The sequence below is a fragment of the Copidosoma floridanum genome, unplaced genomic scaffold (genome assembly GCF_036245765.1).
Source record: "Copidosoma floridanum isolate Cflo_tuat_1 unplaced genomic scaffold, Cflo_Japanese_pri ptg000030l, whole genome shotgun sequence".
Classification (NCBI taxonomy): domain Eukaryota; kingdom Metazoa; phylum Arthropoda; class Insecta; order Hymenoptera; family Encyrtidae; genus Copidosoma; species Copidosoma floridanum.
In genome coordinates, this window is record NW_028321907.1 from 35,456,709 (window position 1) to 35,949,241 (window position 492,533).

Below are 492,533 nucleotides of genomic sequence, written 5' to 3' on the forward strand. Positions count from 1 at the left end.
ACCTTATGAGCAAAAACGTTCGAAACAATCGCAACATTCTAAATTTTTATAAAATATTATTGAGATCATTTTTTTATATACTATTATTATATAGTAGTTAATTTTTGTGCATCTATAACTGTATTAACTGTATTTAATTTAGTTAAGTATACTATTTTGGAAATTAACAGTTTGTACGAAGCATTTTCTAGACTCAATATTTTAACTGAATCAAAATTAAAGTTGGATCTACTATCTTGCATGTAAACTGTCGATGTCTTCGTCTTTTTGTTTTAACAATCTCTTTCCAATTTTGTAGCTAGTGTTTAAACTTTGTAATAAGACTTACTAGTATTTCTTCTACTGCTAATAAACGTATAAACTGAACACTGTTTGTCTTGGTACTGATACTATCTTTACCAAACTATTTGAAAAATTTCATTAACTAACATATCTAAGAACATCATAGTTATATTTGTTAAAACACTTGTTGAAATGTTTTTCATAGCCCTTGACAAAGATAGAAAAATCTGTTTCGTTTCTAAATTTTTTTTTTGCTAACAATACTATTATCAGTTCGGTATTATATTTTTTATCCTTGTGCACTTCTATAGACATTTCATTTTTTTATCCATCCGCACTTGTATTGAATTATTGTAACTGATCCCTTGTTTTTAAATATTTCTATCATCCTCATGTTTTTCTTAGTGTCCTTGTGACTCCAAACCTATTTTTGTGCACTTGTGCACACTGCTTTATACTCTAACATATTACATATTTTCAAGGATACACATAAAGATTACTGACAAATTTAATGATAAGTATTAATTTGTTAAAACAGTTTTTAATCAATTTTGGAACTTAATTGCTGTTTGTGGTATTGATAATCACAGCTTGATTTCGTCAATTAATAAATGATAAGTTTAGAAGTACGAGGTTTGTTCGGAAAGAATTGGGTCTACCTCTAAAACTCCGCGCCGTAGTGTTCGAGCGACCTCTGTGGTGCATAAACGTAAACAGTAAAGCCTTACGAACTCAGCAGTTGCTCGTTGATACTTTTCGGACGCATAGTTCATGAGCAGTGCATCTTTGTTTACGAAGTTATTTTTGAGTTTGGCAGACTTCGTGATTGTTAAAAATGACTGAAAAGCAAGATTCACGAATTTACATTAAATTTTGCTTTCAGATCGGAAAAACGAGTTCTGAAACTATTGAAATGATGCAGAAGGCTTTTAGGAATGAGTGTATGAGCAAAACTTGAATAAAAGAGTGGTTGAATCGTTTCAAAGAAGGCCGTACTTCTATTGATAGTGATCCTCGTTCTAGCCAACCTTCGACGACAAAAACATTGGATAATATTGAGCGGGTGCGACTTTCGATCAAATAAGATTGTCGTATTACTGTGCGGGAACTAGAAAAAGACCTTGAATTACCAAAAATTATAATTTGGAAAATTTTAACCTCAAATTTACAAATGACACACGTATGAGCAAAGTTCATACCGAAATTGCTCAGCGCAGAGCAAAAATAGCACCGCTTAGAAATCGCATAGGACAACTTAGAAATGGTCAGATAAATGCACCAATAGGTCAGACAATCAATAAAGAATTTTATGTTAAAATTTAAAAACGTTTGCATGAAGCAGTGAGAAGAGAACGCCCGAACTTTTGGTCAAGTGGTACGTCATTACGATAATGTGCCAGCGTATTCATCGAATCTTGTGCAACAGTTTTTGACTAAATACAGGATCGCATTACTGCAGCAATCTCCGTACAATTCCAACACATCCCCCTGTGACTTTTGGCTGTTTCCAAAATTGAAAAAACCACTCAAAGGACAGCGATTTGATGACAAAATGAGGGTTGAGAATAATGCGACGAAAGAACTCAAATGTTGTTCAGTCAAATGGAAATTACTTTAAAGGATGTCATGCACTGGGTAGTGAAAAATAATGCCAGCGCGGAGTTGTGAGGTAGGCCCGATACTTTTCGGACAGACCTCGTACATTAAAAAAGTTTTTTGGGTTTGAAGTGGTGGACAAGATGACAAAGTGGGCACGGAATTATATTTGTGAGTCATTGTTTAAATGTCATACGGAAGATAAGTACAGTAACAAATTATTATTCTCTTTTCCAGCAAAACGGAGTGAGCCTACTTTGGTTAAACTAAAAGAGAAGGTTTTAATCAATTTACAGAATCAAAAATTGTATACTCGAACTTAAGAAGCACGATAAAACCACTTCACACTGGATTAGTGGATAATTCAGAGAACGCAGAAAAAAAATTATTGAAACATGCAAACAGTGTTACAAAAAAAGTCAAGAAAATGAGAACAGCAGTAAAGTAGAAAAAGAGGATAGTGATGATGACTACGTTAGTAGTTAGAGAGAAGATAATAAAACCCCACAAAAATATATGCAGGTCGAACTGAATGATCTTGTGAGAAACTTGGGTTTGTCGAAAGAAGGTGCTGAGTCTTTGGCTTCTGACTTTAGAAAGAAGAAAAAGTATATTCTGACTTTAAAAATTGAAAAAAAATTGGACTTTCTCCAAAGAAAAATTTCTTTAAAAAAAATTATGTGGATTTGTATTATCAGTATTTTCTATACCTTATATATTGAGAAAGAGCATGTATGGATGGTAATAGAGAGTGCTTGTATGAAAAGTGCCGCCATCTATACATATGCGCCTATAGATATAATGATTAAAAGTGTATCAACGTTCGCTTGTATACCTATTGGACGTATTTGAATTCAAATTTAAAAAGAAGAATTTGTTAATGAAAGAAACAAAAGTGACGGTATGTCGAGATAGAGAGGAATAATTTAAAAAACATTTCACAAAAGACACTGAGTTATCACTATCTTATTGTACAGATATTAACGGATAAATAAATGAAATCAAAAAAATGTTTACAAAGACCAGGACTGGAGACTATTTATTGACTCGTATAAACGGGGTTTCAAAGCTCTCTAATAACACTACAGTAATATATTCTCAATAGTTTCATTAGCACGCTGAAAAGTTATACAAGAGAGGTATATAAACTTTGAGATTCTTTTGAAATAATTAAATAACTCGATACACAAGTGGCATATATGTGATGATCTGAAGGTTTTTTCTATTATAATTAATCAATAAAGTGATTTTACCAAGATACCTTATTACTTATGTCCATGAGATAGTCGAGACCAAAGAAATCATTATTCAAAAAAATAATGGCCAGAAAGAAAATCATTCAATCCTGCAAAGCAATTTTCTTGATTATTAAAGCCTTAGCAAATTAGGTCTCATGAAACAATTTGCTAAGGCTTTAATAATCAAGAAAATTGCTTTGCACATCTAACGAAGAAGTTTTCTAATATGTCCGATGGATAGTTGAATGAGGAAATATTTGATGGACCGCAAATCCGTAAAATGTTTCGAGGTAGTGAGCTTGTCAAAAAATGAATAAAGCAGAAAAGGCTGCATGGATAAGTTTTCATAGCATAATGGAGTGTTTTTTGAGAAACTATGAGAGCGATGATTATGAGAAAACAGTATTCGAGTTGGTAAAAAGTTACAGAAGTTTGGATTGTAATATAAATCTGAAGTTGCATTTCCTTTATTCACACCTTGATACACCTTGATAAGTTTTCCGATAATTTACATGACTACAGTGAGCAGCAAGTAGAGCAGTTCCACTAAGATATGAAAGAGGTGGAGCGTCGTTGCCAAGGAAGATGCAATGAAAACATGTTGGCTGATTACTGCTGGAACTTGAAAAAATAAGTGACAATAACAGGTGAAAAATAAAAACGAAAACTATTACGACGAAGCTTTAAGGAGGCTCAACACACCATATATAGTCAACAACATATACAGGTATAATTTTGACCATAGCCATATATATTATTACTTCCACTCTAGAGCAGAGCAAATCAACAATAGCTTTGTCTGCTCCATGTGGTGGTTGATGTTTACGTAGATATAACCTTTTATTCTACATAATGATAGTTAATATCAATCGCTAAACAATGTCCACGAAATGTCTATCATAAGTTAGTAAATACTTTCAATAAAAGTTGACGCATTACGCATAACTATTTGTATTCTAAATTATATGGTTTTTTTATCAAACTGCACTACTTTGTTCCGAAGTAAAGAAATATATTTATTCAATTGATTCACAATAATTTTTTTAATATATTTCTGCTTGGCGCGTTTTTTGCTCACGACATTCTAACCAACATTTTTCTAATTGTGTCCATCAGTATACCTCAGAAGGAAATATCTCAATAAACTCCACGGCAGCCTATATATTTCTTATGTTTAACTGAAAGAGTGATAGTTAAACTATATGTCTCTAGTTTTTTGTTCATGTAGCCAGTAATTTGAGAGAGTAATGATGAGATTTCCGGTGAAAAAAGTGCCGCTTCCATAAGAGGCTATGCATAAGACGCTCACTTGTAACGCGTTTTACTAAAAATTTTTCCGAGCAGCCTATGCTGAAATTTCGCATAGAGGTGGAAAAGATACTAATTGACCATGGATTTCAATTCCATCTATTTCACAAGTACTTCGATAGGTGCGTTGAGCCTTCTTAAAGATAAACAACAATATAACGGTAAAATGAAAATTAAAAGTGGATATGACTAATGTTATATTAGAAAGGTTAGAGACAATGAGACTCGTGCAAATTAAGCACCCCTAACATGAGAGGCAAGGGGACTTACGTTAATTAAGCACCCCATTACGTGAGAGTCAGTTCGATTCACGCTAATTAAATACCCCAGAGAGATCATATCCCTGGTACGTCCACGTCGTTGATTCTGGGTGATGCCAAAAGCGGAAAAAAATGGAGAAGATATCCTTATGCCGTTTTCAGAGTTTATGGATAAACTACTTGGTGGGAACTCTAAATAAAGATCCTCCTTTTTTTCAGCAGTGTTTATATGCCTACAGATGAGTGACTGTGAAACTAGAAAAGCACTAATAAACTAGCAGGTATCCCTAATTTCTTATTTGCTCATACTAACAGTAAATATCGTGGTATTAATTTTTGAATGTACGTAAGAGTAATTGTACTTAAAATGGGATACTGACGGTCAGTCTATCAGAAGATATACATAGAATTCCGTCTGATGTAGTGCAGTAACTGCTTGTTAAGTTTGTCTTGTTTGCACAGTATTTTTTTAAATGGTTCTTTCTAAGTAGTTACTTTTTGAATGAACATTTTTAAAAAGCTACATCTACCCGAATTTACCTGAAAAACTTTTTTTGTCGTATGTGAGATTTTAAGGCTATGCTGCATCGATCGGAATCAATGATAATCCAATGGAGTAAAGACTTATAAGAATTTAAAAACAAGGACTGTCGGGTGTAATAACTAATTTCATTTAAGTAGTTTTATATTTATTTAACTGGTCTTCTGACATATTTAATGTATGTATTTAAATAAACATTTTTACTGATTTATATTTCATAAAAATTTATTAATTTTGAAAATTTTTTAATCTTTCAATAAGACCTCCGGCACATATTGTTTTGTAGGCATTAAATTTATCATTTTTATTGTATTCGAAAAACTTTTTAAAGATTTTAATGATACTGATATAAAATTAAGTTCATTTAAGTTTGTTGACAATTTGTCATCCACAGTAATTTCAAAAGAGTTGCACCTTGACAAGGTCTCCAACCTCGATCTCCTTTGTTGCCGGAAGAGTACGTTACCAAATTCGCTACCAAGGTCTCGGCCACTTTCTGAGTAAAAGGACTAATTATAACTCATTATAACTTACCTTTCATATTGCTGTCACTATCTTCAATATTTCGAAATAAACACAAACTTTAAGTTGTATGAGATTGAGAATCTATAGTAAAGTTTTTTTTCAAGGGACTTCCCTAAGTTTAACTCCACCCCCCCTCACTACCAATTGTAGCTATAGCTCAATTTCGGAACAATTTTCAACTGTTTTACTAATAAAATCTTTTAACATTGAGAAAGAATGAACTACATTAGACTATACAGTTAAAAGCTCTCATATTTTCATTAAAATTAAGTCTTTTTGGCCCACTGTATGGCAGGGAGAACTAATCTGTAAGAAAACGGCAGACATTGATTCAAAAAAAGCTTCTTATCATTTAGTTTCTGTCTTCCTATCCTTTTTGATGTGAAACACCTTATGGCAGGCAGTGAACAGCTGCTTGAGGGGAAATATGCAACAAAAAGTCTGGTTCGCTTCTCTATTGCTGTTCACCCCACCACTGGGACCTCGTTTTCTCTCTCTATACATATAAACACGCAGTGGAGTTTGTATATCTATATGTACGTATATACGGTACCTATAACTATGTTGTCGTGTATACGGTACCTATAACTATATTGTCGTGTATATATAGTTTTTTTGTAATGTACGTATATTATCCATATATATAGCTGAACTAACCCTGGTAGCAGAGTCTTTGCAATTCTAACGTACTTCTTGCACAAGATTTACATTGACAGCAAAATTGTGTAAGTCTGCATCTAGTCTGCTTCCAAGGTCTAACGTAATTCTGATGCACGACAGGTGAGCTAGTCTCTTGCGTAAGAAGTGCACAAATCTGACGATTAGTCGAGTGCGTTATTAATCTTGATTTGACGCACTTCTGATTGTGGCAGATTTGTGCAAGGTTTGGGTGCAGGCGAGTGCGCAAGACTCTTGCGTAAGAAGTGCGCAAATCTGATGGTCAGTCAAGTGCGTTATCATTCTGACTTAAGGCAGTTCCGCTTGCAGCAGATTTGTGCAAAATTAGCGTGCAGGCGAGTGCACAAAATCCTTGCGCAAGAAGTGCACAAATCTGACGATCAGTCGAGTGCGTTTTTTGTCTTGAATCTACGCACTCCTGATTGCGGCAGATTTGCGCAAAATTTTTGTGCAGGTGAGTACACAAGTAAGTAAGTAAGTAAGTAAGTAACGTTTATAAGACCATGGGGTATAACCATGTTCGGTCTCAAATTTTAATTTTACAGAGTATAACATAAAATGCGCAAAAGTTACAAATTAGTTGACAAAAATAGATTTACATTTGAAATTAAGAGAAAAATTCATTAATAAATGAAAATAATGTATGAAAAATAGAAGTTGAATTAAAAATAAAGGTACAGAATTAAATACAAGTTATATAAAAACAAAAAAAAACCAGAAAAACCAAAACAAAATTTAAGAAAATGATGGTCAAGTCGCATGTATTAGTTTAAATTTATATGAATAAGTTTAAATTTATATGAATTAGTTTAAATTTATGTGAATCCAGTGTAGAGTTTATAGATGTAATGTGTGATTAGTTAATCAAGAAGAATAAAGGGCGTAAAAACAGTTACAGCCTGGGGGATAACCTGCATTCAAAACTCCAGTCATTTTTATCAAGAATAAGGAGGATATTGAATAATGACTGCTTGAAACTATAACCCAAGGCTTTTTAACCCGAGATCCTTGCATAAGAAGTGCACAAATCATGGGTTTGTACTTGTTTCCTATAAAAAAATATATAACAGTATTTTTCGACTTCCTATTCTTTTTCTGTACTTTGTGGCTTAACACTTATTTGCAATGTCATTATAAAAAATAAAATCTACAGGTATAATTTTTATTGATAATAACTTTTCTTATACAAATCAGAAGAAATTGTTAGCGAAAAACATACTGTTAGTGTTTAGTTCAAAATGTACTGTTTGTATAGGTAAATTATTAAAAATCCTAAGCTCTAGTAACTGTCATTGTATACACGCATATCTGTTTCTCTATTTATTGATACAGTTTTCTTGGCTGGTTATTTCAACCCCCCTCTGTCACGATATCTTGATCTTTCCAACCACACTGCCAAGTAAGGAACAATTTGCTTGTTTTTTTCAATAAGTTAATAGGGTGTATTCGTTATGAGAAGCACTTATACCCCTACCCCAAATATTTATATTTGCACCTCACACTCCTGCCATGATACTCGCTAAATATTTTATTTTGCAATAAGTTTGAATCAATTTGTTAACTAGTGATTTCATTATAGTACATATTTTATTTATGTTTACAATCTAATATATTTATTTTTTCGTGCCACTTTATTATTTCAATCCTTTTGATCCAAATTTTATCAGAGAAAAGTGTAAACACGTTTGTTTTGTTATCTATAGTTGTTTTTCTGACACATCAACAAATCTTGAAATTTAAGTATTGTATACATTCAAAGTAAAAAAAAAAACCTTTTAAAAGGATTTAAAATATAAAATAGTGTTGATTCTATACGCAATAAATAAAAATAATTTGAAAAGCAAAAACAAATGATTTTAAAAACAGTGTCAATAATCGAAAATAATCAGCATCAACCTTGATACGGTGCGAAACTAAAATTTCTTTTTCGAGCCGGTAGAAGTATGCAAAAACAATAAGTTTGAACCTGAAATTATTAAAATTTGACCACAGAGCTCTGAGACACGACCGATCACATACAAATAGACATACATACATAAGCACACATGTACATACATTTTTGAATTATGAACTATTTTCATTCTTAACACTATAAAAAACATTGGGAACTAAATTCCAGAAAAATTTTTTTTTGCCAATACAATAAAATTTTCCTAATGAGTTAGCAAAACTAGTGTATTCATAGTATTTTCCTAATTTTTTCCCATAGAAAGGTAATTTGTGATCTTTTGGTGCCGATTGTACATAAAAAAATCTCAGTGCACAAAAATAAATATCTTCCATAACCCTGTTAGAAAATCTCAAGAAATTTCTGATGTTAAAATCTCACTTTAGAAATTTCTTCACAATTTCTACACCAGCAAAAACGTAAGAAATATGTTATTACAAGCAAAGTAAGTCAAAACCATAGTTAAAACAGCTTGTGTCAATTATTGTCCCCCAAGTATTCTGCGAAATTCTGCAACAAGGAGGAGTGAATCGAATGAAAACAATAACGCACTCGATTGACCGTCAGATTTGTGCACTTCTTACGCAAGAGTCTTGCGCACTTGCCTGCACGCAAATCTTGCGCAAATCTGCCGTAAGTGGAAGTGCATCAAGTCAGAATGATAACGCACTCGACTAATCGTCAGATTTGTGTACTTCTTACGCAAGAGTTTTGCGCACTCACGTGCACGTAAATCTTGCGCAAATCTGCCGTAATCAGGAGTGCGTCGAGTCAAGACGAATAACGCACTCGACTGATCGTCAGATTTGTGCACTTCTTACGCAAGAGTCTTGCGCACTTGCCTGCACGCAAATCTGCCGCAAAGCGTCTTATGCACTTGTCGTGCATCAGAATTACACAAGATTCCGGAAGTAGACCAGGTGCAGACTTACGCACTGATAGTGCATAAGTTTTTATACCTTGTAATTGTTTGATAAACAGAAAAAATAAAAAAACCAGCGTGTTGGGCGAAAAACTTTTTATTAATAAGCCCTTTTTAATTTTGTTTGAATAAGCGCAAAATGTTAAGAAAAATAACTTCACAAATTAAAAAGGTATTTCGGCAGTACCTGTAAGAGTAAGTGAGATAGAGGGAGCCATTGGTGGTCTGCTGTCGTGCTCGCTTTTTTTTTGTTGTTCTCATACAGGTAAGTTTTTTCATTGCTTTTCTTAATATTTCGTGCTTATAGAAAATGATGAATTAATATTAGAATCAGTATTATGATTTAGTCATGTTACACAAATTTCTTTTATGTGAACAGGATCATTTCAAAATATAAATATTTGACCATAATGCAAAGTTCTTCCAGAGTCTTTTAATTGTATTTATTCAAACTCCACCTTAACCCGTCTTTAATAAAGAGCCAACGAAATTCACACACGTCTGCAACTACGCACAGGTATCCGAAAAGAGACAGAGAGACACAGAAAGTAATACATACAACTGTATTGTTAAACGTGTGTGTACCTAAGTGTATGTAGGTAGGTAGTAAACGTACTCTTTGCCGTGTATTATTGTTCTTTCTTGTTCTCGTTGTTTATATGTTAATAAACAAAAAAAAAAGTAAACATAACTAAATATTCGCTTTTCCTAATCTATAATATTCACTGATAACAATACATATTCGTAAATTTTTAACATCTTTGCAGGTCCCTCAGACCGTAAAATAGCCCCAGAGACAATGGCACTTATCTGACGAAAGCAACTATTTTCATCATTGACAATCAAGTACTACTGAGTTCAATAACGTATTCTTTAATGTTTCACATCTGTCGGGGGTCCCAAGATCCACACCTGGTTTTTTATCCTACTCCACTTGACTGCTTTAGGTAGCACAGTACTAGTACTTTTGTAAGCAAGACAACTGCGTCAATTTACGGACGCCAGAAAGATATTGTGGCGTGATTAACTTTACGACAATAAGTCATAACTAAAAACATCATCGATAAGTGTACCAAATTTCAACAAAATCTATCTATAGTTTTCCAGAAAACGGTTAATAAAGATTCATTGTCTGTAAGATGGACTTTAATAGGAATTATAAAAAATTTTTTTTTCAGTAGTTAATTATTCACTGCCCTCTTTTATTAACTTTATTATTCAACTAGCCCTTACTTTTTTACTGCCATAAAACAATCCACGCACCAACGTCCAATGAAGTTGCACCTCATTATTGAGTCACATCAGCGCAGCTCACAAGTGTGCTAATGACTTAAGCCTGACAAGCATAACTCGAGCATGCTGAGCACAAACACACCTATACCGCTTGTATCATTTAGTATACATTTTTATTACCCTAAAATATATTTACTATAGTGTTCTGTACGTACTATACGTTCGTGTCTTGTTGTGTATTTATTAGAGTTATACGATTTTGGCATCTTTTCAAAGTCCTGACACTTCCATAACTTTAGTCTGTGGCATAACCTTATTGTTTTAATGATACATGTCATAATTCTATGTCTTAAGATCTGGATCGTCAGCAGCTAAAATTTAAAAGCTTTAAATTGCCTGACGCACCCATTATCCTTTGCACTGTTTTCACTCTCTACTATACCTATTCATCTGCATAAACAGCATCAAAAAAGGAATATATTTGACGCTTGTTTAGTACCTACGAACAGGAACTACTCAAAGTAGTTATATTGGCATGCAATACACTTAATATTTTTATTGCTCTTTCCATAAGAAAGCCTACGCTGCAAACACCCTAACTTAACAATGAATTCCATAAGTATTAACTGTGTTACAAATCTTCAAGCTGCTAGCTGACAAAATTATGATCGTTGTCAAAGCGTTTCTATTGATAATTTTTTGGTTGAAATACTTAAAAATTTCGATTTATCAAAGACTAAGTACACTGTTAGTACCCACCAATCCCAGGAAAGAAGATCTTAATTTATTTTTAGCAACCAAATACACAGACAACAAAAGTTTCAACTTAATAACTTGTAATAGGTTGCTATTTTATATTCCGTGGTCGAGTCCAATACACATTGTTAAGTATGTAAAAAATATTCTCGATTATTATCGATGTGACATCCCATGTCATATACTAATATTTATTACTTCGAAATACAAAGTTTGTAAATTAAAAAAAGCCAAAGCTTAGTGATCTCAAAACATCAAGTGGCAATCGCGTGACATATAACTTACTTCTTGCGAAACAAGCTACCGTCGCAAAACTCTAAGTACGCGTGTAACTTCCAACAATCTTATAAAGCGCTCATCTTACGACATCAATTCGCAGTGGTACACTCAAGAATTTGAATAATCAATAACTTTAATATTCATTACTGCGTATGATCACAAGAAATATTCATACACAATGTCAACAATAACTTGTGCCTTATATAAAATCTGAGAGATCAGCAGTTTTAACTATCAATAACTGCGTAATTATTACACCACGACTGTGCTCGCGTCAATCGAAAGTAATTAGGTTAAGCTCTGATTAGTTGTTCGGATCCCCAACTTGACACGTCCTCTTTAAACGCAAGAGTATAAAAACTCCTCGCACATAACAATGTTCGCCTTTTCTCTTTTATCAAGTGCTGAAAAGTAACTATAAAGGTTGGAGATTAAGTTCTGTTGCGTATTTTAAGTGTACGTAAGACTTAGTTCGGTGACTAAGCTGTGTAAGCTGACTAAGAACAGCTCGAGCAAACCAGACCACTGTAAACTCGCCTAAAAAGTGAATCAAGGAGGAACAAGAAAAAAAGACCGTCGACGTGGGTTCCGCCATTACAAGCAGAAGCTTAATTATTTTCATCGCTACGAGTGCTCTCATGTAGCATTAAGGACATCGTTGCGGTCAACCTTGTAAGATATTGCGACTGCGTGCGCGCAAGCAGCGGCTAACCAACGATCATAGAAGTAAGTTAAGTTAAGGAAACTATAAATTGTATAACATTCTAAATGCTAATTTGAAACTTTGTTTTTTATACCATTTGTAAAATTAACTATTTCTGGCTTTTCTAAATCATTAGATAAGACATAACTTAGTTGTTAATTAAATTAATTTTCTAAATTCAAAAATTCCAATTACTAAATTATATGAAACATTTCAAGATCCAATAATTCTAATTGATTGACACATAATTCTTGCCTTAATGAATAAATTGAATATTTAGGAGAAATAAAATAAAAACTGTGACGTGGTAGCTAAAGCTATCACGTCACTGTACACCTATATTTCGGGGCAAGTCATCGGCGGCTACCGAGTCCTAGAATAACATATATTTTCTATATGTAAATCTATAACACATTACTTAATGTGTGTTCTCGGTGCCACGGACTACGAGCCAGAGGAGAAAGAAGGACCGAAGACCATAAAAGGGATTGAAAGTGTGTGAGGTATGATTGGGAGAGCATGTGTGTAAGATAGAGAAGGAGAGGGCTCGTGACACGTCGGAGAAGTGTGAGCACCGAGCGGTCGCGTCAATTCCCTAGTTTTTGAAACCTCCAATAATTTACCGGTTTTTAGGCGTGTTGGAGATTTTTCGTATACACGGGAGGGGCGCGTGCATCTGTTGAAGTGCACTGCCATAACGCAGCAGTACCGCGAGAGCCATCAGAGAGAGAGCAGAGTCAAGAAGGATTGTCAGCCACGATAGAGAGAAAACGAGAATAGTGACGAGTATCCACGAGACAACAACGGGAGAATTTTCAGAGCAGAGTAGGTTAAATAAAAGTATTGGTGAGAGATAGGGAAGTGATAGGGCAGAGGAAGGGATTGAGGAGAGCGGAGTCAAGGTCGAGTGTAACGAGAGAGCAGCTGAGGCTAGGAAAAAGGGGAATTTGCGAGAGACCATCGGGCTAGAGCAACGGAGATCGCCGAGGCAGAGAGCACGGCCGAGCCATCACGACGAGTGAGACGAGTTCCAGGTAGTCGTACCCTGCAAGGATAACCAGGAGGTAAGTGTGCTGTAAATAGTGCACCAGGTGGTATACGGGATAGTGTTGGGACGATCCGAGCGGGCGCGGGTGAGTGTGTGTAGGCGTGAAAAGGGGGTGTAGTCGTGGGTAGTGGTGGTGTCAGGGTGTAGGGCACTAGAGAAAGGTCGAGAGACAAGAGGTGTGAGTGGGATTGTGTGCGAGCGTGTGCGTGTGAGTGAGAGATTTAGGTACGGGTGACGGGCAACCGAATAAAGGTTAGGGCCGGCAGAGGACGACCAGGAGTCGCTCAACCCAGGACATCTACCTCGAGGACATTGGAACCATGTATATATTTATACAGATATATACAAATACTTAGCTACACAGAGAGAGAGAGAGAGAGAGAGAGAGAGAGAGAGACAGTGAGAGGTGGGATTTGTAAAGAGTAGAGAATGGAGAATAAATAGCGCACGCGCTGTGAAAGTGATACCAGGGAGTTATTTTTTTGTAGTTGGTGCCCCGAAGTCCCCTTCTAGTTTTCTTTTCAGGAGTGTTCGGCGTTCTCGAGCCGAGCACCAGTGGCAGACCTCCCGGAGGAGAGGAATCCAGTGTAGAGGGACGAGGAAGAGTAAGTAAGCGAGTTTTTGTGAGGGAATTCGGGATGGCTGTTTTCCCGGCCGAAAAATTCTTGTCACAAAACTGTATGACAAGGATCTTTACAAGGACGCGAGATAAAAATACGAATAAGATACGCTACTACCGTATGACATAAGACATAAACTCTAACAGTAAGTCAACGCCAGCTCAGCGTACACCACTCCATACATATCGCTCGGTGAAACGATTTCAAAGAAAAGTATACTGTAAGTAAAAGCAAATAAGGCCTTTGGCCTGACGGCCGGTTCCTGACGATCGAAAATAAAATTTATTTGTTTGTAGAATGAATCTACGAGTTCCATCTTTCCTTCATAGAAGTTCGAACGTAACAAATTGGCATCCCATGTGGGAAACTAAGCCTTTTGTTTTACTTAGAGTATGCTTTAACCAAATCAAAGTTTTCATTTTCTTCTCTCTAAATTTCTTTATTGTCTTCCTTTATCTATTTTAAAAATTTTTTTTACAATGGATCAGACACTTGGGGATATAAGCAAGACAGCAGATGCAGCTATAAAGGTACAATTACTCGAACAATTCCATAGGGCAAGGGAAGCCGAAAAATCACTTGAATTCCTCGAATTATCACATAACGTAGCCCTAAAAAATTCAGTTCTACGTATAAGCCAAGCTGCCTTAGACATACCAATATATAGTGGTCAAAATACACCTCTTAGAGATTTGTTGCAAGATGTTGAAAATGGTAGGTCCCTTGTCTCAAATGCGGAAGAGCCTATGTTTTTAAGAACAGTCATTTCCAGGCCAAAGGATAAAGCAAAAAGTTGTCTAGACGGATTAACAATAAATACATACGATGACCTTATAAGCCATTTAAATGCATACTTTGCATCGTCTAAAACCTATGCTCAATACATTACCGACATTAATAATTCTTAAATGAAACAGAAAGAAACTGTTCGCGACTTTCACGAGAGAATCTCCCCACTCATTAATCAAGGCGCTAGAGCAGCCAAAACAGAGGTCGCTTCCAACAACATTCCTGAAAATCAATAGCCTGATTCCAAGTTATATCTAGAAATGGTTAGCCGTGAAGCATTCATGCGAGGCCTAACCCATGGATTCAAGGCCAACAAAATTTCAACCATACCCAAAAACGTTTGCCGGTGCTTTACAAGTAGCTTTAGAAGCAGAAGTTGGGAGAATATTATACCCAAATACTTACGCTACTATATACCATCAAAAATCACGTATGTACCTTGCTCAGCAGTTACACCCTACAGCATGATGAAATCTATCAGTACACCAACAAAACAGACAAGGAAATTTTTCATATTTTCAGCCCAATCGGAACAATATACAATAAGTTAACTATAACGCTCCCAAAATGTATAATCGCGATAATATATCTCATTGTTACAACCCTAATGACACAAAAATTTTCCCGACGACGTTTAATCCAGACGTAAGAATAGCATCACACCCAGTTCTTCAATATCGAAATAACGACTAAAATAATCAATCTGTGAAATTGTTGCAAAAATTATATGAAACGAAATCTTACCAGCCTTTGAACGACTCGTCGAAAAATAATCGAAATTTCGGCCCCACACAACCAACACAACACCAAAACCAATTATTAGACCATTTGGATTGCCTCTTTTACACAAGCTTATTGCAGTGTGTATTTGGTAACTCGTCTACTTCTCTAATGGGAAATTACCCCTGCACTTGCAAAAACGTTCATATACCATAAGAATCGTGAAACGACACTAGCTTTCGCTCAAGGTCGAACTCTTTCAATAATTAGCGAAATTTCAGATGCAATTCTCCTCAACCAGGCCATCCTTTAAACCAGAACGGTTCTCGTCGCCAGACGCAGCGGCGAGCAAAGACCTGAATCAGCATTTACTGACAAACTAGTTTGTGCAATCGTCTGAGAATCCTTCGCAAAAAACATTGGCAATGCACTGACAGTGAGACTTAAAATTTCACAAATAAATAAAAGTAAAGACACTTTTATCAAAGATACAGGAGCGGACGTCAATGCTATTAAAATATCTTCATTACTACCAAATGTTATTATAAATACTGATACAAAAATTGCTCTTATTGGATTAACTTCTCAAAACATAATAACATTTGGAACAGTAACGTTAAACATATTTGATAAAAATCACGTTTTGACATCTTAGCACAAGAAATACCTCTCAGTGAGACGGGAATATAAGGGAATTTATTTCTAGCTGAAGAACGAGCCAGGCTTTGTTATGACACAAGAGCCTTGACACTAAAAAGAAGACCTATGAGTCCATTCCATTTATAGGAAGAATTGTAACGATAAGCGACGAAGAACGTGGACTTAAATTGCTTGAGACAACGACAGAATACATGAGTAATTAAATAAATTCTCACGAAATCATAGATAATATTAGCATCAATAAAGAAAACTCGGAATCTCTGCCGACTTCTCAACATTTTAAACCTACAATAGTAACATTTCATTAAAATCGTGTATACAAAATACCAGCCAGAATGAGAGTTTCCATAGAGATTCCTATAACATAAACTAACAGCCACGGGCAAGCATACCTGCGCTTGATAAAAACTACTTCTGGTATATTCATATGTGAAGCAGCAGTAACATATGATAAAGGCCACTGCTTCACGATGGCTGTAAGCACTGGAAAAGAGCCAGTAGAAATTAAGACCCCTCAGGAAAATCTCGTACCTTTTGATCTAGATGATTCAAAGAATTTTCTTGACTCAGATTTTAGTGATGATGTTCCCAACATAACAACAGAGGAAAGAATTAAATATACTATGGAAAAACTTAGCCAGCATTATCATGATAAGAAAAGCTATAAACAACTTTGCCGAATAGTAAAAGAGTATTCACATATATTTTACATCATAGGTGATGCTGCTCTAAGTACGTTGTATGTACAACATAATATACCAACAACTGACGATAAACCTGTTTTCACTCAACAATGTAGATGTCCTCCTGCTCTACACAAGGAAGTTAGAGATCAGATCGATAAACTATTACAAGAAGGAACCATGAGCTACTCTTCCAGCTCATACAATAGTCCTCTGTGGACCCCAAAAAGCCAGGACCCAACGGAGAAAAGAGACATCGTCTCGTAATAGATTGCAGAAAATTAAACGCTAAAACCATGCCTGATGCTCACCCGTTGCCTAATATTACAAAGATATTAGAGCAAATTGGAGGGTCAAAATTTTTTTTAGTATTCGATCTAGCTAATGGATTTCATCAAATTAAAGTATCTCCAAAAGATCGCCATAAAGTAGCGTCCAGTACTGCCTACGGACATTACGAGAATACAGGTATGCCATTTAGTTTATGCAATGCACCAGCTACATTTTAAAAACTAATGGATTCCGTATTATTGGGATTACAAGGCACACAACTATTCATATTTTTAGATGATATTATGATGTATGCCAAAACTTTGAAAGAACACGAAATAAAAGTAAGAAAATTATTTAATAGACTATGAGATGCTGGTTTAAAATTACAGCCAGATATATGCGAATTTTTAACTTCTAAAGTAACATATTTAGGACATAAAATAGGTGGCTATGGAGTAAAACTCGATTTCAAGACATTTGAAGCAGCTAAAAATTTGACAGCACCAAAAACTTGTACAAAAATTCGAGAGTTATAAGGACTCACAGGATATTATAGACGATTTATTACGGATTATGCTGAAGTTGCACAGCCAATTTGCAATTTATTTGTTTGTAAAAGGAATCTACGAGTTTCACCCTTCACTTATAGAAGTTCGGATGTAACATCGAAACTAAATACTTTAAGTATTACATTTTTTGTTGTTAACTTTCTTTTTCTTTTTACATTTATTTTGTTAAATAAATTTAAAAAGTTCTTTTAACTGTATAAATAGTAGTTTTTGTATCATGGGAACAAAGTAAAAAAGTAAAAAAATCTTGCCTGAAGGGCATGGGTTTTGTATGTTGTGCCCAGTGTGCGAACGTTAGTTTGCTTACTTCTTTAGACATTTACTGCACCCTTAGTAACCAGGGAAAGCACAAGGAGTTTCTTGGGTCTGTTGCTTGTTCTGGTGACACGCACCACCAAGTACGAAAATTACTATTTCTGATGCAGAGTTATTATCTTAGAGCCTTTGTCATTGTGCAATTTTATGCCCATACAATACTTTTTGAGATTTTAAAGAAGATGGAAGTTTATTGTGTTGCTACATGTGTAAGAGAACATTGGAATGAAATAGAACTAATGTCAAGGGTGACATGTCCGTAGCGCAAGTAATTTTTACAGATAGTTGAAAATTTCTTGTTTAATAATCTATTTAGGTATATATGAGCACAGGATCTTAAGTACATAGACACAGTACATAAATACGTATTTTTACCGTCACAGTTATAGCAAACAGCACAGATTTATCAGTAAAATGAAAAAGAAAAGTGTCTTCAGTATACCGGCATAACGGAACGTTTAAAAAGAATTAGAAGTATAATAGTATAAAAAATAAATCTAATCAAGAAAAATTCTCACATTATTTAGGCCTTCTCTTGCAGAAGCGATTACTGACAACATGCTGCATTAAATACACTGAGTGAGTACCTCGGCTGACCCATGCTGGAATTCTAGTATTTTATGGCTTGTTTTTGTTGTAATTTATCCTGTATAATGGCATATAGCAATAAATACATTATTATATGCTGGCACCATTGAGCGCGTATGAGTGTATGTCTTGAGTATGTTGCTATCTGCTCGTCGGGTATGCGCGTCTCATGCTTGCCTCTTTAGCCTCAGTTAGTCCCAGCTCTACAAGCAATAAAGAGCCTACGCTGTTACACATACAAAGTTAGTGTGCCTCTTATTTCTCACCCACGTTCAAGTCCCACAATCCTAATAACATAAGGTTATGGGCCCAGGATAAGTGCAACGAGCGTGGTAAAAAATTCTCTCGTAAAAGTATACCTCGAGAGCAGTTAAAAAGTTTTAAAATGGTGGACAGAGGCATGTATCAGTCGATCGAGCGGCTGAGTGGTAGAGATAATTACCACACGTGGGTGATTGCCATGAAGGCATATCTTCGTCTCGACGATATTTGGGACACCGTCGAAGCTCCAACAGGTGAGAGTTTGAGTACCGACGCAAAGAAAATCGTCAAAGCACACTCAAGGTTAATTCTAGCCATCGAGCCACAGCTCTACACACACGTACAACAAGCTGACTCAGCCCAAGAAGTTTGGAAGAAACTCAAGGATGCGTTTGCTGATGACGGCGTAATGAGGCGCGTAAGTCTTTTCAAAGAATTTATTTCTACGACTTTGGAAAACTGTGCCTCTGTAGAAGAGTATGTACACAAAGTCATTACGTGTGCGCATAAACTCGAAAACGCGCAAATGACTTTTCTGGACGAGTGGCTGGCAATTATTCTCTTAGCTGGTTTACTAGAGGCATACAAGCCTATGGTGATGGCGCTTGAAAGCTGCGGTAAAAAATTAACCTCAGATCTCGTAAATACTTTAAGAAGTCAAGATAGACAGTGCATCAAGCCAAGGTGATTCACATGCATTTGCAAGTATGCATCAGAATCAAAGAAAACCTCCTTTTGACAAAAACAAAAATTCAAACCTTTTGCAAAAAAAAAGGCTCCAGTTAAATGTTATAACTGCAATAAGCTTGATCATCTTGCTAAGGATTGCAAGATGCCAAACAAGCGTGCAGGGCAAGTGTACAACGCACAAGAAGCATCGGATTCTGACACAGATGACGAGGCAACAAGCATGTGCGCTTATCAGATCAGTATGTCCAAGGAATTTAAAAATATCTGGCTCATCGACTCTGGAGCATCGAGGCACATGTGTAACGATAAATCAAAGTTTAAAGATTTCCAAGAAATCACCGAAAGAAGAATTGGTGTGGCAAACACAAGCAAAATGATTGCTGATGGTGTTGGTACTGTAGAGCTGACGTTGGATGCCAAAAGTAAACACAAAGTCATATATTTTAAGGACGTTTTGTTTGAACCCGAAGCTGCTTCCAATTTTATTTCCGTTGGGATTTTAACCAACAAAGGCTGTGATGTCAAATTTCTCAAAGACAAGTGTTGTGTTTATTCAAAGCAAGGTGATTTAATCATCACAGGTGTAAAGCTAGGAAACAATATATACACTTTGCAAGACACAAGTGATATTCAGTGTAATCAGACTTTTGACTCTATGTTGATGGCAAATTAAGTGTTAATTTGTGGCACTAAAGACTAGCCCATTTAAATTTAGATTATTTGAAGATTTTAAAAAATAAAGCGGCCACAGGAATAAGTTTTCAAAGTGAAAGTACACTAAAAGACTGTATAGGCTGTATCGAAGGAAAGTCAGTCCGAAGACCTTTTTCGCAAAATTCAAAAACAGCAAAACAAAAGCTTGAATTAGTGCACAGCGACGTGTGTCAAGTTCCACAAGCATCCATAGGTGGAAACAAATACTTTTTAACATTTTTAGACGATTACTTTCGTCATGTGTTTATCTATTTTTTAAAAAGCAAAGCTGATGTCCCAAAATGTGTTGTAAATTTTGTAAATTTTGTCCAAAATCAAACAGGTAACATGATCAAAGTTTTGAGGACTGACAATGGTACGGAGTACACCAACGAAAAGGTCACTTCCTTCCTGGCGTCAAAGGGTATTGTGCACCAAACAAGCATCCCATACAACCCACAACAAAATGGTCGCTCAGAGCGCATGAACAGAGTTCTACTCGAGAAAGCAAGGGCTATGCTTTCTCACTCAGGCTTGAGTGACGGTTTTTGGGCTGAAGCGGTTGCCACTGCAAGCTACATCCACAAAGTGGGTACATAGAGAAAAGGTTGCAGCTGCATCAAGAACTTCGGGTATATTAATTCATCATTTGGATATTAAAACTGCTTTCCTCCACGGAGAGTTAAACGAAGAACTCTACTTGAAACAGCCTCAAGGTTTCCAAGATCCGCAACATCCGAACAAGGTCTGTAAACTCCATAAAGCCTTGTACGGTTTGAAACAAGGGAGCAGAGTGTAGAATTCAAAATTACACAGTGTGTTTCAAAAGTTTGGATTGATTCAATTAAAAAACGATGCTTGTACATACTATTGTTATTCAGGGCATTGTTTCATTATAATTGCCATTTTTGTGGACGACGTGTTGATTTTTACAAACAATCAGGATTGCCTGTCCAGTTTCAAAATGTCCTTGAAATCATATTTTCCAGTAAAAGACTTGGGCCAAGCTAAAAAGTTTTTGGGCGTAAATGTCACGATTAATCCAGAAGGCAGTTCAATAAGTCTAGACCAATCAGATTATATATTCTCTATGCTAAAGAGGTTTAATATGGACCAAGCAAATCCATCACACACACCTCTACCAACTGGTTATGTTTTAAACAGGTCAACTGCACGTAATCCAGATATATCTCCACAGGAATTGCAAATTTTAGATCAGATTCCATATCAAAACGCAATAGGTTGTTTACTTTACATCAGTCAATGTACAAGACCTGACATTTTATACGCAGTTGGACTTTTAAGCAGATTTAATTCCTCTTATACCCAAGATCACTGGAATGCAACAAAACATCTCTTCAGATATTTAATTTATAGTTAGCTAATTAAGTTAACCTACAGAAATAAATCCAACAGAAATATTCAGGCTAACTGCGATGCAAGTTGGGCAAGTGATTCAAGTGATCCTCGCTCGACTACAGGCTACATATTTTTACAACAGGGAGCTGCCATAACATGGAACAGCAAGAAACAACCTACGATTGCCCTATCGAGCACAGAGGCAGAATACCTCTCCTTGTCGGCTGCAGCGCAGCAGGAATTATGGCTGTTGAAGTTAGTCTTGGAATCAAGAATTCAATCGAATACATCAATAGATATTTATTGCGACAATAAGGGAGCAATAAATCTTGTCAAAATGCAAACTTCAGTGCGAGGACCAAACATATATCCGTCAGGCATCACTTTCTCAAGGAGAAGATCAACAACACAGAAATCAATTTAATTTTCACTCCATAAAACCAGATGCTAGCTGATTCTTTAACGAAGATTGTAAATGGAAACTTAATCAAATTATTTTGTGATAATATAGGCTTAAGATGAAGTGCATATATTTAATATTTTCGAACATTTTTTATATCAATGCTATTTTTTTTGTCAAATTGTTATTTGTGTAAAGAAGCTCCAAATGTCTTTATTGAGGAAGCATGTTGTAATTTATCCTGTATAATGGCATGTAGCAATAAATACATTATTATATGCTGGCATCATTGAGCGCGTATGAGTGTATGTGTGTATGAGTGTCTGTATTGAGTATGTTGCTATCTGCTCGTCCGGTATGCGCGTCTCATGCTTACCTCTTTAGCCTCAGTTAGTCCCAGCTCTACAAGCAATAAAGAGCCTACGTTGTTACACATACAAAGTTAGTGTGCCTCTTATTTCTCACCCACGTTCAAGTCCCACAATCCTAATAACATAAGTTTTGAACGATAATAATGCATAGAAGTTTGAAAGTGCATATGATAAATGGAAATCGGACCAAAAAAGTCGCTCAGAATGCTGCAGGATTTTGTCTGTCTGAGGAAGCAGGTCGTAGAAATACTTTGACTCCTGCGATTTTAGCATTTTATTGGTCATTACAGCCAAAAACTACTTGCATTTGACACTAGATCACAGCTACCTAAGTTTCTCATAGTATTGTTTTTACGAGGTAGCACTCCTTATCTCAAAAATAAACCTTACAATAGTATTAAAAAGTCTTTGATAACTTAATGAAGAGGTACCCCGATGGCTGATGTCGAGTTGTGGCTCGAGTGAAAGTAAGCGTTTAATCAGTGTCGAGTTGCGGCTTAGCGATAAGTTTCGTTTTCTAATGTATGTCGAATTGCGGCTGGCCTTTTCTTTCTGTCGAATTGCGGTTACTGTTATTATTTACGTATTTATTTATATTATTTATTATATTACATCGACGTCAATTTTGAATAGTGATGCATGTACAAACTACCTTAAGAATAATATTGCCAGTCAGTTTTGCGTTTACTGAGCTAGCAAGAAGACGCAAATATTCACCAGTCATCTATTAATTCTTTCTTTTCATTTAACTATTGTTTTTTGAAAAATGGAGTTCCGTACAAGTGAGAAAGGACGAAATCTTGTGTATGTTAATGAATAAACTTATAGATTCAAAACAGTTTTGTGCAACGAAGTACAGCGTTGGGTTTGTACTCAAAAAAATTGCAAAAGTTTTTTAAAGCTTAACTCACAAAACGACCTCACCAAACACGAAGAAAAACATAATCCTGTCTAAGAGGCTACAGCAAATCGATGAAAAATCAACCATAGTGTGAAACGCAAAGCATTAAACGATATTTCGACTCGACCGTCTAATCAAGAGCTTCCTTCAGCATACCCGAACTTATAAACATTTGTATTGTTACTCCAGAATGTTCAATCAGAAGTGCATGTAAAAATGCGAAGTAGTAGGGTAAAATCAAAGACGACGCAAAAAAAAGAAAATTTCCTAAGACTTGAAATGTTACGATGTCGACAAAGAGTAAGTACTCGATTTAGTTTTATAAAAACTGTATCCAAAAAACTTTTACTTGTGTGATTGTATACATGCTAAAAAGACCGAGATGACCCTGACACACTTATTTGTTCATTGCACAAAAATTTTTTTTTTAAACATGCCAGTTTTAGAACTGCCAGTCCAAAGCCTAGGTAAAGTGTGACGGAAAAATGTCGTTATTTATCATTTAGTAATGGGAACGTTACTCAGCCGCAATTCGACAGTAGATAAGAAAAGACCCATCCGCAATTCGACATACATTAGAAAACGAAGCTTATCGTTCAGCCGCAACTCGACAACTTTTCTCTTTCCAGCCACAATTCGACATTTGCGACCCCGATAGACTTCCATAAACTAACCATACGTAGTTGAATTCCGGACGATAAGGCTGGATGCAAGCATTGGCTTCAAGGAGTTTGACAAAAGTCGACTTGATAACGCAGTTGATGGAGTACACTATGAATCCGAAGTAGATGGCTGCTACGTCTGCATTCTAGCCCAAGTCATGTGTAAGTATCACAACGAGGGTCTTAACCTTTTTAATAAGAAGTTTTGCACACTTACCGGCCACAAAGGGGAGGGAGAAGCACATCAGTGTCTGTCTGAGAAATGATTTTGACAGATAGGACCCCATGCAATTTTTTATAGTTACCTCAAGCCTGTGAGTCATAGCCCAGTCTTTAACCTGTCCCATCGTTGAATTGTTGTATGGAAGATACAAGTTCTAAAGGCTTATATAACAGGTATAATTGTAAATCATCCGCGGATAAGATTCAAGTTTTGTGATAAAGAATAGACAAAATTTTATTGGTACGAATAAAAAAAAAGCAAGTAGATGGCCCTTGCGGCACTCCCGATTTTACGGAAAAAAACACTGACTGCCCGTTGATTTACCTAATGCTAGCCTGAAAGCGATTTGGAAAATAACTAAAAAATCAACGCAAAGCATTCTCGACAAATTCCACCTAACTTAGAGAGAGAGAGAGAGAGAGAGAGAGAGAGAGAGAAAAAGAGAGGACGAGGAAAGAAAAAGTTTTTGTTCTAATAAAAACATACCTTGAACAACGCCAAGTGCTATGGGGCAAATTATACCCACAAATTTTTTTTTTTTCTAGTGTTTTCAACTCTTTTTTTATCCTATACATATCAATAAGCTGACAAATAAAAAATAGAAGGAAGAAAATAGTCCAATAACAAGTCAAAATAAAGAAAATTTTTCCCGAGTGGTATAAGATAGTAGTTCTGTCAATTAAGCTATCGGGGGGCTGCGTACTTCTACTCTAGGTTTTGATGACTTTTAATTTTATAAGTAAAGTCCTCTTTTACTTAATTTCGAAATAAATTGTATTAGTAAGGATTCTTATGCTTGAAAAACTTTACTATCATTAAACGATGGTTGAAAATTAGTATGCAAGAAAGTGATTCATATATATCAACTGGAAGTTATTGTGGATAAGATGTTTCTGGACAATGTATTTCACATGGGTTTAAGGTGGCTTGGGCGGTTGGCACTGTAGCTAGGTTAGGGTATCAAAGGGCTCCTAAAAAATCAACGCGTTTCGACGGTAAATTTTTCAATAAATATAGTTATTTCGATAAAACCAAAGTACAAGATCGAGAAATTGCCAGAAAAGTACCGTGAAAATATAATTGTGAAAATTTGGAGATGTTGCGAGGCAAGACAGATTCATATTTTATACGGTTCTTCTTATTTTCTCTTAATTTAAGTCGTTGACCCTATATTTTTAAGAATTTAACAGATTCTTTGTAAAAAAATACACAAAAATTATTTAAAATTTTTGAGGTTTATCAAAGATTTCTAAAGATACAGTCAATTTTGTTATCACTGTCCATAAGAGTAGGTGTTAAACTGGTGAATTTTCCGTAGCGATTTGCGAAAAAATTATGTCATTGACCCCAGTATTTTCTTATCGCAAATGAATTTGGCACACTTTATTTACATAATTCCAGAATTTCATAGGTTTTAATCTAGCAGATAAAAATCGCCCAAGCCACCTTAAATCGAAAAATTCAACGAACAAAAATTATTTGGACAAAGTATCATATGGTATTAAGTATGTTGAGTGAGAATCGTGATCAAGTAAAAACATAAACCTTTTATTCTGAACAAGTAATTTAATCGAAAAGATAATACGATATGAAGAACAGAACAAACTTATTATTTCAATTAAACTGTATTTTTAACAAAGCTATGTTTTAGATGCAGGACCGCAAATCCATCTGAAAGTTCGCATTAAAAAAAAGTAACAAAGGCTTTTTTTCTCTCTCGTCGTCATGAAAAAGACATCGAAAAAGTACCTATTACACGCTTGCCAGCTATTGTATTAAATAAAAAACAATTGGAATGTTTAAGAATAACTATTTTTTAATGTAATGGTCAACGATTTTCCGTTTCGAAAGCGTACACTTGACCAACCGTCTACGAGATAGACTCTTGCTCCGTGGTTTCCTTCTTTCGTCAAACTGTCTGACTGTTCAGTGAGGAAAAACAGGTACTTTTGATTGTCCCTTATTTGACCAGCCATGATATAGCCATGCATGATTAATTTCATCCATAGAAATATAAGCTTCTCTCGCTCTATTGGAAAAGAGAGAGATGGAGAGAACTATCGGACAGTTCCTAATGTCTCTCTGTTGCTGGATTCCGGGTTTTTTTTTCTTGCCCCACAGGTCTTCGGACCTAGGTGAATGCAAAACAGTGTTAGGGCAATAGGTACGGATTAGCGGACCCGATACCAGGTGTCAGGCAGGAAAAGCCAACCTTACCAGTGAGGAAAGCCCGGTCATAAGATGTGAAGTCTTCTTCGGGGAATGGTTACATAATAGTGAATGGTTTCGATGGACTATTGATGCAGAGAGTTCCAGCTTAAATGGCAAGGTGTTCTATTGAAAGAATACCTACTGCATCCATGGTGAAATAGGTATGATATCAGATAGGTGATAGGTCAATGGGTATGGTAATACACCCGCAAACATAGGTGGAAAACGGGTAGTAGGCTGTCACGATAACCAGCTGAAAAAAAAAAAAAATCGCTTATATAATTTGTAATAACACATAGAGATTTAATGTATTGAAAGAAAAACTGGATACAATTTGAAAAAATAAGTACTTAAATGTAAATTTTTTAAAGTATTTGAAGATTTGCTTAAAATTATAATTTTTGAAAGTAATATTAAAATAAAGTAGAATAAGTGGACACCGACTGTTGTAAAACTTTAATATATTTGTCTGTACAGGAAGACTTTTTTAAGTAGAAATTCTGATTTCAACAAAAATACATTAGCTTGATATTTTACACACCTACAATATAACGAGACATTTATTAATACGTAATACATAATGACTGCACAACCTTATTTTGTAGAATTTGTTTGACTGCACGTAATAATAATAGTAAGCAGTAAGTAACTGGTAATAAAAAATAATTAATTCAATGGATAGCAAAAAATAATTTCAAAAGTTATTATTACTTGGAAAAAATTCATGCGAGAGTAGAATGTAGTAAGATACACCACCATAAACATTTAGATTTATCTGTAAATACGTATAAAAATGAACACACACAAATGTGATGTGTATAGATATTTAACAGTACATTAAAATTTTATTACATATTATTAATTAAAATAATTAAATCAAAACATAATATGATCTTATTTATTTTAGACAGATCACATTAACGCAGTTTTTGTTTTTCGGTGTTAAATAAGACCATTATAATTCATGAGATTTCAGCAAGGTGTACAATAGTGAATAGAATTTAAGCATTCTTTATTACTTTTTGTGGTGTGGATACGATTTTACATCTTACTTGAACCAGGAGGAACACAGAGCTAATGTTTACAGCGTGTATTATGGATACATCAAGTTAGGATCAGTGTAAACTTGATTACTATTACAGTATCAATAAAGTGCTCTCTATACCTTAACTACAGTTTAAATATTAATAAAATACAAGTAGAGGAATTTTGTTTTAAAAAAGATCAGTTCAAGTTTTGTACAGTTGAAATATCAGGAAAAAGTTATGAACACTTTTATTTTCAGTAGCTAAATACATGCACTGATAAGAAATCACATATTATTTCCGATAAGGTACGAATTAAACTAAAATTGCCATTTTTATGTGACAGAAATTGACTGGGAAAAGAAGGTTGAAGTGTAAAGAATTGTCTTAGCACTTCTATGTTCTAATAAGACACATTTAATTGGTAAAAGTATTTTTACACTCTTTTAACTAAATGTTTAGACAAAACCTTACGTAACGTATTTTTAAGATACTAACATTATAATGTCAAAAAATATAATTAATAAACTAGGTCATATATATTATTTATTTACAATTTCCTTGCTATTTTAAAAATTTTTTCGAAGTACGAAAAACCAAACTTTACCCTTCTATAGAAAGTAAAGGTTACTAAATAGAATTATAATTATTTATAAACTTTTTCATAACTTTTTAATTATAACTATTGAAGTATTCATAGTTAAGGTATAACCTAACACTCACTTTTAAGCAAACTTGCATACTTGACGAGCATAGTACTTACCTTAATTAGTTTAAATTTTCAATCAATATCATACTTTTAAAATCAAACTGAAAGATTTGGAAAAAAGGTCAAATTCATGATAAATAATAAACCAAAAAAAGAAATATCCTTAAAACTAATATTAGAAACTTATTTTTTATTGATGTTTTTTTTTACTAAAAAATGAGAGATTTATTGATTATTAATACCATATAAAAAAATCTCCTATATATTATTAAATAAAGTAACTTTTTATTTGATTTTTTCTCTGAGTGTACACTAAGCTTTGTATCTTGCAAAAAGCATTTACTGTCCAAGTTGTGAAAGTACAAATATTTTTCAATTAGAATATGGTTTTCGATTACATAATTGGAAAAATTAGTGTAATGAGAAACAATGTACAGCGTTTAATAAATATTTATTTTTTTCCACTTCAACATGTACAAATAATTTTTTTAACATGGAATGTTTCATAATTATTTGTAGGTAACGCAATATGCTATTTACAAAAAGGTACAGAGTGCATCAAAGAAAATGAGTTTAGTACATTTAGATATCTAAATATGCAATCTTTTATAAGGTTATAATTTTTGATGTGCTTTGTATTTTACAAATAATCTTCTTCTTTCATCGAATAAGTATATAAGGAGAGCGGAGTTTATTGTATGCATGATTACTATTCATTTTTTGCAATTTTATTAAATGAATAGTAATTGAAGTTTTTATGATGTATTTGTGTGTAGTAGAAAAAATTGACAAATAAAGATGGTGTTCGTGAAAAAACAATGACACCGCTGGGGTTGTGATCAGTCACTGTGTAATGATAATCAATAGTTAAAATTTTTTAGTTTAAAGAAAAAATAACCTGTTACATTGTTATCATTACTATTATTATTATTATTATTATTATTATTATTATTATTATCTTCATTATTATTAGTATTACTATTATTATTATTATTAATTTTGTTTAACTTATAACTTTTATCATTATTAAAATGTATCCCTTTGGTTCCAAAAATAATGATTATTTGTTTTCTCTGGTTTTGTTAGCAAAAATTTTCTAATTGCTTGTGCGTGTTTTGAAAACCAAATTTTGGATCTTCTTCTATAGGTCTTATATCTGATATTTTCAGGAACTTAATTACTTTTTCTGTAGCAGCAATACCACAACTGCTAATTTCATTCTGTAAAAAAATTCGAAATCATAAAGTATATACGTCTGTGTGAGGTATTAACTTAATTTTTCATATAATGTGATACTTACTGATGCTGTAAGATTCATAAAATTGAAAAATTTTTGAAGAACTGCAATCATTGTTGCAAAAGAATTATTTGGTAATTTCTGTCTTACCATTTTTTCGTAATCCTGAAAAATACAAACGTAACTTATTATTACAACAAACAAAGTATTAAATTCAATATTCTGCTTCTACGACTTGTACATTATTATTTATATGCTTTCAATGTGGTATATCTTTATCAAATAATTGTACATCATAATAATGTATAACAATGGCCCATCTTATTTTTTAAGTTTTTTTTAAATATTTGTACGTAAAATATTTTTATGAAGTAAAAGAAAAATAAAACTATCAGTAAGGATGATACTTGTATTAAGAGTAAGTCTGCTTTAAAGTATTTAAGTAAACTTTTTTTAAGTTTATGATAGTTACGATGGTAGTCTATGTTTTGGGTGTGCATCATAAATTATCGATGGTAGCTAAATTTACTGCCTTAGTATATTTAATCTCTCTGAAAATCAGTAGTTGTAATAAAACTCATTTTCTTATGAGGACAACTAAATAGAATATAGATTTACAAATAACGGTTGTTTCATTTTCCGTTCTAGTTAAGAATAACTAGACATAGTGGTAGTCCAATATCAGCTAAACTACACTCAGCATATCTTTTTGTAGAAGTAACATGAAGCTAAGGATTTTTTTTCCGCCATTGCCATTGTCCACAAAATGTGATACGGCTGTCATGTTAGGGAAGTCATCGAAGCCAACGTCATATTTTTTTATAAATTTATATACGAAAACATGGACCTTACAGCATATTTTTGGCAAATTATTTGTAATGATTTTGTTAAACAATCATTTTTTTGCCTAGAAAAATTTTGTCTTGCCAACATAAGACTAAAGATAGCTTAGCCAACGTAATATCTCCAAATCTTTTACGCACATTGTCATAGGCTTTTTTAAAACTATTTGCTACTATCACGATAAAGAATTGATTTTATTGCCATAACTGTTGCCAGGAAACGTGATTTTGCTGACTGGAAACATCGGCTTAACCACCACTATGTCTTCATATCTATTAATAATAATGGTTGTACATGTCATTTGTTTCATTACTTTCTATACTCGAGATCATGTATTATTCTTAACGTACTGCACGGAAGAAAAAACTTTCTTCCTGCTTCGCAAAAATAAAATTGTATTTTCTGTACGGCGTAGCACTAGTGAAAATTCGTGAGCAACTAATGGAAGGAGCCAAAGAAAGTTTTATTGTCTAATGCGTATGTGATCAAAGTTTTTTTTTCTTTCTAGGAGAGTAATACACTATTTCTACAGCTTACATATAGGATCTACAATTTATGTACCGATGACTTAAGGAGGCTCATAACCATTTAAATATAAATATTACTGGTCCCAATGGTTTTTAGAAATATTTCACAAGTTACTTAATTTTCTATATAATATGGAAAACTTTTAGGGACCTGTCTTATTCAGAAAAAATTTATCCCCTTCATTTAAACCTCTATTTTTCAGTACCTACTGCAAATTTTTAATAAACCAATTAGTTGAGAGTTAAGATATTATCGATTCAATAATAATTAGAGGGAACGTTTTTCAACAAATCAAACAGATTTTATCAAAAATTGACTGACCCCTTTTTGATTTAGCAGAAAATGTTTTTATCAAATCCAAACTGAAAAAAAGAGACCCGTATTTTCTTGTCACAATTTTTTAGACTCAAGAAACGATTGAAATTTCACGTTTTCGTTGATTATAGGCTTGAGGAGGAATTCTCAAACGTTCATATCTTCGGTTTTATTTGAGCTATAGAGTTATTAACAATTTGAGATTGTTATTAATAATTTGAATGTTAAAGTCGATTATAAACAATCGCTCCACCTTGTAACGAGTTACAAGTATTACCATTGTATTTTATGTCAAATTTTCTTTGAATACTATTTTAAATTAAAGGATAAACTATTATTACCATCGGAAAAAAATTAACTAACTTTGGGCGCTTTATCCTCTGCGGGACCGTTTTTCCTTCTTATCATCAATTTTTTTTCGAATGTACGTAAATATTTTCGATAAACTTTATTGTTAAAATAAAAATGACTTCATTATTATTTCAGTAACATATTCTCAGTACTGTGTTTACAATTCTAATACCATACAAGAGTAAACAGTATGATACAGTTGTGAAATGTAAATATTAATTACTAAACGTTCTTGCTGCACCCTTTTTTTGGAATGACGAAAATTGTTTCGCTTCCATTTCTTGACGAGAGACGGGAATCATACTGTAAAATTGGGAAATTCCCTTTACGTCAATGCATTTTTGAAACGTTGCTTCAAAATTTTTTCTTTTTTTTCACAATATTGCACAATATGTCAAAAATCGAAGAAACTATAACTGCACAGAAACTTCCTTATCTGCTACAGCACGCAAAACTAAACTTATACACAGTCAATGATTGCTTCGTAAAAAGTTTGAAAAGCAGTGTGATGTCACTATATTTCTTTTAAAGTGTAAGTCCAGAGGTAATAAAAGTACGTGTTATCATAATTGTGTAGGCAAAACAGCAGTTCAATGATTATTACGAATGTAAATAAAGAGTTGACGCAAAATTTAAAACAAGATAATACAATCAGATTAAGCGGACACAGCAAGAAATGTACAGAAGAAGTAAATTACTAAGTATACTTGACAAATAAATAAGCTTTCTTAACAAACGAATTAGGATATCTTATCAAAACGTATCATATAAATACATATATTCTAAAAAACAGATGAGGGACAAAAAATAAGGTCGTAAGGAACCAAAGTACCGATGCGATGAACTGTGGGGCAACAGTGACTTATTATGTTTAAAAATCTTCTGACAACGTAAATCTTGATGGATTTTCGATTTTTTTTTTCAATTACTAAGCAAGCCTCAAGCTTTAGTATACTGCTGCAACTTTTATGACATTACGTAACCTAATCCAAAAAAAAAAAAGAAAAATAATGCGAATGTTTATAATGCTAAAAGCATTATTTTGCAAGTGACATGATCTACTTGGAATTTAAAAAAATAATGTTATAACCTAGAAAAATGTATGTGAAAAACGTTGTGATAAGTAATACAGAGAAGCAAAAAATGACTTATAAGATCTAAAAATAGATTATTTTAATCAAAACATAATACTAAATTTTTTAAAAAAAATAATGGGTTTGAATCCCGTCGAAAATTATCGAGATTTTTTTCTCGGTCTTTTTTAATGAGATAAATATCCAGGATGCCAAAACGCCATTTATGCAATTTTTAAAACAAATAGTCAATTTTTTTGGTGATGTCTGGACCTCGAGGGGCTTCATTTCTGAGGGAAAGCCAACGCCTGGCAAGCTCGTCGGGTAAAGTCAAAGTCTGTTAAAAAAAAAGGTCGGTACAGGGAGTTAAATGGTTGATTGGAAAAATATCTTTCCATTAAACTTAATAATAGCTGGGGTGTCCGTGAGACAATCACTGCGCCCTGTAAATAGTACCCAGTAGGATGGATGACCGAGTCATCTAAGGGAAACTTTGTAAGGGGCCCGCACAAAAGACTCGTATACTAGGGAAAATAGGATAGTAATTACGGAAAAAAGAATACGAAAAGGTAGAGATCAGGGACATAGGATACGTAAAAACGCTGCAATAGGTATGCGTTAAAATCTTAATACAATACAGTACTAAATTTTTTATTTTGAGGTTAGACACGAAATTTTATACTTGAGTGGCTTCAATTTTGTTGAAAAGTATGTATCACTAATCGTTTTTTCTTTCAGTAATGTTCTATTACCGATTCCGTCAATAAATCAGTTCTTCAAACGCAGGTTTTTCGGCTATGACATGAAAGTAATATAAGATTAGGTTACCTTGTGTCATAAAAATTGCAGTAGTACACTAAATTTAAGGCTTGCTTCGTAATTAAAAATAAAAAAAGAAAGAAATATATAGAAAAATAAAATTATGAAGATTCGCGCTATTGGCAGATTTTTGATCATAAACAGTAACTATCACCCCACTGAATGAAGTAAAGCGCGAAGTCAAATTTTTTTTTTTTTGATAGTAATAATAGATTTTTCTTCTAATTAAAAAATAAATATGAAAAAAAACTTGACGTAGAATACCATGGTAATACTTGGAACTTCCTAGAAGGTGGGGGTGAATGTTTAAAATTAGTTTGAAAATTTCAATATTTAACAACATTATTAAATTATAATAATCTTTTTTTCAAAGTATTTTTATATCAAAGCTTATTGTTTAACTTTTCAAATAAACAAATGCACTCTGTAGCTCATATAGAACCTTAGTTATGAAGTTTAGAAATTCCTTCTCAGATTTAAAATCACCAAAAATGCGGAACTTTATTTTTTTCTAGAGTTTAAAATGTTATAAAAAAAAAAAGTAGATGATTGTACCCTTAAGTGGAAAACATTTCTGAAACACTTTTTTCAAATTTTCTTGCTACTCCAATTGACAAGCTGGTGACAGATGACACTTCTCGTTTGTTTAATGTAGAGCAGCTAATTGTGTACTTACATGCATTTTTAATCTAAATTTGAAAAAAAATGTTTGTATATGTAGTGTTTCGACGACCTTGCTCATGATTTAGCATTAAAAGTTAATGACTTTTAGTGAACTATAAAATGTATATGATAGCATGGATCTAAAAATTATAATCATAAAATTACTCAAGTCCTATGTTAAAAGTGTATACTTATATACCCATTTTTCAAAGAGTAGCGCAGCGTTCCAAACTTTAAATTTTAATTAGTATTAGTTTATAATACGTTTAAACAAATCTAATGTTTCACGCTAACTAAATTTTATCCTAACATAATATTTTAATGAATTGTTATGTTAAGAGCTTCGATTGATAAGTGGTTACCGTGCTAGCCTCCTAGCCGGAAAAACTCGAGGGATCGTCGGAAAAACTATCATGAACGACCTCACGTCATCCTCCTACTATCCTCCGATCCCTCTTGTTACCAACAAGTTTATAATTTAGTCTGCTCAATATAGAGGGTCATTGAACAGGAGCGAGCCATGTCTCAGACATGGCTAGTACGTCGTTATCAAAGCGATAGAGAAGGTTTCTAATATCATGCAAAAGCTCTCGTTAAGAATTAACATCTGAGTGAACTACGTGAACAGATCGATACTCCCAAAAAATTGCGCAACCCGGAGCATGTAATATTTATACACATGGTCGTTGTTACGGTTTCAAGTCAGCCTCCATATACATTTTGTTGATTGTTGTTGAAAGATTGTTCATCTGGCTGCTTAGGCCTCGCAGCCCCGTACCCCACAAATTCACAGTTTCAGATTTTTGCCGTAGGCTTGGCCTTCATAAAGAGGGAGTGCGTGGTCCATGGAAGAAGCTTATGTAATTTAATAGTATTAGCACCAGTGTAATCATTGTATGATTGTGAAAAGCTTAATTGACCTAAATTTTTACGTGCCTTTCAAACATATTCACGGGAAGAACCCAATATCAGTGTAACCAGATATGAGCCTCCTGTACTAGTAGCATCACGCAACCCACCCCCACCCACTTTTCGTGGTGGCACTCTTTTTTTATTGGAAAACGGGTGCACATCCAATACGTCCCAAAGAAATAATGCGCCAGTATAATGCGCCAGCATCTCTGTAATCTTCAGCTGGCAAGAAGTTGCAGGATACGTCTGCACCTTAAACCACACGCTGAAGCTTGTCTTTAAGTTTCACATTTTCTTTAGGTAGCTAGCTTAATTCGTCTAAATTTCTGTTTACCTGGCTTTCGACGTAATGGAATCGCCCGTTGGTTTCAGTACTCAGTCTTGTAATGGCTTTGAAAAGAACTGACAAGTGTTCAGATGTCGAAAACGTATCCCAACGTATAGGCAACCCATCTACTCGAATATTAATGTCATTCGGTGGACCGGTATTAGGAGTAATGGAGCCAGTCGATTCACCATCAATCTGCCCAAAATTCGCATTAATAGAGTCCTTCAGCAACTCTGAATCCGCTACCCAAAGCATAACAAAAGCCACGTCAACTCTACGAGCACTATCGAGCTAACGCGCACGCAACCCTAGCTGACACTGTGATTAGCAGTATCACTGAAAAAGTGCGTATAGCAACTACTGCTTGGAATTGTAGACAAGCAGCCTAATACACACTAATTGTAAAATGATTTTTTACAGGTAGAAGAACAAGTCTTGCGTCTATGAACTATGGGCCTTAAACATTGGTGACAGGTAATTTGTGGTATGCTCATAAAGTTTAAAAAATCTAACATATACCATATTATGTATCAACAAGAATAAAAATAATGAGATAAATTTCTATAACAATCGCTAAAAGGAACTTCAACATACGGTAACAGTATAGACGCAGTTATTACTTAAATATGTGGAACACTGCTTTTTACAGGCAACAGCACCAAACCCAAATCCCCTGCAGCCCTCTCAGACCTCTATTTACCCTTTACCCCCCCCCCTGGAGAAAGGTAAAATTCCGTATTTTTGTTCCTTGTTTCGGCTTAGCTTACTTTCTGTCTAGACCCTCACAACCCCAAGGGGCCCGCCACATACACTTACACAATTTTTCTAGACCTCCTACGGCCGTTTTTGTAGAATTTCACGGACACATTACTATCCTTTACATACATTAACACTTATCCACACATGTACATGTACACCTTTACTTTTATTTTAAAATTGATTTTGTTATAACTACGATAAGATATACACTTCAAAAATAAGCTAATACATACATGTATACATCTTAGTAGACATTTTTTGCTGGTAAAACATATATTGATGACATCATAAATACAGGGGTATTCTAAAGTACTTGAGAAACGAGAACCGGCGTGTAGGGGAGCTTTTTTAGTGCCAAAATCCGTTTACAGAATAATTTTTTGACAATTATTCGTTAGGTAAATGGATTTACAAAAGTGCTCAATTTCAGCGTGTTTTAAACGAAAATTTCAATGGCGCGGGCTGCTATGAAGTGCGTTTTCATTAATCGCGGCAACATAGTAACGAACCGGTAGGTAGGTAAACAAAGTGTAAAGAGATAACCTAGCTGGCAAGAGATGGCGCTCAGATGTGATGAAATCAGTAGAAACGTGTAGCTATAAAGTTATTGGAAGTAGGTGAAGGGCTAAGTACCAGAAACGTAAAATAGATGAATAACTATACGAAAAGGTTATTTAGCTAAGCCAAGATACTTTTGTCAAATTATTATTATTATTATAAGCATCACATAAAATAAAATTAGTAGTAATGATGATGAAGAAGATAATAAACATGACGATAAATATAATCAGAAAAGTGAAAATACGATTATAAACAATAATAATAATAATAATAATAAAAATAATAAATACTTTTACTGAAAACAATTAATTGATACACTTGAGCGGCTATCAGGCTGTCTTTAAAACGCACTTGAGTAACAATTATGCAGCGGTACATCGGCCGCATTTGGGCGGCATGTAAACAGTTGTACCTGGAAGGCAGAACATTGACGGCACTCAAGTGGTTCTCAATTAGTACTTAAGTAGCGGAACTTCGGCGATATATGGGTGGCACTTACGCAGCAGCACTTGGGCGGTACTTGCGTAGCATTAAAACAGCGGTACTTGATTGGTTCTTTGGTGGTACAGTGGTGACACTTAGGTGGCATTCGAGCAGCAGTAGTTAGGCGATACTTGGGTGGAACTTAAACGGCGGCACTTCCGCAGCACTTTTGCAGCACTTAGGTGCCACTTAAGCAGCGGAACTTGGGCGGTACTTGAGCAGTACTTCGGCAGCACTTATGTGGTATTCAGCAGCATTCAAACAGCAACACTTGAGCGCTACTTAAGTGGTACTTCAACGGCACTTGGGCGGTACTTAAGCAGCATTTAAGCAGCGGTCTTTAAGCGTCATTTCAGCGGCACTTAGGCGGTCCTGTGGCGAAATTTAGGCAGCGGTACTTTATCAACACCTGAGCGGTACTTAAGTGGTACTTTAGCAGCACTTGGGCAGTATTTGGTGCTATTTAAACAGTCACACTTGGGCGGTACTTAAGCAGTACTTTAGTGGCACTTAGGTGTTACTTGGGCAGCATTTAAGCCGTGGCACCTGGTCGGTTCTTTAGTAATACTGTGTCGGCACTTAGGTGGCATTTGAACAATGGTACTTAGGCAGTACTTGGGCGGCATTTAAGTAGTGGCACTTGGGTGGCACTTTGGTACCACTTAGGTGCCACTTATGCAGCGGCACTTGGGCGGTACTTGAGTTGTACTTCGGCAGCACTTATGCACTATTTGACGGTATTTAAACAGCGGTAATTGGACGGTCCTTGAGCGGCACTTAGGCAGCATTTAATCAGTAGCACTTAAACAGTACTTAATCGGGACTTAAGCAGTACTTAGGCGGTACTTGGTCAACATGTAAGCAGCGGCACTTGGGCGATATTTAAGCAGTACTTCAGTGGCACTTGGATGGTACTATAGCAGAATTTAGCCAGCGGTACTTTAGCAGCATTTGGGCGGTACATAAACGGTACTTCGGTGGCACTCATGTTGTATTTGGCGGCATTTAAGCAGTGGCTCTTTGGAGGTACTTCAGCGGTACCAGGGCAGAACTTGGGCAGCATTTAATCAGTGGCACTTGGACAGTACTTGAGCGGTACTTCAACGTTACTTGGGCAGTATTTCAGCGGTACTTCGGTGGCAATGAGGCGGTACTTAAGAATCATTGAAGCAGCGGCAATGGGTGGCAATTTGGCAGTACTTGGCAGTATTTTAACAGCGGTACTTGGGCAACATTGTGGCGGCACTTCCGTGGTGCTTGGCGGCATTTAAACAGCGGCACGTGGGCTGTACTTAAGCGGTACCTTATCACCACTTGGGCAGTACTTGGAAAGCATCTAAGCAGTAGCTCTTGGGCGGCACTTTAGTGGTACTTTGGCAGCACTTAAGCGGAACTTTGGAGGTAATCGTGCAGTACTTGGGCAGCATGAAAGCAGCGACACTTGGGCCGCTTTTTGGCAGTACTTTGGCGGCACTTGAGCAGTACTTTAGCGGTACTTGAGCGGTACATTGGCGGAAGTTGGGCAGTTTTTGGGTGACATTTAAGCATTGACACTTGGGCGGCATTTAAGCAGCGGTATTTGGGCAGTACTTAAATGGTTTTTCAACGGTTCTTAGGTGATGCTTGGCGGCATTTATACAGTGGCACGTAGGCAGTACTTAAGCGGTGCTTTCTCGGCCCTTGAGCGGTACTTGGGAGGCATTTAAGCAGTGGAGCTAGCGCGGCTTTTTAGCAGCACTTCAGTGGTACTTAAGTGGTACATTGGTGGAAGTCGGGCAGTACTTGGGCAGCATTTAAGCAGCAACACTTGGGTTGCATTTTCGAGGTACTTCGGCGGCACTTGGAGAGCTTTTTGGTGGTACTTCGGTGGCAACTAGACAGTACTTGAACAGAAATGAATTAGTGGTACTTGAGCAGAATTGCAGCGATACTACGGCGGCAGCTAAGCGGTACTTAGGAGCCATTGAAGCAATGACAATGAACGGCAATTTGGCCGTACTTGACGGCATTCAAACAGCGGCACTTGGGCAGCATTTCAGTTGTACTCTGGCGGTACTTGGGTGGTTCTTGGCGGCATTTAAACAGCGGCACGGTCAATAAATACTTTATGAAAAAAAAAAAATAACAAGCATTAGAACAATAACTTATTCCGATTAAGAAAGGTAGCGAAAAACAATCATCGACCAACTACAGCCCGAGTAGCGCCCAAGTGCCGCCAAAGTACCGTTGCTTAGGTGCAACCCATGAACCGACCAAGTCCAACTAAAATACTGATCAAGTACCGCTGCTTAAGTACCACCCACGTACCACCTAAGTGCCACCGCTTAAATGCCACCAAATTGCCAATGCCGTTGTTGAAATGCCACGTAAGTACCACGCAAGCGCCGCCAAAATTCCAACAAAGTACCGTCCACGTGCCACTAAAGCACCGGATAACTTTTTATATAGTACCACTGCTTAAGTGCTGCCCAAGTACCACCCAAGTGCCGCCAAAGTACCACTGCTCAAGTACCGCGCAAGTTGTGTCTAAATACCGCTCAAGTCCCACGCAAGTGCTGCCCAAGTACTACCCAACTGCCACTAAAGTACCACTGCTCAAGTGCCACCCAAATTGTGTCTAAATACCACTCAAGTCCCACTCAAGTGCTGCCCACGTGCCGCCATAGTACAGCCAGAGTGCCGCCTAAGTGCAACTGCTTAACTGCTGCCCAAATTACACCTGAGTGCCACCAAAGTACCGCTCAAGTATTGCCCAAGTGCCACTGTTTAAATGTCGCCACTTAAATGCGGTCCAAGAACTGTCCAAGTGCCACCCAAATACCGCTTAAGTACCACCGAAGTACCACTCAAGTACCACCCAAGTGTACTGTTTAAATGGCACCAAAAAATGCCCAAGTACTGCCGATGTACCACTTAAGTACCGCTCAGGTGCTGATAAAGTACCGCTGCCTAAATTTCGCCAAAGTACCGCCAATGTATCGCCGAAATACTGCCCAGGGCCACTGCTTAAATGCTGCCTAAGTACCGCCCAAGTGCCTATTAAGTACCACTAAAGTACCGCCCTGGAGCTGCCAAAGTACCGCTCAAATACCGCCCAAGTGCCACTGTTTAAATCCTGCCAAATGCTGCATAAGTGCTGCCGAAGTACCATTGAAGTACCACCTAGGTGCTGCTAAAGTACCACTGCTTTAATTCCGCCAAAGTACCGCCCAAGTGCCGCTAAAGTTCTGCTCAAGTACCGCCAAAGTGCCGCTGCTTAAATATCACCTAAGTGCCGCCAAAGTGCCACCAAAGTGCGGCTCAAGTGCCTCTGATTGAATGCCACCCAAGTACCAACGAAGTACCACTTAAGTACTACCTAAATGCTGCTAAAGTACCGTGCCTTAATTCTACCTAAGAACCGCCCAAGTGCCGTTAAAGTACCGCTCAACTACCGCACAAGTGGCGCCCATGTATCGCCAAAGTACCGCTACTTAAATACTTCTTAAGAACCACCCAAGTGCCGTCAATGTTCCGCCATCCAAGTATAGCTGCTTACATGCCGCCCAAATGCTGCCGATGTACCACTGCACAATTGTCACTTAAGTGCGTCTTAAGTACAGATTGAGAACCGCTCAAGTTAATTAATTAATTATTTTTAATATAAGCATTTATTACTTTTATTATTATTATTTTTGTTTTTTAATTGTATTTTTACTACTCTGATAGTATTTATCATCATGTTTATTATCGTCATCATCATCATTATTATTAATTTTATTTTATGTGATGCTTATAATTATAACAATTTGACAAAAATATCTTGGCTCAACTAAATAACCTTTTCATACAGTTATTTATCTACTTTACGTTTCTGGTACTCAGCCATTAACCTCCTTCCAATAACTTTATAACTAATTTCATCACATCTGAGCGCCATCTCTTGCCCACTAGGTTATCTCTTCAGACTTTGTTTACCGACCTACAGGTTCGTTGCTATGTTGCCGCGATTAATGACAACGCACTTCATAGCAGCCGACGCCATTGAAATTTTAATTCGAAACACACTGAAATTGAGCACTTTTGTAAATCCATTTACCTAACGAATAATTGTCAAAAAATTATTCTGTAAACGGATTTTGACTCAGAAAAAGCTGCTCCACACGCCGGTTACCGCTCCTCAAGTTATTCTGATTCATATTATTTTTTATTCAGTGACCCCACTACCCTTCACCTCATTTATGCTTTAATATTAATTTTGAAACACTTCTTTTTATCTTGGACTTCATACATACGAATAAATAATTATTTATTTATTTATATAACTAAGAGTAAGATCATACATAAATTTATATAAATTCTATTTTAGTTTATGTTCAAGGATATAGTGTTTGGTGCGCTAAGTTTTTTTTTGGTAAATGTGGTGATCAACTGCGTGACAAGTTAAAATTTTTTTTTTGCCTTCGTATGACATGATAACAATACATTTATTAATTTAACCAACACTTAGTTGTACAAAAATATAAGCCATAGAAGTATTGCCGCATTAAGGAGCCTCATTGTTAAAAGTCAATTTACAGAACCAGTCAAGTAATTTAATTAATATTTTTTGTTCTGTTAGATGCAGACATGTTCATAAGAATAATTTGAAATTATTTGTATTTTAAATAAAGTATGATAAAATTAAAATACTCTCCTCTTTCGAAGATTAGCAAAATTAAAAACATATTTATAAAGCTTACAGCAGTAGTTTTATTTGGAAACTGTTTGCTAATCCTCATAGAAATTTCATTGAGGTGGAGAGAATTATTTATACGGAGTTTATTAATAAATGTAGGAGAAAAATGCACATATTCCGAGCAAGAACTGACCTATATTTTATACATACATTTATTATGTAAATATATGTGTTATTATCTAAAGAAGTATGAAATAATAAATAATTGTCGGGGTTGGTGCACAAAATACATTGGGGGCCGGAGCCTCACTACTATTTATACACATATTTTATTTGTTACAAACAACACGCTTAAACATGCACACTAATACTTATAGGTATCACACAATCGAACAGAAGTTTTGTACAAGATTAAAGACTAACATATCATGAGATAACTATCTCTCATCTGGGATTAAATTTTGCATACTAAAAGAGATATAAGATATAATAAGCTCGGGCGATAAAACCATTTTCTTGAATGAACAAGCGTACTTGTTAAATGTTTTGTACAAATCTGGTACAGTAAATGATAATATTTATAGTATAATATACTTTCACATTATTTACTGGGAGCAGTGATAAAACAAATTCATAATAACACTATCTTTGACTCTAAAAAATATTGAAAAAATATGAAACAATTTGTAAAAAAAAGTACATAGCCGGCAGCAACATTTTATATAGTTGACAGGATTCAACCATTTATTTTTGTAATAGAATTAAGTTGTAAGCAAACTACCAAATATATATAGCAAAATATCTGAGAAGCGCCGATCATATTAAAACTATGAACGAGTACATTTAGCCATGATTTTCAAGTTTTGCAGAGAAACATTGGGGAAATGCCTACCTATTTAGTTATAAAAGAAAAAGGAATCAGCAATAACATTGTTATGATAAAATTTTTCAGCAAACAATTTTATCGTTAGAACGTTGCTAAGGTATGAAAGAACATAACAATAAGATTAAAGCAACAAAAATATGTTTTAAAAAAAGAGCACTTTGTATTGATTACTTACTAGTAAAATAGGCCATACAAGTACTGATAAAAATAATATCAATAAGGAAGAAGTCAAATTTTTTTCTTTGAAAATAGAATACTTACCATTGCTACGCAAATTCAAAGACTCTAAACGAAGTTTGTTGTACTAGGTACCTACGGTTTATTTTTTAAATAGATATTCACGGTTCTACAAGTTTTTACTCATCACGACATTGCTTCTGTTTGACGAAAAGCACGATATTTACAAATATTAACATTTACACATTAAATGTCTTAAATAACGTGAATCACTAAGGTATTTGTTTCTCTAAAATTTGTAATTCAAGTATGTTTTTGGTAAAGAAGCGTTTTAGCCACTTTCCTCTCACTAGTACAGGAAAGTTCGAAAAAAAAGAGTAAATTGACACCTCTAATGAGTAGCCAAAATACCAACCCACGAGCTTCATGCAGAGGCAGCTCTATAATTCAAGCATTGCTTATTAATGCTCTCCCAAAAATTAGAGTCTTCATCTAGAGCCCAACCTGAAGACCACTCTTTTGACGAGATGTAAGTTTTGGGAGAATAACCCCAATACGATACCCATAGACACCGAGTACATTTAATTTACAAAATCTGGCCAGAAGTCCCAAAAATTTTCTCCACAAGGAACTTTAATGTAATAGGTTAGCTTTAGTACATTCTTAACTATTAAAAATCACTTATTCTTTCGTTAATTTTCTGTAAACTGCTTCAAAATTAGTCACAACAATGCCTTTGTTCTATTGCTGTCAATAACTGTATGGAGTTGGTCACACGTTTTTTAAAAGTGTTAGGAAATCAAAATCATAGTGAATGGGCATAAAAAAACAAAATCTACTCCTTGAGGTTAGTAAAATGTAAAAAAATTTAGTAGTAAAAAATTGTATTAAAACAAAATTCATTACCATTTTTTTTTCTAAAAATCATTAAATATTAGTGCATCGTAATGACAAAGTTGTACTGTTCCACGTTTTCCCGTCATTCAATTTCCAAGATATTATTTTTTGAGGCAAGTCTAAAATATTAAACGAAATTCAGCTACCCCAACTTGCCCTATTTTATTTTTTAATGTAAATATACATGTATTTCGATGTACAAATAAATAAAAAGTGAAAGTTTCAAGCCATTAACAAATTTTTTTTGTGAAAGCTATGATATAATTTTTATGTAGCAGAAATAGTTACGTAAAAAAAAATATTTATACATGTACAAGTTTAATTAATGAGGATAAAAAAAAGTACTTTATTATAAATATCTTACAAACTAATAAATGAATTTATATTTATTTGTTGATCCTTCAGTAAAAGAGACCCACTGAATTTTAATATGTCTGTAAAGGTGCATCTATGTTGGTCTCCTCTGCAATTATGATACCTATTTTTTCGATAAAAATTGATAGTAAGTATAAAATTATTTGACAAAATTTTTCTTTATCATTTAAATAATAATACCCCATTAAAACAATTTTTAAGTTGAGTTAAGTCTATTTTAAAATACTCATAGTATTTTCTGTCAGTTCTTGCAGGCCAATTAGAATCGCTTTTGAAAAATTAGCTTACAACATAATTCTTATTCTATTCGCACCTTATACAGAGAGAAATCACTAGATAAAGCAAATGATTGGTATTAATTAAGAGAGTAGCGTACACAATAGACTTTCAAAATTCTAATAACTATGTTAGGTGGAGAAAGCAACAACTTTATTTAAATTATCAAATCAACTCAAGAAAGAAAAAAAATAGAATAAAATAAAGTTTCAAAATTTTTGTAATAAGTGTAGTACTAAGAATGTTTTTATATTAGAACAAGAGAGTAAAATTATTTCTTTTCTAATATATTAAACGTATACTTTCTTTTCAATTGCATTATAACAATGACGATGAATAGTAACTGTGTATGACTTTTTTTTATGCGAAGCTTGAATTTACTTGAGAAGATTATAAAAGACTGACAGAAAAGAAATAAAAGGGTTAGTAAGCCTCGCATTATGCATTTATTTAACTGACATTTAAAAAAACAAATCTATATTTGACAATGTATTGAGCTATCGCATTTATTTTTTTTTAGTAGTAAGTATTTCAGAGTACACGGGATTTTGAAAACCCAACGTCAGCTGGGAATTATGACATTAATAACTCAGTGCAGGTCACAGACACCATGGTTATTTTGGTCAACTTCAACGTTAAAATGTCATTGCTCAATGCTTTCTTCGGAGCTAACGGTTCTTCTAAAACTGCTTACAGTAAATTTCTTGTTATTCTTGCGTTAATCAATCCTTACGCTAAGAAATATTTTATTTCACAGTGAACGATGTAAAGGATTTTTCTTAATGAACTTACGTGGTGTTTGTCGAATAAAAAGACCACACTTTGTCATTGGCCGTATGTTAAGGAGGTTGACTAGCTTACGCAACGTACAGTCAGTTTTTAGTACAATTAAAAGTCAGATTTGGTCAAAACTGTAGTCAACAGCAAAATTAGTACCTGCCTTACAATTATGTAGAATAATCACGTCAATTAGGTGCATGTAAAAAAAGTTTGGGAATTCAAAGTGATCAGTGATCCGTTAGGGGCGTAATGTGAGAAAATAAATAAATACAAGTAAAGTATATTTAAATTTTCTTGCGTTGATTTATTAATGCGCAACGTTTCACTGACAATATGCGTCAGCCTCATCAGGCTACAAAATTAAAATTTAAAACACACAATGAGTGATCTGGAAGGCTCAAACACAAAATACAATAAATTTTTATGTAAATTGTTTACCGCAGGTACGCGAGAATTCGTAAGTTTGGTTAACTTACTCGTCACCTGTCGTGCTATCGACTGACAATAAATTACAACAACAAGCCAGCGCTTATATAGGCGGAGCCGCAAAGGTAGACGGTAAAGGGCGATGAACTCGATCGGGACATTTAGACTTTCGTAGTAAAGGAAGGTATGCTCTATTAAAGGAAAGCACATCCTCCTTTCTATTGATGTTGTGTTTGTCGAGTTTTATAAAAAGCATTTCGGAAATAATTCTTCTTTTGTAATTGGATTCTTTGTCAAGGATTTTAAAGTTATCCCAATCGAATTCATGCTCAAAATTGATTTGGTGTGCACAAACAACGGAATCAGAGTTTTTACTTTTCATATGTTCACTAATGCGGACCTCCGCCGCTTGCTTTGTTTCACCCACATATGACGCAGGACAATTTTTACAATAAAGCTTATGTACTACATTTGTCTGTTTATGTTTATTCGTTGTATCTTTTCCTAAGCGGACGATATGCTGCAGTTTATTGTTAATAAGAGGGTAAGTGTGAATATTGTAGGGTTTTAACATGGTTGAAATTTTTTCAAAAAAAGAATTATTTCCGAAATGCTTCATAAAAAACTCGACGAACACAACATCAATAGAAAGAAGGATGTGCTTTCCTTTAATAGAGCATACCTTCCTTTACTACGAAAGTTTAAATGTCCCGATCGAGTTCATCGCCCTTTACCGTCTACCTTTGCGGCTCCGCCTATATAAGCGCTGGCTTGTTGTTGTAATTTATTGTCAGTCGATAGCACGACAGGTGACGAGTAAGTCAACCAAACTTACGAATTCTCGCGAACCTGCGGTAACAATTTACATCAAAATTTATTGTATTTTGTGTTTGAGCCTTCCAGATCACTCATTGTGTGTTTTAAATTTTAATTTTGTAGCCTGATGAGGCTGACGCATATTGTCAGCGAAACGTTGCGCATTAATAAATCAACGCAAGAAAATTTAAATACACTTTACTTGTATTTATTTATTTTCTCACATTTCGCCCCAAACGGATCACTGATCACTTTGAATTTCCAAATTCACCGGAGGGCACTGTAAAAAAAGTTATAAATGAATATTCTGAAATGTAAATATAACTCAATATTGAATTACGGGACATGCGCACACATTTCTAACCTAAAAAAGGCACAAAGCCGGACTTCTCTCTCACAGTCGCCTCCATAGGTGGTCAACCATCTTAATAGTTTGGATCTCGCAGATTAAAGTTTTACAAATCTCGTGAAAGTCAACTCTATTCTAGGAGTCAACTTACCCAACTTTGGTTTAAGAAGCATTGATCATAGATCTAATAACCTTTTTAAGGGGGCTCCTACGACTACTGCTGAGGTCAAAGACAAACAAAAAATAAAGTTTTGTTTTTCAATAAACAAATGTGTCTAAAAATCATTATGATATTTTTAATAACGTATGAAGTGGGAAAAATGATATTTATGTGTGTAGTTTAACTTTGTACGAAAAATTAATTATTGTTTTGACCAGTCTAGTGCATACGAGGGTACAGTGGTACACCACCTGTGTTGGTGTAGTATAGCGATGTAATATATAGGTATATGGTATATGTATGTCGTGAACAAGTACGTCTGCTACTGACCTCCCGGACACTATTTATTTATTTCCATCACAAATATCTCACTAAAATGGTCCTTTATCCACAATTTTTAATACAGCATATTACAGAGGAAGACTTCATCTACAAAACGTATATATTCAGTCTGCTGGGACTTTTAATTTAGGTTTATTATAAACGAAAACAAATTGTTTTTCACGCTGCCCCATAGGAACACGTGCTAATAGTTACAACTTTGAGCTCGGATTTCTCAAAATTTTGACCCATTCGAAATATAATTTAGACCACCATCAAATTCAGTAGACTTTTATTTACAAGAAATAATATATCTCTGTTTGGGGACTTTCGCGAAGGAGCCCCCTTAATAGCTCAGCATTCTGATGTTTGTTGAATACTAAGTGGAGATGTTTCTTCACTTGACTCTTAATACTCGTTAAGTACTATTCACACGTTTCTTATACATACAGAGCCTGTCAATTCACAACTTCTAGTAAGTTTCTGGGAGATCTTGGAGGTAACATGCAAGTCCTTGTTGATTCAGGATAAAAAAAAACATGAGAGACGTTCCTTACAAAGACTTGCCTTACAAAAAAATGAATGTTTCAATGGCTTTCACATAACAACTTAATCTCGTTGGATTACAAGACATTGCTATAAGTTGTCTAGTCAGCTTAAAGCAATGACCACCGTGCGATTCTTAGATTGTCGACCATTATCATTCAGTTATACGTGAGTACATTGATCTGCAACACATGGAACTTGTACCTACACAGCAAATAAGCAAGCATAGCTTATACTAGTCTCATAAAGCAGAAGTAAAACCTGACAATCCTGTGAAAATACACATTGCAAGAATCCCGTACAGGAATTTCTTTTGACAATATACTTTTTTCCGGTCCTAAATTATTGGCTAACATTGAAATGATTCTGATCCGTGGTGACTGTTTAGATATGCTTTCGTTACGGGCGTTATTAAGATGCTAAGAAAAATACAGGTGCATTAAGACAATTCTAACTAACAGAAAATTTTCCGGCAAGAAAACAGCAGTCAGCTACCCAAGGATGACTGGTATATCACAGTGACGTACGGTACTGCGTTGGCTCTAGTTTGTAGGCTTCTTGTAATGAAGCAGTTCTTCATTGACTAAGTCCTTAACTACCTTTACAAAACAGGCTAAATAAAGACTCTTTGTCGTCGAGAGCAGTTAATTGCACTGTTAGGTACGGCTGGTATGGCCCTTGACAAATGGGCAGCAAATTAACCAAAGCTATTAACAGGTTTGAATACTATACCCACAAATAAAGTTCATTAAAAGCAGATGAGGTAATATCTACATTTGGTCTTAAGTAGCATACCCAAAAGACGCCTTTACATTTTCAGTCATAGAGACGCAGCAACTGAACGAAGCGGCATCGCAAGTTTGTTTCTTTTTCTAAGTTCGATCATGCTAGTGATCGTTGTTGTCAAGGCCATTATGCAGAACTTGTGGATCAAAGAGATTGATTAAAGCGATACTCTATCGCACTCAGTCTTTGCCAGTTTTTAGTTAAAATTACAAGCCAGCAGAGTTTTTTATCGTCTCAATATTTTTAAAAAGAATGATTGGCAATTTCATAAATTTGCTGACGCATCAAAAAGGGCATGTACAGCTGCTATTTACTTCGTCATTTGTAGCCATACATTTATGTTGCTTCCCACAAAAATTAAGTTCGCTCCTAATGAAGTTCAGTTGCTGCCAAGGCTAGAGCTCTGCACTGCTACATTGTTAGTTTGATTAATAATGCATCTTCTTGACTCTTAATAAAAGGTGCTAATGGCACAATACATTTGAACATGACAAAATCCTTACGAAATAAAATATCTCCCAAACCCAAAGTCGTTTCGACATGCATTTTTTAAATTAAAGCTTATTTAAAGAGATTTGACGAAAACTATTGATGAATTTATAACTTCAAAAAAGTTAACTATAGAAGAATTTTTTGTTTTCTTGTTATTAGTAGTGAAATAAACATTCTTTTCATTGTTACGGTAACAAAAGTTCTAGGTAAATAGTTTTTAGAGTCACAGTGATAACTTGACACCTACTATTAATAATTCAAGATGGCAGCCAATGTTAGTACAAAACACAATAGTTTCTAAGCAAAATGTCTGATTAATATAAATTTAGTTTAAATTAAATAATACTTGATAAAGATTTAGGATAAATTGTGGCAAAGCCGATAAAATGGATTTGTAACCTTTGAAAAAATTAAAAAATGAACAATTTCTTAATTTTTATATCTATTTATTGTAAAATGAATATTTACTGCATTGTTATAATGTTATTATTATAAAGTAAATAGTTTTAACAGTCATAGTGGTTGCTGAGCATCTAGTAATAATGATTAAGAATTGCGATACTAAGATGGCGGCCATTATTATTACCCTATACAATATCTTTTAAATAGGAAGTTTGATCAACATGCATTTTTTTTATTTAAGCTTGTTTGATGCAAATCATAGCCATTTGACCTCCACCAATCTCAGAAAAATGAGAATTCCTAAGATTTTTCTGTTTTTCTTGTTATCAATGTTAAATAAACATTTTTGCATAGTTTTGGTAACAAAAGCTTAAGGTGAATAGTTTTGAAAGTCACCGTGATCGTTGATAGTTAATAAGAGGTAGTTCGAAATGGTGGATACAAGATGGCAGGCATCGATTCTTACGAAATATTGTATCTACGTAATAAGAAGCCAGATTAAAAAGAATTTTTCTTAATAAGTCATATTTACTGTAGATTATTATAACCAATTTTTAAAGATAACTTCTTTACCTCAATTTTAATAAAATTAATATAATTATTGACTATGTTTGGGTAGTAAAGAATTCGAGCAGTTGCAAGTAAGATATTGTTGTAACATTAGGTTTGGAACGTTTACTGTGAAACATAAATAACATAAGACAATTAAGATTCTAATACTGATTTTTGTTTTAATCTTGCATGTGTTGAAATCTAATAATTTTAAATTATTATTTCGTAAAGTATTCATTACGAAAGTTAAGAATTGTTGATGTTGAAGAATGAAAATTTTGTACTATTTTTATTAACAAAATTATTTATCTAATACTCTAGGTCTATTTTTGTACATTCTATAATGATGTTGTTCAATAGTTTGTAGAAATATTTCGATAACAATTAACATTTTGTTAAAGTAACAACTTTAAAAGCGTGTGATAAGGTGATTCGAGGTAAAAGACAAACGGATGAAACAAAAATAAGCAAAAAGTAGATTTTGCTGGACGAATGACCGCATACTAAAGATTTACAAAAATTTAGCGATGTCTATATTTTTACTCTTCTTAAAGTTTGTCTATGATCCTAGGCATTTTGCTAAAAAATTTACGAGGGATTTCAATGCTATAGAACATCGAATAATTCAGGAAAATTTCATTTCAAAATTGCCTAGGATTTAGGCAAAATTAAATCATTATTTATATTTACCTAGATTATTTGTAACAAATAAAGAAGCAAGAAATAGACTTTAGACACGTATTAAGCAACCAAGAATACGTACACAAAACGATATTTGGTAAAAAGTAAATTTTCTTAGACGAGCGGTTTTTAACAATATGGTGAGAATTTTCTGACTGTGGGATTTAGAAAAATCATAAATTTCTTGAACAAAATTTTACAGAGATTTCACAACAAATCTATTTTCGTAAAATAGATAATGTGATTGTCAAAAAATAGTCTAAGACCAAGTTATGAAATTTATATAATTGTAAAAGATTGCGTTGTTACCTAAATGTATAACTCTAATATTACCTTCAATAAACCTTGTTTACAATTTTTTAGTTTGAATATAATTTATTAAGAAAAGTGTTCAGAGATCAAGCTTCCTACGAAGATAAGTTAATACTTCGTAAAAATCAATGCCTACCATCTTTCACTCCCAATTTTCAATTAAAACTAATCAATCATCAACAATACTGTGGCTCTAAAAACTATTTACCTTGAACTTTTGTTACCATAACTATGCAAAAATAAAACTAAGAAATTTTAACGACACGGACACAGCTCATCCCAAATTCTTATTGAATATTATTTAATTAAAAAAAAAATGGTAATCAAACATTTCACTTAGGAAATTTTTTGTTTTGCATTTATGATGGCTACCATTTTAAATCCATCATTTTGAATTATGAATAAAATAGATACTAAGCGATCACTGTGACTTTAAAAATTATTAATTTTGAACTTTTGTTACAATAACTATGCAAAAATAATTCATTCCATCAATAATAACAAAAAAAATAAATTTTATAGCTATTTCATTTTTTTGAGGTAATAAATTTATATAAATAAAATAATATTTTCACGAATCAGCAATAGTTCTTCTCAAATTTACCTTAAATGAGCTATAATTTTTTTTTAACATCACGATGTGAAGCAGCTTCCCATTCAGAAGATATTTTAATATGTAAGTATTTTTTCATTTTCGAACATAATGCGGCAATTTACTGCTGGATAAAGTTATAAGTATTGTTGAAATGGCTCAATAGTCATTCGTCCAACTATAAAGTTTATATTACCATCCTAATTAGCTGTATAATCACTCGACTTCCATCTGTTACTTAAAAGCTAATAAGATAAACTACTAACGTTACAGGCGTACAAGAAGATGCTTACTCTCACCATATTATAAAAGTGAAGATCGAAGACATCGCACTAAAACCAAGCAGTGATTGCTTATCTATGTTACAAAGTTACTCATCCTCTAGAAAGATTATACGTATTTTAGACTACGGCAGTCGGTGGTGACTAAAATACTCGGCTAAGTCACAAAAAGGCAATAAAGCCACTTCGCAAAAGAAGTTAATTACTGCGCAACTACTTCATTTTAGAGTCATATCACTGCAGGATTATAAAGACGAGCAACAACAGCTGCTAACTGGCAATACTAACTCTCAGCACAGTCTATTAAATTATTTCAACCCATTTATTTGCAAGCAAGGCTTGACCTACGTATGAAGAAGACTCCACTATTCATCGTTACCTCACAATCAGAAGCATCTTATTGAGCTTTCTAGTCGATGCATCGATTAGCTATACCATTAGATAGTTTAAATATATTAAGATAATTTTTATATAAGATAGTTGCAAGCATTTCAGATCAAAATTGTAAGTCAAATTTTTAATTATGTAATTTATTTTCATCAACATTTTAGTTAATAATTGTTCTTATAATACAGATACATTGTTTGGTTTTGTATAAGATAACGGTAAGATCTTTAAAAAATCAATGAAAAAAATGGAAAAAAAACTTTTTAAGAAAAATACATTAAATATCAAATAAGAAAAAATTGTATTAAAAAACTTGATGCTAAAATTTACCTTCTCGTAAAGTTAGAGTTGTGGAGATTGAGGCACCCAGCGCTCAAGGGGCAGTGCTCCAGTAGTACACATATATGTGTGAGTTAATAAAGGTGACTTATGCTGACTGTAAGCACTTTTAAGATGTGTACTAATAACACAAGAAAAATATGCGGACTGTCTGCATAAGCATGATTTATATATATTAACCAACGGTTACTAATATGCACACACACACACACTCACACACACACATGCGCGTCCGCGTATACATGTATATATGTACAGGCCAGGGAGAGAGAAGAGAGAGGAAAAAGAGGAAAAAGGGCAGATTACCTTGGGCTTTTAAGCGCGCATGAAACGAGTTTTTGGTTTTTACGCGAGAAGCGTTTTTCTTTGTTTTGGTGTGGGTTGACGGTCCTCAGCGTGTTTTCTGGATGTGACGTCCTGGTGGAGTGTTGGTGTAGTGCTCCTGGTTTTCGTGGGACGACGCTGCACTACACCAAGAGAGCATCCCAGCAGCAGCGAAGTCATAACAGCGCCACCGTAAGTACCTGCCAGCAGGTAGTCTTCTATAAAAGAGGGTCCCTACGGGAGGAGCTGTAGCATGAGGCTTCTGGCTCACCTTTCTAGGGGGAGGTATAGCGTGAGAATTCTGGCTCACCGAGGGGAAAACTGTAGCGTGAAGGTATGGGGCTCCCCCCTCCGAGTGGTCGGCTGCGGCGATTGCTTAATTTTTGCACTTGTCTATTTCAATGGCATTAAATTCGTAGCGAATTTCTTCAAACAAATGACAAATAGCATTACTAACTAACTCAGTTCGCGTTACTGCAGTATTATTGTTTAATGTAATACGTCTGCAAATATGTACAGCGGTTTGTGAGGGTAAGAGATATAAATCTTGATGTTGAATTGAGATGCAAATCTCATCACTAATGTTGAATGCTGATGAAATGTAAGGCTGATGTATATGAATTTCATAGTGCGCAATTGATCCGTCAAATGTGACACCTGACTGAATGTTTAGAATTTCTTCCATCTTTAAAACAACAGGAAAATATGCAAATAAACTTTAGCCAATGATCACTTTTAAGCCTTGGCTTTTTAAAAATTTTACGTTTTGACGTTTTAAAGCTTTGGTTGCTCGTTGATAACTGATTTGTCTTTTTCATGTTGGTTTACTTACGTATCCGCTATTAAATTTTTTTTTTCTTTCCTTCACGACGTAGAAAATACCCATTCCTTTAATTTAATTGTTTCACATGTAGCCTTATTGTTGTAACTTCTCCTCAAAAATTTATTAATTTTTCTTCCTAATCAATGATCCAAACTTGAAGATTATCTATTATCTTGACTGCAACGGGTAGATAAATTAATTGTGTTGCAACTTCAATAATTTTATACTCAGGAGAAACTGCAGGAAAAAATTCATGAATCGTGTGAGCTATACGTTCATTTATATGTGCTCTAGTAGTAATGTTACACTCAACTCGAAGTGCATTTACCTTAAGAATCGATACAGGTTTATTTGACTCATGAGTTTTGTTTGGTGTGAGTATGCGTTTTGTAAAACCTAAAACTGATCCCAACAAGTCTTCTGGTTAAAAATCAATTGTGTGACTACACAGAATCATGCTACGAAGCGTATTATTGTTTGGCTTTACACTTATCGAAATATTTTCAGGTGTTAATAAGTCGATGAGAAAGTTTTCTATATCTTGAATTTTATAGCTGCCTGTTGGTAAAGTTACCACCTCTTCACCCACGTCAAATTTATTATGATTCTCGTCAATATTAGGTATGTAATTCAATGTGAGTAATTCCGCTAAACCAAGAACGTAATTTTTTTACGGTGAGAGTTTAATTGGAGGAAAATATGGTACGTCGAGAACGGATAATGTACTAGATAAACTTCAAGTGAATGCGTCTCCCATGACGGTTCATCCATAAGTGATAAATTTTTTTCTATTACTGGCTTATAAAGGCTTACGGTTAAAATTATTACTTAAAAATCTTAGAAAAAGATGACCACAGTTATAAGTATTAAGTTCTTGATATCTTTTGTAATTCTACTAAATAATAAGAACACTGAAGTATAACATTAAATCCAGCGGTGGTTGTAGATCGCCAAAACTTTCGAAATATTTAACGTCATCACCTTGTTTTTTGTATGCAACCCAATGACCAGGACCTTCTTTATTATCTAGATTAACAATAGCTAATTCATTTTGACGTGGACCACTAAATGGCGTATGATTTTTCATGAATACTTTTCAAAAATGTGGTATCTTTAACATTTTTGCATATTAATATCTTTATTTGTAAGAGCTCGATTAGGTAGTTTTACTTCGAACTTTTTTTTAATCCCCCTGGTTTTAAGTATAGACCTCAACCTTCTTTATGTGGTTTTAGGAAAAGGCCTTTACCAAGTAAAATAACTTCCATTTTTTTATTGTATCTCACACTCTCTTTAAGCAGTTTCTTAGCTTTGTTTGCTTGATTTATTGTTTTATATGTACCACTCGCATCATTAGCAATAGCCCCTATAGCGCTTCGACCTGCAAATGCGAGTATGATGTTAAAAACCTTCAATCTTTTGAGGTATGTGTAACATGCGTGATGTTTCATTATTTTTCTTACCACCTGCTTTCTTCATGGCTGCTCGAGCTCCTTTTAAAGCAAAACTTACAACTTTGCGAGCACATTTACATAACCATAGACTTCTTAGCACTTTAAATGAAGTTTTTCAACCTTACTATCTTTCCAACTTTCTTCTTTTTGACTTTTTTTATTTTCATATTCTTTGATAAACCCATTCCTAATTTTGATTCTACTTCCATTGCACTGCTCACAGAAAAAGCGGTAGAGTTTTCACCAATACTTGAATCTTTACCTTTAACGCATTGCTAAGCCGTTTCCGAAAGAATTTTATCTGCTATATTTCTACCCGTAATGTTGTTAGGGCTTTGAGAATAAGCTACATCGTGTTGCTTACAAGCTTCATCCAATACGTTGATATCCGGATTTCCACGGGTTAATCTTTTAGCTAGTTTAGTGCCTGGTCCGCAATACTGATATCCTGGTACGTGCAGTTCTTTCAGTCTCAGTTGAGTCTGCATACAGTTAACATGAGCTACGTGTAACAGAATATTAAACTTTCCATCGTGAATTTTAAAGATATTGTTCAACAAGATAAGAAAATAAAACGCTAGGGTGATTTGCTACCCAAAACTATAAGAGGTGTTTTTTGCTGTCCATCAAACTGTGGCAAAACGAATAGCTTACTATCTCTTATTACTCACACCAATGGATTGAGATTTGAAAATATTTGTTTGTACTCAAAATCTTTGAACCAACCAAAGTATAAGTTTCAGTTTGGATCAGCTAAATCTGAAGGTGCTAGACAAGGTCCTATTCGAATTGGATATTAGCTCACCTCAGATGGTCAATTTAACTTAGAAAATAAAAGACTGTGAAATGTTGCATCAGCTGTTTAATTTCATGATGCTGTAAATCTCACTACTCAACAGAAAGAAAAAAGTTTCATTTTAGATGAACAAGAAAAAATAAATCTACTAGTGAGCAATATGAGTGATGTATTCTCAGAAACAATACTAAATTTTCAGCGTGAAATAAATACAATTAAGGACATTTTGACCCAGATGTCTAATAAAAGTCCAGAAAACAGTTAGGAAAGATAGAAGCAGTAGTGAAAGAGCTTTATAAACCTGCAAGACGCAACTACCTCCGCATAAAATTTGATGTATGGGGCTTGAATAAAATATGGCAAGCGGATCTTGTGAAAATGATACCTTATGCTCGTGAAAATGAAGGTTACAGATATTTGCTCACAATCATAGATGTGGTTTCTAAGTATGCATGGGCCACGCCCGTAAAAAATAAAACTGGTACACATGTGACTGCAGCTATGAAAAATATATTAATGGAAGGAAGAGTTTCAATAAATTTGCAAACCGATCGTGGTAACGAGTTTTACAACGCAAATTTTCAAGGTCTCATAAATAGTTACAAAATTAACTTATACTCCACGTACAGTAATCTTAAGGCGTCTAGATGTGAACAGTTTAATCGTACGCTAATTTATGTTACGAGGAAAAAGTATAGTGTAAGATGAAATTACAAGAGGCTCACTGTTTTACAATAGCTGATAACTTCTTACAATAATGGAAAACACCGAACGATTGATGTGAAGCCAAAAGATGTTTTAGTAGATAATGAAAAAAATATATTACAAAAATTTGTGTATTAGAATGAAGGAACAAACTCCAAATTGAATGTTGGTGATAAAGTACGTGTGAGTAATACTAAACAAGTCTTTGAAAAAAGTTATACGCCTAACTGGTTGACAAAAATTTTTACTGTAACCCAAGTAGCACCAACAAAGCCATTCACTTACCATTTGGAGAATTATAAGCAGCAACCAATTTCTGGTGGCTTTTACGAGCAAGAACTGCAGAAAACCAAGTATCCTAATACTTATCTTGTAGAGAAAATTCTACGCCGACGAAAAAATCAAATTTTCGTTAAATGGTTGGGTTTTGACAATACCCACAATAGTTAGATTTCAAAAGATCAGTTGTAATTTAAAAAAAATGATGTATAGAAGTATAGAAGATATATGGCAAATGCATAGAAAAAAATTAAGTAAATAAAAGTATTAGAATTGTGAAGAAGTTGATTTATTAAAGAAATTTTTTTTATACGAAACAATACAATACATGCTCCTTTTTGTGTTATTTCCACAAAAAATATTTAACCTATGAACTTGAAAATTGAATATAACAACCATTATAAGTTACAAAGAGCTTAATTTTCTGTATGGAATCTAATAAATTATTATACAGCACTTTGTTATCAGCAATATTTTTTGACACTGCACTAGGTAAAAATATTTGAAACTCGTCATGAAGTTCCACAACTGCCTTCATTCTGTATTTAGTGTTAACTTTATTTAATTTAGTAACTATATAGCTGTGGTTTACCGTCATTGCAGTGATTTTCTTGCATGGAAAGAAGCCTCCAGAAGCGGCTTTATTTGAAGCTGCCAGATCGGACATCTGTAACGAAGAAGCACAAAATTTTTTACTAGTTCTAATATTCATGAAAAAAAGGAATAAATTGGTAAAAAATATAAGTATGAAGAAAACAAATTTATATTTATCTCAAAATTGTGTTTTGTTTTTTTTCTTAATCAGAGTTTGTCAAAATTGTCTGTCTCCACACTTGTTCTCTTGTGAGGACGTTGTTGGTTGATACCCCTTGCTTCAAATACTAAACGGTCGATGACGTAATGTCGCTGTCTAGCAACTCTGATCAAACTAGCCTGCAGTTATTGGTACGGTTTTTTATATGAGGTTTCTACTACCACATGAGGTAGCTCTACTTTAGTAATCTTCCTCCTACTTGTTTCATTTTGATAAGTTACTTCTTGTCCTTTGTCATCACCCTTTTTTCTTCTCTATTACGTTCTTTATTTATTTCATCATTTGCGCTTGGCGATAAGCCAGTCATGGAGGTAACATTACATTGCTCGCTATCATGAAAACAAAAATTCATCACATTTTGCTCATTGTTTTGCATGTGATTATATGTACGATTATTTTGAAGTTGCTCCGGGTGTAAAGGTTTCTCTATTTCTTTTCGCGATGTCACCACATTGATCCCTTTCCGAAACCTCTCTCTGTACAAGCTGTTTTCCGTCTGACCTCGTGATTATTTTTTCTCTTTTCTTCGTCTCCATGTGTGGTGAATCTCAATTCTTTATTTATTATTTTATGGTCCCTCGGTGATATATCAGCATAACTCTAATTTTTTGGACTTGTTACGTTTTCTCCATCCTTCTTAGCTTTTTTTCTTTTACTACTTTATCTCGCCGTTAATGATTTACTCTATAATGCCCCCAGGGTAATGTGTCAGTGATATTAGGAAAAATGCATCGCTTATCATCACTAGAGCTAAGAGCTACTATTTTTGTTTTTTCAGTATAAATTTTATGTAGACGAGATCTAATATTAATTTTCTCTCAATTTGTGTTTATGTTTTGATTGCTTAGGCAATCAATGTAAACATTAAAATCAATGGTGGCTTTAACAACATTGGTCTTAACACCCTTTGCTTTTTTTTTGTTTTCATTCTGAACGAGAATACTGTACATTTTACATCTAAAGCCAATGAATTTCGTAATAGTATTTGCCATTACACTCATTCTTCGTAAGTCCTACGATTCTTTATTTTAAGCGGCATTTTATACTTATTATCTTTGGGATAGTTAGATGTATTGAATTTCTGAATGTCAGTTTTTATAATTTAATAAATATCATGGTGTTTTTAATTTTATATATTGAACAGTCTGTATCAGTATACAGTAGGTTACAATCATTTTTTAATTTAGAAATTATACAATCATAATAAAAGCTGTATGCAAGCGTTCTAGACAAGTCCAATACACTAAGCCGAATATACATATATGCGATTTCTCATCATTATTTACAATGGTTGCAATTGAATTGCTACAAAATTTTCATCAAAAATATCACAGCTATGGAAGTTAGGCTTAGCAATATATGCGCCTGCACCGTTATGCCAACCCAGTGGCCTAAAAGCTTAACATTGATTCGCTTTTTTACATTCTTCATTGTCTTTCCAAAAATAGCATGATTAACAAGTTTGAACAGCATTTTTTAAAACTAATTTTTAGCTTTTTTCTTGTATCACTTTTTAGGTCTATATACTCCTTGAGCCATTTACTTTTCTCAAACTTTAAGGCCCAATGAATTCTTGTTACTCCTAATCCATGATTTTCATCTTGCTTGAGAGTTTCATCATGAAGTGCATAGTATTAGTATACAAGTTCTTATATAAATAAATGCGCATCATAGTTACTTAGGTTGTGGAAAACTATGGGTATTGTTCGCGAGTCTTGGTATTTGAAATCACATTTATTATGTGCAGGGCCTCGATATCTAAAATTAAAAACCAAATTGATAAACAAGTTTAAGGAGAAAATAATATTCAGTAAAGAAGTCTAATAAAAATTTTTACTCTTCAGTAAAATGGCAATGATCATGAATTTCATCATCATTTTTAATGTATACCTCACATATATGAAATTTGTCATCGTTGAAAAAATCAAAATTCTCTTCGTCAATTAATAATTTCATTGGTACTGGATTATTATACATACTTGGCAAATTTATGATGAGATCTTGCATTTCTTTAACAAATCACATCGCTGAATTTTTATAGCCATCAGTTTCTTTCCTATAAGAAACGTATCGTGATTTAATGTCGTTAAAACTGCACTTTATGTAGGATCCAACACTTAATGCTTCGTAGTGTTGTATTGCTCTCTCACTGTTATGTATAGGTTTTAATAAACACTCAAAGTCTGCATGTACTATAAATGGCACTTGATTCTTATTCTTATAATTTTCCAATTTCAAAATGTTATTACCTTATTTTGACAAGCTAACTTTATATTTATTGACTTTCACGCACTCTACTGTGTGTATAATAAGTTTTTTATTAGTTTTGAAGTAATGCAGGCAACGATCGCAAATGTGTATTTTACGTTTATATTAAGTAAGAGAGCTTCTTACTAGCCGAAATAAATCTTTAACCCACACATAATGGCAATGGTATCTGTACGACTAACCCTGTTCTCTAAGCTTTTCTCTGACTCAGCATCTTCTTCTTCGTATGCCTCTTCGCATACAAAACACTAGCACAATTAAGATCATAGTTCGTCTCTTCACTCTCTTCTATATCATTTTCTTCTGCATCATCTTCTTTTACCTTTCTCATCATTTCAGAATAATTGAGATTATCGTAATCTTGATTGTTAATTTTTTTATTTTTTTTTATTTGCTTTTTCCTTATGAGAAAGTCAGTGCTTTAACATATGTTTTAAGCTATTTGGTGACATAGATGAAAGCACTACCTCGTGGCAGTGCAAATAAAAAACTATAATACACAAATAGGGTATAAAAAAAAGTTATAAGTAAACATTAAAATTAGTTGGCTGTTAGTTGTACTAGTTTGAAGATGGCTAAATACGTGATTGATATTCAAGACTTTAAGACTAATTTAACGAATTCATTTTTAAAGAGGTAGCCATAATACCTTTAGAAGAAAAAGGTTCTAAACCAACAGTATTTTTTTTCAAGCCCCCCCCACTCTTGGCGTCAACTAAGGCCTGAAAATAAACGTGAAAATCGATGGGTAGAATGTAATTACCATGGTCCATTTTGGGACTCTGAAGAAGTGCCCTATGAAGATTTAATCGTCACTTTTGAATCTATAATTAAATAGGATGACGTAATTTGTGTTAAAAGACTTGAAAAAACGAAATGGCTTCGTTAAGTGTTCCTCAATAGGTAAAGGATTCATGAAATCTAATGTATAATAAATAAAAGCTAAAAAAAAAAAATTCAAGGACTATTTTCTACATCTTAGGTTCATTTAAAACTTTAAAGAGTTATTCTCACTTAAACAATTTAACATGATTCACGTGAAATCAATATTTTGTACTATCATATTTTTAAGTATTCCATCGATTATACGAGAAATTATGTTTTTAACATAAGAGTACTGCTGCAGTAACATTACTGTAAGCATAAAACAATAAAAGCGTCAGAAAAAGAGCACGTGTAAAGGAATTAAAGTGGTCTTGTTGAGATGTTAAGATCCTTTGGATCAGTATTTACCAATATTTGTAACCTTATGAAAACAATTTTGTTGTGGAAAAACAATCAAAATCTGCTTGTGAATGACCAATTCAACTTCCCAGCATAGCTCTGAGAACCGCAAAGAAAAATAATACATCATATACCGATCCATCTGAGGAAAAGCTAGTCTGACACAAGGGGAACTAACCAGCACTAGTAGAGAAATCGTTGACAAGCTCATGCAATAACGTGGCTGACCCAGCACATTATTAGCTCGAGGACTTATACATGGGCGTACGCATGTGTACATTTTCATGCATGTACATAAGTGGTCTCATCCCAAAGCTAGTCTGGAGAAAAAGCCGACACTAGAAGAGGGGGGAGCACCGATGAGTTCGTGCAATAGCATGGCTGATCCACGACCTCTTACACGCATGGGCGGCACTCCCCCTCCGCAGCAGCCACCCACTCGGAGGGGGGAGCCCCATACCTTCGCGCTACAGCTTTCCCCTCAGTGAGCCAGAACCCTCACGCTACACCTCTCCCCCAGGAGGAGGTGAGCCAGAAATCGCATGCTACAGCTCCCCAGGAGGGAGGTGAGCCAAACCCTCCCAGTATACTGACTACTATATTTTATTGTATTTTATAAAATATATTTTTTTCATTATAAAATAATACTCACGAGTGTTTATTTCATAGTGTGTCTGGTTTCCCGTGTACCGTGTTTACAATAGTTGCGAGAGGCGACGACAATCAAGGTCACCACGATATTTGGCCTCGGCGGAGTCTCGGAGAATAAGACCTGAGCAAACTATTTTCAATGAGTGTCGCCGAGGGTATCCGGGCGCCACAAGCTCGGTCGAGGTCGATTATTTCGCCTCGTATATCCGCATCGGTTACACCCCGTAACAATATGTATACATCGATCATTCTACGAAAAATGGTATATTTTATGTATATCCACAAAGAGGATAGTTTCAATTTAATTTTTACGTTTTAAAATGGTACCAAAAGTGAGTGTTCCAGTTGAAGGCACTGCTGTGTCAAATTGAGACATTCTTAATTTTTGCGTTTATCGACACACAAGGTGCAGATATCATGTATATGTATGCAGTACCTAAAATGCTGTTGCTGTACATATCTTGATAATAACGGTTAACGAGCAAGTTACTATTATAACTCTGCATAAACATGCGTATTGTGGAATAACTAAAGACATAGTTTAGCTCAAATTTATCCTGAACGTTACTACAGTATTCAAAAAAGCGACCAGAAGTGGATAGAGGCAGCAAAGAGCGGTCTAAGAATATAAATTTTATAAGATAAAATCAAGCTAAATCAGACAATTACGCCGGGGGCGCTAAATGGGTGGCAGTGGACGACCAGGGGCAGATAAGCAAAACGGGGGCTTAGCTACCATTGAAATCCTTACAACTGTATATTATAGGGAGATATATGTACATATATGAAAGCAAAGAAGCCAATTCTAACTAAGGAATTACTATCTCATAATTATTTCATGAACGATCTACTCAACGATTAAAACAAATCTAGTGATTCTGAAATAGAAATAAAGTTTAATTTAAAAATAACATTTAGTTTTATACTTTTAAAACCTTGAATAGATTCAACGATTATGAAACACTTAATGATTTAGAAGTTTATTATTATTTTTACAGCAAATTCAAATTTTCCAATGACAATTGTACATATAAAACGGTATTTATGATTAAAATCAGTTCGACATTAAAATTAATTTTTCTATGATAAAAATAGATTAAAAAATTTTCCAGTCGGTAAATGAGAAAGTAAAATACAATAAAAGGTCTGACAATAAATATAAATAAAAAACTTTAAAATAGCGTTAGATAGTTTCTTTAAAAATAATTTATATGCTTGTATAATTTATTAATCCATTATTTAGTTTGTATTTATTTATTGTTGCTCTTTGTAACTTAAAAATAAATACTATACGTATGATGTTAGTTATTAAGTTGTAAACGATAAAAATTTCATTTAAACTGCCCAAGAAATCCTGAAAATGATGTGTAATTTGATGATGTTACGATGGACGTGATATTTTGAGTTTTAGGGAGTCAGTAAAATTACTAAAGAAATAAGCATGTAGTTGTTTTTGTGATTATCATACTTTTATTTCCAGTATTCACAACAGGAAGAATTTAACGGAAGTTACTTCCTAAAATAATTAGTTTATCTTCAAAATAAATGTTTGAATTACAAAGATCCCTTGATATTGTATAAACTATTTCCAAGACGTTTGAAGGTATTATAAAAGCTTTATGCTCAACTTCTCTTACTTTTTTCTTATCAGATTCCAATTAGCAAAATGCACTTTTTACATTATTTTCATCCCATGGCAAGAGCAAAACTCCATGACTTGTTATTCCTTTCGGAATTAAATATTAATACAATTCCAGTCCAAGCCATTGACAAAACTTGTTTACTTTGAGAAATCAAAAAATAAGAAAGTGTTTTGTACCGCAAATTTTTTCCACAACCTCTAGGACCATCTATAAAAAAAAATTATGACTCTTCTGACGCACAACTTAACAATACATCTTTGATCATCATTTAAATGATCTTACAATGATTTGACCATTTTTTTTAGGTGCAGGTAAACTAAATAATTTGCAAGAATTGTACTGATTGTGTTAAAAGTTTTCGTGGAAGTGATGATTTGAAAGACATTACAAAAATGTATATAAAACAATGTGAAAAATAACATTTATTACTAAGAGTTATTAAATTTTTTACGAATTAATTGACTTGATGTAATTTTCAGATTATCGAAATAATTAATTTAATAAACAAACTTCTTTTTTAATCCAAGGAAATCAGTCACAAGGGGGTCGGTGCGCACAGTATGCAGGCAGGTAGATATATATAAAACAAAAGACTTATGCAGAAAAAAACTGCGGTTTGGTTTCGCTAATGTTAATACACTCTTAGATTTTATTAATAAGTATACTAATATTGCTGTTACTTTTGTCTGCTTCTTTATATCAGTAGAACCCATTTATAATTTTTGAGTGGCGTCACCAGAAGTCTGGACACAGAAATTTACTACTGAAACTATTTTAAAGTACCAAAATTGAGACTATGAGTAAGATTTGAAAAAAAGTTGAACAAAATGCGACTATAACTTTTATAAATAAATTTATATTCTAAAACATTTATGATGTTAAATGCGTATAATATGTTAAAATCAATTATAAAATACATAAATAGATACAATTTACTGAATTTCATTTTCATGTGCTACGTACGATAAGGCAGCATTAACACGAGTTAATATTAACATAATGTAACTTCCTTGCAGAACATCTTTTCCAAAGTAATTCTGAGTAATGTTGAAGTCTACCAAATATGGTTGGATCCACTTGAACATATTTTTTTGCCTACTTAACAATAAATTGTATCATTCTTAGGGCTTAATGAAGTATAAATACAAAACGTATTCAAAAAAGGTTATAGGATAATCTGTAAGAGGGAAACTGATACATAGAGCACTCAAGTGGGCCAAGCTCCGCTATTATCAGTATAAATAAATGTGAGTGGGGCTGTGCCCTCTTGCGCACACCATCTCCTTTTTTTACCTGGTAACAAAATGTAAATCGCTGTTTTTTAATTCAATTCTGATTGAAAACGCTAAAAATTTCAGTATGGGTACATTGGTTTCGTTAGTACAACCAAATAATATTTAACTACAAATGTGTAGTGCATTCATGAAACTTGTACACCTCATTCAAAAAATGTAATTGCAGAAGTTTTTTAAAAGTAATTGCTCACACTAATCTTCAACTTTCAACTTTCTTTATTTTTAATTTTTTTGCATACCTCGTTTAATGTAATAATTAGATTTTCTAAAATTAAAATAACTGTAATTTTGCTTTATGAGCTAAAATGATCAGTAATCAAATTTGTAACTTTGATTTTATATTCAGACTTACTTTAACCTCAGACTTATATTATCTTATCTCACCTCTTTATTGCACTGTGGCTCTTTGAGTTCCATCCAGTATGAACGTAAGCCAATATTGTATAAATAACTTTGATACCGATAAAGACTAGTTATCGTACTAGTCTTCTATAGTATTTAGTTAACTTCAGTGATTTTCTCCACTATAAATGTTAGTAAATCTGATGCATTTCAAGAGCTAACAACAATTTCGCTCTGAGTTCCACTAATCGCCCTTACATTACATTTACAACACATATATACGCTATGGCATGAACGCTACTCAGAACGCTAAAAACAATCACAAGTTTAATTGAATTTCGGTAATTTCTGAAAAATTAGATTAACAAATCCATACATATAGCAAGTGCTTTGGCTTGACCGTAACAGAAATAACCTTTTATTTAAGAAAAAAAAAAAAAAAAACCTTTTTCAAGTAACATCTTAAAAGCCGTACTCTGAGGAGTGAAAAAATAGGGTACTCCACCCCTTGTTATGTTACAGCACGCCGTACAAAAAATTTAAAGTTTAATATATTTTATAATTTTTACCGATATAAATGAGCCTCAAAGTGTCACATTAAACAATCATTTGTAAAATAATTTTGAACTAAATAAATTAAAAAATGAAAGTTTTTTCAATTTACTTATTGCAAGCATCCAGTGGGTAAATTAATGCATGAATTAATTACTCGGCTACAGCTCAAAAACGTTAGAGTGTAATCATCAATTGCTTATTAAATCATGCTTCCATGAAAATTCATGAAAGATTTTATGAGAAGCATAAACAGAGTATTTGTAAAAGAAAAAAACATTTATTGATTGGTAAAATTTAATAATCATTGAACAATCGTAAGAAAATACTTATTTGTTCATAGTATATGTGAGAAGCATCTTATGGAAATCAATTTTTCTTTAGATATGTAAGAACTATTACCTTTAAAAAAATTGTTTGCGTTTTTCTAAACAAAAAAAAAAATCTGTCAGTTTTAAAATTCCAGCCCCCCGAGTAACGCGACATAAAGAACTTCGTTCTAAAAACTGACAAAGTTCAAGTATTTATTAACTTAAAAAATTTAATTATAGTAAAAAAAAATGGTGTGGGCTAGTTAATTAATCATACCATTTGTACAGTTTTATTATACGTAGCCTGATACTGTTCTTAATAAAATTGGTATGGATGTAAAAAAAGGCTAGATAAATACATAGAAAATAAAAGTATTAATTAATTAGACAGTAACAAGATCCATTTGAACGAAATTTTTAATTCTAAAAATATGTCTTGTAAGAATTTCAGTTTACCAGAACCAACAGAAACGATAAAAAAAAATATTGATACTGACAATGATGAAAGAATATTTTGTAAACATAAATTCCATGAAATGTTTTCACAACTCAGTCATGATGAACGTAAAATTTTTCAAGAAATAATAAAATTTGAAAAAAAGAATTTTTTCATTGATGGTCCTGGTGGATCTGGAAAAACTTTTCTATACAAAACATTAATTTATTATTTCATATCAATTAAAAAAAAGTACTTACAATGGCTTGGACAGGTATTTCTTTTATTCTGCTCCCGAAGGGAATGACCACTCACAGAACTTTCAGACTTCCTTTAGACTTAAGCACTATAGAAAGTGCATTCTTTCAGCTTGAGCCAAATAAACAAAAATTACGAATTATAGAAGTAATTATTTGGGATGAAGCTTCTATGATACCGAAAAAAGCGTTAGAAATCGTTGATAGGACTTTAAAAGATTTATCTAGTAGTAATAAAACTTTTGGAAATGAAATAATAATTTTAGGTGAAGACTTTTGTCAAATTCTCCCAGTAGTAAAAAACGGAAGCAAAATTACTATTGTTCAAGAAACCACAAAAATTTTCAATTTTTGGCCTTTATTTAAAAAATATTATACGTTCGATTGATAAAAAATTCTCTTCATTGCTACTGGATATAGACGAAGGCAAAATTAAAACTTTTATAATTTCTCAGACATGGAAAACAAATGATGTATGTTCTAAAATTTTTAATAATGATGATGATTCTTTTATAAGTAAAGCTATATTAACATCTCACAATGAATACACTTATTTTTTAAACAAAAAAATTTTAAATAATATGGTAAGAATATTAGTAACGTACTGTAGTATTGATAAAGCAACTTACGAAGGAGTAGATAAATCAGACAATAATATTTATATTAGTTTTCCTACAGATTATTTAAATAGTATTGAAGAAATTCTTCCTCCACATAAATTAAATTTGAAAATTAACGCTATTGTTACGTTGATACGAAACTTAAACATATCTAAAGGACTTTGCAATGGTACAAGATTACGAATTACAAAATTATTTAAATACAACATCAAAGCTGAAATAATCACAGGTGAAAAAAAAGAAAATAAAGTCTTTATTTCAAGAATAACACTACAAACAAACAATTCTTCTTCGCTACCATTTATATTGTACAAAAAACAATTTCGATTTACCTTAGCTTTTTCTATGACTATCAATAAATCTCAAGGTCAAAGTTTTGATGCCTTAGGAGTGTACAATAGAAAACCATTATTTTCTCATGGGCAATTATATGTTGCATTGTCTAGATGTAGAAACCCAAAAAAAGTTTTTATCCAAATTGAATAAGAAAACAAATTTGAAATTAAAAATATTGTTTGGAATGAAATTTTAGAGTAACAAAAAAACTATTCTATAGTTCATTACTATTTTTATACTCTCTTGCAAATTTTGTCTTTTATCAAAAAAGCAAATTTCAGTACCGTCTAGTACCCAGATTTATGTAATCATAAACAATCCGTTTTTTGTTACATGTTTTCAGATACACCATCATGGATGCAAAATTTCATCAGTGTGACAAATGTAACTCAAAATTTTATAATCAAGAGTTTCTATCATCGCACGAAAAAATTCACAAAAAAAAATTTTTTGTATGTGATCTGTGTAGCATTATAATATTAGACAAGAAGAACTATTTGCGTCACAGAAAGGAATGCCAAAACAGTAAAAACAATTTTAAGTGTATTAAATGCGAAAAAAGTTTTAAAAGAAATTATTACTTACAGAGACATTTGAAAAGTCATGAAAAAAAAGTTTAAAAAAATATGTTATGGTCAAATAAAATTATGTGTGAAAACTAGACTATTTGTAACAGTTATTATGTAAGGCTTTACGAATATATTGACATTATCTATGGGGAAGCTGGGAGGAGCGGGAGGGGGGAGCCAGCAAAAAAGTAGGATTACTCGAAAATTGCAAGAAAATGAAAGAATAACTACCTCATTAGGGGGGAAGAGCGGGGGAAAGTGGGGGGGAGCAAAACCTTGCTCTAACTCTTACGATTATATAATATAGGATGATTTATATATATCTTCCGATATTACATAGTTATCTCAGTGGGGCATTCCACATAGCCCCCATTCACCCCCCACCACCCTCCACTGACCCCCCACAAAATAAGGTAAAAACCTGTCATTTTTCCCTTGTTTCGACCTATTGCAGTTTTTTTAAAGAACCCCCACTGCCCCTACAGAACCCCCGCAAATTTATTCATGACCTCTCACCACCCCCCACCACCCCCTACCGTCTTCCACACACCTTTCGAAGACCGTGGATCACACCGTATTTGTGGTATTTCTTGGACCTTGATGTGTATACAGACGTGTACGTGTCGTAAATGGATTGGTCTATTATTTTTAATTTGCTTCAATGTAAAATTACTTTAAGACCAAACTGTCTTATCACCACGATTTTTCTCATCGTCAAGATAAATTTAAAGTCATAATTCAGTTATAGGGGGTCATTGCGCAAAGCATCATTTTCATTATATATTGAATTATCAAGTTAACTGTTATATTATATAGTTAACTTTGTGAGGCATTCCAAGCAATGTTCCACCATATAAAACCATTTGTATAGGGAGTTTTAAGATTATTTAGTCATTCATGGTTTTTTCAGAGTCTTTTAGAAAAAAATACAATTAAATATATCATAAAAATAATATGTCATGTATATTTTTGTAACGTAAAAATGTCTATTTGTCAAAAATGTTAAATAATAATAACATGTTTTGTTTTTTTTCAATATATTTTGTTTTCATCTATTTTTTCACATCATCCAGGAGGTAAATAGATGAAATTTATACATTCAAATAATTTATAACCATTTTATTTATGAAACTTAATACGACCAAAAATTAATTCATATCAACTATAGTTCCATTTGTTTGTAAGTATAAAGTTCTTGGTGCGTTAAGCTTTTTTTTGTTAGCATTTATGTTAAACTGTGTGTAAAATTTCTATGTTTGTGTATTATATTATTTTCTATACGAATTAATAATACCAATATATACTAAAATTTAAATTATATTCAGTTTATCATTCATACAAACCGTAGAAGTTTCGCATTAAGATGACTTATTTTATGTGTCAACTTATAAAGCCCTATCAAACCACAAAGCCTAAGGTCTATTCCTATTCTGTTTTAAATAAATATTGAAATTGGTACAATTAGTATGATTGGTACAACATAATATAGATTTATGGGATGTATTATTAAGTAATAAATTTTGTCCATACATATAGGAATATCACAATCATGTTGTTATTATTAGATACATTATTACTTATAATCCAAAACTTCTTTTTAAACTATATTTTCAATATTTGAAATGTTTTCTCTATCGATTTAAACGAAAATTCCATTTTCATTTTTGCATCTCGATAAAGCCACGTATAATTGACCATGAGAAAATAGAGCTTTTTTCAAGTATTATCCTACCTTATCAAAACTTTGACCTTGAGACTTATTTATAGTCATAGCAAATGCTACAACTAATGGGAATTTTTTTCTTTATAAAATAAATAGAAATGATGAAGTATTTCCAGTACTTTATGTAATTTTAGGAATAAGAACTTTATTACCAATTTTTTCTTCCGTAACTATTTCGCCTTCTTTGTTATACTTCAACAATTTAGTAATTCGCAATCGTGTACCGTTACATAATCCGTCTGATATACTCCAATTTCGAGTTAACATTACCATTGTACCTATTTTTAATTTAAGTTTATGTGGTGGCAAGCCTTCACGAATATTGTTTAATATTTCGACGGGAAAATTTATATGAATATCATCTTCTGATTTATCAACACCTTTATAGGTTGCAGTATCGATGCTGTAATAAGTTTTTAATACCTTATTTAATTTACTCAAAATTTTATTGTTTAAAAAAAAGTATATTCATTATGTGAAGTTAGTATTACGTTATTACCAAAACAGTTGTTGTAATTATTGAATATTTTAGTACAGACATTATCTGTTATCTAGGATTTAGGAATGTTAAATATTTCTATGTCCCCTTCTCCAATTCTTAACAATAATTTCAAAAATTCTTTATCACTGGAACGAATATTATTTTGTAATTTAAAAATTTTGAAATACTTCCATAAAAATGATGATTTAATAGTTTCTTCTATTATCGCAGTTCGATTACCGTTTTTTGTAACTGGAAGGATTTGTCGAAAATCTCCTCCTAATACTTTTAATTTATTACCAAAGCAAAGTTTTGTATTACACAAGTCCCTCAACGTACTATCAACGATTCCTAGAGCTATTTTCGGAATCATAGGAACCTCGTCCGATATAATTAAATCAACTTCCCTTAATTTTTTTTTTTAGTTTCAAATTCTAAAAATACACTCTGAATATTATCTAAATCTAAAAGTAAACGGAAAGTTCTATGACTGGTCATACCTTTTGGTAGTAATACAGATGCAATTTCTGTCCAAGTCATTGACAAAACATTCTTACCTCTAGAAAGAAAATAATAAATGAGTGTCTTATATTAGTAGGTTTTTCTAGATCCTCCAGGACCATCAATAAAATTTACTCCTTCTTTTTGTTCACAAATAGTTTAAAAAATTCTTTTTTGATCTTGATTTGAATTTATGTACATTATATCAAACATTTTTTCTTGAAACAAAACGGAAAGTTCTAGAAAAAACTCTCCACGTACCACAATAGTACCTTCTGGATGGTAAAGAAATTCACTGATAAATATATAACTAATGCTTAACCAAGTAGATCAAAAACTCTTTTTTCTCACGAAATTCTGGGCACCAACTTCTCCCCACTATCAGATAAAATTTAAAGACTCTCCTTTTAAGTTAGAACAGTAGGGGGTTGGCGCGCAGAGCGCGCAGGGGGTATATAGTAGTAAGTAGGGCTTCACCTTCCTGCGCGCTTCGTCCGCCCACCTCCACTTTTTAAATATCAGTTAAATACTCCATTTTTTCACTTCGCCTTTGAAGTTAAAGAAATACAAAATGTTAAAATGGATATTTTTGTTTAAATTTACGAAGTTAATGCAAAAGTATTTTTCAACATTGCAAAAAATTTTAATACATTCGAAGATTTTAGAAATAGTATGGAATTGATTTTACAGTTCACAAGAGACGTTGATTCAGGTCATCATGACATATAGGAGTATCAAAATTTTAATACTTAATTGTTAATAACTTAAATAGAATAATAATTCATTCAAAAAATTAAAATTAAAAAAACAGACAGTCCAACTGTTTAATTATTTACTAGTTAAGAAAGATAAAAAAATTAAAGAGAGACAATGTTTGCACTTAGATATTAGAGAATGTTCAACTAATTTACCTTATTTTTCTTTCTGTGGAGATTTATAAATATCTTCTTGATTTCCTTTTACAATGTTGTTACTGCGTCTTGTTATTATTTTTGTTTTTTTCGTGTACTCTTATTCATTTACGAGTCTATCTAGGGTGAGCTTGTTACTCGTTATAGTATAACATCTAGAGTAACTTATATATATAACTCAACATAAAAGTGTAAACCAAACAGACTAGCAGACTTACGATACTGTCAGTATTGTCTCAAGTTTTAAAAAAAAGCCATACTGCGCAATGATAGTTTTTGTGAAGTTATAATAATACTTATTTGAGTTGATTCAAGGTTTTTAATAGGGCACATAAGTCTTATTTCAACACTATCCTAGAATTTTTACTTTTGCATGCATGCTACACCTTTGTTTATCATATACTTCATATTTAGGTTCAGTTTAAAAATTTTTTTTGTATTAATTATCTATGTGACAGAGGTCGAATACGTAGGAAAGTACGTGATAGGAAAGATAGTTTGTCAAGAAAAAAATCAGCTAATTTTATAAAGTCTACGAAGGTATGTAAGCATTTAATAAGCTGCTTACTGAAAATAAATAAAGAAAAAAAAAAAAATTATTATTTTTGCCAGAATATCTATCTACAACTTTGCAAACTGGTAAAAAAAAACACATATGTCAATTTAACTTTAATGAAGAGTAGTAGTTGGGTGTGAGTACTCTTATCAATAAAGCTGCTTTTTGGGAAAACAATGTTAACAGTAACAGCATCGCTAATGACAATAACACTGAAGAGTTAATAACCGAAAGCTAGACTTTCTATGTTACAGATGCACTTATTACTTTATAAGGAGTGAAATAATTTAAGTTACATTATTATTTTTTTAACGGTTTGACGCGACAACCTATTGGCCTAGTTGCCAGGGCCACCCATTCACCACTTATGTGTGGGGGTGTATTGCCGCACCCATTTACCATTCCCTCAATTGATATCGATTCTATGTTAGACCACGGGCACATAGGGAATTTCTCCGCTGAAACACCGTGCCAGTTAAGCTGATACTCTCTGCACCAACGGTGTATAAGCTCCATCCGTCACTGTGTAGTCTTTCTGCAGAAAGGACTCCATATTTCAGGACGTCCACTTCTCGCCAGTTAAGCCAGCGCTCTCTGCCAAAGCATCGGATCCGGGCTGATTAGCATCCCTGGAGAAGCCCATGTTCCAGGGACCACTCCTTGCCGGTAAAACTGGCAATCCCTGCGTAGCGCCTGGCATCGGATACGCCTTACCCATTTCCCTAACACAATTTCGCATTCACCCAAGTCCAAAGACCTGTGGGGCAAAGGAAGAACCCCGAAATTACTCTAACGGAAAATTCCACGAAAAAATCCGCCCACAAACAGCTGGGGTTGCATAGGAACTTTTTTCAGTGTTAACAGTTTTTGAAAAAATCTGCACTTACCGAGAATCGAACCTGTATTTCTGTAATATCGGTGTCAACACTTTTTTTTCTACAATAAATATATCTATAACCACTGAATAACTTCAAATGAAAACAGCATTTATATGCAGGCTGAATCCATCATTAACCCGAAATTGTAGACACAATTAATCGGGCCTTGATCTACTCCATGGATCCATGTTGGATACAAAGCTACAGTAGATAGATTCAGACTAGATCTAAACTGCAGGTTTATTTCTACACAGAAAATCAAATCAATTAACAAGTTATATTTTTACAAAATTGCACTGACAGCAAAAATAGTAGGTTAGAACGATGACGGTCTATGTTATGATTTTATTCATAAAAAAATAATAATAAAATAGAACCGATCACATTTCTCTGGCAAGTGCGATTGAAGTTTTTGAACAGTAACGATGAAAGTTCGCATCAGCAGTAAAAGAAACACCTATCGCAAGTTTGAGTGTGACTTATACGTTAAAATTCTTTGCAATTAATTTTTTGAGTGTCTTTACCGATTGATTTTCAGTATAATAAACAATATATAAGTAACAGTTTAAATAGTAGTATGAATTATTAGAAACTGACAATTAACGCACAAATAATTTTACTTACTCTCACACAAAATATAGTTTATAAATACATACAAACATAAAAGAAACATACAAGCGTTTTTACAACGAGGCCAGCCACTTTACATGTCAGTCATTTTATAACACAACGTTGTGCTTCCAGTAGAGACGTTGTTATACTTATGTTTCCGATAATGATTGGTACAAGTGACTGCTTGTAAGAGCGAATGTGCACGTGTAAATGAATTTCGAGAATAATACACACGCACGCACGCCTACACGCACACACACACACACACACATATATCATATTGCTTTACGTTCGGCTCTTATGAAGGACACTACTCAGAGAACTTAGCACTTGGGAGAAAGAAGAGAAGAGGAATGGAAGGCCTTCCGTTACTGGGTATATAGGTATCTCAGTGGGATATTCCACACCCCCCTCAAACCCCCATTCATTTCAACCACTCCCCTCCGCAAAATAAGGTAAAATCCTGTCATTTTCTCCCTTATTTTGACACATCACAGTTTTTTCCAAAACCTCCCACAGACCTCCCACAGACCTCTTACAGCCCCCCACGTAATTTCTTGTGATCCCAATCGCCCCCCCTCCCACACTGCTTTTGGGGAATCTGACAGGGATCATTCCGTCTTTCTCGGACTTTGATGTGTATACAGACGTGTTTATGTCGTATGAATATTAATATTTTATTTTCAATCTGCTTCATTACTAAATTACTTTAAGACAACATTTTTTTATCGCTATGATTTAGCTCATCGTCAAGAAATAATTTAAAATCATAATTTATTTAAAAAGAGTCGTTGCGCAAAGCGTAAATTACATTGAGTTTATCATTAATACTAACCATGGAATTTTCGCATTAAGATAACTCATTTTATGAGTCACCTTATAGAACCCTACTAAACCACAACTCCTATAGACAATAGGTCTACTCCTATTCTGTTTTAAATTAATTTTAAAATTGTTAGAATAGATCCATACATATTAAAATATTCCAATTGTGTTAATATTTTTAGATACATTATAACTTATAATCAAGAATTTTTTTTCAAACTATACTTTTAATATCTAAAATGTTTTCTCTATCAATATAAACAGAAATTCCATTTTTATTTTAGCATCTCGATAAAGCCACGTATAATTGACGATGAGAAAATAGAGGTTTTTACAAGAATAATCCCACATTACCAAAACTTTGACCTTAAGACTTGTTTTAAGTCATAGAAATGCTACAGCTAATGGGAATTGTTTTCTGTATAAAATAAAAGGTAATGATAAATTATTTTTGGTATTTATTGTAATTTTTGGAGTAAAAACTTTATTACCAATTTTTTCTCTCGTATCTGTTTCACCTTCTACGTTATACTTTACCAATTTAGTAATTTACAATCGTGTACCGCTACGTAAGTTGTCTGATATACGAAAATTTCAAATTAACGCTACTATTGTACCTATTTTTTGTTTAAGTTCATGAGGTGACAAGCCTTTACTAGTATTGTTAAACATTTCTACGGAAAAATTTACATGAATATATCATCTGATTTGTTAGCACCTTTATAGGTTGCATTATCAATGATGTATGCCGAATACAGTATGTCGATCCAATGGTATTTCCTTTATTATTTTCAGTAGGAGATGTACGATGAAGAACATACGACATTAAAAATTTTTAAGAAGAGAAGAAAATTTTAAGTTGCTTTAATATTACTTTATCAAACTTTTTGTTGATTAAATTGTAATATTTTTAGTCCTATACTCTATGCTGGAAGATGAACGCAACAATTTTTTTGCATGCTCATATTATGATAGAAAGCAATAGCATACATTTTTTTCGCAATAACCGAAAACCTCTAAGGATTAAATGTTATCAAGGATTATTAGATCATACGTTGATAGTACTAGGTATGTGCAGAAACACTATCAAGATGCAATGGCAATGGTGCGAAAGCTTAGACGACCTGATTTTTTTATCACCGTGACGTTTAACCCTAATTAAAAATAAATAAAGCTACAAATGCTACAACTAATGGGATTTGTTTTCTATATGAAATAAAAGATAATGATAAAGTATATCGGGTATTCAATGTGATTCTTGAAAAAAAGACTTTATTACCAATTTTTTCTTCCGTACCTATTTCGCCTTCTACGTTATACTTCAGCAATTTAGTAATTCACAATCATTTACCGTTATATAAGCAGTCTTATATACTTAAATTTCGAATTAACATTACGATTGTATCTACTTTTCATTTGAGTTTATGGGGTGGCAAGCCTTTACAAATATTGTTTAGCATTTTTACGGGAAAACCTATATAAATATTGTCATCTGACTCATCAACATTTTCATAGATTGCATTATCGATATGCTGTATGCTGAATACAGTATGTTAATTCTATGGTATTAACTTTACTATTTCCAGTAAGAGATGTAGGATGGAGTACATGTGATAGACAAAAATTTTTAACACAAGCAAAAAATCTTACATTGCTTAAATATTACTTATATCGAACGTAAAATTTTTAGCCCCATACTTTATGCCGAGAGATTAATGCAACAGTCTTTTTGGCATGCATATATTACGATAGGAAGCAACAGAATAACATTATCAAGATGCAATGGTAATAATGCAAAAGTGTGGACGACCTCATTTTTCTATTACCGTCACATGTAACCATAAATGGTTAGAAATAAAGCAAATTTAAAGAAACTTTTTTGAGATATCACTCCAAATGATATACCGAAAGTAACAGTTAGATTTCTTCATACAAAATTGAAATTAATTTTAGACGATGTAACTAAACACAATATTTTCGGAAAAGTTATTGCTTACGTTTATACCATTGAATTTCGAAAAAGAGAATTACCTTATTCTCGTATTATTGTAACGTTGCATATAAGCAATAAATTATGTACTACTTTAGACATAGATAAACATTTTTTAGTTTTTCAGCGGAAATTTCACTTAATTAACAAATACAAAAATTAATTATTAAACACATGCTTTATGGACCTCATAATAAAGATAGTCCATGTCATGCCAGTCATAAAAAAATTTGTACAAAAAAGTTTACTAATGATACTAATTTTACAATGGATTTTACAATGGATACCCAAATTAAAAAAAAAGTGACAATAGATGTGATAACCACACATGTAGAATCAAAAATAGAAATGAAAAAATTTTAGTTGATACTTTAATGGTAGTACCACACAATCCATTTTTTAAAACTAAATATAAAAGCCACATTAATGTTGAGTATTGTGCTTCTATTCTAAGTGTAAAGTACATTTTTTAATATATTTATAAGGGAAGAGATAGAGCATCACGTAAAATAACGAAAACAGATACGCGTGAAAAAAAAGACTATATAGAAATTTTTCATGTAAAATCAGATCATGTAGATGGCCGCTATTTAAGCCCTATGGAAGAAGCATGGCGATTGCAATAGTTCCCTCTGCGTAGACGTCATTCTGTATAAAATTTACCAGTAATATGGAAAGTAAGCAAAATTTAGTTTTTAAAAAAAATTATATATTTAGAGCTATTGAAAACTCTGGAACAACATTAACGGCTTGGTTTTAATTAAATAAAATAGATAGTTTCATAAAAAAATTACATACGTAGATACTCCAGAATATTACTGTTTTAATTCGACGGTAAAAACTTAGATTAGAAGAGAAAGAGTAAGACGTAATTTAAGAATAGAGCAACTTAAAATAGTGTCACCTCAGGAGTCTGAGTGTTTTTTTTTTTTTTTTTTTTTTTTAATTAATTTTAAATTGGGCAGGTGAAGCTAAACCTTCCAAAAGTTTGAAAACAGTTGATAACAGACATCACAGTACGTTTATAGATACTGCTATTACTTTAGGTTAAGTTGAACATGACTTTAAAATGTACAAAATATTTAAAGAAGCTTGTATTGTTATGCTGCCATATGTACTGAGAAAATTTTTCGCATGGTTTTTAATATCTATAAACGTATGCAGTAAGTCTATTTGGAAATCACCACAACAAATTTTTTATAGAAGATTTAAAAGACGATAAACAAAGCAATACTTTATTACATTTAAATGAAATCTTCCAATTTGAACCAAATTAAACAATAAAATCTGAAAATATTGAGGCCAATAAAACTATAACCGATTTAGAAAAAAAATTTCAAGGATCTATTTGTTAACCTAAATAGTAATAAAAAAAAACTTTTAATGAAATTATTAACAGTGATACAAAATTATACTTTATTAATGGTCAAGAAGGTTTTGTAAGAACATGTTAATACAAAACATTAATTTTTTATTTTTTATTTAACAAGAAAAAGGTTATATTTATGGCTTGGACAGAAATTGCTTTAATTTTATTACTTTAAGGAATGATAAGTCATAAACATTTTGATTATATTATTATTATATTTAAATAATAGTGGATAAAACTTTAAAAGATTAATGTGATGATGATATTATATTTGGTGTAGAATTATTTATTTTAAGAGGCGATTCAAGACAAATACTTGGGAACATGTAAAAAACAGATAATTACTTTTTTTCTGAATTTTTTAACTTTTAAAATATTACTACAAAATTTGCAAATTTATAAATTGCGGGTAACATTTTAAAACATAAAACATTCGTAGATGGATCAAAAATTCTTCACCCTAAAAATTTTCTAAAACATTTCTCAATGTAGATAATGTGGATGGATAAAGATCTAAATTTTTTTGAATTATTGACGAATTTCGGACCAGACAATATTTTGTACTTTAAATTTATTTTTAAAAACTGCACGTCCTTTTTCGTCACCTGTATTTATTTCTGCTTCTATGTTATATTTGAATAATTTTGTTATTTTTAACCTTGTACCATTATAAAGGACATCAGAAATACTTGAGTTTCTTATTAACATGACTCAAGCATTAATTTTTAAATTTAATCCGTGTGGTGGAAGTCCTTTTCGAATATCAGGATCGTTCAAAATTTTGCACCAATTGTAAAAATTCAGTAATACTTCGATCAAAATTTCTTATTTTATTTAATTATCATCAAAACGGAACATACGTAAGTATTTCTTCTTTTATTTGTTCTTTCAATACATATTCATATGTTTGTAACTTTGTTATAAATTATGGGTTTATTTTGCTGCGATCTTTATTTAAATTTACAAAGTTTATTGTGTTTTGATGATAAGAATTATATTTAAAACCAGTACGCTTTTAGAATACGATTCTGATTAAAATAACCCATTTATAGATGCATGATTATTAAATTTAAAATGTTTGCTGTTGAAAAGTTGAATTAAAAAGGTATATCTAAGGTGGCTTAGGGCGCCTCTAGTGGCAGAATAGCCCCCATTACCCCTGGATTATGTGTTTGTGCGACATCAGACTATCACACCTAAAAACATCGATTAGCAAGTTCGACGATTATACCTAAAGATATAAATACACTTTCTAAAGTATCGAGATTAAATTTTATTTTGGACTTATAACATGTTACATCTTTTTTTTTCACTACGCAATTTTGTACTTTCTCTATTTTATTAGAAAGACAATTTGAACTCTGGGTACTTCAAATTTTATTTTATCATAGATTTCAATATGAATTCAGTGGCTCAAAATCAAAAAAGTGATGAGCCACTTTGAACTATACATATCTAAAATTAAATCTATTTGAGAAAATATAAATTTTATCCCTCCATTTTTTTCCAAGTGTAAATACTGCTACTAATTTTTTTTCAAAACCGCACTAAAAATTCATTATAGAAAAAAAGACAATTAAAAATTCTCAAGTTACTTCATACCAATCTCTGTTCATGGTAAGAACGCGAATAAGGCGCAAATACTAGCTTATAATAAGTAATTAATTTGTCAAAAGTATTGCTAATTTTTTTGCGTTTTTTATTATCTGACCAACTTCCAGATTATAAAAATTATTATATTTTAATACTTTATCTTAAAATTTAATGTTTTAATATTGTTGATTATAGGTTACTTTTCAATAAAAGATCGTATTAAAAAAAAAAAAATTAGAACCTTTTTCATTTTACTAATTCATTTCAAACTGGAAACTAGGGGTTGGCATGCAGAGCATGCAGGGGGTGGAGCCTCACTAGTATATATATATATATATATATATATATATATATATACATGGGGCATTCCTTTTAATATTTAAATCTTTTTTTCGTATTCCATCTGTGATTTCTCTGGACAATAAAAAATACAAAAGTATCAGTGCAGAGGAACGAAATTAAATCATTTCTTTATCTATGAAAAGACAACAACATTTCTCAGATTTATCGTGACAACCACTTATACAACAAATTTTATTCATGTTTTTGCCACACACTGCTTTAATTTTGATAGCTCGTCAGAGGTTATGAGACTTTGTTATGATCGCGGAGGCGAGGAAGCTTGCAACCATATATATATGTATAGTAGACGGATACAATCCACCTGATTGCAGTACTTTTTTTTCTGTACTGATTTTCATTAAAACTACACTTTTGGCAAACAAACGAAAAATTTCCTCTAATGCATCGGGAATCGCTATTAACTATATTTCAAATTCGTTATAACTGGATCATCGTAAGCACAAAAAAATAAAATGTTTTTCTAATCAACTTTATGCCCGCGATAATTTCATTAATTTTTTTGCATTGCTTACCAAGTGAAGATGTAAAAAATTTAGTGTTCACTCGATAGCTTATTAAAACCTGAAGTTTTTAAACGTATTATCATTAGTTGGGATGTCCTCGTGAATTTCACAACTGGTTTTGCACATTTGGTGCAAATTTGAAAAAAAACCCCGTGATCGCGCCATCTTGGAATGACGTCACAAGTGAAAATACCATATACCCTGATAAACTTAATTTATCGTTCTAAGATAAGTGACACAATAAATTTTGTACGAGATGAACTGTAAAAATTTAGCCAGTGAGAATTTCAACCATACACATTATTATATAATACTTATAAAATAGTATACACCCTTCCTCTAGAGATCCTACAAGTTTTCCTGCAGAATCTTTTGGTATATATACTAGAGAAAAGTTCCCTTAACTGAAAAATTGTTGCATGGTTAATTTGAACTTGATATGAACAATACTTGATAAATATAGGAATTCCATTTTCAATAGTATTCTATTGCTATTAAAATCAAAGTACTATATTTAATTTAATTAAAGTACTCATTTGTGCTCATCAGATTCTAAAATATTAACTTAATACATAGCTTCTAAATATACATTACTTAATCATTCACTAAAAACAATAGGACTTAATTAACAATTTACTTATATTAAGTATTACTACTCTAGAGTATGTATTATTTTCTAAGTGAGAAAAATTATTTCGTATTTACTAACCACGTACCTAAACTGACACCACGCTATCTACAAACAAGCCAGCTAAATGAAAGAACACAGATAATCAAGAACTCACATGAGTTATATTTATTGTTCATGTTAAGAAACTTTTCTCAACCAGGATATATTCGCCAGAATTATATGTTTTTACAAGTGCTGTTTGTTGTAAGTATATTTTGATTGTACATGTAATTCTACAGGCCCGATTTGATAAAAATGCGGTAAATTAACCCATGATTATCGCTTAAGTATAGCCGTTTTATATACATACATTGATTTACTCTATACTTAAGTAGCAAGCACTGTGTAACTTGAAGAGACGCCCGAAGATAAGCTGTCAGCTATTACGCGAATAGTTATTTGGAGTAAAACATACAAGAAAAATATATGTTCTGCATTGGTTACCTTTTTTTTTGTACCCTAAAATTTTTATTTACTTAGTAGTTATCCTAATATTTACAATTAGAATTAGGTATTGCAATAATTAAATTTTGATGAAAACGTCCTCTAAATAGAATCATATACTTGTGTTTTTGATAAGTACAAATATTTTTTTAATTTTTAAATTTCTGATTTGACTTCGATGTGCATCTTATAGATTTGTCGACTGTTTCTAATATTTATTGATGCTAATAAATTTTCTTAAAACTAATTAAAACAATCCACTGGAGGAGAAAAGGGTGATACCTAAAAATTTTGTCCATAGCCGATATTACGATACAGTCTTTCATTTTCCATTAGACCTCCGACAGTTTTTGATACAAAGTAAAAATTCCAGATTTCGACAATGGCAGATAAGATTGATCGTGATCGATGCATAAATCCGTACGCAGATGAAGGAGTACAGCCACATAAGGGCTCAAACTTAAGGAAAATTTTATTAGATTTATTAAAAAAGAAGCCCAATCTGCTAAACGATAGTCATGTATGTAATAATTGTCGATTGGGGCGTTCATTAAAACGTGTAAGTGATAGATCAATTGATACTCTTCGTGCAAATGCAGACATAGACAGTGATGATACAACAGAAATCGATCTTAACGATTCTTACGACTGTTGTAAAAATGTAGATGATAGTTTAAAGCCTTTTCTTCAAGAAGTAGGAGAACTATTTCAAGAGCTAAAAAATAAATTTTCAGGATTAATAAGTACCGATCCATTGAAAGTTCGAATTCTCAATTTATGTCCAGAGTCCTGGAGTATCAACAAAATAGTGAAAGTTTTCGATACAACAAAATATTTAGCAAGAAAAGCTAAAGAACTTAGAAAAAGTGAAAGGATTTTTGGTGAAACAATCACATCAGTACGAAAACGTATATCAGATACTCACATGATGACTATAAATAATTTTTTTAATGAGGATTCCATTAGTCGAATTATGCCTGGAATGAAAGATGTTGTATCAGTTAAAATTGATGACAAACGTACTCATTTTCAGAAACGTTTTTTAATGTTTGGCCTAAAAGAACTATTTAATTTATTTCAAGAGACACATCCCGATGTTTCAATAAGTTTTAGTGCTTTTGCAAAACTGCGACCCAAACATTGCATTTTACCAGGAGCAAGTGGAACTCGTTCCGTTTGTGTTTGCACTATACATCAGAATGTAAAGCTTCAATTAGATGCAATAGATACAGTAAACGTGATGAAAAATTTTGAAAAACCGAATGAAAATTACAAGAATCTTTTAAGTTTGATTGTTTGCAAAAATCCAACAAACTCATGTTATTTAAATGATTGTCAATTTTGTCTGAATATTACACAGTTATCAGGTATGTTGACTGAGGCCTTCAGCAACTTTGGTCTGGAGCAAATACAATATAGTACATGGACAGCAACAGACTGAGCGACATTGCTGACTGTGACATCAGATGTTAGTGAATTTACCGACGATCTATGTTATAAATTACAAGTACTCAAGCCGCACTCATTTATTACTAAAATGCAGTAAGAATACATAAAATATTTCTAATTACGAAGTAATTATTATGTTTGATTTCTCAAAAAATTAGTCCTATATTATGCAAGATGCTTCGCAAACGTTTCACTTTAATAATGCACAGTGCACAATTTTTCCCATTACATATTATTTCAAAGAGAGTGACCAAATAAGACACAAAAGTTGAATTTTTTTATCAGATAGTACAAGACACGACACTGCTGCAGTATACACTGTACAAAAGCAACTAATTCCTGAAATTAAAAAACAAGTGAAAAATGTTAAGAAGATAATTTACAGTACAGATGGTGCGAAACAACACTTATTTTTTAAGAAAATAAAATTGAGAATACAATAAAAATGGGCAACCTCACTTACAGCATGGTTTGAATTAATCAAAATTGACAATTTTGTGAAATGAATAAAACATGATAATATTTCATAATATTATATTATGAATAACCAACTCAAAATTTGTCAAAAACGAAAAAGTACAAATTTTAATACACCAATAGAAAGATTCAACACAGTATCTTCTAAAGATCATAAAAGGTTTTTTTTAACTAATTTTGAATAAAGTAAACAGAGCAACATCATTTAAGAATAAAAAAACATTAATTTAGATAATATATCTGTATATTATAAAATAATATATGAGATAAAACTGAAAAAACATACAAAAATCATTTTGTGAAAGTTTTTATAGACAACAATTAAAATCGTGCACTTTTGCTTATAAATGAAATTTTACAGATAGAAGACAAATCATGTGAAAATTTTGATTTATGTACACCAACAAAAATTGATATAAAAGAAAACAGTCACATAAAATGAATTGTTTTTTGTACTCAAATGTTTAATTCAATGTATGATGAATTGAATGAAGATCAAATTGAGAGTTTTTAAATTATATGTAAACAAACAAATACAATTTTTTTTTATTTATGGCCAAGGAGGTTTGAGAACAACATTTCCGTATGAAACGTTATTCCATTATTTCATGTCTTGTGAAAAAAAATTATATCCATGGCATGGCCTGGTATAGCATTAATATTACTTTTAAAAGGTATGACTAGTCATAGAACATTTCGTTTATCACTAGACTTAAACAATGTAGATTTGGAATCTAAAAAAAATTGAAAGAAGTAGATTTAATTGTATAGGACGAAGCTTCAGTGATACCAAAAAAGCATTAGAAATAGTTGAAACAACATGACGTGTTTAATGTGATACAAATATCCATTTTAGTAGTAAATTAATTGTCTTAGGAGGTAATTTTAGACTGATTCTTCCAGTTTCCGAAAATAGTAATAGAAGCATGATTATACAAGAAAGTATAAAATCCTTATATCTTTGGTCGTTGTTTCGTATTCTACAACTTAATATCAATATTCATTTAATTAAAAAAAAGCATTTTCAACATTACTATTAGATATTGGAAAAGGAAAAATTGAATCATTTCAAGTACCCAATAAATGGAAAACAACTGATGTTTATTCCGATATTTTTGGTAAACATATTACCTTTTCAATAAATGACGTTATACTTACTTCTCATAACGAATATACTTTCTTTTTGAATAATTAAATTCTAAATTTTGTAAAAGGAGACATAAAAACATATAACAGCATAGATCATGCTACTTACAAGGGTATTAATAAATCTAATAATAATATCTACATAAATTTTTCAATCAAATTTCTAAGCAATAATCGTGAAGAATTACCACCGCATGTGCTAAATTAAAAAATTGTAAAAATCGTTACGTTGGAACAAAATTGAAGTATAGATAATGGCTTATGAAACGGTACAAAACAGTAATTTATACATAAATACAATATTGAAGCAAAAATTATAACTGGAGAAAAAATGGAAACAGAGTTTTCATACTAAAAATAACTTTTAATGCAGAAAATTTATTATCATTAACTTTTATTTTATACAGAAAATAATTTCCTTTAGTCGTAGCGTTTCCGGTGACTTTAACTAAATCTTAAGGTCAAAGTTTGTATAATATTAGATCATATTTGAAAAAACCACTGTTTTTGCATGGTCATGGTTATATGTCGCGTTATCAAGATGCAAAAATGAGAATGGAATTAATATTTAAATAGAACATGACAATAACTTCGAATTATGAAATATTGTGTGGAAAGAAATTTTAGACGTTAACTCATCTAAAGTAGATAAAAAAGTTTAATTTCTTGACATCAGCAAAAAGATTAAAACTGTACGTAATATTTTTGCACAGTTTATTTAAAGAATAAATACATGTTTTAAATCAATGAATTCATTATTAAAATATTGTTTTATGACAATGCACATTATTTCACATATATTAATAAATACGATTTCTATTTTTTCGTGGTAAATAGGGTTACGAGCAAGGTCCATGGTTTAAATATTTTATAAGATTATTCGTTGTTACTGATTAAGTAGAAAAATATAACGTCATGCTCTTATACCCATTTAATAATGCAATTAATAAGCTTTTAGAGAATAAAAAAAAAAAAAGAACCAGCGTGACATAGCACTTTCATAACGGTGGTATGGAAATGTGCTATTGTGCTAAAATTATTATGAAGAGAGTGGTGAAAAATGGCTAAAGGGGGCTAGAATAAATACTGGAGCGTTGCTAAGACAATGTGTTTAGAAATCAGGGGCTTTCTTGATCCAGTAAGGAGAGCTAGTGGTGCAAATAGTCATGCAACCAGAAATGACATAAAAACCGATATAATTTTACCATATAATTTTACCTCATTTAGAGATGCGGCTAAATGGTGACTGGAGGAAGTTCTTTAAAATTGTGTTGGATTATCCGGTTATCGAGATATAAAGTTATAAGAGAGGGCAAAAGGGGACTCAACAAAAATTTCACCCAATTAAAATAAGGTAAAAACTGACAGTATAGAAATAAGTTAACAAATTATACAGCTTAATTAATTATTACATTCTAATAAGAAACAATAACGTAGAGATAAGGACTAGGAAAAAGCGGCTGTTCAAAAATTGTGAGAGGGCTAAAAGGTTTTCTAAAAAAGTGTAAGGAGAGCTAGGAGTAGGAGTGCAGCAAGTCATTTAACTAAAAATAATGACATGATTACTGATATAATTTAACTCCATTCAGAGATGCTGATGATGAATCATAAGGTATGTTTTTTCTCTAATTTTTTTTTTTTTTATTGTGCTATTAGAATCTTTTTTTCAGTGACATGTGTTAACGAAATAATAGTAACTTCTACTATTGTGCACCACCAAAGAGAAAGTAAGGATATAGAAGAAGAATTTTTTTTGTAATTAAATTTTTATCAGTAAAAAAAGAAAGAAAAAAGAAGAGACGTGAAAAATTGCCGTCGATTTTCTTGTAGATCTTCATGGCTTGGGACTCAACATTTGAAGTAGTCCTAAAAATTAAATGTAGCTCCAATAATGTGCATAAATACTGACTATAAAAGAAGTTTTTTAATGACAATACAAATAAATTTTTTGTTACGCTATTTCTTTAACTTGAGTCAAGCGTAAAATAAGTTATGTTCCCATTTTCGTAAGCTTTTTTTATAGATAGTAGCGTTTAACTTTGTCGATATGTTTGTCAATTATTTTTTCATTTCCTAATTCTAATATGACATTATTGTTTTTGTGTACATCTTTCATTTGAAAAGTTCCATAATGAAATCTATTTCATAAATCTTTCCAGGGTTCTGTAAGTACATAAACTGTCTTACCAACTTCCAAGTTTTGTGGTTTTGATTTATTATCATAACATGCTTTTGTATTTTGTTTTGATAATATAAAATTTATCGCGAGCCATTTCTTGAATTATACGTAAACAGCGATCGAGGTCACTAGCATGTGAGCTGTACGATTCTAGTTGAAAGTCATCAGGAAGAAGATTAAGAAAATGTGCCTGTCTACCGAAGACGACTTTGGAAAGAGTAAAGCCGGTTGTAGAATGAGCTGAAATATTAGATATATTTGTTGTAATAAGAACCATTTCATCCAAATTATTTTTATTTTTAACATAAATAGTCTGGAAATTATTCAACATGACGTCACTTATTTTGAATGAAATATTTGACACACCAGTGAAAGCTAGCCAAAAACCAAAAATTTTTGATATGCATGTTACTGCTTATTTTATACAACTTTTGATCTCGGAACTAATTTTTAATCTTAGTAAATTTTATATTTTTGTACGTATTCATCAATGTCGCAGCACATCTCCTCCAAAATAATGTTTCTTTTATTAATCTACAAGTTTTTACTATCCCTCTATGACTTCTGAATCAGCTAGTATGGAATTCAATAATATTTCCTTTGTTATTTTTTAGGGCTGAATAAAAGCATACGCCAAAACAAATTCTTACTACAAGAGGAAGATGATGTAATTCTACGTATCCAATAGATTGCACTTCTTCTCGTAGAAGATCATCAGTGAGTTCATCTTTTCAAGAAATACGTAAAGTTTGGACTTCGTTTACTGAGCATAGCATCGGCAAGATTTTTGAAGCACATTCGTAAAATGATAGGTTTTATGTCATCATTAAAGTTTTTATTCACAATAAGTGAAAATATATACTATTAACATTTTTGCAGTAACAACATTTTCACATTTTGGTTACTTATCTTGTATTTTTTATTTTAAAACAAACTATATATTTGATAGTAATTAATTGTTCATTGATTTTATATCTACATTTTCTAAACTAAAATAAACATAATTATCTTTAATTAAGTTTTTACGGGTACTCAAAAATGTTAATTTAATTTGTTTCATAAATTACATTAGATGGATTTTGGAAAGAACATATATCCCTTGTTATCTCTTCACTACGACTTGAGTTTTAATTCTGCTCTATGGTTTCTAATGCGGCTGTGGCTGTACGGCTTGATTGCAGTAAAATATTTTGATTAGAAGTTTTTTCGGTTTCGTAATTAGTTTGATTTCCTAGGTTTTCTAAATCAGATGGGTTGTTGTCTGTGTATTCATTCTTGTTCTGCTTAGTAGGAGATAATGTTTTTCTGTACAGTTTATCGTTAGAGTATTGTAATTTATTTTTAGTAGGACAATTTCTGTGTGAATTGATAAAAGATTTTGCTCTTACGGAATTTTTGTTTGCACTAAAAAATTTTCATCAATTCATCAATCTATTCATTGACTACAGTAGAAGGTATTAAGTTCTTAGGAAATTATGGAAGTAAAGAACTGCCATCACGATGTTCGGTGGGCGAGGCAGGTAAATATTGTGTTTCTCCGTGAACGCTATACTTCAGTACCTTATTTTTCTTGCTACAACAATCCTTATATAATAAGTTTCGATCTTATTCATTTATTAATATTTCTTTATCATAATCAGAAATTAGTCGAGAAATTGCTGATTGCAGTGCTACGACGCGAGTTCACTTTTGGCCACTGTTTCAAGCGCCCCGTTGCGGCCAAGCGGTCGAACCAGGTGCACATATTTTTTTTTTATTTGAGAACCGTGGAGGGAATATACCGAGTGTGTGCCTACGGATTCGCGCGGAAATGGGCATGTAGGCACATACTTTGGAGACACGTGGAAGGGGTATACTGAATGTGTGCCTACGGAGAGAGGAGTGGTGCATGGAAATGCCGAACAGCTATATAACTATGTGACCACGTATATCATAGCGAAAGCAAGCGATGAGTCTTTCTCGCATTACTTACGCATTACTTATCTTAATCAACGTCTTAGAAATTAGGGGAAAATAGAGAAAAAAAGATTCACATCTAATATTTATAAAATAAAAAACCTATTCTTTTATTTTACAATTCTCTATAACATATGAAAGTTTAAGGAAGCAGTAAAATGTTTCTCGGTAACGATTTAAAGTAATAGATAATTATGTGAATTCTTTCAAAATTTTGCACTGTAAATTTATTTATTAACATTTTACCTCTTAATAGAAGAAATTATGTGAAAAAGTAAGCTTAGATTTTTTTTTTTTTTAATATAAAAATTTGTATAAAAAATTAAAAACTTCGATTAATAAGTCATTGAAAGTTTTTGAGAAATGAAAAGTTTTTAAAATAGCGTTATATTTTATTATTAAAAAAAATAACCTTATAACCTTTCAGGATGGTAATAATTAGAATATTTACATGTTTCAGATCGTAATGAAAGGTTAACCATTTACATCAAATGCCAGAAATGTAGTTGTACTTTTAAAAACGATTTTTTGGGTGAGTACAAGAAAAAGTCTCTTTTTAGAGTGAAAGGAAATAAAAAGCCTTTTCGGAATTTTGGAGAAAATAGAGTTTTTTTAACCTACGTGACAAGAAAGTGTATTTTTGAATTTTTTTTTTTCTCCGATGATTATGTGTCAGTCTATACGAGTTATAAATATAAAATACTGAATCATTAATTAATACTATAAACTATAATCACCAGGTAACACAAGGCACTTACTTCATTATTATTAAACTAATAAAGCAGTAATTGATAACACTAGCACTAATTAAGGTAACGCTGAGTGCTTTCTGGCACATAATGACATAAATAAAGTAATAACCTGTATTGATGAAGTAGATCGTAAATACTTCCTATCATTTGGTAACAAGCTTTTCTATAATTATTAAATGTTTTATTAATTATTTAACAACGTGGCCAGTAAGTGACCTATGTTACATACAGATTGACTGCAGGGTTATTAAGTAATGCTTAATTAATTTACACATATATACATACATACTTCTATTGCCAACTTGAAGTTAAAGGAAAAAACATTTACTCAAAGAAACCCTTTTTTCTCTTGATTTAAAAGAGCTCTTTCATGTCTTCTACTCTAAAAGAACTCTTTCTTCCGCTGACCCACCGATATTATTCAGCGATTCAAGAAACTGTCAGACTTAAAAAAAAATTAATCTACATCCTAAATTATTAATTAAAAGTGGGCTTTACTTTAAATGAACAAATTTGTAGTGCAAAATCTTCAAAAATCCACTGTTTTCTAACACTCGAAAAAGCTATCGTTAAATGTTTTAGTATTTTCTCTGCAGTAAGAAAATTGTTTAACAGTATTAAATTATGTTAAGTAGCAAACTAAAAATTTTGGTCAATTATTGCAATCTAACGTTATTTGTAATCAAACAATTGTATAAGATATTTAAGAACAAACCAAACTACATTTTTTTTTTTTTAGCTACAGTAAGTATTAAAATGTGCACATATAAATTACAACCTCAGATGTGTAAAACCTGTCAATAAAATCATAATATTTATCACATTAAAGTAAAATTATCCCATAAAAAACACTTATAGAATGTGCAAAAATAGAAGATGTGGTTTTTCGTACAGTATAAAATAAGATCTTGTTAAAAATTTAATTAAAATTACAAATTAGGGAATTGTTCTATCAGTCTTGTTAAAATACTAAACTTATATGCGCATAAATCGAAAGAAAAAAACTGTTTTATTGTTAAAAATAAAAATATATAACGTATGGAGAGATTTTAAAAAATGTAATTGTTTGAATTTTCCCTAAGTAAAATTAAATTATGTATGAGAATATTTTTTTCACCTGCATGATACAACAATCTGCTTAAAAAAATCGTGAAATCGTCAAGAGGTACGACAATCTTGAAAAGCTATGACGATTGTTTTTCCTAAGCCATCGTCAATGTCAATATCAATAAGCTGACAGCATGGAAATTTTAAGCACCCATTTTTTTAAATTAAAAAAAAGACTGTAGTAACAATTTACTGGTAATAATTGTTAATGATATTATTAAAACGAAAGTAAATTTTTTGGGTCTTTGGCTATTTTTTCTCGTAAACTGAATGTTTGTAATTTTTTGGAAGTTTGAAAAAGCACCTGGTTCGACCGCTTGGCCGCGACGGGCGCAGCAATCTCTTTACTAATCTCTGGTCATAATCTTCATGACTACAAAATTTGAGGAAGCGTTGTGTAGTAAAAAATCCGCTGCTAATAAATTAAGAAACAGCTTCCTCAAGCTTTATTATTCTGCTTCTAATTTTAAATAAATGTTTGAGTTGAAAATGTTTATTCTTTCATTTTCTTAACATGATGTTAATTCAAATCATATGTTTACCAATTCAGAACTAAAACTTATTTCTTATTATGTTGAAATTATTTAAAAAATTACATCCACTCTTGAAGGATCCATCGCACAACGCTTACTGTTTCATGCTATTTCTCAGGACACTTATTCCACAGTGCAGAAGTTAAATTAATGGGTTTTTAGAAATTTAACACAGAATCAATATTGTACGACTAAACTAAATTTCTGTAACGATTTATTTTGTTCTAGAGATAAACTTTTGCTTTTTTCCGGAAAATTTAAATTAATTCTTGAATAAGAACTGAAAAAATTACATTATCGAGACCCTAAAAATGTAAAATAGAGGTTTCATTATAATTCATCAAATGGTATTCTTGTTAATTCTGAACAATAGGTTTTTTATTCCTTCTCAAGGCTAAAAACCAGTTATTCACCATAAAAAATTGTTATCACTGCCTTAATAACGCACAAAGCTTAAATTTATTTTCCGAAATCTAAAAAGATGTAAGAATCACAATTTCTCACTCACAATTTCAAGAATACGTTTAAACGTTACAGAGACAATTTTTTTCTCTCAGAAATTGTGGTATATATCCAATAAAATCCAAACAAAATAACTAATCAAGATCGAAGAAACGAAAAATCAATGTTTTTTGTACCTTATAGAATAACATTATTGTTTACTTTGTTCAATAAATTTTTGACCCACATTAAGGTAAACAACCAGTTTTTGACCATCAAAAATCATTAAATATACCTTATTAAGGTATAAAACTTAAATTTTTTTTCCAAGCCGCTATAATGATGAGGAAACAAAAATTTTGAGCCCTAAAACGTTAAAATCGGTTGTAGGGTTCCTGAGATATGACTGATTACGCACATACATACACGCACATAGACTTTTTCAAAAAATTGCGTTGTTTTCACTTTAGACACTGTAGAAAATGTTTTTAAAATATTTTCACGAAAACTTAATGTTTTACCGACACTAAGCTTTCTCTATGAGAAAGCAAAAGTATGCTTTTTTAGTAGGTATTAAGAAAAGTTCTACGTCATCTGAAAGACAAAAATAGGATTAGAAACGTGAAGTTCAAGACAGCAAATAATGTCTCAACTCGTCACGACGTATTTTTTCAATTAATTTTTCTTTCAATTAAATAGAGGTGAAAATTGTTGCATATTATGGATGCAGTTAAAGGGACAAAGTTAGTTATTCATAATCATTACAAAAAAAGGCTTAACAAAATTCTTGTTGACACTGCCCGAAAATGCTTATTACTATTATAAAAAATTAAAATTACATGCAGCTGACATTGAATTGAATCTTCAGAAATATAAAAAATTAATCGTATCTTGTACAATCACTGGGTTTGAAGAGCTAGTATTTGTAATTCCCTTGCTTATCTGTTTCCCCGCTTCTTGTTATTATTATTATTTTTTTTTTTAAGAAGAAATAGTAGTGTTTGTCACAAAAGAGCAATCGCAGACAGGGCTATTTTGCAGAAGGTAGCCCTGGTTCCATCACACTTAAGTATGTGGCGAACACTTGTCTTCTTTCTGAGGGCATACTAGCTCCTCAAAAACGCCCGTGGTAAGAAAAATAAATCGCCGCAGCATTTTAGCTCCCTGAAAATAAAAGGCATCTTTTTCTACTTTGGGCGTTTTTGAGGGGCTGGTGTGCCCTTAGTAGAAAAATTGAATTCTCCACTAATGTTCATCCAACCAGGGCCGTCCCAACGGTCCCTCGGGCATTATTTCACAAGCACCCTCAGGCCCAAGAACCGCCCTGGGGAGGTGTACACCTTATGAAAGAAACTACTATTCTTGACGTGTATTCACAGAAAAGTAAAATTAATTAATACACAAAACGTATGAAGTAGACTTTGTTTTAAGTTACTATTTCAATATATTCATATTATTTATGCACATTTATTTGTAATGAATAGTTATAGGTACGATAATTTTGTTTTGTTTAATAGTTTCTTGGAAGTGGGTCATACCCAATCAGAAAGTGACTCAATGCACGCGAAAATCGAGAATCACACCAAGAATAGAGATACATACACCCAAAATGAATGGGCTGAAGAAATCCAAAAGAGTAAAGAGAACGAACCATACTATAGAGTGAAACAAATAAGTCAATGTGATATTTACAGTTTTGACGCCTTGGCCGATAACTTTTTCTGGAAATCGGCAAAAATTGGAAGCATTCGTGAGATACATATTACACCTGGGTGTATTGACATATTTGTCAAGTACAATTTCTTTGACACGCCTAAAACTATTAAAATCTTAAAGGAAAACACCACACTCCAGAATATTATTTTATATAAATTGCCACTAGCTTATATGCAACTGATGCCATTGAATGATAAGAAAAAAAAGGATTTAAACACAATGCTCGTGAAAAATCTTATCCCACGGAATTCGGTTTGTGATTTTAAAAAAGTTCTTAAAATATAATGATAAATATTTCGTTTATATTTTGTTTAAACGTATTGATTCTACTTTGTATATCCACTTAATCTTTTGCTTATAACTTTGTTTTTCAACGATAAATTTAATTATTCTAAAGAAAGCTTAGATTAATCATAATTTAATGTAAATTATTGAAATGAGAATATGTAATACTTAGCTGGATGTTGATTATTGAATGTTAATGCAGAATTTATAGTATAGTGCGATGTTAATATTTGTGAGTGGTGTATGTATTAGTTTTTATTGATGTGTTCAAAAGTGCGCTTTAATTACTGTTACACGCTTTTCCTCATCATATTAGAACTTAAAGTTTAAAAAACTTTTAGAGTAGACGATTTTATTCAAAATGCAATTGTATTAATGCTAACAAAAAATAGCAAATGTACTGATAACGATATTTTCCTTTATCATTTACCTTCACGAAAAAAAAAAGTTCATTAACACCCAAATTATGTTTAACTTCTGGACTAAAGAACATTAGCAATTAATATTTTAAGAGTTCTTCAGTGTAAATATCATAGTAACATATCTAGTGATTATTCTGTCATGAATCTTATGCAACAGTTCATTCTTTCTTAAAATAAACGTTTTTTTATCTTATATAGATTAAATAAGTAATAATTGCAAAAAATATTTCCTTATTTTATCCTCAGTGATGTAAAACTACTCGTACAAGCATATGCGACGATAACGGGAAGATCGTTTCATTGGATTGCTACGTTATTTAAAAGTTTATAGAGATTTAATTTCTTAAATTTCTTTATTCACTACCGAATTAGATTATTTATTTATTTATATGTCTATTTATCCTTAGATGATTAACACACGTCAACCCAGACAGATTCGTACTTTTGGGAAGCTTGGGGTTAGAAATGATTGAACTTACCTGCTAGCATATTTACTTGATTATTTTATGTTACTTTCTCAACAAAGTCTCAGCGTTTCCTTCGTCACAGCATGGCATGGTGGTACTTCGTCACATCAAAGGGCGCTGGGATTTTCTTTATCTCTGCATGGAGCAGAGAAATAATTATGTTTGCAAGTTAGCATGGAGGAATTATTTTCGTTGCAGTACAGAGCATGGGAATTCTCTTCGACGCAAGTGACGTGGAGGAATTGTCTTCGACGCAGCACAGCTCGCTGGAATTGTTTTCGTCTTATTACAGAGCTCAGAGATTTTCTTCGACGCAAGTGACGTGGAGGAATTGTCTTCGACGCAGCACATCTCGCTGGAATTGTTTTCGTCTTATTACAGAGCTCAGAGATTCTCTTCGACGCAAGTGACGTGGAGGAATTGTCTTCGACGCAGCACAGCTCGCTGGAATTGTTTTCGTCTCATTACAGGGCTCAGGGATTCTCTTCGACGCAATAAAACGTGGTGGATTTCTTTTCGTTACAGCACTGAGTTGGAATAGTCTTGCTCGCAGTACATAGCGCAGGCATTGTATTCGTGAAAGCCTCAGCCTGGAATAGTCTTCCTCTAAGCAGTCGATAATATTCGTACTTGTATCAGGTAACTGATCTTTATTTTCAGTTCTATTTACTTGATTTTATACAAAACGTTAAAAAGTAGATGGAAATTTTGGTTTTATTGTAGCTAAATTCAAAGTTTCTTTGTCACAAGAGGTAAAAGTATTGTCTATTAAAAACATTTTAGGTTTATGATTAACGTTATTGGCTCGAGACATCCTGAAATTCAGCGAAATGTTAGTTTGTATCGCTGAAACTCTTTAACTGATTTTTAATTATTCTCTTAATTTCGCTAATTTCCGAATTTTTGGTCCTTAAGTCTACTATTATATTTTGAGTTGCTTTTTCTACAGATAGATTCATTAAACTCGGCATAGATGATAATTTCGTTAATGGTATAAGAGCATCAGATTTCGGGTCTACAAGCTGAGAAGTAGACATGGTGCCGGGATCAAATGACTAGTTTTTTTTTTAAGCACTTAGTGTTTCTATTCTTCATCTTGCTTTTAATCTTTTAGTTACTATAGGTTTATTTAATTCACATTGTACATCTTCTGGTTCTTAAAGAACTTTTAACAGTGCATCTCAAAGTTTATTTTTTCTTACTTTAGGAACTGATAGTACATTTACTAATGCATCAGCGTGAGATAAATTATATTTTGACATGTTTTAGTGGGATTGTGAGGTTTTTATTTGTTTTGGTATTTTACGTACCAAACGAGCTTTGAATGATATTTTTTGTCTGGATGATTTATCTCTGTAACTTTCATCTTTATTTCATTTAATCGGATTACACGGGAAAGCGTCTGGGTAAGTATTTTATCTATCAGGTATGAGTTTATAAGTATAATTATAACTTTAAAGTCGTACGCTTTATTAATTTAAAGTACTCATAGGGTCTTTGATACATTCAATCCAAGTAAGTGGCTCGTGATTTTCATAAACCATAAATATCCTGCCACATAAGGTATGTTAAATACATGGAACAGCTATAACTACTGCTAAGAAATAGTACTTTCTTTTAGCTTTATTAAATGTATCTGACGCATACACAACCTTTCCCGGTTTCTAAAGATCTTTTTCCGATTTTTGCTGGCTAAACATAACTCATAGCTTTTCTTCTTAATATCTGTACGTTCGTTCTCTTTTCTTAACAATGATACTAAAGATTTTGGGATATCCGCAAAACTTTTAACGGATTGACGGTAATAATTTGTTAGTCCTAAAAGTTGTCCAGCAGTCGTTTAATTCTTTGGTTTAAAAATTTTTCAACAGCTTCCAATTTTTTAAGATCTGGCTCCGTAAGCTAAAAACTCTGTAGCTACTTATTTTAAGTTCTAAATAGGTTACGTCAGGTGTTAGCAAATCACATTTGTTAAGTTATAACTTACATTTGAATTTTAAAAGTTTTTAAAAATAAATTAGTGAATTTCCTCACGCAACAACTTAGTGTTTTTGATAACACAATTATGTCATCAAAAAATTTTTATTTCTTGACTTAATGCCTTGCAAACCTGATAAAATTAGGTCTATCATTTACTAAAATATTACCAGTGCATAGTCGAAATTGTTTTCCTACATATTCATAATAACCGTTAGGTGTGCTAAAAAAATTCTATATTTATCTGCAGGGTAAACTTCTATTTATAAAATCCACTGGCTAGATCAAAAATGGAGAAGTAGTTTGAGCCTCTGATTTGCTCTAAAATTCCTGTGATGTTTGGTAGTGGATAAGCTTCACAGTTTTTTCATTTGGTTTGCGGTAATCTATTATTAATCTATCCCTTTTCTCAGGTTCTTGTTTCTCAAGTACTATCTAGAGAGGAGTATTGTAGCAGCAGCTTGATTTTATAACTGTACCGTCAGCTGATACGTTTCTTATTTAGGTTTTTATTTCTGTATATAACAATAAAGGGTAACGATATTGCTTAAAAATGTAGGAGGATCGTCTGCCGTAAGTATTAATTGTGTCATAATAGAAGTACGAAAAGCTGGGTTATGTAGGACGTAAAAAAAGTAAATACAGCTTTCTACAATTTATTTTATTTACAATGGACAAGCTGTTGAGTATTGAAATCATGTAAGCGTATTAATTATAATGTGGTCTGTCATGCTATTTAAATTTTTTCTTCGGAAGCAGTGTCAAAAAAATCTTAAGATTCCATAACATCGAAAAGTTTAAGTTTTTGCAAAGGTACTTCTATTCATGTCCACTATTTTTTGTCTTTATAGATATTGTTTAATAGTGACCATCTTTAAATCTACTGCCACCCCGTCTATGTACATTCCAGGGTTGATAGAATTTCCGCGAAGATAAGTGTTGCTAGTGATCTTGTGTTTTGTTAGTAATTTAACAGGTACTCTTGTTCTAACGGGTAAATTGGAACTTATGTAATTATTCTTTTTAAATCCTTAAGAACGATAAGGAATAGTGTCACGTGGGAGGGTCGTATTTGATCTTTGTTGTGAAATAAAAAAATTAATTTTTTCAATGAAATCTCGCTCAATTTTCTGACTTAAAGATTTCTCACGGATCTTAATAAATTTTTTAGAGTTGATTTTATTTTTTCAGTATAAAAAAGGAATAGGTTTAATATGTCTGATTCCTACTGCTAATGCATTTAGGCTATAATCAATCCTAGTATTTTTCCACGTAAAAAGTGGATTTCCCAACAGACATAAATTAATTATTGTTTGGTGATAACGTGAAATTAAATAAAAGTATCAAAAATGTAGCCGTAGCGGTAGCTAAAGTGTAGATTTACTATAAAGATATTTCTTTTAATACTGTTATATTTAAAAAAAAAGTGGCACACACTTCCAAAGCGCATTTGCGAAGAAATAGAATTTTCTTATTTTGACCTTCACTATACACCTGATTCTAAAAAAAAAAAATTCTCCCGATAATCTAACCAGCAACGTTCTGAACACTAGCTAAGTATCTTATCCACTCTACTTTAAGCGACCCCTATTTTGGATTTATCTCTTTCTTCTTTTCCTAGTGTGATTCGTTACTTATTTCTAATTTGGATATTCATTTTCTGCTTCCTAATTAATTAGTCCATTATACATTATACGAATTAATAAATTATTTATTAAATTGAATATTTACTTAATATGATAAAATAGTTCTTTCCAAAACAGAAATAAATGTTTTTTATCTTACCTGATCCTTCAACGTGGAAAGTGTTATAAATCAATTATGTATAAACAATTGACGGTAACATCAAATTCAGTTACTTACTACATAAATTTTGATTGTGTAAGTCTTCAAACAATAAAAAACGATAATGAGATTGGATACTAAAATTTGTTGTTAAACATTTTTTTACAACATGTAGACTCTGTACAATTGAGCTCCATAAACATGGTCTACTTCTGCACACGTGTCAATAATTTTACGTCCTATTAAAAAAATACCGCCTAAACAAATTGATGAACTTGTTTCTGCTGAGATTTTTTCGGGTAATGTAAAACTTACAAAATTAGTCATTAAACACATGCTTCACGGTTCTCATACAGAACACAGTCACACATGTGCATCAATCAAAAGCATAAAACATATTTATGACAAGATTTATAGATGTAGTGACAGAGCACACATTAAAATATAATAATTAAAAGACCAAGATGTTGATGCTAGATGTGTAGGTCCGATAGAAGCAGTTTGGAGATTGTATGAATTTCCAATTTGTGATGGAAGTCACTCAGTTGTCAATTTAGCTGTTCACCTCAAAAACAAACAAAAAACTTGTCTTAAAAGGAAATAATACTTAAAGTGTTATAAAAAATCACGATACACGGTGAACAGGTTGGTTTAAACTAAATAAACATGACTGAAAAATCCATAAAGCATGTGAACATTCCAGAAAACTACATTTTTAATAATAAATCAAAGGTTTAGAAAAGAAGAAAAAATGTAATAAAAACTGCAATAGGTAGATTTAACATTGCATCTTCAGAAAATCATAAGAAACTTTCTTTAAGCTTGCATCAAATAAAGTAACTGGTTCGACATCATTCAAAGTTATTAGAACATATAAAGGAACGGCGCATGGAACGTTAAAAAATATTGCAATTCCAATCGGTTGAGTAGACTATGATAAAAAATATATGATATTTTCAAAGAAGCACTTGCTGTTGTATTTTCGTATCAATTAAGACAACTTTTTGCTTAATTTCTAATTTCAGAAAACGTTTTAGGTGATTAAATATGGAATAAATATAAAAAGTTTTTTTCGGAGAATTTTCCAGATGATAAATACAATTCAGCTCTTTTACATTTTAACCAAATTTGAGAATCAGAAAAAAAAATAATTTTAATGCTTTAATTTACCTATACCAAACAAAGTAGACAAGAAACTGATCTAGATGAAGAAATACGTTTCAGTAACGAAATATTGAACTCAATGTATACAAATTTTAATAATGATCAGAAAAAAATACTTAATATTATTTGAAAACGAAAAAAAATTTTTCTTATTGATAGTCTGGAAGGGTCTAAGAAAATTTATTTATACAAAAAGCTAATTTATTATTTTATTTAAGTTAAGTCAGTTCAGTCACTGGCATAGCATCAATTGTGCTTTTAAAAGAAATGCCAAGTCATAGAATTTTAAGACTTCTTTTAGATCTTAATAATATAGAAAGTGGCCCAGTAGAATTCGAATCAGATAAAAAAATTTAGAGAAGTTGATTTAAGTGCTTAAGACAAGGCTTTAACGATTCAAAAAAAAGTATTGGGAATAGAAGACAGAACATTAGGAGATTTATAAAATACTGAAAAATATTTCGAAAATAAATAAATTATTATGACAGGTGATTTTCACCGAATTCTCTCAGTGATAAAAAGCAGTAAAAAAAGAACTATAATTAAAAAAAAAAGTAAACCGTCCTTTTTCTGGAACTCATTTCAAATTTTTAAACTAGAAATCAGTATTCGTTTGACTGATAAGGGGTTTTCAAAATTAAGATAGAAAATCGGAAACGAGAAATTTTTTAGTATTCCTAAAAATTAAATATTCAATAATTCATGTTCTCAAATATTATCTAATATCTATAATTGTTCAATGGATAGTGTTATACTAACATCGTGTAAAGAGTACACTTAATATTTAAATGATAAAATTCTAAAAAAATCAACTGGAAAAACTAAAACTTTCTTAAGTGTAGATAACACAACTTATAAAGGAGTTGATAAATCGGACGATAATATTTATAAGAATTTTATAGTGGAAATGTTGAACAACATTCGGAAAGGATTACTACTTTATGAACTTAAGCTAAAAATTGATACAATAGGAATGTGACTTAAAAATTTAAGTAAATCCAATGGACTATGTAATGGAAGACGATTGAGCATCACGAAATTATTGAAGTATAATATAAAATGAGAAATAGTATTCGAAATAGAGTCCCCATTCCGAAAGTAACTTTGAACACAGAAAAAATCTTAAAAATTTTTACATACCTAAAAAACTTGTTAATTCTAAGAAATAAATAAACGAAATTTAAGGCAGTAAATTAAATTGCGTATTTATTAATATTCCATTATTTATCAATTATACGTATCATAATGATATTTTTTCATAGCTGATACTTCTTGGTTGAAAAAATTCTATCTCGAGTTGTTTAGAATACGATGATTATAATTTTTTTTTAATATATCTCTATGTGGTTATACTATAGCATGATTAAATAGGTTATTTTCTTAACTTTTTTAGATGAAACAATACACTACGGTTAATATTATTTAATAATTATGTAACGTTTTTATTTGTATATGTAATTGTACCATCTCATACAAGAACATGTAATTAAAGAACAAATTTTACATTGTTATTTCATCATAGCAACAACAATATAGTAACAAAATAGCTGTACTGTTCCAAAGTAGGAGTGGCCGTGTCAAAGAAAAAAGCATAGCCACTCTCGGGCAAAATTGGTTAGTGCTAGTGCTGTAGAGTCGCCAGTGTCGGTAATGCAACTGTATCTACGTTCTCTCATTGCACGTGTGTACGTACACACGGCAGTTGTAGCAACACCCGATTTTCTTCTCATCCCCAGTGTCTTTCGGGTCTTCAGGATATTTTTGCATATTTATGTAACAGCAGATGAAACGCGACCTTGACCGAACTGCGTTTACCACTTTTCTTTTCATTCGCTGCTAGCGTTTCTCTATATATTTTACATTAAAATCAAGAGGGTCTCGCCATGGTGCACTCTGTCGTAACCAGTGGTGGGTTTCCAACGGGACTCAGAGGTTAATGACACATACCTGTCAGAAACTGTCAGAAACGTCAGTAATTAATACGCACTCAAGTCTAAACTTAGTTATTTTGTTTAGATTTCTATTAAGGGTATAGTCTTTTTGTGCGAAAGGTTTATTTCGTTAAATCAAATATTTTTCCATTTTTACTGTTTTAACGACGTAAACTGCGAGTCAATTGTAAGATTGAGGAGCTACGATTTATTAGAATGGTTAGAATACACTGATATTTGCGCGAAAACTACTGTAATTAAAAAATTTAAAATGTCAGAAATAATGTCACAAACATCATGAGGTATCTTACCAGCTTCTAACCGTGTCAGAAATTAGGTAACTTACCTTGGGTGAGATACCTATCCACCATCCATGTTCGACTAACGGTATGCCCGCCCATTACAAAGAACTCACGTGCATACAGAGACTGTCTATGAAAAAATTTATATAAATTTTATCGTCTGATATATGAAGATCTTAATAAGTTGCAGTATCGATGCTGTAAAAATCCGTTGGTTGCTTAAGTGATTGATGTCACAATAAAATCTGACGAGGTTTTTACAATACCAATGACGATAGCATATACGTGCATAGTAACACAGCAATGCAGGGCCGTTATACGCACCGTTCGTCAGAATGGTTGTTAAATATAAAAAAATGTGTCTTACTTTTCATTTTATTCCTACCAAGTTAGTTAGTTTTAGCCTTCCTCAGCCACTGTCTGCTACTCCTAAGCTCCACGATATGATTTATTTAATAGTGAAGAATTCAACCTATTCAAAAGTTGGAGGGTTGGCGCGCGAAGCGAGATATTGTGTGTAGTCATAAATATATTTTATGCTTCGAATAGATGCACAGAATTGGATGTTGATATGACATTTATATTTCATCAACAAAAATTTATTGTACCGTTCAACCATTGCATTATCTACTAAAATTTCATCTCTTCTCTAAAATTCATTAACATGTTGTTTAGGAGTTTTTTTTTTATATTCAGAGTTACGATGGGTTTGAACTGAAGTTATGTTTGTAAAAAATTACGGAAAATTTTTTGTACATTTTTATCAATGATACAAGGACTTTCTTTGTATAAGGTCCATAAAGCATGTGTATAATCACTAAGTTTGTAAGTTTTGTATTACCAGAAGAAATTTTAGCTGAAATAATTGCATCAATTTCTTCAGGTGCAGTAATTTTTTTATCAGGATGAAAAATTTTTAAAATGTGTGCATGAGGTAGACCACATTTTCAGAATTCGATGGTATAAACGTATGCTAATACTTTGTTGAGTATATTGTTTTTAATGATTTCATCCAAAACTGACATTCATTTCAAGTGAAATGGTCTAACAGTTTTGTTTGAAACATCATTCGGTGTCGTATTTTTAGTACATTTAGATAAAATTAATTTCAATTCTTTTTATTCAGGATAACATGTTACTGTTCGAAATAAATCTGGTCTACCACATTTTTTCTGGTCTATCACATTGCTTTTTAGTAAATTTTCTGCATTTATATTAAACTTTCAATATGTAGAAAGAAGTAAAAAGAAATCACCAATTTTTTTCTTTCCCTCGAAATATTGAGAAATGTTGGATGCACTATGAACAATTGCATCTTATAAACCTTGATAACATTCAATTCTTAATTTTTTTTATTATATCTTAAATAATTAAAATACTTTTCTAAACAAACAAACCATTCAATCACGATGTACGAGTAAACAAAAAATTGTTGTCAGCTGTCCCCCATACAATAATGAATTAAATTGTAATTCGTTTAGTTGGTAAGACAGTCTGTAAGAATAATATAATAGTTTTTTACTCTTAATGAAGTAATTTTTAAAATAACCAAAACTCCATTCTAAATCTCCTGAAAAAAAATAATAGAAACACCACGGGATCGATAAAATGACATAGTTTATTTAAAAATATTTTTTTTGGATGATTGTCGGGTAACTCTTTTCAGGTTACCCAAGGATCGAAGTTTTCTGGAAGTCCAGATTTTGAAACGACTAGCTTCACATTCTGCGGTCAATAGTTTATTGTGCATATATTTTTGCTGGCCAGTTGTTGAAAAAAAATCATTATATAATTTCGTGGTTTTTTCACATTTCTGATTAAATGTTAATGTTTGTATTTTTTACTCTTGGGTTTTCCTTAATAATTTTTGTCGAAGATTCGATGTGTTTTTTAAGGATCTTACTATTTATCATAGATGTCAACCTTAGATCAATAGCGATTTCATTGTTACCACTATTTTTATAACACAATAACTTAAATATACCTGAAACCACAGTTCCTGAAAATTGAATATTCAATTTTAAATCATTTAAACAATTATTGAAATATAATACGTTAATAGGACACAGAACAAAAATTTTAATATATTATAATATAGCACTATTGAATATATTATAATTTATATCACTATTAATAGTTTATATCACTATTATCTAATAAGTTTTTGAATTGTTTAGGTTTAGTATGATTAACTATTGAGTTATCATAAGATTTTCTTTTTGCTTAAAATTTAACGTTCTACTTATCGGATTGTCAACTTTTGTTCAAATATTGCTTTAATTTTTCAAGGATTTATATTGTTTTATGTTTAGAAAATTTATTTATGAATAATAGTCATTTGTTATATTATATGATTTATCAAAAGATTTTCTTATCAAATTCGTGTCTTTAAGTTGTAGTATTGTTGAGCAATTGGTTTAAAATTCTTTTTTTATCAATACTTTCATTATTAGTACGACAGATTTTTTTTTTTCACTTCCGAATCATTTTCGTAAGATATCATCAGTTTAATTTTTTGTTAGATTTTCAAAACCTTATTTACCATACTGACTAGAATTAATAATTCCATAAACAAATTAATTTCGTTTAAAATTACTATTTGAATTTTCGATTGTATAAATATTGTTATTACAAAAATTAACTATAACGGGAAAATCAAATAAATCTGATAAGCTTTTGATTTTAATACTTATTCCATTTAACCTATTTTTTGACATTACGTTAATGTAATTCGTTTTATTAAATATGACAATGTAAATATAGTATGTACATAGAAAATTGTAAATTTTAATTTTTATACTTGGTCAAGAACACGAAAACAATCTAACTCTCGCATTTGTAGTTGCATAATAATTTGAAAAAATGCAATAAAAGTAATATAAATAATTTTTAAGTGAATTAAGATTAACGAACATTAACTTTTAACTTTTGACGCTGGGGGTTGGCGCACGAAACGCGCAGGGGCACGAAGCCCTATAAATATATATATATATATACACTAGTGGAGCTCCGCGCGCCAACCCCCCCTTTTATTGTGTTATAGATGAAATTTTTTCAAAATAAGGTTTGTGTTAATATTTTTTAAAGCCTTAAAAAATGATTAAATTGATCGTTAGTATGAAAATAATATGTTGAAGTATATTTTACAGAATTTGGAGGACTATGGAATTTTCCGAAAATACTCGGGAATAAATTTTCTACGCTGGACAATGATTACTGGTCTGCTTTTAAGGAAATATGAAGAACAAGCTGCCAATTTCAAATAAAAGTGGTAAAGTTTATATAGACAGAGAGATGTGCCCTTGACTTTTTGTTGGTTAGTTTTATTGTTTCTCCTAGTGGCTCCGTTTTTTAAATGAGCTGTCTATCCTGTATGTGTCAATAGATGTTTCTAAGCTCTTATAACTATATATGCCCCCTGCGCGCTCTGCGCACCAACCCCCGTAATTGCAAATTAGATTTACGAAGTATGGAAAAATACCCAAATTATATTAATTGTTACTTAAAATTTATATCTGTAATAAATGTATATTGATCATAATTAATTACATGAATTTTTAACCATCACTTTTTATTTCCTCTCACTAATAACAGCTATTACTATGGGATTAGTAGAACACGATTTTAAAAACGATATAATTTTTGAAGAAGCATGTAACGTTATACTGCCTTTTCAACTACGAAAATTTTTTGCATGGTTTATTATGTCTGAAAATTTTTTTAGTAGTATTATTTGGAACAAATATAAAAAATTTTTTTTGAAGATTGTGAAGATGATCAAAATAAAGCTCTGTAACATTTAAAAAAAATTGTTAATTCTGAAATAAATGTCTTGTAAAGATTTCAGTTTACCAGAACCAACAGAAACGATAAAAAAAAATATCGATACTGACAATGATGAAAGAATATTTTGTAAACATAAATTCCATGAAATGTTTTTACAACTCAATCATGATGAATGTCGAATTTTTTAAGAAATAATAAAATTAAAAAAAAAAATTTTTTTCATCGATGGTCCTGGTGGATCTGGAAAAACTTTTCTATACAAAACATTAATTTATTATTTCATATCAATTGAAAAAAAATTCTTGCAATGGCTTGGACAGGTATTGCTTCTATTCTGCTTCCAAAGGGAATGACCACTTACAGAACTTTCAGACTTCCTTTGGAATTAAGCACTATAGAAAGTGCATTCTTCCAGTTTGAGCCAGATAAACAAAAATTACGTAATGTAAAAGTAATTATTTTGGATAAAGCTTCTATGGTACCAAAAAAAGCGTTAGAAATTGCTGATAGGACTTAAAAAGATTTATCTAGTGGTAATAAACCTTTTAGAAATAAAATAATAATTTTAGGTGGAGACTTTCGTCAAATTCTCCCAGTAGTAAAAAACGGAAGCAAAATTACTATTGTTCAAGAAACCATAAAATTTTCGATTTTTGGCCTTTATTTAATATTTTCTATTTAAAAAATAACATACGCTCAATTGATAAAAAATTATCTTCATTGCTACTGGATATAGGAGAAGGCAAAATTAAAACTTTTATAATTCCTCAGACATTGAAAACAAATAATATGTGTTCTTAAATTTTTAATAATGATGATTCTGTTATGAGTTAAGCTATATTAATATCTCACAATAAATACACTCACTTTTTAAACAAAAAAATTTAAAATAATATGGTAGGAATATTAGTAACGTACTATAGTATTGATAAATTAAATCACAAAGGAGTAGATAAATTAGAGAATAATATCTATACTAATTTCTCTACAGAATATTTAAATAGTAGTAAAGAAAGTCTTTTTCACACGAATTAGATTTAAAAATCAACACTATTGTTATGTTAATACGAAACTTAAACATATCTGAAGGACTTTGCAATGGTACAAGATTATGAATTACAAAATTATTTACATACAACATCGAAGCTGGAATAATCTCAGGTAAAAAAAAAGGAAATAAAGTCTTTAGTCTAAGTATAACACTCAATACAAACAATTCTTCTTCACTACCATTTATATTGTACAGAAAACGATTTCCATTTATCTTAACTCTTCCTATGGCTATCAATAACTCTTAAGGTCAAAGTTTTGAGGCCTAAGGGTTGTACTTTAGAAAACCATTATTTTCTAATGGGCAATTATATGTTGCACTGTCTAGATGTTGAAACCATAAAAAGATTTTTATTCCAATTGAATCAGAAAACAAATTTGAAATTAAAAATATTGTTTGGAATGAAATTTTAGAGTAACAAAAAAACTATTCTATAGTTCATTACTATTTTTATACTCTCTTGCAAATTTTATCTTTCATCAAAAAAGCAAATTTCAGTACCGTCTAGTACCCAGATTTATGTAATCATAAACAATCTGTTTTTTGTTACGTGTTTTCAGATACACCATCATGGATGCAAAATTTTATCAGTGTGATAAATGTAACTCAAAATTTTCAAATCAAGAGTGTCTATCATCGCACGAAAAAATTCACAAAAAAAAATTTTTTGTATGTGATCTGTGTAGCATTATAATATTAAACAAGAAAAACTGTTTGCGTCACACAAAGGAATGCCAAAACATTGAAAAAAATTTTAAGAGTATTAAATGCGAAAAAAGTTTAAAAAGAAATTATCACTTCCAGAGACATTTGAAAAGTCATGAAAAAAACGTTCAAAAAAATATTTGTCAAAATTGTGGAAAGGGTTATGTAGCGTTAACTTAATTTTTTATTTTTATTATAAAATTATTTTAACAAGCTCTAACACCTCAAAATAATTTTGGTGCTCTCTTGAGATCCTAAACAACAATTTTAAATCTACTGAGTCAATATTTAGTATCAAACTGTCTTACAATCATGGTAACAAAATAAAGTGAATTTACGGGTGTACGGTAGATGGTGCGTTTACCTCTAAAAGCAGAGCACCTAAAAAGACATTTTAGAGTATGTAATCAAAATAAACATCGTAAGTAAGATAATTGTAACAAAATTTGTTGTTATGGTCAAATAAAATTATATGTGAAAATTAGACCATTTGTAACGGTTAATATACAAGGCTTTACTAATATATTTACATTGTATATGGGGAAAATGGGGGGAGCGGGGGGGAGCTATCAAAAAAGTAGGATTACTCGAAAAATGCAAGAAAATAAAAGAATAACTACCATATTTGGGGGGGAGCTGGGGGAGCAAAACCTCGCTCTAACTCTTACGACTATATAATATAGGAAGATATATAACATTAAATACTGGCCCCTCATAAGCATTATCTTTTGTCTTCTATAGAAAACAGTTTCTCTTTGTATTAGCATTTTCCATTTTTATCAACAAATTACAAGGACAGAGTTTTGATTCCTTAGGATTGTATATTGAAAAACTTTTATTCTCTCTCAGACACGTGTACGTTGCTTTATCAAGATGTAAGAATCCAAAAAGAATTTTTATTTAAATTGAATCCGAGAATAAATCAGAAATTGAAAATATTGTTTAGCAAAAAATTTTTCAGTAATTTAAAAATATGTAACTTAAAAGATCGTCACATTTAAACAGACATACATTCATTCATAAAAACCATGTAAAAAAAATATGTGAAAAATGTGGAAAGGGTTTTAAAAGAACAGATGGGATAAAACGACACATAAAATGTCTTGACATTATATATTAACAGAATGAATTATTGTTTTAAAAGCTTAATTGTGTTTGTATATTCAATTATACCTTCTCCTGAATTCTGTCTTTTTGTAAATAAAGTTCTTAGTCAATCAAGAATTTTATATTTGGGTAAAGTATGATCAGTGACTTGAAAAACCCTAAAAACGAGGCATGACTTGGGTACTGAATTACATATATTTTTTAAGACTTCAGATGGTAAAATATTCTATAAATGAGTATTTTTTGGGGGAAGGTTGAAGGGAGGTGAAGGGGGAGCGAGGAAGAGCTGAGGAGGAGCGTATGGCGCAGGGGAAAGTTACTAAAATATAATTTGATCAAAAATGACGTAAAAACAAGCAAATAACTACGTAAATCGAGGGGGAGCTGTGGAAGAGCTGAAGGGAAGCGGGTAGGAGCGGTGGGGGGGCTGAGACTCACTTTTATTAATACAACTATGTAATATAGGGAGATATATATATATTTTTATTTCAAACAAAATTTTTTGAATTAAAAACCACAAATTGTACAAGTGATTACAGTAACACAAAAAAATATATAATAAATACCTTTCAGATTAGTAACATATTGTCGTTATGAAAAAATCAGCTTTAGTTGGTTTTTGGGAAACTATAAGAAATGGTTTATAATAGAAGCAAATAAAATTTTAATTATTCATCTGAATAGAAAAAACTAGTCCAGCATAGTGCTTAAACTATTTTTACAATACACATTATATTATTAACCATCATACTAAAATTCTATAAGTAAAGGGCGGAACTCGAAGATTTGTTCTACAAACAAATAAATTTAATTTTCGTCTGTCAGGAACCAGCCATCAGCTCAAAGGCCTTATTTGCTTTTACTTACAGTATACTTTTCTTTGAAATCGTCAACTGGGGGTTGTGGTGTTAGGTTTTACCGAGCGATATGTATGCAGTGTACGCTGAGCTGGCGTTGACTTACTGTTAGAGTTTATGTCTTAAATTATACGGTAGTAGCGTATCTTATTCGTCTTTTTGTCTCGCATCCTTGTAAAGGTCTTTGTCATACAGTGTCTATTTTATTTTTTCTCGCTATTCAATTTATTCGTTAAGGTAAGAATTATGTGTTAATCAATTAGAATTATTGGATCTTGAAATCTTTCATATAATTTAGTAATTGAAATGTTTTTGAATTAAGAAGATTAATTTAATCAATAACCAAGTTATTTCTCATCTAATTATTTAATAAATTTAAAAAAGCCAGAAATAGTTTATTTTACAAATGGTATGAATAACAAAGTTTTGGATTCGCATTGACAATGTTTTACAATTTATAATTTCCTTAACTTAACTTACTGGTATGATCGTTGGTTAGCCACTGCTTGCGCGCACGCAGTCGCAAGATCTAACAAGGTTGACCGCAACGATGTTCCTAATCCTACACGAGAGCACTCGTGGCGATGACAATAATTAAGCTTCTGCTTGTAACGTCGGAACCCAAGTCGACGGTCCTTTTTTTTCTTGTTCCTTCTTGATTTACTTTTTAGGCAAGTTTACAGTGGCCTGGTTCATCGAACTTTTCTTACACAGCTTAGTCATTAAACTAAGTCTTATATTTGCTTGAAATACACGCTTTTAACACGTAGCTTAGTCACCTAACTAAGTCTTACATCCACTTAAAATACGCAACAGAACTCACTCTCCAACTTTTATAGTTACTTTGGAGCACTTAATAAAAGAGAAAAGGCGAATATTGTTATGAGCGAGAAGTTTTAAGACTCTTGCATTTAAGAAGGATGCGTCAAGTTGGAAATCCGAATGACCAATCGGAGCTTAACCTAATTACCTTCGACTGACACGAGCACAGTCGTGGTGCAATCATTTCACGGTAATTGATGGTTAAAACTGCTGATCTTTCAGATTTTACATTAAGTACAAGTTGCTGTCGAAATCGTGTATGATATTTTACCTCTAAATTAATACAATTTATAAGATGAAATATTTTTTTTTGAGATTCTTTGAGAAATCGTTGCAAGTCTTACGTGTTGAATTCATTGTAGGTGATGTTACAGTTATGATTATAGAATGAATTGTCATTTAGAAATGGCAGCTTGATGGTTACAATTTTGATTAGTTCGGTAGAAACGATGGTTGCACTTGATTAATGAATAAGGTGATTACAAGTTGTTGGTCAGTGTTTTTTTTCACTTTTCTCTTCTATTTCCTAAAGTCATTATATGGTAAGGGGTGCACTGTAACTGGAGCATAATATAAAGTTGGTATGTATCTTTTATCTGGAACGAGTTGTGATGAATTGTTTGCTGGGCGTATTGATAGAAGTCCTGAGAGAGTTGTCTTATACTTTACATCTTGATTGCAGCTTTAATCGGTAGTGTTATGCAGTAGGCTTGGATACAAAGTACCCTAATGGCGTTGATGTTTTACGCGACATTTCGGCGGGATCCGTAATGCTTTATTGACTTTGCTCCATTGCTCGATTGAAATCAAGTGAGAGGAGGTTCTGCAGTGTTGCTGTCAATTTTTATTTTATTGCTCATATCGATTCTTATTCTGTCTAAAATTGTATTATAACACTATGAGGTCTATTTTTATTGATGTTTTACATGTTTGAAAAGCTTTTTGCGAACTATAAGACATGAAATCTTATTCGGTGTTTAATTTTTAGGAATATTAAAATTTTTTATTTTCCTTTCCCGAATTTACAATAATAGTTTTGAAAATCCTTTATCGTCTAAGCAAATATAAATTTTTAACTTTTAAATTTGTCATGAGCTCCACGAAGAGGAAGATTTAATAGTTTGTTCAATTATTATACTTCTGTTGCTGTTTTTTATCACTAAAAAAAATTGACAATAGTCACTTTAAAAGTAACTAGTTTCTTTCCAAAATATTTTTCAGTATTACATAAGTCTCTTTACGCTTTGTCTTTTGTCTCTAATATTCTTACTATAATCATTAAGGCCCCATACCACATAATTGGGTCAACTTCTCCTAATTTTTTTTATCTGATTCGAATTTTAAAAAGGCACACTCTATACTGCTAAGATCTATAGGAAGTCTAAAAGTTCGATGACTTGTCATCCCTTTTGGATGCTTAACTGATGTTACGCTGATCGATGCCATTAACAAGATTTTCTTATTTTAAGAAATATCTAATAAATTAATGTTTTATATAAATAAGTTTTCTTTGACCCTTCCAGACCGTTGATAAAGAAAATATTTTTTCGTTCGCAAATAATATTAAACATTTTGTTCTGGTCATTATTCTAACTCACATAAATTGAGATGAACATTTCTTGACTGAAACGTATTTCTTGATCTGAATCAGTTTTTGTGTTCTCTATTTATTTTTGTGTAGATAATTAAAAGCATTCAAATGATTAACCTTCTGATTTCGAAATTTTGTTAATATGTAAAAGAGCTAAATCATCATTACGATCATAAAAATCCTGCGTAGAATATTTTTTACATTTATTTAATATTTTATAACATTGAATATTTTCTAAAGTTAAAAACCAAGCAAAATTTTTCTTCATTAATATGTAAACACAACAGAAATTGCTTCTTTTAAAAAATCATCTAATTTTGCATCGTTATCTATTATACCCATTGTAATTGGATTTTTTAATACATTTTCCTCCTTTTCCAAATTTATAATTTGATATTCAAAATGTATTATTCTAAAATGTTCACATACTTCACAGATTTTTCAAACTAATCATGTTTAATTAATTTAATACTTTACCAAAAATATCATTTTTTAATGTCATCGGAAACTGGCATTAATTTTAAATAAAATAGTATAACAGTTATATTTGAAATATCATTTGGTGTTGTATTTTTAGTAAGTTTTGATAAAACTTTGTTTCAATGAAAGTAAATTGTAGTTATTTAATAAAGCTTCTTAAATATAATTAAAATTTTCCAAAATTAGTTATAGGAGCAAGGCAAAAGTAAGGCCAATAATGGTCGTTAGAATTTATCGGAATAAAAAATAAATAGATAACAAGATCTTAATAATGAAATTGGCTTTAGAGGTCTTGGTAAAATTAACAGGTGGTATAAAAATAACTGAGTATATTTATAGATTTAATCACATTGGAATACAATAGACTTTATTTTAAAAACATTTTATTCAATGCCCTACTGCCTTCCCAGCGAGTATCTAATGGTCAAAGAAAGACGACGGTTATAGGTTGAAAAACAGATAAATAGTAAAAATATACAGTGTACAAAAAAGGAATGGTTAAAATAAAAAGGTATGGATTGATTTTAAACATATTGATGACAAAGAAATGGTATATAATAAGAAGTTAAAGTTAGCCAGTATAAGCTTGGAGAAAAAATTAGGCTACAATTCATAGAAGATAGAAAAGAAAAAATTGAAATTCATCATTTTATGTCAAAGAATACAGACACAAAAGGTGATTCAGTAATGTAATTAAAAAAAGTGAGCAACAGAGAATATTATTACAAAAGAGAAATTCACAGGAGATATGTTATCAGCATCGAGAAATTATAGCTAAAAAACATTATATACAATAGCGAAGCGTGAAAGTATTAAGGCAAAGGAAAAAAGAAGTGTATTGAAGAGTGCAATAAAGACAAATTTTTATAAGAGAAATACAAATTGATTTAAAAAAGATAGCTAGAGACAATTGGATTAATATTGCAAAACAAAGAGTCGTACAAAATGTTTACGAAAAAGGTACTGTTGCAGTTACAGCACTGAAAGAAATAAAGTGGTTGGCATGGATAAATCATGAAACAAAATTTTTGAAAACTAACGTCAGGAACTGTAAGATATTTTTATTTTTTTGATGCAAACATATTTATTTATTTGGAATAGTAAGAAAATTTTGAAGTATTTTTACAAAAAAAAAGATATTTATGTATTAACGAATGACAGGTGTATTTTTTCTGTCTTCAGTTCATAAAATTCATACAGATGAACGTAAGGAAGTTGTTTCTAAGCATTTAGACTGGAGTAGGACCAGAATGAAAAACGTTTACAGTTTTATGTTTATTCAAGGTAGCAATGGCAAAAATGGAAGGGTCTGTACATTGTTTGTGAACTTTAAGGCACTGTGTCATTATAAAGATACAAAATTTTTTAAAAAGCTGATGTATCAGCCAGTATTCAATAACATACAATAAAATAAATTGCCATAAAGACTATTAGTATGGTGAAACTTTAAATTGTAGTACAGGATGGATAATGAAAAAACCTTAGAGGTTTATAAAAAAACAAATTCAAGTACAAAAATACATTTAACTATAGCTACACTAAAAGAACATTCAAAGCAAAAAATATAAGAGGGATGCTAGAAAAACAAGAATTCACTGGCATGTTTAAAATATGTCGTATGATATAATTGCAGTAAAAAAACTTAAATCTTATAGAGTAAGTGGTAAATGTTTTTCGTTTATTTTCTTGGAGTAAGACTCTTAATATTTAATGTTTCTGAATTTTTTGTCGATTTTTGATAAACCCTCATTTAAGGATTGTTACGTGGTACGAAAGTATTTATGCAAGTATAAATAAATATTGTGTACATACGCGTTTTTATGTTTAGCTTTAAACTGATTAGCTGAGGATTCAGCAAGATGCAATGTTGCTTGAATTTTGTTTTTTTACAAAAGTAAAAAAAAAACATTATGAAAATTAATTTTACGAAATGCAGGAAAAAGAGGAGTTACAATTTTCTATTATACAGTCTTGCATTTTTTCATTGACATAACCATGAGAAGCATTTAAGGAGGTCAAGGGTGTTACATTCCGAGTTGATAGAGACGAATTATATTATAACTAAAAGATATCTGTCCGTCAAATTCAGATAAGACGTATTGTGAATATAAAGCAAGCTCATATAACAAGAGGAGCTTATATGTCACTTATATCTGTGTGTGTATAATAGCTTTAAGGTGAGTGTTTCATAATATGCTGACATATAGTACAGCCAGTCTCTTTGTAAGAATGCACGTATGTATTAAAATCGTACTATGTGTATGAATGAATAAATCATATTGTATGTATGAATAAATAATTAACTTGCACATTGATTATCCACTTCTAATAACACCGATTTTAAAATTTGTAATTAGCACACTATTTCATTACATTCAAAATTGATTGTAAAATCTCCAGAATGTCTAATTTCGAAGTTTGTAAGCTTACTGTCACACTTGAACTTGTATTTGGCGTTCTTTTATTGCTGATGCAAGCTTTCATTATCACTGACCCAAAAAACTCAATCGCACTTGTCAGAAAAATGCGATTGGTACTGTTATATTGTTATTTCTTAATATATAAAATCATAACATGTAACATCTTCATGCAAGCCTACTGCTTTGCTGTCAACGCAATCTGCAAGGACATCGCTCATTGGTTGACCTAATTCAACCAAAGCCTTCTTTTACTTTATCTGACGCTATAAAGCTCACCATCAAGGGGAAAAATCGCTTTTTTTACGTCTGTCACCGGTCCTGTAAGGTTTTTGTCTACTATTGACTCCCACGACTCGCAAATACTTTATACACGTAAGGCATAACGTGTTGGCTGAGGCAACTCGGGTGCAGTTCGAGAATATCAATCATATCAGACTACGATAAGGAGCGAGGTACAATGAAAGAGGTCCGCCGAAAGTTCCAGCGATAGCAGAGAAAGCAGAAACTGCAACCCCTTACAGACCACGAACTCATTCGGGTAATTCAAGTAATCACTGGGAATTACTGCACTAAGCATTAGGAAACTCCGAAGCAGCAGTAACAACAGTCAGTGTTAGATGTAAGTTTTTCATCAGTAATGTAATTAATATCAAAATCTGTTAAGTGATCTGAATGGACTGTATCTAAGAGAATACTTGTTTTGAATTGTTTTAATAAAAGAATTAAAAATTTAGCATTAATTAAAATCATCTATATTATTTAAACTATTATTTGTACTTGACTAAAAACAACAAATAAAGCTTACGAACTGAATCTTAAGAGACCCACGAATAACATTAAAATAAAACGGTTAAGACCATACTTTAAACGAGTCCAGTCATAACAAGGGCAAAAAATCTTAGATGCAAGAAGATTTTCATGGTGAGGAAAAAAAAAGTGTATGAATAAGTTGAAGAGAAGAAATATATCATCTACTGATTAGAAAAAAGAAGGGAACTTAAAAGGGTACAATTGCATTACTATAAGTAAGTTTTATATTTAGACTTTTGTACACAAACACATATTATACGTAAAGAAAAATACTCAGAAGTTTCGTAAAGCATGACATGTCAGTGCGTTAAGGTTTTAAGGAAAAAAACCATTGGTGCTGATGACAGATTGAATAAAATAGTTTGTACAGATACAAAAAGCTGAGAAAAATAGATCGTTGAAGTATAGAAAGAAAAAAAAAATCTATTAGGTATGAGTAGTTGAGTGTTGTATATAAATATACACTTTGGAAAAATGTGAGTGAATTAAAATAAAGGCTACAGATTATACAAAAGTAATGGCTGGATGCTTAAATAAAAATGAAAATGATGATGAATGTTATTAGAATGTTATCACTAGAAGCTAATTAAGTGTTGAGGCAGGTATAGACATAAAAGTGGTATGGGTCATTACATTTCTACGTATAAATATAGAAATGATCACTAAATACTGGCTTAGGACTGATAAAACATTACATATTTTGTGTAAAGAAACTAAAGAAAATTCAGAATTGATAATAAATACCTGTAAAGTAATAACGGCATAGTATTATTATAATGGACGATAGACTGAAAGAAATAAATGGAATAAGACCTCTTAAGGTGGCAAGCAAACTGGAAATACGTAAGATAGTATAGTGAAAATGTTTTATAGGTGTGAAAAAAAGGTCACTAAAATGTTATAATTAAAGTGATGTCCCCATTACATATAATATTGTAACTATAGTAGTGCGTTTGTAAAAAGATATGATGCTGTTAGACTTAGTTTAATTTCATTACCACATGAGAAATAAATGTAAGTGCAAACAGATAGAGAAAAAATTTTTATAAACCACATCTTTGATCTCGGCCCTTAAGTTGAAAATAAATATTATACATGCAGTAATGATAAACTTTAGAGAGTACCTTGTTTTTTCTTTGAAAAATTTTTCTTCTTATCTTTTTTCTGCATTACTGTAATAAACAGACAATTTCTTTCATAAACGGTCGCACTTTACCAAGTCTGTACCATAATAATGACCGCTTCTACATTATTACTAGTTGATTTACGATATACTTTCTCACCGGTATATATTTTCTGTGATAATCTCTTTTAAATATGAAAATTACTAAGGTAATTTTCTTTATTTAAAGGAAAATTTTATCAGCAATTTTATTACCTATTATACTATGGACCAGCATCTAATCAGTAAAGTCATGACTCACTGCCTCAACATTAGATTAGCTACCCCTATTCATTTACTATACTTACCTCAATTTTCATTTCTACCTCATTCTAGACTATCCTACAATCTAGTCAGGTCTACTCCTAAGAAGCAAGTAGAAACTTGGAGTAATCCTGAAGAAAAACTTCAGAGACCTTGAAACAGCTGGTATCTAGGGATTATTGGTGTCATACTTTTAGATAGTAGGATAGTATTAGTAATTTTATGAAAAGTTTCTTAAACCAGGCAGCTAACACCACTTCTTATTAACACTAAGTTTGAACTACACATATACATACAAAAAAAATTTTGATTTTCGTAATGGATTGTTAAATAAAAAAATTAAGATGCCTTACTTTACTATCCATAATTAGGTATCCAAGCAAAAGGACTACATAGGCTCCAATCAAAGTGTGTTCCATATGCCGTCCAGCTTTTTGTAATACTATAAATTTTAAAATAAGCTGTATTGCACTTATAAATAATATAACCAAATAATATTCAGAAATTTTTTAATTACTAACATTTAGCAACAGTTTCCTCAATAAATTCTTCTTGAGATTTTGATGTAGTTGAAATTGTTTCTGTTTGTTCAGAATCTTTTTTTCCATCTAAAATAGCATCCGTTTTTTGTTCTTCTAATCGAGCTAATTCTTCTTGTTGATAGAATAAATTTATTAATGCATTAATTCCATTCTCTGAATCTAGATAAAAAAGAAGTTCGATATTTGTTACTCATTCTTACTATGATTAAAATATTTAAAATGATATAATAAGGTTAATTGTTGTGTCTGATCATTTGATTAATAAATAATTGCTATTCATGCTTACACGATCAAAATAATTATATTTTTAACTATGTACAGTCTCCTTGAATTCAAAATTTTATCTGATTCATATTTTAATAATATTGAGTTCCACTTTTTAAACACTCAAAAATAATCTTCATTTCTGGGAGAACTGCAGAAGACATTCAAGTTAAAGAGTAAGGAAATCATTATTATTATCATTCAGGGTAGTACGCTTTATATACGGACTTATGAGATGTACGGCTCTTAAGTTTAAGTAAATATAAACAAAAAAAAGCGTTGAATTCTGATCGTAAAATTTATCACAGTAATTTCTATACAAACGACGAAATTTGGTAAAAAAATTAATTCAGCAAGTACCAAGAAAAAAAACTTAACGACAAAAATGACACAACTTTATAGCTCATTAATTCATATTTACACGCATGCACATTATATTGTTCTATTTGCATTATGTAGAAGAAAAATTTTTTTTTTTTTTTTTTTATAAAAATTTGTATGTAATACATGAATTAAATTTAACCTTTGCTAACTTAATACCACGTAGAGTAAGAATAAAAGAGCCTGTACAAATGAATGTATATATACCATTTATAGTTATAACTGAAACGATAAGGATGAAAAAATATACTAGCACACGCATTTTAGCGATGGTGGTACGGGGTTTTTTAGTACCACACTGAGCTCTGATAATTTGTGTACCACGCAGGTCTTCTTACTATGCGTGAAGAGAATCATACAAAGTACAACATTACTGTAAGTATCATTTATGCCTTTGTATGATGCAATGTTATATCATCTTTGAAGTCATAGGTACACTTTTTTAATAAATTACAAAATGTGCTTTTAACAATACATCAGCATTGACAATTAGTTTGGAACAAAATAAATTTTACCCCTACTAATACTAAAATCTACACCTCTTGCCTCTTGCACACGTACGTATATGTATAGCCATACGTGGTTATACCACAAGGTTTAAACAAAGTCTTAAATACATATACATATATACATACATACATATATATATATATATATATATATATATATATATGTACATATTACAGTAGTCATTTCTTAAGCTGCTACAGGAAAAACCCATACCACTCATCGGATTTTGTAGTACTGAGCATAAGACACAATTGAACTCAACCGAGTACATTAAATTGTACGACAAATATCGACTTCATCGGTACTAGTACTTGATTTTGTCATAATAGACTGAAAAAAGGTTTGTACTAACGTAAAGTACGTGTTTTTATGGTATTTACTTCCATGAGGTGAGCAAACAGTAAATAAAGAAAATACTAATACGAAAACGTTTTTTACCCTACTATTTTATTCATATTTCATAAGCCTTGCCTGGCAGTTTAAGATTTATAGAAAAGACTCTGCTTAGCTTACTCCTAGATACAGATTAGTATATTACGTACGAGTGTGTAAAGGCTTTAATTTACAAACCGAGAGGTTTACGGCAAGAGCCGAAGGCGAGGGTCGTAACGAGGTTCGTAAAGAAGCCTTTTCGAAAGAGTTTCGTATACTATTTTTCTACCTAAGAACCCAAAATCAAGCGGCGGAGGTGCTATTTTGAGGTTAGAAGGCAGAAAATTTATTTTTGGACAGAATATTTAGATGATTCAGAAAACAATACGAATTAATATATTCTAATATTCTATGGTTGCTTGTGTAAAGCATTTCTCACTGCCACCTTCCAAAAAATAAGGGAAAATTCCATTATTTTCTCTGTTATTTTGGCAACATATTTTTTATCCAGACCACCCAACAACCCCTCTCTACAGACCCCAAATCGTCCTCGCACTATTTTTCTTAATCTTGCATACTTTTTTTTGGGAACCTTACTTACACCCTACTAATTTTCACGGAACTTGACGAACATACTCATACATATGTATTTATTTGTAGAAAATTTATTTTTTTTGTATTTGAACAAGCACATTTTTTGTCAAAAATTCAAATTTTCGTTTATTTTTTAAAATTACAAGCGGTCGCGGCCCCTCTGTTTCGGTTTTATCTAAGATTCATTGAGTAAAGCATTGTAGTAAGTTGACACGTAATTGATTGAAAAAATTTTTGTTTATAATCCATGTAGTTTTAACCACGTTATAATAAATGTAAGGACCTATTTTTTTAAAACCTCAAAGTATTAAAAACTGCCAAAAAATGTAGAATCATTAAAATGTTTTTTTGAATCTTAAAACTTAATACCAGAGCATTAAGGTTCTGGAGCGTGATTTCTCTATTTCTTTATCACCACAATAAATACAAATACATAATATTCTACCAATTCAAAAGCTGAAAGATTTAAGTGATTACTGTTAGGGTTATAATGAGGAGCTGATCTCTCACTTAATGGATTCTTTATTCGTCAATATTTACACTACTGTTTTAATTGTAATAAATTTTCTGCGTCAATTTTTTGATACCTCAAATTGTATACAGTTTAAGCAGTCAAAGTTTTTTTTTTCAATTTTACTTCTTCCAACTATAAGCATTGTTGAAGCTTGCGTGAGTATTAAGGCCTGTTTTTCTTTGTCAACTTTGTTAAGTTGTAATATATTTGTTGGCAAGGGAGTTCAACGTTTAATAGCCATAAAGGACTGGCGAGCTAAACTCTTTCTTGACTAAAGTTTCTAGCAAGCCTGACTGTCTAGATACCTCAGAGTGGTCTTCTCTGGCCTGCTGTTATAGCATCAGACTGGTCGGAAGGAATATTACAACTCTCTTCAGTTTTATAGCTAGTTGTGGTGCTCCTTTCCAACATTTATCTATGTCCTCGTGTTATGCAGGATACGTTAGAGTCCAAAACACCCTCTTTTTTCGTAGAGCTTAGTTGTTTTGGTTATCCAAGGTGCGGAGATTGGTTTGTGACACTTGCCTGTTGAAGACTGTGACGTTAGCTCAAGTTTATTTCTCCCTAATATCTTTACTGTTAGGTTCACCCAGCACAGACCTTGGAGAGGACCGAAGATTCTTGGTCAAATGCTCAGAGTCAACAGGGTAATACAGGATCCTAAGTGACCGGGGTACTTAGCCTCGTGACGAACAACTTTGCTCGTGATGTCTGACAGTAAATGACTGGTTTGATTTAATAGTGTCCAACTTCATATTTTTTTTGGTGAACGAATCGTTGTCGTAAAAAGTTATAAAAATATATTTGTTGGCAAGGTAGTTTAACGTTAGATGGCCCTAAAAACAACCAATGAGATTAATAGTGATCAAATAAATGTGATTACAAATAAAAAGAGCCAGTTTTTATACTTCCAGTCATTTTTTGTTATTATTCTTAATAATGAAAAGCCAGCTGTGAGGAGCTTGATTCTTACCCTAAGTCTCAGAATCGGGAATGGTGCTGGAGGGAGGTACGTCGATGGCCAAAAAATATTTGGACTGAGGGTCGTTCCCCGGATAACCAACCACTCACCGTTTATTGGGGAAGTTGGCCTGGAGAATAACTCTTCCACGGGTATGCCGACAAGAACGAACCACTAAGCAGAAGGCTGATGAAATTTCCAGCTGATGTAGCTGTTCAAACTCCTCGGGTTTGTTTTCCCTGGTTTGCTGTTGTAGCAAAAGGTACTCTGGTAGTAACAAATTTGTTAGATGAACGGCCACGAGGTCTTGGAGTGTAGGAGCAAGTTGTGCTCAGGCCGAACATCTCCTGGTGTTACGCAGAAGGCGTTGTCATTCAGAATGCCTTTTTTTTAAAGCACTCTGTTTCCTTGGCGGGTTAAAGTGAAATTTGACGTAAGTCGCTTAGTCCATTAGACGAGAGTGTCATCAATAGCCGTGATACCCAGCTGCACGACTAATAACTTTGTTTTTGATGTACTCTCAGTGAACGACTATGGTAATCGATCATTTGCTCGGGGATATTATAACCAGACCCACTTACTTCGATTGCAAGTAACTTCGATTTTACTTCGACACCACCTAGCGAATTCTGCTGAACTGAAGTAAAAATCTGGAGTATTTGGGTAAAACTTTGAGCTTACTTATTTCAATTATTAATAATGTTTTCAACACAAAAAATTTGCGGTTAGCGATCACAACGGTTTTTCGGACTTAGCTTTCTATACTACTAAAATAAAAGGTTTGTAGGCTTCGGCATTAATTGATATATCTTTAATACATTTTCGTACCGTATATAGACTAGTGGGGCTCCGCCCCTTGCACGCTTCGCGTGCCCACCCCTCAAAATAATTTAATGACTTAAAAATTTAATAACAACATATGATTTAAATTTAATATCTTCAAAATAATGGAGTTGTTAGATGAATAACCGATTGTTACTAAGTTTGCTCACTTTTCATAATAATGTTTCTTACATACCAGTCTACTTAAAATATACATACAGCACATGGATTGGTATGACAATATATTATTATATGAGAAATACAACTTATATTTGGAGTTAAAGTATTCAGAGATCAAAATTTTATTAGAAAGACTTTTTTGTAAAAGAAAAATTTACATATCTGTATTATCGAATGAATTAAAATATTTATTAATTAATATTTTTATTATTATTAAAACATAGCAGCGAAATGGTATTTAGCACAGAAAATAAAAGTATTAAATTTTCAAAAGTATGAAATCGGCGATTGAAAACATACGACGATTTTTGTCATTATAAAATTTCTAGTACGAAATTAAAGGCTATCCTGTCCTTTAAAATGGTAGAATTAACTTTTTTACTAAAATTCAAAAATTTTCAAGACGAATGCCAAAGTTATAATGTAAATCAAAAACTTTGTAATGTGAGCATTTCAATTTTTTTTAATGTAAAAATTTAATAATACAGTATCTTAATACATCAGTTTTCTTTTATGCTTTTACTTCTTAAAATTCTCATTTTGAAGATGCATTCTATGTATTTAAAAAACTTAATTTCTTGGACGGAAATAAAAAATTATAAGGAATAAACCTTGACAAACAAATAATAAAATTGTTAATGATCAAAAATTTCTTGCTATACAATGGTTTCAATGTTTGCTTGGTTCTCCGTATCATTTTGTATACATACATTCTTAGAACTTTTACATCTGGATACCAATACGTATAGTAGACCACGAGAAAACAAAGAGCTTTTGTAGTAAAATCCTATTTTATCAAAACTTTGACCTTGCAATTTATTGATTGTCATGGAAAAAGCTGAAACTATTGAAAATTGTTTTTTGTATATAATGAACGGTAAAGATGTATGATACCGGTATTTACTGGAATTCTTGGAATGCAAACTTTATCACCGGAGTTTATATCAGTTATTGTAACTGCTTCTAAATTATATTTTAATAATTTTGTTATACGTTATCTAGTGCTATTGCACAATCTATCAAATATACTGGAGTTTTTTATCAACATAACAATATCATCTACTTTCAAATTTGAAACATGTGGTTGTAATCCTTCATGTATATTATTTACAGTTCTATAAAAAAATTTATTTTAATGTTTACATCAATGCGATCACTACATTAATATTTTTTATAATCTATGGTGTAATAATATGTTCTTCCTCTTTAATAAAACACAAAATTGTATTATTTGATATGTACTAAAGTTCGTTATGAGTTGTTAGAATTTTTTTGTATAGGCAGCTATTTATACCATCTCTGTAAATTTTTTTAGAAACATCACCAGTTTTCCATCCTTGTAAAATTTCGAAAGACTTTATTGTTTTATTTGCCATGTCCATTAACAATACTGAAAATTTTAAGTCTGTATACCGCACATTACTTATTAATTTCATAATTTTACAGTGTTTCCATAGAAATGAACACCTCAAAGTTTTACTAACTATAAAACTTTCACACTCATGCTTTATCACCGGAAGTATTTGTCCAAAATCTTCTCCTAAGATTAATAATTTTTCACCAAATGGAACATCATCACAACATAAATCTTTCAAAGTTTTATCTACAATTTCTAAAGCTTTTTAGAGATCATGAAGCTTCGTCCCAAATAATGACATTTACTTCTCGTAATTTTTTTTCAATCAGCTTTGTATTCTAAGAAAGAAGTTTTAATGTTATTGACATCTAATGGTAACCAAAATGTTCTATGACTTGTCATTTCTTTAGGTAATAAAATTAAAGCAATTTCTATCCAAGCCATAGATATTACCTTTTACTTTTTAAACAAATAAAAAAAGATTAATCTTTTGTATAAAAGAAACTTTTCAGACCTCCTTGACTATCAATAAAATACATAATTGTAACACTGTTAATATTTCTATTAAAAATTATTTTTCGATCACTATTTAGTTAGCAAATAAATCTTTAAAATTTGATTCTAAATCAAATACAGTTTTATTGTCCTCAATATTTCTAAATTTTACTGTTTTTAATTGGTTCTGGTAATCCATAATTTCATTCAAATTGGAAGATTACATTTAAATGTAACAAAGTATTGGCATTATTTTATTTATCGTCTTTTGAATCTTTAATAAAAATTTTTTGGAGTGATTTCCAAATAAACTTACCACAAACGTCTTTAGATGTTAAAAACCATGCAAAAAGTTTTCTCAGTTGATATGGCAGCATAACGTTACAAGCTTTGTTAAGTATGTTATGTATTCAAGAGTCGTGTTCAACGTAACCTAAGGTAATAGCAGTATCCCTAAACGTACTGTAATGTATTTTATTAACTGTTTTCGAAATTTCGAAGGATTCAGCTCCAGTCACCCAGTTTAAAATGAATTTTAAAGAAAGGCTAAAAGTCCTTATGTGACACCATTAGTTGCCCTATTGTTTAATTACCTCTAACCCTCTCATTTCTAACCCAAGGTTTTACTGACGAATTGAAACAGTAATATTGTGGAATATTCACGTATCAAATTTTTTTGCTTAACTATCTATTTTAATCAATTGAAACCAAACTGATAATACTGTTTCATAGTTTTTTATATCTTTAAACATATCATTTCTTCGGAAAACTATATTTGTTTATTTTAAATATGTACAAGTAAATTAAATACAGAATGACAACGTCCATACTAAGGGAACTCTTGCAATCACCATGCTGCTTCCATGGGGCTGAAATAGCGGCCATTTACATACTCTGATATTTTATCAAAAATTTCTATGTGGTCTGTTTTGTCCCTTGTATCTAATTCCGTTATTTTTTGTTAGGCTTAACTCAACCTTTATGAATATAATTAAAAATATACTTTTTACTTTAAATAGATGCACAATTCTCAACAATAATGTAGCAATTTTATTTGGTTAACAAAAATGGATTGTATGGTACTACTACTAAATTATCAAGTAAAGTTTTCTCATTACTATTTTTGATTCTATAAAAGTGATTATCTTATATAGGTGATATTCTATAAGTGATCAGTCTTCTCTGTGCAGGAGAGCTTAGGTGGTGTAACGTCCGACGTGGAATTGGAGCGTGGGCCTCGAAGAGGAGCATCGGCGTGATACGAAGTACTGATTCCAGTATGTCAAAGCGGCTGTTTGTATGGAATGGCGATCAGTCTCCTCTCTTCGGGTGTGCTTAAGGGTAATGCGTTTATCTGACGTGTAGTTGAAGCATGAGTCTCGAAGAGGAGCATCGGCATGGTGTGAATCCCTGATGCCGATGTGTTGAAACAGCCGTTTGAGCATGGACGGAAGTCAGTCTCGTCTGTGTTGGTGAGCTTGTAACGTCCAACGTGTAATTGGAGCGTGAGTTCCGAAGAGGAGCCTTGGCGTGATGCGAAGCACTGATGCTGGTCTGCCAAATCAGGTGTTTAAGCATGGATAGCGATCAGTTTTCCGACGTGAAGTTGGGGCGTAGATCCCGAAGAGAAGTATTGGTGTGATGTGATGTACTGATACCGTTGTGTCGAAGCGGGTTGGCAATCAATCTCCTCTAAGCGGGTGAGCTTGGGTAGTGGCAGTGTAGATTTTAAGGCAGTTCAGTCTGTGGATCGCAGTGCCTGACAAGTTAGTTGAACTGGGTGGATGGAGGCCTCCGCATGTTTCTCAAAGGATGACAATGCCATCTGCAGTGTCTCTGTTTCTTGAGTAAAAAAGTTGCATTCCAACAGTCACTGGGCCCAAGGGACTTCAGTGGCAATGTTACTGATGATTATTGCGAAAGCTGATATCCGCTCATATTTCCTAAAGAGGCTCGTTCACAGGTGCAAAAACGTGCAGTGTAACTAGTGTTCACGAATTTCGAAGATTGGTACTTCAAGTCCATACCTATCTCGTGCTTGTTGCTGAGTTTTTGTGGGTTAGGTTTGTCAAACACCACTAGGTGTTTCTCCCCGTCTAGAAAAAGTGTTGTAGGTCGCGAGTTAGGCGTACGTCAGTCAGTGGTGATGATTAACTCTGAGGCTCACGGATACCTTCCTAAAGCAGCAGAGAGTTCTTTAAAGATGGCCCCACGTCGAGCGCTAAATTTTTGTAAGCGGCCTATTGTGGTGGGCGGCTGTGAACAGCGAAAGGGAGTCGGATTGGGCGAGAATCCTCTCTGAAGGTATTGAATTGGCTGTAGAGATGAATCGACGGGGAGAACCCTGAATTGGAGACTCTAGGCGTGGTGAGGCAGTGCTTCTTCTGGATTCCAATGCCACCGATGGAGCTGGTGTCACTGATGACTAGTTTGGCAGTCAGGATTGAGCAGCAGTAAACACCATGTACTGGAAACTACAGGCGTCGAAAGGTAGAGCTTCTACTGGATTTCGATGCCGGTGCTGGAGCTAGTGTCGCTAGTGGATTGTTGAGCAGTGACTCACAGCGGTCGATACGAACCTGTAGCCAGTATATTATATGAAATGCGATTACTAGCGCAAAATAGCCTTGATCGTTTGTCCGATTCTTCCAGTACTTGAACAAAAGTATCTCGTAGTGTGGATAATGATGGCGAGAGTGGGTAGAGTAAGAGTCAATACATCGAGATTAACGTGGCATTAAATATAAGCATTTTATTCAAATTAATTGGTGCTCTACCCACTGCCATAGCGTAGGTCTCGTCGAGTAAGCGAGAACATAGCTTAGGCTTAGATCGTGTGATCCGTAAGGATGATTTCGAGAAGTCGCGCAGCCCTTATTATGTACTATCAGCAACTTTCTTACTTGCGATATTTGCCAGAAACTATTAGTTGCTACCAGGCGGTAGACGGTAGTATCAAGCGCAAAATTTTGAAATCAGAGCTGCACGCGACATTTAAAAATCAAATTTATGTAAAACAATGGAATTTAAAGAGTAATGATAATGATTTGAAGAGTAAGTGTCAATCCTACTCGTACGTTACCATAAAACAATATTCAATGTCATTATTCATGGTATATCTCTTCTAATTACTTTAACAAATGGTTTTTACTTCAATTCATTGTGCTCAGTATAGCTTTATCACTTATTCTGCTTGACACGTATGTGTCACATATGCTAGGTTTTAATTGTCCTAATGTTAATAGTTAACTGAGGAATCCAGCTTACCGATGTAATGACAGGCGTAGTTCAAACAAGCTTAGGATATTTTTTATACATCTCTCTCCCTTAAGTAAATTTTTGGTACAAAAATTTGGTGTGGCAGAAATATGCTACATTATGAATAAGTGACAGACTATAAGTAGTTACGTTGGAAATGGTGTAAGATTTGAGATGTGGAATAACGATGATTTCGGTTTTTTATAGCCTGTGCCAATCTTTTACAGTAAGTTTAATATCTTTTCTAATATTTTGTTTCAATTAGTCCTTATCAGGTCTAGTTTTTTTTTCTATTAAAACGATTGTCGTTTTCAACATAAATTAAGTCACCAACATTAGAGTTATATTCTTTCCTATTTTTGTCACACAATACCTGTATATAATTAGAGTTTTCCACTTTTATTTTAAAGCTATTTTTTCATCGTCCTTAATCAATAAATATTTCTGTTATTATTTGTTAATGCCTTGGGAGATATTGATGTATTTTTACCGATTACTAAATATTTTGGGCTAAATTTAATGACCGTGAGTTCCATTTAATTACATCTATCTACACACTTTTGTGCTATTGTTGTCCATGCATATTAATTTTTCTCTTCGTTTATTTCACTTCTTATTTCATTTATCAGAGTTTGACGTAGTATTTTATTGAAGCCATTTAAAAATGGTGTATAAATTCTTGTTAAGACCATTGTTACATCATTTTTTTTTTTTTAATTTTTGAATTCATTGGAGCTTATGCTTGGGTATTGATCTGTTTATAGTATTTTAGTCTTATGGTTTTTTAGTACATTATTTCTGAGTTTAATAAAGTCGTTTGCATTTTATGTGATTTATAAAGAGATTTTAATATTTTTTTGTAGATCGTGAATCGCTAAATCCATGTATTATGTCTATAAAGACTATTTCAAATGGTTTGCTTGCGCGGACCAAGACGTGATATTAGACTAATTTGATCTTATACTCTTGTTTTTTTTTTTTATACATATTTCACAGTTTCTGCAGATTTTTCAAAAATTTTCTGATATATTTATTGCTGTATAACAAGGTAATACTTTATTTTGCATTTGAATTATGCCAATATGATAAAATTTCTTGCATATCAGTCATTATTTTACAAACTAAACACCTTTCTTATCAACACCTCTTCGATTTAGCTGAAACTTTTTATACGGATTCTATATCGAAAAATAAAAGATGCGTGTCCAAGGATTTTTTTTCCCTCATTGTTTCGTTAATACGAGTGATCGAAAATTTGAAAATGGCTAATTTTTTGGCTTGGAAGCTTATTTTCAAAAACTTATAATCCCGAATCTGTAAGAGTTACGAAATTTTCACTAATCGCACTTTTGTAGCTAAAAAACTGGACTTCAAGAAAAAAAATTGTTTGATGGTAATTTTCAACAAATTCATATCATTATTAACAATTTAATTGTTTAAATTGTTTTTTAACAATGGCCCCCAAAGCAAATCAAGTTTTTGATATTTCCATCGAATTTCCCGTCAAATTTTACGTCGAAAACATGTTTTTAAAATATGGTACCTTTTCGATTATTATTGTTAAAATGATAAGTTATGTAGCACGTGACGGCCAAAAAAACGGTTTTTTGCCGATAAAACAAAATCTGTGACTCGTATTGAAAAAAGTTAAATGTAAAAGTTGTAGATAATTTAAATATCTACAACTTTTGGTCAAACTATTTTTTGACATAACCTCTACATTTTTATATAAAATGCAAAACACGTTAAAAATCATCTTTTTAACAATTTTTTTATTGCAAATGTGCATAAATAAGAAAAATATGGATAGTTTGTTCCCAAATCGAATTTTCTACGTGTTAGAAAATTAATCTTGATCGCCAACTTAGATAAATAATAACAACTGATGAAGCAATACATTAGTAAATAAAGAAAAATTAAACGCAATAAAAAATTAAGTAATACTTCTTATTTATCATATTACTTATTAAAATAACAACATTTGTATAATGGAATGAACACTCTCCTTGACAGTTTGGTTATATAATATATTTTAATTAAAAATTTTTACAACAGTTTTTTTTCATGCAGTGAAAATAATTTAGCTTCTAATTCTTGAAAAGATACTGGAATCATACAATGATATTTAAGGGTTCCTTTAATCGTTACAGCTTTTGTGAATCGTTCTGTCAATAATTTTTTTTCTTCTTCGTACTCATCATTTGTTGAATAGCGACAGGTGATATTCTATAATAATTCTTTTGCCCAATCGAATAGTTCTCGTGGTGTCTTGATGGGATCATGAACTCTTTGAAGACTCGCTCTGGAAGCTAGCCGTTTCAATGTCCCACCTATCCCATCACAGGGTCCTTTACCATGGGAGGTGGAAAAAAATGCCACTCTGCAGTCATTTCAAAGTTTTTCTTATGATGGGTGAGATTAATTTACTTCCCCGGGAAATTTGACGAATGCCAAAAATTGAAAAGTGCTGGATTCTAATTTTTTACGATCAAGATTAGTTTTCTAACACGTAGAAAATTCGGTTTGGGAACAAACTACCCATATTTTTTTTATTTATTTACATTTGCACTAAAAAAAATGTTAAAAAGATGATTTTTAACGTATTTTGCATTTTAATTAAAAATGTAGAGGTTATGACAAAAAATAGATTCAGCAAAAGTTGTATCAAAAGAAATATCAAAAACTTGATTTGCTTTAGGAGCCATTGTTAAAAAACGATTTAAACAATTAAATTGTTAATAATAATATGAATTTGTTGAAAATTACCATCAAACAATTTTTTTTCTTGAAGTCTAGTTTTTCAGCTACAAAAGTGCGATTAGTGAACATTTCGTAACTCTTACAGATTCGGAATTATAAATTTTTAAAAATAAGCTTCCAAGCCAAAAAATAAGCCATTTTCAAATTTTCGATCACTTGTATCAATGAAACAATGAGGTAAAAAAATCCTCGGACACGTATCTTTTATTTTTCGATATAGAATCCGTATAAAACGTTTTAGCTAAATCGAAGAGATGCTCATGATTTCTTATCAAAATCTGTTCGGTTTGCAAAAGAATGACCCATATTTCATTCAATTGATTTGAACGTAGTTCTTCCGATTACATGATTTTTTCCCTTTTTTTGGTTTCTTATAAAACAAGTTGTTTTTATTGTTTATGACCGTTATTTTTTGATCTTTTATTGTATCATTTAATTTTATTAAATTATTGGTCTTTAATTTATCCTTTTCGTCTTCCTGAGATTCTAATACAACAGTTCTACTTAGTCCATCTGCTTCGAGATTATTTTAAACGTGGTAGTATTTTAAATTAAAATAGAATTATGATAAGTTATAAGTGAGATGTCTGAGTTTTTTATCTGTTTTAGTTCTTATGTTTAATTTTTCTCATGATTTATGGTCTGCGTATACTGTAAAATGTCTGCATACAAGCCAATGTTGCTAGAATTTTATTGATTCTTTTATTGCTACACATTCTAAGTCAATTGTGGTTGTTCTAATACGGCACCTATGCCTTGCAGACTTAGGGCTGTATATATATATATATATATATATATATATATATGATAAGTCCAGGTCAAATATAGCTAAGACCGGCTATGTACAGAGAATATTTTTCATACATCTAAATGCTGTTTGAAAATCTTCAAACCAATTTAATTTTTAATTTTTCCTAAGTAAATTATGTAATGGTTCTAAGATAAGGGAAACTTTTGGTACGTATTCGTGGTAAAATTTAATTTTTACAAAAAATTGTCTAACATTTTTTCATTTATTTGGAACTGGAAATTTTTTTTTAGAAATTTAGTTATCTTTTATTGGAGCAATCGAACTGTATTTTATTATGTGTCCTTGGTATTGCACAGAGTCCAATGCAAAAGTACATATGAAAAGTTTTAATCGAAATCCTTTTACCATAATAGCTTCTAATAGTTTTGACGGATAATTAATGTGCTCGTTGGAAGATTTTAAAAATATTAATGTTATTTACATAATTTATTATGACTTCTGATAAGTTGTACTTCCTTATTATGCTACATAGGATTCTTTGAAAAACTGCTGGTGTCGTTTTTAATTTAAACGGTAAACAAGTTCATTGAAAATGATCTAACTATATTACAAAACCTGTTTTTGTTCTATCAGCTATTCGTAGGAGTATGGATCAAAAGGCAGAGTTTATATCTAATTTTAAAAAATATTTGCTATCTCTTGTTTTCAATACTAAGCCATTGATTAATGGGAACGGTTACGATTAGGGATTGTAAATTTATTTTAGTCTCTGGAAACTATGCATACTATTGATTTTTTATTTTTATCTTTTTCGTATGCTTATGTTACTAGGGCAGCCAAGGGCTATACGACTGTTCTATAAGATTTTTTTTCAGTAGTTCTGTAATTTGTATATGTCTTTCTTATCTTCGATTGTGCACCAGTAAGGTCGTTTGCTAATATATTTCTCTATTATAAGGACTATCCTGGCCTCATTATCCTCTACTGTGCCAACATCATTTTGATCTTTTGCAAATATATTTTTATATTTGTTCAATATATCCTGCATTATTGATTCTTCGTTAATATTTAGGTGATTTTGTTAGCACATTGAATGCGTCTGTCTCAATATGTTCATTACTGTTGACTTAATACATTATTTTATTAGATTCGCAATTTTCCTGTTATGTCTTATTTTGTATCGATTTGAATTTTCGTATGCAATGTTAAGTCATTTTTTAAGCATTATTATTAATTATGAAGACATTTATGTAATTTTTTACATTTGATATTTTTGCTTTTACTTTTATAAGTCCATCAATTGTAAACACACCACTAACTGTTCTTAAGTTAGTTTTTTTTTTTATTTAGTTTTTATTATATTTTAATTCTATTCATCAGAATTTACTAGAAATATATTTGATCCTCGATCATATTTCACATTTACTTCAGAAGTATCGTTTAGTTCAACTTTAAGTTTAATAATTGGTCGGACTATTGGTTCCTTGGATCGTTGTTGCGTGATACTACCTGTAATGCTAGATTATTTACTTGCTTAATATTATTACCTTTGGTGTCTTGGTCTTTAAACCAGCATTCAGATTCTGGGTGGTATCGTATTCCTTTCCCTACATCACTACATATCTTACAGAGTACATTCTCAACTTTTCCTTTGGTGTTTGGTTTAGTTTTATTTGTTTCAAAATTTTTCCTCATTGGATGTTCTAACTTTCCCACTTTGTTACGAAGGTTTTCTGTCTTTTTTAATTTTTCTTTATATATTCTGTCAGATACATCATTTGGTAGGCCTGTAGCTATAAAGTCTATGAGTGTTCTATTGTCAATGTTTTTATTTACTTGCCGTAAAAGTTTCTCTTTTTTATAAAGTATTTAAGTGATAAGCCTATTTGGTATTTAGACTGCATTAAGTATCTTATTGGGGTCAAGCCTTTACTAGAGAATCTGTTACAAAAAATTTCTTATCTCTTTCCAATTTTCCCATTCTGATTCAACTAAAAGCCTAAGCAATGTACAAGTGACCCAGTCCATGATACTCTTATCCATAAATCATCTTAAAATTAAAATTTCTTTCTGATTTGTATCAACTTCAAGTCGTTCATATTCTTTTTCAAAGGAAGTTTTCCATTTAACAGCATTTAAATTTTTCCCATCGAATGGTTCAATCGTAAATTCTACGGCTATCTCTCCCAGGTTTTTTCTTCGGGTTTCTCTTCTTTTTTTCTAATAGTTCCTTTAATTGTTGGTTTAATGATTTTTCTCAGTCAGCTGTAGTAGAGGTTGAGTTTGTATCAATTATTTCCTCTAAATATTCTTCAGCAAACTGTACATTATCATTTTCATCGAGATATACGCTTCTTAATTCTTATGTTACAGTAACTCAAACATTTGTTGCTTGTTTCTTTCTGTGCATGTTTTCTTTATTATAGCATATGCTGGAGTTTTCATAAGGGCCTAGTAGTTTTGTACGTTGAGGTAACCAAGTTGAATTTTATACATACGCCCATTCGGTCTAGTTATTCCGATTTCACACAAAATGTTCGATTCATCATCTGCAGCCGACAGCGCTTGGAGTTGAAATTGCAGATTTTCCATTGTGATTAACAAGAATTTTGTTTTATAATGTTGTTTCTTAGATATAAATGATACAAGAAGCGTTTTTCTGTGAATAACAAAAATCCTTATTATTTTATTTTACAAACGATAAACCACTTGATCTAGTTGTTGGTCTGGCGCAAACCGTGGTAGAGAGCACATCGTGGCTCACAGAGATAGGGCAGTACCAATTGAAAAGGCAAAAATAAAGTAAAAAAAAGGTAAAACAAGCCCGAAAAATAAAGAAGTACAAGAAAGAAAAGAAATCTGAAGTGAGGAGCAAAAGGAAAGAAAAAAAACGGAAGAGCAGGAGAAGAGCTAGTAACCATAACCTCAAACGGAAGGTTCGAGAAAAAAGAAAGATAGTTGGGGTATGCTAAAACAGCTAAGGAAGAAAGAAGAAAGCAGTAGAACAACAAGATTGAGTGAAAAATCCTGGAAAACCACAGAGCAGTTAAATCTATACGAATTAGACAGCTTCAAGTTCAAGGTGAGCAGTGCAAAAGAAGGCGAGGAAACAGACAAGACGATAAAAGACAAATTAACCAAAACCTTGACAGAAATAAAGGAGGAATTAGGGAATGTAAACAAGGTACTAAAAAGCGTGAAGGAGGGGACACAAAAATTGAAGGATGATATCAAGAAACTGAGAAACGAATTCAAGGAAAGAATTGAGAAAATAGAAAAGCAAAGAGAGGAGGACAGGGCGAAATGGCTAGTGGACAAGGAACATATTAATAAAAGACTTCAAAAACTGGAAGAAGAAAAGGAGAAGAAAGATAGAGAAGTCAGAAGTATAAATATAGTCATAAAAGGACTGAAAATTAGGGAAGGAGAGACGCTAAAGGAGATGGAAAAGCAGTTAAACTGCCATCTAGGAATGGAAATGCAGGACCTAAAGGCTACAATTATAAGAGACAGAAACATGGAAATAGGACAAGAAAATAATCATGGTGAAACTACCTGATTGGAAAATTAAAAGGCAAGTGATGAAAAAAAAAGAAAAATCTAGTAAGAGGGGTGTACATAGAAGATGACCTTACTAAAAAAGAATGGATCATCTAGATGAAAGCCAGACACTAGGCCAGAGAGTGGAGAGAGATGGGAAAGGTAACGAGAGTTGCATACCGAAAAGTGCTAGTAGACAACAGATGGCACCACTGGAATGAACGAAGAGGTGAGTTAAGTGAGGAGGGAACACAGAAGAAAACGGATTAGCTAGCTAGAAAAGACAAAGGGGAGGAGGAATGGGAAGATGGAGTGCATGGGTGTTTCTGGAACGTAGCTGATCTAATAAACAAGGACGTGGACGTTCGGAAATACATAAAGAACTTCAATTTTGTGGGTTCAACCTGAAGATCGAATAAGCTCTCGATAGTAGTACACACACACACACGCACACACACACACACACACACACACACACACACACACACACACATAACAGCGGTATGTAAAGGGAGAAGGAAAGTAGGGGGAGGTTAGAACAGCAGCGCGGGAGGCCAGTTGCGCAGAAAAGGGTAGCACATGCAGGTGTGAGACGCTAGAAGTCAGATAAACTTGAAGGAATGTAAACAAAGTGTAAACAAGAAAAAATGCAAGATAGTGAGAAATGGAGGGAAACGGTGGAGAAGATAAAGAACTGGTGTAGAAAAACGACAATGGAAAAGAAGAAAAATGAAGACGAGAAGACAGAGATGAAAAATTAAGTGGAAGAATTGGAGAAGGGAGTACAAGAACGGAAGATAGAGATTAAGGAGATGTACGAGGGAGCTCCTTTCAGTCTACAGTCACGAAGGAGTGGAAAAAAGGAAAAGGGAGGGGAGGTGACACTGTCATAAAGAAATAGAGAAGCTGTGGAGAAGAAGATTAAAGTGAAAGTTAAAAAGTTCAAGTGCCTTTAGGATAATAATAGACAGCCAAAAAGTAAAAGTCCGATAGATACAAGTGTGGAAAATCATAAAGAAAGGTGGTATAACTTTTCACACTCATCTAAATCCTTGAAAATACCAGCAGCTATAAAATACAACAATGATTCACCGTAATCCTATATTTTGCAAGTAAACTTCTTTACATACAGTACCTTAAAAATGTCAGTACCTACATAATTAAGTTTATTTTTTAGCAGTGTAAAGGTACAAAGGAACATCCATACAGTATGTATGTACGGATAGCCGTGCACTAAGCAGCCGATCCGTTACTGTGAGGATCTTTTATGCTTTTGTTAATATGAATCCCACGTACACTCATGGTAATAATTAGCAAATTCGCTATAACGTTAAAAATCTCTGTGCCTTGTTGAGTGTACCTGGACATTGGCTTCATTATACTATTTTACCAATAACCTTAAAAAATGTTGTTGTACATAAAATTTCAGAGATGATACACAGGCAAACACTCTCACTTTTGAATTTCCACCAAGTTCACCAAATTTTTCTTTTTTAAAAGTTCTTTCTAGTAAACTCTTATACTTAAAGGTTATCGTTATATACAACTATAGATTTGATTAGATAAGGCTTTTTGTACAAAATCTTAGTTTTTTTTTTTTTACATTATTATTGTTAAGTGCACATACAAAGCTATTACAAAAGCAAATTGACTTTGTAAAAAAAAGTTAATGAATGAATTAGTTTGATAATAACATTATTGTAAAGAGTAAGTAGACATACCCAGCTTTTCACATTCACGTATTGGGGAGGAGGGTTGATAGAGGCTTGGTATGCGATGCGCTTAAGGCGGCAAGACCTTACTAGTGAATGTATACAAGTATGGCTCCACCCCTACGCGCGTGATACGCAAGAACGACCCACACCACGCCAAAAGTACATGGATTGCGCAAGACTTCTTTAGTTCCTAATTATATGGAAATAATGAGTTTCTACTTATCTAATCAAATCTATAGTTGTATATAACGATAACCTTTAAGTATGAGAGTTTTTTCTTAGTACATATACATGAAAAGGTGTCAGTTCAAGACAGGTAGTTAGAAAAAACTAAATAGTACCCGCAATTATTTGAAACATAATGTTTAAAAAAAGAATATTCCCAAAAAAAAACTAACGCACCTCAGATTTGTGTACCATACATTTGTATTTAATCATATATCTTTTCATCAATTTCTTTTAATTGTTTGTTAAGGAACAACTATGCTAAATACGAATTTTTTTTTGATTCTGTTAATTGTTTATTCTCAAAATAGATGCTGGATGCTCAATTCATCAAGAACTTATAGATTCCACACATGGTGGTCTTCTAGCAAAGTATAGCTTCCAAAAAGATACTTACATTGACACATACATACTGAGTGATTTAGTCATTAAGTATGGGTTTGAGAGTATGAATTATTTTAGGTAACTAGAAAACTGGTAAACTTTGATCTGATTTGTCTTAAAATTTGGTTTTTGGGTTGACAAATATTAGTACTTTGAAAAAATATCAAAATTTCAAAATAAAAAAAAAACTTATTTTGATAAGAATCATAAACATACTAATAAGTAGACTTCTTATTAAATTGTTAAATTTTTCTAGAATCAAGTCATTATCTTATAAAACCTAAAATTACCTTAGTATAACAGCAAATAGATTTGAGCAACTTTCCAAAGAGCTTGCATTAATTTTTTCGAAGTCAGAAAAGCAATAGGACAAAGTTAAAGTGTTGTTCTATTATCTTTACCAAAAAGCTACAAAGTTCAAGCAAGTTATTAATTGTGAAGTGTATTATACAACAAGCATTTGAAGCTAAGACAAAAAAATTCTAGTATAAAGCACACATTTGGCAATGAATCTATTAAAGAAATTGTTACATTGCTATAAATACATTTATTTATCCATATATTTTAAGTAACTAATAAAAATGATTTTGATTTTATATTCTACTTAAGTTTTAGAAACAGATATTATAATTGAGTCTAAAGATGTATTTTATTTTAAAATTTAAAGAGTTTTTAAGGTGGCAAACCAGAAATTAAGAAAATTGCAAAAAGAGCGGACCTGAACAGTTAACCAGAGAGAGTGGTGTAAGAATTCAAATGTTTAAATCTGTTTATACAAATGTTTAGGCACAAGAATAGGTCAGATTATGGTATAATTCGTTTTTCTGTTAAATAGTCCGTGAGTTAGCTATTAGTAAACCAATTTTTTTTTTACTTTTTTAAAGCTAACATCTGATATTTATGTTCCTGAATCTGCGAAAAAATTTAGCCTGCAGTATCTTCTTGTATTCTGAAAAATTGCTGAGGAAAGAATAAAATCGGAACAAACAGACCTTACTGCTTGGATGTACGTATGATAAATAACTATCATAAATTGTGAAAAAGGAAAATTTTTTATTCGCATTCAATAGAACTATAATTAAATAAACTTATTGATTTTCAACATAAATATACTCTCAAAATTCAAAGCTAAAGTCGCTTTTTTACTCTTACACAACTACTAGATGTAATTGTAAAAAAGTTAAGGTTGGATGAAAATGCGTTTAGATTATCTCAAAAAGATAATATTCGTTTGAATTTGCATGCAAGGTATGGCAAAAAAATTTTCTACGGTGATTTTTTCAGATTTTGTCGAATAGCAGGTTTTCAAATCACATCTATCATACTCTTTTAATTTTTTATAGACTGAGGATGGTCTGAGTCAATTTATCAACGTAAGATATAGTGAAAAAGTTTCGTACATTTTTGATATCTTCATGAAGAGATGTGAGTAAAAGGGGTGCGCGAAAAAATAAAACGAGTATTTTCAAGTAAGACAAAGGTTTATTTAATGAGACTGCCGACCGACGTAAAACACAACTAATACAGTTTACAGACTTTACAGACTTACAACTGACCAAACGAACAAAGACAATAAAGCTAGAACCGACGAGAGGTGTAGAAGGCACGGTGGCTTACACTGTACTGACTATTGGGCCCGCAAGTATCACCTTGCCTGTGGCGCTGTCTTACACACTATATATACTGCCTATTGAAAAGTCGTACATGCCAACACTTCACAGGAGTGACAGGTGATTAAGAAAATCCAACAAGAGAAGTGTTTGCAGTTATGAATGAGACATTTCCCCATTGACTGGTAATAAAATTAGCGATTCTGTTAATACTTGCAACAAAATATATTTTGTACCAAAAACAAAGTTAATAACTGCTTGTAAGCATGTATAGCAACTTTTCTAAGTATAAATTTATATATATATGTTTGTATATGTATATATATATATATATATATATGTATATCTTACTAATATATAAAGCAGAAGCGCTAAAACCGTTGTAATCGCTAACCGCGAAAACTACTGAACCGATTTTGTTGAAATTTTGCACACTGATTCATGATACTTCCTAGATGGTTTTAGTATAGTTTTTATCTTAAAAAATTTAATAACAGTAGCAATAAATGAGCTCAAAGTTTTGCAAAAATATGCCAGCTTTTCACTTTAGTTCAGTAAAATCCGCTAGGTGGCGTCGACATAAAATCGAAGCTACCTGAAACATAATTGAATAAGTGTGGTTATAATAGGCTGGAGCGTCTCCATAGTGTTGTAGTCGAGATTAGGCAATTCAACGAGATCTATTGAGAATGCCCATAATAGTCTTGCAGCTGGGTATCCCGGTTACGGACAATACGGACGACACTCTTCTCTAAGGGGAAAGGGACCTAGGTGTCCATTTACCCTGAATCTCGACGAGTGCGATCAAAAAAAAAAAAATTATTTCCAACTGATGCCGTCTCTGCCACAATACCAGGAGACATATCTAGCCAGAGCACAATCTGCACCAACTCTTCATAGTTGTGTGGCAGTCCCACCATTCTACCGGGTGCAGTTAGAGAATTTGTGGCTACAAATGTAAGCAAGGGACAACAGCTCTGAGAGGCACGGGCAGCCACAACGGCTACCTTCTTGGTCGTCGCGTCCCCAATGCGCTTACCCACATGTTCCCGTCTAACGATGAGCGGTTGGTTATCTGGGGAACGACCCGAGACGAGATATTCTTTAGTCAGCAGCTCACCTCCTTCTATCACAGTCTCCGTATATCGAGACTCTCAGGGTAAGAATCAAGCAACCGTAGCCAGCTCTTCATCATCAGGAATAAGAATAGCCTGGAAGTTTTACCACTGGCGCTTTTTAGGGCCATTAGAGGTATTTACGTTCCCTACTTAACCATCAATTTCATCGGTTCTTTTTAGGGGCCACCTAAGTGTAAACTACCTTGCCAACAAATACATTTTTACTACTTTTTCCGGAAGCGATTCCTCGACTAAAAGACTATATTAACTAAAGACGGGCACTATTAAACCAAGTCAACCATTCACTAGCAGACGCACAACGTCACCTGCGGAGTTGTTCTTCGCGAGGCTGGAAAACCCGGGGACCGACGACCCTATACTACCCTCTCGACTCTAAGCATTCAACCAGGAATTACTGATCCTCTCTAGAGTCTGCGTTGGGCAAACCTATAACAGCTATTTAGGAAAAAAAACTTGAGCCAACGGGACAGCCTCCACTGGACAAGTATCACTAACCAATCTCCCCATCTAAGATCACCGAAACAACTGAATCTGCAACTAAAAAAGGTGCTTTAGACACCAACGTCTTTGACGTTATACCGGAAGACGTTGGGAAAGAGCACTACAACTAGCCCCAAAGCTTTGGACTTTTTAATTTTTCTCCCGATCAGTCTGGGTTTTCAACAGCAGGCCAGAGAAGATCTCCCTGAGGTATCCAGGCAGTCACAATTGCTGTTAACTGCAGTCAAGAAAGAGTTAACTTAAAAAGCTCACCGGTCTTTTTTAGGGCCATCGGACGTCGAACTACTTTGATAACAAATGTATTAGAACTTAACAAAGTTGACAGAAAACACACTTTAGGGGTCACACAAATTTTAAGCATGCCAAAAGTCGCAAGAGGGTGAATCGGAAGAAAAACTTCAAGTGTATCTAATAAATACAATTTTACTTAAGCGTCAAGAAACTGACGCAGAAAATTTATCGAGATTGAAACAGCAGCGTCAAAATTGACAACTAAAGAGTCCATTACGTGAAAGATTAGCTTTTCATTGTACCCTCACAGCAATCTCTTAAATCTTTAAAGATCCTACTTCAGATTTTTTAATGAGTAGAAAATGTATTTGTGTTTTTGTGGCAATAAAAATGTAGGTTTTAAGGTTCAGGACTTTGTTGCTCTGGTAATAAAGTTGTGAGATATGAGAAAAAAAATTTTTTTTTAATATAAATTTTTTGGGGGTTTAAAATCTTAACAGCTTTATAAAATAGCCGTTTTCTTGAATTACACGGGGGAAACTGTAAATCAACGGCTTTTTATGGCCACCGATTATTTTATGGTATAAAGAACGCACGGTACTTTTCAGCATAATAATTTTTTCGAATTTTTACACCTTATTATTTAACCTAATAAACTATAAGGATTTCGAAAAAATATGTTTTTAATAAGAAGATTTTTGTTCTTAGATGTATCAGGAATATGTGTAAAATTTATAACTGAAAATGTTTCACATTACATGTCAACACACTACGGTGTTTTATTTAGTAAGTCTCGGGCGAAGCCGAGACGGGGGGCTGCTAGTATATATATATATGGAGCATTCCACGTCAATGGAGACAATCATTTCTCGGTTTTCTTGACCATCATTCTTGCCATCAGTGACGGTCACGATTTTGTAACTTTTTTTACATGTAACTTGTTGATTTCGTAGACGAATCAATTTGTATGAAAAAAAAAAATTGAAAAATATTTTTTCTTAGCGTTTTCTCCGTAGAACACAAAGAAAGTACAAAAAAATGTTTGAGGCTAGTTTACCCCGTTATTTTTCGGTTTTAAAGTTCAAAATCGATTTTTTAACAAGTATGACGGTTTAATTTAAAATTTTTTCTTATTTTGTAGCCTAACATATGCCCTTTTAAATAATTTATGTCCCGTAATGGGTGGAGGGAAAGTGTAAGTGCTAGAGGGCGTTAAATGTTACAAAACACAGTTTTTACGTTACATCTTAATCCATATAAGGAAAAAAAAAATATTTAAACATAATTGGAAGCGCTGCATATGATTACAGTGTTAGATGTGTTGAATTTGTAATGTAGTATCCTAGATGGCGGTCAATATATTTAAAAAAAACTGTTTTTTGCACAGTAAAAAAACTAGTAGTCATTAAATTTTAAGTCTAAAATGACTTGCAAATTATTGTCAATTACGTCAGTTGTAATCACACACTATTAAATTTTGATAATATACTAGTTATTCGCTAAATTTTCGACTAATATCAACTGTTTGGATGTGTGATGCATGCAGAGATGGGTAAAGACACGGAATTTGTATTTTTACACGACACCTGTCATAAATGTCATAAGTGTCGTTTATGTTATGTTATTTTACTTTAATCGAAAAATTATCAATTTTTAAGTCAATTACTACAAAGAAATTTACTGACGTCTTATTTGTACTTAAAAGTTTCTGAATTATTGATTTTTTATTCAAAATGTTTGACATTAAAGTAGGTTTATTTTTAATATATTGTAGCAGCACAAACTATTTAAACGTTGTTACTTTGATTTAAAAACAAATGGAAGTAATTCACTGGAAAATTAATAGCTCTTGCTGTCAAATATTGTCAACACATATATATTTTTAAATTAATGCAAAAAGTAATTAGCATTTTACATTCCCGAAAGTTTTATACATGTATGGTGTAATCGAGTAGAATGCGAATTAGACCGTTTTTCATTAGAATAACTCATATGTATATAGATCGATATAGTAAAGAGAAATCGATCTGAAAAATTTACTTTTTCAAATAATCAAAGTAAACTTTTTGTTAAACGTACAACGGAATACAGATAAAAAAAGTATGAATCTAGTTTTGCATGCAAAAAAAGAATTAAATTAGGGTTGCGGGCTCATGTTTCACTCAAAAATTTGCAGTTTTGACGACGCCTAGAAGCAAAATACGGAGTTATATTTTTTCTCACAAGCAGAATCTCAAAGTTATTAAAGTGAACAACATAATTGTGTATTTAATAGACCTTAAAAACATTGGATCCAAGACTTGCATGCTGTTTGAGTTGCTGGTCCAAAATCTAAAAAATTTCATGTTTCCTCGAAAAATGTTCTGACAAATGCATGCAATTAAATTTAGGCGTTCTAGTTTAGACGTGTTATACGAAGATAAAGGAATTAATACATCAATTCTTTCTAACTTTTCTACTATTATAAGCCAGTGTTACAGGCTTGCAAAACTGACGTGATTAACGATAATTATTCGAAAATCATTGTAGACTTAAAATTCTATGCCAATGCAGACCACATTTTTTAACTTGCGGAATTTGTTTATTTTAATAATATTGGCCACCATCTTGGATCCGCCATTTTACGTTCAACACATGTGACACTATGCAGCGTCTCCAATTATGTTAAAATTGACTACTTTTTTTCTTCATGTGTGTTAAGATGTAACGTAAACACCGTGTTTTGCAACATTTAACGCCCACTAGCACCTATACTTTACCTCCACTCATTACAGGACATAAATTATTTGAAAGGGCGTATGTAAAGCTACAAAATAAAAAAAAATTAAAACTATGGCACGCTTTTTAAAAATTTATTTTGAACTTCAAAACGAACAAATAAAGGGTTAAATTAACCTTAAAAAGTTTTTAAATAATTTTTTCGTATTTTAAGAAAAAATTTCTAAGAAAGCTTATTTAAAAAATTTATCCACATTGATTCGTTTGTAAAATCAACAAGTTATGGGTTCAAAAAAAAAAAAAATTACAAAATTGTGCCCGTCGCTGACAGCAAGGGTGTTGGTAAAAAAATTTTAAAAAATTTTAATACTGTTTTTTAATAGAGTACTATTGATTTCTGACTTATAAAGAAAACAAATTTTTTTTCATTTCCATTGACGTTGAGTGCCCCATATATATATAAACTCTTTGAATGATATTGAAAATTGTAATTGTGTTATAAGATTTAGTCTTGAACTTGACGCTGCTGTCAGCGAAGGCTTTAATAATTGCAAAAAAAAATAGAAGCATTGAGTTAGAAAAGCTTCAACCTTTAATTTATAAAAATAAAAAATTACACACGCACACACATATACAACAAGAAAAATTGGAAGAAAAAACAACCTGGTGTCTCTAACACTAAACGTTGACAATAATCCAGTGATCCCACGTAATGGTTTTTAAACTTACGTGTAATATTTTATTCAGTTTAATACTGTAATTGATGCTCAACGTAAAAAAGATAATATTCAGAACATATTCCAAAATAATAAAAATATTTTTCGCAATAATAAAAAAGTTTCTAATCCTACTTTTTTTACTGTTTTGAACGTTTAAAACTATACATTTGAAATTTTCATAGTATAAAGATGAAAATTTAATGTTTTTTTCAATTGAATTAAAAAAAGGTGCTAGAGTTGATTGACTTACGATCGAGAACTTAGATGTTGTGCAATTAAAAGAAATATACATGTAACGTATTTCGCTTAAATGGTCTTCTGAAGATATACTTGGAAATATCCGGTGTGCAACAAGGTATACAAGATTACATGAACAATCTTTGATATAAAACAGACATAATTTTCAATATTATTCAGTGCCAAAATTTAATAGATCCTAAAAAAAATGGAAGAATAATAGTTTTACCACTCTTCATTTAGGAGGACGATTCTGAAACGAGCAATCTTTTTGGATCCTATTTAATAGTTAACAGATTGGGTAGTGTGTGTGCAAATATAGCATCATTGACTTCCAATATTTTTGTTTAGTCAAACGCGACTAAAATCGAGTACCACCACATGAGCGAAGGAGGATCGAAGCTCACAGCACGTTCATCCTTATCAACACATAAAACCGCGATTTAATTCATTTACTTCACACACACACGCGCGCGTTACGCGCGTTTTTTATTTTGCTCTACATTTTTGTTCTCTCTCCCACTTCAAAACCTACTTCTTAGCCTGTCTCGCTCATCTTCAGTATTGTTAGCGTCCCGACGCCCGATTGACACTCGAGATGAATAACACCTCCGCTAATTGGCGCGCATCCTTAGAAAGGGGGGGTTGAAAGAGAGAGAAAAGGTAGCGCCACTGGAAAAATTCGGTAGGCCTCGTACAGGCCAATACTTGCCTTTGTACAGAGCGGTCTCCAGTTGTTTTTCTGAGAAATCGTGTACGTAGCTTGTCTTGGGAAATTTTTGCTCGTTTTAGTTTTACAGAAGTTTTTCGTTGCACCGTGACGCATAACCGTGTTTTTTTGCATCAATTCGTCTTTGTTCGTATAAATCTAGAATACAGCCACGTGCCACATCAACATTCACCACGTGCTGTGAGCACCCACGGCGAAAATCCGCACTCGCGGAACCGTGGTACGAAGACGAGGAGAACAGTGCGGACGTGCACTTACACTCACACTCTTACACATTTACACCTCCACATCTGCACACCAATTCAAATCAGGTTGTTATTCTTTGTTCTATTCAATTTTATATCGGTCGTTTTTTCCTCTTAGTGGGTTTTCTCGCAAGAGTTGCCTTCTTTAAACCACAAATTATATCTTAATCAGTGGCTCATAAATAGTGTTTTTCATTTAGTTCAACCCAACCCATCCTATCCTTCATAAATTAACGTGGATGCTTTTGCAATTCATTTCTTTCATTTTTAGTAAAGTAGTTTCATATTTTGGCTGTTTAATTATTGCCCTTAAATTTAGAAGTTTATTTTGTACTTCCACTTCATTGTGTTACCTTTCTCGCGTTATATATTTTGTATTTCGTACTTGCTTCGCAGTTCCCCAATTTAATATCTTAGTAACAAATCAGATGACTTCGTCGCGTAGATGCAGTCATTCAGGTGGCATAAGACCCCTGTGCCACATTTCAATTTCTTCTCAGCTTGATAACGTTCTACTAGTATGCTTATATGATTCTCAAGATATGAAACCATTCAGTAACAAAATTTTCTTTTGCTGTCTGATAAATAAACTAAATGAATCAAACAGTGAAAGAATAATAGTACAAATTAATAATACTATTTTATGATAAATATACTTATTTCTTGAATCGTACAATTCTGAATGAAATAAAGAGACACACAAAAACGTATTTTAGCATGGATTAAATAATGTATTAAGCTAAAAATTTATCTAATAGTAACATTTATATTAACTTCACATCTATAGAAAAACGTATTCGTGATATGAATGTAATTTAAAACACGGAGTAACGATTTTTTATACAAAAAATAATATTCAATTCTGGATACGCATCTTCATTACTACTTATTTCATACAGAAAGCATTTTCTGTCAGTTATAGCATTTGCTATCCCAATTAATAAGTATTAGGGTCACAGTTTTAACTGCAAAGGATTATGCTTAAAAAAACCTTTATTTAGACATAAATAATTATATATTGCAATACAGATCAAGAAATAGAAATTAAATTTTTATACAAATTAGACGAAAAAACTAATAGAAGAAAAAATCTAGTTTAGAAAAAATATTTCATTACAAATACTTCACTAATAAATATGCATTTATATTTTATATTTTAGTTTTGCAAAGGAAAAAATTTTTTTGTAAACGTTACATTACTTATGAAACGCAACTACGTGGTATGATGTGTTTATATATTATAACCATTTAATTACGTCGTAAAAATATTTTCAAAGTTATATACATTTTATTAATCTTGTTTCATCAATATTTTATAAAAATTTTTTACATGTATTTTTTAAACTCATTTTTATTCATTCTTTTTTCATGTGCATTCTTTTCATCACAAATTAACGGCTGCTAACTGCATTGTTTGTATTAACCGAAAGGTAGTAACATCATTTTACTTTTGCAACAACGATCACTCTTAATTTATTTTTAACTCTAATAAACTGCTGACTAATAAGAACTTTTTTACATGGTACAGTAAAGAAAAAGTAACGTTCATGGTTTATATTACTGATATAATTAAATGCACATTGCAAGCACAAATTTTCGTTGTTTCAAATATTATATGATTATTGAATAGTAGTAAGAAAAGAATCTAGCCGTTTTGCCTGTGCTATTGATCTTCGAGGATCGATTAACTGTTTCTCTTACGCTCCGTCAACGACATCATAGGTGTGATAGAGTTGGTCTTGGTAAATACGTGTCTTTACGTATGAACATTTGGTCATAACTCAAGTTTGCACCGATGCCTATGAACATTATTCTTTGCGTAAAAGAATGCTATGTCTGAGCCTAAAAGCAACGATGAATAAAAAAATAAAAAAAACTGTAAACAAAAAATTAGAAAAAAATGCAAAATGTCAATAAACATCTCATAAATTATCTACAAAAGTTATTTTGCTTACATTTTCAAGACGTTGGATAACCTTCTATTTATTTCTAAAAAACTTCTACTATAATTAGATGATATTTCTGTAAGTCAATCTATGAGAAAAGCTTTAGGGCTATACAAGAATGATGATAATAATGTTGATCGTAATAACGAAAGAAATAGTAACGATAATCATCGTACTAGTATGTAGTGATAGAAGTAATAACAACAATAGTAACTATAAGAATTATTAAAAATAACAATAATAATAAAAATTTTAATAACAATAATAATAAAAATAAAACTATAACAAAGACAATAATAATGATGATAATAGTAACAATGATAAGAAAAATGAGAGAAATTAATATGATAATGATGATAACTATAATAATAATGACAATAATGATTTTGAAATTGTACTTCTTCCAATGAATTTTTAAATTTGCAGGCACAATAAATATTATCTTCAAGGCATACGAATATCTATTAAAATGTGTTTTGATTCTAAATGATATTGACAAATAATGCAACTTTGGAGATAGAATCGTAAATACGGATTTGTATTTTTATATGCATCGGATACATTGTATTTTTCTGTAAATTTTCAACAAACTTTTATCCACATAAATCATAAAACAATTTAACTTTACGAAGTTGATAAATCTAAGAATAAACTGTGTTAGATAATTGACGTTACTTTCTAATTAAGATTGTGCTAAAATAGATGAATCGTATTTAACTAATATTTTTTGAGTATCGTAGAAACACTTCTATGATTCAATAATAATAAGCTTCATTCCATGTTAAATATAAATAAATGTTTTTAGCTAATGTCAACTTGCATTAAGTTTGAAAAAAAAATTTTGTACTATTTCACACCAAAATAATTAAATAACAGATAGTTTTTCCCAATATTCAAACCAGCTACAATCTTAAAAATAAGGTAAAACTATAAGTTAGTTATTAAAGCACTTAAAATAATTTCCTATACCAAAAATACTAACAGTAAAAAAATCATGTTTGGAATGACCCCCTAACTCGTTATATAGTGTAGCTAGATGCCTACACATATATTTCTTGTTCTTAAAGCTTGATTGTTGTAGTCGATTAAAGAATATGATTTTCAAAAATCTGTTAAGTTCTTAATAAATGAAAAATTTTTTCTTCAGAGACAGTAAAAGCAGACTAGAAAAAAATTATTTTCATGGTGAGGAGATGGAGGCGAAAGAAGGGGGGCTGTGGGAAAGCTAATTGTAAGCAGGGAGGAGGTTGCTTAAATATTTAAGGATAAAAAATCAAGTGAAAACAAGTAAATAACTATGTGATTTAAGTAGAAGCTGAGGAAGAACGGGGAGAGTTGATTCTCACGTTTGTCTATGCAGGTATATGATTTGGAGTGATGAATATGTATTTTTCTATACTTAATCGCTATTTTTGGTTAATTTTTACTAGCTCCTTTACTATTTCATACCACCCAACCAGCTCATCAGACAAAATCACATATAATTCGGCTTTTTTTACGTGGTTTAAACAAAAATAAAAACAAAATAAAGGCGACCTTACCCACGCCGCACCACCTTTTACCACCCTATGCTGTCCCTCAGCCACTCCGCACCAACCCGCAGCCACGGCGCAGAGATACATGCCCCATAGTAGGCAGACATGTTACAAATACTTACACGGAAATATGTCTTCCTCTGAAAGCTTGGGTACGAGATGCGCTCACCCATATATGGTATGACGTACTCGGTTATTAGAAGGAGCAATAGACTGTCCCTTAGAATCTGAGGTACCGAACCTAAAAGAAATGTGATGTCTCCTAAAAGCTTGTGTACGATATGTGCTCACCCATAGATGGCATGAGGTTCTCGGTTATAAGAGGGAACGGTAGGTGGTTCCCTCGAATCTTAGGTACCGAACCTGGATTGCACGTGCATGTTACGCGAATAAATTAATGACTGAGTCTGACTATATGAGGTACAGAAACAAATATATACTTGAGGTACCGTTCCCACTATTATTCCAGTACGTCATGCCATATTTGAGTGAGCGTATCTCGTACGTCAGCTTTTAGAGGAAAACATATTTCCGTGTACGATACTTGATTCTAATGAGTCTTTTCATATAATTAAAAAGAGCGATCGTTTATATAATCTCTTTTTTGTATAAAAGTCTGAAAAGAAACATTATGTAGTACTAAGGTATATCAAGCTAGCTAGCCAAAACCTCATGCCACACTCGGCATGATGTCTACAATTTGTCTTTAATTTGCTGCTAATTTGTTACGTCAAAACCGATTTTGTAACTCATTTCCCTTTTTGAATGATGATGGGAACGTTTGCTTGAAATCAAGCTATCTGGCCACACCTTCGTATCTCTAACAGATAGCTCCACGGGATTTGTACGATAATTTGTCGCTGAAAGATGAGCCTATTGCTGATTTTGTTGCCGATCATGAAATGAGCAAAAACGCGATTTCTGCCGATCGGCATATAAAGCGAATTGGCCACACATGCGTATCTCCGACTAAAAGGCAGATAATGAGACGATAGCGATACTAGAATTTGTCGCTTTTTTGTCGCTCAAAAAACAGCCAAATATCGTATCTCTAGTAAGAATGCAGATATAGGTCCACGGGTTCTTCACTAATCACGACGAAGCGGTTTAAGTACGTTTCTACCTAATGCTGTGATATTGCTGTGATATTGAGCATATGGACGCCTTCTGCAAAAACTAAGACCATTCAGAATTTTCCATTTGAATTAACATAAGGAGAAAACAAAGGGTTCTACTCTTCGTTAGGTTGTTGATATAGCCCAAGAAAACACTAGATGGAAAGATCAACGTGGTCAGACATTTTTGTAGTTTTTATTGTTTTGATGTATGTCTGTGTTTGTAAGCGGGCGTGTAGCTTGTGTAATTACGGACATATATATATATATATATATATATATATATATATATATATATAAGTGTGTGTGTGTGTGTTTATGAAGAGGTGACTCATGCGGACAATCGCGTGATTGCAAGTGCAAGGGTAATTATGAAGACAAGAGTGAAATTATGCAGACGTCCGCATAATTCTACCATGTTATATATATATATATATATATCTATGTTAGAAGCACGTGAAGTCCGCATACGTCACTGTCTATAAACACACACACACACACATACACACTCATACATGTGATGTGTCAAAGTAAGGGAAAAAATAAAGGGTTTTTACCTTATTTTGTGAGGGGCAGTGGGGGTGGTGGGGGGTTAATGGGGATCTGTGGGGTCTGTATGGAATGCTCTACTGAGATTACTATGTTCTATAGGAAGATATACATGTGTGTGTGTGTGTGTGTGTGTGTGTGTTCATGAATGGTGAGTTGTGCTGATAATTAAGTATATAACCTAAAAGCACGTAATGTCCGCACTAGTTACTTTCACTAAACACACACACACACACACGCGCGCGCGCGCGCGCGTATGTATGTGTATATCCCATACTTTGACACATCACAGTTTTTGGCGACACCCATCACAGACCCCCCAAGTATTTTTCGTAACACCTGACCGTCCCCCACACTACTTTCATGGAACCTGACAGGGATCATACCGTCTTTTTTGGACCTTGATGTGTACACACACGTGCATGTGTCGTAGATGTAATAATTTATTATTTTTAACCTGCTTCATTATTGAATTACTTAAAAACAAAACTGTCGTATCGACGTGAATTATCTCATCGTCATAAAGAAATTTGAAGTTACGATTCATTCATAGTGGGTCGTTAGGCAAAGCGTTATTAAAATTATATAATTGATTATAAAGCTAAGTGATATATTACAAAATAAACTGTGTGAGGCACTTCAAGCAACGTTCCACCAGAAAAGACCGTTTATAATGAAAGTTGAGAGATTATTTATTTATTCATGTTCTACTTAAAGTCTTTTAATAAAAATATAATTCAATACATCATAAAAAAAATATATCATAAATTTTTCAACTGTAAAAATGTTGATTTTTTAAAAAACTAACAAGAACTTGTTTCTGTTGGTACAATAAACTTTTTTTCATTGATTTTTCTACACCACCCAGAAGGCAAATAAATAGACTTTATAAATACGAATGATTGATAACCATTCCATTTATACAACTAAGAGTACAATCAGGAATGAATTTATATTAATTGTATTTAAATCGATTTTCAAGTATAAATAGCATTTTTTTGTTAGCAAGTATAATAAACCATGTGCAAAATGTTAATTTTTGTGTGTATGTATTGTATTATATTGTATCAGTATTAATAATACCAATACATACATAAATTAAAATTGCATTTAGTTTATTTTTAATACAAACCGTTAAAGTTTCACATTAGGATGACTCATTTTATGAATAAACTTATAAAGCCCTATTAAACCACAAAGACTTAGGTCTATTTTTATTGTGTTTCACATTAATGTTGTTATCAGTACAACAGATTAACACAATATACATTAATAGGATGTATTATTAGGTCATAAATTTTGTCTATACATATAGGAATATTAAAATCATGTTGTTATTATTAGATACATTATTACCTATAATCCAAAATGTCTGATCAAACTACATTTATAACATCTAAAATATTTTTTCTATCGATTTTAACACAAATTCCATATTTATTTTTGAATCTCGAGGAAGCCACGTACGATAACCATGAGAACATAAGGGTTTTTTCAAGTATAAGGGCCCATTTATAGTGAGCGCAGCAGGCAGAGGCAGTCCACAGTAGAAGCAAGCAAACGGCGCCATCGAGTGGTAAACGAAAGCAATCGGCAGCTGGGCTGCTGGTTGCTGTCTGCTCTCGCATATTCCTGACAATAGGTTGGTATTGCCAACCAATCGCTCTTGTATTTGATGAATTGTCGCGCAACATTTAATATCGTTTTTTGCATACACCGCGCATTGTTGTTTCTTATTGCCATCAAGTCTGCTGAACACGTCTACGAATTTGAGTGTATGTTGCTGTTGTAACTATTGTTCACAAGTTTTCAAAATACTGGCGTTTTCTTTCATTTTTGTGTCAGCTTCAATTCTTTTTTCTGATACTACTAACGTTCACTTGTATTTAGAAAAATGAAAAAAATAAAAATGCGGAATAAGCCAATAGTTATGGGCAATGACGATGAGGAATTTTCGATTAGTACCATTATGAATAGGCCAGCTATTTGGAGGAAAAAGGATCCCAATCATAAAAACTCTCATTATTTGGGAAAAGCTTGGGATGGCATCGTTCCTGAACTTGGAAATAAATATCCGAGTAAGTAGTGTTTCTCGATAGTGCAGCAACCTTTTTACGCATTAAAATAGCTATGCTATGTGGTGTTTTTTATAAATATGAAATGTTTTACAATAAAATTTTTATAAGGTAAAGCCACTGTTACAATGAAAAAATACGTAACAAGTAAAAATTTGTGAGTAATTAGTATAACTTGTTGTGAATTAATTAAAGAAATCCATCCTGGAGATTCATATAAAATTAAACAAATAATAAAAAAAAATTAAACAATAATTCATATAGTATCTGTAATACCTTGAAAAATAAAAAACAATAAAAAAATACTTATAAAGCTTTGCAATAAATATAGCAAAATAGGAGTTGGAGAGAGCTTTGAGTAAGTAATCTAGTGTAAAGTAATATTTATTTTCATCTGCAAATGAGAGCATAAAAAGTCTGGTTAGTGAATAATTATAACTAAGTTGTTCAAAATTATTTTATTATTTTATAATTCCTTAAATGTTACTCATAATTTCTGTATAATAATGAAGCATAAATTAATTAAAAATATACAGATTGGTTCATATCTGGCATTTACAATTGCTTAGTAGGTTTTTTTTATTAAACGGGATCAGTTTAAAAAAATTTTTTCAGTTCATTTCTTACTTATTTTCTATAGTTACATGTCACACTAGTTACAGTCTCTGAAACATGGACACTGTCCAAAATACGTTGGCCTTCATTTAATACTTGAATTTGTTCTTCACTTCCTTCCAAGTCTATAACTATATTGTGGAGTAAACATACACACTTGATTATATCATCAACCATATCTGGTTTTTGATGTATTGTTGTTAGAAGAATTCTTCACTTTTGCGTTATAATTCCAAATGCACACTCAACCACTCGTCTTGCCCTTGATAATCTTATGTTAAAATATTCTTTATCATGATTTAATTTTTTATCTGGATAGAATTTCATAAGTATATCCATTAAGGGGTAAGCTGAGTTCCCAAAAAAGAAGTATGGGAGAAAAATTTCTGATCTAGGAAGTGTACCGTCTTCTGGCAGTTTTGTTTTCTTATTTTTTAGTATTTAAATAACTCAGATTTCGAGAATGTACCTCTATCACTTTGATGACCATAAGCACCTACTTTGATGAAAATAATTGTATAATTGGTATTTACTACGGCTTGGAGGACAATTGAAAAAAAGTTCTTATAATTATAGTGGATGGAACCAGCATTCTTAGAATTTTTTTTCCTGATGTGCTTTCCATCTATTGCACCTAGGCAATAAGGAAAGTTCTGTTTTAAATAGAAATCGTTGGCTATAGACTAAAACATTTGAATACTAGGAATGAGCATGTGAGTATTATACAGAGTGCTCCATATTACTTGGACAACTTCTCTAACGATGGTAACCACCGTACTAGTTCCCATTCTAAATGTAAGTCGTAATGACAAATAGTCACTTCCAGTGATCAAAAACCTATAAATTAGTACATTAAAATTAAAAGGAACGCATATTTAAAAAAAAACAAAATGATGCAAACAAAATTTTCCTCCAAAATTTATGATGTTAATGCAATAACTTCTCAAATAAGGAATTTCGTATTTTAAAAGAAGTAAATTGCTTTAACATTCTTTTTTTTTTCCTGAAAAAGCGTGATTTTTTTTTTTTTTTATTTCACACATGGTCAACGTAGCCTAAATGTAAAAAGCGTAAAAATAGTGGTTTATCGATTTTTTTTGCATGATGACGTGTAAATACAATTTTTTCCAAAAATTTATGTAAGTTTGCATTTTTTTTCTACTCTAAAAAATGAAATTAATTTTTTTGTACCACCTTTAAATGGTCTTATAAAACAGTTTAAACAAATTATTTTATTATGATGACTATTTATAGCCTTAAATAAATTGTAATTTTGCATTTTTTTTTTTTTTAAACAGACAAGTATTTCATCCCTTTTAAAGTAGTGTACTCTTCTATTTACAATTTTCATAAAGTTATAAAATCTCCAGTAATTTATGTTATTTATTCAATGCTTTGAATACTGAATTGAAACAAATTAGTGAATAAAAATTCTAAGTATTAAAAAATTATAAAATGAATTTTTTAATCCTACTGATAACAGTTTGAATAATGATTAAAAGTTAAGTAATCACTCTATTTCAATTAGAGAGAACAGTTTGAATAACAAATACTCCTCTTTAAAAACAAAATTCGGTATTGAGCTGAAAGCCATACCAAAACGACAATCTGGCGCTGAAGTGGTAGATCTTATCAAAAATTTTCCAGAAAATTTCGATCAAAATTAAGAATAAAACTCGCTTACAGGCTCTTAACAGTTTACTTTGCAAAAGTTGAAAAAAAAAAAAAAAAAATACCATGGACAGTAATAAGCAGTATGTGCAAAAAAACGATACTAAACGTTGAGCGAGAATTTATTAAATGCAAGAGCGATTGGTTGGCAATACCAACCTATAGTCAGGAACATGCGAGAGCAGACAGCAACCAGCAGCCCAGCTGACAATTGCTTTCGTTTACCACTCGATGGCGCTGTTTGCTTGCTTCTTCTGTCGACTTCCTCTGCCTGCTGCGCTCACTATGAATGGGCCCTAATCCTCCACTTCACAACTGTGACCTTGAGACTTGTTTAAAGTCATAGCAAATGCTACAACTAATGGAAAATATTTTCCAAATAAAATGAAAGGCAATGACAAAGTATTTCTGGTATGTAACGTAATAAAAACATTATTACCAATTTTTCCTTCCGTAACTATTTCGCCTTCTACGTAATACTTCAACAATTTAGTGATTCACCATTGTGAAACGTTATATAAGCCGTCTGTTATATGATAAATATTAAGATCTGATTTATCAACACCTTTGTAAGTTGCATTATCGACATTGTATGCTGAATACAGCATGTCGATCCAAGGGGATTTTCTTTATTATACGGGTATCAATGAGTAAAAATCTTATGAATTTTCGTGTCGAACATTTGGCGGAGGTGTAAGAAAAAAAATATATGTACCATAGCCAAAAAGTGGAGATACTATAAGGTATTTTCACTTGTGACGTCATTTCAAGATGGCGCGATCACTGGGTTTTTTTTTCAAATTTGCACCAAATGTGCAAAACCAGCTGTGAAATTCACGAGGACGTCCCAACTAATGATAATGCGTTTAAAAACTTCTGGTTTTAATAAGCTATCGAATGAGCACTAAATTTTTTACATCTTCACTTGGTAAGCAATGCAAAAAAAAGAATGAAATTATCGCGGGCATAAAGTTGATTAGAAAAACATTTTATTTTTTGTGCTTACCATGATCCAGTTATAACGAATTTGAAATATAGTCAATAGCGATTTCCGATGCATTAGAGGAAATTTTTCGTTTGTTTGCCAAAAGTGTAGTTTTAATGAAAATCAGTACAGAAAAAAAAGTACTGCAATCAGGCGGATTGTACCCGTCTACTATACATATATACATGGTTGCAAGCTTCCTCGCCTCCACGATCATAACAAAGTCCCATAACCTCTGACGAGCTGTTAAAATTGAAGCAGTGTGTGGCAAAAACATGAATAAAAGTTGTTGTATAAGTGGTTGTCACGATAAATCTGCGAAATCTTTTTTTCGTATTCCATCTGTGATTTCTCCGGACAATAAAAAATACATAAGTATCAGTGCAGAGGAACGAAATGAAATTATTTCTTTACCTATGAAAAGACAACATTATTTCGCAGATTTATCGTGACAACCACTTATACAACAACTTTTATTCATGTTTTTGCCACACACTGCTTCAATTTTAACAGCTCGTCAGAGGTTATGGGACTTTGTTACGATCGCGGAGGCGAGAAAGCTTGCAACCATATATATATGTATAGTAGACGGGTACAATCCGCCTGATTGCAGTACTTTTTTTTCTGTACTGATTTTCATTAAAACTACACTTTTGGCAAACAAACGAAAAATTTCCTCTAATGCATCGGAAATCGCTATTGACTATATTTCAAATTCGTTATAACTGGATCATGGTAAGCACAAAAAATAAAATGTTTTTCTAATCAACTTTATGCCCGCGATAATTTCATTCATTTTTTTGCATTGCTTACCAAGTGAAGATGTAAAAAATTTAGTGCTCATTCGATAGCTTATTAAAACCTGAAGTTTTTAAACGCATTATCATTAGTTGGGACGTCCTCGTGAATTTCACAGCTGGTTTTGCATATTTGGTGCAAATTTGAAAAAAAAACCCAGTGATCGCGCCATCTTGAAATGACGTCACAAGTGAAAATACCTTATTGGCCACACATTGACAATATAGCGCGGTCAGTGATAGCCCCACGTAATAAACTATTAAGAAAATTAATTGAAAATTTTTATTTTTGATTACAAAATTTTTTTCATATTCAATAGTTTATTTTCAATAGAAAATGTCTTAGGTTTTTTCTCCAATATTCATTGTTTGGTGAAAAATAAGAACTTGTAAAAACAATTTTCTGTATAGTGATGTACAATATGAATTTAATAATAATAAGTATTGAGTTATAATAAGATATAGAGTTAATAAATAAAAAGAATTAACACAGCATGTATGGTTTCAAAATAATTAATTGTTTAAGCAATTGTTTGAAAAAAACTATTGATAAAAAGTTTAAAAGTTAAAAATGATAATATTATATTTTAAAAAATCTGTCAGCTAAGAAAGAAAACGACCACTAAAAAAAATAATTAAAAATAACATTTTGATGTTATGTTTTGATCTTTATCATACATGGATACTTTTTAGTATTGCCCAAATGGTGGAGGGTAACTGTAATAATAATAACTGTTGGAGTTTTTAGTAGTATAATATAACCATGATTAGAAGTGTCATAGAATAAGAAATTTACCATCTAATGATTTTTATTATGTTGTAGCTGATCAACTGTTAGCATACAATATTTAAAAAAAAATAAGCTTGACAGATCTGATGAGAGTCAAAAAAACCTTTTTTAGTTAGCAACCCTACTATGCTTACAGTGGAAAAAATAAAAAGGAAGTCAGAGAGAACTTATACTGTTGTTTAGTAACCTGGTTAAGGTTAAATCCACCCCTTGATGTTTTTTTAATTATTTGCCATAGTTTCGCTACAAAGTTGATTTTTATTTGCCACAATCGTTTCCGAGAAATCGGATTTCACCTGACTTGATACTAAAGTTGGCTTAGTCATCGCCATATCTCGGAAACCCTATGCTTTATCAAGTCGAATTTCAACTTAAAGGAGACCAGGGTATTCAGGCCCTAACTTGACTTTTTTATTATTAAAAACTACTTGATTTAGAACTATTTTAAAAATGCAAATAAAAAGTTTCAAAATATACCAAAAAGCTAATACATCTTAACTTTACCCCGGGTCAAGGGTAAACGTGGCCACCCATACTTGGAAGGTTACTTTAAACGATATTCTTAAATCCATCTTCTGACAGTAAAATTACACATGTATACAATTAAAGAATCAATATAAATATTTTTTAAGGTATTTATCAATACAGACAAAATAAATAAAAAACCATTGGACAGTGGGTGCCTAGAGACCAAAGTAAAAAGTTATACTTCTATACAATTACATGGCAGATAATATAATTATAAATATAAATTTACCTTCTATGAAACCATATTGCGTACGGAAATGGTGCAATTATCGTTGGAAAGAGTGTACCTACGTTAGTTGGGTGTGGTATCAATAAATATTTCAATATTTAATGAGTTAACAATTATAAACAATATATTGCGGCACAATACAATAAAAATAATATATAGGCTGGCCAGTACAAGACTGTGCGCTTTCATCGAATCTTCCGGTTATTTCAAAACAACTTCCTACTGCCTACGCTGATTACATCTGTAACATCACGCTCACATCTATCGCATACGACCCAACTCTTATTTTTCGTCCATATTTAATACCCAAAATATAATTGTATACAGAAAATTAAGAAAAATCATCCTGTAGTATAGTTTTCTTAAATATGGTAGTATTACATGTCAGTGAATATCCCTTCAGGACGTTTATCACACATAGATTTTTTAACAGATATTATTAAAACGGTAAACGTATATTGAAATAGCATAAAAAATACTTACAAAAATTGCAGTTCATTTAACTATGCCATTATTTTATACATGTTACATTTAAAAAAATCGATGTCTAACATGTAACCTTATGAAAAAAAAACGTTGAATGGCATTTATATGATTTGTAGAAATCTCACAATTTTTTGGGTCCAAAAGATTACTTTTAGATAAACCTATCTAATTTTCAAATAGATCCACAAGTTGGTTTTCAAATAAATTTAGAAAGAGGGGATAAAATGTGCGTAAAAGCATGTATGTAAGTACATCCACATGAGAAAAACAATAGCAAGCTTTACTGCAGACATTAGCGTTCCTCTCACTCCTCTGAACTTTTCCCCCGGTAACTATGTGAAGAGCATCCTTAAATCAAAAAATTACTTCCATCACGAATGTAAAAATTGTAAAAGAATAAAACACAATCAATAATAAATTATTGTACTTGTGCAGCACAAAATTTTTTTTTTTAATTTTTGAAAATTTTTTAAAATATGAAAAATTGTGTAAACAATTTTTCATTTATTTTAAAAGTAAGAAATTAATGATAAGTAACTAAATGTTAATAATTACATAATATGAAAGCTGCTCTGCTAATATATACTAATATCAAAATTTTCGAAACGTACCTAAAAAATAAATTTCATTAAATAAATTATCTATTTATTTAATAGGTATAATGTTTAATCAAACCAAATAAATGAATACACAGTCAATAAGAATTTGCATAAAAAATAAGCAACGAACTGTACGATACAAAGAAGTAATCGAGTATCTTATGTTGGGCACGCTCATAGCAGAGTGGGTAAGGGCCTTGACCAACGTGCAGAAGGTCGGGGGTTCAAATTCCTTTGGAAATTTTTTTTTGTTTTTTTTCCACATTTGGCTGAAAGAAAAAGAAATAAAATTTAAAATGTGTGGTATGCTGATGTCATGTATTGTAGAGGAAACCGGAAGGAGGTTATGGGGGATGAGGCGAAGGAGGAAAATGAAGCAAAATCCACTTTCGTCACACTTTTTCTCAAGGTCAAAAAATTTGTATAATAAAGAATTCGTACTAAAAATATCAGAATTACAAAAACTGTTGTATACTTTTAAACGGCGACTTCATAATCATGAAAATTTGATACTTTTTTTTTAGTGACAAACACCATATCACTGCTATGTAACAATAATGTTAAGTATTAATAAATAGATATTTTTATTTATACAATTTTACAGATACGTATATCTTTCTTTCACAAGAAAGCCTTTATAGTGAAATTTCTATCTCAAAATACATTCATTCAAAATATTAGTTGTATTTATTATATAATAAAATATTGTGATACAAAAATAAAAAATGTGTGTATATTTCAAGTATATTGGAATATTAGAAACGTGATTAGGAAAAGTAAACAAACTTAATAAACAATTGATTATTCATCTAAGAAATCCATCATTTTGTAGATATTAAATTAAAATCATATGTAGCTATTAAATTTTTAAGTTTCAAACATTTTTTGGGGGGTTGGTGCACGAATTGCACAGGGGGGCGAATCCCACTAGCACACACGCACACACGCACGCACACGCACACACACACACACACGCACAGAAAGAGAAAAAGAGAGACAGAGAGAAGTTCTTAATACCCATCCATATATACTAGTAAACTAAGTTACGCTGCGTGTGCCAACCCCCGCTGAAATTCTTAAATCTCTTGCGGACCCGATTTAAAATTATATTTTTAAAGACTAACATGTAATTTAAAAATTATTTAAAGATACATTTAAAGATTTACATGCAATTGAAAAAGATTAAATACAAAGTTAAAAAGCAAAAATACAAGTATAAAGCAAAAATAACTTTCAATGTAGGTAACGCATCTTTATTGCCATTAAAGGACAGTTTGGAAAAAAAATTTTAAGTGTGACTAAATTATAAATGAAATAAATTAATTTTTATAAATAGAAATTTTTAAAATTATGCCACTTTATCACGTAGATAGCTGAAAATTATCGTATAAAAATCATAGATTTACTTATCTTAACTTTGGCTTACGTCGGTGTAACACAATTTTATAAATATTTTATTATCTATACAAACGATATTAGATTCTTTGAAAAAAAAATTATGCTCTGATGTATAACATCACAATTCTTCAACCTTTTTTTTTATTTTAAATTATTTGATGTTATTTGATATTTACTGTGTTATATATGTTATTAGTTATAATTTGATATTTCACTTCTTAAATTAATTTTCTTAAATTTTGTTTCAACAGCTTTATTGGTATTATTAGAAAAGTTTTAAGAATCATATTAAAAAGATAACTTCAAGTTGAGCTCTCTAGTTTTCGTATATATGTACATATTTTTATAATAAGAACCATTTGATATTGGATACTTGTCTCCAATATACTGCTTTTTTTGTTTCAGTACGATGTATCGTTATGTTATTCGTTTTTAACAATACAATTGACAAACGTATTGAAAATTTTTTAAAAATTAATCCAACCCGTTATAGCAAAACCTCAGGGTAAAGGAAAAATTTGCTAAAATTTTGTATTCACATAGATTTTTCAGGTTATAACCTAGAAAATTCAATACAGTAAAAATATTTTTAAGGGTAAATATGAATTAGGAGATATACACTTGCAAACATATTTTGACAGATACTTAAACAAAGATTGAACAGTGAATTTTCGGGTGTAATTTTATTTTCTGCGTTTATTTTTCCAGTTACCACCGAATTGCTATATTACTTACCATAAAATATGATCAAATTATCATGGTATTTTTTCTATAAAATGTAAGTTAATTTAGTTATGAAAAAATTGAAAAAAAGTGATAGGGTCAAGTGTTGCAAGACCTCAAAATCATTATAACAAGACAAACGAATTCAACTTATTAGTTGACACAATTATAATACAATCAGATATAGTAGCGAGAGGGTGCAAAAAATTGCAAGGGGGGTCCGAGGGGAAATTGTCTTTAACCACTCAAAATTTTTTTTTGTGAAAATAGTTGAACAGCAAAGTGAATAATTCCTTACTGGGGGATGGGGAGGGGGTGAGAAAAAAAAATTTGACTGGCGGTGTGGAGGGGGTTGCACGACCCTCTCAAACCACTATATCACATGGGAAGATCTATCTTCCCACATTATATAGTTTCATGGGAAAGTCGCAATTTTCCTTTTCCCACTGCCTCTTACTTCCACCACTCAACCTCGCGACCCGTTGGCTCTCTATCAAAAAAGGTAGCTATTTTGTAGTTTTTTCGTTAATTTTAACAAAATTACAATACACTATTTCAACCGTTGTCCTATCTTACTCCCTTATGCCACCTCTGGCTTCTCCTCAGCTTTGTTTTTACAACTTCGCAGCCATTGTACTAATTTTTATATACTTTATCGTTCAGAATCGGGGAACGTCTAAAAAGTATAATTCGGCCACAAATTGCTATATGCATAAAATAAAAGGCAGTGGCAATGTATTCCCGGTGTTGAGAGATATATATTTCCCTGACATATCCTTATAATAAAGAAGTATAATCAAATTCGTTCTTAAGCTAAACGAATATTTGAAGTTAATCCTAAAATATGGGATTGATTCCGTAGAAACTAACAGTTAATAGTAAGAAAAGCCTTGATCCTGCGAGGCTAAATAGTAGTACCTGTCAGTGCTCAAATCACATTAAAATTTTTAATTTGTGTATATATGAGGCATTTCACGTCAACTGTCTTAGCGCGATCCACGAGCATCAAAACATGTACTTTTCAACTCGTGATTGCGGTATTATAAGTAACTGAGAAAAAATAATGAAAACATAGGATCGACGTGTTTTTTTCTCAGCTTTTCGGTGATGCAATCGGTTTTTAAAAAAAATTACGATTTAACCTGGAAAAAACACAAACTGTGTTATATCTCAAAAACGGCATTTTTAATATTTTTTTAACCATCGCCAATCGAAAGATCAGGATTTTTTAGGTCAGTATGGCGATTTCCAGAGAGTACTTTTTTCATTTTTGCGAGATATTAAATGACAAAGTTGGGCGCAACGATACAGCGGCAGCGGCTGCTCGACTCGCGCGATGGTATGCTATATATATATATATATTGCCAAGCGAACATGGTTAGGTTGCGCTGTTTTGATTCGACGTTTCGATGGACGGTTGGATGGCATACTTTTCTTGTTAAGTGTATTTGTAAATAAAGTTGTTTTTATTGACACATAAGTTACGAGGAATCGACAGATTGATAGTTTATCTTGAATGGAGCAGTATTTGAGCTGTGTATTATATTTATTGCTTGTTTTCGACGTTCTATCAACTGGTAACTAATTACGTTATTATGCACGCAGAAGATGAAATGTGAGCTAATGATTTTACTTGCCGAGCGTTACTTCGCTGCAACGCTTATGAAGGATATTTTTTTGATAGTTTACCATATTTTAATTCGATTCTCTTTACGTAGGTGAGGCCTAACTTAGGGTGAAATTAAAGTGCGTCGTCTTGTCTACTGAATTGAAAAATCGTATGCTTCTTGCTTGCTTCAACAATGGCTTTGTTGTTTCAGTGCTGTAATCCCTTGGGGTTGCCAATCACAGCAGTATATTCCAGAATTTGTTAAACTTTCCAACTGATTTTCGAGAGACATACCCTGCTGTTTGTGATGGATCAAAGATTTGTACAAAGTGCGGATTTGAAATTTACAAATTGAAATCTCGAAATTCTGATTCCCGTCTTAAGAACAAAAAAGCAAAAATTGAAGCAAGTTGCGATGAAAGCTATCATAAAGCTGGTGTCGCCGTCCTTGATCAAATCAAAGAAAAGTTTGCTCTTTCAAGTAGTAGAGATGAAAGAATTTTGTTACTTACTCTGTCTCCGAAATTCTGGAGCCGTAATGACATGATAAAAGAATTTAACTGTACAGAACGAGAAGCAAGGCAAGCTACAACTTTATTATCTGAAAATGGCATATTAACAGCTCCCAAAAAAAACGAGGCAAAGTACTTCCTCTCGAAACAGAAAATTTCGTTAATAATTTTTATGTAAGAGATGATGTAAGTCAACTTATGCCTGGCTTCAAGGATTTTATTTCGGTGAAACAAGAAGACGGTAAAAGGATTCACGTACAAAAAAGATTGTTACTTGGCGATTTATTTTAACAGTTTAAAAAAGAACACGAAAATATTGAGATCGGTTTTACTAAATTTACTTTGCTTCGACACGTCCACTGCATTCTAGCTAAAAGCAATGGAACGCATACGGTTTGTGTTTGCGTACACCATGAAAATGTTAAATTGATGTTGGAAGGGGCTGACGTATCTGAATTAACAAAACTTAGCAAATTAAAGTTAAACAACTACCATGATTGCATTGCAGCCCTAGTATGCGATAATCCGTCAAATGAATGCTACACGGGAGACTGTCTTGATTGCCCGAATATAGCTCAATTAAAAAATCATTTAATTCAAGTATTTAATGACAACGATATTTGTGGAGTAAAATTCCAGAACTGATTTCAAACTGATCGGTGTAATATAGCATCACAAACACTAAATGCTCACAAATTCACTGCTTTCCTCTATAAAAAGGTTATGAAGTTAAAAACCCATTATCATTTCTTGAAAAAACAATCACAGTATTTTCAAAACCTCAATAGTAACTTGGAAGATGGCCAATTTATTGTGTGTTGTGATTTCGCAGAGAACTACGTGTTCGTTGTGCAAAACTCGACCAAATCGTTTCATTGGAACAACAATCAGGCAACTGTATTTACGATAATTATTTATCATAAAAAAGGAGATGAAGGAAAACATAAAAGTATTGCCATTATTTCACCATACCGTCGTAAAAATACCTGCTCTTTCGATTAGCGATGGTTAAAAAAATATTAAAAATGCCGTTTTTAAGATATAACACAGTTTGAGTTTTTTCTCGGTTAAGTCGTCATTTTTTTAAAAAACCGATTGCATCACCGAAAAGTTAAGGAGAAAACACGTCGATCCTATGTTTTCATTATTTTTCCTCTGTTATTTATAATACCGCAATCGCGAGTTGAAAAGTACACGTTTTGGTGCTCGTGGATCGCGCTAAGACAGTTGACGTGAAATGCTTCATATAATCAAGCTCGACTCATACATTGTGTTAATAAGGTTTAAATAAGCTCTGAACTTAGAAGACACCATGATAACAGACACAGACGCTTTATTTCACTTTTTACGTAAAGATTATCTATATTATAACTATTGTTAAGTTTGCGATAAGTGGTCTCTCTTATCAATCAAGTGCCTATCTCACTTTTAGATTGAGCCAAATATAAAACATTTATACAAAAAAAAGGTTAATTTAAGATGAAGTTAAAATTACTCGGAGATACGCACGTGTGGCCACCAAGCTTGATATGCCGATCAGCAGAAATCGCGTTTTTGCTCGTTTTTGGATTAGTAACAAAATCGGCAATAGGCTGATCTTTCAGCAACAAATTAGCGAGAATTTATTGCGCAGATCCCAAAATGCAAGAATAAAAATAGAAATTTTGTTAAAATCGATAGAGTAAAATTTTTAAATATTACAAATATAGTTTGGGAAAACATTTTTGATAATAAATAAAAAATGTATCTAACAATAACAACATGATTTTAATATTTTTATATGTATAAACAAAATTTATTACCCAACAATACATCTCATGAATGTATATTGTATTTATGTACCGATTACAACATTCTTGTGAAACACAATAAAAATAGACCTAAGTCTTCGTGGTTTAATAGGGCTTTATGATACTCACAAAATGAGTCATCTTAATGCGAAACTTTCACGGTTTGTAATAATAATCAACTAAATACAATTTCAATTTATGTATGTTCTGGAATTGTTATCACTGATACAAAATAATATAATACATACTTATAAAAACCAACATTTTGCACATAGTTTATCATACATGCTTACAAAAAATGCTTAGCGCACCAAGAACCTAATACTTAAAAATCGATTGAAATACAATCAATATAAAATAATTTCTGATCGTACTCTTAGTTATACAAATGGAATGGCTATCAATTATTCGTATGTATGAAGTCCATTAATTTGTCTTCTGGGCGGTGTGAAAAATAGATTAAAAAAAAGTTTATTGTAAGAAAAGAAACATGTTCATATTAGTTAACATTCTTCACAAATAAACATTTCTACAGTACAAAAATATGTATGACATACAATCTTTATGATGAATTAAATGATGTTTTTTTTATAAGACTTTGAGTAAAACGTGAATAAATAAATAATCTTTTAAATACCAAGATAAATGGTTCTATATAGTAAGACGCTGCTTGAAATGCCCCACTAAGTTAACTATATAATGTAACAGTTAGCTATTTAATTCAATTAACAATCATAATAACGCTTTGCGCAACGACTCTCTATAAATTAATTATTACTTTAAATTTCTTCTTGGCGAAGAGATAAATCAGAGCGATAAAAGAGGTTTTGTCTTAAAGTAATTTAGTAACGGAACAGATTAAAAATAATAAATCAATACATATACGATACATACACGTCTATATACACATCAAGGTCCAAGAAAGATGGTATGATCCCTGTCAGCTACCATAAAAATAGTGTGGGGGTCAAAAAAGTACCTGGGGGTCTGTAGAGAGTGTCGGGAAAAACTAAAATATATCAAAGTAAGAGAGAGAATAAAGGGGTTCAACCTTACTCTGTGAGGGGCACTGGGGGCAGCCAAGGTTAATGGGGGTCTGTGAGGGCGGCTGAACGGTGTGGTGTTGAATGCCCCACTGAGATAACTATATAATATAAATAGCATCCTATATTATATAGTTAACTAAGTGCGGCATTCCACACAAACCCCCCACCGCCCGCCATTTGCCCCCCATCACCTCCCCCCCACCAACTCCCCACAAAAGAAAGTAAAAATCCGTTATTTTCTTGCTTACTTTAACATATCGTGGTTTTTCTCAAAACCCCCACAGACCCCCACCGACCCCCTACAGCCCCCCACTAACCCCACACGCATTTTTCATGGCCTCCCACCGCCCCTCCGCCGACCCCCCACAAAATATTATATGTATAGTATAAAAGTATAGTATTAGTCTTTATTCAAGCCAGGGGGTACAACCAGGTATGGCTTCATGGGATGATAACAATGAATGTTTTAATATTTAATCAAATAGTTACAGATTACTGCACAATACTATAATCAGCTAAACTCGAATACAATCAATTGTATTTCAATTTATTGGATTCCTTGGTTTTTTTGTAAGCATAAAGTTTTTGGTGGGCTGACTTTTTTTGTTAGCATTTTGTAACGTTGCATTTTGCCAGCCCTGTCCATGTGTTAAAGTCTATAACCACATTTCTACCAAATCACATGAGAATATTGTATAGTATTTTTTCTCAAAACATCCCACATCCCCCGCCTACCCCTCACGGCCCTCTCACCGACCCCTACAAATTTTTTCATGGCCCCCACCGCCTCCCCACACTACTTTTGGGGAACCTGACCGTGATCATACCGTCTTTACCTATCTTGAGACAAGACTGCCTAATCGCCATGATTTATTTTATCGTCAAGAATAAATTTAAAGTTATTTATTTTATTCATGGGGGTTTTACTAAGTACGTTTAAAAACCAATTTATATAGAGTTAACAATATTTTAAAACCAAATAATATATACACATATATTGGTGCGCATAATTATTATATCATCATCACTTATATAGTCCTTTAATACACAATTCTTCTTTTTACGTATATAAACTTAAGTTACATTTAGAGTATCATTAATATTAACAATGAAAGTTTCACATCACTTTATGAGTTATCTTATAAAGCCTAATTAAATTACGGAGACTTACGTCCATTTCTATTCTGTTTTAAATTAATGCTAAAATCGGTACGATAGATAAATACGATACACATTCATGATGTGTATTATTATATAATAAATTGTACCTATACATAAAAAAATTAAAGTTAAATCATGTTATTAATATTAGATACATATTATATTCAAAAATTTCTTTCCAAACTATATTTTTAATCTCTAAACTGTTTTCTCTATCGACTTGAACAAAAATTTTATTTTTATTTTTGCATCTTGATAAAGCCACGTATAATTGACCATGAGAATATAAAGGATTTTTTAAGTATAATACCACATTATCAAAACTTTGACCTTGAGACTTATTTATAGTCATAGCAAATGCTACAACTAATGGGAATTGTTTTCTGTATAAAATAGAAGGTAATGCTGAAGTATTTTTAGTATTTTATGTAATTATTGGAATAAAAATTTTATAACCAATTTTTTCTCCCGTTACTATTTCGCTTTCTACGTTATACTTCAGTAATTAAGTAATTCGCAATCGTGTACCGTTACATAATCCGTCTGATATACCCAAATTTCGAATTAACATTACTATTGTACCTATTTTTAATTTAAGTTCATGAGGTGGCAAGCCTTCACGAATGTTGTTTAACATTTCTCCGGGAAAATTTATATAAATATTATTATCTGATTTATCAACACCTTTATATGTTGCAGTATTGATGCTGTAATAAGTTTTAGTTTGCCCATGTTATTTACTTAAAATCTTATTGTTTAAAAAAAAAGTATATTTATTATGTGAAGTTAGTATCACGATATTGTCAAAACAGTTGCTGTAATTACCAAAAATTTTGGTATAGACATCATCTGTTATCTAGAATTTAGGACTGTTAAATGTTTCTATGTCCCCTTCTCTAATTGTTAACAATAATTTTAAAAATTCGTTATTACTGGAACGGATATTTTGTAATTTTAAAATTTTAAAGAAGTTCCATAAAAATAATGATTTAATAGATTCTTCTATTATTATAGTTCTATTACCGTTTTTTATAACTGGAAGGATTTGTCGAAAATCTCCTCCTAATACTATTAATTTATCACCAAAGCAAAGTTTTGTATTACACAAGTCTCTCAACGTTCTATCAACGATTTCCAGAGCTTTTTTCGAAATCATGAAAGCCTCGTCCCATATTATTAAATCAACTTCCCTTAATTTTTATTTTCAGTTTCAAATTCTAAAAATACTCTTTTAATATTATCTAAGTCTAGAGGTAAACGAAAAGTTTTATGACTGGTCATACCTTTTGGTAGTTATACAGATGCAATTCCTGTCCAAGCCATTGACAAAATATTTTTACCTCTAGAAACAAAGTAATAAATGAGTGTCTTCTATAAGTAGGTTTTTCCGGATCTACCAGGACCATCTATGAAATGTACTTTTTTATCTTGTTCACAAATAGTTTTAAAAATTTTTCTTTGATCTTCATTTAAATTTGAGTACATTATATCAAACATTTTTTTACTGAAAGATATTTCCTCAATATTGCAATTATTTATACAGTTGCTAATGGGTGTTGTCGGTAAACTGAAAGACTCACATGATTTACCTTCCGATACCAAAATTTGATTAACATGTAGAAGAGCACAATTATTATCATCATTATCGAAGTCTTCCGTAAAATGTTTTTTATATTCATTCAATATTTCATCTCCTTGAATGTTTTCTGAAATCAAAAACCAAGCTAAAAATTGTCTTAACTGGTATGGAAACATAATTGTTATGGCTTCTTTAAAAATATTCTCGATTTCAGAATCATGTTCTGTTAAACCCATTGCAATTGCAGTATCCCTGAAATTTTTATATGTTATTCCATTATGTTTTTTAACGTCTTAAAACGATGTAGCCCCATGTAATTTATTTAAAACAAGTTTTAAAAAAAAGCATTCATGATCTTTTGGAGATACTATGTTAAGTCTACCTATAGCAATATTTTTCAGTATAATTTTCCTTTTTTTCCAAATTTTAAGTTTATTGTCAAAAATGTAATGTTCTGGAATGTTAACATATTTTAGTGATTTTGCGAAATCATCTAGTTTATTTAATTCAAACCAAGCTGTAAGGGGTGTTTGATAATTTGTTATTACATTTTTGATATTATTTTCTTTAACTATGAGTTTTTGTTTATTTTCAAGATGAACAGCTAGATTTACAACTGTATGACTTCTACCACATATTGGATATTCTTGAACTCTCCAAGCTGCTCTATTGGACTTACATATCTAGCATCTACGTAACTACTAATTTTATCTACTATTTTTTTATTTAGTTCGTTTGATGTTCCTATTTTAATGTATGCTCTGTCACTACCTTTATGTATGTAGTTATAAATATATTTAATGCTTTGTATTGATGCACAATATTCAACGTTTGAATGACATTTATACTTCATTAACAAAAATTTATTGTATGGAACAACCATTGAATTATCAACATAAGTCTGATTTATGTTCAGACTTTTGTAAATATGTTTTTCAGGCAAATTATTTCTTCTCATATATTGTGGGTAACCGTTATTTTTAAATGAAGTTTGGTTTGTAAAAGTTTTTGGAAAATTTTTTGTACACTTTTGGTGAGAATTATTTATACATGGACTTTTATCTGTATGAGGGCCATGAAGCATGTGTTTAATCACTAATTTTGTAAGTGTTATATTATTCGAAGGAATTTCAGCCGAAATAAATTTATCAATTTGTTCAGGTGTTATGATTTTCTTAGCAGGATGTAATGTCATTAATAAGTGTGCATGTGGTAAACCACGTTTTTGAAATTTAATAGTGTAAACGTATGCTAATACTTTACCAAAAAGATTTTTTTTAATAATGTCATCTAAAATTAATTGTAATTTTGTGTGGAATAACCGAACTGTAATATTTGGAATATCATTTGGTGTTGTATTTTTTGAAAATTTAGATGATAAAAGCTTTAATTCTTTTCATTTAGGATTACATGTCACTGTAATAAATAAGTCTGGTCTACCGAATTTTCTCATTATAGCCATTGCATCTTGATAATGTTTCTGCATGTATCTCGGACTTCCTATATACGTAGAAGGTAGAATATAAAGATTTCCTATTTTTGCTCTGTTTCAAAATTTTTAGATAAATTTGATGCACTGTTAGCCATCGCATCTAATAATCCTCCGTAATACTCTATTCTTAAATTTTTTTGATTGTATCTCAAATAATTTAAACGATTATGCTCATTCATAATGTATGAATGTATAAAAAATTGTTGAGTTAACCTTCCTCCGTATAATAAGGGACTAAAATTTTTATCATCTGGTCTGTAGGACAGTCTATTTGCGTAATATTGCAACTTAAAAAGTTTTTTGTTTGATTTAGAATAATTTTTGAAGTAACCTGTACTCCACCCCAAATCTCCTGAAGGAAAAAATAGGGGAAAAACCATTGGATCTTTGAAATGCAAAAGCTTATTAAAAATCGTTTTTGTAGGATATGTGTCTGTCACTTCCTTAGGGTAAACACAAAGATCAAAATTTTTTGGTAATTCCATAAAATTTGACGTGGTGATATAATTTCCCAACAATTACTTTACTGTGTAACTGAAAAAGTTAAGAATAAATAAGAATAAATACACAAATTTATAAAAATGTAGTTCTTATAAAATATTCAAAAGTTGGGGGGTTGGCGCGCAGTGTGCGCAGGGGGGCGTAAGCCCCACTAGTACATATGTATATGTTCATGAATAGTGAGTTATGCGAACAATTCCTTCACGAAAGAACTGTTATAAGGACAAAATAAAAATTATGAGGACGCCTGCATAATTTCACCATGATGTTAGTATGTAACCTAAAAGCACGTTAAGTTCGCACAAGTCACTTTCACCACACACACACATGCGCGCGCGCGTGCACGCTTACCTACACACACATACACACACACACACACCAATTTCTTCCATATATATATATATTTATATATGCTAATGGGGGTGATACCATCAGATAAACTATTAGTTTTAGACCCAGATTTATCGGGGTTAAGACACGGATATTTCCGTAATAATTTTTTTATAATCAACTGACTTACTGAATAGTTAATGTTTATCTCTTGGAACATTTTTGCTGGACCGACTCTCAAAATTTCAAGTTACGGGACCGAAATCTTATAAATTTGAAATTTTAACGGACAACACTCTCACAAACGCACGCAATTGAATATGGGTATTCCAATAAGGGCGGATTGTGTTCTACAAAGGTTGAAAATTTTGCTGGAATTGTCTTCGATTCTTCCTCTCCATTAAGCCAGTTCTACAGGTTTGCAAATTTGAAGATTGTGTCCCCCCAAAATAAAAACTAAGAGCCCGTAACGCTAAGGTTTGTTGTGTAACTTTTTCAAGCGTTCAGTTATCGACTCGGAAGATGGCGGGTTAAAATTGAGCTATTTTTTATTAATATAAGTGCAGTGGGAAAGCTCAGTTTGTGTTTGGTGCGTTAGGATCTCGATTTTTCGACGATTTTATAAGAGCCTGGAGCGCTCCTTTTTTTGCTAAGAGCCCGTAACGCTATCCCGTAACGATACAAAACCCGTTGTATCTTCCCTGAGTCTTAGCTTATCGACTATAATAGTATAGTACATAATATTAGGGACACAGTACATCGTACAAGACAAGAATAAAGCTTAATTTTCACTGTGACTGGTATCATCATGATTTTAAAATGATTTTTCGAACTCTTAACGCTCTTTTTTTTTTTGAACGAATCACATTATATGTTTGTGCAATGTTTTATTACCGACTCAGATAGTGTGATACATAATAGTAGGAGCTCAGTACTTTATACAAGTGCAAGTACACAGATAAAATTTCACTGTGAGTAAGATAATTATAATCTTAAGATTATTTTCTCAACCCGTAACGCTACGATTTTTAAAAAATACAATAAAAAAAGTCTTAAAAATTTTTTTCGTGTAGATCCAGCAGGGCTCAAACAATTTTAAATTATTTTAGTCACGGACAGTATAAAATTTTTTTTAGAAAAATTAAAAACCCGTTTTAAGTTTTTGTTCATGCCGGCCCTTGAAATATATCGTTTTCAGTAGAAAGACTCATACGTTCAATTTTTAAAGCAACCAGTAAGTGCTTCGAGATTTTTATGTATGTTGTAATTTACAAACTAGTCAGTAAGATCCCCAAGTCTTTAGGAAATTGGCACATTATTGTTATTATTAATGTTTTAATTCACAAAGTCGCCGGTAAGCACTCCAGGTTATGTGGAAATAGGCGCTTGTGTTACTTATAAAGTATTAAAGTTCTTATTCCAAGAATTTCAATAAATACTGGAAATACTTTATCATTACTTTTTATTTTACATAGAAAACAATTCTCATTAGTTGTAGCATTCGCTATGACTATAAACAAGTCTCTAGGTCAAAGTTTTGATAATGTGGGATTATACTTTTTTACTAAAAAATCTTTATTTTCTCATGGTCAGTTGTACGCGGCTTTATCGAGATGCAAAAACAAAAATGAAATTTTTGTTCAAATCGATAGAAAAAACATTTTAGATATTAAAAATATAGTTTGGAAAGAAATTTTTGATTATAAGTAATAATATATCTAATAATAACAACATGATTTAAATATTCTTATATGCATAGACAAAATTTATTACTTAATAGTACATCCCATGAATGTATATTGTGTTCATCTAATGTACAAATTTTAACATTAATTTAGAACAGAATAGGAATATACCTAAGTTTTCGTGATTTAATGGGGCTTTTTAAGTTGACTCATAAAATAAGTCGTCTTAATGCAAAAATTCCACGGTTTGTATTAATGATGAACTAAATATAATTTAAATTTATGTATGAATTGGTATTATTAACTCATATACAAAATACTATGATACATACACATAAAAAATTTACACGCAGTTTATCATAAATGCTAACAAAAAAAAAGCTTAGCGCACCAAGAACCTTATACTTATAAATCAATTGAAATTCAATTGATATAAATTGGTTTCTGGTCGTACTTAGTTGTATAAATGGAATGATTATTGACTATTTGTATATATAAAGTCCATATATTTGCCCTCTAGGCAGTGTGTAAGAATAAATGATAAAAAAAAATTTATTATAAGAAAAAAAAACATGTTGTTATTACATTCTTCACCAATAAATATTTTTACAGTAAAAAAATATCTCTTGGTCAATTACGAATAATCTACTCTGAAGCGATGGAACCTCGTGCTTGTCATTGCCGGATAGACTTGGCGTTGAATACAACTGATTTGCATGGTAGGTACAATTATAGTGGAATTGAAACTTACGTATACTTTAAGTCTCCAAATCAATGTAAATGTTCCAGTGTCGCGTCAACGAAAAGCCGAAAAAAGAGCAAATGGTGGTAGCTCCCGCCTACAGGTATAGATACATCAGAGACTCTTGGATTGAATCCAAGCGCACAAAAATGGGGTTTAGGAATGGCGGGCTGTAGGGGGGCGGTGTGGAATGCCCTACTGAGATAACTATGTAATATAGAAATACATACACACACACGCGCGCACACACGCACACACACACACACACACACACACACACATATATATATATATATATATATATATATATATATATATATATACCGTTCTCTCGAAGAACGGCTCAAGTCGAAAAACGTTGTTTTGAGATAATTGCATTTTAAATTTATTGAATGTTTTATAAGCTGTTATTATTATTTAAGATTATTTTATTATATTTTATTTTAAATCTTTAGTATCAACAAATAAGTTGCGATCGGTCGAAAGACATGAAATATTTTATATTAATATTGATCAAAATATTATTAAATTAATACTGAAGCCGTTTTAACGGAGAATGACTGGAAAAGTTGTCAAAAAAATGTTTAACCTAGAATGAAGTAATATTATTTGCAATAATTGTATTTTTAAAGAATAATGAAATGTAATTTATTGAATTTTCAAGTACATATATCTAAATATTCTCATAAAATACATAATATGCATAAATATTATGTTCAATCGCCGTTATCGCTATCATTGCTTGCGTCAATATTTTCAAAGATGTTATATAAGACATAAGAGACAGAAGATCTTTTTTTTTATCATGTTTCATACTAATTAGAGGCACCTTTTTTGAAACCTCATTGTTCTTTATTACAAATTACGGTACTAGGTTAAAGAATTTGAAAACTTTAATCACTGCTGTTATACTGCTGTTATATGTCCTTGTACGCTAAAATAATTCCTGATGGCTTGAAAATTAATTTAACATACTTTTAAACAGTACAAGTACCATTTTTCAATCTCGGATTTTTGAAGAACAGAGGTTCTAAGGCTGTGTCCCTTTTTTCTAATAGGTGACCACTCATTTCTACTTCAAACGGACTAAGCTTAGCTCTTGATTTTCTTATTATAGTTAAGTATTTATTTAGGGTTCCGATTTTTTTGTATTTTTTTAAGGATAGCCTCATAATTTTCAAAATGTCGATCACATTGGCAATAACTGCGACCTCTTATTGGAAAAATATGAAAAACCGTCTTACTAAATGTAGTAGATAGCCAGGAGCAAAAACGAATCATAGTTATATTTTTGTTCTGACCTCCACATGAATCTGATAAAAATACAATACTTTCCGTGTTTGGAATTTTTTTAAAAGTTTTTGGAGACAGAGTCATACAAAAAACTGAAAACCGAGTAGGCATTTTTACCTTTCTCACATTCTAGAAAACAGTAAAATTTACTTGTCTCTTCATTAAAATAATGTATGTTAAAAACAAATTAATTAAGTTGTCACTTATAATATTGTGAATTTACATTAAGTTTTGGTAATGCAAGATTTTGCGCATAATCGAACTCAAATACTAATGTTTTATTTTTGACATCCTTACAAATTTTTGACACATATTCGTTCCGTACTTTATTGTGCTCCTTGAACCTGATTGTGTGCATATAAAATTGCTCTTTGCATAAATCACTCGGGTCTTCTGAAAATTTTACGTTACACTCTAAACAATAATCACATACATTAGTTTCAATTTACTCAAAAGTTGGGAAGAAGATTCACTGTTTTCTCGAAAGAATTTATGGTATGTTTTATAACTTAGTGTTAGCTGCCTGCCTATTTTATCCTTATAATATTCTAAAAACAGTAAATATAACTTTTTTAAAGTAAGAGTTATGTTTAAAAAAAGTTTTCTTTCTATTATTCTGTCTTTGTAGTGCGATTTTTTATGAGGTATAGACAACTAATGTTCCTTTACCAAATCCCAAACTTCTTTTTGTATTTTTGCCACATTTGGGTAATTACCTCGATTTTCTGTAGCTGCTAGAGCTCCTAAAATTACAGTAATTTTATCAGAAAATTATAATAAAATTTTACGTCTTTTTTCCGAACATTGAACATTTAGTAGAATATTATGATACAAGTGCGCAAAGCCTTTTTAGTGGAAACAGCCACTTTACACATACATAAAACAAGCACAAAAAGTTTAGCCTCACGCACGAAATGCAAAAAAAAATTTAATGTTGATGTGCAGTAAACGGACGTACCTTTTTTACTCAACTGCAGTACAGTTTTTATTCTTCTGTCAGTGATCGGCAACAAAGTTGTTAAAAAATTTTGACTCACTGGCTAATCTAAATTGTTACAATGCAACGAATACTTCCAAGAATACTGCCTACTTTTACTTTTGGGATTTGATTTTGCATATTGTATAGGCCGGATTTGCACGCAGTTGAGTGAAAGCGTACCTTGCTTCTCTTTGTTTTGTAGACCATAAAAGCTTTTAAAGATTACTTTTTGTTCTTCTCGATTAGAGTGCGAATAACAGTTACTGTTACATCAGTTATTGATGTGCCGAAATTTTTTCCGAGACGTTTCTTGAATATCGGCGATCATATCTCTCCAGTCCCTTTCCGCAGTCTTCGAGTTGACGTTCTTTCTCTAGGCCCACATAGATCTCGCTCGGGTGCTACTTCTCCATTGGCAATCCAACCAACTTACCGGCGTCGCACATATATAGGTACATCTCCCGTGTACTAAGCCTATTGTTCGACGCCATGTTATGCCCAAACAGAAGGCTAAGTACACGAGAAATATATCTATATATGTGCGATGCGATGTCGGTAACTTTGTTGTATCACCAATAGCATGTCAAGTATCTACTTTATATGGCTATGTATACCGCTCGCACATTGCGTAGCATCGCAAGTCCGTTTGATTACATTCAATTGACTGCATTCAGAACCACGTAGGTCTTTACCTCTACGTTGGCTCAGAGCGAGTACAATAATAAACGGTTTTGTAGTCGCACTCGAGCAGTCATAAATACTTGAATCTTACAATATACGAAATTCCACTTCCAAACTTCGATTATCTATCTCGACTCTTCATATATCTTGGTTTCTGAAGAGTCTCTTCCATTAATAATCAAAACAATTATTATACAACGATAAATAATGTTTAATGCTGCGTTTCAATGTTTGACTGAAGAAACAAGTCAAGCACCGAAAAGATGTCGTGTGACCAAAATATTTTAACTTGAACTAATCGACAATAAAAGCAAATCCAAATAATACATAATTTAAAACCCAATAAATTTTATAAATAAAATTTTTTTCAAATTAAAAATACTTGACTTTGACTTTCAAGAAAGAACATGAGGTAATGTAGATATAATTTTTTTTTACAAACATATATAATGCCAAGAAAACAACGTCAAAAGAAAAAATACGAATCTGAGAAAGGGGGTCGACCTAAAAAAATAAAAAAAAATTATATTACAAAAGGTGGAAGAAAGAACATCCTAATAAGTAATGTAAGTCAATCTGCTGTCCATCGAAAAGAAGATACCGTAATACAGTTAGCGGATAACGATCTCAATATTTTGCAATTGGCGACAAGTATTTGCAAAAAAAGAACGAAAACCGAAACAGCATATGATACTGTACAACAAGACCTTTTATTTCACACTAAAGAGACCGGGCTTGCTTTTTACTTAGAACTAAATTAAAGTAAAAAAATGTATGCAACTTTGAGAAAAAATTCTAAATTGCGAAATGCAAATATATACCCAAGCTACAAAATAATAAAAGGCGCAATGAACGAATGTTTACCTGAGAACATTACAGTATCAGAAGTTAAAGTCAGTACATAATTACAAAGCCTACTTAAAAAAACTGCAGAAAGACTATGTAATTCATCCACAAATAATGTAATCCACATATTTGCACCATAATCGCGGTTTTAAAAAATATCAGTTAAAACTAGTAACTTTTTAGATTGAAAATGCTAACCAATTATCACTTTCCGAAGTATAGGACTAAAATGAATAAATCCTTACAACAGTAGTATCTGTAGTTGTTACCTCTCGAATAGCCAAGCGTTTCTTTTTGCGTATGTCGTGCGTACAAACATTTTATTCTGTTCCGACCCCCCATGGAACAACCACTCGGTGTGCGTCTGTAGGTACGCTAAAAACAGTTTCTTATTGCATTTGAGGCTAGTAAATAAATAATGGGTGGACCAGTCATTGTAATATGTTTATGAGTCGTACGAGCACTACAAACTTTGAAAATTCCATTCCAACCCTACCTCACCTCTAACTGCCGTTTTTTTTCATTTTATAGCAATCAATCCCAGCTAAACTTTTTTTAGAACGAAGTTCTTTATGTCGCGTTACTCGGGGGGCTGGAATTTTAAAACCGACAGATTTTTTTTTTTTTGAATCAGAAATCTCTTCCTCTCAAGTTTTTCCCCTCACCCCGTCCCCCCTCACCAAGTATTCTCTACACACTGCCCCTCTCCTAACTATATATGTATATCTGTCAACCGTGCCATGTTACTCTTCTGCACACCTTTACCCACCATTCCACCTCACACTCCCACACAATTAATTTTGTAACAAATTTTAATTTTATTTCGCCACAGTAATTTTTCTTTGACTTTGAATTTTTTTTTCTTTTACAATTTTAAAAAAAAAAAAAAAAAAAAAAAAAAAAAAAAAAAAAAAAAAAACATTTTCCAATAAAGAGATTTGAACCCTCGACCTTCTGCATGTAAGTCCTGTACCTTACCCACTCTGCTACGAGCGCTGCCGACTATAGAAGTCGGTTTCTTGTACTTATCGTGTGATTCGTAACTATAACATTCCATTTTTAAATGTATTCACTTATAATACATTCAATTATGAATTTGTTTTATAAATTGTGTATTTGTTTTCTAAATAATACATCTAAAAAAAAAAAAAAAAAAAAAAAAAAAAAAAAAAAAAAAAAAAAATTAATTAGCATAAATATGGTTATGTAGATTAAATATAATAAGGCGCGTTATTACGCATTAAATATTTGTATTTTCATTAAACCTGAGGTTTTTTTGGCATTACAGTAATGCTAATAATTACTGTTATAAATGAAAAAAGGTAATGAAATTAAATATGAAAAAAAAAGAAACGAAATATAAAAAAATGAAATATGAAAAAAAAATAATAATGAAATTAAATGAAATTTGAACAAATAAAATAATATATTAAAAAATAATAAAATGAAATATGAAAAACGAAATGAAATAAAGGAAATACAAAAGAATGAATATAAATAGAAAAATATAAAAAAAAGAAATAAAGGAAATACAAAAGAATGAAAAAAAAGTAATGAAATTAAATATGAAAAAAAAAAGAATGATATATGAAAAAAAAGGGAATGAAAAAAAAAAGATTAAATATGAAAATAAGAAAGAAATTAAATAAAGGAAATACAAAAAAATGAAAAAAATGTAATAAAATGAAATATGAAAAAAAATAAAACAAGAAATAAAAAAAATAATAAATAAAACAAGAAATAAAGAAAAAAAAAAAACAAAAAATAAAAAAAAAAACAACAAACCAGGGGGGATAAATGGGTCATGGGACCCACGGTAAGAACGAAGTTCTTTGAACATAACGAGTATAAAAACACAATTTCTCAGGTAACAAGGGGGTCGCCAGACCCATTGAAAGAACGAAGCTCTATAAACGTTAATACTGCATTCATGTAGTTCACTAAACAAAAACTTGAAAAACGAATAAAAAAAAAAAATAAAAAAAATAGTTCAGTACTCACGATGGTTGAACTTCGTGAGAACGTCGTGCATAAATACAGTACTCACGAAGTTCAACCATCGTGATTACTGAACTTTTTATTTTATTTTTTTTTTCTATTCGTTTTTCAAGTTTTTGTTTAGTAAACTATATGAATGCAGTATTAACGTTTATAGAGCTTCGTTCTTTCAATGGGTCTGGCGACCCCCTTGTTACCTGAGAAATTGTGTTTTTATACTCGTCATGTTCAAAGAACTTCGTTCTTACCGTGGGTCCCATGACCCATTTATCCCCCCTGGTTTGTTGTTGTTTTTTTTTTTATTTTTTGTTTTTTTTTTTTTCTTTATTTCTTGTTTTATTTATTTTTTTTTTCATTTCTTGTTTTATTTTTTTTTTTCATTACTGTTGGGCTAAAAGACGAGACATATGTCTCTGGGTTTCGTTCAGTTGGCCCTTTTTCGCTACATAAATGCAAAAACGGTGGTGCTGCTTCCAACGTTGGTAGCCAAGTGGTGCACTCTATTAGGTGGCTTTATCTGGGCTTAAATGAAAGCAAAAACATAATCCTAATGATTAAATTAAAATCTTTGAATTTGATGCCCCGAATAAAAAGTTGTAGTGATTTTATGAAAAATACTGAATTTCAGCCAAAATCACATTATTAGCGATATTTACGCTGTAATTGAAACAGCTGTAACTGTTGAATGGAGGCACAAAATTGAACAAAATTTTTTTTTAATCAATAGGTCTCGATCCCAGCTTCTATTTTAGACTAGTAAGAACACTTTAACTGTTGAAGGAGCTTAGCTACATGTGCTAGAAGGTGATACAATTTTTCGAAAATCGATTAAAACTGACTTTTATAAAATTTCGTATAACTTTTGACCAGCAAATTTTATAGTTGCATCGCTTTAGATATTTGGTACCGATGTTGTGTACAGTAAAAATACTACGAAAAAATTTTTTTAAACTAACTTCTATTTAAAAAATTTTTCAAGTCGATCGGAGCAAGTTACGGCAGAATCACCCACATATGTTCTAACACCTCTAATTTTTTTATACAACACGTCTATTAGTTACACGAGAAAATAGTGGACTTCTGTACAACAAATATAATAGTTTAACAAATCTATCAAAACCAACATATGAAAATAAAAAATAAATTGATCCTTCTTGAAAGACATTGATTTCGAATTGAAATGTATACATGTATTTAATAAAAAATTATCCTTTTCATTTTAAATTAAGTAATCTGGAAACTAACTATACCCACTATATGAGAAATTATTTAAAATTTAATAAAAAAAGTACTTTCTGTAGTCAGCGAGTATTTTTATACTCAAGTATATAATTCGTTATATGTAATAATTTAACTAATCCATTGTGATAAATCTATGATTTTTATTTTTACACAAAAACATTTTTTTGAAAATTTCAAAAAAATTTAATACATTCGCTTTGTTATTGTCTTTTTGTTTTATTCATCTCTAGAAATGATATTCTTCATTTATATAGGTTTAGAATATTAAACATTAAAAACATAAAAAGATCTAACGTTTCAAGTTGGAAGTGCAGCTGTCCCGAACGTAAGCGCTTTGTTCAAAACTGAAAAAGTATCTAACTTTTGCTAAGAGAGGTCGGAGCTATCTGTGTATAATACAACAGTTATATGTTACGAAACAACTACTCCCAATTTTTCTCGATGTACGCATACGTACTTACACCTTCACTATCTCATACACACTTTCAAAATTAATATGAATTTATAAGTAACTATAAGATGTTGTTTTAAAAAATTCGAGAAGATTTCATACTATGTATTACAATTATTTTCTAAAACAAAAAAATAAAAAGAATCGATTTATAAAAAAAAATTATTTTTCAAACTAAATAAATGAGTCAATTTTCATTAAAATTGACTAACAAAATTCTAAGACACAATCGATTACACATGATTATACACTTAAGCCCACCCCAACTATTTCCACTTTTTACGTGAAAATAAGGTTCTAAGTAAGTAATTCAACTAATTTTTGGATTATTTTATGAAAAGGATCGTGATAAAAAAAAAAAAAAATCAACGCTTTTTAAAAAAAGGAATTTTTCAATTTAAATGGAACATATTTTGTAGATGTGTTTGGTAAGTTTGTCTAAATGTTTGCGTATCTTGTATCCCTAATCTCTACTTTCCTTGTTCTTTCTTCTGCAATTACCATCCTATTTTCCCAAGTATGCGAGTCTTCCGTGCGGGCTCCTTGCAAAAATTCACTCAGACGACTTGGTCATCCATCCTACTAGGTACTATTTACAGGGCTAAGCGATTGTCTCAAGCACACCCCAGCTATTATTAAGTTTAATGGAAAGATCTTTTTCAATAAACCATTTAACCTCACTGTGACGACCTTTTTATAATCAACAGTAACTTTACCAGATGAGCTGGCCAGATGTTGGTTTTTCTAAAAAAAAAGCCCCTAGAGGTCCAGACATTACCAGAAGAATCGACTATTTGTTTTAAAATTTGTATAAGTAGTTTTTAGGCATCTTGGGTACGCATCCCATCGAAAAATCCCAAGAATCAACCCGTCGAGTGTCTCCGGCTAGGAGGCTAGCACGTTAACCACTAAGCCATTGAAGCTTCCAAATGATCTTTGTATATGTATGTACAAAAACAACAGTTCTTTTGTATACAAATACAAAATTAACGACATTTTCTTACGTACACAAATTATGAAGTTTTATTGACTTGACATACTAGTATCTTCACTCCAGTTTTGATATAGCTGATTTTTTTCTTTTACTGTGACTGTTACGGTCAAGCAAAAGTACTTGCCTTACGCGGGGATCTTTTAATATTAACTGTTCGGGAATTACCAAGGATTAATAAAGCTTTTGACTCATCTTAGTCATTTAAATAGCTTTCATTTAATAGCGTATGTATGCGTTATAATAACGGTTAGCGGAGCTCAGAGCGCAAATGATATTGGCTCTTTGCTAGTTGAGACGTATCTAATTTATTACATTAATAACGGAAAGGATAACTAAAGTTAACTATATACAAATACACTTAAGTAGTCATTATGAGTATCAAAATTATTTATATTATATTGGCTAACTTTTATACCAGATTGAACGTTAAGAAACACAGTACAATAAAGAGACAAGATAAGATAATACAAGTTCAGAAATTAATGTATGTACGAACATAAAATGAAATTTACAAAATTGACAAGTGATGACTTAAGATAATAAAACAAAGTTACAGCTATTACAATTTTAGGAAATCTAACTATTACATTAAACGAATTATGCCCAAGAAAGTAAGAAATGAAGAAAGAAGATTAAAAGTTCATACTGGCGTGAACATACCACCCACAATTTTATTATTAAAAACAAAATCATAGTGCATCGATGTTCTGGTAAAATTCGATGATAAAGTTGATGGTAGCTTCGATGGCCTGATCGGCCCAGATGAAATCCAACCAAATGTAGTCTGCTGAGCGATGGGTGCATCGGAACGCTGAGGTCGACGAAGACCTGATTTTAGTATTGAAGCGTACACTGTACTGCCTAATAGCAGTTCAATTAGCTCACTATATAATGATTTTAAACATTCAGCTAGCTGCAAGTCACGTACATGAGGTCAGCCGTCGGTAGGCCGATGCACTTGAGGTCAATATGTCGCGACTGCCTTGAGCAGTAGCACATCCACGTCAAAAGAGTGTGGAGTACATTAAGACTTGACGGTGATCCTGCTTCGACCAAGAGCAGCTATAGGATGAAAATCACCCACTCCATTGATCGATACAGAATCAGGGGCTCCTAAAAGCTGTAGTGTTGGCCAGGCGTTGCGACAAGAACGAGCACTACGACCCTTGATCAATCAGCGCTTGAACACAATTTTCCTGGCCATCTGCTCCCACCAGACTGACCCATGCTGTGGGTAGCAATGTTGGTGCAAAATATGTTGTTTTGCTTACGAAAACTTTAAAAGGCTCGTCGCATCAAATCTGTACAGAAGAATTCGCAGAGACTACAGCTACATAGGTGTTTGTTGAGGCGTCAACATGTATAGACGTGTGGTGCTTGGCCCCACAAACAAAACAAGACTGGTGCGACAGGTTGAAACATCGTGAGAGCCCAAGCAGCTCTCACATAACTGCTTTTTGATCACAAATTCCTTCCTTTACATAAATTTTTGGTTTTGAAGACTTCGCAAGTCTAGCTGATGACGCAAGGAGTAGAGAGAACATACCAGCACCTTCGATCTGAATGCTTGCTCGGGGCTACGCTTGACAGTGTCAGGATGCGTCACTCAAGAAACTCAGTCAGCTGACTGAATGCAGCTGACTCTCTCGAAGTTCCAAGCGATTTTTCTCAATCGCAACGTGTTACGGCATCTAGTTTATTAGAAATGATGTACACTAAGATATCGTCTGAAACTGTTGGCCGTTTAAGATTTCTGGTGGTTAAAAGGATCCGACGGAGCTCTGCCGCGCCCTCACCACTGACTTTTTTCATCAAAAAGAAGACTTTTATTTGTCCATTAACTTGCACGCATGGCACCTTAAATGCATATTTCAGCGCATTCCAAGTCCGTTGAAAATTGTCAAGCTCGAGAGAGATGCCACGGACAAGCTCAGCTGCGTCTCTGGCCAGACTGGACAAAACACCGGAAATGAACAAGTCATGAACTCTGTCCACAGCTTGTAGTCACCCGTGAAGGTCGACAACTGGATAGTGAGGTGCTGAAGGAGCTTGAGAAGACGACGCAGCAGTCGGAAGTATCGGCGGCGAATAGATCTCGATAAGCGACAGCATGGTGGCAAGGGAGGTCATAGTCCGGGAGCCGGCCGTAAAAATGCTTGGCTTATAAAAATATTGACGAAACTTAGTCATAAGATAGCATTCATTTGGACAATAACAACGCGCCGTGGCAATCCTACGAGACCGGTTGCAAAAACGAACAAGAAGGAATTTTGCAATGCAAACTTGAGTCATTTACTTGGCTCATCACGATATTGATAATTTTTGCCCAAAAGTATAGATTTTAATAACCTTTTCATAGGAAAAATGGGTTGCTCGGTGAAACCGGTTGCGAAAGTCCCGGCAAGCCTGATTTTGCAATACAAATTTGAGTCGTTCACTTGGCTCATCGCGATATTCATAATTTTTGCACGAAAGTATAGATTTTAAAGAACTTTTTATGGGAAAAATGGGTTGCCAGGTGAAACCGGTTGCCAAAGTCCTGGCAACCCTCTTCAAAGGGTGCGAAAAATCGTATTTTGGCGAGCAATTGATTGCAGGTAACATACGTTTAAACGCGTCTGCGTTAAACATTCGTTATTGAAAACAACATTTTACTCTAACTTTTATTAGATTCTGGGAAACAAAGAGAAAATAGATTTTTGATAAATAATTTTCTCTTAATTGTTATTAACAAATTGAAAAAAAAATTTTTTTTTCTAGCTTCTGGTGTTATCAATCATAATGAAAAAAATTCACGTTTAACTTTTTTTACGTTTCTTGATAAATTCTTTACCAAATTGATGAAGCTGAATTATGAATGATGAAGAAATAGAAGCGTAATATTTGGGAATGTGCTCTGAGGTAAAAATGAAATTCATTTATTTTCAGTTCATACATGATAAATAAGTATAAAGAGAAAGTATTGATTGTATTAGTTAATACGAATTTTTATTATTTCATACAAACTTTTTTAATTTGTTAGTAACAATTGAGAGAAAATTATTTATCAAAAAGCTATTTTCTCTTTGTTTCCCAGAAACTAATAAAAGTTATGATAAAATGTTGTTTTCAATAACGAATATTTAACGCAGACGCGTTTAAACGAATGTTACCTGCAATTAACTGCTCGCCAAAATATGATTTTTCGCACCCTTTGAAGAGGGTTGCCGGGACTTTCGCAACCGGTTTCACCTGGCAACCCATTTTTCCTGTGAAAAAGTTGTTAAAATCTATACTTTCGTGCAAAAATTATCAATATCGTGATGAGCCAAGTGAATGACTCAAATTTGCGTTGCAAAATTCCTTCTTGTTTGTTTTTGAAACCGGTCTCATAGGGTTGTCAAGGCGCATTGTTATTGCCCAAATGAATGCTGTCTTATGACTAAGTTTCGTCAATATTTCTATGAACATAGCATTTTTACGGTCGGCTCCCAGACTATCAGATAAATCTGGGATTGCCGAATTCGTCCCTAAAGTAATGAGTATGGTCGAATTCGTCCCCAGATCATTAAGTATTTCCTTATCTGTTCATCTCCAAATTCGTCCCCACGTCGATAAGGTGTTACTTATCTGTTATAGGTGTTTGAAACCGAATTCGTCCCCAAGTCCATAAGGTGTTACTTATCTATTACCAAATTCGTCCCCGAGTCGTTAAAAATTTTTCTTAACTCCTTTTACAAATTCCTCCTCGTTTAAATGATATTTTTTCGGTCACACTTTTCATTGCAAATCAAAAACTCGCTCTGATTCTCTGGCTTCGGACGGGCAATTTATTTACAAAACTAGCGTTCTTAAAAAATATGTCTTTAGTAGTAAATAATACAATGTTAAGTACATTTTTTTCTTGATTTATGTCTACATATTGTGTCATATACCTCTCTTGTTATATTTAATCCACCGGTGAAAATTTCAGCGATACATTTTTTAACAAACTCAAAACGATTGATTTCCTCTCGCTGATATCTCAGCATTAGTTTCCGTAAATGAATTTCTTTATTTTCAAATTGTTTAGCTTCTTAGTTTAAACTTCTTATTTTACTGGATATTTCTGTTTGTATACGCGAATATAATGTCACAAGTAATAGCCAAATATTTTCACAATATGTAGAAGCATCAATACCGTTTGTCAACAATGGTCTGGTTTTTCCCGGGACAAATTCGGTAGAAGATAAGAAGCACCTTATCAACTTGGGGACGAATCCGGTAGAAGATTAAGAACAACTTATCAACTCGGGGACGACGTTGGTAAGTGATAAAAAATACTATCAGAACGGGGACAAATTCGGATAAGCCCGATAAAACTCCTCGGTTTTTGCGTAGTCATCGTTTTTGATATAAGCCTGCTCTCTTACATCGTCTTCCAGACTACGGGGAGTAAGATGATTAGTCTTGAATTCCTTTCAATTCATATCAAGGCTATTCATACGAGCTGTGATAACGGCGTTAGAGTTTTTTACAGTACTTAATTTAGTAAGATTTGTCAAGGAATTTTTTATAGCGTTTTGAAAGTTTCCTTGGCCTGCTAGTAATGCCTTAGCCGAATATGCCATGCCACTCGTCGCGCTAGAACGTTACACAAAATTAAAATTCACGGCACTGACTGGCCCACAAAAACGATTGAAACTGCACTTAGCGTGTATTTTTTTTTTTTTTTTTTACAGTCAAAGGTTACTCTCGTAATTTCGTACCACGCTCTACTATCAAACTGTTACGGTCAAACCAAAGTATATGCCGTACGTGGGGATGTTAAAATATTAATGGTTTGTGAGAAAGCTTATTTCTTTCATCGTTAGTGAGATAGCTGTTTTTTAATTTCAATAGTAAGAAAGCATGGTCTTGCACTAAGCTGACAAAGATTAAGTTTAATTTAATTTCTTATTTTTCTCTGCACATTTTTTTTTTACTTTTTATCTTTATTGAAAATTACTTTTTAAGGTGGTTTATGCGGAAATTAAGAACTGGGGTATCAAAGTAAAACTTGGAGAGGTTCTTTACGAACCTTTTATATACTTCTTTACAAAATTTCAGATAGGCTTATAGCATAAAATCACGAGAACGAGACGTTTGAAAATCGTCGTTGAGCACTGGGATAACACGGGCTCTTATGGACGTACACAATTTTGTCACCGTATGTCATGCGATTACTTTTCGTGGACCTGGGCCAGGATGATCAAAAACTAGAGTAATAAACTAAAAGTCATCCTATTTGTAATGGTTCGTTGAAAATTTTACCTTATAGGACAAAATAAAAAGGTATCGATTAAAACGCAATCATGTATTGCCATTTACTATGGTAAAAGCATAGGTGAGAGTCGACTGCTAATTTTTTGAGGTTAATCGAAATAACATCAAATAGTTTTTAGAAACCTTAATATTGGATATTGTGATCCATAATGTGACATAGATGATTCATTTCATTCAAGGAAGAATATTTAATAATATATTTATGAATATTGACAGCTTCAATAGAAATTATCTTTTCAGTAGCACATTTGACTCGGGAGTCGTGCATGAACCACCTTAAATGTTATTTTCAGAAGCCTATATTATATACCTTTATTAGCCTTAAAAATATAAAGTTTTAAATCATAATTAAGTCTTAATTTTTAATTACTTTTTTTTAGCTACCCTTACCAAAAGTTTGTGAATTCTAATCCAGCACAACACAACTTGACAATTTTTCAGTTTAGTAAAACACAAACGTCTAAGCGTGTGTATGCAAAAAAATAGCATACGCATCTTGGCCATTAAGCAAACTACATAGCTTGTGTAGACACCATCTTTATCGTTATCACCTTCGGCTCAGCCAGAAATGAGCCACAGAAGGGATGACTTTAGTTTCTGACCCAGCAAGTCATACACTATTGATCGATAGTTTTTTTTAACCAAAACAAAATATTTGACTGTTCTATGAGCATGACTATTTAATAAGTTGAATAATCATACTCAAACACCAATGGAATGTTGTGTAATATTAAGGAAGAGTGATTGAGTACGGTAATTTTTCTTAATCTTTCTACTAATACAATATTGTTGTTGAATCAATATAAATGTTGGGGAGCTGGTACTTGCAATGCGCAAGGAGCGAAGCCACACTGGCATATGTGTATGAAGAACAACAGACATAAAGATGAAACAAAACATTTTTTCCTATAAACTTTAGGTACGCGTAGAACTAAATGAGCGAAAATAAGTATGATATTTTTAGATTTTTTGACCGATTTCTTTGCCCTCAGTAATGGTCACGAATTTTCAATTCTGTCTTTTTTTTTTGACTGACAAATTGTGAATTTTAGGAGAACAGTTGAGCTAGAAAAAAAATGTTTTTGTTAAAATTTTTCTACAGAGTATGAAACAAGTACCTTCAAAATTTTGAGGTAAGATTTGTGGCGTCTCACATCTCTCGCGCTTCAGGCTCCACTCGCCAGGTGGCCAAGCCCCTCATAGTTCGCTCCCGTCAAGCGGCGAAATTCCCGCACGATTACTGTATAAGCGCGATCGAGATAGTCTAAGCCCACACTTCTTCTGTGTCTAAGGCAGGGAGCACGTCATCAGCCTTACTGATGAGTCCTGGCGTGCTCCCGGGACGAAACATCAAACCACCTTTTTCTCTCTTATCATGGCATCACTTGATCGCCATATTGGTGACCCCGTAAATTTGAACATGCGCAACCTTCTAATAGCATCTCCGTATTCTCTACGTCTCGGGACAGCAACTACTTAGCTTCTTCCCTCTCTTTCTCCAATTTGACCTCTGGTCTCGGTCGTGGCTAGAGCATCTGCTTGCCTCTCTCTAGGACTCTACAAGAGCGTGAAGGATTCAGAGATCTACCTTATCAACTATCGACTTCTTTCTCCCTCTCATGCCTTCACACCCTCGACTTTCATATCGTCACTTCCTCCCGGTTACACCATCGTCGTGACTAGGCGGGGAGTAATGTGGCGTCTCACATCTCTCGCGCTTCAGGCTCCACTCGCCAGGTGGCCAAGCCACTCATAGTTCGCTCCCGTCAAGCGGCGAAATTCCCGCACGACTACTGTATAAGCGCGATCGAGATAGTCTAAGCCCACACTTCTTCTGTGTCTAAGGCAGGGAGCACGTCATCAGCCTTACTGATGAGTCCTGGCGTGCTCCCAGGACGAAACATCAAACCACCTTTTTCTCTCTTATAGACGACCTTTTCGATCTCTATAGATTTACTAGTTTCATTCAAAGTTCAAAATCGATTTTCCGAAAGAATGACTTTTTTAAATTTAAAGGTCTGTTTTCGAAAAAAATGTTTATTCCTTGACGGAAATTTTAAATATCTTGGTACTAGGGGACGTTAAAGATAAATATTTACAGTTTTAAAGTGTTTTTTTATCTTTTATTACCTAAATCACCATTTAGCACCGACATCTTTCGAGCTCTCTTTACGAAACAATTTTTTATAAAATGTACATAAGAGTGATTTTACGAAAAACAGTTTATTTCATGGCACAGTTAATTGCAATACCGTGTAAGGAGACATCATTTAAAAATAGTGTTCAATCATTTGATAGAGTTTTTCTACTAGAGATGCAATAGAATTCAGATCATCAAAAAGTTTTCCTGTAGTTTTAGATGCAAAAAGGGGCTAAATTGGCGTTACGATAATTTTTTGGCGATACCTAGAATAAAAATATAGATTTTATATTTTTTCTACTCCATTAAGTCTGAAAGTTACTAACGTAAATAATGTTTTCTAGCAGTTAAAGGAACAAAGAAAATTTTATCTGAAACTTTAAAGCTGTTAAAGTTGCGGGACCAAAATCAGAGAAATTTAATATTCCCACGGAAAATGCTCTCAAAAATGAATGTAATTAGTTTTGGGCATTTCAATTTAAACATTGTGTATACTACAAAGGTCAAAAATGTTGCATACAGTTTTGCCGATTTTTTTATCTTAATTTTCCAATACTACAGGCTCACGAATTCCGAAATTCTATCTCTATAACATAAAAACTAGGAGCCTGTAACGCTAAAGAATGTTATGTATCATTTCGAAGCGTTTGATAATCGACTTGGAAGGTGGTAAATTCAAATGTGGTTGATTTGTATGTTATGTGAGTGCAAGGGCAAAGTTGAATTTTTATTTAGGGCGTTATAATATGGATTTTTCGACAATTTTATCAGAGGCCGTAACGCTTCTTTTTTCCTAAAAACTAGTAATGCTTTATACTTGGATTTAATGTTAGATTATCAACTCAGATAATGAATGGTACAAAAAAAATGTTAATGGTAAGTACATAACATAAATGTAAAAAAAAGTTGAATTATTATTGATAGTGACATTAACTCTGTTATAATAAGATTTTATACAAGCCTGTAACGCATGTATTCTTCTTTAACAAAAGAAGAAAGTCATAGTCAAAATTTTACTTGTAAAGATCCAGCAGGGCTAAAAAATTTTAGCTTATTTTCGTCAATGGCTGAACAAAAAGAATATTTAAAAGATTAAGAACTTATTTTAAGTGTTTGTCCATTCCAGCCCTTGAAATATTCTAATTTTTGTAGAATGACCCATAAAGAATGAAAGAATAATAACAATGAAAAATGGCTTATGTTTTTAAGAATTATTTTTAAACTTTCAAATTAGAAAAGAACAGGTAAGCTAACATGAAAATTTTTTAAAGTATTTTTATCGTGTTCTACGAAAAAAAAAGAAAAATAATAAATAAATAAATAAATAAATTAAAATGCTAACGAAAATAAAATTTTTTATTCACTAGTAAATTTTTTTTCTGAAATTTAAAAGTTGACGGTCAACGAAAAAATTGAAAATATGTGACTGTCACTGACAGCAATGATATTGGTAAGAAATCTGAAAGTTATACTAATGTTCTCTCATCTGTACCCAAAGTTTGAAAAAAAAAAAAAAATGTTTTTTGCTTCCCTTCATGTGGACTCACTTTTTACATTTACATATTTATATGTACCGTTGTCACTCTGTAAAACTCATGTTTTTACAACAAAATCTTGCATGACTTTGCCTTGATCTTTACATCAAATGACATTTCATATCGTAGCATGTGTATAAACATTAGTATAAAAATTTTTCTTAGTATACATTAATTTTTCTGGAATTATTAAATGATAACTGTACGTGCAGGGTGTAGAGGGGCTTTCGTAAACTAAAAAAGCCGAAGAAGGAATAAAACCATTAAAAATAAGGAAAAATCTAAAACAGTTTTTTCTTGATCATTAGATAAGACGTAGGTACATGTAAGAGGTGTATGAAAATGTCGAAGCCTGTAGAAAGTCTACAAAATGTATATATTATTGGTAGATAATACAATTTTAAAAGAATAATAATTATGGGAAAATATTCCTACCTCTGTTGTTTGCTGATATTTTTGATATCACAAGCATTTTTTTATTATCATCACATTTTTCTATCATATTAATAAGCAGAATCAAAGCTAACATCATGACATCAAATCTTTTTTCTTCCGGAAGATATTTAGGTATTTCTAAGATAAGATGTAGGCTATTTCCAATTACATGATTCTGACGACCCACTGTTTCATCGCCAAATGCTGAAATAATTTACATGCATTTAATTTTAATTTAACTTCTTAGAGAATTATATTTTTCTTTTATATTATTAACTTAAACTATAAATAATACATACAAAAATCTACGTAAACTTCGGAAATAGAAGTAGAACATCGTTTCCTAAGAGTAATTGGATCCAAACAAAAAGTAAAGCTGTTCTTTTTTTAGGAATTCCATGCACAACTTTTATTTTTCTCATAAAAAAAACGTATTTCACAGATTGCATAGATAGAAGCTTAGCAAAAACTCATATATATATATATATATATATATATATATATATATATATATATATATATATATATGTGTGTGTGTGTGTGTGTGTGTGTGTGTGTGTGTGCGCGCGTGTGTAGATTTATGGTGAAAATTATGTTTGGTGATGCTTAGGATGGAATTAAATTATTTACGACCTTAACAAAGCTTCCTAAAATAAAAACAAATATAGAGCACTCGGAAAAGGAGACTTCAATTTTTTTACAATTGAAATAAATAAATTTATCAGCCAAATGAAAAAGTTGCAGAATTGAATTGCTATTTTCAAAGATAAACAGTGTTATACAACTAGCAATATTTAAGCAAAATCCAACTTTTTAATTTAATACGTACGTAAAAGGGGTAATAAAAAGTAAAGATATTGGCTGCCATGACGTATTTTCCGTGATCAGTGTGGCCAAACGGGACACTCACTTAGTGGCAAATTCAAATGATCTAAAACCAATCAACTTAAATTCAAGCTCTTAAGCCCCTAACTGTGTACCCCAAGTCCGTTAACCCCATAATCCTGTACTCTAAAGACCTTAAACCAAATTACCCAGAGTATAGAGTTTAATTAGTTAGTAATTTCATTTTTTTTATTAACAATAGAAGAGCCTCTTATCATAAAAAGAGGAAGTAACTTGTACACTATTCAAATGGTATAGGTAGGTTAAAAAAAATTATTAATAATTGAAACAACTTTGTTAGCTTATAAATAATAATTATTAAAATACAAAGTTTTCCACTCCAGATCTCTCGAGCTTATAACTCTCTACCCCAAGCGCTTTAATCCCATAACCCTATAATTAAAGCCCTTAAACGAAATAACCCAGGGTTTAGGAATGATTTAATAATTACAGTTTCTTATTGAAAATAGAAGAGCTACTTATCCCAAAAAACGAAATAACTTGTAAATTAATTTAATTATTTAAGTAGGTTGAAGAACAGAATTAATTATTGAAATAACTCGATTATCTTATAAATAAAATGTATCAAATAAAATTTTTCATTTTTAAGCTTTTGAGCCTCTTTACATTTATCTCAAGTACTTTTACCCCATCTAATAATCTGGGTCGGGGACGAAGTAGATTTTAATTCGATTTTTTTAATAAGAATACATTAAAAAATTATGGTAAACAAATATTTTAATAACTTGTATTTTGTAAGATCCTTCTTCAAAAATATTTCACTGTTCTTATAGGTTATTTATCCTTATACAATACAACTTCAGTAGTAGTAAAAGTTTGTAAGTTATGACACTGTAAGTTGTTAGCATTTTCGCACTAAAATTATAATGAATTAGTTAAAATTACTACTAGTTTATTAAAATCAACTGGTATAACTAAACGCATCAGTTTATAACGTTGGAATTGCATGAAAGATTATGTGGTTTGAAACAATATTTATCACACAGGTTATTCTAACAGATGTTTTCGAAACTTTAAACGTCTGAACGTATATAGACCGTAAAAAATACACCACACAATTGTTCAGATCGTTTTGCTGTATCAGTTTTTATATATGTAATTTTTAAGAATTATAATTTAACATGTAAATAAGCGATGAGCTTGACTTTTAAAATCTAACCTGTTTTCCGCAGTAACGTAACGGTTGTAATACCCACCAAAATTAAAATGTTATCAGGTGAACTGAACAAGTTATCATGGATTTTCTAAAAAATTAAAAATTTTGAGCACCTTAACGATTCAAAATCACATTGAAGCAAAAAATCAAATGAAGCTTTATCTACTATGTGTTCAAAAGATATTTAACAAACTTTTAGAAGAGTGTATTAGTTATTGTTGCAATAAAAAGTTAACTAAAGAGGGAGACTCAAAACTTTTCTGATAAATATTTCAACAAGGATTTTTTATTTCCAAGGCTACTAACAATATTTTTGGCACCAAATAAATTACCTACATTAAGTACTGTAAGAGGCAAAGATAGAAGAAGCTTTTAAAAGGGTACACTTTGCCAATTTGCAATTTCGAAATAGGTAATTAGCAAAAATCCAGTGTTTTGGAAATTTTTTAAAATGTTTTTTGCTTTGAAGGATCATAAACAACAAACTTTTTAAGGGTTAACCATTCACATAATTTACAGGTGATTTTCTTTTATTGTGATGAGTAGCTTATCTATTGTAAATAAAAAAATGATATTATTGACTAACTAATCTCCACATTCGGGATTATTTTGTTTGAGGGTTATGGGGTTAAAGCACTTTGGGTAAAGGGTTGGGAGCTTAAGGAATTAAGAGTGGAAAATAATGTTTGTTAATAATTTTTATTTGTAAGCTAACCAAGTCATTTCAATTATTATTAATTTTTTTCGACCTATAAATAGCTTTTGAATGATTTACAAGTTATTTGCTCTTTTTTGAGATAAGAGGCTCTATTATTGTTAGTAAAAAAAAGAGATTATCAACTGATTAAACTCTACACCCTTGGTTATTTGGATTAAGGACTTTAAAGTACAGTATTATGGGGTTAAAGTACTTGGGATAAACAGTTAGGGGCTTAAGAGCTTGAATTTAAGTTGATTGGTTTTAGATCATTTGAGTTTCCCGCTGAGCGGGTGTCCTGTTTGGCCAAGCTGTCCGTGATGTTAAGTAGCTTTTTCTTTATATCATTTTTAAACACCTATATTTTAAAACCATTTAAGAGAAGTTGTAAAAATAATGATAGTCTATCGCTTTGTATTAACCATTAGTTTTTAATTCTTATGATAACACTTCTTCAGTGTATTTTACTTCCTAAAATATTGTATCCAATACTCATGTTATCAGGGTTCTGAAAATAATAATTCACTATTAGGTATTTACCGACATTTTTAAATTTAAAAAAAAATATAACATACTATTTCGCATTTTATCTATTGTGACTACTATTACTACAAACTTTATGGTGTCTTTTGAGGGGACGAAAATAATACAATCTGAAGGGCATAAAAATTATAAAATGTATACGTCCTGACCCCCATATTATTACCACAATTTTATATCTATATTTTTCCAGTATACCTCAGTATTAGAGGCATATTTCTTAAATAAAGTCATGAGTAAACATTTATTTATTTCCACATTTTTAATCATGCAACTTGAACATTAATCCGTACTTAATCATAAAAATATTAACAATCAGATATGTTTAATATTAATCGTTGATCTACAATCGTTAAACTACTACATCATAACTGAAACACGCATATGATTTGCAATAGCTGTAATTAAATGTAACTATATTGACCAACATTTTAACTTTATTCTATGCAAACTATTTTGTGGTTGGTTGCTAAATTCTCAAACTCAATGTGATCTTCTTAAGAAAGAGGGCATAAAATCTCCTTGCAGACACAAATAAACGCCTTTTGATTTCTCAAGTACACGAAGTAATTTAAGTTTACGAGTAAGCTCGATCCTAAATTTCAAGGCAAACATGTAGATTTGATTCCTTAAGTGTTTGAAGCAGAGCAAGAAATGTGTGATGAATTAGCGTCTAGAAAATCATCATTTGCGAAAAGATAGAGGACAAAAGAAAAAAAGGGCGTCAACTTGGTTTTTTAAAGTTGAAATTACTGTAATTACCGTCAATTTTAAAAATACACTCATATGGATTAAGAAGCTTAGATCATAAGAAAGTGCTTAGTGAATTCTTTTAAAAAAATATCAAAATTTTTATATAGTAAAAATATTGCATATTATATAATTTCATGTTCCTTTTAATAAGCTACATGTAATTTTATTCTGTTGTAGAAAAAATATCTTTCATTATTATAATTAATAGAATCGCTTAAATAACCAATGTCAAAATTAAATTAAAGTTTACAGAGTAGTATAATAGTTGGTAACTTTTACATTAAAGCAACGTACTTTAGCAAACATACATTAATGTATACAAAAACGTAAAATTGAGGATACGAAAATCAACTATCCAGTTATAGTCGATAAATTACCAGTAACATACATAAGTTGAATGTTTCACAAGGTCAGGCACTAAAAGATGTAGCTGATCAACTAATTCACGCTGTTAAGCGATAAGTAGCGCCACTCTGATGGTTAGAAGCTGAACCAATTCTACTACTAAGTATCTAGTTCAAACTGTAGACGCGCGACTAAAGTAAAAACATCAGTTATCTCATAAGTTTATTAAATTTATATAATTATTTAGGTGAAGAATTCCGTAAATACGTTGAAGGATAAAATGTAGCAAATGCGTAGCATGTCTTTTTTTGCGCCACAAAATCAGAAACTTCACGTCAAACATATGTTGTCTGTTTATGTTTGAAATTGACTGATTTGTTCAGGAAATCATATGAGATGTAGATTAAAATAAGCTCTGTAAGCTCCGAAAAAATATCATATTGTAGATTTTCTTGCCCAGCTGGCTCTGGAAGAAGCTATAAGTACGTTGTAGGCTCTTTGCAATGCATTTGTCAAGGTATATAGGTTATGAAACGTAAATAATATTCGGCACTGAAAAACATCAGTTTTCACGTACGTATATAATTTTAATTACCAATTTTTATAATTCTATGTATTATTATGAGGTAAATTTTATGAAAACGCAACCAAAAGAATTTATGAAACTGCATTCATACAAGATTTTTATCATGGGAAGATAAAAGAAGCAAAATATAAAGTTTCACACATTGAACCTGTGAAATTGAATAATGCCAGAAAAAAATAACTTGAAGGGGAAAATTTTAGAAAATTTATAAAAAGCGCTTTATTAATATTTATTTTTTTATGGATAATTACTTAAATGTTTTTAGAGAATCTGAATAATATGTTGGAACAGTTAAAAACGGGTTACAAAAAAAGCAGTTTTAACTTATGTACTAAGGTTTTATCAGTTACTACCACATTTTTGACAAAAAGAGAGTGTCAACAAATTTTGATCCCACCAATACATTTTGCAACCAAGGTAGACTCAATTCTGTATACATTTTATGTACCTGTTTCACAATATTTAAGCATAAGCATGGAAATTCAAAAGACGTAGGAAACGTTATTATGCAAAAAAAGTTTGTGTTACCTTGAAAGCTGCTGCTATCTCTTTGAATTTGAAAACAAGAAATCAGGGTTGTAATGTTTGGAAAGAAGAATGGATAAAAAGAATAATAGCCAGTAGAGGTTGTCATATTATCATTATTGACAGAATAAGTAATCTGACTTTCAGTTTAAAACTAGAAGAAAAGACGAAGAAATGTTATGAACAGAAGAAGGTATTACAGTAACACAATCTAGTCTGATTGTTAATCCTATAATACCTTGGCTTGCATGTATTCCGCACGGATCAACTGTTAATGATCAAATCGTTAAAATTAAAGGACCCATTAAAAGTAAAACTTTAAGTGCTGATGATTCAGCCAAGACGTACTAGTGGATCGCTAATGCTAATGGTTCTTCCATTTTTAGAAGGAAAAGCGTTTATTATTGTCAAGTGCAGTAAAGAATGTTTTTGACGAATTTGCACGAATGTGATTAAATTATTTACTCATCTTTCAATAACACATATCTAAAAATTAGTAAAACATATGACAGTTCCTTTATGAGTGATATGGTACCAAAGTTTAAATACTTTAAATACATGTTGTACCATTTTGCCTTACTAAATAGAAAATTACTTGAGATACTCATACTTCAAATACTTTTGTTCTTACTGTTTGAAGAAGGTTTATTTTAAAAAATTGAAACAAACATTCTTTACCTGAGCAGATTAGTGGTAAATCAGCTATTACTTAAAAATATTTTCATTGTGGCTGTGCTGTAACAGGAAGAGTATTAACAGTATTAATATTTATCGATGATATACTATTTATTACAATTAAATTACTTTAAAAGTGGTCGTTTTTCCTGAAATAATCATTGCAAACAAAATTTTGAGTTGTAACTCTTTGGGTTATGTTACACGCCTTAATCGATTGTCCTCAAATACTAGTATTCTTCGGTATACTATGAAAAATAATTCTTTTTACACTTAAATTATTATCGCAGCCATACACACTACAAGAAAAGCGCTGGAACTCTTACTTACTCATTTTAAGACAAAAAAATTTTGAAAATTTTATTTACTACTGTTCGCCACCAAAATCGTTCGAACTACATACTTAATAGTAGAAGTAGTTCAGCCTCTAACCATCAGTCTGGAGCTATTGATCACTCAACAGCGTGAATACTATACACACGTCTGCTACTTTTGGAAAAATGCCACAACGATTCCACTAAACAAAATTTAAAAAAAAAAGAATAACTGTAAATAGCAGGAAAGAAGACTTTTAAGCTTATTCCTGACAACTAAACATTAATCTCATTTGTTAGTTGAAGGAGTCAACAAGTTTCTATCTTTACTTTAAAGACGTAACTAATTAAAACTCATTGTCGGTCTAAATAAATAAATTATTAGTATTTTTGATTTATCTTAAAGCAAATAAAAAGTATTTTTATTTTTAAGATGCAAATTTTTCTATTGCCAATCTTGATTTGTACATAAACTAATATTTTTTAAGAGAAAAAAGTCAATATAACGTCGGGAAAAAGGTTCGAAATCGTTGATGCACACAAATAATTTGAAAAAATTGAACGATAAATTTTAGTCAATTAAGAGTAATTGATTCAGAATCCTGATAATACGCATGTATTTGGTTTAACAGTATGGATAATAGTTAATATAAATCTAAATAATAACAAGGAACTCGTAAACAACGACTATGAAGTGTTTCAGGGTGAATGAAATAAATCACAATTTTATGTTATTACTCTAAAATTGTATCCACTTATATTTTCAATTATGTGAATGGAGATTTTTATACACAGAAAGATTTAGTCACAGCTAAAGACGGTGCAGTCCTGCTGGCAAAAACAGTGTGCATGGTAGGGGGGCAAAACAACATACGCAGATAGGGAAAAAAATGGTGCTAGCACGAATGTGAACTCGAGCTACAGATTTATGATCTTAGTAAGCCACTAAAATTTCAACTGAGTGGCTCCACTATAGTTCGACATTTATTTATAAGTGCCTGACTATGTCACTTATACACATATGTAAAAAGGGCACCCTACAATTCACAAATACTGAATAAGTTATATCAGACAGGAGAATCATGTGGATATACATACGTACATTTATCTTTCATGCGTATTTCAAGATACATAGGATAAATAGAAGAGTATAATGTCAAGTATTCAAGTTTTTTTTCAAGTCAAATAGTTGAAGAGAAAATTCACATGTATCTCTAAAAATAAATCACAGTAGTTGCGTTATTACAATAATAATTACAAAGTTACATATAAAATTAAAATGATGGTTTTCTAGTATTTTCCAGGTATCTGTTAAAATGAAATATACAAGTCTCGTAATAATAAGATTTCTCGTTTACGTACGTTCAAATAACTATTTTATACAAACTTTGTTTATTCAATCTTGTTCAGTTTAAGCGTTATATTAATTGCGCTAAATTTACATCAACATTCTCTCTCTTACAATAGTAAAGATTTTCTTTTCTCTACTAACTCTTTACGTGCAAAATCAAAACAAAGACTTTCGCTTGTATTAAGCTTATGTTTATCTTTTCTTAACCGCTAGCTATTTTCACTGTATTATTTCGATGTACAGACCCAAAATGCTCGAGACATTTCAATTCAACTGTTCTGCGCAACAGTCAGTCCGCACACAGCCGCTGTTGAGAACGCTTCTCTCACAGCAAGCAGTTATAAGTAACTTTCTGTTAATAAATTTGTACATAGTTTTAAAGAAACGCGACAATTTATTAACCCGCTGATCCCGATTCCTACTCGCGATAATTGCCATCCCAGCATGACTTCCCGACGCAAATATTTTGGTAGCAGAGCGTGGTTCCAGGGATCATTAAACCGTCGGTGTAGGGTCGTGACTTGCAACGTGTGCTGACTCCAAGTTCAGCTGTAATCTGTTTGGTATTGGGCGTGTTATGTGTGTGTGTTCTCGTGAAAGTCTTCATAAGTTTGAGTGCAGTGCAGGCGATTTTCTCCACTTAATCGTCAATGCGGGAGGTCGTTAACTTCGATGCACTTCGGCTCGTTTGTCACGCGCGCTTCACGGCAGTATTGAGTTTGCCATGTCGTTGGACTTGAAACCGTTTTTTAAAAAACAAGGCGAGTTGTTCCAGCGGATCAACAACGCATACATGAATCTGAAAAAGCTAGGCCAAAAAAAATTTAAACGTACAATAATTCAAGGACGCTTAGAGCAGTTGAGAGCCATTTGGGATACCTTCCAAATAAATCACGATAACATTCTCGCACTTAAAGACGATGCTGAAAAAACTAGCTATTTTAAAGATGATAATTATGGTGCTACAGAGGAGGCCTATCTCGATTCGGCTTCACTTCTTTCTGAGAAGCTGCAGAAGCTTCCTGCGCGATCAGAAAGTGACGAAATTGTACCCTTGGCTGTGCCAAGAAGTCTCCCACCAATAGCTGTACCAACCTTTTCAGGCAAGTTTTCAGACTGGCTAGAATTTAAGGATATGTTCGGGGCTATCGTCGTGCGTGATTCTCGGCTAAGCAATGTCGAGAAGTTGCAGCACTTGAAGACACATATCTAGAGTGAAGCAGCGGAAATGCTGCGTACGGTGCAAACGGTTGATGCGAACTTTGAAGCTGCATGAAAGATGCTTGATGACCACTACACAAACAAGCGGCATTTGGTCTCAACATTTACCAGAGATTTGTTTTCCGTGCCAACTGCATCAGATTCCGCAAAAGAGCTGAAGGCGTTACTCAGTGGCACTGTGAATGCCTTAGCTGCACTAAAACAGCTAGACCATCCTAGCTTATTGGGACGACATGGTGGTGGCGCCCATCATCCGGAAGCTTGACGCACGGGCTCTGAAAAAATCGAAGTCCTCGCAGAGCTCTACCACTGAACCTCTAACCTTTGCTGCGATGAAGCTCTTCATCAAGCAATGCATTTCAACGCTTGAGATTGTTAGCACCACTCCAGAGATATCGACTCGCAAAAAGGCCGGAAGCAGATCTGTCTTGGCGCAAAACAGCGTAAGCGAGAAATGTCGCCTGTGCAAAGACGAGCGTTTTATCATGCGCTGCATTGAATTCAACGCCAAAAGTCCGCAAGAAAGAAAGCAAGTCGTTGAAGCTAAAAGCCTGTGCATAAGCTGCTTGGGTATGCACAAGCTTGTAAGCTGCAAGTTAAGCAAGCGTTATCAGCCTTGCAACGGCGACCACCATTTCATGCTGCATGAGACTGCAACGTCTGTGCGTTTATCAGCATCTGCTTGGCCAGCAGCGATCACCAAAAGATGCCGCATCAATTACAACTGGCTTGCTTCATCAGTCAACTCTATGTTGCTCCCTGCTGTCTTAGTCAAGATTTAAGGTCCTGGCGGTCGCACACACATGGCACGTGCTATGCTGGACAGCGGCTGACAGCAGTCGTTCGTCGCAAAAAGCTTGCTAAAAAAGCTCGAGCTCTCGAGCAAAGCTACAACTCGCAAGATCATCAGCGTCGGCGGCACCAAGGATTCGCAAGTTCACGGGCAAGCTATCCTCACTCTCACTTCGATCAATGGCAGTGACGCGAAGCTAATGCTCGATACCTTGGTCTTTTCGCTGATCAGCAAATACAGACCTGAGATACTCAAGCTTTTCAGTAATTAGAACTATCTGCAGGGCCTAGAGTTGGCCAACGACTTTTGTCAGAACCCTGTGGAGATCGACTTGCTACTCGGAGCCAATGCGATTCCCCAAGTGCTGCAAGAAGGCTTACGAATCAGACCAGCAGGAACACCTCTAGCCCAGTGCACTATCTTCGGCTAGGCGCTCTCTGGTCCTGTACATGCATAAACATCGCTAGTGCTTCTTCTTATTTAGTGACTTAGATAAAGACCTTATTTCTTTCCTTTTGTTTACATTAGTTATGCCTTTATATTTCGTTTTATTCACTCACGTATTAGGCGGGCAGTATGTTCAGTTTGAACGTTATATTCCTTGCGCTAAGTTTACATCAACATTCTCTCTCTTACAATACTAACGCTTTTCTTATCTCTACTAACTCTTCACGTGAAAAATCAAAACATAGACTTTCGTTCGTATTAAGCTTATGTTTATCTTTTAGCCTACGTATGTTGATATACGCATGAAAGATGAATGTACGTATGTTTATCTACATAATACTCCTGTCTGATATAACTTATTCCGTGTTTGTGAATTGCAGGGCACCCTTTTTACATATGCGTACAAGTTACATAGTTAGGCACTTATAAATAAGTGTCTAACGATGGCGGAGCCACTCAGTCGAAATTTCAGTGGCTTGCACGGATAAAGAGCATGGATCTGCATCTCGAATTTATGTGTGCGCTTGCACCGCTTTTTTTGCTATCGGTGCACGTTGTTTTGCCCCCCTACCATACATGCTGTTTTTACCAGCAGCACTTCATGTACAGCAGATAAGCCTCTTCGATTCTGTACATATATAATTAACTATGATAAATGAGGGAGCAGTTCCAAAAGCTATTATTTTTAATACAAAAATAAGTGTTCTGTAATGAAGTTAAGACACTCGCAAGTATAATTTGGTCATTGATCTAAAACCTCTTTGGAAAAAACAATACTGAACTTGATTATGCATAATGCACGTAAGCTCTTTGAGATTTTTTAATCAGCTTTTATGTCAGCAATAGTTTTTGATAATAGAAATATTAATTACACACGCAGCAAGTAAGCTCTTAAGTTCATCGGATTTATTATCATTGTTTTATTACTTATCTTGTGACTTAATTTTTTGTGCATAATTATCAACAGAACGATTCATAAGAATGTATGTAGTGATCTGCTCTTCAGGGAAACAAAGTCACGATTTTTGATCAATGTAGACCATTAAAATATATAAGGTAATATCATAATTAAACACTTATATCCGCTCATTAATAGTCACAAAATAATCATTGATAATAAATCTGCTAGTCACTTCATATGGATGAGAAACACAGTATTTTGCTTCTTTTAAACTACGTCTTAAATAAAGTACTTTTTCGATTTGATAAGGATTTTAACCCGTCGTTGGATTCTTAATACTGTTGAGAATAATAATGAATTTTGAGTACGTAATCAAGTATTTAAATTATTATCAGGAAGCTGAAAAACTACAAAATAAATAACATTCAATTATCCTTTATTTTCAACACGAGAAATTTTATCCATTTGACGACTGTTACGCTTTACCAGACGAGTTTGTAATGTTAATCACACCATGGTTCAGACCTAACTGTATTTATCTTAAGGGAAACTTCTTCAGAGTTAAGCGCATTATTACTTGTGAAGCATACACAAATAATCGTATGTAATACAGAATTAAATTTTTTTTTCAGCAATACTACAAGAATAGAAAATTTTAGAAGTCTCCTAACTAAAAATTTTTTTAAGGCATGTTATTGACTGTATTCACTCCGAGCCGATGCAATGGCTGCGCCCTCTTTATCAGATATTAGAAAAAAGTTCTTGCATGTAAAAAAACGTCTTAGAGCATACACACCTGCAAATAGATGCTTGTGATTGGCAGGCTCACTGAAAGAGACTGCAGGAGGGGGTCGTCGTTCTTTCTTTAGCCTACCAACCACAAGCAGCGACATGGTATGATGCCTTCGTTTGCATACAAGAACTTTTGTCAAATATCTGATACAAAGGGTGCAGCCTCTGCATTCACTCGGAACGAATGCACTGGTACATTATCAATCAAGCTTAAATGTTAAATACATTTCATGGAGAAATTCTAATAATACGGTTACACACAGGAGAAGATAACTAATACGTTAAAATTTTATACTTCAAAACGATTAACACTAAAAAAATTTTATCTTACAAGTAAAACATCCTGTTATAAAGTAACTTTTATGTACTTCTAGTGCGCTTATTAGTAGAAAGCATTGTTAATGTATAATAACAGCATTGCTAATTTATAATAGTAGAAATGAAGTTTGTTGATTAACTAAACATTAAGAACCGTATTTACTACCATCCCTTAGTTATTCATATATCTAGAAGAATTAGTCAAAGTAGGTGGTAATAAAATAGTGGAAAATACTCAAGTAATGAACAATGCTGTTAGTTAGAAATCAGATGAGATGGACGCTTTAGAGATATATAAGAGTGAGAATGTAGGCTTAATAACTTAAGAAAAATTTGCTGTTACTGAGTGCTTATGAAGACATGTAAACAAAAAATGAATATAGATTGAAAATTTGGTATTTGTGTATGTGTTTAAGCATGTGTATGTGTATTCATCTTTGTACATTTTATCATTTACTGATGGATAAATCTAGAGCACAATTTTGTATTAAGGAGGTTGACTATCTTAAGCAATTGATTTGCACTTTGGGTGCTTGCGAACTGAGAAATTATTGGAACAAATTTTGTGATTTTATATGCGTTCTTATGAGAGACAGTCAAAGTGACTCTGAAAATGGAAAATTTCCATACAATAACCATAGAGATTCGAACAAAACTATAGTGAAAAGTAAATGAATATCTGTCTAATGCTTGTGCAAAATAATCACCCATTTCTAACCTAAAAGAGGTATAAAGTTACATCTCTCTCACACTCTCTTCCTATGTTTGTAATTGAGATTAATTATATCGAAATGTTGTAACATGCAAAAGTATTTGATTGTGATATTACGTCAAAATAACAATATGGGCCCAAGTACCCAGAGTGTCATTGTAAAAGCAACTTATGTGGCTAGCGGCAGGTCCAAGTTTGGTGGGCCTTTTAACCATTTATACTTATAGTACTCACTCACTCTCTCCTACTGTACATCCTAACGCAGACACGCTCATTCCCACGTACATTTCCAGCGATTTCAATCTCATCACTATTGGAGCGTTGCTATAGACAATGCGTTTAGAAATCATTAAGAGATTGAGGTCAGTTTCTTGAAAAGTGTAGGAAGAACTCTAAGAGGGGCGAGGTGGAAACAGTAGTTTAACTAAAAATGATATGATATCCCACATAATTATAGCTTATCAGTGATAAGCCATCAGTTATAGTCAAATAACCTCATAAACTTTATAATTGCATCCAATTTTAAGTTTAGTTTATGCAGTGAAGGACCTGTTCTTATGCTATTTAAAATTTCTCCAGGCAAGTCTAAATAAATGTTTTCGTCAGTTTTATCGATACTATAATAAGCACTCGTTGTCTAAGATATCTGATCTAATGTTTTTGAATTTAATAAGTTTACTATTTGTTTGATGTTAAAATAACGTTATTTATCAAACAATTTTGAGAATTACTAAAAATATTAAAACAAACAACCTGGGTTCACTCCACTTGACCATTACGTTCGCCTTTGGATAACCTACAGAATTAGTTATTTGTACTCCGTAGAATTTAATAAATTCTGAATTATGCCCATTGTAACTCTCAAAACATTTGTATACAACTCAAATCACAAAACTGTTTGGAAATAAAAACTTTAGTTTGGTAAGAAATTAGTGTCAACTTTTTTAACAAATATAAATAATTATTTACTGAAATAAGTAAGCTAAAAAATTTAATAAAAGTTTGTACCCACTATCAGTAGTGTTGAATGTAAATATTATTTATTAACAATTAAAGTAAAAATATTTTGTGCTACTCGGAAATTTGGTAGAGAAAGGAGTTAAAACTTTTATTTAAATAAACATAGAGAGGTTATTAACTATAAAAATTGTTTTGGAGATAACTTTTTACGCTATTCTTAACCAAAAAGTTTTTAATGCGTCAGTGTGAATTTTTCATAACTATTATCATTATTATTATCATCATAATTATCATTTTTATCATTCTATTATTATCACTATTATTGTCATCACAATTTCTACTATTATTACTATCAATTTTTTTTCTATGTCTGAGGTCGTACAACATGCTATGAAGCAAGATAGAAAGGGGTACGGACCCTTTTCTGTGTGAGACTGATATTCAGCCTAAAGGTGCTTATTTTCGCTACTGATTTCTTAGCAATATCGTCTAAATACAAACTAAACTGGCAAGACCTATCTTCTGGGACGCCCGGCTCGGAATCCTCTCTTACATTTGAACTTTAAGCCGAGGCCACGGAGTCGTAGCCCTTGGTGCGGGCTTCCTCTAGTATTTCATTACCAGCGCATCTTATTACTTTTCGCGTCTGCCATGTCATTTGTAGTTGCAGTCATAGATCCAGGCATTCCCACCCAGGTGGAGCGCATCCACCATAGAGCCCGCGAAGCGGGGGTAAAGGCTACCGAGTGATAGCCGCTTATTAGCAGGATGGTGAGAGAGCGAAGCGATTCACAGAAGCCTGCCCACATTTTTTGCGCTTACACAGGTATTCATTCTATACACTAACCACCCCACAGCCACGCCACAGAAGCCCCCCCCCACCTAAAAAAAAGCACGGGAGCAAAGAATCAGGAGTAAGGCCCACTAAGTCACAGCCTGTCATTATCAGGAAGGTGATAGAGCGACGTGGTCTGCAGGAGCCCACCCGCATTAAAGCACCAACGCAGGACTCTATTCCAAACACCAACCATCCCACGGCCACGCCCCAGCAGCCCCACCCCAGAAATATCGCCCCCACGCCGAGAGCACTATAGCAGGGACACCATCTCAAGCCTCCGATGGAGGCACTGGCCCCATGCACGCACCACAGAGCATCCACCAGTTTTGCTCAGTCATCCAAAAAACCATCCTCCTTTTTGGCCTAGAGAACTATGTGTATATATTGAGCTACTGCAGTCAATCTTTTCTTATTGAGTAGAATTTTGTCTACTACGTTGTTAGAATTAAATGTTCTGATCATTTATTGCAACACAATTTGTTTGGCTTGCCACTTAGAACAGGCAAAGAATGAATGTTCTGCGTTGTCCTTATTGTGCCCGCGATACTTGCACGCAACCTACCATGTTTTCTGCATCATGTTTAGGTAAGAAGAAAAATACCCGTGATTTAAAAGGAAGCAGGTGAGATAGAAATCTACCTCCCCACGTTTTCGCTCAGTCCATTTTCTGATATCTTTTATTAGGGGTGCCGTATTTATATTAGTGTTCTATTGCCATCTAAGTTGCCAATATTCCCAGGTTCTTGCCTGGGCGTTTTTCTTGGCCTCCATCCTTTCTAGATCTTTCCCCATAAGATGTTTTAATCGACGTTTCTTTGCAAGAAGGTCCATAGGGATTACTCCTATTATAACCATTATTATTATCATTATTATTATTACTATCATTACAATTTTCATTTTTTTAAATGTTTATTACAATAATTATAATCATTATGATTATAATCATAACTATTATCATTATCGTTATTATTTTTATCATCATTATCGTCCTTATTATTATTATTATTGTTGTTATCATCATTATTATTATAATTGCTATTATTATTATTATTATTATTATTATTATGATTATTATTATCATTATCATCAAATATATACACGTAAAAATTGATGAGAACATGTCTTATCTGATATAAGTTATCTTTTTAGGTGATAAAACAAAATTTTTACATTTCGATAAAAAAATAATGAACAGAGTAGTCATTGCCAGTGTCCATACAAACCACAAAGATGTTTGACTTCTCTGGGCCTGAGTTCTAGTAAAACGATAAAAGAAATTTCTGTAATGATTTTCTTTTTCTTTTTTGTCAGTGAATTTGTTTTACCATTTTTGTAATAAGCACTAATAAATAATAATAGTAGATTACGACACTAGGCCGTCATCGACTCAAACTGTCCAGGCGAGTATCGTATAGTACTTTTCTCCCTTCCCTAGCCGAAAGTACGTTTTTAATTAATAATACCTGTACACACAGCATACACTAATATGTATAAGTATTAAGGATATATGGGCAACCAGTGTGAGTGTGAGCTGACGAGCTGACAGCTTGTTGTTCGGTTACGCTTGTCTGCTGTGCTTCCATGCATGTGTGTGTTGCAGGTCGGGGGCGGGCGTCAAAAAGCACATGCAGAAGTTAACAGAATGAAAAATGAAGTCATAGGAACAGACAAATTCACATAGAGAGAAATAAAATAAAACTATATAAATTTTATCAAACTATGAAAACAAGTTTTTATTTTTTTATTATTTAACATAAATAATCATTTATTATTTATTAAATTATAGCTTACACATTTGTTATCTTTATAAAATTTATCTATGAACAGTTAAACATTTTAAATGTATTTTTAAAGCTTTGGATACAATTTTTCAATTGACATAATAATCATTTTTAAATTATTAAATATTTGTTTTTTTGTAAAAATATAATTTTGAAAATTGTAAACAATCATAAATTTTAATTGATTACATTTAAAAAACGTTTTTTTGAGAAGGCACATTGAAAGTAGTTATTAAAAATGCAGTTATTGAAGTAGACCTTATTATCTGTTTCAAATTCTTCTGTCAAGGCTTTATTTTGACTAATTTTTTTTTTTGTCCACTGGTGATGCATTTTCGCTCACATTACTTCTTTTATTCATAAATTTTAATTTAACAGCTGGTTTTTTTAAAAATCAGTTCTAGAGGAAAAAACGTTTTGATGTTTGGGATTATTTAAAAACACTTTTTTTTTGTTCGCTAAAAAAATTGAACATCTTCAGAATTCCCTGAGAAAAAGTTAACGATTCTCAAATAAGAATAAATAATATCTCATTTTTCGAACAGAATTTTTTGTTTATGTACTAACAATTGTCAACTACATCATTAATTGTAAAATCTTCATCAAAATTTGACCAATGTAAACAAAGGTTTTCTTGCATCGCAGAATTGGCTTCAGAGTCCGTCAAATCATAACTGAAGTTTGAGGCTGATGTTGCCAATGCTGTTGCTGCTGTTGTTACAGATACTGTTGTTGCTGTCAAAGCTGTTGATACTGTTGTTGGAAAAGCTTCTGCTCTAGTTGATGTTGATGCTTTCTCTAAATTTTCCATCTTGTGTGTAATACCATTAAATATAAGCAGCCTGTTGTGCAAGGAGTTTTTAATATAACCTTGAGCTATCATGTCAGACCTCCACCTACCAAGCTGCTTAATCATTTGCATATTGGCACCTGATTCTGACAGAAGAGTTGCTGACATACTTCTGAAGCTATGACCTGTATATCTCTCTGGCTTTTTTAAATTCAGATATGATGCGATGAGTTTTGGTACTGAACTCATTTTATCTCGTCCAACAACTTGACGTACAAATTTATTGTTTTGATAGTTGCTGAAAAACCTATCAGTGAAATTATCAACGGGACGTAATTTGTTGACTCTATCGTAAATTATATTTCCAATGATAAACTGACCAAGGTAGTCATTTTTGTTGGCATGTATTGATACTAAATATTTATCACCAAGATCTTCTACATCTGTCACAGCCATCCTGGTAAGTTCATCACAACGTAAGGCATCACAGACACCAAAAATAAAGATTACCTGATAGCCATACAATTTTTAAAATCAGATTTAAGCTGCTTTCACTAATATTTTTAAGAGATTAATTTGTTACCTTCATGATTAAATGTATGGAATCTGAAGCTTCTTTCATAAACTTGACTGTTTGATCCAACTTAAATGGGAAGACTTTTTTAGGCTTATACCCTTTGTTTAAATTTTTAATCATATTCTTTAGGCGATGTAAGTTGGAGATATTGTTACATCCCGAGTCGGTATGAATTACATTATAACTAAAAACTATCCGTCCGTCAAAATTTAAATAAGACGTATTGTGAATATAAAGCAAGACAAGAGGAGCTCGTACGTCGTTATGTGTGAGCGTGTGTGTATTAGATTTAAGGTGAATGCTTCATAATATGCTGAAATAGAATACGGCCAGCCTCGTTGTAAAAATGCACGTATGTGTGAATAAATAGCTACTTGCTCATTAGTTGTTCAATTCTGATAATGTATACTAATTTAAAATTTGTAATTCACACATTACTTCATTATATTAAAAATTGGTTGTAAAATCCTCAGAAGGATTAATTTCGAAATTTGTAAACTTAGTGTCACAATTGAACTTGTATTTGGCGTTCTTATATTGCTGATACGAGCTTTCATCATCACTATCCCAAAAACTCAATCGCACTTGTCAGAAAATGCTATTAGTACTGTTATATTGTTATTTCCTAATACGTAAAATCATAACATGTAACATCATCGTGCAACTGTCAACGCAGTCTGCAAGAACATCGCTCATTGGTTGACCTAATTCAACCAAAGGCCTGTTTTTCTTGCTCTGATGCTATAAAAATGCACTATCAAGAGGAAAAACTGCTCTATTTACGTCTGTCACCTGTCCTCTAAAGTTTTAGTCAACTCTTGACTCTCGCGACTCGTGAGTCCCTTATACACGTAAGGCATAACGTGTTGGCTGAGACAACTCAAGTGCGTATCGAGAACATCAATAGTATCGGACTACGCTAAGGAGCGAGGTACAGCAAAGGAGGCCCGCCAAAAGTGATTCTGGCGATAGCAGAGAAAGCAAAAATCGCAACATCCTACTGGCCACGAACTCATTCGTGTAGTTTAAGGAAACACTGACGGTTACAGCACGAAGCATTAGGGAACTCCGAAGCAGCAGTAACTACAATCAGTGATACATGTAAGTTATTTATCAGTAATAAAATTCACGCTGAACCTTTATAAAGTGACCCAATTAAATTATATTCAAAAGAACAAATTATTATTAAATTGCTTAAATAAAGAAATACATTTAGTACCCATATTATTTAAATAAAGATTATTATCCAATACAAAAAGAACAAATAAAGCTCACGAGCTGAATTCTAAGAGACTCACGAATGGCACTTAAATAAAACAGTTAAGACCATACCCTGAACAAGTCTGGTCATAACAATATCACAATCTTCATGTGAATTCAGTGTTGTGCGTAGCATGCTCCAGATACCCCAGAAAGGGGGCGAACCTAATTTTTCTTTTAGCTCGTTAAAATATACTACTAAATTATTTTTAGCTGAATCAGAAAGAAAGTTTTTATGAATTTCTTGCCATTGTTCGTAAGTTTTGTAGACTATAAGTATCGTTCTGAAGATTTTGTTGGCAATGAAGCTGTCTGCACAATTTTCATGGTTTCCAGGTCAAAATTTTTTTAAATTATTCCAAATTTAATCTTTATCCAAAGATTCATCAAATGATAACATTTTAAGTCAATCAAATAATTTTCTCTGTAAAATTATAAAAACAGAAAAGTAGGTTATGGACACGTAACGAAGACAGAGCAGAACTATTTTAAAAATGCTGACCTGCACTAGCACTTGTAACAGCTTGTAAGATAAAAGGAAATTTCGGAGGATCGCCGTTGTATTTTTTTAGTTTCGTCACTGTACGATATCCTTAACTCTCTCGTAATTCGTAATCACACAATTCTATAAAATACTGCTACGACACTACGCTTAGGTTGATCTCGGCTCGAAACGAAAAAAGTCGTGTCTTGACTGTAAACAAAAGAGACTCGTTCTTGCCAAGCAGACCGACCAGGAGGTACGTACTTTCGGCTACGGAGGGGAGACAATTTTTTTTATTTATGTTATCTCTAAAAATTTCTTTCAAACAACATTCTCTCTTTCATAAATATCATTACCTTCAATTTTTAAAAATATAACATTTTCAGTTTTACAGAGGAATAATGTTTAATACAATTGTCCGTGGTCCAATAAAGGGTTCTTTAAATACAAACCAAAACTGTCAAAACTGTTTTTGAAAATTATTGATTGTCATGGTAAATGCTAAAACTAAAGGAAATTTCTTTCTGTATAATATAAAAAGTAACGATAAAAAATTACCTGCATTTCAAGTAATTTTTGGTAAAAAAACTCTGATTCACAATTTTTCTCCAGTTATTATTTCTGCTTCAATATTATATTAAAGTTGTTTTGTAATTTTCAATCCAGTACCATGACGCAAACCGTTCCATACACTTCAATTTTTTTTAAACATAACTATTGCTTTAACTTGTAAATTAAGATTATGGGGTGGGAGACCTTCCTAAATACCAATTAATATTTCAATTTTAAAATTTATATTAATGTTACCGTCAAATTCATCAACACCTTTGTAACTTAAATGATCTACGCTATAGTATAGATCATGCAACGATATATAGTAAGATGATATATTTCTATTCGGTTGATTCAAAATTTTGTATTATTGCGCTAATCGAATATTTTTGAACACATATTATTTTTAATCCACTGTCTAGAAATTTTGAATGTTTCAATTTTTCCTTTTTCTATTTATAATAACAATTTTAAAAATTTTATGTTTATGAAAGAAACTGTCGCATTTAATTTTAAAATATTAAGAAATTTCTGTAGTAATGATAACGTAATAGTCTTAGCTAACACCGTACTTCTATTACTATTTTTTATAACCGGGGGAATTTGACAAAAATCTCCTCCTACAACACTAATTTTTTCCAAAATGCATGTCTGTATTAGATTCACCACGCAAAGTTTTCTCTACCATTTCTAAGGCTTCCCTAGGAATCCTTCATGCTTCATCCCTATAGTAATTTTTTGTTCGAAAAAGTAATACCGATGCGATGCCAGTTCAAGCCATTGATAAAATCTTTTTACCTGGATAATTAAAGTAATAAATCAGTATTTTGTACAAAAACTCTCTTTCAATCCTCAAGGACATCTAATGAAAAAAATTGTATTATTTTGCTCACACATAATTTTAAAAATATTTCTTCATTATTATAAATGAAACTTTACAAACTGTTACGGGCCCTGACATCTACCCCAACAGGTAACATGTAAACATGTTAATCAATTTTAAAATTCCTTCTATCAGAAATCTACGATAAGACATACTCTTTCAAAATAAACTAATTAAATAATTAAACAACATTATTTGCTAGTATGATACGTATTCTTAGCATGGTAAATGTATGGGACATCATTTCCGTTATTCTGACTTATATGATTTTCTATCTAAAAACTCTACCACTTCCACCAATCACATATTTTTGAATACATATTTTTATAGACACTTTTAGACTGCCCAGGACACAAATAAGTGGGCTTCGTACACTAATAATTAGAAATTTGCTTATTTATTTAACTAACAGTAGCATTATAAATGAGTTTATATCAATTTTATTTTAATTTACATGTAAGTATAAAATTTTTGGTGGGCTAAGCTTTTTCGTGGTAATGTTGATGATTTTGAGTTTGCCTTTTGAAGTTAAAAAAATTAAAAAATCTTTGTAAAATAGTTTAAGAGTCAAAACAAAAGTAAAGTTAATTGAATGAATACCTTTTTATAAATTTAAAGGACAATTTTTTGCCTTGTTTCTAATCACGGAAAATATTCAAGGAGATAAAATTAAAATAACATTTTCAATCATTTTATTGATTATATAGTGTTTCCGGAAAAAAGTGTAATAGGTTCTTTTAACTCTACTTTAATATCCCAATACAAGATTCTACTTAGGCCTAATATTAAGTACAGATAAAAATATTCAAAGAAGTAATAAAAATGAGAAAATGGTGATCATACTCTCTAGCCGTAATGTGCGTTTGATAGTTATTACACGTCGACAGTAGCGCTACCCGATCATGCTACTTTACCATGATTTATCACTGTAATTATACCAAAATCAGATGCACGAAGGTGTCAAGGTAGTCGAAAAAGAAGACCAGCCGCAAATTGGGCCAGTGTTTAAAACTCTTATGATTAATTAAAATGTAGAATATTCTTGTTATATTTCATTACGTTAAATAGTTATATGGATAGTGTTATTTAATCAATTCCATGTACCAGCCTTGAACTTGACCAACGGATACAAAATGAAAAGATGTGACAGGAAAGTGCAATTTGCACCAAGATCAAAATTGATATTCAACTCGAAAATTGACATTTAGAAAAAAGGACCCCCACACACCAGCAATTCCAGCCAAAATATTGCTAATTGGTTTACTACAATAATTCACAACAAAAACCATAATGTAAGGCGATTTCAGACGTAGTAACGAGAGAAAAATAACCTTTTTTGCATCAATAATGATGATGAAAATCCTTGTTTTGAAAACAAAACAAACAAAAAATGTATAAAAAATTGTCCTAAACTTTTTACTGATCTAACATAAAAAAAAAAAAAAAAAAAAAATGCTTATCCTGAACACAAGCGAAGAAACAACATTTACAAAAATTATACTTATAAAACAAAAAATAAAAAAAATTCCAGTTGATAATTCAATGGATGTGCCATATAATCAATTGTTGATGATAAAATGTAAATGCCACATTAATCTCGAATATTGTGCATCTACACAAAGTATTAAGAACATTTATGATTATATGCACAAAGGTAATGATGAAGCATTTGTAAAAATCAAGAATGTTAATGATGAGAACAAAGAAATTATAGATGAAATAAAAAATTACGTTAACGGTAGAAACTTAAGTCTAATGGAAGCTGCTTGGAGATTACAAATATTTGCAATTTGTGGTAGAAGTCGCAAAATATTTAATTTGGCAATTCATTTAGAAAATAAACAAAAACTTATTTAAAAAAAAAAACAAAATTGAAAATACAATTTAAAAAATAGCAAACCCCACTAACAACATGGTTTGAACAAAACAAAGATGATAATTTCACGAAATTAATGAAAAATTAATATTCTAAAGTATGACATTTTCAATAACCAACTTAAAATTTGGCAAACACGAAAAAATACAAAATTAAATATACCAACAGGAAGATCAAACATAGTTTCTTCTTAAGATCATGAAAAATTGTTTTTTTAACTGATCATAAATAAAGTGAACGGAGCAACATCATTCAGGGATTTAGAAATGTTTAATAAGATAATACATCCAACATTTAAGGGGACTCAAGCAGGAGGAGTTAAGAGGTCGTCGGTAGTTTAATTGATAGATAAGAACCCACTGAATCCAGCGGTGTCTTTATTTATCGCTCTAGCCGTAGGAAATTTCGAGATATTTCCTTTCAAAGTTCGCACATTATACACAACCTCGTATGGAGCAACATAAAAATATATTAATTTTCTAACCATAATGTAGGAGTTATATATCAGGATGGAAACTGTTTACAAAAAAAAAATCTCTGCGTTCAGATGGTACCTTGCAAAATATAGGTAACCCTGAAAAAATTCAAGATATTTCGTTGAGTATTCATCAAGTCCTTGTATTCTACTTGTATTAACATACAGTTTTTACAGTACATACAGTTACACACATACATACATGATGATGGTACACAATTATTTTTGGATTGCTACCAGTGTTCCCTGAAGCCCCCTTAAAGATACGGCAATAACGATAGGTTTAATGGAACACGATAACCAAATAGATGATATTTTTCAAGAAGCCAGTATTGTTATACTACCAAATCAGTTACTACAATTTTTTGTCTGGTTTCTAATTTCAAAAAAGATCAAAGAAGATAAAACTTACAAAACATACAAAAATCATTTGATGAAATATTTTATGGACAATAATCAAAATCGTGCACTTTTACAGATAAATTATACCTAACAATTAGAAGACAAATCATGTGAAAATTTCGATTTACCCACACCAACAAAAATTGATATAAAAGAAAACAGTACCATAAAATAAGTTGTTCTTTGTACTAAAATGTATAATTCAATGTATGATAAATTAAATAAAGATCAAATCACGATGTTCAAAATTATATGTGAACAAACAGTCAAAATTTTTTGTATTGATGGCCCAGAAAGTTCAGGAAAAACATTTCTGTACAAAACGTTAACTTATTATTTTATTTTTCGTGGAAAAAAATATTTATCTATGACATGGAATGGTAAAGCATTAATATTACTTCTAATGGAATGACCAGTCATAAAACATTTCGTTTACCATTACACTTAAACAATGTAGAAAAGTTGTTCTTAGAGTTTGAACCTAAAAAAAATAAATAAAAGAAGTAGATTGAATTATACGGGACAAGGCTTATAATTATTATAAAATGTCATGTTCTTCTATACATTAAATAATACAACTGATAAGCTTTTAAAAAATTTATGAAAAAAAAATCAGCGCACCATAGCACTACCTCAACGGTGGTGTAAAAATGTGCTAAAAGGCCAGAAATTCGGGGCTTTCTTAAAATTTTAAAGAGAGCTGAGACAAAAAGCGCAAATGGTCATATAACCAGAAACGACATGAAAACTGATATAATAATACCTCATGTAAAGATATGGCTGAAGGGTGACTGGAGGGAATTCTTGTAAATTGTGTTGGCTTATCCGGTTATTGGATTATAAAGTTATGAGGTGAAGGGGGGGGGGGCTTAAAGAGATTAAACAAAAATTCAATCAATAAAAATTAGGTAACAACTGACGGTATGGAAATGTGCTAACAAAATAATTATTACACTTGAATAAGAAATAATAATGTAAAGCTTAGAAGTAATGAAAAGTGGCTGTTTAGAAATTGCGAGAGGGCTTAGAGGTTCTCTAAGAAAGTGTAAGGAGAGCTCAAAGTGGAAGTGCAACAAGTCATTAGACTAAAAATTACATGATTTTTGAAAATTATAAGGGAAGGTTGAGGGGGGTGAACGGGGTGAAGGGGGGAGAACAAAAATTTAACCCAATAAAAATATACTTAAAATGGATAGATTTTTACCTTATTTAGAGTAGTGGCTGAGGGGAGTAGAGGAGGGGATAAGGGGGACTTATAAAAATTGAATGTGAGGTTGAGGAGGGGTGGAGGGGGGATAAATAAAAATTTAACCTAATAAAAATCAAGTAAAACTGTTATAATTTGACTTTATTTAAATGAGGGGCTAAGGGGGCTGAGAGGCGGCGGAGGAGTGGAGGGGGGTTGTGTGACATGACCCTCTAAAATCAATTATAACATAGGAAGATGTACATGTATATAAGTTAGGATGACTTCTGGGCTCGTACCTTATATTTCGTCATTCTTTTCATATATTTAATACTTCTTTTCCTTTAAAACAACACAGGATAGGATTTTATGATTAACAAATTCACTGATGAATCATCAAGAAGACAACAATTGGAGCAACTATTACTCGTGAAACGGAGTCATTGTTGCCAACACAAGGTAAGTACACTCGTTGCGGGTATTCAAAAACCTTTCCGAAATAGTTCGCGTGAAAGTACTACTATTACTGACACCAAAAACATTTCTATCTCATCCTGATTTCTTTTTAATCAGCTCTTGCATGCAAAAAAATTCTATCTCTCAAAGCCTGTTTGCAAACCCTGACAGTGTTCACGTAACGTGTGGGCTCTTACTGCATGATTATGTGGGTGTGCTTGCGTCGAAGATCGTTTCGTACTGGCACAAATAGGTGTTGAGCTGCCATAACACAACGATAAGCATGTTGGAAGATATATTTCGGATATGTACAGCGCGCCATAGCAGTAAGATATTGAAGCTTATTAGCAGGAACTGCGACAGCCGGCCGATTGGGCCTCCACAGCACAAAGTCGAGACTCAGAAGTAGTGAGAAAGAGCTGATGTCAATTGGCAACACATCATGAGCCCTGCTCTGGATTTTTTGTTGAAGTGCAGTTTATAATATAAATAGTAGATGAGTGGTCGAAATAATCATGTGAGCATTAGATTATTGTATTGAAGATCTGGTAGCTTATAACAAAAAACATACGGCATACTTTTTTACATGGTATAAATGATACAGTTTAAGATACGAATGTTTACAGTTTTTCGTGCTAGATCGTTTAACCTAGAAGTAACCCAAAGTTTTTTTAAATAAAATATAATTGTCCTTTGACTACCAATCTTTTCACTTTTACAAATGTATAATTTCATCCAATATTAAATAAAAAAGTATACATTTCATGTGTGAGTCCACCTCCAAGATCGTCGACAAAATTCAGGTGAAATGTATAGTTATCTGAATCCAAATGAGCAAAATGGGTTACCCGGTAGATCCTTGTTATCATTTACTTTAAACTATTTTCAATTTTGTATCATTCCATATAATCGTATTACAAATTTATACGCTGGTTTTACGTACATCATTCATATATATTTATTGTATCATTACATATTTTTTTAGGTTACATTCTTCAAGCTACCTCGACAGCATTGATTCATGTTTCTTTGGATACACTCTGCTCATATGAAGCACAATTGAACTTTAATACAACCCTTGTTGAAGGACAATCCTTGTTAAATCTGTCATCAGCATCAAACTGCATAGACGGCTCTAAAAAATAATATGAACCAAGCAAGAAAAAGCCTAAAACTAAAGCAGAGAGAATTTTATTGATTACAGTTCAACCTAGTGGGAGTAAAATTAGTAACAAAGGTAGGAAAAAACAGTAATTATTGTCGAGTAAATTTATTGACATACATGTGAGGCGTTTCACGCAAAACGTCCCACGCCCGCCGCGCGAGCGCTAAAAGTCACTGTTTTCAGCTTATTTTCTCGGACCTTATTCCTATCCTAAAAAATAGTTGCAAATAGCATTATCGATGTATTTTTCAGTCAACTTTTCGATACTGTGGTTAGTTTTCCGAAAAAATGTCATTTTCACTGAAAAAAACATAAAATATGCTGTATCTCGAAAAAGGCATTTTTAATATTTTTTTTGATAGGCTAGATGGAAAGCTGAGGTTTTTTAACATTGAAAACGTCTTTTTTCACAGTGTGCTCTAACTGAAAAATTCGAGTAAAACAATACCAAAGAGTAGACGTTCGGCCGTCTGAACGTGCGCTAAAGGCCGCCATCAACCAAGCTTCCATTTTTACAGTTGTAATTTATCATAAAGAAAAAGATGAGCTCAAACACATAAGTATTGCTGTTATTTTGGATAACTTAAATCATGATACAATTGCTGTATATGAGTATTAAAAAGTTATAATAAATTATTTGAAATCCAAGTTTGTAGTAAAGAAAATTTTTTTACATAACTGATGGGGCCAGTCAACATTTCAAAAATAAGAGCAATTTTAGAAACATACTTTTCAACAAAAAAAATTTTAAAATTGATTGTAAATGGCATTTTTTTGCCACTGCTCATGGAAAGGGAGCGTGGGACGGTATTGAAGCCAACTTGAAGAGAGGTGCAAGACGTGCAAGTCTTTAAGTTTCCTCTAAAAACCGAATTTTAACAGCAGAAAACTTGTACGACTGGGCAAAGAATTATTGCAAGGAAACAAAAAGTTTTTATTTGAGTAAAGAGTCGTATGAAAAACGTAAAATTAAAACTCAAATATTGATTTGATGAAGCAAAATTAATACCAGGTACTTTGAAATTCCATGCTGTCATTCCAATTGACGATAAAACATTGAAATTAAAAAAACATCTAAGCTCTGAGTATCAACTTTTTTCAAAACAAAATAATAAAACCAAAAAGCCTACATCTCGAACTTCATCTAAAACTAAAAAATAATAGAAAATATTTGTTTAGAAAGGATTTCTAAATTAATAATATTCATAGTTAACTTGAGACCGGGTCTCTGCGCACGTTCAGAGGGCCTAACGTCTACTCTTTGGTAATATTTTACTCGAATTTTTTAGTGAGAGCACACTGTGCAAAAAGACGTTTTTAATGTTAAGAAATCTCAGCTTTCCATCTAGCCTATCAAAAAAAATATTAAAACTTTTAGCACTCACGCGGCGGGCCTGGGACGTTTCGCGTGAACGCCTCATGTATAAGATACCAACACGGTGGTGCAGCTGTAGACTTATATAGTTTCGTTTATCACCGAAGTTAAGCAGCGTTGGATGCGGCCAGAACTTGAATTATTTTGACGCTTGATTGATTACTATGCATATATTTTATAATATTATTTTCAATAACATAAATACTTAGGATTCTGAATTATTTTAGTCTACGCAGGGAAAATTTTTTACAATTAGTTGAATAATAAGTGGACTTATTTCCTGGTAGAATCCTCGAAGAATAGTATTCCAAGAGCACTATCGAAGTTGGTCCTAAAGAAGCTTTATTAAACTCCTATTGGCATTACCGTTAAGAAACGATGGATTTGGAATTATTTGAAGGCATCGTTAAAATTAGTAAAAAAAAAAAAAAAAAAAAAAAAAAAAGTATCTAAACTAAATTAATAAAACTGCAGGTTTTAAGCAGGGTATGTATTTTTATTTAATCAATACATAGCAATCAAAAATGATTGTTAACACTTGTACATGAAATACCTTGATCATAGACAAAGAATTTCTCTTCTTTATATATATATAAATAATAGATCGACCACGATTTTAACTTTTTTCATACTTCAAAAACTTCAATATTTACTCAGAAGTACGGTCATCTTGCTGGATGTATAGTTCAATAAGCAAAAAAAAAAAACAAAAATTCTGAAATACAAAAAAAGTTGGAACTCCACGCTACTTTTAATGGTTTGTAGAATTTTTTTTTGTTTTTGCATTTTTGTTTTTTAAGGATTCATTTGGTTTTTTTGCAGACACTGTAGATTTTGTTCTCATTGGATTACTCTGTCCATTGTAAGTAAATGTTGTTAAAGTGAAAAAAGATGTCACAATAAGTAAAGAAGATCTACACAACTCAGTTATCTTGCACAAACCGGTATTATAAACTTAAAATTATTGATAGTTTTTTAGATCTGTTAGTATTATTTACACTGAAAACTATTGTGAGATTTTTTAACAACTTAGAATATTAGAAAGTTTGAAAACAACAAAGTTTTTCTTTTGACTCACAAACATCCACAAAATATTTACGATAAAACATTGGAATCTAATGTACCATCGTACATAGTTGTTTGTGGGCCACTTAAACAGATAGATTCAATTTATTTTGTGATAAATGAGAAAACAAAGTTTAAATGTAATTATTTGAGAAGAGCTGTTGAACTTTTCTATACACTTTAAAAAGTTTTAAGATCCAAGAGAATTAAACACTACAAAAACATCTTTCAGTTCTTGATTTACTGTCTGTACGAGTTCAGAACTGAAACTCCTTTTTTAAACATGGTCAAATTTACTAAAACGTTTAACAAATCCGAATTGAATGGACGTGTAGCTCAGTTTTGCTTATCATTAGACGACAATCCTAATATTCCTAGAAATGCGACACTAGAATATATAAACAAAACGAGTAGTTTTATGTCTGACATTTTAATTTCAATAATATTACAAGACATTCAAGTAGAATGTAGTAACTGCGAGAAATAATTGCTTAAGAAAACTGAAAATGTTGGAGCTAAGCATACATGTATATTTTCAGATTTTCGAACAGTAATCAGGCGCTTTCAAATGTATAAAAAGTATTGTAAACATACACATCCAAGTAAGATAGCAATAGGTACAAAAATTAAAAACAATTTATCTACAGTCAAATAAGTTAACACACACGCAGCTTACACACCACCAAAAAATTTTTTTAAGGATTTCTTAGAGATTCCGGGGCTATTTTATAGAGTTGTATCCTACATCGCAGATTTGCGAGCTGGCGACACAGTCATATCAAATATCATGCAAGCCAAATTGCGGGAAAAAAATACAAATGCGATGATAAGCTTATATTACCTTTAATTTTTTTATTCGATGATTTTGATGATGCTAATGAGCTTAGAAGTCATGCGGGTGAAAGTAACTCGGTGGTGGTTATATTACATGCCAATTCTTGCTATCTGAACTTGCAGGAGAATTAAATAACGTATTTCTGACGATACGTTTCTATTCAAATAATAGAAAAAAATTTGGCAGTGCTAACGTCTTTTCCAGATAAATAAACGGTATAAATATTTTAGGAACTGAGGGGCTGGAAATCAAAGTAGACAACAAAAAACATCGCATTTTCTTAGGTGTTTTTTCATAATTTGGGACAGTATGGGCACTAACGAAATACGTGGCATTGTCGCAAGTTTTTCTAACACTCCTTGCTGTCAAGTTTGTCAAGCTGATTCACACCTAATACAGACATTGACTATTGAAAATAAAGACTTGTTGAGAAACAAAACTAATTATATTACTAATTTAGAAAAAAATGGTATTTCCACTGGTATATCGGAATCATGTATACTTAAGAATCTCTTAGATTTTTATATCACTGTAAACAAACTCTGTGACTTTATGCGTGATTTTTTTTAAAGGTTTGGAAAAAATTCTTTAGCAAAATTATTAACTATGATTATTTGTCATGATAAAATTTTATAATGATCGCTTGCATTCTTTCCACTTTGGCAAAATTGAAGGCAGAAGCAAGCCTTGCGATGTACTAAAAGAATTAGCAAAAAAATAAAATAAAATAAACTTCAAGAAAAAGTAAAATTAAAGCAAAGTGCAGCAGAAATGATGTGCCTTATGAGATATCTGGGACCTATTATTGGTGCTCTGATTCCTGAAATAACATAAGCTGGCAACTCTATTTAACTTTAAGTAAAATTGTTGGTATCTTGTCTTCTCCACGGTACATACGAGCTAACTCATGTATAGTCAAGTAACATATTCAAAAACATGATGAGATGTACATGGAATTGCTTGGTCCTTTTACAAGTAAAATACTCTCATCATAAATATACCGCAATTTATGGAAGATAATGGACCTATTATTCATTTTTGGAGTACGGCCCGAGAAATGAAAAGTAAATACTTGAAAAACATTGGAACTAGTACCACTTCCACAATAAATTTATCCTCAACAATGTCAATAAAAAACGAGCTTCAACAACGTTTGAGTTTTATGAATGCCAATGTACTATATAATAATCCTATGTTTAGGGTATTGCAGAACAAAACTATACAGACACACAATAATAGAAACAAGCTATAAACAATGCTAATACATTTAAATCTGTTGTATTTAACGATAAACTGTATAAGATTGGAACGGTTTTTGTGCAAAAAATCGATGACAATGGTCCATGCTTTTGTAAAATTGAAAAAATTTATAAATTAAATGATTTTGCATATTTGTTAGTGAGAAAAGTCAACACGATATATTTTCATCATCATCTGTATGTATAAAAAGAAAATTTAAATAATAACTTTTAATTATTGTACAGTGCGAGAAATCTATCAAATATAGATTCTTGTCTGGTGTATGAAAGGAATAAAGAATTTTATGTTGCGACTAGGTACGATGTTTAATTTTTATCATAACAATTTATGTATATTTCAAATACAAATACACACAGTGGACAATTTATTATGCATAGAAGTTATTTTTTATTTTATTGTTGATCCAATCAACTAGTCCACTTTTTAATTCAATTTCTGCTTACTACAATCTACAGATCCATATAATGATAAATTATATTAAAAAAAAAATTGTCAAATTTATAGTCTCTTAATTGAAAAAATTAAAAAATTTACGACTTAGCAATTATCAGTGATGTGTTAATATTATTTTTATGTACAAATAATTTTCAAAATTTTTGAAGTCTTTGGAGTAATCGTATTTTAAAAATAACAATAAATAAATGTAAGAGACCAAAATTAAGCACTTAGAAGCTTTAAGAAGCAGCCTGCACATTGAACTCTGACATTGTGATGTGGGACCCAATCGTCAGGCTGTCGCAGCACCTCCTAATAAGCTGTAATAGCTCACCGCTGTGGCACGCTGTACAGATCCAAAATATATCTTTCAACATACTTATCATTGTGTTATGGCAGCTCAACACCCATTTGTGCCCGTACGAAACGATGTTTGACGCAAGCACACCCAAATAATCATGCAGTAAGAGCCCGTGCGTTACGTAAACACTGGCAGCGTATGCAAACAGGCTGTGAGAGCTAGCATTTTTTTGCGTATGGACGGTCATAAAACACACAAATCAAACATATACATCGCTCATGCTCCATGTAATAAGAAGTTTACATAACGCTTCAAAGCTTTTTCAGGATATAATAAAATTGAGGGTTGGCACGCCAATCACGCAGGGGATAAAGCTCCACACACACACTCTCACACAGACACGTTATATGAGTGTGTAAATATATTTGTTAAAGTAGTTTGGACTAACTAGAATATCTTTCTTTTCTCGCAAGTCTCACATAAATTTTTAAGCAGTATTATGCAGGTGCGCTATTTGGGACTTACACAAAGTTGAGATTTATAATATGGACAATAATGAACACGCAGTAACCGCACATAATACAGAGCATAAAGAAAATCAAAACAATTTAGTTCTTTTTTTTTTGTTTTCACTTATATATATATATATAATCTAACCCCCCCGTTGACCAGTGCCTAACTTGAATATTTACTTTTGAAAACTTTTTCCATCTTTTCTTTCACGATGCCTAGGAGATAGATAAAAATACTTTAAACGGACAAACAATCAAAAGTAGTTTTATTTATTTTCCTTAGAGAAAGATCATGCATTAATTATATCAATTTTTTTTTAATGTACATGTTATAAAGTTCTTCATGTACTTAGCTTTGTTGTTTATATTAGCGATAAACTGTAAAAAAATTTTCGTTATTTTTTACGGCTTTGTATGACATGATGCTCATACATACCTTATTTTAGATAATACTAACAATTACTTATGCAAGATTATAAGTCGTGGAAGTATTGTCATACTAAGGCGGCTCATTATTAGCAACCAACTAACAGAGTTAGTCAGGTAATTTGATCAATATTTATTGTGCTGTTAGAAGTACACATTTTAATAAAAGAGTTTTTTAATAATTCATACTCAAAACAGAGTATAATAAAGTTAAAATAGTGATAATAGAATAACCTTTTTGTCCTAAATTGCAAATAGATAAACTGGTTAAATTTTGTTGATCTTATAAGGGGAAATAAAACTTGAATCACTTGATGGTTCAACCACAACAACTGTCGAGTAAATAAAAGGTTGTGTGTCCGATTTATGCCTGGGGAAAATATTTTCCTCATTCTTACTTAAAATTTAGTGATTCAAGTTTTTTATTTCAAAAAATGATTTAAAAAAATTGTTGCTGCTGTTGCAGATCGATTCGGTATCTTCTGCTGTCGTCGCGCCTGCTGCTGTTGGCCACCCGCTGTGTCTGCTGTTACTGTAAGACACCATAGTCCTTCCGTTCAAGGTTACGAATAGAAACTCAGTTATTGAAATCTGTTTGTATCATCTACTTATTCGCGGAGCTTGCGATTATTATTATTCGAATCAAGGTCACGAATAGAGAGTTTGTGCGAAATCAACTCGTACCAAAATGAATATAAACTAGTCGATTTCTTAAATACTTGTTATTAGTTTATTGTATAGATATTTTGTTCGTTTTTGCGATTTGAATTGTTTATGCGTTCATCGAGCTCGCGTACTCCCTTATAGCTTTGTATGATTTAACTTAGTTTACTTGGTGCGTGCGTTTACTTCATAGCGTTGATTATAGTATTATTTACGCATTAACCCCGCGATAGTTGTCGTATTAGATTTAAGTCATATGCTATAGATTATTAGTTGTGTTTGATTATCTCGCTATAAAAAAAATTAGTTACTTTTATAGCTTAATTGAATTCCCAAATTCAAGTTAGAAATATGGAGGCTCTTTACATCGAACAACTTAAGCGCCACAAGAGAATTGTCAACGCTTTCGATACTTTCAGGAAGCTTGGTAAAGCTAATATGACAAAAGGGAAAGCTTGTTCGTATTTAGAGTCAGTTGAATTTCATCTTTCTAACTTCAAAGTAGATCATTCGAATATTCTCAAGTTGGATGGGTTGGACAAAAAGCACGTTTATTTTACTTCGGATTTGTTTAATGCTACTATTGATGCTTACTCTAACGTTAAGGGAGATTTTTTAGAATATACTAGAGTGTTTCCACCTGATCCAAGTCTTCGAATTCCTCCAGCCTCTCCAGCTCCCACAGCTTCTGCTGGGGAGAACTCTTCGCTCCCAAAAATTATATTGCCACAATTTTCTGGGAATAACTCTGAATGGGAGCACTTTCGTGACTTATTCAGGGCTCTCGTTCATAGAAGAGATGTCGCATCGATTCTCAAGTTTCATATCCTGAAGGCGCATCTGTCGGGTGAAGCGCTTAGCTTAATTCAAGGTATCCCTGTTACCGAAGAGCAGTATCAGCATGCTTGGGACACCCTCGTTAACACGTTTGATAGTCAGCGACGTCTCGTCCAATCATACACTTCGCTTATTCTTTCATGCAAACAAATGAAGCTTGACTCTTGTTCTGAATTGAAGCGTATTCAAAAGGAGATAATTAGTCCAATCGATTCATTAGCTACTTTAAATAGAGAATTAGGTTCTGCCGATTTATACATTGCTTGGATAGTCGATAGGTTCGATAATAACACAAAACGTAATTGGCAGCGATTCTTGGGTAATTCAACTGTTGCCCCCACCCTTCAACAAGTCCGAGATTTTATTAAGTCCAAAATCATTACATTAGAAGCACTCGACGTTAAAGCTTTGTAAAAGAGAAAGCGCTCTCTTATCATATTTTGTAAGTCTTATTTTAATGGTTTTTTCTTTTTGTAAAACTGCGCTTAGCGCTTAAGAAAAATTGTTAGTTTCCTTTATTTTGAGTTTTGAGCTATTTTGAAATTGGTTAAAAATTCTAACCATAGTGTGCGGTATTTTCTTTTCCTTTTCTTTATCTAATTTTCTTCGATACCCTAGACTGTTTCTTAATTCGTTGCTTCCCTTTCGGTTCAGCAAGGTCGGGGAGAATGTTAAGGATTCGAGAAAATTCTCGAAGGCTCTTGCCAACCCGGCGTTGTACAGTTGTCTGCTGACTACTGTACGAGTGAGAGAGAGTATGTATGCGTGTGTGCGTGCGACTATTCCGGCCCTTTGTGTAGCGCCGAGCCGCTAGTCCACGTCTGTCCGCTCAAGTAGTCGCAACGCTTATAGTTCAACCGCTTATAGTTAAAACGCTAATAGTTACACCGCTTATAGTTAAACCGCTTATAGGTAAAACGCTAATAGTTACACCGCTTATAGTTAAACCGCTTATAGTTAAAACGCTTAAAGTTAATTTGACTTTGTAAAGTACCCGTGCGATGGGACTCCGCATTAACTTTTCATTTCTTTGTTAAATTCATTATTAATGTTTTCCTCTTTTCTTTATTATAATATAGTTCTTTAATAGTAAAAAGTGTAGTGTTTTGTTATTACGAGAAGTTCCTTCCATGTGCTGCGCACCTGCAACTTCCATCTTCCTCTCTCCTTTCGCTACAAGTCCGGCTACAATTTAAATTATACAGTCCACTTAATTGACACACAAGTCAATCCGCAACATTATTATTATGTCTTAGTTCTTAATGTAAGGAAAAAAAGTTAGGAAGCGCGACTTGTCAAGGAAAATACATGTATTATATGCCGTACGTTAATTTCCCGACATGATTGAGCATCTTTCCCAAATAGTGCCAAAGATTCACAGCTCTTGGCAATACGTTAAATGAATACGCTTTGACTTAGCAACTTTTGCGAAAATGTTTTCATGATTCTTGCGATTAATATCTATTTAGAACAAAAAAACAGAGTCTTCAACGCTGTGATTGAAATTTATAATCGTGCTGTATTAACGGCAATAATGACATCACTTAGATATCAAACTATGTTTGCTTTTAGTAAAATCAATCAGCAAACATAATAATTACAACATAAACTATGCTGAGACGATATTAATACTTTAAGAAATAAACAGAGATTTGAATGAGAACGAAGATGGAGTAGAATAGTGGAGTGCATTTTTGAGAGCCGAGAAAGTCAAGTAAACAATTATAAAGCAACAGTCAGATTGTACTTAGAAAAATTTCCGAACCTATATATTCACACGTCTTAAACATCCATAATGTTATTTATTTTAAAATTTCTGTTGTATAGTGTACATTAGCGCACTACTTTTTAGAACACGTTATATTTTTAAAATTTATTTCATCATAAAACTGTTAAACTTATTATTTTGTAAAACTTGTTGCAATCTTGAGTCTGCACTGAATTTTTGAGGGTAGTTATTTTTAATTCTATTGAAAGAAAATGATGCTGTTGTTACCTTGGCACATAAGGTCTGTTCACAAACGGCCTGTTGAGGATGGTCCTTCGAGAAAGGAATCCAAGCAAAGTCTGCAAGAGCATGTGGTTTAGAGTGCGAGAGCTCTGTGAAGGCAATGGGGAAAATTATTTTTATTTCATTCTATTTATTTAAATGTTTTCTGAAAATCTGATTAATTTTTTTAACTTATTTTTTAAAAAGATCAGTAATTTTCGTTGTGAATGTGGCCAATATATAATTTTTAATGTTGAGAAGGTCATCGTAAACTGTGAGAAAGATTGTTAGAGACGTGCCACTCATAAAGAATCCAGAAAGTGCAAAAACTTCAAAAAGGCGATGCTGCACCTGCTGACTACGGCATGGTATACATACAAGAAGATGTAGTAACATACGTTGGATTTTTAAAAAGGGTTTTGCCACAACCATCAAAAGATAATCTTGTTCGTACTCAAAATATGTGGTGGCAGCAAGACGGTGCACCTACTTACAACAGCGCTGCTTCTACACATCTTCAATGATCATTTTTACAACTAAACGTTGGATAGGAGCCCGAGGACCAAAGTCATGGCTACCATGATCATCAGATATAACACCTCTAGATAATTGGTTCTGGGGTGTGCTTAAAAAGAGGTGCTTTTGGGATCCTCCCACACCAAGAAAAGATTTGATTCAAAGGATCGTGCAAAAATGTGCTGTCATCACTCCCTAAGAAATTAGAAACGCTCGTCAATCATTGACGTAACCATTGGATTAATTGATTAAAGTTGATGGCAATAATTTGAAACAACTTTAGTAAATAAGTTATCAAACTCAAATACTAAAAAAAATTTATTCTTTAAAACAGGAAAAAAATTTAAAAGGATTTCCTTTTGTACCTGACTACTCGTAAGGAAAGAGTGATCTGGGTTTTTTGGTGGTTGGCGCTATCGGTTTGAAACTACTCATCATAGGAAAGAAAGCGATCTAGATCTTTTGGTGTTTGGCACTTTCGTTGTGTACCTACCCGTAAGTCAAGAAAGTACCATGGATACTTTAATGGTTGGGGCTTTCGTTTGTTATCTACCTGTATGAAAAGAAGCCTTCCCGGGTCTCAAGGTGGTTGGTGCTATTGTCTTAAACCTACTTAAAGGGTAAGCATCATGGGTTATTTAATAGTTAGTGTTATAAATTCAGATCTATGTGTAAGGAAAAGAAGAGATTTATATCGATGGTAGTTGGTGCTATCTCTTTAAATCTACTCGTAGGGTTAGAAAGCATCCTGGGTTCTTTGGGACGCTTTCGTTTTGTAGCTACTTTCGAAGTAAAAAAAGCTCCCCATGGTTATTAGATAGTCAGCGCTTCACTTTCGAACTTACTTTCGGGGAAAAATCTTGGCAGAGTTTTTTATTAATGGATTCATCTTACTGATATTTAAAGCAAAGTCGCTAAAACCGATGCAATCGCTAACCACAACAACTACTCAACCGATCTGGCTAAAATTTTGCATATTAATTCTTGACACTTCCTAGATAGTTGTATTACAGTTTCTATCTTTCAAAAATTAATAACAATTGCAATAAATAAGCTTGAAGTTTTGTCAAAACACGATAGCTTTTCGCTTCAGCTCAGTAGAATCCTTAAGTTGGTGTAAAAGAAAAGATCTAAGCTACCTGCAATAAAATTAAGTAAATCTGGTTATTATATTCCCGAGCAAAGTACCAGATATTACAGTCAATCATTGGCAGTGAATGAAGCATAGAGCTAAGAGTCGTGCAGCTGGGTATGCCGGCTATTGACAACTATGTTCTCTAATGGACAAGCAGGTTACGTCAAACTTCATCCCGAAACACCAAGATTTACGGGAGGCACCAGTAAGAAAATAGTCTTAATACTAATGTCTCCAGCAAAATACCAGGAAAAGTATCCAGCCAGAGCACAATATGCTTTTACATTTTGGAGTTTCGTGGCCATTTTTCCAACAGTCCTGGGGCTACAACAGTAAACTAGAAAAAAGAACCCTAAGAAGGTCAGGCAGCCACAACGGCCTCCTCCTCAGTGGTTGTCCCAACGACATACCTACAGAGAAGGTATTCTCCAGGCCCATTTTCCCAACTAACGAAGAGCAGTTGGTTATGCGGGGAACGACCTGAAAACGAGATATTCTCTAATCAGCGACATATCTCCTACCAGCACGGTCTCCGTACACAGAGACTTCGAAGGTAAGAGAAAAGTTACCCGCGACCAGCTTTTCATCATCAAGAAAAATAATAAGGAATAGCTAGAAGTTTTACCACTGGACATTTTTTAATGAGTATTTACGTTCTCTACTAAACCATCAATCTCATCAGTTCTTTTAAAAGCCACCTCAAGTTAAACTACCTTGCCAACAAATACATTATTACTACTATTTCCGGCAACTATTCGTTGACTAAATAAAGCCAGCCACTATTATATCACCCTCCCGACTCTAAGCATTCAATCAGGAATCATCGATCCTTCCCGGGGTCTGTGCTGGGCGAATATAACAGCTATGGACGAAAAATAAAACTTTAGCAAACGGGACAGTCTCCAACGGATAAGCATTATGAACCAATCTCCCTACCTTAGATCACTAAAACAACTAAGCTCTGCAAAAAAAAGGTGCTTTAGACATCAAAGTCTTCGGCGTAACATTAGGAGACGTTGGGAAAAAGCTCTACAACTAGCTCCAATGCTTCAGACGTTGACTTCTCCATCTGATCAGTTCGGTGTTACACTAACAGGCCAGAGAAGATCATCCTGAAGTATAAAAGTAGTCACGTTTGCTGGAAACTTTAGTCAAAAAAATTGACTTAAGAATCTCACCAGTTCTTTTTAGGGCCATCGGACATCAAACTACCTTGCCAACGAATATATTAGAACTTAACAAAGTTTACAGAAAACAGCCTTTAGGGATCACGAAAGTCCTAACCATACCAAAAGTCGCAAGAGGGCGGGTTGGAAGGAAAACTTCAAATGCATCTAATGAACACAGTTTTTGGCGTCAAGAAACCGATGCAGAACATTTATCGAGATTAAAGCAGCTCCATCAAAATCGACAAAAAAAGAATTTATTTAGTGTAAAATCAGCTTTTTATGAGTATCTTTAACCAATAAATCTCACAGTAATCTCTTAAAACTTTCAGATTTTTAAATAGGTAGAATATGTGTTTGTATTTTTGTGACAATAAAAAATGTAGAGATTAAGCTCTACAACAAACAAATTTCTTTATTATACATTTTTTGATAGTTTTAAATCTTTACATTACATTTATTTATATTCTTTCCATTTATAGATACTCTTTCATAACTGGTACCGAGTAAAGTAGAAAGAGTATCATTAAATCAATTATACATTAAAAAAGATGGCACATGGCACACACTTTAACATAACCTGACGAAAACTCTTTCAATCTTCACGAAGAATGATATGTATACATACATGCGTGTGCAAGTCGTACATATGTATTTACTTAAGTGTACATATTTTATTATCATATGAATACATTATCTTTTATTTTTTTATCCACTTCATTGTCAAACTTTAATAAAACAAAAAAAAATTGTTTTCATTAGCAAATCGAATTAAATTTATAACATCTGGTTTGCATACACAATTTGAAAATCAAGAAGTTTAGTAAAGAAAATCTAAGTATGTATATATAGAACGATACAATAATTTGGAAGTAAGAAATACTGTTAAAAAAAGAGACTGTTGACGTTAACTATTTTTAAGTAGATAAGAAACTTCAATTTTTATATTTCTGCAAAAGCATAAATTTGTGCGTAATACTATTGCACAGTTCATTTTAACATTAAATGAATGTATAAGATCAATAAAAATGCTATTAAAATATTGTTTTATTACTTTATAAGAAAAATTTTAATAATTATTTCATACTGCTTACTTTGATAACAAAAAACTAATACGTTATTATTATACGCAGATATTATTTTCACAAATCCTGTTTTGTTTTAGTTAAAATCTTCTATTAAAAAACGATTTCTTTTAAATGTTAATTTATTTTGAAACATTGAATTTGTAACATTAAAACATTAATTTGGAACATTAATACAAATGTATTAAAGTAATATGTACATAAATTTTTAACTAATATAGAGTTTACATTAAATATACTTTTTTTTTCTTTTGTATTACGTTGCGTATTATCTAGGTTAGAGACAAAATTGTAAACTACATTAAAATACGTAACATATATTTATAGAAAGGAACACACGATTTTTATCGTAGTAAATAAGGCTCCCAGTAAGGTCTACGGTTTCAATATTTTATAGGATTATTCGTTGTAGTTTAATCAAGTATGAAAATATCATGTCATGCTTTATTTTCTACATATTTAATACTGCTATCAATAAACGTTTTGAGAATTTCGGAAAATAAAAATCAGCACGATATGGTACTGCGTCAAGGGTGGTGTGGAAACGTGTTTAAAAATTAAATTAAAAAAAAAATTATTGAGGGAGTGGTGTAAAATATCTAAAAAAGGTTGTAACACATATTAGAGCATTTTAAGGACTATGCTATGAATGAATTATAATTTTTTACATAGGCTTTAAAGTAACAAGCAAAAATTTTTACTTAAAATTGAATACTCTCTCTCAAAATGAGAATTGTATGATAGAATATAATTATTTTATTTTTAATCCTAAATCATGAGTCACGTAGTTTCATACTTTAAAAAGTAGTAACTAATTTTAAACTGCGTTATTACATCAGAATCTTTTGAAATGTTAAGAGCAGTTCAAGGAAATCATTAAAGTACATCTAAAGAAGCTGTTGTTGCTTTAGATTAACTAGAACACGATCTTCCAATTCATAAAATTTTTGAAAAAGCATGTAATGTTATGCTGCCATGCCAACTAAGAGATTTTTTGGCATGGTTTTTAATGACCAATAATATTTGAGGCGAAAATTTATGAAAAAAGTAAAAATAAGTTTTATTGAAGATTTTAACAAAAGGAAAGAAAAATAATGCTTTATAATAGTTCAATTTAATTTTAAAATTTTAAAAACCTATAGGAAATACTCAAAAAAGCCTTTAATTGAAAAAATATTTTTAAAATTATTATTAGATATTTGAGAAGGAAAAATTGAATCATTGTAAGTGCCAAATAAAGGAAAAAAAGTTGAATTTGTTTTGAAATTTTTTATAAAAATAATAACTATTTAATTAATAATGTTATACTTACTTCTTATAACAAATACACTTACTTTATCAAAAATAAAATTCAAAATTATGTGCAACTTCTACGTCACAAAAAAGAAATAAAAACATGTTAGAGCATGCTACTCACAAAGGTGATGATAAATCTGATAGTGATATTTATTGAATTTCTAATTGAATTTCTAAACAATAATAATGAAGAATTATCCCTACAAAAACTTCACTTAAAAATTGAGAAAATTGTTATGTTGATAACAAATGATGCAATTAATTAACTTATTGGGAATAAAAGATGAATCAAACAAGCATGCCATCGCACTACCTGAAGAGTTGTGTGGAAATGTATTAACAAATTACACACGTAAAATAATTTATGAGGAAGGGGTAAAACTGTCTGAATAGCACTAGAATAAATATTAAAGCGGTGCTCAGACATTTTGTTCAAGAATTGTAAAGAGGCTAAGATCGTTTTCTTAAAGAGTATAGGAAAAGCTGAGAGGGGGTCAAAAAAGAAGTTTAACCGGAAATTACATGATAACCTAAATATTTTTACCTCATTTAAAAGCTAAAGAGTGGCTAAAGGTAGTTCTTTAAAATGGTGAGGGAAGTTTATTGGGTTGTCCAGTAATTTAACAATAAGGGGGGCTGAGGGGGGCGAAACAAAAATTTAACCCAATAAACATAAGGTTAAGAACTATGGAAATCTTTCTTATTAAGAAGGGGGCCGAATTTTATTTTATTCAGGAGGGGACTGAGGGGGGTCTGAAAGGGGTAGCAAGGGGTTGTGTGGAACGAACTTTCAGAATCACTATATAATTTGGGAAGATATATATATATATATATATATATATATATATATATATATATATATATATATTAACCTATATTATATAATTGTTAGTGAAGGGTATTTTACACAAGCCCCCCAAAATCCAACTCAGCCTCTCACAGCCCTTCAGTGCCCCCACATACCTATCACCACGCCGAGCTGAATTTTTCTTTTAATTTTTCGTTTAATGAATGCAACTTGTGGACTACAAGAATTTTTTTTTTGGTGCTAGAAGTCATGCAGTTGTAAATTTAGCTGTCCCTTTTTGAAATAAACAAAATTCCATATTTAATAAAAATAATTTTCAAAGTAGTAAAAAACTATGAAACGCATATAACAGCTTGGATGTAACTAAACAAACATGATTATTTTGCAAAATCAATAAAGTATGTGAACATTTTATAATATTATATTTCTAATAACAAACTAACAATTTGGAAAAACAGAGGAAACGCAATAAAAAATATTGCAATAGGTAGATGAAGCAAAATATCTCATAAGAAAAATGAAAGATTTTTAAAGTAATACTCATATAGGCGTAATAATTTCTAATACGTAATTCTATCAAGTAATATCAACACGTGTGATGAATAGTTAGCGTTACGTTTTTTTAAATAATAGTAACACACTAAAATCGAATGCACCGAGAACTTTATCCTGATTATCAAATTATTTATCCTCATTTGAAGAAACCGTTTATCTACTACCTCTTTTCTTGACGTATACAAGTTATATAATTATTGATGTATATTAATTTTATGAATTAATAAATCAAAATTTATTCCTACAACTGCAATTCGAAGTATTAATCGTGACATGACAACATGATAATTCATCAATTGAATGTTTTAGAAACAATGCTATAATACTTTTTTTACAACACGTACACCAAGCTATTATATTATATTACACTAAATTTTGTTAAAAAAATTAGATATTTTTCGATCTGAAAAATTCAAGATAAAATTTTTGAACCAAAAATTATTATCATAAAAAAATACATAACATTACATACTACTATTGACAGATGAAAGAGTAATAAAATAAATATTTTATAATTAAATACCATAAATTTAGTCAATTTATTTCTAAAAACTAATAAGTTAAGTCAGTTTGTTATGAAAAAACTTCTTTTACAAACAATATTTTCAATTTTCGTATGTTATTTTTTTCTACTTGAATGAATAAATATTCCAATTTTTAATAAAGCCAAGTATAGCCTACCATGATAAAATAAAGGTTACTTTAACATAAATATACATTATCAAAACTTTGATCTTGAAAGTTGTCTATTGAGACTCTGTATACATACAATATGTCTTAACCGTGTGTATTTGTATGCTAGTCAATTTTAGCCTGCCTAATGAGGTTTGGGAAACGCATACGAAACATTGCAGAGAAAAATTCAATTCTTTATTTCTCCTTACATTTCAGAATTCGTGAGAAAAAATGAATAGTTGTACTACAATTTAATTCGACCTGGATTTAAAAAATGGTCAGCCATCAAACAGTACATCTACATAGTACATTGAACTACGTTAAACACCAGCGAGAAACCGAAGCTCACCAGAATTTGAAGCAATGGAGTAATACTAGTAAAAATTTTTGAGGTAACATGTAGACGCAAAAACATTATTTCTAAGCACAATTCGGCATGAAACACAACCAAATTGATAAAAAGAACGCATGTAACATAATTAAAAATCTTGAATATAAACTGTACTTAATATAAGTGATAATATTAAAAATGAAATTCGTTTCAAAACTACAAAAATTTTAAACTTAAATATGAACAAACAAGCCCACGTCACTTGCAAAAAGGAATTTTTTAGCAAGAAATCAAACAAACTAATAGTTTTTTAAAAAACAATCCAAACTTGCTTATTACTTATTCAGACAACAGCGAGAAGATTGTGATCATTAAAAAATAACTTTATATAAAAAAAATTAACCGACTTCTTACTGATAAAAATACTTACAAACAAATCCAATCCAAGCCAATTAATAAGTTACGTTCTGATGTCCAAAATATTTAAAATAAACTGAATGACAATGATTTTTTATGCATAAAATTTCATTCAAATAATTTGACTCAGACTAACATAACCCTCCCAAAATGTTGTAGTCTGCCTAAAATTCATAAGCACTATACTCCTTTACGTTTCATTATTTCTACCGTAAATAGTCCCACACATTTCCAGTAAAAAAACATTCCATCAGTTAAAAAATTATATCCCAACCCCTAAATTACATCTTAACAATAGATTCCGACTTCGAAATTTGATTTGTAACATTAATATACCATATGATTACACTCTTTTTTCCCTCGATACCATATCATTGTTAACTTTCGTTCCATGTACTTTAGTCTTAGATAGTTTAGATATACGTAATTAAAAATTTCAACAATGTCACATCCTTGTTGGTGAGATGAAAGAATAAATAAAATTTTTATTTGTTACCATGTTTTTTTCATTCGACAAAAAGTTTCAACAGCTAATTTTCAGTACACCAGTGGGTCCACCCATTACTCCCATGTTTGCCGTGTACATGATGCAGTCATGTGTATTAAGTCTGAACATATTAAATCAGTATTACAAATTTTAAAAAATCATAATGAACATTTAAAATTTACATATAAACTCCCCATTGATAGTGAAATTAATTTCTTAGACATTTCTCTTCCTACAAATAATCATAAAACTATGACTAACTGGTTTTTCAGACCATCGGCCTCGGGTCATTTCTGAAAATACAATTCAAATAATCCTAACTCATTTAAAAAAAACTTAATACTTAATCTGGTACACGAAGCCATTCTGTTATCTGATCACGAACATCACAAAAATAATCTCAAAATTGTTTGTCTAGTAATATTCTAATAATGTTCGTCTTATATGTATTTTGCTTATTAATTTTCCATCAGGCAAACGATCTTTTCGTTTTGCTTTTACATGTATATTAGAATATTCAATTTCCTAGTCCTTAATACTTTTTAATCATGTGAATTTTTGTACTACTCAATTTCAGCCTGCCGAATAAGGCATTAATACTGTCTGTATTTCATTCGTGCTCACTTCGATCCTTTATTTCTCTCAACAGTTGTAAATTTGTGAGGAAGAGTGGATAATCATACTACTACTTTTAATGTTATATTCTTAACATACAAATTTTTTTTGTTTTCACGAGTAAAACAAACAGTTGTATTTACAACTGAATGACTTACACACCCAATTAAAAATTCTCTAATCTCCAAGCTTCTTCCATCTAACATCAACGTAACTATTGATTTCATCAAATATTGCTCTGTCTTGGTTTTTGAATTTTTGAATTTGTATGTATACTCAATCAGTACCTGCACGTATATGATTATAAATATAATTAACACTTTAAATAGATCCACAGAATTCGACGTTAATACGACATTAACACTACATCAACAAAAATTCATTATATTGTACGATCAACGAATTCTCTACTAAAATTTTATCTTTCCTCTAAAGTTTATAAACATGTTGTTCAGAAGTATTATTTTCTCTTTTATTTTTAGAGTAACCACCGTAGAATCCATAAAATGAGAGTCAATATATATAAACAGTTGTAAAATTTCTTCCTAAATTACGAAGTTTAATGTATTGGGCATTCCTTATAACACAATTTATCAATATGTAAGAATTTTTCACTTAATAAAGTTTTAACGAATGACATGTTTTATAACTACATAAGACACGTCTTTGTAATTTTTCACATATTTATATAATAAAAGTTATTATGAAAAAGTCAGCGCACCATAAACTTCATACTTAGAAACAGGGTGATAACTCATTTCAAAAACAATTTACATGGTTAATAAACTCTGCATATTTATTAAGAAAAAGTTTTTTAACATTATTTGTAACCATAAAGCTGATCTATCTGCCTCATGCGAGATGTGGAAATGATACATACTGTATGTTGATAATAGTTTATCTTGAAAATTTAAAAAATGATATAAATGTAGAAGTAAATTTTTGCGAAATGATTCATTAAAAAGACATGAAGTTAATGTACATAAATAAGTGGCTCAATTTATGAAAACAGTATGTCTTGCATGTCAGACACGACCAATGTACGAGGTGCCAGAACAAAAGGGTTAATTAAAGAACAGAATTTCATTCAAGTAATATTCCGTTATAATACTTAACTAAGTTTTAGTATCAATATACTAACTTTAAATTCGAACAAACAAACGCTTTTTTAAACATTTTACAACGTTTCTCTATATTAAGTATCTTTATAAAACCACTATAGGAGAAATTAGTCAATACAAAAAAGTGTATTTTTAGAAGATGTAAAATTTTTGTACAGAACTTTTTATGTGAAAATGTGCTGTTAAAAAATTACATGGCGTAGAACAATTTTTTTGATATTTCTCAACTGTTTTTATCGATTTAATCCTTAAGACGGCACTTAAGAAAAAAACTTACTGAACAAACAAATTTTATTTTGATCAGCTTTACATCTTTTGTGGTCAATGTTTTGTCGTAGAATCGGAATTTATTTCTGTAAAAGGCAAAAAACGTTTTTTTCGCTGGTTTTGCATATATTTTGCTTTATAAAGCGTCTGCATCACGATCTAAAGGAAAATGTCTGATACGAAAAAGTTGTATTTCAATGAGATCTACAACTCTGTCTTCGAACGCGAACGTGTAAATGGATTTGGGGCGTACGTAGCATAATTCGTGTAATCCGACATCAGATTCGTTATCGGCGATCAAAAATACCCCATAGAGCACAGTTTCGATGATAAATACTCCGTTTGCCATTTTTGTGTTGAAAAAATTGAAATTTCGGCCCCAAATGGTCCGATTTGGGGGGTAGGTAGCATAATTTGTGCAATCTGACATCAGATTCGTAATCAGCGATCGAAAATATCAACTAGATGAGAATTTTGGGCCAAAAGAAGCGTTTTCAAAAAATTGTTTAGTCACCTCCGCGGTTGGGGCAGTTTTTTAGGGTACATATGCCCCCCACTGGGTCCCTTTGCCCCCCCCCATGACGAAGTTGAGTTGGCTGAATGTTCCTTAGGGTCCTACGAACACATTACAAAAAGTTTTATCAAAATCGGTGCTGTTCCGCAACTTTTCCACTATCGAAACTAAATCCCAGCTTATTGACTGTACTAATAATAAAATATGAATATTTTAAGACGTTTATAAAAAATAAGTTATCTTTAATCTATTTATTTTTTAAGCATCAGTGATTTTAATTTTAGTTTACATCTTTTAATTGATACATATAAACACTGTTTTTAATTCGGCATGTCTGTGTAAAGTGAATGTGTGTTCAAAAAAATATTTCAATTTAATTAGCTCAGTCACGTTACTACAGCGACAGTTTTATAAATTATGGTTAGCCTAACCTTCTAACTTGTGAGAGTCAACGATGTGTTCCCACGCGTATGGTTACTTCAAAAATTTATTCAAAAACTAGAATCTCGAAAAGTTTATCAAGTGATTTAACGAGCAAATATATGTTTTTGTACTTTTTGGGTGAATTCTTGCAAATCTAGCATTTAACATTTATAAACGTAATTGTTTTACTTAAAGGAGTTATGTAACGAGGCTATATATATCTTTGTTCAGTTTTGCGTCCGAGAGTGCTCCAGAGCGCTCTGGGCTAGGGATTGGCAATACCTACCCGATACCTAAGAAATACTCGGTACTTTTTGTGAAGAATCGATACTTTACCCGATACTTTTTGAGCTTCGATTCTTTGATATCGATACTTCATGACTGAGTATCGAGCAAAGCATTACGAAATTTTGGCTCTGTTCAACAATGATGTGTCGCTGAAGTGTTAGATTAATAACTACCCCCATCCATGCTTAACTAACACAGCTTGTGTTTGAACATTTAAACAATATTTAATCAGCTGATTATTGTTTTGGAACATCTGAGCCGTTTTAAGTCACATTTTAAGTATACGCCACTATCGATTAGCCAATTAACTATTGTTTGGATGCCCAAATACAAGGCCATCTGTTAGTTAGGGACAGGTGGGGGAAGTATCAACCTAAGGGCGCGGTTACATGGCTGCGGAAGTAACCAGTGGAAAGTCATTGCATCAGAAAAAAAAGGTTTCCCCACTGCCAGTTTAGCGAGTGACGCATTCTTTTCTTGCTGAAAAAAAGTGCATCGTCCACATGGATGCGGAACAGTACGTTGCATGAGATTAGCAGCCAATGATCACGAAGAGTTGAAGCAGGAATCGTTAATGTAATGTATTTAATAAAAATCATCATCCAATAGCTGCTATTTTTTTGTTTCATTATCTTTGTACTTCCACGTGTTACTGTAGCTGTGTTAGCTGTCAGTAAATGCCAAAAAATAACGGTTATCCGAGAATATTTTTTGCGAACTTCATACGTTTATAAAAGATTAGTATAAAAATTTTAAATTGCTTTCGCTAAGATGTAATTGACTAAATTACTTTTAATATTGTTTATTATTTTTAGTAGGATGAGAGCAGTTAACACAAAAGTGTGGGATGAAGTTTAATTATACTTCTTTACAGCTTTTAAAATTTTTACTCAAAAAAAGTGGTTCATGTTATTGATTATTTGGAATAACTCAGTTAAGAAAATAAGTCTGTTTCGGTGAATAACAAAAAGTTATAGTATTGTCTAACACTGATATTAATATTGTATGAAGTAAGTGTATACACAAATGTCAAAACACTAGTTTATTCCTCAGACGCAGGGCTTTACGCCCTCGGTATGAGAAAAGTCACTCTTGGTTTACACATAAACATACTACAACAACCGCACACTTCGAACACACAAGTTGTACTTTGCGCCCATGTTAAAAAATACACTACTCTATGAAATGAATAATAAGTATAAAAAACTTACATTTTTTGTTGAAGCGATGGGTTAAATTAATAAGAAGTTTGACAACTGCAAACAAACAATCTCTTAAAACAGCTCCAGTTGAAATCTTGTCATTCTCGTCATTACATGGGTGCTCTGTGATTTGTAATCCACAAAAATTGTAAAGATGAGCTATTGTAACTACTAAGATGCAATCATCATACTGCAAAAGATATTTTTGATTCTCTTCATTCATGTGAGTTACCTGTATCCAAGAAGAAAAAAAAAATTTTAAATACTAAGTGTATTTATTCCATCAAAAACTATATTTTCACGTACATTTTCTAACACTCTTAAGCATCTGTTAACTTTACGTAACTTATCTAATAATGATTCAGACCACTTATGGTGACTTTGATAAGCAGAGTTAATATAACGGTGACACTCTGTTATGGTTTTTATAATATGCTCTAAGCCGCCAAGTTCTCTGAGTTCTTCTTTAAACCATTCACCAGCTCGCTTAGAAGTGAGACTAAGTAAAGTTTCCATAGCTAGTTGTCCTACCTGCAATAAAAATAAGTATGTGATATTAGTTGTCTAACTTACAATGTTTCAGTTAATTCTGGTTTTCATCGCACATGCAAGCTCTTAGTATACGCGTGAACATTATAATACGATTAGCTGTAATTAAAAATTTGGAGAAATACTACTGTGCAGATTGATAAAAAAGAATTAATTCCTTTGTAGTGAGCACATAAGATATTAAAATTTTTCAACAATGACGATATTACATGTCTTCTGACATCAAAAACTTTGCGGAAGTATTCTACGAATTAATTGTTCCAATGCTTTTAATGCACAGATATTTATGATTCTTGTTTTATAATAGTAAAAGAACATTTGATAGTGCAAGAAAATGTATAGGTATGGATGTATAGAAAATTTGTAAGTGATGTAAAATAATTCATACAAACATACATACTTTAATGCGTACATACACTTAAACATAAATACCAGCACATATACATTCAAATATGTGAATCGTATTTACGATTGTATACATCTTACCACCTAAACACAAGATATAGACGAAACTCAAAATATTCTAGGAATTTCGTTGAATGTTTACAGTTTTTGGCAATACCAAAACTTCCTTTAACTTTTAGACATTTTTAGGATTCAATGACAAATTTTAGGAAGAATCTCAAATGCTCGAGCAAAACTTTAAATGCCATTTTCGTAAATAAAAATCGTAAATTTTTTCTCATGATTAGGAAAAATTGCTCAACATCAAATGAACGGTCAATGCATTCGGAATCATAGAAAAATTTATATTTATTCTATTAGTAGAGATATTAATTAAACGATTTCTATCAATAATTAAAAACACATACATTTTGTGAAAAATATATTCAAACAAATTTGTCAATTTTCTGTTTAAAAGAATAAAACTGGTGAATCTAGCCTCTACATTTAATTATCAATATATTTTGGTTTAAAATTTACAAAATTCATTCACGATGAGCCGTCTTTAAAAAAATAATATTAATATCATGTGATTTATTGTTTAAAAAAAAAGTTAAAACAAGCAAAAGAAAAACGCTATTATAACGGAGCCATGAAATTTCAAAGAGGTAATAAATTTCTTTTATCATTAAATTTTATTAAAGTATGATGTTCAAGAAGTAGTTTTTAATGTTCATCCAGCCTTAAAATTCCACAACGGAAAATCTTTCCAAAATCTGCAACTAATTAAATACGTCGTTTTTAAGCTCGTTGGCATACTGCAAAATACGTGGGATTTAGCACTACGTGTCCATATTAAATACTTAATAATATAAATACTATATATATTACAACAGAGCTTATTGGAGGTAACCACGAGCTTTCAAAAGTAGAATGTACTAAAGTGCAAATAGAGTTATTAAAAGTATATATTGCCACTGACTAGTTCACATAAATAGCTAGTACAATGTCTATTATAACACTGTTTAAACAGAGGTACGAAGTACGAACCGCATGTAGATCACTCCAGGAAAAAACGCGGTGCTTGCAAGGTACTAAATCGCAGACCGTCGTTGCAGGTCATTAAGCATGTTTTCAAGAATACGGAAAGGTCTACGCTTTGCCTGCACTCTCGGTCTCATGCCTACGGAATTCAGCATCGCTTTTCGAAAGCGTTTTATCAGCATCTCCGAGAACAATGTCAAGGACATTTTCTCAGTAGTGCTGGCTCAATCAAGTTATTAGGTTCTTAAAAGCTAACAAATAATTGACCATTCAGCGTATCAGACTCATGAGCCGTTGTAGCATTGATTGACTTGAATTTTCTTCGATGCATCATACATACTAGCTTAATTCAACTATTTTGTTTGCTTCAGCTCACCATATATATGTTTATTTATATATTAATGAGGCTTCGTCTCCGTATGAGCTCCACGCACGAACCCCCAGCTAATGGTATTCCTTTTTATAACCATAGGATTTGGGATGGAAGGTAGGTTTCAAAAGTTAAGGTGGTAGCTAAGTATAAAATAGCATCTTTCCCAATTGTCCCTATCAGCAGCGTGTGCGCGTTCCCTCTGGTGAGAATTTTGGCATCAAGGCAAGAGAAAGGGTATTTTTGGGAGGTTGAGGACGAAAAGTAGACGAGAGAGCATCCTCAAGATTATCGTGGTCAATTGTCTCGTTGTTTCATTTTGAATTATTAAGCACACTAAGTGCCCACTGTTCCAACCTATCAATATACTTCATTTAAGAAAAGAAACATTAATCCTTCCAGCCGGATCTCCGAGACAAAGCGGTGGATAGACAACTTCTAACCTAGCGACCATGCGAGTATCCGTATAAAAGCAAATTGTGCAGGAGAAGTTGCGATCATAGCCGAGTATTCACACTGCAAATTACATGCATGAGTCCGCAATCCAGCAAACGCAAAATATGATTGTTAATGAAAATGCGTACTGAGAGCAGTATCCACACCATCTCATAACCACCATGCCCGACATGCGGATGCGCACTCGTCGAGAGTACGCTACTAGTATTTATGGACGGGTACTGGGATGAGTTCTCACGTTTTATTGAGTCAATAACAATGATCCTGTGCCAGTCTAGAGAAAGAGCAAAAGAGATAGTGCAGGTTCCACTTGCGTAAAGAGTGTCGAACTTACAATGTCCTGTTTACAGGGAGGATGGAGATAGAGCCGTCATGCTAGATGCTCACAGAGCTGTAGTAGATGTTGTCTCTCGATTTGCTGCCAACGTTGAGGTCATCAGGGTTACCCAGTAGACGCTCGGAAGTGTAGAAGTGCGGCTTGAACTGTTGGAAGGCTACTGGAGCAGCTTCCAGACTAGTCACCTCAAGCTTTTAGAACATGCTCCTAAGGACGATGTGACATCTTTGACCAAGCTTTATGCGATCATAGAGGTTCATTGCATCACGGCGAAGGCTCTCATTTATGATGCAAAGAACACCCTTTGTCCACCTCCAAAATCAGGCAGTTCGGGACCAGCACCAAAAGTGGTCGAGCACGGTAGACGACGCCTTCCTCCGATCAACATTCTTGTCTTCTCTGACAAACGAAAGGATTGGGAGACGTTCCGTGACCTCTTTCGTGCCATCGTTCACGAGAATAACGTCTTGACAAAAGTTGAACATCTGTTTTATCTTAAGTCCCTCGTGCAGAGCGATGCGAAGACGACACTCGATGCCATACAGGTGTCTGGAGCAAACTACGCGACCACTTGGAGTTTTCTCAAAGCTCACTTTGAATATGGTCGACTTTTGATACAGGACCACATGATGGCACTTCGTTGTATCAAACCGCTCCGTGATGAGTCCACGTCTGGCCTCTAATCCTTGCTCGACACAGTGAATAAAAATCGAGACCAACTGAGAGCCTTGGGCTGTACTGTGGATCACTGGGATCACTGGCTTATATCTTTTGGCGCCTCGGGCATCGATGCCACAACCAGACGTTCCTGGGAAGACGAACTGGAGATACTAAAGATGACTATCGCAGAGCCTGCCAGAGCTGCTGTCACATTTAAGGTGCTGACAGACTTTCTTCGGCAAAGGTGCCGTGCTCTCAGCTCCGTGGAGGCATCATGCTCCTCATGATCAACAACTTCTTCGGCAACTTCTCAAGCAGCTCGCACGTATATCCTCAGGGTGCCCTGCTTGTGGAAGTGACCACTACATCGATCACTGCACTCAATTCCAGTCCCTCGTACTACGCGCTTAAAAGGACCTAGTTTACAGAGAGAGGATTTGTTTTAACTGTCTCAGGGCTGGACATTCTGCGAGGACCTGCACTTCCAAATCTGTCTGCCAGCATTACCAAGCCATGCACCACAGCTTGTTGTATAATTCCGCTCGCAAGCGACAAGCCAGCTCACCTAATGAGAGCCAGGTGACAAAGTAGCCGAAACAGGATCCAACGGCTAGTTCGCTAACGAACCCTGTCAGACCCAGCTCTTTCTGACTAACTGTTCTTCCCACCACGAACGTTCGATTGAGAGATACCGGGGAACAAGTCGTGACTGCCAGAGCATTGCTGGATCCATGTTCCGAGATCACAGCTACTTCGACGACATTTGCAAAGTGGCTCGGAGCTTCATTCGAGGGTTCAGAGTCGAATATCACTGGCCTCGGCGGTATGGACACAGTCAGCTCAAGATCCAGGGCGCATCTAATCATCATGACCGAGAACGACGATTCCACTATCACCACGACTGCAGTTTGACTGCCATAACTCGGCCTCTTTTTTCCAGCCGCTCCGCTGGACCCGAGCTCAGTGCAACAGTGGATGGATCTTGATCATCTGGCCGACCCAGCATTTGGAACACCAAACAAAATTGATGTACTCATAGGAGCTGACGTGTACCATAAGCTGTTGAAGCCTGGCCTCATTTAACGTGGTGATTTGCTCGGCCAGTGCACCGTTTTTGGATGGATTCTCACCGGTCGAGCGCAAGCTCACGCTTCATCTTCGAGCCTTGTGTACGTGACGTTGAGCGATGACCCAACGCCCCATTGGCATCAGCGACTCATCTCCTTAATGCAACGTTTCTGAGAGCTTGAGGACGTTCCCCGTGTGCACCGACAGTCACCTGACGACATCGAGTGCGAGCGCACCTTCTCTGGCTCCAAACGATCTCCTAAGATGGCAACCGAGTACCAACGATTTATGGCAGAATATCTGGAGCTGGGCCACATGAGACCACTGACTAACGATCCGCTTGTCGATAACAGTCAGAAAGTCCATTACCTGCAACACCATGGTATCTGGCAAGTCAGAGACAAAAAGCACAGATTGCATCTCGTCTTCAATGCTTTAAGACTAACATCGAGCGGCTACAGCTTAAACGACGTCCTCCACTCCAGACCACGACTATAAGCCGACCTGCCTTCTTTATTGCTGCACTGGAGAAGGCACCGTGAAGCGTTTCGTAATGACATCCGCATGATGTTCAGACAGACATGGATCAACTCAGAGGACGTGAATCTTCAGCACGTTTTATGAAGCTCAGATCTTGACACCACTCTAATGCACTACCAGCTGCTCACTGTCACCTATGGAGCCTTGTGCTTGCCGTATCCCTCGCTCCAAACAATTCAGCAGCTCTGCAAAGACGAAGGACATGCATGGCCAGCAGCAGTTCCTGTCGTGATGGCTGATCGTTACGCAGACGATACCCTCCTTGGGCCGACAGCGTTGAGGCTGCTCGATACATCCGTGATCAGGTTATTGGTCTTCTGAACGCTGGTAGATTTTCTCTGCAAAAGTGGGTGGCAAACTCTCCAATTTACTGGCTGACCTTCCAGAAGAGGTTCGACTTCGCTCCACCTGGCGTCAACTCAGCACTGAGGGATCGGTCATTGAGCTTGGAGTCTGCTGGGATCCAGCCTCAGATATTTTTCGGCTAAGTCCGACTTCGATTAGACCTGTTTCAACGAAACGTACTATGCTTGCCAATCTTGAGAGCTTATTTGATCTATGTGGGTGGCTCGCTCCACCCATACTACGTACAAAGCTTCTTCTGCAAGACCTATGGGCAGGCTTGGCATGGGACGAGGCAGTCCCTTCATCCATGTCAACGCGCTGGTCAATCTTCGTCAAGCAACTGCGTGCCATCTCTGGCTTCTCCAGTCCACCACGGCACCAAATACCGTTGCATATAGGCACCATACACCCATCCAATTCCTATCTACACGCCTTTTCCAAAGCTAGTCGTCGTCTCATGGTCACCGCCGTGTACTCCTGGGTAAAATTGTTTCTGATTAAGTCACTCTGTCGGCTGCTCTTCGCTCGCACGAAGCTCGCTGCTGTTTGCAGCCTCAGACCATCAGCCTCTTCAGAGCCTAGGATGACCATACCACGCCTCGAGTTATGGGCCACTCTCTTCGGTGCTAAGTTGCTTCGCTCAGTTGCCGACAACTTCGAGATCCCAATGAAACATTGCCATGCTTGGTGCGATTCTCGGATCGTCCTTCATTGGATCCGCTTTGATGAGCCCACCGGCTGTTCAATCGTCGACAACTACGTCATTCAAATCCCAGAGATTTTGCCTTCAGGCTCTTAGCATTACGTGCCCACGCAATCAAATCCCGCTGATATCGTCACCCGAGACGCTAATGTGTCTGACCGGTCGTCAAACCAGGCGTGGTGAAGTGAACCAGACTGGCTTGCTGACCCCGACCCTGCATGGCCGCACGAGTCGCCTGAGCCAGTGTCCCCCTCGTCGTCTGTTATCCACGCTGAGCGCAAGGATCAGTTTAACGAGCTCGAAAAGTTTTTAAACTTGCATCGATTGCTTCGCTTCCTTGTACGCATTCGATGCTGGACCCGAATACGATTGAACCGAGAACCGACACGCCCGATATCGTCGCCGCCAACGGTTGGTGAGCTTCACGACGTCTTCTTAGCTTGTGTTCAGCTTAGCCAGACGAAAACTCTTCACAAATTAATGACAACTGTCCTTAGTGGGCAGGCTCTGCCAAAGGGACACCCGTTGACGCTCTTGGCTCCCTTTATTGTCAACTCTGAAAATCTGCACGTTGGTGGGTGGCTTGAGAACGCTACACTGCCTTCCGAACAGCGCCACCCGCCTTTTATCAGTAGATCCTGCAAGCTCGCTCAACTCATCATCTCATTTGCCCACGTGCAAGCTTTACACGGAGGAAATTGTGTCACAAATGCTTACGTAGTGCAAAGGGCATGGATTGTGGGTGGTCCTCGCAAGGTGAAGAACTATCTTCGCCGATGTGTGACCTGCGCCCGTCTTCCAGATCAGCCCTCTTTTCAACTGATGGCCAACCTGCCAGCCACTCGATTAACCCTGTCTCGTCCTTTTGCTCGAACCGGTGTGGATTACGCCAGCCCTTTCTCCCTGCTATTATCCAAAGGCAGAGGAATCCGAACGACCAAGGGATACATCGCAGTTCTCGTCTGCCTCGCCACCAAGGCACTACATCTTGAGTCTGTTGGCAACCTGTCTATGGTATCATTTCTCGGGGCTCTTTCTCGCTTTATTGGACGCCAAGATTGTCCTTCCGAAATGTGGAGTGACAACGCGACTTGCTTTCGAGGCTCTGACGTTGAGCTCCAAGCTGCGCTGCGTGAAGCAGAGCTGAAAAGGGGTACGTCATCGCTGGCACTTTGGCGGAGCAAGGTATTCCTTGGCATTTTATTCCTCACGGAGCACCTCACGTTGGCGGCCTTTGGGAGGCTGCCGTCAAATCCATCAAAGGCCATCTCCGGAAACTCATAAGTTTTCCTAACTTATGAGGAATTCTCCACCGTCCTCGTCAGTATCGAGATGGTGCTGAACAGCCACCCTATAGCCCCCCGTTCCAGAGACACCGATGACCTGGATGCATGGACTTCTGGACACTTTCTTGTTGGCATGCCTCTCCAGTCAGTGGTGAACTCCAAGGCTCCATCCGAACGTTCAGATTTGCTCACTCATTGGAACCTCGTGGGTGACATGCGTGCTCGTTTTTGGACCCGTTGAAACCACGATTATCTTAATACTTTGCAGCAGCGATCCAAGTGGACAACACCTCGTCAAAATCTAGTAGTCAGTGATCTGGTCGCAGTCCTCGACCCAACACTTCTTCAGTCATGTGACCGATGGCCCCTCGGTAAAGTTACCACTGTCAACCCGAGAAAAGACGGTCTCGTGAGGGCCTCCACCGTTCAGACTGCTACGGGGACGTACGTTCATCCGATCACAAAGATAGCTCTCCTTCATGTGGCTAGCTCCAAGTCAACGTCAGCCGATGGAGAACCTGTCTCCAACGCTGATCCGCCCACAGCGGGTGGCATCTAATTACATCGCGTTGGTCTTGGACGAAGGTGGGCGGTTTTGTTAAGATGGCATCTCTCCCGCTAGTCCCTATCAACAACGTGTGCGTACGCCCTCTGAAGAGAATTTTGGCGTCAAGGCAAGAGAGAGGAAATTTTTGGGAGGTCACGGACGAGAAGTAGACGAGAGAGCACCCTCAAAATTATTGTGGTCAATTGTCTCGTTGTTTCATTTCGCATTGTAAGGCACACTAAGTGCCAACTGTTCCAACCTATCAATAAACTTCATTTAAGAAAAAAAATGTTAATAGTAAAATAAATAACACAAACTATATAAGTGATGATAAGAACATAAGAAAGTATAATAAATGACTTTTGTAAAAAAATAAAAACGGTTGTTGTAAATAAAAATCAGATTGAGTGAAACTGTAGTAAACAATAAAATGATGGAGAAAATGTTCGTAATAAATGTAATTTTATTACAGAAATCAACAAAAAAAAAATTCATGGAAATCAATATTATAATTATAAACAGTTATCGAACACCACTTACAGCTTCGTTGGAATACAACAAAATTGATAATTTTGCTGTATATTATTTCAGTACGTGAACATTTCGGAACACTTAATTTAAAATAATAAATTTCAAGTTTGAAAAAACAAAAATTAAATTTTAAAATACTGTTATCAGCACATTAAATTTAGTATCTTAAAAGATCACAAATGTTTTTTTTCAACTTTATTACCGTTTAAGAAATTAAAGTATCATTTCAAGAAATAAAATTGTGTAATGGAAATAAATATGGTACATTTATCCTACAATTGCAATATGCTCAAACGTGACTGTCAAATTAATGATATTTTTTAGAAGGCAGTTTTTGTCATGTATTCATATCAACTAAGATAATTTTTCGCTTGATTATAAATTTAAAAAACAACATCCAAGGTGACAAAATGTGAAATAAAAAAAAAAGTTTTTTACAGAAGATTTTAATACCGATGGAGATAGTTTTGCTCTTCAACATAGAAACAAAATTTGTGCATTATATGTGGCATTATTAGGATGCAAAATAAAAATAAAATAGAAATTCATTATAATTCTAAGAGGTATACCAGCAATATTGAAACATTATTCATCGTATCAATAGACGCATATGTAGATTGCGGCAATTGTATGTAAGGACTCTTTAAAACCATCCGTACATTTTTTGACAGCAAATATACTAAGGACTCATAATCAAAATTCAAATATTTTCTATTTCAAGAAAATTTCTTAAGAAATAAGTGAAAACAAAAAAATATCCTCCTCGGGTGTGGATCGAACACATATGCTCCTGTTAACTAGACAATTGCTCTACCGTTTGAACTACCAAGAAGCCGTACATTCACTTATACTGTAGGTTTGGATAAATTCCTATTTTTAATTTTTTGAGCTGTTTTACCTCAAGCTCGATTTGTTTAGGTAAATTGGAAAATGGTTCTAATGCTTGTAAATGAGTTAAAAATTGATATGATTCGCAGAAGTATACAAGCAATATTGATACATTTATCATCGTATTAATTGGCGCATTTGTAGATGGCGGCACTTTTATGTAAGCACTTTTTAAAACCTGTTTAAATGTCCGTGTCAAATTCTTTGACTCAATTGAAATTCGAGCCATAAATTGAATTTCGATTCGTTTATGCCGACAAATTGTTATTTTGTTAAGTTTTTCTGTGGAATTGTAAAAAAAAAACTTATGTGGATTTTCCTTGCCGATTTAGAGGACTGAATTTTTAGGTGAAATAATCAAATCAATTCTTCCAAAACTTTACGTTTAAAGTTCTTGCGTGTTTTTTTTATTAACAATAACAGTAGAGTAAACAAGTAAAAATAAAAATATGAAACCATATAATGATAAAAGAAATATCTGGTTACAAGGAAAATTAATCTGAACAAAAAATGTCAGTATGTCAGTAAATCCAGTTTGATAGATTTACTCAGTATTTCTCGAAATATTTCTCTACCTAATAGCGAACGAAGATTTCAAAGTTACTTTGAGATAAGGTAGAAACGACAAAAAAACTATTGGTCTTTAACAAAGTAGCATAAAGAGAAACAAGCAAAATTTTGACTTACAAGTCGTTCAGCAGAAGAGGCGATTCAGCAAAAAAGATCAAAAGCCAAAATAAGGAACTACACAGAAAGTCCTTTGCAATACCACGAAAGAAACAATTCGTGTGCGTTTAATTTAGTAGCTATGAAGAAGCGGCTACTTGCTATCCGCGAGACAACCAAGCGAGGAGTAGACCGATCGGCTCGAGTCGCGAAGGCAGGCAGCCCCGCGTAGGCTTAAGGCACACGAGCGGGGGCGACGCACACATAAGTGAAATAAACTACTCATGTAAATACAATTAAATTCGATAGTTAAAATTATGCGTGTGCCGCTCCCCACCAGTCAGTAGCCGACCGGAGCTCCTTAGAGGTGAAAAATAACCCTTATCCCTGAAAGGCCTCTTCTAATCCGAACAAAACCGTTCATGCCCTTTTCGTTAGCAAAATATACAAAAGACTTTACCAAAATTCACATATTTTTAATTTCAAGAAAATTTCTGAAATAATAAATAATAATGAGGAAAAGTTTCCCCTTCAGATACGGATCAAGCATACAACCTCTTGTTTACTAAAAATTTGCTTTACCACTTATGCTCTACTACATATGCGCCAATTAATACGATGATTTCGATTATTAGTCGTTAGTAAATTTATTATTAAAAAGGGCATAGATGGTTTTGAAGAGTGCTTACATAAAAGTGCAGCCATCTACATATGCGCCAATTGATACGATGATAAATGTATAAATATTTTTTGTATACCTCTTAAAATCATACTGAATTTTTAACTTATCTACAGGCATTAGAATCATTTTTCAACAAACCTATTAAAAATAAAGTATTTATTTGAATAATATAAAATTAGGATAAGTCATATTTATACGGCGATTTCCATAATTTATATCACCTTGTAACGATAATAAATTAAGATAACTAGTTATGTAATATTAGTTACGAAAAAAATAACACACGAATAACTTTATAATTACAAAAAAAAAAAATTTTAACGGTGTTTTATAAAACATACTACAAATCAATAAAAATTAAAGATTAATTATCATTCACTTTTATGTATAATATTTGTTAGTATTAAGTCGATCGTTTTACTTCCTGGGTAGTGTTGAAGTATGTATAAAATAGAATAAATAAAAAAATCGAACAGTATAATGTTCAAATCAATTTTGTTTAGAAAAAAGAGTTTCAACTCTCTGTTTAGAGTCTTTTTAAGTTATAACAAATATAAATATACAATTTAATATTACTGCAATAATTGCATGTCAAAAAAAAACTTTTTATTTAAAACTATACAAATACATACCAATATTATATCAATTCAGCAATTGCGAAATTTGTCAAGAGCATAATCATACGACCTGTTTCGTACACGTCAACACTCATAATGAAAACAAAATCAAAACTTTAATTCAGTGTCACGACTGTCAAGTTGATAAAGCAATTCGAACATCCTGCATATCTACTGTGTATTTCATGCATTTTATTTTACACGTATTTTTTAAATTCATATTATGAAATGTTTGCATTCAAATACTTTTATCTAAAATTTGTATGGAAAGATTCTTTGATTGTTGGCGGTAAAAACTGTGTATCCGTTTGTCTATTATTATTATTATTATTATTATTATTATTATTATTATTATTATTATTATTATTATTATTATTATTATTTTTTTATTATTATAATTATTATTATTATTATTATGATTATTATTTTTTTTATTATTATTATTATTATTATTATTATTATTATTCAAATAGATACGCATTATTTCTGATGCATCTCTTATTCTTTTATTGATTTCGACATCCAGAATCCTTACATTACTTATATCGAGATCTACAGTATGTTCAGTTTTATCAGCATGTTTGCATAGAGCTGATTTCCAATTTTTTTTTTTTAACTGCTCTTGTATGATTCTTAATTCTAGTTTCTAAAGTCAAATTTGATTGTCTATTTTCTAAAGTCCCATTTGATGTTCAACATAAACTTAAGAACGATCATTACATTGTATTTTATAAAGTATGTCAGGTTTATACTTCTTATGTATTATGTCTTTACCCAATTGACCGTTTAATTCAATTTTATTAATACTTGTAAAAATTATCCTGATGTTCTAGTTACTTTGTAATCGTAAAGTATCATAATAATAATTTTTCGAGTGTGGTAATACTATAAAATCATCTTTTTGTCGATTGAATTCTAAATTTTGACTATTACTTGTATAGCTATTGTTCAAATATTTTTCCCTTTTATTAGTACATATATTACTGAATTGTATTGGGTACTTATTAGCAAGGAACCGTCTATACATGATTTCGAAGTTTCTTAAGTGAAGATGTTTGTCCGACGAGTTGATTATTTTATCGACCACATTACAAATCGTACCAATTCTTTGAAAAACCGGACTGTGAGAATTATAATTTAAAAGTTGGTCACAGTGTATTAGTTTTCTATACCAATTAGTTAAAATACCATTGTCAAAGTGGATACTTAAATCTAAAAAAAATTATTTTATTACATTCTGGCATTTTCATAGTAAATTGTAAATCATCATAATAATTGAATATTTTTAAAATGAAATGAATATCGTTTTCGTTTACATACACTAACATATTATCTACATACTTCACAAAGAATACTTCCAAGTTAATAATTTTATTAAATTTATTCAAACAAATTTCTTCTACGCCACTCAATACCAATTCAGCCAGTAGTGGGCTTAATGAACTACCCATAGCAACTCCAAAACACTGTCTGTAAGCAGTTCCATTGAATTTAAATTAATTATTCTTAAGAACAAATATAATTAAACTTAAAAACTAATTAAGAGTAAAATTAATTTTTTGTTTATGGATAAGCCATTTTTTATATTGATTTTTTCATTAGTTTTAAATGAACACTATTAAAAAGTGATGTAACATCCAAACTGACAATAATATTTTTTCATTTTTATATTGTTTAATCGTTTGTATAACTTATAACTCATGGAGAGGCTGGGGGGGGGGTTAATAAAGGGTACTTTCGGGGGCAGTAAGAGGTTGTGTAGAATGCCCGACACATTTAATTGTATGATTGAGAATTATATCTTCCTATCTCACTAATTTTTGAAGCAAAGTCTTAAAAATCGCTGCAATGGCTAACCACGAAAACTACTCAACCGATTTTTCTGAAATCATGCATACTGATTCATGATACTTTCCAGATGGTTTTCGTATAGTTTTATCTTTAAAAAATTAATAACAATAGTAATAAATAAGCTTGAAGTTTTGCAAAAATATGCTATCTTTTCACCCAAGTTCAGTGAGATCCGCTAGGTGGAGTAAAAGTAAAATCAAAGCTACCAGCAATAGAAGTTAGTGAATATGTTTATAATATCCGCTAGCAACTTGCCGAATACCACAGTCAGTTACCAGGAGTGCAGTCCATCAAGAATAGAGTTGTGAGTCATTCAGCTGGGTATCCCGGCTATAGACGACGCTTTCCTCCATGGACAAGCGACTTACGTCAATTTTTATGCCAAACCACAAAGTGTAACGAGTCCCACGAATAAGAGGCGTTCTGAACGCCATCTCCAGCGTAAAACCACGAGACATTTAGCCAAATCATACTCTGCTTTAAGAGTTTGGAATTTCGTGGCCGTTCTTCTAGCCGAAAACTTTAAATGGTTTAAATGTTTACAATTTAGGGCATTAAAAAACTAACGGAGAATAAAATCGACGAATAAAGAATCCGTTAAGTAAGAGATCAGCTGTCTATTATAACATTAACAGTAATAACTTGAATGTTCCAGCTTTTTAAATACGTAAGATAATATGTATTTGTATTTACCGTGGCGCTAAAGAATGGAGAGATTAGACGTCAGAACTTTGTTGCTCTGGTAAAAAAGTTTTAAGATTAAAAATAATTTGTAAGTTAATATTTTTTATCAGTTTTAAATATTTACAGTTTTAACAAATAGCCCTTTTCATTTTTTATAACAAGAGAAAGTGCAAATCAACGACCCTTTAAGGCCAACAACTCTTTTATGTCGTAAGGAACACTCGGTACTTTTCAGCATCATTTTATTTTTTTCACTTTTAACAGATTATTATTCGACCAAATAAATTGCATGGATTCTGAACAAAGATACTTTAATGAGAAGTCATTTGTTCTGAGAAGTGTCAAAAATAGATGTAAAATTTGCAATTGAAAACGTTTCATATGACGTGTCAATTTACTACAATCATTTAGTGAGTCTCGGGCAAAGCACACGGGTGGAGGGGGGGCGCTAGTACCATATAGTTGCTTCTGTAGAAAATTACACTAAAACTATGGTCCCCACTGATCCAACACTCATACACTCACTTAATAAGAAAAATTTTCATCTTTTTTCCTTGTATTTTAACTAACACATTGTTTTTTACCACCCCCGACCACTTACCGACCTCACACAATCCCTAGGAACTACGTACTGACCCCCACATGGGTTATCTTGACAACCCAAAACTACCATTGACCCCTACACGAATAAATTTAGACTTTTAAGACATTTAAGCCCAACTTACGACCACAATAAACTAATGAAACTGTTATGCACTTCAAACATACATATTATTAACATTAAAAACTTATGCTAACTGTCAGCATACTTCTGACATAATTAACAAAATACTATTTGCCTTTTTCATTTTTCTGTGTTGTTTATTTCCTACGTATATACCTTACTATATACTATATAGTAACTAAGGTGTGGCTTCTCACATTTTCCCCATGTAGCCCTTAAAAACCTTTTCCCTACGGTCGTCCTATAGCCCTCCTAAAAAATTAAATAAAATTTTCTCACTTCCTCCCTTATTTTTATCGGCTTGATTTTTCATTGAGCTCCCACAGTTCCCAAGGACCCCCCCCCACGACCCCACTTGTTTTTTTAGCTTCCCACATCCCTTTATAGACCTTTACCGCATCGATATCTATTATTTTTACACATCCCATTAAGCATAATAATCTACGTTGTGTTGTTAAATGATATTAAAATTTTTTTTTAAATAGACATAATTTATAAATTATGTACGTTGTTATAAAAATATACTCTTATGCTGTTGTCACTTACAAGGTTCTTAATGGATTACATTTTTTAGCTAAAATTATAAAATAAATATCTTGAACCGGTACATAGTTGTCTCATATAACATAATATGAGTTCATGTAATGTTGAAATTTAAACATTTTTATAAAATGATGAAAAATATGGTCGTCACTAGTAGCCCTGCTTAACTATAAAGAAATTTTACTTCACTGGACCCAACTTTTAGAAAAATAATAAAAAATGATACTTTTAAAAATGTTTTTCGGTCATAACTTTATTTAACGGCTGTTAAATTGTACATTAACCAGTAATAAGTATTTTTCTTGCCATTTTAGTCAAAAATTTCTTTTTTCATAACATTATTTGTTATATAACTACTGTTATTTTTAATTTATATTAATGTACTATTTTTCAATTCGTACCATTACAACTAAACACATCATTGTCTGTGGAAAAAAAGATTTTCTTTAAGTAAAAACCACAACCATCTAAACTTTGTTCTTGTGATTTTTTAATTGCTGGAGAACTCAAAAACTATAAAACACAGCTTTCTGTGCTATATAAAACGTGAGGAGAACGATTGACATGTATTTAAATCTATTTTTGGTACAAGAACTTTGCATCCTAGTTTTTGCTAAATTATTTTTTTTGCTTAACATTACACTGGAATAATTCTTTAATATGCAACTGTGTACCGTTGCAAAAACCGTTATACACACTGAAATTGCTTATCAACATAATTATGGCTCCAACTTCTAAAATATATTATGGGGTAAAATACTTCTGCGAATACTCTCTACAACTTCAAGTGAAAAAATGTGCATAAACGTTATCAGAAATATCATCACTAAGTGTGTTGCTTAATTTGTACTATAGTAAGATCATATTTCTATTAAGGTCTTCATTTTTTTATATTTAGAATACATCCCTTTTTATAATAAAGTTGAGTGGACATAGGGGATTTCCACCCCCCCCCCCACTGCCACAGCTCAGCTTTCATGCACACTTATTAGTTTATTTTTATGTGATTTATATAGTTGTATAAACTAAAGTAAGTCTCAGCTTTCCTCCACTACCCTTCAGCTTTCCGTCAGATCCCGCTCAAATAACATAGTTAGTTGATTATTTTTACGTGATTCTTGATCTTATCATATACGAGCATTAACTAAAAATTTCATCAAGAATCACTTGGAACCAGATGAATAAAGTAAACACAAGAATTAGTTAAATGTGCAACGATTTGCTGGGCATAGGTTTGCTAGCCTCATTAGGCTCATTTTATTCATAAAATAACACACAAAAACCGTACATTGTAAAAATATTTAAAAAATATTCACAAAATTATAACTAAGACTTTCCTTAAATAACAGTATACTATTGATTACCAAGAAATTGACGCCATAACATTTTATAGTGGAATAGACACTCATGACGATTATACATACACAAACGGTGTGATGGTCCAACATTATTTAATTGTGTTGTATACATATGAGCTCTATGTATAGATATCGGGTGGAGATACAGCGTCTATTATTTTGTAATATTTTCGAAAATTTACTCAGAAAACTAGTGTTTTTATTTCTATTGAAAGTATACGTAGTTAATGAGGCTTGGGCAATTTAGAATAAATGCTGGCTAGCTCTGAAATTCAGAGATATTGTAAATAAATTATGCTAGATTTTATTATGAAAAAAAATAGGTAGGTCAACACATTTATTTTCGAGAAAATCGATTGTGAAAATCCGTCATTTTAACACGTAACCTTACGAAACTTGAAATTCAATTGACTCCCATACCGCCATAAAAATCTGTGAGCTCACACATCAAACTGGTACATGTAGCATAGAGTATAAAGAATCTATTATTGAAAAAAAAGGATAGGAGTAACACGTCAAATTTTGAGAAAATAGCGAGGAAGACGTCGAACATGAGAATTACTTTGTTCAGATACTGTGAGTGCGCATGTGCCATAAAAGTTGCAACAGTGCATCAATAAGATGGTGCACCATTAAAATAGACAGCATATGTTAACGCGAAAAATGTTGCATTCTGTATACTAGTAATTAAAAAATAATTTCAATAAACTGAAAATAAAATGATGCAGTTATTAAATAATAACTAATCCAATACAATTAACTTTGTTAGAAGCATTTATTTACTGTTCTACAGAATTTATAACAAAAAATATATCCACCATTTTCTTTTATCCAGCTAATCAAAAATATTTTGGATGATCGTTTGGTTGGTGATAACTCGTGGCTTATTTTAAATCAATTTATTGTTTACATTTTTCTCTAACAGAAACATCCAACCGTCTAATCCTTCAATTTCAATGGCTTAGAGGAGCATTGTTTGATCAATACCAGCCTTGAAAATTCTTGTTTTCATAGCTGGTTTTATGTTCTTTAAATCTGTCATTGAGATCTTTTTTTTTTTTGATTTTTTGTAATCTAGCTTTTGTATTTAATATAAATTCAATACTTTTTGTATTTTTCACAATTTCAGATGTGTCAACACAAATCTTATGAATAAGTTTTTGTAAAACTAAAACATCATTTAACGCATTATGTGCGTTTAGAACACTACTTTTATCCAAAAAGTCATTGGCTAAATCGACAGATTCCAGTCCAGCACAAGTGTACGTATATAACACCAGAATAGACAAGGTGCAGTGTTGTCAGTTTTGTAGCGGCAGGGCCGTCAACTTTACACAAGGTACCTCAGAAAAACGAATACATTTTTTAATATCGATTTTCCCAATGACTTTTCCATGTATTATTGCTATTTCGTTAACATATGTGTATAATCAATATGATTGTAAAAAAAATAATACAAAGAATCATTTGTATAACAAGTACCTAGAGGGGCCCGTTAATAGATACGACACCAAACGCCCAAGCCTCTTTAAATTCATACAAAAGTGTGAGGTTGTCACATATGTATATTTATATAGGTATCGGATGGTGATTCATTACTGAATCAACGTCCAGTACCCACCTATATATAGGACTCGTATGTATACGTTAAAATCTCAAACGTTTATATAAATTTAAACAAGTGTTACGTCCGAACTTTTAAGTAAAGGATGGAACTCATAGATTCTTTCTACAAACAAATCAATCTAATTCTTGTTCGTCAGAAACCAGCCGTTGGTCCAAAGGACTTATTTGCTCTTACTTACAGTATACTTCTCTTTTAAATTGTTAACCCACCGTTGTGGTATTAGGTTTTACGAATGATACGTATGGAGCGGTGTTAGTGTGTCATATGCCGAGCTGACGTTGACCTACGGCTTGAATTTCTGTCTTATATATAATGCAGTAGTAGCGTAATTTATTCGTTGCAAACAACCAATCACAGCTTAATCTCATTACTTTTAAATGACACGAGCACATACTGGTGCAATAATTATACAACGATTGATGGTTAAAACTTCTGATTCCTCAGATTTTTTATTAGGTACAAGTTGCTGTCGAAATTGTGTAAGATATTTCTTGTCGATATAAGCAGTAAAGAATGTTGGTTGTTCACATTCTTGAATGTAGTAGTGCAAACTGATGTTGTAAGGTGAGTGCTTTATAAGATTTTTTGAAATTTGCCCGCATAGTTCAAGTTTTGCGACGGTAGCTTGTTTCGAAAGAAGTGAATTATACCTTAAAATATTGTAGGAGCAGGTATACAAGTCGATGTTTAAGGATCGAAAAATATTCGCTTTTTATAATTTTAGAACGGAACTATGTGTTGCAAAGTAATAAATAATAAGTATATGATATGGGATGTCACATAAGTAAAATTTCAATAGAAAGACAAACACTAATTTGCCAAGTAAAGTTCTCTCACCGTTGTGATGAATTTTCGAAAATATTATAAAATAATGTACGCTGTATTGCCATCTGGTACCCATATACGGGGCTTATTTATATACACCACAATTAAATAATGTCCATCCATAACCCCTTTTGTATGTGTATAATCGACATGAGCGTCCGTTCCACTCTAAAATGTTGCAGCGTCAATTTCTTGGTAACAATTATTGTACTGTTACGGTAGAAAAATCTCATTTATAAATTTGTAAATATTTTAAAAATATTTTCGTAAATATCTGTACAATATATGGTTCTTGTGTGTTATTCAGTAAATAAAATTAGCCTGATGAGGCTGGAAAACTTATAGCCAGCGAAACTTTGCACATTTTAGTAAATCGTATTATTTACTTCATTTACGTGGTCCTTAAGTGATCCATGATAAAATTTTTACTAATTTTCAAACACTGGACAAAAATGATAACTCCTCTGTAGTATATTTTAGCAAGCTCGCCCTGTTCCTGCGCAGCTTCTACTCACTCTCATGCAGCTTCTCCTCTCTTTTTGGGTAAAGTGACTTTTTTTAGTACTTACAAAACTAACTTAAAAGTCTAGCTTATTTCTAATATTATTATTATCATTACTATCATCATAACGATAATCATAACTATTATTATCATCATTATGATCAACATAATTATCGTTAGTATTATGTAGCCCCATTGCCCCTCTCATAGATTGAATCACAAATATATACTATAATAACAGTATAAGTTGCTCGGAATCAAATAGGAGGATATTCAACGATCTCAAAATTGTAAGCTAGATAATGAGATGTTTATTGACAATTCGCATGATCTTCTAAAATTTTTTTTTTCAGTTATTTGTACATGTCTGTATAACGTATAACTCGTATCATTAAAGATTAACAGTAGCTTTAATTTTTTTATTCTCTTACAATTCAAAAAAAAAAAAATATTAAAAAAACGTAAAAATAATTCCAATTCAGATTATAAAGAAAAGTTATAGATATAAATATAAAAAAATAAGACAAATCTTTTGAAGCAGTGTATATTTAATTGTTTTGGTAGTATAAAATATAATTTGTTTTTTATTTCACCATGTATAAATGTTTGTATTGTTTAACACTTTGTAATAGTAAAGAAAAAATTAAAAATAATTATTGTTGCAAAGATAAAATGGTGTTACTGCATTGAGGTTAATTCAAAAGACACATTTTAGCAACCGTTATTTTATTATTGAAACTTTCAACGGTTCAATGAGTTCTATAATAATTTGTTTAGTTTTGCAAGATTTAATGCGAAGGTATTGCAAGAAAAAAAAACAAAGCAATTTATAATTTGGAATAACAAGGTAGAGTTTATTAGAATAATCGTTACACTTTAAAAACTCAAAAAAAATGTCAGTTATACATTTATGATAAGATTCCAGCCATAAGAAGAATACTAACATTGAACAAAATTTTAATAAAAAATTATCTTAAAATTTTAAAAATAAAATCAAAAGAAAAATCTAATAGCTAGAAATAATGAACATTCATTTAAAGTTACAAACTTATATTAATTACCGAATTACGTGATATACTTTTAATGTACAGTTAACAAAAAAAAAATAACAAAAATAAGTAATGGCAAGCAATCTATAATTGGAAATAATAATGTCAAGTTAGTCGTATTAATACTTTTACTAAGGAGATTCAAAGTAAAAAGTCAGTAATGCATTTGTAATGGTATCATAGCCATTAGAAAAACGTAAACAATAAACAAAAAAAAAGATTAAAAATCATGTTGAACTTTTAAATTAAAAATTAAAAAATATCTAATAGCAAAAAATTATAGACATTATTTTTTAATTACAAACAAAGATACATAATTAAACAACAAAATGTATTAAATGAACTAGATAGCCAAATGTGGCACAAAAATATCATTTAACTTTGGAACGATTAAAAATTTTGGTACCCGAAATGTATGCTAAAAAATATTTTAAATTACACATATTTCAATTAGTTATCATGATTAGTATCTAATGGTATTATTTCCATTAGGAAACAAAGGTTTGACCACGAACACTTATAAGAATCATTATAGGAAATATCAGATGACAAAAAGTTGTAAGCAACCATTATAAATTACAAAAATATATTAACTAACAAAATAGAAACTACATTTGCTAAGTAAAAGAAATGAAAAAAAAGATAAAACAATAATTAACAGCAATTATATGTAGCGCAACATTAGGACCAAAATCTGAAACGACTCAAAATTTTGACAATTGTAATTCATCAAAAGATAAACCATACAATATTCTAAATCACACGTACTCAAACAAGTTATCACAATTTTTCGACTCCGTGGTTTTCTCTTAGTGTTTTTCTTGAGATATCTGAGTTCAACCACTAACACTTTAAAAAATCATGAGTGTGATGAACATATTTTTATTTGTGCTCATTGTGTTAACTGTCAAAAACAGAGTAAATGAATAAAACTCAAACTATCACTATATATTTTTATCAACTTATATGTAGCAATACAAAAATTTAATTGTTGCATTACTTGTTTTATTTACAGTTTGAAGTAGAACAATAAAAACAAATAATAAGTGAATAAATAGTTTCAAAGCAAACAATTACGTATAGTAAATATAAAATAATTTTAGTAGCATAAAAGCTCATATCAAGTTGCTTATAGTAGCACCGGGGGGTTGGCATGCGAAACGCGCACGGTAGCAAAACCCTACAGGTACATTAGGTATGGTAGTTCCAGTAACGCACATAGCCACTGACAAAACTACTATAACGAATGTAAACAAAACTAAAAACCATTGCTTTCTAATGGGAAAAACAATTGAAGATGGATTTTAAAAAATACCAAGTAGTATGCCGCAACGTAAAGTTAATGCGAAAGCATCAGTGCATTATTTTCTAAAAAAAAACTTATTCGCGATGCGTGGATTATCGCTTGTAAGATTGGGAAGCCTGTAATCTCAAATATGGTTGCTTGCGGAGCACATTTTCAGAGCAGTGACGTCTTACCTAGTAATGCTATTGTATACAAAAAATGCGAAAAAATATCAAGTTAATGATAGAAATCTTTACAGCAAATACTTATATACGTCAAAGACTAAAAATAGGTGTCGTCCTGTCTGTTTGTTTGCCAAAACGACCACTGGACAGAGTATTAAGTAAAGAAGATCAGAAGAAAGTTTTTCAATGAGCACAATATGCTGTGAACCGAGAAAACTGATGATTCGTGCAACTGCACAATCCATTTTAATAATAACATAGTAATTGTAGCTTTAATGGTCAGCATGTTTCCAATAGAAATAAGTCATGGCCAATGCATCATGAGCATATTGGTGCATTTAGCGATATTATTTTAGAAGATGTGAAAGAAGTTTCCTAAGAAGAAGTTGTCGAGGCCCAAGAGGAGGAATCTGATAAGAAAGCAGAATCTACAGCTTAAAAATTTCTAGAAATCTACTTAAGAGTACAATATCTGCACGATCAATATATGCTTGTCAACCGAAGCTAGAGTTATAATGTGTTTGTGTAAACTTCAAATTAATTTATCTTTTAAAATGCTTAAGTATTTTATTTAATATCGATCGGAAATCGTGCAGCAAAATATTTTTTGTTACTCTTAATACTTTAGTGTTTACTTTAAAAGATGCAGTGTACTGGCCATCAAAAAATGAAAAATTTCGGAACTTACCTAAGTGTTTTCATCACTTTAGAGACACATGAGTGGTTTTGGATTGTACGAAGATCCAAGCCAAGCGACCAAAGTGTTTGCAGAGTCGACTTCGTATGTATTCTCATTACAAGGGGTGTACAACAGTAAAATTTCTCATAGGTATTGCTCTTTCAGGGTTAATAATTTTTATAAACGAGCCATATGGTAGGAGAGCATCTGACAAAGCAATATTTAATCAATCCAAAATCCTTGAAAATTTTGAGCCAACAAAAGATGCTATTATGGTTGACAAAGGTTTTTTAATTAAAGAAGAGTGTGCTTTAGCTCGCATTATATTGTACGTTCCTCCGAAGTTTGGAAAAAATAACTTGCATTTGCATCAGCTCGAGTACACAAACGTGTAATTCAGCGGATGAAATTGTACAAAATATTTAACTTTAAACTGACCGCTGATATATCACCCTATGTTAAACAAATGTCTCAAGTTATAGGAGGCTAAGTTAATTTAAGTCTCCCCATTTTATCTAATCAACGATTCTTATGCAAGAATCTTCTTTTTTATTACAAAAACTTTTGTGTGTATTCATACAGACATGTATGACTATAGTTAACATTAGCCTAAATATTCAAGTATTTTAATGAAATGTGAAAAGTAAAATTGTACTGAAAAAAGGTGTTAATAAACTTTATTATGTTTATAAATTGTATTTATTCATACCATTACCAAGAAAATACATTACATTACACACTAACATTACAATCACTGATCATTTTTCCTGCTTTACAAAAGTTAATTATCTCCAATATAACAAGTTTATGTGTAATCAAGTTCTACACTTGATTGTCTAACTTGAGCATTGACCAAACGTAACTAACATAGTTTTAATACTTGGATTCGATCACAATTATTTATATCAGTCTTACAAGCCTTTGAATCACTATAACAACAACATAACTACGAATAGAAACTGTTGGTTGGTAATTTTATGAAGTATAACATTTTCTTTGTTTTCTGCTAAGGCTTCGATAACGTAGATAAAATATATTTTTTCTAAAATGTTTACACTATCCTTAATAAATGTTTCGTCATAATCAACATCTACTATCAAATATGCGTCATCAAATGAGCTATAACCTATAAAGTGGCAAGCATTGTCTTGCTTTGTCTTCTATTAATGTACCGTACTTGGTATCATCTGTTCCATAAAAAGGCGAAAACAAGAATTTTTTTTACTTTTGAATCCCAATCCACATTTTTATTTAGACTGTAAGCAACTAAACCATAAACATGGATTACTGTGATACGGTTCTGTCTTTCTTTCATCCAAACGGTTCCACTTTACTGCAAGGTTTTGACATATATATCGGCACACTATAAAGTTAGTTTTACCTGGGACTCGTAGAAAAACTTTTGTTCAGCTAATAATTGTTGTATTGAATTTTCGGTAATACTGACACTTGTAGTTTGTATATCGTCAAACTGACAGGGCATTTCATGATTTAATAAACTCCTGGCATTTACTCTGACAGCATTAGCTGTTGTTATACTGTCATTTGGTTTGACGTCTCTCTTGTACGCAGCTTGACTTTTAACTACTTCAATAATATGGAAACATTGAGAATATCTAGAAAGGGTAAAATAACCGACGATTTGCCCAGAGAAATATCGCCCAAAGCAATTTATGAAGAACTCAGTAATGTAAACATTAAAATAACTGTATGTTTTGGCGAATGTGCTTATTTGTTAAACGAAATAAAACAAAAAAAATTTATAGAATGCCACAGCAGTCTCTACGGTGGGAATAAGAGGCATGAATAAAACCTATACATGAATACGAGAATTGTATTACTGGGAAGGTTTGAGAAAAGATATTGAAAATTTTGTACGAAAATACTAAACTTTCCAAGAACAAAAATGAGCACGGATAAAAACGAAATAACATATTATAATAACCGATACTCTATCTCAAGTTTTCTCAAAAATAGCCATCGATACTGTAGGACTGTTAACAACAACATATATTGTGGAAATGAACATATATTAGCTATACTATGTTTATTTTTAAAATACTGTGTAACAGTAGCTTTACCCGACATTCAAGCTATCACAGTTGCAGACGCTCTGGTAAGACACTTGATAGCGTTGTATGGAGTGCCTAAAATAGTACTTAGCGATAATGGAAAGAGTTTTTGAAATAGTATACTAACAAATTGAGCCCAAATTTTCGGTTTACACCTTAAGACCACTACACCTTATCATCCTCAATTCAACGTTTCATTAGAACGTAGCCATACTATGCTTGCAATTTTTCAAGAACAAAAGCTACAACTAAACAGGACTGGGGCAAAATTTTACCTTGTGCTATACATGAATACAATACATCACTGCATACAGCTACCGGATTCACACCATATAAATTAGTATACGGCAGAAAAGCATGTCCACCAAATCCGTATCCAACCGAAAATCAAATGCAGTCTTATAATAATGATCTTATTGATTTAATTTGTTGTTTAAGAGACATGCATGAAAAACCTCATGGTGAGCTCATTAAATGGAAACATAAAAGTAAACATAATTACGATAAACATGCTAGAGCTGAGAATTTAGAGGTTGGTATGAAAATTTACGCAATTAAAGAACCTCGGAAAGAAAAATTAGATAAATACTACAATGGAAGTTTCAAAATCACTAATATAAATAAAAATAATAATAACATAACACTTAGTTTAGGAAATGGGAAAATAACTATTAAACATTTGGATAAAGTGAAACGCTGTAACGAATAAGATTTTCCTCATGTTTCAAGAATATCAACAACCTAACAAGATGATCCATAGATTACTCATTATGGGATTGATTATAACAAATGATATCTTAGCATATTAAATGGACCACCCACCTTCGAAAAGCTTTTATGAAAATCTAGAAATATCCAATAATCTAGGAATTTATCATGAGTACCAGAATGAAGTTCATCTTATCCGTACACAATGGACAATAATCGTACTTCTGGACTGTTACTGCCATGAAAAGTTAAATAAGAACCAATGCAAAAAATTGATACCTCTATCACACTTAAAACAATTACTTAAAAATATCAACTCATTATAATTCGAGATACAACAATTTTTCTTACCAACAGTTGAAGTCTTGGACTCATCAATAACTGAATCTCATAGTACAAAGAAAATGGGCACCTCTCTTGAACTCGTGAAATGGATGTATAAGAAAATTTTTGGAATAGACGCAAACGATGGAGAAGAAATTGCTTCTAAATTTAGCAATATCTATTTAAAAACGGAAGATATTTCTGTTCTCGTCACAAACCAAATGCATATTATACAATCAAACTTAGAAACGCTTTACAAAAAAATGGAACAAACAAGAATCAATAATTTAAAACTTACACAACGGATACAGGAACTAACGAAAAATTCCACGTATTTATCAGAACGGAAAAAAATTGATACAATCTCACGATCAATTAGCATATGGGTTATACATTTCCAGGAATTCTTGTATTACATACAACAATCTTATAAAACATTAATTTAAGCAATCAAAACTACTGCCGAAGGTTATCTCCACCCCCTTCTACTCTTATCCTAACAATTGAGTCAAATAGTAAAAGAAATTTACTCATTTAGTAACAAAATTTCTGTACCAATAAATGAAGCACTAATCCCTGCAGTTAAATTACATTGCTTTTCCCATACAACAGCTGTGATGAATGACAGGCGATTAGCAGTTACAATTACATTTCCTCTAATCGGTTGTGACGTGATAGCTGAATACATTTACTTCATTATTGAAATAATTATTTGAGATTTAAAATAATTATTCTCTTCAGAAAAGTTATGACCTATGATTATACTATAGAATTTCAAAAATGTGGTTCACCACATGCACATCTTCTTGTTACACTACAATCTAACAATAAAATAATTTTACCTGAACATATTAATGAAATTAAATTAGCTACAATATCTTCAAATAATAAGAAACTTGCCAAAATTGTTATTAAACACATGCTTTACGGTCCTCACACTAAGAGAAACCCATGTTCACATACATCCAGTAACAAATGTATCAAAAATTTTCCACTTGCCAACATAACATCATTGAAAAAATGGTTATCCGGAAGATATCAGAAAAATTAATATTTTTGATAATCACGTATGTAAGACTAAAAATAAACATAAAATTACAGTTGACAATGGTAGGACCGTGTAATACAATTTTGTTAATGGATTATCGATGCCACATAAACGTTGAATATTATGCATCTATTCAAATATAAAATACATATACGACTACATTCATGAACGTAGTAATAGAGCTTTTATTAAATTTAAGATTAAGTAATTTTGATGATGAAATTCTAGATGAGATAAAAAACTATGTTAATGGTAGATATTTCAGTCCTATAGAAGTAGCATGAAGATTACAAGAATATTCAACTTATGGTAGAAGTCACAAGGTTGGAATTCGTGCTGTGCACCTTGAGATTGGACAAAAATTAAATTATGAAGAAAATAAAATTGAAAAGATAATAAACAAATGGCAAACACATTTAACAGCTCAGTTTGAGCTTAATAAAATTAATAATTTTTCAAAATCTTTAAAGTATCTTAATCCATAATAAAACTATATTTTTAATAATCAACTAAAAATTTGTGTGAAAAAAAAAAAAAAAAAAAAAAAAACTGCACTAGGTAGATTTAATACAGTATTATCAAAAAATCATAAATTCCTGTCTTTTGAATTAATAAAAAAAAAACTGAGCATCTTCATTTGAAAATTTAAAAACATATAAAGATCTAAAATATAGCACATTCAAAGATACTGCGATTGCCATGGATTTAATCGAGTGTGATTTACAGATTGAATTAATTGACAATATTTTCCAAGAACCTAGTACTGGCATGGTTCCTAATTATTAAAAAAAACTTTTTGTATGGTTTTTAATATCAGAGAATATACAAGGAGATAAAATTTGGAATAGGTACAAAAACTTTTTTTGTGAAGATTTCATTTAAAATAAAGAAAATTATTCTCTTCAGCACACTAACGAAATTTTCGAACTTGAAGATAAGGCATGTGAATTATTTAATTTACCTGTACTTTTTAAAACTGGTCCACAAAACAATAATGACGCAGAAGAAGTTGCATTCTGTAAACATACGTTCGATTCAATGTATGTTCAGCTAAATAATGAACAAAAAAATATTTTTAAAATTGTATGTCAAAAAGTTGAGGAGATTTTTTTTATGGATCTTCCTGGAGGATGACAAAAATCTTTTTATATGAAACTTAAATTTATTACTTCATATCACAAAGAAAAAGAAATTGTCCATGGCATGGACTGGCATTGCATCAATACAACTCTAAAAGCTATGACCAGTCACAGAACTTTTTGCTTACCTTTGGATTTAAATAATGTTAAGCCTTATTTTTTTTAAATCATTTGCAAATTAAACTTAAAAATAATCCGAAATTAGAAAATGTTGTTAGGAAAAAATTTTTTTATTAAGAAGAAGTACACTTTATGAAAAAAAAAGAACTAACGAATCCGAAGTTATCACATAAATTAAAACAACATTATTATGTTACAATTTTGTTAGACATCATTAAAGTTTTGATTTTGATTCTAGGTAACTATGTATAACAATTTTCTAAATTAAATTCTTCTTTTAATGTTCTTTAGCCAGAATTAATGTTCTTTATTTTAGTGATTACTTCGTATACGTATTAAAAAACAATAATTCAAAAGAATCAAATTTTAAGATTCTGTACTAAAAATCTTATCTTATGAAAATTAGGGTTATGTCTTAAATAATAATTTTCACGTATTATATAGTTATTTTTTAATTTGTTTAATTATTATATAATAACTATATCTGTTAATGGTTATTTTTTCCTTTAAATCGAACATCGGAGAGTTCTGTCTCTTCGTGGTTTTATAAGGCAACTGGTGATGACTACCATAGATTCTATTATTTTTCCACCACATGAGTTTCAATAAATATTCGTGATTACATCATGTTATACGATTACACGTAATAATTCAAAACTTGATGTAAACAGATTTTATACTTATCAATATTTATATAAAGAAGTAACTATATTTAATGTTTTTTGACTTCCTTGTTACTAAGTATAAGATCGTTTTATTTGCCTTTTGGGCGGTGTGGAAAAAATAGATAACTATATATACCTTAGAGCTTGCTTACCGTAAGTTGTAGAAGCTGCCGCGTGCTACAGCTACTATTATTTGCGGATATTTTTTTTGCTAATTTTAATGTACGGTGAATATATGAAAAATAATTTTCAAAAAATCTATGTCTGATGAACGTCCTAAAGGTACCTCCACCCGCATATAATTCTACCCTATTAAAGAAAGCGGTACTACAGGATGATTTACCTTAACCTTTTAGATACAATTATATTTTGGGTATTGAATATGGACTAGAAATAAAAATGTGAGTGTATGTGACAGATAGGAGCGTCGCGTTAGAGGTGTGTTTAGCGTAACCAGTCGATAGATTCGATGAAAGTGTATAGCCTTATTCTGGCCAGTCTACATGTTGTTTAGGATGTATTTTGCCCGTAATATATTGTTGACAATCGTTCACATATTAAATATAAAATATTAATTGAAATCATACCCAATTAATGTAGGTATACGCATTTGGACGATAATTGCACAATGTCTGTGCACAATATCGTTTTATAGCGTTTTATAAGTTAAAAGGCACATTTATAGTCATAATTATATTTCTCTGTCACATAATTTTATGATTTCATAAAAATAACGTCATACTTGGGTACCCCAGCACCTACTGTCCAGTTTTTTTTCTTTTTTTTTCTTACAACCACAGAGCTAAGTAACCCACTGCTGGAAGCGTTAAAAAATTTTGTGTATACAGGTCTCCTTTATACCCCTACTCTGCAGAAGTACGAGAGAAAAGGACTGATAGCTATTTGCCCTCGAGCTCTCTTTTTTTCATAAGGCTACAGTACCAAGGATCCCCGCTTATAATAAGCAGTCTGTCTTGTACATGCCTATTCGCTATGTAATTTTTTCGGAGGGGATAAGAAAATCGATCCAAACGCCCATGGTGGCAAGAATATTATCATAAATAAATACTTTTATTTGAGTGAAAAATGGTGGTTTCGATTAATATATGTATAAGTGTGTCTGTAAAGCAATATGCAATAGTTAAAATTTCTTGTTTACTTGAGAAAAATATTGTCACAATATAAATTTGTTCACACAGGAAATCTATCGAAATAAGGGTAAAATAGATCGCAAAAAGTTTTTCATCTTAGATAAAAGCTACGTGAACTTTACAAAAATGAAAACGAGATGAAATAAAGAAAAAAAAGAAAATGCAACAGAATTGTTAACGTATTGTTATTATACATCAATTGAGTACTAGCTTGTTTCTAAAAAGCTTTTAAAAAAACCAAAGCAGAACAAAAAAGATTTTAGTTTCCATTTTAAAAATGATGTACTAAAAAGAATGAGTCAAAGATTAGCCAATGAGGCAATCAGTTTTGATTTCTGAATAAATATTGTTGTACAATACGGACTACTTAGAAAGTGATTAATATTTTCATAGGTTACTAATGGAAAAGCCCGAATTAAGAGAAAAAAATACAAGTACTGCTTTACATTTGATAGAAGAAATAATTTATTTTTTATGTTTAAAAAAAAGAAACAATTAGCCAAAAATGATGTGACTCCCAGATATTCAAGGATATGATTTATTTTACTTTCTTGATTTGATAACGTTTTCTTACTACACAATTTTATTTCTTCGCTTAACAACACACAAAGTGCACATAACGCGTATATGTGAGCAGTACATAAAAACGGTGTTGCCGTACATATCTCAATAATAACGTTTAGCAAGCAAGTTACTATTATTGCTCTGCGTAAGCATTCGTATCACAGAGGCTGATCAACTAAATTTTTATTGGGTTATATTTCACGGGTAAAACAAAGAAAAATAACTTTATTCATCGAGAGAGAAAGAGAGAGAGAGAGAGAGTTTAAATGCAATATTTGATTTGCTTTAGTTTGACATACTCATTTTTCTTTTCCTACACAGAATTCAATTTCAATGAGTCAATTTACTTCTCAGGGATAAAGTAACGAAGACAGATATCAAAATATGTACGAGGCTGGTTAGTTAGCAAGAATAGCTTAGAGAGTACTAAAAAAAGCTTCTTCAGCCAATCAAAATAGAGTATTTCAGAACAGAAGAACTATCTGTATATGCAGTGCCATGGTTGAAAGATGTAAGTACACTCTAAACAAAAAGACCAAATTTGGGTGGTAGAAAGACAAAATTTTCAGGTATGAAAGAAAAAAAGTGTGATACTTATACTTTTTAAAAGAATAAAATTCTGTTTTTCTACTTTACAAAGAAGGAATGATGCATTATTTTCTTTTAAACTGATTGAATTTGTGAATTTAGTCTTATAGGCTGAATAAATCTGCAACTTTAGACATAATAAATACTAAATCGATGGCTATATTCTTTTTTAAAAGACAAATTACCCAATTTCGTCTTTCGAAAAGTAGAAATTTAAATTTCCCTTTTGTAAACGACTAAACTTTTTGATTTACTAAAATAAAAGTTTATCTTTTTGACTTTAATCAACATATACATGCGTGTAGAGATGTCAAAAGTCATAATATAATGGAAAATAAAAAATTGGAAAAAACGCATTTTTCAATAATTTGGGAACTTTTTACTCAAATACTGTGGGGTTTAAGTATGTACATTCCAAAAAGGTTTGTGTTTCAAATGTGCCAAAAAATATGAAAATATCTATTTTAGACTAGAAAATTTTTTTAACTAATTCGCTTAAAACAAATTTGTTTAAACAACACATGACCATATTTTGGTCTGGCAACATGCACTTATTTATGTACAGTAACACATTTTGAAATGAGATGGCTTCAAAAAATTTTATCCGTAAAACTTTTCCTGTTCAATTTCTGATTGGCCCTAGACTAAAACACTGTTTTAAAAAAAGCTGCTGTAATATTAGCCATTTAAGCAAATTCTAGAAACTTTTTAATTAAAGGCAAAAAAAATAAAACTCCTTAAATTTTAGAGCACACTCATGAAATTTGGTGTAAAATTTTGTCATAAAGTCTGGAGTCAAGTAAGCTTAAATTCATTTTTTTATATTAAATGCTTCAAAAGTTATAAACGATTTTTTTAACAAAAATAAAAATCTTGGATTTTGTTTCAAAATTTTTTTGTGTTATTTTAAGAAGAAAAAGTCTTTTGAAATTTTTTCCTTAAACGCTTCAAACTAAAGTTGTGAATTTCTTAGTTTTACATAATCATATAAGTAAATGGAGATATAACTATGCTATTCGGAAAATTACTACAAATGTAGACACTATAAAGATGAGTGTAATAAGTAAAATAGAAACAAATTTTTTTAACTGTAGTAAGGGACATGCAGTGCAATAAACGTTTAAATTAGATAATTTGAAGTGTCAAAAATATAACAAAAATAAACAGCTTCTTTAAAATTCCTTTACTAACTATGTGTAATTTTTGCTGAAATTTTTTTGAACAATGTAACAAGGTTCACTTCTTATCTTCCATTTGTTCTGTAATTTTTTCACTTTCTTCTATACTAATTATATTATCTTTTAATTTTGGACACTACCAACTATAACATTTCCTAGAAACTACATTACCAACTTCATCTTATTTTAAAATTAAAACTTATCAACTGATATTGCAGGATGAGCTGCTACGAAACATTTGCCGCTCAGTCCTTTTCTATTGGGGCTAGCTATTTATTAATGATGTAAGAATACGAATAACAATTAACCTAATTTATAAAGCATATTCATCACAAGAAATGAGCATGTAGTCCTAGAATTAATAACAAAATTGATTAATTATTATTGTTTTATAAGACCTACTAAATGAGTCACAAATTTTTGTGAAACACATAAAATAATAAACGTTAATTATTTAGTTTTTACTATTTTGAATGAAAAGTTTTTTTAGAGCATTTACGATAAAATAATTTTGTTTTTTTTCGATTGCAAAACACTTTTAATTATATTTAACAAGATCTAAAACTTTTACGATTAATAATCTAGCATAATATCTTTTTGTTATTTGCGTTGGCAATAATTAATTTTTCAATAAATTTTCAAAGATAATCGGGATAACATTTAAAAATAAAACCTTTTTTTACTATTTTACAATTTCTGTAGTTTTACAATTTTTCTGAAAGACGTATAGATACAAGAAATTAAATTTTAATACTTGCAAGTGTCCTAATCTTTTATTGGTTCTGTAAACGAGCTTAAAAGAATAATTGAAAGTATAAATGATTTTTTTTTGTTTTCTATTTAAACTTTCACATCCTAACCAATGCACTGATTAAAAATTTACCAGAATCGTATAATTTGTTTGAGATGCAATTGCTTAAGTAAATACAAAAACGTTTTAAGTTTGGTTTAGACTATTTTTTTTAAATAATTCAGCCAATTTAAGGAACAAAAAATCTCTAATATGATTTTTCATTGTTGCTGTCAGAAAAAGTTAGAAATTTTCTAAACGTACTACGGGGCTGCGCCCCCTGCGTGCTCTGCGCGCTAACCCCCGGAATTTAATGAAACCTTTATTTTTTATATTTTTAAATAAAAATAAAATAATTATTGCTTTGTTGTAACACGCAATATTATAATTTTTATTAACTTACAAAGTTAAATGACTTTTCACTGATTTTTCAAAATTTCATTTTTAAATCTATCCACGCCTGATCAGTCTCAGCCAATCACACAACAAATAAACAGGCTTTATCACGTGACCCATCATTTTTTAAAGATAGGAATATATGTATAAAATTTGAAATAAAAGTACTGTTTACTCTAAATAATAAAACCAATTTTTTTGACGTGTTGCATATGTTGGATCCATTTAGCAACTTCGCTATATGTTCGTTGCATTGAACTTAGTTATGAACAATGCTTTTTATAACGTTCTTATGAAAATTTGTGATGTGCTAGTAAAACTACTGATTTTTTAAAATCATGTTCATAATCTTTTTTTTTAAATTATGATTTTATTTCTGGCTTATGTAACAGAACACCTTTAATTCCAATGCACAAATTACTTTGTTTTTAAATGTCATTTAACGGAAAGTTGTTGTATTAGTGATTTAACAAATGCTCCAAACATGGCATGACAAAATATAAAAAAAATGTTTTTAATAAAAATGTAGGGACACTACTTCGAAACTCCGGCATTTTATTTCTAATTAGAAGCACACCCAAAATCATAAAATTGTTTCAAAAAGTATATTAAAAGTTACCCCTGTGCAAAACTGCAAGTCATTTAGAACTATAATCAAAATTTCTGAGATTTGCTCATATTTCCAAAAATGTTTTCACATTGATCAGTACAATTTAATGTATAAAAACTATAGTCCTAATAAATTTAAAATCATCTAGTACAACTAAATAGTTTTTATATGATTAATCTTCCAGACGTGATGCAATATGTTGCAAAATTTAAAGTAAAACAAATAATTATAAGAAAAGTAAGAAAATTCTATAATTGGAAATGTCATCACAATATTTTTGAGTTGTTGAGCTTGTTTAATGTTTTGTGAGCTGACTATTTACTCACAGATACTTAAATTGAAGCTTTATTACTAAAAACGTTGTAATACTGTTTCCAATTACAGAAATATAGGTAAATCAAATTTTTCTTTAAGTAGTGATTTTTAAATTAATAATTTCTTACTTTTTTTCTAATTTTTTTTTTTTACTTGAAGTTTTGTACATTTTATTATATCTGAAAGAGCAATCATATAAAAATTATTTGGTTGTATTAGCAAATTTCAATTTTATAGTGACTTTACATGTAGTTACTTGGATTAACTTTTAATTTTCAGAGTGAAAATATTTTTGAGCTCATTTCTAAATATCAAAGTAGCTTTCTCTAAACAGTGTTTTACAATAAATTTATCATTTTTTACTTTTTAAAAGTATTAAATACTTTACTCGCATATATACACTATAAAATATGTTATTTACGTCACATACGATTATATTGTTACTAAATATGTCATAAAATGAACAATATCATCCATCATAAAGACTAAATTGAGCTATCTTTAATTGTACTGACTACAAGACAAAATTTTATCATTTAGAAAAATCAAATTCATATATGAATTGATAGATTCTATCTTTAGAAACTCCCAAAACATGGAATTGATTCTTTTAAAAAGACTAAATCAACTTTTATTCTTTTGTAAAGTATAAGAAACAAAATTTCATCTTTTAGAAAGAAGAAATTTGTTATTTTTTGTCTTTTTAAACTTACAAATTATTCGAGTTAATCTTTTGCAAAAGCTAAACTGATATTTGTTCTTTTGTAAAGTATAAACAACAAAATTTTGTCTTTTAAAAAGACCGAATCATATCGTTTCGTATTGTAGAGTAGAAATTTTATGATTTAGTTTTTTAAAAGTCGAAATCGATTAATTTCGTCTTTCTACCGTCTAAATTTGGTCTTTTGGTTTAGAGTGTACATACATACTTTCTATTGTTCATCAGAAGCTCTTCTTTTCAGTACTCTCTGAGCTGAGCTTGACAACTCCCGAGCCCCATTTCTATGCAAAATTAGGCAATAAAAAAATATAGGTTTCTGTTTATAAACCAATCCATACAAACAGCAATATTTGGCTAGGAACCAAAAGTATGATAAAATAGTAGAAAATCATCAGTCAGCTATAAATAAAACACTGGGTAAGATTAGGCTTGGACAGTCGTAAGAAATAAAATACATAAATAAAATTAAGAGCAGTTGTAGCTTAGTAAGAAAATCTTATTGAGCTAATTTAATGGAGTAATTTTTTCATTCCACGTCAAGTCAGCGTTTTAAAAGATCAATCTTGCTAGAATTTTGTTTTAAACTTCACGCCTTGAGAAGCAGGGAGACAACCACCTCAGAAAATCGAAGATAAGGTCTAAAAAGGAACACATAGGATGACATAAGTATCGGAAGATAAAGAAATACGTTACTAGTTAGACTTTTAGCATCAATACCCATCAGACAGAGATAGTAGAGGGTGTCCATAAAAATCGCTCAAATTATGTGCGGGTTAAAACAATAAAATAAGAAAAAAAAGTTTTTATAAATTCGAAGGGCTTTGATCCCCTCAACGTTCGCAGATATCTTCTCACAGTCCTCCATGTAAAAACTAATGACATTAACTGGTTTTATATCGACAAAAAAAGATATGTATCTGAAATTTGTAATCCTTATGTAACAATTGGTATGATTATTTGATAAATTGATATTTGTATCGGTTTCTGATTATTAAAAAATTGATAATTTTACCAGTTACTCATGAACAAAGTCGGATAAAAACAGTCAGCAGAAATACAAAAGAAAAGAAAATGTATGGGTACATTCATACAATCAGAGGTTTTATGATAAACATTTAGTGACTATTCCAATCTGTCTTGTGTTAAGAACTTTGATTTTATTACTTCAAAACAGTGTTAAGTTAGTTTTATGACTGGCATACAAACTGTTTTGTGTCAGCAAGGCTCCATTAAACAAAAAATCCTCTAAAAAAAAAAGTAGCCTGTAATCACGAGAGGGAACGGAAAGTTTCTCAGGGTGACTTCAGGATCCCTGGACTCGTAGTCGTATTTAGTTACGAGTGCTGAGTAGTGATCCCAGCTGAGCCACGAAGCTATTGAACTCGTTCTCGAGTTCATTAAGTCAAGTGGGTAGTAAGACCCCAGTTGATTAATATAACAACTGTGTGGTGGCCTCAGTGCCGGCTGAGTGGTACAGACGGAGTTTCTTCTTTTTAAATTTTTCGCTAAAATTGTACAGTAAATTTTTTCTCATGAATCTGGGCCTCTCATCTATCCGAATGTATTTGTCTGTTGTTTCTTCTTACGCTGTGCCTCCGTTTTTTTCTAGAATCGTGATTGGTTATTTGAGTTGAGTTAATTAGACTGTTGCGAAGATCACCCACGATTAACAAGTTTTATTAGGAATAATTAATTAATCCAAAATACTTTTTCCTTTAGTTGAAATAATCAATGGGAATTATTAAAAATTATTGCGTTGAATTCAAAAGGATACAAATTCCAGATAAGTAATTTTGTTAAGTGAAGTTGAATTTTAGTTATAAGTTGTTTATTTGCGACTACAGTATATTGTCGCCAAATTGCATAATCGAATTGTTATGAATTTTGTCCCACGGAGCAGTTTCACTATGACAAAGAGTGCGATATTTATGGTTCCAAGAACTTAGTCTTAAGGGAATAATCCCAGAAAATATTATATTAAATTATTTTCGTTTTTGAAATTCGATTTGTTTTTACAAGCTTCACACTCCAACGGTTCTCATTCGAGTTTGTTTCTTGTAAGATCTTAGATTTATTAATAAAGTACAGTTTTTCTTACCCGACATCTTTTATTATATACTAGCACCAATTTTTTTACGTCCTAATTACAAAAACACACGTATATTTCTATTATTGGTTAAAGCATTTGGAAGCCAACTGTCTCACGGTGGCAAATGGTAAGTCCCCATTATAAGTGTCGACCCCGCCACTTTTTCTCGTCATAAAAAACAAGAACTTGCATGGTACCCCTGGTGAGACAGAAGTATTCAGGTACCCGCGATTGGTAGATCATAGAGTCAATTATTTGTTCTTTCTGCCATGACTACGCGTTCGTCACCTACCTTTTCTCTAGATAACAATGTTGTTTCTGAGCCCATCCATAGGAGGACACGCACAAAATTTACAAAAAAATTAGTAAAACGAGTACCCAATCAACTCGTATTCTGAGATCTGATGACAGCAAACTTGCAATATTTTCTAAACAATTTGTCAGTCTTCGTACCTTTTTATTGTAGATTTGTTGGTAGTATTTTTTAAAATGTTTCTATCTAAAGATGATTTACGGTACGGTTCTTGTTAGCAGTTCCAGCCATTAATGGTCTAACTGCTGCAAATCGAAAACGTACACTTATTCGAAGTGCACAATCAAACATAGACAAAATAAATGATTTGTCAGCACATACCTCACACTTATGTTTATGACAGTATCAATTACTAACAATGGCAAGATGTATCAAGCTATTACTACTAAGTTCAGTTTCCTATTCCTAATAAGTATCAAAATTTGTCACTAATTATTGCTAGTTAGTTGCCAAATTCAAAATTTCGTCTTTCTAGTCAGTTCATAATATATCTACATGGTGCCAGTCTCATTTCAAGCTAGCACAGCACTTTGCGTATGGTCTTGTAGGAGCGGCATGGAACAAACTTACAAGCACCCAAATTTGTCAATAAACTTTCTCTGAAAGAAAACACTATTGCTGATTTTATTGCGAGCCCAGCGTCCAGTGATTAACGTCCTCGAAGACATTAAAATATCACTATAATCTGCATACCTCTTCGTAGGAGCGACGGGAAGTAAACTCACAGGCATCAATTTTTTTCGCTAAAAGATGACGCTATTGCTAATTTTGTCGCGAGTCTTGATTCCAGCTGGCTAGCGATAAAGTCTTTGAATACGACGAGCTAGCACCACACTTATCATATTTCCTCGTAGGGCAATGGTTTAAGCCTACAAGCAGCAACCCTACACGCCCATGTTAACAAATATGTATAGATATACAAAAAGCATGGTGTGTAGAGTTGCCGCATATAGACTTGGACCCTTGCCCCTCGTAGGAGCGGCTTCGAGCAAGTACTTAGGCATCGAAATTTGACACTTATTCATCGCTGAACAATAACAGCCATAAATGTGTATGTTTTCAAAGGAATGGTTAAACTCTAAACTGTATCAATCATCCAACTTTTGTATGTCACGTATCAGTAAATAATGATGTTTTTTCTACAAAATGCTTTTTAAATATAATGACTGAAATACTGAAATAACTTTTTGTGTTTAAAATTTTAAGAAAACAATCCTTCACACGATAAGTTCTGAGTGCCATTTTTTAATTCAAATTTAATGTACAAGGATAATAATATTAAAAAATGGTTTTAAAAAAAAATTTTTATACTTGTTTCTAATAATAAAATTTTTTTCAGACCTGCGTCATTTAAACTCAACTAAACAGTGATTAATTGTAATTTCATCTTGATCTAAGTCATTATTAGTCTTCCAATAGTAAACCTTTCTAAATTACTCATAAAAGATTTTTTTTTTTTCGTTCAATTTCTAATTTATCTTATACACTTGCTGTTACTTCAGAAGTAAAGTTAGAATTCAACATACAAAGTTTACAAACACACAATTGTCCAGACTAATAAAAAAAATTAACTACTAAACGAAAAACAATCAGCAATACGTTACTAAACTGCTTAGCAGTATTTCATGATAATAACATCCACAAAAAAAATACAAAAAAAAAACGATTTCTCAGTATTGTCTGTTACAAAAATTAGTACGTAATGCGTAAATATTCTATTTAAAGTATTGTAGTAAGAAAGCTGATAATTATAAGAGTTAGAAAAAAGTAAGAAATCTATTTTTTAGTATTAAATAAATAAAATTTTAGTTGAGTATTTCTGACTATGCATACTGATTGATTTTTATGTTAATTAATATATTAACAAAAATAGGATTCCTACGGATGTTGCTAGCTTGCCTTAAAAATTGTTTCCTACCTCGAGCATTTTTCTTAACATTTGGACGGATACTGCACCTTTGGTAGAAAAACAGTGTTCATCTCAAAAGCACCATCCAATCGGGGTTACTTTACGGTCTCTCTGGCAAAAAAATAGCCCAAGTAGCAATAGTGTTTATGTGACAAAAACGACTCTGTTTATTAAAACGTACTAAAAACTATACACTTTAACTATCACCAACGCTTGCTCACCCCTAACTTTTTTTATGAAACTATATTGCAAAATATTGAGTTAATTCTTGCCAATGCTCGGTTACCAAATAATAAATTGTTTTTTATCAAAGAATGCTCAGAAATAGTTTGTTACGTGTCACCGATAATTGCTTGCTATTTAATTTATTTTTATAATAATAAATAAGGAAAACAAGTTTAAATAATCATTGATAATTATTTCTCACTACAAAAATTAATACGTAATAAACACAACCGATGAACAGTTTGATTTTAACAACCGACTCCAACTCACCCAGCACATTATTTTTTATCTCACAATACTGATAAACGGCTGGGTTGAAAAAAATGAAATATATACAAGAGTTTTAAAAATTGCATTGTTTTTTTAATTTTTATGAAATATTTTAACTTTATTTTCAAAATAATAATCAATATATGAGTTTGATAAAATGTTTCAAAATTGTTATTAGCTCGTGTATCACATAAATATAATAAAATTTGGATCAATATTAGACGCAAGTCGTAGAAATCTGTTTTTAATTGAAAAGGAAGACACTAAAGCATGAGTGATTAAAGAATAAAATAATGATCGGAGCACGATCGAATACCATTTAAATATCTACATGAATGTATACGAATGTTATAATAAAGCACCTAAAAATAGGATTGGGTTGCATAAGGTAAAATCTTTCAAATTTCTAAACGCAACTTGTCTCAATTCATAGTACCCAAAAACTAGAAAGAAGGTTGGGAAGTATAAATAAAAGATGCAGATAATGGTTGTATACATTTTTCTTGATAATCTGAAATATATTGAGCGTGTATAAATTTTTGGAATACTTTCTGTAGTTTACATTGAAAAAATTACAAAAATAATAATAATGTGATTATCATATGAAACGTAACTTTATGTCGTTCACATGGACTTAATTTGTTGGAAGCTGCAAAACTACTAAAAAAACCTTACCTACAAATGAAATATTATTGAACGATTTAGCAGTAAATTTGAAAGTGATATTAAAGTGCATTTAAAACAATACCAACGTTAAACGTAAAAAATCATTAAGTTTGTTGGGTTGCCAGAGGAGGTACGCAGTAATAAATACCAAGCTACACAGGCTTGGGGCTCCCCTTCCTCTTCTCTCTGAATGATACTGCTGAAATTCTTTAACATAAAAAATAAGGCACGAGTTTTTTTAGATACCATGTAATTTATAATTTACGATTCAAGTTGCAATTCACTTCCAGTTAAATTACAATTGAATACTATTTAAATCACACAAATCTAAAAAATCTGAAGCTAAGTTTCATGTAATTACAAATACGTAAAAAAACCAAGACTAAATAAATACTTACCCAATACAGTAGTATGTGATACAGTAGAAACTTAAATAATATTTTTAAAAAACTCATTTAATTTCACAACTTCACGTAGACTCTATGGGGTTCAGTAGTTAAATTGTATTCAAACTGTCACTTGAATAAATCAAAACTTTTTAAAACCAGTTCAAAAATGTCTCCTACATCAAAATAAGCTTATTAGAAAAAAATAAACAACTTAAAGAAAAAAATCCCAAGAACCTCTTTGAAAACAGTTACATTGAATAAAATTTAATTAATGACCTCCATAAAAGCCTATATAAAATTGTTAAAGAAAATAAATTTTTTCTCAAAAATACGAGTGGTAAAAATATTAAAATAATTCGTACGTACGTTTAATGTTAAGAAAAAAAAAAAAAAAAAAACCAATTTTTGTTTAGTATTACCTGATGTTTAGTGGTACCTAAAGGCATTGATGGACTACATCGAAGTAGCGATTTAGAGACTAAAAAATGTGTTTCATTAAATTGTTACTCACTCTTATTATAAGGGCTGTCAAAACTTTTGAATAAGCATACCTACTTTCTCCAGTTTTAAATACATGGTTTTAATTTTATATTACCTATAAAAGACAAAATTATTTTAATTATACCATGCACTGTTCTGTTTATGTTGACAGTGATAACAAAACCTTTTTATAGTAAGACGTATATTTTATTCTATTGCTTAATGATATTCAACATTTACTTTATCAGAAGCAAATATTTTTATACAATAATTACTCAACTAACTAGAGCACTACTTCTCTCGCAGCTTTCTACGTTGTCTACAAGGGTGTATATTGACAGAGTTCCAATCCCACTATTAACAGACAATTTGCTGTATGCAAGCCGTTGGGTTAATAAAGAATGAGTGCAAAGCCTATGGTCAGAGAAAATTGCAGACTTGCCAGATTTTTGAGGACTTAATGCACTATGGATCATCTATTATTGTGTTTTTTAACCACTTTGAGTTGTCAGAGATAGTAATAATTATAACTATCATGAACGTGAGCTTTACAGTATGACTGACGGTAATGCATTACCTTAAATACGCTTACGTTGTTTGGTCGTAGTTTACAAACTCATCTAACTCCTTGTCAATTGTGTAAAGTTATGGCATTGATGATATTTTTTTGGTTTTTACAAAAAATCCACTTGAAAAAAATAGGGTGCATCACATAAGATACACCGTAGAAATAAAAACTTCGAAAGTAATCAAAATATGTGTGAATCAACACAGAGAACGAAAGTTTGTAAATAAACAAATAAGGGTTTGGAAGTTATGGATGTTTATAAGCATGTTCATTATAATGTGTGCTCCGGAATGTATATAGTACTTATACTGTGGCTATAAAGGTCCATAGTATTAGGCTAAGCGCACTAATGTAATCAAAAATAAAATTTCTTATTTAGATTGCACACATGCGAGCATAAATGAAAATTCTTATTTCTATTCTATCAATCAATCTTTCCGTTAGAGATTTTGAGTTTTTGAAATAATTTGAAAGGTTATGTTTGAGAAAAAGCACAAAGAACATATTTTACTCATTTATAATTACTTTGCAAATATGCTTTGATTTTTCCTGAAATTGTTTACGTTGATTTTATACAGAAATATTGAAAACACTGAAACTTAAGGTTATGTTTTCACATAAGTTAACACCTCTCTATTTGTGCACCGCAATGATTAATGTTCTTTAGAAGACCCGTACAAATCGTTATTTTTGGTGTGTCTTGCTTCCTTTCTAATTCCTAATCTCAGCACATAATCACCTGAGAATTCAGCCTTATAGTACTTTAAATTGTGTTGATTGAGACAGCTTAGAGGTAATAAAAATAAAAATTACAGATTTTTACTTTTAATAAAGCAACTTGTGCGATTTTTGGGCGAGACTGTTGGAATCCCGTGTGATTTTGGGCCATTTCAGGAGCTTTTTGTGACGTTAAAAATGTAAATAAATTAAGTTTAGCAAAAAATAAGTGGAAAATTTTACTGTCTGCACATTTGCTCAATGTAGCTCCGACAAGAAGATATGTTCGATGTAGAACTAGTTAGACGTCTTCGAATACGTTAATCACTGGACAGTTGGACGTTGGGTTTGTAATAAAAGCAGCAATAGTGCTATCTTTCAGCGACAAATTAGCGAAAAATTTTGGTGCCTGTAAGTTTGCTTCACACCACTCTTACGAGGAAATATGCTGAGTGATGTGCTAACTTGATATCAGACTAGCACTATATCTATTTGTTATAAACTGACTAGAGCGACAAATTTTTGAATTTGGCAACTAATTAGCAAATAATGAAAGACAAATTAGGGTGCTTATTAGGAACAGGAAATTAAAATTAGTAGTAGTAGTAGCTTGTTATACCTAATAAGAATAGATTAAATAAAAGTGGTTTGCCTTATTATTTAAATTTTTTTCTCTATCATTTTTTATCGCAGACTAGAGGTAATTTCATTAATGAATAAATAAAGTTTTGCAACATAAAGAATATAAATAAAGATGGTTCAGTTAATAATCAGCAAAATTTACGAATAGGTTGGTTACTTGCAGAGATTTGTATTTCTTACCATAATTTTATAAAATGTAGATAAAAAATGCGAAATAGTACTTTTTGAAAAAAAAATTTGTCATCTCCAGGTTTTAGAAAAAACGATGAATGAATCGTTTATTTTACATGACTTACAAATGTAGTTTTAATATTTCATTAAAATCATTTAAATAATGTAGTAGAAATATGTGATCAGAGTTTTCACATCTCAATTGTAGTTAATACCGTTAATCATGAAAAAATAAGAGTTTTATGTCATAAAATATCCACTCATCGAATCATTGATGGTATAATTTGTTAATTTTCATAAAAAAAGCTCAGACTAATGTCAAATGTTATCTACATTATATAAACTTTGAAAATGAGTTATCGATATTTAACTGACTCGGTATTCGTTAAAAATTTTTACTAGACTTGAAGCATAGCAACATCTTTGAATTTTTGAACGTACATTATACTCGGAACTATTTTTAATATGTAAGTAAATTCTGCTCCACTAATAATATTCAACATAAAAAAATAACAAGAAAAAACAAAGAATTAATTAAAATTTTACATCATCTTAATGGTAAAGGAACTATGAGGGATATTGGAGATCCAGAGGTTTGATTCTCACGTGATTTATGGACTCCTCCCCATGAAGTTCAACGAAACAACTACTTGAAAACAGCTTCTTTAAAACTTTTGCTTCTATCGTTGGATTAGAATATTTACCGAAGTATTTTGCCATTGTAAGATCATTTTCTTCAAATTTTTTGAATCGCTCATCAATGTTATTCATTACCTGATTTTCCTGATTTTGTTTAATACAGCATTTAACATCTAGTTGTACTCAATGTAAAGAAATTCCTAATTTATAGTTAAACAATTATGTGATAAGTGTTTAACCGTTGTGCAATGCTTTGTAGTTATATAATCAGATAAAAGTCTATAAATCGCTGTTTGTACACCAACTCTTTTAGTATTTACTACATAGCTTTTACATTCCATTGTAATGTTTTAAGAAAAGTTTTTGCTACCCCATTTTTAGCCCGTAAATTTGGTGCCAAAAAATCCTAAATTTATTAAATAAGTCTGAAATTCTTCACTCTTAAGACGTGTCTCAGAATTCGTAACTACGTGACGAGACAGTCCGTGAATAAAATTTTTTTTTTAATTAATCAACTGTCACGCTTACAGACATACTTTTTACAATGAATGTATTTGTCCGCTTAGAACGTGCATCTAATAACGAAAAATATGTAAGACTCATGTAAGCTCCCATATAATTAGTGAGTAATTTTCGCTGAGAGTGACCGGGCCACCACAAAACTAATCTTGCTAGAGATTTCATTTTAATAATGCTCAAGTGGCACTTGCCTAATTGTTTAACAATTTACACAAGGATATTTCGTAGTGAAATCACGTCACCTATACATTAAACAACCACGATCAATTGATACATCGTTTTTAAGACACAATTGATTGCACTCAGCGTTATTTCTTTTTCTGGTCCAAAACTTTTATGGAGTGGTCTGCTTCTCGTTCTTGAAATAAATTTATGTGCACATACATAGTCATGAAATCGCGATACTCCGAAAGTTTTGGCAGCTGCCTCTTTATCCATTTACTATTTGCACTTCATCAAGCTGTTTTAAAGTTAACGTTACTAGCATTTCATCGCCTGAATAATGTTGGCTTAAATATGCTAAAAACCTTTGCGACAGTGTATCAAATGTCAAAATAAGTGGTAATTGCGGATTATGATGTTTTTTTACGTGCTTTATTCCAAGAAAATTTCTTGTTTCCATAAAATTCGATTAATGCCACAAGTTTTTCTGCACACTTATTTATGAACTCTTCTTAATAATTTAGTCTACCACAAATAACTTTAAATCATCATTATCCACGGGCCGACTTGTTCCATACATCGCGTGATGTTTATGTGGGTCAATTTTTATTTAAGAACGACTACTTCCAGAACCCAATTAAATTATCTAATATTTAAAAAATTTCCACTTTTTCCCACTTACTTCAATCAATTTTTCTCAGACTATTTAAATTTACCGATTGCTTATCCGTTGTTTCACCCGTTAAAACTATGTTATCCACAACAATAGCTACTCCAGGAATGCTCTTTGTGATCTCCATATGTAGCTGAAAAATTACTGGGCCTGGACTTATTCTCAAAGACATGTATTTACATTTTAACCATCGCATGTGCGTGTTAGCTGTAAGCAACATCTGATGTGAACTTGTTCATATGCTTCGTTTAGATATATTTTCGAATACCTTATGTTTGTCTGCTACCAGGCTACTGCATAATCAAAATTCAAAGCTGCATGCCTTATTTTAATTAATTGAATATTTTAACTAACTGTAAAACTGGCACCCATGCATATACTACCATTTGATTTAAGCACAAGCACTACTGGAGTAGCAGTTTCAGAGTGCTCAATCACTTCGATCTATCCTTAGGCCGATCTTCCTTGTCGATTCAACTTATTTACAATTCGCTTTTTTAACGCCATTCATACTATTTGCGCAAGCAAATATTTTGGCTTACTAACTTTTTCTAACTCCAATTGAATTTCACCTGTTACAAATATCCCCTACCCATACATACCAATTCGTGGTTTTTTTAAAGTACTTTTCAGTTTCTCGTTCACTTCAATTTTCAAAACAATCGCATGAAATTTTAAATAATAAAATAAAAGCTATCAATCCCACTCAATGACCCTACATCAGTAGACACACAAATTTCGTCTGCTTCGACTTTTACTTGCCATACCTACTGGTTTATACAGTGATAAATGAGCGTGGTATCCGATTCAAACATTTTAATTATAAAAAAACTTTTTCATATACGTTAACGGTACTACAGTTACCACAACAAAAGAATAAATTTTCATAAAAAATTAAGGGGTATTTATTTTTACTGTTAAATATTGAGCTTGAACTCATGTTTTCTCAGGCACATATGATTGTAAATAATAAATTTTGTTTAATCTGATTTACAAAACAAATGTATTATTTCGCGTGTTACACTATCTGTACCGCTGTCTTTGTTTGCAGAAACTACATAACTAACTGTCACATTCTTTTTATTACTCACGCACGCGCTTTTAATAGTTAACGTAGTTAAATAACTAGAACGCTTACAAATATTACACGAATACTGGCGATAACAACATTCTGGCGAAAAATGGTTCACTTTATCACAGTCACAATTTCTTGAAGCTTCGCTTGCTATTGCTGCTGGTCAGTATCTTCCTCGTTGTGATAATTTTACCCCTAGTATTATAAGTGTGATTGAATTCGTAGAATATCCTTGATTACCTCTGCCTCTACGTCTAGAATGTCTGCCTTTGCTGTATTTTTCTTAAGTTAAATATTTACTTTATGTACTTTACTATAATCCGTAGAACTTCATTTGCATTGTAATTTCTTTGCTTCTACATGTGCTGCTTCGCAAGCCAACCATTTTTTTACTTTCATCACCATCGTTGGACTTTCCATTTTCACAGGTTTCATTTTAATTTCTTTACTTTGCAGTCCTCTAATTGACTGAATTGACAGGATTTTGTTTTGTACACTTAATATAATGCTTCAGGTTTTAGGCGGTTTTTTATTAGCGTAACAAGCTCAGAATATTTTTTGCGAGGCTTGCAAACTCGATCAATTTTATCAAAAGTATTGAAAATTACTTCACTCAAAAAATGTTTCTTATTTTTTTCTTAGCCTGTATGTTATCGGTGATGGAACATTGATCCAACCTATCAATAAACTATTTCAAGTTGTTTTTTTTACTTCAAAATCCAGTAACAAGCGGTACGAATTTTTTATGTAACACTTTTTTTGTCAATGCACACTTTTATAATGTTTTCTCTACTAAAGTATCTATCATGTTCCCATTACCTCACTCATTTTATTTTCAATTTTACTGTCTTATGTTAACTGTGTAGCAAAATATCAAAATCATCTGCTGAATATCACAAAGATAATCGACAGCGTAGTATAAATAACACGGACAAAAGTAATTCTGAAGAATTTAAAGAATAAAAATATAAATTGTAGCAAAAAACTTCACAACTTACAAGAAGCAGAAAAAAGCTTATATATAGTTACAAAAGATGATGAGGCTAAATCTAGATTCTCTCATAATCGACAGCAGACTAAAGCAACAGTTTCATTATTGGAAGAATTCAAAAAGCTGTTTTTAAATTTCTTTTAAACCCAAGTGATTAAATTTTGCAATTCATGTTAAATATTAATGCATTTAGGATATTTACATCTGGAAAAAACAGCATGTAATTGCCATAAAATATTGGCATCACTTTTATCAAATTTAAAAAAAAATACATTATCCATGCTGAATTAAGTCTTATTCGTATTACGTTTTTTAAATCACAAAAAATGACATACTAGAAAAAGAAGATTAGTTTGCATGTTATTAAAATTCACTAGCGATCAAGAGGTTGGGAAGCAGAGCACGCAAGGAGGCGGAGCTCTAGTAGCATATGTAGGAAATGGTGGGACACTGTAGGTCACTTTACGTTTTAGAGCTTATTAATTAAAAAAAAAAATCTTTTTTTAGAACTTTAGAACCCCTTACAATCTCAAAATCATACATGCACAGCTTAGAAGCTATTATAGCTAAGTATGTGGTTTATCGGTAAAGAAACATAGGATACCGGCCTGCTGGAGTTCAGAATTTATCGATTAAAAAATACAGACCTCCAGTTTATCTTTAGTGTAGAAGTTTGAGGTGTAACGGTTAAAAGAATACAGACTTCTGGCTTACTTGAGGTTCAAGAGATTATGGTAAATCGGTTAAAAAATACAGGCTTCTGGTTTGCCTGGCGCTTGGTAGTTAAACGTTTATCGGCTAAGAAGTAGAGACTTCCAGTCTGTCTGAAGTTTAGAAGTTTAGAGGTGCATCAGATAAAAAGTACAGATTTACAGCCAGTATGAGGTTTATCAGTTAAAAACACAGGCTTCTGGGATGTCTGCAGCGTAGGAGTTTCAAAATTGTTGGTTCAAAAATATGGGCCTAAGCTTGTCTAGGGTTTTAGAAATATTGTATACATTAGTTAAGAAAAAAATGGGCTACATGTTTATTCAGGATTCAGGAGTTGGAGGTTTATTGGTAATAAACGACAGGCCTCCAGTCTGTCAGAGGCTTTGGAGTTTCAAGTTGATTTGTTTAAAAATGCCAGTTTTGACATTCAGAGCTTCGAAGTTTTGAGTTTGTTAGTAAAATAAGAAGACAGCTTAATGTTTGTCTAATTTTCAAGAGTTTGAAGTAGTATGGTTTTATAGTGAAGCATATTTCGAAATCCTAAAAACTGGCATCTTCAGCATAATTTCGTCCACTACGTTCGATCTGCCATTTTGAATATCCATAATTTGATGACGGATTGGTAATAACTAATCTCAAAAACTTTTTACACCATTCTTCGTCATCAAATTAAAATTTTTTGGACTATTTCGTCTAACATATTGGATCTGCTTTTTTGAATTTTCAAAACCTGATGATAGATTTGCAATCAGCCACCTCTAAAACCCCTAAACTTTGTACGAAATTGAACTACTCAAAATGTGTATTTCTTGATTTTTTCTAGGTGTACATTACCATACCCTTATGAGTGAAATTGATGAAATTGCTGAAACTTTAGTCATAAATTTTATGAATAAAAATTTATTTTCATTTGTGATTTTCTAATTTAGTATTTAATAATAACGAAAAAAAAAATGGTTTTCATCCCCTAGAAAACACGAGATGCAATCCATACTACTTATACAAGTGTGAATTTTTTGTTCTTTGCTCTAGAAATAATCTTTATTTTGTTTTGTAAAAAAATTTAATGTTAAAGCTGACATACGTTTAAAATATTTGGTTTTACTCTGCAACATATCGAAATTTCATTTAACTTGGCATCTAGTAACTTCATTACTTTCTTTGCCAGTATAGAGAATAAATTATTTCAAGTTTTACTATTTTACTTTAAAGGAACATTTTTTAAATTTATTTTTAAAAACTTATGTATGCATATGTGTCAGTTCTCTATAAATTACTTGCAGATTATTTAGCTGTTTCTAAATTACTTTTTTCTTAAGGAAGAACAAAAATAATTCATACTAAATAAAATGATGTCCATGAAAAAAGATAAATTAAATCTGTAGAGTACTTACAGTAATATTGTCTAAATTTAAATGTTGTGCATGTCCTTGCTCTTGAATATCTGCGCATAGCTGCCGTACTTTTTCTCTATTTTTTAATAACTCTGCATGACTTAAACCACAATCATTTAGAGCATTTTTGTGGCTAGCATCAGATTCGAGCAGACTTAACATTAGTTCAAGACAATCTCTGTCTAAATCCATGGCAAGTCGATCTTGACTTAAGACAAACATAACTGTTGCGGTACACAGTGCAAGACTCTGAAATTTAAAGGTAATATAAACCATGTTAGTTAAAAATAAGAATATAACAAGTTTTACTCATTAATTAGTATTACAAGTCAAGTGGTATCTACAAAATAATATTTTATTACATAAAAATTCATACAGTCATTATTTACTATTCATTTTCAGCAGGCATAAATAGGCAACCAATAATAATTATAACATGGTTTATATAACATAAATAATTACTTAAAATTAAATAACAGTGTTTTTTATCATCTCATTTTAATACATGAATTAAATAAACAGTTAGGTAATTTTAATTTCATCATCTGGTATATTAAAACATACAGTAATAAACCCAAACAGGTGAAAATTTGTTTAGATTAGATGCAAGCTCTACTTTATTTCCTGCAACTCAAGCATGCACTTCAGAACGTACTCATGTAAAATTTAATAAAAGATGGGGTAGAATGGAAAAAAGGCTGTTTTACAATAGAACTATATATTTATTTTAAGCTATCAAGGACATTTGGCTAGCACCCAGCTACATGATGCGCCTGTCATTGAAATAATTATTATTTAGTTTTACAAGTCATGTTTGTATATTACATGTGCCATAATGCGTTAGTTACTAAAATTAAGTTTCAAAAAGACTCTTAATTAAAAGTATTACATCGGAATGGATAAAATTATTGAGATTTGAATGTCATGCCACCTTTTATGTTCATTCTAACTGTTAGCAGTATCGTTAAGTGATAATGAGAGTTTTAACAAGTGCACTTTACACTGCACTTTTAACTTTGTCCTTTTTAAGATTTTTATCCAATCAAACTTTCTCCAAGACTATTACTTGTTAAATTATTTCGGAAAAAAGTGAAGTAAGATTAATCCGTAAGTAAACACAAAAACACACACATACCTATAACTAGGATTTCTGCTCCTTATTGCAACCAACCCTCGCGCCAACCACCCACTGCTTTACATTAACATGAGAGTTATAGAAATTAACTCAATCAAGTTTTATTTCCTGGTGAGAGTTTTTATTCATAAATGATATTCTGACTTACCAAATGTAAACGTTGCCTGGATTTTTATATCTAAAAAAGCACCATGAGATATTCTACTTAAGAATAACGTTTGTTTCAAAAAAAAAGGGCCCAAAACGAAGGTGTTAAATTCAATTTTTAAGAAGTAAGATATTTTATTAATTTCTAACTTTTCGCAAGTCATTACGTTTGCTCCAATATAATATTTCATTAATTTTGTTACTTTTAATTTTGTTACATAACATAAGCTATCTACTTAACTTAAATTACCAAGTAACATTTCTACTGCTTCAATTTTCGAATTTATTTTGTAAGGTAAAAGCCTTTACGAATAATATTAAAATTTTGTAATTAATATTAATATGATTATTGCATTGCACTGCAAGCAAGCTTTTTAAAGTATACTAACTGAACACTAGTTTAAAGTTATTTTGCATACAGATACATGACATCTATAAGGAGCATCAGTATTTATTCGTCAACAAACCAGGCAGCTGAAACCAGTCAGCAAATGAGGTAAAAGTCGTAATATAGGCAGTCTATGTCGCAGGTTTATCAAGCCACCAGAGCTTGGAACTCAAAAACAGTCCTCAATAGTTACAATGGTTGAACTCTTTCAGGATAGATCTACATCACCATTAAAACAATGTCTACACCAGGCTCCAGGAGGCAGTGCGACACCAAATAGCAAAGTGCCCACTACATCCGGCTTTTGGTATGGTAGTATTAGAGAGAGACAGATAGAGATTTAATAGATTATTTTAACAAAATTTATTAATGCCAAGGATGATAGACTTTACTAAGACATAAATTTTCCCACTTTGTTACCTATGTCTCTCTAGTTTAAGGCAGAAAATATTTGCAGGACGTTGCCTTAAATGAGGAGAGCAAGTCTCTCAGTCTGATAGGTAATGGAATTGAATTTTTTAATTTTAATGGCATGTAGACAAAGAAATAAGACAAATACATTTAAAGAAGCCCGTAACATACTATAATCAAACTGAGGGGGCGCTCAGGTCAACGCAAGGGTTGATTTCACGAATACATCCACTCGTAATAACTATCAGCGAGTTATTTATTTTAATGATATACATATATTCCGCATCGCGAGTTATTTTCTACAACCTGCAAATGCATTGAGCAACAAATTTTGGAGTGAAAACCCAAATGTAGTTCAGGATCTTGAAAGGTCTTTTTCTTACAGTGATGTTAACTACAAATTATTTAAAAAAGATATTACGTTGTTGCCATCATATTTTGTTAACAACAAAGCTTAACTATGTCAATTAGAAGTCGATGTTATTTAGAATAAAACGATTAACATGCGTTCTAAAAACGGTAATTTATTATACCCAAATTGAAAAATGTTGGTCTACGCTATTTTTACTTAACCGCACGCTGGTGCTGAGCCAGAAAATTTTTTTTCTTATTTTTACCGACGTCAAGCCAAAAAAACAAAAAAAAAAAATAATAATAATAATAATAATAAAAGGAAACGGATATATTGGATCCGGTTTGTTTGATTCGGTCTTGTTTTTCTATCAGTGGTACAACTGCATTAAATTTTGAAGAAACAAAAGATTACCTTAATTCATTGAATTCAAAAATATATAAACATAAACTTAATATCACTCCAAAACATAAGCCTCAAAGTAAATAATATTGTAAATATTCTAACTAACATCTGTTTTTTGTTTTATTCGTTTGCTTTTTTATGCACGAAATAATCAGTATTATGTTCATCAATGCAGTATTACAAACATCCTCATTAGCTAATCATGTATAGATGTACTGCTTAAATAATTTATGTATGTATTTTAATTGTCCGAGTCAATAACGTAAATATAATTTTATTGTACAGTCTGATTGAGCTTATTAATACTTACATTTTTCAATATACATCAGTATTTCATCTGTTGCGTTCAAAGTTTTTTTTAACATTAACTAATTACTCTTTGAATTGATACAGGCATAATAACGAGTGGAATAAGCCTACGTGAAAAACCGTTAGAAGAAAAAATTGAGAGCTGTAGTAATCATCAAATCATAAACAATTCTTTCAATTCAATCTAATTAATTCTCTTAAAGTTTTTTAGTCATTACAATAATAACATAATTTTTTCTTAAAAATGAAAAAAAAATTGCACCGAGATATTGAGCGCAAGGTGGTATGAAAACAGGATGATTCTTTATTTATTTATTTCTAAAAAAAAAAATTTGTCAATAATAGAGTAATCGTTTTATACTTAATATATGAGCAATAATAAAAACCGTGAATAGTAATTCAATATTAATTTGCAGCATTGAAATAAAACAAAAAAAAAATGTTAAGTATGAGTAGTAACAAGAAAAAAAAAATGTTCCTCGATAGCGTCTCTTGAACCTGAGTTGGTGAGATTTAACGGGCGGGCGAAAGAGTTTGTTCACTTAACTACCACAGCTACAGGTCCATTATAGCATTAGATTGTATTTAAGCTGTAAAAGTGGGTGCACAAGGAAAGGAAAACAAGGATGCACAAAATTCAAATCGGACCACAAATACATAGCCACTTTCTCTCTCTACGTGAACATGTACCTACTTGACCCTACTAACAATCCACGGTCATTTTTGACAAGTATGTAACCTGACAATTGGTATTGGTATTTTGATTTCTAGGACACTCTTTCAGATTTTGCTATATAACCGACCTTTTTTGCTTTCAACTTTTTTTGACCTAACCGCACGGTGTGTGAGTCTTTCGTGCGGTCCCCTTGCAAAGTTTCTCTCAGACGACTCAGTCATTTATCTTGCTGGATACTATTTACAGGGTGCAGCCATTATCTCAAGCAAATTATAAAGTTAAATTAATTATAAATTCTCAGAAATTATAAGATTTAATGGAAAGATATTTTCCAATAAACTATGTAATTCACTGTACGAACCTTTTTATGATCAACAAAGACTTTATCCAGTGAGCTGGCCACGTGTTGAGATTCCTTCGAAAAGGAAGCTCCTGGAGGTTCAGACATCACCAAAAAAAATCAACTATTAATTTTAAAATTCGTATAAGTGGTGTTTTGGCATCCTGGGTACTCATCCCATCGAAATTTTGAACCCACGACCCCTCGAGTATCTCCGGCTAGGAGGCTAGCATGCTAACCACTAAGCCATCGAAGCTCTTTGTAACTTGATAAAGTTAAAAGCAAAGAACACTACTCTTGTTGGCCAAATTTCAGAGACGTACAAAATATTAATCCAGTGTTCATTAATAAAATCTTGGATATCGTTTAAATGCTCACGTACAAAGTTTGCATTTAATCAAGCGACCAGAATTTATCTACAGGTAGACAAGGCAAACGCATTTGATTGTTCACATAGTAGTCGTAGTAAGCCGTACAAATATAGACATATACATGTAGAGATTAAGCTCCAGGACTTAGTTGCTCTGGTAAGAAAATTTTGCGATAAAAAATAGTAGTTTTCCTACGAGTTTGAAAAGTCTTTGTTTGCGAACCGAGAGGTTTGCGGCCCGAGCCGAAGGCGAGGTCCGTAACGAGGTTCGTAAAGCATTTTCGAACGAGTATCGGAAAACTGCTTTTTTGCCCGAGGAAGTACCAGCCTCCCAAAACCACCCAAGGGCGGAAAAAAAATTTTTTTAACTGTATATTTTTCGTAAGTTTTTAATCTTTACTACTTCAAAAAATCTCTTTTTGTACGGGAGAAAATGCGTATTAACAGCTCTTTAGGGCTAATGATTATTTTATGGCATAAAGAACGCAAGGTACCCGTGACGTTACTTTTCAGCATAATTATATTTTTTTCACTTCTTACAGCTTATTATTTGACCGAATAAACTGTAAGGATTCCGAACAAATATGTTTTTAACAAGAAAATTTTTTTCTGAGAAATGTCAGGAATAGATGTAAAATTTTCAACGTTTCACATTATATATCAACACACTACGGTATTACATTTAATAGGTCTCAGGCGGGAAGCTGCTAGTTGTCTATATTACCTACAGTGAATTTTTGTGAACACACTGTGTCATTTTCGCTTTCTTGCACCAGATACGACATGGGAATTGGGGACCAAGCAAACGAGCGCCTGAAGCCAGTCAACACTTTGAAAGAGAGAACGAATAAAATAATAAACGTAATTGTGAAATAATGTTAAAATCTGTATTGATTGATTTAAATATAAATTAATTAAAATGGGCGAAAAACATTGTGTGCAAGATTGTAAAAATGACGAATTATTATTTAGTGTACCAAAAAGTGAAAAAAGTTTGCTTCCATCACGGAGCAAGGTTATTTAAGAAGCTTGTAGAGTTATTCTAAAAAAAAAAGTTAAATTTGTAATAAGCATTTCACTGAAAACAAAATTTATGTCAAAAATATGGCAAAGTAATTTTCCAAGTAAAGGTACCACTTAATCTTTTATTCTACATTAAATAATGGCATTTTAAACAAAGCAAAGAATACCAGACATTATCAATATAATTAAAAATTTAGTTTACTAGTTACTATTTATAAGTTTTATTTTAATTATTTTACCATACAGCATATTGTATTTCATGAATAAATTTTTTTTAAGCAAACGACCTACTAGTATGTTTGATACATAAATGCGAAGAGTCTTTACTGCGCTGGGCATACACAGAGCTATCTATTCGACCCTTTACTCATTAACAAAGCATAGATGTAATTAGGCTTTTAGCTCTCGCCTTATTTTTTTCAGCAGCGCAAAAGTCGCAGGGTAAAGCATCTCATACATACAAATAGTACATTGTCATATTTCGACTCAGGAAAAAGCACATTGAATTTTAAATTACCAAAAGACCTTATGTTTGAAATAAAAAATCTTGCACTACGCTAACTTTAAATGTAACTGTGAGTTTATGAACGTTTTGTCCGTCCTTATTGGCCACACCATCTACCTGATTGCTATTGAGCTACCAGTAGTGTGCAATGACTAATAAGGATTGTAGATTAAGCAAAACAAGAAAGCTGTTTATGATACTGTGATATCTTGTATTGATAAATAAAAATGAGCCAATGATCTTAAGCTCATGCCAGGACTCAGTATTATGTTGCATATTTTTGACCTACTCAAGTGTGGCGCACAAGTCCACTTTCTGCTTTTCGTTGCGATGAATTAACCTCGTACGTATGCTCACATAATTATCGAGTTGCTTATTTTTTTTTTTAGTTCAGTGGCCAACACTTTTAATCAGTTTATATAACTATGAGCTACTCTCTCACTCTCCTCTTACATGGAGTCCAACCATACCAACTTTTTCAGACTCTCCTCCCACCAGGCTAACACACAAACAGCAACTAATTCAGGTTGCTTAAAACTTATGATTGGATTTATGGCATCGGAAATATCGTCAGGGACTATTCTAGCTTAATATTAAGTCATCGTATGAATTGTTTCTCAGGAACAGCTAAATTAACAAATTATTAACAAATAATGATAGACTTAGTTTTGTGGTCCTATCATGAGACCAAGTGAATCGTTGAATTAAAATTGTTGAAAAGGTTAGATAATGTCAAAATATATCCATGTGCCTCTCAGTACTTCTTTTGATATGGTTTATTGAATTATTACATGAAAAAAAAAGAACGAAGACCTTAATCTTTAAAACATGCCCGATTGCAGGTATGAAAAATTTGGTACTGATTTGCAGAAAAAATTACTTTAAAGGCACAAGAATTCCAGGAAGTTTTATACAATGCTCGTTGACAATGATACCGTCCGTTCTCTACCTTGGTTTTGCTCGTTCTGTGTCATTTTCTCTTGTAAGAGTAATAGACATTTGAAAAACACCCGATTGTAAGAAATTGAAAGAAATGTAATTCTTAAAAACAATCAGATAATGCAACTACGACAAAATGTGTTAAAAAAATTTAATATAAAATTATTTTTAAAAACCACTTTTAGTTATAATTAATTTACTGCTATAGATATGTTAGCGTAGTAAAGAAAGCGGTACGTATTTATACGTTAGCAAATATTGCAGTATATTTAAGTAGAAGAAAGGTAGAGTAGACATTCATGCTAATGCGAAATTTTAAAAATTGATGTACGATACACGTATACCATCAAGCAGCTAAAGTATTTATGAATATTTAATTAGACACACATTCTTTCTGTCAAACAAATAATTGTAGTGATCAGCTACTATCTCTCGTAAGATCTAATCCGTGGTACTACCTACTACCACTACCACTACCACAACCATTACTAGTTAAACGCATAGGAACCAAAATTATAAGCTTTTCAAAAATCTGAACCTCCTTCCTAGTCATATTAAATAAGGGTCACTTTTTGCAAATGTCGACCATTTGCGAAAATTTTACATTTTGATCTGAAAATAAAAGGGAAGTTTTAGGATCATTATGTTACATCCCGATTAAGACAGACAAATCATATTATAAGTAAAAACGCTATCCATCCATCAAATTCAGACAAAATGTATTGTCAAGCTCATATGACAAGAGGAGCTTATACGTCACTTATATGCGTGTGTGTGTAGTAGCTTTAAGATGAATACTTCATAATATGCTGACATATAATACGGCTAGCCTCATTTTAAGAGTGCATGTATGTATTGATATTGTACGTAACCCGTATGAACGCATAAATCGTATTGTATGTATAAATGAATAGTTTACTTGCACATTGATTGACCATTTGTAACGATGTATAGCAATTTAAAAATTGTAATCAATAGATTATTTTATAATACTCAAAATTGATTGTAAAATCCCTAAAAGGATTAGTTATAAGGATTAATCCCTAAAAGGATTGCGTGTAGATTAAGGAACCACTGAAAATGACTGCACGAAGCATTAGGGAACTCCGAAGAAGCAGTAACAGCAATCAGTGATAGATGTAAGTTATTTATCAGTAATATAATTAACACCAAAACCTTGTTAAAGTGATCTGAATAGATTGTATTTAAAAGAATAACTATTTCAAAGTGTTTCAATAAAAAAACTAAACATCAAATATTAATTAAAATTATCCATATTGTTTTGATAAATATTTTTACTTAACTAAAAAGATCAAATAAAGCTCACGAGCTGAATCCTAAGAGACCAACGAATGACACTAAAATTAAACGGTTAAGACCATACTCTAAATTTAAAGTCCGGTCATCATAATTATACTGAAAACGTATTCAAATTACAGCTCTCTAGCACTATTGGCACGCGAATTATAAAATAAAATTTTTTACAAAAAACGGATTTTCTTTGTATTTTTCAAGCAATTCACTGGTCCGATTTTGTTGATCCCGGGTTCAGTCTTTTTGTTTTTTTATCGCACACATTTGTTACACACAATTTTTTTTTGGAAGAGCTGTATTTTTTGCTGTGGATGCATAAAACTGGTTTTTGACATTTTTAAAATTTTTAGCTGACAATATTAAGCTATTAAAAGTATCTTAATCTCTTTATAGTACTTAGATCATCCAAAAAAAAATTTTCTGCACCAATAGGAATTATACGGATCAAAAATGCTAAATTAATCCGTCTATAAAGCGCACTGTGCAGAACATGTCAATCCTGGAGCAGCAACGGGAGTTTCACGTTCGAAAACTCAGTAGCAGAGGGGATGAGGACATGATGCGGAATCGCCTTTAAGGCCATGCATTTACTACTGCCTCTAAGGATTTTCACCCCAAATTTCTATGGTCAGCCGAGGACGAGGGTAGCCAAGGTTAGTCCTCTCGACAATAGACCTAGGACCAGACGCTGAGGTATGTTAGAATTTTATTATTAAATTCGGTAGATGATCCCGCAGACAGACAAAGACCTACGGGCTGGCTTTATCACATGCCGGTAAGCGTGAGGACAGAAGGCCACAAGGCGACTGTAAAGAGGAGGCTACGTAAGCCAAGGCCGTCTAAACGCTACATAATCGGGGCTTGCGCTATACCGATAAGGAGCACGGGGAGATTTTCAAGTATTTTCTAGAGCGCCTGAAGGGCTATTGGGCCAGCGTGGACTATGCCATCTGCTCAAACAAGCAGCACGCTTTTCAAGTCTTTAAGGAGACAATTTAGTGGAGACTATCAGGATGAAGACCTGCTCCAAGATTTGTACGCCCAAACACAGGGAAAGACTGACACGTCATATTTGACTAAGTAGACGAAGAAGCACACACAAACCTTGCAGCGATAAGGGCCAAAGCACATGTGAACGGCCAACGACAGTAACCAGCACGGTCACCAAGTACAACCAGACCTGACTGGATTAATAAACTGATGTGGAGGCAAACGATCCAGTGGCAATCGCAGCCACTCCACGCGCTACGAACGAACCCGACGGTTCGTTTCTTGAAGCATGCTTCCTTTGTCAAGAGGTGGAACAACGTTCCACCCAGTAAAGTTTAATACAATGTTTTGTGCCCTTTGAGAAAGAACATCTGGCTCGCCACTGCCCAGTAAAGAATACCGCAACTTCGAACAGCTGCCAGAACTGTGATTCCCATGGATACACATTCAAGGCATCTTAAAACTGCGAGGAGCTAAGAAATAAATTGGGAAACGGAAGGGCAGGGGACTCGATTGCTTAATGCCCTGACTTTGAAGGACTTAGATAAAACTGAAGAAGACAAAAACAACTTTACAGACCTCATTGAGATTTTGGACCACGGTTGGAACAGCACAACCCAAGAAGAATTACTTTATCACGGAGAAATAATTCTTAGCAGTGGTGTGATCCATTAAAAAACTACTGCCCTACCTGAAAGGTTATAAATTAATCATTGTAATGGACCATATCTCGCTAAAATGGCTATTAAATCTAGCTGAGATCTCAGGACGAGTAGCTCGCTGTTTGATGGAACTACAGCAATGGATGTTAAAGGTGATTTATCTGAAAAGAGCCTTAAATCACTACCAGACACCCTCTCTAGAATAACCGAGAATACTGAAAAAGTGATGGACCTTATAAGTTTTACCGCTCTCGGAGATCTTTGGTACCTACGAATGTTGGGCGATGTGGCTCAAACCCCTGAGAAATTCCCAGATTGGCGATTTGAGGGTGAAAGGCATTACAACTTTAGTAAGGACCCCCAAAGGACTATCTGGAGCAAGTTTTGGAAGAATCCTACTGTACGCCAGCTAGCAGACACCTGGAAAATAAAAAGATGTATGATTGTATGACCTGCACGTACTACTAAAAAGGGATGTATCAAGACATTTGTGCATCGCTGTGATACTTGCCAAAGGAACAAGGTATCACAGTCCAGGTCCCAAAGAGTAATGGGAATGCGCATAGTGGAGCCCGGGCTATAGTGACAGCGGATTTCATAGAGTTTCCTCCAAGCAAACAGGAACTGGATTATGTAGTGTTGTTTAACAATCTCTTTACTAAATGAATAGAGGTTTACCGCCAGTGAGTTTGAAGAGCTACTTTTCTTTCTCTGAAAGACACCGGATTACTTATTAACAGAGACTGTACGAGAATTCGAAAACAAGTGATTGAATAAAAGAACGAAGCATTCAGATATAAATGTTAATTATCTCTACTTTTGTAAGTAAAAACAACCGCAATTGGGATTTTTACTTCCATGAATTTAGACATTCGTTGAATACTGCCGTGAAAGTAAGCACCAAAGTTTTGCCAGAATTGTTGAGCTTCAAGACGACACCCTAAACCCGTAAACGGCTTGCGTAGGCAAGCTAAGGGAAAGCAAATACTCCAAAAACTCAACCCTAAATGCCAGGAAGATTGCACGAAATGACTTGGCATGTTGTACGATTCAGTATCAAGACATATTGACAGGGCTAGTGAAAAACAAGAGAAACAGTATAGTAAGGGAAAAAAAGTAAAATTTTTGCTCGGGACGCTAGTTCTGCGGCGAACTCATTCAATTTCAGATGCGGCTAACAAATTCACGACAAAACTTGCACCGAAATACAAAGGACCTTATACCGTAGTAGAAATAAAATCTTTAACGGTGTACGTACTAGGCAATGACCAAGGGTTAACTATACATGTCTCTTCAAGGAAGAGCTCAAGGATTAGTGCAGGGCATTCCTAGAAGGCACTAATGAACTGACGACGCTCTTGGATCAGTGGCCTATACTGCGAGCATTTATCTAGTTATCTTTGATGCGACAGCGAAGATCGCCGTTAGTTAGGGTCCATAATCGGACAACAAGAACAAGTTGAGTACTCTGGGGCAGTAGAAATAGAAAAAATAAAGAGTATGATGGTCAAAGGTGAGGGAGAGAAATCCTTACCTTGCACCTCCTCCAACGTCCTCTTTACCAAGGGCCCCGTTTCAGATCTTTCTCCAAGGGAACGGGTCAAGCACGCTGTCAAGATTTCCATTGCAGTTGAATCTTCGAAAGCGCCCCCGTTTACCTTGTGAAAGGTCGAGATGGCAGTATCAAGAAGAGAAGTGACGTCCTTATTTCTGAACTACAGCTAACGGTGGAGGGTAGAAGAGAGGCAGCTGGAAGAACAGGAAAAAAGAAAAAAGAGGTAGGAAAGGTCTCAACATCAAGGATAAGAAGACCTAGAGCTTATACTGAGAGAAGTTGCGACACTGCCCCACGATGCCACCCTCAGAATCGGGATTCAGTGATAGGCCAAGACTTATTAGGTCCACGGGGCATTAATACTTCTTAAATTTTAGAGGAAGCACTTGTTCCTGCCTGTAAGGCCAATTGGGAAAAGAAGGAGACTTCTGCAGCGTCCTGTCCTTTGTGAAGTATCATCTTAATCCACAGCGCTTGGGTCTCCCGTGCACCCTCCCCCCTGAGGATGAGCACTGACATAAAACACGATTCAGGCAAGGCATTGAACAACAGGATGTGGAAAATGCTGCCATCTGACCCTCAGAAGGAGAGAGGCAGAAAAATACGTATAAACTGGCAATGAGATGACCTGGATCAGTTGGTCACCACCAAAGTAGGACTGTGTCAGGAAATCCTACTTTCGATGTCTCCAACCTTGAATCAGAACAATTAACCTTGATGTGAATCCTCGCTTTTGCACCTGTTTTAACTGCCAGCAGGAAAGCTACCCGACCAAGAAGTGCCCCAAACCAAAATCCAACGGACATTGAATCAACTGCGAGAGGTTGGGTACAAACGACAAGCTTTGTCTTTCTTGAAGCGTGGGGTACGAGCAGTATATGTAGCTTTAACGCTCCCCGGGTTTTTCCTTCCCCAACTCCCAGCCTGCCTTTTGGACCAGTCAGGTGCTCCTGCACGGAGAGGAAATTGGTATACTCGGGGCACTTGCACTTTCTAACCGAAGTGAAGAGACACCCCCTTTTATGCTCTTCTACGTTAGAAGACTGAGGAGAGCGACACTAACACACTGGAAGAGCCATTAAACTATTGAGCAGACGATTGTTCACTTTTTTGAAGTGCAAGCAAGAGTACAGCGTCACCATAAAAGAAATGAGTTGTTGTTACAGGGTATACTTTATTAAATATTGTGTTAAAAGAGTTTTTAAATCGAACATTAAGATATTTGCACTGTTGTGTTGCTCTGGATTTTTCTTTTCTCATATATCTGGCTAAAAAATCAATACATAATGCAATTTGAAAACTAGGGATTAATTTGCAAAAAAAGAAGTTTATTACCATGAACGTTTCTCTGAAATAGTAAATAGTTTAAGCAACAAAAAGCTAAAATTATTAGTTATTTATTATTATTGATATCAATATTTCACTCTAAAAACCTAAAAAAAAAAAAAAAAAAAAAAAAAAGATGTTGAAGGCAGTCTACAGATACTTGAAATTTATTACCTTATTAATAACGTTCACTTGATTTCATGTTTTGTAACATTATTAATTCAAGAAATGCATATTTTCTCGTTAAAACTAAAGTTAACGATGATAGTTTACATTCGACGGAATAAATCAAGCCCAAATTTAATTTAAAACTCGCAAAAAATATTGTAAATTACGATTTTAGAAGAATGAAGTATATAATACGAGTTCCAGAATAAGTGCAAGAATTTTCGTGGTTCTTTCTTTCTTCTTACTGCATGTATGTATCTCCAATAAATAAAACAATTAAAAAGCCATGTGAGAAGTAAATGACTATTTCAATAAACGATTGTCGATATTTCGCTCCTTAAGAAGGCCTCTTCAAGATATATCAACCTGTAAATTATAAATATCAAATTGACAATATAATATTTTGTTATCTTAAATAAACAAAAAATAAATTTTGTTATCTGGTATTGTTGATTACCATATTTTTAAGTTTTGTTGTTTAATTAACATTATAAAATATTATATTGTCAATTTATCATCTATAATGTACAAGTTGATATGATTGCAAGAATCTTCAGATTACCCTTAATGACTTGGATATTTTATGGCGTAAAAACCAATTAAGAAACTTTGTTTTGCTTCCAAGAGTCTTAAAACAAAAAACTTATGAGTAGGATATGAGCCCGGAACGCTTATCAAGGCACTTTTTTATTAGAAGGAAAACGAACATTTTTTTTTTTTTTTTAATAATTTTTAATGTAATTACAGCAGAAAATTAATTTTTATAAATGTAATAATTACTTAAAAATATATATATTATTCAAGCTTGCAAGCTTATGGTCATAAGTACTCTTTTCCTTTTCCGAAGAGAGGACGAAGTGCGCTTCGTCTCCGATAGCATATCTATTTTCTAATGTAAAGGTGCTTTACTTTTTGGGAGACTGGTTTCCCTAACAGTAGAAGCGCCAGTGCACTGTGTTGTAGTTAGACTACTATACCCTAGGTGGTGCAGTAGCCGTTCCAGTTTTGTTTCTGTGTGGGTACAGCGCGCATGGCGCCTCCTTTTACCAGCTCCAGACGAGACGATATTGTGATCTAAGACCGTTTACGAAAAGATAGGAAAAAGGAATTCTGAAGCAGCCAGGAGCCTTTTGGAATTTCTAACAGTAATTGGAATTTACGGGTCCACCTGGAGTTGGGTAGAGCGCTAGAGTCTCGCTCTGTATTGCCCCTCCTGAGTATTCCGGGGGATTAAGAGATTTTTTTTGGACCCTCAAGAATGGAAAGATCGAGAGAAGAGTCTTATTGGTAATCCCAGATGGTTCCAAGGACAAATGAACCAGGAAAAACGGCAGACTTTGAGAAATCAAACTATGGGATCACCCAGGACTTAGGACTAATTAAAAGATAAATGGACTAGTGGACAAGCATAGTTGAGGACCATCTGGAGTTTAAAAGGCCACCAGGGATCAAAGGAGAGCCACCAAGGAGGCATCGCCTCACACCATCAGAAAAATTGGCCTAAAGGCCAACGTAAATACCTTTCTTCTATTAATTTTATTATTGCATGTATTAGAGTTGCAACAGAAAAAGCGTGCTAGTAGGGAAGTAGAAATCGGTGTTAGAGCAGCCAGAGGTGTTCTTCTTACATTCTTGGAATTTTGTGGGGGGGGGGCTACAAATGAGTAGAGAAGAAAAGTACGACAACAGACGAAGACGTGGGCGCCTGGACACATGGGAGCAGCAACCAGTAGTCTAGGAGCTAGAGCTTTTGTAAAGATTTTGGCGTGAAATAACGTAGGTTTTTGTTGCAATTAATTGGGAGTGACATCCCTAACAATATCTAGGGGGTGCGCAGGAGCGTTCGTTACTTAATTTTCTAAAAGATAAGTCAAATTTTATTTTTTACCATTGCATTTTTGCATTACAAAATAGCTGAAAACTGCAAAAACGTTACGTTACTTCAAATATATGCCAAGATAAAAATAAGTATTTTCCAATGAAATTCTAGAATGTTGATGGTAGAGAGACCACGCCAAATACGCCTCACTTTGTGTGCTTAACCCTCTCTACCTGTAAGAACATAGACGATTTTTGACACTCGCATGACTCATACGGGCGTAGAGCTCGGGCTCGCATTTGTAAGCCCTCCACGATTAAGATAAACATTTTTCGTTCCTTGTTGTTAAATTCTACTCACTCCTTAGTGATGTATTCAATTGTCGTCTCGTGGTAGTTACGCAAGCATAATTTTCTAGATATAGACGCAATTTTCTAATTTTTTCCATTATTGATGATTTGTAAATAGAATTTTGTTTTGACAATAAATTTCTCTTATGTTAAACTTGTAGTATTGATCAACAGAAGCTTTTTTTAAAATAAATTTCACTTGATTTTGAACGGAGGAAAATTATTGTGAGGTAAACATCTAAAAAATTCCACATTAATGCAAACCTGGTAATTTCGCTTCGTGACACTTATAAATCGAGAGCCACGAGAGAAAGAATCAGTTTGTTTAAGTACACTTTGAGACCCAATTTGTAATATCCTATCATAAAATTGCTAGTTTTTGAATTTTTCTAATGACTTTTAATTAAAAAAAAAAGTCTGACATTGTCATGATACTGACAATGTAGCGAATACACTTTCTGATTAGGTGATATTTTTTGATTTCTTAAATTGATGTCAAGTCTTGAAAACAAGTTAAATAGTCTTTAACCCAGCTGTAGTTGTAGGTCTTGTTATATCTGTTTAATAGTGTACATGTCTGGTAAACTCAATTTTCTACCTGTCTCTTCAATACTGTAGGAACTTTGGTCATACATGCTCTTGCGATGCAATCTTCTAAGTACTGACTGATGTGAGTATGTTTGTGCATAGCATCATCCCATGATAAAATTTGTTGTTGGCCCCGTGTCAGCACTATACCTAAAGTGTACCAACAGAAATCTATGTTTCTTTAAAACCATTACAAAGGATTAAAAAATAATAATAATGCTACAGGTAGGGTGAGTTTTGATAGTAGATAAGTAAATCGGTTGAATATTATCGATTTGATTAATGATACTGCAAGGTAAAAGAAAAACGTTAAAACAGCAGACAAAAACATATTCGAGTATTCTCTCTCTTTTGGACAAAACTATACCGTATAACTAATTCAATGATGATCAGCATGAACTATTATCATCTACTTCAAGATCAAGCAGTACTCAAAATGGAATACGCTATTAATTAATAGTAAATACGCTAGAAAAAAAAAAAATTTTTATCTACACAAAAAAACTGCACTTTTTGGTGCTCTTAATAAGGTAAGAGTGAATTAAAATGAAATTTGTTCAGATTACATGAGAGTGGTTGCAAAAAAATAACACTTACCTTTTACATGAAACTATTCTTCAAATGTTTTTACGGTTGTTAAAAGATGCCAATAATAAGCATGAATTGCGGGAGGCCAATCTCATTCAACTGACTCCGATAAAAAAACTATAATGATGGAGTATTTTTTGTTTTATTGTAATCAACGTATTAGGCAAACTTTTATGTATACACCTTTAAAAGACAATAATTTCATAACAGCAGGTTTAAAAATTTTTTTAAATAGTCAACGACATTTTCCCCTTATGTTAAAAACAGTTGAAGGACAGTGAATTTGAATGCTTTTTGAAAGACAATGCTGTAAAATTTGGAATTGCCAATAATCCTGATGTTAAATCTACTGGAGTAGAGTATGTGATTTAAACGTTTTAAGAGCCTATACATGGATATTTTACAAACAAAAAACATACTGCTGCGTAAACGTTTTACAAGATTCAATTAATGGTTCTTATGATATTTCTTACTCTGGAACCAACGAGCACCAAGCAATCTAACAGTATATAATGAACATATAGTAAGACAAAATTTAGTCCATTCAAGACAGCCTCAACCAAAACATTGTCACAGCAGAAATAAGAATAAATATAACGTAAGCAGTTATGAATGCATAAACCACAATAAAAATATATTAGATACATGTGAAGGAAAAAAATTAGAGCAAACAGATATTTAAAATTACTCTAATTATATAAAAATAAAAATCATATGTAAATGAGATTAGTGATTTGGATGGTAAAAAAATCAAAAGGTTGTTTTACTCTTAAGAACTAAACCCTATTCACAAAAAACGTGTGGGTGAGCAAGAGCATGAAATTGACAAGATCTTAGAAATCAGAGTAAAAGAAAGTAACAAACAATACTTCGTTAGTTAAGTATAATATTCTAGAAAATCTAACTTGAGGGAAAATCCAGGGGATTAACTAAATGCTACGTAACAAATGTATGATGACTTTATCTAGCAATAATAGTATGACATATTTTCCTAAAAATACTTAGTAACTGAAAGAAATCTAGCTAAGCGGAAAATGGTAAGTAAGAATTCCCACGATTCATACACCATGCACCATTTCACATGTCAGTTGAGAAGACGTATACTAAGTGCGCCTGAGGTTGGAACACATATTGAATTTAATATGACGGATATGACTTAATAAACAGTTTATATGTAATGCAATAAATAACAAAAGGTTTGAAAACATCTCCAAAAATTAAAATTAAGTTAAAGTTAAAAATTACCATGTTTATTAAGTGCATTATGATGCATTTTTGTATTTAAAGAAGAAATAATTTATATTCTACGGGATCGTGCAGAAATAAAGGTAGATTACATGATGTTGATTGACGGTAAACAACCGGAAACCATGTCAAGAGCGGTGACCGATCAACTTTTCATTCGTTGTAATATGCATAAATTAAGTATTGTTAGGGGCATGATTGTTCCACTTCTAAAGATGGTAAGCTTAGCTACTCAAGAAATTATCTTTGGAAGTACAATTATTAAATTTTTCTCATTTACAAAGCATGATCGATGATTTGACTAACTTTAAAATTTTTTCAGTTAAGGATTTTAAATTTGGCACACTTATCAACCAAGCACAGTCAGTTATTGGGATGCATTTAAATTCTATTCTACTTTCAGACTCAGCACGTTTATCAACCAAGCAATAGCGGTAATTGGGTCTCAATTAAAATAAAGGAAAATGTTTTAGAAAACTCGAATCTCCTGCCAGTGTTAATTAACTCAGTTTTCTGCACATCACTAAATTATTCAATTATTGAGGTTGTTGGGTTATTGGTTTGAATCACTTGCCGCCTCAGGTCCATGAAATATGCCTAGAGACAGCAAGCACCAGATGGTAAAGTGCTCACTGTAATTTGTCTAAATGAATTCTAATAAACTTCAAATCATACTAAATTACCTTCAAGTGCATTACTCTTAACATATCCATAGAGATTCTTCGTTGATAAGCAAAAAATAACCTGGTGCTGCGTGCGTTGATCTCAGCAAGCAGCACCATTTTATGGCGCCTAACTGCACACTCTCGTGAAGAGATCTCAGAGTATGCGCCACGTGGTAGTTGATCGTCTGGTTCGCACCCATTTGAATAAAAATACAATAAGACTTTGTAATAAAAATATATATATATATCTTTATTTTCAGCCAACAGGCCCAGAAAAAGGACTTGGTTTACAAATAATGATTGATATCTTATCCGAACCAGACACATACCATACCAATACAACGTCCACACTCATACTCTCCATACCCACACTTGAGTCTCGTCTTTGTCTCACGCTACTACTGCTTAATTATAAAATAAATACTTTTTTTTTTTTTTAATATTTTATTTACCTTTTTCACACTTTTTCTTGCACTCAATCTCATACCTCTTGAATAGTTTAACTACCTCACTTACTCCTAATTCACTCCTCGCATACAAGTAAAGAACCCTCTTATATTCTGTTTTATTTTCTTTCCACTCAAAGCTTACCTCACAATTATTAATTACATGCTCGATCGTGCTAGAATCCTTACCGCATAATACACATAACCTTTTTTCCGCTATCCACCAATACCTATTCTCTAATTCTACATTACCACATCTTACTCTCGCGATAGTACTAATATCACAATCCTTACGAAATTTATATAAATATTTTGGCAATTTTTCAGTTCTTATACTCTTATACCTTTTATTATACCTTAAGTTTTTAACACAGACATCCGACCTCTGTAATTCTATATCACACATTCTCTGCTTAATATCTCTATTTACATCGACCTCAGTACCTATGCCAATATTTACAGCTAACGCGCTTAAACCAATTGAATGAAAGAATTTTTCTCTTTCCACACTGTATAAATTGCGGTTACCCAACATTTCCTTTTCTTTCCAGCACTTTTTTACTCATCTATCATCCTCCATTTGACTTATCTTTTTCTCAAAATTTAACGCACGCATTCGCCACGTAGTACACAATTTATCTATTTTGGTCTCACTATAAACGATGTACCTCGGTGTACAGAATTCCAGCTTCAAAACCCATCTATAATAGTCTAGTTGTATTTTTTCAAGTTCAGTTTTTTCCTCCCACCCCCATATCTCCGCCCCATACAACATTGTGCTTCTAACTAGATAGTTAAAAAGCATCCTCCTCCTTTTAAAATCATTTTTGCACCTTCTTTCCCCCAATCTTCACACTCTCTTAGCCGCAATCATCCCTTTTAACCTAAGCTCCCTTATATGTTCCTTATAATTTGCCTCCCTGTTAAAGTTAAAGCCTAAATATTTAAAAGATACAACCTCCTCCAATTCTTTACCATCAAATTCCCATTTATCTTTTTTACCAGCCTTGCCTTTATTAAACACCATCACCTTTGTTTTTTTATCACTTAATATTCAATTCCTACCTTTCAGAAACTTTCCCAAAGTCCCCAGCAAATCTAGCAACGCCTCCCTATTTAAGGCCAGCAAAACCAGGTCGTCAGCATAAGCTAGCGACCAAATCCTCGACCCTCCTACAACAACCCCACCTGCTGTTCTCGTGCCAAACTCCTTCTCTAAAGCCGAAATATAGATACAAAATAGAATCGGACTCAAAACACAACCCTGCCTCAGTCCTTTCGAACTCCAGAACCTGTCCGATCTCTCATTGTTCACTTTCACCAGCACTATAGTTTCCTCATACAGTTCCATGATCCAATTAATTAAATAAACACTGATCCCTTTCTCTGCCATATACTTCCACAACTTTACTCTATTCACCGTATCAAAAGCAGCGGTCAGATCCACGAAACACGCGTATACTTTGTTTTTCTTACATTTTACCGTCTGCACTATATAATCCAGGATGTAGATATTGTCCAACGTAGATCTGCCTTTCCTAAATCCAGCTTGACCATCTGGCAAAATATTTTTCTCCTCCACTGTATAGGCCAGCCTTGATCTCAAAACTTCTGTATATACCTTATACGACGTTGGGAGCAAAGAAATACCTCTGTAATTCCCAACTAAATTAGGCTCTCCTTCCTTGTATAATGGCACGACAATTGCCACCCTCCAATCCTCCGGAACACCCTCACCATTCCACACTTTTTTGAACAAATCTACCAGTTTATTGAACAACTCTTCACCACACCACTTCCACACTTCATTTGGGATATCGTCCTCACCAGCCGCCTTCTTTTTTTTCAACGATTGAATAGCCATCTCTACCTCTACATCCTCCAACAGAATTGAACTGTCCTCATCATTTTGCCCCACTCTCTTTTCACCAACAGTCCTCACGCAACTACCGTCAATAAGCGACCTAAAGTACTCCTCCCATTCTTTTATAGGAATATTACTTTCATCCGCTGGTGCACCTCTCCTCTTCGTTCCGAGAAACTTCCATACCTCACTCTCATTTTTTATGCTTCTTAACGTGGCTTCTTCCATAGCCTCAAAGTTCTCCAGCTTTTTGTTACAAAGATTTCTCCACTCTCTTCTTTTTTTTATATAACAAAGCTTGTCCACTTTACCATTCCTCCATCTGTAATACGCTGCCATCACTTTTCTCTTCCTTGCCCTACATTCTTTATCATACCATTTCCTCTCACCAATCTTCATCCCTTTATCTTAATCTCTTTTCTAACCACTGCTTTATTCACCGTGTCCTTTATCGCTGTCCACAACTTCTCCACTGATTCGTAACACTTCACACTCATCAGTTTACACAGGTCTTCTTCAGTCTGTCTGAAGTTCGCAATGTTCTCCTCAGACCACTTACACACAGATTTAACCACCACGTTGCCTTTTTTCTTATCAAACTTTTTAAACCCGTCCTGTAGATCTATTGCTAAGCCTAAGGGCGTGTGATCCGAGTCCGTCCTACCTATAATCTGGAAGTAATTAACCCATCCCAGCAAAGCATCATTAACTAATACATAATCAATGACCAAGGACCCTCTTGCACCCACATATATAAACTCCCCTTCTTCATCCCCATCCCACTAACCGTTCAGCATAATCACACCTTTACTCTCGACCAATTCTATCATTTGTTTACCTTCATTACTAACTCTGATGTCTTTGCTTTTTCTACCCTTTACTTTCCCCGACTCACCCTCCACAAAGTTGCCTAGTTCACCTACTTTTATATTAAAATCACCCCCGATTATCACCTTCTCTTCTTCGTTAACATCAAAATTTTCAATAAAATTCAAAACCTCCTTTACGTCACCGGAATATTACACCGACCATACATTTACAAAATTTTTTATTGCATTTAATTTTATACATTACGATATTATTTCTAACGCATAAATCAAAATCTTCATCCTCGCCTAAAACCGCTCTTCTAATACCGATCAGGAAACCCCCCATAGCCCTACCTTTTTTATTCAGTCTTACCGCTGCTACAGATTTCCACACAAAGTCGTTTGAGAGCTTACCTTTAAACTTTAGCCATTGACTTTGTTTCAACCATGTTTCACATAAACAAATAAACACTGACGCAATCAAACTTTTCAACAAAGTCCCAAAAGTCCCAATCTTTATTAAAAATTCCGGCACAGTTCCAAAAGATAAACTTAATACCATTCAGCAATTTACAGGTTGTACGCTTTACCTCATCCGATACCGTTCTTTTCTCCATATCGCGCCTTCCACTACCGCGACTTCCTCTTCTGGGCCATACGCAAAAAACTCCTTCATATTTTCGCTGAAGCTACCACTGTCAACATTTCCTGCTGCGTCGTTCCCTTCCTTCTCTTTTTGTTTATCCTTCCCTTGTGTTCTCCAGGCTGTGGCCGCTGCCACGACCGGGGCCGTGCTTCTGTTGACAATATTTCCAACTCTCCTCGAGCGTCTGTTGAAAATACCTTCCGCTTCCGCAACATCTCTCCACTTGTACCACCTACCATCTATCCAAAAACCACCGAATCCACCTTTTATACTCGTATCGCTCATTCGCTTTTCTTTGACCCACGCGTTAATTTTTTCCTGTCTCTTTCTGTCATCAAAACTCAAATCGCTTTCAACAAAATATTTGGTTCCCTTTAACTTAAATTTATTGCTCAGTACCGCATTTCTATCTTCCCAGCTACCCATTTTCACAACAAAAACACTTCCGCTACGCCTCACATTCATAATCGTCACACGCACACCGAGCTGTTCCCACAAGAACTTTTCCACTCCCACGCGTAAATCCCCGTAGAACGTGACCCCCCTAATTGCAATATTTTCCTGCCTATCCTTCTCCTCTTGCTGCTTCACTATCTTTTTTAAAAAACTTACCTCCTGGACCGAAAAACAACTTCTACTTTCCGATGAAAAAGCCCCACTATGCGCATATATACCCGTCTCCGTGTTACTGTTTGTAACGCTTCCTACACTCGCGTCTGCCGATTACATACCTATGTTTCCTTCCTTATCAACCGTCGCTGCAAACTGTCCTAACTTGTCGTTAACTTTATTGAAAAACTCCGTTACATCCCTTTCCATTGACTCAATCTTTTCCCTCAACTCTGTTTATACGGCTTTTACCTCGACTTTATTTTTCTCATACTTTACATTCTCTGTCCTTATTTTTTTGAGATCCGCTTCGACGACATTTTTCAACCTGTTGATTTCCTCTCTTGTTGCCCTTCTTTCATCATCCCACCCCTCCACAGCCTCGCGCAACCTCTCCTTTAAAGTAACACAGCCCGAGCACTCTACAATTTTTTCTTTATCATTAATTTTCACTACCTTTTGAAAACTATCTTTAATTCTAAGCTGCAAGTTCCTTGCACCGTTTTGTCCCTTGTCGCTCGCCTTTCCATCGCCTCTTACAAACAAGTACACTTTACACTACAAAAAATTTATAACTCACTCGATATCTCTACCTTTAGTTCACAATAATACACCAAGATTTAACTCGCTCACTTACTAATTCACGCGATATGCCCAGAAAAGACAGAGACGAGAACGCACGCGACTGCACACCAACGCGGCTACTAACCAAGTCTTCTTGTGATAAAAATATAATTTTTCGCGTATTGGGAGCACTCTTTATTTCAAAATGATTCACCATGATTTATACCAACATCATATTTTGAATACTTTCTGCTCTCATATGTACTACTCTCTTTTTTTCCTTTGGCTTCGATTGCATACATAATTATTCAAATTGCACATACAAATATATAAACCCACGTAGAAATATAATATAGAGTTTCTACTTAAATTCTATGTAGTCTTCTGTGCACAATTCTTGTACTGACTATGTATAGGAATGGACATGCATAGTTCAGGTAAAGATTGTATACAAATTGTACATTGCAAATCATTAAACAATACATTAACATTAAAAACAAACTTTATTTACAATTTTTTCTCGTATAAATAATGTGGTCAACATATTCTGTTATTTACATATAAAACTTTTCCATCAATTTGATTTCACATTAAAATTTTATAAGAATAAGTAATACAAACGGGTACGAATATTACTAAGCAAATTAGTTCGAATTTAAAGATGTATTATTTATTTTTCAGTGAAATTTAAACAGAACTCACGAACAAGCACATAAATACAGCCATTTAGAAGTATGAAAAGTTGTATTACACTAAAACTAGAAAAATCATCCCAAGATACAATAGAATTGTTTCTTTTTTTTGTTTCGTATATAGTTCACGATATATTAAGCTTCTTATTTCTACTATCGAGTGAACAAAAAAAGTGTTACCTTATATTTTTAATTGATCTTAAAATATTAGATCTCTTAAGGCTTCCATTTCGTTATTGTTCAATTTTTTCTGAGAACTACCTACAATAGTGAATTGATCTGACTCGTCAGACGAATAACTTGATAGTTTACTTTTCAATACATAAAAAGCATTAGTAATTTTCATAGAATTTATTATTTCAACATGTACTTTGTTTAGACCATGATTGATTTTGATAAAATAGCCATTTCCATCTTCAAAAGTAAACATAGACCAACCCCACAGAGGTCCCCACAATCTCACTGATTTTGCAAGATGATTCAACTGATGAACGTTAATAGCACACTTTTCTAGCCCGTATAAGTTTTTAGTATGATCAGCAAATAATGTTGATAAAATTCCAGCTAAATCAATTTGATCATTGTGAATTTTTGATCGCAATAAAATTCGTATTGCATATGATAAAAAAAAACAATGTTGATAATACTTTTTAGGTGTAATACTTTTTAAAATAATAAGAAAATAATCAATAAGAAAAAATCTAGTTTCAGACAATTTATAATATTTTCGATACTTTAAAGATCTTGGAGTTGTTACAACGTAGTTTGGTGAGATTTTGAAATAAATTTATCAATAATATTTTTTTGCTTTTTTTTAAAGAATAATTTTAATTTAAACTCGGTATTATTTTCAAATCCTAATTTATTAAAAACAAATATTAAAAACTTAGTATCATGCTGTATTTGGCACAAAAACCTTTTAATTATCTAAAATTTTTCTTCAAAATCTATAGTGTTGATACCCCTAGCATCACGGTTTTCTTGAATTTTCACGTTGTCTATATTTCTTTTATTCCATTGTCTAAGTGTTGTGCGAGGTATTTCACCGATCTAGTACGTCTTTTTATTTTTTAATAAATACCTACTTACGTAGTGTATTTATTTTTAGGCTTTATTGTAAACGAGTACATATAGCCTTGGTACAGTAAGGCGCATTGTTACATTATATTGGTACATATGCAGTATGATTACATGTTACAATTATCGGTTACATTTTCCCATTGTTGGATATTATAGTTGTGGTTTCGTTGGTACGGTGATGATGTTACTTAGAACACCTCGAGAGCGTGAAGGATCTAAGTGGTAGGCCATTATTGCTGCGAGAAGGTCACCCATCCCTTTACGAGGAGCATTGCATGGTGAAAATATCTAGTACGTCGATAAATATTTTTATCTAGTACGTCAATAAATATTTTGAAAATGATTTACTTTTATAAGCATAGTGTCTCGTACGGTAAGGAAAAGTGGCCACGTAGCATACGTCATGCTTACCGTACGTCACAATGATCGATTAATTTAGTTTTTACATTTAATATATCAAGCTTCGAATAATTTAGAGCAGGTATAAAGCTAAAACTATTATGATTTTTTAACCTCCACAATCGGTCAGAATATGTATTAACTAGTTAAGCAAATTGACCTTTTTTGTGCTTTATACATGAATAATTTTACTTACATTATCGATTTAATACTTACGATAAGAAGTTTTCTTTATTTTAATTTTATTTTGACAGTATAAGCGATGCTTTTTCTATATTATTTATAAAGTAAAGATTTTCAAGATAGTTAAACTTTAAGTTAGACGCTTGGGAATTCATACATCTATTATTTATACACTCTGAGTGACTTTTCCAAACGAAAATTTTCATTCAACCAAATATAACGTTAAATTAATACCAACTAAACAATTGCAAGAAGCTTCATATGCCATAGTCATACAGAGTTTTTATTGTTACTAGGAAATAGCTAGAGAATCTACTGGTTTCACCAACAAACTTTAAGTGGATTTGAAATATGCAGTTTCTCGTTTCTTGAAGTGGTACGTCGCTTTGTGTGATTTATAAAAAATCTATAGTCGTCCAGAATTCAAACATATTATCGGACATCAGAGAAAAAATCAAATTTCTGTAGAAGGCACAAATTTGGCAGAATATGATGCCAAAAAAGTGAAGTAGTATTCTGGCTTAGTTATCACTAAAGAATGTAAGACACAATTTTCATTATAAAATTGTTTTTAGATTTAAATTTTGTGTGCGTGGAGTAAAAATTCTTACTAATTTTTTTTATACTATGGAAACATCATATCGGCTATAGATATCAGTACGTGACACATAGTGTGGCAAATATACATGTATATCGTTTATGTGCATGATCACTGATGTCAGAACCTACATAGTTTTTTGCGAGGACAGCTTCACAGGTCACTTAAATCGATGAGGAGCGTGATGATGGGGAGCATATCGTCGGGTTAGCGCAAGAAAGAGCCTTTTCCGAGGAAATGGCAAGAGAGAGCCTTTTCAAACTTAGTGGCAAGAAAGAGCCTTTTCAAATTTTTGAGCAAGCGAGAGCCTTTTCAAACTTAATAGCAAGAAAGAACCTTTTCATAAAAAAGTTTTTTTAACTTGATTTTAAGTTGGTAATACATATAGTGTAGATATATAAACCGCGTTTAACGTATTATGTATATTATTGACTTGATGAGCTTCTCGATTGATGAACTTATTATTAATTACTAAAGCGTCTAGGACCAATAAATTTAAGACTCAACGTGCGTCTTAAATATTAGGTAAATTAAATTATATAGGTCACTATTTACAAAGCACCTTGAAACTCACGAAGCAACGCACTTCTTGATAGACAAAAAGAAAATGTATAGAGGTAATCGTTATCAAAAGTATGTACAAAATCTATTGACTAGCATGTACATTTGTTTAAGCGCGAACAGCTACAGTATAATAACGAAGAAATGAAGAGATAGGATTAGAAGTGTAAGCTCTGAAGTTTAAGTAAGTATCTATACACAATAAATATGAAAGTGAAAGTTACATTTATTATAAATCTAGGAAATCGAACTATTCAATTCAGCGAGTTACACCAAAGCAAGTCAAATTAAACCACTAGTACTTTGACCGACCATAAGTAATTCGTTACGCCATCAATAGTTTCGGATTCGTTTGAACGTGTCAAGTGTAATATATTTGTGTCCATATTTCCAGTGACAAAATACGATGGAGTGTTAGTGGTCTATTTAATATCATTAATTTATCAATTAGTTGTTTCTTATTGATTTTTCTTTCCTTTACATCGGAATCAAGTTATATAATAATTGAAAAAGAACGTTTTTGTTTTACTGTAATGTAGATTACTACTTACTTAACGGTGATAAGCCCCATGACGATCCTTTTAATAAGATTCAAAGTGATGTTTCTGTTGAGAATTTCTTACTACCTAACACGTACCAGAAATCGCTTCATGTACCAGATAAATTTCATAAGACAAATCTGTCAAGGGTCAGTACAGATGAATGTACATCGGGTTGTGAGGTGTACCCTTACAATGAAGAATATTCTAATATGTGGAATTCGTCAAGTATTTCAAATCAGTCGTCTACGTCTGACGCATCCTCAATGATACATTTAACCTCTAACACAGATTAAAAATCTACGCAAGGTAAGTTTACAATTAAGTTCGAATAAATCATCTGCAAATATTTTCTAGCTGTTTCATACAATAATCTTAATAATGAACTTTAAAATTAAATAAATTTAATAATGTTGGTGTCTATTTCTTGATGATAATCATTAAATTTTAAGTTCAATACTGTATTATTTATAATAATTATGAATAATTATTTATCAATGTAGACGGTACGAACGACGGCAAAAAAAAAGTAGAAAAAGGAAACGTAACTTATCTGGTTGAAAAACTGCCACGGCTAACAAATCTAAAAGTAGTGGCACAGTTGGAATGTCAGCGTCAGGTACCTCTATTGCAGCAGCAAAAATGAGTAGACCAATAATGTCAAATAATGGTGGAAGCTCAACGTCAAACGCCAAAATATAAAGTCAACCAAATAAATGTAGGCGATATTCTTGATTTTGAAAAGTTGTCAAAAAAAAGTTTTTGGAGAAAAATAAAAATATCCAGCATAAGTAAAATTCAATTTTATCCTAACAAAACTATTCACTATATTTATAGCTATCAAGAAGAAAATAAGATGAAAGCAAACATAGATTTAAGTAATGGTATTTTATCTGCATGTTACGAAAAAAAATTACCCTTAGACGATAGTAAAAAAAAAAAGATCTTAATAATCTCATAAAGAAAGGATTAATCCCAGATGACTACCTTGATTTTTATAATAACATTTTAAAAATTTAACGAACAAATTCTTTGGTATTATACATAACAAATTAATAGTATCTTTTAAGGACAAATATGTAATATAGGCTACTGCTGCTTGGCTGTATAAATTTATCTGTGATACGAATTATTGTTAAAAAAAATTTTAATTCAAAAAATAATATGATAATGTATATAGTTATTAACCGCAGTTGCCATTAAAGGAATGCCTAAATTTATATTTATTATATTTCAGGAACGATGATAGTAACTATTCTAATTCAGAGCAAATAACGCTTTTTTTATTAATAATTTTTTCATCTACCAAAAAGTGCGTCGCTTCATAAGTTTAGAGGTGTTTTTTTTTTTTAATTACCTATATATTTCACCTATGAGTTTATCAATCGAGAAGCACATCAAGTCAATAATATACATAATATGTTAAAAGCGGTTTATATATCTACACTATATGTATTACCAACTTAAAATCAAGTTAAAAAAACTTTTTTATGAAAAGGCTCTTTCTTGCCATGAAGTTTGAAAAGGCTCTCGCTTGCTTAAAAATTTGAAAAGGCTCTTTCTTGCCACTAAGTTTGAAAAGGCTCTTTCTTGCACTGACCCGACGATATACTTACAAAATACGCGTACTTATTTGAGAAAGAGAGAGGTTACATATTTAACCTCTCTATTACTCTTAGCTCTAGTATAACGCCTAAATCTTACGCAAGCCCCTTCAGATTACATCTCAAGTTTTAACGTAGCTCTCTACAAATTTCTCTTTGAGTACTGTTAACACGATTAAGTCTCTCAACGCTGTGGAGCAGTGTATACAGGCACGGATATATTGTGTACTACTCCGTTTATTTCTCTTTCTTAGCGTTTTGCAGCGATCTTCAGATGAAGTTTGAGCCTCGAGTGTACTTGATTACAGTTCTGTATGAGCTTTCACCTTCATCGCCCCTCATCTTGATGTTTAGACTCTCAGATTTCCTAGTGTGATGTAACTCTCACCCATTTTTAACAGCAGACAGGGTGTGCAGTCCCGTATTGCTTTGTTAACATTGGCGTGGCGATGTTGTTGGTTTTTTTTTATGATTTCCTTTCTCCTTTAGTCTGCTTATGATCCCAAGCTATTGATTTAGTCTACATACGATAAGCCCCTGTAAATGTAGATACATTTATGTAGATACATCGTATGAGTGCTGAACTGCTGGACTGTTTGCCAGTTAAGATAGTTATTACAATAATATTTAATGCATGTACTAGTTTGCATCAAAATTATAGGCAGCATCTGCTAACGGAAAAAACTGTACGCAGCTCGTGACTCAAATGACTGATAATTTATTTTATGGACTCAATCACACTGTATACTGTTGCGCAGTAGTTTCGCAACGGTTTCTCGTTTCCTGAATTGATCACCACTTGAGTATAAGGACTGCGACTGGATTTATATAATTATTAATTTTACTTATTTTAAAGGGCACTTCAAATCATACATTACATAATATGTGTTTTATTGATTATATTTATTTAGATGATAATAATGTGCTCTTAAATAAAGTGGATAGCATAGTAAGGTCACATTAAAGAGAAACAAAGAATCTATCAAAAAAGATAAATAAAATATTTAATAGATCTATTGACAAACAATCTAAAATTTATGTTTAATATTTTAGAAATCTACTTAATCGCGGAAGCGACTAGTAATTATGCTAGAAAAAGAGATTCTTTCAGATGTAAAACAGAACAAAAATCTTAGTCGGAGCCCGAGTAATACCAATGAAAAATCTAACGAAAATCTTTGGATGAAAGATTTTGTAGGGACTGTTAAGGATGGAGTTGAAACAGAGCTAGATCGCATCAAAGAAAAAATTACAGACGTGAATAAATTTACGTACATCACATGATGATCACACGATACATCAATACGTGTTATTGTTTTTTGAGTTAATTTTTAAAATATCTCACAGAAACTCAACTTTGTTAAATGACTGATGACTGATGAGAGTTTATCAAAAGTTAAAAATCGTCGAAAAGAAGTAGATCGTCAGGAATGTCAGAAGAACCATAAGATGAGTCTCAAATAACTGAAGATGAAGTAAAAAAAGTAAATATTTACACAAAAGTTTTACCATTTCGTTCATGGGAGCTGCCCAATTTTAATTGCGCAGAAGCGACAGAAATTAAGGTACGATTCTAAATGTGTGCTCAATTTTTTCTTGAACGATACTATAAAAAATTTTAAATTACAACTAACAATGATATATTTTCTAATTAGACAAATCCATCATCAATTGTTCTGAAGACAAAGATTATTTTTTTAGTTAATCTGTGATGAGAAACAAATTGTCTCACAAAGTAAACGTCATGTAATATTAATACTATTTTTCTATCGAATGTAAAGATTTTAAAGATCGAATTTTGTCTTCAGGCACTGCATAAGAAAATGGATCACAATAGTATTGAATTCAAAAAAAATTAACGATCCTTGAAAAAATATGAAAGTACCAACAATGTTGGAAATAATATTAACTTGCCGTCAACATCAGAAACGGAAAAAAAGAGGACAGTGATAAGGAAAATAAATGGACGTTCAGACGACATAAAATTGAAAATAATGTCAATTTTTTTATTACTTTTAAAATCCTTCAAACTTGGAATCCAGAGCTGTAAAAGGTAGATAAGTTGTTTTTCTTGTTTATATACCGTGCTTTCTTAAAACTAAGTAACATAAAATGAAATTTGATGTATGTTTATTTTGCTAACAGGTTTCAGAACTGATATAAGGATCTAGCATTTACGTCAACACTTTGGAAATGAGAACCGCTTTATAAAAATCTACTTAACAGACTGATTTAGCAAGAGCTTTGTAAAAGGTTGTCCTTACAGAGCATGCATTAACATGCTGTTCCCTGACAGAAAGCTAAAGGACAAGGAAAATCTGGAACTGCCAGATCTGGGATGTATTCAAAAGGAGTTGATGCAATATACCGTCAATATTTTCTTAAAATAGAACATTAACCAATAGTTAAAAAGAAACAGTTGGTTATCATGGTGAGTCTTCAGGAAAAAGGAGAAATGAAATAATCATTAAAGAAATAAGCATCATTTATAATGTTGTGATGATCATAAAATTAAACGGTATTTACTAAATCTATTTACATTATAATTCACTAATCAAAGTATCACATTTTTCTTTAAACTTAAAAAGTTTCTTTTTCGATCCATTTTAAAAGAAATGAGCATTTTTTCTGTATCTTCAATAAAAAATTAGAGTAACAATGTAGCAAAGTATTTACATAAAAATTCTTTTTCCACAGTTTATATGCAAGCTTATGGCGAAAAACGTGGTTGGATTCCCAAAGATCGATAAACGATTTGGAAAAGTATGAGTTTGTTTTAATTGTTTTCGAGAAAAAGAGAAATCTTTGACTGTATTTTGTCGTTCAGAACAGCACATAAATGCGCTTCTACACGTATGAGGTTTTTTTTATGATTTTTATTACTTCAATTTTGTATTATAATGTATTAAGTCATATATTAATAAATAAATATATTAAGCCCTAAGGTTAATTTTTAAACTGCTTCCATTGTATATTTTATGAAGCAGAAAATATTGCTTTTAAAAAGAGGTAGAAATATTGATAACATTTTGTATAATTTTGTATATAATTTGCGTCAAGTTTATATATGGATCATGCATGTCTATTCCTTTATGAAGTCAATACATGGATAGAGAGCTTGCATGTGTTTTGGAATAATTTTTTTTAAGTAGCATGTGAAATTTTAAGTGCTTGTTTCAAACCGTTGTTTTGAGTGTTAAAATAAATAAGAAATAATTAATTTAACTTTCAAGTACTATTCAAATCAATATCACGTGACGTGACGTCAGCTCTTCCCAATTTTGTTTGTTGTTTCGTGTATTGTTTCGTGCCAAGCTGTAAAAACACGACAGCAAAAATACCATCAAAAATTTTTGTTATAACTATAGTGTACCAATCAATCCTTTGAAAAGAAAAGCTTGGTGTGAAGCGGTGGCGTGTCCAGATAAAAATTAAGAGCAGTCAGTTATTGTTGTGAAGATCATTTTGACTCGAGTATTAATTTAAAAACATACAAAATCATACAATGAAACATAAAATTTACAAACTTTATATGCATGAAATACAACCTCAAAAACTTTTTAGTTGAAACTTGATTTAGACAACTACATGGAGTGGAAAATGATGGGGTGTAGAAAAATAATTAAACTTGATGTAGTTCCACGTTTTCGTCTTTAAAAAATGGACCAGGTTGCAATAGCTACTGAATTTTTAAGTAAATCACCAGGGTACTCACAATATATGTGTAAACGTTATACCAGAAGATTAAAATTTCTTTTCTCTTAAAGCATTATTTTAAACATTTTGATTTTTTCAGTGATTCACTCGATGAAAATTTTATTTTTTTAAATGAGTCATCGCAGTCAATACAAACAAGTTCTGAATCTTCTTTAGCGACTCAGCTTAGTAAATGTGGCACAGCAGAGACTAATCGTAACTTGCATTTTAAATTGGCATCTGTAAGTTTAACGTCAAACACAGATCAGTATTGCCAGAGGAAGTATGAAACTGAGCACAATTATGTGCAAGTAAAATCAAAATATGCTTGTAAAAGTGTTCAAGAGAAGTTAAAATTAGTTGATGTTGGAGTGAGTTATAACTCGTTGATATCCAATTCTGTCTCAAGCACTACTCAGTCAAAGAATAGCAACCACATTTCAATCGATAGTGTAAGTAGTAGTAGTGTATCAGGAAACAGTTCTATTTACAATCCTAGCACTGGAACTACAGATTTTAACAATGATAAACAATGTCAAGTGCAGCTCGTAAAGGACAACATTTTTTTATAGTGCACAAAAATTTTAATTGAAGACGATCCGTTGTTATTGAAAGGTGTGGAAAAAGAGTGTATGTTTGTCATTGAACTTCTAAAGAAAGCTTCGTCTTTGAATAATAGGGACATTTACATTGTTTAAAAAAAATTAGAACTAATTTGTCATTTAACATTTTAGTAAGTGAGTTTGGTTCATCGGAGAGTCAGGCTACCAGAATTTTTCGTAAAAATGTTCATATACTTGCAGAATATTTTAAGCAGTCGATTGTTTAGCCAAGTAATAAGGATATAAGTTCGAATCTACCCAGGCAGTTCAGATACAAATACTCTGACGTGCACAACATAATTGATTTTTTGAAGTAGAAATAGAGAATCCATCGGATAGTGTTTTGCAGGCCCTAACATGGTCTGACTGTAAAAAGTGCAATACGATAAAATTTTTAATAGCAGTGAGTCCTGATGGTTTGGTAATATTTATGTGCAAAGGAGTTTGCGGAAGAACTAGTGATGAACCGATTGTTGAAAATTGTGGTTACCCTTATATGCTACCAAGAGATAAAAAAATTCTTGCTGATAGAGGTTTTAAGTATACTGATACAGCCTTGCAAAAAAAAAAATTGTATGGTAGTGAGGCCTCCTAGTATACAACAGAATGTCAAGCTTAGTAAAGAAAATGTCCTTTTAACGAAGGAAATAGCAAGTCTTAGAATACACGTTGAGAGAATGATCAACCGTATAAGAAATTTCGTTTTTTGGGACATTGACTCCAGAGTGGATATTAATTTATTAGATTGCATCGACTCATCAATGATTATCGTGGCAGGTTTAGTTAACTTACAAAGCCCTGTAATTAAACGATTTCAAAGTGACAGTTTTTTAATAAATTTTGTACGTCTCAGAACAAACAATTAATACACGTTACTTGCAGGAAAAGTAATTTATTTTCTTCACGATACCTTGCACATAATAAAAATCATCACGTTTTTATTAGACGAGAAAATACATTTTTATCCCAGAATATCACTGATTTATCAATGATTGTTTGTATAAAATTCATATCTAACACTTTTTTAACAATGCTTACATCATTATCTTCTTTAAGATTCGGACTAGCTATACAACTACATTAAAATACACTCTGCATTATCCTGCAAAGTACATTTGTACATGTAGCTGAGCTCAAAATTTATTAACAATTTTTCCCTAGATGTAGTCGTAATAATTTATTACTGTCCGTTCCTTACCGGGACATTTAATTTAAATCACAGCCTTGTTTTTAAGACCATGAGATGAAGCCCCAAGTATGGGGTATTTTTTGTTTAATATGAGTCCAGTCTTTCTTATTTCGCGTTCCTCAAATTTTACTTTTGATTCTTTGAAAAGTACAGACAGAACTTTACTTTCCACGCTTTTGCCTCTTTGCATGGCAGGAGTATTAACGTTACCTGTTCCAGCAATTTTTTTGACTGAAGAACCATCACTAGTCATACAGTGAGCAGCTTTATAAATTGTTGAGGCCGTTATACGTCCGTATCTTAATTCGAACCAAGCTTAACTGTCAGCTTGCTGATCAGTTAAGCTGGATGCAAGTACGCAGCTCTGATCAGTCAAAAATTTTGCACAATAGTTATTAAAATCGGTAGTACTTGCTCTGTCCTCTGTGTAGTGCACAGATTGATAATGTAAAGATAACGTCTGAATATCATAAGGATAAAAAAACTGTATAATACGACTGTCAAGATAAGTTGCACTTGAGTGCTCTAAAATGGATCTCAAAAAATCTTGATCATTTATTTTGTGTTGAAGTGCACGACTATATCGATAGACTGTAGGCATGCGCGTCTGCGCGAGCGTATGTGTGTTTGTGTTAGAGGAGAGGCACGTACAGCGCCAGTCAGGTGTGCGTCCAGTTCTGATTTGACCATAGTCAAGTGCACACACAACTTTTAGCTCTCCTTTGTACTTTATAAAGTCTGTGCATACAATCAAGTCAGTTATAGTCATTAGTCAGTTAGTTTTTGTCAAGTCAGTTAAATAAATCATTTTCTTGATTAAAATCAATCAAGTCGTCTCCTCATTTTACTCACCCAAAACCCTTCAGGTTACGGGCCCCAGCACTCTTCACCGTACTTTTCCTTTTTTTTGTGCGTTTTACTTTTTCGTGTCCCCGGGTGGAAAATGGTAAACAGGAAACCAGCTCTGGCGGAGGAGAAGAGTGAGGAGATCGCGTCTTCAGTCGAGGAGGAGCTCACAGTGACCAGGACTGAGGATGAGGCCGCGGCGATGATGTTACCACCAGGATCTCCCAAGGCGACAAGCACAGCTCGGCTTGAGGTGCAAAATGTCGGTAAGTGATAGCAATATCATTAAATGTTTTGTATCGAATTTCGGAGACAGTGCTATGGCAAGAGACAGTCAAAAACAAGAAAAGATCAGTGAGCTCCTAGAAGAACTCTGAAAAATAAGACTGTCTACTCGCACGCGATGACAAAAGCGCCGCGGACGCGTGCTAGGTTGTTTTTGAATGTGCGGGAAAAAGAAAGGGGGAGGTAACAAGCAGAGAGAAAGCGTTTGGTCTCTGTCTTACGAACAGGAGACCACATGCCCTGGCGCGCATTGTACAACGATGCGTGATTTCTAACCAATAATAATTCTCTCTCTCAGTTTCCGGCGTACTTAGTAACCATGTGCGTTCTCGGTCGGTGTTTTGTTTTTTTTTTGGTGTAAAAAAAGGCAGTAAGGGTGTTACATAAACACTCTGGGATCGATACAACGAAGGCAGATACCGCATTAAAATGAAAATGAGAGATAGTCCATAAGTATTTTTCGTATAAAAGGCAGCAAATTTCTTTTAGATGAGCGGACTTTCGATGCTCTGTCAAGAGCTTGTCACGGCATTTGTCTGCGCGTAGGGCCAAATGTACGAGACTCGGAAGTAGTGTTATCGGCGGACAAAAGCTGCATCAGGGCCCGTGTCGGGAGTAATATTATAAACGTCGAAGGTGTGTAAGATATATTCTTAAATTTTTCGCTGTGACCTTCACAGTCACGTGATGCTTGTGTTCGGCTGCGCAGGACTGTGTAGGTGCCCAGCACACAATAGTGCTTTGTATTCGAGCACGTTTGTGTGCACCAAGCCGAGTGACTAGAAACGACGTGTGTTCGGTCGGTCTAGGTTAACTCTCTAAAGACTCCTGATATTTGTTATGTTTTAGAATTCCTGATTGAAAACGACTTTTTATACTTGCTGAATTTTCTCGACCTTAAGGGCGGAGAACTAACACTACCAGGAGATCTTTTTAAGGAAGATTTCGAAAATGGAAATTCTACTCAAAATGAACCCAGGTTATTTGTAAAGTCGGTTGATGTGAATAAGACAGTTGACGAGATTAAGTCAGTTTATAAAACGTCTGATACTGATGTTCTAAATGCCATCGGTAATGACAGAAAACGTGACGAGAAATTTAATTTAGACAGAAAGGCAGGCATTGAGAATACGTCAGAAAAACGAGCAGAAACCGTTTTCAAACCAAGCACAAGCGAAACCCTGCGAATAAGTATAAAGAAAATAGAAACGGTGCCAAATAAATATAAATGGTCTAAGACAGTACTTGAACGGAAGTCGACGTCGGATAAAAATAAATTCTCAAAAATTGCAGAAAACAATCCGACGCAGAGGCTGGAAAACCTGATGGCCGAATTCAACCGTATGTTAAAAAGGCAAGAGGAAGAAAATAGGAGGACGGCAGAGGAAAGGAGGAAGGCGGCAGAGAATAGGAGGAAGGCGGTAGAGGAAAGGAGGCAGGCTGAAAAGTAAAGGCAGGAAGCGGAGCGGGCGAGGGAGGAGTTCTACTGAGTCCTGAAAAATTTTGATCAAAGGCTGAGTAGGGGGAATCAAAGGCTGGTGAGACTCGAGGCAGTGGCTAACCCCGGACCTCCCTTGCACTCCACGCCAAGACCTGAAAGAAACCAGGTAAGCATAAAAGAAAAACTCGAAAATTTCTTTAATGAAACAAAGGCAGACAGCATATCTAAAAGTGGCGCGGAACTTATTGCTACAACCATTTCAAACTCAATAAATACAAGACTCGGGCGTGAATCTCTAAATTTCTTTAATTACAGCCTAACTAAAGAGGTTAAATTTGAAGTCTTTCACGATAAATTGAAGTCAGAACTCCGGTCAAAGGGACTACTGCATGTTATTGATCCTTCGACTAGAAACTTAGAGTCAATAAGTAAAGACGCGGTTTGTGATGACAAGATAAAAGTCCGGGATCTACTATTAGACAGAGTAGTCGAGAGATATCATCTCAGAATATTGCGATTGCAAGACCCGATTGAAATTTTAGAAAGTCTGAAAGATTTTAAAAGGGGAGAAACACCTATCACTACGGCCGCGATTCGGAGAAAATTGCACGAAATAAAATTTAATAAAGGGAAAGAATCGGTGTCTAAATTTATTGAAAGGTTTGAAGAATTGGTGAGAAACTAGGAGGTTATAAGTACCTCTGGTTCCTCTTCTGAAAAAGAAAAGAGAGATGCTTTTTATACCGCTGTGGTTGGAGTGATACCTAGCGTACGGGTGACAGATTTCACCCTTAAAATGCAAAGCAAAGACGAAAAGGGTATGACATACGAAAATCTTATGTCGTACATGTTAATGGTTGAGTCTGAAGGCCTGGCAGAAGCAACCGGAGGCCGACCCACGAGGGCGGCGTTGGCAGCTTCTTGGCCCCAGGATCGGCTTCGATGTTTTAACTGTGACGACTGGGATCATATGGCCGACCAATGCCCGAAGGCTGGAATCGGGCTCAAAAAGTGCTACACCAGTGGCACTTTTGTAAACGACATACCAGCCCACAAAGAGTGCAGCCCAACATGTGGTGAGCAATTTAAGTCAGGTTCATGGGATTTTAAAAGGCAGGGGCGAGGAAGCTGAGGGAATCGGGCTGGCCGCGGCCGCGGCCATAGCGGTGGCCGGGGCCGCATAAATTTCCAGGTTTTTGGGCAGAAAAAAGACTCTAGCAACGTCAGAGATGAAAGAGACTCCAAAAGACAGAAACTTTCTGACCAGAACCAAAATACTAAGGGAAAACAAACCGCGTCGGTTTCAAATAAAGGTGAGTCTCTGACGTTGATCGAGCCTTTAAAAACTCTGTTTTCAAATTCTGCAAATTGGGTAAACAATTTAGAATCAGATTAGACTGATAAAATTAAATTCATCGCCGATTCGGGGCAACCGACCATTTTACTAAGTCGGAAAAATTATTTGAAAACCTTGACAGAAGGAAAATTGGAAAAATTAAATATGGGAATTCAGACTCATCTGCAGATTTGAAAACGGAGGGAGTGGGAAGGATGGTACTTAAAAATAGTAACAACGAGGTTGAGATGAACGGAGTAGTTTGTGCTCGGGACTTGGTCGGAAATTTACTCTCTTTACATAAATTTGCTGACTAGGGTCTGTCCATCTATTTAGATGATAAAGAGATTAGCATTTTCAACCCTGAAACAGAAAATATTTGGATATCAGGAATATATCAAAAACCGTACTGGACAGTCAAATTCATAAAGTCAGATAACATTAGAAAGGGGGGTCAAAGACAGATTGAAAGTGGTAAAAGAATGAAAATACTGACGGCGGAGTCAGAAGCACAAGCTAATCCTAAAAATTCAGCTCCAGAAAGTATGAACTTAGCAAATAACTCGAAGTGCTCGATCGGAAGGGTAGATCTAGATGATAGTTTCTTTGACGACGTGTTTCTGATACAAGATAGAAAATTTTATGATATCGGGACAGTAAAGACTAAGTTAATAAACAAAGTGCAGAGTCCATTCTTTGAAAAATATAAAATATTTAAAGACAATAACGGGGCTATGCGGTGGCATGTCAGGTTGGGACATGCGTCACTAGAATATCTCAGGAAATTGCAGAAAGCATACCCGGATATTAAAAGTCTGAAGGAGGCTGTCTTTAGTGATACAATAAGGATGTGTGACGTGTGTCTGACAACAAAGTCTCAAAAGTTGCCTTTTCCCTCCGTGCGAGAAAGAGCAGCCAGACCACTTCAGATCATCCATTCAGATTTAATGGGAGTAATAAGTCCATCATCTTTTCCGAAAAGGTAAAGATTTATATTTGTATTTATTGATACTTCTCAAGGTTTGCCATGGCATACCCGATGAAAAACAAAAGTGATACGAGTGAATGCTTAGAAAATTTCGTCAAAGGGTGTAAAAATTTGTGAGGATATGATACTAAAGTATGTTATCTAAAGTCAGACCAGTGTACAGAATTCACGGGGGGATCCACCCAAAAGGTGTTAGATAGTCTTGGAGCGGAAGTCCAGTTGAGCTGTCCAGATACCCCCAAGTTAAGGTGGCTCCAGCGCCTAGTGCCGTATCAAAATGGGAAGACTAAAAATTAATCATTATTTTCTTTAAAATATGGTATAAAATTATCGTAGAGACTGTTGTAAGCCATATTCTACATTTTATCTGTTACTTTAGTGAGTAAATATAAAAAAACAAAAAAGTATTATGGTGCCCTAATTGATGAACTGTTACGGTACGCTCCTAAGTTCAAGAGTAGTTATACCTATATATATGTACTCTGCAGAATGCAGACAGCTGAGAGCTGACTTGCACTCGCAACCGTATACTTAGTCTCCGATTATTTAAAGATTTTGTTCGATAACAAGACACTTGTCTCATGTCATCGAAAACTGCGTAATAATATATGCAAGATAGTATGTTTTTAACACCTTACGGGTTATTTATATAAGTGCAGCAGTAGGTTGTATATCGCGTAAGCTTGCATTTCCTATCTAACCCGTCTTAAAACTACGATTTTGTAAGTATGATTTATTACAATTTTCATCGTCAACCTTAATTTTTTCTTATACGAATAGAAAGATGGGAATTCAAAGAATATAATTCAATTTTATTAACCTCGGTTGGGTTATTTTTAATTTTAACATTGAGACCACTGGAGCCACCTTAAACGGCACGTCGAAAAGGCTGAATAAAACCTTTCAAATGAAAGTCAGAGCTCTCATGTATGATTCGGGACTCCCAGAGAATATGTGGAACTTGGCCTTGAACCCGGCAGTTTTTGCGTCCAATCACACTCCGCATCGTTCAAATAATGTAGAAATCCCTTTGGCGAGGGTTGTGCCAAACAAAAGGATAGATATAAGTCAGATGAAAAGATTTGGTTGTGTCTCCTATATGAGAGTTCAGAGAAATACAGACACAAAATTCCAGGCCAAAGGGAAGAGAGCATTTATGGTAGGTTACACACCCACAGGGTATCGGTTATTTTGTCCTGACGAAGGAAAATTCCACGAGAGCAGGGACGTCAGATTCAACGAACGTTTTATATATGGAGACACATATAGCAAAGGTTCGATTAGGAACTGGGAGAACGTGACAGTAGATATAAAACTAGATGAGTGGTTTTTAACCTTCGAGAAAGAAAGGGAAGAGATGACACCATTGGAGGGAGAGCCTCCAGTCGTATGAAGAAAACCAGGAAGACCGAAAAAGTCAACAGCGTTAGAAGCAAACATGGCAGATACGAACCTAAAGTGTAAAAATCCAGTTAGAGATGTGAGTTTTACGGGTTTGGCTATTGCTGACGACCTCATAAGAAATCTAACTTTTAAAAAATATGATACAAATATGGCAAATAAAGATACGTCTGCAGAAGATCTCACTCACTACCCGCTTCTGGCTGAAATAAATGAAGACCCGTCTTCATACAAAGAAGCAATAAAGGCAGCAGATCGGGAAGGCTGGATTCGAGCGTTACAAGATGAGCTTGATTCAATGGCGAAAAATGATGTATGGATTCTTACAGACAGACCCGTGGGGCTTATAAACGGCAGACGCCCAAATATAATTGACTCCCGCTGGGTACTTAAGAAAACGATCGACTCTCAAGGGCAGAAAAAATACAAAGCACGGCTGGTAATTCGAGGATTCAAAGACAAAAATGAATACGATTTGACAGAAACTTATGCCCCGGTGTCGAGACTGACCTTGATCAAAACGGTTCTAACTCTAATAAATAAACTAAATCTGGATACATGCCAGCTAGACGTAAAAACAGCTTTCTTGAATGGTACTCTTGATGATGAAATATATATGGAGATACCAGAAGGTTTGAACTGCACAGATCAAGAACGTCAGAATAAAGTCTGCAAGCTGCAAAGAGCCTTTTACGGGCTAAAGGTCAGTCCTAAAAAATGGCATGAAAGATTTTCAGAAGCAGCTATTAAAATAGGTTTGAAGTCACATATTTTAGAACCATGCCTGTTTACTTGGCACGAGGCAGACAAAATTCTAATTTTAGTTCTATTTGTTGATGATATGATTATTGCAAGTAATGATTCAAATCGGTTAAAGTTTGTGAAAGAAAGTCTGCTAAGCGAATTTGAGATGACGGATCTCGGTGAAGTAGAAGCTTTTCTAGGTATCGAGGTCAGAAGAGACAGGGAGAGGCAGGTCCTAACCTTGACTCAGACTGATTATTTATATAAAATTTTGGCTAAATTTGGATTTGAAAATTCAAAACCTGTAAAAACTCCCATGGTCACTGGACATGTGTTGAATCAACAAAGGAAACAAAGAGAACAATCTGAAAGGCTAGATGATTTAAATGAGACAAAATCGACAGAAAATGTTCACTACCGAGAGGCTGTGGGCTGTCTATTATACGTGTCTAACACTGTACGTCCAGACATCAGCTATGCTGTAAATGTACTCAGTCGACATCAGATAAATCTAACTGATGAAGATTGGAACATGGTAAAAAGAGTGTTCCGGTACTTAGCAGGCACTAAATCTTTTGGGCTAAAGTTTTTAGGAAGGCAGGATAACTTAGAAGCCTTTTCGGATGCCAGTTTTGGTGACTGCAAGGGCTCTCTGACTACGAGTGGGTATGTCATCAAACTCTTCGGAGACTCTGTAGCCTGGAGAACTCACAAGCAGACCTACGTAGCATTGTCAACATGTCAGGCCGAATACGTGGCACTAAGTAAAGCATGTAGAGAATTGATGGCAGTAGTCAATTGTCTTAAAATCATCCTTAACAAAACCTTTTGTCCAGCTGACCTATGGTGCGATAATAAGGCAGCGGAATTAAATTTAAAAATAAGTGGAAGCGGGAAATTAAGGCATATAACAGAAACTCACGAACATTATGTCGAAGAATGTGTGACTTATGGCAGAGTAAATGTAAGGTGGTTGAGTACCAAAGAACAGATGGCAGACATTTTTATGAAACCCTTGCCTATCGAGCTCCACGAAAAATTCAGAAATCATATCTTTAATAAAATCTGTAAATAAAATGAATAATTAATATGATACATTCTGTTTCAGATAAGAAGTAAGGTGCTCATCGGACGACAATGATTCCTGGCCTGTTTGACTCTTGTTACCAGCGCCATGAAAATCGATAATAGAATATTAATACTGTGTGGCTTAAAATTATATCTATTTTTGAATTTTTATAACTCTTTAGCTATCTCAAGTCGGGAGGGAGTGTTGAAGTGCACGACTATATCGATAGGCTGTAGGCATGCGCGTCTGCGCAAGCGTATGTGTGTTTGTGTTAGAGGAGAGGCACGTACAGCGCCAGTCAGGTGTGCGGCCAGTTTTGATTCGACCATAGTCAAGTGCACACGCAACTTTTAGCTCTCCTTTGTACTTTATAAAGTCTGTGCATACCATCAAGTCAGTTATAGTCAGTAGTCAGTTAGTTTTTGTCAAGTCAGTTAAATAAATCATTTTCTTAATTAAAATCGATAAAGTCGTCTCCTCATTTTACTCACCCAAAACCCTTCATTTTGTAAGTATTATCTATTTCTGAAGACTTTAAAATTACATCTTTAATTTCTTTGTACTTTATTGCAGTCCAAACTCCAGAAAGTACCGGTTTTTTCTAGTAACATTCTATGGTAGTTGGTGATGGTTCCTCTGATCTTCGGTGAAGCCAAGCTACGACAGCTGTGGTATGTTTGCAACCACCCTGCGATGCAGCGCAGTCTTAGCACTCAGCCTATGTTATATTTCAGCCACCTTATCTATGACTACCCAAACTGAGTAATTTTTACTCCTCACTTTGTGCTCAGGGCATACTTTTACTATCACTGTACACTCTGATTGTTGACGTTTTACTTGAACATATCCGATTGCCTTATTCCCATAATTCTTTTGCATGAATCTGTTAAGAAAATGTATGTGAATCTTTATGATAAAAAAAAATTGTTATCGATGAAATATTTTAAATATTAGTACTCATTAAAAAATTGGAGGAATACGAAGAAATCAGGACTAACCTTTGAGTCTTTATTCCATGCACTTACGTACTCTTATAACAGTCAGACGAGAAAAACTGTAACAGCGCATCTAAATCTATCTTTGGTAGATTTTCCGAAGTCGCTTTGGTAAACCCTGGATTCGTAACTAAAAATATTAAAATGCAAATAATAACAACCCAGCTGTTTGTTTGCAGTCTGCTATGGATCAGCTTTGATTGAATACGATAAAATGACGTCTTGTGTCAAAAATTTACGTCATGATACAAGAGAGTGGAACACACTTATGAAAATTGGAAAAAACTGACGTCACAGTCACGTGATACCGATTTAAATAAGAGCTTGCAAAACACGCTCAGAAAATGTTTTATTTCTTAATCTGCTTGTTATTCATACATGATATTATTGATACACATTCAATTGAGATTACTCTAGCGACAAAAAGTATCAGTTGACTGAATCCTGCTGCATACAAGTTCTCTACAACTAATGTGAAAGCGGTGTATATACTTTCACATGGAAATATACGTTAATAAAAGATAATGCATGCGAACCCTTCGGGTAATAAGAAAATCGCAATGGTAAATGTAAGGCCAAAATCGTACTACACTGAAAAAAAAGAACTGCTAGTACGACCGCGGACAAATGCTAAAACAGCAGTGGCGCCACATGCAGGTAGGTGCACAGCTATTATCACTGTAGTCCACAGCTAGCACAACTGCAGACGACCCATGCTGTTTCTGCATTGCTCGCCAACAATCATTTGTACTGGCGCCCGATAGAGCTAGTATATTAACTGTGTAACAACGACTAGTCTAAAATAAACGAAGCAAAATTATTAAAATTATTATTTTTATTATTTCCAATACATAAACCAAAAGAGTGTAAAAATGGAAAGACAATACATTAAAATAGACGTAATAGTACAATGTTTATGCATACATTTTTAGAACAAAGTTCTTTATGTAGCGTACTCGGGGGGCTGGAATTTTAAAACCGACAGATTTTTTGAAACGGAAGTGGTTTACCCGAAGTCTCTTTCTCTCAAGTTTCTCCCCTTAACTCGTCCCCCTCACCTACTGTTCTCTACACACTTCCCCTCCCCCCACTATATATGTATATCTGCCAACCGTGCCATGTTACTTTTCTGCACACCTTTGCCCACCATTCCCCCTCATACTCCCAAGCAATTAATTTTTAAACAAATTTTAATTTTATTTTCTCACAATAATTTTTCTTTAACTTATAAAATTTTTTCTTTTACAATTCTTTAAAAAAAAAACAAAAAAAAAAAAACACTTTCCACTTCAGAGATTTGAACCCTCGACCTCCTGCATATGAGTCCAGTACCTTACCCACTCTGCTACGAGCGCTGCCGACTATAGAAGCTCGGTTTCTTGTACTTATCGTGTGGTTCGTAACTATAATATTCCATTTTTATATGTATTCACTGATATGTAATACATTCAATTAATGATAAATTATGTATTTTTTTTCTTAATAATACATCGAAAAAAAAAAAAAAATAAAATAAAATAAAATATGAAAAAATTAAATATGAAAAAAAAAAATCGTGAGTACTATATGTATGCACGACGTTCCCACGAAGTTCAACCATCGTGAGTACTAATCTATTTTTTTTAATTCTTATTTTTATTCGTTTATCAAGTTTTTGTTTAGTGAACTACATGAATGCAGTACTAACGTTTATAGAGCTTCGTTCTTTCTACGGGTCTGGCGACCCCCTTGTTACCTGAGAAATTGTGTTTTTATACTTATGTCATGGTTAAAGAACTTCGTTCTTACCGCGGGTCCCATGACCCATTTATCCCCCCTGGTTTGTTGTTTTAATTCCCATTATATTTTATTCATTTGTTCAATGTTTTGTTTTCATTTCTTGTTTAATTTTATTTAATTTAATTTCCTTCTTTTTCGTTTCTTAATTTCATTACTTTTTTTTTTCATTCTTTTGTTTTTTTTTATATTCAAGGTTCTTACCTCATAAGAGATAAATATGCATACATTTGAAAAAATTTCAAATTACATTACACTATGTATCTTGGAACAACAAAAAATGATCCTTTTTATCAAATAATATACATTCGTGCATAAGCGGAATATCACTGCCGTTTTTTAATTCAATTGTACCGATTTTTTTTACTTCATAAGCAAAGTAGTGCTCATAAAAAGACTTACTCAGTAACGGTTTGAGTGCTAAAAATACATTATTGTCGTGAACATAGATCTTATCAACATTTCCAAAAACAATTTTTTTGTCACTATTATTTTCAACTTAAAGTGCCATACCTACCTTATAATTTAATCCATTATATTGCAATTCATTAACATAAAATACTTTTTCCGCCTTCTAACCTCAAAATAGCATCTTCGCCGCTTGATTTTGGGTTCTCAAGCGGACAAATAGTATACGAAACTTGTTCGAAAAGGCTTCTTTACGAACCTCGTTACGGCCCTCACCTTCGGCTCGTGCCGTAAACCTCTCAGTTTATACATCGAAGCCTTTGCAAACTCGTACGAAATATACTATTTTGTCTTGTATGTTAGAAAACATTTTTTTCTTTTTTTTTCATAAATGTCGATTTCAACTGCTTTCTCGAAACATACACCATCAGGAGAAATGGTTTTTGTAAGTCACAGATAGGCTAATTGTAATAAGCTCCTAATACTTACTTTTAATTAAATAAAATGAGCCCTAGAGTGACAGCAAATCAGAAACAAATTTGTCCATGATACAATTCTATACGAATACATGAAAATCTTTCAGGGCACAACAGTGCAAATGACTGTTGGCGAGCAATGTATAAACAGCATGGGTCGTCTGCAGTTGTGCTAGCTGTGGACTACAGTGATAATAGCTGTGCACCTACCTTCATGTGGCGCCACTGCTGTTTTAGCATTTGTCCGCGGTCGTACTAGCAGTTCTTTTTTTTCAGTGTAATGCGGACAGTCCACATAACTTTTCAATGTTATTAATATACATTTGATAGGAATATAGTTTGCATGAATCACCTTATATATATATGTATATATATATATCTTCCTATATTATATAGTTAATTCAGTGGGGCATTCCACATAAAACCCCCACCACCCCCCATTTGCCCCCCACCTCCCCCCACAAAATAAGGTGAAAATCCGTTATTGTCTTGCTTATTTTGACATATCGTAGTTTTTCTCAATATATATACTAGAAGGGCCCCCGTCTACCCTATGATGCTGACAATAAAATCTTAATATTAGTTTCATACAACTAAAATTAAGTCAGATTTATTATAAATATTTTTTTTGTTTTGCAACTATACATCCACTTGTCATGTTATGATCTGTTACTCTACAAAAATCGTGGAGTAATAGATAGAAATATGTTGTACTTAAGAAAAACAACGTAAATTAGTGAGAATACATCGTCAGTGGTTTTCTAAATAATTATAACTAATATATTAATAGTAAGATACCAACAGTTGGTAATGATAGGAATGACACTTAAGATTTAAAAAAAAATTGTTCTTACAAAAGGATAAATCATTAAGAGGAACGTCTTGCATACACAGACAAATGATAAACATTATTGAAAATTAATATAAAAGTAGACGTTTTTATTGTGTTCTACGTTACAGTATTTTTCTCAGGTAACGATCTAGTTGGGGTACAAAAATTTAGTTTAAAAAAATGTATGATTATTACAAAACAACTAAAATTACATACACACACACACACGAATAGTACTTTTCGATATTTTGTTGTACTTCGTCGTCTGATCTGTTAAGAAGCCCCATCACGATTGCATGCAGCGTTGCAAACTGCAGAGTCATACGATTTTGAAATCTAGGCCATTGAGTTCAATTTGAAATTCATGCTAAAGTAAAATTTATTTAATCTGAAGTTTCAATACCAGGGTAACGGTTTACCAAATTAAAAAAAAAAATCCATTTAAAATTCAAAATGTTTACATAGATCTTAAGGGATATTTCAAAGTTTGTACCCAAAAATTGTCACATGTTTTGGCTAATTTTTCAAACTTTCCTTACGTGACAAAAACTGAAGATACATAGTTCAAAACAGTTAAAGAAAGCCACTTTCTGACAAAATTTTAGAAATCAAGGTTGTTTAGCGAAAAAATAAGATAAAAATTATTGAAAGTGCAATCTGTAGGTGAATCACGTTTGAAACGTAAAAAGGTAGAAAGCAAAGGAGTGGGGGGGGGGGCAAATCGTCTTTATCTGCTTCATTCCTAGAGGAAAATTTTCAAATTTAGTATCTTTTTGGTTCTTCAATCAATTTCCTCCGATTCTCTCCAGAATGCTTTTTAATTCTAGTATGAGGTAACTTTCATTCTATTTAAATAGCACTGGAAATGTAGTTTTTTACTAATATTTCAAAAAACTAGAGGTAACCTTTTAGTGAAAAAATTATATGTTTTACAGGCACTTAGAATAAATGTTTAGGGCAACATAATGAAAGAAGCAATTATGGTCCTGGCTCTCAAGTAAATTTTTTTATTAGTTTCTGAAACTAAAAAAATCATAAAACTGATTTTTGTTCAAAATGGGCAAACATTAAATTTGTAATAGTTTAAAATTTTTATCTTGGCCCGTGATTTCAGAGAAAAAGATTTAATAATTTTTTTGTTTAAGTTAGTGGTAATATTATGTCGATTATTAAATTATTAAATGTAATATTCCGATTCCTTGATGTATTTCTGATTCCTTAATCCCATCCTTTATCTAGAGCTAACCCCTGACAGGCCTCCCTGTGAACTATATCTCTGAAATTTATCATATGATTATTTATCAAGTTATCCCACCCTTTATTTTCCTCGCTGCCCGTATCTTCACAAGTTTCATTATTATTGAATATTGTTTTTCTTCGATAACATTAATTTTTAAACACCAGGTAAAGCTGTATCGTTGATATAGGGTTTAACGTGAGATTTTTGTCCAGCTTTACGTTTCACTCACAACATCTTCCCTCGTATCGTCAATAAATTTTTTACCAAAAAAACCTACCATGTGAGGTACCATGTATGGAATACATGTGATGTATATACACCACATGTATTGTAAGTTTTATCTTTCAAGATATTCGATTAGGCTAATTTTTACTACATTTAGTGTTTCGCTGATTATTCTTCCTTCTGTTGTCAGGCCTAACGCTGCGAAAATATTTCTTACCGCAAAATTCACTTCTAAACTTAGATTCAAATCATTTCTTATTCATGCCATGTTTCACAATAAATGAGTTTAACATTCTTATACAGTTAATTTAATAACACTAGCAGTCATTAAATAATGTCTTACGAAACCCTATACGAACTATTTGGTATTGTAATAAGAAAAAAAAAACAAATTTTTTAAATAATTTTAACACTAAATTTATGGTTTTATTGCATATCAAATGAGTTTGGTAAATTTAATGGTTAAGAAATTGGTCACATTCACTGAAATGTGTTACTTTAAATAAGCGATTTATCAAAAGTTGGCTATCTGCATATTACGTCATTTTTAGATTATTTCTACTTCAAAATCCCATAACTATTCGGTTTAACAATGTTGATAACTAGGATTAGGGATTACCTTCCCTGTCCCTTCAAGTACTTTGGAAACGACACCACGGCAGCGGTAGTGATAAGAAAAGGGCTATATATACTATCACTATTGATGTTTGTACATCCATACTTACCCACACACAGTTTTTCTTGACCTTCCACTACACTCACACGATTTTTCATTATCCTTTACTCACCCCTATCAATCTCCTCAGGCTCTGACATTTGTGTAAGAGAACTAATGCAGATATAACGTACTTTCAAGATATATATTGATGGTTAGAAAGAATTATGCTGACTGTTAACATACTTCCAATATTCTTAACAAAATGCACTTGCTATTTTTATTTGTCTGTGTTATTCATATTATATATGTATAGATATAGTGTATCAAAAAAGAAAATATGTCACTAAAAATAATTTAACTATGAATAGAATTAATTAAAAAGACAAATTATGATGTACTTGTATAAAAATCTCTGTTCTTCTCAATCCTGTCATGTAAAATGCTGGTAATGGGGCATTTTCTAAAGATATTTGCCAAGAAAGACGTGAAAATCAGCTTCCTGGTTATAAATGACAGACGGTAGCAGAATACCAACACTGATGTACGTATATACGTGTACATACACAAGTAAAACTCTCCTACTTGACTAGAGCAGTAGATACCTTATTTTAGTGTTCTTACCTTAGGCTACCTTGAGGATTGGGTATGCCCTCGGTAGAAAAAATAGGGTTCGCACCTGGTGCGCATTTAACCAGGGCAAACAAAGGAAACACTGGTGCTTGCCCTGGCGACATGCACCACCGGGTGCGTAAACTACTATTTCATTATTGAATCCAACTATATCTCCCACTTACTACATTTCTAAGTTCATGAAACAGTTTCTTTTATTGGGTGGATACAATTACTTTTTTTTTTTTTTTTTTTTTTCAAGTACTAAGATCACTGCCATTTTGCTTTATGATATAAAAAAATTTAAAAAAGGAAAGTTGGTATGTGTAAAATTTTGCCTGTAGCCACATTTCAAGTTCTGAAGCCCCCCGACGCCGGATTTCAGAAGCTTTTTATTCTGCAATCATTTTTCATATACTATCAGTGGATTAAATTATATAAAGTTTTAGATTGGTGTAGAGCAAACTAGTTATAAACAAAAACAATTTTGAAAAACTTGTCAACGTTAGCCCAAAAAGCTTAAAAAGTTACGCACCCACCAAATCCGCAGTTCAAAATCGTAAGTTTGGTAAATTTGTACCTAGAAGTGCCACCATCTATGTATGCGCTAATTAATACGATGATACATGTATCAATATTGCTTATATACCTTTTAGGGTCATGTTGGGTTTTTATTTTTTTATTCTTTAACCGTGTTTATATTAAAATTTTTAATAATTTTTTACGTAATCAAAATATACATTATGCATGTTTTACTTAAGCCACAGTTTCCAGAAATTATTTTTACTTTAGATATAGACAGAATTCTGAAGAGCAGAGAGAGAGAGAGAGAGAGAGAGAGAGAGAGAGAGACTGGGTTGCACCGACAGGAAGGCAAATCATGGTCTCTCGGCAGAAAACAAGCATGGCCTTACTATTTCACTTAAGTTCTCACATTTTTACACAATAGCAAAGTTGTACATTAAAGTGGTTAATAGTTAAGTTGTTCTTAAGAAGTGTTGTCATTCTTTCAACCTGAACCCACTCTCCACTCCCACACGCACAGACAGGCATGTGCACACCAAATATTTACCTTCTAAACGTATTTAAATATACATGGGCTGAATAGAAAAGTATTAATGTAAAGTTATTTAGTTTTCATTCAAGTAAGATGATGAATGTAAAAAAAGATGCAAATGATTTTCGTAATGAACTAATTAAAAAATAAGTTGACGTATGTATTAATGTCATGGAGAAACAATGAGGTATTTATGATTAAATAATTTATTATTAGATGGACAAATAAAGTAAAAATTAAATAGTAGGTATACAACTCTAATGCTTGTCGGTAAACTAGAAATTAAATACGACCAATAGGTATGCAAGCAAATGTTAATACATCTTAACCATTGTATCAAGAGGTGCATATGTATAGATGGCGGCACTTTTTACACAAGCACTCTATATCCTCTATACATGCCCTTTTTCTCAATATTCAATATACTTAAGACTCACAATACTAAACCACATAATTTCTTTTTCAAGAAATTTTCTTGAAAAATAAATAAAAATGAGAAAAATATCCTCCCCGGGTATGGATCGGAACCACAACCTCATATTTACTTGACAGTTGCTCTACCATTTGAGTTACCGAGGAGCTGCACATTTATTCGCACCGTTAGTTTAGATAAGTTTCGCATTCTTAATTTTTAAAGCTGTCATTCACCTAAGCTTAATATAGTAGTTATATAACTCTAATGCTGGTCAGTAAACTACACTCTCTCCAGGGGAGGATATTTTTCTCATACTTGTTTATTTCTCAAGAAAATTTCTTGAAAAAGAAATCATGTGGTTTAGTATTGTGAGTCTTAAGTATATTGGACATTAAGAAAAAGGGTATGTATAGAGGATATTGTATAAAAAGTGCCGCCATGTATACATATGCACCTTTTGATACAATGATTAAGATGTATCAACATTTGCTTGTATACCTATTGGACGTATTTAATTTTTAAAATAAAATAGTTCTTTAAACATACATGTATGAGAGACTTATTATTATAAGACTTGAAAATTGTTTTATAAAATATGCCTGGTGAATACTAAAAAATCTTGCTGGTATTCATAATTGTATTACACAACTACAGTGGTTTATTTTTAAAGATGTATGTGTAATTTGAAGTATCTGGATTAAATAAAAACTTACATAACGTTACATTATTTCTTTCTACTTTTCTGGTGCATGTTAAAATACGTATTGAAGACGAATACATGTATACATCTCTACATAATTCTCCTGTCTAATATAATTTATTTAGTATTCGTGAATTTTTAGGCGCTTATAAATAGGAGTCAAGCCATACCGAAGCCACTCAGTCAAAATTCCAGTGGCTTGCACAAAAAAATCGTGCACCTGCAGCTTGGGAATACATGCCAACATGCACCACTTTTTTACTGTTTGCGCACGCATGATATTATCACTAGCAGCACCACATCACCTTTAGCTGAGACCGAATCTCTCTATGTGTAGTTTAAAACTATTTTTTTTTTTATGTTCTGAGAAAATTTGCAAAAAAATGATTTTTCTTCCATTTTTCAACTTTGTCCGAAAAAAAGTTATGTGAGCCTAGGATACCGGGCTAGTATAAAAATAATCTAATATTAACGTATGTCATAAGATTTTGAGTTAAAATAGAGTAGGAGTAAATGACCTAATTAAAGTGCATAGAAAATTTTGACTGTGCTCAACAGCTAATGTCTCTATGATTTTTAATGTGAATGAAAGAAGTTAAATTTTATTTTTTACTGCAGCATCTAGTGCGATCAAAAAGAAACTTTTTCAATTACGTTACTTATTTTTTTAGTCAATCATTGTTTTAGTGTTGGTACTATTCGCTTTTTATTACTGCGCATGATTATAAAATAACTAGCGGCCTCCCGTCTCGGCTTTGCCCGAGACTCACTAAATAGAACACCGTAGTGTGTTGAAATGTAATAAGAAACGTTTTCAGTTAAAAATTTTAAATATATTTCTGACACTTCTCAAAACGAAAATCTTCTTATTAAAAACATATTTAATCGGAATCCATACAGTTATTTTTATCAAATAATAAGCTGTAAAAAAATGAAAAAAATTTAATTATGCTAAAAAGTACCGTGCGTTACTTACGCCACAAAATAATCGTTGGCCCTACAGGGCCGTTGATTTACAGTTTCTCTCGTATAATCTATGAATAGGGCTAGTTTTAAAGCTGTAAAGATTTAAAACTCACAAAAAATATAGATTAAAAAAAATTTCTTCTCTTATCTCAAAACTTTATTACCACAGCAACAAATTTCTGGAACATAATCTCTACATTTTTTATTGCCACAAAAATACAAATACATATTCTACCTATTTAAAAATTTGGAAGATTCGAGAGATTACTATAAGGGTTATAGTTACAAGCTGATCTCTCACTCAATAAATTCTATATTTATCGATTTTGATGCTGCTTTAATCTCGATGAATGTTCAGCATCATTTTCTTCATGAGATGCATTTGAAATTTCCCTTCCAATTTGACTTCTTGCGACTTTTGGTATAGTTTAAACTTTTGTGAGCCTTATAGGCTAGATTTTCAACTTTATAAGGTTGTAATGTATTTGTTGTTAAGGTAGTTTGACGTCCAATAACCCTGAAAGAAACCAATGAGCTTCTTAAGTAAACTCTTTTTTGAATGAAGTTTCCAGCAAACGTGATTGCTTCTATACCTCAGGGTAATCTCCTCTGGTCTGTTATTGTAGCACCACACTGATTGGGAAAAAAACTACAACATTTGAAGCTTTGGAGGTAGTTGTACAGCTCTTTCTTAACGTCTCTCGGTACGTCGAAGACGTTCGTGTCTTAAGCACCTTCTTTTTTTTCAGACTCAGTGTTTTGGTAATCTAAGGTGAGGAGATTAGTTCGTGATGATTGCCCGTTTGAGACTGTCCCGTTTGTACAAGTTTATTTTGCCTTCATAGCTGTTAGGTTCGCCCATCGCAGACCTTGAAGAGGATCGGTGATTTCTGGTTGAGTGCTGAGAGTCGAGAGGATGATATAGGGTCGACAGTCACCAGGGTTCCCAACCTTAAGACAAACAACTCCGCTCGTGACGTCTACCAGTGAATCACTGACTTGGTCTAATGGTGGCCGGCTTTACATAGTCTCTTAGTCAACGAATTGTTTCCAGAAATGGTAGTACAAATGTTTTTGTTTGCAAGGTAGTTTGAACTTAAGTGGCCCTTAAAAGAACTGATGAGATTGATGGTTAAGTAGGAAACGTAAATACTTATAATGGCCCTGAAAAGGGCCAGTGTTAAAATTTCCAGTTATTCGCTACTGTTATTCTTGATGATGGAGAGCCAGCTACGGGTAGCTTGACTCTTATCCTTGGAGTCTCCGTGTACGGATACCGTACTGGAGGGAGGTGCGCCGCTGACCAAAGAATATCTTATGTTCAGGTCGTTCTCTATAACGAACCGCTCATCGTTAGTCGGGAAAGTGAGCATGGAGAATACCGTTTCTGTAGGTATGCCGTTGGGATGACCACTAAGAAGGTGACCGTTGTAGCTGCTCGTACTCTCAGAGCTGTCTTTCCTGGCTTGCATTTGAAGTAGAAAGTATCTGACAACACCAGGCCGAATGGTTGAACGGTCACAAAACTCTGAAGTTTTGGAGCAGGATATGCTCTGGCTAGACACGTCTCCTGGTATTCCATCGAAGACGTTGACGTTCCGATCGCCTATTTTTCCGTGGCACTCAGTTATTTTGGTGATCCGAGATATAAATCGATTTATTTTGCTTGCCTATGAAAGAAGAGTGTCATCGGTAGCCAGAATGTCCAGCTGCACTACTAACAACTTTAATCTTAGTGCACTACCGACGAACGACTACGAAAATGGACCACTCGATGGGGCATCTTATAACCACTCTTCACTATTTTTGATTGAGGGTGGCTTTAATTTTACCTCGACGCCACCTTGCAGATCTTACTGCACTGCAGCGCAAAGCTAGCTTATTTTAACAAAACTTCGAGCTTATTTATCGCTATTGTTATTAACTTTTTCAAAAAAAAAACTATGCGAAAACCATCTTGGAATTATCAAGAATCAGTATGCAAAATTTCAGCAAAATCGGTTTAGTAGTTTCCGCGATGACAACGATTTTAGCGACTTTACTTTATATGTTAGTAAAATCACCAGTCACTGGGCACCTAATTACTGCGCGGATATCTCCAATAAAGTTTTTATGTTGAAACGCATGAGATCCAACTACTGCGAACGACTACAAAGTTTAGTAGATTAAATTCAATTAAAGTCGTTTAGTTAAAAACAATGATGTATTTTATGATGTCAAGTATAATCCAAGATTGAACGTTATTAATGTCCAAAAGTACGACAATAACTGAGCTCACGAATTTTCCAATATGTTTCTCTTATTTTATATGATTCACGATTTCGCAGTAACTAAACTATTTACTTATACTTAGGCTTTCGTAAGTGCATTTCTTCGGATACGTAGTACCACCAGTAAAGAAAAAATTTTAATTTCATGAACTAGTTTTTTCTATTTTAACTTTATCAATTTAAAAAAAAATTTTCTGAACAATTCTTTTTTTGCCTTAACTTTTTGTTTGATAATACTGCATTTTAAAGAGTATGAAAGATCGTTAAATTTTTTATAGAAAATTATTTACCTGATGCTTCTCAAAAAATTTTACAGAATTAGTACCTAAAATCATATGTTTATCACCAATCAGTATACTATTAGTTAGTAAATTTTGTAAATTTAATTCATTAACCAACCACTTCTAAAGCTTATTTTGTATTATGAAAGCTGTATCTAAGTAAATATAATTAGGTCACACGATTTTTAAAAAATTATACTTCAATAATAGCACTTTCAATTGTACTCAAACCTAAGAGCGATTAAGAAATTTTCTAACGTGTAATAGAATATGTTAGGTAATAAAATAGTGGCTATGCTTTCTACACCGTAAATAAAATGCTTTTACTAAACGAACTAACATAGTAAATTTAATGTCACAACTTGAATTAAGGACGTACGGTAGCCATAGAACCCTGTGATGAATCTTTTTGAAATTTTAATCAGACGTTCTTATTGTTGTTACAATGAAGCTGTTAAAATTTCAAGAGGTTCGTTTGTTTCGTTTCCGAGATATTGAATTTCAAAGTTCAGTCATTTTAACACGGTCGCTTATGGGGAAACTTATAAAAACTCAGTTTTAAAAAAATTGGCGTGATGAATGTCTCCAATTTTTTTACATGTCACAGATAATGTTATTAACTATATGTACACAAAGTTTCGCGACGATCGTCTAATTAGTTTATAAATAAAATAAATAAATAATATTTCGACAAAAACGCAACGGCAACGTCGCAAGAAACGGGAAATTTAAAATGTTCCAGGACGTAAATCCTTAAAGATTTGAATATTATGGTAGATATTTATGTATTTCTGTATAAAAAATAAGCTTATATATGTGTGTGTGAGTGTATGTATATAGGTTCCACCCGTACCCATAACAAAACACTGTATTATAATAACATATTTATTTTTCTTAATAAAGTTTTTAGTTTGTAATTTTTGTATAATACAATTTTTTTACACAAGATAACAAAATCACATGCTTGTAGTAATTGCAGAAACTAGAGTCTGTCCTGATTATTTAACATATCACTTTCAATGAGACTTTTCAAGTCACATGAAAATTCAAGAATTTTATTTATATTAGCTACGAATATAATTGTATGTACGTATATCTGTCACAAGTCTTTTCAATTATTTATTCATTTTTATTACATTGTTATAACGAATAAACTGCACACAACCTGATGTGTGTACATGAACATTCACACATTGGAGACCCGTGCGGCCATGACAAGTCTTCACTCATCGCTACTTCCCCCTTGCCCCGCAAGTGGTTCCCCCCGCTATCTCTACAGAACGTCCTTAAATACCAGCAGAAGTAATAACGTTAGTTTAAAAAAATGTAAAACTTATCCATCATTACATTTGTGACCGAAAAAAATTAAATTACAATTTGACAGTAAAAATATTCAACTATGTAATTACAAGAAGGTTACCTGTATTTTGTTTTATTTTCGATAGTTTTATCAAAAAATTTGTTTATTTTTTTAAAATTTTACCTGATCCGCAGTAGCATCATGAAGGGCTTTAAAAAATTTTGCAACAGTCCCATGTGCACGAACATGCATCCGAAATGCAGGTGCCATACATTTACTGGCAAGTCTTATTGCTGAAAGACATCGGGTAGCATTAGGGTTGTTGTCTCTTAGGGTATCCATAATGTAGTCCACATCATCGTTGAACTCCTGAAACTCTCCACTTTCTTGAATTTGATGAGCTTTTTTGACGTTTTTTACAACGGTATAAAACTGTAACAATTTTAAATTGTATAATATTTATTAAGTTACATTATTTCATAGAATAATTTTTTAAAAACAATTTATTGGAGAACTACTGACATTTTGTGTACACACATTAGCAAATAATTAACTCAATTTTAAATCCCTACCCCCTTAATGCATGACTTTTTATGACATTGTATATTATAATGATATAAAATAGCTGATGACTTCTTTAAAAATAAAATATACTTAGGCAAGATGAATCAACGCTTTCTTCGGTTTGTATTACAACTTAATCTTAACAGAAATAGTAAGCATTCTTAATTATTTTTTTTTTACCACTTAAATTGTTTTTTAATACTTGGCACATACACACATAGGCATTAGTGCATGATTCAATGGATGTTGGAGATAATTCAAAAATTAAAAAGTCATACTGAGTAAAGTCTCTTAGGATGAAATATGTATAGAAATATCATAGAGGTAAGACTGACATTTGCTTAGCAACACGTCACAATAGTATAACACTGTTACTTTAGTTAACTTGTTGAGTAATCAGCTGATTTCGTCTTGCTCCTACGATACGATAATTTTATCTGTGCTTATGTCTGATCCTCTATAACCCGTTACTTACTCTTGTATATTCTAGGAAGCTAAGGTTACAAACTATTCAATATTCTTCCTGCTACTTGTAACTGCTACAGTAACTTTAAAAGCTACTACAATTAACTTTAGGGAGCTTATAAAGTTTACTTGCAGCAGTATGACGCAAATTTGATTTACTGGTTATTTATTGAAAGGAATGAATGATCGATACAGGACGCTGATGCGTTGCAGCTAAGTTCAGCAGAGCTTAAAACATAAAATGAATATACGAGGACAATGCTGTCGAGTCGAAGATATGATGGCGGCTGTGCTCACTTTACTCAGGGTTTTTCTTCTACTCTTCAGCCTGACCGCTGATCAGCAGCCACGGCAGTATGCCATGCCTCCGGAAAGCGGCCGAAGGGGCGGGACGGTAGCAGGCGCGAAATACAAATCAACAACCCACCCACCTCGTTTTGTTAACGATTTCAGCTCTCGCTCGTCAGACTGGACGGACATTTAGCGCTGGTGTCTGTGGGGTCGGCGTCGTCGCGGTTGGAACGGCGAACTGGCAGTAGGGAATGCTTGCTGACAGCACGGAGATATTCCCCTGTAGACGTCCGGATGGTGGCTGTTTAAACAAGCCCATCGGAACCAGGATGGACGGAAACTATGCGACACAGCCGCCAGGAGCTACTCGACTGGAGGAGAGTGGCGTCTATCACAGCTACGACGTCATCGACCTGAAAATTGCGGCGTGGGGTTCTTTACTTGGGTCGTTACTGAAGCGTGTTCAGGTATTCACGGATCCAACGGTTCCAGAAGTGATCTTGAATGCCGCGAACAAGACTCCAGTGAGTCCGTCGATCCAGCTCTTCAGGTGGTCGAGCACCGCTGATAATGGAGTTCAGCAAACTAACAACAAGGAAACGTCCAGGAGTGAGGATGTCGATGTCATCAAGGCCGCTGGTCAATGGGGTAAGGGGGCGGCTGTTGAGAACCACCTCGATACTGGTGAGAACTGTAGAGAACTCCTCGTAGGTGAGGTGTCACGGACCGATGACACTCCGCAGATGACGCTTCATAGACTTCACGCAAGCCTCCCACAGTCCGCCAAAATGCGGGACCCGGGGGGAATGATTTGCATTTGATCCCTTGGTCGTTGAGAGCGCCAGCAACGCGATTCTACTGCAACTCAGCGTCCTGTAGAGCCTTGTGAAGTTCTCGGTCGGCAGCGTCAAAGCAGGTAGCGTTGTCGCTCCGAATCTCTGCCGGTCGGCTTTGTCTCGCACACAGTCTTGTGAGGGTCCCCAGGAATGACTTGGTCGACAAGTTGCCAACTAACTCAAGGTGCACAGCCTTGGCGGGCATACATACAAAAACCGCGATGTATCCTTTGCTCTTGCAGATGCCTCGGCCCTTTGCCGACGAGATATTAAACGGGCCTGCATAATCAACATCGAGACGAGAGAAGGATCAAGTGGGTGTGATCTGCACAGCCAGCAGAGGCACCATGTGTTGCGTGGCGGGCTGTGCCTGGATCAGCGCGCAGACAAAACACCTTTTCAAAAAACTTTTCAATGAAGTGTAAACACTAGTGACACTAAGGCCTCCGTATAGTGCTCGTGCGTGGGCCCAGTAAATAACCAATCGAGCCAGATGACATCGATCGTCGATGATCGGAGGATGTTGATCGTCAAAACTCAAGACTGAGTGCCTGAGTCGACCGCATACTCGGAGAACGTTTCCGGAGATGAACGGATGAAGAGTCCACAACGGATGTTTTGCAGGCAAATGGCCCCGCTGCAAAATTTCGATCTCGGAAGAGAAGGACTACTGTTGGCTGAGGTGGACGCACACGAGGTATGCATCACGCAGCTCAGCGATGGTCATGAGTGTCAGGGCAGAAGCTGGGTCCTGACGCAGCCGACGGCGGATCCATCGACGTAACCGAGCGAGGAAGAGCAGCAGAAGGCCCAGATCCAAAAACTTCTCCAGGATGTCTGAGACGTTACGTTGAATGGTACAACAGGTGTGGGTAGCCTTCTCGCAGTCCGAGCCAGAGAGCTTGGAAGGCCCGGCAACCTTGGCCGGTCACGAGTCTGGAGGGCCTGCGAGCCATGGTGGACCCTCCCACCAGATGCACATATGCTCCAGTGTGGATAGGTCTGTTCCCCGGGACGCTACGTCCGCAGGATTTGAGTCCATCGGGACGGGTCTCCACGAGCAGGAGAGCAGCAACTTTTGGGTATAAGTCACGTAATTGTCGATAAGCGAGTTGTTGGTGGGCTCTGACGATCGGGGCCAATAAAAAATCTGAGAGTCGCTCCAGGCATCACAGTCCTCGGGAAGAGCGGAATATTCCCCAGCAACCAAGCGCAGCAGTTCTGCAGCAAGAAGGGCAGCTTGCAGCTCCAGCTGAGGGATGATCATCCATGCCAGATGTGAGGCATCCGACTGTAACCCTTTCATGGGGGTCAGTTTAGTCTGGGCGATCAATAGACGTACGGTGACACCACCAGCCGGGTCTACGGTTTGCGAGTACATGACTGCTGCCATGGCACGACGGCTGGCATCCACATATGCATGGAGCTGAAGGTTGTCGTGTGGACGCCAGTTGATCCAGCGAGGAATGGTGATTTTGTAAACTTCCTGCAGTTAAGACAGGAATGTGTGCCATCACTGGACCATGGGGGCTGGTACGAGTTTGTCCCATTCGATTCGAGCGCGCCAGAAATCTTGGATGATCATTTTCGCGACCAGAACGACGGGGGTGATCCAGCCACAGGGATCGAAAAGACGGGCAAGAGTGGCGAGCATGGTGCACTTAGTCTGCTGCGGCTTGAAAGTAGGTGACGCGAGATGGAAAAGATCACCGATCGGATCCTAACTCACACCAAGCTCATTGACAAGGCCATCTACGCTGAGCTACCGCCACGTCGGCTTGAGGCGAACGTCCGGATCGTGCAGTAGCTTTGGCTCGTTGGCGACCCTTTTTTCTCAGCAGAAAGCCTCCCACCCGCAGCAAGCCGATCAGTTGATTGCGGCGACGCGGACGCACAGTGGTCCCGAACGGTCTTTTTTTGTTCAAAATAACCTAGAGACCACACTTTTCATCCAATCTTAAAATTTTTTTTTAAGCTAAAGCTAAGAAGATTTAGAAAAGATCTCTGGAAGCTGATTTTTAATTTTTTTCTTCTAATTAGTTGTACATAACCTCAAAACTCGAAAAATAACAGAGCCTGATGAATAAAACACTGTAAATCAATTATTGGGTAACTTATAAGGCTCTAAAACTACCAGATATTAGAGGTATGATATAAACGCTTAATTTTCATGATAGTAGGAATAGTACAATGAATAAATCCAAAACGGCGAATCAAATATGGTGGACCCAAACTCAAAAATTTCTCAAATCACGATGAAAATCACTACTGAAGGGTTTTTAAGGTCGCTGATTACGAATTTTTTATTGCAATTTGTATTTTCAAGATGGCTGATCCAATATGGCGCGCTCTGGGCTCAAACGGTACTTTTTTGTTCTTCATAACTTAGAGACCTTACCTTTCGTCCGATCTTGAAATTTTTTTTAATCGGCTAAGAAGATTTAGGAAAGATCTCTGGAAGCCGATTGTTGATTTCCTTGGTTAAATTAGTTGTACATAACCTGAAAACTCGAAAAATGAGAGAGCCTGATGAATAAAACACTATAAATCAATTATTGGGTGACTTATTAGGCTCTAGAACTGCAAAATATCAGAGGTATAATACAAACACTTGATTTTTATGATAGTAAGATTAGTACAATAAATAAATCCAAAATGGCGAATCAAATATGGTGGACCAAAACTCAAAAATTTCTCAAATCGCGACGAAAATCACTACTCAGAGCAGGGGTTTGTGAGGTCGCAGATTAGATGTATGTTATCTTAATTTTTAATTCGACTATGGTGAATTTCTTACAGCAAACAAAAACACATTACCTGATCACTCGCTAAAATCTTGATACAAATTTTGATTCAGGGTTTTTTAGGATCAGTGATTACAATTTTATCATCATCATTCGTACAAGGCAGATCTAGTACGATGACCTAACCTATAATATCTAATACAAATTACTGTACAGAAATAATAAGGAAATATAAGAAACAATAATTCTTCATTATGGTTTCAGTTTATATTTTTGGATTGGTCATCTCAAAATTGAAAAATGAAATAACAGATTTTAAATCAGTGACCTCCAAAACACCCGACAAAAACTTTTGCAAAGATAAAAGAACTGTACAGTATTTGACCTGCCATGATGAAGCTGCCATCTTAAAAATACAAATTGCAATGACAGATTCGTCATGAACGACATTACAAACCCCTGAGTAGAGATTTTCGTCACGATTTAAGAAATTTTTGAGTTTTGGTTTACCATATTTGATTCGCCATTTTAGATTCATTTATTGTACTATACTTACTATCATGAAAATCAAGTGTTTATATCATACCTCTGATATTTTGCAGTTCTAGAGGCTCTCTCATTTTTCGAGTTTTCAGGTTATGTACAACTAATTCAACCAAGAAAATCAATAATCGGCTTCCAGAAATCTTTCCTAAATCTTCTAAGCCGATTAAAAAAAATTTCAAGATCAGACGAAAGGTAAGGTCTCTAAGTTATGTAGAACAAAAAAATCCCGTTTGAGCTCAGAGCGCACCATATTGGATCAGCCATCTTGAAAATACAAATTGCGATGAAAGATTCGTAATCAGCGACCTCAAAAACCCTTGAGTAGTGATTTTCATCGTGATTTGAAAAATTTTTTAGTTTTGGTCCACCATATTTGATTCGCAATTTTGGATTTATTCATTGTACTATTCTTACTATCATGAAAATTAAGCGTTTATATCATACCTCTGAAATCTTGTAGTTTTAGAGCCTAATAAGTTACCCAATAATTGATTTACAGTGTTTTATTCATCAGGCTCTCTTATTTTTCGAGTTTTGAGGTTATGTACAGCTAATTTAAAAAAGAAAATTAAAAATCGGCTTCCAGAGATCTTTTCTAAATCTTCTTAGCTATAGTTTAAAAAAAAAATTTTAAGATCGGATGAAAAGTGTGATCTCTAGGTTATTTTGAACAAAAAAAGACCGTTCGTGACCACTGTGCGACGTCAGGCTGTCTCTGTATCATCAGCGCTAGACAGGATGTCATCAGCGTAGCGATCTCCTCGGACGATCGGGACAGCTTCGGGCCACGCTTCGCCTTCGTCGTCGCATAATTGCAAGATCGTCCGCAGGAAGAGATAGGGAGCGCTAGCCTCGCCGTAAGTTATAGTCAGCAGCTGGAAGTGCTGCGGTGGGACAGATGCACCAGCACTGCATGAATCTGCAGGTTGACGTCACACTCATCAATCTAAATCTGGCGAAAAATTATTTGGATGTCCGCACAAAACTCGATCCGATGTCTCCTCCAACGAAGCAGGACACTCGGCAGGCAGGCTTGAAGCTTTGGTCCGGCGTGCAAGGCATCGTTAAGGCTGTGGCCACTGCATGTTGGTCAAGACGCATTGAACACAACGCGCAGCCTTTTTTTCCAGTGCGGATTGCACAATTCCATGATGCGGAATATAATGTACTGGGCCTGAAAGTGCATGCAGATCGGCCTCAGTCAAGAGTCACATGTGCCCATGCTAAAGGTATTCACCCATGAAGCGAGTATACTCAATGGCCATTTCTGGGCACTACAACGCCGGTCAGACTCTCACCTAATAAGGAAATTCCGTCGCGCTTGAGTGGGAGGCGAACGATGTAGCAGCCGTCGGCTGCTCGACGATGATCAGCAAAGCTGGCCTCACACTCTGCGTCGTCCGGCGAATGGCGCGTGATACGTGGCACGTCCTCCATCTTCCAGTAGAGCTGCATCAGCGCGATGAGTTGATCATGCCACGGCAGCACTGTGGCCTCGTCTTGTGTCGCAAGACAGGTGACAGCTGAGGTCAGGGCAGCGTGACTGGGAATGTGGCCAGCGAGAGTCCAGCCAGCAACGGTGAGCTGTCTGACTAGACTTCCCCGGCGCAAGAGTCCTGGTAGCAGCAGATGAGGGTACACATCGGCACTAAATAAGATGTCAACGTTCCCTGAGGTGTCTGAGGTCGGATCTGCGAGATCTGGCAAATCACGCCAGAGTTCAAGGATGTCCGGAGGGAGCGGGGTTGCAGGGGTCAAGAGCCTCATCCAGGGCAAGCAGTGCGCAGTCAGTGACAGTAACGAAGTGGAACCCGGAGCTTGTAGCTTCAGCTGAGCTGTCCGTGGTAAGTGCAAGATGCCCTCCTCCCCCACGACGCGCAAGATGGTTATGGCAGATGGCTTTAGGTCAGCGCCGAGCCTTCGGGCGACCCTGTCGGAGGCGATGGTGATTTCTGAGCAGGCATTCATGAGAGTCTGTGCTGTGATCGATCGCCCCCCTATTTCCGCCAGTTGAATTTTGAATGTAGAAAGGACAGCTAGTCATAACTGCGATTGGCCTGCAGGATCGCTCTGGCGGTCCGAATCAAAGAGTGGCTGCTTGACGAGAGCCAACCCGTCATTCGACACAGCCTGACGCTTTTGGCTGTCATAGTGGATGAGGCTAGGGTTCGTCGCACGACAGTGTTGACATACGCCCTGGGCACGAGTGCACCAGGTGTCCCGATCTCAGACAGTTGAAGCAGAGCTTGGCCTGCACCACCAGGGCGCGTCGCGCAGGTACGTTCAGCGCTAGGAACTGGCTGCAGTGTCCTATGTAATGAGGAGCATGGCAAGCGGGGCAGTCCACTTCGGATGCGTGGGTGGCCAAGGTCCAGTGATGACGACTGCTAGATGTAGATGGAGCACGCAAGGCCTCCATCGAAGTCAACGATCGGCCACGTCTCCTGAGAAAGCTGGACAGTGCGGCGAACGTAGCCATTTCCCCGGGTGCCGAGGGAGTCACTTACAACTTCTAGAGCTCGTCTTCCCGTGCCCTACGAGTGGATGGATCCATGGCGGTTGATGCGAAGGAGATCAGCTACATATCCCAGTGCTCGACGGGCTGCTTTAGTGCTCGCTATTAGTCCCAATGCTTCTTCAACGTGTCGTGCAGGCCCTGCAGACCCTCGGCGGATTCGTCGCGGAGTGACTTGAGTGCCCTGAGTGGAATGACGTGATCCTGTACGAGGAGGCAGCGGTGCGCGAACTGTGAAGTGAGGAGGTTCCAGGCCATCAAGTAATTGGACCCGACCAGTTGGATGGTGTCCAAGACTGCCTTTGCCTCGCTACGGACGTTCGCTTTGAAGTAGCACAATCACTCTACGTCGGAGAGACGGGCGTCTTGGTGGATGAGCGCTTGAAACAAGTTACGGAAGGACTGCCAATTTTCACGGCGCCCCGAGAAAAATGGAATGTTGATACTCGGCAGACGAGGGCCAGGGTGCGCTCCGGCGAGTGATGAAGAGTCTCCATTTCCTGGAAGGGGAAGTGCTAGCACGCTCCTAGAGTCGTAAAGACATGTCTTGGCGCAGATGTAATGTTACTCACCGGTTCCATTCAGGAGTCTGAGGTGGGCGATTTCGTCCTCGGGAGCACCTCTAACCAAGTCGGGCTGGTTGGCCTGAAAATCGGCCCAATAGCTGCTGAGCAGCTCCAGTCTAGCCTCGATAAAACCCATGCTCCAAGCTTCGATGCCTTGGATTGTGCAAACTGATCGAGCATCTCGAGAAGTGCTTGCTGCGTGGCAAAAACCTATGACCAGCCTTCGTTCAACCTAAAGAGATCACATGTTAGATTCAACACTCCGGTCTCCCTAGCGGAGCTTGATCTTACATGATACAGTCGACAGTCTGAGCTGGGTAATTGCGTTCAGGCGTGGGTTTCGCGACACAAACTGTACAGCAGTTGTCTGGACGGTTCCTTCTCAGGGCGTCACGCGAGGACTCACATGAAATCGCATTGCTCATTACTTGGTGCAGCTCTGTACGATTGCATTACGTGCAATCAGGGCCCGCATTCTCTCCTAACCTCGCAATTTTTTTCGCGTGGCACGACTCTATCTGACTGCATCACGTACAGCAGAGACCCTATTTTCTCGATGCGTTCTCGGACGCAGAAGTTTTGTCTCACATGCGAACGACTTACTTACGTTGCAAATAGGATGACGCAGTTCTTGTTGTTCTTAGGTTAACGGAGGCCTCGAGATAACCTATCCTTAGCTGCACTTTCTAACCAACTTAATCCGACTCGAAAGACCAATGTTTGATTTGCTGGTTATTCATTGAAAGGAATGAATGATCGATACAGGACGCTGATCCGCAGCTGCTAAGTTCAGCAGAGCTTGCAACATAAAATTCACGAAGGCAATATTGTCGAGTCGACGATATGATGGCGGCTGTGCTCGCTTCACTGGGGGTTTTTCTTCCACTCTTCAGCCTGATCGTTGATCAGCAGCTGCGGCAGCATGCCGTGCCTCCGGAAAGCGGCCGAGGGAGCGGGACGGTAGCAGGCGCGAAATAGAAGTCAACAACGCATACTATGTTTATTTGTAGGCTCTTAACTCCAGCGTAAAATTCATCATGCTTTTATAACAGAAATAAAAAAATTTGCACAACTAACACTGCTAAATCATGATTCTGACAAAAAATGGTGGATAGTACCTTTAGTATAACATGTAGTATCGTTAATATTGTCAGTATAACTCATTTAAAGTTAGCCATGATTGGATGCAAAAATCTTTGTCATTGGATACATTCATATCTTTTACTATAAAACATAATGTAATGCAGTTTTTTAATATATATAGGGTTGATAAAATGATTGGCATTAATAACGTTAGTAAGAATTCCTTCAAGTATTGTTAAACAAGTATGTGACTGTCAACTCAGATGCAACTATTTTTTCTGACTGACATGTTCCAACTAAGTATCGATACAGACATTACACATTATAAATAGTGTACTATGTCGAGGTGTCACAGTTGGTTAGGTCATGGGTCAGCACGCGGGAAACCGCGATTCGATTTCTGGCCAGTGCAGCTTTTTCGAGCAAGTACCTCTGTGAATTTTTACGTGTACTTTTTCACCACGCAATGCTTCTCGTGAAGGGGATGGGCAACTTTCTCGCAGCAAAATGCATATTTTCCATTTACCTTCAGGTGGATTTCCTCACCTCATCCTTTTTTTCTCCCAAGTGCTCAGTGACCAGAGTATTTCCCTTAATAGATGCCGGACGTATAGCACTACACTGTGAAAAAAAAAAAACTGTACATGTACGATGGCCTGAAGTTAGAGTTCTCAGCTTCTACTGAAGTCAACTATATATGGATAAACAGCAGAAAGTTGAATTGATAATCCATACTAAATTAAGGCTACGCGGCATGCGCAACTGAGGATTATAAACATTTTTCGGTTTTGGAGTGATCTAGGGTAAAGGTCCAGCTTCGTCTCTCGACTAACTTCAGTACTTACTGCAATGCTAAAATGCTAATCTTAGGAAATACCCCCGATAAGACATAATTATTTCCAGATATTTTCCTTGAATGGTAATATCGTCCATTGTTTTCCCTTGATTCACGTTAAATCTGACATGCCCTGGCTACCCTGCGGATGATCTAATGCGGACGCGGATGATCTCTGGTTAACCGAGGTTTAGCAATGTGTGATGTTACCATTTGGAACAAGTGCCTGAAAAGTCTTATTAAAATATTCTTGAATGGGTGACCGCTTTAGTCACCGTTTATCTACACTACTTTCACTCATTAACTGGCTGTATTTCCTTTACTTTGATAATGTTAACGGAAGGTATGACAAATCTTAGTCTAAGTTCCAACATTTCACACATTTTATGAGCATAAGCAACTGATCAGAGCTCGTGCAAAACATCACATAAGTCTAGGTTACGTTTTAGACGATTTTTTTAGTCAGCTTGAAAATTTTTTTTCAGACCCTAGATTACAGCCATTTCAAAAACGTACAAAAAGACCAACTACTTCTTACCATCGTGTTTCTCTCACTGCACATTTTTTTTTCACCACATAAAGAAATTCAATTACTAGTAGCCAGCGTGAAAAAAGCTAATTTTAAAAAAGAAGCTTAAAGTAAGAGTGTTTAAAAAAAAAACTATTTTAACCAAGTTATATATCCCTTGAGTACCCTCGCCATGCCATTGTACTACACTTATGAAGATTTGAGAACCTCCCACACTTGAAGTAAGTATGATGTCATATTGTTTAAAGAAAACTATTTACATGCATATTGTACAAGATTTATTCGATGGCAAGTATCCAGTTCTCTCACTTGGACTTACTAGGTCTTAAAAAAATGTATATAAATGTTTTTTACATTTTTTTATCAATGATAATTCATTATACTTATTTTAAAGCAATACAATACAAAATAAATATAAAAAAATCACACTGGTTGTTTAACGAAATATGGAATATCATAAATAAAGATTTGATTATGTAGAATAAACTATAACATAAGTTTTAAATTTATTTTTTAATGTTTAAAATGGCGGGAAAAGCTTTTATTTATTTTAAGTTTAATAGATCAAAATATATTAGGTAACATTGTTCCACTAAATTTTAATTGTATATTTTTCTCTGTGATAGTGAGGTCTAATAAGGTCCCCATTTCTAAGTAAGAGATTAATATCACAATTAAGTCTGAGACGGCTTTCTTATATGCCAAGGTCAATGGAATGTACATGCAGAGTAACACAGCAATGCAGAACCTATTCAAATAGTTCTCAGAAATGGCTGTACATGTATATAAAAAAAAGTTCTGAAAAAACGTAATACAAAGTGAAATTTCAAGTACAATGCCTAGCATGATTTTTAGATATTTAGTATCAATTTGATGGTTTAATGATTAGCGTGCTAGTCTCTTAGTCAGACAAACTCAAGGGATCGTGAGTTCAAATACCAGAAAAAAACATCGAGATTTATTCAAAGTACCCAGGATGCTGAAAATCACTTATCCTTTTTTTGAAAACGAATAGTGAATTTTTTTTGTAATGTCTAAGCCTGCAGGGGCTTCTTTTTAAGGAAAGTCATTACCCAGCTATCTTATCGGTACACTAACTATTGATTTTTAAAAGGGTCAGTACAGCGAGTTAGATGATTTATTGGAAAAGATTCCTCTATTTAACTTGATAATAAATCTACCTAAGGTGGACTTGTGGCAACTGCTGCATTTTGTAAATAGTACGTAGAAGAATGAATATCCAATTCATCTGAGAAGAACTTTGCAAGAAGCCCGACAAAAGACTCGCATACTTGGGAAAAAGGAAGGTCATTAAAGAAAAAAAAAAAAAAGGATAGTAGAGATTAAGGATATAGGATACGTAAAAGCTCTGCAAATGTGTATACATAGAATCTAAAAACTATACTGCACTATGAATTGAAATACCTTTTGTTCCATGATTATAAACTGTTATAATACAGTTGATCACGGATGACCCTTAATCTCCGTTTTCAGAGTCCTTAGTATAAAATTTAAAATCGGATTTCTATAATAAAGGACCCCGCACAAACCCTTAGGATATTTTCTCTCGGTTAAATTGGCTGAAAATTTTATTTATTGCAGATTAAGTTATCCTGAATAAAATGCAACTACTTTTTTTCCAAACAAATAGCTAGTTTTTTAGAAAAAATTGTTGAGGATGGCGATTTGTCATGAGGTTAGTTTGACAGACGGCATGAACCATTACAACCTTATAATATATATATATATATATATATATATATATATATATATATATATATATTTATTGTTTTTGACTCTTGATCGCCGTTTGCACCTACTGGAAAAGAGCGCGTGATAAATTCTTAATGAAGCAAGAGTCGACGGAGGGGTTAGGCTAAGAGAAGAGTGAATAATCCCATAGCCTTAACGATGTAGTTTGAACGGTCGGATAGGCATAATCAACTGTGCAATAGACGTTTATTATGTATGCGCTTATATTCAATTGAATATGCTTGTTAAAACCATCTATAATATTTTACAATTTCTCACTATCTTATTCATCATAAAAACTCTATTATTATTCTTTTTTGAATTTAACTTTGATATGTAATACAATTATTCTTACATGTGATAATTTCATTTAAGGCACTAATGAAGTTCCTTTCTGTTTCTGCTCTTTTACTGTAGTCTAAAGGTCTAATACAAGCCCAGAACATATTTTTTATTTAATAAGAGTCCCCGAGTACTAAGTGCCCATTTTATTGTTCTTAATTGATTTGAAAATATATTATTAATAATCCCCTTCTCTGATAAGTTTCTATATATTACTCTTAAATAATTATTATAGTAAGTACACTATACTTTTACTTTGTATTATTAGATGAACCTGCACCCCTCCCACTCCCAACCTCGTAGCTGTCTCTGATGAGAAGCCGTCACCACTGATCCGACCTATTTATCAACAACTGCAGTATCATGAGCGGTCATGCTCTTCCTCTTACCTGGGTGGCCGTTACTACAATACCGTTCTAATACTATTCACCGTTGGTCCGATCCAAGCCTTAAACTTAGCAGCGGTTAATGTCCTTGAGTTGCAATCCTTCCTATTAAATACTCAGATAAGTACAATAAATTATTAATGTTTAAATAATCGTAATGGTAATGCGTTACTTTGTTTCAATATTTGTATTAGATACACCAGTACCAACTCCTATTCCTTGCCTCTCAGCTGGCTTTGATGAGAAGCCGTCACCTCTAATCCGACCTATTTGCTAACAACTGCAGGGCCGTTAACGATCGTGCTCTGCCTCTTGTTGAAGTGAAGAACTAGAATAATACTTCTTTTGATACTCTAATACTTTCATTTAAACAATTATTTTTGTGACAAACATTAGGATCCGATTAGCATTGAGAACTGTTTGGACTCTTGTTTTTCGAAACAAGTTGAAAGACGAGTATTGAGATCTATTCAAATATCTGTTGCTTTACTGATCTCAGTACCTTCATAATTACCAGATTTAATGCATATCTTATGATACATGCGACCAGTTTGATACGTACGTTAAGGCAAACCTTGAGTTTTATTAAAAAATACGTTATAGGACGTAATATAAGACCAGATTTAAGATAAAGTGTTTAAACCTCTTTGAAACTGTTTACATGACCAGTTCCAAGAAAATTTTTGAGACCTTGTTTGAGACGTACCATGAAACCAAATTGAAGACAAACCATAAGAGAAACATTAAAATCCATTTTCAGATCAATATTTTTATGATATTTCAAAATTATCTAACTACTAGATTTAAGACAAGATATAAGACCTAATATCCGACCAGTTTTTAATGTAACTAAAATAGTTTTTTAAGAACTATTTGAATACTGCTGTCACAAAATGTTTAATACAAATTACTTGTTCCAATACATTGTAATATCAATAATAAGAATGTTTTCTAGATGTATTTTTAACCAGCTCAGAGGAATGAATCAAGATCTTTTTGAAAACGCTATTTGTTTTGGGTCCCAATGAAATTATGGGCTTTATTGTAGATTTGTAGTTAATAATTACTAAACAGATGTTGACATATGTTAAAGTCTTTTTAATAGAATTTTAGAGTTTTGTCCAGACATAAGACAAAAATCAAAGCCATACTTTTAGCCAGACTTCGCAAAAGACATTTAGCCAGAATTCAAGCCATACTTTCTGCCAGACATTCAACAAGACTTAGAGCCAGACTTCCAGCCAGACATACAGCCAGACATTAAGCCAGACTTCCAGACATACATTCAGTCATTCTATCTGCCAGACTTTGAGCCAGACTTCCAGCCAGACATTCAACCAGACATTGAGCAAAACATCAAGTCAGAATTCCAGATATACTTACTGCCAGACATAAAGCCAAATATCTAGTCAGACATTCAGCAAGTTTTTCTGCCAGACATTGAGCCAGACTTCTAGCCAGACCTTCAGCCACACATACAGCAAGACGTTCTGCCAGACTTTCAGCCAGACATACAGCCAGACACACGGCCAGACATTAAGCCAGACTTCCAGACATACATTTGGTCATTCTATCTGCCAGACATTGATCAAAACATCAAGTCAGGTATCCAGCCATACTTACTGCCAGACTTTAAGCCAAACTTCCAGTCAGACATTCAGCATGTTTTTTGCCAGACTTCCAGCCAGACATTGAGCCAGTTTTTTTGCCAGACTTCCATCATATTTCACATATCTTCATATTATTTTTTCAAAAGATATTTTTTTTTTTTAAATAGCAAAGATACAGCATGCAGTTATCACTAGTAGTACACTATTTATTCACATCACTGACAAATTATAACTTTAAAAAATAATTTACGTGTCCTTAATAATGAAAACGTTAACAATGTTGAATACGAGAATTTTTTGTATAATGTAGAAAAAAGATTAGCGTCGTTGTGAAAAAAGGTATGACTGTGACGTATTATCCGGACTTTAGACTTCACACTTTGTCAATTATTTTTCTTCCATTTTCACGTCTACTTGATCGTTGGTTCACCTGCAAACTTTGTAACTTGATGCAGTACTGTAAGATTTCAATCGCACAACTAAAACTTACAAAATAATAAGTATCAAACTATCTTTATAAAAACAGTATAAAGAAAATGACTGTTAACATTTTTTGGTTAGTTCTTTTTTCGACGTAAATGAGGGACAAAATATATTTTTAAATTTACAAAAGATATCACTGGAGAATTTAACAGAACAAGTAAAAACAATTTTAGCAATACAACATAGCAAAATAGAGCATTAGACATTATTTTCAATTTTATTTTGATAAACGGTAGTGAAAATTTTCAATCATACGAAATGGATCATTTTCTATGAGTTTAGATGGATTTTGATTTTTTAAAACTATACCATAAATAATTTCAGCATCATTTTAAATGCTTACATCAAATTGACATGTTTGTTAATTCTGCTATTTACAAAATTCAACCACAAAAACTTTAAATAATAGAGAAAGTGAGATAGTAGTTTACGTCAAAAAATATCCATGTCTCCGAGCTGCTCCATGAACCCGTGGGCTCTTGCCTTCGGTGGGACGGTTCTTGACGTAAGTAAATCTTAAAACTGGTGGGAGAGGGGGTACGGTGCGGCCGACTACGTTCGAGCTGCAGGGCGTGCCATTGCCTACGCTCGACATCACCTATGACTATAACCATCTGGGTATATACCCACAGGGTACCAGGTCCCACAAACTCCGGTGTCAACAAGATCGGCAACTCTTTGCTCGCCCCTTGGCTAAAGTTGGATGCGGTGGGCACGTTCCTGCTGCCACGCCTTGACTTCGTCATGCAGGGGGCGAGCATCGAGAAGAAATGCTTTACAGCAGCGGACAAGGAGGTCCAAAGGTTCGCCAAGAGCTGGTTGTGCCTCCCTCAGCAGGCGAGCACGGAGTTGGTACACGTACCACCGAAACAGGGCTTCAGTGGGCTGCTCTAGCTCACGGATTTATAGGACCTGCTCACGGTGGCTCATAGTTACATAATTCTGTACGCCAGAAATCACACCATGAGCGAGTTGTTCATAGAACTGTTAAAGTCTGGCTGGAAGTCTGGCTCAAAGTCTGGCAGATAGAATGACCGAATGTATGTCTGGAAGTCTGGCTTAATGTCTGGCTATAAGTCTGGCTGTATGTCTGGCTGAAAGTCTGACAGATAAAATGACTAAATGTATGTCTGGAAGTCTGGCTTAATGTCTGGCAGAAAGTCTGGCTGGAAATCTGGCTCAAAGTCTGTCAGAAAGTCTGGCTGAATGTCTGGCTGGAAGTCTGGCTCTAAGTCTTGTTGAATGTCTGGCAGAAAGTATGGCTTGAAGTTTGGCTAAAAGTGTGGTTTTGATTTTTGTCTTATATCTGGATGAAACTCTAAAATTCTATTAAAAAGACTTGAACATGATGTCCACATTTGTTTAGTAACTACAAACTACAAATCTACATAAAAGCCCATAATTTCATTGGGGTTATTCACTCTTCTCTTAGCCTAACCCCTCCGTCGACTCTTGCTTCATTAAGAATTTATCACGCGCTCTTCTCCAGCAGGTGCAAACGGCGATTAAGAGTCAAAAACAATAAATATGCATGTACACATGTGTGTATATATACATTATAAGGTTGTAATGGTTCATGCCGCCTGTTAAACTAACCTCATGGCAAATCACCATCCTCAACAATTTTTTTCGAAAAAACTAGCCATTTGTTTGGAAAAAAAATAGTTGCATCTTATTCAGGATAACTTAATCTGTAATAAATAAAATTTTCAGCCAATTTAACCGAGAGAGAATATCCTAAGGGTTTTTGCGGGGTCCTTTATTGAGCATTTTGATCGATTCAGTATCAACACTCTTAAATTCATCTTTTCTATAAAATTAGTCCTATTTATTCATTTTTTGTGTTTTAACTTTTACTAGCACTTGTCTACATATTGATTTTTTAAAACTATTGCATTCTTATGATCTCCGTTCTTTAGTATGTTTCTTTCTATACTTTTGTGTTCGTGTTTTTCTATTTCCCTGCACTCTTGTACGCCTTCGCAACGATGACGAAAATATCAGCATGTTTATGTCTTAAACATCTACTCCTTCTCGTTCGATTTTTTTTTTATGGTTAAAATTTAATAAATCATGCCTTGAGGACGTCCGGTAAAGAGAGAATTTTCCAGTGAATTTTTCTGAAATTTTGATCAGTCGTTATTATTGTTGTTACAATAAGCCGAAATTTCAAGAGGTCCGTCTGTTTCGTTTTTAAGATATTGAATTTTAAAGTTCAGTCGTTTTAACATTGTCACTTATGGGAAAACTGATAAAAAATTAGTTTTAAGCAAATTGGCCCAGTGAATTTCGGTAATTTTTTTGTATGTCATATATAATGTTATGAATTTAATGTATACCAAGTTTCGCGACGATCGTCTGATTCGTTCATGAATAAAAAAATTAACAAATGTTCGACAGAAACGCAAGGCAACGTCACAAGTCGCGGGAAATTGTTATGAGCTGAACTGCGCCTTCAGCCTCCACAACTTTCGCTGTGCCATAGTGATTCAGTCAGCAGTCGTGCTCTGTTTGTACTCCATTCTTAGTATTGATATCACAAGTCTTACATTTTCTATTTTTTGTACAAAAATCAAGAACCTTATCAATCATGTATCCTACAATAGTGCAAAAACCATTCAAGCTGTCGTAACGATGACCTGTCGACCTGTGACTCCAGCCCATGTCATAGCTTGCGAAAAGCCTGGTAATTAATTTTCTTCGCCATTTTTCGTTTGTTTGTTAGTCAGAATAAACCCGCCTTGAAAGTGGGATGGACTTGAAGTGATGGGAATTAATAGGGAAAATGAAAATCCTTTTTTAGAGTAACAAAAAAATCAAGTACATATAAATCATGAATATAAATGCATAAGTCCATCATCAATATACATTCAATAAATGAATACTCCAAGTAAAAATTTATCTAAAAAATACAATTGCTTTAAGCGATGCTAGTACATATACATATTTAGTCACATACGCATATTTTTGTACATACATACACAATCACTCATAAGCACATTCACACCTTTATGTACATACATAACAAAAAGCATTTTTCATCTAAAAAATTACTGTCAACAATTTGATCATTTGTAAATAAAAAACTCTACAAAAAATATTAATGAATTTTAAAATAAATAAAACAGTAATTTATTAGAAAATTAATGATATGTAGAAGTAATATCCATTCTAAGCTTCTTAACATGTATTCTACTGATGTCTAAAATGTGTTGTGAAAAACCTAATAAAATGTTTGTTTTTTTGCGATTTTACATGACAATGGTCCCTTAACGTTACGTTTTATCCCTTCAATATACCTCAAATCACCCTACATCATCCACATTTTTTAATTAGTTGTCATACAACAATAACTCTTATACATCAACTTTAAAGTCCCTACGACCTACACACCTTACTGAATACCAAAATTACCAAAATATGCCAGGTCATAATGTTAAATACGTTGGTGAAAATGTTTGGATTAGGTTTTTTGCATTGTATTGGCTTTTTTTATCCATGGAAAGCATATGAAAAAACCACAATTTTTATGTTACTGAAGTTCCTAAATATTCTATCAACATTTTTTTTACTTTACGTACATTGAGTCATTAAATCAAAATTCGGTTTATTTAGAGAAAAATTTTATATTTTATTAATGGTTAAGCATCAACACAAAGTAAGATGTCTGTTCAAAAAATAAGGAACATTTTAAATTTTATGGATTATGTACATTCAAAAAATTTTTTATTTTGTTGTGTTGGTATACTCATTACACTCATATAATCACAGTTTCAACTGTATATCGTTTCTTTTTTGTTACTTAGAAGCCGAAAAGTAAGCAGTGTTTGTTATGCTCAGTGAATACTCAGAATAAGGAAAATGTATATGACTAGTATGACAAACCTTGTCCTCAACGCTCTAGAAGGTCATTAACAGATGAAAACATTGATGACGTAAAGAAAAAACTGTTGGAGAGTCGTCAAATCACCACTAGAGAATTAATTTATGATCTCGGCGTCTCTTTAAGTTCAAGTCAAGCAATTTTAACGGGGGTTTGAAACACGAGACGTGTGTCAACAAAACTTATTCCAAAACTGTTGAATTAACCACTCACATATCGTTTCTTCCGTATGAATTTTTGACAGAAAAACTCTGTAATGACACCTTAGTCTTCATATTCATCAGACATGATCCCGTGTGACTTTTTTCCATTTCAAAAACTGAAGAGACCTATGAAAGGACACCAATTTTTCACGATTGAGGAGACAGAAACCGAATCACTGAGATAGCTCAAGGGCATACCAAAAAGTTCTGCTTCGAAGACTAGAAAAAACTCTAGCACAAGTGCGTATATCTTTCTTGCCAGAAAAACGCGTTATTAATTTCACTATATAGCTCTTGGCACCCCCCTTCTCTGCTCAATCAATGCATTAAAATTATCACTGCGTCTCATAGTTCAGCCACTGATTAATCTTAAGGACATAGATAATGGATTTCTATGAAACTACCTATAAAAATAAAGAATTATCATTTATATACTTTATATGAATTAGCAGCTGGGCTAAGAGATGCCATAATAACTCAGATGCCGTAACTGAAATGAGGTAGATACCAAGACCTTGATACTATAATTGGTAACGCGTTTGATTACCGAATACTCTAATTCCAAGGATACTTAAATCAGCTTTTATACATCGCAGAGGGTTATTCAATATATTTGGCTTCACCCGACACTCACTGAACGGAACACCTTAGTGTGTTGACATTTAATGTAAAATGTTTTCTTGACACTTCCCGAAATTAAAAAACTACTAATTTAAAAAAATTTGAGTTTGGAAGCCATGCAGATCATTTGATCGAAGAATAAGTAATAAAGAGTAATAAAGATATAATAATGCTGAAAAGCATATGGCATAATTCCATATGTCATTAAAAAAATTGTTGGCCCTAAACGGCCGTTGGTTTGTACTTTTTCACGTTGTAACAAATAGAAAGGGGTATTTGTTAAAACTGTAAAAATTTAAGACTGATAGAAAATATATAATTAAAATTTTTTTTTTTCCAATCTTTGAAATTCTCCTTTTAATGTGACCTCTTGCGATTATAGTCATGGTTAAAACTTTTGTGAGCCCTAAAATATAGTTTTTGTCAACTTTGTTAAATTGTCAAATATTTGTTAGCAAAGTAGTTCGACGTTTAACAGCCCTAAAAAGACCGGTAAGCTAAACTCTTTCTTGACTGAAATTTCGAGCAAAAGTGACTGCCTGGACACATCAGGGTGATATTCTCTGGCCTAATATTGTAGCACCAGACTAATAGGAAGGAAAACTACAACGTCTAAAACGTTGGAGTTTTGGTGATCTTAGGTGGAGAAATTGGTACGTGATGCTAGCCCGTTGGATACTGTACAGTCTGCTCAACTTTGTTTCTCTTTCATAGCTTCACTGTTAGGTTCATCCAGCGCAGGCCTCAAAGAGAATAAATGATTCCTGGTTGAATGCTTAGAAACGAGAGGCTAATGCACAGTTTTTAGAAGTTGAATTATGGAGTCTCGGGTCAAAAAACTCCGCTCATGACGTCTGCTAGTGAATGACTGACTTGGTTTAATAGTGGCCGGATTGATATACTGTTTTAATGGACAAAGTGTTGCTGGAAGTGGTTGTAAAAATGTTGGCAAGGTAGTTTAACGTCAAATGGCCCTAAAAAAAAAACCGATGAGATTGATGCTTAACTAAGGAACGTGAATACTTATGATGGCCTTAAAAAGGGCCAGTGGGAATAATTTCAGTCATTCCTTAGTATGATTTATAATGATAAAGAGCCGGTTGCGGGTAGTTTGACTCGTACCCTGGGAGTCTTTCCGTATGGAGATCGTGCTTAAAAGAGGTATACCACTGGCCCAAGACTATCTTATCTTCGGATCGTTTCCCAGATAACCAACCGTTCACCGTTATTCGGAAAAGTAAGCCTGGAGAATACCGTCTCTAAGGGTAATCCGTTGTGATAAACCACTTAGGAGGTAACTGATAAAATTTTTAGCTGATGTGGCTGCCCGAACTTCTCAGGGTTGTTTTAACTAGTAAGCTGTTGTGGCAAAATCTGCTCTGGTAGCACTAAATGGGTTAGAAGAACGGGAAAGAAACCCCTAATAGTGAGAGCAGATTGTGCTCTGGCTAGACACCTCTTGGTATTACGCCTCAGACGTTGGCAGTTGAGAACGCCTTTTACTCGTGGCACCTTGTTGTCAGTCAAATTGGCTAGAAACTTTAGTCAAGAAGGAGTTCAGCTCAGAGGTCCTATTTTAGGCCATCGAAACACTTTGCCAACAAATATATTAAGACCTTAAAAAGTTGATGAAAAACAGCCTTAGGGTTCAAACAGTTGTAACCATGTCTATTGTCGCAAGAGGGTAAATTGGAAGGAAAACTTCAAATGCCTCGAATGTATACAATTTTGGATGTCAAAAAACTGACGCAAAACATTTCTTGAGATTCAAACAGCAGTGTCAAAATCGATGATTAAATAATCTGTCAAGTGACAGATGAGCTTTCCACGACTATCCTGACATTGACAATTTGAATCTCCAAGCTATTCAAGAAAGTGAAATAATATGTACTTGTATTCAAGCGGCGTTGGCTCAGTGGTAAGCGTACTTGTTACTGATACAACGCTAACCTAGAGGTCGCGAGTTCGATTCCCAGTGAATGCAGATTTTTTCAAAAACTGTTTTCGTCGGGAAAAATTCCTATGTAACCCAGGCTGTTTCAGGGCGGGTTTTTCCGTGGAATTTTTTTTCAGAGTAATTCCAGGATTTTTTTCTTGCCCCACAGGTCTTCGGGACTGGGTGAATGCGAAACAGTGTTAGGGCTTAGAGGTAGGGATTAACGGATCCGATGCGCCAGGCAGAGATCGCCGGCCTTACCAGCGAGGAGTGGTCCCTGAAACATGGGGCTTGTCCAGGGATGCTAATTAGACTGCATCTGGTGCTTCGGCAGAGAGCACCGGCTTAACCAGCGAGAAGTGGACGTCCTGAAGTATGGAGTCCTCTCCAGGAAAAGGTTACACAGTGGCAAGTGGACCCGAAAATGGGTGCGGCAATACACCCCCACACATGGGTGGTAAGTGGGTGGCCCCGGCGACATGGCTTAAGAGCTGTTGCGGTAAACCGATAGAAAAAAAAAAAAAAAAAAATTTTCTCGTATTCTCTGTAGCGTTAAAAAATGTAAGGATAAAGCTCTAGAGCCTTAGCCCTGCCTTAGCACCGCCTTTATCCCCTTCCACCCATTACCAACCTTGGTATAACTGTCTTATCTAGCTTAATATAAACTTATAAAATAAATATTTTTAGCCGTTCTCTGCCACTCCTAGCCTCTCCTGTTTACGCCCAGCCAACTCTTTTTAATCCCTTTGCCGCATCTTTATTGCTCTTTTGTTAAATAAGTTGATGCAGTTTATGTCCTCCAATAATATATGGTTATTTATCAGAAGCAATTACTACCTCCTTCCTTTTGACCTTAAAAATTAGAGGTAGAAAGTGTGAACCAGATAAATTATTCTTTTCAAAATAGCAAAATACGTTTTTTTTACACATCTTAACAGATAAAATCAGGAATATTTACATTTTACTTGTTATGAAATAGTAGTTTAAAAAATTGACCACTTTCGTAAGTGTAAAAATGAGTTTTTGCAATTTTAGGAGAGGAAACATGATTAATTACACGTTTTGAAAGTGTAATAATAAATAACTTTTTTTAGAAGAGGAAATTCAAAAAATGCACATTTTACAAGTGTATTTTTGTTTTCTCTTTTCAAAAGTGTAAAAATGAGCATTACTCTTTTGAAAAGATAAAATCTTAGTACACTTTTTAAACGTTCAAAGTTCTCTTAGTAACTAAGTTTGTAAAAGGGTTATGTAATCATGGGATCTTGTGTATTGAAAAGGTGATCAAGAATGTTTCTTTGGTGTTGTAGTATTTGAACAATGAATTTGTCTCATATAATTCAAGTATCAATGTATGTATGATTGTCTTTAAGGAAGTTTACTCGCTAAGGGAATTAACGTCAATATATTGATAATACTTCGAACAGAGATAAATTAGTGTATACACTTTAAATATAAAAAGACCTTTGATTCAAGTTTCAAGTCACTTTATAACTTAAAATTTTATTGATATATATTTTTATAGAAATTGATAATTTTATTTTTTAACTTTCAACGTGCCGTATTATGAGAATCAGTACTGTTATGATATATAACCTGTAATATCTGGATAATCAACGTCAAGATTTAATAGGAAATTTTTTTGAAAATAGCTAAAAACTTATTCCATGAGCCATGAATCAAGATGAGACTATAGCTACGTAATAACTAAGTAATAAATTAGTGAATGAAATAATTCTCTTTTGACAGCTGCTGTTAGTACGCCACGTTAAATTTTTATATATAGTCATACCGGTTACATAAACAGTTTATTTTACGCGTCAAAAAGGTTGGGTACGAGTACAATTTTAAAAAGTACTCTTTTGTCTCAGTGTACTGATGCGAAAATGGCACAAGTATGAAAGATAACATTTAAAAATATGATGAACAAAAGAATGATCACTTATTGTAACTAATTTATTGAATAGCTACGAGCCTAAGGAATAAAAAAGTACTCTTAGTGATGTACTACTTAGTCAACAAGTTAATGCACTGTTGCACGAATAAATTTTTATACACCGATAATTTGAGAACAGTAAATAATACTTTATCTATTAAAACTGGTCAAAGATTTTGGTGTTGATCAGATCCCTGCCCTTGGAGTCCTGAAAAATACTACAGTGACAAAATTCAGGCCATCACTGAGAATGATGGTGGTTTTTATTTATTTATTTATTTTTTTGGTGTGGAGGAAGGGGAAATGCATTGAGGCACGCCGCAGGGACAGCGGTAGTGTGAGACTCAGTGGATTTTTTTATTAGACCACCCATACCCACTAAACCCCCCCCCTCATGCCGCGTGGCTTGAGTTCCACCCCGGAACCGCGTTAGCATTACTTCGGGGTGGAGCCACCAGAGGGACCATCGTGTCTCACAGCATTAACTAGCTAACTCGCCACCATTTTCTACAGGTGCCAATCCTCTCATGTCCTGAAAAGGACTCGGGATCCCTGAAGATTGGCACCCGTTCTCTAGCTCTACAACGTTTGATGCTTTCCTATGCTACTGCCTAAAGGGCAGCCTCAGCATCCCGCGCGGCAGCTTTCTCCTCTTCCTTCTTGGGACGGACCACTGACCTGACGTAACCGTCCACCGCCCTCTATCTCTCTTCGGTGGAAAGCATATGATGATTTCGGGAGTGGGTGTCACGCCGAGCCTGTACACCAGTTGCTGGCGCTCGCGGTGCCATCTCTCGCACACGAAGAACGTGTTTTCAACGGTATCATCCACCGTGGGGCAGTAGGCACATCTGGGGGATGCTTTCTCCGCCACGCGGTGGAGATAGGCATCGAACTGACCATGCCCAGAGAGGAACTGGGTGAGGTAATAATTTACCTCTTCATGCCGTCTCCCCACCCATGGTCGCAGGTTCGAGATCAGCAGGTGCGTCCATCTACCAACACTAGCACGATCCCAATATTGTTGCCACGTCGTCAACGTTTCTTTCTGTCTGTCGCCATCGCTTCCGTCACCGGAGCCCAGGAATTTCCTTTGCCACTCCAGTACAAGCAACACGACGGGAATCGTTCGTGCTATCACCATAACAGCAGCAGAGGAAACGGTGCGGTAGGCGCAAGCGATCCTTAGAGATCCAATGCGCTACACCGAAATGAGACGCTCTCGACGTCCCGTCTCGCAACCGCATCCGCCTACACCTCCACGCCGTACAGGAGTATCGAGTTAGAGACCGACGCCAGAAGCCGCCTTTTGGCTTCCCGCGGGCCTCCAACGTTCGGCATTAACCGTGTAAGCGCTCCCGTAACCTTGGCAGCTTTGTCAGCTGCTCTCTTGATGTGCTCCTAGAAGGTGAGCCGTGAGTCGACCCACACCCCCAGGTAGCGCACAACCGGGCTTGCGCAGATTGCCTCACTCGCAACGTTCAGGCGAAAATCCCCCCCGAACTACCGTTGCCTGGTAAGGACGACCATCTCCGTCTTGTTGATCGCAAGTTAAAAACCGTGATCCCGCAGCCACTCTTACACTATCGCGACCACCCACCGAATTTTGCGCTCAGCCTCTTCTCAAGATCTCGCTGTGACGTGCAGTGCTATGTCATCAGCAAAACCCGTCAGTTTGACCCCCGGAGGCATTTCAAGGCGCAGAAGTTCATCATAGACTAGGTTCCATAAGTCAGGGCCGAGGGCGGAGCCCTGTGCGACTCCCGACGTCAGGCGTCTCTCTCTTGGTCCATTCTTCGTGTCGTATCGGAGTACACGATCCTGGAGATAGCTATCCAGTATCTTTCTAATGTTGTCCGGTATATTCTGGCGTCTTAAAGCTCTCATTATATCGTACCATTTGGCCGAGTTAAAGGCGTTTCTAACTTCAAGAGTCACCAAGACACAGGCGCTTTTCGTCTTATGTGAAGGTTTCCATGCCTCCCTTACCGACTCAAGGACCTCGGCCACAGCCATGACCGTCGATCGTCTCCCCGAGAATGATGGTGGTAGCAACTGACAGTGTATAGTGCTTGTCGTATAAAGACAAGAATTCTCGTTTGGTTTCGAAAGCTGCCAATTTATTTTTTTAAATCTATCTGCAGTATATTAAGAGAGGGGTAAATACACAATAACACACGCACGTAGAACTTACTAGTAGCTTTATTGCTTTTAAGGTACAAACGAAGGATAGAACGATTGGGCGTATGAAGTTAGAGAATCTGCCTCAAGCATGACCACACCATGCTGTAGTCAAAGGTTGTCTGGCGGGAATGCGCTCGCTGGCTGCAGCCCAAGTTGCACACTAACGCTTACACGCCACGCCACACACCCGACATACCACTCGCACATACAAGCATATACACCACACTATCTATAACCTCACAAACTATGGTATAGGTCAGTTTTTGCCATTTGCAGGAGGTATTATCCAAGTCACTGCTACATTCTTGCTAAGTGCCTAAGAAGTTCCCAGAAAATGCTTGATTCCCCGATTTTTTTGTGTCTCGCAATACACTAAAGAAAACATAATGTTTTAACTTTATTTAGCATGATTTTTTATGATAAATGTTTTATTTTTATATATAATTTTTTTCTATTGCTTCAGTAATTTTGATTTAATTATTTTTCGAATGGTGTAAAGGATTATTCATTCTCTTAGCGCCGATTGAAACTCATGGTTATTAACTAAATGAAGAAGTACATCAGCCACACATTTTATTAACGTGACGTTTTGACGTTATTTGGAAAGAATAACTCCCTTAGAACTTCCAATTTCTCGTTTTTTGATAACTTTAACATTATTTAGGGTTTACATGAACAATAAAACACCACTTGGTTTTTTTTGAGCAAAAATTTATTCATCTATATACTTGTCAATATTTCGTCTCATCATGGAGACCTTATCAAGACTGTAAACAAATTAACATATATGTTGGCTTATTGTAAATAAATATAAAATAAAATAAGGGTAAGGATACAATACGTATAGTACCTTTCACTTTTAAACGCAAAAATCTGACGCACTATGGACCAACAGTTTTATTTTATACACAAAGCATGTTATAGGCGAGAACTATTTCGATCATAAACTATATGTAGACTGTTCACACCGACGGATAAACAGGCAACACGATTACAGGGAATGCGGTCTTTGTGCGTTTTGCATCTTTTTACGTTATTATTCGATACACTGTCAAGTATACGAATATTTAGAATAGATGTCTACAATTTTTATGAAATAATTAGATGGTATTAAGAGCAGTTTCAAACGTGTTATTTTAAAACATGTATTTTTGTCTGATACAAAAATAATATTATGTGATATGAGCAATGTAACGTGCAATATACTTTGATTTTTGCAATTGATATTTGCAATAAGTTTCCAATAATTTACTTTTGTTTAAATCAACAATAACAAAACGTAAAATATGGTAAAATGGTCATCTACGGGAGTGGTAATTTTTTTTTTTTAAGCTTTACAGTCTTAATAATTTCGAAACTTCTTTATTGTTCCACTGCTTGTTACTTCCAATATACAATTTATTTTTGCCACTATTTTATGTGCAACAGCAGACTCTGAAAGAAAATCACGATCAACTTCTTATTACATTCTTAAACAATCTTCCACACATGAAGTTTACAAACCATACAAGATGTACGCCCATTATTTTCTTTTTAATTTGATAATCAAAATGTATAACCAGCTCAGAACCCCTCTTTCACTGTCAACTTACGAGTCTTCCTTTTTGTTATACTATTCAGAGGTGTGACATATAGGTGACAGTACGAATGTTATCAATTTATTAGTTATAATTACTTTGCACGACAAACAAGTACACACCAGCCTCTTGTGATAGAATATGGTATTTTTCTTATTATAATGCATATAATAGTTACGTATAGCAAGAACGTACATGCATATTTTTTGCTAGTCTTCGCTTGATGTATGAACAAGTATTATAACCTTAACTTTACCAGCAGTAAGCAGACGTTCTTGCGTGCGCATTTATGTACCCATGTATAGAGTTCTCACTATTTACCGACTAAGCTCCATGAAAATGTGGCAACGCCGTGCGTTCATGCAAGCGCACCATAGCCTTTCAACTGCATTTATGGGTAGTTATGGACGTATTTTCAATAACCTTCCATTTAAAAGCTATATGTCCTAAAAAGTTAATTTCAACGGGAATCGCTTCAGAAAAATCGCTCTACACGCTGTTCTTGGGAAATGCCACCGTTAAATATTAGCCTGTATTACATATGCTCGCAAACTCTTGCATACTTGAGGTAATAATTTTTATCTTGCAAACTTCAGCGTTGAAATTTCTCAAATCGAATTCAAACTGACTATGAAAGTTTTTGTAATTGCTAATCAATTACTTAACGATGCATTTTTAATGAAACATCACTCTTAAACCATAACACATAACATCATTTCATTATCTTAACTTCATTATATCTCAATGCAAAAGGAAGAACAACTGAGCAAAATGTATTTTTTTTTGGCAAGTTTTGTCAAGTTTAATTTGCATAGGTGTCTAAAATACTATCATCTAAAATTCTTGTAATCTAGAGCATTGATGTTAATGCCATCATTTGTGTTACCTGCTGTTGAGTGTGAGCGCCATACATTATATAGGTATTTCATGAAAGAATAAAAAATGTTTATATTGTTCATACCAGCAGAGCAAAAGGCAAAATCTAATATCAATAGCACATATCAAAACATCTCTATAAGGACATGGTAGAATTTTGTGAGAGCGCAAAGTCGTACTAGGACCGGATAGTACTTTGGGTCCATGGTGAGAAAATATAATTTTCCTACCTGCGGCGTTTTTGAAAAGCTGGTGTACCCATGGTAGAAAAAATAGGATTCACCACATAAGTGTTGTCGATCCGTTGCTATCTTATGTCCCTCAAGCCTTGCTTCGCAGGTACCTTGGCTTGCAAAATAGCGCCAGAGACGATGGCACTTATCCGACGAAAACTACCGTTTCGGCACTTGAAGAAAAAGATACAATAAAATAAATAACACTATCGTATTGCTAAGGGAAATCTTAACAGAGATAAATCTCAGCACATGGTTCTAGGTGGTTTTTTTAATAAATTGATGGTGCCATTGAGAATCTCAGGCGATATATTAGTAGTTAGTACGGCACTTTAGTAATCTTGGGTGAGCCCATCTTGCCGCTGCAGCAGACTCTTGCGCGGTAGTCAGAGCCTAAATTATCACAAACTTAATTGCTTATTTCAGGTAACAAACAATGGATTCGCTCGTAAAAAAAGTTCTTCTGTAAAGTAAGCATTCAAGAGAAGGCCAGTTTAAAATTAAAAAATTGATGAAGGCAACTGCTACAAATAATATGTGAAAGTATCGTATCGCGGCTTTTGATAGTCTGACAATAATTTAAAATAAATTTTATTACTGATTCTTTAGTTATGAATTAAAGTAGTGTATGTTCGAAGCAATGAAGTAGTTCAATTTTTTTCTTTGTTCTGTACTTAAAAATCTAAATTTTTGAAGAATCCAACGTAAAGCAAAAACTAAACCATTCTGGCGAGGTGGATCTTTAATAATTCAGTTTTTTTGTAGTAAATATTGTTGATAAATTTTATTTCATAGTTTTGCAGTTTTGATTCCTGATAAGTATAACTATATGATACATTGATATGACGTACAGCACAGCACATAAGAATTTCTTTACAATAGTAATAATAATTCCCAAATAATCAAAAAAATATTTTTGATAATACATTTGACAAATAGTACAATAATAATATGAAAAAATCGCTACGAGCTGGGAGAAATTTCATCAACGTTAGTATAATGATAAAATTAACAAAAATCTTATTTTTTGGTTTTTAAAAAAAAAATCATATTTTTAACTTAAATAGAACAAAAGTTAAGAATTTTTAAAAGTTAGTCTCGAAACCAAAAATTACCAAAACTGTCTCTAACATACAATATTAATTTCTGTGAGTAAATTCACGATTCTGCATCGGTATGGTCATTTAGAGTAAATAATTGAATTTTAAGTCTTTTCTAGGCTTCGTAGTAACTGACTTAAACATTCTTGAAATGTTGTTTAAACTTGTTGTAAGCTTTTTGTAATCTTTTTGGTCTAGGCAAAAGAAATTGACAGTATTACTATAAGATATCTAGCCTAGAGACCTAAAATCTTTGTAATGAAACAAAAAATCATCTAATAATACTCATAGTTGGGTTGGACGTTAATGAATACAAATCGCATTTAAAAAGTTAAAGAAAATTATTAATAATTGTTCGAATATTCAAGATTCTCATTAAAATAACAATAAATAATAATTTTCTTAGAATTAATAAAGATACTTTAATTTTTTGAGTTTCTTAACACCATAAACAAGTTCATAGTTCATGATACAGCTATTTTTCTGCTTGGTGTTATTAAGTATTAAGTAGAAGGAAAAGTAACAAGCACCCAGGAAATAAACTCGTTTAAAGTTTACTCCCTGGTAAAAAGCAAGGGTTTTAAACAATCAGAATAAAAGTTATTATTTTGAATTTACTTTTGCGTTTACGCGATACTTTTTCTTTATTTGTCTAGAGCAGTCTTAGGGAGAAGCTTAAGCTACCATTAGATGAAGCCTACCACATAAAGGTGCTGAAAGCTCTAAACAGTTAACTGTCACAAACAATAGCATGTTGAAACTATCAACAGCTATATCAAAGATAAAAGTTCACTCGTAACCTAGTATTTACAACTCAGTATTGTCAAACTGTCAAATGCAATTGACTATAACTATATAAAGCTGACAAACATTTCTTAAAACTGGATATAATTGGTGGCATGTAACAGCATCTTCGTCAATTCAAAATAAATTATCCTAAAATTAAACGTTTGCTTTCTAATTTTAGGATTAAGAATGAAATGCAATCACTTAGTTAAAAATAACGTTGACTAATGAATTGAAAAGTGTTTTAAATTGCTTCCTCAGCTCAAAGAGAGTAAAGTACGTAGAGACTGGTAAAATGTTTTTTTTTCAAATGCAACTTTTTAACTGATATTTATAATTTGTATGACAGAGGGGAGGAAGCTTTACAGCTATTATGTGCTCAGTCACCATACTAAGTTTTTTTTCCAAGTTTTCTATCCTTTCGAATGCGAAGGACTAAAAATTGACAAGGACTTAAAAATTATAGCGGTTTTTAATCGCACCTATCTTCATTGATAAATCATATACTTTGACTTAATAGGCATTAGTAAGAAATATATTTTTTGACTTTATGGGTATCAGTGAAAAACTTGTGACGTAATATATTTCAGTCAATACTTTTGATGTATTTATTATACGAAGTATTACCAAATTGTACAGTTATTATTTTAATTTAATGTGTCACATAATTCAATTTGAAATTAGCTTGATAACATGAAAATTCAAGTACATAACAGAAAATTTTCACCGTACATAATTTTTATAACGAAATCGCACAGAAGATTGTGCTTGTTTATGTAATATATCGTTTCTAGTTTTAACATGCAAGAAATTACAAAATTAAATACTTAAGGTAGGAATTGGCAAGTAATAGAATTATAATTAATACGCATGAAAAGGGTTCTTTTGATGTGCGTTACACCTATAATTTTTATTTTTTATTTTCATCCAAGTAATTGTAGTGTTAATACTGTAAGTAGAATTTGTTTCTCAGAGGAAGAGTAGAGGAAAATAAAAAAGAATAATCTACGAACGCAATAAAGTAGAAATAAAGATGAATATTGTATTTTAAGGCCTTAGCATAGCAATGAATAACAAGGATAAGAGTATTGAATTTATTAATAAGATATTGAAAATAACAGCAGTCTAGGAGAAAAGTGTGTTAGAGATAAAAAGAACCACTAATTTTGTAGTTTTTAGATTAGGCATCTTAGGTAAGAGAAAGAGAGTACAAAAAAAAATTGATAGGAACTAACGGACGTATTTAACATGTATTGATCTATAAGGAGACGAAATATAAGAAACGATCCACAAGGAAGTGTGAATCTAAAAAAGGCCCTGATAAAGTATTATTTAACAACAAATATTACTCATGGTAAGATGGAGTGAAAAAAAAATTGAAACAGTAAAAATAAAAAATAAAAAAAGATAAGACTTTAGGAACCTAAGAAAATCAAATCCTAGATAGCAACAATACTGTAAGGATATTATTCAGCCAGACCTAAAATATACCAATTTTAAAATACAAATTATGAAACTTAGACAAACAGAAACATTTTTTTTCAAATACAGCGGAGGTTAAAAGTAATAATAAAGAATGGTGGTATCTCTACTGCTGAGGCGTTTGTATTAGTTAAATAGCTACATAAAAAGCAATCAAAGCTACAATATTCTTTAGACTATCGATCAGAAAAAATCAAAAATAAAATTCGGATACTAGAAAAAAAAGTAATAATCTAAAACGTAACATAAATATTTTTTTGATATCGAAGATCGCTACGATAGCCGATGAAGTGTAGGATAGATGCAAATTAACAATATCATTATTTCCTTCATTGTAGAGATTGATTATGATAAGCCAATAAAAAGCAACTAATAAAATTGATGTCTACAATAAACAGTCTTTTGATAATTATAGTCCTAAATATCTATTTGGTGAAAAAGTACAAATTTTAGCAGAGATTCGAACTTAAACAAAATCGTTATAGACCTTGTGACCTCGAAATTTAGTTTTAGCATGCCAAAAAAATTCAATAAAATTAACTTACTAAGAGGACAAAAAATGTATAAATAACTTTTTTTAGTACGAATACTGTAAGCATATTTTAAAGGTCGAAAAAATTCGCTTGATAAAACAAGAATGCGCTCCATAACAGTTAAAAAAAAAATTCTGCCAAAGGCTAAGAAAGTGTTAGATTCCGCATTCTTATTTCACAAACTAAATTTTTTTTGTATTTCCTGAGAAATGGTATTAAATAATCTGAATTAAGATGGTTTTATGATAGCTATGTTGATATAGTGAAATAAAAATATCAGATTGGCCAAATAATAAGAAATACTCCACCAAAAAAAATATCGTCGACTAGGTAAGCGGGAGAGTAACGGATGTCTGTCTGTGGCAACATCTGAAAATTATTGATTAGATGTTTAAAAAATTCACAAACGTGATAAATCATGTTTTTTTTTAATTACTAAAAAAACTTGAGACTGTGTGAAAAAATGTTTGAAAAAAAAAACTTTGTAAAAAGACTTACAAAACTCCGCAAAAATTTTTAGAAAGTTTATGAAAGCGTGCATAAGCGTGGAAACGTATAAAGAAGTTTAGTACTTAGTACATTACTATAATTAATTTTTGAGAAAATCAGGAAAGACAATTACGTCACTACTATCGGTGCCAAAAATAAAAACAGTAAAACAAACTTATTCCTTAGCGTTTTGTGTAATGTAGGAAATCTATATGATTAAGTAAAGTTGAAAAAAGGACTAAAAGTCGTTTCAAAGGTAAAAACTATTTAATTCAAATAAATTTAGAACAAAAATTTCAAACTTTACAAGCATGTGATAAAAATTTTGATCTTTAATACAGAATCACGATCTGGCAATGTGCATCAGATTCACGACAGTAACAGCGAGAGTAAGGTCATAATTGTATTAAAGTGAGAGTTACTACGTACGTAAGTGATACAAACTCGCCCACAACTTATAATTGGTGACCAGACATTTTAATTCCATGTTTTTTTTTTTTCTATAAATGTACACAAAAAATAACTTATTTTAACCATAGTACATTTCAGAACTATCGTTTATTTTTTATTTTACACTCAACGGATTCGTGACGTTGAGTATATTGCTATTACCTTGCAAGCAATCTCTAAGGTACTTTGTGCGCCAAAAACATGGTCCTAATATGTTGAATGCAAGGCAAGTGTTGAATCTATTACCTAGATTAGCTCGAACATGAAACGCAGAGCAGGCTGAGTCATGGCTAGCTTTGCGCTTGACCCATTTCCTTACTTTCCTTTCTATCGTTCCTGAAAACACTACTGGCCTTGAGGTGGATTCATTAGGAGCATATTTTCAACTAATTGACTCAGTTAACGGGCTGAGCACAGAGCGTTATCTATGAACTGAACGTTAAGCCGTTCTATGCATCTATGAGGAGTCATTGGCTGTTACTAAATAATGATTAATAATATTCTTAACTCTCACAGAACTAAAGTTTTACAACTATGATTTTTCTATACCAAAGAATAGAAAGTAAGAAAAAAATATTTCAAATAAATCTAATTTTTACTCATTTTAAGGAATAAAGCCCAGAATTATTGCTGTTTTTGTCTTTTTTGATTACTTTATTCTATTCAAATTGACAGTTTATACCAGAAATTACTGTTTTTAATATTAAACGCGCTAAAAAGATGAATGAAATATAGGATACTAGGAGGAATACTTGATGAAACAATTAATTATTAAAATTTGACTGATTCAAAACTTAGACCATAGAAGCCTTATATTCAAAAACTTTTATAAAAATATTCGTTACAAAAATTTTAACTACGAAACATACATTGAAACAAAATTTTCTTTGAATATACTTTTCACTTTTTTTATCGTTCTTATGTAGTACTTTTATTTTTAATAATAATAGTAACAACTAATTTTGGATCGACTTTTTAAGAGACAAATTTATTTCTCTGTTCAAAGGTAGAATTATGTTTTTTGAAGGCAAAAACAGTTATAAGGAGTTTTGTACAGTAAATTTATACTAGTATATAAGAAAATTAAAGTCATCAATAAATCAGGCTTAATGATAATAATGACTTGTGATGTTTAAATATTTTTTCTTACCCCTTTTACTTTTTTGTCACATCGAATGCTCGTAACGGTACTTTCTACTTCATGTGACAAATTTGTTTCATTTTCTGAAAATGTTGTTATTCGTGTTAAATGAGAATTTTTTATTTCTGCATCATAATCAATTAAATTTGAACTCGTTGGTGTTAAATTAAGAATATCTGCTTCAACTTTTTTACTATCTACATTAAGTAATTTTAATTCTTTTTCACTATCACTCCACTTATGCTTGTATAAAGCATGCCTTTTGTTTATGCTAGCTGCCCCTGTCGAACGCGTTTTAAAAATACTCCCTTTTTTTGTTATAGTCGGTTTTATGGTGGTTTTATTTTTTGTCATTATAGAAGGTTCTGATCTTGACGTAAGACACTGATTTTGAGTTCGCAAATCATTGAGTTCATTATTACTAGCACTTTCACTATCGTCACTACTAGAAGACCATTCATTATCTACATTTTTTGTCTTATCTTCAGCATTATTACCTAAAGATACTAACTCAGTTTCATTAATTTTTATGATCTCTGTAAGAGGAGTAATATTTCTTTCATCCACATTTTCGCAATCACTGTGAGCATTTACGTATGAATTGTTATAAACTTCATTATTAATTCGTGCACTGATACGGTCGGTGGGTCCAAAACCTTGATTCGATGCATCATGATAATTTTCTTTAACTAATTCATTTTTTTGCTCTACATATTTTGTTTTAGGTAAAGATTTTTCAGAGTTTCTTAAATCTTTATCAACTTTATTACTTTTACCATGGATGCTTCTAGTCTTTATGACGTCATAATGAGAATTAAATGTTTCTTCCGAATCTGTAACAGACTTTCTTAGAGTTAAAGACAGACCAGAGTTTTCAGGATTACTTGTGGAGGTCGAATTTGGAATCACATCATATTTCAAATTTTTTGATCTATTTCGTGTAGCTCTCAGATCAAATTTAACAGGTAATTGAGACAAGTTGCGTGATTCATACCGGAAAATATGATCTGCCTGAGTATTTGATCCAATTGTATTATTCATTTCTGGTATAGTTGAAATTTTTGAAACTTGGTAAGGTTCAGTATCAGGTTCGTCTGAACAAATAAGTTTAGCTGTTCCTTTGCATATCCTCAAAACAATGGGAGGTTTAGTTTCTTCACGGCCAGGTAGTTCTAAAATTGAACTAACAGCATTTGATTTATCTCTTTTGCAATACAACCTTTCAGTTGAACATGTTTTGTCATAATCTTGATCAACAGATTCACTAAACTTTGCAGTAGATAGAGTTCGTTCAGTGTTTGATGATGCGTTTCGACTTTTAAAAAATTTTTTTGGTTTATTGCTATCAGAAGTGTGTTCTTTTTTACTTTGTGGTATCATATCTTTGTCGTGAGTCTTTTGATTTACATATTCGAGCTTTAAACGTTTTGTTGCATAAGTTCCTCTAATATCGCTCGATCGTCTTTCTGTAAAAAAAAGAATTTAATGTTGTTTATTTATAAATTGACATTTATAAGATATGAATTTTAGAAATGCATTTATGTACACACAAAAAAGAAAAAAACTTCAATAAAATTAAATTATGTTCAACTCTATATAACATTGCACATAAGACTATCTTTAGCCCACTATAACCCTATTTAAAATTTTTATTGCATTCAAGATTAGGAAAACAGTTTGGTAGTGGTAAGTCAATCTATTTCTATCTAGAAATAACAAAAGTACAGTTACAGTTGTAAAAAAAGAAGAGATTTTTGACGCATATTTTCCGTAGCGAATTTATTGAAAACCAAAAAAATACTGAAATCACCCATTTGTAGATACTTATTTAAAAAATTCAATGGAGTGTGTAAAAACGCTAAAGCTAAGATATAATTGACTTTGAAAATTAAATACTTTATACTAAAAATTTTTTACAGTCAGAAACTTTTTTGAAAAATAGAGGGATATAAAGTTGAGTCCAAGAATCAAGGCCAAATAAATTTTTCGCGAGATAGAACGATGAAAATTGAATAACCCTATAAGAAGTTATCAAAAGCTGTAAACAAAAGTGTCCTTTATGTAAAAATATATAGCAACTTGGGTTGTTAAATTTACAGATTTACTTATCACAAGAGTTAGTTACATCACAGTTTAATCACACCTTTTTATTGCAATTTTTATTTGGCCGGCTTTCTAATTCCAACTTACTTTTATTTTACATGTTATCTTATTAATTCATGAGGATGATCAGTGTGCAAGCTAATGGTAGTACTGTCGTATATTAATTGATTTACAAGATTTTTATAGAATTAAACATATTTTATTGTTAGTCTCCAAAAATAATCTAGCTATATTTTTGTGAATCTAGAGTACGTAGGAAAAAAGTTATGGGCATTTTATCACTCATCAGTTAAACACCTAATCTGATGCAAAATGGCGGTTTATTTTGTATTTCAAAAAACTGACCTACAAGATATTTACAAAAGTTTAGGAAGAAGACACAAAACACATAAATTACATTTTAGTCACCTTAACATACGTATTTGGTGCCTGTGAGATCTTTCATAAGCGATTGAATGAATAAAGTCAAGAGGTTAAGCACGAGTATTGCAACTACCTCTTTACGCCCTCAGGCCGCACTTTACTTATGTGTAGGATGCATAGGCAAGGCATATTAAGAAGCTGTGTGTGTACTTCAAACTATTTGTTTCGACACGTACTATTATCTTAAAATAAAAAAAAAACTATTTTCTTGATAATTACTAATAAACCACTCATACAACTTCTTTGTTGCTAACAATACTTTAGTAAAAATAGGAAAAATCTATTTCGTCATAGTATTTTTATAATATACAACTCATTTATACTATTTGCATTGCACTTTTGACAAATCCAAGCAAGCCGTCTTATGCATTGAGAAGGAGAAAACAATTTGAGAAAATCAAAGAAAATTTAGACATATAATTATATAATGTAAGTCAAAATCAAATGCGAATGCGATAACATACTGTTATCGAGAAAAAAAAATTAAATTGGCTATGCCGTTCACTTCTTATTTTTTACCTCCCATGTAAAAGTATTTGTATTATTTAATTTATACTATGAGAAACTAGATACCTTAAAGAATGTTCTGTCAATTTTTAAACAGATTATCCATACACTAATGAGTACTGGCGAGTTGAACACAATAGTCAGGTAAAGTTAGCAAATCCAGTACATGAAATTGCAAACTATACTTAAAATTTTTTTTCAGATAATAACAATATAAATAACATTTCAAGTTTTAACATCGATCCCAATAGGGCAAGATGGTTTAAAAAATGGTAAAAATCATTAGTGACTTTTTTGCGATTTACGAAATAACTATGCATTTGACAAATAAAGTGTCATGAAATAAAAAAAGCGTAATAAAAATACGAATTTAGTGAGTTTTCTTGAGCTCTGATCGGTTTAGTAGTTTTTTAGTAAATTGTGAGGAACCATTTTTTTGAGCCATTTTTTCGAAATTCCATAACTTTTGTTCTGTTGCATATTAATACTTGAATCTTTTACTAAATATGTATTTTATAAGCCTCAATAGTCACACAAAAGTTTAGCAAAATTAATGTTACACTTTTTAATAAGCTTTAAACAAACCGAAAAACGGTCTTTCCGAAAAATGGCCGTAAAAAAGTTTGCGGTCAACGTAGACCAATTTTTAAACGTATTTCTGTTAATCGATAGTTGCTCTACAACATCCTGAAATTCCTTACTATTATACCCAGCCAAAGTGTGAAAATAATGAATTTTAAAAAAGGGAGCTTCCACTGTCCGGTGGTGGGGGGCCGCTGAGCTCGAAATGCGGCTACATGTAAAATTTCACAAAATTTTAACTAAATTTTTTTTTTATTTAATTATTATTATACTTGCCTTTTTTGTTTAAAAACGTAAAGAAATTTAAAAAAAAATTAAGTCAAAATTTTGCAGAATTTTCCCTATAACCGCATTTCGAGCTCGGCAGCCCACCACCACCGGACTATGGAAGCTTCCTTTTTTTAAATCTCACACTGATTCTTTCATTTCATTATACGGAACAGCTGTTGTCTTTACATCAATATTTTTGCCTTTTTTATTGAACTCGGTCTTCTGTCATTGTATGCTGAGTGTATAACAATATTCATAATGTGTGCGCTTAGCCTTGTATTCCAATTACGTTAGAAATTACCGTAACTTAGGAATTTGCTTGATACTACTTTACATAAAGTGCTGTTTCACATGTAATGCAATACATTTGGAATTTTAGATTACATTTTTTTACGTAGAGTTTTATTCTACAGCTTTACATATATTTATTTGTTTATTCATTTATGATTAAAAAAGACTTTTTACACAAAGTTCTTGTTATCATGTATTAAGGGGAAAAGAAAGTTCTTCCTTATCTTCGTACTACAGACTGTGCCCCCGACATAATCGAACGACTCTTAGCGATCATAGCAACTTGCTTTTTTTTGGTTTTGATCAAGTATTGTGATTTACGGTAATTTTTCCTGATATAACATTCTTGTAATCTTATATGATTGATGTTAAATTTATTAATCCATTACACTTGTAACTTAACACGAACTCATCACGGGGTATTTAGAGAAATAGAAAATTTTTGTTGTCCCCGTCCTTTGGATCGCACCTCGCAAAACAGTCTAGCGACTCCCGGCTACTTATATTCTTGTTGATGTATAACCTACTTGACCTACTGACTTTCTTATTAACTTATTTCATGTATTGTGATCAACGATAATTCTATCTAATACAATATATTCGTAATTTTACATGTGTTGGATTTTTACTTGTTTATCCATTATTTTTATGATTGGTAAGTTACTGTTAATGATTTTTTCTTTTTTTACATAAATATAAACTTGACATACTTTTTTCGTCTTTACATATTAAAAAAAAAATTTTTTTTTTTAATTCTCTCCCTATGGACTGCGGTCTTCCTCATTTCGTAATAAATTTTAATCATGTGTCGTGGTCAGCGATAATTCTATCACGCGTCTGGAGTGCTCCAGTCACCGCTCTGCTCAAGGTTGTACTATTGGCTCGCTTTGAACTGCTGTCAAATCTCGCGCTTCTTTTGGACTTCTTTGCTCACCTGCAATCATTCTGTAAAACATTATTAGTAGGGCCTCTCGATGGAGAAGGCACTTGTATATAAGAAAAAGAAGTCCCATTCCTGCAGTTATTAACCTTGCCATTAAATATGCAAGCCATTTAAATTTCTTTTCGCGATTGTTGAATTTCAGCGAGCGTGGGGGCCTTTTTAATAATTTTGCGCAAGGGTGTTCCATCAGCTAGTGGGTTACTTATAGTGTGTCCTCGCCTAATAATTAGCTCAAGTTCTCCGAGTGACAAGAGCATGTTGACACCATCTTGGATCCCCTTATCTTTTAACGTTTCGTTAATTCTTTTAAGATCTCATTGATATTTATAGTAGCCATTTCAAAGTAGGTAGTATTTGGCCTCTCATTTACGTTTGACGGGACTGATATGCAAACGTTCATGTTGTGAGAAGCACATCTTGTATTAAGTCGTAGAGCGCACAAGCTTTTTAGTGAAATTGTTCTATGGTTCAAGCCCTAGTACTCTATAAACAGCGACTCCTCTTGTCCTGCTGTAAAAACTTAAAGGTTTGGTTTATGGAATCGGGCCCAGTACGTGTTTCACAGTTCCACGACTGTAACCATATATTATTTTTAATTGCTTATGCTATGTTGTACTATGAGCCTTGCTTCGTAAGAATCGTGTTGCCTTTTCTCTCTTATTGGTTCCGTATGTTCGCAGGTGAATGACTAGCGCAGTTTCTTACATCTTATAACTTCGAGAGCCGTTATTACCATGTATGTATTGATAACCCTTATTAATGGCCATATATTCATGTTCTGGCTATATGTAAGCATAAGTATTCAAACTATTAAGGCTTTTCTGCTTTATTGGCAAAGCAAAATTCTGTTTAGATCAGCGTAGTCTTTATCTAGCAGCGGTGCTGAGTACCAAAGCCAGTGTCGTGCTTTGGACTATAATAAAGATAGACAGATGGTAATCTTGAGCACTTTAAGAAGTATTCATGAAATTGAAGCACCTAATTATAATTTCGATACAGACAACTAAAATATTTTGAGATTAGTTTTCTGGATGTATGAATTGAAAAATTGAACGAGAAATATTATATCACAAATAAAAAAGATAACTTATCTATCGGGTGCACATGAAAATTGTCTAGGTGATGTAGATAAAAGTGTGTAGGTAGGAAATATGAACGCGCGTAAGGGCATTAGTGTGCGACTTTACGACCACTTCCTAACTGTACTCAGCATTCCACAGCTAAACCTAACAAGCAAGTCACTGCTTACTTTACGATACTACTAAAAATTGGAGAGATGCAGCGCGTGGTGACTTGTCCAGTAAAGAACGCTGGCTTGTAGATTAGTGGGCTGCTTTAACGCCCGTGAACTTACATCTAATTGAATCAATAATAAACAAGCGGGATGCTTATATGATATATGAATCGGTTGTTTTGTATTCAAATTGTTAATTTAAATTTATTTTATATTTCGAGCAGACTAATCTAATATCCTGGACTCGGAAAAATCGGTTCGGGTCTGGATAGTTTTGCCCATATCTTGCAGTTATTAGAAATCGCAGGCGATATCAGCCTTGGACATACTAGTCCTCTTGCCACAAAAAAGATTGCATGTATTGTGAAGTCACAGTCTGCTATGAACTGCTTTACGTTTTCGTCCAGTTGATTTATAGTTTCAATTGTTAAACCAGCTTTTTCCGCAGGTCACTTATGTTTTCCATCCTTTCTACATCCACTTGAATTTTTTCCACCCTGTCTTCCACATCACTTATGCTAATAGACATTATTTCTAACGGTAGCCAGAAGTTTTGTTACAATGTGTGTATTGTTTTTGAGTCAAGCGCATCTGTTAACGCTTCATAATCACACAATTATCTGCATATTGATCTGAATTTGGGTCTTAGTGAGATCTGGAACAATAAGTTTAATTTTCTGTATAATTTTTCAATTTTCACTAGTTGTACCCAACGGGTAAATCTTTTCCACAATGAATCCTAAGTTATTTTTTATCTATAATATCGAACTTTGTAGCTGCTGTAGTATTCCCAATTGTGCCCTGTAATCATTAAACTGTTAGCTGTTTGTTGCAAACCCTAATTCCTGTCTACGGATACACGTATGAGTCCCTGTGCGAAGTACCGGTCCTGACACTATTTATACTCCAGCTATCTATTGAAGTGCATTACCGTATGTGCTGTACCTTTTATTTTATCTTTCCTCCCTTTATGAGTTCAGTGTTGAGCTGCGAGTGTGGCTCTCTCTCTCTTATCGTATAGAGTACATAATAAAGCAAGTACTTCTTCATTCTCTTGCTTGAACCTTTTTGTATAATTATTACTATCTATTTTTGTGTTTTTATCTTTATGAATATTTTTTGCTTGTTTGAAAATCCCTTATTGCAAATATATTACATTAAGTTTTCTCCTATTTCACCTCTATGTGCGCATAGAAGTCGGTTATTAAGTATGTAAATAATCTGTTGTATTAGTGTGCACCCCATCTCACCTCGAAAGCATGTAACATATTAGAAAACATTGTAGAGTCAGATAGTTTGACGATCAGTCGCCTTACATTTCACTTATGTTTTGATCGAGATGAGCTTCTCTCATATGGTGAGGTATCGGAAAGTAATTATATAGGTATTTTTCTGTTTGCTACCACTCTTGACGCCGTAGGTGCGTCAGTATATTCGCTGATTTTGTTCAGTACTCTTAGCTGTTTTTCCCTTAAAATAAAACTTCTGTTTTTCTTGTACGATGTCTGGAGAAATTCCACTTTTTAAGGTGTTCAGGCAGCTGACTGGATTTTCGAAGCGGAGCTTCAATACTGCTCGAGTGGCAACGCGATACTTCGGGCCAAAAAAATCTCCGTATGAGGTCTTTGTGGACGCAATTCTGTAGGAGCAGCTCACGTGTACTGATGCGCAATGCCGACATGTAAGTGATACTTTATGTAATTACAAGCACCTTTTATTCTTCTTCAACTAATTGCATGAGCATTTAACTCTGTTTGTTTGTTTTTTATATTAAGGTTTTTTTTCTTCTTAGTCTATTGCAGACTTGCATATATGCTCCCAGGTGCCCGCAGCTGGGCGGCTGCATTCTGCAAGACTTATGGTGGTCGCAGCCCCTACAGAGCTCTAATCACGGTTCACAGCCCTTCCCATGATTTAGTAACTCAAGGTCACGCGTTAAGTACCATCAAGGCCATGATCAAGGTCAAATTCGAGATCACTACTTAATTGCCCACAAAAGTACACAACTTATTTAATGCCATTCTTTGATTAAGGCTTTTTCCTGAAAGTTATTAAGGTGGATTACTTAAAATGACTCACCCTGTAAGATAATGGCATTTATAAATAAGAAAATGGTATTTTTCAAAAAAGTTATATCAGCATAAAATTTACTATTTCACGAAAGTAACAGAGTAGATAAGTTTAATGTATTCAATTAATATTTTTTATTTTTTTATTTTTTAGCCTTTATATTAAGGCACTAAACTTCATTCATTCTAACAACTAATGAGCTTTGTAAAGTTATAAAATCAGAATCCATAAGAGTTCAAATTTTGTTTTGTTATTTGGTGAAGCATACTTTTTTTACGACGCTCGTAGTTTTATACTGTATTGTACTCCTTCATTAACAAAATCCAAATAGATAATATTTACTTTTAACTGGCACTTAATGCAAACCAAACATTGAATACATAAAAATAATGCTCTAACGTTTTTATATAATTATGACATGGCAAAGCATTCACTCATGTATTTGATGTTAGGTTTGCGCTCAGTACCAGTGTAAAATCAGTATTACCCAATTTAATTTAGTTGATGTACGAGTACAAGACAGTATAACAGTACGGGTGTCATACAAAAAGTATACCTCACCAGAAAAATTAAAAAAAAATGTACCTTTTATGATGCTGATTCTACAATAAATAGTACGAAAATAAGTAACTTTTTAATCAATGCCGTATTAACATCAAATCTAATGATGAATAAAAAAAATTAAATGTTTCAAGTGGCATTTTCCACCACAAAAGCATTTTAGGAGGTCATTATACAAATATATTTGTGCAGAATGACAACAGTCACTTCTACATAAACATGATTGATAGCTACAAAAAAACAGTAGCAAAAAGGTGTAAGAGATATATACACAATCTTTTTAGAAAAAATCAAGCCTTAACAAGTAGAGAAATTGTTTTCAAGACAAAGTACTGATATGGAGATATCACTAAAATATTCATAAGAAATTCATAAAGTTATTTCCCCTCTAAGAAAATTTTGATATCACCATAAAAAATTCCTTTTAAGAAATATTGAAATCTAGGCAAGTTTGACGTACTAAATTTTAACGTAAGCCACTCGTTTTTCTCTAACTATATGTTTTTTATTTTTATTTCATAATGGTGTTACATAACAAAACTCTTGATAATTTCCTGTTCATTATCACATGAATCTTATTTTCAGTAATTCGATTCGTACGTAATGAAAGTTTATGAATATAAAAAAACACATGTTGGGAGATGAAACAATATATACATATATTGTGTATTGAATGGCTCTAATGACAGCAGATGATAATAATTATAAACGCAGATGATTATACTGTCAAATTTTTATTTGTTGGACAACGTCCCCCCCCTTTCTTACGTAAGATTGTGCCTATTTTTTTGTAAAAAGCATAAAATACTCAATTCTTCTTTTCATTTATTATCAAACATTTTTTATACAATTTCAACGAACACAAAAATTATTGTTTGGCATAAATCACAGACATTTATTTACAAGATAAGTGATTATTTTTTCTTTAGATAATTTGTAATAACTTAAGGTAGGATGAGATAATTTTGAACAAAATTACAAACATCCTAATATCTATAAAAAACTACAAGTTAATGGCGCAATGAGCGACTAGATGTAAGAAACAAATAAAAAGTACGAAGCTCATTAAACCTAGATAAACTCTAGAGACTATAATTTTATTCGTCGGCTGGGCTAAAAGGGTTGGCTAGCTATGTTGCCCAGTCAGAGACAATCGGCAGCTCATCAGACGTATCAGCAGTAGATGCTACTTTATTTGGCACGTCCATTGGCACCTTATCTTCCTCTAACCATTCGACGTCTTCCCCACCAGTTTGAGGATGGATCGTACGGCACAGCACTTCTCTGCTACGTTTCGCGATTTTGGCTGCGATACGCTGGGAGCGCTTGTGGTTAACCTCGACGATTTCTTGATAGGTAAAAAGATTCAGGTGACAGGAATGGACAGTACGATTGTGTTTATGTGCCGCTGAAATTGATGCAAAATACAACCCACATGTCTGCAGTAAAATGAAATGCGAAAAGGATTTATACATTGAATATTGGATATTTAAACCATGACAAAACTTATTGTATACATTAATATACCTTGCATATTCTACGTCCAAACTCAACGTCACCTTGTATTGTAGGGCAAGCAAAATCATACGGCAGAGTCTCATCAATAATAGGATTTAAGGACTAAACTACTATTAATTGAAATAGTGGCAAGAAATAGGCGTTCTAAACATTTTCCAAAGCTTTCAACCTGCGCAGTCTACCTGTTTCTGCATTATGTACAAATTGAACGGGTAGCGGAAGAAGACCTTTTTTTAAAATCATTTTCAAATCACTGCGTAATTCCCCGCAACAATCAACATTGTCACATTTTACAATCTGTGAATAAATAAAAAACATACAGAATAACTTAAACTAAAATCAAGTGCAAGGAAAATTTTTCTTTCAAACCTGCAAACAATGTTGTGACTCTCTGACGTGTCTGAGTACCAATATGTGTCTACAGGCGTTGGTATCACTGTTTCCGCATCCGAACTTATATAATGCGCCGTTACAGGAAATTAATCCATTATCAACTCACTCCAGAGGTTTACCAAAGCCTCACCAGCAGCTTGAAAATTTTTAAGCTCAAGCTCGGGATCGGATGTTTTTCCTCGTGAGTCCAGATGCGTTCCATAGGTGTCGTGTGGCAAAACAACTCCTGTTAACTGTTTACTCAATGGTGCCATTCTGCACTCAACATGATCAAAAGCACTATGCCCTGGAGCGTTTGTTGCTATGAAAATCGCATCTAAATTAAAATCTTTGAAATGATGGATTGCAAAGGCCACATTTTTGGGAAACCTGGAAAAAAGTTAATTAAGCTCTGTCTGAACTCAATCAATAACGTGTGCATAAAAGTAGTCAAGTTATTGAACCTACCTTGGATTTTCATCTGGACCCCCATCGACAGTAAAAATCACAATTGGCTTAAGATCGCCCTCATCGGTTTTCAGCAAATTCGAAAAGCTAGGCTCTGCAAGTAGAGTATAGAAATCATGAGCATGAGTCGTTGCAGTAGACTGAGCGTGTTTTCTACTTCGGATAGCGATGAATGTCGGGCCGCTATAGGTAACATCACTAGGATTACCCTTGCCATTCGGCTTGATACAAATGCCAGCATAGACAGGCGGTATAAGCTTATGTCTTTCCCCAACAACAAAGTCGTGGTCTGGAAGCTGAACTCTATAATCAACGTCCATCACAAGGGACTGTTTCTCCTTAGCAGCGGTAATTCCAATCGGCACGCGTGCCTTGTCATCCTGAGATAAAAAGGCACATTGCTTCGGTTCCAATATCGAGGCAAGCGATTCCAAGTTTCTTGAAGTGGCAGTGCAAAATTTACCATCAGGATGTTGCTTGTGAAAATCATTGCTGGGTATAGAGAGACGAACAGGAACTGTCACTACGTGGCGTGACCCTTGCCCAGTGCGAGAATTTTTCGGTATAAGCCTAGTGTAAAGAGCACTTCTTGAAATAGTAAATACTGCTTCCAGCAATTTAGATTGCAACTCATTTAATGTTTTGCAACAGTTGATTTCGTCTGTTTGACGACGTTCATGAGCTGCGCTTCCGTAAATTGCTGCAGCTTTCATTGCATCAAGCAAACCTTCCTGGGTTTCTTCCAAACGAGGACGTCCAGCCTCTGATAGCTCGCCAATGTCAGTAGACAAAGAGCCAGTTTTCGCAAGTTTTTCTTCGATTTTTTTTCGATAGTTAATCTAATGTTTTGCATTTTTTTTGTTTTTAAGTATCTGCTGCTGTTTTAAAAGCTCTTTGCGGGTTTTCTTCAAATCACTCACATTATCAAGATCTATCTCTATGTCTCTTGCTAATAAAGAGGATGACAATCGACGTTGCAACGCTTGAATTTTTTGTTTTGTTACGTCCTAAGCTGGAGTTGAGAACTTGCGCTTCAGAAGATTTTCTGGCTGAGCATCGGAAGAATACTTTATTGGTTCTTCAAGAGTTTTCTCAAAATTGTTTGTAGGTGTTTGATTGCTGCAGCTTTTTCCAGAATGGTGAGACTCGCGCTACTACTAGTTACTTTTGATGAAGCGGATGCCTATTAAAAAGACACAAAACTTGTTATTACTGCGTACTAATTTTGAATTGCTATTTTTTGTCTATGTGGCTTTCTGCTCAAGATATCACCTATTTTAAAGTAGTAGTATGTATACTATAGAGTAGTATAGTGTACGTACGAATGTATATATATATATATATATATATATATACATATATTTATTTATTTATTTGTATACAAATTTGTTCTTAAAAAAATCGTGAGCAATAAAAATTACAACATCCGCGACGAACAACAAGGCCAGTTTAACTGACCTTCTTGTCCAGTAGAAAAGAATTAGAAAAAAATGGTATACATTACGTTTGTATAAAAATTAACGAGACTTGATTGAGTAGACTTCGTCTCAGCTTTTAAGTCTAAAATTTTCTTGTCGATAGCACTGCTCAGCTCGCTTCCTGTGTACTGCTTTTTAAAATCATTCCAACACTTATTGCACTTATCTTGAATCCTTTCTTTCGTAAGCTTACTTGCATAACATTTGTTGAAAGCTTGGTACAAATCGTTGTACGTAGCCATTGCAGATACTTGGGAAGAAAAAACAAGTGCCAGTTCACGCTGACATCTCACAGTTGACACTCGTGGCGCGGAAGTTGTTGATATATGTCTACGGCGGCAGCAAGAGACTATGTAAAACAGAGACAAAAAAAATGGTAAAGATGGTAAAAACCAGTTTTTACTTCTATAGGAAAAGTTACTGCTCGGACAAAAAAAGTTGAACGTAATAAACGTGCGCAATAAAAAAACAAAGAGAACGAGCCCCAGTAGAGCAAAATCCGTCCTGAAGATTGTCCGCAATTCGCAAAAAAACACGTTTTTTTACAAATATTGTAAATTCAATAACTCGCGTTTCGGAAGTGATGTAGAACTGAAATTTCATTATGGTGTAAGTTTTTTTGTCCTTTTATTGCTGTTAAATTTTTAGATAAAAATTTTTTTAACTTTTTGCAAACCGTTGACTTTTGCAAAAAGTGACCTTTTTTTAAATCGACGGGGGTGGTATTTTGATTTTCGTAAAACGTTATAATTTTAGTTTCTATGCATTAGGAAGAAGTTGAATGACAAATTTCCAAATTTGCAAATTATTTGACAAAGGATAAAGTAGTTTAAATAATCTATAAAGTTCAGGTACTATTTGCGCTCGTGGTGGCGGCGCGAGTGGCGAGGGCAGCTGCCGTAACTTTGTCAAACAAGCTCTAAAATCGAGAACTTTTTGGAAAAACTATGTTGATTTATTGCTAGATGTTTTTAAGATCGCTGATTACGGAAAAAATAGTTAAAAAGTTAAAAACCAAGTTTTTATTGTCAAAACGGAGTTTTAAATATTTTTTTGTGGAAAATCTAGGTTGATTTGTTGCTAGATGTTTTTAAGGTCACTGATTACGGAAAAAATAGTTAAAAAGTTAAAAACCAAGTTTTTATTGTCAAAATGGAAATTCAAATATTTTTTCTTATCACTAGTATCTTCAAATAGTAAAAAATACGGGGAAAAAAATAATAAATAAATACAACCTTGTCAAGCAAAAAATCTATCAATTTTGTATGTTTATTTTCCCTCCTCACGTGCAAAATTTTGAGGTGGTGTGTATTCCATCGATGCGTTATGGAATTGGAGGTATAAAATTTGAAAGACTGTCATTATCTCCCGTGCGTCAGGCTGCTCTGAACGGAGGAGACTGGTGATTGCATGATCAGATTTCTCTTGGCTGCTATTCGAGTAGCATTGCTGCTTTTACATTATATCCAGTGTAGTGCTTCTTACTTCGTTGTTGCATTTTTATTTTATTTCTGTTAACATTTTTATGATTTGACATTTGGATATGCTATGATATTTGTTAGTGCTTCGAAGTTGTGTCAGCATTGGTTGTTAGTAAATACAAAATATTAAGCAAGTCTCGAAAACTTATGCAATTATTTATGGAATTATAAAAGTTCTGGCGTGAAATGTAAACTGAAATACTATTCCTTTCATTATGTTAACGTGTGCATAATTTTTGCTGTTGTTTATCTTACATTTAAGAAAGCGCCTTTATTTCGTATTAATATGAAATCAATCGAAGTGGAAGCTATGGAAAAAGTCATTGGCAATAATTATCTCGATGACAAGCTTAAGCGGAAGTCCAAAGTATTGTCATTAAAGGCTGTAATATCGACTATTACAGTTAATGATTGTCTCAAAGTCATAGATCCGATACTTAAATTCCAAAAAATTACCCCAAATATTAAATTAGAATCGGATGTAAACGAGAACTTAAGGTACGAATTGTCACCGATTCTATGACCAATTTTCGATGAAGCGAGCACGCCGAAAAAAAATCGATTTTGTACGATTATTTCAACGAGAATTCGATGTCAACGCACGATGTGGCCCACGTGCTAGATGGTGGCTGGCTGTTGCACCGAGTAATTTGGGCCATAAATGAATCGATCAAGACTATCAACAATAAGTACGTTAATACAAACTTCGAAAGATGTTATGCGAAGAGTTTAAAAAATATAGTATTGTAACATATGCAGCTAAAGATGACGCCAACGAGTTGATGATTAGTACAGCATTACATGTTAGTGCTAGCCACGAAAATATGTGGCGTCGGGGTGAAATCGGTGAAACAGTAATCAAACAAGTGTACGCTTTAACTTCATTTAAGTATCGGGAGATAAGGCATTTAATTCTCTTTAAGCATGCGTTTCGAGGGTGTAACACTATGTTGATATTTTTCAAATAGGGAAAACCAAAATTATTAAATTACTGTTATAAAATGAGAACGTGCAAGAGCTTGCAGTTATTTTTTACGACCCTTCAGCGCCTTCCGCTCTGAACACCGCTCATCTCATGATATGCCATACTACAAAATCTATAATAAATGATCATGATATTATTTTTGTACTCGATGCTTTTATTTATTAATCCCGCACTGCGTATATCCTACACATCCTTAAATTTCCACGTGCATCATTATTACTACTGTAAATAGAAAATAATGTAATACTACCTCATATTTGAAACAAAATACAGTTGTTTTTTATATTCTTTTCTGGGGGTATTAATTGTATTCTTTGTAGCACGTTCTAATTAACAGTGTAGTCGCTCACAAAACTCGAACGCATTGGTATTTTCGGACCGCAGCAAGAAATTTTTAGCTACGTGGATGAGTGAAAAGAAGCTTTTACAAATTTTTCCTTCAAAATCTTGCGCGTGAAGAGGAACAATAAACATACAAAATCGATAGATTTTTTTCCTGACATCGTTGTATTTATTTATTTTTTTTTTTTTACCATTTGCGAGATACTAGTAATAAGAAATGAACATTTAAAATTCCGTTTTAACATAAAAACTTGGTTTTTCAGTTTTTTAACTATTGTTCCCGTAATCAGCGACCTTGAAGACATCTGTAACATTAACAAAATTTTCCAATAAGTGTTTGATTTTAGAGCTTGGTTGACTGGACTGCGGTGGCTACCCTCTTTAGTTGTGTCGCAAAAAGTATTTGAGCTGTATAAATTATTTTAACAACTTCATTCTTTGTCAATTAATCTATAAATTTAAAAACTTATAGTTCAACTCCTCCTTAATGCATAGGAATCGAAATTATAACGTTTGTTAAAACACCCTCTCAGTCGATGTTAAAAAAGGTAATTTATTGCAAAATTTTGCATTTTCATCCGAAAATTCAACTGTAGTTAAAAGACCGCAAAACTGACATCGTATTTAAATGTCAGCTCTACATAACTTCCTAAACGCGAGTTATTAAATTTTTAATATTTGCAAGAAACGTTATTTTTTGAAAATTTCGGACGATCCTCTGGACTGATTTTGCTCTTCGGAGGCTCTTTTTTTCTGTTTTTTTTCATTGCGCACATTAGTTATATTTAACTTTTTTTTCCGAGCGGTGGTTTTTCCTTTAGAAGCAAAAAACTGATTTTTACCATTTTTACCATTTTTTTGGCACTTCAGCACCCAATGTTAACTAATAAATATTATATGGGTTTAATTCCTGACACTTTAATTCATACAAAAAAAATTTCTACGGTCCAATAGGAATTTGCTGTACTTTTAAATATTTTTTCGCTAATTTCCGTTACTGGAACATGTAACATGCCGTTTTCGGTAGAATGAACCATTTACAGACTTACGTACGCACAGTCTTATTACTTTTTCGGAATTCGTTATCAACATGTTAATATTGTTGTTTAAAAAAAAATTTTTTTTTTAATTTTTAGAAATCTCCAAGATTACAGTTTCAGCCATTTCTTAAGCCTAGAATTTCAAGTTATAATAAATGCCTCGGCTATGTATAGGATGCTAGTCAAGCAAGTTACCTTTTAAATGGCTATTTTATTTGGAAAAATAATTTTATTACTTAAAGCCAATGTCTAGTATACAGAAATATAAAAAGATATTTTTTTAAATTGTAATAAAGCAAAAACTAGGCTTATTTTTCCAAATCTTTATTTATCATGGAGATACGGGCGATAACAGTTTGAGCCATTTTTTTAAGGGTGATATTTTAGATTCTTATCAATCCCATGGCTTTGTAAAGAATCCTAGTTGTACAAGAGACCTTTAAAAAGGCTATTTTATTTGTAAGAATAATTCTCAAAACTAAAGCCAACGGCTAGAATACGCACATATGAAAATAAGATTTTTTTTAATTAAAAACAAAAAATTTTTATTAAAACTATCTTATAAACATAAGTTAGTACTGTAAACAGTACTTCTGTTGCAGTATCATTATTTAGTTTATAACATAATCGGTATTTAACTGTCCCAAGCTCAGATCAGAACTTTCATTGACAGCTTTGAATTTGATTTCATTTGAATCGGACACTAGACTGCTAATCACACAATCTTCGCATAGTTTAAATATTGTACTATTTGTTAAATAAACTTTAGATCTAATGTGACTAACTTTCACCACTATGTGTATTGAGTTTCCAAAAGTCACTTTAAAACCACTTTTTTACTAAACTTCCAACCAAAAACAAATTTTTCACCTGAAAAAAAAGAAAGCTAGAACTTTATGTGTAATTAATTCTGTAATAACTTTGAGGGAGCCATATTACATTATATTTGATTTTACATATAAGATTTTGAATTGGTGATGCCATATGTACTTTCATATAAAAAAAACTATCTGGATGGTAGCCTGGAAACAGTGAGGCTTAAGTACTATTCCAGGAAAAAAAATTGTTTTTTTTTATTTACAATTTCCATGTAATTTTCCACATGGAATTACGTGTGTCATCACTAATCTGATATCCTATATGTAATGTCATATGTAAAATCATATGTCATCATATGGCTTTTCCAAAGTTATCACGGAAGTAATTACTCGTATAATTACGTCTTACTTTTTTAAGGTAGGTTGAGCTTAGATCGGGAAGATGTAGCACCTTCACTGGGAAAATATTGAGATAGATATAGTGCAATAGGTAATGTAACTGTTACACCCCACGATCGGAGCTGCTAGAATACCAGACATGCTGCTCAAGGCTGCGGTTACATGGGTATTCAATGTTGTACACACACGTATAGGGGTAGCTACAGCACTGTGGATAATCCACAGTTTATAGTCAGTGTGACTAACTCTTTCGACGCGCTGTTGGAAGAAACAGACTCCTCACCTTCCGAGATGTTCGCGCTAAATAGAGCAAGTGACAGTGCCAGTGCAGGTGACAATAATGCACAGTTCCCCGCAATGTCTATCATGACAGACAGCCGGCCAATGGACCAGCAATCCCTCGAGCTAAAGAGCCGAGACCTCTGCGTCAACCGATGCAACCTCCAGCGGGAGAGCAGCCCGCTCTCTCGGGCCTCAACACTACCACCCGAAATTGCCAAGGAACTCGAGAGCCAAAAACAACGAATTGAGTACCTGGAAAAAATAACGAGTGAGTACTCGGTTCAGCTGGAAAATTCCATCCAGCAACTTAAAGTACTTAAGCGCTCCAACGAGGAGAAAGATGCAACCATCGCAGCACTCCTTGCAAAGTCCCCATTACAGCGAAAATTCCGCTTATAAAAGGCCCGGGCCTTATAAATCAGTCACCAGGGAATCGTGATCTCCTGAACCTCAAAAATTTTTCCACTGAGAAAGATGAGCAATTCCCCGCCCTACCAGAAACAGTAAACACCCCTGCAAATTCCCCAAGTGTAAAGCTACCCCAGACGGCGCACAAGCGATCCTGACGCGGAAAATTCCGCAGCCAACTTCTCCAACATGGAGATTGAAAAATCCTCAAACCAAGTGCTACCACTCAGCTCTCCCCAGACAGAGAAAAACGCTTTCGATAGTCATCTTGAGGACCAAGTCCAATTTGACACGGAAGAAGTCAACAGCGCCCCCAAAAAGAAGGCGCCTCCACCGATCACTATCTAGGACCAAAAATTATGGCCCAAGATAAACAAAGTCCACATCGCGGAGAATAACCCCGTCCATCGCGTCATTACGACCTCCGAAGGTACACGCGTGTACCCTGACAACGTCAACGGCTTTCGACGAATCGTCCACGACCTTGACGAGAAAAAGGTCGAGTTCACCACCAACCAGCTTCACGAAGACCGTGAAATGATAGTTGTCATCCATGCAGTCAACATTGGCTACACGGAAGCTAAAATCCTGGACATGATCCAGAAAAAAGTACCTTCTGCCCGTCGTGTCTATCGCATGACCAAAGGTGACCAAACCTGGTCATTGGTCATGGTGTACCTGGATGCGTCAGATATCAAATCCCACGACATCTACATCAGGTCTCTCGGGGGCACTTCTGTCAGAGTAGAACAGAAAAGCAAGTCGAACGACGTTCCCCAGTGCCGTCGCTGCCAAAAATTCGACCACGCAGCGGCCTACTGCCGTGCTGCCTTTGTTTGTGGTTTTTGTAGCTCAAACCACACCACCGCAACCTGCCCAAAAAAGGACAAGGACCAAGTCACCCCTCGCTGAGCAAACTGCAATGGCGAGCACCGCGCCTTCTACTGGGGGTGTCCGAAAATCCCCCAAAAAGGAGTTCACGCTCCCAAGAAAAGCACTGCCCCCCCCCCCTTTGGGGAAAGCCACTCCTCAGACAATAGCCCATGGCTCGAACACTATTCGCCCGGGGATGTCTCAACAACACCGAACAGAAGCTCAACCCTTGACTCCTCTGCTCAACACACCCCCCCACCACCGAGACAATCCTCCACTTCATAATGACCCTGCTGACTCGCCTCGATCAAAGGGTGTCCGGCCTCGAGGGCAACAGAACAGCAGCACGCTAGACAGAGACTTCACGCTACTCAACTGGAACGCGAACAGCATCACTCACAAAACGACTGAACTCACACACATACTCCAGACAAAAGACATCGACATTGCATGCATCACAGAAACACACCTAGATAACACAAAAACACTCTACATACCAAATTATACGGTACACAGACGTGACGGACGCGAAAAATCCCATGGCGGAGTGGCTATCTTTGTACGCAAGGACATCCACTATCGAGTTATAAGTACGGACGCTGCCAACTGCGAAGCAGTCGGCATCGAAGTACACACCACCTCATCTACCTCCATCAGAATCATCTACCTCTATTCTCCTCCAACGGATGATCCAAACCTCCAATGCATAATTCCGCTGTTTGACTCCAACATCCCTACGATAGCTGCTAGTGATTTGAATGCCAAGCACAAATCGTCAGAATATAAACACGAAAATCCTAAGATTGTTCCCTCCTCAAACACTTGCACAACCTCAACATCAACATTGAGATGCCGAGTGAACCGACTCACTATCCCAGCTCACTAGACCAAGACCCAGACATCTTTGACATATTCCTGACGAAGAACTTGACCATCTCTACGGAACCACGAACATCCCTAGACCTCCCTTGCAACCATAACCCAGTCTACCTAGAGATCCCTAGATCCCTTTTCACCATACCCGTCACCACCAGCCGCATAGACTGGGTCCACCTTGCGTATAACCTCGAATCCTCCCCATTTAAATATCGTCCCATCAGGTCCCAAATGGAACTCGCCATAGCAGTAGACGAATTCACAGACGACATTCGTGCACACAAGAAGCCATCACAACAACAACAGCTCCCTAACACACACTTAAACTCCCCCGCGACCTCCTGCGTCTTATCAAGGAGGAGAAAAGAGTCCAGAAACTCTGGCAAAAACGGAGAACCCCCGAACTAAAAGTTCACCTTAACCCCCTTGAAAGGGAAGTCAAATCCCAAGTCTTCAAATTCCAAAACAAGGAATTTGACAAATTCATAGCCAAGGCAGAGTCCCACCCAAAAAATGCTTGAAAGGTCGTCAAAAAACTTCGTAACAAACGGCCTTTCCTCCCCCCCCCCCATACGTACGACTTACGTACGTTCATCACATCAACTGCACCCGCGGCAAAGCATTTGGAGCCTTCGTGCAACTAAAGCCCTTCTCCAACAACAAAGCAGTCTCCCAGAAGACCAAGCTGCGCACCTTTAACTTAATCATCAAGAGCATTAGCACCTACGCGATGCCAACGTGGGGCGCTGCAAAGGGAAACCGACTACAGGGCATCCAGGGCCCTTTTATGAAGATACTGAGGTCGGTCCTGGGCATTCCGTGGTACATCAGAAATATCCAAATTCTCAAGGAGTTTAACATCGTCCCTCCAATACAAGCAGCCCCCGTCCTTGCGTCTAAAATACGCGTCTAAAATACGCACCCAAACCCCACCATCGCCGCACTCACGAACCTTCAACCCGGGCGCTTCGACCTTATACGACGTCCATGCGCTCTAGCACAAAACCCCGAGGACCCTCAATATACTCTAGGTCTTTAATCTCCCCTGCTTCCATCGCATGCATCTCCATGATCTCGCCGAAACAAACGCAGGAGCACCCTTCTATCCACCGCATCCTTTACGGCCTTAACCCTATGCAACACTCACACTAATCACAAGTACGCTTCCAAATACACAGTACCCAGCGGACTCACACATCTACACACACACATACAATAACATCAAATTTAAGCTTCTCTACCTGTATTCCGGCGCAAGCCAAGATTCGAGCTTCGCCCAGATGCGTAAGTGCCCCCTCCTCTCATCTCTTCGAGAGCGAGTCGGCCTCCGAGATTCTCCGTTATTTTCCTTCTTTCTTCTCATATGCCCTTTTGTCTTCTAGAGGAGTGGTCCTCACGGACCTGTCCCATGCGGGGAGGTTAGTTTTTAGTCGGTACACACATCAGGTGAATCTGACACTACCACCGGATTAGCTGGGGTGTGTATGAAGATTTTCCCCACTCCATCAAACAAAAAAACAAAAAAAAAAAAAAAACAAAAACCTTAAAAACATAAAATTAAGTTTTTGGTGATAATTTGGTAACGTTTCCAGTAGTTACTAGATGCTACAAACAGTTCATAAGTGGTGATTTGAGTTTGGATGACCATGAACGTAAAGGTCGTCCACAAAAGTATTTATTCAATTATTTGTGAGCTGTGCTCAACGAGAATCCATGTTGGACTCAACAAGAACTAGCAGAAGTGCTTAGAGTAGACCAAACAACAATTGTCAGGCAAGAAAATGGGTACATCAGTTAAGCAGAAAAAACAAAAACGAACGAATCAATACTTGCCATTTACTCTTCGTTAAACATCATAAAAAGTTGTTTTTGTTGAAAATTATGGCAGGAGATGAAAAGTAGATTTATTTATGTAATCTGAAGCGGAAAAAATCGAATGTTGATCCCAGACAGCCCTCCACGTCTATTTTAGAATGCAAAATTTCTACAGATAAAGTAATGGTTTGTGTTTAGTGGAGTTTAAAAGGAATTTTGTATTATGAGCTGCCGAAGCAAACCGTTACAGCGGAACGCTATTATAAACAACTAGACCACTTGAGTAAATTGTTAAACGGAAAATGTTTATTCACTGGCCGTGGACAACGTCCAGTGAAATTGTTGCATGATAACGCCAGAGCACACATTGAGATACCTCTCCATTAAACTTTAATATCTATCTCTTGGATGGGAAGTTTCGTGTCATCTGGCATACTTGCGTCAACTGATTATCTTTTTATATCTATGAATAATGCGCTTTAAGGTGTACATGTTCAAACATATGAAAAAATGCAAGAGTGGGCAAATAATTTTTTGATGTACAAAAACCAAGAATTCTTTCGTTAGGGGATCCATAAATTACTGACTCGGTGACAGAAGGTGTTGAACAATAATGGGGAATACTTTGATGATTAAACGATTAAAATTTTGTTTACATAAACAAATTTGAAAAATCAAAAAGAAGTTGCATTACTTTTGCACCGTCTAAATGTATTTTTCAGGGTATTGTATTAATAGAAAGAAAATTCGTAGAAAGTTTTCTGTCAATGTTACATTTTTTTACAAGCTTACCAATTTATCAGTCTATCAAAAATCATAAAATCTCACCACACAGTAAAAATTTTTTTTATAATTTTACTATAACTGTTATTGGACAGAAATGCGACCCATAATGAATATAGTGATTTTAATAAAAAGAAAGAAATATTACTAGATGATTTCTTAATTTACTACACGACTTGTAATACTTAAGTAAAGTGAGAAGAGCAAAAGATTAAATTTATATAATTGATAGCAATAATGCGGTTTTACATTACTAGACCACCAGTAAAATGTACTACCAACCACGCTTGTAATTTTACTACATTTATTATTAATTAAACATAAACGCGACCCATATTCATTTGAACCAAATTAAAAGACGTTCCGTAGATTTAGCTAAATTCTTCATAGTGTTACAAAGCTACTTGTATTCTTGCGATAATCGGTACGGTGAATTTACAAAAAAAAGCCTACAAGCTGCTAGTAAATTAGCAAAAAAGATTTTTGCTGCGTATAACTCTATAAATATCATATAACTTAGTTAAAACTATAATACTTGAGTTTACACTAGTAAGTCTGTACTTTGTAAGCATCATTTAAATCAAATTATTAGAATTTTGTCAGTTTACTTTATTAAATGTTGTTTAAATTAGAAAATGTATTAGAAAGATGTGAGTATAATTTATTTCATAGGCGAACTTACTACCTTGTAAATGAATTTGATGTGTGACCCACTTCTCTTGTTGTTTCATTGTCCTCCTTTTTTTCGCTGAACATAGTACAACAATCTTCTACTGTTTAATAAACATAGATTTTTATATAAAAGGTTAATATATAATTTCATTTAAAAAAACAATTGGCTTATATTGACTCAGGATGTTTAGTTTTTTAACAACTTTTGATTTTTTAGCGATTAAATGTTGAGAATACTTATCGCTTGTTAATATACAAGCACTCTTTTTTTTTGGTCCTTTTTAGCTTCTTTTTGTTGTTTAATTGGTATATTCTGTTAGGGCATCAAATGGAGTCTGGCAATATTATCCACAGATGTATTACTCAAAGGTGATTCGATACAGCCAGAAGGATTACTCCTTGGTAATGTACATAAGTTAAGTAGAGTCAGAAACTTAACATAATAAAAATAAGGGATGTAAACTAATTGCTTCTATGCTCATTCAAATGATTACTCAGCATTATAAATCTGGGGCAACGGCCAAGAATGCGCTAGTGTAGCTTGATTTTCTGTATCAAAAATACTTGGTTCATTGAATAAGACTAACACGTTAGTAAGTGCAGATTGGAGCAAACTTGTCTATGGGACGTTGATTTTATATTTCTCTGTAAGAGTGAGTCAGTTCTAAGATCCTTGATTCTAATTCATCGACACATAAATTAGGAGAATCTGAATTGAATAAGCTGTCATTAGAATACGACGAAAAAAAAATTAAAAAATAGTTGAATTATAAGGTACAATTCCATACTTTTTAAAAGAATTTAGAGCAGTGTCCATTTCTACATCTTGGGTAATGCTTCCCTAAAAATACTATAAATATATATCAAGGTTACTTCGGATCATTGTTCCCATGAAATCAACATCTCAAGGCTGCTTACAACGGTTACCAGAAAAACAATGAGAGAAAGGAATCACAAAATAACAACATACTCGTCTTAGTCTTATCTATAACCACTATATGATTTTTGTGTGTTGAGTGACTATGTAAAAGAAGAACAACTGGTTTTTCAGAAGTTGGTATAGCAAATCTAATAAAACATTATACTTATGATTCTTCTCGCCCTCCATATTAATATACTTTAGTAATTTTTTTGGTGATATTTTGGGGCAAACTTCGGAATAAAAGACATAAACAGCATGTTTTTACATACAGCGACGTTTTGTCGACTGGAGCGTCGACCTCTTCAGGCTTTATTAAGAAATTTAATAGTAAATCAATACAAAAACCAACAAATGAAAGAAATGATTAAACGTAATAACATTATTCGCACGCAAGTCAAACAGGCAAAAGTATCCATATTACGCGAAGTTGTCAATTTATAGCACAGCACACATATTTACACAGATACATCATGAGGTCAATGTATCAAATTAATAGATGTGTTTAGTTATATTATAATCGTCTGGCACTATATGGAGCATTTCAGAAATTAGTTGTTTCTTGTAATTTGGCTCACAGTCTAATATTTTGATGTCATCCCATTTAAAAGTGTGATTATTACAAATTTGATGTACAGATACCACAGATTCGGTTTTACAACTATTTTTATGTTTTCTTCTTCTTTCTACAAGTGCTCATTTTGTTCCGCCTGTATATTTTACGGGACAGTTGTTGCACGAAATTTCATGTACCGTGTTAGTGCTTTCTGACTTTTTTGTTTTGCCCCAAAAAATCAACCGAAAAATTACAAAAATATACTGACAACATATATCCATTTTGATCTCTGAGGGTGCATCTTTCAACTACTCTTCATTTTCTCGAACTCAAGAAAACATCAAGAATAGAGGTATGTATCTACCCACTGCAGACATGCAAAAAATTGCAGTAACCGTCTCACCACGTTATGCAGCTAACAGACTACCAATTTGTTTACGCTCTTTTTTTACTGTAACTTAAAGAGTTATTTTTAGTACAACTGATATGTATTTTTGCCAACGTTGTATATAATTTTTACAGGAAACTTGAAATCATTCGTTAGGAATTCTAATAATTTTAAAAAATCATCCACAGCCTGTTGATTAAAACTATAAGCACTAACAAGCTGAAGTATGTAGTGCTTTACGGAAGGAGAAAGTATACCTCTTCAGAATACCAGCAAGCAAGTCCTCGCCAACAAGCCCTGGAGGTCATAGGTAATTCAATAATATTTAAGAAAACACAATAAATTAATGCAATTTGATGTTACTATCATACATGTGAGGAATGTCCAGTTTCAAAGTAAAATCAAACGCTAGTTTTTTTACATCAGTTCATGTCAGGCCATGAATTTACCTTCAATTTCTTCTATGTAGCATACTGAAGCTTTTTCCTGCTCATCAGTAAAAAGTACAACTGTAACATTCAGGTTTCTTTTCGTGATTTTTTTCTATTTTCTATTATCAGTATTGACAATCATAGCAATTCTTCTTCTGAGAGTCGTTTTTGGAATGCGTGATTTTTTTGATTTAGCTTTGCAAGAGGTACCTTTAAGTACATTTTCAATTAAAAAATTTCGGTTGCATCTCATGCCCTCCATTGTAAGCGGTCTTTTTTTGTGGTTACACACCATAACTCAAATGTTTATTGCAACTTTAATACCCAATTAGTTCTTGAGGACGTTTATTACAGTTAAAAGGGAAATGTAGAGAGTGCAGTGAGGGGGGATCGAGCATGCGGCAGCGCCGGAAACTTTTTTGCATGCATTTATGTACCTATTTATATATAGGCGTCTGACACTATTTTTTTTTATTTAATTGCAAAAATAACTTTTCGATCCCTCTCAAAATTAAATATAACACCAGTATTATGGTATTGAGTCATGCAAAAAAATTGGACAAATTTTACCAACCACTTTCTCATGAATTCCATTTTTATATGACTCTTCCATAAGATTACGTGTTAAATTAAAGTTTTATCAACATTTAATATCTAAAAAGCAGTGTTGTTAAACGATCTCAAATTTTACATGTGACTTTCTTATATCATTACAAATATTCTGTTGAAATTTTAAGAAGATTTTACCCAAAACTTTATATGTAATGAACGTCCTTAATGTAAAAATGAACTAAATAACTCATTTTGTCAGTTTGTTTTAGCTGCACTCCGTGACAAAATGTAGGGTTAAGATGCTTGACTCCTACCATGTGATAGTTTGCGGACACGGTACGTCGAAAGAAAGTTGTTTTAAATTATTTATTATTTTGTTTTGTGATGGAGTCCGTTTTTCTTCTTCGAGCCTTGAGCACCAGAATCCAGGTCAGCTAATGTACATAGATTCATTTTTAATGCCATTGAGTATGTACTTGGGACTAATGAATGTTTCATGTGAGTGAAAGAGAAGTAGCAACTAAGTATCTGGTGACGTCAGTAGCCAAGAAGAAAGAAGAGAAAAGTAATAAATATATAATACACGTACTCGAAAATGCGTGTTAAAAAATATACATGGATGTTATGTAAAATGTAAAATGTACAGCGAATGGAGCCATGCGAAGGCTGGTCATGTAAGAAAGACGACCACAATGCACTTTTTAGAATGAAATAAAGAATAAGATACGTAAGGTGATACCGCATGAAGAGCAAGAAGTACGGGCGTTCTGTGCAGAAGACAGAACATGACATGATAATGAATAAAAGCAGCAAAAAGAAACATGAGAAAGTTAGTAAAAAACTGAAAGGAAAATAAAGTACAGCAGGAAGTTTTTATAGAAACGAAGATAATTTATAAAAAGTGGTGCAAAGAGACGAAAGAAGAATTCGAGGAGATTGAACTGGAGAAAACTAAGAATATATGTACAGAAAAAAAGCCTAAAAATACGTTAACAAGTACAGAAATTCAATAAATGCTGTAAGTCATAAAATCAGTATATAATCTTCGAAGTCCTACTTTATGGCTATGCTGCAATGTGAAAATCAAAAAACAACAATTAGTCTCTCAGAAAGGGCAGTCTATTAACAGCAAGACGAGATAAAAGATAACATAACAAAAGAAGAAGTCATTAGTCAAATGCAAAAACTCTAGGAAAGTAAAGCATCAGGACATGGTGGATTGGAGTACAATGTCTGACTAAAGCTAATACCAGTCGGAGAAGCCTTTGAAAGTTGTTACAAGGGTTTTAGCAAAAGGGTTGGTATACCAAAGGGCTTGAAGAAGGCGATGATATATATGGCACTACAAGATACGTTATACTAAATACATACTGAAAAACTCAATGAAAGGTTAACAAAAGAGATAGAAAGCAAGCTGTAGAAGAGTTAGCTAGGCTTCAGGGGATGACTAATTTTATTATTAATAATAAACCATGAAGCAGATGTAAGACTAAGTAAGAAAAATTGAAAAATCTACGTGTTCCGGTTCAATCTCGCAGTCATTATTTTCTTTTAGATACTGATTTGATTTATATCTCTCCATTGCTTCGGAGCTTCCAATGAATGCCTCACTACAGAGGTTTTATTGAAACTCTGCGTAAGCCACGTACACAGCGTTCAAAAAGGAACGTTCGGGGTTGCACATTCCTTTGTTTTTATAAGGCAGGGGGCGAAAAGAGCAGAAAGCTTGTCACAGACGGATGGACGATTGAAGCATTCATCGTTGGACTGTTTTGAGTTGACATAGGAACTGAAATTTTGTTTAGTTTTGTAAAAACGGCTGCGAGATTGTTCAGATCAATTTGGTGGATTTGAGTGTAAAGACGTGTACCCCAAATAAAACATTTACCCTGAAATTTAATTTGATTTTCACATGCCAAATTGTACATTTATACTACGCCTGCTTAGCAAATCTAAAGGTTGTTTTTGATTGACACCTGCTTCTTGGAAGACTCAGAAGAATATCTGAAAAAAAAGAAAGTGGGAGGTAAAGTATTGGGAAGCAAAAAAGTAAAAACCCTGATTGAAACAGAGATGAAAGACATGCTTGTTTACTTAGATAAGTACTTGGAATACAAGAATGTTACTCTAAGCACAGGAATAACGAAGCTTATAGTTTTTGAAAACGAAAAAAAAGTCTGGAAATGGAAAGATTACACCTTAGAGGAAGTCAGTAAGATGCAGTACTTACAATATTCGTTGCAAAAAATGGCAAAGCCGACAAGCACCTTAAGAAAAGAAAGAAAAAGGAGATAATTGCTTTCAAAAAAACTTACAGTAAATGAGGAAAGATTTTTTACAAACATTGCAAAAAGATTCAAGATGTATACAGCACTAGTAGAAAGCATAGTTACTCGGAGCCAAAATTTCGAAGTCAGGTATGAAGGGCTGTGAATACGGCTAGGAGACCAAAATAAATAGAAATTAACTTCAAACCTAACAGAAAGCTACTGTAGAGATTCAGGTACGGTAACAGAACAAGGTACAGATACCACTTGCTGAAGGAGGAAGAGACTATGCAGGGCATACTGAAAAAAGAGGAAAATGTTGAAACACATCGTAGACAGCAGCCCAAATACGAAACTTGAAGTTATTACTAGCGACATCTTACATTAAGAAGGTTAAGGTTCATGAGCGCTCAAGACAACAACAAACAGAAGAAAATAACTAACTAAAAAAAGACAGAGTAGGGCAAATACTAGAGAGAGTGAACGACTGAAGACAGGCAAAGAAAAAGGTTATCCGAAAGCGAACAACAGACAGAGGAAGCTCGGCCAAAAAGATAAGTAAAAACAAAACGAGAAATTCAAAAGAAATAGAAGATAAGAGGGAGAAAGATAGGTTGTTGAATAAAGTATCAGATAAGATGTCCCAAGATAAAAAGGAAATTTTACTACGTAAAAGACTTGTCCGCGAGTGCCTTGGTCCAATGCCCATTGAATGAGAAGAAAATCCAGGGACTATATAATGCATAGAAAAGGCTACAGGAGGAAAGCAAAAAGCAAAGTAAGCAGATAGAGAAGCTCTCGGAAACTATGTAAATGACAAAGAACTGGTGCATAAATGTTAAAGCAGGGACTAAAAAAGTGAAAGAAGAGAAAGCAAAACTGAGCGACTAAATAGAGGAGCTGAAAAAGGAGATGGCTTATAGTTTAGTTTGAAAAGAAGCTTTATTAAGACCATAAAGGCTTTTATAGCTAGATGGCTTGTATTAAGCCTAATGCAGCTGGTCTTTGCGATGGAGGTACTCGGGTACAGAGAAACGTGATAGTAACAGAAGCAATGTGTAAAAGTAGTGCTCTGGTGAAAAAAGAGGTTTATGAAGTCGCACGTCGAAAACCATTAATACAAAAAGTAAAAAGTGTTTTTAATCACGACCGATCTTATACGTTATAATCTTAATACTAGTAGCTTTACTTGCTAAGCTTCAATCTGTTTGAAGAGAGAAATTATTCGTAGTTTACAGTTACACAGTGATAAATTTTTATATTTTTTTTCTACCATAAGACTTAAAATAAAATATGTGTAATATCTAGCCTATAAGCAAATTTTTGTTAGGTTAAGTGGATAGTACGTCAAAGTTCACTGTAATCTTTTTATTTACTTACTTAGTATGATATGTAACTTGTACAATACTTTTTAATAATCAATTTTATTGGCCTAATAAGAGTAATTTTCAGTGAGCGTTGTTTCTACTATAGACGCTAGTGCTCGGTTACCTTAATAAAAAAATGACACTATGGATATTTTTTTTTTTTTTTTAATAGTTAACTGCAAAATCGGCATGGGGTTATTGGGCGAAGTACTAAAAAAAATGCAAATTCTTAACTCATGCAGGATTTTGCAATCAGCGGTGTTTCCACTGTAAATGTTGTATCATAGGTTTTATTAATTACAATAGATAACGGATAGAATGTAACAATGCTGGATCACATTTAATTATTACTCTTAAAAATCTGTTTTGTGATAAAGAAATATATAAATTGTTAGTAAGTATTAAGTGAATGAGATAATGATGGATTCAATTTTGTGTTAAATAGAACAGGAATACTTTGATACTTGAAGTATCCTGTCACTCGGTGGTAGAGCTATAAGCTGGCACGTGGAAGGCTCAAGTTCGAGGCTCGGCGGGTGTATTTTTTTCCACATACTTTATTATTTTTTTCTAATTGAGAATACCTGCCATCTTCAAGGCCTTAATCATTAAGAGTACTAAATAAATTTTTTTTAAATAGTTTTTGCCACATTGATGAGCAACTTTAAGGTGAAACTTAACGAATAAAATTAGAGAATCATAAAAACGAGCTATTTTGCTTAACAATCGATTTGAAAGCCAGTTTTTAAGAGAATCATAAACAAAAGTCATCATTTTGTTCTTTAGATCACATAATACAAAGAGCTACAGGTAGGTTGGGTTGCACGGTCGTAGGGGTAACACGTGTGTGGAGGCAGCTCCACATAAAAGAGTTGATTCAGCGGTTGAAAGTGGAAGAAAAATGAAAAGGAAGTGATAAAAAGGTAGAAAAGATAGTGCGAGAGGTGATCTATTAAGACAGGTGTTATCCTAAGCAAATACGCGCGCAAGCCAGGAAAAGAAAGGAAATAAGTTCGGTAGAGCCAGCGACTTAGATAGCAAGAAAAAATGGCGGACAAGCCGGTAGAGAGAGTTGCTGGGGAGGAAGGAAAGTTGATAACGCCAGTGGAGATAGAGAAGAGAGGTAGGAGTCGGCCGAAAAAAGAGGCAACGGAAAAGAAAGAACTTGAGGAAAGGAGCATCATGGAAAACTTTTTAAAATGCGGAAGTACTAGATTTGAGATTGCGGCGAGTGGAAGGAATAAAATACAGCACTGACCTGTGAGGAAAGAAGGGGACGACGGCGCACAGGAGAAAGGGAGTAAGCAGCTGGGGAACGAGAAAAAAGAAGGCTAGATAGTTAAAAAGTCAACGACGGGACGTCTGGAACAGGGATGTAAAGAAGATAGGGTGAAAGAAAAGGCATCAGAGGTCAAAGAAAGTGAGTAAAAAAAAAGAGAAAACGCTGATGACGGAAGAAGCGAAGAGCTTAATTACCGACAGAAGGGAACAGACGGTATAGAGAAGTGGTGAGGAAAAAGGAGGTCAATCGTCGATAAAGCTGAAAATGTTAGGAGCCGTTACAGAGGTAGAGCAGCAGAGGGTAGCAGAGGAGACTGCATCTGGTTCGCAGCAGAAGGCGCAGGAGAAAATACAGCATCAAAGGGACACGTCAGAAAAGCAGCGGAGCGACAATGATAAGCGAAGGTATAACAGCGTGGAGGGTGCAGTAGATAAGTTAATAGTGCGTGTTGCGAATTTGGAAAAAAGTTTAGCTTTGGTAATCGGGGAGAAAAACAGGGTGATCGCAAAGGTAAGCAGTGTGAGGGCAGAATTAAAGCGTGAAACTGTAGTGCGTGAGAGGTTGATGTGTGAAGTTGTAGAGTTAAAAAAACAAAAGGACGGGGAGAGATGTGCGACGGACAGTTTAAAAAGTGAGCTGGATCAATTAAAAAGGTCGATAGCTAATCATATAGTCAGTGATGAGATGCAGAGGGGGAGGGGGGTGGACAAGGAAGGAGATGGGAAAAATACAGTGCAATCGAGTTCGCAGGAGGCAGGTGAGGGGAAGTGGGTAGGTGAAAGAGAGGAATTAACGAAAAGAGACCAATCGCCGAGTAGTCCAGACGCGTTGTCGCATAGCGAGCTATAAAGTATGAGTTATTAGAGAGACAGAGGAGGAAAAATATAATGATAAGGGGATTTAGAACAGTGGGAAATGGCATAAGAAGCAAAATAATAAGTGTATTACAGAGTTATATGAATGTTGTAGCGGAAATTTAAAAAATCAAGGCGATAGAAGGTGCGTTAGTAGTTAGTTTGGAACTTTGAGAAATAAAACGCAGATTATGAAAAATAAGAAAAGACTGAAGGGTATTGACACATAGATAGAGGATGATTACACGGAGAGAGAGAAAGGGGTACAGGGATGGATCGAGGAAGTGGCAAGGTATGAGGGAGAGAGGGGAAGGTAAATTTGGGTGGGGTATTTGAAAATAAGAATTCAAGGTATATGGTACAATTGGGTGGAGGAAAAGGGGGGCATAATAGAGAGTGGGGGAGAAAAAATTCAGACATTTCGTCAATAGAGGTGTTACGTCGGCGCAACGTATTATTTGAGCCTAAGCTTTCGCTCAATAGCTCGGGATTCACACTGGGCGTGGTGGTGGGACGCGGGGTTAAAAGGGTAATTCAGCTTAAAGACGCGTTACTCAAAAAGGGATACAATTGCTTTCACGCGACTAAGATTGACTGCTGTGCAATATTCCGATGCACTTGCTCGCGGTTTTCTTTTGTCAAGAGCGGTGTATACCTCATTCACGATCTAAAAACAGTTAACACCGTCACGAGTAAGGATATCGTATGTAATTTGACCTTGACACATTAATATCACGGTAGGCATTTGCCTTAACTCGATCGTTCGTTGTTATTCAAATAGTATTATTACCATGGAGGGCAACGGATTGTCCGTGGCTAATTTGATATTATCGATGACCGAAGGATGCCAATGCTGTGGCAAGTAATGGCGTTCGCGAAGATTACTTTATTCTGAAGATTAATTTGTTATCACTGGTGACCGAAGGATGCCAATACTGTGGCGAGTAATGGCGTTCGCGAAGAACACTTTATACTGAAGATTAATTTGCTATTACCGGTGACCGAAGGGTGCCAATACTGTGGCGAGTAGTGGCGTTCGCGGAAAACACTTTATACTTCCCGGTGATCCACGGGTATTAATATGGTATTCGCGCAAACAAAACACTTTATACTTCCCGGTGATCCACGGGTATTAATATGGTATTCGCGCAAACAAAACACTTTATACTTCCCGGTGATCCACGGGTACCAATACTCGGGCGAGTAATGGTATTCGCGCAAAAGGAAACACTTGGTCAAAAGAAAGAATATGATATGTTGTCACTTACTTTTATTTAAACGTTAAAGTTGTTATACAGACGTTGAACCAGCGTGAATGTAAGTCGCTCTCGAGGAAGATCAAGTGGCAGTAGAGACGGACTCTGGCAACCAGTTGATCGTACGAGGGTGGTAGCGAAATTCGACAGTGTCCTCGCTTCGCAAAAGACTGGGTTGTAGCAGAGTCAGGCTCTCACTACTCAGTCTACTTCGAAGGGTATCGTCGAATTTCGCGTGCCAAATTGAAGTGGGTTTACCTCGCTTCGCAGTAGACTGGCTTGTAGCAGAGGCGGACTCTTACTACTCAGTCCACTTTGAAGGGCTATCTTTGAGCCGAGTCGAGTCGAGTCAAACTCTGAACTACGAACTGCAAAACTGATTTTCCTCTGGGCCTACGGGCCTTTTTATTGCGAGAAGCGGACCTCGGTCACGCGCTGGCTCAAAAACGCAGGAAAACTTGCCGAGGGAAAATTTTGAAGAAAAGACAATAGCCGAAAATCTGTTTGGTTATAACTGCTCTAGTTTAGCCACTCAGAAATTGGCACATCCCACATCCGGCTTGTTCTCTTCTGTGCGTCAAGAGAAGGGAAGGTGATTCACTTACTCATGCCCTTCCTTTCTCTTTTACATCAAAAGTTGACAGAATTTCAATTTATTTTAATCTTAACATTACGACCAGATATTGTTAATATTTACTAATGCTACACATTGGTTGTTCGTTCAGCTAAGTTCATTGCAAAAAGAGCGGTGAAAATCGCTTAACAATTCGGTTGATGCTAGGGTGAACAAACAATTGGTGAGTTTTTAGTTAATACTACTACTTAAGCGCCAAAACGGTGGCTGCGGCCGTACTAACTTATAATTAGCGGTGGTATTTATAATAATAGTAGTAACAATAATAATAATAATAATAATAATAATAATAACAATAATAATAATCATAATAATGATAATAAGAATAGCAGTTGTTAGAATACTAGTGCTTTGCTTGTTGTGAGTTAACATAATTTGTTTTACCGGTAGTTTGAATGTTTATAATGTTACGAAAATAATGCTGAATTTTGGTATAATTTTGGTAAACATGTTTTTCTGCTGCTAGTAGTTGGAGAGGGAGTCGTCTCGTGGTACCCTGGGGAATCAGGACTTTGTTACCCCTATTGGAGGCAGGCATACGGACTCTCTCTCCGAGTCAAGAAAAAGGGAAGGGTTATTTTCCGTTTTTCCTTTACATTCGGGAAAAGGTGTTAGCAATAAACTAGATTACAAATTAGACTATTGCAGTATGTTTATGAAATTATTAATTCGATGAAAAAATGGTTACTCTGTAAATTATGAGTTTGCTAACTTGAATGGTAAAAATCGGATAGTTCTTTGAAGGTTACTAAAGTTGTGTACCAAATTTGTTATAGTTAATATGTAATGTAGTTGTTTGCTAGTGGTGCAGTACGTACTGGTTGTCTGTGATGATTCTGGCTTGTAATAATATTTTCGCTAATTTCTATGCATTAATTCTAAGCTATCCTAATGTTCAACCTTATGTTTATCTAACAATATATCTGAATTTAATATTTCAGTTTAACTGTTCCCAGTTAAACTTTTGTATCTATGGTTGTAGAAAAATATTTTATTTAGCATTTCCGGTCAGCGTGGGCCAGCGTGCATGTAAGTGAGTCATGCATGGTCGTAGTACCTTAGCTACGAGCATTCTTGTAGGTGATTCACCTCTTTGCAGATGCACATTGGCCCCTGCGTTTTGTATTTTAAAATCGGCACGGAAAGATTTGAAGCAAGAGGAAAAAAAAATTAATATGGATACACGGATGTGACAGAGGGAAGGGAAAATAAAAAAGGGACCTTCGAATGTTATCCAGGAATATAGCGGGTATGAAGAAAATTATCACAATTAAAAAATACTTGTACAATTTCGATATTTTAGCGTTACAGAAAATATGGCTAGAAAAAGGCAATGAATCAGGTTGGTTTGGGAGACTAGACAAAAGTTATGAGTGGACAGCGTGTGCAGCTATAAGAGAAAATAAAAAAGGAAGAGCAAAAGGAGATGTACTAGTAGGTATCAAGAAGTCTATTAAAAAAGCGGAAGTTGGGAAATGGGATTATGGAGTGGTGATTTCAGGTGTGGATTTAAGAAACGATAAAAAACTATGTATGATTGTTGTGTTTAATAATGTAAATATTGATGTAATGATAAGCAAATTGAACGGGATAGTGGAGGAGAAAATAAGAAGGGGTGAGCAAGTGATAATAGCAGGTGATTTAAAGGCACGTATAGGGGAATGGCAAATTAATAGTGAGGGAGAAAAAGAGGAAAGTAGAAAGTCATGCGACAAAGTGACGAATAGGGAAGGGAAAAAGTTATTAAATATGTGTGAGGAGACGGGATTGACTATAAGGAACGGAGCAACTGAAGGTGATTAGGGTGGAGAGGTAAAAGGTATAAAAATGGAATCGGATCACCTACTAATAGAGGTCAAACTTTATGGGGGAGGAGGGAGGGAAAAAGTGGAGACGAAAGAGAAAGGGGAAGAAACAAAAAAATCAAAATGGGTCATTAAGAAAAAGGATCAATACAGAAAAGAAATGACAGATAGAGGAAAGGACTTAGAAGTTGAGGGCGAAAGTATGCAAGAAGGGTGGGAGGCATTGGTTGGTGCAATGTGGGAGGTGGAAGAGAGAGTAGGCATGGTGAAGAAAGGCAGAAAAGAGAACTGTGAATGATCAGTAGAATGGGATGAGGAGGTAAAAGCTCAGAAAAAAAAGGTTTTGGGGGCTTTAAAGAAGTGGCTGGAAACCGAAGATGAAGGGGACAAGGCGGAACTAAAAAGTGAGAGAGGGGCAGTGAGGAAGATAAAAAAAAGAAAGTTGGAAGAGGAGAAACTAAGAAAATGAAAATTAGTGGACGAAAGCAGAAAAATGACAGAATTCTGGGAATCATTAGCTTAGTTCAGACCTAAGAGGAAAAATAAAGGGGGGGGGGGGTATAAAAGAGGAGGAATGAGTTACACATTTAAAAAAAATCTTGGGTGCAGACAAGTTTAGCGACGCAGGGGTGGAGGAAGAGAGGGGGGGGCACTCTCATGAGGAATGGGAGGAACTGAATTCAGAGATATGCGAACAGGAGGTGAGGAAGGCGTTGGGAAAAATGAAAAACAAAAAAGCGGAGAGGGAGGATGGGATAACGGCGGAATTTTTAAAGGAACTTCCGGAAAACTGGCTGAAGAAATTAACGGAGGTGCTAAAAAGAGTATTTGAAGAAGCAAGAATGATCAAGGGATGGGATATAGCGAGAATTTTCCCGATTTACAAAGCAGGATACGAAAATGATGTTAAAAACTATAGAGGGGTATCATTATTAGATATGGGATATAAATTGTTAACTGATATATTGGCGAACAGATTGAGGGGGAGTCTAGAATTAAGGGATATCATTGACGAGAGTCAAGCAGGTTTTAGGGAAGGGAGAAGCACGAGGGATCATATATACGTGTTGAATTGCATTATCAGTAATAGTTTGAAGGAGGATAAGGGGAAGGTTTTTGTGTGTTTCGTTGACTTCAAAACGGCGTTTGATACAATAGATAGGGGAATATTTTTTGAAAAAATGAGGAAGTTAGGAATTAAGGGAAAGTTTTTAGAAATGGTAAAAAACATATAGCAGGACGATAAATAAAATTGTAACAAGGGAGGGTATAACTGAAAAAATTTGAGACAAAACAAGGGGTTAGGCAAGGGTGTCCTCTGAGTCCGTTTCTGTTTAATATATATTAATATAATGATATGGAGGAAAAATGGAGGGCAAAAAATGAGGGAGGGATAGTTATTGGGGGGAAAACAATCTTTAGCTTGAAATTCGCGGATGATGTGGCTGTGGTGGCCAGCAGCAGGGAGGGTTTACAATGTATGCTAAATGATTTACAAAAATATGAGGAAAGAAATAGGATGGAAGTAAATACGTATAAAACAAAAATAATGATATTTAGAAAAGGAGATAGGAAAAAAGAAAGCGAAAAATTCACATTTGGAGATGAGATAATTCAAGTGGTCAACGAGTATAAATATCTTGGGTTCTGGTTTTCGACAAGGAATACATTGAGTACGCACGTCAACAAAATCACCAATAAGGTTAAGAAAGCGATAAACACGGTGTAGGGGGTATGGAAAAGAGCAAAATTAGGTAGTTTGAAGGGAAGACTTTATCTATTAGATACAATTGTGAAGGCCGGTTGTTTATACGGAGTTGAAGTATGGGGGTGGAAAAGGTGGGAGCAGATTGAGAAAGTGCAGGGAAAGTTTGTAAAGATGGCATGGGGGCTAAATGAAAATACTCCGGCGTATATCTGGAGAAGGGAAGCAAATACAAAAAGTCTAGAAATTGAAACAAGGAGGAGGGCAGGGGATTATTTGATAAGCATTGCGGAGATGAAAGACAATAGATGGCCAAAAATTTGCTTGAAGGAGGAGATAAGGGGACTTGAGAACGGGAAGTTCAAGTTAGGGAAGAATGGTAGCGGAAACTTTTAAGGAAGTAGGTGATGGAGTGGGGCTAATTGGGATGTTTGATACACTGGAGAGGTGGGATTTGATAAAGAGGATGACAGATGGGCTAAAAATAAAAGAAAACCAGGAAGTGCAGTTCGATTGGGGAGGGATTAAGAGGTCGGAGTACTGTGACTATTATAAACATATTAAACAAAAATTAGGAACGGAAGATTATTGGGAAAAGAAGGTTCGGGGGGATAACGTTTAAGAACAATGGACGAGGCTCAGATGCGGGAGTGTAGGTAAAGCAGACAAAAAGGGTTTTTTAGATAGTACATGCAGGATATGCAAGAGAAGGGAGGAAAGTATTCAGCATATCTTTTATTGTCAGATAGCGAGGGGAAAAATTAATGTGGAGTGGCCTGGAGCAGCAGAGGAAGTAGGATAAAAAGGTTCAGAGGAGGCAATTAGACAAAGATTGGTCAGACTATTGGACGGGGATCCGGTTGAGGTAATTTGCAAGTATGTTAAAGAATTCGAGAAAGTGGCCAGATCAAGCGCTAAAGATAAATGGGGGGGGAGGTAATTATTTTGAATAATTATTTTGAATAAAGGAGAGGACGCGTTAGGGGTTAGGAATAATTTTAACGAATAATGAGAATTTGGGGAAGCGAGAGGTTAAGGTGTTTGTCAAGAAGGGAAATTGATGTACATGAGGAAGATAAAATAATACTAGGTGTAAGAGCGAAAATTGTTAGCGCATGGCATGTCGTGTGAGGGGAAGAGGTATGTAAAAAAATGTAAATCTATACATGGAAAATAAATAAGTACAATACAATACAATACAAAGAGCTACTGCGAAATCTAGAAGATTACTAAACATACCTTCAAAAACAATATTTGTTAGAAAATCTATAAACATATACAATAAGTTATTAAAAAAAAATATAATACTGATTTTTTAACTAATTTTAAGTGAATTACTAGTTAACTTAAAATCTTGTTCGTAAAATAAAGTACTTGAAAGAATACAAATTCCGAAATTGTTAGAAAATTTAGTGGTAGAAGCAATTTATTTGAAATAAAAATCAATTTAAATGTGACTTTTTTAGTACATAATCAACAAAATATATTTTGTCCAATCATTTTTATAAAATAAAATATATAATAGAAAAACTAATTTTTTATAAAAACCAACTCATTTTTTTAATTTAGTGAAAAAACGAAAAAATTTATAATGAAAATTAATTCAAATGTGAATTCTAAAGTAAATAAAAATTTAAAAAACCTTGCTCTGTTTTTGAAATTATAGACTGTAGAAGGCTACTTTTAAAAAAAATACAACCGTAAAAAAATGTACTTTCCAAAAACTGCATTTTAAGTTGCCTTGGAGTGACTGACGTTATACCATTCGCTACGGAAGTCTACTGCAATAATTAATAGACTGAGTTCCCTACACTAAGGAAAAAATTTTATTAATATAAATTAAAGTTTATTTGAATACAAACAAAAAATTTATATTAATCAAATATGTATTTAGTTAAATCTATTCAGATTAATGTTATAGGGAATTATTTATTCGACAAAATCAGACCACAGCCATATTGAAAACACTTTTTCAAAGCATCCAATTGGCTATTTAAAGCTCATTCTCTGTACAACATCAACATTAGTAATTTCATACTGATGTTTATCAATTGTTGTTTTACTATTGCTTAAAGTACCCCGCCTAAGCACATTTAAACCAATAAAGAGCGCACACGCGTATACTAAAATAGCCAATAGCCGCGTGTCTTGCACTTATTTTGATTCTGCAGCTCATTGCTGCTGCAGCTTGTCAGTCTAACTCGCACGCCCGTCTTGATAGCTCGTACCGCACTGTGGTCTTTTGAACCATATTTACGTGTCTCACAATATCCAGCACTAAATTACCATACAAGCGAGTGTACTAACCTGGCCTTATACTAAGTGCACAATTATTATAGTCACAATTTTATAAGCAAAGAGAGAAATTATCTTTTTTCTTACTTGTCAAACATATGGAGTACTATTGAAGGCGTGTGTTGTGCATTTGAGTGAAGCCTTTCGTCTAATCTTCTCTCTACCTCTCTTTCCTGGCCGAGATAGTCAAAAAATGCAGCCCATCTGGCTTGAGACGGTTTCGAACAAAGTCCTTCGAGCTGAATCGTGAGAGGTGGAAGTGTGATAAGCATTTTGTATATCTCGTGTGTTCTTTCAACACGTGGCCACGTTTTCAGCCATCTTGGCCTTCTCGGTCTTTCTATACGGGCATCGAGGCGGATGTGGTCAACGCGCTGGCACTTTTTCTGCTGCGTGCTACTGCTGACTGCTTCTGCAGGCTTTTGTCATTGGCATCGCGCCACTGTTGTGTGCTTGCTCTGTGGGCCGCTTTTTCTGTTGCGTGTTGATAATTGCAATGTAGCTCCTTCTAATATAGGTGCAATTCAAGCCAATAATTGGACCATAAGTGACTCGTTTATAAATTAAATATAAGTGAAAGCTTTGTCGCGTATAGTTATATATGTTTGCCAATTTAATTACAAACTTCTTCTAATATTGAGATTTTTTACAACGTTTAATAGTTGACAGACTCAAGTTCACTTATGTTAAGCGGGTTTTGCTTCCTTTAAGTTATTACAGTCTATTTTTTCGTAATCTTTCTACACAATTACAATAGATACTCTTTATGAGAAGTAAACTGAGTTGTGCAAAAAAATCAAGAACGCCTTTTCCAACTGGAGGTGGCCTGGGGCTTGAAAATATTTTTTTTTGTCTTAATCCACTGAAAAACCGTAATATATAATTGTAATTCTTCCATTTGCAACCCCCACATATTTTTAAGGCCGTAAAAGGTCGCCAGGCATGGGAAACAATGAGCTTTGAGCAGATTCGCACGTGCGCATATACATAGAAAATCGAAAAAAAAATTGATTACTTTTTTCGGAGCTCTTGGGCCACTTTAAAAATGAATAAAAACCTTTTTTTCACTTCTATACATTATCCCTAAGGATTTTCCAAGCCATGAAAGGCCACCAGGCTTGAAAAATGAAAAGTTTCCCGTAGATTTGCGTTTACGTGTACACGTTAAAAATGAGAAAAAGTCATAACTTTTTTTAGAGCACTTGTGCTACCTTGAAAATTATTATAATTTATTTCCATTACTCATATACATAATCCCATTGGGTTTTCTTACCCGTTCAAGACCGCCAGACTTAAAAAAAAAAAAAGAGTTTTCCGCCCATATGCAAATAGGCGTGTACGCAAAAAATGGAAAAAAATCATAACTTTTTTTAGAGCTCTAGTGCCACCTTAAAATTTATTAAGATACGCTTCTACTACCATTATACATGTTCACTATAGGTTTTCCAAACTTTCAAAGGCCACCAGGCTTGGAGAAAGAGGAGATTTCCGTAAATACACAAGTACGGGTATACGAAAAAAATTTAAAAAAAAAAATCATAACTTTTTTTAGAGCTTTTATGCCACCTTGAAATGTACTAGGATACGTTTCTATTACCACTATACGTGATACCTATGGGTTTTTTACGGCCACCATGCTTAGAATCGAAAGAGGTTTTCGTAGGAATGTATAGAAGTGTATCCGAAAAAATTGGAAAAAAAATTGTAATTTTCTTACAATCCACTGTGCTACTTTAAAACTAAATAAAATGTATTTCTATTAGTCCCACACAAAATATCTATGAGTTTTCTAAGCCTTGAAAGGCAGCCAGGCTTGGAAAAAGAAGAGACTTCCGTTCATACATATGTACGGCTTTGAATGATTTTAAAAATCAACAGAGATTATGTATGGCAGTAATAAAAATGTATCCCAGTAATTTTTAAGGTAGCAGAAGAGCTTTAAAAACAATTATGATTTTTTTTCAAATTTTTTTCGTATACGCATATGTACGTACCTACGGAAAACTCTTAATTTTCAATGCCTGGCAGCCTTTTTCATCTAAAAAACCTATCAATGGTATGAGTAAAAGTAATTTGAACGTATTATATTAATTTTAAAGGTGGTACAAGAGCTCCACAAAAAGGTTATACATTTTTGTTCGTTTTTTTATGTCTACGCGTATGTACGCATAAACGGACGTCTCTTCTTTTTCCAAGCCTAGCGGCCTTTCAAGGCTTAGAAAACTCATAGATATTGTGTGTGGGACTAATAGAAATACATTTTATTTGGTTTCAAAGTAGCACAGTGGATTGTAAGAAAATTACAAATTTTTTTCCAATTTTTCGGATACACTTGTATACGTTCCTACGAAAACCTCTTCCGATTCTAAGCATGGCGGCCGTAAAAAACCCATAGGTTTCACGTATAGTGGTAATAGAAACGTATCCTAGTACATTTTAAGGTGGCATAAAAGCTCTAAAAAAAGTTATGATTTTTTAAAAAATTTTTTTCGTATACCCTTCCTTGTGTATTTACGGAAATCTCCTCTTTCTCCAAGCCTGGTGGCCTTTGAAAGTTTGGAAAACCTATAGTGATCATGTATAGTGGTAGTAGAAGCGTATCTCAATAAATTTTAAGGTGGCCCTAGAGCTCTAAAAAAAGTTATGATTTTTTTCCATTTTTTGCGTACACGCCTATTTGCATATGGGCGGAAAACTCTTTTTTTTTTAAGTCTGTCGGTCTTGAACGGGTGAGAAAACCCAATGGGATTATGTATATGAGTGATGGAAATAAATTATAATAATTTTCAAGGTAGCACAAGTGCTCTAAAAAAAGTTATGACTTTTTCTCATTTTTAAAGTGTACACGTAAACGCAAATCTACGGGAAACTTTTCATTTTTCAAGCCTGGTGGCCTTTCATGGCTTGGAAAATCCTTAGGGATAATGTATAGAAGTGAAAACAAGGTTTTTATTCATTTTCAAAGTGGCCCAAGAGCTCCGAAAAAAGTAATCAATTTTTTTTCGATTTTCTACGCATATGCGTATGTGCGAATCTGCTCAAAGCTCATTGTTTCCCATGCCTGGCGACCTTTTCCGGCTTAAAAAATATGTGGGGATCGCAAATGGGAGAATTACAATTATATATTACGGTTTTTCAGTGGATTAAGACAAAAAATGGGTCGTGGGATCCACGATAGAAGTGAAATTTCAAGTATTAAATACTGAAATGGCTGACAATTATGTTTTCATCAAACCAAATTGTACGCTTCGATTGTTTTTTCCCCTTCAGTATGCCCATGAAAATTGATATTTTCGACTTATGTTGCTTCTCCTTCGATCTCTCGATGGTGTTTTTTCTAATTTTTTGAGGTTATGGTGTCATGAAAACACTTTAAATTTTTTCGCGCATACCTGCATTAATGGTTAAAGGATACTGCAATTTTTTCGTAATTTATAACTCCAATTTTATAAAGATAGACCACAAATAGGAGTTTGAGGTTATGTAATCTTAAATAAATGACACCTCAATTTGTGCGTCTCAATATTTTATTTCCCCTATAGGATACCCGTAAGAAATCGGTATTTTTGGCCTATTTTGCTTCTCCGTCGAGATATGACGATTTTTCTTATTTTATGAGGTTATGGTGTCATAAAAACACTTTAAATTTCTTCGCGCACATCTGTATTATTAATGGTTAAAGTATACTGTAATTTATTCGCAATTTATAACTCCAATTTCATAAAAATAGAGCGAAAATACGAATTTGAGGTTATGTAATCACAACAAATGACACCTCTATTTGTGCGTCTCGATGTTTTATTTTCTCTTTAGGATACCCGTAAAAAATTGTTATTTTTGGCCTATTTGGCTTCTCCGTCGAGATATGACGATTTTTCTTATTTTATGAGGTTATATTGTTATAAAAACACTTTAAATTAATTTGTGGACATTTCTAATTATTTTTAAGGTATACCATAATTTTTTCGCAATTTATAACTCATATGTCAGAAAAGTACAACTAAAACACGAATTTGAGGGTTATTTCATAACAAATAATACCTCATTACACACACACACACACACACACACACACACACACGCGCGCGCGCGCGCGCGCGCGCGTGTAAAACTTTGAGCATGTAGTAGCAAGGGGAGCGAGGCAGAGAGAAAGGCCGTCCCACGTCCCACTCTACGCGTATATGCACTGCTCTGGTGGCAAGGGGGACGAGGCAGAGAGAGAGAGAGAGTGGCTGGAGTGGTGGGGGGCTCAGAAATTCCGTGTCGCTGGAAAAAATTCACAACGTGCCATAAGAAGTTTCACTTCAAAAAAAATATTTTCAAGCCCCAGGCCACCTCAAGGCTAATTCATCCCTGGTAGGACTACTCCAGCGCGGGGCTAGTTTCAGTTCCATAGTGAAAACTGATCTAACCCGCATAATGTGATGAGTATTGGGCATTTTGCCTTAGCATCTTCTTATAAATTCCTGCCAGACAAACAGTCATCAACATAGAATTCTTCGCGCAGAACTCGAGCAGCTAACAAATGGGACTCTGAATAATCTTCAGCCAGCTGTCTTAAAACACGAGTAGCTAAGTATGGCAAACTTTTTAAGCCGTAAGTTACAGTGTTTAAGACATCAGTTCGAACTGGTAAAGTTGGACTGGGTCTCCGTAGAATCGCTTGAAACTTTCGGTCTTCTGATTTTACCAGAATTTGTCGGAACATTTTTTTAATGTCTGCAGTATAAACAAATTGGTAAAATCTTTATTTTACAATAATTTTAAACACACTTAGAAGTAAATTTTCTCTAGAATATAACAGAGAATTAGGCGATACATAAGAACTACGAGGAACTGATTCATTAAAAATAACACGAAACTTGTTGTCTTTAAATATGCCATGGTGAGGCAAATACCTAGTTGCTGTTTGATCAACAGGTAACTCACTCATGTGATTCAGAGTCAAATATTCAGTCATAAATGCTGTATAAGCATTAAGCAGAGATTTATCTTTAACAAACTTATTTTGTAACTAATGAAATACTGCTAGGGTTAACTTATATGACTGTTCCTGAATTTGAGGATAAGTATCAGCGTAAACCTTGAAAGGAAGCCGAACAATATATTTGCCATCAGCCTCTCTGGAATGAGTGTCAATGAAAAACTTTTTACAATCTAACTCATCTTTACTCAGCTATGGTCGAGACATTAAAAGCTCCTTTACCAACCAAAATTTTCGAATCAACTCGTTAAGTTGAGTAACTTCAACATTAACCATCACCAGTGAATTCTGATTAGGTCCAGCAGAAAAGAGTATTTGACCAGAAAGTATCCAATCAATTTGTGAAGCTGATGCAATGGAATAATTGGGAGAAAGCTTAAGAACTTCCTGTCCAATTATAATTGCATAAACTGAGGCTTCCAGTAAGACATCGATCTTGTCTAAGTTCTAAAACTTTGTATCAGCCAAGATTAAGTCCTTGCCATAATTCAATTTTGCTAGAAAACTACCTACCGGTGGCTGGTAAGAAATCTTAGGCACATCAATCAAGACATTAACGGAATGTTCGGAACTTGACTCAAAACAAGGACTAAATCTGAAAATGTCAGAATTGTTGGTAACCATGGAGATTACAGATCTCTGCTTCAACTAAAGCAGGTCACAGAGGGACTTGGGGATAAGGCAACTCTGGGAACATTGATATATCAAAGCTCTAACAAAAAACGGCCGTAAGGACCCCAGGTCTTACCCTTTTTTTTCTTTATTCAGATTAAAAACAAAGGAAATCATTGCAATCCTATATTCTTGATGTTTCTATACGTTTTGAAGACAAAAAAAGGATGCAAGACTTGGAAAATACATAACTTTTAGTAGAAATGTGAGTGATATCACGGACGTGGCTTGGTTCAGTCAAGCCAACGCCCGTATGTTGGCACACTAGCGTAAAACTGACGACACAATAATGCATCTAAGAGTTCTATTACTGCAGCCGCTCTCAGCGGCGGTTGTGGCTGAGCGATCAGTGTAAAGTTTCGCGAATCCTTAGTTGATCGGGTTCCAGCCCCTGCTCTGCCTTTTTGGCAGCGCTATTTACCACCATATTTCGGACTTTTTAGTTTATTAATTTAAAATATCGAAATTAACTGACCCTCACCCACACGAGAATCCCCGAAGCTTGTTCCATAATAGTACGCATGTCCAAAAAAATGGGGGAAATATTTTTCACTTTTTTAAAAACTTTCGTACCAGGATGAAGATGAAGATAACGCTTTTCTAATACTCGCACACAAACAACTTTAACGGGTTTTTTAAGACATAAAAAGCTTGGCTTAGAAATTACTTATTTTTTTCGAAGACGTGTTTTTACTTATCTACAGAAAACCAAGGAAAAACTAAAAAATTTATTTTAAGCTTTTATGCCAGAATAAAAATAGATAGAATGCCTATTTATTGCCCCTACATATAATCCTCATAAGTTTTTAAGCTGTAAAAGGCCACGAGAATTGGAAATGACTGAGGTTTCCATTGATACGTATATACGTGTAACCGAAAAAAGTAGGGAAAAAATTTATAACTTTTTTTTAACTCTTGTGCCAGGATAAAAAAGATGAGAGTGGATTTATATAAATTCTACACACAATTTTTATGAGTTCTCTAATCCGTAAAACGCCATCAGGCTTGGGAAATGAGGTTTTTCTGTAGATGTAGATATATGTGTTTGCTTATCCCAAAACATTGGAAAAAAATGTACAATCATTTATTAAGCTTTTGTTCTAGGACTAAAATAATCAAAATACGTTCCTATTACACCCACACATAATTATTATAAAGTTTTTAAGCCGTAAAAAGCTGCCAGGCTTGGCAAATAAAAAGTTTTCCATATTTACGCATGTACGGGTATCCGAAAAAAATGGAAAAATAATTTATAACTTTTTTTTAACTCTTGTGCCAGGATAAAAATGAATAGAATACCTCTTTATAACTTCTATACACAATCCTTATGGGCCTTAGAAGCCGTAACAGGCAGTCAGGATTGTGAAATAAGAGTGACATCGTTGATGCTAAGACTGTACCAAATCAAATTCGTTCAAGTCCAGGTACTCGTTACACCATCTGACATTACTTTACTAGGTCTTCATACCCTACACATCAATGGTGGACCTTTAAAACTTCACGTGGCCATCTGTATTAATTTATAAAAATGTTCAAATCTTTACCATTATGAGTAGGAGAGTCACTTCGTCACTTGTTTTACAATCCCAATACGATGACACGTCTATTGAAGTAATGAATTAATATTTTGCATGTTGCCATTTTTTATACACACGCTAAAAAAAATCTTATTAGAAACATGGTTATGTTCGAATAAATCATAATCGTATTCCAACTGTATCCCACTCATATAATCAACTGTAAGACTGTATCTCCAAGTACATCGGGTTTCATCTGATATACAATCTCAAATATCACGATCAAATTATTAATTAAAAAAAAATAGAACAGATTGTATGGACGATATAGTATACCATTCATCTAGAGCGATAGAATTACAGATAAGAATACGATTGGGATGCGAATAGGATTCATTTAAAATCAACCGTAATAAATATCATTCTAATTATATAATTTTTATTACTGAGCAGAATAACCTTAATAAACTCACACTACTGAATCTACAAAACGTGATTGTAAAGAGCGGTTACACAAGTTACTAATAAGCTGTTTTAATGAAGTATGAACGATTGCATAAGCATATAAAGCAATGCGCACGGTAAGTGATCTGAGCGATTTCTAGTGTATTCAAATACAAATACATAACACAAAATTCCGATTGACGAAACTTAATATGTATGATTAGTAATTAAATCACAAAAATACAAATACATATTCTGCCTATTTATAAATCTGGAAAATTACTAAGGATTACTATGAGGATATAATCAAAAGCTAATCTCTCACGCAATGAATTCTTTGTCTGTCAATTTTGACGCTGCTGTTCCAATCTCGATAACTTTTCTGCGTCAGTTTCTTGACGCCAAAAAGTGTATTTATTAAATACATTTGAAATTTTTCTTCCAATTTACCCTCTTGCGACTTTTGGCATGCTTAAGACTTGTGCGCCCTAAATTTCTGTCGACTTTGTTAAGTTCTAATATATTAGTTGGCTAAAGTTAACAGCAATTATGAATGCCTGGATACCTTAGGGTGATCTTCTCTGGCCTGCTGTTGTAGCACCAGACTGATTGGGAGAACAACTACTAAGTTTAAAGCTTTGGAGTTAGTTGTAGAGCTCTTTCCCAACGTCTCCTGGTATTACGCCAAAGACATTGGTATCTAAAGCCCCTTCTTTTTATGCAGACTTAGTTGTTTTGGTGATCTAAGGTGGGGAGATTGGTTTGCGATGCTTGCCCGTTGAAGACAGTCCCGTTTGTTCAAGTTTATTTTTCCTTCATAGCTGTTAGGTTCTCCCAGCGCAGACCGTGGAGAGAATCAGTGATTCCTGGTTGAATAAAGTCGAGAGGGTAATATAGGATCGTCGGTTAAGGAGGTTCACAACCTTGCTACGAATAACTCCGATCGTGACGTCTGCTAGTGAATGACTGACTTGGTTCAATAGTGGCTGGCTTCATATAGTCTATTATTTGACGAATCGTTGCCGGAAATGGTAGTAAAAATGTATTTGTTAGCAAGGAAGTTCAAACTTCGGTGGCCCGTAAAAGAACAGATGAGATTGATGGTTAAGTACGGAACGTAAATACTTATAGTGGTCCTCAATAGAGACAGTGGTGAAACTTCCAGCTATTTTTTATTGTTATTCTTGATGATGAAGAGCTGGCTGCATGTAGTTTGACTCTTAACTTTGGAGTATATGCGTACGGAGACCATGCTGGAGGGAGATACGCCGCCCAAAAAATATTTTGTCTTCGGATCGTTTCCCAGATAACCAACCGCTCATCGTTAGTCTGGAAAATTTGGCTGGAAAATACCTTCTCTGAGGGTATGCTATTGAAACGACCACTCAGAACAGGAAGCCGTTGTGGCTTTCCGTACTCCTCGGGGCTTTCTTCCCTGGCTTGCATTTGTAGTAAGAAATTCTCTGACGGCACCAGGCCAGATGGTTGAACGGCCACAAAACTCTGAAGTGTTGAAGCAGGTTTTTCTCTGGCTAGATACGTCTCCTGGGATTTCGCAGGAGACGTTATGGTTTAGAAAATTTTTTTATGGGTGGCACTCGTCAATCCTGCTGGTTCAGGGTAGAATGAGACGTAGGTCGCTTGCCCACTAGAGAAAAGTGTCGTCGGTAGCCGGGATACCCAGCTGCACAACTAAGAACTGTATTCTATATGTACTGCCGGTAGAAGACTGAAGAAATATATGAAACGCTCCGGCGTATTATAACTGCACTTATTTAATTCTATTGCATGTAGTTTTGATTTAATATATACGCCACCTAGCGGATTCTACTCTACTAAGGTTAAGAGCTAGCGTATTTTTGCGAAACTTTGCGCTTATTTACTGCTACTGTTATTAATTTTTTTAAGATAAAAACTATACTAAAACTATCTAAGAAGTGTCAATAATCAGTATGCAAAATTTCAGCTAGATTGGTTGAGTACTTTTCGCGGTTAGCGATTGCAACGGTTTTAGCAACTTTGCTTTATATATTAGTAAGATAGAGTAGGAGAGTAAGTACCTAACGTATAAGTGTCAATTGTCTAGAAAGTCTTGTTGGAAAAGAGTGACAGAGACTGAAAAGTTCTTCTATCACCCTACCTCCAAGTATGAAAACTTTGGAAGTACATCTATGTATAGAGAATCATTTTATTTGCCATTTTTTTTTTACTGACAAAAATCGTTTTCAGTCGACTTTCCTACTTTGTTAGTTATATCTCTATGATAATCACCCAAGAAAATTTGTTGACTACATAATCCTTATAACAAGTCATGTCGACAAACTGTTGAAACAAGTCATGTTGTAACTGTTAAACAAAAAAAAAATTTAACTAGGAATAAAGTCAACATATTTTTAAGTTTTATTGATGAATCATAGTTTCAAGCCGAATGTCATGTTACACGTAAACAAGTTTCAATGTTATTATTTATTAGAAGAAGTATAATCTAAGAAAATTCATAAGATTTTTGAGAGGAAACTAACCTAATTTTTGTGTTAGGTCAAATGTCAAACTTTTTAGGAGAAGTACGATACAATAAAATTTGAAATTTCTATCGACTTAACTAAATATATTTTGGTCCTAATGTCATTCTTTGTGGGAGTATCATTTTATAAAAAAAATTGTAAGTTTTTATTGCATTAATCCATTTTTGTTCTTGGGCTACATATCATACTTTTTTAGGAATACTGTTGTGCAAGAAAATATATAAATTATTATTGCGCAGACTAACTTTTATGTTAGGTGAAATGTCATACTTTCAGAAGTGTCACAGATTTTTGGCAAAATGCCAAAACTTAGATTTTATGAGATGAATGAGGACTTCCGATAATGAGACCAAACTGTTGGTGATTGAAAGAGCCAGGACGACTAGGGTGCAATGAGTGAAACACCAGGTCTAAGTATTTATAATGTTGCCAAGTAGGAGTTTACCCACTTTATTGTAACAGAGCTTTCTACTGTACTAATAACATAGTATAGAGGCTCAGACCAGACTGACTGCTTACTTGCAGATGAACTGTACCGGCAGGTACAAGTGCACACAGAAAACATTAACACATACCCATATATACACAATTGTTACCATATATCTCCCTACATTATTTAGTTATATTGACGAAAGAGAGTCTCAGACCCCCCCCCCCCCCGCTCCCCCTCAGCACCCCGTCGACTTACGTAGTTATTTGCTTGTTTTTACGTTATTTTTAATCAAATTATATTTGAGTGAGCTTCCCTCCGCTCCCCCTGACTTTCCCTCCACCACCCCCCATAAGATACTTATTTATTAAATGTTTTACGATCATAAATGTTAAAAAATATACGCAATTAAGTACCCAAGTCATACCTCGTTTTTAGGATTTTTCAAGTCACTGATCATAGATCTCCCTCTGTCTATTCGCTTCCCGTTACTCACTATGTGTCTCTAAAGTACCATTATTTGTTTGACTTGATTAAACTTTTACATTTCAAATCTCTTTCTGGTCCATGTGTACTTCACCCAATTATAAAATTCTTGATTAACTGAGGACTTTATTTACAAAAAGACAGAATTCAGGAGAAGAAATAGCTAAATAGACAAACACAATTAAGCTTTTAAAACAATAATTTATTATGTTAGCCTAATGTTGTGACATTTCATGTGCTGCTTTAACCCATCTGTTCTTTTAAAACCCTTTCTACATTTTTCACATATTTGTTTTTCATGGTTTTTATGAATTAACATACGTCTGTTTAAATGTGACAATCTTCAAAGTTACATATTTTTGAACTACTGAAAAATTTCTAGCTAAACAATATTTTTAATTTCTGATTTATTCTCAGATGCAATTTGAATGAAAATTCTTTTTGGATTCTTACATCTTGATAAAGCAACGTATAATTGTCCGTAAGAAAATAAAGGTTTTTTTAATATACAATCCTGAAGAATCCAAACTCTGTTTTTCTGATTTGTTAATAAATATAGAACATGCTAATACTAAGGGAAACTGTTTTCTATAGAACACAAGAGGTAATGATAATAAGGTGCCAGTATTCAATGTTATTCTAGGAATATAAGCTTTGCTTTTTTGTAAGCCATAATTATTACTGCTTCTACATTATACTTAGATAATTTTGTTATTTATAATCTTGTGCCTCTACAGAGACCGTCTGATACACTTAAAGTTCCTATTAACACTACTATAGCATTTATTTTTAATTTTAATTCGTGTGGTGGAAGACCTTCTCTGATAGTATTTAAAAATTCTATTGGAAAATTAATATTTATGTTAAGTCAATTATGTTCAGTTAATCATACGTCTCGTCAACTCCTTTGTGACTCACGTATTTTGCTGTTGTGAACTAATTTTCAGCCTGCATTGATAAATACACGAGTAATGTCGTTATTTTGTCTACTTAATCTGTTAGTGGTGGGTTGGCGCTCAGAGCGCGCAGGATGGCGTTAGCCACACTAGTATATATAAATACAGCATGATATGTAACGGTGGAATTTACCGAGAACCGCGTGTTGAGCTCTTTTTTCTGACGCGAACCCCGTTGGAATTAATTTTTTAGGGCAAATAGCTTTTAAATGGGAGCCGATTGAAATACGTTACAAACTACCCCTAAATGGGCTTGGAAGGCTATAGCGCACCCGCATGAACTCGCGACGTTGCCACATTGTCATTGGAGCTTAGTCGGTAAGCAGTGAGAACTATATCTATGTGCGCACGCAAGAGCGTCAGCTACTGCTGGTAACTTGAAGGTTGGATGTAAAAAGGTAAACATTAGCTGCTATTTATGTAGTTAGTTGTTTGTCCACGCGCTTACTGTCTTTCTCACTCTCATGTTGGACAAAAACATCTTTAAATTTTTATACTCTTAAGTAATGTTACCTAAATTTAAAGTAAAAGACTATATTAGTAGAGATTTTCCGCTCTACACGAGAGTATTTTTGCAAAAATAGTCGACCTCTCGGTCAAAAATATTGTTGTTAGCTATGTCTTGCTTGCGTTCCCGGGTATGCCGTCTGTATACGATTTAGAACGAGTCTTTTCATAAATTGCAATTATCAAAGAATATTACAGTTGATAATGCTCATAAAAATCATTGATTTATCATCCAAATTAACATGCTTTAAAATAATACGTTTAATAATGCTCTAAATACTATCTGATTATTTTATCGAAAATTGTAGAACATCTACTCAAAAAAATCATAAACTTTAATGTGTATTGAATAATTATTTGAAAATGTCACGGTAATGAAATGATTGGTGTACATATTTATTCAGTTAAAACTTAACCATCAATTTAAACTGACACAGTGAGAATAAAAAAAAATTTACAACATACAGAAAATAAATTTAATCAAAATAAAAAAGCAATAAAACAAATTAAATAAAAACTCAAGTGCTCGAGAAGTACCCACCAACTTCACGCTAAGTGCCCAGGAAGTACCCGCCAAATACCCGGGAAGTACGCAACAAGTACCCAGGAAGTACCCGCGAAGTGCCCAGGAAGTCCCCGCCAAGTACTCACCTCGTACCCGTTAAGTGCCCACCAAGTACCGGGGAAGTACCCGCCAAGTATCCAGGGAGTACCCGCCAGTGCCTGGGAAGTACCCACGAAGTTCCTGGGAAGTCCCCACCAAGTGCCCGCCGAGTGCCTAGGAAGTACCCACCAAGTGCCCGGGAAGTACCCACAAATTGCCCAGGAAGTACCCACCAATTGCCCAGAAAGTACCCACCAAGTACCCGCCAAGTGTCCAGGAAGTACCCGCCAAGTACCCGGGAAGTACCCGCCAAGTACCTGGGAAGTGCCCGGAAAGTACTCACCAAGTGCCTGGGAAGTACCCGCCAAGTACCCGGGAAGTCCCCATTAAGTGCCCGCGAAGTCCCCGCCAAGTACCTGCCAAGTATCCGGGAAGTACTACCCACCAAGTATCCGGGAAGTACTACCCACCAAGTGCCCGGGAAGTCCCCGCGAAGTACCCGGGAAGTATCCGGGAAGTAGCCACTAAGTACTCGGGAAGTACCCTCTAAGGACCCCCATCTCGTGGTGCTTTAGCTCTGTGCATTATTCTCAATCATCGCCAACCGTAAGGGTAAAAACTTACTTACAAGAATAACATAGCCTCCTACGGGCCATGACGCCTTTAACATTTTTCAAGGCATTAACGGATCCGTAATAATTAAGTTAGTGTTTTTTAGTTTTGTGATCAAGATTTGAGCAAGCAGTAATTTTTTTGCTGCTTTTTTTAAAAAAAAGTGGTCCTATTATAAATGTATGTGCTTTACTGAGTTAGCATAAAAAATTTTTTCCGTTGGTGGCGCTATTTCTAAGTGTTGTACGGAGAGTATAACGCGAGTACATCATGTATCATGGGCTTTTTTTTGCAAATGCTGCCAGCAGTTAAGTTACGTAGTTTTTGTTATCGCCGTTAGGCAGCGCTTCTATCAACGTGTACTAACTGTTGGTGTGGTTTACATGTCAAAAAACTTCGATTTATGTTTATACTACAATACTACATCGATATTTCGGAGTTTGTTTACATGCTGAACCTACCAACAGTTACAGTTAGTATAGGTTGACACTAGCGCCGACAGATCATGCGGCGTATCCTGACCTACGTAACTCAACTGCTGGCAGCATTTGCGGAATACAGCGCGAGCTCTAAATTAAAATTTTTTTTTTGGGTACTGTAAACGCATGTATGTGAAACTCAAAATGAAATCATTTTGAGTTGAGAATTTGTTTCATTCATCCTGGCATACCCAGAAACGCAAACAAGACATACGTAACAACAATATTTTTGACCGTGAGGTCGACTTTTTTTGCAAAAATACTAGCGTGTAGAGCGGAAAAATCCCTACTGATATGATCCTTTACTTTAATTTGAGGTAACATTACTCATAAGTGTAAAAATTTAAAGATGATTTTGTCCAACATGAGAGTGAGAAAGACAGTAAGCGCGTGGACAAACAATTAACAACATAAGGAGCAGACAATATTTACCTTTTTACATCCAACCTTCAAGTTACCAGCAGCAGCTGACACTCTTGCGTGCGTACATACATATAGTTCTCACTGCTTACCGACTAAGCTCCAATGACAATGTGGCAACGTCGCAAGTTCATGCGGGCGCGCTATAGCCTTCCAAGCCCATTTAGGGGTAGTTTGGAACGTATTTTCAATTGGCTCCCATTTAAAAGCTATTCGCCAGGAAATATTAATTCCAACGTGGTAAGCGTCAGAAAAAATCGCTTTACACGCAGTTCTCGGGAAATGCCACCGTTACATATCATTCTGTATGTATATACACTGATATGATGACTCAGCGGTAGAGTAGCAGTCCCGTCTATTAGTGAGGTTAAGCAGCATTTGGCACGTTTAGTGCCTAGATGGGTGACTATTCAAGTCTTGCCGTTTCGCCTCTGCTGTTCGCTCCATGGATTGACTGACTGTTTCTCTGTCCCTTTGACATCGTGTGCGGGAGGTGTGCCAAATTTCTGCCCCGTTGTCTAAGTCTACAGCTTGGACACCAGGTCAGAAATGAGGCAGATACACCGGGCTGTTCCGGATCAGGTTTTTCCTACGGGAGATTTCCCGGGGTTTTCCTGATCCACATGACAATTGTCACGGGCGAATGCGGAGCAGTTGTTAGGGCCCTCCCCCCTTGCAATCCCATCCCAATTCCTATCCAATCCCAAGTGCTAAGTGCCCTAAGTAGTGCCTCTACAAGAGAGCTAGACGTAAAGCACCATAAAAAACAATTTTTTTAAAGTATATATATGCAAATAATTTAATAATAAACGAGTAAAACATAATAAATGACTATTGTATACAGTGGCCCAAACAAAAAGATGAAGTATAAAAAAAAATGTGTAGCTAAGTAATAAGTACCATGAAATAAGGAATCACCTAAACGTATAAACCAAAGTGACTTGAAGTTTCTATGAACTTTGGCAGCAAACTAGGTTTAGTCAACACGTCTACCAACATCTCTTTACAGGGAATAAACTTTACTTCAAGTTCCTGATTTTCAATCCACTATTTGATAGAATGATACCTTATGTTGATGTGCTTCGTTCTTGGGCTCATCTTGGCGTTCTTACTTAAGTCAATCGCCCCCTTGTTGTCGCACATCACAGACACTGGTCCTATCTCTTAAATCTTTAGTTCCATTAGAAGACCTCGAAGCCATATTGCTTCTGTTGCAGGGCTACTGAGCGCTATGTAGTCGGCCTCGGTGCTGGAGAGAGCTACTGTTCGCTGTTTACGGCTGTTCCAGCATATCGCACCTCCATGCAACAGAAAAACATACCCGGTTCTCGATCTTGGGTCTGTTTGATCGGAACCCCAGCTGACGTCACTGTAGCCAACTAGCTGATCATTTTGGTCTCGTCGATACGTTATCCCGTAGCCCTTTGTCCCTCGTATGTAACGAAAAATTCCTTCAACGGTTGACAAATGCTGTTCTCCGTAACTGTCGCTGTATTTGCTTACTGCGCTGACAGCTTATGTGATATCTGTGATAAGAATATTAGGCAGCCTACAGCGTTTCTGCAAGGGATCCTTTTCAGCCGGTTGAATTCGATGGTTGAAGTAGGTGAAGGCAGCTCTTCTAGCGTAGTTCCGACAGCCATAGGCGTTGAAACTGTTTTACTAGATTGCATGCCAAACACGCGTAACATTTCATTAACAAACTATTTTTAATCAATTTTTAGAGTTCCTTTTTGGTGATTACGTGTCATTTTTATTTCTAAACATTTTTGTAATGGTCAGAGGGCCTTTAGAGGGATCACCTTTTGTAGTTTATTTCTAAAAAAAGGTCAGTGTTACTTTTATCATTAGATAATACAACTAGATCATCCACGAACACTGCCACAAAAATTACAATCTCCTTTTGAATATAGTGATACACACGCATCATATTCAGACTGTTTCAACTCCATACCAGTGAGTAATGCATGTAGCTTTGAATTCCAGGCTCGACTCCCCTGCTTCAAGCCGTACATGGCTTTCTTCAGCTTTTACACTTTATGAGGAGCGTCCTTTACAATAAAATCATTTACTTGTTGCAGATATATGTCTTCCTTTAGGTCACCATAGAGGAAATAAGTCTCGACATCGAAGTGATAGGCATCGAAGTCATGTTCAGCTGTGTGGGCAAACAAAAATCTCAAGGTTGAGAACCTTGCCACAGGTAAGTAAGTATCGTCGAAATCCACGTTTTTTACTTGACTATAACCTTTCGCGACGAGTCAGGTTTTGTATTACGTGCTTCCATCTATGTTCCTCTTTTTTTAGTACACCCACTTGCACCCAACAATGTTTTTACCTGTTGGTGCATCACACAATTCCCACGTGTTGTTGTTATGTATGGATTTCATCTTCTCTTTCATTGCAGCAATCCACTGACTTCTCTCGAAACAATCCACTACATCTTGGTAAAAGGTTGGCTTATTCGGCTCGAGTATCGCTGAGTAGGTTTGATAGTCGTCCAGGTGCTTGGATCTGCGTTTAAGTCGATCAGATCGTCTGATTTTGTCCCCTATCTCCTCGTCCGAGGAGTTGAGGTCTACTTGTTGGTTCTCAGCGAGGACTTCATCCATTGGTGCGATAGCTGGCTGTTTAAGCGCTTCCGGTACTGAGATCAGTATAAAAACTTACAATTTGGCTTCAGCGGGGAACTGGTCCTCAAAAAAGGTTACGTTACGTGCTGTGAAGAATATTTTTTGAAGTAAAAACTTCTTATGGCGCGTTGGGCACTTTTGTGGGTGAGCATTCTCAGCCGTTCTCGCTACAGACGAGATTTTACACAGATATACTCCGCGTGTATTCTTATAATATATGTATACTACACGCGCTCTTTGCATGGGCATTCGTTCGTGCTCTCGCGACAGATGAGATTACATACCTATATGTATACTCAAAGTGTATAGGTATACGAGAGCGCTGCATGCTAAAAGCAGCGTTGGTCTGAGCATTATTCCACGCTCACAGTTCATGCTTGATCACACATAGCGCCGCTGCCTGGATCTCACCGCGAACTACTTGGCGCGAGAATTCAAATTCAAAATCGTATGATTTTTTCAGCAGATAGTAGGCACAGAAATTCAAATTCGAAAGAAATCTTTGTATGTATTGGCTAATTAATGCCTAAAAATATTGGATAATGTTGTATGATTACATACATAAATAGTATACCAAGAATTCTTTCGTATTTGAATTTCCGAGCCTACTGTCTGTTGAAAAAATCATACGATTTTGAATTCGAATTCTCGCGCGAAGAAGTTCTCGGTGGGATCCAGTCAGCGGCGCTATGTGCGATCAAGCATGAACTGTGAGCGTGGAATAATGCTCAGACAAGATTGAGAGTTTTTTATATTTATTTTATAAATGAATATTAAACGGAAAATTTATTGATTTAAATATTTCATTTGACTTGTGTTGCTGCTATGGTAATGTGTTAAAAAAATTGATTATTTTTGTATTTACTATTTACTAATATTTACTCATTTAAATAAAACCACTTCCTTCGAATATAGTTTCTACATTATTATACTTCATGTCCATTCAAAAAATGCCCACATTACTTTGATAAACTTGATTTTTTATGTACAATTTCTCATGTCGCGAGCGCACCTAAAAATGCTCACCCAAAAAAAGTGCCCAACGCGCCATAAGTTCAAGTTTTCACTTCTGCCAGCACTCCCGGAGTGCTTAGTTTACAGGGTCCCACAGTTTGTAGCCTTTCTGAAAGGGAGCATACCATACAAAAATACATTCCGAGGCTGCTGAATCCATTTTGGTTCTCATGTGTCGGGAACGAGGCTCAGTGCTCTGTAGCCAAACGTTTTCAGACTTGACAAGTCAGGCTTGCGACCGTGCTAAACTTCTTCGGGTGTCCTCTTGCCTAAACGTACTTTCGGTGAACGATTGAAGAGATAGAGAGCTGTTGCGATGGCTTCTGTCCAAAACTCATGACGCAGTCTAGCTTGAACAAGCATGCAGCGGGCCTTATGCATAAGAATCCGGTTCAGTCTCTCTGCCCTTTCATTCTGCTGGGGATTATAAGCAATTGATGTTTCTCGCTTGATCCCTTTTTCCTGTATAGTGTGAATAACCTCGGTGTTATTAAATTTTCTACATTATCCGATCTTAGGCGTTCGATTCCCCGACCATACTGCACGTCCATGAAGTTTAAAAAGTGCCCAAGCGAGTTGGCCACTTGATCCTTTGTTTTTAAGTAGTACTCGAAGGCTTTGTGACTATGGTCGTCTATGAAGGTTATAGGAAGGAAATACTTTGAGCCTCCTAGTGATAGTGTGTCCATTTGACAGACGTCAGTATGTACGAGCTCCAGATTCTCGCTGGCACGCTTCTCATTGTCCTCGAACATCGTCTTTGCCATCTTGCCTTTGACACATATATCGTTCAAGGTTCGCTGCCTTTTCAGCGGTGGCACTGTAAATTTTGTATTTGTCTGTGTTAAACCTTAAATTTAATTTGTACACATTTCCCTCACACAATTGTCCACATACAGATAAATTTCCTTCCTTGTCACGCACTTTGCATTGTTTACCGCGGAAAGATACACGGTACGCTTTTCGAGTTACTACACTCACCGACAATAGATTTATCGCTAGGTTTGGCACATGTAGTACGTTGGTAAGTCTGACTTTGAGGTAGCCGTCAGTACAAGTATTGTTTAACAACACTTCTTCTATGCCTTGGACTGGACGAATACCTTTGTCTGCCACAGCTATGCCCGCAACGTTCGTACTGCGCTCGCCTAAAATGGCTGTACCTTAGTGACACATATGCTTTGATGCACCGGAGTCAAGGATCCAGTCATTCTCATGTACGGCGTCCCTGGCCGTGAAGCTAAACATCGTGCTTACTGTGTCCTCTCGATCCGATATAGAACTGCTACTGTTGTTGCTATCTTTCTTTGCGTCAGCTTGGTATGCATGGCAATTTCTTTGTGTGCACAACTTACAGTCACGAGCGTAATGGCCGGAGTAGTTGCAATTGAAGCAACGGTTGCCTTTGTGTGGCTCGCTCCTTAGCCCTTGTCTTTCTTCCGTGACCGCCGATGAAAGGGTGGGACGGTATAAAGCCCTTCTATTGGGTAATTTCTCACTTCCCCTGTTCGGTCCTCTGGGAGCAACTTGGTTTTCACCAGGTCAGCAGTTATGTCCTGCCCCGATGCCTCGAGAGCCATGATAATCGGCTTGTACTCGGAAGGAAGGCTGGCAAGTAGTAGGGCACCAACCCAGTTGTCTAGTAAGTTCATGCCTGTTGCACGAAGTTGCTGGGCGGCAGTTTGAATTTTCCGTGTGAAATCCTCCATCGACGCGCAATGCTCAAGCCGCATCGTGGATATTTCCTGCAGCAAACTTACTTTGCGCTGTAGCCCTTTCTCGTCGTATGCCTTACGTAACTTTTCCCATATCAATAATGGTGTCTCTAACTCTGCCACGTGGACATAAACACTCGGATCCACGGAGAGTATTATCCGGGTCTTTGCCTTCATGTTTGCACTAGCGTCCTGATTAACCTGTGTGCCCGGCGTCAAGGGCTCGATCGTACTCCAAAGCTCCTCGAGCTGTAAGTAGGCCTTCATGGCCACGGCCCAAGAACGATAATTCTCGCGCCTCGTTAAACGGTTCACCACGTGGACGCCTCAAGAGCGCTTCACGGGGCCATCGCGACTCACGGCTTATCACTTAGCACGCACACTTCTTTTGCACCTACACGGTTCTTGAGCTCGATCGTTCTGGGCCCATAACCTTTGTTGGTGATTGGAAGAGCCAGGAGGAGTAGGGTGCAATGAGTGAAACACCAGGTCTCAGTATTTATAATGTAACCACGTGGGGGTTTATTCACTTCCAGAATAGAAAGATGTTAAGGGAAAGGGAGGATTAGATCCAGACTTGATCCATTATATTGATCAAGCCTGGAACCATTATGTTCGCAGTTTTGGATCCATAATGGGTCCATTTTAGCTAAAGTACTGGATTATAACATACACACAATGTATAATACTATCTGGCTTACGAATATATATATATATATATATATATATATATATATATATATATATATATATACATATACACATATGTATGTATGTATTCTTGCATGCACAATTAATGTACGAAGCTGTGACTTAAGTTATAAATTAACCATTGAAAAAGTCACCCCGTTAGTGCTCTACAGTTTACACTGTTCATGTTAAGTATCATCGGAAAGTCTAAACAATAAGAATCCTGTGATTGTAAATAAAAGTAACAAGGTTACGTTACCTGGCAAGTTGAGTAAAAATAGCAAAAACCAAGCTGACTGCATGTATTTAATGATTGAAGTTTTGGAGTGCACAAAAGTAACTATTTGTTTAACTAGGATTTACTGTCTACAACTAATTGGATCACTAATGAAAATAACATTGACAAGTCGATAAACGGAAGTAATTTTGTTTTATTACAGATATTCTCATTTAATTTTAAATATGTAAGGAGTATATTTTAATTTTTATTTTTTTATTTATATTGATTCGTTCAATAAGTTCTATTTTCACGTACGGTTTCAAAGTACAATCATTGTCAATCAGTTAGACATAATTTCTACATTTTAAATGTCAATAATTCTTTTCACAATAAATAACACGCTGAATAATACAGCATCTGGACGAAAGCTTGATCCATTTTTTATCAATTATAATTATCTGTAAGCCCAGCGGCCTGGATCTATCATTGATCAAAAATTGCGAACACAATTGATCCAGCCTTGATTCATTCAAGGGGGCAGTGCCACAAAATCCAAAAATTTAAGAACGCCTTGAAAACTTTTGTATTCGCTATGCGCCTATGTCAGGTGGCGCCGTTGAGTGAGAGAAATTACCCCTTGCTAAGATCGCCAGAATGCATGGATGGAGTCTTATAGAAAAATTTTTTAACAAATTTAAAAAAAGGTTATTAAGAGTGGATTGACCAAATGAATCATTGATTTGAGCGTGTATCATGTTAGTATGCATGGATGGAGCCTTATAGAAAAATTTTTTAACAAATTTAAAAAAAGGTTATTAAGAGTGGATTGACTAAATGAATCATTGATTTGAGCGTGTATCATGTTAGTATACAGTAGTAAATTTTGTTTGGTGTTGTCATGTGAACTACAAGATTGGAAAAAATAAAAACATAGATTGCGACTATGATAACATAGCATATATAAGTGCATTATACATGCTTACAGATATGTAAAGCTTAAAGGATACAGGTAATCCCCGGAAACGTAATATAAATGTATATGTTAACCTAACCTGTCATTAGTATTTACGTTTATTGAACACTGTGTTGTAAGAAATAGATAAATGTAATCAGTACCTGTGCTTCTCAAGCTCCACACGTGCATATGTATATGCACTCATATATGATACATTATTATGGTCGCAACCCATGTGTTTATTTTTTCCAATATTGTAGATCACATGACAACACCAAACAAAATTTATTTCTGTACACTAACATAATACATGATACATAAAACATAATACATGATCAAATCACTAATTCGTTTGGTCAATCCACTCTTAAGGTGGCTCCAGCGCCTAGTGCCGTATCAAAATGGGGAGACTAAAAATTAATCATTATTTTCTTTAAAATGTGGTATAAAATTATCGTAGAGACTGTTGTAAGCCATATTCTACATTTTATCTGTTACTTTAGTGAGTTAATATAAAAAAACAAAAAGTTTTATGGTGCCCTAATTGATGAACTGTTACGGTACGCTCCTAAGTTCAAGAGTAGTTATACCTATATATATGTACTCTGCAGAATGAAGACAGCTGAGAGCTGACTTGCACTCGCAACTGTATACTTAGTCTCCGATTATTTAAAGATTTTGTTCGATAACAAGACACTTTTCTCATGTCATCGAAAACTGCGTAATAATATATACAAGATAGTATGTTTTTTACACCTTACGGGTTATTTATATAAGTGCAGCAGTAGGTTGTATATCGCGTAAGCTTGCATCCTATCTAACCCGTCTTAAAACTACGATTTTGCAAGTATGATTTCTTACAATTTTCATCGTCAACCTTAAATTTTTTTCATACGAATAGAAAAATGGGAATTCAAAGAATATAATTCAATTTTATTAACCTCGGTTGGGTTATTTATAATTTCAACATTGAGGCCATTGGAGCCACCTTAATAACCTTTTATCAATTTATTAAAAAATTTTCTTATAAGGTTGCGTACATTCTGGCGATCTTAGCGAGGGACAATTTCTCTCACTCGATGGCGCCACCTGACATAGGCGCATAGCGAATAAGCTAACAATTATAGGTAGAAAAACATTAAAATTTCAGACACCCTAGCTTTACCGTTTTCGAGAAACAAATTATCTATTTAACATGCACTCTTATCGGAAAAAGAGTATTTTACAGATTGCGATTTTACAAAATTTCAGACTTTGCTAAAAATTCAAATATAATGTGAAATAGTATGTTTTAAACATCATATTTCAAGAGCAGCACCCTTAGTTTTACCATTGTTTAGTTATAACAAATTAAAAGTGTGTATTTAAAGATCCGTAAAGATGTTGCAACGGAGATTTCACCACCAACTCAATGTTGACGTTCAATATGACCTCTAAACGTATCTATACTTATACGAATAGATATACAGAGGGTTTTCGCCTCATGTGGCGTTGCCACATTTATTTTCACTTGTCTATTTCGGAACACATAATGTATTTCAGAACATGCATTGACTATACTTTGTGACACTAACCCCCTAGGGAGGTTCGGTCGTTTTTCCCGGGGGGGTGAGCGGGTATGCGGGGGCTCCCATAAGACACCGTGTTAAAATGAGTTGTACTAACCGTGCATGAAAACGTTCGCCTACTGTATCATGGTTACTGGAAAAACAATTAATTTTTTTAAATAGAATGAAAAGTGGGTAATTGACTTAATGCCAACTCATGCTCAAAAACAAATAACTTATTTAATTAATGAACTAATTAAAAAGTGAGGTAATCTTTGCTGTCACTTAATCATCATAAAAACAACTTCTTTATTGAATAAACTGATGAATAGCATAGATTGTCCATGATGGGAACTGAAAAACAGCTATGCAACTTTTTGCCGTTACTCTCTCAGCAAAGTAAAAATTGATTTGTTGTATGAACCAATAAATAGCTGAGCTACTTATTGCCGTTCTTTGTTAGCTATTGAGATAATTAATTTATTAAATGAATGAATAAAAAGCTGATTAACTTATTGCCGTTACCTGATTGCCAAATAAATTATTCAATTATCGAATATACAAATAAATAGCTGAGCTACTTATTGCCACTGCTTGATCACTAAAGAAATGATTCATTTCTTAAATAAACTTATAAATAGCTAGGCTATTCATTGCCATCGCTCGGTCGCCAAAAGAAGAATTTACTTAATAAATAAATAATTAAATAGCTGAGCTACTCCTTGCTGTCGCTTGCTCACTAAAGAGTTAATTAGGTTACTAAACAAATAATCAGCTAAGCATATTACTGGCACCTCTTGCGCCCTAAATAAATAATTAATTTATTTATTAACTGAACTAATTAATAGATAAGCTACATTTTGATGCCACTTGCACACCAGAGAATCATATTTACTTATTAAACTAATAAATAGCTAATTAACTTATTGCCACCGCTTTTGTTCGCCAAAAAAATAATTTATTTATCAAATAAAATAATAAATAGCTAAGCAACGCGTTGCCACCACTTGCTCGCAGAAGAAATAATTTAAGTATTGAATGAACTGAAAAAAAGCGAAACTGGTCCTTGCTATCAGTTTCTCGCAAAGAAAATATCTTATTAATCGAACAAACTAATAAAGAGCTAAAATACTTATTTCTGTCGGCTGATTACCAAAAAATATTTCGTTTATTAAATAATGTATTAAAAAGCTGAGTTACTTCTTGCCGTCTCTTGCTGATCAAATAAATATTTTAACTATTAAATAAACTTATAAATTGCTAAGCTCATTCTTGCCATCGCTTGCCCGCCAAAGAATCATCTTAGTTAATACATAAACTAATAAATAACTGAACTATTTGACTCGCGTGTTGACCGCCTTAACGTACGGACGTCACGTTTACAGTGTCCGTGCTAAGGGCCGGGGTTTTTGTGGTTGCTGAAACTAAAAGATAACTTACTGAGTTGGAGACTATGAAAGGGAGACCGGCGAAGTGTAATTTGTAGAAAGGAGGCGAGAAGGGTCCAAGGATCTGCAAAAAGTGTCGCTCAAAGTAATATAGGTAATTGGAGGTTAGAAAGGTGCACGCGGCGCTGGTGTGAGTCTACACATTGTACTATGAAAAATGAGCGGCAAACAGGGAGAGAGTGCTCTTGAGACCCGCAATACGAGAAACAAAGGGCTAACAGAAGTGAAGAACTCTGAAAAAAAGGAGGCAAAGGTAACGATAAGACAGTCTGGTACAGAGAAAATGGCGGGGAAAAGCGTGTTAAGGCAATCTACTCTCGATAACCAAGTCACAACGGATAGAAGAGCAAAGAACGTGGATTTCGAGTTTGATTGGAGAGAGGAGGCATGTTTGTGCCGCGCCGTGAGATTGGAGAGCGAGAAAGTAAGAGATGCATGCAGAGAGGAGCTGGACAAAGTACGACAAGAGAGGATAAAGATAGAGAGAGCAATAATTGATCTAAAAGAGCTGGAGATACAGGTAAACAAGCGGCTGGAGGACTGTGAGAAGAGGATAGAACATTGGGAGAACATCGAAGTGGCAAACAGCGAAGATGGCACGTCAAACGGTTCAAGCATGAAGCGGTCGGCTGGTTTGCAGTCATGCAGGGGCAGCTACAAAGGTGATTCAACGTGGAGCATAACAACGGGTATGAGTGGCGTCAGCTTGTCTGATAGAGAGGTATTTAAAATGAAAAAACTTGTATACGAAAGGGACCGGGCAGATAGAAGAAATAATATTATTGTTTAAGGGGCAGCGGGGTTGGGGCATGATGTAAAAAGCGGGGTAGAAAATTTTTTGTCAAAAGTAACGAATGGACGTGTACAAAAAGTTGTGAGTGTACGTATGAGTGGTTCAGTTATTGTTGTTAAGCTTGACAGTGTGGAAGAGAAAATGATTGTTATGAAAAATAAGTCCAGCTTAAAGGGAACTAGTATATACATAGAAAATGATATGTCATACGACGACAGAAAGAAACAGGAAATGATTGTAAAATGGGCAAAAGATAAAAAAGACAAAGGCTGGGAAGTAAAAGTGAGGCAGGGTAGGGTACTTGTTGGAGGGGTATGGAACAGGTGGGAGGATGTTGTAAAGTCAGAAGCCACAAATGCTGAAAATATCAATAATATTGGTGTTACACAGGGGGAAGGAGGTGATAAAGCGAAAGCGCTCAGCAGACCAGGAGAGAATAATGATTCTGTAAACGCGGCGAACATTGAGATAGTTGAAAGTAGTGGATTGGAGGATAGCAATAGAGAGGCTGGGATCTCAATAAGAATAATAAATTGACTGATCAACGAGGCTCTGAGCTTTCTAGCGATAAAACGATTTTAAATCTAAATAAAAATAAAAATAAGAATTTTTTAGAGTAGGGCAGAGGCGGGGAAGCGGATGTAAGATTAGTGTAGGGGATAGAGGCTGTGTTGATTTAAATTCGGTATTGTTCTGGAATATTGCCGGTTTTCATAGTAAAGATAGAGACTTCTGGAACTTTATAGAGGGGGCCGATTTTGTAAGTCTGTCCGGAACTTGGTTGGAAAAGAAGGACTGGGAAATTGTAAAACATAGGCTCTCTGCAGAGTTTACATGGGAAGCAGTTCATGCTATCAGAGAAAAGAAAAAAGGGAGGGCTAAAGGGGGTTTCTTAATTGGAGTTAGGAATAGGTGTTTAAGTGCAGGAAGCAAAATTGTGGAGATTGTAAAAGAGGGGCTGGTGAAGTCTACAATAATAAATGGGAGGAAAAATATTAATATTCTTTTAATTTATAATATGGGTAATTTGGCTGAGCTTATTGAGGCACTAGAAAGCACGGATTTTTTAGATGAAAATTTAATAATTGGGGGGGATTTTAATATTAGAATAGGCGACTTAGATGCGGGGGCAGGGGGGAGGATGATGGAGCCGACATAGGTAGAAGAAGCAAAGATAAAGTAATTAGCAGAGAAGGGCATAAGTTAATAGATTTAATAAACAACAAGGGATGGTATCTGTTGAACGGGAAATGGGAGGGTGACGAAGAGGGAGAATACACTTATATAGGAGCAAGGGGCAACTCCGTCATTGACTACGTGTTAATAGGGTGTTTCTGGACTGATGAAATAGAAAAGTTTTGGATAGAGAGTAGAATAGATTCTGATCACTTGCCGCTCAGGTTAAATTTGGTGGGTAATGTTATAGAGACAAAGAAGGTTCACAAACGAGAGGAAGTAAAGAAAAATATTTATTTGTGGAATGATAAAAGTATATTGGAATATAAAAAGAATACAGAAAAATTCGAAAACACTGCTGGGATAGATTTAAAGGCTAAAGATATTTGGGAGTTAATACAAAACAAAGTGTGTAGAGCTATGATTAAAAAAGAAATGAGGATAAAAAATAAGAGATTAGGGGAGAAACGTTGGTGGGACAGAGAGTGTGGAAAAAAGAAAAGAGAGGTCAAAAAAGCCTTGATTGCATGGAGAAGGGGGGAAAACAATAAGGATAGTTACTTAAATATAAGAAAAGAATGGAGAAATCTATGCATTGGAAAAGAAAAGGAAGATAGAGAACGGGAAGAATTGGAGCTGAGAAGCATTAAAAATGTAAGTGAAGTATGGAAGTTCTTGAATAAATTCAGGAATAAAAGAGAGGCCGTAGAAAATAATATAAGCTTGGAAGGGTCGAAAAGTCACTTTAGAGTACTGTTAGAGGGTGAAGAAAAAAGGGTATTGGGGGTTAATGATATTTTAATGGACAATGAGAACGAAGAAGTGGGTATCAATGAAATGGAAATTAATAAAGCAATAGGAAAGCTGAAAAAAAAGAAGGCGGCAGGAATAGACAAGATCCCAAATGAAGCCTGGGTACATGCGGGTAAAGAGGTGAGGGATGCTTTGTGTGCAGTTTTATTTAAGGTATGGGAGGGGGACGAAATACCGGAAGATTGGAAGACGGCGATTATTGTTCCCCCTGTTTAAGAAAGGAGACAAAGACAAACCGGAAAACTACAGAGGAATTTCGCTTTTGCCAACTGCATACAAGGTGTATACTGAGGTGTTGAGGGGAAGATTGGAGAGGGAAATAAATGAAAAAGGGATTTTACCGGATGGACAGGCTGGATTTAGAAAAGGTAGGTCGACTATTGACAATATACTTATTTTAAATTATGTGATACAGAAAGCCAAAGAGGGTAAAGGAAAAGTATACGCCCTGTTTGTTGATTACAAAGCAGCCTTTGACACTTTAGATAGGGATAAACTGTGGGAAATCATGGGAAAAAAAGGGATTAGCAAGTATATAGTCAGCCGAATAAAAAACCTGTATAAAGAAACGAAGGTCAGGATCAGAGTAGGGGAGGAACTAACGGACGAATTCTGGGTGACAAAAGGTTTAAGACAGGGGTGTTTACTGAGTCCTATTTTATTTTGTATATACATTGCAGATTTGGAAGATGATTTCAGGGATAGGAACGTGGGGGGTGTAACGATTGGGAGGAATAGAATATGGTCATTAGCGTACGCAGATGATAAGGTATTACTTGCAACTAACAGAGAGGCTATGATTGATATGATGAGTACATTGAAAAGGTTCGTAAAGAAAAGGAAGCTGATCATAAGCGAGGAAAAATCAAAAATATTAGTATTTAATAAAGCTAATAATGGCAAGAAAGAAGTGTGGAAATGGGACAAAGGGGAACTGGAAGAAGTAAAAACGTTCAAGTACCTGGGGTTTAACTTTAATAGAGTAGGAAATTATAAAGATCATTTAAATGAATTAAAAAGAAAAGGGATGGTGGCTGCAAAGAGAACATGGAGTTTGGGGGAAAGAAAATGCAAGGAGGATTTTGGGAGAAGGGCAATGCTTTATGAATATTTAGTAAAGAGTACTATGAGTTACGGGGCAGAAATTTTCGGATGGAAAGGGGCAAAAGAATTAGAAAAGGTACAGACGGATTATTTTAGGTGGGTTCTTAAACTAGACTTCTGCACTCCAAGGTACATAATAATGAGGGAATTGGACAGGAATTCATTGGGTTTGTAGTGGAGCATGAGAGCTTTAAATTATGAAGAAAAGATTTTCAATCAGAGTGAAGACAGACTTACAAAATCGTGCCTGGTAGAGGGGTTGAAAAATAATACAAAATTAAAAACGAGTATGGAAAGAGAACAATTCTTGAATAGTTTGGGACTAAGCGGGGTGGAGATAGAAAGATTAAGAGATAAAGGGGAGAATGTCAATAGGATAGTATTGCAAAGACAAAAGGATATCGAAATGCAGATGATTGACAGTAAAATATATGCTTCCAAGTACAATAAGTTCTATAAAAAAAGTTGAGCCGGTGGGATTGCCGTTATATTTAAAGAGGTACCAAAAACAAACATGTATTAGTGTAATTACAAGGGCACGATGTGGCAATCTAGAAACAGGGAATAAGTATTGGTTAAAAGAAGAGGAGAAAGCTTGTGTATTATGTAAGAAAGGGGAGGGAAATTGGGAACATATGTTGGAAAAATGCGAAAACTTAAATGTAGAAGAGGTACCTAAAGATATGAAATTGCAAGAAAAAATTTACTGGCTATTAAATGAAAATATAAACAATGCGGCGTTTAAGATTTTAAAAGCAATAACTAAAGCGTTCGATTCAGAAAAAAGGGGTAAAGAGGGAGGAGGGGGGGAGAAAGATGAATAAAATCAAGTATGTAAACATCGAAAGGCGGCGAGCAAAAGTGTATGATATGTCATATAAGTATAAGGGGTAGGTTCAGGAATAAGTCTAACTATGAGCGTAAGAACATAAGCTTATGCGTGTGCATGTCAATATGAGATGTAAAAGTTACCAAAGCTTATAGAGTAAAGTGTTATTAATACTAAAAGAGATGTAATGTAAAAGTTTGGAGAATAGGATTAAGTGTAACAATGTAGTTTGTAGTCTTAAGATGATTTTGTAAAATTAATATTGTAATTGTAATTATTACACAGATATGTATGAGAGTCCGTTTTCTAGGCCTAAATAATGGCTGAAAACTAAAAAATAAATTTAAAAAAAATAACTGAACTATTTATTGCCACTGCTTGCCCGCCAAAGGAATAGTTTATCTATCATATAAACTAATAAATCGCTGAATTTCTTACGGCCGTGGTTTGCTTGCCAAAGAAATAATATATTCATCAAGTAAATTAATAAATAGTAGAGCTACTCATCGCCGTCGCTTACTCGCCGAAGAAAGAATTAATTCATTTAAAAAACTAATAAATAGCTGAGCTACTCCTTGCTGTCGCTTGCTCACTAAAGTTATTGAACTAATAAACAGCTGAGATTCTTATTGCCATCACTTGCTTGCTAAAGAAATTATATATTTATTAAAAAAATGAATTAACAGCCGAGCTACTCTCCGCTTTCGCTTGCTCAGCAAAAAAATAATTTATTCATTAAACTTAGAAATAGCTGGGCTTGTTATTGGCATTCCTTGCTCCCCAACTGAATAATTTATTTCTTAACTGAACTGATAAATAGCTGAGCTATGAACTGCCATCGCTTGCTCGCCAAAGAAGTTGTAAATTTATTAAGTAAACTAATTAACTGCTAATTTACTTACTGCCACTACTTACTCAGCAAGGAATAAATTTATTAACTCAGTAATCCATCAAAAAGCTGAGATACTTGTTGTTGTCGCTTGCTTAAAAAAGAAAAAGTTTATCTATCAAATAAACTAATAAATCGCTAAACTTATTGTTGGTACCGCTTGCTTGCCAATGAAATAATATATTTATTAAGTAAATTAATAAATGGCCGAGCTACTTATCGCCGTCACTTGCTCGCCGAAGGAATAATTTATTCATTAAATTAATTAATAAATGACTGGGCTAGTTATCACCACCGCTTGCTTACATAAGAATTATTCTACTTACTGTTAAAATCTCCAAAACAGCAAGGCTTTTTTAACTGGAACTTTCTTTCCCAGTAACAAATTTAATTATTATTTAGAATGTTCTTGTAATTTTAGATTAATATATTTATGTAAATCTTGAGCAAATCTTACTCGGTGTTTACATAATATTCATTTAACAGTTACCCGATTTTTCATTAAGCTATTGTTGAGTCCAACTTTTGCATACTCATTATCAGGTGCAATTTGAACAGAGAAAGATTTACTGTGAAAAATGTGACGAAAAAAAAATCGTTAACTAAATTATTAACTGATTTGTGGTAAATAAACGAATATACAATTTAATAACTCGACTGACCCTCTTATTCATCTCTATATTTACCTCTCTATTTTTTATTGATTATTTAAATAATCTTGTCTTTGTCATTACATAATTTCTACAGGTGTAGATTTTGCAATTTTCTTTTGATATTTAACGTTGTGTATGATTAATGTTTTCTCTATTGATGAGCTCAAAGAAAAATTTAATCCAATAGAAAATATCGTGAAAAAAGGATAATGGAAAAAAAGAGTAAGAACAGATCCAGGTGTAATAAAATGTTTGTTATTTCTAAAAAAAAATTAGCTTTAATTTGTAAAAATGTTGAAATGTAACTAATACTTAAATTTTTAAAAGTAGCATTTCTTTACACAATTTTGTCAATTGAAAATGTTTACTTTTTTTAAGTAATTTAACAATTTTGGCGCAATAACTCTATTGATTGCTGTAACTTTAAATATATTGGCATGTATAGCAAGCTACAAAATATTACTTTGGAAGCTTGTGGAGCTACATAAATTACGAGAACACTAGTTGGAAGCGTTTTAATTACAATTATTAGAGTGGTTGGAATTGAGCAGTTTGATCATAAATTTCAGCTGTATAGTCTGACTTAATTGGTATATTATTTGGTTCCGGTACTAATTTATTTTTGTCTCCAACTCTCATTGTTAGTTGAATAAAAGGTATAACTTCAACTATGGTATTATTCGCATAGTTAGCTACCATTAAACCAGAGACTGGGGACTCTACAGCATTATTTTCATAATATACTTCTGTTTGCATCATCGGTGAGACTTGTGGGAATGGGTCCATGCCAGGACATAAATCAACATTTTATTCAACGTTTCAGCAGATCAATGGTCAGCTCCACCTTACAGAGAGTATACTATTGCCTGGCCATATAAAGTAGTGCTCACAACCAAGCAAGCTCATCTAGGACACTAAGACACATTCAGAGGCCGCCCAAGTGATAGAGATATGGGGGGGCTCACTATATATATATATATATATATATATATATATATATATATACATTTATCTTATTGCGTTATTCGAATTTTTTTTAAAATATGTAATCAATTTAAAATGAGTAAAAAATACAATATGTATTATTAGTTATTATAAACCTACTTAGTATATGTATATACAAATTAACTATGCAACAACATACATATAATGACCTTAATTGCCGATAGTTTTTCACGTATTTTAATTGAATCAATCAGCAGCGATGTGAAGATAAAATTAACTTATCATAATTATGAATTATTAAAACATATTTTATGACATTTATCTCAAATACAAATAGATAATTAATATGATTTTACTTTTTTCTGGCAATTCAAATGTAACTTGTCTTTCAGCATTTTTTTATATAAATTCTCTTAGTGATGGATTTAGATCTATGTTTCGTCCTCTTGATTTGTGTACACATAATAGAACTAGATAAGTCAAACGATTATATACCCGAAGCGCTCAACGCTTTGTAACCCAATTGATCGAGTGCCTGCACTGATAAATAATTATTAAATAAATAAATACCAAGTGCTCAATGCTTTGTAGCCCAATTGATCGAGTACCTGCACTGATTAATAATTATTCATTGAATAAATCCTAAGCGCTCAATGCCTCATAACCCAACTGATCAAGTCCCTGCACTGATAAATAATTATTAAATGAATAAATCCTAAGCGCTCAATGCTTCATAACCCAACTGATCGAGTACCTGCACTGATAAATAATTATTAAATAAATAAATAACAAGTGCTCAATGCTTTGTAACCCAACTGATCGAGTGCCTGCACTGATAGATAATTATTAAATGAATGAATCCTAAGCGCTCAATGTTTCATAACCCAACTGACCGAGTACCTGTACTGATGAATAATTATTAAATAAATAAATCCCAAGAGCTCAATGATTTGTAACTCAACTGATCGAGTACCTGCACTATAAAATAATTTATTATTAAATTGATAACTCCCAAGCACTCAATGCTTTGTAACCCGACGAATTAAGTGCCTGCACTATTAAATAATTTACTTCTACATAAATGCATCTCAAGCGCTTAATGCTTTGTAACCCGATGGATCAAAGCTTTTAGAGCCAGGGATTTATTTAATTCATTATTATTCAATAGTTCAGGCACTTGATCCGTCTAGTTTTAAAGCATTGAGAGCCAGGGATTTCTTTAATTCATTATTATTCAATAGTTCAGGCACTCGATCCGTCTAGTTTTAAAGCATTGAGCGCTTGGGATTTATCTATTTAATAATAAATTATTTTATGGTGCAGGTACTCGATTAGTTGGGTTACAAATCATTAAGCTCTTGGGATTTATTTATTTATTTATCAGTTGTTTAACAGTACAGGCACTCGACCAGTTGGGTTACACAGCATTGAGCGCTTGGGATTTATTTGTACGATGCAAATTGAACGCACCCTTTGATTCGGTTTTTTTTTTTATTTTATGCATAAAGTTATCAACTAAGGCAAAATTTGAGCATGACTATCTGTCTTTTTTTGTCATTTTGCTCGCGAGCAATCAAATATTTTTTTGACATTTATGTCAAACTGGGGGGGGCTGCGCCCCCCAGTTTAAAAGTTGGGGGGGGGGCTCGAGTCCTCCATGCCCCTCCGCCTGGGCGACCCCTGGACACATTTAAGTTTCCATGATCTGTTTGAGCCAATTAGCCAACAATATCACCACCCTAAAATAAAATTTGTAATAAAAAATAAGCATCACACAATAAAAAACAGAGTTGTGAGAAAAATTTAACTGCTATGTACTGGAATATCGAAATTAGGATTCCAAGAGAGAATTCTATTGTCTTTTGCATAACTGAGAAGATCAGAATTATAAGGATTCCAGGTAATTGATATCAATTTCCTTCGGTGGTTTTGGAATGTTTTTACGGTCTGGTTGCAAATCTCAAATCCCACAGTTCAATAATTGGAGTTAAATCCTCTTCTGAAGCAAGAGACAGCTGTGTGATTATATATCAGGATGTCAGTGTACTGATTTCCATCTCACTTATATTTCAACTAGCAGCCCCTCGTCTCGGCTTCGCCCGAGATTTACTAAATAAAACACCGTAGTGTGTTGACATGTAATGTGAAACATTTTCAGTTAGAGATTTTACACATATTCCTGATACATCTTAGAACAAAAATCTTCCTATTAAAAACATATTTTTTCGGAATCCATATAGTTTATTTGATCAAATAATAAGGTGTAAAAATTCAAAAAAATAATTATGCTGAAAAGTACCGTGCGTTCTTTATGCCATAAAATAATCGGTGGCCATAAGAAGCCGTTTATTTACAATTTCTCCTGTGTAATTCACGAAAAGGGCTATTTTTTAAAGCTGTTAAGATTTTAAACCCCCAAAAAATTTAAATTAAAAAAAATTTTTTTTTCTCATACTCACAACTTTATTACCAGAGCAACAAAGTCCTGGACCTTAAACCCTACGTTTATATTGCCACAAAAACACAAATACATTTTTTACTCATTAAAAAATCTGAAGTAGGATCTTTAAAGATTTCAGAGATTGCTGTGAGGGTACAATGAAAAGCTGATTTCTCACGTAATGGACTCTTTAGTTGTCGATTTTGACGCTGCTGTTTCAATCTCGATAAATTCTCTGCGTCAGTTTCTTGACGCCTAAGTAAAATTGTATTTATTAGATACACTTGAAGTTTTTCTTCCAATTCACCCTCTTGCGACTTTTAGCATGCTTAAAATTTTTGTGACCCTTAAAAGCTGTTTTCTGTCAACTTTGTTAAGTTCTAATATATTTGTTGGTAAGGTAGTTCGACGTCCGATGGCCCTAAAAAAGACCGGTGAGCTTCTTAAGTTAACTCTTTCTTGACTGCAGTTAACAGCAATTGTGACTGCCTGGATACCTCAGGGTGATCTTCTCTGGCCTGCTGTTGAAAACCCAGACTGATCGGAAGAAAAATTACAAAGTCCGAAGCTTTGGGGCTAGTTGTAGTGCTCTTTCCCAACCTTTCCCGGTATAACGTCGAAGACATTGGTGTCTAAAGCACCTTTTTTATTTGCAAATTCAGTTGTTTTGGTGATCCTAGATGGGGAGATTGGTTAGTGATACTTGTCCAGTGGAGGCTGTCTTGTTGGCTTAAGTTTTTTTTCCTTCATAGCTGTTATAGGTTTTCCCAGCGCAGACCTTCGAGAGGATCAGTGATTCCTGGTTAAATGCTTAGAGTCGAGAGGGTAGTATAGGGTCATCGGTCACCGGGTTTTCCAGCCTTGCGAAGAACAACTCCGCAGGTGACGTCTGCTTGTGAATGGCTGACTTGGTTCAATAGTGCCCGTCTTAAGTTAATATAGTCTCTTAGTCGACGAATCTCTTCCGGAAATGGTAGTAAAAATGTATTTGTTGGCAAGGTAGTTTACACTTAGGTGGATCCTAAAAAGAACCGATGAAATTGATGGTTAAGTAGGGAACGTAAATACTTATAATGCCCCTAAAAAGCGCCAGTGGTTAAACTTCCAGGCTATTCTTTATTATTATTCCTGATGATGAAGAGCTGGCTACGGGTTGCTTGATTCTTACCCTGGGAGTCTTGATGTACGGAGACTGTGATGGAGGGAGGTACGCCGCTGACCAAAGAGTATCTCGTCTTCGGGTCGTTCCCCAGATAACCAATCGCTCATCGTTGGACGGGAACATATGGGTAAGCGCGTTGGGGACGCGACGACCAAGAAGGTAGCCGTTGTGGCTGCCCGTGCTCCTCACAGCTGTTTTCCATGGCTTACATTTGTAGCCAAAAATTCTCTAACTGCACCAGGTGGGATGGTGGGACTGCCACACAACTCTGAAGAATTGGTGCAGATTGTGCTCTGGCTAGATATGTCTCCTGGTATTATGCCAGAGACGTCATCGGTTGGAATTAATTTTTTTTTATCACACTCGTCTAGATTCAGGGTGAATGGATACCTAGGTCCCTTCCCCCTTACAGAAGAGTGTCGTCCGTAACCGGGATATCCAGATGCAAGACTATCATCTACATTCTCTATGCAGCTCGTTGAACTGTCGAAGTACGAATGCATCAGATACCTAGACGCTCCAGCGTATTATAACCACACTTATTTAATTCTGTTGCAGGTAGCCTCGATTTTATGTTGACGCCACCTAGCGGATTTTACTGAACCAAAGTGAAAAGCTGGCGTATTTTTGCAAAACTTTGAGCTCATTTATTGCTATTGTCATTAAATTTTTTAAGATAAAAACTATTCTAAGACCATCTAGAAAGTATCATGAATCAGTGTGCAAAATTTCAGCAAAATCGGTTCAGTAGTTTTCGCGGTTAGCGATTACAACGGTTTTAGCGAATTTGCTTTATATGTTAGTAAGATAATGATGAAGAATTATTATGTTAAAATTCCTGATGATAATGCTTATAGAGGCTCTTGAATTGGCATCGGTGAGTATTACCATGGCTTAATTCTTCTTCAAATGACACAACGCTGTGAAAATGTTGAAGCAAGAATGTATTGCACTGTCAACAACAAAATGCTCTAATGTCAATTATGAATGTGTAAAAAAAAATGTTGCCAAGTAACGTACCTCATGTATTCCATGATTTATCTAGTACATCCTCAGGTGGTAAATTTTTTTGGAACTAGGAGACATAGGCTCATTTGTCCCATTAATATACAAAGTATAAATGTCACTACCTGTCGTACCAGTAGCTAGAAAATGAGACTGAAATGGATTAAAGTCCAGTGCTCTTACAGGACTTCTGTGTTTGTCGGGACTGCTAATCAAATAGTTGCTGTCGTTCTCAAACATTTTGTCAGCAAAGTGAATTATTATTTTTCCAAAATCATAGCAACTCACAATAATGCCAGCTGGATTCGTTCCGCCAGCTCCCCAAATTATTTTGTAAAATCTTGATGGTAATTATAACTATCATACTAAATTTCTCAACACTACGAATATTTTAGGTACACATGAATAAAAAAAAGGACAAAACCTTCGATCACTTGGCACAGTGATCTTGATGTACATATCATACAGCCTGGCTGCTCCAGGTTGAGAGAATACAAATCCAAACTGGCATTACAATACTAAAACTGATATCCAACTGCTCTGAGCAGCTGTTACGGCAGCCGGCAAAATTGGAAAGTTGGTGGGCTGCTGGACTGGAGGTGACCAGGTCACATCTACAGCTTCATGAAATTTCTTAACCTCCACAATTTACTTCATTTGAATAATTGTAAAGACCATCTACTACAACTGCACTATATGTTTGGAATATGATGAGCTGCGCACTTGTTAACTTTGAGCAAGTCTGAACTTCATTTTTGTTATTAACTGTGCTATTAGCATCACATGGCACCAAGTTTTCATGAGAGCGTTGAGTGACTTTTCTCTGTACCTCCATTGTGAACAATAATTATTAAAAAACTCTTTACTACAGCCTCTGGAGCAACTGGAGATTGACAGCCATTCGATGATTTCAGAGATTCAGGTACATTTTCTTGTCAAACTTCATCAGCCCTTGATTTTTCTTATTATCCTCCAAAATTGTGCTTGATAAAACCAATAATTGAAATTATAACCTCTTGCTTCTTGTTAAGTTTTTTTTTGTTTTGGTTGATTTGATTGCAGGAAAAGTAAATCACAACTTTGTGACTGGAAACTTGTGGGAATTACTCATTTGTCAGCAATTCTACGTTAAAGTCCTGCTTGATTTATATACAAATTTAAGAGAGACAAAAACTATACAAAAAGAGAATTAAAAAACAAGCACTGCAACTCACCAAACACTGTTGGGCTTATAACTGAAATATGCAGTTTACTTGTCAGATCTGCTTAGTCAGATCTGCTTAGCAGCTACTTGTCAAACTGCTAGCACTAACAGTAGTATCTTTGCTCACCTCATCGTTTGACTTGGTGAGAAAGGCCAGACTTGTCAGCTCGACCAAGATGTAGAAAAAAGGAGTCAAGGCTTCTTCGTTATCAGCACCGGCACAGGACAGCACTGGGCACTTATGCAACGATCAGCTGACAAAATACATCATCATGTGCTGACGGTCATGTACCCGAGACTATAATTATATGTATATGCATGCATTCGGCGACACAATATATGTGCATATTTATAATCTTGCAGAGCTGCAATTTGAGAACCGCTGTCGTATCAGACGACGCTCTGTGCTGTCGCGCAGCCGCGACCAAAAAGCAGTCCCCCTACCACTCTTCTTAGACGGGAGAGTGGTGGGGGGACCACTTTTCGCCATCTTGAAGCCAACACTGGCTATTCACCGTGCTACGCCTGCCCTACCCGAGTTGCCACGCCTACCCCATTCTAATACAATTTTATATTGTTTATTACGATACTTATATAAACTTTAGAATGAAAAAAATTGTTAGACGAGAAAGTTAAGGACCTGAGCTATCAAATTAACCTATTTTTGGTTACAAATTATAACACTTTCGACCTGCTTTAAGCTATTGAGAAATGAAGGAAACCTTTTTTCAGTACACTACATTTAAAAATTATAAAATAAACAGAAAACGTTATTGTATTACATTAAAAACGGAGGACAATAGTAAGAGCCTTTTTTATTTAATTTTTGTGAAAATCTTGTTTTTAAAATGCATGAATATTAATATTAATAAGGTGCCACGCTATGCAGCCCTGCTCGATGTGCCCTCCCTTCTCCTATATACGATTGTTACGTTCACAAATATCAGCCAAAACTTCCAGACTCATAAGCAAACCAAAGTATTTGGAGGCCTACCAGCTTTTTACAACAATTATGTTACCTGAAAGATTTCGAAAAAGCTCAAAGTATACCAAAGGCTGCTCAATAATATTACATTATGCTGGATCAATTCAAGTGAATAAACGGATCTGGCACTTAGAGACTGTGTAATTAATTCCAAGATAATATAATTTCAACAAAATGGATTTTAACAAAAATGTCATGGCAAAAATATCACTATACAAAAAGCCAAACTGGTTGTTAGATGATTCTTTTCAGTCATTGGACTTGACTTTTATAAGATGTATTCACCACTGACCAAGTACACAATTCTCAGATTGTTGTTTGTTTATGCAGCAAGACATGATATGGATGTTGAAACTGCTTTTTTTGTAGGTATGGCGATTTTCAAGAAGAAATATATCTCCAGCAGAAAAATGAATTTATGAACAAAAAATCACGCCAAACAAAGTTTACTAATTGTCAAAAGCTATTTTCAGACTGAAACAAGCCTGGAACTAAACCTTAGATAAAATTTTAAAGACATAAACCTTAAATGGTTTCTTTCCCACTAAAGGACCTTGGTAAAGTCAAAAGATGTTTAGGCACTAAGTACGACTGAGTATATAGAGTAAGCTATTGCATCCTTTATCTATGAACACCCTAATTGAACCTGGTGGTAAGCCTAAAACTAACTTATCATCAAAGTCAAAGGAAAAAATTAAAAAGCTTGCAGAAATTCTTTACCAGAATGCAGTAAGGGCAATTATATATACATACTAAGTTACAAAACCAGACTTGGACTTTGCGATTAACACTGCAAATAAATTCAACAAGTACACTGAGAAACATTAGAATATAAAAAAGATTTTAAGGTAACTCCAAGGGACCAAAAACTGCAATCTTGAATTCAGCAGACAAAAAGATGTAATTTAAGATTAGTCTGATGCCAGGGCCAGTTGGGACAGATGATCTCAGATCAGTTAGGGGATATATCTTTTTACTCTAAAGTGGTGCAGTACTTACCTGAACTGAAAAATTTGCTCCATTTACTTTTACACTTGATAGTTTATTCCAAGATCTCACAATGCCTGACTCTGTAACCTTAATTCAATAACAGTCATCAAAAACGTTGAATTCCATGATATATTTTTACGATGCAAAGTATCAAATAGTTAGGTTTATTATAACAAAAATTTATGGATGTACTTGTTACTTGGATTAGGTAAGATAATAACAAAGTAAACCATTAAAGTATACGAACAATAAAATAGAACATCTTATTAATATTTACAAACCCCTATTAGAGCAGCTGGTCTTAAAAACACTGTCTCAGATTGGACCTTTTAAAATTTTAATTATAATAATACTTGTTTATTTGAAAACGCATTCCATAATTTATCCGAGAACCATGTGAAGTATATATAAATATATATACTTTTTTTTACTTTATTAAAAAATTTGTGATACAAGTACAAATGGGTACAACTGTTAAGTTTAGCAGAATGCTTATTTAAATGTGAATCGTTACGATGCAGAATCAGATGACAAGAATCAGCATGGATATTTTCTTTAGAATCGTTAAGTGTGTTTGCAAATTTAGACTACTTAGAACTGAAATTTTCATACTTTGGCGTAGTAGACGCACTCTTAATAGACTTAAGTTAGATTAAGTCCATGTGAATAAAAGATAAGTTCTATTTATTATCGTTTATGCAGATAATTAAAAGTTCATACCACTTATGCTTGAACTTCTTATAGAAGTAAACGAGGTTATTCCCCATTTTCCAACAGTACCAGCAGATTTTGCAGCTGAAGGTCGGCTATTACTTTCTCGAAACAATTTATCAAATTGAATATTACAAGATGTAATGCTATTATTTAATTTACGGTTATAAGATTTGGTGCAACTTTTAGAAGCCATTATCCCAAAATAACTGTATCACTCATGTCATTTCTTAGCTAAGTTGATTTGATACAAATAAGCTGTTATGTAAGCGCATTATCTTCAAATTTAAAACACTTTATCACTTATAAGTACACAAAATACACTTTAATTACTTTATTTAGTTTAAGTAAATAACTTTAGTTTACATGCAATGTACACAGTAAACATCAATAAACACTTTACTGTAACAAAAAAAATTGTCTTTCATACCAGGCATAATTATACCGAATATGACTGTGAAAATGATTTGAAAAATTTGCAATTACTTTTTAAATCAAATATTATTCTTGTAAGTTCAAGACTAATAGTTTCAAATTTTCATTGCACAAATTCTCGCATGGATATGGATAGTACTTGTTTCATTTCAAAACCACTACACTTAACTTTTGTGTAACACAGAAATGGCTACTTCCTTCATTCATGTTATGTTTCTGCAATACACGAACAAAAATTTTTGAAACATGCAAAATCTTTTTCTTATTTACATGGCATGGATTGAACAACATGTAAATTAAGGGTGAAAGTTGAATTCTACTATGGTACTTATTACATCTGTATTGACAAAAAATGCATTTGCGGCTCTAGTATAACAAAAACCTAATTATGCTCCTCAGTATTCAAAAAAATCTAAGAACGATTCAAGTAAATTCCATTTAACTTTTAAGCCAAATAAAATAAAATAAAATAAAATAAAATAAGATAAGTTATTTCTATGGCATGAACCGAATTTAGGGCTGAGTCAAGTTTAAATCAATATCTTATTTTCACACTAATGCGTATACTTTCCGAACAAAAATGAAATAAAAGTAATTGATTTAAAGTTTGATTCACACTGATACTATCCCATCTTTAAAAGGTCCATAGTAGTAAATATTGATAATCTTTTGTGATCAGTCGCCAGTGTAGAAGTAATTCATTTAGGCTACTTTCTCAATAGTTGATTAATCAAATAGCGCAGATGCAGTCTGCTGTTTACGTAAAAAAAAATGCATTTCCATTTCTTAACGTTGCAAAGGCAAAGGGTACGTTTTTTTGTGATCGGTCGGTCGTTCCGATTCCGCCATCAAGAATGGGTTCGGTTTTTTTTGTAGTCGATTGTCGATAGGGGTAGTCGGCATAGACATATAAAGAATAGACCGCTTACTAGCAGCAGGGGCAGTGAAGCTCGGGTTTGAGAGATTGTTTAAGATGTTTATTATGCCCTGGGGAAGATCCCCATCTGGCAAAAATTGAAATTATATGTGAATAATAGCAAACTTATGACAGTAAAAAACAACGTATGAATAAAAACTATAAGAAGAAAGGACAAAGTAAGGCTAGTGTTTTCAAATGCGCAATAGAGTTTCTGGACGCGGTAGAGTGCAGAACGGGAAGGCAGGGTAGTTGATTGTGATGTTGGCAAAGAGGATCTACGCGTAACCTCACCGCTATCGGAACTTTCCGTTGCAAAAGTTCCGAAGCCAATCAGAGCAGAGCTACAGCAGGAGTGGAGGGAAAGACTTATTTCTCCTGTGAATAATAACGCAAGTGCCTATCCCTACACAACCCGGGGCAATTACTCGTCGCTTTGACTATTTATAATATATAAAATAATAACAAAATCGCCTATCCCCACACAACCCGGGGCGGTTACTGGTCATTTTGATTATTTATAATAAATAGAATAATCCAAGCGCCATTAACTTGCGCTTGCATTATTATTTTACCTATTATAGGCAATTTACAGATATTACAAATTAGTTTACCAGGCATCGATACATGCGTAGAAAGAAATAGAAAATAGAAAGATAGCAGAAAACACAAAAATAGTAAAACTAGTAAAACTAGGCAGCACTAGCTGTGATAAAGCAGGGCATGCAATATGATGCAAAATCACACGGTAGGGCAGATGATAAGGCAACTCAGATCACTTAATAAAGTGAGTCACCATGCAGCAGACGGCAGTAACTGGATACACGACAGGTGCGATCACGGTGCAAGATAAGACAGGTGGTACAAAGTATTGGCCACAGGGCACAGGGACAAGTTTTTTCTACAGTGGCCAACAGGGATAGGTTTTCTACAAAATTTTTAGTATTCTACTGTAGATTTGGAAGAATGAAACTGTCCACAACGTAGAAAACTGTAGAAAACGTAGAAAATGGAATTGAAATATTTTGTTAACCTCCAAACGATGTATAAATAAATATAAAACTTCTATATTTAACTGTGTACATGCTTATAAGTTCATCAACTGTACATTGTTGAGATACAGAGGAAAATGAATCGAGGAAGGTAAACTAAATACAGATAAGGACGTGACTAAAAAAAATACGTGTACTTACAGTAACTAAATCTTTAATTTAACAACTAATACGTATTTTACACTCACTTAGTAGACTGAATTTATGTGCATTTACTTGAAATGAGGGTTTCGACAGTGTCGAAGACTCCATGTAGAATACTATGTAGAAAAGCCTTGGAATTCCTTACCGTATTTTCCGTGTTTTCTACGCGTAGAAAAATTACCTTTTCTACAACCGTTTTTCTACCTGGCCTTCCCTGGTGGCCAAGCTTCGGTATATTTATCTTACACTCTCGATTTGCATAAAGCAGTGTGAACCCCATAGACATATAAAGAAATATAAATTCTTTATATGTCTATGGTGAACCCTCGTCAAGTTGACGTAGGTGAGTCTCGGGATTGAGCCAATGAGCTGATCAGCAAGAACTTGGCACTTGTGCAAAGCGGCGGGGGGAGGGATAGCAGGAAAATATCCTAACCTCCAAGCCCCCGTTGCAGACTCAAGCTCACCATGGCTCAGATAATGTAATAAAGCGCGGAGTTTGTTATAACTTTAAGCACACTTAAAAAATATACGAGCCTACCAGCGAGCAAATCTGCAACGAAATTTATACTAAACACAACAATAAGGCATAGAAAAGTACTGACCTATCAGAGCACGCAAAGGGCATGTTTAGTCACGTCACAACTCACCGGCAGGAGGGAGAGGAAAGACGAGGGCAGTGAGTCTTTCTCTCTCGCACACACATGGAGTGGGGCCGTCCCGTAGGGCGAAGGGGCACAGGCAAGAAGACAAAACAAAGGCACTGGTGCATACTCCTGCCTCCTGCCTGTGCCTATACTCCCATGAACCTACTCTGTGAGTTTGCGAGAGAATAGTGGGCTTAGGGAGTGAGGAGAAAATGTCCACCTTTTGAGGCTCATGGGAAAAGGCGTGAGCTTGAAAAAGCATCATTTAGCATATACACACATCACGATATACATATATATGTATGGATATGTACATACATACAAGTACATAACTAAAGTCCCCGTGAGCCTCGAATGGCGGTTAACCAATCACGAGCGGTACCAAGATTGTCCGCTCACACGGAAAAAACTTTTGAACGTACAGAGCCCAGTTACGCAGGCTAGAGAAGTTCAAATCGCTTTGAACTCCTACTGCACAAGTGTACAGGCCGCCTTGACTCAAAGATCGAGTCACACGAGTTCAAAACAGCGTTTAACTGAGACTTCACAACCATGCGCGCCGCGTGGCCTATAGTTTGGGCTTGTACAGTACGGTATAGCATTCAACTGCAGAATCTCGAGCACAATGTCCAGGCTCAGCGAGCTCAGTGCTTCTCCGAGCTCTCTCTCACCGAATTTCGAGCTATCAGCAGACAACTTTTGGGCTTCAATGAATACAGCCGTTCATTATACAGAACGCCTACAGGTAAATGAGTTAAAATTAATATTTTATATACATACATGCCTGTGAATAATTTCACGAAACTTATTTAACCTTTATGTAACTCATTAATATAGTATAAAATTTTTAGGGTTAATTATAACATTTTGACCGTACAAACTAAGAATGGTCATTTTAAAAATAAGTAACACAATTTTTTCCAGTATCTGAGCTAAGTAAAAACGAATATAGTAGTTATATTACGTACCTATAGGTACTATATTCGTTTTTACTTAACTCAGATACTGGAAAAAATTGTGTTACTCATTTTCAAAATGACCATTCTTAGTTTGTACGGTCAAAATGTTATAATTAACCCTAAAAATTTTATACTATATTAATGAGTTACATAAAGGTTAAATAAGTTTCATGAAATTATTCACAGGCATGTATGTATATAAAATATTAATTTTAACTCATTTACCTGTAGGCGTTCTGTGTGATGAACGGCTATATTCATTAAAGCCCAAAAGTTGTCTGCTGATAGCTCGAAATTCGGTGAGAGAGAGCTCGGAGAAGCACAGCTGAGCTCGCTGAGCCTGGACATTGTGCTGTGAGAGCACAACCGTCGGGCTCACGTAACCCCCCCCCCCCTCGAGCTTCTGCAGTTCAATGCTATCATGCTATGCCGTACTGTACAAGCCCAAACTACAGGCTACGCAGCGCGCATAGTTGTGCAGTCTCAGTTGAACGCTGTTTTGAACTCGTGTGACTCGATCTTCGAGTCAAGGCGGCCTGTACACTTGTGCAGTAGGAGTTCGAAGCGATTTGAACTTCTCTAGCCTGCGTAACTGGGCTCTGTACGTTCAAAAGTTTTTTCCATGCACTATACGATAGAGAAAGACTCACTGCTCTCGTATTTCCTGTCTTTCTACGCGAGCCTCACTGCTCCAGCTGCTGATAAACGGTCTATTCTTTATATGTCTATGGTAGTCGATCCGTCTGATTCCTCTAGAATGTATAATATTAATACATCTGTACAGATGGTATACATAGAACTTTCTTGTGGAATTGTACTAACCGACCGCAAAAAAAACATACGCTAGACGGACAGATATTCTCGACAACCCTGACCCCCTCCGACGAGTTGAGGGCCACTAACTGAAGTCATATACTGAAGCCAAACAAGAATGTGATCCGAAGGCTAAGATCTGGGCCTGGCCAGGCAAGCCTCACATCGAGGCCAGGACTGTGCAGTCTTAAATGAAGAGTTTATCACACGGTGTAATGAGGTTAATCCCAAGCTCTGATCAGGGCCAGTGCTCCCAAAACCGGTACCCAACCCGGCGCGAAATTCAAAACTCAAAAAAATTTTGAAAACAAAAAAAAAACTCATTTTTAATTGGTTTTATGCATCGATCAATCATATAGAATACTAATGAATAAAGTTACAATAATGTAAGTAATTGTATGTAGTTATTTTTCGAATTACGGCACTTGAAACTTTCAGACGTTTTTACTTTACTTTCCTCAACAAAATAATAAAAAATGTAAACTGCCTGTTCCAAAACGTAATTGCATTGCTTATTGGTGTTATTAGTTGTCAAATGGATAGTTTTTTAACTCATTTAACATCTTGTTGTTGAGAATACTTATGAAAACCAGTTAATACAGCGAACTGCTGTATCATCAGAGTAGCTCGCCTGCAATGATAATGCATATGTGGCAATGTGGCTGGTGCATAGACAAAATATACGTTGAATTCCACTCTAGCCAATTGGCTTATAATTTGATTTCGCTTTCCAGGGTTAGAATCAGCCAAAGATATGGTCCAGACTCGACATACTGTGTGCCCTGGGAATTCTTGTATTTAATTTTGTGTTTAGATGTTGCGCTCCAGGAAATTATCGCTTCAATGTACCGTGCACTAAGTACCTAACGCTGCACTAAATACGAATGATAAAGCATAAATTTATTTAATAAGGTAAGCGTTGTTTCTCGATGAGTCATGATACCTTTAATTACGAAAAGTATTTAATAATTTTTTAAAATTACAAATGATTATACAACAATGCATCTCAACGCCACTGAATAAACAATATGAATGGTTTAGTTGGGTCAAGTAGAAATTTTGTCATGGGGTATTTTTTGTATCTACGGTATGAAAAGCAATGAATCCATGAGAATAAAAACACCCGTAACAAAATTTCTGCGCGATATCGTGCAAGATATCCTACACTATATCTTACAACACATGCTACACACAATCTTATAGGATATCGTGTAAGACTTCTTGCACAATAGTCTACATGGTATCCTACACTATATTAAGCAACATTTTCGGCAACTAAAAAATAAAAAGTATAAATTGGAACCCATGTAATTTTAAATTTTTGCTGCTTAAAAACGGTGAGTAAAGCTAACATAAGTGGTAAAAAAGAAAAACATGTCTTTGATACAGTTAGGGGACCTGAACCTGGTCCGGAGAACGCGTAGCCGAGTGGTATAACCACTTGGCCAGAGTGGATTAGACAATCGGAAAAAAATTTGCGTCCTTATCAGGTACATCTGAAACTTATGTTTATGATTTTATCATTTCTTAAATAACATTTACTACCTTAGTTACTTAATTGATAATAAACCTCTTTTAAATGAACATTTTATATTGTTTTGTGTCTCTTAACACGTCCGTCAACAATAAATCTAGTAATTGATTTATTTTGCAACTACTTTTCGTTCACTGATTTTACTTATACTTTGCATATAATTTTAGTGATGCGCAAACTATCTTTAACTTATATGTTATACATTATACACAACTTTTGCCGCTTGCGCTTCCTAATATTCACCGTTTCCATTAATGAAATCAATTTTTATGATTTAACATGTAAGTGTATTTGAAGAGAGCAGTGAAGCCGGTACCTGTAATGTTTTCAGTAAAAAAAATTTAATACTTTGAGTCTGAGAACAAAAGCACAGTCTTTAATCGATGCTTCTTGATAATTATTATTGTCGCTGTCATGAGAGTCTTGTATCTTCATAAACAGTACCGTTAAAATTGTTAAATATGTGTATAAATATGTATGTATTTACTTTGTGTAGTAGTATTAAAAAGATCTCAATCCCATATTACATTTCAGCATACTAATGTAAGACAACTTACACAATTTTTAAATAATATAAATGATTGAGAAGCATTACTTGTTGACGGTATTTTTATTGTAAAAATGAGTTTTGTGTTTTCAAAAGTATAGAAATAAATAAACTTTACATAAATAGTTTCAAAACTTTTTTGTTTGGCTATTTTAATTCAACATGCATTAATAAGAATGCAAAGTAAGCCCTATAGGATAATTCATCACCATATTTCACAATTTCTTTCTTCAAAAAAACGATGATAAAAGAATTATTATTATTATTATTCTGAAAATAATAAAAAATACAATAAATTAAATAAAACTATATATAATAACATTTGATGATGTTATTATGTCTTCAAGATAATGCTTTTTTACAGTCTCTCGATCATTTGAGTTGAGAAAAAATTTTCCTAATTTTTGTTTGGATCTAATATAGTTTTTAAAAAAACTTTATCTTATGTATAAACTTATGTTGTAAGAATTTATATAATTTATCTGAGTGCTGTAAAAATAAATGAAAAATATTATCTTTCCTGCTGGTACTCGATACCCAGATTAATGTGTTAAAGAGGTAAAGGTTATTAACAACTTTGTTCTAATAATAACAATTACTTCGTTAGACCCTTGCGGGAATTTGCAATCGTAACAAAATGGAAAAAAAGGAAACATGTGTGATAATACGCCGTGACCCGTAAAAAAATGAAAGAAGATGTAAGGAACTATTATTTTCATGGAATATTTAGATGTTTTTTACATTTTATTATATTGTGTTACGTGTTTTCTTACATTTTCTTTACGTTTTGATATGATTTACCACATACTATTACACTAATAATTTTATATAATAATTACTCAACTTTTTTTCGTTAAAAGTAATTTTTATTTTATAATGTAAGAAAATGTGTCTAAAAGTTATCAATCATAACAAAATATAAAACAGTGTAATAAACTGTAAAAACTGTAAGCTGTTATAAAATATTACACATGACAACGATTTCTTACGTTTTAATAGAGTTTATTACAGTTGTTTTTTCACGAGATGCGAATGTCTTTTTAGAATTATAATAGTAAACGTAACGAGTCGTAAGGTAATATACTGAGTTATAGTCGACTGTAAGTAAATGTAACAAAACGTAACAAACTGCAACTGTGGTACATTATCTAACCAAATCTTACATTACATCACAGAAAGTTACGGTTTGTTAAGTTTTCTTACATTATTTTTTTCTGTTGGGGCACTTTTAAATATGAACTCATTTTTCCTTTGGAATGAAAAGTATACGTAAAGTATATAAGTAAAATCCGTGAACGAAAAATAGTTGTAAAATCAATTACTAGATTTATTGTTGACGAACGTGTTAAGAGACACGAAACAATATGAAATGTACATTTATAAGATGTTAATTATCAATTAGGTAACCAAGGTGGTAAATATTATTCACGAAATGATGGAATAATAAACATAAGTTTAAGATGTACCTCATAAGGACGTAAATTCTCTTCCAAGTGTCTAATCCACTCTGGCCAAGTGGGTAAGACACTCGACTACGATTATAAAAATTTGTAATTTATTATTGCAGGATAGTTATTCAAAGGCAAACGACGACTATGACTCTGGGCCCGAGAGTTACCATATTGAAAAAGTTGATCAGGCTAAGAAGAGTTATTCGTTAGACAACTCGGCTCAACGTAAGCGATTATATGAGGTAATTATAATTTAGTATATATATAAATATTACATGTACATCATACTCAATATTTGATCACATACCCAAGCAAAAATTAATTAGAGTAATAATTTATACAATTAATAATGACAGTGTAAAAGTCCTGATTGGAGACTACGATAATTTTAAAAATTTATTGTCAATCATAGAATATAAGTAATACTTAGTGATTGATATTATTTATTTTTATAATTCTATCAAGAGACATTTATAAATTAAGAAAAAAATAAATAACCGGTTAAAACTAATATACAAAATTATTTCTTAAAATTCATAATTTTGGATTCATAATTTTTCATTATACACATTAATGATATAAAATTTATTTCCTAAATCAATATTCATTATCAGTTCAATTTTTTTTAATTTCCGCTACTTATATATGCTTTTAAGATTTATCACGATTAAGAGAACAAAAAAAAATTATAAAAATTTTAACTTGTTTCATAGTTTACAAGAATTTTACTACTATCTATCAGTACCTTATATTATATTTTTGAATCTGGAAGTTACAATAGTTATTTTATGAGCTTGATAACCAATTTGCGTTGTTTTGTGCCGAGATCTCTTCGTAGGTAAAGTCGTCTCGTATTTCTCTTTACACTTATTTTACATGTATATTTACAATAAACTTTTGTAACATTATTGTTCTTTGAGAAACGGATTTTTAATATAACAATAAATTAAGATCGACACAACGAATATTAACAAATTGAATAGATTTGATTTAATCTAAAACAAGAGGCCTTTGCCCAGTTATTATAATTAAGTACAAAGATTATTAACAATAAATAACAGGCTATTGATAACCTCTTTAAACACGATGGTCTAGCACCAATACGCTTGGTGGCTAGCGACAAGAGAGAAAGGATAATTTTTACAAGATTCTATTGCTGATCCAGAGCTTTTTACATGCTTCCGGGCACGTGCACGTGTCTAACTTAAAAATAAATTATTTGCAATAGAAATATAACTCAAAAAAAGAGATACGCTCTTTTGCAATAAAATTTCTCTCTGTCGTACGTCTTTGCAGCGCCACATTAGACTGACAAATTACAAAATTGTTTTGCATAGTAATGCGACAGGGAAAGAAGAACAGGGAGGGCGCTTTTTACCCGATCAACTTCTCTCTCTCTACCTATCATCTTTTTATTGGTCAAGAATTGTACATGCGTTGTACATGTACATGTACATTTGTTTATAGAAATCTTCTTTTGAGGAAAATACAGAAGCAACTGCGTCGTCATACTCAGTGAAACAAGTTAGTATACATGTCACACCATTTAAAACATTTTTTTTTTCCGTAAAATGTTACATTTGTCATTTGACTTAATAGAAAAAATCCGGTACTTATAAAATAAGTAGCTCAATGTTGTCAAATATCAACAGCGGCTCAAATCGAGAATTCACAAACGATCTGTTGTCAAAAGTTTTTACCTTGAATGAACTTGCTGCTTGTAGTGCTACTGGGAAAATTTGTAACGCTACACCAAATACTGTTCGAAGACCAGGACTGGACCTAATCCGATACAATGCTGCTAAAGGTTAGCAATAATAGCTTACATGAAATTCAACCATGTTTATTATAATGTTGTCATGCCATTCCTGACTAACAAACATCATTTATTGTGTAAATATAGTAGCTAATAAATATAATGATACAATAAACAGGCGTATATGGATACATGTAATAAAATTGAATAAATTTATTGTTTTAGAAGCTGCGTTCCTAAAGTTTGGCAAATCTAAGAAAAATGAAAGTACGTTTAACGTTGCTGCTAATAACAAGTGCTCTACAGCAAGAAAAGAATTACAGAGCCAAAAGGAAAACAAATAATTCTTATTTTAGTTGCATATTGATCAACAATTTTTAAGATATTTAAAAAACTCATGTTAATAAGTAATATGTTTCTAAGTCAAGCCTGATGATCAAAAATTAGAAATTAAATTAAGTCAATAAGGGATACTTTAAAGTCAAGACTAATGAACGAGAAGTACAAATTCGTTATAGTTAATAAGAGATCTTTTAAAGCCAAGACTTATAATCAATAATTAAACATTTAATTTAATCAATCAGAGATACTTAAAGTCAAGACTGACGATCAATAATTAAAAAATATAAAGTTAGTCAATAAGATATATTAGAGTATCATAACTGAAAATCCATGTTTAACAATTTTACAGTCCATAAAAAAATAATTTAAATTCAGATACAGAGTATAAAAAATAATTTCCTCTTCTCTAGCGCTTTTTAACCTTTTTTTAGTAATGTTAAAACTTTCCTACAAAATATTCCTAAATATATTTTGTATTGTACAAATACTACTAAGGCTATATTGTACCAGTAGTAAGTGTTGTGCTTATTATTTTTATTTCTCATTTTTTGTAGTACTTCTATTACATTATTACTACTATTATTTGCCTATTTTAAAAATTCTTACTACTCAAATTTATACTATTAGTGATAATTTAAATATGTGGATAATGTTCATTTTTACCCAGAATATACCATAACGTTTCTGAATATTTCAAGCTCATTTATGGGTTTATACAAAAGAGATGCATGTGTACACTCACTTGAAAAACACCACATATAGACTGTCAGCTGGTGACAGAAAAAATTAACCAACTTTTTACAGTCTGCCAATTATAGGAGATATATTTACAGCCCCAAGCTACAGAAAAATGTATTAAATACGATTCTATACGCGTTAATGCATTGTTAAACATTAATGTTAGTTTGCAAAAAAAAATAGCTTTTCAAAACAACTTTTCACAGTCTGACACTTATTTAAATGAAAGACCAGACTGTTCAACATAATACAAATTTATTGGCAGACGACTACTCCAAATACTAACTTTTACATAATACAATAAGTTTGCAAAAAAATAAATAGTACCAGACACAATGTTTTACAGTCTGCCAAGGATAGTGTAGAGTTGCGCAAGCATAAGGTTGGAGAAATTTCACATGGCAGACGAATTTACGATGTATATATATTTTAGACGTACTGGTGAATTAGCATTTTTCTCCCAATAACTCGGAACAATTTTTTAAAGTCTCAAACTTGTTTTGTTACAAACTTAACAATGCAAAATGTTAAATAACATGAATGGCAGACCAAAAGAACTCATAAAGGACACTGCAAAACTGTTTTCAACTTGCAAAAAAAAACCAATAATTTTTTACAATGTTTTCCAGTCTGCCAATTTTTTCTCGCAATATTTAGTTGTTGAATAGACAAACACCAAAATGGCAGACGATTAATTATGATATTAGTGTCTATGTAAAAAAAAGAAAAAAAATTTATTTCCCATACTGGCCTCTTACAGTATTATAACAAATAAATCAATTTTTTCCAGTCTGCCGCTATTTTGCAGCATTAATCAGTTGATTAATTAACAACATATTGATAGGCAGACGTTGTTACTCATGGTAAAAGTGATAATTAAACAGATTAAACAATTAATTGAACAAGTTAACAATTTTTTAGTTATTTTGTAAACCCAAAACTGTGAAACATCATATTCTAAAAAAATTTTTTCGACAGCTGTTCAGAAGATGAAAATGTTATAAGTACATATGTTATAAAAAACACGAAAATATGTAATTTTAAAAGCGTTGTTACGTGGGTAAACGGAAAGGTAAGGAGCCCTGTTAAATGGTTCCGGTACTACTTGATAAAACCTGATATAAATTTCTTTTTGTATACCGGACATAAAATTGCGAGGTATAATATTTTATCAGTAAATTTTTTATCTTCCCAATGTATCGGTGTATATGATGTAAAAATATTTACCATGATTCGGAACGAAATATACCTATATGTAGATAACAAGTACATATGGTAATTAACAAAATAGTTGTACGTATTATTTTAAATAGGTTATTTTCTGATTGTTGCGTATGGCGAACCTTGATTTTTATTTACAACTTTTCGACTTGTTTGTATTACCCGTCCAGAATTAAATATCTCTATTTAACGACGCAAACTTTATGACATAGGTTTTTCTTGATACACTTCTGATAAGTTTGAATAAGGAAATTCTTTATACATTTGTATCATGTCTTACAAGCTAATAACTATGCATAAACTATATAGGATCATACACATTTAACTTCATGTATGTTATTTTTTTCTTAGTATTTTGATGTATTCTCGGTGTATCAGGTCTTATAAAATATGTCAGGTGCAAATACACACATATATTCTTATAATTTTAGTCTTTAAATGGTGTCATATGATGTATTAATATGATTCTCGTCTAATTTCTACTGGTTTGGTATTCAATGCGGATATGACTGACAATGTCAACATAAAACTTTTTGTCTTAGGGCCCACGGAGCTGAGCTTGCCAAAATATTGTGTAAATATTAAACGAACAACTACAATTGTGATATACACGTTCTAACGTGTGCTTCAATGTAACGGATTCACAAGATATCGATGGATTCCCGCGTGACGTAGGTATACTTTTATATCAGTTAAACAATTTATATCAGTTTTTCTTCATTCGAATCCAATGTTGCCATAGCTCAGCGGTCACACGTCGGATTCAAATACCTGTGGACTCCGGTTCGAATCAAACTCACGGTGAAATTTTTCACATTTAATTTTCAGGGTGGTAATTAATATAAAGTTATGTAAGTACGTGATGAATAATAATAATTGTCAGACTAAAATTTATGAACTACATTACATTAAATAAATACTTAGTATTTAAGATATGATCTATATTTAGGCTCTTAAGGAGGCTTGGGCGATTTTGAATTGAATGCTGGCTAGGTCTGAAATTCAGAGATTATATAGATGAAGTTTGCTAGATTTTTTTAGGAAAAAAAAATAGGTAGGTCAACACATTTATTTTCGAGAAAATCGCTTGTGAAAATTCGTCATTTTAACACGCAACCTTACGGAACCCGAAATTCAATAGACTACCGTACCGCAATAAAAAGCTGTGGGTCCACACATTAAATTGGTACATGTACTTGAAAGTATAAAGAATCTATTATTTAAATAAAAGAATAGGATCAACTCGTTAAATATTGAGAAAATAGCGAGGAAAACATCGAACATGAGAAATGTTTTGTTCAGGTACTGTAAGTGCGCATGCACTGTACATTCATAAACATACAAGAATGAAAATTTAAGTCTAACACAAGTATAGGTATATAATAGCAGATGAGAGCAAGAGAGTACAGTGTTGTCAGCTTTATCGTGGCAGGGCCGTCCTCTTAACACAAGGTACCTCGGGAAAACTAAAAAATTTTTTAATATCCATTTTCCCAATGACTTTTCCGCGTATTATTGCTATTTTGTTCACACATGTGTATAATCAAAATGATTTTAAAAAAAATATTACAAAGAATCATTTGTATGACAAGTACCCCACAGGGGCCCCTCAATAGATACGACACCAAACGCCCAAGCCTCCTTAAGTACGTAAAAACACATAAGATATATGTAAAGATAGTCTAGTCAAAGGCAAGCCGCGAAAAAAGGCACGTTTAATACGTTTTTTATTTTTTCAAATGATTATTTTAAATTTCAACAAAGTATTTTCATTTGACTGAAAATATGTTAGAATTTTATAATAGTGTATTAATCGAATTTCCCAAAAGATTTGAGTTCTAGTCAGACATCTAAAGTCATTTTCTTAAAAATATTAAATTTTCAGTCACGTATATTAATTAGCTGACCGTATAATCACAGGTAAAATATTTGAGTGTGATCATGCGTGAAACATAAATATATGATATGATGTACGTTATAGCACGTTATAACATCATGTCACACGTATCGTAATAATTTAGTGGATCCTGATAAATAATTTGGTCATGTAATTAATCTTATACGACATGATACAATTTTGTGTCAGCTCTATACTCTCCCTAAAAAAACCTATAAACAATTGTAAGACGTATGTTTGAATCAGAAAAAATTTATATATTTTACAATACTGTTTAAAACTTGTATGATCCTATAAAGTTGATATAAAATTATCGTGGGATATTTACACGAAAACACTGATCAATATATCAGGTTTTGGTGCAAAGACACACATCTATCATGATATAATTTTTTTTTATCGTGTTTTATCGGAACCATTCAATAGGGAGGTGCTTCGCGAGAACGATCAAAACCTTGGAACCTTAAAGACTTTTATTCAAGATACTTATTTATAAGGCAAAGACGCGTGTGTGTTCCCGATTAATTGCCCGATCTCTCCGAGTGTTCTCTTCGTTCTCTCTGTCTGCCCGAGTATTCCCTTCGTTCTCTCTGTCTGCCCGAGTATTCCCTTCGTTCTCTCTGTCTGCCCGAGTATTCCCTTCGGTCTCTCTGTCTGCCCGAGTATTCCCTTCGTTCTCTCTGTCTGCCCGAGTATTCCCTTCGGTCTCTCTGTCTGCCCAAGTATTCCCTTCTGTCTCTCGATTTTGAAGCTTGCCGGGCCTTATAGTTATATTACCTCGTTCCCCTCCCGTCAGTACCCTCTTGATAAGGTAGCTTCGTGGTCACCAGGGGGAGTTAGTATAATATGCCTAGCATATCGTACGTAACACGTCTGAGGCCGCGACGTCGTCGCCCTCGACGACGCTGGCTTTCCGATGTTGACGGTACTGAGCCTGTGGATTTGTTGCGAGTGTGCGTGTGTGTGCTGTATTGTATTCTGTTGTTTGTGTTGTTAATGTAGTTTAGTATCCTACACTCATTCATCCATTCTTTTAGAGAACAACTGTTCCCTTTACATTAATTTTTTTTCTCTCACAATCATTCAGTCTCCTCTCATCGTGTACTAAGTGTATAACAATATTGTTTTTGTATGCGCTTTGCCTTACATTACAATTACATATGAAATTGCCGTGAAGCGGGCTTCTGTTTACGACTACTTTACATTGAGTGTGGTTTTACAATGTGGTTTTTTTTTTTTTTTTTTTTTTATACTTTCACTTGCGCTTATTTATCAAAAAAGAGAGAAAAAAATTTCGTACAACCTTATCATCAAAAAAAAAAAAAATTTTATTGTCCTACGGACTGTGACCCTCGGTATAGCCGAGCGACTCCCGGCGCTCATTCCCATTTTTTCATTGTTAAAATGGTATTTGTTGTTATTATACTGATAACTTTACTATTATTATTATTATTATTTTTATTATCGCTACAACTACCAGTTTTTTTTTTTTTTTTTTTTTTTTTACTTACAGTGATTTTTTCGACACTACATACTTAAAAAAAAATTCTTTCCTAGTTTAATAGTTTCATCCTTCGGACTGCGCCCTCCGATATAGTCGAGCGACTCCCGGCGCTCATCCCCGAGGCTCACGAATTTTAATTTTGGTCACCGACAATTCTAGTATCCGTCTAGAGGATCGCAGTCACCTTTCTGCTCTGAGTTCTACTGTCGGTGTGGTTTGAATTACTGCCAATTCTCGTGCTTCTTCTTGAACCTTTTGTTTTCCTGTGAACATTCTATAACATATCAGTAGTAGGGCCCCCCCGATGGAGAAGGCACTTATACATAAGAAAAAGAAGCCCCATGCCGAATTCATTAATCCTGTAATATATAAAGCTGTTAGCTATTAGTTACCAGCCCTAATTTCTGTGGTAAATACTTGTCCTAACACTACTTATACTTCATCGATAGGTATTTATTTAAATGTATTACCGTATGTACCTTACCCTTTCTCTTATGTTTCCCCTTTATTTGGTTAGCGTTGAGCTGCGAGTGTGGCTCTCTCCTCACATATAAAGTATATAATAATAAACGTACATCTTCTAATTCTCTTTCTTTACTTTTTTTGTACAATTATTGTAATTTATTTTAGTGTCTTTGTCAATGTGGGTATTTTTCTCCTAGTTAAAAAAATTCTCCATCGTAAATATGTTTCATTACGTTATCTTTTATTTCGCATCTGCTCTACGTGCGCATATAAGTCGCTTATTGAGTTTGTGAATAGTCGGATAACATATAATGCGCTCCATTTTGCCTGAGGGGTCATATCACATATTCAAGAACACTGTAGAGTCAAATAGTTTGACGATTGGTTGCCTTACATTTCACTAGTATATTTTTTTGGTCGAGACAAGCTTGGAGGTATGAATTAAAAAAAAATCATTTTCTGGCAGTGAAGTTTTGACCCGGATCGTACATATTTCTAATACTTTTCACCCATACATTTTTTTTATATAATGTTTCCCTCATACTCCTCTAATCTCTTTTCTTATGTGGTCAGATTTAGGAAAGGATTTCTAAGGGTATTTTTTTGTCAACAACCACTCTTGATAAGGTAGACGTATTTGCTGAGTTAGTTCGCTGCTTTTTCGATATTCTTTTTTTTTTTTTTTTTTTTTTTTTTTTTTTTCTTACAACAACAAAGCTTTCATTTTTTCTCTCTAATGTCTAGAGAAAGTGTACTTTTTAAGATATTTGCGTGGCGACTAAATTCTCAAAGCTGAGCTTCAACTCTACTTGCGTCACAGCGTGATTTTTTTTTTTTTTTTTTTTGTGCGAGTAGAATCTCCGTGTGTAGTCCTTATGGATGCAATTTAATTTTTTTCTTTCTTGCAAAAGCAGGAGCAGCTCGTGTACACTGCTGCGCAATGTCGTTATGTAAGTGACAGCTTATGTGATTGCAAGCGTCTTTTTTTTTTTTCAGTTAAGCATGTGGGTTGTAGATTCGTATGCCTTCTCTCCAATATCGACGACCCTGTTTGAATGAGGGTGGCCAAGTAGCGTTGTCCTTCGATGGCCAAGTTCTCAGAAACACCGCCGCACATTGGGTGTGGTTGATTATTCCTCTCGATCGTCGAGCGGTGATCTGGGTGCATTATTTTTAGTCTCCCTTACATGAACGATTAAGTACTGGTCCATGTAGTTTTTGCAAAATTATACTAACTTTGAGGTGGACAGTTTGACGAACGGGTTATTCGTTAATTTAGACATGGTAGTCAATTCTACATCCCGTTACGATTATGTGTGGCGTTTCAGGTGTTGTGGTTATCAGTATATCATGATGGTAGGAGTGGGATTGTTTCTAATGGAGAACAATAGCAGGAAGTAAGAAGAGGAGGTTTAATCTTTCATACTCGACGTGGGCTCGTGGGCCTTTTTAAAGAATAGTTTTATTTTTTCTAAAATTGTTTTATTTATTTTTTCATCATTCCTCCATGCTCCTCTCTACCTAATAATAATTGCTAAAATTTTTTTTTTTATGTATTTTTTTTTTTTTTTTTTTACAATAATGAAGTCAATCGGGTAATCAAGAATAAAATTATTTAAATTTACAAGTATATGTCAGCTTATACGTCTGTTTTTTCCTTTTTATTTGTCTTTACTATGTGTAATTTGTACATTTGGCCTGTGAGTTAATTCTACTCCTATTGAATACGTCTACTCACTAGAGAGTGCCACACGCGCTCCTCATTCGCTTTGCTTTTTTTCCATTCACATTACATCAAATTACAATTGATTAATATTATTAATGCTTTGTTCATGCGTACCTATCCATTATAGTTGTGGTTTTTTTTTTGCAAATCTAAGTCTAACGTATGTGAATATCTAGTTTGCGGCGCGTCCGGGGCCGCGAAAAAAGTTTTATCGTAAATCTAATTAATCCCACTCTTTCCCTGAAATATTTTCGCGCCGCGTCCGGGGGCCGCGAAAATGTAAGTGAAGTCAAATGTTTTATTCCAAACTTCCGTGTTCTTCACCCTGTTCGCATTTTCTGGCGGTGCCTTTACCATGCATGCTTTTTTGATCTTATCTACATGCGATACTCTTATTTCGTCACCTCTCTGTAATTTTACGTTTTTGTTAATATAATTGATACCTGTAATTTCATATGGGCCCTCGTATAGCTAATCATATTTGCCTTTCGATGGCTCTTTTAATATGTACGCCATTTCTCCTTCCATAAAAAATTTGGTGTTAAGTTTCCTGTCGTAGTAATATTTGGATCTATACTTGCTTTGTACCTGTTTCAGTGCTGCTATTGTTCGCATTTGTGTGAGGGTATCTGTGATTTGCTCAAAGTATTTGCTATACGTTTGATCTATTTCTACCTTTTTAAAGCTCGAAGGGATACGTGCTCTCTGTCCGAAGAGTAACTCGTACGGAGTGTACCCCGTGCTCTCATGCTCGGATGTATTATATGCGAGCATGCATAAAGGTATTAATTCATCCCACTTTTCGTTTTTATCGACGTACGCCTTGAGATATATAACTTCTTGAAAATTCGTTTGTCAGGTCTTACTTTCTGTTTGTCTTCTTTTGAGCTTGCATTGATTTCCTAAAACATAACGTAAATATTAGGAATCCGTTACGTACCGATTTGAATTATTTGGTTGTACATACCCCATGAAACCTCTTTGCTACACTCCCAAATAAAAGTAGATAGCCTCAACATTCACAAATTTTGAAGTTAACTCGTGCATGTTGACAAAAGTTGATTTTCGAATCAAATAACATGGTAGATATAGGTTTCAACTTTGTTTTATATTTTTGAGGTATTTCACAACTTTTTATAAATTTTTAAAGAACTAGACTTTGTTACATACTATTTATTGTTATCAACTATTTATTTTAGCTGATACCTTACATATACGTAAAGAAATTTGACTCTCACGCATAAATTTTTAGTGTACTAGTAATACGAATCTATTTTCTTACAAGAACTCTTCTATAAGTCGTGTTTTTCTACCCGTTATAAAAACTTTTATTACATTCAAACGAACACAATAATTTTCCAGACAAACAACTAATTTTTCTCTCTTTATACAATTCATAAACTTCCTTTGGTAAATTCCGTATTAAATTACTAAAAAAAATTTGCATTACAAAATTATATCACAGCTATTAGTTGAGCTTGTCTACCAGGATAAGTACCGGATGCGGGTGTAATGCGGAACAAGCTCAACCGTTTCCTTGTATTTGTCCTGATTGTATACTCTTACCTAGGGCACAGTAATCGTTAAGCGGTAAACAATAAAACGCCTTAGGGAAAAAGTCGGATGTCATTACTAGGACGTTTTTTGAACGTCTGTTGTGCCCTCGGCTGGAAAATCTGTGTTGGTCACGAAAATTCCATCAACTCGGGGCTCCCAACAGTTTTTCGAGTCAAGTTTGGCAGATCAATTCAACCAAGGAATAGTCCCGACGTTAACAGGGCTGTGTGTCGAAATCTTATAAATTTTGCCCCTAGAACACAAAATTTTCCTCAGCGCCTGGAGCGTGAAGCTACCAAGATGATACGTCGTACCCGTCGACCTGGATAGACAAAAGAGTAATCTTCATCATACAAACGACTTTGCCACCGAGGCTATTTTGTGGCCCAAGTTACCGTAGTATATCCCCAGTTAGATGGCACTTACGTAATGAATCCTATTTTTCCTGTCGAAGGCGCAGTAAATACCGAAGGTCCTGAACAACGCAGCAAGTGGAAAAAAACTACTATTAACGTTTTTTCGTGAATAATGAATGATATAACTCATGCTCCCGAGAGCGTTCACTTTTGCATATCGGCCCAGATAAGTACTTACACACACGCGCGCACACGATCACCCATGCACACGCAGAGTCCTTATATTAAATTGGCATATTTCTTAATTCTGACACTATAAAAAAAAGCTCAAGCTAGCTGACGGATTTAGATGATGCATAATATGGAGCGCTCTACAAAGCAAAAAAATTTTTTTATCGCAAAAGATGACTCATTCACATTTTTTTGTACTTCTTAGATACGAAATTATATTTACGTACAGTTACGGGCTACATAAAACTATATTTAAAGATGTATTGCAGAAAGTAACATGAATAAATGGCGTAAAATTCAATATTTTGAAACAATAGTAGTGACTCTCCTTGCAAAGGTAGGATCGCTTCGAAACTTCGTATAGTTTATCCTTTTTAAGGGGGCTCCTTCACAAAAGTCCCCAAACAGAGATATATTATTTCTTGTAAATAAAAGTCTACTGAATTTAATGGTAGTCTAAATTATATTTCGAATGGGTCAAAATTTTGAGAAATCTGAGCTTAAAGTTGTAACTATTAGCACGTCTTCCTATGGGGCAGCGTGAAAAACAATTTGTTTTCGTTTATAACAAACCTAAATTAAATGTCCCAGCAGACTGAATATATACGTTTTGTAAATGAAGTCTTCCTCTGTAATATGCTGTATTAAAAGTTGTGGATAAAGGACCATTTTAGCGAGATATTTGTGATGGAAATAATTAAATAGTGTCCGGGAGGTCAGGAGGTCACGTGGGTAGCAGACGTACTTGTCACGACATATATATACCATATACCTATATTTTACATAGCTATACTACACCAACACAGGTGGTCTGGTCTGGTGGTGTACCCTCGTATGCACTAGACTGGTCAAAACAATAATTAATTTTTCGTACAAAGTTAAACTACACACATAAATATCATTTTTCCCACTTCATACGTTATTAAAAATATCATAATGATTTTCAGACATATTTGTTTATTGAAAAACAAAACTTTATTTTTTGTTTGTCTTTGACCTCAGCAGTAGTCGTAGGAGCCCCCTTAAGTCTGTAACAACACCAAATGACTTTTACGTTTGTAGAAAAATTATGTTATCAATAATAATAACTGTATACGTCAACAAAGAAAAATAAGGAAATTCAATAGTATTAGATGAATAATTCGTCGCCATGATAAATAAATTCACGAATTCAACAGAAAATCATCCGTACCTTTCTTTAAAAAAAACAGGGGTGGTGTTAAATTGAGTGTAAATAATCTCTCTTTATTCCTGAATAACAACAAATAACTTTTATATTAGGGAAAAAAACTATAAAAAAAATTTTCAAACACCTAAACATGTGCCGTCAAAAAAAACACTCGTAAATGTGTTACGTGCGGCACCTTTCTAGTCCACAGTTCCTGCGGTGTTTTGAAGTCCAAGCTTCTTCTCGGAAATAAATTTGCCAGGTATGCAGCTATTGCTATTGCTTCGTCCCAGAATAACTCATCCAAGGAAGCATCAAAAAGCATAGCACGCACTTTGTCGAGGAGTACTCGATTCACTCTCTCGGTACGCCCGTTTTGTTGAGTCGTGTAAGGTAATGAAAAATTCATGAACATAATCCCTTTGCTCTTGAAAAACTCTATCAATTTACCACGCATATACTCACGTCCGTTGTCAGATCTGAATCGTTTAATTGTTTTTCCAGTTTGATTTTCAACTAGATTTACAAAAATTTTCACAGTCACTGTAGCATCACATTTATTTTTTAATGGGTAAACAAACATTTTTCTTGAATGATCGTCCATAAAAGTTATAAAATATCTGTTGCCACCATGTGATGCTGTTGGCATCTCACATACATCAGAGTGCACCAACTCAAGTATCTCCAAGGCCATTTTTGGATCCTGATGAAAATAAGACTTTTGATTTAGCTTACCATATCACACGTCTCACATCGTTGATTCAGCGAACCCTTGATGTTAATGCCGACAGCAGCTCCTTTTGTCAATAGCTGAACTGACTCAAGATTTTAATGACCCAATCGTCTGTGCCATACATTTTCACATCCAACGGTGGTGCATTCACTTGAAGTTCATTAACACTGTGTGCAAAATGGTTTTATTTTATTTTATTTTATAGATTTAATTTGTATACGTTATGACATGTCCTAGTTCCTGTAAGAATCACTTCATTTTTTTGATTTAAGATTTTGTACTCCCTTTTTGTGAAAAGCACTGAATTTTCGGCATCAGTTATTTTAGCCACTGATAACAAATTTAAGGTTAAATCCAGCACATAATATAATAGATTTTTAAGTGTGGCTTCAACGACACTATTAGAGTTGTCTGCTTAGAGACGTACGACGCCTTGAGCGCACATCGGTAAATTCTGGTTATTTGCAACTGTTACTGCTTTCACTTTACTTGCGGAAACAGACAGTGTTTATCTGAGCTCGACCTGCTTTGCTAGATGTCCACGCTTGTTACATTGATAACAGCGAAAGTTTCTCAGTTTGCCTTTGTTTTCGTTGTTTGAATATCTTGGAAAAACTGTGCTTTGACCCTGCTGAGTTGGTTTATGGTTTGTGTTACTACGTTTGTTGACAAACAAACTCTGTGTATGTTCGTTACTCGCTTCAGCAGTTACGCGCATAAACTGGCAAATGCGATACAATAAAGAATATAGTAGTTTATGATGTTCTATACGGCTTTTGCACTCGGTTTATTAAATAAAACTGTGTAGGTATAGAATGACATTCATTTTTTTATCAATATAACTTTTCATACAGAAATCTCGTACAATATTGTTCAGATAGCATCATAGAACACAATTAAATTACATTCTGGTCCAACATAATGGATTAGTATAGGTTTTGAATTCGGTTTGCTAGATGTGAACACATAGTTGATGTTCTTCGAATAGTTAATGGATAAAATACATCATATAAAATCGCATACTCATTTGCTAAGAAATTCTGAATTCCTCACCATTTTTTTGCAAGTATTGCCGTAATAAAACAGACAAAAATATGAAGCTACGTAAATTTCATACAGAAACCAATAAAATTATCTATTGGACAAATTTAAATCCAACAGGAATTAAAATAAAAATCTATTGGTTTTTATAGACACCTTGCGATAGGGATCAAATTTATCGTCAACACCTTTGTAGGTTGCAGTATCGATGCTGTAATAAGTTTTAGATTCTCCATTTAATTTACTTATTTTGGTACAGACATCATCTGTTATCCAGGATTTAGGAATGTTAAATGTTTCAATGTCCCCTTTTCCAATCCTTAATAATAATTTTGAGAATTCTTCATCACTAAAACAATCATATTATTGTGTAATCTTCAAATTTTGAAGCAGTTCCATAAAAATGATTTTATATATAGTTTCTTCTATCATTGTAGTTCTATTACCGGTTTTCATAACTTGAAGGATTTGTCGAAAATCTCCTCTTAATACTATTAATTTATTACCAAAGAAAATTTTTGCATTACACAAGTCTCTCAACGTACTATCTAAAAACACGTTAATTATTTTTCTCATGAAATTTCAAATTTATGATTATTTCTGTTCCTTTACTCATTTGTCGTAGTTAGGAGGTTATACTGTTTGGCTTTGGGCATTTTTACGAATGACGAATATAAATACAATGGTCACACGTCTTTTCAATTATATTTATTTATTCATTTTAATTACATTTTTATAACGAATCAAAGTCAAATACTTAAGGGGGCTCCTACGACTACTGCTGAGGTCAAAGACAAACAAAAAATAAAGTTTTGTTTTTCAATAAACAAATATGTCTGAAAATCATTATGATATTTTTAATAACGTATGAAGTGGGAAAAATGATATTTATGTGTGTAGTTTAACTTTGTACGAAAAATTAATTATTGTTTTGACCAGTCTAGTGCATACGAGGGTACACCACCAGACCAGACCACCTGTGTTGGTGTAGTATAGCTATGTAAAATATAGGTATATGGTATATATATATGTCGTGACAAGTACATCTGCTACCCACGTGACCTCCTGACCTCCCGGACACTATTCAATTATTTCCATCACAAATATCTCGCTAAAATGGTCCTTTATCTACAACTTTTAATACAGCATATTACAGAGGAAGACTTCATTTACAAAACGTATATATGTTGGGATCAGCTGAGCGTGTCCCGGCGCTCGAGGAAGTTGAAGGCGAGGGGAGGCGCTTAATGATGCTCACTCACGTGTATAATATTAATGACGCTTTATTAGCATACAAAGAATAATAGGTAAAATGGTACGGCGAAGTGTCGAGAGCTGTGACGGTAGCGGAGGCTGCGAGCGTGAGCGTGCGCGAATGCGGCTCATGCGAGGGTCGAGCTCGGACTGGACTAGTGTGGGCTGGACGCGCGCCACACTAGGTAGCTGATTGGCGGCTAGAGAAGGCGGCGGCAGCGCTGCTTGGCGTGGACAGCGCGAAGACCTCGCGTGGCTTTAGCTGCTGCTTGCGTCGACCACCTGTGTGTGCCTTGACGATGGTCGAAGGCGCCACATATATTCAGTCTGCTGGGACATTTAATTTAGGTTTATTATAAACGAAAACAAATTGTTTTTCACGCTGCCCCATAGGAAGACGTGCTAATAGTTACAACTTTAAGCTCAGATTTCTCAAAATTTTGACCCATTCGAAGTATAATTTAGACCACCATTAAATTCAGTAGACTTTTATTTACAAGAAATAATATATCTCTGTTTGGGGACTTTCGTGAAGGAGCCCCCTTAATGCTCTATTATAAAAACATACAACATACACGTATATAATTAGTATAACACTGTCTGTCGTAACCGACGCAGCAGACGAGCAGACACCTGATACGGGTACATAAACACTCACACACATTGAAGACCCGTACGGCGTTGTCAAATCTTCACTCATCGCTGGTTCCCCCTTGCCCCGCAAATGTTTCCCGCCGCTATCATCTCTATCGAACGTTCTTAAGTACCCCGAGCCTTCAGAATCCCACGTAACAGTTTCCTGAAAATTTTTACTTTTTTATCATAGCTTGTAATTTTTTGCACTCTTTGGGACTTACCCTTTTTTGTAATCACAGAACTTTCAATTTTCACCATGTATAAATTTTTTTAAATGATACTTTTTAAGTATTTGCAAGTAATTGAAAATAACTGGAAACACAATGTTTTTATAATGCAAATTAAAAGTTACGACTTTTTCAATTAGGACTTGTGTTTTTCTCACATTTAGGTACTATGATTCTTTTTAAATAATAATTTATTTATGGTATTGTTATCAACTCACTTATTTGCTTCGAATTGTTTAATACAAATAAATAATAATTGTTAGTAAAGACAATTTAAAAAGAAGAAAATATAATGTATGTACAAAAAATCTGCTAGTAATTTGGCAACACAAATCAGCTAATTAAACTTTTTTCAGAGAACGAAACTTGTAATTTGTGCTGTCGGAGATTTTCTAAATCTCTCATTTTATTTTACTGTAAATGTCCCAAAACGCCATAGTTTTCATGATGTCAAAAAAAAAATTTTCCATCTAGACTCGTATTTTTTTGGCACTGACGGGACTCTGACTTTTTTCAGGTCACGGAACTGGTAATTTTTGCTATTGAAAATTTTCTCAATCTCATTCCAATTTTCCCTGCTATCATTTTACAGTAAGAGTCTCAGAATACATGGTTTCGATACTGGCAAAAAAAAATTTTCTTTGGGACTTACATTTTTCGCACAGTAAAAAAAATCAGCTGACGATTTGGCATCAGAAATAAGCTGATTTATCAGCTGATTTATCAGCTGATTTATCAGCTGACTTTTTTTAACAAATTTTGTCGTGATTCCATAACCGTAAATTCCCGATTGCAGAGAATTACGAATCATGATACCAGCAGGAAATCATATATATATCATACGTTATAACTCACCTGGGGTAGAAAAATTAAGAATGTCTCAGATCGCAGGCAATAAAAATGCAATCTTAAGGATTCTTTGTTACCTCTCATAAGTTAAATACTATACTACCCACCGGAAAAAAATCTTCGTTCGAAAAAGCAGAACAAAAGTTCCTTATTTCGGTGCACCATGGTAAAAAAAATGTTATAACCCAATAACTAAAGCCAAATGTATTTAACTCAATAACATTAAAAACTAAGAAATTTAATCCAGTAACCCGATAACCTCATATTTTGCTAATAAATAAGAACATATGTGGACCATTTTACTAAAATTGGAATATTTTAATGCATAATGGAAAACTACTTTACATGGATTTTCACTTGTTCAAATATTTTTTTTGTATTTTGTATTGTCCCCAACTAATAATGGCTAAAATTGTTTGGAGTCTGTTTGATCTGCATCAGAAAATTTTTTACATTGACTTTTTTATTTTATTCAAGAAAAATAAGAGCGTTACGGGCTAGTAAAAAATTTTATCGTAATGAAGGTAACGGCACTGTCAATGATTATTTCACTTTATTCTTCCATTCATATTATGTACTAATCATTAACAATTCTACAAGCCCCTATCTGAATTAATGACCATGGATTAATTAATTCACTTCTGGGAAAATAACGTCATTTATTCCACAAATGACAAAAACGACGTACGTCACACGTGACGTGTCGTACATGCTTCCCGACCAGGGGTGTAATCCGCAATCGCCGCCATCAGTTACATATGTAAGACATGACAACGTTGCGTGGTCGGGGGCGCTACTGTCGATTTACTGGTGATGTGATCCGCAATCCCGCCAGCAGTAAAGCAGACAACGTCGGTCTACTTACTCTTTTTCGTGACATTATTACACCCCAGATATCCCTGGGGTCGTATTATGTAACTATTTTTCAGTACATTGGCCTACGTTATAACATAGGCCAGGGGTCGTACCATGTAACTATTTTTCAGTACATCGGCCTATGTTATAACATAGGTCTGCAAAGCAAAAAAAAGTTATATGGTACGGACCCTGCAAAGCAAAAAAAAAATATATTGTACGGACCCAGGGATACGTTTTGACGCTTCACGCGGTTCTATCGTTCCGTGTGACAGCACCTTAAAACTTAAAAGGCATTACTCTTCGAGAGATCGGTGTACACTGGATCCGTACTATATAACTATTTTTCTGTACATCGGTCTATGTTATAACATAGGCCTGTGAAGCAAAAAAAAGTTATATGGTACGGCCCCAGATATCACGGTGTACGCTGCGTTGGGTTAGGCGGATTTAATATCGGAACTTTTTTCCTAGATCGTATATATAGCTATACGATCTAGGGAGAATGTTCCGCTGAGCAGACAGCAGTGAAAGGGCATTGCCAAAGATGGTACCCACAACCCGTTAAATAACCTAATGACCCTGGGCGCTTACTGGTCACTCTATTAAATAATAAAATATTATTTAATAACAACACAAGCACCTATCACCTGATAACTCGGGGCTCTTATTGCGAATCTAGCAAATAAATAATTATCAATAAATAAGTAAATCACTCATTTTCTGATGACCTAGGACACTTATTTGCCCCATACTATTAAATAATTAAAAGTTAATTGATAACATATATAAACAATTCAAAATTTCGATTAATAGTCTAATACAACGATCTTTTTAATTGGTGCTCTTGTAAGTGATTGAAAATTTATTATTTAATAGTGGCCAGTAAGCGCCCCAGGTCATTGGGTGATAGGTGCTTGTTTTATTTATTAATAATTATTTATTTAACAGCGTGGTGTAAGATAAGACAGGTGGTACGAACTACCACCTCTATGCTTTGTGCGGTCTGTTGCACTTTTGTAGCAGTACCAAAGATGACCACTAGGAGGATCGGTGTCGAAATGGCAGTAGCAGACAAGAAAACAATTGTAAGTTAAAGCAGTGTTGGGTGAGGGGGAAATGATTTCTTATTTTTGTCACTATCACCTATATGTAGCTATAGATCCTAGTGAGAAAAATGTAAAAGCTAAATAAGAGGAGGAAGAAGGCCAGTGGTTCTACCCAAATGTGGCTGACAAACTTGCGGGAAATTCAAATTGGCTATGTGGTGCAAGACGCAAATGCCCAGATAACTCGAATCAATTTCATGCCCAATAACTCAATAAACTAATCCCAAGCTATTTAGCCCAATAACCCAACGCGCCCATAAGCAGCCTCATAAGTTTGAATGACTAATAAAATTTATTAATTTACAAAGCAAGCGCTAGTCCCCACACGACCCAAGGCACTTACTGGTTGCTTTGATAATTTATGATTAATAAAATAATAACGCAAGCGCCTATACCCACACAACCAGGGGCATTTATTGGTCGATTACTTAATTTACCACAAATAAAATAGTAGCGCAAGCGCCTATCCCCACACAACCTAGTGTTTGGTAAGAAGGATATAATTTTGCATTTTTGTCACTAGGACCTATACATAGCTACAGATCCTAGTGGGAAAAATGCAAAAGCTGAATAGGAGGAAGGAGAGGAAGCCAGTGGTTCTGCCTAAATGGTACTAGCAAACTTGCGGGAACTTCAAATTCGCTACATGAAGCAAGACGCAAATCCCCAGACAACTCGACACAAATTCATACACAGTAACTTAATAAACTAATCCCAAGCTATTAACACAATAACCCAATGGGCCAATAAGCAGCCCCATGAGTTTGAATAAATAATAAAATTTATTAATTAACAATGCAAGTGACAATCCCCACACAATCCGCAGCGCTTACTGGTCACTTACTTGATTTACTATAAATAAAATAATAACGCAAGCGCCTATCCCCACACAACCCGGGGCACTTACTGAACGCTTTAATTATTGATACTGGTTGTTTTAATAATTAATAAAATAAAATAATAACGCAAGTGCCAACCACCGCACAACCGGGGCTAATTACTAGTCACTATAATTATTTAAAATCAATAGAATAATGCACGTCTCCCAAATCATGTGGGGATTAGCTTTCGCATTCTATTTATTGTAAATAATCAAAGCGACCAGTAAGCGCCCTGGGTTGTTAGGGGATAGGCGCTTGCGTTATTATTTACTTAATCGTAAATAAATAAAACGACCAGTAAGCGCCCCGGGCTATGTGGAGATTGGTGCTTGTCTTATTATTTTATTTTATCAATAAGTAAAGCGTTCAGGAAGTGCCCTCAGTTTTGTGGGGATTAGCGCTTGTGTTATTATTTTATTTTATTAATAATCAAAGCGACCAGTAAACTCCCTGGGTTGTGTGGAGATAGGCGCTTGCGTTATTATTTTATTTATAGTAAATTAGGTAAGTGACCAGTAAGCGCCTCCGTTGTGTGGGGATTTGCCCTTGTGTTATTATTTCATTTTATCAATAAGTAAAGCGTTTAGGAAGTGACCCTGGTTGTGTTAGAATTGGCCCTTGTGTTATTATTTCATTTTATCAATAAGTAAAGCGTTTAGAAAGTGCCCTCAGTTGTGTGGGGATTGGCGATTGTGTTATTATTTTATTTATCATAAATAATTAAAACGACCAGTAAGCGCCACGGGTTGTGTGGGGATAGGCGCTTGTGTTATTATTTTATTTTATCAATAATTAAAGCGTTCAGTAAGTGCCCCGGGTTGTGTGGGGATAGGCGCTTGCGTTATTGTTTTATTTATAGTAAATCAAGTAAGTGACCAGTAAGCGCTTCGGGTTGTGTGGGGATTGTCACTTGCTTTGTTAATTAATAAATTTTATTATTCATTCAAACTCATGAGGCTGCTTATTGTCCCGTTGGGTTATTGGGTTAAATAGCTTAGGATTAGTTTATTAAGTTATTGTGCATGAAATTGTGTCGAGTTATCTTAGGATTTGCGTCTTGCTAGATATAGCCAATCTGAATTTTTCGCAAGTTTGCCAGTCACATTTGGGAAGAACCACTGGCTTTTTCTCTCCTCCTTTCCAGCTTTTGCATTTTTCTCACTTGGATCTGGAGCGATATATAAGTCCTACACGGAAAAAACTTATGAACGTACAGAGCCCAGTTACGCAGGCTAGAGAAGTTCAAATCGCTTCGAACTCCTACTGCACAAGTTTACAGGCCGCCTTGACTCGAAGATCGAGTG

The 492,533-nt window shown here is 33.6% G+C and overlaps 2 protein-coding genes and 1 pseudogene across 3 annotated transcripts; all 3 read right to left on the reverse strand.

The window, feature by feature from the left end:
* Window positions 1-28,310: 28,310 nt before the first annotated feature.
* On the reverse strand, window positions 28,311-465,080 carry wapl (cohesin release factor wings apart-like). Of its 2 annotated transcripts, none has more exons than XM_089596620.1 (11): window positions 464,878-465,080; window positions 381,733-383,189; window positions 346,930-347,178; window positions 290,078-290,326; window positions 240,407-240,631; window positions 240,110-240,332; window positions 190,784-190,987; window positions 117,185-117,364; window positions 117,017-117,105; window positions 29,340-29,441; window positions 28,311-29,259 (listed from the first exon to the last, which is right to left on the reverse strand). In XM_089596620.1, exons 2-11 carry the CDS (start codon window positions 383,101-383,103, stop codon window positions 29,122-29,124), a joined length of 3,030 nt encoding a protein of 1,009 aa, XP_089452746.1. In that variant the 5' UTR covers window positions 383,104-383,189; window positions 464,878-465,080; the 3' UTR covers window positions 28,311-29,121. The 2 variants fall into 2 exon arrangements, with proteins under 2 accessions (XP_089452746.1, XP_089452745.1); XM_089596619.1 differs by lacking the exon at window positions 464,878-465,080 and adding an exon at window positions 462,195-463,361.
* LOC149373610 (uncharacterized) lies at window positions 152,467-153,041 on the reverse strand. The gene is made up of 3 exons (XM_089596237.1): window positions 152,997-153,041; window positions 152,723-152,936; window positions 152,467-152,603 (listed from the first exon to the last, which is right to left on the reverse strand). The coding sequence occupies exons 1-3, from the start codon at window positions 153,039-153,041 to the stop codon at window positions 152,467-152,469; spliced, it is 396 nt and encodes a 131-aa protein (XP_089452363.1).
* On the reverse strand, window positions 174,614-183,520 carry LOC149373611 (uncharacterized; annotated as a pseudogene).
* Window positions 465,081-492,533: the final 27,453 nt, after the last annotated feature.

What these genes read in the sequence shown, in the direction of transcription:
- LOC149373610 (XM_089596237.1), bottom strand. Translation starts at nt 153,041, where the DNA reads ATGGGAACTAGTACGGTGGTTACCATCGTTAGAGAAGTTGTCCAA. An exon ending in TCGTTAGAGAAGTTGTCCAA is followed by an intron (nt 152,937 to 152,996) that starts GTAATATGGAGC and finishes CAAATGTTTTAG; the next exon opens with TCTATAGCCAACGATTTCTA. An exon ending in TGGTCATCAAAGTGATAGAG is followed by an intron (nt 152,604 to 152,722) that starts GTACATTCTCGA and finishes TTGGGAACTCAG; the next exon opens with CTTACCCCTTAATGGATATA.
- wapl (XM_089596619.1), bottom strand. Translation starts at nt 462,381, where the DNA reads ATGGCTTCTAAAAGTTGCACCAAATCTTATAACCGTAAATTAAATAAT. An exon ending in TAAATTTAGACAATATTACT is followed by an intron (nt 240,632 to 290,077) that starts GTAAGTACTCTA and finishes TTTTTATTGCAG; the next exon opens with GTAGGACAACTAGCTATGGA. An exon ending in TGAGGAAACTGTTGCTAAAT is followed by an intron (nt 117,106 to 117,184) that starts GTTAGTAATTAA and finishes TAAAATTTATAG; the next exon opens with TATTACAAAAAGCTGGACGG.